Source organism: Cygnus olor, chromosome 13 (assembly GCF_009769625.2).
Source record: "Cygnus olor isolate bCygOlo1 chromosome 13, bCygOlo1.pri.v2, whole genome shotgun sequence".
NCBI lineage: Eukaryota > Metazoa > Chordata > Aves > Anseriformes > Anatidae > Cygnus > Cygnus olor.
In genome coordinates, this window is record NC_049181.1 from 18,567,395 (window position 1) to 19,120,469 (window position 553,075).

At 42.3% G+C, this 553,075-nt stretch overlaps 12 protein-coding genes and 3 long non-coding RNA genes across 53 annotated transcripts; 7 read left to right on the forward strand and 8 right to left on the reverse strand.

Annotated features, from left to right (window-relative positions):
- Nucleotides 1-5,072: 5,072 nt before the first annotated feature.
- Nucleotides 5,073-5,381, forward strand: KCNE5 (potassium voltage-gated channel subfamily E regulatory subunit 5). The gene has a single exon (XM_040572788.1). It carries the CDS (start codon nt 5,073-5,075, stop codon nt 5,379-5,381), a length of 309 nt encoding a protein of 102 aa, XP_040428722.1.
- Nucleotides 5,382-11,037: 5,656 nt separating this feature from the next.
- NXT2 (nuclear transport factor 2 like export factor 2) lies at nt 11,038-19,282 on the reverse strand. Of its 4 annotated transcripts, none has more exons than XM_040572589.1 (4): nt 19,057-19,282; nt 15,230-15,316; nt 13,992-14,136; nt 11,038-13,085 (listed from the first exon to the last, which is right to left on the reverse strand). In XM_040572589.1, exons 1-4 carry the CDS (start codon nt 19,087-19,089, stop codon nt 12,907-12,909), a joined length of 444 nt encoding a protein of 147 aa, XP_040428523.1. In that variant the 5' UTR covers nt 19,090-19,282; the 3' UTR covers nt 11,038-12,906. The 4 variants fall into 4 exon arrangements, with proteins under 4 accessions (XP_040428523.1, XP_040428524.1, XP_040428525.1 ...); XM_040572590.1 differs by lacking the exon at nt 19,057-19,282 and adding an exon at nt 17,189-17,305; XM_040572591.1 differs by lacking the exon at nt 19,057-19,282 and adding an exon at nt 16,862-17,052 and having other exon boundaries at nt 11,038-11,783.
- A 24,807-nt stretch (nt 19,283-44,089) lies between these two features.
- Nucleotides 44,090-45,034, forward strand: LOC121077364. Its single transcript, XR_005823997.1, has 2 exons — nt 44,090-44,170; nt 44,423-45,034. It is a non-coding gene; the product is annotated as an uncharacterized LOC121077364 (long non-coding RNA).
- Nucleotides 45,035-58,628: 13,594 nt separating this feature from the next.
- LOC121077361 lies at nt 58,629-93,122 on the reverse strand. Its single transcript, XR_005823994.1, has 5 exons — nt 92,360-93,122; nt 90,394-90,479; nt 65,758-65,913; nt 60,232-60,300; nt 58,629-59,314 (listed from the first exon to the last, which is right to left on the reverse strand). It is a non-coding gene; the product is annotated as an uncharacterized LOC121077361 (long non-coding RNA).
- A 565-nt stretch (nt 93,123-93,687) lies between these two features.
- Nucleotides 93,688-116,213, forward strand: IRS4 (insulin receptor substrate 4). Its single transcript, XM_040572624.1, has 2 exons — nt 93,688-97,245; nt 113,855-116,213. The coding sequence occupies exons 1-2, from the start codon at nt 93,891-93,893 to the stop codon at nt 113,857-113,859; spliced, it is 3,360 nt and encodes a 1,119-aa protein (XP_040428558.1). The 5' UTR covers nt 93,688-93,890; the 3' UTR covers nt 113,860-116,213.
- Nucleotides 116,214-119,700: 3,487 nt separating this feature from the next.
- Nucleotides 119,701-202,345, reverse strand: COL4A5 (collagen type IV alpha 5 chain). Of its 5 annotated transcripts, XM_040572617.1 has the most exons (54): nt 202,103-202,345; nt 179,944-180,003; nt 170,548-170,637; nt 169,243-169,287; nt 168,463-168,507; nt 168,295-168,357; nt 167,467-167,520; nt 165,802-165,828; nt 164,467-164,547; nt 163,392-163,454; nt 162,860-162,895; nt 162,676-162,717; nt 162,475-162,567; nt 160,203-160,256; nt 160,040-160,096; nt 157,910-157,954; nt 157,756-157,809; nt 157,540-157,581; nt 156,928-157,060; nt 155,926-156,099; nt 154,701-154,784; nt 153,374-153,466; nt 152,725-152,795; nt 152,327-152,518; nt 151,714-151,882; nt 150,971-151,063; nt 150,775-150,879; nt 150,075-150,172; nt 149,657-149,807; nt 148,892-149,005; nt 145,978-145,986; nt 145,124-145,291; nt 144,184-144,273; nt 143,221-143,370; nt 141,894-141,992; nt 140,839-140,928; nt 139,958-140,097; nt 138,041-138,167; nt 136,677-136,757; nt 136,032-136,130; nt 135,406-135,456; nt 134,407-134,592; nt 132,592-132,600; nt 130,299-130,307; nt 128,834-128,967; nt 128,362-128,434; nt 128,143-128,214; nt 127,616-127,744; nt 127,254-127,352; nt 125,765-125,977; nt 125,252-125,429; nt 124,597-124,711; nt 124,061-124,233; nt 119,701-122,547 (listed from the first exon to the last, which is right to left on the reverse strand). In XM_040572617.1, exons 1-54 carry the CDS (start codon nt 202,193-202,195, stop codon nt 122,466-122,468), a joined length of 5,097 nt encoding a protein of 1,698 aa, XP_040428551.1. In that variant the 5' UTR covers nt 202,196-202,345; the 3' UTR covers nt 119,701-122,465. The 5 variants fall into 5 exon arrangements, with proteins under 5 accessions (XP_040428551.1, XP_040428552.1, XP_040428553.1 ...); XM_040572618.1 differs by lacking the exon at nt 145,978-145,986; XM_040572619.1 differs by lacking the exon at nt 132,592-132,600.
- Nucleotides 202,346-202,499: 154 nt separating this feature from the next.
- COL4A6 (collagen type IV alpha 6 chain) lies at nt 202,500-329,473 on the forward strand. The gene is made up of 46 exons (XM_040572623.1): nt 202,500-202,608; nt 202,719-202,871; nt 202,970-203,024; nt 247,427-247,510; nt 284,151-284,285; nt 286,498-286,542; nt 291,964-292,080; nt 293,764-293,832; nt 295,256-295,291; nt 295,686-295,748; nt 296,321-296,356; nt 296,494-296,535; nt 297,405-297,497; nt 298,536-298,589; nt 299,980-300,039; nt 300,786-300,830; nt 301,874-301,927; nt 303,151-303,220; nt 303,970-304,080; nt 304,912-305,061; nt 307,139-307,243; nt 308,146-308,306; nt 309,191-309,370; nt 309,966-310,149; nt 312,738-312,809; nt 313,207-313,314; nt 314,424-314,645; nt 314,913-315,074; nt 317,060-317,230; nt 317,897-318,040; nt 318,284-318,409; nt 318,723-318,904; nt 319,165-319,228; nt 319,744-319,818; nt 320,235-320,342; nt 320,932-321,039; nt 321,473-321,544; nt 321,984-322,109; nt 322,469-322,585; nt 323,322-323,483; nt 324,921-325,019; nt 325,299-325,445; nt 326,404-326,520; nt 327,255-327,446; nt 327,674-327,960; nt 328,535-329,473. Exons 2-46 carry the CDS (start codon nt 202,858-202,860, stop codon nt 328,793-328,795), a joined length of 5,085 nt encoding a protein of 1,694 aa, XP_040428557.1. The 5' UTR covers nt 202,500-202,608; nt 202,719-202,857; the 3' UTR covers nt 328,796-329,473.
- A 2,131-nt stretch (nt 329,474-331,604) lies between these two features.
- ATG4A (autophagy related 4A cysteine peptidase) lies at nt 331,605-343,137 on the reverse strand. 2 transcript variants are annotated; one of them, XM_040572625.1, is made up of 13 exons: nt 343,013-343,137; nt 341,760-341,870; nt 340,566-340,637; nt 340,005-340,103; nt 339,110-339,211; nt 338,488-338,560; nt 337,050-337,129; nt 336,328-336,515; nt 336,140-336,218; nt 335,118-335,263; nt 334,048-334,104; nt 332,774-332,885; nt 331,605-332,498 (listed from the first exon to the last, which is right to left on the reverse strand). In XM_040572625.1, exons 1-13 carry the CDS (start codon nt 343,020-343,022, stop codon nt 332,434-332,436), a joined length of 1,194 nt encoding a protein of 397 aa, XP_040428559.1. In that variant the 5' UTR covers nt 343,023-343,137; the 3' UTR covers nt 331,605-332,433. The 2 variants fall into 2 exon arrangements, with proteins under 2 accessions (XP_040428559.1, XP_040428560.1); XM_040572626.1 differs by having other exon boundaries at nt 341,760-341,831; nt 343,013-343,079.
- A 34-nt stretch (nt 343,138-343,171) lies between these two features.
- PSMD10 (proteasome 26S subunit, non-ATPase 10) lies at nt 343,172-348,122 on the forward strand. Its single transcript, XM_040572627.1, has 5 exons — nt 343,172-343,369; nt 343,476-343,574; nt 344,580-344,726; nt 344,836-345,002; nt 346,012-348,122. Exons 1-5 carry the CDS (start codon nt 343,235-343,237, stop codon nt 346,163-346,165), a joined length of 702 nt encoding a protein of 233 aa, XP_040428561.1. The 5' UTR covers nt 343,172-343,234; the 3' UTR covers nt 346,166-348,122.
- Nucleotides 348,123-351,308: 3,186 nt separating this feature from the next.
- On the reverse strand, nt 351,309-372,135 carry VSIG1 (V-set and immunoglobulin domain containing 1). The gene is made up of 8 exons (XM_040572789.1): nt 372,099-372,135; nt 369,050-369,240; nt 363,079-363,186; nt 356,706-356,904; nt 355,110-355,265; nt 354,258-354,377; nt 353,468-353,594; nt 351,309-352,116 (listed from the first exon to the last, which is right to left on the reverse strand). Exons 1-8 carry the CDS (start codon nt 372,133-372,135, stop codon nt 351,933-351,935), a joined length of 1,122 nt encoding a protein of 373 aa, XP_040428723.1. The 3' UTR covers nt 351,309-351,932.
- Nucleotides 372,136-375,480: 3,345 nt separating this feature from the next.
- LOC121077398 (synaptotagmin-like protein 2) lies at nt 375,481-420,157 on the forward strand. Of its 7 annotated transcripts, XM_040572629.1 has the most exons (18): nt 381,279-381,521; nt 383,123-383,400; nt 394,231-394,791; nt 396,745-396,896; nt 401,482-401,575; nt 402,839-402,932; nt 403,417-403,510; nt 404,125-405,231; nt 406,560-406,658; nt 408,376-408,467; nt 408,863-408,964; nt 410,886-411,055; nt 411,901-412,003; nt 412,177-412,338; nt 412,611-412,689; nt 413,273-413,372; nt 414,521-414,726; nt 416,479-420,157. In XM_040572629.1, exons 3-18 carry the CDS (start codon nt 394,691-394,693, stop codon nt 416,622-416,624), a joined length of 2,901 nt encoding a protein of 966 aa, XP_040428563.1. In that variant the 5' UTR covers nt 381,279-381,521; nt 383,123-383,400; nt 394,231-394,690; the 3' UTR covers nt 416,625-420,157. The 7 variants fall into 7 exon arrangements, with proteins under 7 accessions (XP_040428562.1, XP_040428564.1, XP_040428570.1 ...); XM_040572628.1 differs by lacking the exons at nt 381,279-381,521; nt 383,123-383,400 and adding an exon at nt 375,481-375,844; XM_040572630.1 differs by lacking the exons at nt 381,279-381,521; nt 383,123-383,400 and adding an exon at nt 375,481-375,651.
- Nucleotides 375,840-383,855, reverse strand: LOC121077399. Its single transcript, XR_005824016.1, has 3 exons — nt 383,453-383,855; nt 380,486-380,982; nt 375,840-378,418 (listed from the first exon to the last, which is right to left on the reverse strand). It is a non-coding gene; the product is annotated as an uncharacterized LOC121077399 (long non-coding RNA).
- A 5,281-nt stretch (nt 420,158-425,438) lies between the features above and the next one.
- On the forward strand, nt 425,439-434,764 carry RAB39B (RAB39B, member RAS oncogene family). Of its 6 annotated transcripts, none has more exons than XM_040572524.1 (4): nt 425,520-425,844; nt 429,812-430,032; nt 432,282-432,445; nt 434,473-434,764. In XM_040572524.1, exons 1-4 carry the CDS (start codon nt 425,630-425,632, stop codon nt 434,476-434,478), a joined length of 606 nt encoding a protein of 201 aa, XP_040428458.1. In that variant the 5' UTR covers nt 425,520-425,629; the 3' UTR covers nt 434,479-434,764. The 6 variants fall into 6 exon arrangements, 5 of the variants coding, with proteins under 5 accessions (XP_040428457.1, XP_040428458.1, XP_040428456.1 ...); XR_005823984.1 differs by lacking the exon at nt 434,473-434,764 and adding an exon at nt 431,348-431,513 and having other exon boundaries at nt 425,526-425,844; nt 432,282-432,299; XM_040572522.1 differs by lacking the exon at nt 434,473-434,764 and having other exon boundaries at nt 425,523-425,844; nt 432,282-433,403.
- LOC121077331 (prefoldin subunit 3) lies at nt 434,709-474,254 on the reverse strand. 18 transcript variants are annotated; one of them, XM_040572521.1, is made up of 25 exons: nt 473,906-474,219; nt 467,013-467,155; nt 465,854-465,929; nt 464,944-465,046; nt 464,671-464,764; nt 464,459-464,570; nt 463,225-463,331; nt 462,632-462,679; nt 458,166-458,251; nt 457,199-457,322; nt 455,270-455,406; nt 454,905-455,008; nt 453,912-454,058; nt 453,395-453,454; nt 453,189-453,299; nt 452,222-452,353; nt 452,062-452,092; nt 451,436-451,556; nt 449,155-449,211; nt 448,713-448,820; nt 439,953-440,077; nt 438,844-438,910; nt 438,287-438,385; nt 436,429-436,567; nt 434,709-435,926 (listed from the first exon to the last, which is right to left on the reverse strand). In XM_040572521.1, the coding sequence occupies exons 1-25, from the start codon at nt 474,033-474,035 to the stop codon at nt 435,856-435,858; spliced, it is 2,532 nt and encodes an 843-aa protein (XP_040428455.1). In that variant the 5' UTR covers nt 474,036-474,219; the 3' UTR covers nt 434,709-435,855. The 18 variants fall into 18 exon arrangements, with proteins under 18 accessions (XP_040428455.1, XP_040428453.1, XP_040428454.1 ...); XM_040572503.1 differs by lacking the exons at nt 434,709-435,926; nt 436,429-436,567; nt 438,287-438,385; nt 438,844-438,910; nt 439,953-440,077 and adding exons at nt 443,830-447,949; nt 448,114-448,168 and having other exon boundaries at nt 473,906-474,223; XM_040572506.1 differs by lacking the exons at nt 434,709-435,926; nt 436,429-436,567; nt 438,287-438,385; nt 438,844-438,910; nt 439,953-440,077 and adding exons at nt 443,830-447,949; nt 448,114-448,168 and having other exon boundaries at nt 452,222-452,338; nt 473,906-474,222.
- A 12,903-nt stretch (nt 474,255-487,157) lies between these two features.
- On the reverse strand, nt 487,158-544,836 carry GAB3 (GRB2 associated binding protein 3). Of its 3 annotated transcripts, none has more exons than XM_040572529.1 (10): nt 544,603-544,836; nt 507,152-507,455; nt 501,732-501,948; nt 500,385-500,857; nt 497,878-497,930; nt 496,649-496,904; nt 495,543-495,624; nt 493,938-494,040; nt 492,627-492,740; nt 487,158-491,678 (listed from the first exon to the last, which is right to left on the reverse strand). In XM_040572529.1, the coding sequence occupies exons 1-10, from the start codon at nt 544,672-544,674 to the stop codon at nt 491,562-491,564; spliced, it is 1,791 nt and encodes a 596-aa protein (XP_040428463.1). In that variant the 5' UTR covers nt 544,675-544,836; the 3' UTR covers nt 487,158-491,561. The 3 variants fall into 3 exon arrangements, with proteins under 3 accessions (XP_040428463.1, XP_040428461.1, XP_040428464.1); XM_040572527.1 differs by having other exon boundaries at nt 497,878-497,933; XM_040572530.1 differs by lacking the exon at nt 544,603-544,836 and adding an exon at nt 515,191-516,071 and having other exon boundaries at nt 497,878-497,933.
- Between the last annotated feature and the right edge of the window lie 8,239 nt (nt 544,837-553,075).

A 553,075-nucleotide genomic window follows, 5' to 3' on the forward strand; every position in this document is an offset into this window, starting at 1 on the left:
TTAAACCTGAAGATTCCAGAAAGATGAAAACAACTGTGCGCTCTCCAAAAAGCAGACTCAGAGTTTAAAGTCATCTTCACAAGATTGAGAAACAAATTCAAAAAGAAAGAAAGGGACCAGTTCAGGCACGGATGGTATTTAGTCTCTCTACTTCAAAAAACATAGGGTATCTAAGGACAGAGTATAGCAACAGTCACGGGGGGGCTTGAAAGCTTCATCTACAAAGAAAGGCTGAAGAAGCTGAGTTTAGCTGGCCTGAACAGGAGTGGCCCATAACAAGTTCCGATTAACCTTCAGCTACATACAGCTTTGTTGCCCTAACAAAGGCACAAAAGAGCTGTCTCCAGTGGAGAAGGTTTTTAAAATAAAAAGTCTACACTAAGGGACATTTTGAGAAAAACACCACAACTTCTAAACAAATCCTTTACTCAAGGAGGAACTGGTTGCTCAAGGTCACCGTCACTGAAAGTCCCTAGGGCATCAGAATGAACGAAGGTTACATGAGCACCTTTCAAGGACAGCTTTGACACTGATCCCTGGGTAGGGGCTGGAGGAAGTGATTCACTTCCTCTAGATAATGCAACACTAACATCGCACGTAACAGGAGGCTGTCCTAAATGGCTTGCAAGTGAAAGAAGTATAAACAGAGAAAGGAACAAGTTAGTCCCGTAAGAGTAGGTTACGTGGGGTTTCACAAACCCAGTGTAATTTGGTGCCCATTACAACACCAGAGAGCTTTGAGCGTAACAAGAAGCAGAGAACCCCCCAGGTAAGCCAGCACGAGGAACTGCAGCTCCTGTCCAGTGCTTCAGGGCTGCATACAGAGTAGGACAAGTTGAGAACGGGGGTCATTAGTCAGTCCCCAGTCAGAACAAAACCAGAACAGCCACCCTCCCACCTCCCACACTTGGAGTAACTTAGCTTTGAGTAACTACAGTGCAAAAAGTAAATTCTGGTTATTCCAAAATTCCCTGAGCCTGCCTACTGGCTAAGCACCATTTACATATGAGTAAATCAGTTTCCCTTTTGGAGGGTAATATTTAAGCATTAGAAGGTCAAAAAAAAAAAATCTGGTGCTTCTTTTGTATGAAGTACCACAAAGATGATTTACAAAATGCAATCAACAAAACTTGCAGTTGCTGCTTACAGGAATGCTGAAGAGCGGACTCACCAGGTGTTTGACAGTAGTGTGAAGTTACCTGGAATAAACACATCTCATTTCCAGTTAATTCACTGCTGCTGCAAAGTGGGACATTGATAGGTTTGTTTTTAACGGGAGGGGATTACATGAGCCATAGAGGAGCAGCACTGACCATACTAAAACCACACTTGTTGTTGGGCTGTCATTGTCACCTCATTTGACTTGGGTGAGTTCTGACAGAGGCGGGGTGCTGTATTTCTCTGCACTATTGCTTTGCTACTGGGAGCTGTACACCTAGAATCATGCTACTCCTTTACTGGGGAAGAGAGATCTGAAAGAAAATCAGACCAGTTTTGTTGGATATTGACCAAAAAGTGTTTTAACAAAGCACGCAGCTGATTACCACAGGTAATTTGTCCAAAACTGTGTTTAGTTTGAAGTGTGCAGTCTTGACATTAGGCCAGTGCTAACTAAATTAAACAAAGACAGCTCCGGGGCACACTGGTCCTCAGCCCTCACCTATGCATTTAAAGAAGGGAATAAACAACAACAAACCACCCCAACAACAAAACAACACAAAACAAAAACTGCAGATTTTTTTCCACCTGTTCTCCCATTTTGAAACACCACCACCGCCAGGTTTCTGTTGAGATTATTTAAGAATAAAACAAGCCCAGCTACGTTTTGGGTGAGTCCACATACTGTTCCAGCACTTCGCAGCAGAGTCCCAGCCCCAGGAGGTGTTGCTGAGGTTTTTGTTTGTTTTAAACAACGTGGTATTTAACCTAAACCTTTCCTGTTGGATATGGATCAGTTTATTACTTACGGTGCTCCCCCAGGGAGTGAACACAAAGAATAGGATCACTGTTCTCTACAGCTGCCTGCCCTACTTTACTTTTTGTCTTTCAAGTCTAAGCAAACCCAACCTCTCCTGATGAGCCTGCCTTTACAAACTTTAACCAGGGTCATTAAAGCAGGGCCACTCTGTCCCTGTTTGAAATACAATATCCACCCCATCTGCCCTAGGCAGCTTAGGGGAATTACCTCCCAAAGCCCCTCTGTAACGTTGCTGCATTCCAAAACACATTTCGCTCACATGCAGCAGCTGAGATCTGCCTTGTGCTCAGTTTGTGACTCCCCGTAACATACTGCTTTTTTGCAATAATACTGCATAGCTGCCACTAACGTGGCTGCACATCAGCTTTTCTGAAGCATCACCCAGAGGAAGGAGATAAAGTCCCAGAAATGAAAACCATTTTGCATTCTGATTTCTTTCTTCACAAGTTTGTGGCCCTTTTTCTCACATTGGTGTCATCTAAAGACCAGTACAAGCATTCTTCCTGTGCCAGGCTCTTTTCCTGGGATAGGGAACTTTATCTGGTACCATCAGGGAGGTTACACGTGGCAAACTACAGTTTGCCCCTTCCTATAGTATGTTTTCGTCAGCATGAAAGATTTTCTTGCCTTTTTTCCCCCCACTTCCTTCCAGTGGGACATTGGCATCTTGGCCACTGACAACAGTCTTACCACATTACTCATCTCACTAGTTTGGATTAAAGGACAACCCTATCCTAACACGGATTTAGCAACTTAAGTATTAGGGGAATTCCATACGACCTGTGTGAGGGCAGGCTTAGTCCTAAGTACTTCTGGACCAGATTTCCGTCCTGCTGCTACTGTGAAGAATTACACCACCGCAGAGGGCAGCAAAGGATGGAAGGTGCACCTACTGCAAGGCTCGCAGCTGGGCCAGGAGAGCTGGTCAGCGGACTTGGCAAGTGTGACAGAAGCAATACACTGGCAGCTGGCAGCAAGCAGAGGGAAAACAGCACCCCAGTGCTGGGGGAGCAGCAGCAGTGCCATCTCCAGCCACCTACCTCACCATCTGCTTCACATCCACACCCCCTCCTGAAACCAGCACTGGCAGTCACAGCTCCACATCCAGATCCATGTGGGAAGCTGAGCTGGCTTTTAGAGAGTCCTTTTTTTTGCTGTATTTTAAAAACCTGCATCTCTGCTTTGAACGCTTACAGTAACACAATAACAATATCGTTCTGAAGGGCAGAAACGTGCAGGTGGTGACAGGGACTTCTTAAGGAGCTCTGCAAACAAACGCTACGCAGCCCAAGCTTCACTTCTAACAAGTCAGTCTGACTCAGTTTTAACCTACATACAGCCCACTAACAGTTACTGACAAGTAGGGTCCTTACTTTGAAAGGTGCCAAGAAAATTGTTCAAGGCAACAAAAAACATTCTTTACTTTTGTTGTTCAGTCAACAATACGCTTCTAGAAGGCCTTCCTTAGACAATGAAATAGCAAGATGCCTACAACGCATCTGAACCAAAAACCTTGTTCAGAAGAGACATGACACACCACAATTACCCTTAAACCAGAGGATTTCTCAGTTATATTTTGCTAATGCAGAAACAAGAAACAATCAACCCTTAGAAAAAAAAAGGATAGAGAATATATCATGGTAGAAACATCCCCATTTTACTAGTACTTATTCCTGGTGCAAGTTAAAAAGAGAGGCTTTCAGGAAAACATGCTGCTATTCTTTCAAAACCCACCCAGCAGACTGTAGTCTTGTCTGATGCTGTTTACACAGAAAAGCACAAGTCAGTAGCAACCTGACTTGCATTTTTCCCATGAAAGCAGCAAGAGAAAACCAGTACAGGGCAATCGATCAGCCCTAGCTACCTCCTGGAGAGGAGCAAAGGAACTGCTCAACACAATGACCACAAATCCTGGAGAGACTGTGAATCTGTAAGAGATGCAACTGCCACAGCCACCCACGAGCACAATGACAACTGAATTCAGAAAGTTACAGGATAAACAAGTGGGGAGCAGGGAAAATTTGAGGGCCTGAGAGCACAGGCTTTCAAAATACCCATAACTACAGGCACAGAGCTTTTGGGAGAAAAGAAAATGAAGAAAACTTGCCTGTCTGCTGCAGCCTCAGCCCTCCACCACAAACATACTGGACACAGCCCAGAAACCACCAATACTCAGTCCTCCCCAAGCCTTTTTGCTCAAGCAACAGACTCTCTACAGTAAGTTACTAACTACTTTAATTACTCCAATTAATTCTGCTTAATTAGTTAGAGTGTGTGACCGCTGCAGCTGCTGCTCAGGCTCCTATGCCCTCATCATCTTTCCTTGCAACTCTGTTCCTTGCCTTTGTCCTCAACATCGGACTTGCTCTGTGAGCCTGCCCAGGGCCTCCCGCCTTGCTGTGCGTCGGTTTTGCCCGCACCGTGTCTGCGCTGTGCTCAGTGGCAGCTCTGCCAGGCTGCAGGCACACAGCTGCCCAAGGGCATTGCTAACAAGAGCCCCACAAACTGGACTGATGAGTGGCCGAAGATCAAATTGCTAAAACCAGCTCCTCTCTGGCTTTATGTCGGTGGGTCTGCATTTTCCCAAGTAGTTATGAAAAATCATGAAAGATCTTGCCACTGTACTTCAGGGAACTGCAAGCTAGGATCCCCCTGTTCTTCACTGCTCTAAGCAGAACAGATTTTTTAGTTCCATCACCATTCCCTACTAAGGGGAGCCCAGCTGCTGCTCAGCAGGGCTCAGTGCTCTCACCTGCACAGGACCTGCTCCCAGAGGCACAAGCATGAAGATTGCTCAGCTGCTTTCTACACGGCTGCTTTTTTTTTTTTTTTTTTTTTTTTTTTTTTTCCCCCAGGCTGCACCTTTCGAACAGAATTAGATGATTTTATCCTTTCTGGCATACAAACGCGCGTCTGAACGAAGTTAGGCACCGTAAGGAAACAGACCTAAAGGCTCTCCGCTCCCGATTGGAGCAAAGATTGGAGCGTTCCCAAAGGGCTGGCACGGCCCCGATCCTCCTGGCACAAAGGCTGCAGCCAGCAGCTGCCGAGCGGAGGGGCTCAGCCGCGGGGCCCCCCCGTTCCCCACCCGGCCATGAACTGCAGCGAGGCGCGGCGGCTGCAGGCGCTGCTGGGGTCATTGCTGCGGGAGCTGCGCCGCGGCACCAACGGGAGCGCGGTGGCCGGCCAGGGGCCGGGGGCAGATGCCTCGCTGTACATCCTGCTCATCATGGTCTTCTACGGCTGCCTGGCCGGGGCGCTCATCCTGGCCTACACCCGCTCGCGAAAGCTGGAGTCCAAGCACGACCCCTACCACCTGTATATCGAGCGCGACTGGGGCCGCGGTGGCCCCGGGCAGCCGGCCGAGGAGGGCGGCCCCGCCGAGGAGCAGCGGCTGATGTGAGCACCCGGAGCTCGGGGGAGGAAGAGGAGGAAGAAGAGCCCAGCCTCGGGACCGCTTCTGCCACGGTGCCGACCCGGGGCCCCTTCCCTCGCGCGGGGCTCCCTCAGCTCTTCGGGGGGACCACCGCGCTCCTACACTGACCGCCTGCGGTACTGCGTGCCCGGAGCCCTCCCGTTTATCGTCTGCAGAGCTTCAAGGTTTAAAGGTCTTCCTCCTCTTCCACCGCTTGTGCTCCCCCCGAAGGCAGTGCTTCGGAAACGAAAGGCAGCTCCGTGATCAGAGCGTCATCCCCTCCATCACGCCCCAGCCCGGGTCGTTACGGCAGGTACAAGGCTTTGCAAGGGTCAAGTCGCGTTCTGCTAAAGCAAGATGGGTTTGGGCTCGATGTGGAGGCATTTATTAAAACAAAACCAGCTCAGAGGTGAAGTTGTGCCTATGAGGAAAGCATCAGTACCTCTGCAGGTGCTGTGACTTTGCCGACACACAGTAAGTGCTAAAGCCACCAGTAACTTCTCTCCACCAACCCAGAAATGTAATTCCAAGTATATCTTCGTACAAGTTAAAACTTAGGATTAGAACAAACAGCATTTGCACTTTACAAAGAAGTGAGGCAGATAATGGTTATTTTCAATATTATTTGAATGTTCTAGCTATGCTAATAGCCTATCATTTCTTGTAGTTGTTGTTTCCCCCCCTCCAAATAAAGCTTAATGAACAATCCCAAGGAACAAGTACCTCCAACCAGCCCAGTTACTTCAGCGTTATGATTTTATCCAGGGCAATATGTCATTAGATATCAAAGTGTATCTTGTGAATCCTAAACGCTTTAATAATTAAAAAGCATGAGGCAGGGGGAAAATTCAAGCTCCGTGAACAACTTCAGCGCGAGTACAGGCAATAGTACTACATGCCAGCACTGTAACAGTGGATGGCACATGAAACCTTCAGCTCGGCAAAGAAAATATAGTAGTTAGCGTTGTGTGAAAAAAGAATTTAAGAAAAAACAACAAATTGCCAATATTCTTAAAAGCCCCAACTAAACTGTTAGACAACAGTAACAGGTCTAGTCAGCCACCTCCATCTACAAGCATTAAGAGCGTACCTCTGGCAAATGAAACTGCCAGTTTTGATGTGGGCTTTGCGAAGAGCCCTAAGCAAAAAGTGTACATATTTTAAGTTATAGAAGCTGTCTAAAGAACTTCCACACGGGGCTAACTGCAACATGGTGCCCGTCATGTTACAAGACTTTCTGTGAGGAATTCCTTCAATACAATGAAAACTAAGCTGACTACAGCCACGGTTTCCCCCTGTGAGGAGGATGGGCTAATTACACATATCCTTTTATATAACTCTGTCCCAGTGATTAGTTCTCTTTTTCTGCCCGAACACTGTCCATCAGCAGGACTCTGGCCTCTAAGAGGCATTACAAACTATTTGGAAACTACAGCACTAATTGCTGCTGCTGAATTCAGCAAGGTAAAGCAAGAACAGGGCAAGGACTGTTACAGTCCTCCGAGTACGAGAGGTCCGTACGCATTAAAGCTTCAGTGCACTGGACACTAAAATGTGTGCTTGACACGTTTCATGTAGTATCAGCCAGTTACTGCTTTCCACTGCTCCATCCTACAGACAGCTCAGAAAGAGCTGTCCTCCCAACCCCTCCCAGTCAGCATCCAACAAATACCACTAACTACGTTCTCCATAACCCACATGCTTCTCCTCTCCTCCCCAAATACAAAGTGCGTGCAATATGCTGTATTTAGATCCTGCCTAAAATAAAGGGCTGCCCTGGAAAAAGGTTTCATTACACATTTCACAAATAGGAAAGGCTCAAAACCTCCTGCCAAGTAACTAACAAAACATCTACTTCTAATTATCTGCTGTTCTATCTGTACCTTTCAATACCTGCAAGAACCATAAGGTCTGGGTGAACTGTAGCAATTTGTAATTTACATCAGCCCATCTATTCTGCCGTATAGTTACAGTTTAACCAGACGTTTAAATAAGATAACACCATCATGCATCAACTGCAGCTTATGCTGGAACAAGATATATACCACATACAGATATGCTTAAATACATCTACAAATACTTAAATATACAAATGCGTTTGCTTGTATACATGTGTTTATTCAGTTCACACAGTTTGATATTCATGGTGACTCTGGCAGATATTTCTTCAGAAGCCTACTGGCTTCGAGACAGTGTGGAGGACAAATGTAAGCGATGGTGTTCCCAGATGTAGGGCAGAAAGATTTCATCTATTCTGCCTTCTTGCCTGTATTAGGCCAGAAACCTCAGAATGATCTACATTATGTTCTAAAGATAGTGCCAATTTTTTTTTTACTTCCTTTTATATCTCATTGTACTTTGTGGGTATGATAAGTCTGCAACAAAATGAAAATTGTTTTTATTTCCTATACCTGTCTCACATCTGACCAATCCCCTTGGAATAATAATCAGATATGTCACCAGTGGACCACTATACAAACTGTAATTCCATTTGTGTTACCATCAAGATGATGTGGAACCTGTGACTCAAAAGACAAAATATTTTCAGTGTTTTTCAAAAATATTTTCAGTGTATTTCAAAATATCTTCTTTTAGAGTTTATCTTTTGCCCACAAATGTATAGAACCATTTTGTGTTACAGGCCGCATACTGTCCTAAATCCTATTATATTACAAGTGAAAGAGGAAAGCACACAGTGGGATTGTTATAGAGGAGCATTAGGAGTCTTATTGGACTCTTATGGGAAAACAGAACCACAGACTTGAATGAAAACCTCAGTTTCTTGACGTCTCCCCAATGAAAGCAGCCTTCATGGAGTTCAGCTGGGAACAGACACCCTATCAAACCAGGTTAGACTGCCTTGGCAAGCAGCACTGCCCCAGGACTGGGAGAAACAGAACAAAAACTAGCCTTTCAGAGTAGTGAGACTTCAGTCCATTAGAAATTCTGGCTTCCTAAATCAATTCAGTGACACTGAAGAACTCACAATGCACTTATAGATCATTCCATCCAGATGAGTCTAAAGATGTATAAAGGGTGCGCTGAGTTCCTCAGTAAAGCATGCTTTAAACACTCAGAACCCAGGAACACACTCTAATTTGACACAAGGGTAAATAGCAGAGCAGGTAACACAAGTTCACATCAAGAGTTCACTCCTACTCTGTTGGTACAAACGGATACACCAAAATATTTGAACACCCAAGAGAAATTCACATTGTGGCATACAGAGACCTTGATGAGTATTAATCCCACCACCAACATTCACATATTTTTGGTTTAATAAAATTAATACATTGTACACTTGTTAGAAACCTTAAAAAACAGGGAAGCTCCAAACCCACTGGGAACAAACTGAATTAGCTTTTAAGAATATAAAAAATAGCTACCGAAATGTAACACACTTTTTGAATCGGTACCGTATTTCTAAGGTACCTGTATTACTGATGTAAGGTGAAATGCCAATTTAGTCTCCACAACCCATTCAATCAACTGGACACAAAAGATAAGGAAATGGATTAATTCATCTTATTAAACCCAGTCTTCTAAAGGAATAGCTCAGCTATCAATACCTTTTTCAGTTAGTGTCAGAAAATAAAATCTTGTTTAGGAAGACTTAACTATTCTTTTCTTCAGCCCTGGGGAGATATTGCAAGAGCAATTTCTAGATTCACTTTTATCATACAAGCAAAAATATCTTGTGTTTTAGCTCTGTGATTTGTGTTTCCCAGCACTCCTAAGCCTTTATACTTTATCAGCTGTCAGAGCCTTTTTCAGGGTAATTACGAAAAAGTGACTGCTTGTGAAGCCTCACTAAAATCTACACCTTCAAACACAGCAAGAACATTACAATATAGTTAGCATTACTTGCTTCTAGACCACAGTTCTAGGTCAATGCCCGTTTCCACATAGACACGGCCCTCACATTACCATTCTCTTTTCATTACTAGCAATTGTTGGATGGCAGTCTAAATGTCAGTACAGTTTATAGGACGGAAACATCAAATTGAGACTGTTACTTCAGCCAGTACAACACCTTTTACTGCTTCACAGTGCTCTTGGTGAGGCATTTGCTATAGAATTACCCGTTATTCCAAATATTTCTTTTACTGCAGCACTGACAAGGAGCTGACAGCCTGTTCTGCAGTGTCCCAGCACCATGCTGCAACAATCACAACTGATATCTACAACACAAGCAGTAAAGATAAGAAGCCACAAATTATTTCCTGAAGTTTTAATATCATAAGAACAAACTATGAAAATGTCTTTAAAAAAAAGCAAGACTTTTTTTTTTTAAAAGAATCTTACAAGAGGTCTTGAAAAATTTCAAAAACTTACAAAATATAATGAAGTGCTAATAAAGCAGCATTTCTTTTATAATGTGCTTTTTCCCAGTCAGGATAACGAAGTGTAGGCATATCAAAGTGTCATTTGTATCAGGAGAATAAATCACTTTTCTCCATTCCATGCAACAGCAGAGTGTTTTAAGTCAATGTAACTGTAGTATGTTAGAAGAACAAAGCAACCTAAGAACAGCGACTTCCAAAGACAATACAGGGAAAATACACAAACCAGAAGATCTATCAAGTCTTCAGCAGCCACAATTTAGTATGTGGAAGTGCTAAGCTCCTCATCTGGCTTTGTTTCACTGTCTGGTTGTACATTAGCAACTCAGGGATCAGACAAAAAAAAAGATGGTATTTCCTGGTTGCAGCTTACAGCATTAACAAGTTCACATAATAGACGCCTAGTGTAAATTTAAGGTATTACAGCACAGTCAACAAGAGGAAACACTAAACCAGCATGGACTGATTTGGTACTGAATGGAACAAAAACCTTTTGTACGTTCTCTCCAGCTAATTTCACCACAGAAGTAGTAACAAGCAGTACAGAGCTGCACCATCCCTAACTTACCCAGCTAGTTTGAAAGAGATTTTGTGCTTGTGCTATTAGCTTCTCAGTGTTAAAGTTACTGACTTCATCTGATATCTACATTATCACTTAGTATGTTCCAAAAAACCGTCTTGTGAAGCAGCTTTCTCAGCAATAAAAAGCAACACTTAATCGTGGCAGTGCTGAAGCACTCTAAGTGATCCTCATTCAAAGATAATAAACAGCCAGGACATGAACAGTACTTTTCCCTAGACTCAAACAATTAAGCTCTAACAACTTTATCTTCAAAAATCCCCATATGCACACCAAGTCCAATTCCAGCTACACATTTTACTCAGGTAGTTGTGTTGTTTTTCGTTTTGTTTTTTAAAGTATTAATTGCAGAAGTCAAATTTTAAAACAGCATATATTTAAATAGCATGGAAATAATTGGTAAGAATAACATTCGGTTGAAATATTGTCTCAGATATTCAAAAATCTCCCACTCTGCACACAGACACAAAAAAACCTTCAGAACTGCTATACAAATAAAATTTGGATCAAAATATCCAGTAGGTATTTACTCCCAGGACAAGCTTATCAGGTACAGGTGTAAGTGTAGTTTCTGGTGACTGTTTTCAAAGCTCAAGCAAATGCTACAGGTGCACCCATCGCTACATTCCAAGAATCGAAACCTGTTTTGTGTAGGTAAGCAGATCCGTAACACCACTTATGTAAACAATAGCAAATTAAAGAAAAGCACACCACACCAGTGTCACAGTTCAACGATGCTATATAAGAAACAGGCAGATTTTGGGTTTTCCTTTCAAACTCGTAGAAGAAATACAAATATATGAACCTCACATATTCTGTTAAGAACAAACAGTAATTAAATAGAGCAATCCTTTCTTCACTACATACAGAAATAGCAATGTATTTACAGTATTTACAATTTTCAAAGATTTTGGACTTCTTACATTGTTTTGCAGGAATTAATATTCTTCAGGTTGAAAAAATAGTTACAGTAGCTTGAGGAACCAGTCAAAATATAAACAGCTTCTGAAGTAAGTCAGGTTACTAATTCCAACTTACTGATGTAAAGACTAGAGTGCCTTAAAAGGAAACAAAACCACTCATTTCACCTAAATATCCCATTATTCATGGGACAGTGTCACAAACTACAAAAGTTTTAGACAAATTGATATTGCTCATTTTCACAGTTTTCCAATTTAAGTAATGAAACCAAGTGAGCTGCAGTCTTAACTGCTTTGTGTATTCAGGCTGCTGCTGTCATTGCAGCAGTATTAATATCAGTTACAATTTCCCCTTGTATTTTCATTTACAAGCAAGCATATTCTCACATATAACTAAATTTTGACTTTTTGCTCAGATTAAAATAGAAATATACCAGTTTGAAACAAAATCTGTTTATATTCAGGTTCACTTTGCAAGTTCCCAAGTTAAGATGGGGAGTCTTCTATCCTGCACTTGAGAAAACTATTCTTAAGCAGTCAAAAGTTCCTGTAAATTTAAAGCAAGGGAAAAAAAGAAAAACATAATCAAAAGGTAACTGTAAAAAAAAATACATGAAAACTATAGTAAAAATCTGTAGGTGAGGAAGATGGTACCTGTGTTCAGATCTGTTCTTCTAAGTTGACAATAATCAATGAGCCTGTTCCGAATTAACAGTACTGTAGATAAAAATTGTAGGCTTCACAGTAATACAAACTTTTAGTGCCTTTTTTTTTTATTACAGTACTTCCTGAAAAGATAATAGTGATTCAAAACTTGCAGACTGAAGATAGCAAAACTTGTCCATCCTTCATAGCGGCAGAAATAACAGTTAGGGCAGACAGAAATTATGTTATTTGCCTACTTCTTACACTATAAGACTTCAAACAAAAGTAATGTCTGAAGTCCTTCACATGCATTTGACAAGGGTTGCTGGCATAGGAGTTCTGAGTTATTCAGCATTCCCTATATACAGATCAATGTGAATTAACTATATCCAAATTACTGAGATGCTCAAGTCAAAAGGAAACCCGAAAAGATTTCATACCACTTCCATACCACTGTTAGCTTTTCAATGGACTATTTGACAGATTACACACTCACGAGCCATATTTTATACTTTCACAGAACAGAAATCATCGTCAATTCATCCGAGCCTCTTACAACCAAGAGTAGTTATCTTTGAGAATTCTACATACATGTCACAGGCATCTTCTTCCAAAGAGGTAAGATGCTACTGTAAGAACAGATCTTTTCAAGTTGAAGCAGTTACATGTTTGGTCAGAACTATACATTACAAGTATTTTGCTTCCAAATAGTAGAGTTTCTGAATTACATACAAAAAGTCTGTAAGTGGCAGCAAAGCTGCATGTAAGGCATTTTAGGAATGATTCCAACACAGCTCATTGCCTTCAGCATTTCCTTAGGTTCAACTAACACAAGCAACCTCCTACATTTTCAGACTGTTTACTACTAAAGCCATGCCCATTGGGATCAACCCTGAGACATCTGTAGACCTTCCCTAATGACAGACGCAACACGAAGTGAGCGTTTCCACGCTTGCAGAATGGCTGTCCATACAGCTGGCTTCATTGTGTCGCATGAGAGAGGTCAATCCCGCAGCCAATCCTCACTAACTGGCCCAGTCCTGGAAGCGGAAACAGTCACTGGCGATCTTCCACACCGTGTTGGTAGGCGTGGCTTGCGCTGTCAGCAAGAAGTTCTGATTGAAGTAGCGCTGCTTGTTTCCATCAAATTTTACTGTCCCACATGTCACCACGAGAACTGTCGTCTGGCTTTGAGTAGCTTGCTCTTCACAAGGAGAAAAAGTATAAAGAGAACAACCCAAACAAAGACTAACAGGTAAAAGAAGTAGGAAACGTGAAAGTTTTATTCATTTCTGGTTGTACTAGGTATAGGCTAACAGTTAGTTACACATCCATGAAAAATACAGTTTTGTTGCATCATTTCTATGCAGACAATAGTGTATTCGCTCACCAACAGTGCTTTTTAATAGGTTTTGTATTCTCATCTCACGTTGTTCATTTCAGAGCACTAAAAACAGCCCCCGGGTTTTTGCTTAGAATAAGCTCTCAGGATTTGATATACGTATTTAGCAAGTTGTATACATTCCCCTCTCCCTCACCCCACCAGACCTCGTATCCTTTTCACGGCAGAGCAAAGCAAGCATGCTTGGCAACAGGCTTTTGTCTTATACTCCGCAAATATCCATTGGAAGTCATTTATTAACTTCTCAATTACGTAAGCATTTCTTTGGCAGTTGCTAATTAGAAATCAACGTAACTTAACATCAGTTCAAGACAGAAAGAATTCAGAGTACATACAGGTTAATGATTTGTTCCACGTTATACTGCACGTCAGTATCAGAGGCTACAGCAGAGGTCTCTTGGCTCTCAGACATTGTCAAGGACAACATACCCTAGTAAGCCAGACTCTTTACAACCCACGAAAATACATCACATCTGAATATGATCTTAACAAAAAATATCCTTGAAGTGTTTTCCCAGGCATGAGATGTAGTGTGGAGTTGCTGCACCTCTTGATTTGTGCTTTATTTATGCACAGCTTTACCTTTTAACCCTCAGTATTTTCTCTAAGCTAGACCCAAGAGAAATACTGAGCACTATTATAGCTGTAGTTCACTTTCAGTGGTTACAAAATACCTAACTAAATAAATAAATTGTAATGGAAGCTTACCATGAACAGGCTGGCAGTCCAACACATTAACCTGGAATTCGCTAGACGGCAACATTTCAAAAAATTCATTCAGTGCTTCTTGCCCAGACACTGCATTACCGTTCCAAACTAAGGTTGCTTTGTCCAAATAAAGCCTAGTCAAAACCTGAGGAGTTATGAACAGACATATTTGGAAAAAAAGCGTTAAGCACAACACTCTCCACAAAAAGGTTGAGAGAATATTGTTTTGCATTACAGATTTCTTCTGTTACTTAAATAAATAAGATGCCCTCCTCAATTAGCTCCTTTTAACAATTAGTGCTCCCAATCAAGAATTAAAATAAAAACATGTTTTGCTTTACAACTTGCATAGTGACTTATGTCCAAATTTAAGTATTGATGAGATTCCTTTAACAAAGCTAGAAATACAACTGAACTACTTGATAGCAAAAGGAAAGGGCTACTTTTGCAGAATAATTAATTGCTGATTTTGTGTGTGTACATACATGTCACACAGGTAGTCAGGAAAGTATAATTTCAGGTTAAAAAAAAAGAGGAAAAAAACATTAATGGTGGAAACCTACAAGAGGACAATTACCTGCAGCAACAGCAGCGCAGCACCTCCCCAGTATTTCATAACCTGTGGGGTGACTTCCCTACCTCCCCTGCAAGCTGTTGCTATATCTTCGACTATCCACTTATGCACAGTGTGACTCAGTAGTGATACGCAAGTGCTATTTTCACAAAATCTACAGCTTTTGAAATTACAATTACAATACAGTAACAGGTCCAAAGAGCAGTCAGTTCCCACAGGTTTTTGTGCACAAATATCCATTACATGATACAACATGAGTGTGGTCCATGAAGACTTCTGGAGTCAGACAGAGCTGCTTCCACTTTATCTTTCAGCACTCCTAAAGATTCCCAGAAACAGAAGGGAGAACTGCTAGTAACACAAGCTTAGCAAAAAAGGAAGCTAAATCCTAGCCTCAGAGGTCACGTGGTAAACCCTAAATGTAGCTGGACATGAACTGAAATATACTGAAGAACACTAAGGCACTTCCTAATCAGGCCCCCCTCACAACAATGCTGCACAGTAACAAAAAAATTCCCTACAGGGCAGTCCAAGAGGCCAAGCTGAGATCTCTGTTTTAATACAACACTAACATCAACTTCCAAGTACTTTCAATTAATGCTAGTTAGAAAAGCAAGCAAAAACACCACAGGAAGTTCAAACTATTGTCAAAATATCTACATACCCTCCTTCTTTTATCCATTGTCTCATAATAAATGTTGACAAATTCTTCTGCAGCTCTACAAGCCTGATCCACATAAGTTTTGAAATCCTGGAGAGAAAAAAAACATACAAAATTACTGAAGTTAGGCAGTTTTATGCAAACTAGTCATCCACACAACTTCTCCAGATAGTTGTCAACCAAAGTCACTATCCTTTCCAACCTCACTGAAAGATGATGTTAAATAATGATGAAATTAATTCCAAACTCCTCTTCTATGTGCTGGATGTAGCAGCTTTTAGTAAGGTGCCAGTTTTAAGAACCAATTATGAATGCTGATTTATTTATTGTATTTAAAATGGAAATGCTTACATTGGAAAATGGGCTATGGCTAGCTGAACTAGTGTGAACACACAAGTATTCAGTAAAAATAGCTTTTGTTGCGATGGCTGGTCTGAAGAAAAGTTAAGGAACAAAATTTATCCACTTATTTCTGAAAATTAGCAAGAATCCCATCACACTACCACCACAGGCTCATTTTTAATCCAATTGTATATATATGTAAAATGTAGTAACACTTATAACTGGATATATAGGAAGGAGAGAGAAGGCCTGTGACCATGCTGACCATATTCCAGTATGAATTGCTCCAGTGTTATATCCACAGGTAAGAAGCACCACACACTTCTCACATATCTCTATTTCATTCATCCAAAGGTTATCAGCCTTTGGTGTCACGTCACTGCACTGGGATCTCATCCAGCTATTCATTCAGTTTGGTTACCTGTTTGGCCCTTGATCTCTTACAGACCGTGAACAGTGATGTCTGAACTTCCTGTCCACAGATCTATAAACTTTCAGTTGGTTTTGCTATGATAATTTTGTTTAAAATATTATCATTCTTCTATTTCAGCATTGTATTCTTGGTATTTGCAACTCAATCACTAGTTCCCAATTTAACTATTTACATCTTCTTGGCAGTCTTTAATGAATATATACCAGACCTACCACAAATTCCTACATGACCCATATTACCCCATGAAACACTTCTGCTCAGAGAAATTCCCATACTGTAAAATATTTAAGCGACCTATCAAATAATTCCTGCTTACTCCACAAAAAGAAATATTCCATATTACTGTTTACTATTTTTTAATATCCCACTGTAAGAACATGAGCCTGTTCTTCATCCTTCTAGCTCGTCCAACAGTTTCTGAACCCACAGGCCAATTCCCAGCATGACAAAGTACTCCTAAAGACACTGCACTCCAGCAAGTGCCAACAGGAACTCTTTGGAACCACGAGACAAACAGTATTCGGCTGCCCACCAGAGGAACGGTAGTCAGAGCTCGGCCTGTTGGTTATGTGGCATTAGGGGTCGGCCAGCACCCCTCTGCACACACGCACTTTGCAGCCAGCAGCCATTTAGTGCATGTTGCCATTCAGACCCCACATAGATAGAAGGGATGCGAGGGGGACCGCCAGAAAATCCGTAAAGTACTGTTAGAGAACCTGCAATCTAAGGCACCTAGAAAACACGCTGACGTTCAGGATGTGTTCATTTTAAACGCAGCGCTGAGCAGCCGTTCGGAAACCCGCACGGGCCACCTGGCTGAGAACGGCCACCCGAGGGAGCCAGCCGAGGCCGGCCCTCACCTCGCTCAGGGCGCCAGCTGAACGCCCCTGCGGACGGACACTCCGCGGTGTCTCCGGGCTCCAGCCCGCCGCCCCGCAGCCCCCAGGCCCTCCCACTCCCATTCTAGTTCCCTTTTAAAGACCGCGGTGACGAGCAGCTACCCCCTCCCGCGCCCCAGGCCCCAGGCCCTTCGCCCTGAGGCCCTCAGCCCTCCCCCGCCCCAGCACCGCGGCCCGGCCGGGCACAGAGGCCGCACAGAGGCCACCAAATCTCCGGCCGAGCCCCGCAGCGCCGGCGGGGCCCAGCCGTGCCCCCGGCGGCGCCCCCACGCCGTGCCCCGCTCTCACCAGGGCGGCGGCCATGAGGCGGCGGAGCGGAGCGGAGCGGAGCGGGCCCTGCGAGGCGCGCGAGCGACGGGTGGGCGGGCGGGGCCGGACGTGCGCCGCTCCAGGGACCCGCCGCTTCCGCCCGCGCGGGAACCCGGGGGCCACGGGTTCGAGGCCCGGCCCCGCTGCGAGGCTGCGAAAGGCGCCGGGCGAGCGCCGTGGGAACTCGGTGCCTGCCCCGGCGGTGGGCTTGGGGCACTCATGTGTGTCCACGGGTTTATTCCTGGGGGTTTACCCAGGCTGTGGGCTTTGTGCAGGGCTCGGGAGCCGTGAAGGGTGTGCCACCTCGCTCTGCGGAGGTCTAAGGGCACGCTGCTCGGCTTCCTAGCAATTCCCAGCACCTCATTCGCTTTTCTGACTCCTGCTGAACACGGAACACGACCCCAGGATTTCCTCCAGAGCCCTAATGGTCACCTCCGAACCCCCGGTTTTATACGTGAGGCTGGCGCCAGGAAACGTGACTGCACTGCTTTACGCTCACCTGCAGGAACTGACCTCCGGGGAAGGATCTCCCTGCCCAGAGCGGTTTGGAGCACACCACGTATTTATAGTAGGCCAGGGGTGCCAACACTGAGCTGACCTCAATGCTGTTTGTAAAGGTTTTTGGAGAAAATACTAGTCATGTGTGAAGGTGGCTGACTGGAAATCCCCAGCGAGTCCAAGCGCCTTGGCTTCCACTGCAGTTCTCTCAAAATAAAGGTCTAACCAGGGCTGCACTTTGCACCATTACTCTTCCTCAGCTCTTTCTCAGGCCCAAGTGAAGCTATTAGTCATAATTTCATTCATGTGTGTGTTCTCCTCTATAGCTACAAGCACTATCCTCAGCATAGCATCCCTAATTAACAAGGTAATGCGAGAGAAGACACTAAGCCAAAATATTGCACAGCTGCTCCCCCAGCAGTGCCCTCAGCCATCGGTGCACACAAAGAGAGCAGCCCGCTCACTGCAGATCTGCTTTACCTCTGAATCTGCCTTCAGCACGTTCAAGCCTCAGAAACACAAAGGCATCCAGAGTGCAGCAGTGAAAAAGAAACAAGAACTTGCACCTGCAGTTCTGCTTTTCAGTACTAGCAAAACCAAACACTTTAAGCTAATAATTAATTTGTAGATTTGAGTTGTTTCATTCTCTAAGAACCCAACCCTCTCTGTATTTTTTCATCTATTTGTTGTCATGTTCTGCTCTCCGTGTTCTTCCTTAAAAACACTTTACAGTGAGGAGGAAATGCTACAGGCACAGAACATCTAGCGTATTACTGCTCGATGCCACAGTGCCGATACACTAATACCTGTGTTCTCGATATAGCCACAGGTACAAAGAACCCAGCTCCACGGGACTCCACAGTATTGCCTTTCTGTTCCGCACAGTTTGACTCTACACATGATGCAGTGTAACTGTGGGATGCTAACACAAGGCATCTCCTGCTCTGTCCTCCGACACGAGAGCACTCCCAGCCAGCTCCCTAGTGCCAGCTCTGTAGGCACCTGTTACACCTGTTTAAGGGCACAGCAGAGCACATTTGCTACAGCAGCTGTTTTAAAGAAGAGTTCAAGGGCAGAGCAATTCAGAGTTGCTTGCTTTAAAACCTGAAGGTGATAAACAGAGGTATGTATACATTAGCATCAGGGAATTTTATACTTGCTCTTTGTGATTCCTCACTTGTAAACTTAAAATTCACAACTTCTTAACTAAGTGTAAGAGACTGTGTTTCCTTCACACAGATTCCACTTAACAGCTGCTATTTTCTTCTTAGATCTGCAGGGAGTGTTTTCCCATGAACTTTTTCTGTGGCAGTGCCAACTTAAGCAGTCCCTTTGTTTTACTGGCATACCTGTTTACGGTATGGCTCAGGACACTTGGCCATTATTTCTCCTGTGTGATTTTTCGGGCAGATCCATTCACCACTCGAGTTCAGTGTGTGACTCCAAGACACAGAGGGTGGAAGAAGAACAGTAACAGCAAACGTTGAAAGAAAAGCATGGGATGGATCTACTTCAGCCAATCTAAGCCTCAGTTGCGGTCAAGATTTTCTCTAACTGTCACTGGAACAGCTGCAAACAAGTCAAGAAACACTTTGTACAAAAAATTTGTATAGGAAGTGTTTTTTGGTTTTCTTTTTTCATAAATCTATGTTTGTACTATATATGTATATTAGTTTGTTTAAGATGCTAGTTTAAAAACATCTATTCTTCATGAGTTTAGGACCAAATTACACTCTTTTTGCCCAGTTACATTCAAGTGGCATGGAGATTATATGTATATAATGCCATCTGACCACCAAAAAAGAGTTGTTTTCTACAAATGGGTTTATTAAACACGTTTTTCTCTGGATTATTATATGCCTTTGTTGTTACCTGCTCTTTGCCCTCAAGTATTTAAACCTGATTGTTCTGAGAAGTGCCTGCAATTATTTGAAAGATTCGGACAGGTTATGTAACAACATGCATATATATTGCTGTATCATGCCAAACTCCCAAAATAAGATAATTCAATGTATTGTGTTTGGCAAAACACTGAGACATAAACACCCCTATTAAAATCACAAGGAAGCAACGTCATTCAGCATGCAGTATGTTTTTGACAGAACTATACAGCATGCAATAGAACGGAAGTTTCTGCATAACTTTCCTGAAGATTCCTGTTTCAGAGACTGTACCAACAGTGAAACAGACCTAAGTCCTACAGAGATCACAAAGAGAGACTGTATCTCTGTAAAAAGAGGATGTAAAGCTGATGCAAGCATGCTTTTGCAAAGACCGGTCATGTATACAGCAGAACCCACTCCCATGTAGCAACTATGCTATGAACGTTGGACCCTGTCATTGGTAGTAATAAAAACAAACTTCCCTAACAACATTTCTAGTATGAAATGAAGTGCCAAGCAGACACTGTGTCAGTTGCATTTTGACAGCATAGTCAGCAACGTCTGACTAGTTCCTATGAGCAGTTAAAGTAGCTTATGAGAGCAGGAACTGAACAGCAGCCTCAGTATTTTAAATCAAGCCAAGGTTACAAGCAAAACCATTTTAGTTGCTTGAGTTTAATATCTTACAATGACTGGCCCTTGGGCAAGAGAAGAGAAACTAACCCAGCAGTGTTATGGTGTTGATAAAGTGCACGTGGCTAATCAGCCAATTAGTTGACTCCCTTATTTAGGACTGTCTGGTGGAGATGGTATTATTCACATTGGTCTGTTTGAAAACAGCCTACAGAGAAGCACAGGAGAATGGCATTCCTTCCTTCTGCTTCTAAAATAACAGTTGTCTGCTTATTGTGAAGACTGAAAAGCAGTTCAAGTACAGAATAGCCTGGAGCACAACAGGACTTAAATGGCACTATTGTGGCCCTCCATTATAATTAATTTGGTGATCCTTTTCATGCTTCTTGTAACATTAATGTTAGTGTTGTGAAGCAGCACTGACCTTGTCCTGGGAGAATTAGTCTGGACCTCAGATGGCCTCTCTGCAGTGCCTTGCAGCAATATGAAATAATTCCTCAATATTTTTATGCAGAAAAAGAAAGTGAGTTTGGGTTCTTCAGCATCTTCCAGAGTTGTGAAAATATTCAGGAGGTCTTACATGCTATGCTACAAGTAGTTAATGATAATGACGTGCTCTATATGTTAATTTGTGAATGCAATTTCATTTACTGGCAAATAACCAGGTGGAAATTGCAGACATTATTTACTTACTTGTTAGCAAGTTGCGCTTACTTTCACAGATAGCATGGCCAAACACGCCTTATATTGTGTCTGGAAGACTGTATGTAAAAATGGGTCAACGTATAAGCACTTTGTCCTTGATTTCCTACATATTTTAGATCTCTTCATGCTTCTGCTATGTGTATCTTTTTTTTTTTTTTCCATGTGGGAGTGACTTTTCCCCAGACTGCTGTGCCGGCCGGGAGCCGGCAGGGGGGAGAATGCACCAAGATCCAGCGCTCCCATAGCAGGGACTGAGCCAGGCAATTGCAAAAAAGAAACTTGCTGGTTTGCTGGAGCAAGTTGAGTCGTAAGGCCGGCCAGTTAAATTTGCATAATGCAGTATACAATAGGGAAAGACCTGAAGAGACTCAAGAGACCTGCAATTACTTACTAAAGATGATGTGCAGCTGACTGTGAAGAAATCGTATACTGCAGGTGATAAACACTGGGAATGGAAAGATGCATCTGTGACAGGACTGCTGGGGAGAGGACTGAGAGTTTGGGTCAGGGCATGTGAGGCTGTGCCCTTTAGTAGACTGAATCACATCCAGGAGTGTCAGCTGTATACTAATTTGTCAGTGCTGTGTAGGAGCTTTATCACTAAGAAACAACATATCCTGCTGAATTAACAACTGCTCAATGATGATTGCTTAATACAAAAGTTCAAACATCTTCCCATTTTAAATCTCAAGTCTGTGTCACTACATCACCTTGCTACCTGTTTACCTCAAATTAATAAAAATACTTCATAATACCTCTCTCACATAAAGACGACCTATCATCAATTTCCAAACAAAAAAGCAAGGCATTGAAATTATACATGACTTGTTCAAGGTCGCGAAGGGAGACAACTGCAGAACTGAAAACTGCAATTCCAATCTTTTACACTCACCATGTAAACATCTTCACTCCATTCTGAGATATTGGTGTAAAATTAAAAAGAATCAATCCCATCTGTTATCTTCATTCTGTATTTCATGTTTATTTTCTTCACATTAGACACAATTTAGACAATGTGTCTAAAAAGTACAGTGTCATGTTCCTTTTCTATGGATTGGATGTGTATGTAATGACTACTGTAAATGCTAGTGGAGCAAAGGAATTGTATTTGTGTTATTACAGAGACTGTGAACAACCTGGATAAAACAACAGAAACGTGACAAATACCTGTAAAAGCATTACCTCTTTGTTTACTCATATGCATCTGTGAAACCTGGAAGAGTAACAGGCTTGGCACAAGCCTCCCTGCTGGCAGGCTGTGCAAAGTTCTCTATTTTTCAAACACATTAAATTAGGAATATGAGAAAAAGATTTTTTAAACTCTCATTTATCAATGGCTGCTCCATCAAACGAAGTAATGTGTAAAGAATAAAATCAGAAATAGTAGAAACCAGGGTAGCTAGTGAGTTCATAAACCTTTCTGCCAGTTCAAGATTTGTGTCTACAGATTATATTTTTTTCATTCAACTACTTTACACAGTGCAATCATTATATTTTGTTCTGGCAACAGTTCATCAGAAGAATACTTCTCAAGCAGGATTCACTGCAGATTTTCTAGTGCAAGTTAGGGAGGTAGATAATTTAAAGATTCTCTATGCCTGTTGCCTGCCTGCCTTAGCACCAGTCACAACTCAGTGAAGTAATGTGTCAAATGGAAGATGTGCTAAAAGCATGGGTGCAGAATTCATTCTCAGCTACTTCTAAGGATGACACAGAATTCTGAATATCCCTTTAGAGTAATGACTTCTTGTTGGGACCATCTAAATGGGGAAAACCAGAAATTTTTTCCTTAATGTGAAGCAGTATGCAAGACCTAGTTCAAAATATTACTGTGAAAGAGGTAACTCGGTAGCTCACAACAGTGGCCAAAATATATTCAGGTCTAAGCTTCCTGCAAAAACAGAGACTAAAAAACAGAAATCCACCACCACAGTATTGAAAAAGTAAAAGCAGCAGGAAGAAATGTAAAATGTTTGCAGGTGGTATGGAAACTCCTTAAAGACATATTAGAAATCCGAGATACTCAGAATAAATTCATGCCACTTAATGAAATACTTCTAAAAAGATCATTAAGGTCGAGAACACTTAATAACAAGCTAACATAAAGAATTAGAAGTACAAAGACATCCTCCAAAAACTGAAGTTGTTTCCAAATGGAGAAAATAGGGGGGAAAAACATAAAGTTTGGCTGGTAAGATTTAAAAAGGAAGTAAGGCAAATCAAAGTAGTTCTCAGAAACATTTTACTAAGGCACTATGAATGAAATCCTTTTTCAAACATATCAAAAGGAACAAGCCCTGCCAGAAAATCTGCAAGGCCAACAAGTGAACAGTACACACCAAAAGAAGACAAGGCTGTAGTAGAAAGCTAAACAAACTCTTCCTATCTTCAGGAGTTTACAAAGTCTCTTATATTAGAGCCTTTCTTAAAAGGGAATGAAATGAAGGATCTGTCATAAAGTGAAATGTCAGTACAAAAGGTTTTAGAACAAATCCATAAAACAAATAGTAACTAATCACAAGTTGTATGCCAAGTTATGTGCTCCTAAAGGACATGCTAACCATGGCATGTAATCTCTAATTTACAACAGGTTCTGTCCTCCAGGAATGGAAAGTGCCAAATTTGAGGCCAATTTTCTAAAAAAGCTCCAAGATGTATCTGGGGAACAATGAAGCAGTAAGTCTGATGTTTGCCCTTTGCAAATTGGTAGAAACTATAATAAAGAACAGAACTGGTAGATACTTTGATAAATGTGACATATTAGGGCAGACTCAATACAGCTTTTTACGGAGAAGCTTCACAAATCTATTAGTTCTTCAAAAGAGTCGAGAATCATGTGGGGATAAAGAGCCTTGCTAATGAACAATTCCTTCTTCCACTAAGTGATTTCCTTAAACTTTGAGATTTTGCTAACTCATGGTTGTAGATTTATCGTACTTTGAAGTAGCTGAATAGCTTTTATATGAAATATTTTATTTAAATGTACAACTCCAAGTACCAATCCAAATTATGTCAGTGGAATAATAAGACTCTCTGCTTACCATCTCTCACTTCTTTATCCAACACAGACATTAGATATAGTTGTAGTATTTTTATGGCATTTTTGCTGATTATGCAAAATTAGACTTCCAGAACACTCACCTAAGCCTGACTCCCTGAAGATATATTTTCTTAACTTAGAAAGCATCATTTGCAAAGGAAACATAAGAGTCTATCTGAAACATATCAAAGATTTTCTGCAGGACTCCTCCTTTAGGCACTTTCCCTTGAGCAAGCCTTTAATTTGTTTTTTTAAGTCTTACAGTAGTATGAGCAGAAGTGATTTCCACTTTGTGTTGAATAAATCATAGCCATTCTGTATATTGTCCAAATATATTCCCTAAATATGCATTTGAATGTAGATCAAGTAACAACCAAGTCTAACTCATAGTTTCTCTTCAAAAGCCCAGCTATTCCTACCAGTTTCTCAGCCTTTACCTCCAGCACCTCAAGCCAACTTGCCCATGCTCCCCAGGCTTTTCTATTCTGGAAAGAATGTACAAGGTACAAATGCCAGAATGACGCAGCAGCAATGACACTGAACTCGCATGCAGAGTTCAAGCAGTTTACATCAAGATGACTCACCAAAATACCTTTACATCTGAAGATGGTTCCTAGAATATGCTCCACTACACCCACTTACCATATGGAAGGGAAATTTTGAGTTAGTTTAGATCTTACAGACCAAAGCAGAGGCAAAAAGTGTAACTGTTGAAATAGCTGGGATCAGCAATTACAATTGTGAGATGCACTAGATATATGGGGTGGTTTTCAGTCTGTAACCAGTAATACTAACCTTTAAAATTATTTTTTGTTGGAAAGCTTCCTAAAAAGTTGATACTAAGAGCAATGAATTGAAACTGTAATCACAAATAAATGGCAAATAGGATGACATGCATATCAATGTATATTGATAATACCTGTATGGAGATAGGAAATAGCTTTTAGGGGTGACTGCTTTATAAATTTGGTCAAATTTACTCAAAATATCATAACTAAAGATAAGTAAAAATGCATTAAGATTTCAAAAATGTATTCAGCGATCTGTGTTATACCAGTTGTTGTTTTTTTCATCAGTTGGTACTCTGTTAATTAAAATTAATAAATAGCAAAGCTCTGGATGATTTCAGAATCGCTGAAAAAATGTATAATTTGTATTGTAAATTATTTTGATAGTGGGTGAATAATGATCACAGGATGAATGCAGAATTCAGTCTTCAACAAGAAAAAGAATTCTCATTTTTCCCATAATATTCTCACATGACAAGCATGTACACTTGTATTATCATCTATACAAAAATGAAGCCAGGCTACATAATGCTAGGCTACTATTCAAACTAACCTTGTACTGTGTCAAAGAAAACTGTGAGTTTTCTGTAATGACTTCTGTAACAGGCTAAAATGAGGTCAATAGGTCCTAATTACCCTTGGTAAAATGAACAGTCCTTAGTTTTGCCAATACTCCCAGATTAATGTGTTTGCGATTTTCATGGGTTTATAATTTATTCACCCTTAAGATTACATAATTAACACTGACAAAGTTTGAAATAGCATATCGTCTATTAAAAAAGCCTACAAGCTACTATGTTTTTTAATTTCTTGACTTCAAGAATATGTCTGGCATTACTTAAATCATAAACTCGCTTGAACTCTGCAGGTTCAAAATCTCACTGCAACATTGTACATAACACTGAAGGGCAAATTCAGGAGGAAGCTGAAGGCAATGTTCTTGTAAATTACAATAGCTACTCTACTGAAATAAAAAAAAACAACCAGAGTCCGAAGAAATGATCCATGGCTATGTCAGTGATTAAAATTAAACTGGTAGGTTCACTCTCATTATTAGGTTTATCAGCCAGCACTGATTGAATGCCACACACAGCATCCTTGTTAACAATGTCCAATTACAGTTCAGAGATTTAGCAGGTACAGTGATGTTTACCAGAAGGATTCCCTCAATGTCAATGATTCATACAGCGCTTCAGCCCTCAAGTTGGTAAAGCAGTATGTTTAAAGGCTATACGCTATTCTGTATGACCTTGAATCTTTCTGTATAGTGAATGGTTCTTGTGAAACGTGGTTCTCTAAACTTCTGTGAAGCTTATCAAAATGCATAGGTAATGTTAGCCACATGTAGAGAAGTTCAAGGAACTATCTCCTAAAATAAGAGAAGCAACTGACATTAGTCAAATCCAGACAGGTTCTGATGAATGTGATGCCTATGAAGTCAGACCATGACTCAGTGTTCAAGGGTTTTGCCTGAGCAAGGGCTGAATGAGATCTCAATTCAATCCACTGATTTCAATGGGAACTGGGTGTAGGTCTCATGTGTTCAGCACATTCACTCTTTGACTTATATGCTGGATAAGATAGACTTGCTAAAATACTGCTAAAGCTGGATTTTGGATTTATTAAAACACAGTGGACTTACGAAGGTCTGGTTTGTTCAGTTCATTCTCAGCAAAAAAAGGCATATTACTCTGGATAGACCCAGGCAGAACCTGTGTTTGTTACAATCCCATGGGGACTGTGGACTATGCACTGCTCCACCTCAAATTCCTGTCATACCAGAACTGGTGGAATGCAATGACTCTTATCCTGATAAACACCCCTCTTATTTTTTAAAGAAAAACAGGTCTTGTTATATATTGGACTGTTCCACAGACCCACTGGGATATAGTGAGATCAAGGTACAAATACCTATTCTAATTTAATCCATGTCAAAGCACTCCCAAGTGCTCCAATCAATTTCCTTAGGTAATGAAATGGTATATGAGCTCTTATGAAGACACGGCAATGCGTAAGTAAAACCTGGGTAAACATACTTGTATTAAAATGGACTCCGCGATGGCTCAATGTAGCAAGCTGATAACTGAAGTGGGTATACGTACACAGAGGCATATTTATATACTAGAGGGAAGGCACCTATAGCCTTACCTTTTAGGCTTGCCAGGCAGTTCTCTTTGCACTTGTCCTTTTATCTCAAAATTCTGATCAGGGCTTCAGCAGTATATTGTGCCACTTTGCAGTCTAGCATCAGCTCAGTTGTGCCCTGTATACACAAAACAACATTGCAAGTAGCTGTTATCAAGATATCTGAATCACACAAAGTGTTGCAACATACACATCAGCTGACAAGAGGACTTTACAAGCATCACTTGCAGCACATGACCATAGTTTACTTTAACTTGTGTGCAGCTGAACCAGCACAATCCATAATTGTTTCTCATCAGGGGCTGCAAGCGATAAGTTATTTTTCTTATCTCTGTCTAGCATTCCTCAATTTTTACTAAAGCCTAGGAAGAAGAGAGGCATTCTTGCATCCAGTTCTCCCTTTAAATAAATTGCCTGTACATAGGCAGATTGTGTTTTGAAGAAAAATTCTGTATATAAAATACTGGGAATCATCTCCAGTTTTGGAGAACTGGTAAAATGAGCCCAATTCTAGACCTCACCCTAGGATATTTTTAACAGGCTCAGAGACAGAACACGAACAATTTCAAATGGCAGTAGCATTCTTGTTCCCCAAACTTATGAAAAACTGGAAGGAAAAATCTGAGCTACAAACAACTTCTAAACCTGCTCTAAATTGCACTACAAGTCCATTGGTATCTGAGAAAAAAGGTGATGTGAGATGGCTGGCCATCTCTCTCCCCTCCTTCTGTCCAGGGTGGAATGTCAGATATTTATCCCTTTCATGTGTGTTTATAAATCCTAAAAAGCATGAGTACGTATCTTCTTATCCCAAATGAATGAGTTTACTCATAAATCACAGTACCCCCAATTTGGTCATTGTTGCTGCACTGTTGGAAACTTTGGTTTTATAGTTATTATTCTTAAGAAACTCTACCGCTGGTAAACAAGGAAGTTTAAGAAATTCATCCAAAAAGATTAATCTTCTTCAAACAGAAATCAATCAATCAATCAAACAAAAACCACATGTATTAGTTTTATACTCTATATATGAATTTTTAAATCCAAACTAGACGGATTTTTTTGAGCCAATATAATTTTTGGAGGCAACAGGAAGGCTTTTGACATTAGAATGAACCGAAGGAAAGAGCTAATGCAAACATTAGATTTAGGTTATCTTAATAGATGTGCAGAGACTTTTTTATATGTGCTTTGCACAACACTGTAATGTTTTTATGGCTTTAACTACATTTATCTCTGCTTTTAATTTACTTTCCTTTTGAGGTTCACAGGAGTGCTATGGTAGATAAAGGCTATACAAATAAAAATAATTAGCATAATCAGAATTGTTTCTGATAAACACTTCCATGTTGTTTGTAGAGGGGGAAAATATTGTACGTTGCTAGAAAGAACTAAAGATCAAAGCATATAATCCAAAAGCAAATAAATACACATTACATGTTACATCTTTCATCATGTTTTACTGCTAGTATCTGATCTATCACTGGAAATGGTCTAAAATGCAAAGACTGTGCAATTTGGATCTAGAGCTTTTGTTCAAGCCAGCTCTACAAACCTTTCAAACGATCCCCTTCTTCTTGGTAATTCTGTTGCGTTTCTTCGAAAGGCTGAGAAGTAAACTACAGAAGTGTTTTGTGTTTGTTTCACTCCTTGATTTGTTCCTGGCAAAGTTAGCCTGTTTTAAGTAGTTCCTGCAGGTACAAATAGCATGCAAAACAGGAGCCGGAAAATGTTCCTTTTCCACTGGTAATTTCAATAAAATCAGCATTTTTAAAAATTAGAATCAAAAACAAGAAACCAGCAAGATTTTGTTTGTAAACAAATTTTCATCTCTTCTGGGTCAAAACCAATTTTTTGGTTTTAAAAGTTTTTTTTAAAAGTTTTATGGACAATTTTTGAATCAGCTATAGATGAAGCATTAACCACTCTACATTATAGATTTAATAAAACTACGGAGCAAAGTTCACCCAGATGAGAAAGGCCTGAAGGGCTAGAATTATGATTTATATTTTGTCTGAAATAGTTCAGGTCAGCCTGTAGCATATTTGGAGCTAAATTTACATTTGGCTCACACTTAAATGCTGGGCATCAGTAGGTAGGCCACAACAATTCACTGGTTAATGGGATAACTTAACAACAATCAAATGCTAAGTAACATTTCTCCAGGCCAAATGTACCTGTGCCCATTTAAGGAATCATTTTGAAGTAAAGAATCATTTACTTCCAGCTGGATGTAAACAGTTTTGTCAGTTACTTTTTTTTTATTTCTTAAATGGAAGAGTTGAGAGAATCCTTTATGATTATGAAAGGAGTACATGCCTTCAGATTTTTATGAAAATGTTTTACTTTTATTCCCTGAATAGTGTAAAATATTTAGGACTGTCTGAGCATCTGAGCTATGGTTCCATGGTCAGTTGACCTGGCACAACAGCTCTGCAGTGATCAAAAATGCATACCTTCCTCTCTGCATTGCCCTGCTCTCTGGGTTATCTGCTCCCTCTGTTGTTCTTACTATCAAGTTCATCTTACACAGAGCTAATTTAATTAACTAAAACTGTGAAGGACTCCACCTTTTCTTACTGTCCATATACTTGGCAAACTAAAATAGATCACAGAGCTGTCTCACAAGTGACAGAGTTGGCAAATAACAGTAAGTGGCTGGAGTATATAGCTAGGATGAGAAGGGGAGGGAGGGAAGGTGGGTGAGAAGAGCACCAATGTGCTGTTACATCATCTCATGCCACTTTGTGAAATGATACCTTGTGGCTGAATTTGACATACATGCAACCCACAGCCAAAAAAGTATGGTCCCATTTTTTCCCCTTGCTATCTCAGTTGTGAATTCCCATCACTTCCTTCGTGCCCACATTTATGCAGATATTTGCTGAGACTGATCACAGAAGTGATCTGACTGCAAATCATTCTGTTGAGTTGATTCTTGTGTCATTTCCTCATCTATATTGGCACAAGAAAGGTGATGGAAGCATACACTTAGGGCAGGATTGCCCCTTCTGGTAGTAGCAGGCACTTAGGTCAGCTTACAGCAGCTGTGGAAGCACATCCAGCACGTCAAAAGTGAAAAAATAAATAAAACTGAATGTGGATGTTTACAAACAAGCTGGGAAAACTGAACATCAAGCAGGCAGTAGAAATGGTGGCAGTATTGCAGTGGTTTTTTTTAAACATACATTTAGTTTGTGTAGTGGAAGCTCTTCTAGTAAACAGGTGAGGGTATTTTCAATATCTACACATGTATGAAATCTATTTTGACAGTATATCTCAATGCCTGGAAGCCAAATTCTGTCCAGATTTATACCTGAGAAACCATATCCTTTTAATAGGAGACCATCTACATAATGAAAGCATGCTCATTAGCATACTGTAGGCCATGATGCTTGTCGGTAGATCTTCTGCCAAGGCAAACCCCTTTGTTATTACACAGTAACCCACACTGAGAACATGTATAATCTCACAAGTCTAGGATGGTCTCTCCTAAATGCTGAACACAGTGATCTGATAACTTCAACCTGACATCAGACTAAAGAGGAATTATTTAGTTAAGCCATTGAAGTTGGAATGTGGTAGATTTCATTACTGTGAGGAAAAAATGAAGCCCACTGTTTTCACTTTAGGAATGTGGATAGCAAGGATTACTTATGTAAGGTGCCTCATCTACAAAATCGAGTTTATATAAAGATCTTTCATCCTTTAGCTTCATGTACTTCAGTGCCCTCCAACATGGGCAGAGTGTAACTTTAACATAGATTAATTAAGTTCTTACTGCAAGTATAAACAAGTGAATTGTTTTAGGAATATAAAATGGAATCTGTTTTATCCTTCTTCATTACATGGATTATAACACATCGGATTGGAAAACAGTCAAATTGCATTGGCAAAGCCAGTACATCTATTTTTATCTATTGAGTTACTTGTTAAAATACACAGGAAAAAATGTATTGGACTTTGCAACTCGCTTCTCTTATCCTAATATCTTGCTAACTTGCATTCTATAAGCTTCATCTATATATCTTTCCTTTATAGCTCAATAATCAGTGGAGCATATTAATTCTATACAAGGGCTTCACCTTTTTTTTTAATTCCTAGTAGTCTATTTCTAGTAGTCTATTTCTGTGGTCCTTTGCATAGGCAGAGTAAAGTAGAGAGAAAGCTCAAAGAGAAACGAACTGCATGAATGCCTGAAGCCACCTAATGAACTGCAACAGAGTAATCACAACCACAAGAAAGAACCCAAGTGACATACAACCCAAGATAAGCATTACCACCGTAAATCATTGACTCATATGCCTCTTGCTTCACAAATATTTCCTGTATTGGAAGAAAGGTAGTTGGAAAGCAACCTGATGTCACTGGAACATTTAGACAAGAGATATAAAAACACAGACCACAGAAAGGAGAAACAGAAATCGCTTGTCACCTCTTCTTCTGATCATATTTTCTGTGCTTAGATAATATTGATTGTTCCTGACAGCTATACAGATCAGCAGATGGTGGGAGACAGTTATTACTCTGCAGAAATGGTCCCTTATTTTACAGTTCATAATCAACATTTTACAGTGTACCTTCTAGAAGGGGGTTGCTTAAAAGAAAGCTTTTTCACATTATTCTCTCTTCCAGGATGCTTTACAAATAAAAGCAAAACTGCTAGGAATATTCAGTGGGAGTAACTGATAAAATGCTTCCTCTTTTTCCCTTGGATGTTTGAGAAGGTGAAGTGTTAGAAATATTTTCTTTCATTTTAATGAGGCAACAGATGTTATTTGATAAACAAGCTTACTGTCTACTCAGTGTTGACTGAAACCCAGACTAGGTTTTGAATTTGTACTAAAACCTGGAACCAAAAGAAACTATTTCGACCTGAGTGCCACATGCATGTGCAAAGCAAGACACCACTATAAATACAGGGTTTTTTTGCATGACAGTGCAGTATTCTATTCTAACAGTAAACTCCAAGGACAGAGCTACCGAGAGTTCCATAAAACACCTGTAGTCCAGTAGTCAGCTGCTAAAACAATGGCAAAACTCCCAGTAACTCTAATGGAAGCCAGATATGGCATAAATATCAAACGAGGGAATAAATAAAGTTTCTTCCAAATGTAACTTTAATCACTACCTCAGTTAGAGAACCTCATTGCTCAAGCCACAGTTTTAGCAGATGTTTTGGCAAAAGGTCAAGCAATTCCATCAGCTCTTTGAAGACAAATATTAGATAGAGACAGTGTCTGAAATAATTTCCCCAAGCACCATTCAATTAACCTACTTGGCTAAAAGGTGATGCAAAAATCAATATTTTGTAATAGAAGCTTGTGTTTCAGATGAAACTAGTCAATAGGCATCAGAACAATCTCAAATTAAAGACCAATATAGACAAAGTTAAAATATCAGGCTGTTTCAGTACCAAATGTGTTGTAACTTAAAATATGTCTATTATTTCATACAGGATATTCCCCCAGTTACTATTTCAATATGTCACTTCTTTTATTAAATTAACTATGACTTTTCTAAAACAAAAATAAAAATAATTACTGGCATTTTGGGAGAACTCACAAAACAGGTGCGAGATCCCCCTGTTGGTCTTGCAACAGCTGTTAACTGGAACTGTGCATTTGGTTTCCTCTGAGTATATCAGTTTGAATAGACCTGAATATTTGGAATTTTTCTGTTTGTTTTTCACGAGCAGCTTCTCTTCCCCTATTCCTTGTAGCCATGTACATACATAATCAGATGGAAACAACAGGAGACCCAGCCAAGAGCCCAAAGGATAAATTTTAGCATCAGAGGGTGTGTTATTTTGTACCTACAACTGACTCAAGGAGACATTAAGCATGTCAGTGAAACAAAAATAAATAAGCATGGCTGACTGAACAGTAAGAAGTTTCTTATTCACAAGCCTATTAACAGAAGGGGTTGTCAGTAATGACAAGGAACCATACAAAATAAGCTGATTCTAATCTGTGTTTTCCGTTACACTGTAAATATATCCTCCAATAAAATTTACTGGAGTAGGACACAGGATGTGCAGAAGCTCTTCCAGTGAATTGTTCTGGTTCCACAAAATCACTGGCACACTTTTGGCGGGTTGCCTGGTTCCCTTTAGTTGCAGTAACAGCTTGCTTTCCAGCAGTGAAGTGCACTAATAACTTATTTTCTACACTTACTGGGTAGAAGATAAACATTTTTCCAAATGGATAACCCCATGATGGTAAATAAGGGTTTCTCTGCATGTAAGCTCTCCACTTTGGTAGGGCACTGGGAAGGCAATGCACATTCTACTTCTCCTTTGAAGTCGTCAGTGTGGATGTGGGATAGTCACGGAAATACTGGACCTGTCAGATGTCAGCGTTACACCAATGTTTCTGCTCCTCTGTGCTCCCCAGTGAGAAAATGGTGAACCTGACATCTCTGTGAGTGAAGACTTGCAAGGAGGATCCCATCTACTCTTCTTTTTCCCAAATACTGTGCATGCCTCCCCACCCCTCACCAATAGTTTTATGGAATATCTGTTTAAACAGGGATGTTTGTTCCCCAAAATAAGAAGGACTTAAGGGCAAGTCCAGGCACAGCTTCCTTTTTACCTCTACTCTTTTACAGGTTCTGTTTATTTATGGAGACCCAAAGCTAGGTCAATGTATAACCTCCAATATAACGACCTAATCTATTTTTCTGTTGACAAGCTATAATATTTGGAACAGATCTCTTACCACAAAAAGCATATGAATCTTCCTGCAACATTTTTACTGTGTTTACCAAGTACCCTGTAGGATGGATTCGCATTCCCTCAAAAGTTATTGATAACTAACTCTGCATTGCTGCAGTGAAAGCACCAACTCACCAAAGACCACTAAATCTGATTATTAACTCCCATGATTGGTCTAGCCTGCTAGTGAGGAACACACTCAAAACGTAAACTAGGAAGCATGGGGGACACTAAGTTGTGAGCCATTTGTAAGAACCTTTCTGATTTTATCACCAAACAGCCAAGAAAGATAAAAAAAAATCATAAGACATTCGATACATTTTTTGCACTTGTTCAGAACGTATATCAAAGGGAGGAAAGGGATTATCATCTTTAAAAATACTGTTCCTCCAGGTCACCATTCTCTTGAGATGAGGTTCAAGGACATGAGGATTCTCTTCAGAAGAAAGGAAGACTAGACTTAGTCAGAAGCATCAAGGATTTCTTAGATGACCTCTGAATTTATATTTCAGGATTATTTTGCAGGGATACTGAGAGTTATTTGCTCCTTTCAGGCACTAAAACAGATCAGGTTGATTCAGGATATGGGTAAGAGGCTGCAGAACCCCACACTTATAAACTTCCAGTCAAATCCATCCAATTTATTGAGGGACCTAAGTGGCATTTATTATTGAACCTAATTCAGTTCTCAGAGAGTACACAATTTCATCAATAATGGTGCAGCCATTGTTCCAGCCGGCACCATTCCTCAGTCAGGAAAATGAGGATACAAGATTAGTGATCTGTAGGTAAAAAAGCTCTCTCTGCTCCTGAACAACTTAAGAAATCTAAAAGGCAAAGTACAGGAAAAGTGAACATCTCCTGTAATCATGTTTTAAAAAATCAAGGCGAATATGCTCATAGATCAAAAATAGGCTGTGTCCCTAAATTCTTCTCTATTAGTAATCACTGTAAAACCTCTCCCTCTTATTTAAATTTCAACACATTAATGCACCATTGTGTAATAAATGGTTTCTTAAGGATTGAGAGAAGAGCATCCAAGAAGCTGGTGGAAGTGCCATCAAAACAGCCAAGAATAAACCAACATGCCAATGCTCTGTTGATTTATTCCAGAGCAATGCACCTGGACCCACCAGCTGTCATACATATTCCATCTGGAGCAACAGCTGTTTGCTCAATAGTTGTCATATTGTCTGACACAAACAATTGCTTGCTAAATTTGTCATCAGTGAAAAACGGAAAATGTTACATTTTGTTCCTGTCCTTAGGTTTTGACTAGTTTTTCTGTGCAGGGCTTCTGAATTGGAGTTTGTGCAGCTGAGCATTTGTAAGTGTAGTCAAAAGTACAGATCCTGCAGCTCCTCCAAAAAGGTGGAGTTCAAGGTGGTTCACTGTGAGCTAAGGACACCTAAGTTAGGAGGGGTGGAAAGCAGTAGTGAACAGATCAAATTGCAGAGCATAGAAGATGGAAGGATTGGTCAGATTCTCAGGCGAAGAACATGAAACTGACAAAGACATTTTATACAAGCTATGGGGGTGAAGGGAGACAGAAGTTCCGGATCGTGGAAAGTATGGAAGACGTTACAACAGCCAGGGCTGGGGAGTGACCTAAGAGAGTCATAACTGTGCGGAAAGAACAAATATGTTTATTAGAAATGTTATTAGAGAATGTTTTGCATGAAGCAGTAGAATTTGAATACTAGATGAATGAAGCAGCAAGTTATTACGGGGTTGAGCAACAGGGAGGACTGTGGTGTTATTGCCTGCAAAGAAGATAGTCCACAGGAAATGAAGCACCACTGTGATAGGCGAGTGCTTAGAAATGGAGAGGAAGATCTGAAAAACTTCAGAGCATGGACAAACTTTCAAGATGAGGGCTAATGAAATCACCATATGAATGTGTGTAACAAGAAAATGTGGAAATTAAAGACAGTAATGTAATATCTCTGAAGAACAGAGAACAGAGTGGTACCTATCAAAATAGATGTTTTATGAACTGTAAGAGATAAGCACCAGGAACGAAGGTAATGAAAAATGTAGATTGAGATGCAACCTGAAAAAATTGCTTTTAAAACACATTCCAATGGGAAATAATAGAATCAGTAAAGCACATAATGGATGGAAAATCTAGTTAGCAGAGATAGTACCTGCCAGACAATTATCCACCTAATTACTTCTGTGTATGTATTGTTTGTGGCACAGGAGAATTTGGAATGAGTGAAAATACTCAGCGTGCTACCTTACACTGCTCACAACAAACAGAAAATCAACAGCCACCCAAACTCTCTCCAATAAACCTTTCCACTAACAATATGCACTACCAGAAGCACGTGTGCTTGATGAAACTCTAGGGCAGGCAGTTTGGCTACACAAGCAGAACCGCCCTGAAACTGAAAATGACCTGCTTTCCTCTGAGCTGCATGCATCCACGGTTTGCTAATGCCTCACAGCACGTCAGATTTGCTTACGTTTTTTGGAGTAGGATAATGATTAAAGAATAACATACAGACATCTTTTTAAAGGACCCTTTTGGATGAACAGTGTGGATTTATCATTATAAGTCATCCAAAATGATATTTCTCCAAAAATGGGATCTGATAAAACATCACTAAGCTCAACAATTTTTAAAGGGGAATCCATGGTGTAAAGGAACAAGGTCAAAAATAAGGGAAACAGCAGATAGTGATGTCTCCATTCTTAAAGTAGGATAAGACTTGTAATGAACTGAGGCTGACTGATGCCAGTCATTAAATTCACTAAATATAGATAGACAAGACAGACAGAAAGACAAAAAGAAAATCCAGTTACATTTTATTGACAGCACTGTTCCACTTCTCCCCGACAGGTGGCATTTAACCAACACCCCAAGCAGCCCGTTCTACACCAGGCACTGTGGAGCTGACAGCACTGTGTATTTCCACACTCCAGCAATGATTTATAAGGGCAGACATGGGCTAAACATTCTTGGGTTACCAAGCAGTATATGGTTTGTGACTGAGGTCAAACATCAGGGTAACATTTAGTCATCACATGTCAGAGTAAAGTTTAAAGGACAAGATTTGGTGCAATATATTTACTTTCCACCAATGGAGGAACTTTGGTTTCAAAGAGCAAGGAGGGAAAATGCAGAAGACGTATTTGTACATGTTCAGTACCAGAGCCATATGTCCATATTTAGTTGTGGATACAAGTGCAGCTTTCCCTTGTCTGGCCATTCCTTTTCAATGTACTGATCACACCGAAACACTACTGAAACAAGATCCTGTGTAGTAGGCGTCAGAATTTCTTGCCCCAGAACTACCAAAATTTAAAGCACCTTTATTGAACTTAGATGGGGACCTGAGAGCTTTCATATTTTGCAGAGTTTGTAAAACCTTTGAAACTGCACCAGGATACTGATAAGAGTTTAAAAAGCTTAGAGAGACAAAACTTTAAAGTTGTTCTTAAAAACTGCATTTACCACTGGCAACCACCACCTTAGCCGAGTACTCGGGCTTCTCAGCACCAACTGCATACCTCTGCAGTATCAGTAATAGTAACTAACGGCAATAATAAATTTTGTTCCAAGCACAGCACTCTGTAACTGGGTAAGCAAGAGAACCAGAGAGGAAAGAGGAATATTCATGTAAAGGTCTGGCAACATTTTAAAAGATCTTTTTCTTTTGGAATTCAGCAGATTGTATGAAATGTTAGATGTTTGCAAGAATATTATGGGGGAATGCTCTTGAATATCAAAATGTTTTCTCAAACTACCTAAAACAACTTACATACATCTTACACAGAACTACATTTTTTTGTATATTAGGTCTCTGTCCAACATCCAAGCCATGAAAACAAAATAAAATAACTCTACTGGAAATTTGGAAATCACATTGTAATAAAGGATCTTCACACGGGGACAGTACCTCTGAGTATCTGACAGAATACAATTAAAGCAATAGGACATGAAATTGTGAAATACTTTATATTCACAAATAAAAGACCTTGTGGCACTTAAGTACAGAATTGGAATGAATGCTTCCAAGTTCTTATTAAATTTCAAGCAGAAAGACAAGTAGGCAAAATGACAGTGATAGTATGCATCTTACGCTCAACTGTGGAAAAAGAACAAATGACACATACATTCACAATGATAACTAAAAGTGGGTTGTGGAGCATGCAATAGATTAATAAGGAGAGGGAAATTGGGAAGTATTTAAACTAGATCCCCCAGACACTGAAGGCTGCTGAGAACTAAAGAAGTTTTGTCAATGGTCTTTGAAGTCTTCCATACACATTAAGCACATACTTCTATCCTTCCTGTCACAGAGGGTTCTGCAAAAAGAACATCTCCTTGCACCTAAACTTAGGTGACAATGCTAGTCCTTTGCCAGAATGAATCACACAGCCATTGCACGCTGCAAGCAGCACTCACCAGTGCCCTGGTGCATTCAGCAACGTTCTATATTCAACTAGCACTACTAGCATTAGTGTCAGCTGCTTTCTGGTTGGTCTCATTTGAGAAAGGAGACAGGAATGTGCACCAGGGACATGTTCTAATTTTTATTTTTAGACAGATCTTTACAACCTTGAACAGCTATCAAGAAAAAGAACCCAATGTTGTAAACAAACTGAACTAGAAACTCTAAGGCATTACTCCGACAGTAGAGGCAGCAGATTGCAAGTCTCTGTGAAGTAAAATGCTTGGTGCTTCCCCAGTTCCATTCCTGTGCTGTCAGAGTACATCTCCTGTCGCCACCCCTCTGCCTATGGGTACCATCTGCCTCATACTGTGACAAATCTCAGTGTCACAGTGGTTGCTTTACCAGTCTCTTTGACTGTTGAGACCTCACATAGATCCGAAATATTGCAGCATCCCAAAGCAACCAATGAGAAATTCTAACTTCCCTTATATCCCAGTACAGACTTGAACTATAATGGTGACACACTAGTTTACATGCAAGATGGACTAAAGGATGAGATCCTAGAAAAAGCAATGTTTTGTCCATCCTCTCAGGTTATTTTAAACTGTTTTTTTATGGCATCACACTGGGTTACAGCACTTGGATGCCTGTATAAAATGGCAATAAGCTTAAAAAAGCCTGACATGGACTACATTAGCTCCCAGATGAATTTTGCCAGTATAGACTCAAAGTCAACTGAATTACCCTCAAGTACCAGCGTGGGTGCTTTATAAGCCAGTAGAGTAATTGAAAGTAAAATGATTAAGGATTTTAGGCTCAGAGTGGGTGCACTTGATATCTACTCATCGGAGAATGGAAGTTTATGGACAAAATGTGTATTATTAACACAAACAACACTTCTGTCTTCCTGCATAATGCTTTTGGATGTGGACGTAACAGTCCAGCTCTGAACAGGTACTGCAAGAGCACTAAATTCTACTGACCGCCCCCCTCCCTCCACCCATTTTATTACGAAGGAATAGTCCTATAAAAACAGGTGGATTACTTGTGGTCATGAGATGATGATACTTCAAATAATTTTAGTGAAATTTTCAACCCATTCCACAAGTTGCTTAGGAGTCTGGATACTTACCTTTTAAATGTGTCTGAGACTAAAGTAATGGACATGAGGGTAGGTTATTTTGGAAAAATTCTAGCTGAGAACAAAAGTTGTGAAATAACATAACCTCTTGATTAATAATAGGTTTGCCATGTTTTGAACCTAGGGCTGTATCTGCTGATTGCATCCTCAGGGTGGCATGACCCCTCTGCAATGTGTGACTTCTGTTACTGCAGGGGCTCTGGAATGTCACAGGTTTACTTACCACAATACAACACACAACTCTGCCAAATACAGAGACACATGTCTCTTGTTAGCACTAGTGGACGTCCAGTCCCTCAAAACTCACATAATAAGGCTGCTTCCTAACAGATGAGAGGGTGTGCATGCCTTGAAAGCAGCAACGTACAACATGAGAAAATTTAAATTTGCATCCTTACATAAAATATGCCTTTACATTTTTAAGTCCAAACATGGAAGCTTGCACAGACAAAACAATTTGGACTCAGGAAGAGAAAAAACATTCTGTGCTGTTATATTGCTATAAATTCTGAAATCAAAGTAATTACTCACTGAGCCAGGAATCTGGCTTCTGGAGTAGTCTATTTTTACTTATTCCCTCATGATGATTAAAGTTAGTAGCCTCTGTACAAGGTAAGTTTCATGATATACTTGGAAGATGGTAACACTGATGATAAGGACCAACCTGCTTTCTCTGCCTCCACCAGTGATTTGCAATGGAGCTTGCCTGTCTCTGATCTCACAATTGTTTCTACTTACCTCATGGTATTTCAGTTCTTGAAGCACTTTTGGAAAGGAAAAGCGATTCCTTTCCAATGAAAGTGATATAAGAAAACAGATACAACCTTTTTTTCACACTGCTCCAAGAGGGAATCCCCCAGCAGTTACCAGCATACCATGTATAAAAGCTTCTCCGCTTTGCAGGCTGCTCAGCAGCATAGTGTAACAACTGAAATGTAAGCTGCTTCTGCCTGTTGCTCCTTACTTGTCTCGATAGTGTGTCTGTCAGAACTGGGTTTTATTCTCTTTGTAGATTCTTTTCACTTCCTTTCCTAGCTTTGGTGCTCTTTATGTGTTTTCACCTTCTCAGGCTGCCTTCTCATGGAAATGTCTTTACATCTTCCTCTTTTCAGGACATCCCCATCCCCTGCCTTTCATTCACATATATTTCTAATTTCATTCACGTTTCTGCCTTCTTTTTGACATATCTTTGCTTGTGTCCCAGCCACCGTTGCCCAAAGGTACCTCCTAGGAGCCAAACGATTTGGTTACACTGAAGACAGCCAAGGGCTCCTTAGCTATACGGACTCTCAGCAGTAGGTGGGTGAGTGCCAGCTGCTGTTGGGTTTGATCAGAACACGAAGCATTGCCAGGTTAGAAATGAAATTGGTTGTTCTGAAGATTTACCGTATCAAATATGTTCACATGATGATAAAATGGTAAAATCTTAAGAAGGAAGAAAACCACAAAACGCTTGCTCTCTGCAGCTGGCAGAGATTGTGCTGGAGCTCTTCATCTGACTGGAAGTGAGGACAATGACTTGGTAAGGTGACGCTGTGGTGCTCCCCTTGCCTGACCACACTCCTGGCTTCACTGATGACTGCAATATGAGAATTAGGGAAGGTAAAAAGATCATGCACGCCTGGGTACCTGGATGGCTGGTTGCATGTTAAGAGCTACATTGTCCACTACTGGAACACATGTTGGAATACACGGAAAGCAAGAAATGAAGTAGGAACAGGGGGAGCAGCAGCAACAAGCAACATGATCTTGGTGGTGTCGGCAAAATGAAGTTCCTACCACTCCACCCACTGTCAGGGGTTGCTGGAATGGAGTCACACTGCTGAAATCACTGGTGTGAGACAAAGTTTTTGTTATCGAGGCCCAGACTGTAAAGAGAGCAATGGTTTTCTGGCTGCCTTTAAAATGAGGTAGATAGCAAACTACTGCCTACGGACGCGGTTGCTCTAAGTCAGACAGCACCTAAAACCAAATAACCTTCCACACTATCCCTCAGCAGAAATGCGAGGAAATCTGCAACAACAGCACAGTAATTCAAGTAATATGAAAACCACAGACATAGATTTTACTGAGGAAAAATCACTGGAAGGATTACATGACATTGTCATACTGCAGGGCAGAACACTAGAAGGGAGGATATCTTGTTGCAAGGAGAAATGGTGAGGTAATGGTAACATTATTTTATAAACTGCATACACATCAATGACAGCTTTAAGCTCAATGTACTGGAATGTCTTGAAATAACAGAAAAAGAATTCATCTGACCAGATAACAGGCACAGAACATTGTTAACGACAATGCCAGCAATAAAACCAAGAGGAATTTTGCAGGCTTACATTGACCTGGGTTGCAGACCAACATTCCTCGTGTGTGTGTCAAACCGTTATTTATTTTTTCCTCCCCCAAAAGGTTAGTATAGGAAAATATAACAACATCAGATGAACCTATCACGTGCTATGGTAGCAACGAAGGCTCATGAAAATCAGACCCAGACCGTGCTGCACGTTCTGTGAGAAAGTAAGTCAGGAGTTACTGAGTGTACTTATAAAAGAGTGCAATATAAATGAAAATGGTATCAGTGTCTTCAGAACTCTGTTATTGTGCTAGCAAAGCATTCAGTTGTTGTGTTTCCCAGTAGCAACACCCAGAAAATTGGTGTGACTCGGGAAAACAGAGGTGTGGCTAGAGCCATAAAATGATGTTGACCATCACATGGTTTGTTATTTTGCCCTTTAATAAACTATTTTTTTTTCTGCATGGTAAGTGAATTCACATAATACAGAGAAGCTCTGCTAAAAATGTAACTACCTGTTAGCAGTTCTGTAAACCAGTACTGTTAGGGGTCGTGAAAGGTCGTGGTAGGGGTCAGTCCTGACAAAGCCCAGAAGCATTACTAAATGACCAGCACCACGAGCAGGGTTGTTACTGAAGTTACCTAAATTCATTAACAGATGTCCTGCTACTAATAATGTTGCCACTGATTTCTGCTGGAGCCTGCTGGGTTTAGAGGCATCCTGTGATCTCCACTGTCTGTTGTCTGACCCCAGCACTGCTCCAGCTGTTACAAAACTTTACATTCATTCAGTATGTATTTTATTCTCCTTTTATGTGTTGCATTGAGCTACGCATCAGTCTTTGCTCAGCTTTTGGCTTACAGACCTTTCACAGCAATTGCTCCTTTCTCTCTTTAGTCAACCCTGCCAGAGCTCTCCCACCGGCCTCCAGCTGCCTTCAGCTGTGCTCAGGAGGCAGTACTACATCGCTTTTTATCACGTTACTGTGAGTCTCACTATAGCTTACTACAATCAAACTGGTTCTTTTTTTTTTTTTTTTTCTTTTTTTTTGGGGGGGGGACCATACATGGGTTTGATTTTGCAAAATACTAAGAACTTTCAATTCCCTTTGGCTTCTGTGGAAGATAAAGATATCAGCACTCTGTGGAACACACCCATTAAGTTTACATAGGCTTTGCACCTGCAAAACCCTCAGTGAGTTTAATTTGTTATCCTGTCAGATGTGTTCTTTAGATATACACTTTGCATACACTTTGATAGCAAATATTTCAATGGAACTATTTTAAAAGACTTTTTCTTTATTATTTTTTTTCCTTTTTGGCTTTTCTGTTTTTTCTTTCTTTTAGACTTCTGAGTTTCTGTAATTTCCCCAAATACATCTACTACACTTTATTGAAATGCTTTCTGTAATGCCATCTTTGCTCCATCTCTCCCAAATAATATCTCAAATTTCTTCTCATTCACAAACATAAATGCTTTTGCATACCAAAATGCTGTTCAAGCAGTGCTTTCATTCAAATGGAGGGAAAGCTACTCTTCTGCTATCAAGCATTTAGAACTTCAAAAACCAACAGACACATCAGGCTGATGTCTCATACGGCCCCAGCCTAAGGGTAAAATAAAATGTGAGGATGTTTGGAAAAAAATCATATTGCTGCTTTTTAGATTTAGGGGCCTGAAAACTGAATCCTGTTTTCATCATTACAGGCTATTTTTGATATTTTCCTTGACCACAACTGACTCAAAAATAGCTTCACTGATGGATTTCCTTTTCCTTTGAATCTATGCATCAATTAAGGAAGTTGTAATTCTAAATTAATAAGCACGGAGGCCAAAGAGGAACCAGTGCTGCTCATTGTTTAGGGAAATAATTTGGCATTTAATGAGTTCTTTATAGTGGCTGAATAGGAAAGTAACAAACAATTCATGTTGGGAGGGCCCCTGACACTTCCTTTTAGCAAGCCCAGTAGTTGTGTATTTTTATAATACAATCTTGCATATTTGCTAAATCATATGTGTTCATGTAATCCTGCCTTTTGTTAAACGAACAAATTAAATCCATATGTAAAACTGAACAATTAGAAAACAACTGAAATGTTATATATGAAATGCTGACATGGTACTGTCTGTCATTCAGAGTGCTCTCATGAGCAATAGTTTAAGGATAAAGGGAAACGTGAGAGGAAATCTGACAGAGAGACTACATCAAAAAATGAAACTAATAGGGATTCTGTCATTCATCGGCATGAATCCAATCAGGAATTACTGAGACTAGAGGAACAATTATATGCTTAGTGGAGAGTCTTCTGTGTTTTTTATTACTATTGATGTTTCTATTCTCTCTGGTTTGGAAAAATAGCCATTGAAGCAAAGTCCAGACCTGAAAATTTAGCCTTCTATTGATTTATAGTCTAGAAAAATAAGAGATAAAAAAGCAGAAACAGAGAAACACATAAAGGTTGAAATGTACGTGTTAAATCCAAAACATTCTAGAGATAGTAAAGTATTTTCTCAAATGTTTCAATGAATAAATTAATTCTACAATTAAGAATGATCTTAACCTTCTTAATTTGGTTAAAGTAAACTGATTCTAAAATCATTCCCATCTGCTGTGTAATCTTCTTTCTAGCAGAAGAAGAATCCCAAAGAACAGCACTCAACATTCTTCAGAATGGTTGTTAAATCAAGGCTTGAAGGATGCCCTGAGAATTACAAGGTATTAGTTGTTGTGTCTAGGTATTGTGTTTCCAAACTTTTACTTAATTACTGACGTGCAGACAAATAAACAACATTTTTCCTTCTCATGTTTTTATAGATCCAATGTACCAATAAATCCAACTAAATGTTCCACTGACTAAACTTATACAGGTATCATCTAGAGAAAAAAACAACCAAACAAACAAACAAACAAAATGCATTTGTTTTTTATAATCTCTTTTTTTCTTATTGCTAATCTATTGGCTAACAGGCAAGAAGGCATTGACTGGACACAGCAGAAACAGCACAAAGGGTGCATCACTCCCTGTCTGAGAGGTGTGAGCTCAGGAGCCGTGTATGAAAGCAGACAACACAGACTTGAACACAAGTTCTGCCTTTCTGCCAAAGGGGACTGGAAGTGATCTGAAGTGCAAAAAGAGACAGAAACCACTGACTTCAGTGGAATGTGAGGCATGCTTTCCCCTTTGTTTTCCAGCATGTTTGACTATTACAAGAAAACATTGTCTCCAGCTTTGAATCTTTCCAACCATAACATCAGCCGAAGCTAAAAGGTGCTGAGCACTTTCTGAGAAGGTGCAGAGCTCCACTAATTCCCATTAAGGCTCTGTAACAAGAAAGGGGCAGCCTTCTGACACTGAAGCACGTTCGCAGCTTTCAAACTGTAATGTTTCTGTGTCATAAAGCTGCCCTGCTGGTACTAAATCTAATCACTACCACGTGCCCCATCTCTCATGTAAGCATGTTTTGGAGAATACTTTCTACAATAGCTCATCTGTGGATTCAACCACAAATGAAATGTCTTGCTTATGTTGCACTCCCTTTCCTGCCTGCCTGTGCAGAATAAAGAGAAAAGTTTCTTCAGTTATCAGGCAGCCTGCCTCTTTCTCTTCTTCAGTATGAACATATTCAGCATGCCTCCAAGATTATTGTACTTCTAAATTCCCTGTACACACATATATATGTGTACACATGCAAATGTAAATATATCATGATAGTTTCCTGTTGCCATGCAAATTGGAAACAAATATGGAATATTTCTGACTTTAAAAACCTTTCTGGAGCATTCTAACGCTAATAACATATTGGTTCTAACATACACATACCCGAATTCAACAGAACTGCAAGAATTGCTATGTAAATCCTGTAAGAAAAATAATTCTTTCCAGCAAGACCTTAAACCTTGTAAAATATGAAAATATTTTTTTTTGAAATTAAAAATTATTTAGCCATCTTCTTACTTACACACTCCTACTATCAACCCAGTCGCCTAGCCATTCATCAACATCTCTGGGGACGTTTTCTATCCACAGTTAGAGCTTATTACCTCTCTCCCTAGGAAAAATGTATTGGAGAAAAGCATTTTTGGTCTCCATCTGTGTTAGAAGTTTGCAGGTTCTCTTTTTATTTATTCTCTCATTTTTATTTCATGGATTCCTGGGAAAAATAGACTTTTCTGACTCTTTGATATTGGCCTCTTCATATAATTTCCTGTGCTGAAATTTCTTGCCCTGTAAATTCTGTGTGTAGCAAGGTTCCCTAATTCCTGGTTGTTTGGGAGAACAAAAGACTGAATGGTTCCTCGTGAATTTGCAGTGGTGTTACCGCTAGACTGTTAGCCCAGCTCTCAGTAGCTAAAATGAGTCAGAGTTTGATACAAACTGCTGTTTCATTTTCTTAATTGAAATTTGAACAGGCTTCTGGTATGCTTGTTCTCCAGTATACTATGAAAAAAAGCTGCATACTAGTTTGTTTTTAATTCTTAGAAAGCTCACTCGTCTTTCGAGGTTACTCTGCTGTTGTTTACACTGTGTCACTCCTGAATGGTGGAGGAGGACCCTCAGACTTGACACAGGAAATCATTAAAATTCCTGGTATTCCTGAAGCAGACTTATGCACAGTCCCTTCTCTTCACTGCCCTTGCACAAAGTTGTAAAATGCTAGCTGCAACACTGAACAAACTGTTGGCATCAGATGGACTATTCTACCTGATCAATCAAATGTGCATTTTTGAAGTCAATCATATAGCATACGTGAATTAATAAGACACAAACGGAATACATTTGTCATTTGCTCAACAATAATTTGCTGTTCTTAAAAGCTTTCAATCTGAGGAACTCAAAATATTTCATTAGCATTAATGAGCTAATCTTCATAACCCCCTTGTGAGTTATTGTCCTATTTTATAGTTGAGGAAATAAATGCAAAGAGATGAAATGGCTCATTTAGAGTCACAACAGAAATAGTAATATTTGTATATCATTTGTATATACAGAGGCTACAGCTGAAACTTAGGCCCCGGGGGTTGCACAGGCATACTCAGTCAGCTTTCAACCCCACAGAACTTACATTTTAAATGAAGACTAACAAGAGGTTATAGTGGAAATGGATGCACAGAGGGGCAAAGTGACTTTCCTATAGTCAGACAGAAATCCAGATCTCTGATGCCACACTGAGATAAACACAGCATAAATGTCAAACCTGCTCACTAAATAAAGTCCAGACATGTAATTCCATGCCAGAGGAAAAAACCTACTCTTTTCTTACCCCATCAACCTTTTCTCCTTATTCTTCCTTTTTTATATGGTATTAACATCATATTTTATAACAAATATTTTCTGGTACCTAGATAGTCTCGGCTGGGAAACAAAACTTCAGCTTTCTCAGAGAAGAGAGGCACATTCTTCTGTGTAACAGACATATAGTCAGCCAAAGAACATGACCCTCCCTTTAGCTCTTGAAGCTGTAAATAGTTTATAACATATGTTCTATCACTGTTTTGGCAGAGCTATTCCAGTAATAATTGTAGGGAAGCAATAAATTGGGATACACCTATTATAAAACATTTTACGTGCAAGTCCATAAGAATATATATTAAATGTTTGCATTTTTCCCATTCCTTCTATCTTATTCAGCAAAATATAAAGCCTGCATAGGCTCTTTCAAATAAAGCCAACAATGCAAGTAGGTTTTATAAACAACAGTGATCTAAAGTCTAACAGTGATTCCTTCAGTTATCCTGAAGTCTAACAGGAAATTATCAGCATTATTAACATGCTATTTTTATTTTTTTCCCCCAGTTCAATTCACTTCAGGAATTATATCAAAGGTGATACTGCCTAATAATGAGTTTTGGGGTATGTCACTGGGCATACTTGATTACCAAGAATCAAAGTCCCAGTGAAAATCATATTTCACAATGCACGAACCACTTTGGAGTAACCTTCTGGCAACACACTGAGACCCTACCCATTCATGGGAGAGCAGGAACTATCTGCCACATCCCTTCTTCTCTTTTCCCAGCTAGACAAAGAGTGCAGAGATGCAGACAGTGAGTCAATCCCTGTTTCTGCTCCTGCCTACGACACTAGTGAGACTCTGTGAGCTCAAGTAGAATGTGAAATACATGCAATTTTTCTCAAAATTGCAATCTTTAAAAGAAACTAAAGACTGTTCTCTCTTTCATAGGTTACTTAGGATGCTCTTAAGAAGGGCTCAGAATGAAGTCTTTTGCTAGCTGATTATACCTTGTATATATTGATTATTTAATACCACAATATTTGGATGTCTCTCTGTAAGGATTAAAATTAATGTTTGCTTACTGTGATATTAAAAATAAAGTTGCCCTCCTCTTTCACCTAGAGAAAAAGAAATGCTATTTTTTCTGTAAGAAAAGCGTTTTTATAAAAGGACTAATTCTTGTTAAATTGGGCCTAAGGCAATTAGCCTATTTCTTACTGTCAGATTTAACTGTAATTTGACCTACTTGAAAACTAAATCCTGTGCTATACCTGTCCGAATTCCCTTTTTGTATTGAGACTGAAAAACATCACATCTGGAATAGACAGTGCACAGAGGAATTAAAGTCAAGTGTGGGGCTGCTATGCTTTTGGATAAGTATTTTGGAGGCTAAGCACTTCCAGGAGATAAAGAGAGATTCTGTCAATTTCAGTAAGCATAGAATGGGTCTCTTCTAACCTCTCCCCGAGTAACTGTCAAATAAATTACCCCAGATATACACCAGTATTAGCTACAAGTGAAACAACTGATCTGTTTTAAGGAATGATCCAGAACCTAAAGAAAACACAGGGAGAAAATTTATTTTAAAAGCTTCCAAACCATAGATTTCTAAGAGATTCAGGCAACTGCACTAACATATGGGTCTTGCTATCTACTATTTATTTATCACTCTATTATGACAAGGAAGCATATTTGGAGCACTACTAGATGCTCCTGTGAAACAGTGTGAACAGAAATTCTGTTATATAGTCCATCCCTTTTTTTCTGCCAAGGGTAAATCATATCATCAGAAATTCTATGTTTTGTTTTGGTTTAAAACCAAGAGTTTTGAAATATTCTTCCATTTTAAGCACATATTTCATTCAGCATTTAAGCTACTGGTGTTTAATATCCATTCCAAAAGAATAATTATGGCATATATAAATATATATACACGTGTGCATTTGTGCATATGTATATGACAAAATGTTACACCTATACATAATTCGGAGCTCTTTTCTACACTACATCTTGTATGTATTTAAGCTTGCATGGAGGCTGCCTAGCTGTCTTCCCTTTCTATTTTAGAATCCTGCCCTTTACAGACAACCAGAAGTGGGCCAAAAGTGGAAGGCAGTCTGAGTATTTGCGAAAAAGTTATAAATATATTTAACAGCTTGTTAGAGCAGAAGAAATCACTTGACTGGACCAAGGTCTGCAGCATTTGTCATTCTGCTCAAGGTTGTTTTGACTACACTGGAGACTGCATGGGATGATTGAATATTTTGGTTTCTGCCTCTTTTGCCTGAAAAATGACCAGCAACCAGGACTGTCATGTTTTCACAAATGGAAAACAATTACTCAGCTGATTCTGTAAGAACTTCAGAGTTTTCTTCTTGTTTTTCTGGATGATCAGCAATGTACTTTCACCTCTGCTGTGTACAAAGCATCTCTCCCATTGTAACAGGTAAGAGCAGAATGGAACAGAGAGATTTTAAGATTTGACTTAGCTCACATATTACTGGCCTACAGACTAACAGAACTGTACAAAGAGATCCTATGGCCCCATAAATTCTGCAAGTTGTAAAAGGCCATGGATATGTCAACTGATTCATTTCTGTGGTACTGATTTTGCTGCAGTAACACGCTGTACTTTAAAGGTCAGTGAGAACAGGGCTCTGATAAATTGGGCTCGACAACCACAGAGTGAGTCCATGATAACAAAACAAGAAGCTTTAAAACAAGTAAATAATAAAGCAGGTAGAATGGCCAGAATTCTGTATTATTCTGATTAGAACAGAAACACTCTAAGTAGGAAAGAAGGCTTTTCCTTTTGTCTGGGGCATTTATCAGGTTCCCATCACAGTATTAAGATCCATGATATTAGGATTGTTCCTTCACTTCTTGTTTATTGATTTGAACAGTAGTTGTTGCAGTAGCTGTTCCAAGAGGGAAAGAATCTCATACAGTTCTCTTTCGTATATACTTAGTACTTGATACATGTGCATAATCTGCTCATTTCTTCAGAGAAAAACATTTAAATTCCTAAGAAGAAAGTATGCTTCAAAATTCCTGCCCAGAATGGTAACTGCAGTTGTCACCTATTACAAAACTGAAAATGATGAGATCAAATACTCTGAAATAAAAATTAAAATACCAATACCAATTTTCTGGAATACCAAAGCAATGATTGGTAGATGACCAAATTTGCAAGTGAGAGAGCGTGGCAACAATAGGTGTCTGGCTTTCAGTGAAAGCCAATAAACAACAGTTCTACTCTCAGGATACACTAAATGGAGTATACTGTTGTCAATTATTGCCTTCTGTGTATTTTAAGCATGCACAGACTCACACTTAATTTATAGAATCTAGCTTTAGCTGCATACTCAATTTGCTTATTTGTCTCAGCAGTCGGTAAGGAACATACTACATCCACAAGGGCTTGCTCAAACTTTCCAGTTTCTTATCTAAGTTCAAACATAAGAGTTACATTAAAAAATGCAACCCTTATATTCAAAGTCCAGTCTTTGCAGAGCATTCAGTTTTCTTTTAGGTTAATTATAATTTTATAATATATATATATTTTAACACCACTATATATTTTTTAATACCACTATTGTAAAATAAGTCTAGATATTGGACACCTGTAATTATCATTAATTCAGCAGGAAGATACAGGTATTCAGCATTAACCAGGGTTTGCACCTAAAGAATGTCTTTCAAAGACAAACAACCCATGCTGTAACCCTTACTACACATATCATCGAAATATAATGGAGTTCTGTTTTTGACTGAATATATATTTTTTTATTTCAAGCCTTACTGAAATTAACTTACTGTACCTTGAATTATTGCAGACTATAGATCTAAACAAACAATGCCAATAGTGCTAAACCTGACAAATTAGGTTGGGATTATGTATGTTTTTGATTGTTGTCACAAATCACAAGTCACAGAAATCACTATGTGATAGATTATTTTGCTAGAAGCAAGAACAGGTAAAACATGAGGCACTGGATATGTGTGTTTTGTAAAATAAGGTACACTACAGAGATTCAAGAGCTCCTGATAACTTGAACCAGTATTTTCATGTGGCATGACACAGTGCCAGTGGAGATACTAGCTTAGGTACAGAAAAAAAAAAAAATATATATATATATATGTTTATGATTTGCTTTGAATATGAATGATTAGAGTTTCCAGTAAAAAAATAAGACCAGGATAAAAAATACTCCTTGTGTAATGCTGACTAAGAATTAGACTCTGTGGCATGAATGGAGATAAAACCATTTCTCAGGATGGCTGCTGCAGTTTTTTTCCATAAAGAACAGTTTAGATAGAAGGTACGTGACCAAGTAGACAGGCCAGAAAAGATGTTAACTTATTCCCTGTAGGGAAGCTTGTCAAAAACTGTAAATAGCTCTGCTTTGATATCACAGATAAACCACTTCATACAGACTGGAACGCTTGGTTATTTGTACGTCATTTTCATTGATGTGATATGAAAATTCCCAAGGCAACTTCTAAATTTTACCTAAGACTTCCTTTTCCTCATTTAAAGCTGAATGATTTCCTTGTATGGTTTTATCAATGGGCCAGAAAAGCTGATAAGATTGCTTCCTTCCTCTGTTAGATATGTTTGGACTTCTGCCATGCCATTTTGAAAAGTAATACATTTGCTTTCCTGTCCAGCGCAGAAGCAACAAGTGGGAGGTGACTAGCTTCATTCATAAAATGTAGCTAGGAGATTGACACGAGCAGTAGAAAATCAAACTAACAGACAGGCTTGCATCTGAGCTATTCAGCTTCTTGGCCACTGTGCCTCCAACAACCTACTGCTATAAAGATGGTTGCAAGGGTACTATGAAGCAAACTGCTCCTCCTAAGGGGACAGTCTGTGAACTAGTGTGAACTCCCCTCACAAGGAAGGTAGTGAGAGTCTTAAACTCTCCTCCTGCCTTTCCCTTATGATTCTTTTCTTCCCTCCTCATCACACACGTTCGATATGGGGCTCTATTCTTATCAGTTCTTTGCACACCAGAATGAAGTAGGTGTGAGGGAGATGAAACCATGACCTCATTTAATCCTGCACTACACCTCTCCTCTGAAGGGGAGTAACTAGGGCTGCAGCCAAAAGTGATTCTGCACTTCTGTGACATTATGGGGAAGACCCTTCCATTCCTACTTCATCACTTCAGCCCCACAGTAGGAAGAACAATTTTGGATTTAACAGGATCTTCAGTAATTACCATTCAGGCTCATGCATCCCCCCTGTTGGACTTCAGCCCAACATGTGAGTGAGTGCAGCAGATAGAGGGAGCTTGATATGACTCCTGTGTATAGATGTCGAGGCGTTATTTGATGTTATCTACTTCCTAAACACATGTACAAAAGCAGCAGCTGTTTTTACAAGATACATAATAAAAATTCCTAAAATAAAGAATCAGACCTGAACTGCTATATAGCGCTTTAACTGTTAAGAGCCCCCATTAATTGATAAAGTTCCCATCACTTTTTGTGTGTGTGTGTCAGTTTGAACCATATTTAATTTGAGTGACAGCCTTCTGGAAGGAAAACCCAAGGGACTACAGACCAGTCAGTCTCACCTCTGTGCCCAGCAAGATCATGGAGCAGCTCCTCCTGGACACTCTGCTAAGGCACGTGGAAAACAGAGAGGTGATTGGTGACAGCCAACAGGGCTTCACTAAGGGCAAGTTGTGCCTGGCCATTTTGGTGGCCTTCTGTGATGGGGTTACAGTGCTGGTGGGTAAGGGAGGAGCAACTGACATCATCCACCTGGACTTGTGCAAAGCATTCAACGCTATCCTGCATGACATCCTTGTCTCTAAACTAGAAAGATGTGGATTTGACGTATGGATCACTCAGTGGGTAAGGAATTGGCTGGATGGCTCCACTCAAAACAGTCGTGGTCAATGGCTCAATGCCCAGGTGGAGATCAGTAACGAGCTGAGCTCCTCAGGGGTCAGTATTGGGACCGGCGCTGTTTAAGATCTTTGTCAGTGACCTATTATTGCACTATAGTTCATCAGTATGGAATGTACAGGTGATACACTGGGGCTTTTATGCTACCTATCTCAGCTTCGGTTGCAGCAGGCTTAGTGAAGCCATTAGTTTGGTTCTGGCTACCCACACTGAGACAGATGCACCCAAGTTGGCAGCTGCTTCCTGCAGCCTACCATGCACTAACCTCAGGATGAAAAAAAACAACAGGTTCTTCCATCTGCAACGTTCCTGTCCAGCCCCTCCTACATTCCTGTTGGCACATTGCCCACTTTCTCCTCCAAGTTCTCTTAAATTTTTGTACTCTCACCCTCCAGCCACCTTGTTCTCACTGTTTTCCAGTCCTCTGTTCCTCTTTTCCTCTACCCAGATATTTCACTTCTCTTTATGTCCACCTCCACCCAACCTCTAAATACTTTTCTGAGCTACATTTGGATAAAAGCACAGTGTATTCAGAGCACTTCCGATGCTTTCCTTCTGAGGCTGTACCAGAATTATAACTACTATTATATCCTTTGTGGTTACTCACCATCCCTGCTCCAAGAAACACTGAGATATTGCAAAGCTGTGGGCATATCTTCGATTGCCATAGAACACCTGCAAAATGCTTACTGCCCAGAAAACTATTGTGGGAAGGGTGGAAGCCTCCCCATGCCTATGTCATATTGCACAAAAAAAAAATAAATAATCATGTAGTGGCTGTTTCTAAGGGGCAGTATCTGCATGAACTATAAAAAGTAAGCAAAGCTATTTTTCAACAAAAAACGTGACCACAATGTAGACACATATGTGTATGTGTTTATATATATGTACTTGTATACATACATACATACACATAAGTACTTATATAAAAATACTTCTAAATGGTTACATTATTTGTTCCTTCAATTTCTTGAATTCTATAAAAGCCTAAACAAATCCCATGCTCCCAAGCTTCAAGAAAGTACAGTGACATCCATTCAACTGCTGAGAGTGGCAGCTGCAAGAATATGGAACAAATTAAATGCCTAAATTATGATATGGTTAAGTTGAATATGGCTTAGAAAAACTGCACTTCTAGTGAAAACCAACCTCTTGAGGAAATTTAAGAGGTGAAGTCATAATGTGGGCTACTTACTGCCAGAAGAAAACAATGTCATCCCACGCTGAAATGCTGATTGACCTGGCAGTAGTCTGAATATTTGGGGTATTAGAAGTATTATTCTTCAGAAGATTTTAGTTTTCAGATTCATTATAAACTGAGTTTTAACTCTAAAATCTTAATTTTTTATCTTTACCACAGTAAAAAACAATGCAAACAGGGTGAGAGAAGCAACAGACCAAGAAACCTTGAAAAGTAATTGGTTTGAATTTTCCATGACACAAAAAATGTGGTCTAGTGGTCGGGGAACTGTAGCAAGAGCCAGGAATTTTGTATTTCCAATCCTGTCTGGATTTCCCAGTGGCATTAAGAAAGCTATTGACCTATACGCCATAGTATTTCAGAGGGGAGAAAGTTCAGTAAGAAGCAATGGCAATAATCTAATAAATACTTTGGTAGAAGGGAAGAGATCTGTAACTTTAAATTGGGACAGAGAGATTTTCCCAAATTGGAAAGAACACCAAGAGAACATAAAATAAAATTTTTGCATAGTTTGTGGCCAGAAACAAAACTCCCTCTTTAACAGAAGGTGGACCTTTGCAGAAAAGGCCTCTAAAATGTAGTATGGATTGAAAACCCACAGATTCTAGAGAAGCAGAAAATGGTTCTATAGGAATAGTACATGTCTAAAAAATCTATAGACATCCAGAGAATCAGAGCCTTTCTTTGGAAATTTTAGAATTTTATAGAAGTTTAGAATTTTATAGAACAAATATCAATTTCTGTCAATACTGATAATGATAATTATTACGATCTGATATTTATTGACAGCTTGCCATTTCCTATTAGAATGGGAAAGCCATCCTTTAAAGAAAGAATCAGACTTCTATGCCTGAGGCTATATGTTTCTTGTTTAGACTTTACAGTAAAATGTTACCTAGGAAGTTGTTTGCCCTTGCTTTCATACTTGGCAGCAGAAATATAAGATAACAAACAGCAAGTACACAGGCTATAGATGAATGAACCTCAGTGTATGTTTGAAACTGACTCTTGACCTGAGACAATTAGACTTTTTTTTTTTTTGGTTTTGCTGCTCTGTACTGTGAAGTTGTCATTTCATGGTATGTTATGTTTTGACAACAATTCTAAAAGTATGCACAACCCCAAAAGCCAGCACTTCTGAGAAAGATTACGTAGCATTCCCTGCTTTCTCCAACTCCATGTTGCATCTGCTTACCTACCAGCGAACATGTGTTTTTTTGAAAGACACTGATGTTAGTTAGGCATCAGAGACAGGCTTCATATGAGATGTAGATGTATGAACATAGTGAAAGAAAAAATGCAGATTGCAGCTGGGCAAATACAAATTTATATGCTCTCAAAAATACAGATTTAGAAAGTCAACTTTATACCACTCCTTAATGCATATATTCGGCCATGTCCACTAAATCAAATCCTTGAGATTGATTCTGCTTTCATAAAGTTAACCAGTATTTTAAGGTGGTACTGTATGGGAATGGGAGAAGATTCCTGATAAAAGTTATGAAACTAAAGAAACTTAGTTGCTGAAAAGCAATTTCTTCAGATTATTTGAACCGAGGGTTGTCTTTTCTCAAAATATATCCGCACCCCTCCCATTATTATTTTTATATATCTTTTGACATGCCTTATCTCAAAAAGTGCCTTGAATTGTGAATGGATTCCTAAATGTCTTTGTGTTGTTTGCCTCTCTTTGCTAAGGACTTCCTGATAATTGTATTATTTTCCAAAAACTTAACTTTGTATCCTTGGCCCATAAACTTAACTTTGTACCCTTGGCCCATTCTCCTAATTTCTGGAGGCCCTGCTTAGAGCTGAAAGCTACGGAAGACACACACAGCTCAAAATGAACTGGGTATGTTGCCTTTCAGCCACATGTTGGCTAGCAATGTATGGCATTCCCAGTCTCAGAAGCATACATGGAAAAGTTTGAAAATGGAACAAATGTACATATCAGAAATTCCTTATTTAATATTTCCTTCTGTAAGCAGCTTTAAAACGTGTGGAAACTGTGATTTTCTTTTACTTAAATAACTGAATAATTATGCAAGATAATTTGCAAATTTTCTGCACAATAACTCTTGGTCTGCTGTTCAAATAATTCTTTAAGCATTTGCCAATCCAAATATGTATTTTGAATGGTGTTCCCAGAAATGTAGGCCAGCAGACATGTTTTTGTTCCTTTGTTGACACATCACAGATAGGTAATTATAGCACGTAAGTATGGAAAATTGATTTTATAAATGTTGTTTCTTTTCAAAGTACTAATCCAATTCCAATCAGTCCTTTGCATTCACTCACCCGCATCCTCCTCAAACATTTCTGTCCTTTCAGTATATCCTTTAAAAGTGTGCAAAAAAAAGTCCTTTAAATTAACAGTCACCCTCTGCCTTTAAAAGAACCTCTCCTCTTTTCTGTAACAATGCAAACATTTTTAAACAATGGTGGATAGAGAGATGTTAGACTAAAATGTTTGTTCGGGTTTATGCCTTATTGACCTGCTCTTATTCTGTATCTACCCTGACTGTGAACAGCAGATTTTTTGAAGTTTCTTTAAATGTCTTACACTCGTTTTCATTTCCAAGTGTTAATCAGACAGTATTATTGTTTTAACATTATTTGAATTGTGATAGTGTCTAGAAACTTCAGTTATACATACTGCTGTAATAGATGACAGTCCCTCATAATTTAAGACAAAACTATTCATTTGCCCTCCTAAATGATGACAGTCCTTTTCCTTGCATTTCCAGTAGGCTCTGTACACCAGTTCCTAAATGTTCCAAGTGATTTTATTTCCAGAGCTTCCTCTGGGAGATTATTTCACAATCTAATGGGTCTCTCTCTCACGAAGTTCTTCCTGCTATTCAGTCTACATTTTCTGGGGTGGGATGGGATGGGGAGCAGGATGTGGCCCTCACTATCCACGAGGAAATGGTTGGCGACCTGCTACAGCACTTGGATGTACGCAAGTCGATGGGGCCGGATGGGATCCACCTGAGGGTACTGAGCAAACTGGCGGAGGAGCTGGCCAAGCCGCTTTCCATCATTTATCAGCAGTCCTGGCTATCAGGAGAGGTCCCAGTCGACTGGCGGCTAGCAAATGTGACGCCCATCTACAAGAAGGGCCAGAGGGTAGACCCGGGGAACTATAGGCCTGTTAGTTTGACCTCAGTGCCAGGGAAGCTCATGGAGCACATTATCTTGAATGTCGTCACACGGCACTTGAAGGGCAACCAGGTGATCAGGCCCAGTCAGCATGGGTTTATGAAAGGTAGGTCCTGCTTGACGAACCTGATCTCCTTCTATGACCAAGTGACGCGCCTGGTGGATGAGGGGAAGGCTGTGGATGTGATCTACCTTGACTTCAGTAAGGCTTTTGACACCGTTTCCCACAACATTCTCCTCAAGAAACTGGCTGCTCGTGGCTTGGACTGGCGTACGCTTTGTTGGGTTAAAAACTGGCTGGATGGCCGGGCCCAAAGAGTTGTGGTGAATGGAGTCAAATCCAGTTGGAGGCTGGTTACTAGTGGAGTCCCCCAGGGCTCAGTGCTGGGGCCAGTCCTCTTTAATATCTTTATCGATGACCTGGACGAGGGGATCGAGTGCACCCTCAGTAAGTTTGCGGATGACACCAAGTTAGGTGCGTGTGTCGATCTGCTCGAGGGTAGGAAGGCTCTGCAGGAGGATCTGGATAGGCTGGACCGATGGGCTGAGGTCAACTGTATGAAGTTCAACAAGGCCAAGTGCCGGGTCCTGCACCTGGGATGCAACAACCCCAAGCAGCGCTACAGGCTGGGAGATGAGTGGTTGGAAAGCTGCCTGGCCGAGAAGGACCTGGGAATACTGGTTGATAGTCAGCTGAATATGAGCCAGCAGTGTGCTCAGGTGGCCAAGAAGGCCAACAGCATCCTGGCTTGTATAAGAAGCAGTGTGGCCAGCAGGTCTAGGGAGGTGATCGTCCCACTGTACTCGGCTCTGGTGAGGCCGCACCTCGAGTACTGTGTTCAGTTTTGGGCCCCTCGCTACAAGAAGGACATGGAGGTGCTCGAGAGAGTCCGGAGAAGGGCAACGAGGCTGGTGAGGGGTCTGGAGAACAAGTCTTATGAGGAGCGGCTGAGGGAGCTGGGGTTGTTTAGCCTGGAGAAGAGGAGGCTCAGGGGAGACCTCATCGCTCTCTATAGGTACCTTAAAGGAGGCTGTAGAGAGGTGGGGGTTGGTCTATTCTCCCACGTGCCTGGTGACAGGACGAGGGGGAATGGGCTAAAGTTGCGCCAGGGGAGGTTTAGGTTGGATATTAGGAAGAACTTCTTTACTGAAAGGGTTGTTAGGATTGGAATGGGCTGCCCAGGGAGGTGGTTGAGTCGCCATCCCTGGAGGTCTTTAAAAGACGTTTAGATGTAGTCCTTAGTGATATGGTTTAGTGGAGGACTTGTTAGTGTTAGGACAGAGGTTGGACTAGATGATCTTGGAGGTCTCTTCCAACCTAGATGATTCTGTGATTCTGTGATTCTGTTTCCTTTTTAAAGCATAATGTTTCCCTTTGTGTTGCCCAATACACCTCTTGGAATGGAATCCCTGTTAAGAAGCAGCACGGTAGGGTTTCGATGATTGGGTTCTTTCATATTTGGGATAACTTTATAGGAAGTAATATACTTCTCCTAATTTTATCATTGTATATTTTGAATTAAAAGTTACACAATAACTAAACCAGCCCTTTGGGACACTCATCAACAGACGAACACTAGCCTGTAGCTACAGAGAGCACAACTTTTTCATCCCAGGCTTAATCTGTAATATTTCCTTTATATCCTATCATATTTGTCACTGGGCCTCTTTTGCTGTCATCGTTCTTACATCATATTTTGTTGCCTGCTCTAATATGCATATTCTATGATATTCTCACAGTTAAAAGCATTCAACATATAATATCCTTCTTCTGTTTACTTCAGTTAACATTAAGTGAATTTATTTTTCTTTTACAATTTGGAGAAGACGGTGATAACTTGCACCTAATCCTTGAAGAGTCTTTACAGATATAGTCTGACTTGAGATTTAAAGGACTAAATTTATCCCTGAAGTAAACCTGCTGACAATTAACATTCCATATGAAACAAACACTCAACCCTCCAGCCTTTAAATGAAGATGTGCTGGGTCTGAATACTTTAATATATTTAGCAAGACTATAATGCTAGTGATCTCACTTTTAAAGAACTTATTTTCTAACTGATAGTTTGAAAACACAGCTCATGGAATCATCAGCACCAGAGCTCTAGAGGTGGACTATTCTATGTCTGTGTGTGTCTATCGGTCACTGCTTTCTTCAGGCAGAAGAAATCCTGCTCGTGATTAGAGTGAAAGCAAAGCGGCTGCCAAACATCTGTGAGAAATTGAACACTATTCATTTATAATCTGAAACCTGAGTGGACAGCCAGTCGCTGGCCTCTTCTGTCTAGACTGATGTTGCTCCCTGCCCCCACCTCCATGCAAAAGGGTCAGCCAGGAACCTGCAGGCCAGAAAGAAAGCGGTCCGACTTTTCATTCAAGTCATCAGAGTTCACTTGCACGCTCTTTTCTCCCACCTCCATCAAAAGATCAGTGACAGGAAAGCATGATTTTAAAGTTGACAGCTATGAAAATAAAATGCCTGGCAGAGGTTCTAAGGAAAGGCATGCCCTGGTTTTAATTTGTATTACGTAGAGGGCCTCTAAAAGTGAAAAAGCATGTGGTATGCTCGAGGCCTCTTGCAGCTAAAGGACTGGAATGAGAATAAGTTCATTTATGCCCTTACTTTATTTCCAGGCCTTTTCACATGAAGGTGCTTTTTGAATCGCTAAAGAGCTTCATCCTTAACTCCTTCTCCAGGTTTTTACCTCTCACAAAAAGCTGTCATCTGGAGAACTCAAACCACTGGGAAGAGTTTGTTAAGTTCCCAAATTACGCTTACATTGAAAAAAGATAGGTATTATATTCTTTCATTTGACAGACTGGTAAAGTGATTTATGGAAATATATTTTTAGAAAAAAAAAGGTGAGGGAAATGTCTAAATTTGCATGCCACCATTTTGAAGTGAGGTAGTTTGAAGCTGATTTTTGAAGGGTTGATCATTCAGATATTCAACCGAGTTTAATTACTAATTTACAATGTAAACAAGTTTAGCTATGAAGTTGTATAAGGAGACACATTATAAGGAGACTGCTACCTCCATCGTATCACAGTGTGGATTAAATTAATTAAACATCCTTATATTGGCAAGCTAGAAATTTGGATTCAGTTAATGAACATCAACATGAAGCCAGCGTAGCACAATTCCTAAGTCAAGATCTCCAAAGAGGTGATCCCCAGTGAAGCTGGAGTAATACCATGACAGATCACAGTATCAATGGCAGGAAGCTGGACAAACATGATGTCAATGTTGACTCACATATTTAATCCATTTTGAAAATGTTTGTGAATAAGAGCTGTTCTGTACTTCAGTCTCCGTCTTTTTCATCTGTGAGGGGGGAGCATATTGGCTTGTTATTTAAACAAAGCTTTTAGTATTTATTCATTCATTACAGTTTTCTACACAGTAGAACAGATATGAAAATTTGTATAACAGCTGTGATTAACAAGACAAAATGCCTCTTTTTAGTTCCCATGGCATTTTCTTTACAGACAAGTGAATTTCTTTTCTTTAAAAAATGTTAATTATAGCTGTGAATACTGCTGTATTTTTATCCATTTTAATAGTTTAAATGTTCTGAATTCATGGGAAGTGTTTTTTGCTTTTAATGACACAATATCCAATACGTTTATGTTAAAGCCCTCATTGTATTCCTCCTGTTTCAGTTTTTGCTCTTGGGTATAAAAACAGAAATGGTCACACAACTGTAAGCATGGAGAAAGATCAGAGAGACAGCTAAAGATAAAGGAAGTACGCATAACTGCAATGAAGACTGCCGATAAGCACATCACAGTGGTTGTAGCAATCACGCAGTTATGACCGCTCTCTTCAAGTTTGAGTTGAAACTTGGTATTTGACAAACAGATCAAAGACACAGAACTTGCAAATACATTATAGCTTAATATTAGGAAAACCATTTTTTAATTATCATAGGGTCTAGAAGACCTGCAATTGGAATCCAAATTTTTGTAGACACTATGCAGTTAATGTACTAGATGATATATTTGATGAATATACATGCCCAAGAAAACATACAATCTAAAAAGGATAGAATGAAAGTCTGGAGGAAAGGTGGTATATTTTTTTCCATTGTACAGGTTGGAAATTAAAACACTAAGTGATTTCAAGCTTAACCCAAAACATAATGATTTCTATGGACTTTGGCTAGACTCTTGGATTATATCAACATTGTTTCCAAATGTCACCTCAGTAGCTGCCAGACTGTACACAGTACAATGCAAGAGGTTTTGGCAAGATGCTGCAGGCTGCTCTGTGGAATAAGTGATACAGGCAGCAGACACTGCTGGTCACGAAAGCCTGCAAGGACATATTGGAAGGACTCCGCACAAGTGGGTGTTTCTGGAGATTCCCCGCCGTTTGCCTACAGTCTGTCTTTACAACTTCATAAAGGCAATCCCAATTTAAAACTAAGGTCATCAGGGAATTTGGCCTTACAGATACTATCACGGGCATATTTATCCATATAGATGCATCCTAAATGATTACTCAATGTCACAAAAGCACCTGAATCTGAATCTAAGCTTCCCATAACTCAGAAATAACCTGCTCCTCTAGTCTGAGTCCTTAAGAAATGAAATGGTTTAGTTCCTGCAAACACATGCAACTTTGGATGCTTCTCTAGGTCTCTGGAGTCTGCAAAAGTAGGGCAAGAAATCTCATAAAAATGTGTGTGACTTCAAGAAAAGTTCCATGCAGGGTGTGGCTGTAGAATTAGACCTCACGAAGCGCTCCTTTTGCTCAAACTTCATTTTCCAAAAACTGCTCTGTTGGTCTGACCCTGCGCACGTGGTCCTGGGTACGTATGTTTGAGCCATACATTCTCTCAATACCCCAAAGAGGAGTGTATTACACTTTATGGAGGACTGAGAGAAAAAAACATAGATGGTCCTATTCTCACTCCAATGATTTAAGAAGACTATAATTAATGAACTAAATTCATGACATATCCGAATGAAACTAAAAAAATCAATGTTGTCTGCACATTTCATCCTTCAAAAATTTTTTGTCAGTGTCAGCTCACACTTTTTGCAAAGACAATGGGTTCATGATTGCTAGAATTAGTTCTGTACTTTATGGCTTGATTTTAAAAACCATTTTAAAAATGAAAATGAATTCTGATACGTATTATAGTTTACTTTCTTTAGTCCCTATTGCACTTCATGATGCATTCTTAGAAACTTTAAATTTAATTTTTTAAATTAATATCACATTTTCCATTTTGTTTACAAATACAAAACTACAGTGTTGTTGTTATAAGGTTTCTGATGAGGGTGGAACTCCTCAAAGCATATTTTCAAATATAATTATTCACTTATAGAAAGAATAACATATCTAAGGCATCACTTGCTTCCAGTAATGGTCTCCTGAATATACCAGGATGCCAGCAACCCCTTTCACCTTGTGAACACAAAACATTGCAGATTTCTGTAGGGTCAGAGTTTAAGCTACCAGTGTAGGAGCTGTAAGCATGTGACTTTGCTGATGTCTTCTCCATGTATGCATTGCACCACAGTGCTTGAATTATCTAAAGCTGTTTTTCTTTCATCAGGGATGTCGTAATATTGCTGTCTGACCTGTGCAGACACTAGGATCTGTCAACACAGATGGAAGGAGTACCTTTGTGGTTATGCAAAAATGAAGTGAATGGATCTGTTTACTTGTTTGCTCACTAGGGATTGGACCTAGTAGGATGGCTGACATGAACAGGACTACATGACTGAGCCCAGTATCATTTCATTCAAAAAAGTCCCAATACTTAGAAAGCAGTTGCAAAAGATGTGTTTACTGCTTTCAAACTTCAGCGTGGTACATTAGGGCAATATTTTAAAACTGTAAAATAAATTAAACCTTACAATCTCAGACGAATACAATGTCTTTGCTTGAGATTTTAACAAGTAACATTTAGCCACAGGTCCCCTGAAAAATCAAAGATCAACCTGCTCACAATGTGCCTTATTGATTTCTCTTCTGTGCTGCACGTTTTGCAGACCTTAAGCAGCCTGTTAAGATCTGCACAATAGGTCAAAAAGAAGACAGTGTTACATTTTGACTATTTCAATCTATATGCTTGTTTTCTTATTGTACTTGGTGTTCCTGAATTTAAATAACAAAATTTGTAAGCTTGCAGCTTTTGACAGCTGCATTTGCTGTGCTGATTTTTTTTTTTAAAAAAAAAACACCTATTACCATCTTCCTTCTCTACTATTTTTGAAGGTACTGACATTGCAAATTACCTGCCTTTATAAATTCATGTGCACATATAAGAAATATTTAGGACTCAGATCAGGATACAGCAATTATGATAATCTTTACAAGGATTATTGTAATATTTTCTCTTTCAGTGACAATATTCCTTATCAACAGGACATGTTCATCCCCATAAGATACCTCTAGGAGAGAATGTACCAATCCATATAATAATGTAATGGCATATTTAAGCTTTGCTTAAAGCTTGCGAGCTTCTTCCCATCATTTTTACTGCCACGGTTAAGAAAGTATTATAGAAGTGAACAATGTAAAGGTATTTCTGAATGGAAAAGTGTAGCTCATGACCTAGTATTTGCCACTATTGTGAACAAACAGTCCAATATGATGTTTAGTTTAGTCAGTGAAAAAAGTCATGTGGATTTCCTTAATCCTTAAGGCAGACATTCAACAAAAAATTGCAAATATTGTTTCAAACAGTTCTGCAGCCATCCAATTCTTCCTTAAAATGGTGTTATCAACCTGCCCCTCGTTCTGTTCAGATTAAGCCTTTCTTCTTTTCCGTCTGGGCCCTGAAGGTTATATTACGCATAAATGTGTATAGACCACATTTATTTGCATATTACACAAATACTCATTCTATTTTCTCTTAAAGTCTATTCCATATATTTAGCACTTTTATTTTACATTGACTTTTAACACAGTTTTTTCAGTTCCAGACTTTTTGCAACTGGTGCAATGCTATAGGGAGGGTTTACCCTTTTGCACGCTGCCCCAGTTTTCTGTGGTTCCCATTCAGCAGGGAAACACTGGGTCCAAGAGTCTCACTACCTACCCTCTGATAAAAGTCTGTGTGTTTCCCTTCTGCATATACAGTCCATTTTTTTCCACAAAGTATACTCAGGGATTTGAGGACTGAAGATAAAAGTAAGCCCATGAGAATAGATGTTCAGAAATCTGGACAAAGATCAGATGACTCTTTTCTACCTGACAATTTGTTTTATATTATCTGTCTGTAGTAAGCACTTTTTTTTTTTATTGGTGAGCTGAAGTATCTCCCTGTCCTGCTAGTACTCAAGTTAAGACCTCCTGATGTAAATCCCAGTCTGTTCTCAAGTTTGTTTGTGTTAATCAGGAGTTCTTGGAACAATACAAATGCATTTGTATTTTAATACACGTTCTGTCTTTTGAACTACAAAAGACTAATTTAAGCAAGGATTCACTCAAAGAAAAAAGACTAAATATTGTTAGCACTATATCTACCCTGATGACACTGAGGTCAACATAAATATCTCATCAACTTAAAGATTCAACAGAATCAACCTTTCTATTTCCAGAGAGAACTGGTAAAAAAATAAAAATAAAAATAAAAACTATTTCTCTATTGCAAAACTGTTCACTTACAGTTTTCCATCAGTAATAAAGATTCTGCAATCAATACTTTAATAAATTTCTTAAGTGTGAAAATGAACAGAATGAATATAACTTCACTTTTTTACTGAAGCTCACAAGCAGCAGCAAAACTATTTTAAACAAGCAATCTAACGGTAGCTAGACATGACTTTATGACCTACAAAAAGAATCTTGCTTAAATCATCATTTTTGCTCTCTAACCTCACTCCTGTGTAGTACTAATCATATTGTTCTGGAAGCTAACTGAAAACATTTTTTGAAAACTGTTTAAAACTCAAACTCTGAAATGGAATTTCAAAAACTGAAAATCTAACTGCTATATTTATTAACCCATTCTATAACTGATTGGTTCATATGCTAAAATTTCCAGCAGAGAAGAGCCATATCTTTTTTTCAAAACATTCCTGCATCCTACAAGGGTAATGTGATACTCAAAACTAAATCTGGTTTTAATTTTTGTAATTCCTCATTATTTTTACAATAGCTAAAACTTCCCGATCTATAACTTAAAAAAAATGTGGGGACTGAAATACAGGACTGGATTCAAATTCTGTATCTGGTGTCAATTATACATATCAGAGAAATTAGTTTGTCAGTTGTTTTGAAAATATAAGCTAGCAACAGATTTACCAAAAAATAAGACAGTGCTATTGATTCTACCAGAAATCTGGAAGCTACTTCCCTTTTCTATTGACTAAGCTATTTTATTCTTTCCAACTAGCTGATTAGGTGGATTTGTTCTCATATTCTTATTAAAGTATGAGATGATATTAAGACTTCTGCCTTCAAAAAATAGGCTAAAGAAACAGGATACCGAAATAAAATTAAAAGTTAAATTAGTACCTTTTACAATTTTAATATTTATCACAAACATAACACGATTTCTGAACAATTGAGCAGTTTAAGAAACTATTCTTCAGAAGTGAAGGCCCTTAATTCTCAGTGTACAAAATCTGTGCTGAATGTGGTACAGTACTAGAGCAGGGCCGAATTTTGAACTCTGTAGTGGCCACCTCCAAGCACAGAATGAGACAACATGTAAGTAGAAAGGAGGAGAAAAAAGGGAAGAGCCTTGCAGCAGACGTGCAACGTACCCTGGAGGGTACACTGGCCATAACAACTCAGCTAATCAACAGTCTAACCTACCTCCTGCTATGCCGACATTGTGTTTCAGTTAATAATGCAACTTCTCAGAGCCACTGTGTTTCGGAACAAGTTGTACTTGGCAGATCGCCATGGTGCTGAGTGATCCTTCTCCTGCGGGATTCCAGAGCTTCCACAAACACAACAGGTCACTTTCCACTAATGTGACATAAAAGAAAGAGATTGAAAATGTCAGTGTTGACATTGGCTGCCTGCTGAAATCAGTGTGCAGAATCCAGGGCTGTTTACAATGCAGATACATTAAAGGGAAATCATGTAACTCCTCGTCCCCCACCTGACTTCACCTCTCCCACACACAGCCAGGCTACCACATTGAACAGCTGGCTGGAGTCTGAAAAGAATGCCCACAAATTAATGAATTTGAATTATTTTTTAATGAGCGCTCATCTAGCGTTAGGATGATAATGGTTGAACACAAAGTGCTATACTGCCCTGAATCCAGGGATAACCTCACTCTACCTGTGGTACTGGAAAGAACATATAAATATCTAAGCAACAAGCATTATGAGCATTTCTCAGCTTTTAAAATCAACAGGTGAAAACAGTTTTTGTAACATTTTGTACATTTGAAGGATCTCTTCTTTCTGGTTTTTTTTTTTTTTTTTTTTTTTTTTTTGTGTGTGTGTGTGTCCCTTTAAAATATTCAAGAAATGGAAAGCAAGGTGTTCTGCCTGTAAATTAGTGCTCCATGGAGTGTCTTTAAATTCTTGTACGGTAGGAAATGCCTTAATCTTAACCATTTGATTTATTAATGCAGTTGAAGATACTTGAGCAAATGTTGGAGAAATGTCTTTTCTTCTTTGCAGATCAGATTAATTTCAATGTAGCTTTCAGACCACATAATCAAAAACAGTAAGTGAAGAAGTCTGGATGTTAAGTACGGATGAGTAGAGTGGCGTACCTGCAAAACCTATGTCCTTTTTAATGTTACAAAATGTGCTCAAAAACTATAAAATGAAAGATGAAAATTGTTAAAATGCTTTGGAAAGCAACCCATCAGTGTTACTATTGATAAGTTACATAATATGCTTCAGAAGAGGGTATGTCAAAACACACAGGGGACTTATTCATTTAGCTCTAGCAGGCTTACAGCTGTCTAGATTTCCCTCCCAAAGATCTGCTGTGTTTATATCAAGAAGAGTGGATTCTTAGAAAAAAATCAGGAGAATGCAATCAATTTACACTATTGCAGATAGAACCCACAGCATCCAGGAAAAAAATAAAGAATTAAATCCATATGGTTTGCTTCCTAAACAGGCTTTTGAAATAGCTAAAGCCTCAGTACACCATTCAGTACAGAACACCACTATATGAATGGCAATGGTATTTCAACCATGCACTATCTTATATATCCTATTATTTTTACATTAACAAGTAAATCAACTGTGAAAAGATGTTGAAAACATGGGAGAGAAAATGTAAATTGATTAGCCAGCTAGTTTTTTTTGGATTCTTTAAAATTTTCATTTATGTCATGCTTCTGTAGTCTAGTTGTATGGCATCAGTGAAAGCTGGCTTGCCAGTGACTGCTTATACTGTTTGTTTATTTGTACCCACTTGTGTTAGTACTGGAGCTGGCTGCCTACCAATTTCCCTGTCTCCATGGATTATCTCCTCTATTTTGATGCATATTCTGAAGCCCTATAGCAACTGGATATTACAATAAAACAAGAGGGTTTTACTTATTTGTTTTTGAACCCTTGCAGTAAATTTAGGAATTTAGTCAAAATTTCTTCAATCAAGGACATGGGATTCCAAATCAATTCACATTAAATGCTATCATTTTTATTTTGGAAACAGTAACAGAAACATGTATTAGCTATTTTTAATGCAATGTTAGTCTTAATCTGTTTCAGTGACCTAGCACACCAATTCAATCTGCAACTAAAAATTACATTCATGCTTAAGTATGTTCTGAAATCAGTCATGGTAAGGTTAAGATTTGGTTCTCAGTTGCTTTTCTATTGCTGTTTTTGAATCCCCTTTTATGTTGGCCTGACCTCATGAGTTTCAAAACCATGAAACATTAGAAACAAGGAAAAAAGTAGTATTAACTAGAGTTCCCACAGGCTCTCTCTTCACAAGGAGCCATGTGGAGAAGACAAGGGGTACAAGTTGCACTGGTAGAGGTTTCATCTTGATGTAAGAATGACTTTTTTAAAGTGAAAATAATGAATCACTGGAAACCCCTCCCCCCCGAGGACACTGTAGAATTCCCATCACTGGAGGTTTACAAGATGCAACTGGACAGGATGTTAGATAACCTCAGCTAAGCTCCTTTTTCCCAGGAAAAGTTGGACCTGATAATCTGTTGGAAGTCCGTTCCAATTTGGGCTGTTCTATGATTCTATATGCATTTATTATACTTTAATTACTATTACTGCAACAGCTCGATGCAGTTTTCCCCCGTGGATGTAAGGATGGAAAGTCTGAGAAACACTTCTTTGCCAACCTGCAGTCTAATTCCCCCCTGCATGGTCAAGAACCTGAAATCCCAGAAAGGCCTCATCTTTCACAAATACGTGAAACCTCCTCAAAAACCTGAATAAATAATCAGGTGGCAAGCCTGCAGTGAGCTACACGCTATTACAGCTACAAACCCTGCTGGTACACCTGATCACTGATTCGTCCTCTGTCCTTTAGCTACTTATTTATCCGAGTGAGGATCTTCCCTCTTAATCTCTGACAGTTTGACTTCCGTGGGAGCCTTAGGTAGGTACAAATTTTTATTGGCCTTTGGAAATAAAAGAAGACTGCAGCACTTGTTTTTTTTTTTGTCATTCACCTGGTCAATGTCTCCTTTAAAGATTGCAATAGTTTTGTGCCAAAGTTGGGTTGACTTACACTGAATAGGTAATATTAATTCGTGTGTGCACTTACTCCACTCTTTGAGTTTCATTTCTGAAAACTTGCCTTGTACAGGTTTCAATCTCACAGGATTATTATCCTTAGAGAGGGAAACATGATGTATACTTTGTTTTGCATATCATAAACAGAGATTTCCAAGACAGACTTTCATTTGGCTGCAACCATTGCACATCAGTTAGCAGCTGGGTTCTTGCGTAAGTCGCCACTGTGCACTTGAATATTAGGTGGCTGAATAAAATTCAGCCAAAAATCCTTATAAAAGCTTTAAATGAACATGCCTAATTTAATTATTCTATTTTCTCCCTCTTTTATTTTCCTATTTTGCTCAGTTACAAAGCATGTAGTTTAATAAAATCAGAACACGGTCAAATGGGCAGGGCATCTCTGACCTGCAGACTGAAACACAGCATGGAAATACTCAAACCTGTTTTAAAGGGTTAGTTCAGCTGCCAAAAGCAATCTAGCTGGGGTGTCAGGGAATTTGGTGTTAAGCAATTTACTCTACCAAACAGAACCCTACCCTTGTTCAAGATGACTCAAGTCACCCATTGTAACAATACCTCAGGAATGCTGGGCAGTTTACAGTGAAATTATCATGCTTTTGGATCTAACAACAACATATTAATATATAATTAAGGTTTTCTAAAACCAAAAGCTTGCCCACAGTACAACACAGGGCACTGCAGAAATACCTGCCACTACCTATGCCATATGTGAACCGGAGATTATAGGGATTGTTTACACAGCACAACGTTGGGCAAAGCTGTAGCTACCTTGCAGGGGCTGTTGACCTAGTAAGTCTGAGCAGAGTGCTCTGCTAATGTAGCTGCACTGCTTTCAGGACCTGAGCTCCCTCTGCACTGCACAGCACCAGGTGAACATCCCTGAGACCCTCTGTTTACTCATGGATCAGGCAAGGCAAGCCTAACAGCCACCTTAACTTCTCAAATTACCTACAATGCCCTAAGGCCCTTCAGAGGAAATCTATCTGTTGCTGAGAAGATGGACTGAGGCTTTAAATCCACTCAGTATTACGCTTCTCTGCTGAGATTACCAACTGTGTTGTAAAGAAGAGCCACGCTGTGCAGTGTACCAAGAGGCAGCCTAATGTTACAGCTATTTAGTTAGCTTGTGCCAAAAAGGATGATGTCCCTGCCCACCAGCTCCTGCCTCCACACTCCTAATCTCTTTCATGTCGTCGGATAGGATGTCAAATTTCTAGTCTCTCTCCAAATTCCTGCTCTAGATATTAAACCACTTGCTTGTGTCTTATATTTCCAGTGCTTACAAAGTAAGAAAGTCTTGCTCAATCTCTGCTGCTACACCAGCTGAGAATCTGGCCATCAGGCCTGTGTAAGCCAAGCCTAGCCTTGATTGACAAACACTTTTTTTTTTTTAAACCAGGTATCACAGTCACCTCCCTTGGGAAAAAATGCCATTTTCTAATGATTTCTCTTTGCCCTCTGTTCCCAATTCCTTTCCTATAACACTTCTTTCCGTGGTTAATATCATGCCATGATTATATGTAGGGAATTGCATTGGGAAAAGTCCACAGTATAAACAGGAGGAAGAAAGCGCATATTCACCAAAGCAGTATTTAAAAATAAGTCCTTATTTATCTATCTGATAGCTGATACCAGATTTAGTTAGCTTAGCTTCTTAGTTTTTGGAGTGATCTTGTGCCTTTTTTTTGTTTGTTTTGTTTTTTTGTTAGCAACAATTTATTATTTGTAGAGGAAGGATTTCCTTGCTTGGCAGAGTCATCAGTAATAATTCAAAGTAAAAATTACTCCAAGCTGGGAGAGGTAACTGAAAGGAGCACTACACCTCATCAAAAGTCTGCAAGATGAACATAAAAGAATGTAGTAGACCATGAACTGCGATTATAAACCTCAGGTCCTGGTTGTGCCCAAATGTACATACAGAACTGAGTACAAGGTATGCTGCTCCCATAAACCAAATTTCTAGATTAAATGTGAAAGGAATCACAGACCCACTATCTCATCTAGCCTTTGGAGTGCACTGCATCTTTGTCTTGTACCAACAAGTGATGAGGCATTGAGGAATTTGATTGTTGTTTTAACTGCGGTAGGACACTAACAGACAAACAAAAGGTTTTCAGTGCTTCTGTTCCACAAAGCCAAGCCTGCACTTGTAAGAGGGTCTTGTTTTTTATTCAGTCCCTCAAGCTGAACTCACAGAATTTGTTATCCTCAATTCAGTAGCATAGCTTTACTGATAAAAAACAAAAGGCATTTCTGTCAGTTAAGAATCTAAATCAGATCTGTACTTAAATTTTCATCAGCTTTTGTTTGTGTATTCTACTCAACAACAACAACAAATGCCACACAGGTTTCTCCTGAGAGAAATGGAAAAGATCTTCTGTTGGGTCTTGCAGTCTGGTTTCATTAACAAATAAAAACAGAGTGTATTCCTCTAAGGACACATTGATATGAATCATTCTATTTAAGAAAAGATGTATTAGAAGGGAATGAATCATTGTTTGTTCTATGCAGTATTCCAGCACAATGTAGGTACAAGTATTATTCATCCAGATGTGTAGTTACTTCACTAAAACACTGTTCTTAAGTATTCTGGCCATGGACATATTTTCCTTCTGGAATTTTTAACTACCTTACTCTGTGCAAAAATATTCCATTCTATATGCCCTGATAAAAATGAAATCACTGCAAGCAAAGCAGTCTATCTAGTGTTATCAGCTGCCTGTATCTTTTTCTGCTAGTAGACTATCCACACAGACTGAAAGCACTTAAACACATTTGATCTTGGAAACTAAACATTACCAACCCCAGTCGCATTTAGATGGGAGATTATAATATACAGAAGCAGAGCTGATGCAGAACAAAGAATTGTGACAGACTATTAACTAAATATTAGACTAAGATTGACTATTTAGTCCTACTGTTGCTGCTAAACTGACATGGAAGCAGAAGGAAATAAGAATGATGAATTCCATGCTTTAGAATCATAATCAATTCACAATAAATGTTATTTCCCATTTCTAGAAAAGATGTGCAAGAAAATAAGTCATCAGGATCATTTCTTTCTTCCTTTGTGATTTCAATTCATGTCAGGTAAATCTATAAACTATTTTCATTTTCAGAGCTGAAAACATAATACTAACAGTTTAGTTACAATCAAAGATATATTTTCAGCAAAGAAAAAGGGAAGAATTATTTCAAGAAACATACATAACCTTTTCTTAACCTAAAACTGCTATTTAAACTTAATGACAAAAATTAATTTATTAAAACACACTTAGAAACATCTGCAACTGAATTTAGCTTAAAGATTTTCATGGTAAACACTGTTTGCCTCTCTAACATGATAAATGATACCTGTAAAGTTAGTAAGCAATATGAAAAAGGAAATATCATTACATGCCAATAGGATGAAAGACTGATAATAGTATATTAATGTAATTACATCCTCTTTCTGCAAAAATAAAAGTCCAGTTTTCCCCTTACAGTAGATATGGATTTTGTATTTTATCAATTATAAACAACCCAATATATAAAAATTTTCATGCCAATTATTCAATACAAGAGAAACATAGCCTTCAAAATATCAGTCTTTCCTATCAATTGACAAGAAATTACTTTTTCAGTTCAGTATTAGGCAAACAGTGCTTTGATTCAGTTGACAGACCGAAAAGCAATTGGCATTAAACTGCACTTCAGGATTTTGGAGGGGATGATTTTAACAGCATGTCCAAGCTGAGCAGAGTACACCTTATGAAATTAACTTAGTTCACAACGGTAAGTGCCCTGTTCTCTATACATCCACAGCAGACGAGATGGGATCTCCCTAGCAGAAAGCATGCAGTCCCTCTCAAAATCAGGTTTGTCACTATTTGCATAGTACCTAAAAGGAAATTAGAAACTACAACTCTTTATTTGTTTAACTTAGCTATTCATATCGACTTGAGTTTAATTTATAGCTTATAGTTTATATTGATTTTATATTGAGTTTATATTGATTCTAGTTGATCTTCATTTAACTATGTATATTTATTGTCTACAGTAGATTAGAAATCCATTCAGTTGCAGACTTGTCTGAATAAAAACAGTCGAAGTAAGCTTCCAATGGCATTTGTGCATATTCTTGACATAAGCCCACAATTTAGAACTTTTTTCCTATCTTTTAAAAAGTTATTTATGCATAGAAGTCTACACATCACTACCACTAGACTGTGTACTATGGGTCACTTTGACTCGGACAGTGGAAACATTTAAAACATTATTAGATTTCATTGACTGAAATGGACTTTGAAGTAAGGGTTGTATCCTTAGGTATTTCGGTGCATACATTGGTGTAGAGAAACGTTTGCCACCATACACAATAATGTAGTCACTGACAGAGGCATACATCAGCTGCCAAAGACGTGTTTTGCAGTTGTACTTTCATTTGAATACCAATATAGAACATGTTGTACTTAATCTTGCAGGAGAAGGCTGTTTCTGCAACAGTTTTGACTCATTCTGAACTACTTATTTTGCTTAGGGATAAAGGTAGCCATTTCATTTAGCTTTATCTCAAAACATTGCTGCAGGCAAAAATTTAAACAATGTTGCTGAAAGCATGCATAAAGTAATTTAAAGGGTCTTACTTCCTAACTTGAGCATGCAGAGGATGACTAATGAAAATGTCAACTTATACAGCTAATTGCTAAGGGAAGTCAAGGGAAGTCTCCCGAGAATGGAGGACAAAGTAGTTGCGCAGCATGCCAGGAGTTTGAAGCACAACTCTGAGAATTTAAGATAAAGATTATTAGCATAATACTGCTAGGCAAATGCTAGATTTTTATCTGAGAATGATTATGGGAAAGACTTCCGGCACAGTCTAGTACTAGAATGTGTCACCTATGTAGACAGAGTATAAAATTAACCACAATTTCAACGTATAAGGTTTACTTTCACAAAGCTTTTAGTGACTGTTTCCTCTATTACTCACACTCCTTGAATTCATATAAAATTGTTACGAAATATGGGTTTTAAGAGTTTTTCCCCCAAGCCCTCATCTGGTTTACCATGTTGACAAAGGAGAAAGAGGAATACTCTTCACCCACTTTGAAGTAACAGTAGCTTATTCAACTGCCCTTGCCAGCTGAGGCCACCCCAACTCACAGCAGTGAATGCAGCAAGCAGGATGAGCCCCACCAGAGCTCTGCAAACAGCACCAGTTGCCAGCACACGGGGAGCACCTGGGCAGCAGGGCCCTGTGCTGGCACAGCAAGGCATCTGCCGCTGAGCCTGTACAAATGCTGAAACACTCCCTATTTCAATAATGTCGTATTTCCACTGTATCTGAGGACCTTTATCTTGCAAATGACTGAGCAGGATTTGCCCCTGAAAAAGTGAAGATTAACCAAAATATATAGATAAACAGAAATTTGCCTTTTGCTCTAATCCACCATGACCATGCACATTCTAGGTCTGTGCTGTAGCAACAGCCAGCCCAAGTTGCACACACTTGCAAGCAGTTCAAGTGGGGCTCCACATCAAACCCGCATCACCAGGCTGACAGCACATCTGTAGGTGTTGCCAGTACTCTTGCTAAAGGGGTGTCCAGAATGTTCTGGGAGCAAGCTGCAAACTTAGTCATCTCTGTCCAATTGTGAAGCAGCATAACCCATCACAGCTGTTGTTATCTCCCTTCTCTGGAGCATGTTTCTTATGGCTTTATCTATATGTTACACAGTTGGCAAAGGCAGGCCGAATGAGCTGCATTGGTGTAAACGTCTAGTTTTAAGGTAATACATTTCCTTACAAACTCCTTTCTTCTCCTTTCTTCCATCTTGTTTTCCTTCCTCTTTTCAAGAAATCATGCTCCTAGATTTAACTGTTCTTGTAAATTCTGAATTATTTTACATAGAAAAAGCAGTGAACTTCTGGAGCACGCTACTGTTGTTCCGTGACTACAGCTGGCTGCAGCCCGGCCCAATATATTGACTCATGAACTCAGTGCCCCTCTGTCATTCTTCTAAAACCTTGTTCTTGTGTGTGAGTCAAAAGCTAAGGATTTTCTTAAACAATAAATTTCTGAAGTCTCATTCTTGGGTGTCAGCTAATCTGTGAACTCCTTGCAAATATTTAGAAAACAAGCCAGAACAGTTGTGTTGACTCACCAGTGCACTCTACCACCTCTCGGTCAGGTAATGTACACAAGAAGAGTCTCTCTCATCGAAGGCACTGCCAAAGGGCCAAATTCTTGCCCTTTCTGGCAATCCAGAAGAATAGCTCTACTAGGTATTTTACAATTTACAGAAATGTATTAAATCTTTGGCACTTTTGCTTCTGCTTGTATAGGCTCGCTCTAGCACCCTGTATTTCCTTCAAATGAAATCCTAAACACATGGGGAATACAGAAAAATGAAGACTACGTATCAAAAATTCTCTCTTCCTTTTCTAAATTCTGACTCCTCTTAAAAATTTTCACTGATTTTATCTTCATATTTTTCATGCATTGTTTGTTACTTATGCCCAAACATTTCAATTTGTAGAGACATATTGCAACCAATTGTTTTAGCATTCTATCGATTTAACAGCAAGCCTGAAAATTTATCAACAGGTATGGAAATAAAGCACACCAATTTTTGCATGAGAATTTACACAAGCACACTCAGGCTGCATACACCTATGGGTGCAAAAAACTTTTAAAAGATGCCTGTGAAAAATCCAGTCCTTATCAGAGGTTCAGGAGGGCAGGCTTTCCCTGCTGTACTTTGAATCAGAAAGCTAAAGTCTTTGTCACCTGTTCTTCAGTTACGAGCAAATTTATTTCTGAGCTTTAGCTAAGCAACTTTAGATACCACCAGCTCTCAATTCTTTGGTATCCCAACTAGTTGCAGTTTGTCAAACAGTATTACCAGAAATATTTCTGAATAACTAATAAATCATTGCACAACTGTGATTTGAGAAAAAGCATGGGGAACTGTATGTGCACAAAACCACCAAAGTTCAGACATAAAGCAGATGATATACTGAAAGAAATATCAAATTTTAAGATGCATATATTGCAATTGAGTCTACGTATGAATTGAAAACCTTTCCTGTCTTAAGTGGTCTAACTTTCTATGAAGCTGCTCTGATTACTATGCCGCTAAGAACAGAATTACGTCTCAGAGAAAGGGGAATGAAGTACACTCGTATTCTCTGACACACTGTAAGCATTTTTTTTTCAGTAAAAGCACAACTTTGCCCCCATTTTTGCTCTTAAAATTATTACCAAGTTCTCTTTCCATAGTCTGCAGAAGGCAAATTAACAAACACACACAAATACATGGCTCCACCCCAACCCCACATTCAGGGTGCACCCACTCCCAAAACAGCAGTGCTTGGGCCACTCAGTGTTGGTTCATTCAGCAGCAGCTCCAGTACAATTATTTTTATAATGGGTTAAAGACATAGGAAGAAGAGTATTTTATTAACTTTCTGAATAGTAAAAATATGTATTTTAATTTACAACTGGATAAATAATCATGCACATTTAGCAAAGAAACATAATACTTGTTTATAAGAAGTTTGAGAACAGATAAAGTTAACCACATATTTTAGCTTTGCCCGTGCAAATGTAAGCAGCCTTTAGCAATCTCCTTCGTTATCTGTACTTATTCACCACTGCAACACATAATTATTTTAAAAAATACTATGATGACATGATGTTTTTGCAGAATATTCTGGTATTCATTTTAAAACTAATCTCTGTCAGCTGTTCCACAAAGTAGAAGAAATAAGATTTTCTACAAAAAAAGCCCACCCAGTCAAAGTAACATTTCTTCCACTATACAGTAACTTCCTTCACTCTAAAAGATTGGAAGCAGATCAAAAACTCTCAAAAAATACGACTTCTTTTTCCACATAAGTAAGCAGAGGCAAAGGCTGTTAAGGTGATTTAAGTATGAATTAAATCCAATAACCCATTCTAAACCTCGTATTACACTATCTTTCCAGAAATCACCTCAGAGAGTCAGGAAATTATGCCTGACAGCAGATATATTTGTCATACTATTCCCAAAAGATTTTATGAAATACTAGTATTGTTCTGTTTTTTAAATCTCCAGATTTATGATAAATGATAATTTAACTTCACTAACAAAATGTAAATCTTCTTGGCACATACATACTAATCTGCAGACAATTCAAGTACACACGTTACAGTTTCTTTTGGCCCTTCTATTAGTAAGAGTAACACTGGTTTATTAACCCGTAGTCAATTTACAGAGACGGCTTTGCCAGGTAACAGACATTCTGAACCTTGTGTAAATAAAAGGTGAAATTTCTCAGACGTGAGTGCTTTTTAGAGCAAGAAAGACCGGGATGGCAAAATGTCTCTTGGATGCAATAATAAGGCATTTGCTCTAGCAGAGACTGGAAATGTGCCTTCATTATCCATTAACAACTTCAAAGGAGCAAAACTGTCACAACTCCACAAATGGTTAATTATACACTGTTACATTAACAGGAAATACAGCAGATAATATAGCAAACGCTGTGTAGAGCCTGCAAATAGTATTATCTCTAAAGGTATATTAATGCTTTCTTCTTTCAGGAATCTGAGTTGATTCCTGTAAAGGGGATGATAATTCAAGACAGAACAGTGATTCAACAGTGGAAGATACCATTCTGAACCTGGAAGGAACAGGAGTTTTCTAGATGAATCTAAAGGATTTCTGACTTGACCAACAGGAGCAAAATAAACAGAAATAGATGAATTTGTTATTTAAAATAATAATGTAATTATTATTTTCTGAAGTTTCAGAAATTTCCTTTCCTTTTTATCTTCAGCAATCTCAACATTACTTGAAGACATTTATGTTTTCAACTTCATCGTTGCCTTTTTTTGTTTGAAAGATTAGGTTGATAGCTAGATCAATGACAGCTAACTATCAACAGAAATTAAATCCCCTGGCTTTCAAAGAGGCTTTGAAAGAAAAATAAAAATCAAATGAAATCTAATGAAAACAGACTGGACTACAATGTGGTTCTGGAACTTCACAGAGTTGAATCTTACATCATATTCTAATTCTCAGACTTGGAGCAAGTTTTATTTCAGAAAAACTGCAATTCCAAAAGTGAGTGACTGACTATACTCACCACGAAGAGGTCTATCTTTTTTGTATTATTTTACTATCCACATCTACTAGTAAATTTCAAACATTTTTTGGATTGACTCTGTTCAAATGTCACTAAATTTTCGTAAGCTCTGCCATTAATATATTTTGTCCTTTTATCTTTATCTTCCTTTCTCATTTTTCTATTATTCCTAATACTCAGTTAATTTAAAGTATTATTTATAGAGATATATAAAATTTTTATATATATATATTTGTTTTGTGCAGACAATATAATCATAGAATGGTTTGGGTCGGAAGGGACCTTAATACCCATCTAATTCCAACCCCCCTGCCATGGGCAGGGACACCTCCCACCAGCCCAGGCTGCCCAAAGCCCCATCCAGCCTGGCCTTGGGCACTGCCACGAAAGGGGCAGCCACAGCTGCTCTGGGCAGCCTGTTCAGTGCCTCACCACCCTCACAGTAACATAAATAAACATGTACTTTTTTAAAATTTATTTTCCTTTCATTATTTTTCTCTTAATTTTTATTTTTCATGCACAAAATATGTGAGGAACAAAGAAATAAGAAAGAAAAACTGTAATGATGATCGTGTCTTCCTACTGACTTATGCTGAAGACAAAAAAGCTCTTGAGCAATTAATAACTAAAGTATATTTATGTTATTTTAATACTATAAACATTGTCAAAGTTTGCACACTTTCCATTGTCATCATCAGGATCCTGATGACAGTATCCTGATCATCAGGATCCTTGTAAACTCAAGACAAAATGCTTCCCTAAATGTAATGCCACAAGCTGTAGATCCCAATTTAAGCCTAACCACCGAGTGAATCTGGCATCCAATTCCAACAGTAGAATGTTTCCTTAACACCGTAGCGGGCATGACTTCAGTACTGACTCAGCTATAATGATGAAACCTATTAAACCACTGACATCCTTTCTTGTAATACGACAAATTTCTCTCACACATCTCCCATTCAAGTACAGACGAGGCCCAACTCTGTTTAGTTTCTGAGATATTACATGATCCTACCTCAAGCACAAAAGCAGCTAAACTAACATGCTTCTTGGCTTTCTTAATGTTAAAGTGATTAACATGTTACCTCTTGCTGATTTTGTGACTCAAATAAAAAGACATTCAACATTGCTCATTTCTAGAGTTTTGTTAGATTTTCTCTTTTCTCTATTACTGTATTTGTAATCTACATTAAATGAGATACTGAGGTACCACTTCTATAAAAATCTTTTTTGTTATATATATTTTAATTACAGCAATGTAGTAGTAAATGTGGAATAAACAAAATTATTACCTCAAGCCTTATAATATATTCTGTACTACTGCTGATTATCTAATGACTAAATCTATCAATTTAGATACTCATAATTTATTGTTATAAATGCTATATTAAGTATCTTTTCCATTCTGGAATATTTGTTCCCTAGCAAAGATGCCCTGCACGTGGATACTGGGCATTGCTAACATATGTGTTGGCAGACGGGAACTCACACTGTGTGCAGGTTATGCCGAGGGAAACCAACTCTGGACATAAAAACTGCCCAGGCTAACTAGCCTTGTGGAATAGTTGGACTTCTCAGTCTGGGCACGCAATCATGGTAACACACCTGCACAGCTTTTGGACACCCCATCGGGTTCATTAGCTCTGTGCACATCAATGCACTTGTACAGTTTCTGAGTCACAGCAAGATTGTAGCTGGCTATCTCGGACTACAGGCATAAAAACCCAGGTCTGTCTGCACAGACATGCCCAGACCCATGCTAGTAAAGATTTCAAAATGGTTATAATATTTTTTATGATCTTGAAATAAATATACAGGGCCAAATACTTCTCATAGTTATAGAAAAGTAGTCCGGAGTAACTATTACATTTCCATATTTATTTGCAGATCATTAACTTCAGGTTTGCTTCATGAAATTTACACTAGTTACACCAAAAGCAGGGTCTGCATCTGTAACTTGGAGGTGACAGAAGCAACCAGTCGTCTGTTTCAGAAGAAATTCCAGCTCAACTTGTATTAATACTTACACTTTAGATACCAGCATAAAGACAGAGGAACTTACAGTTTTAACAGAGATATATTTGCTGAATAAAGTAGGATTAATGTTACTGAAGGTTAGCTTAGCTATCTATTTTATTTTTGAGAATGTGAAGAACTAATTAAAGGTGGCTAAAGTACATCAAAAATAGGCAAATCACTAAATATCTCCCTTACCTTTCCCTCCCACATCCTAATACCATCAATTCTAGTTTTACTTTTTCAGTTGCAATCTTGCCTCTGGACAACTGATCGCTCCTCCTCTTTATATGTTTCTAAATGGACAAGGAAAATTTTGCCTTCATTTCATTCTTTCCTTCCTCATTTTTCCCTTAACTTCTAAGATTACACTTTGATTGTCTTCTAGGAATTTTAAACTACCTTGCATATCAGCAACACTTGGATGTTAAATAGCATTACCAAGGTCATTCTGACAGGAGGAGCAGAAACAATCTGTTTGTTTTGAAACCAAGTGCTCTGTTTAAATCTGTTTATTTCTGTACTAAGTCTAGTCACTTTGAGTTGTCCTGATGACTCAGAGCAAAGTTGCAAAGCCTCAGCTCTACAAAGAGATTAGTCACTTTGTTTTTTGCACTGAGCTGCTCTGAGTCAGCTTCAAATTGGTGAGTATAGTGTACCTGGGTACAGCTTCAGATGGTGCAGGTAACCTCAGTGCAAATTTCTGAAAGAAAAACAATCTTTGTATATCTGAACAAATAACTGGCTAGGTCTCACTTCTCTGATATCCTCAAATAAGAACTGGCTTTTAGAATGACAGAATTGATAACAAACAGTATGAATGTCGATTTACATGTTTTATCTTAGACAAGGAGAAACTTTAGTGTCAGCACTCTGAGTTTAATACACTAAGTATAGTAAACAATTGTTTGAGCTGTGCTCTTAAATCGTTAACTCGTTCAAGGATTATAAATTTAGACACTAAAAGATTTAATTATTTTTGTACTTTGAATTGTTGGAAATATGTCTATTTTTTACACTGTGGTATAAGAAGGTTTTAGCAAAACGGAGATCAAGGTTCACACAAATAATTCAGCTGCTTTACTTGATTGTACACAGTGATCTAGTGTATCTTGCTTCTAAACAAGTGACTCACTTGTATAGACCTGCTTTTCATTTATTGTCTGGGCTGCGTTTTTTCTTTTCCTCAGTGTACATATATATGTATTGTATATTTAAGACTGTGAATATATATGAATGTAATCCATATTGTTGATTTTATAATGACTGGGGTTGACAAGGTACACTATTTAGTCTGTACAGTATATCATCTAGCTACAATTCATAGCATTTATGTGTTATGTCAAAACTCAGAGGTGTATTTGCAACATGGAGTGCGAAGTGTATTACTATTGTATGTGTTTACATCTACACATGTAAACACCGTTTTCTATTTTCAATAGAAAGTACAGTAGTCCAAATGGTGTGTCTAGACAACAGTACAGTCCTGATGCTTTCTAGGGGAAAAAACGTAAGAGACATCTTTGAAGAAACGATCAGATTTCTCTGAATTACACAGCTGTATTAATGCTATTATGTGGATCAACAAAGAAGCATATAACATGAAAGCTAAAAGTACTGAACTCTAGGGTAGGAAGGAGAAGGATGATGACCCAATCCACTTATAAGTTATAGAAAATGAGTGTTGCTTTTTCTAAGGCCATTTTGAGTTATTACCACCAGTGTGAGGCCTGAATTTGCTCCCCTTTCCTAACAGTATGTTAGATACCTTTTCACAAGGGCCCTCCTTATTCTTCATCAGACCATTTGACACATTCTGCTGTCTCACTAAGCATTTTGAAGGCTTTAGCATATTAAAGAACATGTAAGTGCTTATGTCTTGATTCAACTTAAAATATTAGTCTCATTAAGTTATTTTCCTGAGGAGTATTATGGCCATTTATTTTTATTTCATTTGTTTTCTAAAGAAAGCATTAAGGATAACACCCCTCAAATGCCTAGTCGCTACAAATATGACTTCTTCTGCATCCTTCCCTGTCACCTGTTCATATTCTGACTTATTTATCAATAGACACTTAAATATATAAATAAGAATAAACATCTGTTGCACTTGTTCATTCTTTAAACTTATTTGTGTCATTAACATGTGTATCCTTGATTTTGTTCTATGTCTTCCCATCTAAATCACAAATAATAATATAAATGTTTTCATATATCACAGCTATCACAGTTTAACAATGACATCTTGAGTCATGAATTCTATAAACCTATTTGGGACATATTTATTTGTAAGACTGTATGAAATAGTTTCATTATATCATACAATGCTTTTACGCTGAAGGGACTGGCATACAGCGCCAGGTTCACTCTGTAAGATTCAAAAATAATTGAAACTTGGAAAATGAACACTTCAGAATATGATTTAAGAAGCAATATAAGAATGTTGGGTAAGATTTTGAAGTCTTCTGAACACCATTCCTTTACAAACTGCCTGGAGATGAGAAATACAGCGCTGTGAAATGGAATGATACAAATGCTCTCCTCTCCTATACACTTTATCAACAGAAGTTCGTTCTAGGATAGGAATTTTGGAGTTACTTTATTTCAAAATATATCAAATGCTGTTATAAAAAAAAAGAGGTAAGCCTTTGCTAATCTAGGATGAAATATATAAGATGATTTAGAGACTCATTGGCCCTGTATTAAATGTCATTATGTTGCATATTGTATAAATATACACAGAAATAACACTAAACTGCCAATAAGATTAAGTAACAGAATATCCCATTACTGAAAGAACAGTAGGAAGGGAAGCTTTGAAAGGCATCAGGTGATTGATTTTGCACTGATACAATGTACTTACACACACTTTATCCTCTCCCCCTACTCTCTCTCATTTATTTTTAATAAAAATAAATCAAGCTGTGAGTATACAGAAAAATCACCCTATTCTTCAAAATGCATCAGCACCAGGAAGTGCTGAGTTAATGTGTACTGATGTATTAAAAACAAGCATAATACAAATCATATTGCAGATGTCACAATTACCTGAAAAAGAATTATAGAAAACACCTCTTTTTAGAATTTCATAAAACTATGAATAATACCATGAGAGTCAAGCAGGCTGGCAGTTGTTCACTGGCCACAAGGTATGCCAACCAAAGACAGTCGAGATGAGGCTTATTAGTTTTATCATACTGGTGTAACTTTCAGAGTGACTGTTAGGTTCTTAAAAACAGAGGCACATCACAATTGTGATAATTGTGATAATAAAAATTCATTATTCAATCTATTCTTCATTTTTCACAGTGATGTAAAGTAGAACTTGACAAGCATAAAAGATCAGCAATAACAACAGAATGGCCCTGACAAAATAGTTTCAGGAGCAGATATTCAGTGACAATCTCCTGTTGTTACAGTTCATTGTAACATTATTTTTTTTCTGGCTTTATCATCATCTTTTTTTTTTGTAATGATTTTCAGGTTTTGTGAAAATGACTTGTGAATCTGCAAAAGCTCTTTCTGAAGAACAAGGGCGGTTATAAGGATCATGCAGGATGGAATTCCAAGTTACATATGCAAAAAATGGATTGCACCTACTTACCCCAGCAGTCCTACAGGCGAAACTTGACAAATCGTTATTTCCTCATGGACTGCGGGGTGAGTAATTTGCCCCTTGAATATACAGTTCTGGTAAAATTTTCTTAACATTTCATTATAAATGTGAAAGTATAGGTGTCTAATATTGAAACGAGTAATTTCAAGATATGCTATCCTACTTAGATTTTCCTCCTTCACTAATGGGGTAAGAAAATAAATACTACTCAGTGGCAGGCTTCACATATAATTACTGTTGCTAGCAAATTAAAATTCTAAATGCTTGATTTTAAATAGGTTACCAGAATCATTCATTAAGAACAATGGACCTTTGCATTGCTAGGTGATCTAATACTAACAAATGATTACTTTAACTTCAATTATTTACAGGTAAATCACTGTTCATCTACAAAATCTGCTGACTTAATCTGTTAAAAGTCATTGCAGAGTTTAATTAGCTGATCAGATTTATTTGGTTATTCTATTCTATTACTAAATTCTTAAATTCAACACACAGGAAATATTTATTTTTGTTGGTTTACATGTGAGTACAACTCCTTTTTTGTAAATTAATACCAAAACCTCAGCTTTGTTTAATCGTATTTTCCTTGCTGACTATTAGTCTTGCCAGATGTGCCTGAGATCAGACTCATACAGTACTTTGATGCTACGTAGGTGTTGCTGATAGACTCCCTCAATGCCACAGATTTGCTTTCTATTTGTTTGGGATGACAAGTGAGTGCCCAAGGAACAAGAACTAGTTTCAGACCTGGCAAGAGAGTACAGTGTCCCACCAACAAACGTGCAGCAACAACTACCTAATACATCAGGCACCGGATTGCTAGCAAAGTTCTTTACGAAGTTGTAAGGCCTGTGCCATCACGCCACGTCTCCTGAAAGCCCTGCTGTGGGCACTGCCTTAACAAGCAAGCCTCGAAGAGACATTGTTTGCTTCCATAAGCAAGTACAGAAGCTGAGGGAAACTGGGTCGGAAGTAAACATACCCATCACTTTCCTCCTGTGTCAGCAAACAGAGCTGGCTGGCCATGGGAGAGGGAATATGCTTCGTCTGGCAGAGGGCCGACAGCATACTCCCCACTTGTGCAATGCTACAGCTCAGGGGAAATATGATTCAGAGGGCTGTCTCTGAGTCATAATTTCTTTTTGAGCTCCTTCTGAAGTGGTAAAGCTGTTTTGTCCCATACTTGGAACTACACGCAAGGCTTCCATCTTATCCTAAATTCTGAAATGTGTCAAGGAGATCAAAAGCACTAACTTTGCAAGGGGCACTAACACATGATTTTCTACTCACTATTACTTCACTTTGCAGTAATTTAGCAAGACTAGTATATTCTATATTAGCAAAAAAAGCACGACCGCCTACTGCTACTGAAACAGCAAAAAAGCATATTTAGTGTTTCCTAAAATGTCCTGCTGCACAGCTGAGATAATTACATAGCATATATATATATCCATCATATATATGGAAAGCTGAGACTTATTATCTAAAGTTTACAGAGATCTTATATCAAGTAGTCATCAAATAAGCACTAGTAGGAATTGTGAATACGCAACTTCACTTTGAATTACCATTTTAGCAGCTTTACTATTTTACCTTTTAAAGCTACAGGGAGGGAAATCATTTGCTAAAAATTAAAAAGTAATTTCTATAGAAACAAAACTAATTCGTATGGATTAAAATAGGACAGTAACTTATGGTATTAATAGCAATTAACTTTTAAAAATTATGTTAGAGGGAAGATCATAATCAATCTAGTTTATATTGTAAAAGGTTATACTTGTAAATATGTTTCTTTATAGAAAGTAGAGAGATTGAAAACATCCTTCTTTAACAGCACCACAATGTGTCTTTGTTCTACTAAAAGAGTCCCCTAAACAGGGAAAGCATTGCTAAGCTTTCTAAATCACTCATGCTAAGCATTACAAATAATTGCCTTTGTAATCAAGGACTACAAATAGATCTCAACTATTACTCAGTTGCAGGACATGACAGAAAAACAGCCCAAATGAAGGAATAATTCCCAACAACCTATTTGAAACAACATTGGAAGCATCCTGGAATAGCAAATTAACACAAAATTGTAAAGTGTTACTGCTAATATACAGTGTAGAAGACAGTGCTGATGATCAGAAGGCACTAAGTCTGGTGCCTGGGGGTTTTCATCCTGTTCCCACTTCAGGGGATGTTCACGTTGGCTAAACTGAAAACAAGACCGGGCCCTTCTGATCAACATCCAGTGTTTTATGAACACTTGGAATTTTTCTATCAGTTCTGTTACACTGAAAAATGCCTCCTGCAGCTGTACTGCACTGCTATGAAGTAGTTTTTCTCTTGGCACAATGTAAGCTTATTTGAAGCTCTCAAGTACTGAGACATCTCCACATTTACAAATTCAAGCAGTACTTTAACCAAGAAGTTCCACAACCAGGCAAAGCTGCCTTGCCTGTCTTCACCTATATTCTTTTTTTTTTTTTTAATTATTTCTTTATATTCTTGCAATTCAGTAGTATCCTGAAATATTAACAAAAACTTCTACATTTTTAGATGACCTCATTGAAACATTTTTGAAAAACATTTCTTGAGGTACCCAACATATATGATAGTTCAGGGATCACTAAAAATAATCTGTTCCCCAAACTGAATGTTACTCTGACAAGGGACATTGCAGAGCAAGGTTTCAGCTTTTCCATAACAAGGCTTTTTTTCAGTGGATTATAGAGAAGACACACCAAAAATTTGATTTGCCTTGTTTACTCCATGTTACCCCTGTTGAGGCTACCTGCTAGTCTGAAACTAGCTAGCTTGTTATCAAGCAGTGCAGTACAACACAAAAAGATACTGTACTGAGGTCACAAAGTTCATGCTGTGTGCACTTCCACAGTTTTACTTTATACCAACTTTAATTTGGTCCTACAGATGGACTCGCTAGCAGCTGGAGAGCATTAAGGCCATGTCTACATTAACAAGAACTCCAGACAAGTAGGGTAGATCTGGAGAGCCAAGTCAGTGCTGAAGACTTGATGTCCACTCTATGTGCATTTTGGCAGTTTACCTGACAGCAGTTCTAGGCTGGCTCAATTAACAGCTAAGCTGTTAGCATGCAATGCATTAGCCATGCTACTCTACCACAGCTTTTGGTCTAATTTCATCTGAAAGGAATTCAGTTTGTGTACTCTGAGACTGTTCCACAGTACAAATCAAAGCAAGGTGATTAGGGACAAATGAGAAATTAAAGTTCACTTCTAATACAACGATGTAGATACACCACAGTTGTACTCCTGGAACGGATCTTTTGGTTAAATTCATCAGAAAGGAATTCAACTCACATGTACCAAGACTGTCCTCTTCCAAAATCAACTCCTAGTCTTAAAATGCTGATGCACATAACACTTTTGCAACCCTGACAGACAGGAACTCTGTTCTTTACGTCACCCTATGTTTTCCTGAAGAGCTCTACACGATTAGTTTACTTCTTCAGGCATGGAGGGCATTGCATTTTAGAAAAGCAACACTTATGGAGTAGAGAGACTTACTAACACCCTGTTCAAGAGAACAGAGAGACAATAAAACATGCCTTTGCCATTGTACGTGCGCTACTTGTAGTCACGTAACAGTGTGCCAGAGAATCACATGCAAAACCACCATCATCCTCTCCTGCGAGTGTGTAAAAACGGCTTCACACAGTGAGGAGCAAAGGCACTTTCACTCAGACTTTTCCATGCTCTGCCTACTGCAGTTAGCATGCATTATTTATAGTCTGAAGCAGACTAAACATCGCTCTAAGCTAACACTTATTCTGCAATGGAAATTGGCCACACGTGTTAAAAAATACTGACAATAGTGAAGTTAAAACATTTCTTTCTGACAGCAGGTCTGGTATCTTTAGAAGCCAATTATGCTGCCTCTAGATGAGAAGAGGAGGCATTTCTGAGCTGTTGGTCAAAGATACCATGCAGGAAAAATACCAGCCCCACTTTTCCAACAGGACGTTCAGACCCAGCTGAAGAACACAAACAGGTAGGAGTACCAGCTTCTGCATGGAAAAGGATTTCATGTGCCAGGATTCCCTCTCTAAAATATTTTCCCTTAGGTTAGACGATCTTTTCTCTCCTGATAAACACTTTTCTTAAGTTCAGGTGGTCGCTTGTTGCTCCATTACAAAACACGACTGTTCTAACAAAATTCCCAGGAATTATTTTCAGGAATTATTTTGATGACCCAAAATTCTACATCTTAATGTACAGAATAGATCTAGGTTTTTTTCTCTTGTATCAAGAAGAAAGGACAATTTCTGTCAATTAGAAAATAAAAGAGAAGTGTAGAAGCCAAATGAAAGCAACTTAACACAAAAATTGCATAAGAAATGGCCATTTTATTAAGTGTGGCTGTTAAGACAAGCACACAAACACTCATTTCCTCAGATATTGCTGAAGGTTAAAAACAGGTTAAAAACGATCTGACTCACTGGCATGCAAGTATTGACTCTGCAGGAGTCAATACCTCATCAGAAAAAAGTAAATGTATCAAACACAAACATGTTCGCAAACTTCTGTTTTTTTTACCTTTACTGCTAAAGTGACTTACATCAGGAAAGAAATAAAGAAATTATTTGCAACTTCACATCTTCACATGTCAAACAATGAAACTGAGGCAAATAGATCCATATATTTTTTTCAACTTGAAGCATTTTTACAAAGGTTGTTACAAGAGTTACAAAGGTTTTTATCATCCAGCACAATACTGACATTTCTCATTTATAAACTGTCTAGAGGCCATGTTTTTAAACTTCCACTAATCATTTTTTAAAATCAAAACTAAAGACATGCTGTCTAATCAATATGTAACATCTTTTCAGTAGATCTAATGTACTAGCAAAGAAACTAAAAGGAAAGGGTCATTTGTACTCACTCTGGGGAATAAATGCTTTTCCTTTATCAAAACAGTCTTGACTGCTCATTAGCTTAAAAACTGGCACTAATTACACCACTTTCTATTTCTAGTTATATAAATGGGTGTCTTAAATTTCTGTTCCAACCTGCTGTTCTCCACAGACAGTCTGTGAGTTCAGTGAGTAAACTCTGGTTGCTTAAGTGTTTTCCACATCTTACTGACCTGGACATACAGCCAAGAATTGTATATCACATAAGAAATCTGTGTCTTTCACTACAGCAGTTGCATAACATTCCACATAATCTCAAAGCTATCATCGCTATATAACCAAAACAGCAAGTAGCAACTACCCATAAATAGCAAAACAAATAAGCAGAATAATCTTACTATTCATTCCTGATCCAGTGAGAAAACGTTTTGCAACTTTGAGCATATGCCTTTGAAAAACAGCATTCTGTGGTTCTTTTCACTGCATGGTGACACTATCCCCAATTATACAAAACAGTAAAGAAACCAAGCGTCTGAGCATTTTCTGTAGACAATTATGTGATAGGATTAGATAGATGGTGAAAGGAGTAGAATGGAACAAGTAAACAACCGGATCTTCATTACCAGAGAGGTACTGAGCACCCACAGCTCCCTCTAAATTAGATTGGGCAACTCTTTAATATGTCTGCCTTTAATCTTTGTGCCTAAAAATCTTAAATTCAAATTTATACATTTTCATAAACAAGCATCATAACAAATGCTGTGAGGTTCAGGTATCTTATTTACACGCAGCAAGGAAGAGCTGGATGAGAGAAATAGGAGGTCATGAAGCTTATGATTGGAAAATGCACATTTAGGGGACGCGACACAGTGGATTCTATGCATTTGTAAAGATAAAGGAAGCCCTCAGGTTGGCTTTACAATTATTTTCATATAGCCCTTGATACCACAACACCTGAGGTTCGCAGTCATTAACAGATTTTATCTCCAAAATCGCTCTTCTAAGAAAAAGGGAGGAATTACCATTTCCATTTAATGACTGAAGAATTAAAGACCAAGGTGGATGGAGAGATTTACCCAAGGATGTGGGGACACTTACAAGAAACCTAAGAAAGCTCTGAATTCCTTAAACAGAAAGTGTTTTTGTCCTCTAGATCTTAAGTAATGTCATAATCATTTCATTTTCTCATTCCACTGACAGACATACAATGAATGGGAAAGTTTTCCTGTTTGCAGAATAACCTAGCTATGATTGATTAATTTAAAACCATTATTCCTTTTGCTTTTCTGAGCTTATGTTGCCTGATCACAGTATGCCCATACTGAGAACAGAACTGCTAAGAAGTTAGTGGAGTAGGCTACACAGGAGATGTAATGAGAAAATAAGACTTCTACAGGAAAAGTCTGAGACAGAAATACTTACTTGCAACAAAAGCTATAATAATTTATTTTGTGAACTTAGTTAAAAAAAAATGTTGGGAATGTATACAAATCCACAATTAGTGAAATAGCGTAACACAAAACTGAAAGCTCAGCATTCACTCAACATCCTTTGTTGCAAAGAACTGATAAATACATCTGCACTATTTTTACTCTAAATTACTAGAGAGGTCAATGAGACTTCCTTTCCTTTTTATATGTCACATGCAAGACTGAGACAGGTTTGTGTTTTACTACTCAAAAAAAAATAATTCTTTTTTGTTGTTTATCAGGCTCTTACCTGAGCAGAACAAGAGCAGGTGCAACTGAAGATGGGCATAACATAGGCTGGTGATAACTAGAAGTAATGAGCAATAAATCTTGCAACATTGTGTGAAAAACCATTTACCTTTCTGCATCATAACTGAATTAATAACATTGTTCTTTGGGGAATTGTAGGTGACACCTACAGGAACCCATTATTTGTCTCTCAGTATTTCTGCAGCAGATGACATATGGCCCTCCATTTGGCTCAACAGTAAAACTACCAACCTCTTAATTACTTCACATTGCAGACGTTTTAGCAAATTGTGGAAACTACAATGAAATGGTTCCAAACTTTTGGTCTTTTACAGTGCCTGCTTCAGGCAGGCACTTGGAAGGGTAGAAACAGCAAATAAATGAAACACAAAGCAAACATACCTCCAGCTTTAGGAACTACAGGTTCTTCTAGTCTGGTGAAAGATCAAGAGACACGAAGAGGGGATCTTGATTTCCCTTTACAATTGCTGCAAGACAATGCAACCACAGTTAAGGAAGCATTTGATACTAAGGCTAGGCTGCTGTCTTTAAGTAAAACTGAAGAATATAAAACTGACTTCGTATAACAGTAGGGCACTGGCTTTACGGAGTAAACTACAACTATGTGCTAGACCAGGAGCCAGAGGTACAATGAGATGGAAGCCTACAAAAATTGTGTGGAAGTTATGACAATTTGTGGCATAAAAGGTAGAAAGTTAGATCATATCCCATTTCTAGAAAACTACTTCAGTAATGCAAGCATATCATCTACTAACGGGTATTCTCTTATTTTCTGAGCTGCAAAAATAAAAAGTAATTGCTACAGAAAATCAGTAATTTGATCCAATAACTGCATCAAGGACTCTAAACATTTATTTGAAAAGTAAGTAAACAAATCTATTATTCTTCCTAATAATGGAAGTTGGGAAAGCATATGCAAATTAAAGATTAGTTTGCGGTTTGGGGAAGTATTTCTTAATAGTCACATAGAAAAATTTGAATAACTTAAATCTTGAGGAGGGCTAAGTACTCCTTTTAACCCAGAGAAATCCCATAAGAAAAATCTGTTTCTATCAGCTCTGTTTTTCGCAGCAACCTGTCGGTCTGATCACACGTGACTCCCTCCTGGCCCCAAATTCTACATGACTGAGCTACGCATATATCACTTTCTCAAATCTCCAGCAAAAACCTTGCAAGTGCAATGCGGGAGCAAAAGACTTTTAAAAAGACCAGAAAACACTGATGTATTTCTTTTTACATCCAAAGGCAGCTTATTCATAGTTACTGTCAAGCAAGCCCAGAGGTTGATGACTAAAAAAACCAACAAAGAACCACCATAAACAAAATAGAAAACCAAAGCCCCTTCTTTTAAATCGTTTCCTTTCTTCCACCCACACATATCCTTCAGCAACCAGCTGGAATAAGCATGAAATGAACACAGTTCATCTTGCTCTATAGTTTTGAGGGTTTAATTTATTTAAAACTTTAATACCAATTTGAATTTTCATGTAGAACTACAGAAAGAAATCCAAACAATATATGGAAACACCCAAGCAATCTCAAATCCACTCAACTGAGGTACTAAGAATAAAAAAATATTCTAATTTAGTCTAGTCTAATCCTACCAGAGGCTATCAATAATATAAAGGAATATAAATGTACATTTATTATGTGATACCACCACATGACAGAATCAATGTTATTCGGATGTTGAGATGTATGTTTTCATGCTAACCTGTTTGATTTAAAAAACCAACCAAACAACAACAACAACAACAAAATGAAATTTACCTCCTTTTGTTAGTGTCTATAATACTTGCTTTGTGAATAATTACATTTTTGGAGCTACAGCTCATTCACTGTATTGCCATAACACTTAGGAGCTAGAATCACGGACAAGAACACATTGTATTAGGTGCTGTAAGAATACACAACAAAAATGATTGCTGTTTAAACATGATAAGCAGGCAGTGAACCGAAAGAGAACAGAGAAGTACAAAGAAATGATGAGACATTAGCTATCAATATAGCAAGTACAAGATTTGGCATGCCAGTTTCCAAACCGAGCTACTGGAGACTCCAGAAAATATCTTTTCCCACATCTAAGAGGCAGAATGAAAGAAAACACTGAGCTACTTATCCAAAAATTTAACAAGTGGGTGGTGGAAGTTGGTGTCAAGAATTGGTTAGAGTTGTCATCTCAATAATGAATCATAGGTGAAGTAGACAAAGAACAGTCTTGAAAGCTAATCAAGTACATCATGCTTGAGTGACAGAAAAGGGAGAGCTAGTAAAGAGACAAATGGTCAAAAGTAATGGCTAGGGAAATGATCTCTGCAGTTGGACCATGGAATATTTTTACACTTACGTGACTGATATACAATACACAGCCCCCTAACTCCAATTAAATCCAACTTTGGTGCAGGGACTTTTATTAAGAAGGTGAAGACCATGGGGGTTGCATCGATCGGCAACTCCGATGTCTGCTGAGTGACTATGAGCTGCCATACTGCACAGGAGGGCAGAACAACTCTCTGCTCATGGCTGCAGAAGTTTGCAGGTAAGGTCACAGAAGTGCTGCGCTCCCGTGCCCACTGACTGCCTCTTTGGACACTGGAGAGGCTGGCAGTGGAAAGAACAGATTCAGAGACGATGAAAGCACTGCGGAGGTAGATGAAGGGCTAGAAGCAGTTCTGCTCCCTCAGATACTAGACTTAAAAGGTGGCACAGCTTTTGAGTTACATCTGTGCCTCTGGCAACCTCCAGCCCTGCGTTTTGAGGGCACGACATTTTATCTAGAAGAAAAAACACTTAATGTAGAAGAAAATTTTACGGCACACAAGTGTCCATTCACCCCAAAATAAAAGGACTTTTGCTTTTCACTCGCCATACAACGGCAGCGCGGCCGCCTCGGCGCCGCCAGACAGAGCCCCAACGGCCGAATTTCGGGTGCAAACACCCGCATTTTGGGACCAGAGGGCGGCTGGGGGAGGCTCCCTGGGCCCGCCGAACGCCTGAAGGGAGCGGGGCCGTGCGCAAAAGACCAACGGCTGCCGCCCACCCCAACGGCCGCCCGCACCCTGACGCCTTGTTTACGTCCTCGGAGCCCCCTCCCGCCCGCTCGCCTCGCCTACTCCCCGCCCTCCGGCCAATCAGCCTCAGCCGCCGGGAGGGGGCGGGAGCGTTTTAAAAAGGAGCCGGAGGGGGGGGGGGGGGGGGGGACGGACGGGGGACGGGGGACGGCGACGTCAGCCGCTCGCTCTCGCCGCGCGGCGCTGATTGGGCGGAGGGTCTGCCAATCTTCTCCGAGCTCCCCGCCCCTTGCACCGCCTTGCGTGTTACTCGCGCCGCCGACTCCACGCAGCGCCTCGGCCCCGCCCTCCCGGCGCTGTGTGTGTGAGGCGCGGATTGGCTACCACCCCGCCACTCAGCACCCCTTCACCCAATCAGCGCCGGCTCCTCCAGCACAAGAAACACCCCCTCGGGCCTTCGGCCTCCCCCTCCCCTCCTCAAGTCCCTCCCCCTCTCTCCGATTGGCCCGCCGGCGCCAGACCTCCGCTCCCTATTGGCCGTCCGCCGCGCCACTCCGCGCGGGGGCGCTCCCCCCTCCCTCCGGCGGCGGGGGGAGGGTCACGTGATGTTTTCGCCGTGCCGCGGCCGCGGCTGCCCGGGGGAGCGCGAGTAGCCGGGCGCGGCGGGGGGACGGGGCCGGAGCCGGAGCCACGGACCTCAGCGGCCGGACCGACGGAGCCAGCGGCCGCGCCAACGGCCCCAGCGGCCGCCCGCCTCCCCTGGCGTCCTCTCCCCTCTATGCGCCACCCGCCGCCGGGGGGCTCCTCTCCCGGTGAGGCCGGCTTGCCGCCGCCTGGCCCCGTTGCGCCGCCCGGCCGGCAGCTAAAATGGCGAGCGGCGTGAACGGCGCCGCCGGTGCCGAGGGGGAGCCGGCCGAGGGCGGCCGCTGCCCGTCGCCGCAGCCCCACCACCTGCTGCTGCTGCTCCGCCGCTCGCCCAGCGCCTCGCTCTGCGGGCCCCCCGAGGCTCCCGGCGGCAGCGGGGCCGCCCGGGGCGGGCAGCCCCCCGGGAGCGCGGCCCGCGGGGTGGAGGACGTGAGGAAGTGCGGCTACCTGAGGAAGCAGAAGCACGGGCACAAGCGGTACTTCGTGCTGCGGGCCGAGAGCCGCCTGGCCCCGGCGCGGCTGGAGTACTACGACAGCGAGAAGAAGTTCAAGAGCAGCCTGCGGGCCGCCGGTGGGGCGGCGGGGCTGTGCTGCCCCCCGCCCAAAAGGGTCATCCCCCTCTACCAGTGCTTCACCGTCAGCCGGCGGGCAGACGCCAAGCACAAGCACATCATCGCCTTGTACACCAAGGACGAGTATTTCGCCATGCTGGCGGAGAACGAGGCCGAGCAGGAGGCCTGGTACCAGGCGATCAGCGAGCTGATGAGCCAGAGCAAGAGGGGGTTTCTGGAGCAGGAGGAGCAGGCGGATCAGCAGGTGGATGAGGATGACGAGCACTACGGGGCAGCCCTGAGGCCCGGCACCGTCTTCAAGGAGGTGTGGCAGGTCAACGTGAAACCCAAAGGACTGGGCCAAACGAAAAACCTGACCGGGGTGTACAGGCTGTGCCTCTCCAGCAAGGCCATCCACCTCGTCAAGCTGAACTCGGAGGTGCCCTCCGTCCACTTGCAGCTGATGAACATCCGCCGGTGCGGGCACTCGGAGAACTTCTTTTTCATTGAAGTGGGCAGATCCGCTTCCATCGGGCCTGGAGAGCTCTGGATGCAAGTGGATGATTCGGTGGTTGCCCAGAACATGCACGAGACTTTTTTGGAGACCATGAAAGCGTTAAAGGCCTTTGCGGAGTTCCGGCCCCGAAGCAAAAGCCAGTCTTCTGGTGGCGGTGGCGGCACCAACCCCATCTCCTTCATCACCACTAGGAGGCACCTGGGCAACCTGCCCCCCAGCCAGACGGGCTTGCAGAGAAGATCTAGAACTGAGAGCGTTGTTGGAGGGACGCCTCCGACCACCAAAAGCAGCAACTCCTATCGCTTCAGAACATCCAGCGAAGGAGAAGGCACCATGGCCAGGCCTTTTAGGTCAGTGACGGGGAGCCTCATCCACCTGAATACTGCAAGGATGAACTTGGGCCGGCAAGAAGGGAGCGGAAGGTACGTTAGAGCCGCGTTCAGCTCGTCATATCACACCCGGTCTGCGTCGCTGCCCGTGTCTCATTTTCCCTCCACTACCAGTCCCATCAGTGTTTCTTCCAGTAGTGGCCATGGCTCTGCTTCAGACATGTTGACCAGGCCTTCTAGCTCCTCTGTCTGCGGTTCCCCAAGCGATGGGGGTTTTATCTCTTCTGATGAGTACGGCTCCAGCCCTGGAGATTTCAGGTACTTTCGGGTCAGGAGTAATACACCAGATTCCCTGGGAAACACGCCACCTATCAGAGAGGAGAATTGTCTGAGTGAGTACATGTCCATGAGTAAGCAGCAAGCGGACGATAGCTCGAGAGATGATTATATGGAGGCTGAAAAGTGTTTCAGGAAAAGAACTTACTCTCTAACTAAACCAACTTCTGTAGCAGTGCAGCAGAAAACGACACAAACGACGGCTTCGTTAGATGAAGACTCTGTGGGAAATCATGGGCGATTGCTGTACTCTGAAACACCAAAACTGAAAGGTAACCATGAATTGGAATACAATGACAGTAATCTTGACTCTGTATGCAACCAAAGCAGGAGTAAAGCTAGAGACGATGGGTACATGCCAATGATGCCAGGAGTTGCATCTTCTCTGTCAAGTAGCAGTGATTATCTGCCAATGACTCCTAAAAGTATGTCTGTTCCGAAACAGATAAACAATTCATGGTCACCGTCTCAGGTTGACTCCAGAGGATATATGATGATGTTTCCAAAGGCGAGCTCTTCACCTGTACGAAGTCCTTTAACTGGATTTATTTCTAAAGGAAGTAATGAGAAGATTGTAAACAATGAGTATATGGATATGTCTCCTGGTAATTCCGCTCCAAAGCACCCTGGTGATTCAAATTACATTCATAACAATTCTGTTTCCAAAGGTTTCAGTTCGTATTTTTCTTTGCCCCGAAGCTTTAAGGCGTTATCAGGACAAAACAGTGACCACAGTGAATACGTTCCAATGTCTTCACCTGGAAAACTCCTGTATGGTGGACCAGAAAACGTAAAAAGCATCAACAGCGAAGCCCTGTCTAACGGCATCTTGAAGTCGCCAGTGGTGAAAGGTTCAGATGAAGGACTTGTGCAGAACAGGGCTACGAGGCCAACAAGGCTCCCGCTCGGTACGAGGGGAAGTAATACTATCCCGAGAATGTATGATCGTACTGTTCCACCTGAGCCAGCAAGTCCTGGTGAATACATAAATATCGATTTTAATGAAAAGGCAAGTAATACACCGTATTCCTTATCTGCAGAGGGATCACCGTCATCTCTGGGCTCGAGTAGTGACCACAGACAGTCCCCGCTCTCTGATTATATGAGCGTTGACTTGGATGTACAGTCACCAAAAGTAGCGAAAGAACTTTCCAACTCTTTAACGGATATTTCAATTTATGCAAGTTCCAGTATTCCTAGAAACCAACCAAATCCTGACTATGCTAGGCTCTCCTTTGGTACCGCGTGTGTTAGCGCTGCAAGTAACAGGACTGACGATTACACGGAGATGGCATTCAACATGGCAGCGACACCACCGCGGCCGTTTGCCTCTGAATCTGACGACGGAGTAAAGATTGATAGTCCTTCTTCCATAGTTAACAGACTGTGCATTGTCGATCGATACGCTGGTAGCAGTAGCTTCTCTGTTCCTAGCGCCGATCCTCCCATGGGACCGAAGGTGATCCGAGCCGATCCCCAAGGCAGGAGGAGACACAGTTCTGAAACATTCTCTTCTGCTGGGACTGTGACGACTTCCTCCTCTTTCTTTACTGATAGTAGCAAAAGACACAGCTCTGCCTCATTTGACAATGTTTGGTTAAAACCAGATGAAAACATTTCTGATGGTCAGGAAAGCAAAATGTCCAGGGATACCTCAACTGGATTTCAGAATGGCTTAAACTACATAGCTCTGAATTTACGCGATGATCCTATAAGCTGTGAGGCAAGTACTGCAATGCCAACTTGCCATCTCCAAAATGGTACTTCGAGTTTGGACAGTGGAGCTTACGTAAGCATAGATTTCACCAGGTCCGATGGTCTGAAGTGTAATGCTGCGCGAAAAGGTTTGTAACTTTAAAAGCACTTTCCTTTCATGCTTGCTTAACTATAGGAATTAGATTGTTTACTTAATACTGAAATGTGGTCTTCAAAATAGGGTAAATGTTTCTATAATCTTCTGTATTCTAGTACAACTGGTAGTAGTGCAGTCACCTAAGCATTGAATGAACACAAAAAAGGGACGTGGTCCTTGGCCTAAAGGGTGATGGAACTCTCCTGGGAGGTGTTATCAAACTGTCATCTGCCCAGACTTTTTATGAAAGAATTTTCATAGTATAAACACTAATCATATTTTGTATTGTGAATTCTTGTCCTGAGGTTATGATAGCTTTTTTTCTTTCACCACCTCCTTTTCCTCCTCTTTCCTTCTTATAACTTCCCTTCTTATAACTAGATGACTCCTCAACTGGTTTGAGATTGAAATTTTGTAATTGGTGTTGTGGATAGGGAGCTGAGAACTGCTAAACGGGGTTCAGAAATCAGAAGTTGGGGCTTAGATCTGTTTATGTCAATAAATGTGGGTGAAATTCATATTTCAGGGCTTTCTATGTGCAAATCTGCCTGCATTTATTTAATTGAATCTTAGGTAAACAACTCACATTTCTTTTTCCCTCGAAGGTTTGGTATGCTGCTTTTGAGTTCTGGTCCCCTAAGTATCCTTGTAACCTCAGGAGAAGCCATCTGCTGATGGCTGGGAGGGTGGTGAGGGGCTCTTGCAGCCTGTACCCTCGAGTTCGCCGCCTTTTTGCAGTGTCCGGGGGCTTAGCCAAGCCGTAATGCTTCTGCTGTGCAGTGATCTGCCTTATGAGGAGTGCCAGTGGTAGAGGAAGAGCAGGCTCAGAGGGGTGTATTTTATGTCTGAAGCTTTGGAGAGCAGGCTGCTAGCTTTCAGGTTGGCAGTAGAGCTTGACCAAGCTTAAGGTAAAGTAGTTAGAGGTATGCATAAAAAGTTAGGGTGTTGGGGATGGGCAGGAAGAATAGGGACGCTCCTATTCATGGCTTAAGCTTTTTGCTCTCATAATGAGAGCAAAAGATAATTAGCTGTTGGGGGTATTGTGTATGTCCCCTGCCTAACCAGCAGTGTTTATGCAAGTGCTGCGTTGCACTTTAACGTTTTCTTTGGAAGCATAATCCATATTTTGGTATTAGTGGCCCACTCAGCTCCTTACAGTAATTCACCTACCCAGACAGAAAACTCTGTGTGTTGGAAATGTTTTCCTCTCTGCAAATGTGTGTGTAGTCAATAATTGATGACTACTAAGAGGAAATATTTAATCGTTGTTGGACGTTGATATTTGTCTACTTCTCTGTCAATAGAGACAGCAGTAAAGGGGCAGGCTGTTCCTGCCTTTTATATTTTTAATTACAGTTCTAAACACTGAAATGATAGCTTTTTTTTTTTTTCCTAGTTTCACTTTAAAACTGTCTAAAGGCAGAAGGTAGTGTAGGAGCTTAAAATTGTGTAGCCTTTAATAGGGGAAGGTGTAAGCCTGACTCAGCTAGCATGCCATTCAAAGTCTGGCAGCAGTGCTTGGGGCTGCTCAGAAATGTGTGGTTTGCCTCAGTGGTTTTTTTTCCCTGCTTTGTTTTGTTGGTTGGAATCAAATTTAGAAGACGTTGAAAGTTGCCAGTCCAAGAAGTGCTTTCTTCCAAAGTTAGTCTTTCAGCACTTCAAAGATTTGTCCGCTAAGTCAAAGGCACACTGATTGCCACGGTGGATTTCTTTTTTAGAAGAAGCACCCCCAAAGACAGCAGAATTCTTACTTGACCTTATTCCCCTCATATGACTGTTAAACTTGTAAAATTTCTTAAAAGTGCGGGAACACCAAACAGGTGATTTCATTTTGGCTGTATTGTAAATACTGTGTTTAAAAATATTTTTCCAGAGACTGTTCAGGAATTGTATTTACGTTAAATGATTTGCTTACTGCAGCTACAGCAAAATATCCGCAGGCCTGTGCTTGGGGCTTTTTCCTTATCTATTACAAGGTCTGGAGGGGAAGGAGACTTGCTGCTGGTGTGTTTTGCTGTCAGTCTGTTTTCTGGAAATGACATGCATTAAAATGAGGTGAGAGAAACTGCTTATAAAAACATGGACGCTGGCAGGAAATAAAGCATGAGAATAGTAAGAGCTTAGGTTGGTGGCTTCCCTCTAGTCCTAAAAAGAAAAAACAAAACAAAACAACTTCAAAACAAGGTCTGTCAGTTTTTGACAAAGACAGCATCCAATATTCATGGTGCATAGGAGGAGGGCGGATGGGGTGTGGACACTGTTCATTTCTAGGTGCCTCACAGAGGGGCGGACAGATTTTGGAGTAGTCCAGACTAAAAGCAGCTTGCCAAACGTAAATACAGTGGTGTAAATTGGTGGTGTGTATCTGTTTCTTTAGCAATGACTTAAAGTTAGATTATAAAAATCCTAGTTTTCATTCTCACATTAAATCAGGTTTCTGAGCTATACCAAGCATAATTGTAGAAGTGTACTCCTTAAACAGCTTATCAGTTTCTAATGCAGTGAAGCTTTTATTCAATACTTAAGAGAATGTGTAATCCAGGAAAAAAAACTTTCAAATTCCATCTTGAATAGTGGAAATAAATCTCCATTCTTAAACCTCTTATGTCCTGAAGAGGTGCAGTGCGTCCCTATGTGTAATTAATATTTTTAATACTTTTGCAGACTTTTAGCAGAAGTGCTGTCTTTATTCCTAGTCTTAGCCTGGAAAATCGTCTGTGTGGTCAAATACTTTCTTAAGGAAAATATTTAGCAGATGCATTTACCCTTTAATTCCTAGGAAGGAGCTATCCTGTATTTTTTAAATTCTATTGGGTAAAGAACTTTAATCTCTTCTCCCTAAACTGCACTTACACTCAAAGGAGAACACTTCCCAACATCTGATTATTCGCTTTTCTGCTTTGTTTTTGTTTGCTTAAATGGGATATTGTGTGCAGTGACTCAACTGCATTCTCCTAACTGCTGAGAGTGAAATGGAGAGAGATTTCCAATGCATCATTGCCCCTCATTGTAATTCCCAAACTACTTCTGGTTCAGGTTCACTGATGTGAATCTAACTCTTTTTTCCCTTCTCCATTCATGAAATGGGTGGAGGAGAAGGAGAGCACTGACTTAACATGATAAGTAAATAGATCTGGCTTGCTGTTAACTTTTATTTAGGGTTTAGGCAAAATTGAGGTCAGGTTTTACGATGAAAAAGATGCTAAAAGGAAAATAAGGTTGTGATCCTTAATGCCTGAAGTTTAAGGAGGTCATTAGCAAAACAGTTTCATCATGAAATCGTTACACAATATTGAAGCAAGCGGTTTGCAGTTTTGATTACATGAATCTGAGTCATGAAATTTTGTGCTAGGAGTACAGAACACAAAAGCTACTTCAGACAGGGCTTAGCTAATGTACACCTTGTTATTGGACCTCGTAGAAACTGCGGATGATAATGAGAATGGGGTGGTAATAAACTGCATAATGGGTCATGTATAATAAAAGTTTCTGCAGACATAACTAGAAATACTAAACCTACAAAGATATCCTGGACTACAAAAAACAAAACAGACTGTTCAGAGTAAATGTAATGTTCAGCTTCATAGCCACCTGCCTGTTTTACACCCACTCTTTAATCTTATCTCTACCTGATTTTCTAGTGGCATGTTAAGATACTATTTCAGAAGTTTGCTAAAGTGCAGGATTAGAATTTAAATGTTCCTCACCTTTTTAATCTACTCCTGTGTTAGACTTGTGTGAGATGTTGTGTGTTCTCCGGGGAGCTGAGAGGCAGGAAAACAAGTACAGCTGTAGAGCAAAACTTTGAGTCTAAGTTGCCCAGATCCTTTATGGGAGCTGGTGTGTTTGAAATGCAGAATCTTGAATATGGTAAGCAATATGCACTTTGAGAAATTCAGCAACTGGAGGTTTTAGCTCTTACTAATATAGTAAATTACAGTTTACAGGATACCAGACAAATAACTGCCCCTTTTGGATTTCAGACCAGTGGTTTTTGAAAGTTTGCTTCAAACTGAGGCTCATTTGTATCGGAGGAATACTTAGGGCAGGGACCCATTTAAAAATAACTTGAAGAACCCTTCTGAAATAATCTGAACGCAGCCATGTAGCCTGAATCTTGTAAGTGTTGGAGGGATAATCATTCTTGAAAGGAAAAAAAAAAAATCTTGCTGTAACAGATGCCACTTTAACAGTCTTGAGTGACTTACTGCTATGCTTAAAAATACCCAGGGTAACTTTTTCAAGTAGGATACGAGCTACTGAAGACAGAACAGATTTTTGTCTTGTGGTGTGGGAGTGAGTTAATTATGACATATTTGACCAAGAATCAGCTAGGTTTTACTGGTGCTTGGGTGAGAAAATCTGAGTTGAGAATGTTCCCCTGCTGCTGAGAGAGAGTACTGGTAGTGAGTGTTGAAATGCTTTTGGAAAATCAGCTCTCCAGATTTTACATCCATAGTTGCAGCTAATGGTCATGTGTCTTTTTTTTTTTTGAAAGTCTAAACATTTCTGCGTGTAGCTGTCTCGTAGGTTAAAGCACTGCTGCAAGACACTGGGACTTCCAGGAGAAACCAGAACTGGTTCAAATGGCTTTTTTTTTTTCCCCTTCAGTCTTTCAGTGAAATCTTGAATGTGTCATTGCCTTTTCAGTTTTGCCTCCACAACTTCATGCTGTCCCCTCCCGTGATGTCCCAGGGCCCCTTGCTAGCAGTAGGTACAGCTCGGTGGGGTTTAGGCTCTGCGTATGCTCTTTTTTATGAAAGGATATTTAATAAGTTTTCTTTGTTTTGATTGCTGGGAAGGGAGGGTTTATGCCTTGAGGTTTTGGATGGTGCTGAGAGGTCGTAGTGCTGTGTTGTGACTTGGTGTGTGCTTGTGCGCTGTTTGTGGGCACAGGGTGCTCCCAAACACCTGCTGAATGCTATCCTGTGTGTAGTGCTAAGAAATTTGCTGTTTTTTTCTGATCCAAATCCTACAATTTTAAGTACTATTGTGATCACATGTGCCAGTCTTCAATCCAAAGGAAAGTGGAGTGATAAAACTGAAAGGCAGGAGGTGAGAGAGGAAAGCTTTCTGGAGCCTGGGGATGTATTATTATTGCTGTTTTGTCCTAAAAATGTAGTACTGTCTTATGAGTCATCCTTAAATGGTCAGTAACAACCTGGTTGGAGGTGAGTCCTATTGTCCACCCTGCAAGTTGCTCTTTGGCTTTTTTTGATGTTTAGCTTTTGCACGTTAGCAACAATCCAGTGATGATGGTACACTGTTGTCGTACTGGCTAAAGCAGAGCCTTACAGGTTGAAGCAATTAATAGGGGAAAAGGAAAAAGTATGTTCTAGCTTTAATCAAGCCCTGCATCTCTGTAAAGGTCACTGAGCTTCGAGGTGGTTACAGGTTAGCTGAGAACCTTGATCAGTGGGGATTTGTGACATTCTTGAGGGCAGGGGGAAGACAAAAGTAAATTAGCCTGACTCATCAAAGGCATCGCAGAGGTGTTGCTCGACATCATAGGAATATCTTGTCTAAAAGATCTTGAACATACAAGTGTTTGGATTTGTGGAGATTTTTCTTTGGGTGGAACATTAATTACCTCAGGAGCAGCAGTGTAATAGACTGCTGGGAAGAGTTTTCTGCCCCGGTTAAATCATGAACTGTATCTTGAGGGACAAAAGTTGATTAATTCCAAAGACTGTTTTCCTAGTAATTTCGCTATGTAGCTGGCTGCTAACAATCCAGCTTGCTTGCGCATGAGTATGCGTGTGCTGTGCGCCAGTCATTTGTGAGTTAAGTGTGAGGGCTAATCTTAATCTTCTGAGAAGAAAGGGCTTTTGAAAGAGATGGTTTATACTGAAATTAATATGGTTAAGATTTAGCTATAATTCCAAGGTGATGATACAATTTGATGTGACTCAGGAACATTCAGAACTTTTTAATTACTGCTGGAAGGTGAATGCTGCTTGTGTTCAGTGTATCGTGTGCATGTGATTATCATGAACTTATAAATATCAAACTGGTAAACTTTGCTTCTAAATTTATTGAGGCACTAATGAATGATATCCTCCTTTCACAGGGAGTAGTGCGGTTCTGTTCCCGTGGTCGTGCTGAGCCAACATGCTTTATTGTTTATAGCTCTTGCTCAACAGCTGAATTTGCAGTATAACTTTCTTGGACACCGGATAGCCTGAGCCTGAGATGCTTTTGGGAACTGATGTTCCTTTACACACAGATACCTTGGGATACCTGGAGTTTGTAGAGCTCTTAATGATGTTATGCTTCGTTAAATAAATAAGAACGTGCTGTATGCTAGAGCAAGAAGAGCTACCAATGTGAGCCGTGTGAGAACCCTATTTAAGCCATTGACACGTATTAGGATTTTTGTGGCACCTTGTTGTTGATTGAGCTAATGTGGCCCCAGTGAAGCAGTAAACAGTACAGAAAGGCTTCTGCTTAGGTCTGGGCACCTGTGGTTTCCTTGTGTGAGTACCCAGAGCGTATGGGGGCGGGTGGGCTGAAGGCATTCCTTAGCACAAGCTGGATGCTGGTAAAACACCCATCAGCACTGATGCAGGAACTGGCTTGGAGTACTGCAGTTCATCTTCAGGTTGTTTATAAGTAGTCTAAACAAATAAGGGTTAGGGGGCCAGAAAGATACTTTGCTCCATACTTATGGATTTCTTTGTGTTTTAAGTTGGTTAGAAAAAAAATGCAAGCTGTTTGGGTTTTCAACAACAGGATTCACTGTTGAGTTTGGGCTTCCAGAGTATTTTTGTGTGAGAGACTTGAGGAGGTATTTGCCATCCGTATTTTACTCTGTGGTGTTTTTCTGGGTGGTGGTGGCATTTTTTTGTTTGTTTTTAGAAACGGATGTTTTTAAGTTGCAGATTGTGGTGAACAGGGTAGCAGTCAGAAATGCGTTTAAAAACTGAATAGGTTGGCTCTTGAGGTGGTTGGGGCTCTAGTAGGACAGAGGATCTGCTGATGGAAGCTTGTAGCTCCAGACATGCCCCCTACTCGTGCTTGTTGCAGAACCTGAGCAGGGAGGCAGGGCTGAGGTCCCACTCACTGTGCCACGGGTGTACACGTGGTAGTCCCTGTCCTCAAGAGCTTACAGTTCAGAAGATGAAACTGAAGAGATGGATGAAACTTAATGTGCTGGGGTGGAGGTGAGATAAAGATCAAGGCTGCTGCCATTGGAAGTGGAGATAAGAGTGAGCCTTGCAGAGATAAAAGGTTGCCTGCGAACGGTTGCGAGAGAGGAGGCTGGTAGAGGCGCTTGGAAGGGTACGTGCATGGCAGGGAGCGATGGAAGGTAGAGAGCTATAAATACAGCGGTTGTAATGGTTTAAGTGACTTGAAGAGGATGAGGTAAATGTCAGAACACTGGCCAGGATATTAATCTCGGTGAGAGGAATGTGGGCCAACATGAATCTCCGAGTCAGGAGCATGTCCCGGTATTTACTTCTCCCTTTCAGATGTGGAATGCATGTTGTTGTTTTCTTCTCGTCAGTTCGGTTTCCTGCAGCTGTGGGACTGACAGACATGGGACTGACAGACGTGGTGCCAGCAGGGATGCTGGAAGGTGCAGTGGAGCACGGGGTCACCCTAGCTAGTGTTGCTGCACGGTTGATGCGCTGTGGACTTGCACCCTGTGTTGAGACTTCGCTCCAAAAGTGGATGGGGTCATGAAGCTGCTCTGGCATTACTGTTGCCTTTTTTCACAAGCTTTCTGGGTGGCATCTCTGGGATCCAGATGATCTTCTGGTGTTGGGAAGGAGGTGTAGTGGGGATTTGGGATTGGGAGGCAGTAGCATGGCTTGCAGGGATATATCCACCTTCAGGATTTGTATTGCAGAGCCCCTTGAAAGGAGGAGGTCTGGGTCAGCTGATCGCCACTGTGGCGCTTTCAGCTGCTTGAGGACTGCCTGTGGAAGCCAGAGCGTAACACAACAGCTGTGGCAGGAGGAAATGACTTGAGTTTTGTGTTGGTAGATCAGGTTGAACAGACACTGGTGGTTGCGAGTGGGTCTGGCAGTGGTAGCAGCGAGGCCTGATTCACATGTCACTGCTGCAGGTGTAAGTGACTGAAGTACTAATGCTGGCAAGTTACACGTGGTAAACACTAAGCAGGAGTTGCTTGCTTGGTTAAAACTCGTCTGTGTGTTGGCACCGTTTAATTCTGTCCTTGGTGAGCCCCTGAGCTGCTCCTGGAAGCTGAAGGCCCTATCCTTGGTTGTTGTGCATGTGCTGGGAGTGAGAAGTTTACTTCGTGCACAGTCTTCTTTCTCCACAGCATAAACCAGGGTTTGGGGTATTGAACACATCCTCAGTGATGTGATGATTTCAAAATGGAAGAAAGCAGTGTGTGCCACTGCTCCGTGTGGGAGCACGTAGTGGCTGATAGCAAGATTTCTGTGCAGGCACACGTGGGCTAAAGGCATGGCTGAGGATGGTGTCTTTACGTGGTGTGTGGCCACGTAGCAAGCTTCTGCCTCTGATGGTCATTTACGATAATAGAGGCGAAAGAAGAGAGAGTGCTGAGTGCTTTCAAGTGTCAGTGACTAAAGGGGTTGGGAAGAGCTAAGGATGAACTGGCAGATGTGATGCGTTCCATAGAAAAGTGTCACAAAAGGTGAGTTGGAAGGCGGGGAGCTGGTTATTTAGTCACGAGTGACAGTCCTTTATCTCTCAGGTGTGTTCATCAGAATAGTTTTGCGCACTCAAACCAAAGACCTGTGCCTGCAAGCAGACGCCACCCAGCAGAGGAAGAACAGGGCAGGCTGACAGAACACCTCCCCACAAGCATACTTCCAGCCTCTGATTCTTCAGCTTGGGGGATTTCCTGAGCCTGCTGCAGTTTGTCTGTTTTATAATCCTTTATGGATCTTTAATCCAAGTACTTTTCCAACCTCTTTGATCCTGTGTAACACCTTGTAGTGACAGCAGCCTTTGGTCAGAGGCAGCGCATGCTACACACAGATGTCTTCGTGTCTATTTTGGACCCAGCTTTGTTTGACAGCCCCTTGTTTGTGTATTGGAAGAGATAATGAACCCTATCTTTTCTCTCCATGACACTTAGGATGTCGTATCCTCCTGTGCCATACCCTTAGCCTGCATGCTGTCAGAGGCTTCCTGCAGTTCCTTCACGCAGCAGGGACGTACAGTATATCTGTATTTTTTTAATTTCCTGATACATCCCAGTACCTCTGTGCAGGCTCTTACTTGGCAGTTCCTCACAGGGAAGCTGTTGCACACCTTTCATGAGTTTTTCTGCACTACTCTTGACTCTTCCAGTTATTCCAGCTCCTTTGTGAATGAGGGAATTGGAACTGCACGTGCTGCTCAGTGCCCATATTTGACGTGGTTGTTTACTTTTCCTATTTGTTTCCCAACAGTTCTTAACATCTGCCTTGCAGAAGGAGCACGGGCAGGAAATGTATTCCTCTCTGTTGACATTTACAGACTCCTAACCTTTGTCACCAGAGCAGAGTGAACTGTAGCAGGTCGTGTTGCCATAAGCTGCACAAACAAGAGTTTTTGGGGCTAAAATTTAGCTACGTTTTGTGCAATTTAGGAGGTCAGTCAAAGTACCTTGACACACATGCTGTTAGTGTTTTTGAGAAAGCAGGACTTTTTCATTCTTCTGCAACATGAAAATCTGAAATTGAGAACTTCTGTGTCTTTAAATGGAGAGAAGTTAATTCTTAGCATCATCTTGCTACGTTGAAACAGAAGTTTAGTTTTCAGAAAAACGAAAAAACAACTTACCAAGCTGTCGAGAGCAATTTGAGTTGGTGTTCAGGCCCTGCCAAAACTGCATGTAAGTTTCCTAATTCTAGGAATAGGATTGGTAAAGGAGATGAAGCTAGACTGTGCATAATGCCTTCCTAGAAACTCCACTACTGTTTATTAAAACAGAAAAAGAAGCTGCTGTTGCAAAAGATAAGGCATTTCTGCGAAATAAATAAAAATGATCTTAAAGCATGGGAGAGGTTTTTTTAGCTCGTGAAGTTGCTGAGCAGTAAGGATACTGGAACCATGTTTTGAGTGAATTATTGTACATGGAGTATTTGTAGGAGTAACTTTGTCTTGTAAATTTTAGAAGTACATCTTAAGGAGGAAGAGGAACCTAATTTACTCGTATGTGTTGTTACCAGTGAGTTCAAATAGTTTATGTAATGACAAGTGGATCATGTAACAGTTGCTTTTTGTTTTTTAAAACAAGTTTTTGCTTTTTTTTTTGCCTGTGGAAAGGTCAGTCAAATCATAGGTACAAAATATATTCATTAGCTTAAGTCGAACATGATTGCTTTGTTGTTGAATGAAGAAAGTATGCGAAATATGTGCTTAATGGTAAGCATGTAGTTTAACATACTTCCCAAATAAGGATGTTTTTCTGTGTCAGGGCCTTGATTGGGTTACCTACATAGAGTAACTGCGTATGCAGTGGCTCCAGTAAATGTCAGGCTTTCTGCTACGTGTTTGTAGAGTTGGTGTCCGAGCGTGCAAATTAAGCAGAAATTCCTTTCACAAATAACACCTCTTCGCCTCTAGCAAGGTCTAAAGCTATACCATTAAAATCAATATCAAATAAGAAAATGGTATAGGATAGTAACTGTGTATTTGGTAAGATCTGGGGCAAAAAAAAATAATTCTTACTGATTTGTGAAGAATGTGTTTGAGCAAATTGCCTTCCCCTGCCAGGCCTGCGTGCTCCGAGGAAGGATTGAAATGCAATCCATCACAGTCCTTCTGCCCTGTCCTGGTAGCACAAACAACGTGCTGGGGTTTAGCGGGCTACTGAGCAACAGCAGTATGGTGTGGCCACGTGTGCAGGAAGATCCGGGGCTGTTCTGATGCTTTTGATCTGTGCGAGTCCAGTTAACTCTGGTTTCCCCCCAGCCTGAAGTTCAGGAAATGGAGAACTTCAGTGGTGCTCTCCAGAAGGCATTAAATTGCCTTAGTCTTTGACATGGAGATTTTAAGTATTTAATTATCTTAAATTAATATCTTCTGTAAGCAAAGCTTTTATCCTTTTAGGAATCAGTTGCAAAATTATGTCAGTAAAAGCCTTTCCTGTAAAAACACGCTATTTAGGATGGATTTCTTTGAGAGAAATAGGAGATGTCTGCTCTGTTCTTAAAACCTCTTGGTTTGTTTTAAAGTGGCCTGACGTGTACGACCTTAATAATTCAGATGCAGGAAATGAAGTGTAAATTGGATATACTCTCATCTGATACGTTTTCAAATGGAACACACGGGGTTTGCAGGCTAAATAATTAAGATTGATCTAATCCTCTGCCCCTAATTTTTATAAAACTATAGATTTTTTTCATAGAAAACTTCCAGAGCTCTTTCTCTGTGCCTTCCTTAATTTTAAGCTAAATGCTTTTCTGAGCAACAGCCTGCTGCCATCCCAATTTAAATATTTGCCCTCTTAGTTTCTTTTCTGTCCTTTGGATCCTTTTCTTCTGATTATTTACTCCCTGGGAAGATGACAGCTGTGTGTAGTTTTATAATCCGATCTCATCTTAAACTGGTGAATTTAAATAGACTTGTGTAACGAGGAGAATGTTGGTTTAGTTATCTAAACTCTGCTTATATATTTTGAGAGGTGATCTGTGAAAATTTTTGGATGCTTTCTGCATTCATTTTCCATACTAAATGCTCGTAGGAAGTTGAATTTTAATTCTTGAGATTCTGAGTCAATTTTGAATAAAGGATGAAGCTTTTGTATAGAAACTCTTCATAAAACTGAAGTTTGAATAAACAGAAGAGTCTGCTGTATGGGGCTACGAAAACTACTTCAAATACTATATTTCTAAGCAGTATTTAAAAATACAGGGTTTTGTTTTGAGTTCATTTTTTTTTTCCTTACTTGTTGCCACGATCAGTTATCAGATCTTTTTTTCCCCTCAAGGTACACTGAGCAGATTTTTCCTGGAAAAGCTTATGAAAGTCCAGGAACAGGGACGTGTTTACACTGATGATTCTGCAAGTGCAAGTTATGTTCAGAGTTGTCATGTCTGAGCTGGGCGCTGAGTTTTATTTGGTGGCATACATGTTTTGGGATGGCTGGGCTACTCAGTGAGCATTATTCCTCTTTTCCTAGCTAGTTCACATCTAGGGTTTACTTTCCTTTTAGAAGAGTTGCTTCATTTACTGTTCAGTGTTGAGTCAAATACATTCATACGGTATCTGTAACGAAATGCTAATTATCTGTTTCTTACTGTTGATCAGCAAGTCTCATGTTTGTACTATGAACATAGCAAATTGTCGGCTGATGAATCGTATATTAGGGAGACTGAAATAAGATATCTGACTCTGCAGAAGCTGTGCTGTTTTCCTCAAGCACTTCATGGCCTCTGTTAGTTTACCTTCATTGACTGGTAGAAGAAAATCAGGTGTGGGGGAGAAGAATCCCTGGGGAGTGCCTGAGCACTCCTGTAGCCTCGCTAAATAAACCCATGTCTTTTCCTAAGCATTTTCTAGTGAGGAACCACAGAGGTGGCTCTGGGTATCAGCAGCACAACAGACATCAGCCTTGTTCTCATTAACACAAAACCCATTTTACAGCTCTTTGATTAACTTCTCTTGTGTATGTGCACGTGCGGTGCTCTGTGCAGCTCGAGGTGCCTTCATATGAACAAAGCCAGCGCTTGGTGGTCCCATCAGCGATGGTAGCATGGGGGGATCGCTGCGGATGGTCCTGGGAGGATGCTGCGAGGGGAACAGCATCAGCTGGAGTTCGTACAGCTTCATGGTTTGGAAATGGATGTTGGCTTTGTGGCTGCAACTGCAGAAATAGCCCCTGGCTCTGCAGGACTGGCCCCTTGGCCTCGGGTTCCAGGGAGGGATGTGTTGGTGCCCTGGGGTGGCGGTGGGTGACTGGTGGCCCTCTCTGGTGCTGGGGAGGAATGGCTCCAGAGGTGCTGCAGGGACTTGGTGGGGGGGAACCTTGCACGACCTCAGTCGCTGCCCCACCTTGGATTTCGGGTGGGATTTTTTGGTGTGGTAAGGTCTTAGGAGTTCTCTTGCTACCTATACATATATCAATTTCTATCTATATCTACACATAAATGCTTGATGCTTTTATCCCCCCCCTCCAAAAGAGGGGATGAGTCAGGGCATCAGCCAGCTGTTCTGCTCCAACTGCAATACTGAAGTTTCAGCTTGTAAAAAGAAGTGGTACCAAGGCACAGCTCCAGGTCTGAAACACTCCAGGCTTTATAAAGCTCTTGTCAGCTTGTAGGTAATGTTTACATGAGACTCCCTTCTGTTTGTTTGCAGTTGCCACAATTTTGTTTTAGCTTAAAAATGAAGAGGAACCATGAAAAGTGTGGTTTATCTTCACAGGGAGAAGGGGAACAAATTAATGAGACCTTGTTTAACACACAGCATAGAGTTCAGAGAAGGGGAGGCTCTGAAGCCACTTTACGGTGGTGTAAGACTGCACCTGAGCCAGGTAATCCAGGGAATTCAGAAGCTGTTGCGAAGCTTATCTGAGGATACTTTGTTCTGGTTTCCTATAAATTAATCTGTGTCACTTGGGGCTGTGATGATAGTTACCTCCGAATTAGTCGTTGTGCTGCCTTCTGGTTTTTGCCAGGTTTGTTCAAAGAACCAAAGTTAGGAGTTAAGCAGGTTTTCTTGCTCTTAAGCTTCCCCCCGGCCCTGGCAAGCATCTTAAATGTAATTTGGCATGAGTTTATAAAAGTTTCCAAAAAGTTTTAGGTATAAATAGTGAGTTCTGCTGTATGGGATTGTCCTGTTCAAACAGCTGGTCCCTTGCTGTTCAGAATGTTTTGGGGATATGCGTGGAGAGATTAGAATAACTTGTCAAACAGCTTTCAGGTGTGTCTTGTGTGTTAGGCGTGGAGGAAAAATGCACTGACGAAAGCAGAGACGGTTTTTGAAGTTCCTTTCATGTAAGCTCATAGGTGCAAAGAAAGGAAGGGGTGGGGGGGATGTTGGTAGATATTAATTTTTACTGAAGGTAAGTTTAATGTAGAAGCTTCAACTGTTTTAATGGTTCCCTTGCATGCGTTGTTGAGGTGTGATTCATTGCAAGCTGTGGTGCATGTTTTCATCCTTTGGTCCTACAACAAAATATTTTTCTAAAGAGGAAAACTATTTCAAAAATAATAGCTTCACTTGGCTTTTGTAAAAGCAAAGCCATCACTAACCACATCACACTTTGTGTGTAACAAGGAATAGCTTTTTGTAGTGATCTTATGATGTCTGAAATAATAGAAATGGAGATTTTTGGGTTGAGGGTGTGTTTTTTTTGGCTGTATTTTCCTTGAATTATGAAAAGCAAGTTGCTTTATTTTGGAAATTGCTCTGCATTTGAAAAAACGAAGCTCAGCAACCCAAACCTTGGGGTGGGTGGTGCTGGGACAGAGCAGGGGGGCTCCCCCTGAAGTTGTGGTACCCCTGTGCCTCTGCAGTGCTTCCAGCCCTGGTGCCTTTAACACCGTGCGGGGTCAGTCCTGGCAGCCGGTGCCTGAGCTGGGGGTGCCACAGCTACCCTGGCAGGGGCAGCCCAGCTGAGCTTTTTGCTGTGTTTTCTTTCTTTTGAAGAGGTGGTGTTTTTAGCTGGACTGAAATCAGAACTTCTTTAACTTAGGGTGGAGTTTGTGTGTTTAACAAGTGCATACTTTATGTGATTGGATATGTAAGTAAACATACAGGTTTGCATTATAATACATAACACTTGCCTGTTCTTTAGTTGGTCACATTTTCCTCAGCATGTTCCTGGGGCAGAGGTAGTTGAGTGCTAAGCTTTCTTTAAGACAAGACTGAGCTCTGATTTCCTTGTGACGCCCCCCCAGGAAAGCACAGCCTGGATTAAGCTCAGAACCCCCTCTTTTGTTCCTACAGGCCACGCTGCCCTCTCTGCGGGTAGCAGTGAAGCCTTCCCGTAGTGCAGTTCGTCTCACTGGCAGGGAGTTCTCCCTGAGTGTGGTTTGGGGAGGAGAAATTACACTGTGCTTCTGTATTGGATGCTTCCTGAAGACTTACTCTCTTATGCTAGCTGTTGTTTTTGCTCTGATAGCAAACTTGCCATTCCCTTCTCCCCTGTAACGCCAGGAGACAGATCCCTGCAGACATGTGCACCAGACCTTGAAGGGGAGGTAGAAAGATGTGAGTGAAGTGACCCACACCACTGCCTGGTAGAGGACAGTGCCCTCAGTCTTGCCCAAGAGGACAGAAGCAGAAGGGTTTGCAAATGCTGTCTCTGCACTTCCAGGAGGGAGGAATCGTAATCTGGTACAGCAGTCAGAAGAGTAGAGATGTTGGTTGACACAGTAGCTGCAGACCATGTGCTTCGTGAGCGTAAATGCAAAGTGGAAAAGACAGTGCTGGATACATAAGTGGTCCAGAAGGAGGATGTACAGCTGAAGGAAGTGCTGTGCTTAGATAAGCAAAGAGTAAAATGAATAAAAATGATGGAAGAGGACAGTCTGTCAGGACTGGGAGTCTGTAACGCAGTGATTTGGCAGATAGTACCACTCCAGACTGAAAATTAGTGTTCCTAATTGCTCTGTTGGGAGTGGAGAGGGTCTGTAATGAGCTGAAATATGACTTTCTGTATGTTCCTCAAGTTGTGTTCACACCACTTCAGAAAGTGTTTACCTTCCCCTTCATCATTTTTTTTTCCATCTCAGGAGCCCATTGAGTCACTCTCACCTTGGCATATTCACATTTAATTGCAGAGCTGGCATTCTGCTTCGAGGTCATCCTCCCTCCTGCTTGCATTTCTGCCTTGTCACCCACCCGTATCTTCCTGTAACACAAGGTGATGATTTCCTCCCCATCTTACTGAGCACTCTTGTATTTTGTCTTTTCCAGTCAGTTTGAAGCCACTGGGTTTTGCTGACAGCAGTAAAGATGTCTCTGCACTGTTGCTATGTGCTTTTGTGTGGCAGATTGCCTTTTAGCGAGGAAAACTGTACTCTGAGGTGTTTCTTATTATAACTAAATTATGTTTTTTCCTGAAAAGTTGAGGACAGGGCATGCAGCTGTCGTGACTTGCCACTCCTTGTTTGGAGCTGGAGTTGCAGTGAATGTTTATGTTGCAGTTCTGTACCTGTTGTGAATGGGAGTGCTTGCCGCAACCTTAATTATATCTGGGTGAACAGAGCTGCTCTGCATTCATGCTGCGTTGCGTGCTTAGTAATAGCCTCTGCTATGCGCGTAGCCCAGCGTGTTGAGAGCGTCGAGCTGTCGTTAAATGAAATATTGATAGCGAAATCGGCGATGGCAAACTGCAAGCTTTGATCCTTCCCGTAGCGCGTGGGTTAGCAGCATGGCGCTGGCTGCAGTCCGAGGTCCTGTCTGGCGTCCACGTGTCAGCTCAGTGCTGTGCCGTGGTCCCCGGGCACCTGCTTCAGCCTTCAAGTTTCTTCCCCACCATGCAGGGTGTCTGAGCATGGCATCATCTGGTAGTGCCTCCTCCCCGGTGAGAAAACCCTGTTCTGTATTCAGCAGCTGTCACTTCTGCAATGGATGAGCTCCATGTATTCTCCTTGCTAGAAAACATTTTTTTCCAATATAACTCACACTTAAAATGTCACTGACTTTTTTTTTCCCCTTTCTAGACTGACTGCATTGCCATGGAAACCATTGTTGGAAGAGAAGACTTTTCTGCTGGTAACTCCAGAAACTGTGTGGTGCTTTTGGAAGCAAGGCTCAGCTCCAGCCGGCTACTTTCATTTCCACCAGCACGGACATGGACACACATCCTTTTAATTAGTTTTTCATAGACATCAGCTCTCTACAGTTGAATTAATTTGAATTGAGATTTTTCATAGCTGTGCTTTGGTGATGGAATTTGGTCTTTCCTGTCATATCTATTTGGGAGGCAGCATGAATGCTAATAGGAGATTCCTGTATGCCCCTTTCTTCCTCCTGCCTCTCCCATTAATTAGTTTTTATTTATATTCTGAGAAGTCAAAGCTGGTTTCCGATTGTCTGTTTAACATGGGTTTTGCTTCTCTGGTACATTAACAAGTGATTAGCTTAAAACATGTGTTGTTTAGAAATATTTTGGCAGTTCAGGCTATTTTTTTTTCAGGTGGCTGGGCGGAAGGAGGGAGGGAGAGGTGCACATGAGCTTGAGGGGAGAACCCGTGGGACTGAACTGGTCTGAAAAGGAGAGACCTCTTCTGCCTTTTTTTTTTTTTTAATGTTTTGCTTTCATGGTACAAGAGGTATTTCTTGATCATAGGCTAGAGTATTTTAAATCAAGTGTCTGTCAGAGCTTAAACTGAATTTTTTTTTGCTCAGAATTTTGGTATGTACAAAGTAGGATTAATGGGCTGGTTGTCTTGTAGATTGTTTTTTTCTTACCCTCAAGATACTTGTTTATAAATAAGAATTGTGTAAAACGAGGTTTTTGTTCATGCATTCAAATGGAGAAGTGCAGAGTCATATCCAGTGTTTGTGACTTCTGCATTATATTTGTCAGCTGTAGCTTTTTAAAGAGAAACCACCCTAATTGATCTTACTTTCAACCAAAGTCCCATTTTAATTTGGGACTATTTTTGTTCTTTCTTCGTGGCATAATGGGAAGAAGTAAAATACTGGCTCATCAGTTGTCCTTATCCTGGTTAAAAAAGCGCGAACAGTGATGATTTGACACTTAAAATAAATTGCAGAAAAATCAGGGCTTAAGTGCTTTACTCTTGTACTGATTTTTTTTTTTTTGTTGAAATGAGTTTAGGCTTTTTAACACTGCTACAAACTTAAAGAGCGTGACACTAGTTGTTGGTACATGCAATGTATAATAAAAGGCACTGACGATTGATAAAGGATTTAGAAGTGGTACACAAATCCTCATGCTGTACTGCACCACACAGCTGGTAATCCTCTACATTGTATATTGTACAACTGATTTGTTGGGCTGCCTCACCTCTAACATACAACCTTGAAAATACTAGTACAGTTTTGATTGTTTGGTGATGTGTACTCAAATCTATTTTGAGTAGTATTAAAATGTACATGTCACTAAAAACATGAAGACTTTTTTTTGACACACGGTACCAATCAGTTTACACAGTGTCTAGTGACAGGAAAAACTGTTGCTAGAGGATTTAAAAGCACAGACCTGTTTTTGATTCTGGAAGAGAAGTTCAAGTTGGTACAGTTCCTTGTTGCTGCTAAACATACACTAATTAAAAATATGACCACTTTTCTAGACCATGATACTGTCTCACCATATAGCTTTCATTTGGTCTCGTAAATTAATAATGCAATATGTAGACAGCTTTTTATAAAGCTTTACATCTTTTTTAGGAAATCAAAATTTGGATGAAGGTAGTTCTAAACCTTTAACGTGAAAGGAAAAGGTTGTTTTGAAGAAAATAATGATCTTACACACTTCATATTAGATCCCTGAGGCTGCCATTGTACAATATACAGCACTGATTTAATAAATGCTGAATAAATAATTAAATGGGTAACCTCAAGTAGAGTGGTACAAATACTAACAGGTACGGCATAATAAATATGCAATCTTTTTGAATCTCTTAGTTTACAGCAACTAATTTATTCAGTATTGTGCTGGAAGAACATTTTCAGAATATGTAAAACATATCACTATATATACTACCTTCCAGCTACCCGTTTATGCTGCTGTATAGTACAAAAATACCAATGATGGAACAATGTTTGTCCTGTAAATTTAATTTGATATTGGACAGTTATTGTCTGTACAAACTAAAACATATATGGTTGAAACTGTTCATTATATTTGCTATTTCTGCTTCACAGATCTGTTTTAAAGTTGAGCTGATTGATCTGGCTTTGTCTTCCATTGTAAATATTGTTATGTTGTTTTCTTTGTAAAACACATCGCGTTTGCGGTTTTGGGAGACTGGCTTGAAGCTCTGTATAGTGTTTATATTTATCTGACTTGGCTTTCCATAGAGCTACTTGCAGTAAATACGTGTTCATGTAGCTCTGTGTCTGGGTTTTATTTTTAAACAAACTTTTGTTTTATTCTGTCAAAAATGCATTTCCTGCTGCTGCTTTCTTTTTAGAGTGGTTTTGTCACCCTGCTTCCCTGAAGATTTGGAGAAGCTTTTAGCATATTTCAGGGGAGTGATTCTCAGCCTTTCCAATTTTCTCTGCCACTTAGCGTAGAAGGTTACAGGCAGCAAAACACCCAGAAGTTTTCTTTGTCATAGATCTGTAGTGCTGGTAAACAACTGAGTTGTTGACTGGGGGGTGGTGGAAATCAGTGCATGATACTTTCTGCTTTAAATGCAGAATATTACGTCAATTTTGGGTTCGTAGCTTTGTCTATGACTGGGTATAGAAGTTTTATTATCAGCATGTAGTAGTCTTGGAAGGAATTCTTTGCAGCAGAGTATCAAATAGGTGGCTGCCGTTAGAGTTTATGCTAAAAGGGAACAAGTATGGCTTGCTGTTTTAAGTTTCGTAGCAGTACTTTGGTTTGAGATGTGCTAAATATGGTCCCAGTATGTAAAAACAAAACATATATAGATCTCGTAATTTCGGGTAGCGTACCCACTTGTACAAACAACTGAGCTTAAGCTGAAAAATAACTATAAAGTGTAATGCCTTTTCAGATTCTTCCTGATGTGAACGATATGTCAATTCGATATAGAAAGAGTTTTTATCCATAGATATGAGCATATTTTATTTTCACAAATGTGGGCAATTACTTTGAAATGCCTTGGATTATATTTTTTTCTTTAAAAATACCTAATTTCCTCCTTATTCTGTTATTCAGAATACTGCATTAAAACAACTCGGTAAAAGTCAAGTTTGCTGTAAGAATAGGGTTTTCTCCAACTAAACCAGCCCCCTTACTTAGGGCCTCATTTTATAGCATGTAGCCTGTATTGGGAAGAGAAGGAAAACAGTACTTCTCATACATGGCAGAAGCAGCCCTACCAGCAGTAAACAAACAGTGAAAATTATCCAAACACTGTCAAGATTGTTGCAACAGTCTCACAATAACTGCTTTAAGAGACCTTTGACTGAAAGCCTCAGCAGACCTGCAGACCTGAAATCAGCTAACTGCTTGTGCTTTTTTTTTTGGGGGGGGGGTGGGTAGAGAGGGAAGGGGAAGGCTGAGGAGGGGAGATGAGGAGGGGAACACAGTTTTGCACTAATTTTTCACTCCTTTGGGTGAATCATTGACAGAATTCACAATTTCTGAAGCATGATGAAAGCCCTCAATTAAAACCAGAAGGCAGTACGACTTCCTATCTGAGTTTGAAGGCAGTGACTAAAATAGACATTAAAAGTCTTTGTTTTGAAATACATTGACCAATTCCAATGGACCTTGCATCTCCTTGAGCAATATGGTACTGGAAATAAGTATCTGGCAGTGAGAAATTACAGGGGAAGAAAGACCAATTAAGAGTTACCAGGTAATATGACTTATATTCTACTTTTCCCATCCCTGCATCCTCTTTTGGCTGTAGCAGTAGTGTTCCTTCAAACATAAATTATTTTCTCCTCTAATTTTTCCATGAAGGGTCATGAAGGAACATCTCAGAGGAGGAGAGCAGGAGTCCTGAGCTTGCTGCATATATCTGGGAGGTAGGAACTCTTTTTTCTTCCCTTTTATAAGAGGAACACCCCAAGCTCAGGCAGTTGCTTCGTTTCTTTGGTTTTCTTTCTGAGATACTGAGTTAATTTATCTTTAATTACATTATTTTAAAATATTTTAACTGCCTTTGAAAGAAGAGTTGCAAGCTATAGCGACTGACTCTCAGGAAATTCTAGCTCAGTGGGCACAGAAATGATTCATTGGCACTGTAGCAGCAGCTGCTGGGCTGTGCTCCACCCTTGAGCTATAGTGAGCACCTCTAGTACAGCCAGCAGTTTGTCTGCTTTAATAACCAGTTAATATTGACTTTGTTGCCAGCTGGGGCTGTTCTTAGGCAGTGGTCACCAGTCTGCAGCACTTGCATCTCCTTGAGCAATATGGTACTGGAAATAAGTTAATAATCTTTCCTTCAAAAGCAAAGAATTCCAGATACTTATCCTATGTATTAAAATGTAGAACGCTGCTACTACTCCCCTGAGCTAATTACTGCTCTTGCCTTTCATTAGCAAGTGTCCTGCTTTTTGTCACTAAACTGCCCTGAAAAGACTAAGTTATTGCTGTCTTGCACAATGCCCAGCTTGCACTTCTAGTGGAAGTAGCTACAGCAGCAGAAGTATTTTGTGTCCAGCAACATCGCTGGATTGTCTAAAGGATAACTTCTCTGGGAGGGAACTGTAAAAAAAAAAAAATCAGCTAATGGTGTCCACAGCAGCATGCTCCTAAATCTTGCAAAACAGCTTTCCCTTGGTGCCCCTGTGATGGCACTTCTCTACAGTGCAGGCACCACACTGACTCAGGCAGTTAGCAAAACAGAACCTATGAAATATATGCTACAAAATACATAATCTGGATAGAAAAGTGCATAGAAAATGCAAAAGATTAAATTTTGGAGCTTTGGCCTTTCTTACTTGCAAGATCAAAAAAATAACTCTTTCAGGTTCTAAAATTGCTTTCTAAAATTGGTACTTCCTCTGCATTAGAGACAAGAAATCCTTAGCCATTGAGGGACTGACCTCTACAGTAGAGGACAAAAAAAACCTGTATGGTTAAGAGCTTCTAAAGCACGAAGTTTGCATGCAGTAGTCTAGTTCAATGTATTTCAAATCATGCTGCAGTGCTCTGTGTGCCCACCTTAGTTTATAGATTGACTGGAGAATTCTTTCAGACGCTTAAGTTCTGCATTATATATGAATTTGAGGTTGAAAGAAGCAGTTCCCTTTTAATCATGGCCTATAATAGAAATTATTAGAATGAAGGAAGCTCCTGAATAGCCTGTCTTAAGCAGAATTTCATTCTTTACTACTCTAACAGTATAAATCCAAGTTATGCATAAGGTTAGTGGTTTTTAGGATTTGCACACTAGTGTTCCTTCAGAAAGCTGCATTTTTAACTAATCAACCCTATTGCAACTGGCAGCAGACTATCTTTAACTCCATTCTGCAAGAAGCTTTCAAAGAAGAACTGGTCAGTGAGAAAGGAGAGGTAGTGCAGGCCCCTTCCAGCAAGCTTTAGTAAATCATTGCTGATCCAGGCACTTCCAGGAACTGGGTCCTGTTTCTGCTCTAGCTTTCTTTGAAAGCTGTATGGTGCCCTCGAGTGGCTAAAGTGCATGTCTTTTCCCCCACAGAGCTTACAAATGCAATCATGTTAACTTCCAGGTTCTTGCTTAACTAAACAGACTGGTTTTACATACTTAGCAAAGAGAATAAAACCTTTAGTTAAAAACGAATCAAACTACAGGAAGAAAGCCTAACTATAGCTGAGTAAGTGGGGTTCTGATCCAGATCATGTTTAGGCTGAAGACTATAATGCTTCACATGGTCAAAACAATTACTTTTAAAATAATAAATCTGCAAACACAAGGTTTTACCTGTAGTTTAATATTTATATACTGATGGATAGCACCTAGAGGCCCCAGTCAACAGTTGAGGTCCCCTTCAATGTTGCACATAGACATGTCTCTGCCCCAAAGAGCTTACAGTCTAAGCAGTCCAGAAGTGGCAGAAAATAATAACCATGCTTTTTTTTTTATAGAAGAGAAACTCAGATCTAACACAGGTCAAGTGATTTGCCTGTTCTAAGGCACAGATTGTGATGGGAATTAAGCGGGCATTGTTTTAGTCTCTACTGCATGTCTCAATTAAAAGATGCTCCTTCTGCTCTACACTACTTTTATCTTAAAAAAAAATCACAATTAGCTCTTTGAGAAATCTCAGCCTAAAGTTGATTAAAGTTCAGGACTGTTCTCTAAGTCAAGGTGAGAGCTGCAGAAGTAGAACAAAGAACATACCTGTCAGAAGTGTAGCTGCTTCTCATTGTTTGTGGTCATCTCAGAGCTTTGGGAGCTAAAGCTGCCGCAAGACAAGCTGCTCTGCACGCTATCTATGTGAGATTGGAATTGTAACTCCTGTCTTGTTAATATTCAGTAGGTTTTGTTCTACAGGCTGCAAAAGAGGCCCAAATCTTAGAAAACAGTACCACTGATGCAGTACTAGAACAAACACGTTCTGCCCTTTGCCAGGTCCCAATATATGAACACAGCTCCTTGTTGGTGAATGCAATCAAGGAAAGACAGGTAGAGTTGGTAGAGATGCGGGAGAGCTCTTCACCCTGGGCACTGTCTGAACTTAGCCTCTATTCTGTTTTCTGGGGCTAGGGATAGGCTCCTATGTTCATTTTACACTTCTGAGGAGGAGCCAGTGGTAAGATATGGGCTTGGGTTTACAAGAGACATAACATTTTATTTTAGCTTTGGTAACAAGTTCTTGGCTTGGAGATAGCAACAGGTTCCATTTATTGTGATGTGCATCAGCAAACCAAAGTAAACGAAGTTGAAAGATGCACATTGCTGAGTAGGCCATTATCTACCAACATAGATAACTGCAGCTAATGGAAAAAGGATAAAGCTATTATGACTTTGCATTAAGCTAAATAATCTGTTTCATACCTGAAAGCTTTTGAAATCAGCACCAATCTCATTGCAAAAATCACTGCCACCTGGTAAGTCACCAGTCCTATGTCTTTTTTCAAACATGCATAAAACAAGATTTCTGATGCTCCAGGTTTACAAGGACAACTGAAACGTAAGGGTGCATAGCCATTAGCAGATAAATTACTTAACAGTAGTCAATATAAACACACATACTTCACCTGTATAAAGCTGTATGTTAATTCACAAGTTAAATTGTATTGATAGATAGTGGAGGTGACAACATACAATGAAAATGTTAAAAGTATCAACACTTGAAAAATAGTCTTGCTTTGGCTAGGGAGCTCTGTTTATATATAAATGTAAATGAAGCAGCACTGACCATAAAAGCTGACCAGTCATGGACAGTTACGCATACAAAAAGTGATCACTTTTCAGCTATTGCACAAGTAGTGACACACTAAGACATACACAGTAGGATTTTTTACAAAATGACATCAGAAACAAGGAACTGCATGCACCATTTTTCAAGGCCTTATGTGAACTGTACATACACAAGAGTTACTATATATTGTGAATACATCGTGGTTGAATATAAATTCACATAAGATCAAAGGAAAGGATTAATCTGTAAATAGGAAAAGATCAATTTCCACCAGTTTACGCTTTATTTTATTCAGAAGGTTTCTTAGCATGTACACTATTTTGGATAATATGCGTGACACCACTTCAGAGTAAAGAGAGGTTTCATGTAAGCATAATCTTAAATGCTTTGGTAACTGGATATTCCCAAGGAACACTTTTTGTTGAACCAAACTGATTACTACTGAAATGTGAATGTGACTATTATTCAGAATAAAAGGATATAGTATATGGCTAATCATTTCACATATTTTCACAAGGTTAAAAAAAACTTTTCAAGTGGATTGGGCTCTCTAAGCACAAGTAAAACCACTGATAGCATGGTGTACATTATTAACATTTAAAACCCTGATCAAAATGACTTCAGAATAATTGTGCATTTCCCCAAATACAACAGGTTGGCAACTGAGGAAGGAAATGAAATATTGAATGAATAAGTAGGTGTAAGAGGTGTAAATTTTCTCCGTACCACAAATTTTATAATAAAATACTGCTGTATATTTTAACTTTAGACATAAGCATTTTCATATCTGAGTCTGGTTTGTTTCTAAATGACTGAAAGTTTCAGCTAAAAAGGTGTTTACACAATATACACATTTCATTACTTACAGAGAAATAAGCTTAAAATTTCATATTAAAAACCTGGGATTCAGTAGGGTTAGTAGCACCATGAAAAATGTTTTTCAAAACTGCAGTCTTGTTATTTTAAACATACTCAGTGCGTTGTGTTTTTCTTTATTCTCTTGGTAGATCAAAAAGGTGCCATTTTGGTACAGGGAGAGAAATGAAAAATTTCATCTTCTGATCCTTTGTGAACCTCAAGCCTCTTTTCTGTTTCCAAGAGGTCAATTCTTTCTTCTCATCTTAGTCCTGTTGTCAGATACGTACCAAACAACCCTTAGCTTGGCACGAGTGAGGTACACTTGAATTTGCGTGGTTAAAACAGTTCGGATTTGTTTTTTCTTTTCTTTCTGCACAGTAGCACCATTGTTACAGCTGGAGGACAGTGCATCTTAGGAATTTTCAACTGTTTTATAAAACATCTTCCAAGATGTTACGTCTTCTTCATGCAAACTTGACAACGACTAATACGCGTCCTCAAGTCTCCAGCTTTCAGTGTCTCTGACTGAGGTTTACTGGGTGACAGACAAAAAGGTAAGGCTAGGTTAGCTTTTTCTTTGTTAACAGAACTGTAACTTTAAACTTCTACTTAATTTAACAGTTGAAGGTAAAACAGAAGTGCACAAGTGGGAATTAGTCCAGTATTTAAGGATTTTTCTTAGGAGGGATCTTTCTGGATATCCTCACAGCAGGTGACAGAAGCTCAGTTTTGTCCAGTATCCCCATATGGGGGAGGTATGCTATAATCAACTACTTCAGTCCAGCATGTGATGGACCAAAGCACAGATGAACACAACTGAGTAGAAAGCAAATTTTGTACATTAGAGACAGTATTTCTGGGGGCCATAGTGTACTTTGCCCCTTTCATGAAAAATGCATTTGGAATCGTTGGTTCCTCAGATGAAGGGTATTGTAACAATCCATAAGAAACACTGCTACGGTGAGATTTGTATATTTAAGTGATGAATTTAACAAGTAATTTTCTTCTATTCTGTAGAAGGTAGGAGGTAGTAATATACTTATGTAATATGAATGTTCACACAGAATAAGAGCCATTCTTGATTTTTTGTTGCAAGCTGAATTTCTGGGTGGCAGCAAATGGTAGAGACCAGAAAATTCAAAGGTCCATAGTAATTACTAGTAGGCAGTTTTCACCAGTGATTTACCACTAATAAACTGCCCTGAAAACTTGGTGATGATTACTTAATGTACATCAAATATTACAGTGTAATCGTTACACAAAACCCAATTAGAGGCCACTAGTACCCTGTCAAGACTGCACATTGCCAGTCCTGTACCACAAGGCTATATTTTCCTATTTGGTGGCAGTGGAAAGATTTGAGAGGCTTTTATTAGGTACACAAACAAAACAGCAGCATTTTATTCTATGAAAGAAGATGCTTTTTCAAAGAAGAAAATGAGTATGCTGATCAATTAGAAAGGGAAAATCTGGAGGAACTGAAATCCTGATGGCAGAGAAGCCAAGTATCCTGATCCTTTTGTAGAGTACTGGAAAAAATGCTTGCTAGGGAGGGTATGGAACCTCCTTCAAACAAGATTTTTAAAAAACAGGTTATATGACCATCTACCTTAAAAGGTTTAAGTTCAGTTGATTTTGCCCTGGGGCTGAGAATGGACTATGCAGATTTTCCCCAATTTCCCCTCAAGTTTAAATATTTCAGTCTATTTAAAGGCATGCAAAGAAGAAAACAACAACAAAATCAATCTTTTAGGCTTGATTACAGTCACTACAGTCAGACTACTCTCAGAGGAGGTCCTACTAAATATGAATTAAGAGTTGACTTACAAAGAATCTGACTGCTTCCAAAACAATGTGCCCTCACAAGTTTTTACATAATATAAAAGGCTTACCCTAGCACACACTTGAAAAACTGGTTGTGAGGGGGAAAAACAAAAATTCTTTCCCTAATCCCCTGTAAACACATCTCTTTTGATCTTAGGAATAAATTTGCTTTCTAAAGATTTAAGTCTGGAATAAAGCACTATACAAGAAACAGGTTTTCTTACCTGAACATTTCTGACACTTCAACAGTCGCCAGCCAGAAACTATATGAATTGGCATAGTAGTTACAAGTGCCACGACCATGGCACTCGATAAACGGAGCCGAGCGGAATTCTTCTAAACAGGATCCAGGTGACGCCAAGGCCTGTCCAGAGCCTTCTGCTCCAGCACTAGTGTGCTGAGGTAGTAGGGAAGAAAGAAATGCACATGCACACAAGAAACTTAGAGTAGGAGCTAAAAAATAATAGCATAGCATTCAATTGCTAGAAAATCCACTGTTTTTTCATTCTTGGTTGAGATGTTGTGACACCAGACACCTCCATAAATACCCTTACAAAGGCAGGACTTAAAAAGCATTATTAGTTACTCTGCTCTCTGTATCTTGGAAAATTGTTATTAATCTTGGCTACCAAGGTTAGTAATTGGAGGTAAAGGCTCTCTCTAATGACGACCATACTTGATTTTAACAGAAAGTCCTAAAGCAGCTAGTTGAGGACACAAAGAGGTAATAGTCACTTCTGGAGTGGGAGGCAATTCTTACCATCATAAAAGAGTAACCGATCCAAAGGGAGTCCCAGCCTGGAGGACACGAAGGAATCTGAATGGTCTGACTGTGGACAGCTATCACCATAGCAGGAGCTTCACACACAACACATCTGGACACAGAATAATCAGAGAAACGTGTGACATTAAAATGTATGCTTTATTAAGAGTTATAACACAGGGAAAGGGAGAACTAGCTGGTTAGGGGCTGTTCTATTAATCCAGATTTCAGCCTCTTAACGTATCTTGTAACTGCAGTAAGACCCTAGTTCTGAGTGCAAGATCTGCCTCTATTTCCACTAACAATGCTGGGTAAAATACAGCAGCAGTTCCTGAAACAAAAAGTGGAAGCTCCAAGTCCCCAGGTAAATGCCTTAATCCTAGAGCTGCTGGCTCCCATGTTCTCTTTCCTGTTCATGATGATCCTGCACTCACCCTTCCTTGGGCGAGAAAAGCTCTTAGAACATTTCAGCCTCTAAGGATCTGCATGTAGGCAGCCTTTTGAGACAACAGACGCTTTAAAACAGTATTTCCCAAAGCAAAACATGACATTAATCTCACAATATCCAACATGCATGTTGGAACCATGTGGTTAAGACATTTATTTATCTAGATACTTAAAAAAGAGACTGTGATAGCCTGCTTTGTCTCACCGACTAATGAATGGCTGAATGCTCTGCCCAGTCAGTGGCTCCATGCTCAGTGGCATTGGCTCTGGAGTTGATAGCCAGTAGGAATAGTCATTCCTTGATGCAAAATTACAAACATTGTTGATGTTGCAGAACATGAAGGGCATGGTGCTAAAACGTCTAAGGCAGCTCCCAGCAGTACCTAAAGAATAAGACACACAAAATGTGACAGTAAAGTTTTAATTTCATTGTTTTTAGCAGTTTTTCAAGAACAGTAATTGTGTATTCTTCCTCTTCACCTGTGTGTGCACAGCATGTGTTATCAAATTGTCACATGGGAAAAAAACTCTCAGATTTGGTTTACATTCTTTCATCCTGAATTACTATGCACAGCTTCTGGAGGCAGTAGGTCTTAGCATGCATTCCACATCCTCATTTAAGTAATCTCCAGGATGGTCATTTCTTCAGAGAACCAGAGCATCGGAAGAAACATCTACAACCTCTTTCCCATTAAAGACAGCATACAACATTTCTCACCCAAATCCTGGCCGTGAGCTCTCTCATTTCCTTGCACATATAAAAGAGAGAATCCATCATATATTCTTGACGTTCCTTGTGGACAAAATGGTGTATCTCTAGTCTGGCTGTGCCGAGTTATAAGAAATCCATGAGCAACAGAAGCTGTTCCAGGAGGCCCAGGTGGGCCTTGTAAGCCATCAGGACCAGGGGGGCCCTGTATTCCTCGTGAACCTATTCACACAAGAAAAACACGACACTATTAACACTGTTGCTTGCTCTTTCAGGAATAACATAGCTCTGAAAGGAAGGATGGTGTAGTGATTATGGTGCTTCTAAGTTCGGGGACCCTGGTATCAGCTAACTCCATCTTCATTAAACCATTTTTTTTTCTTGTGAGGTTGATCAAATCATGAACTAATTATAACAGTGCAACTTTCTGGCATCATAGGGGCATTGTGAAGTTAAATACGTTCAGAGCTGTGAGGCACTAAGATAACAACTGCAATGGACATGGCAGCCACTGAAATAAGTCCAAAGCAGCTTCCCAAATCCAAAACATACTCATCTGCCTGTGCAGCTTGGTAAGATAAAGCTGAAACATCTTGCTCAAAATCACAAAATAGATCGCAGAGCCAGAACAGAAGCAATTCTCACTGAAACATGCTCTGACAACACCTGAGCTAAAGCCCACCAAAATGAACAGAAAAGCTGGTCTCAGTTTTGGGGTAGGTGACAAAAAGTGGAAATGGGCTAGAATAATCTTGAATGAGACCAAGAAGAGTTGTATGACTGAACAAAGTATCAGAAAAGGCATTTGTTGTTGAACAAAAATATCAGAATGTATAACTACAAATATTTAGACTATTTTATCCCATGATCATTATTATTTATGTTTTTTCACTTAATATTAACAGATTTCATAGAGGTATTCAGAGAAAAAAGAAAACAAGCATTGTGGATTTTTGTACTGTTTTAATTGTTTAAATTCTAATATTTTTCCTCCCAAGCTGCAATATAGAACTACCCTGATATGCATCTTCTGCTTTAGAAAACTGTTCCAGTGCTGAATCTGATTTCTTTTCTCAAATGAGTAATCCTAAACAGTGGCTGCATGGTAGCTTGATCTCTGCATATGATGAAATCCTTTCCTTTGTTAAGCCTGATTTTCCCCATTCACAAGTTCCTTGTAAAGTGAAAGTTATTTCACTAATCTCTTATTTCTGTTTCTGACTTTCCTCATTTTTTGCTGTTCACCATCATTGCTGCAAAGGGGATGCCATTAATCTTGAAATGAAGTATTCTACAGTATTACTCAGCAATGACTAGCAATGTGCTGATTTCCAAGAATGTTCCAAACCAAAGTGTGTTCAGCAGCGTCATTTTTGCACTGAGAAAATCCCAAAATTATTATTTTATTATCTCATGAGGCAAATCTTGCTTCCCAGTATTAGCCCGCACTCAACAGGGAGCACGTCTTTTTCCAGTCGGTCCTCACAGGACACAGTACCTGGTTGGCCTGGAAGACCTCTCTCTCCTTTACGTCCTGCTGGACCGTCAAAACCAGGGAGACCATCTCTGCCTGGATCACCAGGAACACCAATTGGACCTAGAACAGGCAAACATGAAAGTGAAATAAATCTCACTACAGAAATCTTTAAACTACGTAGGGCTCATCTGTTGTTTCTTCAAGATACACTAGACAAGAACAGACCATTAAACCAGATGTATGTGCTACAATCCCACATTTTTCTATTATCTCTTGCTGAATTCAGTAACTTGTCTCTGCAGTCCATACTAAGTGACACACATTGCAACTTGCAGTCAGCTATACTGCTTAGTCGTTTTCCCTGCAGCCACCTAGAACCATACCTGGCAATCCCTGTGGTCCTGGCAATCCGGGTGGCCCTTTTGACCCAGGCTGTCCTGGAGGACCTGGGGGACCAGGGTCACCTTTGACAACAATGCTTCGTCCAATGGTACCTGGTAAACCTGGGGGACCTGAGAGAAAGCAACTTAGTATTAAGTAACCCAAGGCGGAAGAGAGCATTGAAGATAGTTGCAGTAGCACACTATTTCTGTTATTCTTTACTGCAAAGTCAGCAACCAAGAGCTCTATCACTACAAAAAGTGTAATTGTATATGAAAGGCAAAAAAGTGCTCATGGTGGCACCACAAAAGACACCTCTTGCAGGGGTTAATCCAGGTAGACTGGATACAGAGTATAAAATACAGTAGGATTAATTGTAGGGCTAAAAGTTATAGCCTGGAATCGTTGTTTAAGCTGTTGCTCTCTTAACTACTGCCATTGCTGGCTGAGATCCGCACAGTCCTACATCTGCATAACAAGATCTACCAGCAGGGAGCAAAGTGACAATAACACTATCCAAGACTCCTACCTGGTGGGCCTGGTAATCCTTGACTGCCCGTGAGGCCAGCAGGTCCTGCAGGTCCAGTGGGACCCTTCATACCTGAAGCATAAAGTTCATATGGTCACACAGTGAAGAAACATGCCATCTTACAAAATCTACTGCAGGAATGGCCAAAATAAGGCTTCTTTCCTCCCGAGGGGCTGTTACTGAACCTACAGGTTTTCACTTAAAATGGTAGTTAAATACCTGGGAATCCTGGAACACCTGGAACCCCAGGATCGCCCTTCATTCCATTCAGACCAGGACGACCAGGATCCCCCTGAACAGAACAGCTTCATGTTATTCACTCATCTCTCCAGTAGTTTCAGAAAAACATAAAAGCTGTGGCTAGGGGACGAATAAGCACATTTTGGGTCTGTGAAGTAGTGCTTTGGAGGGCTGAGGCCTTGCATTCTGCCTGCTCCCTGCCTCGTGCAGCAGGTGCTGTCAGAGAACGCTGGAACGTGAACAGCTCCAATGGGAATGTAATAGGGAAACTCCACCCAGGTACTGGGGGATAATGAAGGGTAAGACCTCCTATCTTGATACGAGGCAGGATATTAGCTACCACCACATTTTGGCTTTTATTTTACCACAGTAAAATGCATGTTCCACCCAAACACGTTCAGTTTTTATTACATTTAAAAACAAACCAACAGAAAACCATTTCTTGTCCTACCTGGCGTCCAGGTGGTCCTTGATCTCCCTTTTGACCAGTCAGGCCAGGTGGGCCAGGCTGACCTGGATTCCCTTTTTCCCCTTTAAGTCCTCCACTGCCTGGTGGCCCCCGCGGACCTTCTGGGCCTGGCGAACCTTAACATTGTGGAACAAATATGCACATGTCAGTACTTGTCAACTGTTCTCCCCAGGATTGTGCCTTCAGTGTAAAAAAAACAAATAAAATTGACTTGACTTCCCATTTATATTTCAATGCTGAATTCAAATAGAATAAACTAAAGGGAAAACAAATAGAGGGATTATTTGTACTACCCAAATCAGGAACCAGGCCTCCTGGTATAGCTGATGAAGAGGAGCAGGTCTTTCCGGAAGGCAGTGCAACTCACCTGCATTTGAGGCTTACCAGTGACCAGGCAGCTGGCTTTAGTAGAAGCCAAGAAACCCCAATTTAGATGGTACAAATATCCCCTCCGCTGGCCTGCATTGCATTCACTGTCTCTTAACAGACTCAATAATGTAAAATATTGCTGCTTTTTTGCTGTTGGAATTTGTAATACCTGCTGAGGAGTCTAGTATACACTGTCTACTGACTGCTGGGCAGCAGGAAGCCCCTCATTCTGTCTTGCCTGAATACTAATTGGAGTTGCAGGCACTACCTTCTGCTCAGTGACCCTCCCTCCAGCTGATTTGTCTGTCTTTAGTAGAATTATGCTCTGTAAATCCAAGAGGAACTGGGCCAGTCTTTAAATATTTTCCCTTTGAAACGGCCACGTTAATCCAAAAGAAAGGAGTGGTTTTAAATGAAACCTAGGTATTTGGAGCTCTGGAAAACGAGACCCCATCTTTATGCCACCGTCTAAATAGAAAGCAACTTGTGGCAAAACAAACTGTAAGCAAGTGCAGCAACAGCTAATAACACTTTACAAGTTAGATCTCATAATTGGATTAACAAAAGGATCTCTTTGCAGGACAGCACTATGACATTCTCCCCCGTAGTACAACAAATCTAATAACATTTAGCAGTGTGCTAGATTTTCAGTTCTTCTGAAGCCTCTAAGAATTTAAAATGTCCTTTGAAACCCTCATGGTCTACGTTCAGTGGATACATTTCATGAGCTGTATTTATGCATGCAAATCTGAGTGTAGAATTCATTCCAAAAATACCTTTTTAAAATAGGAGCCATTTTGTACTGTATTTCACACATATCCTATTGCAGTTTCAGCTACAGAAAACATCCCATCATGCAAAAGTTTTTTGTGTTCATTTTGTTCTTTTAAACCGGTCCAGTACTGTACACATGCAAATAATAACAGGTTACCATCTGAGGCATGCTAATCAAACACATACAATCTTGCAGGGTAACCACAGTCCTTAAAAAACTAATCACAGAATTACAGGAAAACATCCGTTTCTCTTACATCAAATGCAAGGCAGTAAAATAAATTGACTGAGTTAAGAGTCTAACCTGGAGGACCTGGAAGGATCAGAGTTCACCAAAGCCCAATGATCGATGTTAGAAGGGTCAGACATCACACAGTACAAAACAAGATTACTAGTTAGAAATAGTACAGATGACAGCATATACACTACACATCAACCCATTTCACCAGCATATTTTGTATTTACAATATAATCCACATGCATGCATAAAACCATACATGAGTACACAACAATATGTATTTTCAGATACAAGTTATTCTGGTGACTAGGCTCTACTAAGACTAATTTGACACTTCATTTAATGGCAAACTTAAAGCTTTACTAAATGTGTTATTGCTTTAATACTACGGCTGAGGCCTGCCACTGGTTAGTCCTACTCACAATGGGGTTTAGGCTATGTAACCATTTCACTGACAATATTCAGCACTCCCAGGGCCTGGAGCTTGGCAAATACACAGGGAAATTGTGAATGACAGCTTATTTTTGAAAAATAATCTGCTTTGGGCAGGGCAGAAGTGTGATTAATACAGGGACTTAACACTACTAATCAGGTAATAGTGTCAACTAACTGTGAATAAAACTCTAGGACTGAAAAGTAGGCGGATATCCTCCCCAGAACAGTAAGCAGATTTGATATGGATCAAAAGGGCTGCAAATGCTATCAGCAAAAATACGGGGGAATTAACAAATTTGTAATTTGTCGTCTACTGTTGGCATTACTTTTTCGTAATAAAAATACCCCAAGATGCTAATTTACCTGTTTAAAGTTATGGAAAATGGCATGTGATAACATCCTTAGAAAAATGGTTTAAATGTAAGCTGCTTGTCCCTACCATGCTCCTGAATTAATATGTAATATTAATATAATTAATATTAATATGGCTCCTGTCCCACTCGCATCTTTCATGTCAGTGAAATGATTTAAATGTATGAATGTATAACCATGCAATTTACAGCTAAAAACTACAATAAATACATATCAGGTTTACCTTGGTGCACTATTTCTTACATATTTGGTAAATCATTTTAAATACTAGGTGTAATACAGCTGTTAAAAATAATGACATGGACATTTCATTGTTGCTGTTAAGTACTCATAAACTTTATTTTACTGTTAGATAAGTTTTGCTATGATTTATCAGTCTCTCCTATACGTGTCAATTATTGAATGCTGGCTGGGTACAGTCACAGCATGGAACAAAATATGAAGCAATCGGTAAGTTCCTTTCCGCATACCCATAATGGGAGCCTTCCTTGAAAGTGTGGTTACTGCTTGTGTGACCATGATTTAGTTAAAAGATAAAGCCATATTTTTTTCCCCAATGATTTCATAAAGCTAAATGTGTATTTAGGTTTTGAAACATCAGGGGCTACCACATTTGATACCTCTCAGTGCTTAAGACAGCATGCTAAAATCTTCCTTTATTGAATTTCACTCGCAGTTCCTTCCTTCCTAAAAATCATCATAGCAAAACTTAAAAACTGTGTTATTAAGTAGATATGCCAAGTCATTTTTAATCTAGACATAAATGGTAGAGTCTTCCCAAGAGCTGGCTTGTACTACATGCTGATACGGTAAAATTAAGACAAGCTTGTGAAAATTACCATGTTCTTGCCAATCCTGCTCCTGCTCCTCCTCTCCTCCTCCCTAGTGGTACGGAGGAGATGGCTGTGTGCTTCATTTTCATTAAATACATGTTAGAGCAATAGCTTTCCTCATTTCCTCTAACCATGTGCTGGTGAAACAAAACAATGGAAATAAGGATTTCTCTACAACATAAAGTTAAAACGCTCTACATTGGGAATGTAAAACATTACAATTGCTCTGTGTAACTTTCCTATGGAGCCTCTTGGTATAGAAGCACCTAATTCATTTATGTCACTTCAGAGCATCCAAAATCAACAGCAGCAGGTGTTACAAAAAATGAATACTGTCATTTGTCGAAGCTGCAAAACACAATTATACAGCAAAGGCACAGGAGGACAGCACAGTACGCTTAAAAAATAGGAAAAATAGTCTTTTTTTTTCAGCTGTTCTCGAATAAATAGGCTAAAACAAATTTCACAGTCAGGGACACTATAAAAGCCTTGCAAATCTGGACCCACATGACATGACCTTCCATCATGGGGAACGCTGTCCTTCCAGTCCTACAACAACATGGAGGAAGAGTCTGAAAGCCAGCTCTAAACTCTTCTTTTCTACCACAAATTAAAAGGTACATATGAAAAATGACTCAGCATATCTACATTTAGACACTAAAAAAGTATATACTTCATATCTTCATGCAAAGTTATTATTTTGGAGTTAAGGGGCTAACCTGAGGGACCTGGGAGTGGGGGGTCAGAGTTCACCAAGGTCATCATTAGAACAAGGGAAAAACATCAAAATTGTTAGAAATGTCAACAAACTAACATATTCAACTAAACCTTTCTTTTTAGATTTAGCTCAATATTCCTTTACATACAGTATGCAAAACACCAAACTATTATTATTCATTGCAATGAAAACTAGACATATGGAATAACAGCAATGTTATGTTGCCCTGGAAATTGACTTCATTTTATCATTGATTAATCAATCCCTCCCAACACCATCTATCCAAATTTGTTTTAGGGGCAACCCAGCTGAAGTCAGAGCGCTTTACTATGTTTGACCTCATCGCTTTTATTAATCTTAGAATATACCCAGAAGTCAACAACAAACAGTATACGAATACAACTTCTGTTTTTATTTATGTCCCTGGAAGGGGAGTAATTTGACAGCCAGACAACTGCTTTTATGACTAGCTGCCTTATGTTGAAACGTTACAAAAATCAGCATTTCAACAATAGACTGTGTTATCATTTGAAACAAAAGGCTAGAGTGCTGATTGTACCAGAACTGTAATAATAGTTTGGTTTGTCCACATTAGTTCACACATAACTGAGCGAAACAAATGCTTTACTTTATTCATTGCATGCAACAAAAATGGAAATCAAAGAAAGAGAGAAAGAGAGAGAACATGGCTGAGCAGAACCTCACTGGTGGTTGTTTTTTTCCCCAATGCTCATAAAACTACACAAAATGAGTACCACCACTCCTCTGCTTCCCCATTCAATTTGAGTCAGTAACCACCCAATTTATACAGAGACGTGTAAACAGGATGAGAAGCTTCAGAAAAACAGCAATGCTACAGCAGAGCATAGAATCTCAATTAGTAGTTTTATTAAACATCAGGAGATGCTTAGCTGGTTTACTGTTTTTTTATTTTTTAAGGTATCGGAATCAAGCCTGAGGAGAAAAAAGGAATCTTAAAGTCTTCCCAAGTGTTCACTGTAAAACTAAATTATCCCTTGATATCTAAAGTGAAAAACACACGTATGGCAGCTATTTTACAAATACACTAGCTCAAAACTGACTTTCCCCAAACAAATCTTTGAACAACAGAAAAATCTAAGGTCAGAGTTTGAGGATGCAAATAAATTGAGGCAAACAAACATTTTATGACAAAAATCAAATTCTAAAACAAGCAAGGAAGTTGCTCAGCTATGTTAACTCAGCATGGTGAGTTTTTCATTCCCAGAATTAGTTGGTGCAGGAACAAAATGCAAACATGGAATGGAAAGATGAACACAGCATGATGGTGCACTGAATCCATGGGAGCCACATGACACAATGGAGCAATGACTTATGTTACATGACCCGAGGATGAAGAGGCAGCTATCCAATTTGATCATGCTGTGATGCTAACGTGAATTTGATTCTCATGACTCTTAAAATGATGGATTTGTTACTTTTGTTTTTTGTGTGCGATGACATTTGCAGGATTGTCACATGATCAACAGAGGTATCAGATGTTCAAAAGTCGGTATCGTGCTCGCTAGATGATTTCTGTGACAGCATGCGGAGAATCTCACATTTATTAAAACACGTTTTTGCTGCCAGGTATCAGAAACGAATAGAAACTGAGGATGTTTTATTTTTAGATACTGTCACTTCTGGCAACAAAATCCTCTGGTTGCCCATAAAAAGACCTATGCCATGAGGCTTGAACTTACCATCCAAATAAATTGACAAAGTCTAAACACTGATAACCTAGCAGCAAAATGCAAAAGTACTGGCAGATGTTGATGGGTATGGATCACACTCTTACCTGGTCTTCCTGGAACACCTGGTGGGCCAGGGCTACCTTTAGGACCTTCCAGAGGTGGCCCTGGTAATCCTGGTGGACCCGGTGGACCCTGTAGGCCAGGGAATCCCTGGAAACCTGGTTCTCCCTTCAGACCTGGAAGTCCAGGGGGTCCTGGTGGGCCAGGTAACCCCAGTTCACCTTTTTGCCCTGTAAAACCAAACAGTTGTATTTATGAATACTGTTACAAACTGATATGTGGAAATGTCAGTTTGCAGAGCTATTTCTCTTGATTAGGAAGGTGCAAGTCTGGCCACAACTCATCTCATTTTTGGAGTCAGAAAGTATAAAAATCGAACTAACAAATTCAGAAAAGAATTGGGGCCAATAATTCTTGCAGGAGAAAGTGCTATAGCTTTTGAAACATTAAAAGATCTTACAAAGTCTCACTTTACTACTCAGTGACGCTGTAATCTGTAATCATCCTCTGAGTTTATGAACCTACGAGCAATACTTTTCATGAGCTTTATATACCTGCAAAGAAATCTGTGAATATTAAGACTTCTTTATTTTTTGGAGACACCACTGAAAGTTAAGATGTGCAAAATTTTCAAATACGTTTAGGGAATTTAGGAACGCTACTGGAAAGTAATACAACTTAGGTTGTAAAGTCGCTTTTGAAAATACAGCAGACATTTTCAAAGCAGCTTCATTTGCCACCTGGTGTAGGAATGCTTTATTTATTGAGACAGATCAGCAAAGTTCCACAAAATGCAATAGACTCAATTGTCCTGGGTGGATTTATTTTGTCTGCATAATTCTAAGTTACAAAATTCAACTCATTAATGAGTGTCTTTATTACCTTGGTTAACTGAAAATGATCTACCGTGGGAAAAAAAAAAGGTTATTTCTTTTCTACATTCATTTGTCGCAGAAGAAACGTCTTTTTTTTTCTTTTTTTTTTTTTAATGTACAGACAATTTCCATTCACCTTTTTTAACAAAGAACAGCAAGAAACTCTACCTGATAATCCTGGGAGTCCTGGAGGTCCTGGGCGCCCAAAACCTGGTAGACCTGAAAAGAGACAGTTTCATTTAATAATGAACATTTAGCTTTCAAGTCTCCACAAGTAGGAATACAAGACTGCAAAGGATGAAAGTGCAGTTCATCTAAATCTCTGATTACTTGAGACTATCAGGATTCTTCTTTACTCCCAGAGTCCACACCAAAGCTAGAGATTTTACTTCAAAATGTATCTGTGACTTTCATAAATATTTCCATCCCTTCCCAAGATGCTCTTTCAGACTTTGTGGTTTAATATATTTGCATTTCTGGTAGGGGTTCTCATTTTAGGGCAGACGTTATGCCACTAGTTCATTCTGTAATTGAGCTGAAGCAGTACAGGTACCACTGAATACAAGAATAAGGCTTCATGCTGAATTCATGGAATAAAAATCCAAGAGCTGTTTGAATTCTCATCCTGTGCTTCACAGGCAACTTGGCAGCATCCTTTGTGAACCATTCAGCAGCTGGGAACCTCAGAAACAATTTTGAAGGTGCATGGGTAGTTACAGGAAAAATGGAATAGAGAAAGCAGGATGTTACAGCAGAGACTGAAGAGGAGAAAACAAGAACAAAGGACACCTAACCTGGCTCGCCCTTCTGACCAGCTGGTCCGGGGATGCCGTCTCGACCAGGCTGACCCTTTTCCCCTGGAGGACCAGGAGGGCCAGGACGACCAATATCACCTAAAAGGAGTATACAACACATTAGGACAGTAATGACTAACCTGCAATAAAATAAAATAAAAAAGCACACATCCCCTGAATCTGGAAGCGTGACGACGTAATTTCAAATTTACAAGGGTGTAATCTTAAAATTAAAACCTCTCTATCTCTCTCCTGACAATTTAGAAAAGACATTTAGGCCCATGATCTTTTAAGCAGTTGACTAAAAATAATATAAAGCTTTTCTTTAGCATAAATTGGAATTTTTCCCCTATAAAAAGGGGTTAGACCACTGGAATACACAAACAAAGCTGGTAAATACTGAAACAGTTAGCTACTTGCTTCAACAGCTTATGATATGATTACCACAGCAGTCAAAAGCTGTGAAAAACAAGTTAAAACTTCTTTTTCTGTTTCATTTCAGTGAAATGAGTGTGCACAATGGTGTTTGAGCATGCATGTACACATAGATACATTTTCACCACATTAATAAGAAGAAAGGAAGTGGCTTCACGTGTTATGCTTTTCACAGAAGCAGCTGACCTCTGCAGCACTGCTCATGCTCACCTACTGGCCCAGGTGGTCCAGGCAGACCAGGGTTACCTGGAGGACCCTCGATACCTTTTGGTCCTGGAATTCCTGGCGTGCCTGTAAAGAACAGACATTTCAATTAAAAAATTGGCATTTTAGCAGATTTTGAGACACTATAAGCTGAGATGCTCTGAGCAATAAATCAGCTAATTGTATCAAGATACTGCATTTATGCCCATTTTGCAGATTTAGAGCTGATCAAGGAGACGAATTATAAAGCAAAGAATGTACAGAAACAAAATGTACTGCTATGACTGTCCTTACTGCTACTTTGAAGACTTCTTAATTGCTGAGTGCCAGTGGCTGAGGACAGAATCAGTCTGGCAGTCTGTTAGAAAATAACCATTCTAGAGACAAGTATTGCTTGTTGACAAAAAGTGCAGGCATTATGAACTACAGCTGGCCAGTCCTTGCCCAATCCTCTTTTCCTTTATTGAAAAAGGATCTTAAGAAAAATGGTCTTAGTATTTATAACTGATTCTTACCCCTACAGCATGAACTGAGTGGGAGGTAGAAAAAACGATGAACCTGTTGGAATATGTCTGCTCTGAACATCATCTGAGCCTGATCAAGGTAGTGCCCGAATGCACCATTTTGACCGTTCACAGTTTTTGAGGCATTACACGAAGCACAGGTTAAATGCTTTCAGGTTCACGGCCAGGTTTTGTTTTCTGCTAAGCTTCTTGCTGCCATGACTACACTATTATAAATTCCCTGATTTCCTATGTTAAAGAAAGCTCAAGCATGCTTGCAGAACAGCCTTTATCACTGCAAATGCAGCATAAGCAAAAACCTTGCTTTTTTAAGCTATATTTAGGATATCAGTAAATTGAGAAGTGAAAGAACTGACATATATCATCCATGAACAATCTCTATTAATATTTCCAGCGAAGAATACAAAACCTAACTTCATTATGTTTCAGAAAGATTTCTCTTCAGAACATTTTTCTAGACAATAAACACGATAAAAAGCCAAGCTTTCCTGATTACACTTTTTTCTCTTTATTGATTCATGAAGGAAAAACAGAGCCAAACACAGGTATTTTGTGGGTCAGGAGAGGAGAATACAACCACTGCGGGGAGTGGAAAGCATTGGCTCACACAACTATTACCTCCCCTCAAAGCAGATGGGTGATTTCAGAAGGCAGTCTGAAGTGATGCATTCACACACTTACACTTGCAGTGACAGTTCCAACAGCACAAAGCTTAGAAACACCAGATTGCTAGAAACTTTTGAGAGAAGCTTCAGCCCTCCACCAATTACCCACTGTGTTTAGACATATATATACCAATATAAAAGAGCAAGAGGGAAAAGAAAAAAAAATCCTGTTCAGAATTACCTGGGAATCCAGGAAGGCCTGGCTCTCCTTTTGCACCTGGATTGCCTGGCAGTCCAGGCAAACCAGGATTTCCAGCTACACCTTTACTGCCTGGACTACCTGGGTATCCAGGCAAACCAAGATCACCCTGGAAAATATTAAGCAGAAATAAGAAGCCAGTCTTTGTAGGATGAGTAATTTATTTTTGTACATTCCCAGTCTTACTGTCACAAAAAGGCCACCATTATATTGTGCACATTTCTTCTTATATCCAGTTAATGTTAACAATCTCACAAAAAAATGAGTTGCAAATAGCATATGCAAAGACATTAACAGTTTCCCCCTTCAATTCATATATATACCATATCATAGCTTTTTTTCAAAAGGAACATACATTAAAAAAAACACAAAAAACCACACCACAAAACAGAATTATTCTCTTTTCTTGCAGAATAGCCAGATTTTTAAGTCTTTGACAGTGGAGTTTAATTTTGACTGTAACCAGAAAAACGTCACTGCTGCATCTCAATCATACAGCACCTCAATGTTGTATCAACATTTTCAGTTTACCAGCAGAGCTTTCTCCTAAGCAAATCTTCAACTTCTATTAAGAGAACCAAGCACTTTCTAGCTCTTTGATACTAGTGATGATGTAAGTGAGAAAGGAAAGTCAAATTATTTTGCACACACCTGTGCAATCCTGATGCATTCCTATTTAATTCTACACTGTTATACTCACATGCCTGTTCGTCTACTGGGCTTTCCTAGATGTTTTGGAAGATTGACATTCAAAAATCCTTGACAACTTTAAAAGTTTTAGCCTTAAACAAATGTTAAATCTTAAAGGTTATTTGGGTTACCAACATTTTGAACAGTGTGTGTATAATGTTTGAACAGAATGAACAGCAATTAATTAAAAGCATTTTAAAGTAGAAGAAAAATGGCCTCACTTCTGAATTTACACATAATGATGTATGTGACAATTAGAAAATGAACAAAAACCAGGAGAACTTCTATCTTCTATAAAATCTACCAAAAAGTTGGTCTATTGCTTTTGTCTTGACAGACCCACATAATATTTTCAACATGTTTAAGGCCACCAGTTATTTACCTAGCTGTAGGGATTTAAAAGCAATCTTCTACTCCCTATTGTGGTTTATTCCCTGCCCAAGCTGCACAATCCCCCTAGAGCATCAAAACTACTTTCACAACAAAACTGAGTGGATCATGGCACTAGCTGGAAAATAAGCAGCACATTTTAAGAGCCAAGATTCTTTGACTAGGCAGTACCCCGTGATAATGCAGAAATAACAAAGAAATCTGTGGAGCTTCAATCATGCATTGTTTTTGCTAAATTAATTGCTATTCAACATCAGTTATAAGGTATCAGTGAAGTCTACTAGATATTCCGTTTGTCACTTTTTTGTGGGTGACAGAAAGGAAGATATAGACAAGTGTTAGTACAAGTGTTTTACAAATTTTAATCAGCTTTAAACATGATATATCAATTCCTTAGTAATTTATTCTTAAGTGCATATTGTTTTAACTTTTTTCTAGAATTAACTGCTTCATGAGACGTAGGAACAAAGATACTCGCTGTATAAATCCCTATCAACTATCGAAATGTCAGCAGGTATCAATGCAAACCAGGCTACTACCTGAACACAAATTGGAAGGTCTGGCAAGCAGTCTTCTGCTCTAACCAGATTAAACGTTATATAAATGTTTTCACCAGTAAAATTAGAAATTTTTGCTCCCACCTGAAAATAACTGACTATAGGAAATCCTGCTTGTTATAAATACATTTATATACATATTTATCATTAACATGACATTAACATAATATTTATTGTAATATATGCTAAAATATAGTTAAAAAAAATCAACACAATCTGATTTTCTCATTTAATTTTCTATTGAAAAATTTTGTAAATGTACCTTTGGTCCAGGGATACCAGGAATACCAATGCTTGAAAGTCCAGGGTCACCTTTCTCCCCTTTCAACCCAGGAAATCCAGCAGGCCCAGGCTGCCCTGGACGTCCTGCTATTCCTTGGCTGCCTTTAATCCCTGGGGGACCTGTCCAAAATATAAGATGCAAGTTTTATAAACATAAACTTCTGCAGTGGTTTAGAGAAGTCACTCAAATTATACCCACTCATCAACTGAACTAGAAAGGACCAACAGTATCACTGGTTGATTTTGAATACTTAATGTGTGTGTTGTCTTTTTTTGTTTAAAAAACTAAAACAATTACCTAAAATCTCTCTCAGCTTTTTCATGACACCTCTAAGATTTCTTTTTTCATGACACCTCTAAGATTTCTTTTTTCATTCTTAATTTACACAAATTCGAACATCTCCTTTTACTACCTAGGTACAATTTAATACTAGAATCCTCAGAAACTGAAAGTTTTGTTTCAGCAGCCTTTCTAAAGAAATGAATTCACTTTGTCCTTCCCCTTTTATCATTCTGATATCTCTCTACCAAAAGCTGGGTTTATCAATTTTTTTCTGAACTGTTTCATAGAATGGAGTGTGAGAAATCAGAAGATGAAAATTACAAGATGTAGATAATTCTGCTTCTACTTTTGCAAGCACTTTAAAATAATACACATTTACAATATATGAGCTATTTGAATTTTCTGTTTTAATTTCTTATGTACTACTTTAACAATGCGTACATAGGACATTTATATTCCTCATGTGCATTCCCATTCAAGTTTGTTATTAGGTACTGCACACAAGTAGGTCCACCTTTGTATCATATAAATTAAAAGCACTAGCCAAGATGGTGTAAAATACAAGACTGGTAACTAACCTGGAAGGCCCATCTCTCCCATGGCACCTTTTAACCCTGGAGGTCCTGTCGGTCCTGGCTGCCCAGGAAGCCCCGTGTCTCCTTTGATACCTAGGAAAGTTGTGGGTTTAGTTAATTAATGACAATAATTAAAAATTTCTGATACTTATGTGCTGTCATACAAATATGCCTGCCATCTAATTACAAAGGCAATGGATTTTGAGTTGGGTTAGGCCTCAAACTTCTTCTACACGCTTTTTCTCCATTTGTAGTGGAATTTTAAACTACTTCAGTTCTGTGCCAGGACAGGACAACTTCTCTATTCTGAAGATTAGTCTGATGAAATGGGTCAAATCTCAGTCAATGATTTAGTAACCATCTGAAATAATTTAGTACCAGTGTGACTTGGTCTCCTGTGAATTGTTTTGCAGAATGAACACATTATCTCTTCCTCATTTGCAATAGGTATTCAGGAGCTTTTATTAGGAAATTAAATGTGACCTACAATGCTCTAACTAGTTTGAGCCCTGGATGGTAAAAAAACCAAAAAACTCCCAAAGCCCAACAAGGTATTTAGAGCAAGACCTACATCAGGCATAGTGAGTAAAGATTCAAGATTTCAGATCATGTGTGATAGTTGTAGGAAAAAGCACTGCAAGACAGAATTTGTTTTCTTGGTCTGCAATTCTTGAAAGCAAAGATGCGACATCCAGAGAACCTTCAAAATACATTCAATCGGCCATTTGCAAAGTGCAAGTATAATGATTAACTATGTAAGAAATGAAGGTAAAAAGAACATGCACGTCCTGTTGACAAATCCCGCAGTCATGTTGCTTACTCAAGCAACAAGCACTTATCCACTCATCCTACAGATAGTCCTAATGTCTTTTAGGAGGAAAGAGCTCAAAGCATGCTGTTTGGATAATGATTTTAACAGCCCAAAACTGTGCTGCAGCTCTAAGTGTAAATCCTTATGCTTTGCTTAGATATGCCTGGATTAACATCCGAATCTCATGGTATAAAAACGCATGAAATGTTTTTACATAGCAAAACTATCTGAGACCTGGTTTACTTACCTGGCAACCCTGGTGCACCTGGGGGACCACTAAGTCCTGGTGGTCCTGGGTCGCCTTGGAGACCTTGATAACCTTTCTGCCCTGATAGACCAGGAATACCTTAAAGAAAAACATATATTTCATTATTATTATTACTACTTCTACTGTATATTTGCTTTTCTGCTAGATGATCAGATATTTACATGTCTGAATAAATATCAAAATAGGGATTTTTCTTCAGTAAATATAATTCCCCCTAGTTCTGGCAAGGAGAAGTATCACAGAACAAAAACATACTCTTTCTGGAAAGTGTAAAATGACTACAAAATGGAAATAATATTCTGTAAGTAGGGGAAAAAGCAACTTTTTGACTAACGCTAATACAATTCACTCAGAAGGGACTCTTTTTGAATGAGCAGACTCCATGCTAACCTCTGTATATTCACTCGGATTGTTTATATACATGTTTAATTACATTACTACACCAAAAGCACTTTGGGATTGAGCTATTACAAAATGTAACACAAGCATTTTGGCAGATTTTCACAGATACCATGTGGTTTTAATCCCATACAATAAATTTGCACTGCCCTGAAGGCATAGTTAAGTCTGCCCTCTACAGCTCTCACTTAACAGAGAAAAAATAAAAAGGCAGGTGTCTTAGGAGCTTACCTAGGCTTTGCAGAAATTAATACAATAGATAAATTAGCATAATCATGGCTGGGCCAACATTAGAGAAAGGCATTCTGGTTCTCTCAAGGGTAGAATATTTTTACTCTTCTCAAGACAAAATTAGAGTCCAAAGGAGACATCAGAACACTTGGGGGGATAAGGGAGGGGGAGTGGAAACACAAGCTAGAGAAAAAACAGACTTGAGTGAACTCAGAAAACCTTCCAGGCTTAACCAGCATCCTGAAGTGACACACACAGAGATGACATTCTGCTCAGCTGAGGGTGAGTTTACAGAGACACCCAAAGGGAGAATTTGGAGGTGATGCATGAGCAGATGACCTCTGCAAGTCCATCCTACAAAGCAAAGCCCCAGTGGCCTAAGAGACAGCAGGAATGCAGCTAGCACAGCAGCCATGACAACGATCTCTCATTGTGCTTCAGAATAATATCTAGAAGACTCAATCCTAATCCTGGTGAGAGTACTTTAGTGCCTACACAGAGTATCTTGGTCATAGAACCCCTTAAAAGGATAGCCTAAATTAAGAGAACCTTATTCCACCTCCCTGTTCTGAGTATTCGTTCTGTAAGAAAGAATGAACTGCAATGGATTTAGGTACAGGTCACTTATCTCTACAGGACAAACCACTTCCCCAGACCCACATGCAAAATTCTGTACCTGGAACACCTGGCTCGCCTTTTTCTCCTTTTGCTCCTAGTTGTTTTGGATCAATTTTTCCAGGTGGACCTGGCAGGCCTGCTTCACCTTTGATGCCTTTCTGTCCTACTGGTCCAGGAGGCCCAGGTGGGCCAGGTAATCCATTATTACCTACAAGAGGTAAGACAACAAAAGGGAACAATACAGTCCATAAGGTAGATCAATATATTTCTAATCCTTTTTCTTACATAGGTTGGCCATGATTTATTCATGAAGTTTGAACCCACTGAACGATCGGTCAGTTTATGCAGGGTTCTCCACGGCATCTCAAGCCTTGGAACAACTGTAGGTGGAGTGTGTGGGGATGTCTGTATGCTGCAGGAAGGCTGACTGTCAGCTGTGGACAGCCCAGAGGAAACAGCTGTGTGTGACCCTCATTGAGAGAGCTCCAAGAGCTCCACCACACTGTACCAATAGAACAGAGGAGTTGCAATGGCTACAGCAACTTTGGATTCACAGCCTCCTTGTTCTGTGGAAATGACTTTTCTCTTTTTTTTTTTTTTTTTTAAACCACACTCCTCCAAAATTCATCTCCAAAAAGTGGGTTGGAAGAATGTAGCCAGAACTCACTTCTCTGTGATGCTCACTGACCTGATTGGGAATAACTCCATAACCAAAAGCTATCAATTTTCTTCTTTCTGCTACTTGAGCAGACTTTACAACATATTTCAGAAATATTGCTCTACTTGGGCACCATCAATCCAAAGACAACATTTTTTAAATAGCTAACATTGCATGACATCAATTAAAAAAAAAGTGACAATGCTATGGGTTAAAACTGCAAAGCAATTCTGAACATCAGTACTGTCGAGAAGATAGTGCCTGTGGATCCCAGTAATTAATTGTAGATATTAGCATTATGAAGCTTTTTTCCACATAGGACATTCTGCATTCTCTTCACTGTAAAAATAAAACAAACATTACCTTTTGAGCCAGGAAGGCCATTTCTTCCAGGAGTTCCTGGGGGCCCTGGAGGCCCAGGGGCTCCCATGACACCCATCTCACCTTTGGCACCTGAACACATTGAATCACCATTGTCATTCTGCATCATTATGCTATTATTAAACAGGCATATAGAACCCAAACTATGTTTTAAGGAAATTATAAACACTCAATTCTTCATTGATCTAAATCAGAAAGAATACTCAAAAATGTTACCAATTTTTCCACAGTTAAGTCCTGGGAAGAAAATCGGCAGCGCAGTGATCATTTCAGTAAAAAGCATATTTATACCTCCATAAATTTGGTCCACTGGTTTGGAAAAATAAATACTTGCTTGAAAGCAAACTTGAATTTATTGAAAGCCAAAAGGACAACTACACATACAGTACTTTTAGAACCTTTTATATGACCCCTTTATCCAAAGACAGATTCTCAAAACTCAATTTTGAGATTTCCCGTCCAGAGGGAGAAACAGACTGCTATAACTGAAAACACTAACACAAAGAATAAGGAAATGAGTATTTAAAACTATGTGCTGGATCCAATTGATAGCATTTCTCATAACTTCCTTTAAACAAATTTGAATTTTAAGTTGTAGCATTAACTGGAAAACTATCACAAAATAAACTAGGAAGTTGTTATAATGAAGATGATCATCAAAGTCATATTTGAAAGTTATGAAACAATAACATGGAGAATACATGTATCAAGTTAGAGAGAAGAGTGGAAAGGTGACAAGGATTTTAATGCAAGAAATCATAATTAAAAAAAGCAACTATGAAATTTACTAGTTAGATGTATCTAACTTTAAGTGAATAGAATAAACATTGAAGCTCTCTAAGCTGAAATGTCCAAGCATAAAGAACATCCACCTATAACTAGACTTTGTTTTTTGTCCACAGGTAAAAAAATGGGAACTCACCTGGAAATCCAGGAATGCCATCCCGGCCCGGTGGTCCAGGTGAACCCTGAGGTCCTGGGAGACCAGGGGGTCCTGGATAGCCTGGGGTTCCTTGGTCACCTGGAGGGCCAGGAACATCAAAGCCTGGAGGACCTGGATCTCCTTTCTCACCTGGAACACCTTGCAACCCTAGACAACATTGTTAAAACACAATCTTTTAGCAAAAATTAAGGCAAAACTGAAATCTCTCTCTCTCTGGACATGGTACTGTACAAACAGACAAGTTTTATCTGCAGTACATTCCTAGCACTGATGAAAATCTTGCAATTCTTCTAAAACCATTTATTTTTTAATTATGTCTCAGGCATTAAAGGCCATGTTCTCCTGAAGCTTCTCTTGAAGAGAAGCATTACTAAAATTTTACCAAACTGTAGCAAGTGCAGTTGAATAAATTCTCAAAAGGAAAAGAACAACTATCTTCATTAACCATTTAAGTCTGGTTAATAAAATAAAAAGCCAAGATTGATTAGTCTGGTTTGTATTTTGTCATTAAGTATAGAGAGATTCTTATATATTTCCATTAATGATTCCATTTTATAGCATTCTAAGACAACATCAGCTCAATATTTATGAAGGCTAGCATTCTGCATTGCATTACATTTCTCTGAGTGAAAAATATGAATTATCAAAATATGCTCAACATTGTTTAATACTAATGATACTGAGCTCGAGATGCTGCTGAAGCAAGTGGGAAGCTTGCTTCCCTCCAGTGCACTGTATCAGTGATGGTACTCATTCTTGAAAGGTAGCAGACAAAAACTGATTTTTCTTAAATCTGAAGCTAAGAAAAGGCTTTGGTAAAGAAACCGCAGTACCTGGGGGACCTGAGGTTCAAAAGTCAATGAGTTAGAGCTCATCAGGAAGTTGAGACAGGTAGCAGTAAGGAGTTGTAATAGCCGTTAAGTTAGGAAACAAAATAAAGCACATACAGATTAGAAAAAAAGGCAAACAAAAACTAAAACACTACCCTAAAGTTGCTGAAAACAAAAATACAAAAGTACAAAGAATACGACACTAATGCAGTAAGAGAAACCAGACTGTAAGGAAACTTGGGGGGTCTTATTCAAAGCGCAGCCACCATTGTACACAGAAACAAAAAACCAAGTGAGGTATTTTCAAATATTGATGAAACATTCTTTGAAAAATTGGATTATTCCCTCTCCTTTTCTAGCCCTCTTCACAACCGGGGAACAAGATTCTTCTGAACTCTTACAAGAAATTGTAGCAGACACTGGCTTGGACACCTTTTGAACAGTAGAGTACATCCTACCAGTTAGCTTCTTGTTGATCTGCATTGTATGCCTGTAAAACCCTTCAAATAGGGACTTTCAAAAAGATACTTCTACACACACACAAAACACTAAATATGTTTTTTCTTTGTTTGTTTGTTTTGTTTTCCCAGTCTTCTATTATTCAAATGTACATCTTTTTACTTGCAGAGATGGTATATTGCATGTTACATGCCCTAGATAATGTACTGGGATTATGACATTATGCCAAAACCTCATAAATAACCACAAGGAAGTATTGCTCTAACAGATGGGGTCCCCCATTCTCAATGGCATGAACAAACTTAGAAGTGATGTTTTGATGTGCTTTTTGCATGCGAAAAAGGCAGATCAAGTTTTCTTGACTGCGTAGGCTGTAGACTTGTATTTGTTAATTATAAGCATGCTCCCCTTTGGCAGCTGCTTACCACTGCATTAAACTATGGTGTCATGTGCCTGGAACTGCTTATTTTGCAGAGAAAAAACAATACCAGAGGATGGATAGGGATTGTACGTGTTGTGTTTAAATGGGTCTCTATCAGCAAATTGAAAAAAAAAGTCAAAATAACATTTACCCCAGTAGTAGAACAAACTCAGTAACTAGCACAATGAAGATACTTAGCAAATATAAATTCATTCTGATTGAATTTCTGGTTTTCAAAAGTCTGACCATATCACAATTGGAATAATATAGACAACACAATAAGTTCTAGAGGAATTTGCCACACGTTCAAAAAAAAAAAGAAGGCTGTTGAGTTACTGCAAATTATTTGAAGAGGTGGTGGTGCAGAGAAAGGAAAATTTGAACAAGGAAATCCTTTCAAGAGTTTTCCAAACTACCTGAAAAACAGACCCCCAGAAACATTATTCTACTGTTGTGTAAAGAAGCAGAATCAAAACAGAATTGTAAGACAAGAAGAAAGGGTTGGGATATAGGAATGGAAAGCACATTGTGCTGTCAAACGAAATAACGAGGACTACTCAAGTGGAGCTTCAGCCATGCACTAGATTTCAGAGCCACCATGCCATTAGTAGCCACAATGATTGGTCAGTACAAACATGAAGAGTGAAAATATAAGCAATTCAGCACACTGACTCTACTAGTAATTCTGCATTTGCCAAAACTGATATTTTGCAGAATAAATCAGTGATCACATGAAATCAAGCTCTGGCCAATACCTGAAAAGATGTTACAGGAAGATAAAAGAACATGCATAGGATGAAACATTCAAACTAATACCATACTAATACCTCTCCCCAGCAACACACACTTGAGTTGCCTTCTGTTTCCATTCAGCCTCAAAAGCAGCTTTAGGTTCAGGAGAGGTACAATAAGCACAGTAAGCCAGGTGAAGAACCTACCTGATGGCTCAGGAAACTTCTGTGCACATTTTTCAGACTCCTTCAGTCGATAGTTTTTTTTAACACTCAACACATTCAAGGCTTACTGATGCAGCAATCACACACATTCCTTTCCCAACCGGGAAACTAGTGGAAATAAATATATTAAGTATGATCCATGCTCTAGGTACTGGAGCAGAACTCAAACTCCATGGGGCCTATTTACTCCAATGCTTGCCTACCTTAAAGAGAAGCACTTTGCTGAATCTCAGCTTGCAGTGCATAAAGATCTGAGTAAGACCAGCCAATCTGTGATTCATGCTCTTAACAACTGACCATAATTTTTTCAACATGCACTGTGAACGATGCCAGCCCCCGTAGCGGCATCCAAACAAATACAAAAAGTGTATGTCACAGACATGCAATGTAAACAGTCATACAGGCACGGCAAGAACCAGATGGGTTTTGAAATGTTTCAGCAGTAGGTCGGCTTAAGTCCACAGAGAATGTTCTCACTAGTTGACAGCCATGCATTTGCAACATGAGGGGTTGGTGCACAGCAGGATCATTCACTGAGTGCAGGAAACAAGGAACTTCCCTAAATAAGCTTTGAGAATAGAACGATGTGCAAGCACTTGTACTCTTCGTGCACAGAGATGCAACAAGTTCCTATCTTCATTAGTCAGCAGTCATTTTAGATGAAATACAATCTACTTCCCTTCAGAGACAGCACAGACATCTAAGGGCAGCTTTCTTCCTTGTCTGTCCCCTCAAAACCTCTGCATAGACATTGTGCTACTGAACAATATTGTGATAAACACCTTCACAGAGATTTTACCACTACCTGTGCACAACACTTCCTAGAATCTCCGCTGAGGCTCTCTAGGTCTTCTCCAAAGCAGGCTTTTACACCCCTGAGACCTCTCTACATAATGCAAACAGCAGGACTGAATGTAATTTGGTAATAAACATGATGCACCAAGTTTTGCCCACTTAACTAGCAAGACAACCAAACCAACAGACAAACTTGCTATTTTTCTTTATCTGTTCAGTGAGACCTTAAGTGTCTGCTTGCTATATGCCAGAAATAACCCGAGGGTACAATTCATGTAAATTTTACCTGGTGGGCCAACAGGACCTGGAGGTCCCGGAGGTCCAGGTGGACCTTGTCCTCCGATGCCAGGGATGCCCGGTGGGCCTGGGAGTCCTGGTGGTCCGCTTGGTCCAGGGTCACCTAAAAGAACATGCTTTAGTTAGACAGTGAATTCAGTTCAGAAATGCTTGCTTACAGATGCAAAGTGAAGCCTGCACATGGTACTTGAAATCTTGTCTTTGCATGCAAGCAAATGTGGATCTGATACAGGAAAAGAAAACGCACTTCAGAGGTTATTTCTGCAAGCCAGAAATTTGTGCTCTCTCTCTCTGGACTGCATGCAGTTTACATTTCTAGACTACACAGAGACGGAGTTTTACATCACAATCCCCATTAACTCAACAGATGCTCTCTAGCACACCAGATATACTCTGCAGTGTAATACAGATAATGATTAACAGTAGGAATTCACGCATTGCTAACGCACAGTGCTTCTACTTGCAGAGTATCAAAACAACTAATTATCCTATTGGAAAAGTTTTACCCCCCCCCCTCACCCCATAATATTTGACGCTAGATAACAGACTTTCACATACTAACCCACAAACTGGCATCTACTCCCTTGCTTTTTTTTTTTCCTTTTGAGAGCACAAGTTTCCATTTACACAGGGGTGTGTGCTTTGGAAAAACGGACCCTGAAGTAATTGTATTACTTGTATTTAACTGCCATGTGACTCCCACTTCATCTACAGTTTTAAAAGTTCAACAGAGAACAGAAAGACTCCACCATACCTTTGGGCCCTGGAGTTCCATCAAAACCTGCCCGTCCTGGAAGACCAGGGTTTCCTGGGAAGCCAGGATCACCTTTGGGTCCTTGAACTCCTTTTATGCCTGGTGGTCCTGGGGGTCCAGGTGGTCCTGGAACTCCAAATCCACGATCCCCCTGTTGATTAGAATCAACGCATTTTAAAAAGGGAAAGGTTCTGAGTTTAGCCTCTCCCAAAAATGTTAGAGCAGCAAAGAAAAAATGCCCATAGTCTTAAGAGTTGCATTTCTTTTTCCTACCCTCATTCAAACCCCAAATAGAGAATGTGACTTCCCCACCATCAAAAGCTGACAACAAGCGGTGAAAAACTCCCTACTGACTTCACACTAATGCAAAAAAACTTCCAAGAAAATTAAATTTTATATTAAACAAGCAAGCACAGACCTTCTGGCCTGGGAAACCAGGTGGTCCAGGGGGTCCATCTAGACCAGGTCGACCTGGAGTTCCTGGAGCTCCGGGGGGGCCTGGGGTTCCTGGGAAACCTACATGTGACATGGAGGTTAGGGCAGCAGAAGAGAGGACAATAGAGAACATTAGAACAACTCTTCCAGAAATGTTCAGGGATCATGAAAAGCAATCTGAGTAGTAGTTTTTTGTTAGCTCAAGCATACGTGGGGGGTACCCATTTGGCTGAGAAAGCTTTGAGTATGCAGTGTATCCCACAGAGAACCTCTGGGACTCTACTTAGAGGAGGGCACTTCCCTTTCTGCGTGCTCTAACAAAAATTACAAACAATTCACATCAGAAACAATACAATTTTGAGAGAGCATTTGGAAATCAATTATCAATAATGAGTCAAGCTCAAATGTTCATAATTTCTCCAAGTTCTTCCCATTGGCTTTTGTATCCTGGGATTACTGAAAAATGTAAGCTATCATAAAATGGAGTACAGTCAACAGAGGAATGAGAATTCAGCATAGGTTTTTTTTCCTGATATTTCTGAAAGTCTAAATATGTATGAATTCAAGACAAACATTTTTAAAAGGATTCTTGATATGAATTAACTACAACAATGTGGAGAGGCACAACCCTCAACGTCCCCTTTCTCAGCTGGTACAATACAGCAACATGGCTGCAAACATACCTTTTGGGCCTGGTGGCCCTGGAAGTCCGATGCCAGGAATACCTGGCTCTCCTTTTGCACCTGGGATGCCTGACAACCCTCGCTGACCTGGCTGACCAGGATCCCCTGTAAAAAGAAGAAAATCAACTGAGTTAATCAAGAGCCAGCCAGAATAAAAAGCTCCTGGAACTCCATGGTTATCTAGTTGCTGCTTTACCTGGAAGACCTGGGTCACCATTTCTTCCTGGAGGACCAGGGGGGCCAGGAACTCCTGGTTCTGTAATAGTCTGACCAGGTTCACCTTTCGGACCTGAAGCAGAGAAGAGGAAATATGTATCCGTCAAAGGGAGTTTATTTTTTGTAATTCTCTGAAGAGAAAGAAAAGTTGCTAGCCACATCCCAAGCTTACAAAGAACTTAAAGACCAGAAAGAAAAGGCAGTATGCTATCTGCCCCTAAGCCCCATATAGGCTTAGAAATACAATTTATGTAAGAGCTTTCTTGAAAGATCATTTTTTAGCTTCCTCCAAGGTACCCTCACGTAAATAGTATTTTCCATAGCTGACATCAGTACAACTTGATAAGGATCTGTACAGTTGACAACAAAGTAACAAAAGCAAACTCGTTCAAAGCAAACCCTTGTTTTCAAAAAGTTGTAGATGCACCATAATTAAGCATAAACCAGGTAGTAGTTACAGTGCATTTCCACTATAGTCAATCAAGATAAGCTTCTCCAGATGTCAGAGCAGAAGGGCAAGTCAAATGGCTACAGTAACATATACAAATTCTGCTCAGTTTGCAGCTCTGTGGTTCAGTTCAGTAAGGGAGCTTCCAAACGCTAGGTCTTGCACTGCCTTTGGGAGAAGCTTAAAAGCAGCATTTTCTTCTGAAAGCTACCCAGAGCCAATGGAAAAAAACTTGATCATACATTTTTTGTTCAAGAGCAAAGAGACTAACTTACCAGGAACTCCAGGAGGCCCTGGGCGACCTGATACACCTTGGATGCCCTTTTCACCAGGTGAGCCTTGTGGACCAAAACCAGGAGGTCCAGGAAGTCCCTTGTCTCCAGGAAGACCTGGTATTCCTGGGTCACCTGGAATTCCCATTTCTCCTTTGAATGCAACACTGCCCTGAAAAAAGGAAGAGCAAGATGAGAAAGAGGAACACATTTACTAGTGGAGGAACAAAGAGCTTCATTAGTTCTGTTTTGAAACTCTTTGCAACTTTCATCCTTCTAACCCTCAAGGCCATTAGCTGTCTGCATCTTATTAACATGGTAGAGATAAGGTCTAAACCTAATTAATTCCTCACACCATATAGGCGAAATACAGAGAATGGCAGAAGGGACCATCTGACTCTATCCTAGAGAAGTCTCAGCTTATTTTTAGTCACTGACAGGTGGCAGGGACTACTCTGTACATTATCACTAGATTAGCATATACTGAAGAGAATTATTGAGTTAGTCACATTCAGAAAAAAATGTATTTACCATCCTCTTATCTGCACTATCCCAAACTCATCCAAGACTTCCCAAAACATTTGTCCCATCAAACATAGCATAAAATGGAACTCACGGGTTCCCCCTTAGGGCCAGGCAGACCTGGCAATCCATCTCGTCCAGGAGTACCATCTATACCAGGAAGACCTGGAGGTCCTGGGAAGCCAGGGTCTCCTTTGTCACCTTTCATTTTTGGAGAAGTCAGGACATCCCCTGGGTCTCCTTTAGGACCAGGTCTTCCAGGAGCACCTGGGGGCCCTGGGAATCCCTGAGAGGAAAAGAAAATACTTAGTTTTCCTTTCAGCTCCTCTCTGAGGTTGGTACAATATAGTAATTATGCATTCAAGCCAGCTAAGGGACAAAAAAGAAGTATTCATACAAGACAAGTATTTGTACCTATTGTATGCATCTCTACCAAATATATAAGACAAATGACATACTGTTTTCCCAACAAAACATAACAGCACCACTTACTGGTGGCCCTACAAGGCCAGTTAATCCTGGAAGCCCCTTTTCACCTTTTGGTCCAGGAAAACCAGGAGAACCTGAGTAGTGTAGAAAAAGATAAAACGTAAAACTATAGAACCTGTAAATACCAAACATACTGATTCTACAAGATAATATGTAAGTTGTTTTAAAACCAGGCAAGGTTTAGCAAGTGTTTCTGGAAAACTTAATTTTACTTGGGCAGAACAAAATTTGTAACTCTAAGTTAAATCAGTAGTGTCCAAAAATGTCCCACTTAGAAAGCTCCATCTCCTCTATCATTTCAGGAATAGCAAGCAACAGAAATTAATTTTCCTCTTTCAGTTAAATCTACATCAAGCCATACACCGTCAATGGACAGAATGCTTGTAAGCCCATCTTTGATCAGATAATTTATTTTTGAAAGACCAAATTTTCAAAACTAAGTGCTTGTTTTACGTATGTGCAGTCTATTTCTTTATAACATTTCCCAGCTGGGCAAGATAGGACACGGACCACCTATATATCAGAGCTGTCAACTGTGCAACTGAATTTGCACACAATACACAATAAATTATTAGTGTTATACATAGATACTCAAACATGAAGGTAGCTTTATAGAATATATTAAGCAAAATAATGAAGACCATAGCCTTACCTGGACTACCTGGAGGTCCCGGTAGTCCTCTCTCCCCAGGAGGCCCAGATATTCCGGTTCCTATACAATTGAAGCATGTGTCTCCTTGATCACCTATGAAGAGTTGCATTAAAAAAGCATACTTGAGCATCTTTGAAAACATTAAAAATTCTAGCACAACAGCAACTGCTTTCTTGCTACTGGCCTGTAGTATCAAGTTCAAAGTGAATTTATGTAATTATATGATGTCTTAAATATTAGAAGGCTTCCCCCATGAAGGCCAAACTGAGGCTTTTTGGCTGCTAGGAGTCAGAGAACCAACAGTCAGATATGATTAGAATTTACTTAGGATTGTGCAGGATGAAACAAAACAGAACAGAACATATGCTTTCAATAATCAAGAACGAAACTGTGGATTCTTAGCAAAAGAGTCATCTTCCAAAGTAGGTATTTGATACTTTAAACTACAACTCTAAAACACATATACCCAAATCCTAAACTTTAAACTCCAAGAGTGCAAAATAAATATTGGGAATATCTCATTGACTTGACAGTAGGCTAAACATATACAATTAAAAAAAACAAAACACAGAAGGAACGGTTTCAAGAAGTTTAGGAATTTCATTCACATACAGGCATGTCATTTTATGACCTTTCTATGACATTCATCACTGCAGTATCTAAGCACTTCATTAAGGATAATTAACCCTTACAATCTCCAGGAAAAAAAAATACTTCTGTTTGAATAAAGTACAAAATCAAGATGCTCAAAGTCATCTAAGATGTCCATGGTTGAGCTAGGAAAAGATTCTCACTTACCCATATCAGCATCCTCATTGCAAGGTTGTCTTTTTGGAAACAAGGATACACATTAAAGATGTCTTTCTTTGCTTACCGAACAAACAGACAAACTCATTCTAGACTGACCAACTCAAATTATGAATGTTGCATTTATAATTTCAGTGTTGATTTCCATAAAAACTGTCAAAATTATCCATGAAGTATAACACTTTCTCACATGGAGCTGGCAATTACTGTTACAAATATATTTAGTTTCTATCCACCTGGAAGGTACTTATAAACCTGAAGCTCCATTTTACTTTAATCACAACCCATACTAGGCTTGCATTCAGATTGGTTATACCCTCGGTCACTTTGAGATTCCTGTGCTTGTACACCAGAGACTATCCTAAGCTCAAACAAAAAGATTTCTTGCTCAGAAACGTAAAACATCTGCACACAACCCTACTGGAAAGAGACACTATTCAACCTCATTTAATGCAGGCTACGTTCTTCAACAAGCTTTAACAAAAAGAGAAGAAAAAAAGCCATAGCCATGACACTGCACCTTTTTGGCCTCGCTCCCCTGTAAAGCCTTGTTGTCCTGGAATTCCTGGAGGACCTGGTGGTCCCTGCTCACATAACCCTTCTCCTAAGAAGCAGAAGTTTAATCATCAGTTTGTGTTAGACTGACAGCAGCACCAAATACATGTATTCAGGAAAAAAAAGTAGAGTATTTGCGTGTGTATATTCTAATATAAACACATGATCACGGACCAAACACTGTTGTAATTCAGACACTGGGCTGCTTACTAAAACCCATCTATGTAATCCAAACTCCAAAGAAAACAAATCAGTGGATATTATACAACAATCATCAGCTTAGTTTCACAACCTCCTTCCCACAGCCTGTCCATGTCCACCTCTACACTACATTTAGCTTAGGATCATGAAAACACACATACAAAATGTCATCAAATTGAGGGGAATTAAGATGCCAATGCCATCTAGACATTGGATTCCTCTCCAAACCACATTAGCCTATCTCCACCACAGCCTTCCAGTTCTCAATTCCATCTCCCATTTCCCACTTCCCTTATCCCAGATATGATCTAGAAGCTTTCACCCCAAGTGCCCACTCTTAAGCTAATTTTGTATGGTTTACACACTAGAATATTTATGAAATGAAACTGGAATTCTGTCAAAAGTTACTCCTCTGACTCTTCTGGTACCATAGCCCCTCCAAGCATTGATTAGATGGTATCACAAAAGCTAAGTTTATTCAAGAAAGCAAATTGGTTACCTCCTGCCTTATGTGTAAATTTTAATGTAATTTTCATTAGTTGGATCAAATTGGATTTAACATCAATTGGGAAAAATACTTAATTGTGTACAACTGGACCAGATCTGCCTGGCTCTGGAGAATTGTCATTACTGTGCGAGTTAGCACAAAGGTCCCGCAAGCCTGAAAAGATTTATCCTCCTCCAGTCTAGCTGAATCTCATTGATCAGTCAAGGCAGGGCTACTTGAGGTAGAAAGAAGCATGATAAAGCCAGACTGCAACTCACATTATTGAATTCAAAAATTCTGTAATCATCTTTATGGCTAGAGCTCTCCCACAAATGTCCTGATTTGCAATGGGAGTGACTTGGAGGACATATGAATAGCTTGGAAACTTGTGGGCTTCAGCAGCCGATAAACTACATCTCTGGAGGAAGAATTAACAACAACAAGAATGGATGTCAAAGCTATTCACTCTCTTCTCTTTTCTGTCTATATGATCATCACTCACCAGGAGGAACAGATGGTGCAGGTGGTCCCGGAGGACCTGGAGGTCCTGGAGGTCCCCGTGGTCCATCAAGTCCAGGCTGTCCAGGAATGGAAACACCAGGTAAACCTGGATCTCCCTTCTGTCCTCTCTCACCAGGTAAGCCAGGTAGGCCAGGAGGCCCAACAGTAGTGACCCCTACGATGGGAAGAACTTAGTTACTTGATAGCTCAAAGGTTTAAATTACCTTTTTTGTAAGGATGACAATGATAGATGATGAATAGCATGCTACAGATAAGGCTCTGTCTTTCTGTGTAAGTACATCATGATTTTTTTTATGGAATTAAAATCTACACGTTGATGTGCAGTTTGACACATGCACATTTTCTATTTGCAGAGATTTGTTTGAAAAATTGAGCTGAAATTCAACAACTAAGCAAACATTTTATGAAGAAAAAAAGGAAAAACAAACAAACCAAAAAAAACACAAAAAGACATATGAAAGGAAGGACTGATGGAAAAAAAACATTTAAAACATTTACATGCTGTAACATTACAGTCATAATATTCTTCTCTGTGCATATATAAGATAAATCCAGGTGTCATCATGCACTCCCATTGTAGACTCAGATCACCCCTTCCTTTGTTGCTGGACAATCTGCAGCAAAGATTAGATTTGATGGCCAGGTACCAGACTTCTGGTACACAGTACTTTCTCTGTACAATGCAATGGATAATGAGCCTTGTGGGTAACTGATATGACATAAATTAACTCTAAGACTGTTAAGCTAGGATGTTCGACAGCATTGATGATTAGCATCCTTTGTTCACCACAGCAGGGGTAATGAATGTTCAGAATTCCTCATATTATCCCCATGAGCAAAGTACATTTAGAAGTAGCTCTAAATAGTTTTGCCTTTACTTTCTGCTCAGTCCTTCTGTCAAAAGGAATGTGAAAAGACCATGAAGCTAAATATCCATTCATACATTTGAATATACAACTTATTTTAATGCTTACACTCCTACCTGGAGAACCCGGCAAGCCGGGTGGGCCTGGCCTACCAGAGAATCCACGCTCCCCTTTGGCTCCTGGGAGTCCTGGCAATCCTTTGCTACCTTTTGGTCCCACTGTTGCATCAATGCCTGGTCTTGAAATGACCTGTAAATGTTTCATGTTCATGTGAAACAGTTTGTTAATTACTAAGCCAAGAAAAGTCACTGAAAAGATAGAGATGTAAGGGAGGAAAAGTTCAACATACTTTGAACCTTATACTAATGACAAGATGCTTTTCCCACTCCACTGAATTACCTAGTAAAATTACAGCAAAAAGTACTTCCAATAGAAAGTACCTTTATTGCCAGGACAATATGGTTAGAAAAGGCTTCAGTGGAGCTGCCTCAATTTCTGCTGGTTTGAGGTAATAGTCTACCCTTGGTTTTGTAGCCTTGCAAATCCTAGAGCACAGGATCTATCTCAAAAGAAGGATATAATTATTTCTATTAGTGAGCATATGAAAACTTTGCTGGTGCTGTTAGTTTTTGTTTGTACCTGGAGATGTGACTCACTGTCACCCCAGAACTACGATGAGACACGCTGTCAACCAAATGCAGAGGGAAAAGAATGGAACAGGAACTTACACTTCCAGGGGGACCAGGAGGACCAGTGTCACCTTTTTCACCCTACAAATGAAATTAAGAGCATTTTTTACATTGCACATTAGAATACAAGATAATTATAGCAAATATTCCTCAACACTCTAGCAGCACAGGCAATGCAATTACTACTCAGCCAGAACTGAACTAAATGATGGCAGGTTTACAAGCTACTATAGCAATAATGACAACTCGGCATACCTTTTCGCCATCTCTTCCTGGAGCACCATTAACTCCAGGCCCACCAGGTAAACCCTTCAAGAAAGGAGAAAGATAATCACAATCAGATCTTCTCCATATCAGAAAAAAAGCTTGTAGGTAGTCTGCTGAGTTTAGAAATGTATGAGGTACTCACATCCCTACCAGGCTGACCAGGTTCTCCATCTTTGCCAGGCTTTCCCTTCAAAGACATAAATACGCATTGAAATAAAATGCTTCAAAAGTGAAGAATTTTTGTGGAAATAAAGTTACTTCCCATTTTTTAAGAAACTACACTTTCTCTAGAATGCAGTTCTTATGACATATACCTCAAAGATACTAACCAAGTAGAATCAACTGAGCTATGTGAAGTGAGGTTTTCTTTTTGAAAAACAGGGTATAAAAACATGACAAGTCTCAAAGAAACGTTGTGTGAATACAGCATGAAATGATCTTCAATTAACTAATTCCTTGCATTTAGTAATTCCCTTTATTTTAACATTAGAGAAGTCCTTTACTTGGAAAACAGAACACAGTATGTAATTAGGAAATTAGCACACTGTGGCCAGTGAAACTAAAACCAAACACGTCTGTGTTTGAATTTTAACTATCCCTTAAACTAAATGCAATTTTCTGAAGAACAGTATCAATAAAAATATAAAGTCCTATTCTGCTCAAAGCAAATTCTAAAAACATTTTTGCTGAACGGATTGGTCATTGCTACAATGAAAGTAGTGCAAGCTGCATTTTATTCCAGACCATCCGCTGGGTGAGACAAACAGAAGCCTGCTGTTAGCATTACAGAAGCAGTAAGAACGGGGGACACCTGGTGGAACTACACTAGGGATTGAGTTTCACCATAGTGACATGATTAACTCTCAGTCAAGGAGAAGTTGATAGCAAGACCAGACAGATCTAGTATACTATAATGTGATCTGTGAAGTCTTTAATATTTGTGATTATTTCTGATTCTCAAAAATAAACAAATTGAAATGTGTCTCAGCCATAAAACATAATATGAAACTCTAAAATCCAGTTTTAGAGTCACTTAACAGCAAAGCTGCATGTTAAATATGCAGCATTCAGAGTAATAAAGAAGAAAAATGTTGGTAAACAAACTTCCGGCAAAAAGCATCTGACATATCCATTTGGGATTTTTATCCTTTCCCATCTTTGCAAATTTATGTGGTTCCCAATTACTTTTGCAGAGGGAAGCAACTTGGAAAATACAATTCAAAATATAATGAGAATTTTGGCTTTGTAAATCTGCCTAATTTCTTATGTATATATGAGAAGGCAAATCAAAGCCTACCCAGAAATCTCAGCAATTAACAAGAATTTTATCTAGAACACTGGAGATTTTTCTTCTATGTTCTTTATTTCCTGTGGAAATTGGAAAACCTAATACCAGTATGTTTCTAAACCGTGTTTATATATTGTCCAATTAACCAGAGCAAGACCTGTGTCCTGGTTTTCAAAGAAGCCCATTATGTTGACATCAATATAGGTTCAGGAGCTATGAAAGTGAGAATACAGAATGCTTTGAACTGGTAGCAGCTTTTCTTTTCTTTGCCAGTCCAAACCATGTTATTTTCATTCTATTTCTTAACACCTCTGTAGTCTTCCTCAGCTTTCCTGAGCTGTGATATTCAAGGAAATTTAAATTTCAGGGTGGATTGAGTCTAGACAGGAACAGAGTGATTCATGCTGTTCCCAGATGCAGCTATCCTGACTCGTCCCCTCCCCAGTTAGTACATAAACAGAAGTAGTCACTTGAGAAGTGGCAAATGGACTTTTGGTCTTAATGCGATGTTCAAAGACTTGTTTTTGTGACTCACCTCACAAGCAAACCCACTGAGAATGAGTTTACATAGACCAGCTTAGAAATACAGCAATCTCATGCTGCTTGGTCAACCCAGTAAATAGCAAACTGAATGAAGACCCTCTCTAAAAGGAAACAGAAAACTGCTGCTTCAGCCAAGGAGTCCAACAACTTTGAAGCAGGTCTCCACATGTAACCAGATAACATAATTCAAATTAGTTTTCCATCCCCCCAGACTAAGATCTACATATAGATAATTCTATCAGAAAGCCCTGAGAGATCCAGAGCTAGAAGCATTACACCATGAACCAGATAGGTCATATATCAGGTTGCCAGGTTATGGGAAAAAAAACAAACAAGTTTCTTACCCAGAGGCTGAAGGCCTCACCTGATTTTAACATTTGTTTAATTCTCAGAGATAACATTGATTGGAAAGATAAACGTTTGGTTAAATAGACTACTTACTCTTTTGCCTGGTTCTCCTTGCTCACCTTTTTCACCTTTTACGCCACCGGGAAGACCCTGGACACACAAACATCATCTTAAACTGAGCCCATAAGCCTGAGTAGAATGAATTTACAGCTCTGATACAGATGAAACAAAAAAGAACTAGAAGAGAACTACTCACAGGAGGGCCTTGTGGCCCAGGAAGTCCTGGTGGGCCTGGATCACCTGGAATACCCTGTCAAGCATGAGAAAAGAAAAAGAAGATTAAGCCTCCACCACTCCCTAGTATCTCAGTTGATATATATATACACACATATGCATATATATATTCACACACACTTTAAAATAGATTTTTTTCTGTCATTTAGATTTCCAAGTACTATGACCAGTAAGGGATCATATCAATTCTTTATTTGTGCAGATCGTCAAGTGCAACTGTAAAGTTTATTAGCTGCTCATCCTGTTTGTTTAGATGATTCACTCCACTAGGACATAAATGCCTCCTGCGTGCACTGCAGCAGCTGGTTTGGTGGTCTGCAGCTGCTATACAATAATAAAAAGAAGGAAGAAAGAAAGGACAGATAGAACAAATGCCAGATCCTGCTGAAATTACAGGAGCAACAGTCATTAGATTGCTGGCAGTTGCTGAAGTTGTGAGGCCATTAGGAGTATGCTTGTCAGAAAAGTGTCAAAATCACTGTGTGAAAAAGTTAGGGTTTCCGTTTTGCCTTGTTACACCTACAAACAAGATAATAAAATCTCTTCAACATCAACCTAAACAAAAAGTTACAGGCTGTTGAATCCACAAAAGCTTTTTGTGCAGTCTTTTTTCCCTTCCACAACTCCTAGACTTATACAAGCCCATTCTTACACTTGATTTTTCAGTCATCAGAGGTCATAGGTGGAGATACACATCAGAACCTTCTGTGTGCTTCACAGAAACCTAAACATATGATTTTTTTTGCTCATTTTATACTACCAAGTATAACTTTTGTTGCAATATAAATAAGTCTTTAAACCTTGAAATCATTGTTAACGTTGGTCAAAGACAGTGTGCTCAGACTAAGTCTTATTGCTTTATAAGGAAACACAGCTAGAATGCTTTGATTTTGTACTTTTATATAACTTCATTTCAGCAGAATTAATCCTTCAGAGATCCCTGATGACACAGACGCATTAGTCTGACCCTTATAAAATCAGCTGCATTTTTGTTTCAACTATAGGGTGGTCAAAACATCACCTCTTGTCCTGCTAGCACTATACAGACATGCAATGCTCTTTACCTTCTCCCCTACCATTCAGTAACAAAAAAAGAGCCAAAACCAGGGACTGAGACCTTTCTAGGATGACTGCACATTGCAAATGTGCATCAGTGGACAGCTCTAGGGAACACCTTAGTGGTGCCTAATGTTCTTCTGAAAGGCAGGGTAACAAATGGTTTTGATAAAGATGAAGGACAGCAGAACAGTCCTACACCCCACCAACATAAAATATTGCTGCCCACCAAAGCTTCTCTCAGACACATTTCTCAAGATGAAAAGGTAGAAAGCAAGAAATTGACCCAAAAACAGATGGAGGAAACTAATAGTTTAAAGTTATGTAGGAGCTCAGTTACCACAGTGACGTTTGCAAAACAACCAGAGCATAAAAATGGCCACTCACCACTCTTGCCTCAAAATATCTACCTTAGTCCTTCTACTACTCAGGGTGGTATTTGAACATACCACAGAAGCTTCAAAGAAAAAATGAAATCCAGGCACCCATAACCCTGCTGGTGGTGTTCAGATTGTCTCTAACTTGAACCCAGAACCCAGTGAAGAAAAAAGGAAGAAATGTAGTAGTAACATTAAAAATGGCATTGTCCCAATGATGTTTTGGCACTTACAGGTGGCGAAGGACCCATACAAATCAAACCAACAGTTTGAGTCTACTGCCACAATATGGCTTGATATTACTTTTGAGAGGCCAGAAACAGGGAAAGCACTTTATTGAGACCACAAGAAAGAAAGATCTGGGGACATCACTAATAATAAAAATAATAATAAAAATAAGACAAAAGAAAAAAGAAATTGAGTTAAAACTTTTGAAAGGCTTCTTCACAATAGATGACAGAGCTGGTTAATTAGTGGGAATCAGAATCCTCACAGCTTTGAAAATCTCAGTTTGGGTGTTCCAAGGAATGAGAGCAGTTTAACTGCTTTTACTGTTACTACAAACTTCCTCTGAGACAGTTTGTTCTGCAGGACAGTTACTTTATTAAGAGAAGTAACTGAGCTAATGCAACTGGCATGCCTTCTATTAAAGGAAAACTACTCAGACTTGAAACATTCTGTACTTTAGGAAAAATAACTGAAGCTCTGTACAGTGAGCAGGACATGAGTATATGTGAGCCAAACCAAAGGAGGCTGCAGCTTGATCACATTCATCGCAGATGGGTACAGTTTCCCACTCACCTGATCTCCTTTCTGAAACTCAATGTCATTTGGTCTCTTCTGTTCTCCAATTTGTCCTGGTGGCCCTGGAGGTCCCTGAAGACCTTGTTCACCCTAATGTGCAAGACGACAGCAGTTTGCTACAGGCAGTACAAGCCAAAATAGCATGCATAAGTATTTTGAAAGTAATAACAAAAAATATCATCATGATCACCTACTCACTTTTTCACCTTTGGGTCCTTGGAAATTCAAACCCATATTACCCTGCAAGAAGCCAAACTTGTCAGACCTTAGAATTCACAAATGAACAAAAAACCAAACAAATGAAAACAACAACAACAAAAAAACACCAAAACAAACGACAAAACAAAGCCAACCACCACCATCAATGAAGGAAAGAAAATACCTTAGGTCCTGGTAGCCCTGGTGGACCAGGAGGTCCCTATTAAAAAAAAGAAAACAAAAGTCACTCTATTAAGCACTTTGCGTGTCCACTTTTATACCCATGTTGACAAGGCACATGGATATGCCTGCCTTTAAGTGCTGCTCTTCGTGCTACTAAACTTAATGGATAGATAAGAAACTAAGTGAGAGGTTCAAATACAATTAAATAGGTATTAAACATGAAAGGATTAAAAATACAAGTCTAAATAAGCTAAATCTTGATTCTTGATTTCACACTGATATGGAGTCTGCACAAAGATTTGATGATTTAAAGCAGAAAGAGCTCTGGGAACAGGCTGAGTGTTTTAAATGTATCACATTTAAACGTGCGCAGTAGCAGCTCCAGGGTCAACTGAGTGCATGGTTGCTACTGTATTCATACCAAGTCACAGTTACCAAAACCTCTGCACTTTGCCTATTTGCCTCTGAGGACATGAAACAAAGAAGCAACCGCCCCATTTAACATTTTAGGGGTAACAAGCTAAGAAACTTACTGTCAAACCTGGGGGCCCTGGAGGGCCAACTGGACCTGGTATTCCTGTGGAGCCGGGTGGGCCCTGTTGAAAAAGTGGAGGAGGCTATCAGAGAGGAACCTTATTACAAAAAAAAAAATAGCGGTCCAAATGCAAGACCTTCAAGGAAAAAAAGAACAACCCACAGCTGACATCCTATACACATCAAATCAAAGTTGCTGACCACTGACCTACCAATTTGTTCTTGATGAAAAGCCTAAAGGAGTGTGCGCTGTGCCAGGAGTGTTCTGCTCTCAACATCAATACATCTCTCTGGCTTGGATAAGGGAATACTTTTTTGTTTGTTTTGAACTACTTTTGCTCTTTCTTTCTCTTCAATGCACAGAGAGAACAACAAAAAACTTTGTATTTGTAATTCCTCCCAGCCAGAAACAGACAATAGGAAAGCACAGATCAGAGGAACAGAAATGCTAACAGGCTCAGTCTGGTCAGAATAGCCTGGGGCTTGCCTCTCTGTACCAGGAAATGGGAGTTTCTGGCTTCTCTCCAGTGCAGGCTGATAGACTCATTTTCTGCTCCCCTTGTTCTTACACTAAAGCAATGAATGGCTCAGTGGGGAAGCTCAGGGCCTGGAGTCACTAGCTGTTTTCACAGAAGACTGCTGGGAGAACAGAAACACTACTCAGGAGGTGCAACATGAGGAGAACAGCTGAGACATTGCCCTTTTTCCCACCATTGAAAATAGTGGCTGCAGCTCAAAAATGTAGATGTTACTTACTTTACCTCAGGGTAAGGAAGGGAAGGAAAATCCAGAATTGATACAGAGAATGTTTGAGAAGGGGTAACAGGAAAGAAAAACAGAGAAGCAAGACAGTAACCGAGTACTGCTGTTTGCTAGACGCTGCTTTCCTGAAAAGGGGACTTTTCTGGCCTCTGTGGGCCACCCTATTAAGAGAAGCACTTTCCCTCAAGTCATAAACTAGAGGTACATTAAAAATAACCCTAGCACCAAATTTTCCAATTGTGCTGTAATTGAAATACTCTTCATTGCATCTCTTTGGCAGAACACAATTCAGTAGTACTTTACACAACTTACAGGTATCCCTGGAAGACCTGGAAAACCTGGGTCGCCCTTCTGTCCTGGCAGCAAAGATGTAATTATTTCACCTGCTTCACCCTAGAAGAAAAACAGCTGGCTTTAATTACTAGCACTTTCAACAAATCTTTATCACCATTCTGACTCCAAAGAATGCAAACAGTGGCTCTTAAAACTGATAGACTCAGAGTTATCCTATACCCTAGCAGTACTTACAATTTAAGCATTAGATTCTTCAAAGAAATAACTCTTTTAAAGAGGGAGATCCTTGCATATTTGAAGGATTCTCTAAATAGCTAAACTACCAACTGTTAAGAACTCATTTTGTGCGTACAAATATATCAGCATGGATCTAAATTCCAAAAGACTATGGGGGACTGAAATACAAATGCTTCAGAAAGAGATATTCTAGCTCCATGTGAAAGCAACAGATAGGACATGACAGAAGAAAGGCTTTCAGCTTCTTCCAGTGTCCCACCTCATGAGATTAATATTGAGTATGTTATAATAGTCATGCTTCATGAGCTAAAATTAAAGTATAATTTGTTACCAATTTCAAGGAATATCTTTTCTTTTCGAAGTGTTGTGAACAGCTTGCATTTTAGTATCTTCACAAAGAAAGCGGCTGAGAAGAACAATTCAGCTTAAGATTCATCATTTCCTGGCACCAACACGTTATGCTATCCTTTCAGGAGTTTATTGGAATAACTCTGTAGGTCAAGCTTCTTTTTAAATAGCTTTGAACTGAAACTAATGTTTTGACCCATGCTCAAACCAGGTCAAGGCTACAAAAACAAAACACAACACCAGACTTAAAAAGAGTCCTTAAGGTCCAAAATCAGAGTATGAGACTATTTACACTAGGAAACAAAAAGTCATCTACATAAGTAATCTATACAGTAGGAGCACATTTTCAGAAGGAATGTAAAATGTTGCACTACTCCCTTCATTGAATATTTTTAGTCACTACTGCTCAATCTCTAATAGCATTACTGAGCATGCACAGGTAGACTACTAGAGCATTTCGGTGTTGGTAGCATTTTTCTAACTTGATGCCTCACAACACAGATGCTGTCCCTCACACTTCCAAGGGAACAACCTTCAGAAAACTGTCTGCTATATCTACTCACCAAAACTGAGACAAACTACTGCAGAATTTCTAGGTAGTTGCACTGGAGAGGTCTAGAAACAATTTTTTTTTTTTTTCAGAACTTCACTCCAGATTCCAATGGACATATGTGGTCTTGCAATAAATGCAAGCAGCTTACTTATGCCAGATCACACTGCATAGCCATGCCTGATTAATACTTAGATGTGAGAGTTTAGAACACTTACCTTCATACCTGGCAGGCCAGGAGGTCCCTTTGTTTAAAAGAAATTAAAAAGAGAAAAAAGATTAATCATTGGTACGTTATTTGCAAACCACTGATCAGATCTACAGCATGCAGCAAGCACTGAAGGGAGAAGGCTAAAAAAAGAGATGAAATGAAAAATTTTTATGATCTTCAGAATCAGCTGGAAAAATTTTTTAGAAGTACTTTCACAGTAAATATTGAGCATTAAAAGGATTACATTTCCATTTGCTAACAATTTGCTTTTTCATTGCCTCCTACTATCCTGTCTCCCACATTACTTTCTGCTTAGTTCTGGGGTCCCCAGCATAAGAAAGACATGCCTGCTAGAGTGGTCCAGAGGAGGGCCACAAGGATGCTCAGAGTGCTGGAGCACCTCTGCTGTGAAGACAGGCTGAGAGAGCTGGAGATCTTCAGCCTGGAGAAGAGAAGGCTCCAGGGAGACCTTATAGTATCGTTCAGTACCGAAAGGGGCCTGCAGGAAAGGTGGTGGTGTGGTTTGACCCACAGCAGGCAGCTAAGCACCACACAGAGTTCATTCACTTCCCTGCTCCCCAGGTGGTATGGGGATAAAGACAGTTTAATAGGACAGAAGAGGAAGGGAAAATAATAATAATTGTAGCTATAATATACAAAGCAAGTGAGGCACAATGCAATTGCTCAATACCCGCTGCCTCCTGCCCTGGCCAACTCCCCCAGTTTTATTGTTCAGCACGACGCCCTGTGGTATGGGACATCCCTTTGGCCAGCCTTTGCCAGCTGTCCTGGCTGTGCCCCCTCCCGGCTTCTTGCGCACCCCAAACCTACTTCCTGGTGGGGCAGCATAAGAAGCTGAAAAGTCCTTGACTTAGTGTAAGCACTGCTCTACAACAACTAAAACATTGGTGTGGGATCAGCGTTATTCTCATCCTATATCCAAACCATCGCCAGACCAGCTACTAGAAAGAAAATTAACTCTATCCAGCCAAAACCAGGGCAGGGACCCTTTAGCAGGGACCATAGTGATAGCACAAGAGACAATGGTTTTAAACTAATAGAGGATAGGTTTAGATTGGATATTAGGAAGAAATTCTCTCCTATGAGTACTGGGAAGCACTTGCACAGGCTGCCCAGAGAAGCTGTTGAAGTGCTCAAGGCCAGGCAGGATGGGGCTTTGGACAGCCTGGGCTGGTGGGAGGTGTCCCTGCCCAGGGCAGGGGTTGGAACTGGGTGATCTTTAAGGTCCTTTCCAACCCAAACCATTCTATGACTTGGTTCTGACAGTTGCTTATACCCTATACTATTGTCCCTTTTTTCTTCCCCATTTATCACCAGCAACACTATGTATATACACATACACACACGATGACAGTAACAAGATTTCCCTTCTCTGACACATATGCATGTATTTCTATTTTCTGCAGGTGACAAAAGCATCTCAGCACATGAGAATTCAAATGGCTTTTTATTAGCTTTGCCACAGCACGCAGCAGAAGAGCTCACTTTTCTGCTGGACATCTGAAATATTCTGATTAACCATAAAAAATAGATTCCTGTTTATTAAAAGAGCAACTGCAAAAAGAGGCTGATATTTATCTGATCTTTCACAGATCTAGGTAGAAATCTTTCAGTGGATTACAGGAAGCAGATCTGGAAATTTTTTACTTACAGGAGGCCCTTGTAAGCCAGGAAAACCTGGACTGCCTGGGAATCCACGCTCTCCCTTAGGGATGAAGAAGACCATTAGCCAAAAAGCAAAACAAAACATAACAAAAAAAGATTAACAAGTATTTATTGAAAAGTCCAGTTTAATTGCTAACTTATGACTCCAGAATAGCAAATTGTATTGGAATCAGCTATAGGATAAATGGTTTGCAAAGTCATACAAATGATTGAAACAGAACTTTCCAAATTCAGATATTCCTACATACATCCAGGCAAACTGCTGTACTACAGAGAGGGAAAACACACGCACTGCTATAGAGGATCAGCTTCTTGTAAAGAAAGATCAAAAAGTGAAGCTAAGTAACATATTTGAATGAAAGCGATTCCTTCCAACAAGGATACTGAATCAGTATTTTCAATACAATATTATTAAAAATTAATAATTAAGAAGTCCCACTGTTTGCTAGTATGTTTTCCTTGGTAGCAAGACCCTACTACAAAGATCAGATGCAGCATATGATTCTAATCATGACACATTCCTCTCAATTGTTAGCTGTAAAATTAAGGATTGGAATAAAGTGACAAATAAGTTTGCTGAGTACAAATGATGTGACTTGATGCTGGCAATTTATCACCAGCAACTGGTGCTTTAGTTACCAGATCATGACCTCTTCTCTCAGATGCATGTGGAAGTGCCTGGAATTACCTGTGCAAATCAGCAACAGCAAGCGCTACTTCACACAATAAAGGAAACCCATTGGCTACAGTCAGAAGAACAAGAGCTCTTTATCATATTATTGTTGTCCTCATAAGAATTTTAAAGGGATTCCACCTTAGTTCCATTGCAGCCTGGGATACCCTGAGGTCCTGGTGGCCCGTCTTGTCCTGGTAATCCCTTTGAAGTTGAAAACAGGAAAGAACAGTTAGCTTGCGGGATGGTCTTCTGTGTCAGAAAGACAAAATAGACCAGATCATAACTATATAGCCCACTCCTACTTACAGGAAGTCCTGGTGTTCCTGGAAATCCTGGAAGCCCTGGCGGTCCCTAGAAAAAAAAAATGTATGTTTTAAACAGTATGATGTGATTAGATGTACAAAAGGAATGACCTAGATTTGACTAAATGTAGCCTACATGTATATACACAAGAAAAACTGAAGCATCAGAATCACAAAAAAAATAAGAATGCGATACTGGACAGCCATCAAGGTTCTCACCTCTCTGTCAGGAAAATATCCATGAAAACACAGAGAAGATGAAGGTAACAGAACATCTATGGTGAAACCATGTAGATATACAAAGAAAAGAAAAGAAAAGAAATACTCATGGCACAGAAGATGGATGCATGCCACTGAAGTTGGTGACACAACATAGTCACCCACTGAGGGGTTTGACAAAAAGAAAAAACAGAGGCACGAAACATAAAGGGTTTCCAGACTCAGTGTCTCACATATTGACCCTATATACACATATAAATGCATACACAGTATTGGGATTACTCTCCCTAATGAGTTTATGGAAAGTAATACAAGCAATACATAAGATTGTGTAATACAATCAATTACTGCGTTAATCGTATTACTTATACAATCTTATATTCCTTACAAAAAGTAATACACTCTCTTCTAGCTGATAGACATGTTTTGTCAGGAATAAGTTAATTTCCACCCCCCCCCCCCCCCCCCCCCCAATAAATCACCATTTTTATGAGGACCCACTCTATACCTGGCAGTCTTTATCCACAATTCCAGTACATCAACCTAAAATTGCACCAATACTTACTCTAATTCCTTTGGGTCCAATAGGTCCTGGAAGTCCATCATCACCCTAAAAAACAAACAAATAACAACAACAACCAAACAAACAAAAAACAACATTCAAGCTTGCAGTCAGTTTTTCTATCAAAGTAAACTGTAAGCATGATAGAAGTTATTTTACATGTTTATAATAAGATGGCTAAAGATTACATAAGTTGTCATTTCCTGAATAAAAGAGTTCAAAATAATTTTATTTTGCACACTGGACCTTGAATTGAAAAGCACTTGTTACAGCTGATAAACCATGACTTAGAGGAAATGTTTTTTTCATTAAAAACACCTAAACTTGCATGTAAGCAGAAACAGTCTGCTTGCTACTTTCATCAATTGTACTACAGTGTCCTCGTGTGGTCAAAACAAGATATACAAGATTAAGCTTCATAGTAAAATCTTCATAGTAAAATAACTGAGAAGAAAAGATATTTATGGAGTCCAAATACAATAGACTAGTTTCTTATAGAAGATTTCTTTCTCATTTCACTCGTTACACACAATTTTCTCTCTTAGCATAGCCTTTCATTTTTTCTTATCACCTAACTATTATTTTCTTTTCTTCTTTTTTTTTTGTGCTTCTGCTAGTTTAGATTTTGGGTATTTGCAACAGAAATAGGCAGATCCTGGATAAGCTTGTGCATATTAAATATACATGCACTCAAAGGAAGGCTTTTCAGCATTTTAATGCTATGCCATACCATCTGAGCATGGTGATGTAATTCGGTAGGAAATAAAAAGAAACTGAAACCATCCAGGGAAAGCAAGGAGCATTCCTCAGTTGCCTCAGCATGGTTCAATGAGGCCTTCATTTGCATCACCCCACACAAAACTAGCCCACGAATACCACTAGGTGCAAACACGAGTTTGCAACACTGCCCACATGGTGGGACCCCGCCAGCAGCTAACACCACTCTCATCAGTAAACTAAGTAATGGAGTGCGTTATTGTAAGGAGTAATAAAGCTACTTTACAGCACCTTGCCAAACCCGTTCTCTGACCTTAATTTGCTAGGGAAAGAATAGAGGTATACACACAGTGTTTAGAAGCACACGTGTAGGTGAGGAATTGGAAACTTCATGCAATCTTCTTCCTATGGTTGACTCTTACAAACAAAAAAAGAACAACTAACGTATCCTAATCTAACATCCTAACTTCTGAAGATTTTGCCTATTAAACTAATGGATAATCAAGAATTCTTGGATGATTTGGGATCAGCGTTAAAAACAAGCTAACGCTACCTAGCATTTTCACGCTATTCTAGTAAATTGGGACTTACCTTTGGACCTCTTGGACCAGGAGGTCCTTCTGGTCCTGGAAATCCAGGCAAACCTGGCTGTCCTTCCAAGCCCGGGAATCCCCTTTCACCCTACAAAAAGAATGGGTGTGGGAAGATAATACAGCAAAAGTACAAGTAACATTAGAGATATTCAGAAAACACACTTTGTCTGCTTTCAGTAGGAAGTTACCATACAAACTCATTAACATTATGATTAAACATCTCACCTGCTTAGCTACAGAAATTCCTGAATGTACACACATATTGCATTTAATTGCGCCACTTAAACAGGTTTCATAGAATGATTAGCCACTATTTAAGCTACCTATTTACAGAAATAATTCAACAGTAGTTCTTCTGTGCTGCCCAAATACATAGAACCCTCCCATCTTCCTATAAAAACATGGCTTCGTTAGTCACCAAGTCTCTCCTAAAAACTCCATTGTACTGCACTATGCATAAAAACTCCCAAAGGGTATAGATCACTGCTATACTGTGACTGCTGTTTATCATCATTTCACAGACACAGATTGCTATTTGTAATACAAAAGTAACTGAGATCCTGGTCGTGTACTGTAGGCTAAACACTGTGTAAAGACAGAAAGTAAAGATAGTTCCAGCCCAAAGTGCTTATGATCTAAATCAAGAGACAAGACAACAAAGAAACATTTATGCCTTTTATCTGTCACCTCATGCTAAAACTATAAGCTCTTAATCAGCAACCATATTTTGTTGAATATTTATGCAATGATAAATCACAACAGCTTATAAATATTACAACAAATATACCTCTACCACATACCATTTCACACCACCCTGTAACCTGTCAGTGTTGCGATATACTACTTTACTGCAGTTTCAGAGTGTTCATAGCTGCAAATTCAAAAAATATTTGTGTTCTTTCTATACAATAGATTCATAAAGACCAGCAAATACTAAGGTTTCAATAAGTACAGAATGGTTCAGAAATACCAGAATTAGGACACTTTTTTGTGCATATAGATTATTGTACACTTTTCAAATGTATAAACCTATTTCCTACAGCTCTGTTATATCAACCAGTACATAAAACAATGCTTACGAAACAGGCAATTGCTCAGCATTAGTCCCTATTGCTCTACAGATTGTTTGGGTCCCACCTGCAAAGCAACTTCTATAGATTTGCCCCAATGATTTTTTTCACAACTACATGAACCACCAAAGAAAGAGGCCTGTGCCTGGATTTGTTCTATCCTGACAAGCACCTTAATCATACAGTTAGGGCTGTGCATTCTTTTCTGTATTCTCTGTTCATCTTGAATTTTTATCTTCTTGCGCGGCTTCGGCAAGAATGGGAGTAGTAGCTCCCATATCTATTACCTGGCAGTCTACCAGCTATGACATTCTCTAGGGAACCGGGAGGCCCTGCCTAGATCCTCAGTCAAGGGAAGGAACTGAAGCAGGAATCTCTTATCTTCAAGAAGACAACATCAGCAGAGAACTGAAAACTGGGGTTTGCAAGCAGACAGAAGCATCTAAATGCAGCCTTGAACACAATAAGCAAAAGCCAACATTATGGCTTTGCTTATCTCCCCTCTATTTTCCATGGTAGCTCCACACTGAACATGATTTCAGATACTCAGCAAGATAATAGCACTAGGTTTCATTCTTAAATCCCAATTTTCTCAGTGTGCTACTTGGGTAGGTGCTCTGTATTCCACTGCTGGGGACAGGAAACTACCAGTTGTGTTCAACACATTTACAAGATGTCAGGAACCCCGCCAAAATCAGAGAAAACTAACACGGCCTCTCTTCCTCACAGCTTTTCCAGTAATTGCTACACTGCTTTGGATGACAACCTAAAGGCTGTGAGCAAGCCTGAGCTGCAGCCTTAGCTCTAGACAGTGAGATTCAGAAAGACTCCTTGGATAGGGATGGACAGCTCATTAACTGGTCTGCTAAAGCTGGCTTCCTAGTAATTAAAAGGTAAACATGCTCCTCAGTTACTCTAGGTCATATACTGCTCTCCTATACAGGGCAGACATCTTTTCTCCCGAGGAAATGTTGATTACAAAATAAATTGAGGCTAGCTTGAGTCTGACAACTGGAGTCCAGACTGTCTTTTTGCACATGAGATGCCAGGCTCTGCTTCTGTACGCAGCTCTACAGCCAGTATGCTGCCTCACCTGAAAAGCAAGACTGGAGGAGTGTTATTATCCTGGACCAGGATATGAAAGGGTTAGTGTGCCCCCAAAGGAGACAGAATGAGGAATTTGGGAGTGCCCAATAAAGAAAACATCAGACAGAGTCAGACTTCGGAGCAAGCTCTAGCAAGAACTGTGCTTGCACACTAAGGAAACACTTGCATACAAGAGGTGTGTCAGATGGATCAGGTACTAGCTATGCTACACTATGCCTATTAATCTCAACTTGCTCACACTTCCCCTTTATTTTAGAGAAAGTAACATCTGCAAATGGATACTAGAACTGACTTTCAGCAGAGGGGTGGCCTTGTGTCATCTGCTGCTGAAGAACTGTTCTCTAAAATGCAACTACCCTGAAGACTCCACTGCAAGCTGTGGCAGAGCTGGGAAACCAAGACCTTTAAAAGTGAAAGAGGGAAACATACAAGGCCAAACAATTACACAAAAGAAGATTTGAAGGACTAGACCCAGGAACAAATGAGGGATTGCACCAAACGCTTCCTGAAGAAGCTCTATCCAGCTAGTTATAAAGGAAATATTTGCACTATAACCACTATCTTTGATCAAAAAAATTGGTTGGATAAATAAAGGTGGGGAAGTTAGGGGGAGAAACCAACCTGATTCAACTCTCTGGAACACAGATTTATTTATTTTTTTTGAACTGTCTTCTATTCAATGTTGCATAGAAGAATCCCATAACTGAGAACAGTTTTTAGACACAGCTCTTTCTTCCAGACTTTCCTATTGCACACCTTGCATATACTGTACTGTTTTCATCAAGATTCAGATGTTACAATGCTGAATTTGCCAGGGAAAAATGCTTGCTGCCTTGCAAACACACATTGAAACAGAAAAGACATCTCAAATTTTTCACTGAAATAACAAAGCCAATGAAAGGATCCTATATTGTTATGGGTGAGCTTCACGTCCCTGGGTAGCATGCAATATATTTTCTAACAGATACAAGAACTGAAAGACTTGCCAGCCAGTTCTACTTGCATAGGAAACTGAGAAACTCTGGATATTTTCTGGTTTGGACTTGAAGCTACTGAAGAAAAACATATACAGGAAAGGTTTAGGTCAACTCAGATCTCATCTTCTAGTCCTGAAGGTACAGGATTCTTCTAATAGCAGAATAAAGATTTCTCAGCTATAAACCATCATTACCTTAGGGAATGAGCAAGGAGTCAGATTCTGATCTCAGACGAATCCAAAGTCGTTCCATTGCAATTGCCCTCAATCAGCTACACAAATGTGGCAAAACTATCAGCTTATACGCTTGAACACTACTATTGCTTGGGGGTTAGGAATTAAAAAATAGTTAAGAAACACTCTAAACTTGTGCTTTAAGTCACAGCAAAATATAGCCTATTAAGCAGGGATATGGGAAAAAATGGGCATAGTTCCAGTGACTCTAATGATAGCTCAGAAGTATTTATAAAATCAGGGATAGGTACAATTCTAAGGTATGCAGTCATGTACATGTCTCAAATTTCTTCTAGAAACCTAAATGTTTGTTATAGGATTTATGAGGAGAGAAACTAGGTTATTTACATAGATGTGGTATACTCACGAAACAAGACTTTAAAAGTATGAGAAAAACAAAAAACAAACAGGAAAGCAATAGTTAGCCTATTCTGGTGGCTAAGTAGTTGTAAGAGACCAGCTGTAACAGTTAGAACTAGGATGTTCCGCTATGCAAAGCGCAATGTCAGAATCACATGAGTTTGGAACTACAAGTACCAGAGACCGCAATGGAAGACAGCATAAAATTAATTTTAAAGGACAAAACACACAAACCAAGAACTACTCAGAACACTTAATACAACACCTGCTTGACCTGCCAATTCTGTAAGCACTGCGTTTCTAGTTTTAAATCCACCTTCTTCTAAGATGGGAGCAGATGCCTGAGATTCTCAGCATGCGGCCTCGACACTTTTTGCCTATGCTATGCTCTGAAATTTTATTAATGCAAACATTTAACTTCAGGTATTATTATATTTTTTTATTTGCAAGATGTTAACATAACTCCCAATCTGAGCAATTAAAGATGAGAGCATAAAGTACTCCAATTTTCAACTTTGCAAAATCCACCTCTCATAATAGATTTGGCAACAAAGGCACATACATGGTTCCTGCTGTTGCTACAAAAACAGCAAGCATCAGAAAGTCTAAAGACAGTTGACTACACGTGGCTGCTTAAAACTAGATTAATATTCTAGTGTCTGTAGTAATAAGAGATGGACAGCAGGGAAGAAGTGATGCAAGAGGCAGCTGTATTATTCTTCCCCTTCCTAGACAACAGGGTGAAAGCTACAGCAACCCATCTCATGTACCACTATAACATTAGTCAATGTAATTTCTTCCTCAACTTAAAGAGCATTAACTTAAATGAAACTATAGGATCTAACAAAGGCTTTATTCAAAGGACACAGCAGCCAGCCACAAACAGGGGTATTTAAAGATAGTTTAATACTGAGGTAGAACACAATGAAAGAAGTCTCTGCCATGATTTTGTATTCTTCAAAATACACTAGTTTCTTCAGAAGAGCATTTGCTTTGTCTTGCAAAAGCAGTCGCAGTCCAAGTTCAATGGTCAGTCATTTGCTAGGCCTGTAAACTTCTCAGAATACAGGACCACATTAATGCATTTCAGGCCAATGCTTATGAAACAGACTAATCACAATTATTCATGATAAAGTTTGAGAATTTAACTATTTCTTAGCAGTTTTTAATGTAACAGTGGAAAAAAATGAGCTGCAGTCACGTCTGTACTAACCTGTGACAACAAAAAAGAAATAGGAACCTTGAGGATTTTACTGATATTTTCTCCTGAGCCTCAGTTCCAACTGTATGCATCCAAGTAGTCCAAGAATGTTTTTCTTTTGCAGAGGGCTAAGGATTTCTTACATCTGAACTTACATCTGAAATGCCTCCAGAGCTCTGGCATTACAAGGCTGCTCTTGCCACAATCTTGTGCACTGAACTGTTACCTGAGTACATTAGCAGCTTGCAGCCCAGTAGGGTCTTTAGCACCCCAACATAGTTATCAACAAACCCAGTAAACTTGGCATCTTCTGAAGATTTCCTTTAAATGACTGTGGACTAATCACATGTAGTAACTAAAGGGCAGCTTCTTAACTGATTTGATTAGCTTAATTTGAATGGCTAGAACCAAATAGGCCTGATCACCTAGAATAGCATCATGTATGCCCAGTTGTTATGAAGTGGAACTGCACCTTAGATGCCGTAAAAAAAAACACACCAACGCAGCCCCTCCTGATTTGAGCCACATGTTTCTACTGAAGCTACACAAATAGTTGCATTGCAACTCAGCATGCTTCAAAGACCTGATCTAGCTGAAAACTAATACAATTTACAAAGAGACCTGTTTTCAGTGAGATGAGTTCACTGACAGCTCTGAACTAAGAAGCAATTGTACACATCCAGTTGAAAAGTGCAAGCAATTCCTATAAGGATCTGTATAGGGCAGATTAATCTTTACTTTAGTTTTGAATAGAACCTTACCAGATCCAGTTCACTGAGAAGCAGCTTACTGAAAGCAGAGAACAGCACTGTGGATCTTGGCTGTGATCAATTTTCTCCAACTCAGTAATTTCTTGTTCTGTTTGTATATTTCCTATACTACCAATTTTAATGATTTAGTTTAATAAGGTGGGCCTGAGCTGAAGACCTTTACTGCATTGATTTTTGTCAGCTATCATATTATGGGTCCCTGAGGCAAGACCAGTAAAGTATTCTTATTTGTTACAATTTAATTTGTATTACTTTGCCCAGTGTGTTAGAATTTGGATATCCTGAAGGAAATGCTAGGATACTGAGAAAGAAGGCTCCTCCTGAGTCTCAAAGGGGACACACGAGGCTGTGCTGAGCTGAACAAAGCAGCACTTCTTAGTTGACTTGATGCAAATAGACAGCAACTTGTATGCAGAAGCTGTTTGCAGGCCCATAATGAAACAGTGAAACAGAAGGGCAGGGCTCAGCCAAGTGCATTTAACAAGGCTTCTCCTGTCCTCCCAGCACTGTACCAGGTTCCGTACGCCTGACTTCCAGCAGTTCTACAAGTACATTGTCACACTTCCAAGGGGAGAACCAAAGGGGTGAATATTTATACAGCTCCTTGCTTAACGCTGTTCATTGCCAATTAGACGAGGAACTATAGGGTCTGACTCCAGCTTCAGAGGTCACTGGAGAGGGAAGCAGAAACAGCATATGCTGAGTGTCAAATACAAAGCGAAGTCTGAAGCTTGTTGTTGCAGCAGCAGTTTGCACTCAACTGGAACAGAGATAATATTGGCAAGAAAGATAGGTTCGAGATGGTATCAGGCTTGGAAACCTGCATCACATGTAAAAAACTTGGACACTGATTGATCAACTTCATTATCTGAAGACAGCCCTAGATGTCTTGCAGCTGTACAAGATTTCAGAAAAAGTTTAATGTTAAAAATAACAGAAAATGTTATGGACATAAGTGACAGACACCTCTTGTGGTTCCCCAGATATGGATTGTGGAATCTGTCAATGCATCAGACCACTAGGATGGTCTGTAAGCTTCTGAAGGGTTGTTTAATAAAAAATGTCTGGCATGCCTCAGTATTATGCTGTGTTTAACTTGACTTAGGTGTAAAAGGAATCACAGTTCCCAGATTTCATAGCAAACATAGCAAGTCTTCCATTCTAAGGCTGAAAGTCTGTGTCAGATACGTCCACCAGTTTAAGGAGGTGTTTACACCTCCCTCCACATTCTCCAAAAGGGCTCACAGACATACAAAAAAAAGAAATGCTTACCATAGCTGAAGTTTTGTTTTCCTTTGTCCTTTTTTTTTTAAATGAAAATATTTCACTTTGATTAGGTTGCAACCATATTAGCTTTTTCCAAGATGCAGAACCACTATATAAGTATCTGGTCTGTTGCTATGCTTGCTTTACTGAAGGCTTTTTTCCCTTTCACCCTTTTTACAAAGGGTTATCAGGCCTCTCACTCTGCTACTTAAGACTAACTACAATCTGCTCTACAAAAGATACAAAAAGGTCAACTTTTGTAGGGAAGTGTGAGAGTTTCTCCTGCGCAGCTCTCCTAGATGATTGGCTTGGACAGTCTGGAGGAGCAGAAACAAAGCCCACAACACATAATGACACTTCAGAGCTTGACTGTGAACAAATATCATATACTCCACTTGCTGACTATATTTGGACAAAAAGCTCCCTGTGACTCCAAACAGTTCCAAGATTTTTTTCTCCATAAAGTGACTATCACCATGTCATTAAATGACACCAAAGGACTGGAACGTGTCAAGTGGGCCATGATCCCAGTGCATGTGTAAGTGGCATACAGAACACTGAATCACTGAGAGAAAACAATTAATTGGTTTTATTTAGAATGTCAGATGTACTTTTGGATGTTTCTTATCCATGCCAGCCAGTAGTTGTGTTCACTGGATTCACAAAATAGCTGTGACTGGTGCAGAAAAAGGCTAACTGTGCATTACAGATGGGTTCTCCAAAGTTGCACCTGTTGTGGTTGTACTAGGAATGTAACCCTAATGCTTGAACGCCTTCAAACTAAACCTGAAACAGTTCTGTGACTAGTGTTAGGATACATCTGGTTTAGCCACCTACATTTGAAGATCCTGTGGGAATGCAAGGACCAGGTTCAGGTTTTGGCTAAGCAAATCTAAGTCAGAAAACTTTCCATTGAGGGGATATCGTCTTTCACTAGGTACGTAAATTGGGAATATACTTGATGAAACAAAAGCAAGTAAATGCTAAGGAATGACCTCACCTGTTTGGAACCACCTGGATGGTACATTTGGCACCATGAATCACTCTGAATTTTGGACATCTGCCTTGTTTAACCTCAGCCAACAGTAAAATTGTATCAACACCACGTTGTGCTAATGCAGTGACTGAATATTTTGCATCTTTTTGGTTCATTTGATGTTAAGCTTATTCATATAACTTCAAAATCACCTTTGACATGTTTCAGAAATTAATCTAGAGCATTGAGGCCCTCTTAGAACCTTGCTGAGAGGGGCCAAGTACTTTGATAAGACAGGCTTATCAAACTCTTAGAAGTTCACATCTAAGAAGCCTCCATTGCATCTGAGGCAAACTTTACATGGCTATGAAAGCGTTTGAGGCACTCTCTCTCCCTCATTGTGATCATATTACAGCCGTACCCTGCGACAACAGCAGTTACATGCTGACTATTTAACCAGAATTTACTTAGAAGCAGGCTCCCAAAGTTGCCCAATTTGAGCAAGTCCTGAGCTGCACAGCTACATTGCGCACTGTACCTGAAAGAAACGCTGAGTACCCACTGTTTCCTCAGAGGACAGATTTCTAAAACCATAAGTATTAGCAACAGAAGCATGAAGAACTTAATTAAAAATATAGGGCTCAGACAGCAGGAGTGGACATCCCAGCTGCAAGGAAGCAGGAAAGCTTTAGGATTTCAACATGCATCTCGTGGCCTTAGGCTGCTGGCCATGCAACCCAGACAGCCCATTGCACTGGATCAGCCACACAGGTTTTGTTACTCTACTTGATCTGAGAATACAGTTTTGGCCACTAATCAACTGGTCACTTGGCAGCTATGGATGTTCAGAAAGCTGCATTTGAATGGTCACCTCCAACTTCCAGCTGAGCACCTAGACAGCAACAGCAATCACCTTAGCATACAGCTGTATAAGCTGTGGGTTAGAAATAGTGCAAGTCCAGAGCACAATAGCGATTGTCAACTACTTAGATCAGGCAATGCAAAGGAAGTGGAAAAAACCCACGCTAGTTTAAAATTCCCACTGAAACATTACTAGTGGGCATTACTGTACAATCCACAGCTTAGCTTGCCCATAGGAACTGGTTACAGTAGCCAGGCCTTAGGAGTTATTTCTACATTACTAAATTCATCTCTTTTCTGCTTTATACTCCCACATTCCTGCAGAATTGTGCCTCATTCCCCATTTTTTGATAGAACAGTGATATGAAGCTCTGTACACCATCAGATGGACCACTTGGTTTGACTCAGTACCTGAAGCTGTTATAACAGCTACATTCTTTGGTGCATGCCTACAACACTGTCAAAGAACAGACAGGAGCAACAAGTATAATTTATTCATAAACTTCAGTTATCTGGAGATGGCATATGGCTCAGTGGTCTGTGCATTAGTCCAACACAAAGAGATATACTTACCTTTTCACCTTTAACTCCACTGCAATCACATTTGGATAAAGATGTACATCCGTGGCAAGCCTTTAAAGACATAAAAGATTAAACGTCGTTAATCACTGTAAGACAAAAAAGTCTACAGTACTACTGCAAAAGATATTCTAAAACATAAGCCTACAAGGTTTGTCATCTAGACTTCATACATGTGTTCAAAAGTAATCTACTGGAATTTTGACCACCTCTGTTAATAGACGTGCTTCAATTCATTACAGTTTTATTGACAATTTTACAGATTTTTAGATATATGCTTAAGCACATTTTATTCTAGTGCTAGGTACAACCCAGCACCTATGGCCTGCACATTGAGTGTCCGTTTATGGCTCCCACCAGTAGATGTCAGGTTTTGAACAAGAGTTTAACCAAACTTAGAGCTTATGAGCTTATTTATAGTAGTTATTGGCAAGATACTTACTACCCAATTAGTTCTTTCTCCCACAGCTCAGTTATTGAGAAGAGTTTAAAAAACTAGATTTTATCTAGTTGCATTCACTCTCCACCAAGAATGACGAGCCAGCTAAAATGTTCCCTCACATATGGGCACAGGCTGATACTAAAGGGGTCAGAGGAAGGAGATATGCAAATCAGGTAACTATTTGCTCAGTTTAAACTCTCCCCCACTCAACATATGATACTCATTACAATTCCTTGCTGATTTCAGAAGTGAGCTGTTTAAAGAATTGAGATTTCTGGAATAAATGAAACTTTGTAGAATACCTGTACATAATACACAGACAATTGTCAAGCCTCTTTCAGTGAAAAAGATAAGCAATGTTAGATGATACATTACCCAACATACTCGAGGATTTAACTTGTTCTGAGGACATGTGCAGCATTATACTAAACAAGATGACAGCACAAACACTGGAAGTTTGGAAAGCTGAGGCTGTGAGGTCCCCCCACCCCAAGTAACCCCTGCAAAAAACAGTACGTACAGAGAAAGTTTCAGGCAGGCAGGAGAGCAGCTGGTTTGTCAGTTCTCAAGTACACCCACACTGACTCGAGCCTTCATTATCCCAGAGACATGACCCATCACCTACCTGGCATTAACAATGCCCTGGCTCTTAGCCTAAACACATTACCAAGCATCAGAAGGAAGGCACCCAAGTAGCTTAATTCACCAGGAGCTACACAAACCCTCGATAAACTATCTTGGGGCAAAAGGCAGAGCTTTGAGTTTTAAGTGGGCAGTAGTGCTACCCAACACAACCAGGACATATCTCCACACCTTTCATTTAGCTTTTGTAATCAGTTTCTTGATTTGATGTACATGAAAACTCAGAATTCTGTTATCAGGGAGTTATTGAGCTATTTCCTAAAGTGAAGTTGAACCTTCCTAGACAGTTTAGGTTTTCAATGATCAGACCGAAGTCCTGAGTAACCTGGCCTGCCCTCATAGCTGACCCTGCTTGGAGCAGGGTGTTTGGCCAGATGCCCTTCTGAAGTCCCCCTGCAGCCAAAGTTACCCCATGAATTCCCTATCCGATCCTTTTCACTTTCGGAAACATATTTAAAAAAGGCAAGATGCTTTTGAATCAGTTTTAGGATTAATCTCGTTAATAAAGCTTCATTTAAAAGGGATTAGCCTTAGTTACATGTAATATTCCCTTGCCTCACAGTACAAGACTAACCCAAAGTCTCACCGTGCCCAAAGTCTCTACCTGTCTCGCCGTGCCATGCAGCAGTGAGTTTCCCACCACGAGGACAACACACCAAGATCTACTTGAAAGTCTTAGCTGCCTCCAAGAGGCGGGGGGGAAACATCAGCACTTATTAAAAACAACTAAAAGCTGTGCAGTGGTAAAAGAATCTAAATCAATACAACCCAGATCCCATATAGCCCAAGGAAGACCTTCATGGTGAAGCGTGCCCTCCAAATCCCACTGAGTTCCCTAGGGTACAATCCGTACCCATCCCCTCTTATCCTATACAGGGTGAGAGAAGCCTGGCTGCATCTTTATTATAACCTAAGAAATGAAAAAGCTAGAAGATTCCCCTCCTCCCCTGAAGCTTTATTCTGATCTGGAAGGGGGAAGTCTCCCCAGTACCTCCTCATACACCCCAGGTTCCACCCTCTCAAATCTGGGCATCCCAAAATGAATCAAAGCCCCGATCTTTAAGTCAGCTTGTTTATGATCAGGGACTTGTGCTGATTTTCATTCTTTACAGAGCCAAAGCAGCATCTTTTTTGTATATGCTGGTAATAAATAATGGTGGATATGATGCCAAAAGATTAAGTGCACCCTTCCCAAAATTGTGCCATTAAAAACAGCTTCTTACTAGGACGGGTCTTCCTATATAAGATACTTTAAAAAGAGTGCTTTTCTCCCTTATCTCATTTTTAGTTTAAAGAAAAAGTGCTCTGTTAATCACTATAGCTCCTACCATAAGACTTTTTTTCCTTTTCTTAAAGGAAACATCCCTGTGACTGTCTTCCAAAGTCATTTATATATTCAGGCTGGATTTGGACACTGGACAGCCACTTAACTTAGACAATTAGCCCACCCCAAAGAGTCAAGTGTACTCACTGAGCACTTTGACAGATTGTTTTGCGTACTCAGTTCAGATGTTTTCCCCGCAAGAAGGGAACACGGTCTTTCCCAGACAGAAGTAAGGAGAGCTGAAAACAGCCTGTAATCAGAAAGTTCTCTTCAAATACTCACTGCAGTCAAACAATGGGGGTTTTTGGCTTAAATCCTGGGACAATCTATTCGCCCACGAGCTTATCAAGCAGCATTCCCTCAGCAGAGTCACTTATCTTCCTGTACAAAAGCAGTAGTTGGACAGATTGTGTTTTTTATTCTGCATTAACTTCTATCCCCACCACATTAACGTTTTTGAACTAAGCAGTTTGAAGAGAAAGCCCTAGAAATTTGTACGCTATCAAGATCAGTTCACGCCACTTATGGGTCACATAGCAATCTAACAAAAACCAAGTCCAACATCTTGGCACAGTCAAAACCCAAGAAGCTTAATGACCTATTCTAAATAAAAGCTTGCTTCTTGTTTAGACTTTTCAATAATCTCAAGGTCTTTATTTTTTTTATTTGGGAAAGCAGGCACAAGAATTGTGCTACAGGAGAACACAAACCGTGTAACAAGCCAGCACAAGTCTGAAAGCCACTTTGCAGCCACAGGCAAGAGACTTGATATCACAGATTTAACTCTATCTCATGTTAACGCAAAAATGAATCAAATCCAGGCTCCATGCTATGCACAGTAGCAACTACATTTCAAACACAGAAAGCCTACATTAAAATCAAGATTTAGATGGCTGCTGCTAGTAGTTTGCCCTCAGTAACAGCTTCATTATCAGAACGAGTGCCCGTTAGCTAACTTGCTGTGTCTTCAAACAAAAAAATTGACTTCAAGCCTCAGTGGAGCTCCTGGAACTCCAAGCTGCACTTGGTACTACAGGTTAGGGAAACTGAACAAGGCACCTGTGGCTTCAGTAGTAGCTCAAATCCTAGCTCTGGTCAGTAGGATGCAGTGTAGACCTGCGACAGAAAAGAAGATATTGGATGGAATAATGAATTGGGGCTTGATCATAAAAATTTGATCATGTAAGCTCTATGACCATTAAATTCTTTTAGTTTTCAACTACAGGAGGATGGACAACGAATGGATACAGCTTGCAAGACCGACCGCAGCTTCTTAGATCTGCTTCTTACCTACTGTGTGCCCGCTGACAACCCCCTCACGTATCTGTAAGGATGAACTCACTGACCATCACTGCCATTTCCTTTGCTGTGACTTTTGCATAGCAGGACACAATCAAGGGCTCTAATTAATCTATTCAAGTTGAGCTAATCCTTTCATTGGATTTTCCTGACAGCTTCTCCCCCATTGAACTAGTGTGTGGAGAGCAAGCTCTTTTCATTAGGGTATAAAAGGAGGGATGGTATTGGTTTTCTAGTCAAAGGATAATTCTTTCAGAACAAGCTCAGTCTTTTGTGTCTTACGTGGACTGAAAAAAATTGCTTTATGCCACCAACAGAACTGATTTTTTTATTTTTTGGTTTGTTTTCCAGTTTGAAGAGGTACACATTTGAAATCAAAGTCACTTCTTACTCTTGGCCACATGTTTGTAACAGTTGGCTCACTGGAATGAATAAACCTAAGTTATCAAGATTTGTTTTGGCTGGAAAACTGCCTTGAGCATTAGGCACATTCCCCTCTTCTCATCAAGCCCAGAGATGTCAGTTACAAGGCAAGTTCAGCATATCCCACTCCCTCCCAACCTCTCAGCTGCCATTCACAACCATATAAACAAATAAAACACCCACAAGACAGATGATGCTATTCCTGGAGATATCTGCAGCTTGGGACTTCCTAGAACTGTGAAGGGAAAGGCGAATCGTTTTTGACTACTAAGAATAAGTTAATAAAAGTTATAGTGGGCTGCTCGATGGCTTCAGATAGATTACCCTGACTTTATACGAGAGGCAGAATCAAAGTAACAACACAGTTAATCATGTTACTAATGTATTAACTACAGAGGCAGATAGATGGGAGGCTTAACTGTGCTTTGGGAGTGATTTACCATTATAGCCACCCAGCTGCAGGGAAGTAAGGTACTTGGCAGAAGGGGGAAAAAAAATCTAAAAAACCCACAAGCTGAAGAACACATTAGTATCTAAATTACACACTAGCACTTGACCATTGTTATTTAACAAGAATTTAATGCTCTTTCTACTGTAGAAGTTAGATATAGGGAGGGATGCTAGTCGTTTGACAGAACTTGAAATTTACACATTAGAAGTTAATAATCAAGAGAAGGTGCAACTTCTTACAGAAGCACAGTTAGTGAATCGAGGTGGTGTCTTTGAAAACAATTAAAGGTGTTCTGAAATAATCAGAACTGCTTACAAATGATTTCTCAATCCATATCTCAAGCAGCTAGAGAAGAGAAAGAAAGCCCAGCCTCAGCATTTATAAGCTGACTAATTCCCTAGCTCCTTTCCATCCCCCCTTACATATCCTTTTATCAAGAACGAGTTTCCTGTGCAATAAGCCCTTCCATTTCCCAAAGAGTACAGCCACATTATTTTACCTACCTAGCACCACAGTTTGTACTGACAGGCTGTGTGGTTTCTGGACAGCTCAGTTCTGGTGGTGGCAAGAGGTCAAGGAGGAATCAAACTGATAGTGGGTATCCACTGGTGTGAAACGCTGTTGTGGCCTGCAATGCATTAAGATTTCCTTCCTGACTTCAAGGAGCACTGAGCTTCAGCATGAGGCATCTGTGGGGATTAACGTGCACAAACCAGCTTCACAAACAGATGTTGTCCTGAAGGGAACCGTGCAGTTACTTGACACCACTATGTCGTAAGCCACCTTGACAGGTGAGAAGAGTGCCCTCCAGCAGGGAGGAGATGCACACAAGTCACTGAAATCAAGTTCTGCCTAGGAGAAACTGGCCAAATTCTCCATTTCAAGAAGTCTGACACGTACTTAGATCACAGGAGCTTAACTGAACTGTGGAACGATACTCCAGTTTGTGAAGGAGCAGATAGCAAGCAGTAAAAGCTAAACAGTTGATATACACTCAAGCCATACTAAGCAACAATTGCAGTTTATCTCCTGTAATTGCATGTTTGCACAGTTGTTTTTTTCTAATGACTTCTCTAGAATTTACTTGAACACGTGATTAAGTTTGTAGTTTGGTTTTACCAAGACTCCCATTTACTGGAATGGCCTAAGGAAAAACCAGTCACAAAACCATTCAAAAGCAATTCAGCTTCAAGGGCTCCCACCCATACAGGGCACACACCTGTGGACTGTCCCCCGTAACTGCTCTCGAACATGAAAATCACAGTTCTTTCCACACCTGCAACAAAGTACAGGAATAACAGAAGCACTTGGGCAAGGCTGGTGTGGTTGAGTCATTCTGCTACCTGCAGCAGGCTGAACTGCACAGCTGCTCAGGGAAAGAATTAGTGTTCTTGAAAGGTGTAGGTCTCAGCCTCAGGATGGACACATTGCTGACCAAATACTTCAGGCTTGATGCTTCCCCTTCCTTCCAAGCGCTGTAAAAAAGCGCTTATTCATACAGAGTCCCGCTTTTATTATTAACAACCTCAGATTTAGGTCTCTCCATTCAAGATTTGCCAGCACCACATGACTAGCCATTAGTTTGCAATGAGACTACAAACTGATCAGGCAATAAGAATTAAAAACAGTACTACTTGCTTTAGAGAGCAAAGCAAAGAAAGAGAGCTGACTGAAACGCTGCCTTGCATTCCGATAGTCGTATCAAGCCACAAAGCCCAGAACCAGAAGAACGAAAGGTACAAACCCCTTGAGCGCTCCCTCAGCATGCATTATGCCCACAACATTTTTGTAGCCAAAGAGGAACGGGTGCTGGGAGAAACAGTGGAAGTGTTAATTTGGCTAAAATCCATGGTTTTGAGATCTTCTAGTCACAATTGACTATGTCTGTCTCTAGATCACACATACGGGGAAAATAAACCTATTTCCTGGCACTGTTACAACACCAGGCTAGCTTGGGTGCACACAGCTGGCACGGTTTAACAGCATCCTGCAGCTCATGGAACTACTGCAGTAACTGCTTATCCCCAAGCTCAGTCCCAGCCACTCATCACCTGCCCTTGGCCACAATTTAAAGTTGATAGAAGCTATTTACACTTGTTGGACAACTGTGGAAGCCCAGTTCCTAGAAGGAAGTTTCTATGCAGTGGGACAAATTCTGCATCTCCTGCAGTTCTTCCAGCTGCTCCAGTGCCTAAACACCATTATTACCCTCTGCACTGAGGCATGGCAGCTTCCCCAGACAGGGGCATAAGAGTGTTTTAACATTGGGAAAAAAAGGGAGCGTAAATATTTGTACTTTAACAATATCAAGACTACCTGATTAAAAACAATGAAGTCACCAAACATAGAAAAGCACATTACAAATGTCTTTGCCCTACGAGGAAGGCTCCCACACTTATCCTGCTGGAGCCATGCAAAAGTTTCAAATTCATTTATACCTCTATTTACAGTGGCAAAGAAACTCAGCCTTGACATTCCACACAAAGATTAAGCTTGATTTTGGTGGTGGTCCTGAAGAACATATACTCACATCTATTAGCTGGCCAAGATCTGTGTAACAAAACACCTGCACAGTTATCTAGCTAAGGATTTACTACTCCGACAGGTCAAAGATTTCACCATTTATCTTCAAGTTGAGCTTTCCTTTCACTTGCCTGGACATGAATATAACCGAGAAACAAAAGGGTTCGTGGGGATTTGACAAGTAGAATTAAAGCTGCTTTTGTGAGTTCTAATTATGATTTCCACATACATGCTCTTTAGGTTTAAGAAGAGTACAAGTCTGCAGATCTCACACATCTGAGTACTTAACTGTCAAGTCAGCCATGGCAGCACAAGACCTCACAGTTCCAGAATTCAGCTGGCCACTTTTTTCACTGAAGTATCATCTTTATAAGCAACAACATTTCTAAAGCAAAACTGATTTCAAAGTGTATCTTTACATACCGTTAAGTAATCGTTTTCCTCATTTTACCTTCCTAATGATAGTAAGAGAATAAGCATCCTGATCTAAAATGCAAGTCAAAACACATGTTTACAGAAGTTCTTGACCAGCTTTTTACTTAAATTGAGGGAACTTCTGAAGCATAACTTAACCCATTACACCTTGAGGCACCATCTTTCTTTGAAGTCTGCACAATACAGTATCTGTTCTAACTTGCAGACAAAGTTCTTAGCTGTAGTAGCCATAGCTCTGGCCACTGAGAATGAAAACATGACAGAGGCAGGTTAAACAGATTGAGGTGTCGAACTGATATACAACCCTCTTTTCTCCTCTTAAGAGGTAATTAGGTTTGGTATTTAGACACCTGAACACTTATATTGTCTTTGCTGCTTTTAAAGCAGTAGCAATATGTAAGGATTGCCACCACAAAAAGCCACCACCAACTTACAGACTCAGTCTTTTTACTGAATTCAAGCCCAAAGCTTGTGTAACTTTCATCCATCCCCAAACTGTAATTATTTGCCCATGAAGACTTTTTCCATGTAAAGGAGACTTCCCTGCAAGCACCCCAGGGAATGCTCTGTCCTCCCTTTCCTGGAAGCTCCTAAGGACAGCTCAGAGAAGAGATCTAGAGAAGCACTCACCTGCAGATTTGGGCTGGTCAAGTGACCTGCCACACAGCAGCAGCTGCTGCTGCATGGGAGACTCAATCAGCAAATACGCTGAGTAGGAGCAGGCTGTCCCAATGCCTGAACTGCTGAGCAGAGCTATAATCAGACAAACAGGGGAAGAATTCCTCTCTAGCAAGCTGCAGAAGGATACAAGTCAGCAGGAGGAAGCTTACACAGAAACAATCCTTACCCTCCCAGAACTTAGGGCTTTCCACCTCCCTTTTTTAAACAAAAAAATGTGAAAGCAATGGGCAAATGTACACAGAGGTTATCCCCCAGGAGCAGGGGGCATCGCAGTCTGTAAACCCGTGTTTGGTTCCTGAACCAAGACAAGGACAGAAAGTGAGCTGGGCACGCTGTCAGCTCCCAGACCTTGCTCCCTTTCTCTGTACTTAGCTGTAAGAGGAGGAAAGCCGAGAACTCCCCAGGACATGCAGAAAACCTTCAAGCTGAGTTTGAACAGCCAGCCCTCACAACTCACAGTAGCTCATTCTCATTTTCTAAAAGAACCTAAAAGAAAGTGATAGTTGCCACCCTGCTTTAATGAGTGCTGCCAGACTTGCACTCAACTGTAGGCAAAGAGAAGGATCCGGACAGTTCCCACTGCTTCTCAGAACTCATATTTCTGTGGCCTGTAAGACTTACAGAACAAGCGGGCTTCAGTGTAGTATGTTCACCGGGTGGCATACACAGAAAGTAAAATAATCATAGCAAGCTTCACTGCCCATTTCACAAACATTTCAAAGGTGAGATTGAAGACACCTGAAAAGCCAAGTACTTCTATCGTAAAGAACTCATCTCTCCAAACCCCTCAACACTCTGCTGTAAGAATTTGTGAAAGTGTCCTTAAGTGGCAGCTCAGGTTAAGTACCACCTTTATGCTGCCACTGTTTAGATTTGACAAGTACACAGCTGGTAAAAAGAGTGTAAGCAAGAGAAATTAAGACAGAACACAAACCACCAGAGGGTCTTTTCTGCCCACTTTGCCTTCAAGTACATGAGCCACAGATGCCGTACCCATTTCCTTGCTCAGCAGACACTGCAGTACCTGCACAAACCTCTGAACAGATAGGTTCGGTAGAGAAACACCTTAAACAAAGCAACTCTTCAGCTTTCAGTTTTGCAATAGGAGATTTTGGGTAGGGGCAGATGACATACCACCTCTGTAGGCAGCCCACACTTGACTACTTTTGATTTCAGTTCTAAATGCTCAACTCTGATTCTATTCTTTCCTGGAAGCAATTTAAAAGACATTGGAACCAACCCAAAAGATCCTAACAGCTGCTTTAAATGCATTTCCTTTGTTTTTACTCTATACCATACATATGAGGAAATGTTTTTTCCATGAATACACTGGAAATAACTCCTTGATGACAGCTCCACAGCTAAGACTTCAAGAAATAAAAACTTGCACTGAGGTTGCACCTTTATATACAGGGAAAGTCTGAGTGTGAACATGCACTATGAGGGGAAATACCCACAGTACGCAAGAGATGAAGTCAGTACCGCATTTCTGTTGGCTTAGTTATTGTACCACATATTGATGTGAACATTAAAAACTCACATCAAACCACCCTCTGGCTTATATACAGACCATAACCAAACTCCTTAAACACGTACATTGCAGTGTAGGGGAACAGTTTCATTTAAGCATGCCTTCATCTTTGCCTGTCCAGTTACATGTTTCTGCAACTAGCTCTAGCACCAAGACACCTGACGTTCAGACAGCAGCAGCGTACAGTAAGTCACTTTGCTTTCCAGGAACTCTCAGTTTTATTTGAATTTTACATACATGTCTCTAATCACTAGCCTCTAGAGGCTTCCTGATTTTTTCCAGATGCAAATAAAGAGTGCCATATGGCACCCATTACAGGTTAAGATTTACTAGTGATTTAGGACCTTTCCCAAGTGACAGGTGTCAGATGTTTCCACTTTCTATAACCATGTCCAAATGTAACACAAACCTCAGGCTAACTGTCAGCCAGGCTGTAAGCCTCACCTGCCTGCGAGCCAAGTATTACAGTCATAATGCCTCTCGCTCCGGCAGCATGTCTCTAATCCTTTCCTGGGTAAGGAAATGGAATAAAGACACAGGCTCTAGACTAACTCCCCAGAACATGTCCTACTCCTCACCTTTGCATGTTGTATGGACAACAGAGGAAGCTTCAGTCCCTTAGTGGAAGCCACTCATTTGACACTTACAACTGCACCTTCATGTGGTGTGCACATGAAGCAGACCACCTGTGAACAGAACTCCACTTCTTCCTCCGAGAAAGAAAAAATAGAACAGCAGTTCAGATGAATCTAACAACCTCTCTGTGGTCTATTTTGAAACTACAGAAAGCACTAAATTAATACCAAAGATTAAGCAAGTATACGTGTTGAAAAGAATAGAGGCTGTGCACAGCAATATTGTGTTGAGATGTTATCTGAAGTAGTACACACCCTCTTCACTGTCAGAACAAGACCTAACTCACTTGAAGCTTGGTAGATGTCTGGGGAATTTTTTTTTGCCATTCTTTCAGTTCTTGGACCAAGTATCATAGCTCCAAGGTTCTTCTAGTTAGAGCTGTTTCATCATTTGTTTATGCCTGTAGCATCAGCATACCCAGTGTGTGCATTTTAATACCTAAACGTAAGTGTGGTCAGTGCTTTTTTTGTATTGCTAAATACAGATAGAAACTACTCTCCAGTCTCAAGTAATCAAATTGGAAAACGTATGTGACTGTAGAGAAGGCCAATTTAGACAAGGAAGCAATGAATACAAAGCAATTGTCCTAACCCTCTCCAAGTCACTTCCAAACAGAAAAGAGCATCAGGAGCTGGTGAGTTGGGAGGCCCTTTTCTTCTATCCACAAGGCTTCAGACATCCCTACAGCTGATAAAAATTGGAGATATTTGGTGGGCATCAGATGCCTGTTCAGGAACTTGCATGCTTACCTTCAGCAGATGAATAGTAGGATACTCTAGCCCCCAGCGTTTAGCTACCTGCTAATGAGAGCTTGGGGTCTCCTTAGAGCATCTGTCACTTGAAGCCCAGGGAAGATGATCAAACTGTACCTTGCTGTGAAAGAGCGAGCTTACAGGGATACAGAGGGCCACAATAACAGTGTTCTCCCAGAGCATTTAGTGGGGACAAAGGAAAAGTGGGGCTGACTGTATTTTATTGCCTTTAAAGTGCTAGAAGAGACAGCTGCAGGCTAGTGCTAATAGACAGTCTATCTAGGACACACGATCTTGGAATCAGATACTCAGACTTGATTAGAAGTGGATTTCGTTCCCTTACACGTGGGAAGCTACATCTAGAGGCTACACATTACATTATCACAAGAGTTGCTACATTTGGTTTGCGCTGATCATCCCTGAACAGAAAGCACGCCCTAGGAATTCAATTGCACTTGTCAAAGGCTTGCTACTTTAAGAAAAATTGAACCCATGCCAAAAAGCGAGCTAAAAGGACCACAGATAAGATCTTTACAAAAGGCCTTGAAAACCAACAAGTTTTTCGAAGTATTAACATGGTATCTGTAGTAAAAAAGGCAAAAGAAATCTGATCAGTGCTGGAAGGGGGGTGGGAGGGAAGGCAGAAGGAGGGAAATGCACCTTAGATTTTTATTTCAAACACTTGCTGATGTTTAAGCCTTCATAATATTTTCTTCTGTACTGTCTCTACTCTTCCCCTACCTCCCACTGCCACCAGTGAAAAAGATCATTTTGTAACAATGACATTCATCCAAAGAGATTCAATCAAAAAGATTTTAGTAGAAGTATGATGAGTGTATACAGAATGAACCAGACAGTTTTAATAAAGACAAATTAAAATGTATTACTCAAAAATTCCTTTTTTGAAATACTTCGAGGGATACCACCCATGAAAACTTAGGAGTAAAGTGTTACTTTCAGCAGATACTGTATAAATAGTTTAGTACTACTTATTTGGGGAAAAGAAGTCTTCAGTAGTAAAGTTAAGCTCCTCCTTGCTTCGGCAATTACATTATTATTGCTTTCTCATCAGTTGGTTTTATTCCCAGTTGCTCTGGAGGTTGCTGGGAGGCAGGTTAACAATACCCAACTCAGAGTACCCGGTAAAGACAATCCTCCGACCCAGCCTGAGGATGTCAGGCTGTCTTCTGTGCAATACTGCATTAAAGCACTGTCGGTTTTTCAAAAGTGAGGGTAGACAAGGAGAGAACCCACATTGTCCCAACAGTAACTGAACTGAGGATGTCCATTCACAAGTAGCAGCCCTCAACTCAAGCCTTACTAAACCTCAAGATGCAGCTCAGCCTGAATTCGGGGAGGAATGAGCAGCCGCCCCTGGCATCTGCACACATTCCAACCCAGCCAGTCACTTTCTCGAAGGGAAAGTGTTCCCCGAGGCACCCTGTTTTAGGGAGTGCACCAACTCCCACAAGTGCTATTTGGAGCTGGATGCACTCCAAGAAAATAACCTGCTGCAAGTTTGTGATCTATGTTCTGCATCCTGCAGTGACTGGTAGGTTAATTGCAAGCACTAAGTACTGAGTGTTGCCAGAAAGTTTTAACTGTATTCCTCCAGTAAGCAAGGTTTGGAATGGAAGATACTTTTACAATATCCTTTTAGTTCGCAGCTACAAGAAGAATAAGTGGAGAACTTTGAAGACAGCCCCCTGCTTTGAGCAAGAGGTCATCTCTCCTAGCCTCCAGAGCAGCAGGATTATACTTCCAGTCTGAGTTTTTCTTTGATTCTAGAATAAAAGACAAGCTTGGCATTTTAGCTTTTTAATTTTATTTTCTTCTCTACATTAAAGTATTCCAAGAGTTAAATCCCACAGCATTTCGTGTGCTTATACTCTCCTGTCAAGACCAGAGATAGTAAAGGTAGTGGAGGTCCCTAGCTCTGCAGAGCCAAGCGAAGCACAGAATTGGGACTAAAAGCTTCCAAGCTACAACTGCAACTCACATTCACATACATCAGCTACCTCAGATACCTCAGACATTCGATCGCTACCAGTCACCACAGTATGAAACAAACTAAAGGCTCCATCTGAAGAGAGCCAAAAAGCTAGGGAAGTTTGTCCAAAGATGACAGCCTTTTGACTTCACATACGGGTCTGGATGGGAGTTTTCTCCTCCCAGGAGGAAGCACCAGCGTTTTGAGACAAGTAATTAAAGCTTCTTATGCAGCATGTTTAGTGATCAATGAAAAGTGATGTTCATGTTGCTGTTACATAGCTGCGACTCAAGTATAACAAAATACTGTGACTGGGGATTTTCCCCCCCAGACTTCATTATCTGTTTGTAACGATTAGCTTTCAGAAATTAGTCTTTGTACTTGAAGCCTCCCCCTTCTGTATTTGTCTTGTCATCTGAGCCTCTTAACTGGCAATAATATAGCATTTGGTTCATTTCATCTGAAAACTTCAGAAGTGGCCTCTGGTACACTTCTGAATCAAAGAGCTTAAGGGCCTCCTTGCAGTTTCAAATACCAAGTCTGTTAACACATGCCTTTTTGCCATCAAGATGCAAAAGTCACTGAAAATCTTAAGTGAAGCTTTGGACAATACATCCACAGCCATTAGGTGTCTTATTGATGTTAAGCACATTTGCTTAGCCTGTCAATTAATAATTTGTCAACTGAACAGAAACAGTACCTGTCTGATTACTCTCACTCGTAGGTACAGTACACTGGTGTTCCAAAAATAGACATGTTCTGAGCATGACTAGACCTGTCAACAAGCCTCTCCTCATTCAAACCTGAAGTTAAGGAATTTATTTTCTATGTTCACTTAGAATACAAAAACACAAGAATTGAAACTTTTCTCATCCATTTCATCATCTCTCCATTTTTTCCTCCATACTGTGTTTCAGTATAACTCAAAGAATAAAAAAAGTTAAGGAATGGCTTTGCAGAAACCTTAAGGTTCTGTTGTGTGTGAATACAGTGACTGGATGAAGAGATGAGTAGTCAAACACAAGTCACCTTCTTCAGACTGGTGAAAAAGCCTCCTTTTCCTTCCGAGTACCTTTGTCTTTTAAGGTTCAATAGATGAGAGTTTTTCTTAGACTAATTCAGAAAATTTTCTGAGTCACTTCATATCCGAATGACAGCTGCGAGTCATTTAGTCTTTCAGAAAGGACAGCTTCTGCTGTCATTCTGTGTAACATGTTGGTTCAGAATAAACTGAACCACAAAAATCACTGCTCCATTAAAATGAACCCTTTTTAAAGGTTTTTAAACTGAGAACATAAGCTCCTTCACCCAAGTATCATTTTGCAGGGGCAATTTATAGGAAATTGTGCGTTCCGGGGGATGAAGGCCCATCTAGCCTTGCCTGCAGGTCACGTTAGCTTCACCTAAAGAAATGAAAACTATTTGTGGTTTCCAGTAACTGCTACTTGAATTCATGGTGTATAAAGGGCAAAGTTCTTTGCCCAGGGTGCTCATTTTATTCTCCTCTATAGGACACCTGCAGGATTTCAGTGCATAAATAGAGAGGCTTGCTTCTGAAGAATCGATACTGTGTTTAGTAAACACATACTGATACTATACAGTCTTATTCACAAACTGTCATATTCATTCCTTAATGACAGAATGTTAGCCTTCTTTGCTAGACAGGTGAAGCTAAAAAAATCAAATGCAAGTTCAACTTGCTTAAGTTTGACAGATTTATGTAATAACAAATGCTTGTTATTTTTTCCATCCAAAGTGTGGGAGTTTGGGAGAGATTAAGGGCCAGAAGGGAAGAGCAATAAAGCTATTCTGAAAAAAGTGTCAAAAAGTTTACAGTACATCCAGAGTACTGGAGAAATAATGAAGCCCAGTATGAATTATCAAAAATCATCACTCTTGAGTTGCCTAGTTTGATTAGAAAACATAGGGAAATGTATGTGTCTGCCAGGAAAACAGTATTTAGAATAGAGGTGAAGCGACTGTACATTACTTGGGTATGAACTCAGAGCTTTCCCACACATGGAGACGAGAAATAGTGCCAGAAAGTGTTTAATATAAAGTTAATTTGTTTTAGCAACAGGTAGCTATTAAAACAGTACGACCCAGAAGTCCATGGCTGGATGAAGAAATCCATCTGGCACTGGTCTCCTTTTAAGGATTCCTGTATTCCAAGAGAACACATTCGCATCACATTTTATACTAGCATGCAAATTAAGAAGCAAAAGTGACATTCTTCAAGGTTAAGGCACAGAAGAAGAATAATCTCCTGGAGTAAGAACAGCATAGAGAAGATGGCATCAGGAGGTGGGGGAAAGAATTGCTAGCCTCAGGCACAATAGGCTAACAAAACCACTTACCCTTCCCACATGTGAGTTTGAGACTTTTAACCAAGCAGAGTAACAGCACAGAAAAGGATGACCTTCCAACTTCAGAAGTACAATAGTGAAAGAAGCATAGACAAATGGTTATTCCAGACACTGTATCAAGGAGCTGAAACATTAATTTCACTCAAAAACGATCACTTATCAAGTGCTAAGTGATTTTTTTCCCTCAAGTTCTGAGTTGTAAGGGAAACTTATCTTATTTCCTTCTGTTTGAGGAACACTGCAAATTGCACTTCAGTATATTAAAATACAACACACCAATGCATATTACCAGTGCACGTGCTTACATATAAGTCTAATTTCTGAGACAGTGCTACAAGATGAAGAGAAGGCTTTGACTTCCCAGTCATAACTACCAGTTACAGACAGTACATGGTGAATGCAGGTTATGAAGTGTACAACACAACACCTCTGATATCATCTACAAAATTCCTTCCTTCCACTCAATGCTGCCAATGCTCTAAGGTGCTTCAAGTACCTGAAAGAGTAGGTAGAAACAGGAGTCAGTCAGAAACACTGGGGTTTTTCTTCAAGCCTCATTGCCTTTTTCTCAGTACAAATGTTGGCATGTTGCTTCACTATCACTCCAGTTGCTACATAAAGCCCAATTTAATGCTTGCAAATGAAGGTTCTTGTATACTTGTCTAGTGCAGTAACCGTGCAAGAAGCCAGTTTGACCAACTGAAAATTAAGCTAGAAAGGAAGGTCTGTGTAGTTCTGTTCAATTTTCTGTGTAGGAGTACTAAAAATATGGTATAGATTTGGAGGGACTCAGCAGCCCTGAGAGCACTCTGGGCTGAGATACCTGTCCGGTTTCACCTTTCCCACGAGCTGCCCTACAGCCCCGAGCACCTACACGAAGCCTTTCCACCACAGCCCCGCTACTTGCCCAGTGCGCAACCAGAACCATCGTCCCTTAACCCAAGGCAAGAGCCCCCCAAGGACCTGTCAGCCTGCCAGTTGACACCAGAGCCGGTAAGGTGATTGTACCTACTGTAACTACGTCTCCAAATACAACACGAAAGAGGTAGAAAGAGCAAGAGTTAGTAAAAGACGTAAAGAGATGAAAGCTTCATTTGGTATCAGTGAAGCATTTGGAAAAAACCTAAGGATTTTCTTGCTTATTGTTTCTTGTAGATTCATTTGGTATACTACCATGTACATACACCTCAGCTTTAAGAAAGGATTGTCCAAGTCTAGTTTCACAAAGCATCTTAATTCCCCAGAAAGCAATACAGCGTAAGTAATCTTCCTGTAAATTAATGGGGCATTTTAAAAGCAAGATTCACAGTGATAACAGCTAAGGTCAGTACTGGAATAAACAGGTTTTTTCCAACATGTTCAAGACATTTCAGCACAGAGCCCTAACAGATGTTTAGGGCATTTCAGCACAAAGCCTTAACAAAGGCAGACAATGGCAAAAAAAGGACTTACTAGGCTGTTTTTGGCTGAGCTTTACTTATCTCAAGGAAAGCTAAGACAACGGAAAGTAGGGTTTCCAACAGAGCTGCAGTAGCAAAGCTTATCTAGCATACAGGGGGCCACGTTTGACCACAGGAGAGGAGTTCTGCAGGTCTAACCATATGCCTCAAAGAAAAAATCATTTTGTAGTCAAAGAGCTGTCTAAGTGCTAGTCTAAGTGTTGTACGTAGATGTCTTTTACAGTGCCAGGGGAGGGAACATTGAAATTCAGCTCTGTCATTTTAATTCTCCTTAGAGAGATTAGGTAAAAGAAACAAAATACTGATGAGACTAAACTATTTTTCTTTCTCCCCTAAATGGAAGAAGGGGACAAGAAGAGAAATCCAACCACAGAAGCTGGAGCTGCAATAACTGAGCCTTGAAGGGTATCGTTAAAGTCAGCTCAAATCCATAGCTTTAGAGTCCCTTTCTTCCTGACTCCTAAAACAGGCTTCAGGTTAAAAAAAAAATATCAATATTACCTCTACATTTTTTCCCTCCTGTTACATTATAGCAAAGTGACATATATACACATACACTGTGCAAGACACCCTCCACATAAGGAAACTCGTACTTCGAAGTTTGAAAACAGAATACAAATTACAGTTTTCAATGCTGCCATGCTGACAGCCTGAGATGGCTTTTTAAGGAGTTGCAACCAAAACACAGCAGCAGCTATCTTCACTGGAAGTAAACATGAGACCTCCTACTTACAATTGCATACAATTACAGTTAATTCTTGACTACAGGATGCACAAGTAGTCTTAAAGCACACTTCAGAGCACAGCTTTACTCTCAGATAGTTACATTTAGACTCCTGGGATGATTCAGGTTGGAAGGGGCCTCAGGTTGGTATTTACCCCAGATTCCCCTTGGAGCATGGGAACAGAGACACGGTTTCATAAACAAAAGAAAAAATACAAGTGTCTTTTTCAAGAATACTAAAGATGTCCATAGTACAGTTTAAGAATCAGACTTTTAGAGGAACTAAATTATCACCAAGTCAATGCTAAAATGGTTAATTCGCAATATAATTTTGAAATTGTGTGACTGTGGAATAGCTCTTCACCCTAAAATTAAGAACATATCCCCCACATGCAGTATCCTAAATTTAGGACTATCTCCTTCACAAATTCTCCAAGAAAGATATAAACTCTGTGAGAAAGGCTTAAAACAAAAGTTATTTTACAATTAGTTTACAAGTATTGGAGTTTGTTTGTTTTTTTAAAGAGGACCTTACTTCAGCTCAGCTGCATTCATGCTGTTGATAAGTCCTTGATACACTGAAGCTTTTCCTCTGCACACCACCCATCTGCAATTACATAACCAGGGCTTTCAGCAGGTTTCCTTTTCAGAAAACTGCACTGCATCAGCGACACTTCATACTGTTTAATTGCATTGTTAACCTCCCACAGGAAGGTAAAGGATGCTTAAAACCATACTAGAAGTACACCTCTTGAACAAATTTTTACATGTTCTGTGCTGTAAGACACCTGCTCTTAGCAGAGAAGCCTGAAATTGACATCAGATAGCCAAAAACTGGGTAGAGCACCAGCTTAAAAGCACCCCCATGAGTTCAAGTCCAGATGGCCTGATGCAACAGTCAGGCAAAAAGCGCTTTCATTCCCAGCAATTTGTCTGGTATTATTATTGGCGGAGGCTGCCTGGGCACGCTTGCGTAACGCTATTCCTCGAACGTGCAAGCATTATCTAGATATCTTGTTAAATGGTGATACGCAGGGGAGAGTTTACACAGTTGATGCCATTAGGGGAGAGTTTTCGTTTAAGCGAAGGGAGGGTCAAAGTGCACCATACATCCTCACGGCCTGCAGAACGGCTTCCTCGCCGCACTTTGTCCCAGAGAGACAATACGCCTGGTAATTTTGCCAGGGTGTTCTTTCCAATTTCAGTTGTTTTGTAAGACTGATAAGTCCCTGTGTGTTCCAGTAAAACTAAGAGCAGCTAACTGCATTATGGTAAGCACTACTGCTTATTCAGTGTAGAAAGATCACTGTAAATTTACGTAACTGTTAAATAAACCAAGTAACACTTCATCCTAGGAAAGTTTCCCCTTCTTTAAAAAAAAGGGTACATAGCTTAGATAATTGCTTACAGTGAGTAGATGAATCCATCATAATGAGGAAAACACCAGAAAGTGCCTAAGCAGAGGCACCAGGCGCATGCTAGGAGTTTCTGCTGAATTATCAGTCTATTTCCATCATGTAGGAAAACTGAATAAGATCCATAACTATTTTTTATGCATGGCTACAAAAGACTAGATGTTACAGTCCAAAGGAGTATTGTTACGTTTCATGCAGAATGCCTTGGATTTGTTTGCATTTCAGTATACACCAGAGCACATCCTGAGATACAACTGTTACTGTGCATCTTCACAAGCCATGAAAGGTCAACAGCAAAACACACGACAAGTGACAAGTTGCAAGTGCGAGGGCTTGAGCCTTGATGTTATGCAACAGTCTTGTGCACATCCTCAGAATTTCAGGATGAAGTATTGTTTGAATTCCGCAGGCGAGCATCCATTCCATACTGCTTTTCAAGACCTAGCTTTCATAACTAGCGAGCCAGGCAGTTACGAAATGCAAGATAATGGTAGCCAATCCCATGAAAAAATATTTGGGTCTAAAGCAGATGACCATCATTTACACATCAAGAATATTAATTAAGTACAGTGTAATTAACTACATGAGATATATGCATATACTCATGTCAAACTGGAATAAAAAACGCAGGCAAAGAAAACAAGACATCACAAAAATTTTGGACAACTTCAGGGCAGACAAAGCCCATTTACACACACTAAACATCTAGGCCTTAACCATAAAGGTTCCACCCCCCCACACACATAAAAGCTAATAAGCAGTCACTAACTTCAACGGAGTTTCATAGATTAACACAAATCAATAATCTAGTTCATCTCAATAATCTAGCTCATCTCCATTCTTTAACTAAAGAACTTCCACAATTGTAACTTAAGATCACTTCTCTATAGAGAAGGGTAAGCCTGCCAGGAGAGGGAAAAGCACTTTGCTTATAATAGAAGCTAGTTGACTTATATACATGTATGTGGAATTATATAAGAAACACCAAGTCATTTAGGCAACAATATTGCCCCTTTGCATATATAAGCACTCACATACTCTGATGACAGCATAAGTACCTTTCCTGTACTCCACGCACCGCTGGCACCATATCCTACCCCTTTCCTCCTCCCACTCTGAAGTAACACTGGTCTGACTCCCAGCTACTTTTACACTGCTAGCCAGCGCTTACATGCTTCACCCTACATCACTGCTCAGTCTGTACAAGTGCACTGCATGACCCATATCCTACTCACCAAGCTGAGTTTATGGCTTAAGGGCAATGGAAATCCAGTAATAAAACTGGAACAATTAAATTCATCCATACTGAGTATGAGCTTCTGGGGGTTTTATTAAGTCATTGTCTCCATGGACAGATAATAGCAATGCTCTGTCACCTTGTACTTATCACTTAGCATAGATAGTCCTACAATCCAGAGCAAAGACAACATGATTTTTACATTTAGAATGTGTATGATGAGGTTGAATAAGCTCAGATATTTTAGTCAGGACACCAGAATGACTTCAAATCATCCCACCAGGATTATCCTGTTGGGGTAGGGAAACCCAACATAAGGCCCCAAAACAATATTCACAAAGAGACTGTGTATTATGCATACTGCTATAGCGTTAGTTCTACCTCTTCTGACCATCAAAAGAGTAAAACACTGATCCAAATTGATACGGGTCAGCATAATTTAGCATTGTTACCATCATGGGAGATTCAAGGACATCAGAACACCAAAGTACTAAGAAACCAAAGAGTCAGCAGGATTTGTGTAGGTTGGGAACAGAGCTGCCTGTCTCTTTCTCCCATCCCCACTAGCCCTCAGGTCTTGAGTTAATCTCATCTCACCGTAGGGCAGTAAAACCCCAGGAGACTCATCCTAAAAGAAAGCCTGTAGCACAAGGTGGCATTGAGATCCATGAACTCCACCATTTTGCTTTCTCCTTTCTTTTCTCTCGAGGCACAGGGCTGCCTACAGGGTCAGCCCAGCAGCATCCCCTTCCAGGACCCCACAGACTCCCACCACTCACACACACACATCTCTGCTTCAGGGCTTTCCTAAAGGAGGGGGAAGAGGCCATATTTATGCACACAAACCCACCCCTCTTCAATCCCCACCTCCTAAACAGTGAAATCCTGCAGGTGGAACTGACCCAGCCCCTCCTTTAAGGGGTAAAGAGTGGGGGAACTTTATGGGAAATAGTCTGGGGCCTGGTGGCACTTCACACAGCATCAGAAGTAGCACCGCAGGCAACACGAAGACAAGCAGCTCTCAAAAGCCATAAGCACTGATAACACACTAGTATCACCTACGTTTGGGTACACTCCTGCGAAGAAGGAGGGGTGGAAGAGTAGAAGAGAGCATTACAGCCAACCTTTACTTTTTGGAAGGGCAAACGAAAGGTCTACAAAGTCTCACTGTAAAGGAATGCACTTCAAAGGAGCTCCAGACAAGTAGGATTTTGTCAGCTCTATCTACAAAACCGCGCATGTAGTAGGGCCACAGCAGAGAGGTGCTTTACACCTCTTGTTAGGACCGCTTTTCAACTGAGGAACAATCTGAAACATCAGAAACCTGAACTCATTTTCTCTTCCACATAAGCTTCAGAAGAGTTATTGCCCCGAGCAGTGGATTATAAAAAGCAGATAGGAGCTGACACACACTGAAGCAGGAGCCCGTTCCTTGCCCCAACCCTCGGTAGCAGCAGGTCCCTGTGAAGCACTTGACCAAGCAGCCGGTGCCTCCTGCCCCCAGGTCTGAGGGGAGGCAGGGTGGGCACCCCAGAGGCAGCACAGCCCCCTCCTCCTCCTACTCCTCTTCCTCCTCTCCCCTACCAAGGGCGCCCAGCACCACCTGAGAAGCACCCCCGGGCCTTCGGGGCGCCCCCAGCCCTGCCGGAGGGGGGCGTCCGGCCTCCTTTGTCCCCCTGCCTCCCGCACACGGCTCCCCCAGTACCTCAGCCCCTCTCCGAGCCGGGTTCCAATCAGCTTCCCGCAGCAGGGAACCTTCAGGGGGACCCCAAAGCTCCCCCCCCAGCGCCTGAGGAGAACCCAGGGGAAACCCCACACTCACCGCCGCCGCCGCCTCGTCCAGCCGCCAGCACCCCAAGAGCAGCACCACCAAGCACCCAGCGGCTGGGCTGCAGCTTCGCCACCGCAGCTCCATCCTCACAGCCGCCTCAGGAGGTCCTGGAGCAGGCGTGAGGCGCGGGCATAGCCCAGCGGGGGTTGCACGTCTCGCTCCGAGCAGCACCCCCCGAGCACCCCACCACCACCCGCCCCTCTGCCGCGTTCGCCCGCTCCTCCCGGCTCAAGTCCTCCCGGGACTACTTGTCCGCCCCGCGAGATTCATCCGCACCACAGGCGGCCCCCAGCGCGTCTGTGGGGAAGGGGCCGCTCCGCGCTGAGTAGAGGGGGCCGTGGCTCCCCGCCCGCTGCTCCCCGCCCGCCCTTCACGCTTCGGGCGTCGGGGTTTTGGCGGAACGGAGGGTGGGAGCCTTTTGCCTCTCCCCGCTGCTTCGTCTGGCGGCCGTCGAACCCCGAACTATTTTCCGTGGCGGAGGCAGCGGGGTGTGAGAGGTTCGACGGCGGAGGGGGGCCGCTGGCGGTGCCGGGTCCGCACCTCAGGAGTGGGCGGGCGGCGGGGCTGTGTGGGGGTGATTGTGCGGGCTCCGCTCCCCTCACCTCAGGTGCGACGTTCTAGCCGTGGCCGCGCAAACTGCGCTGTTCGCGCACTGCGGGGATGAGGAGGTGACCGAGAGGCGGCTGGGAGGGGGAGACCCACCGTTCCCTGAGCCGCGCCGGGCGTCCTCCCCTTCCTCCGGCGGCATGGGCTGCGCTGGGTGAGTGCTGGGGCGCGGTGGCCCCTTCGCTCCCCTTCCCCTTTCCCTTCCTTCCCCAGCCCCGCCGTGACCCTGTCTGTCCTCTCGCCTCTCCTCAGGCTGCTGTGGGTGCTGCTGCTGCTTGTCTGCCTGGGCATGGAGCCGGCGAGCGGGGTAAGTGAGTGGCGCCAGAGCTGGTAGCTGTGCTCTCTGCCCCCGTCCCCCTCGGGCTTCTCCTCATGTAGCTTTTTTGGGGTGGTGGACAACAAGTACAGGCGCTTTCTGCCCCCTTTCCTAGCCCCTATACCGCCCCCGTCTCCTCAGGGCCGACTGCTGCAAGCCTCCGGGTCCCTGCCCCCAGGGACTGCTCCCCGACCCCTCCGAGCTGAGGGGGGAAATGAAGGGTTAATTAACGTTTAAACAGCTTAACGAGGGATCGTGGCTTCTTACACATTCACCGCTTTCATTTTTTTGGTCTCATAATTTTCTGTAACTGGGGTGTTTAAGTTGTTAGCCCACTCGGCTGCAGCGACTGAAAGAGTCCTATGGAGAACCTGTAGCATGAATCAAGTGTGCAAGTGGTGTACAGCCAGCTCAAAACAATCTCCGTGTTGTATTGTTATGGAAATGAAGGCTGCACAATGTCCTTTAGTCTTTGTAGTCCCGATTTCATCATGCATAACCTACAATGAATTAATGTAAGTGGTCGGTATAATATGTTTTGCGAATGTTTATTTAAATTCTTCTTCTAACAGGCTTCTAACAAAAACAGTTTAAAACATGAGCTCTTGATTTCTTAGCCAATGTTTTCCTAGTGCTTTTGCTACTCTTTTGATTAAACTTTTAAGGACTTAGAGTCTTCCTGTACAACTGGCAAGAAGTCTCTTGAAAAGGCTTTAATAGCAGAGGAGTTTATATTTTTTATAAATATGAAAGACTCGCTTCTGCCTTTCACTTTTTATAATCGATTGGACTGGTAGAATTTCACTGTCCTGATCAGGTGGTAGTTACAGGCTTTAATCTTCCCAAAGATTAAAAGATTAGACAACGTGCAAAGCTGTAGGAGTTACTTTTCATGTGTTTTTTTTTCCTTCAACAAAACCAACAACTGTTCTTCTGAGTGTTCTTAATGCCGTGGAATCTATGTGGAAACACAGCACATATTTTCAAAGCTTTTTGAAACAAAAATGGCAAGCCATATTTTGCGGTTCTTTTTATAAATTCATGCAGTATGTCAGTGAAATTATTCTTGATAGATGTAACCAACATCAGATTTTTAATTATCTGTTCCAGGTTTGCTTTATACCTGTTGGAAAGCGCAACCTTCAAGCAGTCAGACTTTTGTTTCTTGATATGTTTTGTTGCATGCAAAGGGACTTTGTCAATGGAAGTTCTATTGAAATGAGTAAGATGAATATCTACATGCCGTTTCTAAGTCTTCCTGGCAGTTCTCTTCATAGTTAGAAAACAAACAAGATCTTTGTTTTTGTGTGAGCAGTCTACAGGTATCAAAAAGTTTCAGAAAGAGGTCTCTAAAACATCTAGTTTTAGCACTTTGTATGTCTAAGTGGTTAATGTCCTTAATTACCATTATTAAAAAGCTGGCAAACATGCTCAACAGGAAAGATAGACAACTATGTTTTTGTCATCTTTTCAGATAGAGCAGTGGGTAATTGACTTTCTTGTATCACTGAATTAAAAAAATTGAAAAATCACCACCACCAACAAAAAACCAGCCACACCCTAACACCTTCCAGCATGAAGACCTTAAGAGAAAATGCTAAATTGAAATTGGTTTTGCAGTAGGCAGAGCTTTTTTGTGAAAAGAAGAATCTCTGTAAGGTTACTGAATAGTCCTCAGCTGTGTGATTTGAAGTGACTGGGTGTTGTGAAGTACAATGTTAATAGAATGAAGTTAAAGCTTTGGGTTAATAAAGAATAATAGCTTCCCAAAGGCTACTCAAAGAGATGGTCAACAGTTGAAGCACTTCTTGTTGAAGGTGATGTGATGTGTAACTTTGTTCACCTTCTCTTCATTTAATCTGATTTTAATAACTTTCAATAATCTGTTGCAAACCTCACAACTATTGCACCGATTTTTTGAGCGCTCTTCCAGAATATTTCTGTGAACGTGGCTAGGCAGGGGCTGATACGTCAGGCCAACATCCTGCATAAAGTTGCATCAAAGATAGCTTTGGCTCAGAAGTCTCGATTACAAGTTATTCATCCCTTTCTAAGAATGGGATTTAAAAGTGTATCATATTTATTTTCTCGGCTTGTACTTATTTTTCCTGGGTATAAATGATGATGTGTTGAATGGCAGTACAAAATTAGGCCTATAATGCAATCTAAGTTTTCGTGAACCAAATGATGAAAGTATAAATGACTGTTATCCGTGTGGTTACTTTGCAAGAGAGGGTTACCTTTCTTGTAGGCTAATTTCTGGGAGTGACCTAAGAATTTCCCTTAACAGCTGTCAGTTGAAGTCACCTCAGAAGCTATGCCTCATTCATGTTTTCAATCTTTTATTATTAGTATTTTACATTGATCATGTATCAGGAGTGTCAGTGCAAGAAATTGCGTAAGTATAAACCAGAAAGGCAGTACTTTCATTGCACTCTGAGGCAAATGGCAAGAATTGGTCCAGAGCTGGAGGGAGTATGATGAAACATTGGAACAATCCTTGTGGCAGGTGTTCACCTCAGCTAATCACTGACTGCTAATGGGGCTTTTTCAGGGCAAAATGCAGTTTTTAGAAGAGGGACTTCAAAGAGGATAATCAGTGTTTTGGTGATGCTTTGGGGATGTCCTCCTATAAACATGGTGGAGGATGGGATAAAGATGGTTACAATGACCACAGATAGCCTCTTGCAGTGAAATTTGACATTCTCATCTCTTTACAAGGCTCTCAGAGGTGCTTCATGGTATCAGTAGTTCTAGGAATTGTTCTGTGCCCACCTGAGAGCATACCTGGTATACAGGTGAGATGATAACTCCTTGTTTATGTCCTTTATCTTACTGTTCAGCTAGCTGAGCACATTTGGAATATGGGCCAGTATTGATGTGACGTCCTAAGTAACTACTTATTGTTGGAGAGCTTCTTCTGGAGCAGTTGAGCTTTCAGACAGAGCTCAGTTGGCTTTTATTTCGTGAGTCTGGACTTCGTGTACTATTGCTACTCCTCCAAATCTTTTTCTTTTTTTTTTTTTTTTTCTTCTTGATAATAAATGTGCAGATTAACTAGAGATATTCTCTTTTCAAGTGCTTAATGTCTTTTTTCAGCAATACATTTAGCACATTTGGAGGTATACAAGTAAGGAAAGAAAAACTAACCCTACGTGATAAAACCAGTTCTGGGCAGTCTGCTCTATTTTGAGTAACTGAAGCTCACTGGTTTATGGCAAGCTAGTCCAGGTGATCTTGTTTCTTTCTTCTCTTAACATACCCCAGGTTTTCTGTGCATTTATTTATGGTATAAGTGTTTCTTGATATCTTTTAATTTAATATGTACTGGATGGGTTTAACTGAACCAAACTCGTTTTCAGTGGCCTCATGCCAAAGATAAATTTTGTCTTGGAGGTCTATTTGGGGGGGGGGGGGGGGGAATAGCTGTTTAATTATGGATATTTAAAAACAGAGTTACCACTCTCATCATTCCACTTTCCACAGTTCAGTTTCTGGAAATGTGATCTTATCCATTAAGATCTGTTTTAAAAGTTCTTTTTTCCCCATTTCTTTGTTGTTTTGATCACTATTTATAGGTATGTGACCCTTCTGAAGACTCACTTTTTACAGCTATAATGTCTTTACATAGCTTTGACCTTTGTAAAGAAAGAAGTAATGTCTGATAAAATTGCTCATGTAAGGAAGGATTCTAGAAATTCAAGAAATAATGTAAAATGCAATTTTAATCTTGTAAACCTCTCAATTTGCTTACTAGGCAAGGCAGCTTCTTATTTGTAAGGACGTGTGGGTGCAGAGGCACTTGTTTGGCAAAGATGTGTACTGCATTGAGAGTGGTCATGTTGGAAAGGTCGAATTTTAATAGCAGTAGGTCTGCTAATCCTTGGTTCTGTAGAAAAATAATGAGAATTTTTATCTGAAGCATAAAAATATACAAGGGAGACAAAATTGCTAATTGTGTAGCCTTTGCCAACACATGTCAAATTTTATGGAAAATTTCACTTAATGCTGAATATCCCCTTCTCTCCCATCTAAACAAAGAATGGTTTATTTGCTGAATGTCTTCTGGGTGCTAAAGATAACTGAGTGTAAAACATGGCATTTTATTTCTTACTCGAACATTGCATCAGGTCACAGCAGTTAAGAAACGAGGTAAGGTATGTGGTTGTGTTCTGAAGAGATCTTTTTCGTGTTGTTATCCGTTTAAGGTGGTGGCTGCCTTTTGTGTAGGTGTGAGAGGCAGCGTGTGACTTTCCCCTGGGGCAGGCCAGCTTTAGTGCCAGCCATAGTGTTCCCCTGCCTGAAGGACCGGTGCTGTGTTGGTGTCCCTCAGGTAGGGACAATTCATGGTGGGGTCTCTGTCCTGTCTCCAGCCTCACAGCAGGGATGCTCTCAAGGTAAGTACAGGTCTGGTACCTTACTCCATCCTAATTCTTCCTGAGGGAATTGCAGTAATGTGCTTCCAGATGTTCCGAGAACGTACAGATTACAAAAAGTTGTGGCACTAAGAGGGCTGTGGCTTGCAAATCCATAAGTGCCCAAGATCTCACCTCCACCTCACCTTAGTGTTTCATAGTCATGCTCCACTTGCAGACACACAGATGCTCCTAGAGGAGAGCTGGTGAATCCCTGACTCGTAGAGGGAGAAAACTTTCCCCCAGAACCCCAGAGATGCAGCATCTATTCAGGCAGGGCTGCCGAGCTATCACCAGCTGCTGGTATTTAATCAGACAAGTTTTCAACCCATAGGAAGCTGCTGTGCTTTTTGAAAAGGGTGTGATCGATCCAAAGGCTGCTCACTATTCATACAGGTGCTCTGCATTATTTGTTCAAGTACTTTTGCTGCTGCTGAGTGCTGACTGCTATGTTATATCCACTCAGTCTCTTGTCAGGTGGAGTTCTGGCTATGTGCAGGGAAATACGACCTGTGTTCTAGTTTTTGAGCTTCTTTGAAGATGAACTTGGAAGAGAGAGAACTCAAAATGCTACAAAGCTAGTGATTCTGTGTTGGTGCTGAGGAAACAAGTATATTTCAGAGATGCTAGATAATTTTAAGCTTTCTTCAATGCCTTTTATGAAATTATAAATTCCTTTAGGGCATGTACCTGAAAGTAATAAAATGAAGGTACTTTTTCTGTTAAAAAATAACAAAAATTGGTGTTCTTATTTTGTAGAGTGAGATGTCATGGTATTTCGAGGTGACTGAACCAGCCCCATCCTGTTCCCTTAGTCTCTGCTCACTTGGTTACCTTGATATTGAGAGGATCAGCGCGGTGAAATTGGACTTGCTTCAGTCCACTGAGATGTCAGTAGCAGCTGTGCTCTGAGTTTGCCTTATGATTCACTTACCGGTCTGTTTTCTCCTGTTTAGCTGGAACCTACTGTACTTTGTGTTTCCAGCCCTTGCCTCAACGTGCTCTTAAGCTCCTCTGCCTTTCTAGCTCTCCTTTGTGTCTTAGCCGAGGGAGCTGCCAGTATGACTCCTGGCACTAATCTTACTGTGCTTTTTCTGATGCCTCGCTCTTTGCAGCGGTGAGGACATGTCAGTGCCTGTTACCTAGGAATCTCTGCACAGATTCGCTTCAGAAGCTTGCACCTAGTTTTTGCTGCTTTGCCCATTAGTAATAGGAACAAACGATCCCATCCCTGACAGAAACATTGGCAAGACTTCAGTGTGACATATACCGCAGGTAAAGTCATCTACGTATTGCATCTGGACTAATCATGAACTAGCCAGAAAAGGTAATACATCAGTTGAGGTTTCTGTAAGAGCTAAATGTGGTTTTTCCCTTTTCTTCAACTCTGCGTGTCATCTTCCCGTTTCCATAGAAGGGGAAAGAGCTTGGAGGCAAGGTAGCAACAGCAACCTTAAAAGTTTCTTTGGCTGGCAGAGAGATCAAGACCTGTCACTTTCTAGAAAGTAATCAGATTGGATGAAATGTTTGTACAGAGTGAGCTGAAAGACATCTGCATAAACACATTTATAAGTGTTAGAAGGGGCTGGTTTTGATCTAGAAAGCAGAGGAGAGGAAAATGAGAGTGCAGTTAAAAAAAGGATGGACTTAGAAATGTTCCTATGCTTCTTAAAAGTACTCCATAAATGCTGTGTGTCAATGAAACAGAAAATAACTGTCCTACTTCTTTTCCTCCTGGCATCATTTTTAAAGCTCTAAATAGTGATAAGTTTATGCTTTGCCTTTTCCAAACTTTTTTTAATTACTGCATGCACTTTGCCTGTTCACATTGCACCAAATGGTTGTTTGAATCATTAAAGGTATTATTTCCTATTAAGAAAGGTTTTGCTCTCACACGTAGAAAGACCGTCTCTCTGTAGACGTGAAATGATGTGTAGCTCTAAAAAGGAGGTTTAAACCAAGAAGTGTTTCTTTAGAAAATGATATGATTACAAAAGGGATGATGAATCTGTTGCTCTTAATACTTTACTTTTAAGTTAATGCTTAGAATTTATAGCCTGGCAAGTCAATTTTCCAGAAATGCGTGTAGATACGTATCTCATTACGGTAACGAAGTTAAATAGATTCATTGACACAATGAGTAATTACTTGACAGTCCCAAAGAGGTACAGGACCTTGAAGTTGTAATAGCTCTCCTCATATCGGTCGAAATTTTGCTGTGGAATACGTAGAAATCACTTACTCTGTAAAACACACACATTTTAAAAGCAGTTTGGAATTATTGTGATTGCTATAGTGGGAACACATCAAAACAATAGGAAGGTGAATCATTATACTGTACTTTGATGATTAAACCTATTCACAGAGCAGGGTGTAACTGCACTAGAAGAACATAGCCTGCAGGAGCAAAAACATTTGGCAAAAAGCAAGCTTGTAAAATTAAGAATTTATAGGAGTCTTCAGACTTTTCCATAAAAGGAGCCCGTAGGCTTCCAGCCTCAGCCCTCCATGTGAGATTCGCGACTATCACAAAATGTGTGCGAAGGGCTTGAAAAGTTGGAGCATTATCTGTAAAATTAATGTATTTGTAAATATTTTCTAAGTAGAAGCGTGGATTTGGCTGGAAAGCCCGGTTGGCAAGTCCTGCATTGCATTGCGTGGTGTACAGAACATACTGACTCCTTGCTACTGCAGGAAAGGATCGAAGTGTGCTGAGTCCCGAGCTTGTGGTCATGGCTGGTGGTCTGTAGTAAGCCACGAGTGCCCAAAGTAAGGTACTTTATTTCCAGCTTCCTTCTGAAATACACAAGCTTTTACTTTGATTCACTAGGGGAATAGGTGTAACAAAAATGAGTTGTTTTCCATTTAGCATTTTTTTTAAATCTATTTTAATCTGAAATGCAGTTTTATTACCTCTCTCTTTTTGTAAGCTTTATGTGATCATTTTTGATAAGGAGTAGCAGTGCTTTTTCAACCTAATACAGTAGTTTGGGCTTAAAGTGGAAATTGCCCGTGAGATCTCCTCTTGCAGATGGTATGAAGCTTTTTGCTGTCACTGGGGAAGGTGTAAGGTGTAAACTTAACAAAAAGAGAGAAAAGATGCTAATAGGATGGTGAAGAGAAGAAGCTCTCAAGCCACTCCTGTTGGAGAGGTAGAGCATTGTAGCTGCTGGAGCAAATACCAGCTCCTGAGCCTGCTTTTACTCTAAGTAGATACAGGAAATATTCTTTAAACTCCACAGAGTTTTGAAGTTAAAAGAGTTGGTGACCATAAACAGAATACTTTGGATGGTCTCTTCAAGGTAGTGATTATATGGTTTGCTCTGTGGTACTCTTAACAACCTTAATCTCTGTGAATCTATAATCTTGTTAGGATTAAACTGAAATCCGACTAGATAATTAGGGTGAGCTCTGAACTGTGGTTTGACCTAATACCTCTCTGTGGAGCAATTTCCATGTTAATGTATTGGCCCTGAAGCATGGGGAGTGCTGAGAACCCTCAGCAGGGTCTCTGGGAACGGAGGGCCTCCTGTTCCTCAGGTAAGCTGCAGAAAACCACCTGAGGCTTTGCAGAGGCTGCTCATCACAGGCTGTACAAACTGGGCTCTGGGTCGGAGAGTTTTTAATGTCACTGTGCTCATATTCCATTGAACGTAAAAATGCGTTTGCAGACCCTCCAGAGTGACGAGACTCGCAGAATAGGCTGAATCCTGAAATGAACGTGCCTGTTAAACTATGTAGTCAGTTTTATACCTTTTCTAGGGTTCTTTCATCATGGACATTCATTTGACCCTATTTGACTCTTTCTCTTACATAAATACAAAGTAGTATGTTGCAGTTTTAACTTTTAAATACATAACCACTGTTTATGTTACTGTATTGTCTTTCACCCCTGGTTTTGAGTGCTTTGCAGATGTCCTTCCACAGTGCCTGGCCATGTTGTTTTGTGGCAGCTTAAATAGTGGTATTGCTCCTTTCCTAGTGCGAAGAAAGCTTTGCCCCAGATCAAATGGCCGGTCAGTAGTGGAGCTGGATTGTGGCTCCTTGTTCTCTGCTCCAGCATGAGATGTGAACATGTGATGTGAACAGATGTTAGAGCCAGGAAATGCAAAACAGCACTTTGCATAATGAACCCAGGTCTATTATGGAGCTTTGCTGCTTTGAACTGTCCCAGGATAATTGGTAGCCCCTTGTATGCCCTAAGGGTCTCCTGTAAATGGGAAGTCTTGGACTGTCTGCCTTTGGAGCTGTGGAAGGGTCGAACCCCTAACAAGTAAGGCACAGAAATGTAATCAGTTGTTTGTGGCTATTTAAAGATCCTCTGTCCAGCTGAATCTTATTCTATGTGCTAGCATGATACTGTGAGGTTTCCAAAGAGCCTGGCTGGTTTTTATCTTTCAGCCTCACACTGCCCAGCCAAGTTCTGCACGTCTCAGAGGAGTGGCAAGGACTGACAACCAGCTAGTTGGTCTCAGCTCTGGTCTGGCAGGGATACAGTAGGGTTGGTTAATGCTTAGATCAGATCTTACTATGACTCTTTAACTCTATTCAAGGATGCTTTATGAAACAGCAAACTGAAATGTTTGCCAAGCATTTTAGATAGAAATAAACTAGGACTACATTAAAAAAAAAAAAAAAAGTGATGTATTTTTGAATGTTTTTTTCCCCCAAACATAAATCTGATTCATAAAACAATAGCTGTTGAGCATATTTCAGGCAACTTTTTAATTTCAAAGCTCGGTAATAAGAATTTAATAATTCTCATGCTGAGCTCTTAATAGAATAATTCTGTAGCTGGCTGTAGCTCTCCAGATCCTTCTCCCCTTTTTGTTACCTTCTGGCTTGTGAAACAAAGGAGAAGAAAAATGCCTTTTTTATTTTTAAGTTGCTGTCCAGATCTAGAATGACTTGATATTTTTTCCTGCACAGAAGACTGTCAGCCCAGTGATTTTTGTGTGGTGACACTGGTCACAGATTTTGCTGGGTTAATATATCCCTGAATTTACCAGACACTAGTTTTGCTGAGGTAGTTGGATACATGTTCTCTGCATGGTAAGTGTTCCGTGGGTAAGAATAACCAGACAAAATACAACCCAGCATCCCATCCATCAAGATGCGCGCTAATAATTTCCATTAAAGAAATTCCTGTGAGAAAGTAATTTTCCTCCTCTTCATTCCGGTATCATGAGCTCACGCACAGGAGGGCAGAGGGGTACCGGGTTTCGGGCCTGAATTCCTTTGCCAGAGGAATGTGCAGCAAGACGCAGGTACAGGCTAGCTCCACGACTTACTTGTTTAGAGGGGCCCTTCCGCAGCCCTGCAGCACACAGATTTACAGTGCTTTTTTATCTGCAGGTTTATGTAAAGAGAAGGTGACGGCGGGGTTAATCTTTGCGAAGACTGTTGTGAGTTTACTTTTCAGATAATGGGAATTGTTTCCTTTTCTTTTCCTTTGTTATAGGTAGGCGGTAAAAGCGTATTGTAGGAGGATATGAATCCAATAAAAGCTGTGGATGTGGCGAGAAAGGCAGAGACAACAAGAAAGACTACGTTAGAGAGTATGTAAATGTATATGCTGTTGTGTTTAGCTGAGGTCAGTGAGGATCCAGCACACACCTTACGCAGTATCTCGTCGAGAGCCTCATTGAACTGATTATACTCAGGTTTGTTTTGGAATTTATTTAGGGTCTGGCACGAGTGTTCCTTATTTTCTAATATAGAGAGTGTCGGCTGCATCCTATGCTTGGTTATTTAGTTATTACCTTGTGCTGTATCACAGTAACACTAGTATCAAATTATATCTAGAAAACATTGCAGAAGAGAATTAAAATCCTGCCCTCAAACAAGTTCATTGTAACACTGGCAAGGGAAAGTAATTCTAATTCTGTTGGAAGCCAGATTCTTTCTGTAAGGTGAAACTGCTACAGTACATCCAAATACTTTGTGGAGTTGTGAAATTCACTATACTGCTTGGTTTGTATACGCCACAGCCTCTGTTCTCCATAAGCCTGAAATTACTGATTCCTGCCTGATGGTATAAAGAAGCTGTAGCAGGGGACTGATCTCTGCCAGCTATTTTATGCTGGGACAGGAAGGCATTCCGCAGATAATGCGGGAGGCATCAGTTGCGCCATAAGGAATCAGGAAAACTGGGCTCTGTTTTCAACATTGCTTGATGAATGATTTCAGACAACTTTCTTACCCACTCCCTATCATGGAGCATGTTTAGGGCTATGTGTAAAATGATTGTACATACTCCTGGTGCTTTGTATGTCTGTTTATCAAGGTTTGTGCTGAAAGGGGTTAGAAAAAGGGAAAATATACTTAATCTTTCCTTCATGTCATTGTAGTAGAAAGAACTGGCCTAAGGGAAGGTCTGCTTTAACCTTAGGACAGGTAACTGTTGGTAATATTGGAAGAAATTTAGTGCTTTGGGTTTTGGTTGTATGCTTGCTTATTTTTTTCCTCAAGTTTCCTGAGATGACACAAGTACTTTGCTTTCTTGATTTGTCATGAATAATCAACCAGCTTCTAATACGTATGAATGGAGAATCACGACAATCACGAACAAAACAGCTATTTCATTTTAAAAAATAGAGAAAAAAAAAGTTTTAATTCCACAAAACCAAAAGTTTTACCCAAATCTTGTACTTTTCTGTACATATATACCACTGAGGTCCATGGGGATGGTTAGAAATAAGGATTAGATAAAAACCTAGCCTGTACCAAACAAGTGGCATCAGTGTAAAGCAACAGAACGAAGTTGGTGTTACTTCAATTTATAAAGGCAAACTGTAAATAAAAACATATATTATCTAGGGACTTGTGGGATGCCAGTCCTTTTAAAGGATTACAAGAGGGCTGGAATTAGTGCTGTTAAGGTTTTATTGAATCTTAATTGTACTAGCCTTAGAATGCTATGCTTTTAACAATAGTACATGCCATTTTTTTTCCTGAAGGGTTGAAAAAAAATCATGCCTATCTCAAGAAATCCTGCAGAGTTTCCAGCTTTCATTTTTATTGCAAGATTTAAGAAAACTAATTGTTACAGATATTGGAATCATGTAAAGATGAGAACAACCATTCTTATTTAAAATAAAATCTCACCTTCTGGCCCTAAATATTGGATAAAAATTGAGGGAAACAAAATGGTCCTAAAAGTATCATATTTTCTTTCCTAGCCTTTAAGCCAGGTGCTTGACTGTGGGGGATTGTTGTGCAACATCTGGATGTTTGACCTGAGCAGCATCGAGGCAATCAGAAGGTTTCCCCTTGACTGGAGTATCTCAGACCTGCCAGCTGTGGGATTTCTCGGGTCTGTGTGCGGGACGGTTGGCACTGGTGTGCTGCTGGAGCTGGGATCTCTGACAGGCTGGAGGGAGCTCTGTTTACATAGGGCTGGACTGAAGAGCAAAAAACAAATAATCATACTTTTCTGGCCTGCAGGACCGGCTGCGTCACTTATATCATATTTGATGCATGCTGGACACACTTAAGTGTTGAGAACAAAGTTCAGCCTTTAAAGATACACTGACTGATTGTGTTCTTTTTATTTTTATTTTATTTTTTTGAAGTGTCTGTGGAGGCACTCAAGTTTGTGGGAGGAGAAAGGCTGTCAAATGGAGCGAGAGAGGCCTGCCATGCAGGTGCCAGAAATCCTGTTCACTGCTGCTGGTATCAGGCAGGAGGCTGTGCCCTGTCATGGGTGCATGTGTCTGAGAGAAAGGAGGGCAATATTTATTGGCAACTCCTCATTAAACCCGTTATGTTCCTTTTTGTGGTTTTATGTAGACTTTGCTGCAAACTTATACACCTCCAACACAGCAAACGCAGGGTGTTTCCTTCAATGTGAGACAAGGAATATTGCTGTAGCTGGTTTAAATCTAAATAAGTTAGACAACTTATACCTTAGTATAAGGTAATTTATCTAACTAAATTAAATAACTTCCTAGCCCATCTCTTATTTCCCTTTTATGCCATTGTGCAAGCCTGTGTGCTTGAAAAGTAATCCACTTAAAACGTGAGTGCTTTCAGTTACGCTTTCTGTACTATTTGTTAGCAAAGGTCTTAAAGCCTGAATTCATTTGGAAAAAAAAAATTCTTTAAGACCCTTCTCAGGCCAGCACCTTTGGCTGAAATTTGATATCAATTAATTTAGCCTTGTTTGCTACACCTGTGGTGTGTAAGCTGCCATTGTTAGGGCACCTTTGCAAAATGTGAAATGAAATATTTTCTTTTGCCTTCACAGCTCATAGATAAGTGAATGCTTGTGTAACCTTTTGTTTGGTTTTCTATGGAATTTAATTTACAAACTTTGCTGGAAAATAACCTTTTGCCCTTTTTAATGTATTCTGTACCACAGGAATCTGCAGGGTGTCAGGATGTACAATGTACAACCCCTGTTCTTCAGTTCCTAGTTGTTATTTGCCCCTGGGAGGGATTTTAGGAAGTTAATGCTTGGATCAGTTCATAGGTTGTACTTTTAGGTCTAGTTATATTTCTCCCACTGCAATTTATATCAATCGTGGTCTGTGGGATTAATGTGGGAATATAGATAGCTGTGACTTTTGTTTTCTCATGGTTAAGAGAAGGAAATGTTGTGCTTATCAGAAGTCCCAAGCATGTAATTTTATTGAGATTTTACGTTTTGAAGAGACCCTTCAGATAGCACTTATGTCCACTTTGTTAAAAATGCGTGATGTTTGAAAATCACTGCAAGGAATAATTTGTTCTGAAATGTCAGCTTGTAGAGTTGTGAGCCTCCTCACGTTTTTATTACTACCTCTGTAATGCTGGCACTTGTCAATTTAGGTCAGCAGATATGACCCTTTTGTACCCTTGAACACGAGAAGTCAGAATTGAAATACAATCCCTACTCCAAAAATTTGCAACCCACCAGATGCATGCAAAACCTAACCAAAAAAAAAAAAGGGAAAAAAGAAAAGGAAATATTGCTCAGCAAGGGGCAGTCTCATCCCACCAAGTGCAGAATTGCACTGCTGCTGTTTAAGATGCTGTATATGCAGAGCTTTCCCTGATATTTCTTCTGATCACTAAGGGCAGCTCCTCTGCCTCTTAAAACATAGAGACAACCTGAGCTAAACGTTTTACCTGGGTATAGATGTGGAGGTTCAAGCCTGATTTCAATTTAAAATCACGTATTGCAGGAGGAAGGTGCTGGTAATTAGCTAGCTGTGGAAAGTCCTGAAAACAATTGTCACTTCTTGAGAAACTGTTCTTTCTCCTCAGCCTGACAACAAAGTAGCAGCAGGACCTGTGAGCTCAGAGCACAGCTGTGCTTTATGTTGCTGGCATGTAAATAGAGACCGTAAATAAAGGACCTTTCTGCAACAGTATTTTATTGTTAAGCTGATTGTTGGTGTGACAGCTCAGATCATAAATCTTTTGAGTCAGTGATCCAAAGGGATCGTTCTGATTTCCTTTCTTGCAACAGTACAAGTATTGGTCTTCCAGAAAACATCAAATTATTTCATATAAACAGGAGAAATGTTCCTGTGTGCGGCCAAAATATACAGGAAACCTGCTCAAGCCAGAAAATACATCTCGGTGTTCACCCTGGGGACAATACACATGCCTCTTACAAATAAAGAAATTAATTAGGGTCATAATCCTTGGGTAAGATTAATATTAAAGTATCCCAAACTATTGTACTTGAATCAAGTAAAAATGCATGTGGGTGTATGTTTATATACAGCTATTGCTTAGTTTTGACCTCTTGGAAATCTCAAATGGCAGTAAGAGCAGGTCAAAATAGTTTTCAGGGTACATTTGACATCATATCCAGATTAATTATCCAATATCCCTTCCTAACTTTTTAAGTCTCTGGAAGAAGGTTGAATGGGATATTTACCCAATCTGGTTTTGAGCTAATTTATCCATTTAACTGACATGGGACTCCAGGAATGACCATTTACAACCAGTGTCCTTTCCATAGCCGAAGAAGAATGGAAAGGGTCAAGGTGGAGCAGCAAGGCCAGATAACTGACAGAGGAACATAAATGCATTCCTCTGACATGAAGATCCTAGATGCTCTAACAAACCCTCTTGTAAGCTGGCATGTGGATGCAGCAGTATCTGAGAGATCAGCAGAAAAGGGTGCAGATTGGTACGTGGTACTGCTGTTCTGTTCTTTTTTCTTGCTGTGATACACAAGTAGCTCTAAAGGATTTCATCCATGTGAGCTATTTCCATGGTCCCGTTACAGAGCGTGCAGCCTCTCCCCATTCCATCGCTCTGTGGAATGAGGATTCCTGATAGTTTTTCAGGTAGCACAACCTAATACTGACATTTTCAGGTAGTAAATAGATGAAGGCAGTGTCATGTAGGACAGTATATTAGATTCATGCAGTGTTAGTGTTTTGTAGCACACCAGTAAACATTGCACAGCATCTCTGGATGGGCAGAAGGATATATGACTTATCTTGAAACAGCAAGGAATTTTAAGAAGGCCAAATATAATTGTTTGTGTTGGAATATGACCAGGACGCAGTGTCTAATAACCCCCATAAATCTAGTTTCCTAATGGTCACCAGGTGCCAGGGCCTCTGTTTTTTTATCTCCTCCGAAACAAAGGGTAAGTCATCAGAACCCCTGATAGCTCAGGACAGACTGAGATAAATGCTTCCTGCGAATTCCCAGCCCTGCCTGTTCTATCACTTTTTGTTGCTGTGGAAGCTTCTTATGACAACACTGTTGTGCTGAGATTGGGATTTCTGAAGGGTTAGGTGCAAAAGGTTGCAGCTTTCCTGTGAGATATATACATTCCGTCATGTCAAGGCAAGGCTTGTGGTGATTATTTTCATAACAAAGACAAAATAAATCTAAACACATTTCTCTAAAATACTTTTAAAAATATTTGATTTCTCCCCCAGGAATAACTTAATGGTCAGTCTTTAAGCTATGAGGATTTGTGCTCAGTGACGAATTTAGGAGTTTTTGAGCCAGAATTGGTGAGAAATCATCTTGCTGCTAGTAATTTCACACGGAGATTTCATGGGTGACTTTTCACTACATCTTTTCTTATTTTCATGAGCCTTCTTTTGCCTTTTGTTTTACCTTTAAGAAAATCAAATAGTTGGCCATGTGCAAGAAAATTCAAGTGTTTGATGAAGCCTTCTTCAGAAGGCCTAATTCTGGAATGTTTTGTAGTCTGTGTATTTGTTGGCCTACATAAATACATAAACAATAACGTTCCTTCTCCAGGCTGTTATCCCACTGTGTTGATGTGTGACACCTGCACTCAGGAGCTTGGCAAACAGGCTCTAGAATAATTTTCCAGACTTTAAGTCAGTAAGGGTATTTAATATTAGTAAATATATTGATTTCTCTCCCCTCTTAGGTTTGATAATGATTCTATTACGTTCTAACAAGAGGATAAAAGCTATCTTGTTCAAGTTTTTCAACTGAAAACCAAGAAACATTTCCCTTTTAATAGTCATTTCTTGGAAAGAGAATCGCTGTGTATTGTTTTTGTTTTCTGTATTTCTATAGCTATCTAGATACATGTAAAATACAAAACCAGCTGTGTTTAAGACAGAACTTTATGGTGTTACATTTATGAAGAAATGTTGTGCTGCCTAGGACCAAGCTACCCTTGACTATAAAGAAAAATTGTGAACTCTCCTTCCTGAATGTTGTGTGACCAGAAACAAATGTTAGTCTTCTGTCCGCTAAAATCTTAGACACTAGCTGGCATTTAAAAGAAGGATGAACAGTGACTGTAGGTCCCTTAGTGAGCAGCTGGTTTGTCTCTTCAGCCATTACAATGACCTGTAAATATAGGAGCTGGCCATGTACGTATCTTCCAGTTAAATAAGTAGAAATTTTCTCTGTGTCCACTATTTTGAACTACCCCTTAAATTCCTTGTTATGTCACATGTCTGTGTTAACAAGGCTTGGAGAGTCACCCCAAAAACAAAGTCTGCTATCTCTCTCCTCTTCAGTGGTGAGTGGGACTAAATATGCAGAAAAAGCTAAAGGTATTATTGTGGGACAGTACTGAGCCTGTGGAGAGTCATCCTACTGCCTGCTGAGCTGTAGGATACCGCATTCCAGCTCCTGTGCAATATAAATGTAGTGAATGGTCTGCATGTGCCCAGTGAGACGAACCAGAAGTAGGAGGAACCTTTCAGATAAACCTCAGGAAATGTTTTCTGATTCTGTGTTTATGAGTACTCTACATCTGCCGTTACTCCTTACCTTAAGCATCTACTTACCCTCTAGGAAGAATGGGTCCTTCCTGAACAGGGGCAAAACCTGATGAGAAAATCAACTGCACATTCAGGCTTGTCCTGCATACGTGCAAATCTTGGATGTTATCAAAACATTAGCATCAAAATACCGTTTCAGGTATTGAGCTGTTTTTAAGTTCCACGCAATTGTTTTTCTAAAATGCAGCTGCAGGTAGCTGGGTACATCCACTGCCATGTTTGGAACCTGAGCAATAAAAGCAGAAGGTGGTTTGAACACTTTCATTTTCAGCCGTTCTGTCAAGAAGACAGTACTGCTGCTGTCAAGATATCCATGCAGCTCTTATATCTCTTATATCTGACATGGAAATGTCTGTGTAGGCTACATTTATACTCCAAAGGAAGCTGCCAAGATCAAGACCTACTGTTCCCTCTTCCAAACTGCATGTACTTTCATTTTTCTTTTCAAAATGAATGATCTCTTTTTGCTTTTCATCCTGACCATTAAAGGTGGTCTGGAGACTAGGAGTTGCTGCTCTTGAAAAATACTTCTGAAGTTGAAATGATTGAAGCTGATGGTTATATATTCAGTTTGGTCTTATGAATCCAGCTCAGTGTATGAGCCATAGGTTGATGGTCAAGATGGTAAAGAATGACTAAGGAAATGTAATTCCTCAATCCAAAGTTCTGGTTTAAACTGCATGAGAAATGGGTGGTTGTTTAACCATTTTAAATTATTCATGGAAAATCTTGAGCTTTACAGATCCCGTGTGTCCAACACATTGAATGTGGTTCTTTTTTATTTTTTTATTTTTAATATGGGAGTTTGAACTCCAAAGATTTGTGAGGCTTCGGGGTGTAAAGAATCTAAGATTGATTTTTCCTGGTCATCAATTTATACCCAGCAGAGGTCTTCAGTCAGTGTAACTGAAAATCAGTCAGTGTAACTGAAATCTTCAAAATCTGAAATCTGTTTGCCTTGTGGAAATGTTTATAGCAGTGAGATGATGGCACTGAAATTGCACACTGTGTGTAAAGCAGCTTGAGCCCAAAACTGGGTGTTTCAAAGTGAAAAATACTCTGATCCCCTGCAAAGGTGTGAGCTTCTGATGTAGGAGGCACTTCCAAAAGATGGATTTTGTTACTACCGAATGCTCAGAATGCTCCAGGGTTAAGTTTACGTGGGAGGAGTATTCAAACCGAACTTTACCTTTGTCCCGCGTTAATGCATATATCTACTGCGCAGAGTAGGTAACAGGTTTTCTCATATATATGTCAGCACAAAAGTTGAAAGTTCTTTGTATCCTGGCTCGTACTCTTTGTGTGTGTACCCTTCTAATAGTTTTTTATAAAGCACAAAATCAGGGATGGACAGTTTACAATATCTGAGCTGTGAGGTGGCTACCTCTTTGTCTGTTTGGGGTTTTTGCTGACCTACACTAATGCCAGCTCATACATTTGCAATGTTACTTAGATCAGCTAAGAGAGAAATTTGTCTCTATGTGTAGTTACTACATTTAAAGGGGCTAGGTATGGCTCTGGGAAGTTGCTCAGGTGAAAAAAAAAGAGGTCAGTCTTTAAGGTAATGAGAGATTGTTTGACTTCAAATAGGTCTAAATGACCCACTGTGTTGTGGTACACAGCTTGCAGAAGAAGTTTGCATGTTTCTTTAAAAACAAACACGGACACCATTATTTTCCACTATATGCTGGACAACGTCAGTACTATAATTTACAGAGCCACGATATGAAAGGATTCACCGATTTGATGTATTCCATTCTAAGCATGTCAGTGTCAAAACGAGTCAAAAGAAACATGAGGCAGCAGTAGCAAAAATGAGCAGAATGTGTTCTTGGTTGTGGTGTCTTTAATGTCTGTGCTTGCACCAGTTGTGAATTGGGATCCCAGCCTTCATCTAAATACGTACCTTTCTCAGAGATAGAATAAGGGCGCCAGGTGGAGTGGCCTCTCCTTCTTTCTCCTTCCTCTCTCCTTCTCCTTCCCTGTATCTCTTGCGTTTTCAAGAATGTACGAAGAATGCCCTGAATACTGGGGAGAAAATGACTTACCAGTAAGACTCTACAGCTGTCCTAGTGAAACCAGAGTTAAGTGCATATGTGGTGAGTAGCTCTAAATGCAACGATAGTTATGGATAGGATTGTTATTTGCAGATTGTACTCCTTGTATTTTGCTTTGTGTGCTGAGCAAAGAAAACAAAGCGTGCGAGGGAGTAGCATAGACTCTTCAAGAGTAGCAGGAACAGGCAGCCTGTGTATGTTACCTAGGCTAGCAGAAATTTTTGTTAAGAATTTGATTATGCTTAGAAGAGATGCTATTTTCAGTTCAAAGGAACTGTTTAAAAGTTGTAAAGTCATCACATTTCCTCTGCTGGTATGCAGTCATTCAATCTATGGTCAAGGATACCTTAAGGGTCAGGAAGCCCAGACGTCTGACCATTTTCTTATGCTTCTAGCTTCCACTGCTTGATTTCTTCTGCTGTGTTCAAACTGAGCAGAAGTGGCAGAACATCCAGTCGTTCTTGTATTCCAGCCATTGAACTGGATGGGGAGATTTGGGGATTTAAGAGGGTCTGGAGTGTCTTCACTGTTTAAAATGTCAGAGATTGTAAAGCTATCCTTGAGCTGTCTCCTTCAAACAGCTCAAGCCTGCTGTTGAAATTCCTCACCAGAGAAACAAAAAGCAATTTGAACAGATCTCTGTGGCCGACAGAGTTCTGTTTGCTTAGCTTTAACAGAGACGCCACGTCTTTGCTTAAAGACAGAAAGGATATGTACAAATGAAGGCAGAATTGGCCTAATCAAGATGCGGGTGCTTGGAAAATGAATAACCTTTTTCTGTGAATGAACGTAAATTACTGTAGTGTGGTGTCTTTAGATGATATCCTCCCAGATGTTTTCTCATCGTTGTTTGCATCTGATCGGTTCCTGTTTTCTGAAAACTCATTTGCTTCTCATTGTTGACATAAAAGGAGTCTTTGAAGATGGTCTACTGCAAGATAAACAGCTCTGAGTCACAGTAAAAGTGCCAAGCTGGAGTCCAAAAAGTCAAGAGTTCTGATTGTGGAAGTGCTGTGTGACCGTGAGTCATTTTCTAGCTCCCCTCTGCATCTCACTCTGCAGCTGTCCATGGGAATTGTGAGATAGGTGACGAAAAGTTGCTGGCTAACTTGGATGAATTATATAGCTTTTCCAAAATACTTCAAGCTCTAAATATCAGCAGATGCTCTGTATGGAGAGACGTTTTGCCAGAAAACAAGTCTAGAATGTCCCTGTGCTGACACTGACTTATCAGTTGTCCTCAAGTCTTAGGTTCTGCCTGCAGGTTGGTTTTTAGAGTGGCGTTCTCTGAATTCAGAGGAACTATTTCTGCTATCCCCAATCAACCAATAGAAAAGGCTTTTGCAGGGAAAGGAAGGAATTTTGCTAGGTAAATTACTTATCTAAAATATTTTTGTATAGGAAGTAGAGAAAAATTTTTAACGCAGCCCAAAAACTTGGGTAGTGCTAAAGCTTATCTTCTACAACATAAAGCAATGTAGTAAAATTGTTATGGTTTGTCTTAAACTAGTGGATTCTCTCAGGAAGTCTAGAATGGGTTCTCTACTGAACTACTTCTACCTCTGGCATTAGTGGTAGCATGGCGTGGTTGTCGTGATGTGAAGTCAGAATTAGGACCCGTGTTTCATTCACCCTGCTATCTTCTTTAAAGTTAGTCACCTGTGATGGCCTTTGCTACTCCATTGTTCCTCCGTTTAGTGAAACTAATTATTTACTAGCCTTCAAATGACAAGGAACTGGAATCTTTAGCTGATAAGGACATCTGAGACGTGGCTGTCACTTGTACTGGGTGCCTTCATCCCAGCTGCAGCTGGATTGCATCAGGTCCTCTTGAAATCGTAAGCATGGAAACAAAGGTCCCAATCCTCTATGGTGTTCAGCTTCGTTGATCATGAGGACTTCACTTGTGTTGTTATGTACATAAAGCTAGTGCAAAGTTTTACTATTTAAAGTTCCATTTGAGCCTGGCAGTTGAGCCAGTTTTCCGTGCATCTCACTGTGCTTCATCAGTTTGTCTCTGAGGGTGTTAATGCAGGCAGTGTTGAGTGCCTCACTGAACTCATGATAAACACCAGCCATTCCCCTCATCGCCCAAGCCTGTAATCTCATCCTAGAAGGCTATCAGGAAGGTTAAACACAATTTCCCCTTCATAAATCTGTGCAGACTTGAAAATTAAAATCGTTTCCTTGATTATGTTTCTTGTCCTTTATATGTGGGGGAATGGTTTCCCGAAAGGTTTGCTCCACTAGCCTCCCAGAGACTGAGGTCAGGCTGACCAGTGTGTAGTTCCCTTCTTCTTGCTGGCCTTGAAGACAGGAGCAACATCTGCTTTCCTCTAGACCTTGAGAACCTCTCCTGATCGCCATTCAGAGATGATCAAGAGTGGCCTTGCAGTAACATCAGTGCTCCCGGGTGCGTTTGTCACATCCCATGGACTTCTGCATCTTCTACATCCCATCTGTAGCTTGTTTAAATGTTTCCTGTCCTGATCCTCCTCCACCAAGGGCAGGTCTCACAGACTGCAACGAGCAGGGTAAGATTTAAAGTCTAGCTGTGAAATGAACAAACATCGCTGTTCTTTTGAGTTAGTTTATAAAAGGACCTAAAGTGACCTTTAAAACATCTGCTTGTAAAGACAGGGTGTCAGGCAGAACTATAGGCCAGAGCATTTTGTTCTTAAAATGACATTTTTGGAACTGTCATTACAAGGACTGGCTATCTTTGCTTTGAGAGAGTCCTCTACAAAACTGCACTGATGTGTTAAATTCCTCTCCCATACTGCTTCTTCCCAGGGCTGCCTTACTCCTGCCATATGCTCAGACAGAAGGATTATTTGCTTATGGGTCTGACAATAACAGGAAAGCTATTCAAATGGTGAAAGTTTACTAGTGCTGTACAACAATGTTTAGTCTTGACTTAACATCCAACAGCTGAGGCAAGGAAGTTTATCAATCTCAATGTAATTATTTACTGTTTTATGATGGTGATTTTGATGATCTGGTGGCTAGTAGTTGCTGGGAAAAATACTCCTACACCATATGTAGTCTTTATATTAAAAATTTTTTGTAGGAAAGAACACGGTGTATGTAGTCTAGTGGTTCCAGTCTTGGAGAAGCATCAGTAGTTCCCCCACACCACAGTTTATACTGTGAGACCACTAGATTGGGGTAGGTATATGCGGTGGCTGCTGCCCTGCAGGACATGCTGCTGAGCTCATCCTAGTATGCTGCGAGGTCAGCAGCAGCCTTGGAGTGTTTGTCCAGTTGTCTTGTGTGTCAGATCCACCTACTCCACCCTTCTCTATATAGCTGTTGGTATGGTTTGAAATGAAATGTGTCATTTTTCACAGTAGGGGAAGAAAGTAGCTGCGATTAGAGTTAAATATACCTCATCTTGAGAGCTGAGTAGCTGTGAACCTTTCCAGTGCTTGGGCAGGAGGTGACTGGGAAATCCCAAGTGCCAGGGAGCAACAGCATAAGTACAAGAACAAGCAAGCGAGAGAGAAGATGATAGAAGCCTGTTCTTTCTTATAGTGGAGTACGTTTATAGAGATCTAGTTTTAAAACCCATACGTCCTCTCTTGTTGCTGATAAATGTGAAGATACCTGCCAAAATGCATTTAAATACTGGTCATGGCTGTTCCCTATACATAGCTTTAAAATGTGAGCTGCGTGGAAACTTTTTGTGTTGTGTTTTTTTTAATATATCTATGTATATACACCTGTGTGTGTGTATATATATAAATAAAATTTCTGGTGCCTGCACCAGGTGCTTTGTCTAAACATGGACTTCTGGTTGGGCACACAGTATAATCTGCACACGCAGGATGCAGCCTGTACTTACTCACTGAATAAAATGGCATTTGGACGTGCCTGAGGAGGACATTTTGATAACAAGCCCAATCTTGCCTTTTTTGGAGTCAACCAGAAGTTTCCATTGGCTTCAGTGAGTGCAGGATTCTCAAGTATTTGCAAGTCTTTAGTGAGGTCAGATGCTTTGCCCCTTGTGCCAGTGCACCCAGCAAAGAAAAGGACTAACCCTACAAAGAGCTGAGCCCATCAATGTGGGGGAACTAAATATAATTGAATACTTAATTTCAAACCTCATATTCTCTGTCTTCTCTGAAGTGCAGTCTTGTGTTGCAGTTAATCCAGTCTAAACATGGGCTGCCCTCCTTCCCGATGATGGTTCCCTGCCTACCTCATGTTGGATCAGGCGAAGACAAGGTGAGGTGGTCTTGTTGCTCTGACAGGAGTCAGACCCTGCTGATAATCTGACCTGCTGTTACCACTACACTCTCATGACTGCTACCTCTGAAGAGGTGGGAATGCAGAGAGGAGAAGAGGAGTTGGATCTAGGAATGAAAATGAGACTTTGGGCATCAGCCTTCAGTCCTGTGGAATTAACCTGAAACTAACAAGACTCTTATGAGTAAAGTTGTCAAAATGAACCCTCAATCTGGTCTATTCAGGTGCCAAAACCCTTCAAAAACTTACTCAAACCTGTACTGACTGAGCAGAGTGAAAGGACCAAGTCTGCCAGAATTGTGGCAGTGAAGCTGCTCCTAATGTTGCAGCAGCTGTCTTTTGTCCCTTACATTGAAGGGCTAACATAGCACCAATTTCTAGTTGCATCAGGCTGAGATAAGCCCAGGTGTACATGCTGTTTTCTCCAAGGAAGGTTTTGTAATTGGTCAAGCATTGTTCCAAGCAATATACCAAAAAACAATCTGTTTTTCAAAATCTTTTCATTGACCTTGTTACTTAAATTTCAGGTAGAGGAAGGAAGAGTTATAGCAATGCACATTGGTGTACTTTGGGTGGTAAAGGTGGAAAGAATAAATGATTATATGTTTGTCCTTTTTTTTTTCTTCTCTTCATGATACCAACTTTCCAGTCGCTTCATGTCAGGACAAATACCCAGTGATTTCAATGGAGGCTGTATTAGTGGTTTTCCTAAAGCAAATGAGTAAGATGCCAAAACTTTAACCTCGAGTACTGTACAAATAAAGAGGGCCTCTCAAACAAGCATGCTTTCTCTGTCTGGTGCCACTGAAACCAGATAGAGCTGTGTGCCTTATCTCATAGGTGATACTGTGGCAGAGATACCCAATAGGTTGCTTCCAGCAGGATGCTTTGAGGGGATGAAGAACTGCACGGCTTTCCCACCACTGCTTGATATGCTGCCTCTGGAGCACAGTGCAGTGCCTGTATTGTGTTGTAGGTGACCTCGGAGACTCCAGGACTCGGTCTGGCTGCTGAGACAGGTATTGGCTAGAAGTAGAGGAGCACCAGTTGCCTCAAGTGTGGCTGCTGTGAAGGTTCTTCCTCCTGTCATTTGTAAATGGCAGCGAAAGATGTGACTGCTCACTGACGTGAGGATGCTTGACTGTGTCCTGGAAAAAAGCATACGTTTCCAAGCGATGTTTTTTTGCTATTTAAAAGTACTTGTTTCAGCTGGAGGAGGAGGTTTTGTTTTTTGTTTTGTTTTCCCCCCATAGTAACTGCTTGAAGATTTTCTTCACAATTACTGTGTTATGCCCCGGAGTTAGGTCTATTCTGTTTGTGGTGGATGCCTCTGAACTTAAAATTTTTGGAGGATCCTTCAAAAAGGGGAAGATCTCCATAAATAGTTGTACTCAGCCCACCTTCATGCCACCGGCTGTCGGGAATTATCTGAAGGGGTGCTGGTCTAGGCTGATGTGCTCTTCTGCCACTGAGAGACAGGTAAACATGTAGGGAATCAAATATATTTGTGTGCAGGTAATTAAAGATATATGATAGTGTATATAATCTGTTGTGAAGAATTTGAATTCTTTTGAATTCTTTCTTGGGAGGTTATCAATGAAAGAACTCAAAAGCAAATTGTGGCGATATATTTTAATACGTTTTTTATTCTGTTGGTTGTTCTCCTGAAAGTTTTTCTCTGCTTCAGTGCGTTTTGAGCTCAGATGAGCAGTCCTTTCAAAGAAAATCATCGGCTTTTCCTTTCACTGACATTCTCTCGAATAGAGCCGAATATACCTGATTTTACCAAGACTTGTCCTGTAGTAGGCTGTCCTGCTGAAATCGTCTGGCTGGTGTGCTGACTGCCTCTGATCTGTACGGTCAGTTTCAGCATGTGTTAGTAATGCTGTACGAAGTGCAGGAATGATGCATGAGGTAGGAAGCATTGCCATCCTTATGTAGTGGCTTTCTAGCTGAAATAAAAAAGGAGCTAGGCAAGAAAGGAGGCCGGGGAGTTGAACTAAAACACACTCAATGGCAGAACACACCTGGTCTCTTCAAATTGTGGGTGAGGCAGTTGTGGTCTGTAATTATAAGCTGCAAGGTAATGGCCAGGTCCATCTGTAAGTACATGCTGGCTCTAATCTTGCAGCTCTGGGACGCACACCTGTTGAGAGCTGATGAGTAAAATCATCTTCTAAAAAGCCAATGTATTTAATCTGAAGTTACCTAAATAACTGTGTCAAGGAGTATTTTTCTCACTGGACAGTACAAGGTATAAATTCTGTCAACTCCTGTTTTTTCTGAAGTTCTAAGAAAAAAGAAACTTTTATTTAAATGTCAGCATATTTCTTGTCAGGGTCTAGACTGTGTTTTGCTCCTCATTTAACCCTTTCAAAAGGCAATGGGAGCAAGATTGCCTGTCACCTGGATTGGAAACCTAGCACAGCCTGGAGGCTGCCGGTGGCTAGTGCTGGGCAGACCACTAACAACAAAACCAAGCCTTATCTTTGGTAGGGACAGTGCAGCACAAAATTACCCATCTTTTTGCAACATAGATTGTTGCACAGCTGTCCCCAGGGCACCTGAGAAGCCGAAGAACAACCAGAGGGGAAGGAGGTGCTGGAGCAGGCTACAAGGAGGCAAACCACAAGGAGGTGAAGGAAGGAGCAAGGCTACCATGCTGTGAAAAAAGCAGCACTGTGGACCTTAGTGCCATGGATGTTTCTTGTGGTGCACAGCCGGTGACCCTCCTGAATACAACACCGAGTCTGCCTGTGTCAAGCAGTGGGACAGATTCTGTCCTATTGGACTGGCTGAGTGCAGCATCCCCCTTCACTGAGCCTCTGCTGCATGACGAAGCTGGAGAAACAGGAGTTGAAAAGCAGCCAAGATGATTCAGTGTGCAGTGCGGTGTTGTGCTTATCTACTGTTTTGAACCAGATATTAGGTGACTGCCTTTGAGCTGGTTAAACGACGTGGTCGTACAAATGCTCGGGTCATCCTTAGGCTGGGTCTCCCAAGAATACTAAAGAGAATATAGAAAAGCTTTTTGGAACGGAAAGCAGTAGTATAAACCTAAAATCAAAAATGAAAAGCAGGCTGCCATGACCAGCCACTGTTGTGCAATATTCTCCTGGATTGAAATACCTAACGGCTAGGCAGAACTAGCTTTGGGAAGTGCAGTGGATCTCTGTCAATTTTCTATCAACTCAGGAGGATAGAGTTTCTTTTTTCATGCAAAATTTGCTGATTTTTTTTCCCCACAAGATTTCTACAGATTTTCTTCTTCAGGATAGCATATCATTCTAGGGGCCATCCCTTTTCCTCAGTCATTTTAGGATCAGGATTTCATTTCTGTGTGTTTGATGTCATAAATGTGTGTACCCTGAATCAAGTGGCGGTGCCTTTCATTGTGCTATGTGCTGCTGCTTTTTTGGAGAGGACCGAGGTGGGTGGATGGAGAAGGAGGAAATTCAACAGTGAATCGATCTGATTTTTTGGAAACTATTACCAACTCGTGCAAGGCAAATTTGCGGTGTGCCTTTTCTTTTTCTTTTAAGAAAAAAAGGAAGGGAAAAATCCTCAAATAATCTGAAAGAATCCAACATCTCAATAAGACACAGTCCCTCCCCTCTGCTCCGTGTTCTGAAAGGGACCATTGTTTCCAGGTTTCAAGGTGGGCTCATTGACTTGCACGTTTCCATGGAACCAGCGTGTTTTCCTTCCTGAATGATACTCGCTTGTAATCTCAGAAGTTTTTTCAGCAAATTAGCACAGGTGATCTGTGAGTGGCTTTGGTTGGACTAAAGGCTGGTGAAGGACCTACTTGATTAACCAGATGAAGAAATATAAGGAGTGAAAATAAAATCCTGGGATAAGCCTTGGCTGAAAGAGGTCAGGCAGAAAAACAGAAATGCTACTAACTCGCACTTTGTAATCTGTGTGACACAGGAAAGTTGATGTTGGATTAACATGCTGATGCACTTAACAAGTAAAGCAAGCAGAGCACTTTTAAAACTTTTATTTTAAAATCCACAGCAGTACTACGGAGCTAACAAGATGAAAAAGGAAGAGGTACTTTTGGTGGTAATTTGTAACCCGCACGATTAAAAAGATGATGCTAAATTGTTTAATAAAACCTACACGTGCATTTAAGGAGTTTTACTCAGTACCTACCAACACACTGTCTGTTAGAACCAACACATCGTCTAATAAAACTGTTTAAGAGTTTAGATGGAATGGTTTTTCTGCTGAAATATGTTGATTCAATGAACTCAAGGAATTTGAGATGATGGATCAATTTTTGTTGACCTGTTGTACGGGAAATTATAAACATTTTGATAAAAATCAAAACATTTTGCATCTAGTTCTGTCGTTAGAACTTTGATGTTTAGATATGCAAATCAAGGTTGGATGATTTCCTAAAAGATACATTCTAGTTTGAACAGGAATTAAACTGGGACATGGTACAAGACGATTCTGGAAGTCCTGGGTTTGTAGCACTGCAAGATGCAGGTCTGACTCAGGGAAAGGTTCACTGGGAAAATCCATCGCTCTCCTAACGGGAGAATCCCAACAGCTGCGCAGCGTTCCCCAGCATGAAGCGAGGTCTTCCAGAAATGAACTGTGCGCTCTCTATCTTCCCAAGCGTGTGGCACAGAGAAAGCAAGCAAGCATTTTCCCAGTCCCAACTATGTCTGTAGTTTTGCAGAAGGATGCAAGCTCTGTAAATGGTTTCTAAAGGAGGCATCCTCTGCACCTCCTGGAAGCCTCAGCAACTTTCTTGTACTGGATTCTTGTGTCACTTGTCAGGGCATCGTCTATGTTTCAGTGGGAAGAATGTGTCAGTCAAAAAGTGATGCATTTGCTTGGTGCTGCCAGATATGCAGCCTCTAGCACACCCGCTCCACAAGGAAATACTTTTATTGCGCTGTCCCCTCGGGCATCGTAGCCAGAGGCAGAGCACACACAGGCTATTTGTGCTCAGCAGTCTCTGTGGGACCACAGGGGCTGCTTGCTTTGACTCTCTGCTTTTTATTCCCTTGTGTAGCAGTGCAAGCCTAGGCACAGTTTGGCAGTTAGAAAAACGTGGTGATTTTTCAGCAGTACTGGTAGGCACGATTTCTGTCGGCTCTGAGATAGTCCCTGAACTGCTGAGCGCGCTCCCCTCTCATTGAATCTGCCCAGATGGCTCAGCACTTTGTGGGACGAGACCTGGGTGAGCCCTATGTTATTTGGCATTTCTCTGTGTGTGATATCAGCTGAAATATCAGGCTGTTATTCTAAATACATCTGTTGTTTCTTGGTACAAACAATGATATTTTTCAGCTGAAGCCAGTAGAAGTTTCCAATTAAGGAAAAAATGTAGTCTTTTTCTCAAAACAGTGAAACTTGAAATAGTCATTGTTCGAACGAAAGCTTGATCCTTTTCTGCCTGCAGTCACCTGTTTATGATATCACTTTCCAGTTTAAATTCTGTAATCTATTACATCTTTATGTATAAAAGATTCACACTAAAAAGAACAGAGGAGAATGAGGCAAATTGTACAGAAACGCATAGTAAAAATTAGTAACCAAAATAGAGAAAAACGTTTGTACTTCTCTTAGTCTTTCTAGTTATATTTGTCCTAGGTGTTATTTTTTATTTATGATGCTTGTAGCTAAAATAATTACTCTTTAAGGAGCCTTTATTTAGTTGGCAATGTCCTTGAAAAAAGTTGTTTGGAATAGCATGGGTGTTACTGTCTCAGAACAGACATCTGTGCTTAGCTAGCATTTCGCACAACCAGGCAAGAAGTTTTTTGCTCATAGCACTAATCTTTATTCCTTCTTCAGTTTTTTTCATGAATTGCTGGGTTTGTTCTGAGTGATAATGTGTAAGGTTGGATATTAAATTACCAAGAATATCCTAGTAGTGTGCTTCCTGCGTTGCATGTACAGTGCCTCCCAGTTGCATTGCTAGGTGCACCAGTGCTCTGTGTCTAATACAGCTCATTATTGTGCTATGCCTGATAGCTAAGAAGAAATAAATGTGTTCAAATTGAGAACAGTTTTGGATGTTTTGAAAGCTTAAGATTTTTTTTTTTGATGTTACTCATTCCGTAAGTTAATGCTCAGAATTGAAAGTGTTGTAGTGTACTAAACTTCTCTCTCTTTTTTGGCAGAAGCTGTTTTGAATATGGCGGCAACTGCTTCTTAAAAGCCTTCCCCTCCAAGTCCTCTGTGTTGGAGCATTTCTGGCTCTTACCACGATAACACAGTGAGTCCCGAGGGACTGCTTAAGGAGAGGATTTATAGAAGCAGGCTGTAAGATGTTGATTTCAGTGAAATGTTGTGATTTTTATCACCACCATCTTCATTTTTGCTGCTTAGATGACATCTGTCCATTATCAGCTCTAGTGGGTTTCATGAAAAACCCTTTTCGTGAGGGTGGTTGCACACTGGAACAGGCTCCCCAGTGAAGTAGTCACTGCACCAAGCCTGTCTGAATTTAAGAAGCGTTTGGACTGTGCACTTAGTCACATGGTCTAAACTTTTGGGTAGACCTGTGCAGTGCCAGGAGTTGGACTTGATGATCCTTATGGGTCCCTTCCAACTCAGGATATTCTATGATTCTATGGAAGATGGGACATGGTAAAGCCTTAAACAGATTAAATATGTTCTTACAGGTAACTTTGTTGTTTTACAAACAACTTTTACAACTTCTCTAAGTATAGTTACTTGCTTGGACTACCAGGATCAAATCAGTATTTAGCCATGCCTGGTTCTTTAGATTAATTGGTTAAGGCTTCATTTTAGTTGCTTTTACTTCCTGAGCTGCTTTGGTTTTCGTCTACCCATATGAGTTGCTGGATTAGTCCAGGCAGTATGTCTTTAGTTAGGCAGTACTGTATCTAGTAGGTATATGGGGATTAGAGGGTTAAGCATTTTAACAAGTCACTGTTTCAAACAGTTGCTTGCAAGGGCACACACCTATTGATAAAGATCTGTGCCTTTGGCAAAAAAAGTTCTGGAGATTATATTAAGTAGATATTTCAGTTCTAAATTGCATCAGACTCCCCAGTCTAATTTTGTAGTTTTAGTCCTTCTGATGACAGATTTTCCTTTGCATGGTTTAGGAAAGACTGGAAAAATTTTATGTTCTGTGGCAAACTAGACAACTGAAAGCTGGTGTTGTGTATGCTTACTACATGCCCTTTTTTTGGTCTATAAAGTAATACAAAGCCTTGTTTCTCCACCCCTCCCCTCCCGTTTGAACTAATACAGGAAATGAAAATTCCAAAAGAAAAAAGTTACAAGTCTAGAAAAAAATAAAAGATAAAACAAATCCTTTGTATTCTCAAATTGTGGAGCTTTGATAATGATGCCTCAAAGAGCTATCCTTTTGTATTTTTTAGCTGTTGCTAAAAATAATTTCCAACTATGACAGTTTTTTTTGTTGTTTTGTAATATATCATTCTAAAGTTAATAGTTTGCTTAGTAGCCTAGATACACGCTAAAAATAGGATATTTGCAAATAAAATCATGCATTTATTCTGCCAGTTCCATGTTTTGTCCTTTTTTGGTTTTCTTAGTAGAAATGTTTGTGGCACACATTGTCTCAGATTTAATCAGTGCCTATTCCTCAGCAAACACATTCTCATCCTGTCAAAATACTGCATCGAGCCTTACCTTCTCTGTTCTGTTTAATCTAGATAAATGTTAGAAAGGCATTCTGTCTTTTCCCGTTCCAGACAGGTAAGATTATCCATAAAGGAGATTGTACATTTTGTCTTGGCAGAAGCTTGCAACATCCCCAGATGATGAATAGACATCTGCTTTGCTTAGAGGTGTTACTTGAAATTAAATAGTCCCAACAGTAAATTAAATACATGGGTACACAATGGAACCACTTCAATTTCTTTTGACGTTTTGTAGTTGTTTACTTCAGTTTATATTTTCTCCCTTCGCCTTTACCCGTGTCAGGAGGCAGAGGCACTAGCACGATAGTCATGGCCTTTTCCAAGGTGTGGGATACATCCTTTTTTGGTTTCTCACATTGTTGTCTAGTTCGCATCTGGCTTAGCCATGTAGTAGTGTACTCTCTGGGTAGACAGGAGAGGAGGAATCCTTAAAGAAATCTGTCCTGAAGGGCTTGGCTGGCTGAATTACTGTGAAAGGGTTGTTTTACCATGAAAGGACAGTTGTCTTGTCTTCTCTTGCAAGGCCAAAGCCTCAGTGAAATGAGAAGGGCAGCTCAGAAAATCACTGTACTAACAGCTGTGATACCAAAAGTAACATCCTGTTGTGCATGCGGTGCGCTATATGTAAGTATGATGAAAGAGGAGTTGTTCTGTAGTAAGAGACTTGGTGATTTCATGTCTTGGATTCCTTAGACACACCACAGTCCTCAAAGTCTTGAGTGCCAGTCCCAAATTCAGGACCATGGTACTGTGTTTATTCTGTACTCGGATCCAACTAGGTTCCAAGATAGGGTCCAGGAACGTGGGCTGGGCAGCCATGCCATTGCTGCTCTCCTGAGCAGAAAAAAGTACAGAGAAACACACTTTCATTTACAAGTTCCTCTGCAAATTTGGCTTGCCCCCTTTCTTGAATTTCAGAGGCACAGGATTGGGCCCCACAGAGCTGATGGATGACTTCAAAGCTAGAACAGGGGACCTCAGAAGAAGGCAGGAGCTGGCTGTCTGCAGACAACTCAGTAGTACCCTGCTGGGGCATAGGAAGTGGACATTGTAGGAAGTGGGTCATTGCTCTGCTCCCTCCCGGTGGGTGGAACTGGAAAAGGATTTTGCTTCTGTCATTTAAAAGTCTTGAATTCCAAGTCTTGTGTTCTCCAATCTCTTGTTCTTCTCTGCATGATTTGGAGGTGTTCTGTCTCTTCCCTGCACTCCTTCATCCTTGCCTTTGTATCTGTATTTTGGGATGCTGTTTGCTTTTCCTTGGTTCCAAGTAATGGGCAGTTGTTTTATTTGCCCAGATGGCTTTGAAAAACCTACCTAGAATGGTCTGTCTTTGGGAAATGCCACTCAGGTAGCACTTGAAAGGCCACAAGGAATCTCTTGAAGCAGGTGGAAGCTGGCAAGTTCTGTCTCTAGAAAACCTACCTAGTCTCTAGTTTTCTCTCTTCCCAGCTGCTAAGCAGCCTAGGCCTCTGGGCTCCTAATTTCACAAGTTGCTGAAACCAGAGCTCCTGGGGCTTGCTGCAGAGTTAAAAAGGTGAGCCCTAGATTCTTTTTCCAGTGTTAGAAACACCAATTTTATTCTATCCTGAAAAGACTTCCGTTTTACAGGAATTTTTATTTTTTTAACCTTTCTTCCACATGGAATGAAAAAAATGACTAAAATGCAGTATTTCCAGTAGATAGTAAGTTTTGTCCTCCCTGTCTCCTCCCAGCTGTAACAGAGATGGCTTGTTTGAGAAATGCTTTGCAGGACAACCACTGTGTTTGTAGAGGACTTTGAGATAAATGTGCTTACAGATAAGCCATGTTTAAAACCACATGGTTATTGTCATCGCTATGATGGGAAGACTCACTGAAGTCACTTTACTGGCAGCAGCTGTGGCAAGAAAAGGGAACTACCTTAATAAACCCACGTTTAATTATGTAAGCGTGCTTGCATGGTGGTGTAGGCAATCTCAGATGCATACTATTGTTTTTTAAATATAATTTGCTTTTCCTGATTTTGCACCCGTTGTGTACTCTTTGTATTTCTGATACCTTCACAGTTCTGGAAAGTTCTTAATTACCAACTGTTTTATCCTCTTGCAGAGTCTAAATGGGAAACCTGGATTTCAAAGGGCATTTTGACTGCATTTGCTGCTTGGTTGGGCCTTTTATGTAATTTTTCTTTTGTAGAGTTGTAGGGCTACAGAAGAACAGCATGTCTGATTTTTGTGTTTTCTAGTTTGCTTGCTCAGTCAGTTTAATGTGCATACAGGAGAGTATGCAATTTTAAAGTTATACTATATTTACAATGCATTATTTTTTCGTTTTAACATAAAGGAACTGATTTTACACTGACATTTATGCTAGTGCAAAAACTTTTGTAGGTGACACAGGTGACTGGGTGGCATCTTACCTTTCTGGAAAACAACTGATCAAGATTGCAAGGTAGTTAACAGCCAAGAGTCAACAGTTGTGCATTCCTAGGAGAAGCACACACATTGACTTGACAAGTCCACTCCTTGAAAATCCTCGAAGTGGTATTTGCTATGGATTTAGACTATTCTTGCTTCAATTAATGACAAAACCTCCAGGGATATTAGTGAGGAGGTATCCAAACATCAGCCAGCTCATATTTGCAGCATCACAGAGTACAAGGTGAGTTGAGATTAAATGACTAAATGGGGAAAGAAAGCAAACAGATGAAGCTATACAGATAGAGGTTAAACAGTTAATAATATTGGTACTATAACAGATAGTCTCCCAACTGTTCCCAAAGATGACTGCATATGTTTTTATTTAGATAAACTATACTTGCATAGACTTCCAGCTGTTTGGTCATTTTGATCCATTTGTAACTTGGGATGTAGATCTCCTATTTCAAAAATAAGATGAAAGGTTAAGTGAGAGGAAATGAATGGGCTGAGTTGTTTGTGTGTCCCATCCCTAAAAGGAGTGACCTTAATTTAGAAATCATAAGTGAACTGGGAAAGGTAGGTAAACCTTTTGCCTTTGGGCCATAAAACTTTGCTAACTAAACAGTTCCTGCCCATGGGAGTGGCTCTTAGTTGGTTCCACCCTGTCTGCAGCTGATGTGTGTCATCCTATTTCAGAAACTTAATCCGGGGTGGGTATATTAGTAACCTGAACAGACAAATGCCACGTCCATAACCATTAATTTGGGTTACAGGCAGAGCTAACTGGTTTTGTACCAAATGGGCATGCCCCACCAATCTCATATAACTTCTGTTATTTATGATAAAAATGGAAAGTGCCCAACCAACCAGTAACTTCCATTATTTTTGACAGACTCTTAGCGCTGATTTCTTGCTGCAGGAACCTTTTTTTGGAGTAAATTCAGTTCTTAATTGCTCACTTTCATTTTCAAAACTGTAGTTCTCTCATAATTAAGACGGGATACCAGAGTTTCTTAATCGGTGTCTATTGATAATGTGACAGGGAATTTGAGTGCAAGGCATTGTGTGAGACTAGGGTAGATTGGGAGTATCTACTGTAGTTTATTAACGAGACTTCCGTATTTTGGGGAAGGGAATGCATTTATTTAAAATGAGAATTATGTATCAAAGTAGCGTGGTGATTGAAGTAGTCCTCAGTAGTTTTTTAATCACGTACATGGATACAGGAGGCTTTTTGTGTACCTATTCTGGAAATAATCGTGGCCATGGCTATTTCAGGATTATTTTGTCACTTCATTGTGGAGAAAATTAGCTGTCTAGGTATTTTCAGTATCTTTAGAAGTGTGCATACTTGAGTATACTGTGCTGAGGGCAACCTTTTCCTAATCCTGACAAGGAAGGAATCTGAAATATTCTAAACAACTTATTTTGTCCTTTGGGCTAATCACACAAAACGTATGCCACATTCCAGCTAAAACCTACATGGCATATTTATTTCAAGTAAGTGTCAGATAAGAGTGAGTTTTGCACGCTTCCCTCACTGTTTTTTTGGAATAACACTGCTTCTGCTATGCTGTTAAAGGTATTTTCATCTGTTTAAACTTTAAGAACTTGATTATTCCTCAAGAGAGAACAGAACAAATTGCGTTTTCCCCAGGCCTTTAGTGAGCAAAAAAAAGCACATGCCTGAGTTGGTTTCTGTTTAGTAAGGCATGCCACTGTGGTGATGGGTCTCATGGAGGTCGTCAGAATTAAGCATGGATCTCGATGCATTGAGGAGTTGGGTCTTTTAATGTTTCTTCACTAAAAATGTTTAACAGTGTATAGTAATGTGGAAGGTAGTGTGTTCATTGGGGAAATAAATTAAGGTAGTAGGTAAGAAGGAGATTCAGAGAACTGCTGATATGTGCATCGTATGTGCACAAAGTTGAAACAAAGCAGAACTAGGTAAAGTTTGGCTATTTCATTCACTACTAGTTGATTTACTTTGTTTACAAGAGAAAAATGAGAATCTACTTGAAGATACTGCAAGAAAGTTACTGAAACCAATAGTGTCCTTTTGCACAAGGTGTCTTCAGGAAGTGATGATTACACAAATTGTTTTTTTTTTTTTTTTTTTTACACAATCTTGAAGGACGCAAACAGAATAGCAAAGGAAACGGAGCCTGACTAGAATTGGTGAGAGGTTTTGGTGTTTTTTTGCAAGTGCAGCAATGGTTAAATGGCTGTAGCTCCCATTTTACAATTTCCATTTGTTTCAGACAGTGTTCTGATGCTGGCTGAGTTAGCTGAGCCTGCACACCAACTTGTCTGAGTGCAGAAGAGGCTCAAAGGTCACTTCTGCTAAGAGGCTGGACTCATGTTCACAGCTTTGTATTTCCTTGTGCTCTTTCCACTCTTCACTGGGTCCCCAGGAGATGAATCAAGCATCCTTGTACCAGCTGGCTCCCACACATAAGGCTGTGTTGACCCCTAGTGTAACTGCATCGCTGTAAGCAGTTACACCAGAGAGATTTTTCTCTGACTCAAATCCAAAAGATGGAGAGAGAGAGAGAGATTAGTAGTTAGCTTTGGAGTGGAAAGTCAGGTGCAGTTTCCTCCCTCTTCTGTTAATTCATCAACATTTTGCCAAGAGCATCACCGAAAGTGCAGCCAGTTTCTACCAATGTTGTCCTTGGATTTTACTTTTAAAATGTGATCATTATTTGGTTGTCAGCTCTCGAACTTTGATTTAAAAATAAAAACAAGCAAACAAACAAAAAGAAACATTTTTGTAGCTGATAGCTTTGGGGAATGATGCATTTTGAAATAAAATGCAAATAATAAATTACTGCAATATTTTCGCAGTTGGTGGGCTGTGTTGACTATAAAAGTGGAAGATGAATCACAGTGGACAAGTTCCAGCTTACCTTCTGGTACATGTTTTGCTGCTAAGCATTATGTGCCCTTCCTTGACATTTTGGTGCAAATTTTCCTTCTGTAGTATTTTAATTGTTAGATATTTACAAGATGAAGGAGCTGAGTCAGATGCAGGATGTGCTCATCCACTGACCAACTGTATCTGGAATGAAGGCAAAGGTAAGGCAATGTATAATTCTGCGTAAGGAGTTCACCTCAGTTATGTAAACCTATGGACAAACATTTTAGATGAAATGGTTGGAGTTGCTCATTATTTTCCTTATTTCTGTTGTGGTCAAATGAAAAGTTTTTTGTGTTCAAAACCTCACTGAATATCATTTGGAAAAAAAAATGTCTTCAGTGACTGACTTCTCATGCAACAGAACTACGTAGGTGTTGAGTACAGAAAAGCAGGCTTGAAAATCTCAGTTGTTGGTGCATAGGTCAAGCAATGCCCTTACAAAATATACTGGGTGCAAGACTTTTCCTCCCCTTCAAAGAAAGGGGATTGACAGGGGAATGGTTAGGTTCGTAGAGACTTTGCAGAAAACTCTATGGGCTTATAACTGTCTGGGATTTCTTTTTCAAAGTGAAACGTTATATTGCTTGCAAGTGCTCTACAGTTGTTGAAATTTGTGCTACCATTTTGGAAAGTGGTAAGAAGAAATCGTTTTAAAGAAGGCTCTACAAGATACGAGGTAATTTGAGAGGGTGCTGTCTACACTGGGACTTTTTCAGCTACAACTCTGGAAGCTTCAGCTACTTAGAGATAAAACTGAGTGGTTCGGGGAGGGGGGGGATCACATTTTTTCCACCACACTGCTTTCTGTAAGTTATAATGAAATCACAAGTAGAAGGGTTGGTTGAATCATCCGGTACCTTCAGTCCATGGATGGAGGAATGCAGCTGCTTGTGAAGGTTTGTTTCTAAGCCACATGCAGACCTCTAAAGTTGTGTGCAATCCTTTCCGTATCACAGGAACATTTAAGGATAAAGTGAGTTGTCTAAAAGCAGGTTGTTTGATGGGAGAGTGCACATTCCTCTGCTGGGAGGTTGTGTGTGTGTTTTTTCTAAGAACTGCTTTTAGCCAACTTGTTAGTGTTGCTTATAAAGGCTTATTTAGTTCCTGGTGGTGTCTGTCATACATGTACACTGCACAACATGTATTAATCATAAGGCCCACCTCCTTCAGCTACATTGATATTTCTTTTAATATCCAACTATATGCTAGCAAGGGTTTCAGTATCCTAAACATTGACCTGTTTAGCAACTTTAGTACAATAAGCATCTTCACTGATGGCAATGTGTGTTGGGTTTAGCTGGGGGTTGTGGCAGAGGGTTGTGTGAGGCTAATGAAGCTGTTGGGCAGGTACAAACTTGGTAAACAGCTGTGCTAAATACTATCAATAACAGAGTTCTCTCTGATTTTGGAATCTTTAGGCTCCATAGCTTACAGCTCTGTGTAGTTCCAGAACCAGAGCAATGGGTTTTCTTTCTTCATTTGGCTTGTGCCCAGCTTTGATAGGAAGTAATATAAAGAAAGCAAATTCTTTGCCAGTAGAATTTCTTAGGCTTTGTGCTGCAGCAATATATGAATGTACTTCTAAAATCCACTTTCATGCAAGTTCCTCATCGACTCCATGCAAATGGTTGAATTTGGGGATGCATAAACAATATCAACGGATAGTTTCTATTTAAATGGAAACAACAAGCTGGCTGTGCCTTTCTTTTTCAAGGATCTCTGACAGATCAGGAAATGTTCTCAGTGTGGATGAAGTTGTTAAAGAAATTAGGGTAGTGTACAATGTGTTATGGTACTTGTCATAATATTGAGGATTTGGAAATCAGCGCTTTCATCATGAGTGATGCTCACTGCTCTTGAATACAAAGTGGCTGGGCCAGTGTTCTGAGCACTCAGGTGGCTGCTGGAATATCTGGGGGATGCTCAGAGCCAAACAGCTGCCAGTGCCACTAAATGACTTTAGTGAATAAAAAAATCTGCGAGTTCTATCCTCAGACTACAGCCAACTGATGAAAAATTCACGTTTCCTCAAAAAAAAAGTGGGTCAGTCGACCCTCACGTTGTTCAAAAGGCATCAGGTCATTTTTGCTGTCTGTATAAAACTGAGGAATTGATCTTGAACACTCATTTTATTACATTTTCAATCTCATTTTCAGTGTGGCAGCACTCCTGTCTCACTGGCAGGGCTAGAAGCAGGGAGTGGATATGGGATGGAATTCAATTGAGTCTGAATTTATTGCTGGTTTCTCTAGGCCAGGATTTCCTCCAAGTTTTGTAACCTCATGTGCCACTTGAATTGGAGGAGGGTTGGTTTCTATTAGAAACTATCGGTTAGTCTCAGCTGCCAGTTTAGATGTTTGCCAGCTCTATGAAATGAATCAAAATGTTTGAGGAAATTGGTTTACTGAAGAAATCGGTGAACCCTGAAGTGAATTAGTATCTTAGCTACAAATTCACATTTAATAGCTGCGTTTGAAAGGCCTTTTGTGCAGTAAGAGATAAGCTTGTGGCTTTGTGCTTGTGTCCTTGCTCATGTAGGCTGTAAATGAACTGTCTGGTTTTAACTACATGCTCATTGACTGGTAGGGTAGTCAGAAAAAAAGTACGTACTGCTTTGCGTAATCCTATCAACAAAGCTGGAAAACCTGAGGACAGAGCAGTACAGAACCAGGTCTGAATCAGTTTACATAAAAAAAAAAACACGAAGTGACATTCCTACTGCTGTGATATTTGGGGGCCATTCACTTATGTGGGACTGCAAGAAGAGTGGTACCCGGGTGAGAGAAGGGCTTGCTGTCTGGCTTTACGTGTGGTTTGTGTGTTAGTATTGAAACTGTACGAATTCTTACTTTTCAATGTGGTTTTTCATATATTTTTAATCTTGTTAGTGGATGAAAAATGTTTTACACGATTTTACAACCTCCATTGGAAGGGATTACCAGCTCATAGATCTGTCTCTTGCCTTTGTAGCTGGAAGGCTGCTGCTCCCTGCTTACATATTTTTCTCCTACATATATTCCTGGAAGCATATACATACTTGCTCTTGTGCCTCTCCTGTCCCTTCCTCTAACTGGTGGGTATAACCTAACCCAGCGTTCAGCCCCTGACAGTCACCATGGTGCCATTTTACATACTCCTAGCACAAGGAGCTTTCTGCTGACATACCTTTTTAGTTACTGGCAGGCAGAGGTGTAAAATGCTCCAAAGCAGCAGGGTGGTATCCAGAACATTGTTAGGTAAGGTTCGCTCACTTCTGACGCTCACCTTTCCGATGAATGTATAGATGGCACTTGCATTACCTCCACGTCTTTGTTTTGCTGGTCCAAACGAACCATACTCTGTAGCAGGAAGGAACAGATCTTAGACCACACGTTTATCATCTGAAGGATTTTCAAGCTTTGTGCCTGTACTGAGTTCATCCTTCTTGAAAGTAAGTGACACAACTGTGCGTTGTATTCCAGCTAAAATTCTACTCGTATGCCTACAGCATCATTAATACCTCTGTAGTCACTTTTTCTCTGTGTGTGTACAGCTCTGGGGCAGTGCTGTGATGCGTGGCCTGAAAAAGATGAGTTCCAGGGATGTGTCAGATGAGGTTTTTTGCTCAGAGGCTTGTATCCTTCTGTCCTTTGGTAGTTACTCAGGATTTTATCTTTGTCTGCTGCTTCCCATTGATTACATACCCCTCAATCTGACCAAAACTCCTGTCAGCAGTTCCTAGGCTTGACCTGGCTCTTTGTACTATTAAAAATAAATAAATCACAAAACAACGTGAGCAGACAGGCAAGTCAAGGTTTGGGGCATCTCGCTAAGAAAAAAGTTGAAATGAGTTCAAACACTTGATATTCTTAATGGGAAAAATGTGTCTGTATTTATCTGATGTTTTGCTGACATGATTAATAGTATTTTCACCTGTTCAGTGCTTCAGTACCAAACAAATCCCAGCAACTGTTCTCCTACAATCTAACTGGCAAGCCTGTTGGTTTATTTCTGCTCTATGACACCTCGTGTGTTAGGAAGAATTACTGAATCTGTTTGCTGCATGACGTTACACTCTTTGCTGGGTCACACTGCCATTTCTGACTGCAGATGTTGCTGCAGTTCCTAGTTTATCATTTTATTTTGCCAACGGTTTTTAGTTTTGAATAATTTGTTTCAAATCGCTAAGGCAACTTCTCTTTAACACACACAGAGCAAAGTGGAACCTGACTGATTTCCAAGAAAGGAGTTAACCATGTGGATAAGTGTTTTCAGAGCTGGGCTCTAAATTCTGTAATATAACAAGAATAATAATAGAAAAAAAATGTTATAAAGGATTTAGTTCTTTAAAGCCATGGAAGCTAAAAAGGGTAAGGTTAACAGAGCGGTGTTACTTAGTGCATGAAGTAAACAGAGATATTATGTTTCGGTAGTTTTTTCACTCTGACATTTTACCAGGGTGTCTGAATGTCTGGTCCTGTAAATATAATTTCCTTATTAGTCATCAACAGATAAGAGGGTCCTGAACTTTGTGAAAAAATATTTATTTGCAGGTTCCAGAAGCTTTCGTTGTGCTTCATTTCCAGATTGTGATTGTGAAGTTTGTCAGGATTTTGATCTTGACCAGAGTAGTCCTTAACTGGCGCTTGGAAGTCACTGGAAATAAGCAAGAAAGAAGGGGAAAGAAGTTTTAAGGCCGAATAGCACCCAGCTCCCGCATCTGAGCTGTGCCTCGTGGAAGCCTCTCACTGAGGTCCTGTGTTAGTGGTTTCCTCCCACCTGTGCTGCAGGTACAGCTTGCTTTGGAGCTGCAAACAAGGCCTTCGGTACCATTTGCAGTTATTCTGTGGTCTCGTGGGTTGCTAGAGAAGAGCTGGAATGAACGGGAGCCTGGGGCACCTCCGAGGGCATCACAGCTGTTAGATTTCTTTACTGGCTTTGGCTCGGCTCCAGGACGTGCTGAAGCCCATGGAAAGATTCAGACGGCACTCCATCTGAATGAACCAACAGCACAGAAATGCCTGGCGGAGGGACACCAGAGGTGGGAGAGGAAGGTGGTTTGCATACTGACTCCTGTTTCTGATGGCCTTTTAAAAATATCTTTTTGCTCCTATCAATGTTTCTTAGTGTTTTTTCCTACATTGAAGCACTAGTGGTACTTACATGAGCCTGAAAGAACTCAATGAAAATCAGTATGTGTGTTACTCCATTTATATTGCAGCTATTTACATCTCAGAAACTGCTTTTTGTTATCATGTTTTATGTTTTTTTGTAGGTTTTCTGTTTAAAAATCCTTGATCTACTTCTAGCCAATGAAATTAACGATTTAATTAATTTGTTATAACTGGTGGTGCTTACCACTGTTAACAAACATCTTCGTTTCTTTACTTCTGAAATACATTTCCGAATACATGCTGTCAATACGAGTTCCCCCTGAACAAGTATGAAGGGCGCGTGCTTACACATTCAGATTCCTATCTGTAAATGTTTGCATAACCTATGCATTTGTACATTTGAATGGAAAAATGTATTGAAGCTTTTCAGAAGACATCACTGTACTCCAGGATGTTATAAGCAGCCTTTAGCCTTGTATACATAACTATTATGCACATGGCTGTTTGCTATTTAAGTACTCCTGGAGTGTCTGATGTCAGCTCCTTCCCTTAAATAAAATCCTTGGGACATGTAACACCTGGGTTAGAGCCAACTGGCTTTGGTTTGCTTCCTTCCCAAATGCTTTCATTCATAAATGAGCAAAATGACTCCTCGTGTGATGAAAAGGAATCTAGGAACTCATTGTGAACACAATTTTATAAAAAGTATGGCCATATTTTCATTTTTCTTTAATAAACCTCAGTGAGACTTTGATCCAGCTCCCAATAAAATCAATGGAACGATTTCTTCTGACTTCAGCGGGCATTTGTCTTGGACCGTGTGGGCTAACCACAGCAATGGGGAGTGGAGCGAGCAGCGGGCATGGAAAGAGTCTGTGAATTTTGTCCAGTCCTCTGCCAGTGGGAAGGACCTGATTGCCACCAGAGATGAGAGATTTCTGACTTCTGCCAACATGAGCTTCAGTGCTCGAAGAGGACAACTGTCACGTGGCAGTGACCGTGGAGGAATCCAGACCTGCACTGAAGTAGTGTTTCTCTTCCATACTTCCATGCTCCTGGGAGGAAAGTACAATTAACAGAACCCTAGGGCCTGAAGGCTTGTGGAAATGGCTGTTGGAACAAAGAACAATCTGGGGAGAAAAAATAATTGGAAGCCAAAATCTTTGAAGAAATTAAGGCTGAGTTGAATAAGCATCTGGAAAGGCATAATCTAATTCCCCGGAGGCACGAAGCTATCTGTGGACTGAGTGAATGTAAGGTTAAGTGTCAGGAGAAGAGGTATACATTGGTGTGCAATGAGTCCAGATTTCCACGGCAAAGTATGCACATAATCATGCCCAAAGTTGTCCTGGTGCACTTCCCTCTTGGGTCTTAGAATCAAATCCTAAACTCTTGGTAATGCTTGTTGTTGTAAGTGACCTCTCAGAGGTGTGTCTGTTACAACAGGGACCAGTTTTTATGGACATTGCAGACTCAAATTCATGCTGTTCATTCCTTGTCTGTGCAGGCAGCTTGGAGATGCTCTCACTGCCTATCCTCTAGATGCAATATTTTTTTATTTTTTGGTAACCATTACTACATTAAGCTTACTTTTATTTCCTGCCGCCAAGGGTCAGAACTGTCTGCAGTGCACTGTGTTATGGTGACTCTCGCAATTTATCACTCTCAGCTCAAGTATTGCTTTAGGTGCTACCATATGGTATTGATGAATAGTCCAAAAGCCCTATATCTAGTGGGGCTTCATCTGAACAAGTCTGTGAAAATACTGTTTGCTTGGGTTTTTGTTTTTTGCCCACCTGATGCCGTTTTAGAATAGCTTGAAGGTGGTTATGACTGCTTTGCAGCAAGAGGTAAAGCTCCCTTCAGGCTAGGGAAATATGGGAGGTTGGATTTAAGGTTTTGTTTGATCTCTGTTCATTCTACACTGCCTTAAGAACAGAGGGTTTTAGTTTAACAAAATGATGTGAACATCGGTGTGTAAACTAATAACATTTACTTCTAGCAGGAAAATTATCAGACTAGTCACTTTCTTTGAGAAAGCTGACATAAAGAAGTTCAAAGGTGCACAAGAAAGTTGTATGACTTGCCTTTCATTTTTCACGTTTCTCACTCGACAGATGTCAGGAAACCTTAAAAGCTTTAAAAATATTTTCTGTGAATGCTTTCAGGAAGGAAATGTTCAATTCCAGTCAAAACTTGTTTCAGCACTTAGCTTGGTCACCTTGGGAAGTTAAATCCCAATTTCATTCAGACTTTCCAAACCCAGTGACTGTACCTGATTTCATTTGATGCTGAAAGACACTTCCCTTAGAGAAGGATGTTCTTCCTGCTTGCATTTGTGTCCCAGGACTGTGACGGAGTTGTACGGGCATACTCCTGCATTGCAGGGCTTCTGGTAGCCCCGTATTTCAAGCCTGTTGAGCATGGCAGGGAGTAGGTCAAACTCTAAGCTGATGTAGTTGGCTTTCATCTCTGGCCTAATGTTAGCTACTGATATAGGAACCTCAACTCTATATAAATATTGTAATTATTTTTGAAATAACTAGCGCCAGTGTGGCTAGCTCAGAATATAATTTAAGATAAAATCCAGATCCGTGGTGGTTTGAAAGTGCAGTAGGCATGGTGTCCCTCCGGTGTAAGCTCATCACTGGAGAGATGACACTTGTTATTATCCTTTCTTGTTCTTTGGTTAGTCTTTCCACAACCTTCATGTAAATCCACCTCCACAGCAGAATATGCATTTAGGATCAAGGTCACAAAGCGCGTCTCTGTGTTAACAAGGGAGGAAATAAGAGCAGACCTAGCTCTTCTTCTAGACCCGTTATTACAAACACCATCTTCTCTCACCCGCTGGTTTCTCTATACCTGTGGTTCAGGCTGCAGCTGCTTACTGACAGAAACGTGTAAGGGTCACAGTGTTGTTTGTCTTGGTATTTCTCATGATGTAGAGGTATTTAGGAATGCAGGATGGCTGAGGCGCAAGTTCTAATTAATGAGTATGATCATAATCTAATTAGCGTGCTGAATATTGCCAACACATGTAGTTTTTTGGATTTTGGTAGCCCTAGAAAACACACATCACCCTGCAAAATAGCACCAGCTCCTGTCAATTTACTTGTCCTCTAAGTATTACCAAAAAATTTTTTTTGGTGTATTTGGTGATTCTGAAAATGATCCAATCACAGAGATTTGCTAATTCTGAAAATGAACCAATTACAGCGAAGTTAAAATGTTTGCCATTTATTTCCCAATAAATTCACATGACAAACGCAACATGGGTAGAAAGGCTTGAAACTTGAGCAAATTAATTAAAGGTCTTCAACAGACAAATAGTTATAACATCAAATTGCCTTTTTTTGTTTAACAGGGTGGAAAGAAGTCTTACAATGGGCCATGTGGGGGCCGTGACTGCAGCGCTGGATGCAAATGTTTTCCAGAGAAGGGCACAAGGGTAAGTTTGTTTTCGTTAATACAGCAATTCCTTGTGTCCCTCACCAATTTCGGGGGGGGAGGGAGAAGGGGAGCGTGAACGAGAACCAAGTTAATACATCTAATTCTCAATCTAATGACCTCATAAAACAAGAGAAGTGAAGAAGACCAGCTGCATTTCTAATGTTCCTGGCCAAGATTTCAAAATCTCTTCTGAAGGCTTTACAAATTGTTAGCTTTGCAACAGCTCTTTAATGGGATCTCATTTCTTTATGTGATCTGAGCCTTAGTTTAAAAAAAAGTCAGACCTTTTAAAGCAGATTACAACAATTGAAAAGGAAAACGTAAGTACTGTGAGTTTCCAGTACAGATTTTACTTTTTTTTTTTTTTTTTAACTGTAATAGCTTCTGTTAGTTTGTTGAAGTGTTTTTGACTTCAGTAGTTGCTTATGAAGAAACAGTAACTCTGAATGTAAGGGCTTCCCTTCTCTTGAAGGGAAGACCCTCTCTTTGAGGTCTGCATTTGAAGTGATCAAATGTTTAAGCAAGATTTCTCTAAGACTGCTTAATTTCTTTTGTTCCTGTGAAAGGGTCATAACCTTTATGTTAATGCAGCTGGCTACTTCCAGGCTTAGGGTAATGCAGAGCTGCTGACTTCACTTTACCTTAAATTACAATGTTAATTTTTATCCATACACTATCTACTTAATTTCTCGTAAGCTCTCTGAAATGTTTTAGCGTATATCAAAATGAATCTGATAGATTTTGCTTACAGAGATGAGAAGAGGAAAGATCTGCATTGCAGGTACCTGAAGAATTAATTTGGAAGGGTTTAAGTTGGGGGGAAATACCATTTGTCTTGGTCAATGGTAATAAAATTATTTTTGTTATTCTTACTGAAAACATATGATGTGTTCAGTCTGTCATGTAAGAAAAAAATCCTTGTGTTTATTGTTTATTTATAGAACAGGAATAAGGTAAAAATAGGAGGAACAATATTATCAGTTCACTGAAGTGATCAACTTTCCAGTATTTCAATTCATTGTTCAATATGTCATTAATATTTCAGTAATAATTCCTAGCTATTTATTTCAGATGAATGTATGTCAGATTCATACCATAATACAATGGGTTTTCTGTTCATTTTAAAGGTATTTCTTCAACTCTCATTTCCTCCATTTCATTTCTGAAGCAAAGCTTATAATGTGAAAATGATGTATTTTGCAGCTGACTGTTATCCCACTTGAGAACTTAATAAAATCATTAGCTCTCCTAAAATAATATGATGCTAGCAGGTTGGAAATAATTTATTTCTTTATTGAAAAGTTGTCCTCTGAGACCAAAAAAAAAAAAAAAAAGAAAAGAAATTAAGTCTTAAACATTAGCAATCCTCTTTTTTTTTTTTTCATGTGTATTTCAGTGACACAGTATGGGTAAACTCCAGACATCACTTTCTAGGACTGAGCTTAGGAAAATGTAGTTATATAGAAATGAACCTAAGCAGGTGCTTAAATGCTTCACTAATTGCAGACAGACTTGAGTGTGAATTCTTAATTGATAACTGATGATATGTTTGCTCTGGAAGGATAAAAATTCTTTCAAATCATCATGTGGTGCAAACATGCCTAAACAAATAAGTGAAAGAACTTTGCAAGGAAATTCTCAACCTAAAATATGGGCTAAAGCCAATTACTCAACACCTTACGTGATTAGGTGCAGTAAGGCACAAGCCTGGTTTGGTTCTGGAACAGAATATCCTCTAAATGCTTTGACCTCTGGATAGCAATGGGCATCATCCTTCTGTCTCTTTATATTGCTGGGGTTCAACGTGATTGTTTGAACTGGCCACAATGCTGTTGACCTTGCTGTTTGAGCTCTTGGTATCTCTTTTGTTAAGATGTCACAAAGATTTCAGTCTGTTTTCATTGCTGACCTGAGAACTCATTTGGCTTTTAGCTTGTTTCTTACATGACCTGTATCGATAGGCATTTTCAGTCCTTTAAACATATGTTTCATCCTACTGAGGCCTGTCTGTGGAGTAAATTGTCTGCTAGAAGTGGTAATCGGTCCCTTTTACAACACTGCTTCCATCAAGCCATACCAAGCCCTGCTGACACCTTCTTGGACATCTGCAGACAGCTGCTGGAGTCCTGCCATGCCAGAGGACAGGGAGGTGACTGGCTGAACTGGGAAAGGGGTTGATGTGATTATCTATCCTACAGCACTGCTTGTTTCTTGGAGGAGACCATACAGCCGGAGGCTAATTCCTTGGCTTCCTGCCTAGCTTCTCCTCCACTGCTGCAAGACCTCTGAGTTCAGGACAGGCAAGTAGGAGACGGGACTCTGCCAATGCCCTGAATCCTTTTTTAGTTTAAAAAAAAAAAAAAAAGTTTCAGCTGTCAAGCTGTCAATTTACACAACTATCTAGACCAGAGTAAAGCTAAGCTTTATTTTTAAAAGGAAAGAATAACTAAAATGCACAATAAAAATGACAATAAGCTGACACCTCAATGGAAACAATATTGGCAATGTCCTTAAATGTCCTCTTCCTTGGAAGTACTGCTGATCAGATCAGGCTGTGATGAACTTGTTTCTGAACAGATACTTTAAAAAAAAAAATTAGGCAAGAAAAATGACAGAAGTGCCCAAGTCCTGCTGTCAGATGAGTTAGGTACTTCTCATGAGATGGGACATAGGCATGTAGAAACCTCTCATCTCCGTGTTCTTGTTTTTGCTGTAGACTGTTAATGCAAGTACAAGATACTTGTTTTCATTTTTCTAACCCCCTCATCTTTAAGATAGAGCTTGGAAGACAACTAATCTCTATAAAGGGAGTCGTCTCTCTGTGAAATGGGATGGGATTCCTTTTAGAAGGGACGGTGGCTCAGTGTTTGCCTAGCACCCTATTGGGGAGTTCTGCTATCGGAGAGATAAGGTACACCTGCAAGAGCAAAATTTCATTTGTGTTAGTTGTCCCTGTGGCTTGCATTAATCTTGGAAAAGCCATAATGGTAGCTGATACGCATTTTAGGCTGTTTAATAATGTTTCATGTAGTATTTCAAAGCCCACATGAGAATAAATCAGTTATTGAACCATCCTTCATCTTAGCCAGTGATTCAGAATTGGTCCTTGTATCCAACGACAAGCTGATGAAAAGCCTGGCTCTGTGTAATTTAATGGGAAAACTCCTGGGCCACGTTGTGGCCTTTTTTTATCAGTTCCTGTTAGGTAAAGATTCATGGGTAACAGTACAGTGATTGTACAGGAATCTACTTCTTGGTGAAGAGATGTCAACTTCTCTGAAAGGTCCCATCTAGGACCTCCTCTGGAAGTTCTCTTGGAGGTCAAATGAAAAGATTAAACTGAGTTTGTGGCTCTCACCATTTAAGTTCACAAGAAGATATCCAGTTGATTCCCCTTAGCATGTTCATTTGAGGCAGTGAGAGAAGCTAGCTTGCATGTGACATAACAGTTTTAAGAGTAAATGTAAGAGCAGGAGAAGCCCACCAAACTGATTTTGGCTGGTTATAAATCTAAGAACTTAAGATGTGGTTGTTTCAGTTCCTTTAAACTGCATTATTAGAACTTAGGCTGACTTTTAATATGAAATCTAACATAATGTTGTAAAAAGTACCAAGTAGCATCGCAGAGATTGAGAAGCCCGCGCTACAGCTGGAGTCTCTAGATGAAAGTGTGGGGTTTCTAAATCTGTGTCCCTATTCTCATTTTTCTGGCCAGCTGAGATGCCAGCTATCAACTAGTACAACCTGGCAATTTTAAAAGGAAGGCCACTTTGACAGTGGAGGTACCCAAATGTGTGTGCATGCAGTCTTTTGGAAAGGGAGGCAGTCTGAACACAAACTTACATTTATTAAACCCATTTCTGCATACATTTTTACATGCAATCCTTCTGTTTCAGAGCAATAGTTGATGGGTACAAAAGGAAAGGTGGAAAAAGCAACTGTATTAAATTATAATGGAAGTGAGGGAGTGTAAATCCTGATGCTCAGAGGGCTGGAACCCTCCAAGACAGGCTGAGAGTGCCAAGGCCAGGCAGGATGGGGCTTTGGGCAGCCTGGGCTGGTGGGAGGTGTCCCTGCGTGTCCCTGCCCATGGCAGGGAGCTGGAACTGGGTGATCTTTAAGGTCCCTTCCAACACAAGCCATTCTATGCTTGCTTATAATGAAAGGCTGGATTTCTAAAATATATAGTCCTATTGCAGGTGAGTAACCTACAGCTAGAACACTTGTGGGACTGTCAGGAGAAATTAATGTTAAAAAACAAAAAAAAAAATTTCATTCCCCTTTCTCACTGTTTGATCCATAGTTTACAGGTAGGGACGATGCCCTTTGAAAACTTCGTTCTGTATTGATAACTATCTTGGTAAGCAGTGCTCTACAGATAAGTCAGCAGTAACAGGAGGATGTTTTTCCCAGTTTGCAATTTCAGGAATGGTAGACAGCCTGCACCATTTCATCTCTGCAGCTCATTTTGCATTAGTTTATGATAGTGCTGGCTTTTTTGTTTTTATATGCTGTCATCTACTTTCAAACACTTGCAAAGATAAAGTAGCAGCCACAGTCCTCATTGCAAGTAGACCTTCTCTTGTTGCCCATTCACTTATCATGGAATTTAAAACAGTATTAGGATTTGTTTTAAACTGTATTCAACATGTGCTGGAGCTCTTCAGCTGATACTAATCTTTCATTTTTTCATTCAAAGTCCTGTCCTCACCTCTCCCTCCAGAAGAAGAATTTCAAGAAAAAAAATATTTGGAAATTATTTCAAAAGCTTCCCAAATTAATCAGCAGAGATGGCATCCCAGGCAGCTTTTATAGCTTGGAATCACTGTACAACGGGAGAGCTTGGTGTTTCCAATTATATTATTTTTTATATTTATATTATTTTATATATTTTGTATAAATTATTTTTGGTGTCATATGTTGTCATGTCAAATAATTCATTTCTTACACATCGTGTGTTCTTTAAAGCCCATAAAATGTAATACGATCAATTACAAAAATATTCATGGTATCTGCAACCTCTTTCATGTCCACACAGGAAAAAATCCACACAGAACCTATTTCTAGCTATTGATGTGGTGGAAAAGGAGTGTGTCTTTAGGATGAGATGGTACTGAGAACATGACTGACACTTTACACTAAATCTTGTCTGGTCATATGAAGTAAAGGACCGCTGCTGTGCATCATGCCTTGGAGCTCATCTCCTGGCCTAGCCTCACTCAAAAGAAATCCTGTTCATGGATTCCTGCACAGTAAGTAGGAAAAACTGAATAAGATGGAGAGATTTTTCTCAGAAAATGCAGTCATAATGTGAATTAAAGGCTAGTATACCCAGAGATATATGCGAGTCCACAGGTTTTCTCTGAAGTTAAAAAATTGATAGTAAGTGTAGTGCAAATTGTGTGGACAGTCAAAGAGTTTCCGATAGAATTATTGCATATCAAATAGTCTGAAAATGATAGCTCCCCACTGTTCAGGTACTGAACAGCATAACCTGAGGTCATATCTCTGGATGATTTAATCTAATTGTTGTCTAGTATAAGCTAATGTCGCATTGGCAAGAGATCTTAGACTAATGTTTATCTGGAACTAATCCCCTCAACTTAATACAGGGTGCACAAAGTGTCTCTCGTGATAATTAGTTGAAGATTAGTTGACGTTTCATTGCTATGAAATTGTGATAATTACAACTTGTATTTTTTGAATAATATTTGCTGAATTCGTCTTTGGCTGATTAAACACTCTAATTGGAACAGTTTAGGGATTTTCTGATGAAACACAATTTCTTCGGAAATGTCAGCTCAACAAGAGTTTTTTTTTCACAAGTGTTTTATGTAAACACGTTTGCTGGAGATAAAATTCTGTTAAGCCATTGGTTCCAACTCCTTTGTTTTTGTCTGATTTCCTTCTACCAGGCTTGCCAAACATTTTAGGACATAGTGATGTCATTTCAGTATCTGTGGGCTGCCGGTTGGCTCACCATACCAATTAGAATTGAACCAGGCTTTGAGATGTTGACATTTCCTTCAAACCAGCAGTGACATCGTATGTCCAGCTCTACATTTATCTTAGTGTACTAACTGGAGTTAATCAGCATGGTAGAGCTTAGTGCTGGGATCACTATATAGTTATTTTGGAAGATCTTTTCACGCTCAAGATGAGGGATTATTGCGCTATAGTAGAAGTTCTTGAGAAATGTTGGCCATTTGACAGTGATCATACTTGCTAGTTATTGCAGTATGCTTAAGCTTGGTCAAGCAAGACAATATACAGTGGCAAATGCTACTGAATTCATATACAAGATGATGGAGTCAGTCCTCTAGTTAGTGTGAGCTCAGAAAAGGAGGTTAGATCAATCCAGTGGAAAGGAAATGCTTCTTTATTCTAGACTGAGTTCTTCGTCATCTAGATTAAACTGATATGTGAAGCCTGAATTTCTCTGCTTGTTACCTACATGCAAGTATTTCTCTCCAGGATCATTCCTCTTTAGGATAAGTACAGCCAGTTATTATTTCCTGCTGCAAAAGAATCCAAAAGTTTGGACCAGGCTACGTGTACATTTTGTAAAAATCAAAGACAATGGTCTCCAGGCTTCCGCAACTGTTATTGTCTGTTCTTTCTTTCCAGTTGCATTGTAGATAACCTTGCACTCCAACTTTGTTAAAATCCTGTGTCCAGACCTCAGGAGTTTGGATCTGGTAGACTGTGCTAGGTCTCAATACTCAAACTATAATCCCCTTTCTGACGGATGCCTGGAAGTACTGCCTATAATGTAGTTCTGGCCTGCTTCTCTCTGTTTCATCTGTTTGTGTCATTTTATTGTCCTTTACTTGCATCTGAAGAGGAAAGATCTTGGACTTTTGCATATGTCTGCTTCATATAAGAGTCTCCACCATGCCTTTCCAATTTCTCTCCATTCCACATCCTTTCTATACCAGTTGACTGTGTAAAGCCTTAGATTGAACTCTAAGGTGGACAGAATGTGCACAGCAGCTTAGGGTGCAAGGCTGCTGTCTACCAAGGCTTCTGAGCACCAGCAGTCATCCAGAAGGCAGACCCTTTACCTCCAGATGTGAATACAGAGCTGGACTTTGTTTTAAATTGTCTCGATGTGCTTGACAATATTGCAGTACTTTCACCCCTAGTAAATATGGGTCATGGAATGTATGCAAATGATGTCAAATTGCTGTTCAAATCCCCTTCTGGGTAAGCAACTAAAGCACCGTCATTAGATTTGGGAAAAGGATTATCTATAAAGTTAAAAAATGTTGGCCATCTGTTCTCTGTTGTTAAATTTTGGCAATATTTTGAGAGAAAATGAGGTAACAGTTAAGTCAAACAACTTATGTACCAGCTGCTTTTTTAACAACTGCCAAGAACTTTTTTTTGAAGTAATAAAACTAACTTTGCCAAGTGCGGCATTAAGCAATTATTGTACATATCCTCCTGACCCAACCTAAACACACTGAGCCTAGTCCTCTGATGAGAACCACATCATATACTAAACCAACATGGATAAAGCAGGTCTCATTGCATCTGAAAGTATCCCTTGTGCAATGGGTATCAAGACTAAAACTGCTTGTACGTACAGGTAGCCACTTCGATGATTTGTTTTGCAGTTGGGCTGAAAGGATTTGTGTGCTAAATGAGGCAAAATATATTCTAGGAAACATATCCCATTAAGAAGCTTTCCACAGCTTTGGAAGCTAACCAGAAACCATGGCATTGCAGTGTCACCAGGGTGGCTGAGGTGACTCTGTGACCTGAAACTGTTTCTAAATCTGTCTGCAAGGGTAGCGTATTTTGTAATTGTGCTGGGCGCCTGTGTTTACTTATGAAGTCAACCAGAACATGGGTCCTCAAACTGTGCTCCATAGAGTACTTCCAGATGGCTTGGAAAACCCCAGCAAAGAGGGATCTGTCACTGTTCAAGCAATAGTTGTAACCCAGGATTCTTTTTTTTTTTTCTTCCACTTTCCTTTGGTTTTGGAGCATTTAAAAACTTTGCTGCTGCATCCTACAGTGCTGTGAGATGTCCTAGCTTGAGAAGATATGGAGTCTCATTCCACTGGGTGAATGAGTTTTCTATTTCTCCTTTCTAGTCTAAAAAAAATCTCTGCTTTTCTCAGAGCTTCTCAAAAGTGAGGTGTTACTGCTATGGATTTAAGCTTGAGCTGTTCTTGACTACTGAAAGGTACGTAGTCAGCTGCTGGCTGGGTCAGACTGCTCTGCCATGTACTGTGGTGTGTCCTCCTCCTCGGAAGAAATAGGAAACCGATTATCTCTGTTCTGATGCAGGTGCTGTGAGCTGAGGGTGCAGGCATGTTACCCTGGGAATAAATGCTTTGTAATTTCTTTTTTGTTATACCATCTGCCATGGCTACCATTGGTGATCTGGATGGGTAGAGTCTTGTTCCCCTTGAGGTCAGTGCCGTCTCTCCCTCTGATTTCATTTCATGTATACAGTCAGATCAGAAGACAGAACCAGATGAGCCTTCTCCCTCTCTCCGTGGAGCCTTGCCTTGGCTGGACTTCTGTTCCAGTGTTGTATCTTCCTCTAAGACCCCTTTCTCTAAGCCCAATAATGATAACAGTTATTTGTACTACAGATTTGCCCCAGATGGACAAACCAGAGAGTTCAACAACAGTTGCCCTAGTAAGCACCTCTGCTTCTTAGGTATTGGAGCAAAAAAACATCCACACACCCAATTGTTTTCCTTTGTAAAAATTATCAAGTCTTCCATGGCTATGAAACGAAGTGTTTGATGAATCTGTGATGTTTTAGTTTGCATATAACTTCTTAGAACAGGGTGAACATTGATGCTTCAGTTTCTCTCGTTCACTGGTATTTTCACATGAAGAGCTGTAAATGTTCCTAAAGTTTTCTATCAGCCACTTCACCTAGCAGTCAGAAAACAAATAATAATTCCTGTAGAAAGAGAAACTCTCCAATATCCTGCCAAAGACAGGAAAAGCAAATGTTAACGTGAGCCTCAAAAACTTAGGAACTCTAGTTGGGCCTTTGCTTAAGTAAGGCTGTAGAATTTTGTCTGATGTTTCCTGCAACAATGTCTTGGTTGAAAAGAGACGATTAGTGCTCTCTTAGATCTGTGAAGTCACACAGGACTTTGCCTTTCCTCTCTAAGCAGTTAACAGGCAAGAAGAGCCATTATCCTGCCTCAAAATTACCCAGTTGGCATTGTCTTCCATCCCATTCTATGTCATTCGTGTATAGGATTTGCCACCGAGACTGTGTCCCAGCAGTCTTCCTCCAGGTTAACTTCTCTTTATGACCCCATTTTCTTCCTACTTCTCTCACCCCATCCCAAAATTGCCCATCTTCTAACTCTGATTGTTTCTGTATATTTGGTCCTATACATGGTACTAATTATTTTTAAGCTCCTTAAAACAAGAAGAGGTACCCTCTGCAGAACCAAGAGCCTTTGTTAAAGAGTTTCCGTTGGCAGGAAATGAAAGGTAGGACAGATTTTCATCGTGTTCACTTGAGTAAGTTAGCCTATCAGGAACGGAGTTATCACAGAACCAATCTGTGAGCAAGGCCTAGTTCTAGGAGATTTGGCCGACAGTCAGGGTAGGAGTCGATTCATGAGCCAGGAAAACAGCCGACAGCAGGGATTACTACAAAGCAAACTTAATTAAGCAATAGATAGGCAGGAAGTACGCCAGTCGTGGAGCCTGCAGCCAGATAGAGCAAACAATGAAGATGGTTAACCAGGCAAAACTGTGTTTGTAGTGGTAAAAGAGGCTATAGTGCCAATTAGTTGGAAGTAAAGCCAAATCCATGGGTCCCCCAGGCTAGCTGTCCCCTTTTCTGGGGGGAAAAATGTGCAGTGTTTTTGGTGTGAATCACAGCCTTTCCTGAATGGGAAACCACACATCTCATAAAATTGGTAGAACATCCTGATGCATCTCAGCTTTCCATGGTGACTGAGGCTGGAAAACTGTTCAGAGGTAGTTTCTTTGCTTCTGAAGAGAAAAGGACGTGTATCTATGGTTTAAAAATAAATAAATAAATGGATAGTACCTGTGAAATAACTGTAGGTTAACGCTTCTTTTTAACTCTGGTATATAATACCTCGTGTGTCTTTAATGGAGATCGACAGACATTCTCCGAGCTTGGAAAAGGTAATAAAAGAAGAAGAAAAAGCAACAACAAAAGGAACGGAAGTCTGAATCACAACCCTGTTTATGCTTTATTGGTGGAAAAGAGTTTATTTCAAACATGAGTTTTTATTGCTTAGAATTGTCTGGGTTCTGATTATTACCTGATCCTGCTGATGACACAATCTGTCTGGTAGGTTTCAAACAAAAGATGACTTCCTCAAAAAGGAATTTCATCTGGGAGTAGGAAGGAATTATTCTAAGATCATGGAAAAATGCAAGGGAACCATTTGCGAGTCATCTGAGAAGTGAAAAGTCAGTGATTTGGGGAAATGAATAGGAAGAACTTAAAATTTTGTCTATGATTGATCTTCATCGACATTACAAAGTATTCTTAGAACAAATGCAAGATTGGTATAGATCTTGCATTTGGTAGGCAAGGAGAAAGGGGAGAAGGTATTTCCTTGTGTACCAAGAATGTGAATGCTTGGGGATGTCCAGGAAGAAGTCAGGGACTGACTTTCTAAATATTTGATGGTGAAGAAAATGAAACAAAGGAGAAAAGCAGGGATTGTTATTGCAGCAGACATTTCACATAGGAGATCTAACCAAAAAGAAAAGGGATTAGTGGCTTTATTTTGGGCTAAAAAGGGGGCATTCAAATAACCGAACACAGTGGGAGTAGGAGATAATAAAGAGTGTACAGGATACAGAATGATCTGGCTGTGAATCTGGATATAAGTTGTATAAAAACATCTAGAAAATGATGGAGCACGTAACCCTTAGGAAAGATGAGAGAGCAGTGGGCAGGATGGTGTGTTCTGAGCTTGGATGTAGGAATGAGATGTAGCACGATGGAGGGGAAAAATGGCGGTTTCTAAAAGATGCTGTATGAAAGACTTCAGAGTTTAAGTATGATAAAACTGAGAAACCAGTATAACAAGATAAAGAAAGAGGAGCATCAATTTTCCCTCCACCTTATTCTCTAAAAGTAAGAGGAAAAATTCAAGTGTTTGCTACTCTCCTCCTTTTAGGCTGTTCTTTAGGGGCGTTTAAGCTGTTGCTGTCTAATATGTCGTAAATCCATAAGGTAGTTGTGAAAATGTGCTTGTTCTATCTGATGTTAAGCTCCCTTTATGGGTGACATTTCACACTGACCTCCTGTGGGATTGCCAACACAGAAAACTTGGAGGTAAGGCCAGGACTATAACAAGAAGGGGATGTCAGGGTCGTACCATTTTAGTGGTCTGAAGAGCAGCCTAGATGTACTTGTCCTTTTTAATAGTGGGTGATTTTGAAAATATATATATTTTTTTAATCAGTAGAGCATTGCCAAAAGTAATAAACAAAAAGTCCAAGTAATTTTAAAAATATCTGGTTTTAATCCATGTTAAATACAGTACAAACAATGCACAACTTTGAAGGACTATTAAAAAGAAATCTATAGTTGTCTTTTAAAGCTTCTTGTAATTTTTTGAATGATCAAAGAAAGATCCCAAATAAAATCACTCAACATGTGCTGAATCCTCAGTGAACAGTAAATGAATTTCTTAGCATCCAGTTACAGAGCCGTGGGTGATGCAACTGTGCTTAGTTTTGTCTTCCAATGTTCTGTAATGCTGTTATCTTTTGAGATCTCGCAAATTTGTGTACACGTCCATGTATATGCAATACTGTGCTGGAACAGTCTAACTGAACTTGTTCTGCTTTTTAGCTGAGCTGTGTCCTTTCCGCCTGCTCCTGAAGCTGGAGTACGTGTTAGCACAGCAGCAATTCTGCTTCAACACCACATGAATTCTGCTCACATCTCTATTACCAGACCAGCAGCATATGTCTGCCTGTGCAGCTCAGCATTTCATTCTCCTGGCAGATTCCAAAAATACAAGCAGAAGTTCTAAATGTGGAAAAAAGAAATAACAGAGGCATCAGCCAGGGTATTCTTACCGTAGGTATGTTTAATGTAAACTGCTACAGTTAAGGAAATAGATTTTGGTGAAAAAAGAACTGTAAGCAGTTTCTATATATGCAGAGCCTGAGTTCTGCAAGGCAGTCACTTTTTATCGCATATTTTCAGGTTGTACCTGTGTGTTAGACATGTTAGATGTAGGTTACAGAGCCAAGGAGGTGTCTTGGATCCAAGAGTCCTGTCCCCTGTGTTTGCAAGCTTCATCAACAGTCCTGTTCAGTAACGTCGTTTTCTTTGTTTATCATAAATATGTTTTTGTTTTGTTTTTTTTTAACTTGAACTTGTAACTGAAGCGATGGCTTGTTTGGACTGATGAACAATGAAAGAAATCACTGTCAGAAATGCAGAAGTTACACTTCTGGTAGATGCACAGTGTAACAGGTCCCGGTTGTTGGGAGCAGCGCAGTAATGCTCAGTCTCAGCCCTTCCTGTGTATCACGGCGCAGGCTTATCAATAAGTTTTTTTCATTGGAAACACAGTTTACTGTACTTCCACAAGTACATCGAGGACAGCTTGCCTCGTCATTGTGAATCATGCTTTGTGAATAGCTGGGATATAAAACAGGGTATTTGTACGTGAGAAGTATAGGTAATAGGTATTTGCTAGCAAATCTTTAAACAGATTTTTTTTTTTTTCTGTGTGAAGCTTGATTTCCTTTGATACTTACTGATTGCGCTGGCCATTTTGAATACTGACACGATGTTGTTGTGCCCTTTCTTTTATTCTGTTGCCTAATGACTGAGGATCCCAGCTGAGACGGGGAAGTCCTGCAGGGCAGGGCAATTGCAGACATACAGTAGGAGACGGTTGGTGCTCCAGAGGCCTTTCATTCTGAGACTTACGTAGTTGTGTTTTCTCGAGTTTCAGTCAAGAATCTTTACTTACCCAACTGTATTTTCAGGAAAGCAGGTGTCTTTATAGAAAACCTTTTGACATCAACTACCAGAAGCTTGCCACTCTGTTTTCACAGGTCTCATCTTAAGAAATAGTTTATGTATTCCTCTGAAATATATTTACTCTCCCAATTTGGAGCCATGTGAAAGACAAAATAGCAAAAGTCATTGTTCTTGCCTCATTTTAATTAGGGCATGTCTTCCTAACAGTACAAAATGTTTTTGGAGGCTATCAGCCTCTGGAATATCCCTAGCAGTTGAAGTATAATCCAGCCTGGCTCACAGCAAATTCAAAAGAAATAAATAAAGTCTGCATGCAAAATTGAAGCAGCAGGTGGTCATTCCCTGTATAACTCCAGCTGCACTTGAGCTGTAAATCCAAAAGCATTACAAAACCAGCAACAGGATACCCGTTGGTTCCTTGTAGGCTTCGATCAGTGTTCCTGGGACATTAAAGGAAATTTTCCTAAGATTTAACGTTTTCTCTTGAAACAATAAATGACACAAGTGTTATCTCCAGACTTTTTCCAGAGCGGTGAACTAACTAAACTTCCTTGTTTTTCTAACATAAGAGACTAAAACCTGAACTAATCTATTCTAACCATCCCCTTCTCTTTATCAGCCGGAATGTGTGTTAACTCCTGAGAACATTTGGCTAAATCACAGTTCTGCTTACAGTGGCTTTATTTGTGCACTGCCTGACAGAAAGCAGGCAGGGTTTTCTTCACAGTGTTAATGTAGCTGATGTATTCTGCATTTTTTCCCTCCTCGCTCATGTCAGGTGTATCACATTTAGGTGTCTTTAGACTTACTTCATCTGATAACATCGTATCTGCCTTATGCAGTGCCTTGGCTTTCTGCATGTTTTTATTGTTACCGATGTCAGGAACCCTTCGCTATACTGAAGGAGGCCAGGATCTTCATTTTCAAGCCTTTAAAGCAAATTGCTTTCAGGCTTCTAAGAAAGTCTGCTCACGCAGCTATTTATGTGGGCCATTTTATGTGAATTTCAGATAAGAGAAACATGGCCTGGTATATTTTTTTCACACGTGCTTAACAGAAGCTGTGCACATGCTACATGTGATGTTGGCAGGATGTTACAGCTGAAGGAAGTGCACTTCTGTAAACCCAGTCTCCTTTGCAAAATAAAGACTTTGTTTTGGAAGTGATGATTGTGGCCATGCTGGGTAGATGTGGCACTTGAGAGCAGTGTCCATCAGCTTTCACAGAGCTCCAGTCCAGGGCACCGCCCTTGGAGGAGGTCTCAGGAACCGTTCTGTGAGCTGCCTGCTAGAAACACACACAGGTTCCCAGGGTTGAACTTCTCATCAGCACATGCATGCATACACATGGGACACTTTTCTCCCTATGAAGAGACTGTGTAGACATACTCTACCCTCCTTTCTGCCCCTGTGTTATTTAATATTTTTCGTGAATCCGTTCAGTGCATGAATAATAATTCACAAAGTAGAAATAAATGAAATACAGGTGCATGTCTGTGGGTACATATGGGACGCTTAAAGCAGTGTGTTACGTGGTGTTGTATATGGACAATCTACTTATTTTCAGCCAGGCTAGCAGAAAGTGTGCTGGCCCTCTAATGAGGTTATGGTTTCTTTGCTGTTAAAGCAAATGTGTAAAAATCTTCTGTGATAATGATTTTCCACTAAGCTGGTGGAAGAGAGACCACTTGCAACTAGAATGCCCTTTTGAGGTTATCCCTGGCATCTTCCCATTCCTGGGGTTCATCCCCATGTCTTTGAGGGGTCATGACATGAGTGTGCTGAGAAGTGTAAACAACTTACTCTGCTTATTCCATCGCTAGGGCATGACATCTTTCTGTAACATTGACACGGCCTCTCAGTAGTCACTTGTTTTCATCACTCAAATTGTGTGGAAGAATAAAACTCTCAATCTCTTTCAAAATATCAATATGGCATGATGCTTGACATGGCCACAGGAAAACAGGAAAGTATCATCTGCTTATTAGCCTACCCTCTCAGCCTCCATCTCTGACAGCAAAACCTTACACTTCTTGATTTCACTCCTGACTTCACAAAGGATTTTGAGTACTTACAAGAGGTGAAGATTTTCTCTTCAGGAGATGGACATACAGGAATGGGCCGGGAAAAGGTAGGAACGTGGTTGTGGTTTTTTCGTGTCCTACAGCATCACCGTGTAGTTTGCCCTGGAGAAGGAAACAAGCTATGTGTCCCTGAAGGATGGTCAAGCTTACATGGTTTTTCCATCTTGTGTAATAAGCTTCTTAGAAACCTCCAGATCCGTGATCCTTTCCAGGCCTCCTCTCTGAGCAGCACAGTTTTGCTGTGTTCCCAAGCTGGGACTTGCTGTGCCACATCAGAAGAGTGGTTTCCTTACCCTTGCAAAATGAATTTGGGGTTTTTATTGTTCATTTGTAGCATGGCTTAATGAGTTCTGAGCAGTCGTGGTGCTTGTTGTGTCTTTCAATGATACACCAAATCACTTATAAAGACCTGCAAAGGTCTTTTAGAAAAGGCAGCCTTTGACTTTTCTTCTATCTTACACTTTTTCAGTAAATGCCTGTCTTGGTACAAGGGAAATTGAAGTGGGAGTGTGTTTCATTTAAAACAAAAATAACATCCTCATTAAATAATCCTACACTTAATTAAATTTCCTCTGTTTTAACTGGACATAATAACAAATAACTGTGACAAACAAAAATAAAGATTCTTGAGGAATACTGATTTAGCTCTGATAAGATCCGTCTGGCATATACATAATTAATTTTGTTTTCACTTACTAACAAGTTCAGCATTTGTTTCACATTTCCTCTTTGTACTTTGGGGTTACGTACAAGTAAAGCCTAATAGATTAAAAATATTTGACTTGAAGCCTAAAGCTCCATCTGTAGTATTTTTTATAACTGTTTTGGTTATGTATTTGAAAGCAGATGGTACAACTGGCTTCTGTCTTGTAAGTACGTGAGGACAAACAAGTATCATAAGTTCCCTATTTGATAATTGGGAAGGTACTGGAAAAAATGGCAAAAAACAATGGCAAGTCTCCACACTGTTAACGGTACAGCTGCAGTTATTATCTTAGTAGCCAACTATGTTAATCTGAATTGCTTTGAGTGCTTCAGACTACAGCCATAAAATTCTTAGAGAACCTGGCAGAAATTACCTCGGAAAAGTCATTTCATGTTTGCGACTGTTTGCATTTCCATTCTTTGCTGGGCTCAGCTGTTTATCCTAGGGCTGTGTCTGTACTGTCTTCATGAGCTCAGGTCAGGTGTTACCTAAGGCAGCAGCAAGTGACTTGGCACGCCTATCATACGTTGTCATGAGCTCCAGCAGCTCACCCGTCTCATCAGTGCACGTCTTGTCTTTTAGAGGGGGTCTGTGGCCAATTCAACTGACCAACGCAGGCTGTACGGTATGTAACTGCAAGGAAAGTCGAGTTACATGGCTCAGACCTGGACCTGTCCCTTCCAAAGTCTTGCCTTGTTTGAGGATGGAAGGCTTGTTAATGAAAAGGTAGCTGCAGTTCCTCGTAAGTCTGTAATTTGCTTCTGGCTTTGGAAACTACAGCCAATCGTGGGCACATAGAGTGAAAAAAAGTCTCTGTGAGTTGCAAATGTCCATCCCCTGGAGGCTGACTAGCCCTGGTCAAGATAAGTGTCAGTATAAATAGTTTACTTTCTGCCTGTCCATCTGGTTATTTCTTAAAGTAATCCTCTCTGAGATATTAAATGTACATCAATTCACTTCAAGAAAGAGTTCATTTCTCATGTGCCTGTTCTGTGTGGAGATGTTGGTCTGGGAATAGATGTAAACTAAACTGTGAACATGAGGGTTAGAAGAGACTTGCATGCTTCTACAAGATTCATAGCTGCTTTTCCATCCCCTCAAGAGTTCAGCAATAGAAATATCCCCTGTAAAGGCGCTGTTTTTCATCAAAGTTAGATTGGTTAAAGAGCCCTGAAGACAGTGTGGTTTTGCTATGGTAAAACTAAGAACTAAGGTTCTGGCATATGAAACTTGCATGAGAAAAAGCACTCACGGAATTATTCTCTTGTCATCCTGTCTCAAGGCCTCATGAAAATGGTCTGATTTTATAGAGTACAAATAGAATTAATACAAGGGATGGAGGAGAAAATATATTGCCACCCACCTTTCAGTGGTTTCTTGCTGAAGGAAGAGTAAAGCAGAAATGAGAATTTCCTTCTGGAGGAAAACAGTACATTTGTTGTATCTGGTGTGGTTTTTTTTTGGTTGTTCTTGTTCCTAGCTGAATTTTCTTTAACAGATACTTGTGAGTTGAGGCTTGAGTTTTTCAAGTACCCTCTAAGAGGAGTTCTGAAATTGAACTGAATTCCTTGTTCCTGCTATTTAATGGTATTTGGACCTCCTAATATCATTGTTTTTCTAATGAGCTGCTGAAGGAGGTGTGGTTATTCAGTTTCTTCTGACACAACAGTGACTACAGAGTGCCTGTTGTACCAGTCATCTTCTGGGAATGCCTCATCGCTTCTGATGGGATCTACCTGCCAACTCAGCACGTGCTTATGATGTCACTTTCCCTGCTATTGCCTTTTCTTTTTATTTCCTTCCCTCCAGCATTAAGGACAACATACTCTATTGTTATCCCTTGTGCAAAGTGAGGAACTGGCGCAGCTAGATAGCACCGCGAGTCCGTGCTGATAGTAGAACACAACCAGCTTGCACAGAGAAGGCTTTCCAAAAATGCTGGTACTAAGGTATCCTGCACTCTGATATTGAAATGAGACTCTGTAGGTATGGGAAACTTGTAGCATTGTAAACGATAGCCAGAGCTCTAGGGAGACATTCACGCTTGCAACATAAATACCAAAAGAAAAGAAGGGAGGCTGTGGGAGAAGGAAACTAAAATGGGACTGGTTTTCTTGCCATTGCTTCTGTTGTCTTCAGCATTAGTTAGTTGTCATTGCCAGGCCCAAACTCAGTAATACAACTGACATCCTCAATGAAGACATAAACAAAAGCTGAGGACAATCAGGACATTGCAGGACTATGTCTTCAGAACCAATTTTCCTTAAGGAAGTCCGTGAACATATTTACAGTTGTTTAGTTTTAAGAAATCTGACTTGCAGGTCCTCATTTGGGGTAAATGGTGAGCCAGTCCTTCGGCAAGCAGACTATCACGAGCACGGTAGTATCTCTTTTGAATGGAGGTTCATGAGCACCTTCTCATGGTGTCTGCCATTGGCTTTTAACTGGGTTCATTTTCCTCTTTGCCAGTAGAAAGGAGTGTGTTGCACAGGATACTTGTCCCTTTAAAGGTTCTCAGGAACAGGCGCTGTCAGGTGGGGTGAGGCTGCAAAACTGGAGCATAGCCACATCCCCTCTTCAGAATAAATCCTTCCTCTGCTCCTATACATTACGTTATTGGTGAAATACATCAGCAAATGTTTATAGTCAAGGGAAGTTTGTACTAACACTGTCATGCAACTAATCTGTTTACATTATAAGTAGGGAACACTAATTTAGCTCCATTTTGCTCCAGATGCAAGCATCTTATTAAATATTTATAGTTGGGCTAGACTGTTTACTTTGCACCTCATAGGAGAGTTGCACTGGGAAGATCCAGAACACCTGGGCTTTAGTGAGGTCTTAAGTTTGCTTCCATGTTCCAAATTAAAGATTGAGCTCACTGAGTGACTGAGTATGTGATGGAAGAGTTTGAAGTGAAACATCAATTCCAGAAGTACATTTCTAAAATTCAGGCATGCGATTAACAAAATATTGGTGAATACTAGGTCTTGATTTCAATCTGGTTCTGCTGCATTCCTACTCTTCTCCTACAGAGAAGTATTAGAAATATGAGAGAAATTCTGGAGTTTCCCCTAGTCTAGCTTGCTGGAGGTCTGGTTTTACGCTAGTGAAAAACAGTTGCTAGCATTGCAAAGTCACTTGGCTGACTTTAGTGATGCTACTCATGATTTATGTAAAAAGTGAATGAATGGGATCCTGAACCAGTGTTACGGGTGCTCTGGCTATATAAAGTGTTCTTTCCTTGAGAGGCTGTACAGTTATCCTTCCTTTCTATCCTTTGGGTGTAACTGTACATACACTCTGATATCCAGAATTAAAACCAGTACAAAAACAGTTTCACTGCCTGGGCAGAAAGCTAAACTTAATTTGCAGTGGATAATCCAATTTATTGGTCTTGAAACACTGATTGCTTGTGTGTTCAACAGTTTTACCACCTGAAGAAACATGTCAAAGCCTTAACAATATTTAAAATACAAAAGTGTGAGTGAAAAGCTTTACTGATTTGGAGAGCAAAAGCTGTAGCCATTCAAAGTGAAAGCTAGTTATTTAACTCTAGTCTTGCTAGGTTACTTGCTAAGTATCTGCTCTCTTCACCATGAGCCATGAACAGATGTGAACTACTACTCTGAAGATCAACTACTTCTCTCAAGTGTAGTGGCCTCGGGGTCTTGGGCAGCTTTTAATATAAATGCCCTCTGAACAAATCTATTCTCATTTCTAAGATCTAGTGCCCTTTGCTTGCTCCTAAATGCCACTGGGTATCATAAAGTCCCTACCCTAATTCTTTCTAAGCACAACTAGCTATTCAAGTTACAAACTTTGGAAGGTTTCCAAAACCATAGCAAACACCACTTGCTTGTCAGAACTAGTAGTGTTCACTCTTTTTTCGGTAAATAGATAGCATTTGATCTGATTTTAGCTTTGCAGAGTTAACTGTTTTAACCACTGTATTCCATGAGTAAAGGAGGCTTATTCTTGCAAGACGAAGAACTGGTGACGTGGAGTTATGACTAATGTGCTTTGCTTTTTTTCTGGTGAGTCTTTCTGAGCTAATACTTCCCATGTTTAAATTAATTTCCAAATATTTTGCACAAGTTCTGAAAGCAAACAAAACCTACAGTTCTAGGTGCATACTCTTCAAGTCTGCTTTGTCTCTGAATTTGTATGGATAGGATTTAAGAGTTGTATGTGTTGTATAAAATTTGCATTCCAGTCTAAACAAAAAGCATATTTACAAATTGACTGGTTAGTTTAATTTACATGGTTCTTGCCACACAGCACAGTATGAGATACTATTCTGTTAGTATGTCAGTGCAAAAATACTAGTATTTCCTGATACCTATGTGTTTAAACCTAATTAAAAAAATAATCATGAATGAGTTTTTCTCTAAATTAATTACTTTTTACTTATTCATTAATTAATTACTTTTTCCTTGCATCGAACTTGTATACCACTACAAGTACTAGAGAGATTTCTTGTACAATCTTTGTAGAAAAATCAAATGATTCCAGTGAGTTAGAAATATCTATATTAATTTAGGAGGTAAAACACTATTTCCAGCAGGATTGGAAGACACCATCCAAATGGTCCATATTTTACAAGGAACATTTGTGCAAAGATTCTGGTTTCTTTGGTCTGATGAGTGTTTCCGATACATTACAGCAGGCCCTGGGACCTCAGTTACGCATCAGGATCAACTGTGCTTTGTATAAACAACAGAAAAAGCCTTGCACCAAAAAACTTTTCTTCGAAGCATTAAATTTACTTTTTTTTTTTTTTTTTTTTGTGGAGAAAAACACAGCTGGGACAAAACCATGGAATTATCCCAAACTGTAGCTGGACACAACGACCAAGCTGGATTTTCATCCATCTGCTTTAAACTGTGGAGCATTTGGACTTGATGTTCACTGCAGGCACAATAGGGATTTAGTGGATCCACAGCGTATTTAAAATGATCCCCAGTGTGCATGCGAGCAGTGTTGAGGGATGAGACAATCGAGGAAAGTGAACCAGAGGAAGAGTCTGAGAGTATGTTGGTATGGAGAAATTGAGGCAAGCACATGCTGGTGTGTTTGCAGCCTACCCTGGAGTTGATGTGGGCTCAGAGGGGGGACAGGGAACGTACAGATGTCTGTACTCGAGCACCTGAGTGTGTTCTCAGAGTACGCACACTCTCAACAGAGTTAAGGAGCAATGAAAACACTACAAGAAGCTGTGGAATGTCCTATGCTTAGTCATTAGAGCATGGATTAAGCTTCAGCCTTCTTTTGTTTAATTAAAAAAATCACTAATTTGACTATTGTTTGATGGCTGAAGGCATGTAGATTGCATAACTTGGACTTTTATTCAGTGGCATAAGATATCTTCAAGATAGTATTGTCTCTCCAAGTGCTAAACACGGGAGGATCTGATCTATTTTGCCTTCGTGGAAGGCTGTTGGACATGGAGGTACTGAAAAAAGGTATGATAAAGCCTTTGAAGCTGCTGATATTTTGAAAAGGATATGCACTTCACATTGCTTCAATGGAAAGGAAAATAAAATATTCAGTCTTAATTGTGAGATCTTTCTTTATCACATACAATATGAGCTGTGTAGTAGTGCAGTGATAGAAAGAAACTGCTATCAAACTTAGCAGTGATTTGATACTAATGGTAAATCAATATCTGAAGAATTGAAGAAGTCCCAGATTCTCTTGCATCCAGTAACATGAGGAAATGGAAAACATTTTTCTTTTCCTTCGTTTGTTCAGCAAAGACACAGCCCGTGGACAGTTTAATTTTTCTTCCCCACGAGAAAATAGCTGGGATTTTAGTTGACAGGTAGAAGCTTTGATGCTACAACATTACTTGTATCAGCAGAAAAAAATTGTTTCTGAAATGAAAAGAGAAGATGATGCAACTTCTGAGATTCAAGTAAATTCCTAGTGTTTGGGATTTAAGTCCTGTGCTCGGGCATGTCCTCCATGAGAAGTGGGGCAATGAAACCCAGACTCTGCAGCCTGCTTATCCCAGAGAGTGGTGGTGAGACTGGCACTCAGTGTTTGTGACTGTTTCTTAGCTTTAGTGTTTGGAAAAATAACAAAAACAGGGAAGTAGCCACCAGATTTGTGTCAGAACCTCTAGCAAGTGTCTCCCGTGCTCATTCTCAGTGCTCAGTTGCATGGTGGGAGCAGAAGACAGTTCGTTCCCTTGCTGCAAGGTGAGACACTTCAGAGGGCTGTTTGTTGACTCCTGGGGGCTTAACTCAAGTGTACCGTTCACTTTCAGTCTGTTGCAAACTGAAGGTGGACAGTAGAGCTGTGCCTCTTCTCTATTTCTTTCATCTCATATCTCCTTTCTCTTCCTTTTCCTTTATTCTGCTTCTAAGGCTTGAACCTTTATCCTTCCTCAGGGGCATGATTGATTCCTCTTAGGCTTTGGTCTGCAGACGCTAGCAGTGCTGGCATTTCCAGGCAGTGACAGATAGAAGACAACATTTCTGCTGATTCTGCCAGACAAAGCTCAGCTGGACTGGTAGCAGCAGTGGCAGTGAAGGAGTGATGCATACTGGGCTGGATTCTTCTGCCTCTGACTTCAGTGTTGTGCTTCACTTGTCTGCATTGATGTCAACGACAAGATGCTGGAGTCTTCAGGTGATGTGAAACTCCATAGAAGTGAATGTTTATTCAGAGATCTGAAATGAGAGAGTGCATTAACTCATAGCCACTGTTTTGCTCTTCTTGCTGGCTAAAAGGCCATCATGAATGCCTACAAGGTTTATGAACAACTTAATCCGGTGTCCAGAGGGGCATGGTGTGTGTGTGCGTGTGGCTGAGGGCATAGTTTATTGCACACTATGCAAATACACCATGTCATGAGGCTTAAAAGAATGTCCTACAGAAAAACATTGCTGTAGTTAACAGTGATTTAACTGAAATTGGAATCATTTCATGAATGAGGGAAGTCCAAAGTCATTTTGCTGCAGTGATCAATAGCGGATTCTTTTTTCTCTACTCATTTAAAGTATGCTTTGCTTATTTTTCTCAAACAGCAGTCAAATGCTTGCTCCCTAGCTAATGGCTCTAGGGAAAGAGCTCAGGGTAGTTTGCGTAGCTCAACAGTGGCTGTTCTGGCTGCAAAAGTAACACTGGCAGCAACTTCCAAAGAGTCCTGCTGAGTCTGTGCAGAGCAGCATCCACTTCCAGTGCCTGTCCTCCCAGGGCTTCTGGGGTTTTGCATTTCTTTATGAGCTGCTAGGAGGCTCTTTGCAGATCTGAGGCTGTTGTGGTTCCTCTAAAATGATGTGTCGTCATGTTGGCATGTAATAACGCTGCTCTTTGATGTAATAGGATGGTGCTGAACCAAAGCATCACAGTATTGCAGTGTACTAGTCTACTAACTAAATATATTGAATGTAGAGTTTGTCTTCTAAAACAAACCTATAAGCCCGATTATGCTGTAAACTTTGTATCTCTGAGGCATCGGATAATTTCTATTATCCGCTGAGCTCCAAGTGAGTGCAAATTACAGTGAGAAACGCAATATCCTCCTTCAGACTAGTATGGATGACATCAACATAACTAAAACAACGTTTGCTGTTTGAAATGAAGAATATGCAAGGAAAGAGAAGGAACACAAGACAAGTGACACCTACTCCCAAAAGAAAATAAAGTCTTGTTTTTGTTAAATGAGCTCTGCTACTCTATAGATTTCTCCTGATTTCCATTATTACACCTTCTTGGCTGCCATAACTAACTCTCACTACTGAACTTCCAGGCAGCTGTAGCCAAAGGTGGGAGTTGCCAGCCATCTGTAAGTTGCAACTGGATAAAGACCACTCTCCTCTGTCATTTCTGGACATCAGAATTAAGACCAACTAAAAGCTTATGATTTTTCAAGTGAGAAGCTAAAAGCTTATGATTTTTCAAGTGAGAAGCAGTGTGACTTTAGCATGTGCAAATAGGTAAAAGATATTTGAGATACCTGATGAACATTTCAAAGATAAGCTGTTAATTCAAGCCTTTTTTTTTTTTTCAGATATGTAACTCATAACCATTCTGAAAGCAATCAGAAGCAACTCCAGCCTTGATTAGCAGCTAATTTAAAACAACTGATGAGCTAGCATACCCCTCCCTTTGGCTTGTTGGTATGTTTGCTTAACTGCAGGATAAATTCCTAACCCTTAGATGTTTCGGTTCTACTCGGTAGGCTGAAGGCCATTATCTGGCTCACAGTCTGTCAGAACAGGGAATATTTTCTCCTTTTATTTTAAGAGGGAAGTAGCTGCTGAGGCTGCTCTGGAAGTAGTGGGCTGGTTATTGTCTGTGCAAAGCTCCTAGACCTGTGTGCAGGGCAGCACCAGGCAGGCTACCCTGTCATCATATCCAGCTCACTGATTAGCACACACCAGCGTTTGTGATCTTCTGCAGCACTGCTTCCTTCTGTCTCTCATCAAGGCCTAATGAGCACAGACCGTGACAGGTAAAATCTTCTTCCAGACCTCAGATGCTCCCATACAAAGAGCCCTGCTTAATCCCCGGCCTAGTGTGTAATTTAGTAATCTGCGTGGTCATGAATTCCAGGGATAGAGGGGCAGGAAGCGTGGGGCACTGTGGGTAGCAGGCCAGGCCTACCCAGTCATTTAAGTCTTTGTTGTATTGTGTGGTGAGGGATTTCAGGGACAATGAGACCTGTCCGTCAAAGATTAAGCAGACTGGAAGTGTAGTTTATACCAACAAATGAATGAAGCTTTTTGGAGTGTTAATACAGCCATGTAGTAAATGTCCAAGGACTTAAACATACAATTTAAGTGATGACGAGCAACTTTGGTATTAATCAGTTATTCTATATACCTTAGCCAGTGGGAATTCAAGTAGGTGAAGAGTTCATTTCTGCCCTTATCTTGATCAATATGGAATACTTATTAGGACAAATGAAAAATCTTCTCTTTTTCCTCTCCCCGATGTTGGTTTGAAGTTATTTGTACTGATTGCAGTGATTCTCTGTCGCTGCCTGGCGCTTCTCGTTATCAGGTACCACAGGGAAATTTTTGCCTGGACCTGCTTTGCTTAAGCCTCTAGAGATAACTGGAACCTCGCCAGGCAGTGTGTTTGTAGGTTTTCAGGCCCCTGTTACCTTCCACTCCTGCTTTGGGCTGGGCATTTCCAAGCAACGTGTAGACGAAAATTCACAGACTCCGTTTTTTCCCCTTTAAAGTGAATTGTTTATGTGTTTGCAAAACTCCCCTTGGCTCTGCTGCCTAACAGGTCTCTGGGAAGAGTTTTTCTTCTTAATTCTCTGTCATGAATAAGCAAATGGTTCCCATCTGAGCTTTAAATCTTAACTAATATTATCTGTTCAAACAGATAATTTTGTTTGCAGCAGAGAGGTCTATGCAAGGAAAGCCGTGCGTACCTTTCTGAAGTGCCAGGAACATGCTGGGAAGGCTCTGAGAGGCAAAATGTAGGGGAAACTGCTTGCAGAGAATCTATTGTTCTGCCCCTGACCCGTCACTGGACAGATCTGTGAATGGCCTACTTTCACCGCCTGCCTTCTAACTGGAAGCATCCTTTGGGGCTGAATGACCTTAGAGGATAATGAGAATTTTTGCTGTGTTTCTCTCTTGTAAACAGCATGTTATGCATGTGCGACATGGTCTGGTGACTAAAACTGATTTTTTTTTTTTTTCCCAAGAAAAGGCTACTTTATTCACCAGATGAATAATGTTAATACAAGATACTCGAGTGATAATACAAGATACTCCACGCAGCATAGATCACATACCAGTTTCAGACTTGGTTTTGGAGTTACGTTGTACTTAATATTAATATTTGGTTGTATTAGCGTAAAGATTGGATATCGGACAGGGAAAGGTGCATAAGTAATGCATCAGAAAGAGCAAAGGAAAAAAGGACAAGATTTTTTTTCTGGCACGTTGTTTTACTTGTCCCAATGTATAGGCACACATCTTTTGGGCAGCAGTGGTGTTTAGTAGGATAATTAGATGTTCCAGGATGATAAGAGGGAGCCAAAAAAGCAGTGTTCAGATGCTGGTTCAGAGTAGGTTAAGCTATGACTTGGAGAGCAAGCTAAGTTAGAGGAAAGGTTCAGATTTTAAATTCAGCTATCTCAGCATCTTACAAGGTTGATCTCTCAGGAACTTGAGATAGAGAGAAGCTCCTGAAGGCAAGATTGGGTACAGGCATTTAAATCTGCTTTTAGAAAACCAGTGTTACGTTTGTGTTCCAAGTCTCTATTATTCCTATTCTAATGATTCACTTTACATTCTGAGAAATAGAGAACATGTAATAACAAAGTCATCTTTCATTTAATTACTCTATTAGTTGCCACCTGAAAAAAAGAAACCACAGCTATATTTAATTCCATATAAATTTGTGCTATTTTAGTACTAAGTCATTTTTGCATCCGGCTCACCTCAATATGTTAATTGTTACAAGATACGCCAAGAAAAACTAATATCAATTTAATACAGCCACATTACTATCCAGAATACCTGCTAATAGACAAAGAAAGGACTGAACAACTTTTATAAAGATTCAAAGTCAAGGAGTTAAATATGAAGATTAGTTTATTGATAATTTTGCAGCATTTAAACCAAGATATGTTGTTCTGCTTCAGCTGAATTGGTGAGAAGGTTTACAGCATCACATGAAACTTCCATGAAAAGCACAGAAAGTAGGAGAGGAATAGCCTTACTAGAGCTACAGCTACTAGTTAACAAATAATTGGGATATTATGGCATCTCCATTACCATAGTCCTCAGTATCCTTGGAGAGACATTGTTGCCCTAGAGTAGTAACTACCATGGAAAATAAATGATCTGGCTCCCTCAAAATGTGTCATACACTACATTATCGTCCTTTGCTTGGATTATAGCTAACCATTTTTTTTTACCTTTATCTCTTCAGATAAACTGCAGTCCAGTGACATTTCCACATATCAGCCCGCTGATATGATTCATTGATAGCCACTTTCAAAGTAGAAGTGTCAAATCAAGCGGGAACTACTAAGTCTTTGGAGTCAAGGACAAGACTCTTTTTGCAGCTGTGATGAAGTGAGTGTTTCTGAGCTATTCAGATACCACTTACAGATTGAAAGTTTTTGCCTGGCAGAAAACATTTTGCAGGTTTTTGAATCTATGCAAAGTAAAGCAATACTTTGAAGTTTCTTAGAATGATCAAAACCTCAAATGTAATTGTAAAATGGGTTTGATCTGGCATTGCCACAGTCTGGAAATGGATGGGTCTGACCCAGGGTGCACACACCAGAGCGAGGTCTAAAATTGCCCAAAGAGGGGGACGTTGCTTTGCTAGCCCAGAACAAACTAGGGTAGCCTCTTGCCTATCCAGCGTTTAGCAGATGATGAGCATGAAATAAGCGTCCTAAAGGTTGGTACCCTTAACTACTTCCTAGCTCCTGTTGATTAGGGGCTGATTCCTCTTTGGGAGTGCGTGAGGCATTAAATCTTTGCTAGAAATCTTTAACTGCCATTTTTTCAGTTGTTCTTGTATATCTGCATCTTCTCTGTGTGGTTGCTCCTGTAAAAACAGTCCTAAATAGCTGGTCTTGGATGCATCTTGTGGAAATTAGTTACCCAGGATAATTGCCAGGATTTAAATAGACTGGGAATTCAGTTCAGCTGCTGATAAAAACTAAATCTGGGAATAGCTTATCTGCAGCTGAGGTTGCACGGAAGAGCACCAGTGAGTGAAGTTCCCCTAAAAGGTTCATGAACTATTTTCTTGCCTCTAGCATGAGGCCCTTTAGATGCAAAAAGGCATCATGTAAGGTAAGTACTCACTAGAGCTCTGTCACTGTTTCCATGCATGAGAACCTTAAAGTTTCTTGGTTTTCATTACCAGTTTCTTCATACTTGTCCCTTTCTCTACTCATGGGAAGTCATGTTTGGGGATGTTCCAATGCAAGAGGACACGCTCTGTTCCCACAGCATGAGGGAAATAGAGAGCTCTTTGTATCATCCACAGAGCAGAAGGGGCTTCCGTAATCCCTTTTCCATCATCCCACTGTATAGTCTCACGCTGCTGGGTCTGTTCCTCATCCCTGTTATCTCCTTATCTCTGTGTCACTGGGGGAGCAGGACATGTCCTGCCTGTGCTGGGCTTTCAGTTCCCAGGCAGAAAGAGAAAAGCAGGAAGCTACAAGATGTTATTAGAAACTGTGGGCCACTGGAGACGTGCTTTTTATTGCCTATTTACCACCAATTCCCTTTTTCCTTCCTTGCTGTCTCAGTCTTTCCTTTTTTTAAAAGAGTCCCACAGCTCCTGAAGAGCACTGTAAGGCTGATGGGCGTTCTCTGGGCTGTGCAGCTCTTCCTCCTCATTTGCTGACTCTTCATTTGCAATAGAGAAGACTTGAACCCTCCTCTCTGCTGAGGACCCACGGGACTTGGAAAATGCTGGCGCTGGCAGTCTTGCTGCTAGATCTACTCCCTGCCCAAGTCTGTGTCCTGTCTATGAGGAAACACCAACTTTTTAAAGCTTGTGCTTACAAGGGCAATTAGAAATTTAAAAATTGGTTTTGTTGCAAAAGCAAGAGCTGGAGAGGAGCCCAAAGCAAATTAACAGATCTGGACCCAGGAGACCCTCAGGAGGTTTGGAGTCTGTTCGGCTTCAGCATGTGGCTGAACCCGTCCTGCCTTTCTAGATACAATGTCCCTTTAATAGTCTTCACAGGCCTGACACTGGCAAGATTTCACTTGTTCAGTACACTGCTCAGTACAGCTAATTTTCTACTGACAACATTTTTTGCAACAATGCATCTTCTGTCACTTGAGTCAATGAAGAAGGCAGCTTGGAAATGCCAGCCAGACAGGGAGGTAGCAAAAAGTTCATTGTAGTTGGTCGGGTGAACAGCTCTTTAGAAACACGCTGGACTTTGGGGTTTGGTCTGTAGGGTGCTAGGGACAAGTGGAAGGGAAGAAAACACAAAACTTCATGTTGTTCTTGATCCCTGAAGAAACCGTGTAAGGGTGTAGGTAAACCCGGAGGGTCAGAAGCTGTGGTTTCGTGGGCAGCAGTCCTGATAGGACTTGCTAACCAGAGAAATGTAATTATTGTTGATTGTTCTGTAGCAGCCCACCAAGGCACTGTGACTACAAACCAGCTTTCCCCAAGGGACTTGTCTAATAGTTATAATTAGTGTGGTATCTTTCTCAATAATGAGTTAGGCAGAACCTCTTTAAGTGGTTTGTGAAAAATAGCATGCCTGATCTTAGCAAATTTATTGGAGAGATTATATAAATATGTATTTATGTGACAGATACTGCAAAGCCTGCGGCCAGGTGTTGCAAATTGTGTGGGCCCAGTTCCTAAACCCTGCTGTGCTTCTGAAGTTTGTCTGTATTGTTTGTCACGTAAAGAGCAATTGGTAGAACCAGTTAAAACCAAGAGACCCCATTTAACTGGCTGATCGAAACAGATAAGTTGTTGAGCAAGAGACAACTTTAAACAGAAAACTTAAAAGCAGACAGCAAAGTGTTTGAGGACGAGGACAGCACTGCCAGAAGCAAGGACAGTAAGGAATGAAGGAGGATGCAGACTGAAGCTGGCAGTAACCATGGACTACCTCCTCTCTGCAGGTCACCGTTGTGTGCAGCATATCGCTCTGGATTGCTCATGAATGGAGCAATTTTAACTATGCTTTAAATTCACGTAGTTTTTGATAAACATATAAACTAATTACAGATAGTTAGCTGATCCTCTGCTAGATCCTTCTGATCCTTTGTAGGTACCTGATGCTTTACTGGCCTGTGCTGCCATCAGGAAGATGGAAAGAAGTCCTACAGCAACCCCCTGTTTTCTTCCAAAGTAACACTTATATTAAAATCCAGCTCATGGCTTATGTTGCTGTCAAGAGGTGTACGCAGTATTCACAAGTGCCCTTCCCCTAGTTAAGGGCAGGAAAATGTTATGACAGCTGCTGTCTGAAGCAAACAGGTCAGGGAACTGTAAAAGCTTTCTAAAACATATTTTAGAGATTAGGCACCGAAGACTTGAGGGAGAGAAGATGAACTGAGGTTGCCAAAGACCATAAAATCTCATAAACCATTCAAACCTTTGGCTTCACAGTGCTCTTTTGTTAAAGAAAAAATGCTTAGTTCTTAAATAAATTGAAGTCAGGCCCCACTTGCTGCAACTTTTTGCTAAGATTTCATAATTGTGTAATATGTCCTCTCACTCTAAGCCCTGCTTTTTGGAACATTAATGAGCATAGCATCATGCCAGAGCTGCAAGAGGTGTGGAGAGCAGTTGTTGCCCAGTGTTGCTCACCTTCTGTTTCATGCCTCATTTCCTCAGTTGCCTCTATCAGGCTTCTGCATGCATGATTTCAGAGTAGTGCCAGTTGTCACTTCTCATCTGCTGCCTACATGAGTTGCTCTCCATTTGTGTATGAACCCAGCCTTGCCCTTGGAGCTTAAAACAGAAAAGGCACTAAAGGGATCAGTCAAGCTAGCCAAAAAACTCTTTTGCCATGGCAAGTAGTGAAAAGATGGGTATATCACCTGAGCAAGGCTGTCTGGGGCCTCGTGGCCAATTAGTTTAAACAAGCAGTAGGTAAGTCAGAGGGTTCAGTGGTGATCACCTCTGATGTGATACTCTGGGATGTAATGCACCAGCACCTAGTGCACAATAACTGTTACACATTGTTTCTTCTGAAATACAGTCATCGCTCAGATTTATATCTTTGCCAGAGGGGCCAGTAAATGCCTGTCAACTTATATAGTACAGCCCCTTAAAATAAGCTTCAACTTATAATTTTCATACAACCATTATTTGCTTAGTTGAAATACAATATGACACCAGTACACTTCATAAATCCCACTACTTGCTCTTTATTTTAAAGAAGAGTGACCTGCACTTGCTTTCCAGTTGTTTGTGTTCTCTGTGGCCCAGAGCCTTTCCACATGCTCGTCCTTTCTTTTCCACCTTGGAGATTTTGGTACATCAATGCAGAAAAGCAATCTGAGTTAAAACAGCAAGTTGTTTGACTTTTTTTTTTTTAAGTAATTTTTGACTTATTAAAGTAATTTCTTTAAAGGTTGCAAAGTATAAAATGGAACAATTGCTTAAATGTAACACTGAGTCACTCGTGGCATTGTCAGTGGTGGGGAAGAAGAGGACAGTATGTGGTCTCTGTGTGTGTTACAAACAGAAATAGCAAATATGTGGAATTGATTGGATCAGGATGTTCCATAAAAGTTTTCAACTGGAAGTTGAGTATTCTACAGAAAAAAACTTTTCAGAGATTTAAATATCTAGTTTAAAAATACAGATTTTAAAATGTCTAGGATTAGTAAGCAATTCTATATTTCTGTGGTAAACCTTCAACTGCAGCCTTATTTGTTACTGAAGTACAGGATTCATGAAGGAAATCATTTACGGGAATCTTTTTTTTTTTTTTTAGCATATTAAAAATAGTGTGTAAAACCATATGTATACATACTTTTTACCACATGGATTTTCTACTTGCAGGCTGGCTAGTCAGGCTGAGTGGAAATAACAGATGTATTTTTGAAAATGGAGCTTATCCCATGAACTAGAATTGGAAATTCTCATGAGAAGCAGCCTTCAGTTGCTCATTACTTCGTTAGGAGATTGCTCCTGGGATGACCAGAGCAGTCTTGACAGGCTGCAGTGTGAGCGTGCCAACTGCGGCTGCACATCAGCTGAACGCTTCTGAAATGAATGGTGAAATTAAAGAGTGCCACACGGTACAGGAATAAGGTCTCTCAAAAATGAAATCAAGAAATGATCACCCTGACACCCTACCTTGAAAATAAGCAGTAAGCATGAAAGAAAAAATAAGACTTAAAAGGAGCTGTGCAGAGGAACAACAGGTTGTCTGATAGAAATAAAGAGGCCATTTTGAACAAGAGGTTCCCTAAGTCTTTAGGAGAAGAATGGAAGAATATTTTCCTTTAAAAGTACAAAGCATTTTTCAGCACGGAAAATAATTACTTGTGCTGGAATGTGAGCAGAGCATGGGATACCTGACCTGTAATTTAGGAAAATAGCAAAGGGTTTTTCATCAGTAATTATTATTATCAAGGTAGAACTGTGAGGCCAGGGCTCTCTTGTGCTAGGCACTGTATATCAGGCGGGAGATAATCATCGCTGCAGGAAACCTGTAGAAGAGGAGAGGAAATGGAGGCGCAGAAAGCAGAAGTGGTTAACCAAAGGGTCGTGCAACTAATGGGCTCCTACACGCTGATGAGCACTGCTGCCTGCCAGTGCTAAGGTCTGTAGGCACTTCTTCTGAGTTCGGTGTGTCCGTCATGTGTTGGCTTTTGTAACGTGGCACCCCTGATCGGAGAGAGTGGCTGTGAGTTAAGTGAGTAAGGAGGAAATGCTTTGTCCTGCCATTGACCTCTGCAAAAGGATCAGTCCCTTGACAGGTCACCCTGCACAACGTGGGAATCAGGGTGTGTAGATCTTCCTTGAAAGTTTCAGGCTAGATTCTGCTTAGCGTATACAGGATATGAGAACATACATTTCTAGGGCAACAATGATTTAATGGATGACTCTTTGGTTTGCCTTAGTGTAATCAACTGAGTATAAGATGCTTCAGACTACAAACCATGTACTGTGAAGTAAATCATTGTCTCTAATGTCTTTTTTTTGTGTTGATAAAGCGGTGTTTATGGGGGAAATGATGGATGAAGAAAAATAGAGTGAATTAAACACTTCTAAAAAATGTGGCTACTGAATTCTTCTTGAAGAGAAGGAGCCTGGGATTCTGCACAACTTAATATTGTACAGAACAGAGATCAAAAGCCATGCTAGAGAAAACAGCCCTTAATCTGTTTGAGAGATTTATGCTTTAGTTTGAGAAAACATGAACATCTTTAAATCCAATGGCTCTTTACATGCACTGGATCTTTAGTTTGTTTAAAGTAATAATAGTAATGCTTTGCTCTTTGAAATAGGGAGATCTAAAAACTTAGCAAAGGAGAAATTGGTTCTGCCCTACTTGACCAGCAGCATTCTGCTTGGTTAGCAATATTCTTAAACTTTTCTCGTTTCATGAGTTTCAGCATCCATTTTTGCTGATGAACCACTGAGTTAATATCTGGTAGTGAGCGAGAAGAGTCGAACTGCCCCCCGGGTACGAAGGCACTTGTATTAGCTTTTGTCCCTGAAATTAGGGGCATGTCCAGTGGTTCCATACCACTACCATGTATTCCATTGCACAGTGAAAAAATCAAATCGATTTGCACTTTATCCTCCAAGCTAGCAGAGGCAATGGGGAAAAAAAAAAAAAAAAGGAAACAGGAATGTTTGGAATTCGCAGTGCTACGTGTAGCAGCTCTGCTGCAGTGGGCAAAAATTTATGTGGGATATTAGAGTTGGCAAAAGGGGTAGGGACAATAGAGAAACCGATGTATTTGATTGCGTAGCAGCGAATTGCTTAGAGAGGCCCCATCATTACTGGCTTTTCCTCATGACACCCAGAGCTGCAGATGGATTACAGGGGTGAAGGGAAGAAGGCGCGTGTTACAGAACTTTTTCCATCTTGAAAGACCTTCTGATCAAAGCATGTTCTGGGGCCATTTGATTTTACTACCTTCTGTAGTGGGTATAGATTCAGAAGCTACGTGTGGTTCCTACTTCTGTCGTTTTTTCCTGTTGGTTACATCAAGAATGGAAACCTGGGTTTCCTGGGAAGCATCTCTGTATTTTTAATGGTTGCAATGGCTAAGCACATTACAGGGATGCATATAACACACAACTTGTGGCATGAAATTCTGAAATTAATCTATGGAAAGGTGACAGGTATACAGTGCCATTTTTCTTGTTATTTACCAACGAGATATTCATTACAGAGAGTCAGGCATCCTAACTTTGTGCTGCTTGGGTAGTAAAAGCTTGATACACAAATGTGTTTGAGGATAAAGGTCATGGGTTTCAAATATATGGAATTCTAGTGGGCATCCGTGAAAACATCTGCAAGTTGCAATAATTTCATAGACTTTGTCCTTGCTTGATGTTACTGAAATTCTATACTTTTTTTTTTAAGTTGTCATGCAGCCAAGAAACCAAAATGATACCATTTTCTTCAGTTCCTAACGGTTCTTCTACAGTCTACCAGGCTATATGTGTGTATATATATATATATATATAACAAACAGATTAAAAATAGAGGGCTCTGTTAATTCACTGAAGTCTCCATTTGATATAATTCACATTTTATGTTTAATCTTGTCCTCGCTGTTAAGAGATGTTTGTTCTCTTTATCCTTGGGATAAGTAAGAAGTATAAGAGCTGAACCTGATGCCAAAGTACAGTACAGACTAGGTACTTAGGCTTTACCGCAAGGTAAACTCAGTGGGGTCAAACAGTAGTTCTACCTGGCATTGAACCCTAGAGTTTACCTTGTGGTAAAACCTGAGTCTTTGCCGTACTTTAATCCTGGATTTGTGCCTGAGCACCACAGCGCCTGCTCTTGAAAATGCTTTTATCTCGGGACAGTTCATGGGAGTGCTACTGAGTGATGAAAAATGCAGCTTTTTTAGCAGTGAAGGAAAGTCCTTTGTTTCAGCATAGAAAATATGATTTCCATCCACAAAGACTTCAAAAGAACCAGTAGAAATTCTTGAGAGCCTGATTATCATGGCATAATCCCATTATCAGAGAGATTAGAAGCACTTCACTGTGTCTTTATAGTTTGTGACTAAGGCACTGGACAAAATCCTCAGATTCTGTTAAAATATTTATTCAATAAGACAAAAGGAAGGTTTTCACCTGTGGACACTGACATTGTAGAAAACATATTTAATTTTTCTGTCCCCTCCAGGACTGAACACAGGCAGGACCTCTAGTCACTGGTCCTTACTCTCTCATCTACATATATTTGGCAAAGTAATCTGCAGCCATGCAAAAGAAAAGCCTCCTAAAATGTTAATTGCTATTAGTTTCAGTCCTTGTGAAGCAGTATCATTCAGTGGACAAACTAATTGAATATAGAAGTGTTAACAGTTCAAACAAGTGGGGAATTGAGTGTGTTTTCCTTAGAAATCTTGGTGGATGCTTGGGTGCTGGAGCTTTTGAGGGTGGTGTCTGTCTAGAACATTAATGTGCCCATTTTAGTGTCTCTCTCTCTCCCTTACTGTCTAGCCTGGAGGTGAACAGTCCTCACCCCATGTCTTGGAAGCGAAACACTGCCTGCAAGAGTCTAAATAGCTTGTGACCATGGGAACTTACAAAGTTAAGGCTGAGACTGTAAGCGAGAGCAAAGCATGTGATTTTCACAACATGTTCCTTGTTTGGTGTGGTTGCCAAGGGCCACTGAAGATTTGGGGATTAATGTTATGATTGTGTGCTTCCCAATATAAAGAATTTCAGTGATGATTATCCAAGAGTGAAAAAAAGTTAAAAATAATCGACAGAAAAGCCTTTTGAGATGGGAGCCTCCTCCCCTGGAAGTGCACAGTGTGCATAGTGTCTAGGTAGGAAAGGTATGAAATGTAAAACAGGTGCACTTGACCTCTGTCAACAGCAGGGCTGAATGGGGGAACTGCTGAAGTTTAAAAGAAACCTGCTCCAGTAGTGAAGGAATATGGAATAAGTGATGAAATGTTTCAACCTAAATAGGTACAAAAAATGATCCTGGAAGAAGGATTTTAAAATTAATTTCTGACTGTTTCAGTTCGCTTGATTATTAACGTGTAAAAATGCATTTTTAAGTTAACTGCAAAGTCTTCTACCTGCCAAGGCAGAGTCAGGACTTTGTATGTCTCCAGCTGAGATGACTAAACCCCTTGCAGCAGGGAGCTGCATTCCTTCTGCTGTTTTAAGGAGTTAGGGAAACAGAAGAGAAATACACTACCATGGATGTGAGCACTAGAAAAGGAGTGAAGGAAGGAGGATTTATTTTCATTTAAAACTTCTTCCTCCATTCTATATCTTTTAATTAAGGCTTCATTCTTTGCATGGATAACATCATGTAATCCACTGAGTGTCTTGCCACTAGAAAACATGAACCTAAACTGCTAATTTCTGCCCATACTTTGGGATCTTAGACACTATTGATCTATTTCAGATACTCTTGAAATGAGAAGTGTAAAAATGTTGACACAAAACTGTGGCAAGTATTCAGCTGCCAAGTGGCTAAGAAGATGCTGGAGCACCTACAGTGAAATTTCTTTAGCGTTGGCTTGTTAAATAAACAAGTACCAGGCTACTCTGTACATCTACGTAGTAATAGAACAATAAAAGTTCATCAGTCACGTATGAGTCTGCAGTTTTAGAAAAGGTTGCCATCTTCAGGCAATGCTTAGTCAATGCACTCTTCTTTTTGAGCCTAAGAAATCAAAATCCACACCGACTCTGATAAGGTAATCAGAGCGGAATATAAAGTAATTCACAGTAGAATTAATCCCAGTATTGGGCCAACTATGGTACTAGTCTCAAGTTATCTAAAGTGTGCTTTCTAATTGCATGTGATGCAGTTCTTGCATCTTGTTTTGACTTTCTGTTATACTCTGTTGAACTAAAGCATAAGCAAAAAATCTTTTTGTCTTGCAGCTTGGAAATAGAGGTTGCAAACTTAGTAAGTAGTAGTCAGCTTCATCTCAAAACACTGTTGTTTTCCCATGTTCCTACAACAATATGGGTATTAATAAATCTTCCAGGGGGAAAAAAGGAAAAAAAGGAAATTTCTCATGACTTACCTGAAATACCTCTATAAACAACCTTTGTCTGAAAATGTGCAGCGAAAACTTCAGAAGGCCCTAACTACCCTGAGAGGTATCAAATTAAGTTATAGATCGAGCTGGATGAAGGAATAAAAAAAAAAGTGTTAGTGAACATGATGCATTGACTTACTTTTTGTTTTTTGTTAGGGTCGACCAGGACCGATTGGGATTCAAGGACCGATAGGCGCTCCTGGATTTACTGGCCCAGAAGGTTTGCCAGGAGCAAAAGGTGAGAGAGGAGCAGTGGGCCCCCCTGGACCACCTGGACACAAAGGCATCAAGGTAGTTTCAACAGTGAATTTTCATTTTTTTTCACCTTCAATAGATTTATGGCCATGAATACATTTTTGAATGTATGAAGATAGTCTTGGACTATTTGTGCAGAGGATAAGAATACAAGAGTATTTCATTATTATATTTAGAGAATGTCCTGCTTATATTTTAAAGTGAGAACACAGCTTCCAAAGCTGCTGAATGTTGTAGCCATCCTGGGAGACGAACCATAGCTAAATAAATATTCTGTTGGGAGTTCTGTTGTTCTGTTCACTTCACCTGCCCAGGATAAATGTAATCACACTACATTCAGAGAGACCTGGAGCTGATTCCCACGTAGATGATCCTGAGCTGGTGTCTAGAAAAGCAAAGGAGATGGCTACTGAATGGAACCTGTAACTCAGTTTTGCAGATGAAAAGCTATTTGTAACAGAAATAATATGATAAACTATGTCATATTAAATACAATAACCCAGCATAAGGTGTAGGTGTCAATGAATGCAGTGCCCAAGAATGGGCACAATAGCAAATGTAGAATGTTTTAAAGCCCTGAGGGTTTGTTCTGCTGTTTCTTCTTAGGAAGTATCAAAGGAGGAGCTCAGAGCTAGGCAGAAGAGTCAATGGAAATACGAACAAATACTTTCAGTAATAAAAAGTGGATACATGTAGGTAGTTTACCTTAAGGGAAGTTTACATTATGCTCTAGACGTGTTTGCATCATAAGTTTGGGGTTGCATGCTAAGGATTCATTTTATCTCACCACAAAGGCCAGTGCAAAGCATGTGCTCCCACCACATAGCCCATAGCCTAACAGAGGGTATGCAGTGGATTGTATGATGGGGATGTCTGATATTGTCTGATGTGAGGGCTGGGATGAGATTTCTATTCTCATGCCTATGTGATTGGACAAAAGACATGTTTCAAGGACAATAGTTTGAAAACTTAAGACAGAAGTTCTGTATGCTGTTCCTTTTTTCTAAAATCTGAAGGAAGTCTGGGACATCAGGACAAGGGCTTGTGTTCTTGGACTGTCCAGAACATCTTACCAGTCTACTGATGCAAGGTGCTCAAGTTATGTGTGCAAATAAGAAGTTAGATAGTTTAGGAACCAGGACCAGCAGAGCAGAGCTTGTTTTGCCAGCTACTGGTAGGTGAGATAGCTAGATGAAAACTAGATCGCTTGTGCTTCAACGTGCTGCAGTTACACTCTCCTTTTCCTTAATATTAGTCAGCATGTTGTAGTTCTAGTCACCCTTTCTCATCAGACAAAGAACCAAGTAAACTGAAAATGACGACAATGAAAGTCATTGCCTCAGTGTTGCATTGATCTGAAAGGCAAAGGAGGATTCAAAACAAGGGGTGCTGATATGAGTGAGCATTTTCACAATTCTAGCGGGTAACACTGAAATCAATAAACCCACTTTTTGGAAAAGACAGAAACCCAGAACTGGAACTAGCCTCTAACAGTTGGAACCAATTACCTTGCACTGAAGTAATCCCTTAACTACTCCAGAACTTCTGTTTCTATCCATTGAAATGGATGCATGTGCAGTACCAACATGTAGTAGGATTCTACCTCCCTCTTCTTCATGGAAGCAATGTACTTTACCTTTCCAAACCAAGAATAGTTTAGGCTGGATATTGTGCTCACATAGCTTGTTCTGCTAGGATTTGGAGCAGAGCAGTAGAACCAACGAAGTGGAATTCACTTACAACTTAGATGGGGTGGTCTAAAAGTAATACAATGATCTGCATATCTCTAGGTGGTGGTACCAAAATATAGACCAAAAAAAAAAAAAAAAAAAAAAAAAAAAAAAAACGAAAAAAAACGGTAAGACCTGTTAAAACTCTTGGAAGATCAAGCGTTACACTGGGAGTTAAATTTATACTGGGTTGTTTATTTTTCTGGCATCTTATTTTCCCCAGATGTGCAGTAGGAGATTATATTTTTCCTTTAAATTGCCTGATTAAGACATTCCTGAAACACTCATTTGGCATCCAGTCAAGCTCAGATGCTCAGTTAGTGTCTTCAGTGACCCATGCGGTCAGAGAGAATCTATATGAGATGGTTTGTTCCTCTTGGTGTTGATAGCTGAAGTCCATGATTGAAAATGTTGGAGTGAAAAGTATCTTGTCAGTAAATGAGATATACTGAAATATATAGTCCAGTAACCAGAAATTGAAAAAGAGAAAAATAACATGTATTCTTTTTTTTCTTCAGGGCTCAATGGGAGTTCCAGGATTTCAAGGAATCAACGGGATCCCAGTGAGTTTTCGTATGTAAATATAAGTCACCAGAATGTTAGTCACAACCAAAAGCACAATGGTAGTGTCTTAGCACATGCACAATGTATCTTGCAAAGGTCTTGCCTCTCTCTGGAAGGAAATACCAATTCTTCAAACATTGTAATGTTGGAGGCTCTAGCTTCTCTGTTGGGAAAAAAAAAAAAAAAAAAAGTAATCCTACAGCCTAACTTCAATATTTCTTACCATAGTTTAAACCTGATAGTTCTTATCTTACTCATCATGGTCACAGGGGGCAGATTGTTCCATTTTTCTCTCTAATAGTCTTCTTGTATGTGGTAAGTGTTATCATGTCTCCCTTGATCTTCCTTTCCTATCATGTGGACCAAAACAATGATTAGAGCTGAGGCCCTCCAGAGAATCCTTGCTTCCTGACTAGGTGCTAGTTCTCTCTCAGAAACCTAAGACAGAAAAGAGGTAATTTACTGTATTTGGCATGTGATAGGAGTAGGTAACTCTTTTCCCTGACCATCAGGAATGTTTTGTTTGTTTGTTTTGAACTTGAACATTATAATGACAATTGCTTCCTACTTCATACCAAAATTAGGTGCCTAGGGTATCTTGACCAGCTGTCTTTTGCTTTGTTTTTCCCTGGTGATTCTTGCAAAGATGTGTTTTAGAGACACTTTGCCTCAGGGAAGTTTTAGCTGGGCCAGCTTTAGAAGTTGCCCCAAACTTCATTGCTTTCTCAGTACTATTTAGTTCATTTTTCTCCTTCTGGTATTGAATTATTTTTCCTTTTTTGATGACATTTTTCCATGTTCCATATACTTGTGCCTTCTGACTACACTCATGTTTTTCGTTCCCATCTTCCTTACTTCCTCAGCTGGCCAAGAGCTTCAACAGAGTGGAGCTGTGTTTCCTGACTTCCTATCAAAAACTGAATTGTTTTGATAGATTGGCTGAAAATGCACACTTGGCCCTGTAAATGAGCTTGCTCGATTCCAGTTCCTTCCTGGCCTCTGTCCTTCTCTCCCCCTCTGCTCATCCTTGCCTGTTTTCTCTCCTGCTCCACTCCCTTGCTGCTATTTTTTCTTTTCCCACCAGCCAACTAACTTTCTAGCTCTGAAGAGAACAAGCTGTTCCCATAATACTTAATTTAATTGAACACAATGTGGGAACATGCTGTTCTCTGGGTATTTTTTCAGATGAGGCTCTGGAGAAAGGGGATTCCCAACAATGAGGGGAGGAGAGAAATAGGGCAACAGCCATTGCCAGGTAGTTGGCAGCAGCAGGCATTCCAAGAAGAGAGAAAGGGAGGTAGATGAGAGGATTCAAAGCCTCCAGCATATCCCAATCTCCATTGTCTGATATACAATCTTCTGCAGGTGGGTGAATGGGAAAGAGGTACGTTTTGCTGCAAATGCTCTCCCTACGGCTCTTCTGTGTCACAACTGCAGGACAGAAAAAGGGTGAAGGGAAACTAATGCATATTGTTTACCTTCTAGCCATTGAGACAGATATTTCCATTCAGGGCAAAAGTAGCAAATACCACTGCTTGACAAAATATTTACATATATAGTTGCACTTCAGGATAGGGAGTAGCTTAGGTTTGTTGTGAAATGAATATGAACATATGCACCTTATATAGTTGTGTGAAATGCAAAGGGACAGAGAGCATAGGTGTGCTGATATATTTAAGAGAGAATTGAAAATAAGTCACTATCTTTGCACAAGAATTAACCTCCCAACATGAAGAGAATGTCTTTGGAGTATGCAGATATGTTAGTGTGGGCAGGTATGTTTTAGTCAAGGCCAAAAGGCTGCAAGGCTGTGATTCAGAGGGGAATCCCGCTGCTGACCTTAGGGGAAGTGGTGTTCCACAGAGTTCCCTTGGGCCGTGCTGGTGGCAAGTAAATCCTGTTGTTGCAGCTGGACTGACTAATCCCTTTAACTTAGTAAATACAGCAGCAGCATGTGTTTATCGCTAGCCCTTCTGTGTCACACTGCAGAGGAAACCCTCAAATCTTTGGCCCTGCTTGGGAAGTTTATTTTTTCCCATAGGATAGGATTCAAGGACAACCTCTAGCAAGGGCTGAAACTGGAGCTGGGAGGTGCACATAGCTTTTCATGAGCTACCCAGAGGTTTCTAGAAGGAAATATTTCTATGAGGAAAGAGCTCTTGTCTGCACAATGAAAGTTAGAGCTACGTGAAAAGGCAAAGCTCTTTATTTTGTGTCCCTCCTAGAGGAAGTGCAAGCACTTGGCAATGGCAGTAAGAGGCCACTTTGCCGTAGCAATCTATGAACCCGCTTATTCAATTAGTTTTGTGTTCACCCTTGATTGCATTTGTTTCCCTGTTTTTAAATATTTGTTGAGCTCTCCTGTTGGGATGTCCTTTGTGCTAAGCCTGTTTGATTTAGAAAAGAGGCTGCTTGGGATCACAGCGGTAGTGTATGTGAAGGAGTCAGATAAAGCAAGAGCCTAGATGAACAATTCAAGTTTCCTTATCTGGCTCCCAGGGAATGTCTCCTTTTGTGAGAACAGAGAGCACAAGTGATCTCTCCATCCTGTTTTTTAGCTCAGGTTTGTAAGCTAGTCACCCTGCCATGTCATAAGTACAACTGTGAAAGTCTTCTGCTGTAGTCAGTTGAAGTGCTTGAGCTGAATTAACGCGTCTGACACAGGAATAAGAGGAACTGAGAACAAGTGAATAGAGTGAAACTGTTAGAACTAATAGAGTGAAACTATTAACCACTGGTTTTCAGACCAAAACAGCTCTTTTAATCAGAGTTTTAAATTCCCGTCGAAAAGCTTCATTTAAGCCAGATTCCTATGATTCTCAAGGAAGCTGGTCGTGAGTGCTCAGGTAAGACTTAAAACAAACCATCGTGAATTCTGATTGCACTTTAGCCAGAAGGTAGGAAATTGTATATTATTTTTCTAAAGCAGGAGAGACTCTGGGGGGGGGGGGGGGGAGATGCTTTGGCTCAGGACCAGAGACACAGATGCTATGGGATTAAGTGGCAGAGCCACAGATGTATTTAATACACATAAGCAATCACTGTCAGTACAGTTTATATCCCCTTTGTGAGCCCTCCTCACATACTAAGGGGATACCAAAACCCTTTGGGCCCTAAGAGACTGTGTTGTGCCAAGATTTAAGAGATCGTTCCCAAGACGTGAAGCCAGCTGCCTGCCACAGGTGGCTCCTGGCCCACCCTGGAGCCTCTGCAGCTTGGTTCTTCATCTGTCTGAGGGACAGATGTTGGGGGTTCAGCTTTGCTAAACCCAGCAGCTGGCCACCTTATGTTGTAAGCAGATACATGTGCTCTTCTCACACAGCTTTTGTGTTGTTGATGCTGTAAACAATGAGAAAGACCTCATCAAAATTGACCACTGGCCTTCCTCTGCAGTCACAGCCTGTCCCATCAGAGGCTTGCTGCTCTTGGCTATGACGGGCTGTATGGATGGAGGGGAGGGTGGTTTGCCATTGATTTATCCAGTTTTGGGAACCAAAATTGGTGCTTCAGCCTTCTCCTGTAGCTAGACTGGAGCCTGGCAAGTCCTCTGCTTGCACACCACAAGTGGGTGCTTTCAAGAACAGACTTTAATCATCAGGGCTCTTGGTACTATATACCCAGTGATGCCTGATGCTCATGTTTTGGGACGACTTCATTCCATGTCCTGAGGCTGTGTTTAATCTCACATTTGTACTTGTCTCGGTGAACTGCCTTGATCCTGCAGTGGAGATACACATTGCAGTGGTTCAGCTCGCACCTTGTGGGCTGACAGAGTGCAGATCTGGACTCTCTCCTCTTCTCTCCGTTTTGTTGGCACAAATCACCATGCAGTTGCCAGATGCACTGGACCAAGGAACTCATCTGGCTGAAAATTAACACTTAAGAAACAGAACAGTTATTTTTCTTCTGTGTTGTTTTCTTGCTCTGACTTACCTTCTGTGCCTGTGCTTATGCTGGCACAAGGAAAGGGTAGGTGTGAGCAGCCAGGAGTGGGCAATGGCCCTTCTAGCAGCAGCTGAGACTGGTGAGCAGTTTGAGCATTTACATAAATACAGTCCAAGTGGCTCTGCATCCTTGGGAATGGCACTTGGCTACTGTGTGCTCCCAGCTTCTCATCCGTAAAATGAAGATTACAGCATTCATTTTTGCAAGGCATTTTAAAATCCTTAGACAAAAGGCTTTACATTACTCCAAAGTTCTCATTGAGTTTGGTGAGAGGATATGCTATTGGCTTGAACTGGAAGACCTTTAGTAACACAAATCTGATTTGTTTTAAGTGTCTGGCATGAAAGATTATTAATGTTCTGTTTTATCCCCATTTTATCCATGTTTATTTTTTACTTTCCTAGTATGAGTCATAACTTGTTTAACGCCGTGTCTTAGGGATGAACCTTTGGGATCAAACACAAGTACTTTGGGGGTGATTTAAGATCAGGGTGTACAAAGGGGAGGGAGAGAACTGTTGGTTACTGGTACTCTCTCCCTAAGTTTCATTTTCCTCTTGCCACAAAACATTGTCTTTGAGTGCCACAGAGCTCATTTCTGTGAAAAGATGGATAGAATAAAGAGATAGTCGATACCTGAGCAGTAAGACTGACAGTTTTGCCTTTCTTTATTATGCCTATGCAAACCCACAGAATACTGAAGAAAAGGTAGTTAAAGGCTCTAATTTTTATCTCCTTTGCAGCAGTATAGTGTTGAGTCAAATTAATAGAGCCATAGCACGGCAAAATTGTGTGAAATCAGAATTAGGTACAATTCTTTCTTATTAATTGACCATCACATATACTTTCTTTTAAAGACTGCTAGTTTTATTAGGTTTTTGTCCCGGTTGCTTTGCCTAAGGTTTTAAGTGTAATATAACGAGAAAAGCTGTTGTGCTTGAATGGTGTGATGCTAGAGCTGGAACATCTGTTGAACTATTAAAAGAAAGAATCCACAGTGCAGAGGAAGAGAAGCCACTGAAACTTTAAGCGGATTAGAACTATAAATGCTCAGTATTGTTGAACCTGCCTTTTCCCCTTGTTTTTACATGAGCAACTCCCACTCCTGGTGTCAGGTGCGCCCTTGTGTGCTGTGCTGAGCTGTGTCACATCATGTATTTCAGACTGCTAGGGGACCAGTATTGCACTTTCAGGACCTACTCATGCACACGTTATGTACTTCAGAAAATTATACCTTGGAGGAAAAGATAATTAAATGAAACCAGCCAGTGTTCTAGGATTTAAGCTTTGGGGAGGATAAACAATGCTGGCTGAATAAGCTATTTCAACTGCAGTCTACCGTACACTGAACTTGAGTGGGAGTTGTCTGTTTCCTTTGTTTTATGTTGCCATGTGGAAGATATCAGTTTTCTGGGGGACAGTATTACTAATAAAATGCCTCCCGTCAGTCATTTTCTCTTTTTCCCTTTTACACAGGGTCATCCTGGCCAGTCTGGACCCAGAGGTCTGCCTGGCCTTGATGGCTGCAATGGTACCATTGGGAGTCCTGGTGTTTCTGGAACAGATGGATTTCCTGGCATTCCTGGGCTGCCGGTACGTCCCAAGGCAACTATAGCATTTGTAGTCACTAAGCTAGGGTTTGCTTTTCTTGCCATTGGTGGAAAAGTGACTCCCAATTTCTTAGGAAGAACCCTCATTTCATTAGCATTGCTGGAGCTCAGTGTCATTTTCTTATCGGAATTCCACTCTGATTGACTGTCTAAATGTTAACTTCTGAAGATAAAATAAAGATCCTGTGACAATGTGTTCACACAAGTTATACCGTTGCAACTGGCAACGTTCAAGCTGACTCATAAGAGACCATGATAAAGCTTCTAAGAACCATAAAGTGGCAAATATCTTGCACTTGGCAAGTTTCAAGTTAGTGGATGCTGATTCAGAAAAGGAAGATATCACGTGTTCAGGTCTATGCATCAAATATTGGATACCTTCCTTCAGGTGTTAAGACAGCTAAAAGCTTTGGTGTCACTGAGTGTCTGTAGGATTTACTTTCCTAAGGTATGTGTTTTACTTTTGAAAACACTTCCCTACCAATTTTGAGTTTGATCTAGTCTGCACTGGACAAGCTATTTATCTGGACTCCCATCTTACACATAGTGACGCTTGTAAGGGCAACATCTTCCCATTTGCCTCACCGGATGAATTGTCTTTGGAGAAATACCTATGTGGAAGTGGAGGTAGCTGGTTCACATTCTACACCCTGTTTAAGTGTGTAGGATTAGTTCTAAGAACTCCACTCTTACATATTTAGGGGGAATTATACTGTTTATATATACATACAAACATATGGGGTTAGTTTCGAAATGTAACCAGAAACTATTTGGTGTGATATTCAAGTATTTGACGAATATTTGAATATTTGTTCACATTCAAAGCCTAATCTTAGAAGCCCAAGTTATGTGACTAATCTTACCAGCAGTGGAGCTCCTTTGCATTTACACAGGAAGAAGAGGAAGAAAATACATCTGCCAGAAATAAGTATTGCCATTTATTTCAGTTTTTCTGAGCTATGCTAAAAAAATCTTTACATGTCATCCAGACGTAGAGTGCATATAATGTTGAAAATACACAAAGCAACAAGAACAAGTTAAAGTATGGTTTTCTAAAGTAACTGATTTACTCATACCTACTGCTCAAAATTCTCTTTTGTAATGCTTGTAGGATTATATTTTTGGCAAAGAAAGCTGCTTGGATCAGCTCACCCTCTCAAATTAAAGTGGCAATTAAATGAAATCATCTCAGATAAGTTGAATGTGATGATCAAGATTAAAATAAATTGGGTAAATCTAGAATTAAAACAGTCACTTCTGCAGAGATTCATGAGATCTACCATTTTTTTCTTATTGTTTCTAAATAAATATGGTGATTTACAGTGCTACACAAGAGACATGTATATGAACAGGAGGGTTACAGTATGTCAAACAAATTCAAGTAGAATATTAAAAGTTGTCAAAGGCCTAAAATAAAAGGAAAATCTAATATAAACAGGAAAATAGCAGAGAAAATGTTTGCAGAACATTGTTTTTCTAAAGCCCCAGGAAGTCTTAAGTTCTCCTAATACCACAGCTTCTTTGACACAACTGCAGTGCTACTTTTGCAGTTCACTGGAGCCAGGAGTTTGCCCTGCTCAGAATACTGAATATAATTTCTTTCAAAACCAAAACTGTATCTTTTTTTTTTCCCAGAAATTTACTTTTGACATTCATTTTTTAACAGGGTCGTCCTGGCCCAAAAGGTCTTAAAGGAGAACCTGTTTTTGCTCAAGGCAGCCTTAAAGGAATGAAGGTAAGATTTGTCATGGCAGAAGATGCAATATGAGAAACACTTTGATGTCCTAGAGTTTGCAGGGCTGATGGTGCAGCTTATATTGCTCATGATGTTAGACGTGGGTATCCTAGGTATGTCTGGAGGCAGAGCTGTGAAAAAGGCCTCTAATTACTTAATGACAGCACTGAATGCTCTCAGAACTTGGAATTGCTTGGTCTTTGCAACACAAACATATCTTGTTCATCCCATGTGGGGGTGCTGGGACATTGCACATACTGTTAGTGTTCAGAGCAGTTGCTGGTCCTTCAGCTGTCTCTGGACAGCTATCACTATTCCTTGCTGGCCTCAAACCGAAGATATGAGGAATTTCTTGTAAGCTTATCCTGACTTATGTGAGAGAGCATATTTTTTTTAGATGCCAAACTTTCCTGTAACTAGTATCCTCACATGTGCCAGGTCTGTTGAAAAAACAACCCAGGAGATTCATGGGTGCATGTTAAGATTTCTACCATAAAATCCCCGTTGACTCCCAGTGTTTTTTACTGGGAGATAGTAGTAAGTAACCAGTTATACTCTGAGTTTAAATACATGGATATCATATCCCACTTGTAGTCCATCATTTACCACTATGAAGTCAGGATTTTATTCTTTCCGTTTAATAAAGACCTCTCCCTAAAATGTCTGTATCATGTCTGTAATTTTATTTCCTATGCAGAGAATACAAACTATGGATAGATGATATCGGTTTATTATTCAAAACAGTAATAGGTTCTTTGACTATACTCACATAAAAAATTTAGTTCTTTGTTGCCTTGAAACATATACTCACTGACTTACAGTGGTTTTGATTTTTGCTGGAAGGACTAGGCTTGGAAAACACTATAAAGGATTCTGTGCCTCTTGTGGTACATTCAGCAGCCTCATGATTCATTAAATGTTGAAAATATTAAGATTTTTTTTTTCTGTCATGTAAGGCCTAGCCCCTCACACTGATTTTTTTGGTCGAAATTATCAACTTTTCTAAAATTCTATCCACGCATATACACTGTCTATTTGTAAAAGTTAAATACATCCTTATTTATTAACCTTTGTTTGTGGAAAATACAGATAATTCGAAATAATAATACATTTTATACTGTTTTTGTAAGGAAAGATTTTGTATGTGTGTTTTCCAGTGTTTTTATGATGAATACAAGTTTTTAATGCCACTTTAGCTTCTCTCACTACCCGTAAATAAAATGGTTGTCATTTCTCCAGAGATTTGGAACCTCTCCATTGCCCAATTTAAATATGGAAGCACAGGTGTCAAAATGTTTTCCCATGTGCACTTGATCTAATATTAACGAAAAGCAAATACTTCTATTTATACAAAACTTAATGCCCTGACTAGTTTGTTGCAATAATATAGTGGCATTTTTATTAATGCATTTGTTATTTTTAGGGAGAAAATGGTCTTCCTGGATTGGATGGAATTTCTGTAAGTTATTTAATTTGGAGAATAATTATTTTAAAAAATATTATAGTAAGCAAGTATTTCTTCTTGAATTGATTCTCAAGGACACTTTTCAAATTAATGGGGCATGTATTTGCATGATACCAATAGCATGAATAACTACAGTTTTCTAATGGTATGCATCGGTCCACATTACGTTAGAGGAAGTCAGATTTTTGCTATTATTTGTTCTATTTTTCCCTTTAACTCTTAACTTTGACTTCCAAAAAATATACTAATATGAAATAGGTTATTATAGAAATTAAATGAACCTACATAATTAGGGGATATTACTTCATGTTTTCAGAGACAGTGTTTGGTTGGGGTTTGATGGGATAATTACTACACATTCTGTATTTCTCCTGTGTTCTTCTTATAGGGCCCGAAAGGTTTTCCAGGTCCAACAGGTTCTGCAGGCCCTATAGGATTACCAGGTTTGCAAGTAAGAGATCCTGACTGTTGCACTTCTTGACAGAACAGTTCAAGATGTTGGCAGTTTTTCATCCTTACCTATATTTGTCTCATGACAATGAGCGAAAGCATTTGTGCATCTAGAAGTACGAAGCACATTTTTCAGGTGTGGAATACTTAAACTGTTTAAACCAGTCACAAGTTCTCCTCTGGAGCAGTGTTCAGAGCAACAGTCATGAATGAGAGCTCCAACAAAGCCCTAGAGCACCATCTACAAACAGTACTCGATACTATTCTGAGCGCTTTCTCGTCTCAGGACTTGAGGGAATATGCTGACCTCTGCATGTTTGGAGCCTTTATCATCGTGAAATGTGCTGAAAAGTCACTTTTTCAAGATACTAGAAGAGAGTTTTATTTGGGCAGAGGTAAAAGCAAACTAAAAGTTTGTTGCTTTTAAATTAAGATTTGTTTTTAATTAACCGTAGTGCCAAGGGGCTATGCTGTCTATCATAGACGTGAAGACTAGAAGATTACAACACTGGTCTCATTGTGTGCATCCTACTTAAGTCAAAAAAATAAAATCTTAATCTTTTTCACATTTAGGGTCCGGTGGGTCCCCCCGGGCCACCAGGTCCAAAAGTAAGTACCTGCTCTTTCTGTTGTCTTTTCACACCTGATTGTTAGCTTATTTGTCACTCCTGTGGGCCTAGATGGTAGTAATGCTCTTTTGCTGCTGTTTTGCTTTTCACTCATTATTGTTTTTTTTTCTGCCATAGGGTAATATGGGATTAGGCTTTCAAGGAGAGAAAGGAGAAAAGGTAAGAGAAATTTTTTCAGTTATGGAAAGAGTGTGAAGCAATACTCCAGTGTTCCATCATAGCTTTAATCTCTAGAAGGTGGCTAGATTACAGCAATTTCTTCTTTTCCTTTTTCTTCTTTTGGACTGAGTGACAGTCCAAATACTGAAGAACCTTGCTGGTTGCTGATCTGTTTTTACATGGAAAGAAAGGATGAGAGCTTTGCCTTGGTGAAGGGGGGAAAGAAAATCTCATTTCAGTGCAGAGTTTTCATGGCTGTCAAGATATGAGGTCTTCCTTAGACAACTTCCAAATCTGTCCTTCAGTTTATATGGACCCTTACCTCTTGTATTGAATTTTTCTACAGACTTTATTCTCTTTGGATTGCATAACATTCATTAGGTCAACCGATGTATAATTTGTAGTCTTACTATCCTAAATGGGCATCCTGCAGTCTGTGTGAGAATTTATGCTGGCATAATGCAGCTTCTCGGAGTTCTCGGTCTGGGGCTTGATTCTGCTACTGTTAAAATGAGTTCTCAGCATGGTACATTTCTAGTTGTTTCTTGCCTTCCTCTCATATTGCTCTTCAAAGTGTTTCTGGGGCCTTTTTATTTTTCTGTTGATTTTAAAGCTGAGCCTTTTTTTTTTCTTTTTTAATCTTTCAGTGTTTTATCTCCACAGCTCCTGTGAAACAAGTTTAATGTTTTGTTCATCTTAATTTTCAGTCTGACTTTTGGCTTCCATGACCAAACTCCTGTACCAGCATTCAGGCACACGGTTGTTATGTATGAGGGATAAAATTGGAGTGGCCTTTTTTTTCAGAAACAACTTTCACTGGAAATTAAACAAGCTCTGCTTATGTTAATAGCTTCCTCTTTTGCTTACAGGGCGACGTAGGACTGCCTGGCCCTCCAGGTCCCCCACCATCCACTGGAATACTAGAATTCATGGGATTCCCCAAAGGGAAGCAAGGAGAAAAGGTCTGTAAATACAATTTGCTATTCCTGCCCATGCTATGAAAGCTGAAAAAAAATACCAGACAGTGAGGGCTGTTATATTGCCAAATCATACTCATTTTATGCACTAGTTTAATCTGTCAGATGGCTATTGAATAAAAATGTTGTTAGCTCAGAGCAGTGTGGAGCACTGGAGAATCCATACCTCTCAGAAAGAAAAATCTTAAAGCTATTTAAAGATTTCCATCATTAATCCTAAATGAATGAACTGTACTTTCTTTGTGTTGGACCTGTGAAATGTGAAACTGTCAACACAAGTGGAAAAAAAAATTCTTTTGGGAAAAGAAATAAAAAGCTCCAGGTCTCTTGCTTTCCCTGTGATGCACAATACTTTGAAATAATCACATATATTTTGTTATCCAGGCATTTACTAAGATGCATATTTAGATCATCAGTGTATCTATAAAAACTCTATGGATCTTGAGTTAAAGATTCTGTTCACACGTGGAATTTACATATGCTGAATTAGTGTAGGACATACACAGGCTGGTTTGGGAGCCAAGCCTGAGTTTGCCGAGTCTCTGCATAAGTCATGGTGCACACTGTCTTACTTGGTGGCATTGCATTAGCATGAGGTGTTGCTCAGACAAGTGCAGTTTATTTGGCTTGCTCTTGAATTTGTAAGCAGGATTGTGAAGACATTATTCTGTCTCATTATGTGCTATTTTACTGCTTTCTATGAAGTACTATGAATGTTTGAAGTCCCTAGACGACGATCTGAGATGCTTCTGGTTTGCCTTCTAGCAGTGGAGGGAAGGAGAACAATAGTTCCAAAGCAGTGGTCTGTGAAGCCATGGGAAGTGGTCACAGACAATCTGCTGCATGCATCAGCACACTGCTGAGAGACTATATTTGGCAAATGATGACACAAATCAAGCCTCCTTGCTGCCAAATAAGTTACAAAGCCTCGCTTTAGGAGTCAGGAGTATGATGGGTGGGTTGGGGTAAGTCTTGCTTTCATGGGTTCAGTGGTTTATTATGTTTACCTCTTCCCTGTTTCAGGGTGAGCCAGGCCTTCAAGGATTGCCTGGAGAAAAAGGATTGCCTGGCCTGCCGGTAAGAGCAGAAGAGAGTTTTTAATTTTTGCCTAATATGGGTTAGATGGTTCAGAAGCCTCTGCATAGCTCATAAAATCTCTACAGGAGTTTTAAGGCACCAGAGAACTTTGAAAATCTGATACAAATGTCCACAGGATTTTTGAAGAGTGTAACTGTAATCTGATCAGTCTTTGTCCTGGAAATATGAAGAAGACAGTGTTGTCCTGCTAGAGATTGAATAAATTTTCATTTCATTTGCAAGAGGAAATTTGCAAGTAGACATAATCTTTACATGGCCGCTTGATGGCAATGTTCCTTGATGTCCCACAGAGCTAGATATATTTTTAAAATCCTATTTATTTTTGTTTAATTACGTTTAAACATACTTTTTGTTACTTTAAAGTTGTAAAGCACATATGCATATCTTTATGTCAAACAGTCGTTTGTCTCTCTCTCTCTCTCTCTCTCTCTCTCTATATGTATGTATATCCAGTTTTTAAATGGCCTGTTAAGCATTAGTGCTCATAAACTCAGGAATGTGTAGCATCTTCCCTGTATGAATTAACAACAACAATTTATCTCTGGATTCCAGAGAGCTATTTCCCAGCTTATAACCTACTGTAAACACAGGTTCTTTAGATAAGTTTGGGGAATAAATATTTTATGGAAGTTCTGACCAAAAAGATAAATTGTTTGCCAGTTTTTCCAACCCACAGCTGTTCTCGGTATAATGGTGTGCAAAAAAAAAAAAAAAAAAAAAAGTTCATGAAGCACAGTTTGTTACTAGCCTTTCTGGACATGTTCCATTATGTGCATGTTTAGCTTAATGCATCACAAGAGGCCCATTGAAGCTGATGGGGTTGAACATATGTGTGAACTTAACCACAAGCATTAGATATTTCATGATTGAAGCCTGAAAATTGCCTAACTACTGTAACTTGCTGAAATTAAATCCTGGTGTTCCATCTCTGGATTTGATACTTCTTGCTGAGTGGGGAAAGCCACCGAACAGTTCCAAATGTTGAGCGTGAAAATGCTATTTTATGTCATTCGGAGGCTTTAGAAGTGAAAAAGTATGCTCTGAGCACTGCCTTGAGCTACTGCTGTTAAGAAATAAGATTTCAAAGCACTTTAAAATGTAGAATATGATATGGAGTTAGCAGGACTTGCAGAGTGTTTATAGCCGGGTGTTACTTGCATTGAATGAAGAAGATAATGCACTGCACATATTGCACTGCTTGATACAGGATTTTTTTCTGGGGCAGAAGAAGCTCAGAAGAAAAAGTCAGTTTCCTATGTGTCTCTGTTGTACAGTTTACAGTAATAGTTGCATTTGTGCTTGTTCTGTCTTAGGCTGTGCTGTTAAGTTGCAGACAGATCATGGATTTAATGTTGATGTTTTTCCTCAGGGCTTTGGAGGTGTTGGAGAAAAAGGAGAAAAAGGTGTGCCTGGCTTGCCAGGTGGCAGGGTAGGTAACCTTACAAAGTCCCTAAATTTCTGTTCTCAAGCTAGTCTCATGAAGTGGACTTTTCACCAAGCATTCTCAAAGCATGTAGAAGTCCCAGTCATAGGACTGGGACCCATAGTAGTCAGCATCATACAACAACAGATCCAACAGATAGTTCTTCTCTCATTAAAGTCTCAGACTAAAGGTGAGATTAAAGATGAATACAAGCATGGCAGTCCAAGAAAATCATACAGAAATATTTAATGGAGGTCTTGACACTGCCAGGCCTGTGCTTTTCCAATTTTTTGAAAGCTTTTTTTTTGAAAGCCAGCCATAAATTCTTCAAATCACTGTGATTTTGCAGACACGTGGTGCTCATACACAACAGAAAGACCAAGACATTCTGTTCTGCGTGTGAAGAACAAATCATCAAGATAGAAAGCATTTGTCTGTATTGTTTCATGGCTTTGTAATTACAAACTACCTACCTAACTTTCTACTAATTTGAGACACTGTGACTTACTCAACTTGAACTACTGATTAGCAAGACAATGACTAAAGAAGATAAGAGGTCCTTTATCAATCATTCTGCTGAATTCTTTCAGTGATGATTGTTAATATGTGGAAGACATGGAATATTAGTGGTACCTTCTCCTTTTGAAAGTTTACCTTTTCATTCTTTGGTACTGAGATCTTGGAGCCTGATATAATAAGACCAGACTGACATGGAGCCTTTGGAAGTTACGTAATGTGTTTTGCTGTTTTAGGGTCTTCCGGGACTGGATGGATCTGACGGGATTCCAGGGAGAAAGGTGAAATGTTCTTTTATTTTTTACTGTACTTACAATTGCAGAAGCCATCTACCTGCTTACGATCTTCTGATCTCTTTATTGGCTCCAAGCTCACCTCCAATGCATGAATGCATCTGCCCTATAAAACTAGTGAGCACTAACTGGAAAGTCCATCTCTAGATCTCTTCAACTGTTTCTGTAGTTATCCCTACGTGTTCAGTGGACCACCTCCAGAGACTGGAAATTCCATTTCCTTATGGAACAGCCAAACTCTCTCACTTTTTTCTTTTTTGCAGCTACCTTTTTGTAGTGTACCAAGTGGAAATGGCCAGGTGATCAAGGGGCTGAAAGCATGCTAAAGCACTTCTAATTTCAGATGCACCAGTGGAAATTGCTCAAGAAAGCAACATGAGCTGCTGTCAAAGACAGCTGTCCACAACTTCAGGAGTTTAAAATTAAGGTTCCCTGCTCCAGAGCTCTTGGAATATTCCATTTTTTCTGCAGTTGCAGTAGGATTTGGGATCCATACTGGGCTCGGTTTGATACACTACATAATAGAGAAAAATAGATCACTTCAGTGTAGATTTCCATGTCATGCATCCAGAAGGGGAGCTTTGGTGTCTGAGAGAATGCTACTAGCAAATGGATAGCAGAAAGCCGGATCTCCCAGTGGCACTGAAAAAGTTTTAGGACCAATGGGTTGACGGAGTTGGAACAAAGTGAAGAGAAAGTGTGGGGTGCAAGGAAAATAGCATTTGAGACTCTTCAAGCATTTCTGGAGTTCTGTGAGAGCTCCAAAGTGTCTCCTCATTGAGACACCACCATGCCTGTTCACAAGTTCTCAGAATTTTTCCAGCACAAGGAGGCCTAAAGGCTCAGGTATTTTGTGAGTGCTGAGAAATTGATGCCGTCGGTTTTCTCTTTATTACTTCTGCAGATGCTTGACAGTGTTTGTAATACTATGAATTGGGTTTGTGGTTCAAGTCCAAGCACTGCAGGTGTCTCAGCTAGCCACTGGCTTATTGTCTCACTGTGTAAAAATGTTCTCCTGTGTGACTGTACAGGGTCATCCAGGTATTCCAGGCTATCCAGGACTGGATGGAGTTGAAGGCACAAAGGTAAATTCTCACACGAAAACACGGAAGCACTGCTTTTGTAAAGATACTTGCATGAATAAATGTCTTTGCCCCAGTCAGACCCCCCCTCTTTACCTTTGTATGACTGTGATTTTCAGTATTTTTCACTTCCTCATTTACTTTATCGACGAGAATAAAATTGAACAGTTGCTGAACTGTGAACACTCAGATATTTTAATACCTTTGCAACATTTATTCACGTAATTTCATGACTTACAGTTGTATATATAGTGTCTCCTGTCTCCTTCATTCTTACACCAATGCCACATGTACTGGGCAATTGAGGCAAGATTAGATGGAAGTAAGTGGATGTTTAAGATAGCTGTCAAGGCTTTCAGACATCTGAAAACTGAGTGGAAAATGGTGGGATAGTAGTTTGCTGTGAAAACAACTTTTTTTTGCCACCAAAATTGGTATATGGTTGGCAGGCATGAGAAATGCAAGTGCTGAAGGTTTTTTTTGTGAAGAGCACGCGGAAGAATAGTAGAAGTTTATGTACAGAGCAGTAATACTGGAAGAAGCATCAAAGTGTTGCACTGCCTTGGCACGCTGAATTGTGTTTATTATGTATTACATATGATGGTGATTTGGACAACAGTCAGATTTTGTACTTCCTGTTTTAAATAGGATTTAATACTGTGTTAGAGTGAGAAGAAGGAGTGATACCACTGTTTGTCACAACTTGCTTGTTCTCTTTATGTGATTTTATGGAGGAATCAATTTTCCTGTTATTTAAATTCAGGGTTCCAAGGCAACAGATATCTGCAGTGATAAATACTTTTAAAAATGTTTATATTTGTAGCAGCTATGAATTCATATTCATACCACAAGTTGAAAAAAGTGGTCTATGTGGTATTGGTCAATATGCAAACATGGTTACTGGTCTTCAGTACACATGGTGTATACATGTCTGTACTTTCTGTTGAGGTAACAGAATGCCTTCAGAGGATAGCTGGATACTAGCAAGCACTTTGTCTTAAGCAGCCATTAGTTCCATCAGACAGGAAGAGCAGATAAATGAGGACTGCAGATAATTGTGAATAGCAGAATATCAAAGTGAACAAGTGAATTCTTCATCAAGGAAAAGAGTGATGTTTAGTCAGTGAATGACCAGACCCTGCTACAATACAGTCTGTTTCATGACAAGCAGTCTTCCCCTCTACCACCCATCTCTAATAATGGTGTGAATCTGTTTTCTTCTACAGGGTGAATTAGGTGACATCGGTCCCCCAGGCCCTCCTATCGTTGTTGACAGGGAAGGTGTAGTCATTTCAGGTACACATTTCCATTTTGCTTTGGAACTAGTTTAAAGCACTCTCTCTGATCCCAACTTTCATTATTACTGTATTTTACCACTTTTCCACATTGTGAATTGGAAATATCTCTTTGTTATTCCCCCTTTCAGTTCTGTTTTGTTGGCATACAGATACATTTGGTCCCAGGTATATAATAGCAGAGATTACAATAAACCTTTCATTCCCAGGTTGCAGAATGATATGTTTAAAGGCAGAATGAAATGTTCAGCTCCTAGGAGGCTGACTGTGTGTGAGCATGGGGAAATGTAGGCTACCTGTGTGTCTTATTTCTGTTTACCATGGAAAAATGGTTTCTTATGTTGCATGGAAATGGGTACTCTGAATGTCATTCTGTATTATTTGACATTCAGTGTGCTAAGAATACTGTTGGGAAAAGGAGCTTGGTTAATGCCACAGCTGTATGAGTCCTGGGCAGGAACAGTCTCTGAAGCTATAAAAATGAGAAGACAAGCTGTGTGATGTCTCTTATTCTGCTTTCACATGCAGTCAAGTTTTAAACAACCTCTTCCAGAGCTCAGGAGGAAGTTTTAACCATTAACTTGGACTAACCAGTTTTAACCATTAACTTGGACTAACAGCCTTACTGCTAATGGCTTTGCAGCCTTTACTGGCAATATCAGTGGCCACTGAGTTAGAAGACTGAATAGAGTCTTTCAGCAGAAATTCTCACAAGTTTTTCTTCTTTGTCTTTCTGTGTTTGTCTAATAGGTGCCCCAGGTGACCCTGGAAACCCAGGAATACCTGGTCCTCCGGGAGATGAAGGGGGCAGTGGTTTACCAGGCCTTCCGGGAGCTCCAGGGTTCCCAGGCCTGGAGAGAGGTAAAGCGTCTGCTAATTGCCCTTAGCAGGCTGTTTTCTGTGTGTTTGTTGCTGAGAAGAGACTCTGAGTAGCAGCCTGAAGATGTTGAAGGTCTAGCCTCTCCCTGCTCCTTCAGCTGGCTGATTTGCAAGCTGCCCTGTGAGAAGTATGAGTCAGGGATGGCACAGGAAAACCTCATATGTTGTCTTGGATGGAGCAGAATTACAGTGATTACAGCCCATTTCAAGGCTTCAGGTGTAAATATTTGGTGCATGGAAGGTTGTCTGAATTCTATTTCAAAAGAGTTGATTGGCAAAACCTTTCCTATAAATGGAGCATTTTAAATAATTGCAAATGTTGTTGAAAATGAGGGTTTCTTTAATGACTTCTCGTATTTGCAATAGAGAGCTATCAGATTGGCTAAATAAAACCACTGTAGCTGGTACCCATTTGTCCCATCAAAAATCTCATGTGAAAGTTTTTGTTTCACCTGAATACATCTGTGAAGTCCTGACCAGCAATGATCCAGAGCTAGGAACTACTAAGGCAAATATAAATATCTCACTCAAACGCAATATGAAAATAAACAAATTGCAGTCTTCCACAGTTCATGATCTAACCTATTAGTGGGACTTGAATACAGCCCTCTAAAGTTTTTTGGATGTCCAAAGGAGTGCATAAATGGGAGCCAGTTGGTAGCTACAATTAATAAGTTTTCCTTTGTATGCCATTATAAATTGTCCTTTGCTAACATGGTTACAGTTCAGGACACAGTAGTAATTTTCATAACATTAAAAATACCAGAATATGTTTGCTGCTGGATAGCTGCTCATTGTGTCAATGTTGTCTAGATGGAATGGGCACTGGAGGGTCTCCAGGGATTCCAGGTTTGAAGGGTGAAATGGGAGAACCAGGAAGAGCAACGATTGGATTACCAGGCAGTCCTGGTAGAGATGGTTTACCAGGTCTGCCAGGAGCACCAGGATTGCCTGGCTCATCACGTATGTACATTTTTAACATCTGTTTTTATATTGCATTCATAGTGAAACAAGACAAATAATCATTTATGTGTTTGTTTATTTGCCAGTGAACATTATTCATCTGTAAATTTTAAAGGCTTGGTCAACATCCCATTGTAATTGTAACTCACAACCTTAAACGTATTTATCAGCAGGATAAAAAAAATGTAACTCTGAAAAAAAAAAGTTACAATTTTAAAAGTGGGAACCTGATAGACTGAAGCACAAGGTTTTATCGACACAATTTATGAAACAGAGGACTTTGAAGTTCTAGGCTAATCTCCTAAGCATGGCAGATCAAGCCTGATATTTCATAGGTTTGCATTGACTGGTGCTGCATCTCCCAAACTAAGTACCAGTTCTGTCTACTCAGTTTGGATTATTTTGTCTATTAACAGGCAGTCATCTGAGAAGGTAGTCCATAGTAAGGATGTAGCATGAAAATGTAGCTACTTGATTTCTCCCAGTGAATGTAGTGTTGTCATATAGCAAATGTAATAACTAACCCCAAGGCTAACATCCTCAGATGTCTTCTGTTAAAATGTACAGTTTTTTCTTCAACTTTCTATATTTGCACTGTTTTAGTAGGATGAAACTTAGCCAGCTCAGTTGACTCGTAGGAAACGTTTTTCAGCTGGGGAAAAGAAAAGGAGGTTAGAGATATAGCATGCAGGATGATGGGAGAAAAGCCAAATAATGTTTGCCTTGGTACAGGCTTAGATAAAGAAGAGACCTTGACCTTATGAGTACCTGAAGTAAATGCCTGATCTTGTGAGGAGGTATTTCGGGCACCAGGAATCAGACAGGATGCCTGAAGAGACAGTTTATGAACCTAAAGAAATGTGATTTCATATTTACATGCTCATTTGTATATGTGCCCTGATTGGGTTAATTATGTACTGTTTTGCTTTCCTCAGAAGATAAATAGTGAATGAAAAAGGGATGATTGTATGCAAACCTTATGTTTTAATATTCTGCCATAAACTGAGTTCAAGCAGCCTGTTTTATTCTTGAGAGCGAAACTTTCAAAACCAGGACACACTCCAGCGATGGAGCCAATGAACATACTCCGATGAAATTATTTTCCATAGAGAAGAAATAACTGTCGTCTTACCAATAACTATTTGTCAGTCAAATCCTGCTAAGTTTTCTGCAGAGTCAGTAAAACTCTTGTAGCTGTTTTTAGCTGATGGCTGCAGTTTGTTTCCACAGAACATCAGACGTGCTCATTGGCACTCCATTTTACTGTTGTCACTGAGGGGAAGGGCTTTCAGACACCATCGTTTCAGATGATGTTAGATCACTATTGGATCACCCTCTGCTGTTTCTGTCAGCTCATGTTTCATTGTATTCCTCAGCATATAAAGAGATAGAGAGAATAGTCCTGCAGCTGTAAAGTGAGGGACAGGGGAATTCGCATAACCATTTTGCCACTTAGTCTCTTTCCTGAACTGCAGGGACTTGATGAGAAGCTCTGCAGAAGGCAGGTAGCCCTGGGAATGACTCTACCATGCCAGCAGTAGCAAAGACGTTGCTCATACGCAATAACTTCTGCACCAACAAAAAGGCAGTAGCCAGTCACCACAATCACCACCACATTGGTTAGTTCCTCCTTCAACTTCTGTCCACATGAGTCCCTGCATGCGAGTGTCAGCTTCTCCCAGAGCTGTGAAGGCACATCTGATCCTCTGCATAATGCTGCAGTGGGGACAGGCCATGAACGAATTCATTTGTGCTTCTCTATTCAACCTGTTTGCAGTTGGGTTGGTTCTTTGGCCAGCTATTAAGTCTTTGAAAAATTGCAATAGTAGAGCAACAGAGGAATAAAACTCTGCTGCATCCACTTTGTAAGATCTGCTCTTCTGTATGGGAAGCTAAAGGCAAACATGTAGCAGAGGATTGTAGGCCATAATATCAGGTTCATCTTTTTGTGTAACTTAGGCAGCTGCAGCTTGATCCAGTGCCATTTCTGTCACTTGCATCCCTGCCATTATAAGTAATTAATCAGCTGGAAATACAGCCTTCTCAGGGCTTTTGCTCGCTTTCTTTCCACATGTAGGCCCTTCATTCCTCCCAGGCGCAATCCTGGATGGAAGGACTGGGGCCCCCGGGGAGCCTGGACAGAGAGGGCTTCCAGGAGCTTTGGGTCCAAAGGGTTACAAAGGTAATTGTCTCTTTTTTGGAAGAACCTTTCAACAATCGAATGATCTCACTTCCATGTGACTAATAACCTAAGGGATGAGGTGGAAATGTCTTTATGACAAATCAGAGAAGCTTGGAGGTGGATAAAAAGAGCAGCAGCCTTTACATTTTAGAGAGAGTAGTGCCCAGCACTGCCACTAAAATCCTATTTTCTACCTCCTGCTCTTCCCAGGCAAATGAGCAGATAAACACCTCATACCCAATTAGCTAAACAAGTTGTGCTTTAAAGCCATAAGATGTAACAAGACTTAGAAATAAAGCCCTGTGTTCTGCTTTTGTAATTAATATAGGCTGGAAATGACAGAGAAACGTAATCTTATTCTCCTCTGTGCTAAAAATTATGAGAATTTGGGGTTTAGTGCATAATGGAACACTAAAGTGGGATGATGCAAACATCACTGTGCGTTGTGGTGGTTTGGATCTGCGCCCAGTTACAATTCCAGAAAAGATAAAGATATCCAGCTGAGGGTCACTGTAACCTCCTGTGAGTGGGAGTACAGATTTGCTTTCTCTGACAGGCAACCGTCCCTTAAGATCCACAAGACTTCTGTCCTAAAATTCTCCTTAAAATCATCTGCTTTGGAGAACCGAAACCTTTGGGAAGAGGTCAAGGAAATAATCATGATGTACCAGATAATGCTGAGCTTCATGCTGCACGTGGTAATTTGGTGGTGGGTGTTGTACAGAAATTAACATGGACAAAGCTTCCCGCTGCTTGACACTCTCATGGCCTGAGCAGAGTAGGCACAACATCATATCATGTCTGAATGGTTTTGTCCCAATATTGCTTTTGGAGCTCTTGAAACCATAAAAGGGTCTTTATCCGAATGAAACTGACTTTGAGGTGTTGACTGTATTTTCCAGGAGAGGCAGGTGATTGTGCTTGTGATGGAGGAGTTACGAGACCTGGTGTAAAAGGCATCTCAGGTCCACAAGGTCCAACAGGAATCCCTGGTGTGCCTGGGATCAAGGGCGTTAGTGGAGACCCAGGCACTGTGGGCGCACCAGGACTGCGAGGCCCTCTGGTAAGACAAGGAAGAGTTTGTATCGGTTGTCATGAATTACAGGAGAAAAAGTGGCCCTGTGCAATTCCTGGTGTGGATCGCATTGAAACCAGAACATATTTTTTGCATAATTTCTTCTACTTGTTTGGACAAAAAATAAACAAACCCTGTGAAAAGAATCTGTGAAAAGAATTGGAAAGTAGAGAAATTATCATGTAAAAATGGGGGAAGAAATGGTTCTTAAGGTCTGAGAACTGCAATTTAGCAGTCACGGGTAAAAGCAGTAACAATTATTCATCCGAGGGCCTCTTGGGATGCATAGATTCGACCCAGGGTTCTCTCTAAGTGAGAGCCACCTGTGGAAGCAGATATGCTTCTGTATGGAGAGAAGACCTGAAATCGAATGATGAGCTCTGTCCACATCATTGCTCATAGCTATAAAAGCCGTCTGCCTCAGATGCAGTCTAAGCACACTAAATGACTTCAGAGTATCTTCATCAATGTCAGTGAATGCAGCACACCAAGTAATAGGGTGTAATAATAAATACTCAGTCCGCCAATACTTGGGCCCTGTTAAATCATGACTGATACAGTGTTCCCAGATGCCATCCAAGACTGGTGGATCACTATAGTGCTATATACCCAGGTTTGGCTTGCCACTGTAAACTTGTAGTGACTTAACTGAAACATTTGGAAATACTCAAACTTTTTTTTTTCTTTTTCATAACGTATACAATAGGAAACCCTTTGGAGCTTCTTTCTAGCTCCAGTCATTGTGTCCTGACCTCATATGACATTTTTAAAAAGCAAAGGCTTTTCTCTGCATGTTCGTATGCCTGATTGTTTGTTTGTTTGTTTGTTTGATGGTGGTGGCAGTTGTGTTTTTTTAATCTTTTGCTCTGTAGGCTTCAGCTGGCCAGCAAGGTCTTCCAGGCCTTAAGGGAGAAAAAGGAGATTCATCCTATGCAACAGTCAGAGGTGCTCGTGGGGACCGTGGTGCGACGGCACCCAGAGGACCTTCAGGCATCCCAGGAACTCCTGGTAGGGATGGACTTCCAGGTTTACCAGGCCCGCCAGGCCCTCCGGTAAGTTCAGATTAATTTAGCAGCAGTGCTTTAGGATTGCAATAAGGAGCAGAGAGATCAGAAAGGCCTGGTTTACTAGCCCTGATTATCTGTGTGGTAAGTCTCCAAATACATTAAAAAAAGCTCATTCCTGAACATAGATTTGTCTTGATCAAGATTAATAATTGGCACTGGCCAATGCCTCTGGCTGCCCAGTCAAACGATAAAGTTCCTGTAGTGGGGGAGGCCCTAATGCCGTTTTACGTTGTGTCCTGATAGATAAGACCCTGTCGGCACAAGTCAAATCTTTGAGTAGAAAAACCACACCAGAATCTTTTTAATTAATTAAAATAACACACAAACTAATCTTTCAGAATATGTAATACTTAATGTTTTGGCAAACACAACATAAAAAATATTTTCTAATAGTATCTGAGTTTTCCTGCATCTTGAAATAATGGTGGATGATTTACAGTGGTTTTGATGCACCTCCCCAGGCACATTTGAAACTTGCACAGAGCTGACCAAACTTTTATGCATTTGCTAAAGTAACAGTGATGTACATTCTTTCTACATCTCTTGGATTTTCAGCTGTAATTGTCTTTGCTGTGCACAGGGGGATGGTGCGCTGGGATTCCCAGGTGAAAAAGGACTGCCAGGATTACCTGGCACCAAGGGCCATCACGGAGAGACTGGTTCTCCTGGCGTTGGATATCCAGGTCCTAGTGGAGTTCGTGGGCCGCCAGGTGACCCAGGGCTGGATGGCCTTCCAGGACAAGCAGGTTTTCCAGGACCCCCAGGTAGGTTTTGCTGGATCTGCTCTCACTTTGAAAAGGTACAAAGCTGCTACAAGTTAAGTGGCACTAAACCTACTGTTGTTCTTGTACCAGGCAAGAAGATGGCATTAGGTTAAAGATTGCTCTTTAAATTAATTAAAACTGCTCTGTGGGCTCACTAGACCTCTCATAGCAGTCACTGCTTTCTCAAGTTGCCATGCTCAGGAGGACACAGATAATAAGCAGCAAGTATCTGAGCTGAATACTCAAACACTAATTGTTTTGGATGGAGCCTACTCACTGACTGTTGCTGGAGAGCCATTTTACACCAAAGGTAATTAGGAAGACAGTTAAAATGAAGTTTTTAAAAAGCACAGCCCACTTCATTGTCCAGGTAATAATGGTAACTCACTGGTATCTGGGACTTCTGAATTAGTTCTCAGAACTGTTACTGAAATAAAAAGAGCTCTAGATTTTTACAGAGTAGGTATTACATGAGTATTTTACATACTTAGGCTTCTACTTTTGTAATTCTGTAAGCATCAATAATACAGTATTAACAATATATTTGCAGATGATGTGGTTGCATATGTTTCTGAACTGATAAACTGTTGTTCTGAGTTCAAAAATCTTGGTGATAAGACCACTACACCTTGAGGAGCTTGGCAGAGGAATATTAAACCTGGAGAGAGGTGAGAGGTAGGCCAGAATAGCAATGGGAAGGCTGCACAGACACGCTGGATGGCATGTTACCTGACGTGTGTCATGCTGTGCTGTTGTTGTAGGGTGAGGAGAGAGCTGGCATTAGTGTCCTCCTGCAACAGTCTACATAAGCTTTTTTTCTTAGCCAAGTAACATGTTAAATGCTGAAAGCTTTATTAATTCATAACTATGAATGCTTACATCTTTGGTAAATTGTCTCTTACAAAATCCACTGAATTAAAATTGCATTGTAAGATAAGTAAAAGTAAACTGTTCTGTGCATGATGTGAACTCTAGATATTCTGTGTAGCACATCAGAAGTCAGCTTATTATGAATGCTGCGTCAAAGCTTTGCTAAAAGTGAATGGTCTTTTGTGGAAATTATCTCTAGTCAAAATATAGGAAAGTGTGAAAAAGCCTTTAGCCAGTTCAGTTTGCGCCCCCGTGGAAATGTGTAAGAAAGCTTGTGAATACATCATGCCCTCAATACTAGGAAAGCATTAAAAGACCCTTTGATATAGTAAGTTTCATCTAATATTAAAGAAATGTGTGGGGGTGGAAGAAATAATCCTATCTCATACTACCCAGACTGAAAGGCCCTATCGTGAAAATGAGGAAAGACATTTAAAAAGAGACTGTGAGCTATTGAAGTTACCACGTCAAAGACCACTGAAGAATTTTGCAGTAAATCAGGGTGAAACAGTCTTGCCTTTGGAAAAGTCTAGCTCAGTATTTATAAAATTAGACTGATTTTATCCAGCATAAGATGATTACTCAAAAATGTTGGAGTTGTCCGTATTTGCTTTTATGCCTGACGTGATGGTTTTGTAATTAATTTCCTTGATATTGGGATATTATTCTGTAAACTGTGATTCTGTAGGATATTAATTAGCTGGGAACAGTTTTGCTTATATAACTTTTACACTAAGCCTTCCTTACATGATTTTGCAAAACACATGAGGAAACAGCCCTATTTGCTTTTCAGTTATCCTTACATGAAGTAATCATTGTCCAACCATTCTGCTTGTGGCTAATAACATAAAACACAGAATATGCTATTGTACAGGGCTGGTTTTGGAAAACTCACATAAGACACTCCTTAAAGCCATGTGATGTGAATACAACAGAATTAATTCAACTTCCCTTTCCATGCCAGTTGCTGCCCTGCTGCTTGAAAATGTCGTTTTTACTATACTGTGTCTGAGAAGGAAATGTCTCAGAGATGGACCTCAACTTTTTATTTTATAAAGCATTCCACATTAGGCTCACACAGGACTGCAGAAGAGCAAAGCTGGATTTTTTATTTTGCGTTAGTACCATTTTAACTTTTACTTTGTCAAACAAATATTTTCTCAAAACTTACCCAAGTGCAGGCAGCAAAGTGTGTATTACATCTTGCAATTGTGGCATTAGGTGCCTGGATCCATTCTAAGCATAAATTAGATCACGGATATTCCAGTTTTGAATCTCTGTCCTTAAAGCTAGTGCTGACTATGAAGAAGAACTGCTCTCAGATGAAAATAGAGCAGTTTGGCTTTGTGTAAGAGTGGAAGCGTTATTACAGCTCTGTGTAGATATGTTATGATGAGTGTAATCATTTTTAAATGAGCTTTGCTGTCACTGGATGCCTTAAATCAAGGTAACAGCAATGAATTGAGAACTGACCTTTGATCCTCTCATGTCAAAGTAGAAAATGCCGTGAAGTTTCCTTCAACATTCGCATAACATCCCAATATGTGAGCAGATCAGACACCATGAGGTTGTCTTCCCTCTCGCTCCCTGCCACATCCCACACTGCAGAGGAGCCTTGCTCATTTCTTTGTGCTGGAGCTGATGTCTACGAGCAGCCCCTGAGTAGTTAGAATTCTCCAAGGAGGTCTGTGTGCAAAGTCAGTGTTTCTTTCTTTTAGGTATCACCTTGCCCTGCATTGTCCCTGGAGCGTATGGGCCCCCTGGGATTCCCGGCTTCCCAGGATTGCCAGGTATGGAGACAAGCTGGTCCTCACACACAGCCTGACTACCAAGAAGCACCTAGTCCTCACCGAAGATAATACCTGCTAATTAACATCCTATGACTGATAGTTATTCCAGAGAGTTAACTGACAGCATAGTATTCTTTATTCTTCAAAGGGGCTGGGCTTAAATCCCATGGAGGATCATAATGACTGCACCATTTTTTCCCCTTTCAAGTAGCCTCTGAACCTCATCTTCTGTGTTTACATAGCTGATGTAACAGCCATGGTTTTGTGAAGCTATTTAGCTTAAATTGTGCATCCAGTGAGTGTTTCAAGCACTAGCTTTGCAGAAAAAATCTGATCCTGTTTTCTGGTGCTATACTTTTGTCTTCTGCTATTCATTCATTAATATTTTAATCTTCAGGTCCCAAAGGCAGCAAAGGCTTTCCTGGCATTCCAGGGCAACCTGGATTACATGGGTCAAAAGGACAGCCAGGGTCTCCAGGAATAATGGGCTTGCAAGGGGAACCTGGTAAGAGTTTTTGTTATCTGATTAATGTATACAATATTTTATCAAAAGAGTTGTCTTACCATCTAGGCCGTGTTTCCACCTGTTACATTCATAACGCTCCATTGTGAGCTCCACTGTGCTCCTTCCAAATGCAATCTCTGTAACCAAATGGTTGCAGCTTGGAAGAAAGAAAAAAAAAAAAGGAAGAAGAAATATTCGTTATACTTGTTACCTGCCTTTAGTATTATACTGCTGCTGGAATTAAATAGGATGACCAACACAATTCGTTTATTCAGAGACTATCATCACATGCTTTGTAACTGTTTAGAAACTGTTTTAAGCCATGTGTTATTCTGGTAAAAGTCTGTACACCATGCTTGAGTTTGTTTTAGCTGTGGGAATTTCTAATGGTTGTAGTAAATAAAGAGCAACAGGGGGTGTGGTGAGGGAAGACTCTTTAAGCTAGGTTGATATCAATCTCATTTCTCTGTGGATATGGCTGTAGAAATCTCTTATCATTTCAGTGCATTAAGTGGGGATGTCAATTTTACAGAGTCACAGATTTTGTGATACAACTGCTGAGCAGCACAAAACATTCACACAGCAGTGCTACTTAGCGTCTGCTTGACAAAGGGAGAGTACTTTCCAGTCCTCCTTGTGCCAGGGCTGTCAGTGTCTTCTGTCCCACAGTGCCAGAAGTTGTCTGATGTAGAGGACAAAGTAAGCTGCGAAAATATCTTTGCAGCTTTTGTGGATGGTGGTGGTAGTGAGATAGTGCCTGTCTGTTGTCTGAAGTAGTCATCTTCCTCCTTTTTTGTCCTTTTTGCCTAATCTGCTGTCTAGTGAAACCAAGCCTGTAAATGTAAGACTTGTAGCTGCAGCTCCAAGATACTCCTAAAGTATTCTTTTAAGAAAAAGAAAAATTGAAAGGATATTTCAATTGTTTTTATCATTTTCATCACATTTTCTCACCAATCATAGTTTCTAATTCAGTACCAAAACATTCTGCAGCTTTCCAAACAGCCTTTTCTTGCTTGATTTTTTTTTAAACGTTGATTTGGTTAGATATGGTATTGGGAGTGGATAGCCTGTACTTCTGCTGTCTGACATTTACTGTATTTCTCTTCAAGGCTTCTCTGGACCTCGAGGAGAGCAAGGGTCCCAAGGACTTCCAGGACTGGATGGGACGGATGGTTTCCCTGGGAAGATGGGTCCTTCAGGCTTAGCTGGAACTAAAGGAGCTCCTGGAGATGTGTTTGGTGCTGAGAGTGGAGCCCAGGGAGAGCGTGGCCAACCTGGACTCCAAGGTGATAAAGGGCTTGCAGGTGATATTGGATTTCCAGGACCAAAAGGTGAGTGAGCACTGTTGCTGCTTGTATCTGGGAATATCAAACTGTTTCTTTCAAAAATCTTTCCTCTTTACCATCTCTTCAAGATACTCTGTCAGCAATCTTCTAAGCTGCCTGCAGGTGGGGATTTGGTGGTTTTCTCTTAGAATCTAATGCAATTTACAGACTTTTATTACAACTCACTTTTTCATTGAATTATGATTGAATATTACAACTCATTTTTTCATTTTATTTTATTTGTTCTGTAACCTCCCATCTCTCTGTTCCCAGGGCTGGATGGGAGACCAGGCCTCCTAGGTATTAAAGGCGAACTGGGTAATCCAGGCTATTCCGGTGTCCCTGGGTTGCGAGGACCTCCTGGCCCTGGAGGTCCTTTTGGCATTAAGGGAAAACCAGGACCGTTGGGATTGGTTGGCCTGGCAGGAGCTCCAGGTACGTAATGTCTTCAAATGACGACAAGTAGCTGTGCGTTGCAATGTTGAGGAAGTGTGGGAGAGGCATGGCATTTGCTGGGAGTGAGCTCCTACCTCTGTTCAGGGGTAACTGAGTGCAGAATTTGAGTCTTTTGCCTCTGACTAATGGAATCTTTCTGCCTAGAAATGGTGCCCCAAAGCTGTAAGAAATACAGCAGAAAGATAGGAGAAAGTATCTTGATATTTTTAACAGCTCTGCATTTACAGTCTGGCTGTATCTTTATTTCCTATTTTCATGATGATTAATTTCTAATGTTTGGGGTTGTTTGAGACATGATTTTGATAGATTGGAAAATTGTTGGCTTTGTTAGAAGAAGCACTTTTATCTTCTACACTGAGGGCAGAAAAGAAATTTATTTCCATTCGCTTTACAGGGAAAAAATACTCGAGTACAACAGTATCTCTCAAGCTGCACTGTCTAGAGAGTTTCATGATAACAGTAAATGCAAGACTTAAGAATCAAGCAAAGAGGCACCTGGGAATTAGCAGATAATTGTTTGTTTTGTAATTCTGTTCTGACATGCACAATGACAGTGCTGGAACATGGTGGCAACAAATGAATGAAAGCACTAACCTCATTCTAGATGAAAATTATAATGTTGAAGTTTTTTATTTGAATGCTAACATGACTTTCACTTCCCTATTATTTTACTTTTATGGACTGTATGCCATACGTGACTGTTTCCTTCAACTGTTTTTAAAAACCTTCCATCGTTAGGATGATAAACTCCAAATTACTAAGATATTTCAGCTGTATTCTCTGAATCATTAATTTCTTTTTATCCTTGTTCTTTCTGTTTACATATTTTATCTGTTTTTTCCTTCACCATGTTTCTTTTCCATTTATCATCAACTCCCCATTTCTGATGTCACACTGTTTGGTTATGGGTTCTTCACATAGGCTGTCAAGGTGAGAAAATGCAGTGTAGCATAAAAGCTCATGGACTAACAACCTAGCTTTTAATGCTACAAGAATTGCATTGACTATAGGTGATACCCCTTATTATTGCTAATCAAGCCAGAAGGCAAAGAACCATTGTAGTGAGAATGCTCAGATGGTAACAAAGCCTGAAACTTATAAGGAAATCCTTAATATGCACAACGTATAAGTGTGCATTTTCTTTGTCTTTTTAAATGAAGCAGCCATTTTTTCTTCTGCTAAAAATAAAAATAAAAAATACTGGGTTGTAACTTAAAATGTTTGTCCTGGGTACAATGAAGCTCATATACTGGGTGCGACTGCTGCAAATGCCGTTTTTTGGAATCACTTGATTTTTTCTTCTCTTCCTTATTTTGGATCTAAGCATTCTGTTTTCAGTGGTTTCAGCCTTTATTTAAAGTTGTAAACCATTGCAAAGCTTCAGCTAGAAACATTCTGAAACATTTAGAGGCAAAACTGAGTATATACGATGTTGGTTTTATGACAACACAATCAAAAACTTGTTCCCTTAGCAAGCAATTTGCTTTTGAGAAGTAACACTTTAACTACCAAGGTGGAAAAGAAACTTGTAAAAAAAAAAAAACAAAAACAAAAAAACCTCTCCAATTGATCTCTGGTTCACCCAAAGGATGGGGTAGGTAGCAGAATCTGGCATTAATGATGCTCCCCATCCTGGTTTGCCTGCATTGACGGTGAAGGTAAGACTGATGCTCTACACTTTAGTATCTGGTAAAGGAGACAAAAATGGATACATCATAAGGGGTTTCACTCTCGCCAGTGGTGTAGTGATGTAGGCAGTAACCCTCTTCATAGGTATTTTATTATTAGATGACTAATGCTTTTGCAATTCTAAACTTTATGCCTTCTAGTAGGCTGCATGTGCCTTAAGGTCCATTTGTCATATTAGAACAATGCTATGTTTAAAGAGTTTGGAAAGCTGTCAACTAAGCTGCCCCAGTGTTTGTGTGACATAATCTATTGAGTTCTTTCTTGTATTGATTCAGGACTTCCTGGAGTCAAAGGATTGACTGGGGATGTAGGTCCTCAAGGCCCTGCTGGAATGAAAGGCTTCCCAGGTCTTGATGGTGCTCCAGGATCTCCTGGGGAAAGAGGATTCTTGGGGCCACCTGGGCCGGTTGGTCACGACGGACGTCCAGGTTTCTCTGGGCCAAAAGGTATGTGTTCCATCGGGGGACAGTCTGAGATTGCTGTGCCCAACAAAAAGTAACCTTGTTAGCATTGATTTTAAGCCATCCTCATCAGAAGAAAATGATTTCTCAACTACTGTTGGAATGCATTTGTTTTTCTGCTGAGTTGTGAATTATGTATGATGGATTTAATTATCAAATTATAGTCATGAGGAGGTCCAGCTTAAGGATGTGGGCCCCTAAGGACAAAGAATCATGTAAGAAAGACAAGAAAATTGAAGAAATGAGGAACAGTGAATGAAATCATGAAGTAAGGGAAATATCATAGGAGGGAATACATGAAGCACAATCCCAATGGGAAGTAAAGCTTTACCATCTGTATGGCCACTAAGCACAAATACAGTAATTGGTTATTAACGAAGCGTTATTTTAGGTGGAGGGAAACACAGGTGTGTAACTGCAGGTTGCTCTCTTGGAAATTGATTGGGCTTTGCCCTCCAGTGGAAGCAAGGTAAAGCTCTCAAAGCCAAACTGAAGTATCATGAGTGGAGACCCATGAGAGAAGTGGCCCTGCTGTGCTTACACCATCACATTTTACTGGCCAGACCCATCCTGCTTCCACCTGCCAGCTAGGTGGGTATGCAGCATACCAGAAGAGACTAATTTTCTCTATTTGTCAACTTTTCTATACAGGCGAGAAGGGATCTTCTGGCCTGCTTGGTTTCCCTGGCATGCCAGGCCTGCCTGGTGTCCCTGGGGTGAATGGGTTTAAAGGAGCTCCTGGTGCAACTGGAGGAAAAGGAAGCCCTGGAGTTCTGGGACTGCAAGGTCAAAAAGGTGAGAAACAGTTAAAAGGCTCTGCTGGCTGTGCAGCAGAGGGACTTTGGGGAGGCCTCTTGGAGATGTCTGCATATATTTAATGTTTTCTTCTGGATGCTGTGTTCTGTTCTTGTGAAATTCTTTGGTCTGGTTGCCGAAGTTGGAATTGAAGTTCTGTTACTGTCTGCCACTTTCTAATGTTATACCCTTTCTATGTTAGGCAATTTTATTGCAGAATAATCTGATTTTTTGTTTTTTCAGGTGACAGAGGCGATGTAGGTCCACCTGGTCTTCCTGTTCTTGGGCCTCCAGAACAGGCACTGCAATTCAAAGGAGACAAAGGAGATCCTGGATTAGCTGGACTTGGAGGATTCCCAGGACCTAGAGGTATGTCACAACATTGTTGCTAGTTGCCGGTACCAGTTCTTCAGAAACTGCTTACTCCTGGGGAATCATAGCCTTCCCTTTTGACAGAGCCTGCAGTATTACTATCTTCTGTTCTGCCATTCACATTTCAGCAAGATTTGCATATGGCAGCTTTGAATTTTGAGAAAACAGTTTTCCTTTGAGGCTCTGTTCTGCAGATCTTATCTCATCCCTTTCTCCTCTCTAAGGAGAGCTTTGGGTAACAGCTCAGTTGGCTAAATAAACCGAATGTATGTATTTTGAAATGGATTTATACTCTTTTATATAAACTCAGGTGATAAAGGAATCCCAGGAAGCAGTGGACAGCCGGGTCTCCCTGGACCTGCTGGGTCAGCAAACAGAGAGAGAGGTTTTCATGGTGAGCCAGGTTTCCCTGGTCCATCTGGACAGCCTGGGCTGCCAGGACAGAAGGGTGCACGTGGCATCATAGGATTTCCAGGAATGCCAGGAGAGAGGGTAAATATCTTCTTAAGTATCTTCATTTTCTAAAAGAGCTCTTGGGAAAATCCTTTGTTCTAATTGGTACTTCTGTAGCAAAACAGCTGTCCAGAAGCTGGCAAGATTTTTCTTCACAAAACTCGGGGTTTGGCTCGTACTGATGAATGACACTTTGGATAACATCTCTTCCTACATCTTTGCAGTCTGTTATCCCCCATGACCCAAAGTTGAAAGAGCAAGAATAAAAAGCAGAGGCTAGCTTTGGGCTTTTATTTCAGGGTTCAGATGGTATCACAGGACCTATTGGATTCCCAGGACCTATTGGCCTCCCTGGTCCAAAGGGTAAGAAATCTTTCACAGTTTACATGGTCTTTCAGTACATGCAGTCCTAAGATTCGTGGCTAAAATGAATGGGCAGTGTTCTAGAAGTGTCCGTTGCTCTCCAGTGACTGGCTCAGAAGTCCCCCTGTACTGTCATTCATTCAGATGAGATCAGTTCCAAGCCAAATGCCTGAAAACTTTATGATCCTTTGAAATCTTGGCCACAGCACTGTACAAAGCATGTTGGACAATACAAGAGGCACCCTCTCTGATCAGCTTGTGACATAAAGGGTAGGGTGTTGTGAAATTGCCCATAAATGTTTGTCTGAACATGCCCAGAGTGTATTTGCTTCCATTGCTGTTTATAAACATTTTCAAACACCTCAGGTACATCATTTACTGTTGTCTTTGTTTACCTCCTGAATTTGCAGTATAAGCAAGGTTTATTTTCATAAACATGGCTATTGAGCAGCCCTGAGAGCTGCTCCCCACACTCATTTACAGAATGGCTTCCTCACCTCGTCTTCCTTTTCCAGGTGACCAGGGAGAGTCTCTTGGCGTTCCTGGCAGTGCTGGAGTGAAAGGAGGGCGAGGGGGCCCGGGCTTCCCAGGTGAAGTAGCCTTTGATGGTTCACTTCAAGAGTACAAAATTCTGGAAATTAAATTGGATAACATTGCCCAGTCTGGGGCTGTATGTGATCTGTAAATCCAAACACTTCAGTCTTGTCCTCTAAATGAGATTTGAGGAGTCTAATACAAGTGGGCCACAAATGGATGATGATAATAAAAAATAAAAAAAAAGAAAACAAAACAAAAAAAACCAGCCCAATTCTAATGCTGGGTCCCACTTCACTTCCTGAGTAGGAACTTGGGAACTTGGGCTGGTGTTTGCCATCCAGGGAGTCTGGTCCAGAGCCCAGACAATGGTTGAGCAGACACAAGTGCTGCAGCGGCAGTCTAACATGTTTCTCTTTCTCTTCAGGCCTACCTCCAGTTTAACTTGTGCTGTATGCTTTTATCATTTCAGGGGAGAGAGGGAGAGAAGGGCTCAAGGGTGAACCAGGCTACCCAGGAAGCACTGGAGTGAATGGACTCAAAGGTGGCCCAGGGGATGTTGGCCAAGAAGGACCAGCAGGTACTGCACAAGGCACCCAAGTTCAGCAGTTCGTTGCGTGATTGGAACAACCTCACCTTGTTGTTTCCTTAGCCCTGGTTGGCCCGTCTCAGCTGAGGCTTAAACAAGAAGGTCTTGTTTAAAGTCTTCCATTGCAACGCTTGAGTCCATTCCCTCTCTAGACCCAAACCTACCCAGAAGGATGGCTAAAAGTGTCTTTGGTTAGTGGTGTAACTAGCAGGTATGCTCTCACATTGTTATCAAGATATCAATTTGAAAGAACAGTGGAAGTTGTTGGAATATTTTACTTGAAAACTCATGTAATCAATTTAGTTATTCAGTGTGCATACTATTCCAGTCTGTCACTTGGTGGGTGATAAAGAATGCAACTTCTGATTTTTTTTAAAAAAAGCAACTATCAAATAAATAGTTGGATAAATGCTACGCTAGTAGTGGTGGTGAAAAGAGATTTGGACCTGTTTTTTCTTTACATAAATAGTTTATTCACCCATCTTATGAGTTAAGTGCAGGATCAGAAGCTGTAATATGGAGTTGTGAGCTGATTTGGCCTGAATGTGTGATGCAAGAACGTTTTGCTGCTTGTTTTTAGGAATTCCTGGAAATGCTGGGCTGAGAGGAATCCCTGGGCCACCAGGGCCTCCAGGGCAGCCGGGATCTGTCGGATTCCCTGGAGCTCGTGGAACAGCAGGACCCAAAGGTATATCTGGAGCCTGCACTCAGGGGGCAGAAATTGGGTCAGAAAACGAGGGTTTCATCCAAGTGTATCACAGCAGGCAGGCAGCACACTATGTGTGGGCCAGCTGTGTGTGGGAAATCAGCTCATTTCTTGGCAATGCTAGTGCAGGCACCAGCTGCTAGAAATGAGCAGAGGAGTGTTCGGAAAGGGAGAGGCTCTCACTGGATTTGGATCACTGGTGGGGTTCACTGAGGGTAAAAACAGAGAGCAGTGGGAAGAGTTTCCATGAAGGGGGCCCGTGCGAAGGGAGGCTTTACATTCTGTGTTCCCCTGTGTCATGTTTCTCACACCTGTTGTGAACATGTGATGCTCCATGAAGCATCTGTGCATTTCTACCTAACTAAATTATTTGCTTATTTGCTCACTTACGTAAGTGTTCTCAATGTCTCTTCAGGGTTTCATGGATTTCCGGGTTTAAATGGTCTGAATGGCTTGCCAGGCACAAAAGGGTCTCCTGGAACGCCAGGTAAAGGAAACGTAGTAGAAGCATCATAGCTGGAGAAATGCCTACATTCGTCTATCATGAGAGCAACGTTCCTCACAAAATTGCTCCATTTTACCCAGTTCCGGATTTAATCATAGTATGAAGAAAAAATATCAAAATATTGTGTGTACATGAGCAAATTCTCCTTTTAAGAAGCATGAGCAAATTCTTCTTCACATCCTTATGCAAAAGCCTGTGGGAAGTCCAGAACAGTACTATGCTTCTCTCTCAGCACCTTGCAGATTAAATTCACTCTGCACAGAGTAGCACAGCAGGCACCAGACCTCTTTCTGCTGCTCTACTGAAAACAGCAAAGAGGGTGGTAAATGGTTAATTTTGTATTGCAAGTCTGCTTGTGTAATGATTTAACTGCTAGTAAATTGTTTGAATAAGCTCTCTTACTTTCTTTATCTTTAATTAGGTCTGAGTGAAGTTGGACTGAAAGGCCCTGCAGGTCTCCCAGGTGCGAAGGGTGAAGAAGGTTCTCCAGGCTTGGGTAGAGGTGCCCTAGGATTTCCGGGACCAAAAGGCTCATCAGGAGACATGGGTAAACACTGATGTTCTGGAAACCTGTTGGAATGTGTTGCAGCTCAGGTTAGCGGGTTTGCACAGTTAGAGGAATTACCAAAGAGAACTCCTAAGGTCACAGAAATAGGCAGTAGTTTGACAGGTAAATATTCAATCTGTGATGTGGCCATATAGTTGAGAAACAGTTGGTTACATGGTTATTACAGTGTCTGTACCTCCCCTGAACAGGAGTATATTGTATTTCGTTCCCTACAGGTAGTGAGATGTCTGTTTGTTCTCCTCAGTATGAATACTGCTCAGCCACTACTTCTGACCATGTCAGTGAAGGTGATGGAAGAGCTGGGGATGCGCTCTCACACTTTGTATTTCTTGTTCTAGGTCCCCCGGGTCCTGTGGGACTGCCAGGCTTGCCAGGAACTCCTGGAGTTTCTCTTCCTTCTGATATACGTGGGAGGCCTGGGGATGCTGGCCATCCAGGACTTGATGGGAGTTCAGGTATGGAGAGTGAACTAGCTAAGAGGATTTCTGTTTCTTTATGCTTCCTTTGAAGAACTCTGGGTTTGGGGGGATATAAATGACTTTGAGTAGCGTCACCTTAATCATCTGTTTTTTAGATCAGGGTTTGAGAATAAAGAGCTCTGTTTTCAATTCCTACTGTTGAATCTGGATTTGATGTAGCCCATTATTAAAGCTCCCTGCTCCATATTCATTTCACCTATTGTTATACTGAAGACAGACTCAGGCAGTAAGATAGATGCTTTGCTCCAACGCATTATGTCTACATTTGGAGACCAGCTCCATATTAGACTGTGGTTTCTACAGCTGTAACGTATAAGCTCCTAGAAAGCTGTAACCTAATAAGCTCCTAGACAAGTTTAGAAGTACTCTGTGTGAGATGGGAGGCAGCAAAGCTTCACTGCTACTCAGAAGTACATAGGGAGCACGTCCTAATGTCAGCAGCAACTACAGTTCCAAAGATTTGTCATGATGGCATTGGTGCACGTTCATCACCTAACAGCCTTGTCTAAAAATATTTAAAAGATTTAAAGGTTGCTGGTACCTCTGTTTACATAAGCAAGTAGGGCCTGGTTCTTTTCCTTTGGGAGGAAGACAACCCTGGAAATACAGACACACAAACAGTGACTGTCCCTTAGAATGACTTCTTAGGGTTAGCAACAGCATTTACTTTGCCCCAAGAGGAGACTGTGCTAATTACCTGTGTTGTCTCTAGGTCTTCCAGGTCCTCCAGGACCGCGAGGGCCCCCTGGCCCAGCTTCTGACCAAGGTGACACAGGCAACCCAGGTTTCCCTGGTGTGCTTGGCTTGCGAGGCATTAAGGGCGACGTGGGACCCACTGGTCCAATCGGGCTCCCTGGAGTGTCTGGATTCAAAGGTAATCTTGCCTTGAAAAGGGTCTGGGTGTGGTTTGGCAGCCATCACCTTGACAGAGTGAATGGCTATATTGTGGTGTGACTGCTTTGAAACAAATCCTCGTTTAGGTGTGAGCTCAGCTGAGTTTGCCTCTTTCCTTTTGGCCCATGCAGGTTTTACCTACTGACTGTAAAAGTAGTAAAGTGAGGCCAGCTCCAGGTGCTATTCAGTGTCTCCCTCATGATTTATTTATTTTTATCTTCTTACTGTTTTGTGTTTTTTTTTTCTGGGTAGATGATGCCCACATGCAATTGTGCTGTGTTTGTTGGATACAGCTACCCATTCACATGTGTGTGGTTCTCTCTTATAGAATCACAGAATCATCTAGGTTGGAAGAGACCTCCAAGATCACTGAGTCCAACCTCTGACCTAACACTAACAAGTCCTCCACTAAACCATATCACTAAGCTCAACATCTAAACGTCTCTTAAAGACCTCCAGGGATGGTGACTGAACCACTTCCCTGGGCAGCCCATTCCAATGCCTCACAACCCTTTCAGTAAAGAAGTTCTTCCTAATATCCAACCTAAACCTCCCCTGGCACAACTTTAGCCCATTCCCCCTCGTCCTGTCACCAGGCACGTGGGAGAATAGACCAACCCCCACCTCTCTACAGCCTCCTTTAAGGTACCTGTAGAGAGCGATAAGGTCGCCCCTGAGCCTCCTCTTCTCCAGGCTGAACAATCCCAGCTCCCTCAGCCGCTCCTCATAAGACTTGTTCTCCAGACCCCTCACCAGCTTCGTTGCCCTTATCTAGGCAAAGACTGGAGATGCTGTTTCTAGAGGACCATCGCACCAATGTGTGTGCTTAGGGGCACAGTGTGGTGGATTTAGGTCTCCCAAAGAGGCCGAGAGGATTGCAGGAGTTAAGGGATCTTGCTCTGAGCTAAGGCAGGAAGCATGTTGCTCTCCCTTTGGTCTCTACCAAAGGAAACCAGAGAACAGCTGCAAACAAGGTCTCTAATAGCAAGGTTTCAAAGGGACTGCACAGCTCAGAAGACAGGAAAGGATGGAGAACCATTGCCAGGAGAAGCTGGTATGCTGTCTGTCTGCATAGGCTGGCAACTCCCCATTGCTCTGTGCTGTGCATGGAGGTGAATTCCAAATAGAGTGGATGTATGCTCCGCAAACACTTTCCCTGGGTTACCCCATGGAAGGGGAAGAGTTCTTTCCATAAAGTGTAATTATGTAGCTGTGGAAATTCTTGTCTTGAGGCTCTGCAGCCATTCTGGACATCAAAGTGGGCACAGAGCTCCTGAAGGGTTATGGTCCCCTCTGTCTCAGAGCTGAAATGGTGTTCTCATTGCTGCCGTTAGTGTGTTCCTCCGTGCTTCAGCTGTGGGTCAGAATCAGGACCCCATGCTTAGCCTCTGAGGTCTTCAGCTGTGTATCTTTGCAGGTGTAAGAGGTGAGCCTGGACTAATGGGGATGCCAGGTAAAGATGGGCCTCCAGGGGATCCTGGTTACCCTGGCCTGAAAGGTGAAATGGGCCATCGAGGTGAGTGCCAGAGAATTTGGGACGCTGTACTTTGTTGCAAAAGCTTTGGGTTGGGGAAAATTTCAGAGCTCCCGAAATAGGCTTGTTTGGGGGCTTCTTGGCTTCTTAGAGATTGAAATAAATCACAAAGAACTTGACGTATCACTTTTCAGAAGGATACCCAGTGCTGGTGTACTAAGGCAGCCTTAATTTAAAATATGTCTCCTTTGTGTCAGTATTACCATCAAAGCTGTGAACCTTTTCCTGAAGTACTTACATTGTCATTTACACTGTGTGCAGGTCTCCCTGGCCGACCAGGGGCTCCAGGTATAACCCCACAGCCAGAAGAAATCACAGCCCCTGCAGGCTTACCTGGTCTGCCAGGGATTGATGGTGTGCCTGGCTTTGATGGAGATCCTGGGTTCCAAGGCCCGGTTGGAAAACCAGGTAAAAACACAGTCAGATCACTGAAATGCTGCCTTCTGGAAGAACAACACTCCTTTCTCAATGCATTAGGAAGGTTTACAAGTTTTTCTAGTAATGGAAATAATTCCAGCAAAATACATACAAATGTCATGTTTTATTAGTATTAGGATGTGCTTGATAAATGATTTTCCTGCACTTTGATAGTTTTTGAACTAAGCTTCCAGAATTAGGAGCAGCAGCATGTGGTATAGCTGGTGTGATGCCAGCTTTGGTACTAGCAGGTGGAGTCGTCCTGAAAGTGAAGCACCACTGAGAATTATTTGTATTGTCAATAAAATACTGTAACTGGAGAGGTGCTGGGAACTTCAGCCAGCACCACTGCAGTTTGTATCATTTGGCAAAATGGCTTTACTGGGTCCTGCACCAGGAATCTCCTAGGGCTCAGTAAGTGCCAGTGATGCTTTTCTTAACACTGCCATTTATCCAATTTGAAAAGGTTCGTATTCTCCTTTATTCATGAAAACTCTTAGACAGGGAACCTCAGTGAGCATCAATCCTTCCCCTAAATGCTGTCCTGATCCCTGCCACAGTGAATGGATCTGTGTTGGATCCTGACTATTGTCATCAGTTTCTCAAGTGAATTAAACGTGCAGGGAGTCAAATCTGAGAAAGCCTTTATTAATGCTGTTGGTAAGGTGATCGGGTACTGTGGAGCAGTGCAAAGGGAGAAACTCGTTGGGAAATCTAGTTATACTCTTAATGCTCAGTCATTACAGAAATTGTTCAAATGTACAGCCATCTGTTTCCCAGAAGAATCCCTGTATGGAGGTAAGGGTTTGTAACTACAGCTGTTTGAGTGAGCTCTCAGCATGGCCGCTGACAACATATTCATAACATATTTCTCTTTGTGATTGTAGTTGTAGGACTGAAGGTGTTAGTATGAAGAAATAATGATAGTAGTAATTGTGTTTAATTTCAGGTACAAAAGGTCTGCCAGGCAGATCTGGTTTGAAAGGACGTGATGGCTTACCTGGATCGCTTGGCACCGTTGGGGATCCAGGACCTGTGGGTACCCCAGGACCACAGGGATTTGAAGGTAATTATATGATTTGGGGAAAAAAAGCAAACAGTAGAATTCTGTTTGCCCCCAGGTTCTGAAGAAATCCTCCCCAACACCAAATGAATTACCTTAGGAAGACTGAGGGGTGTACATGATCTTCTGTCTTGTATCTGCAATGAAATAAATTTAATTCTCAGTGAGGAGGGTTATGTCACATGTCATTGTCGTCTACCACTGCTGAAGTTTAGCTAGGTACAATTGTGAACATCTTTTGGGTTTAATGTTTTGTGCATGTAGGAGCCATCTTGAAGGTTTGAAAGAGCAAAATGGTATTCATAGCTATCAGGGCTGGGTGGTAGAGGCACTGTGAGAGAGAGAAGCTTTGGATTCTGCCACAGATTTGTATGGCTTTTGTCCTTTCTGTGTCAAAAGAATATTACCATGAAGAGTACTAGAATGAAAATGAATTTGTTAGGTTTTGGTTGGTGCTTTGAGATCCTCAGAATTACTGTACCGTGAGATATGTGCTAACTCTTTGGTACTAGAGTTTTTTGGGGAAAGACAGAAAATGAAATGAGGTAGGAAATGGGTGGGTACTATTGTGAAACGGCTGCTTTTAGAACTGGTGCATCTAGTCGGTCATACAACCATCAAAATTTGGCCTCTTCTTCGTACAATGCTGACAAACACTAGGACAGCAATGCCAAAATCAGGTACAGAGCCAGCTGATGTCCACATTGCCTGTTAGTGATTCCTCTTCTGTCTTGCAGGTGTCGCTGGAAAGCCAGGCTTGCTTGGTTTGCCGGGAATGCCGGGTCGGAGCGTGGGCGTTGGGTACACCTTAGTGAAGCACAGCCAGTCAGACCAAATCCCACCTTGCCCCATAGGAATGAACAAGCTCTGGGATGGCTACAGCTTACTGTATGTGGAGGGGCAGGAAAAATCACACCACCAGGATCTTGGTGAGTTGACAATCTTCTCTCAGGCATAAACAACGTAGGCCAAAATCCCATTTCTAATGAGCAATTTTCATGGGTACTGCTGAAAGTTGTGGTGGAGGAAGTCTTCTTGGCCAAAATCTGTGCTGGAAGCAATGTTATTTGTGCCGTGCTCTGCCACTCCTCACTGGTGTGTATGAGTTTGAACTCTTGGCAGCTGCTTGGTGTGACTGCTTCTCCAATTCTTCCAGGTTTTGCTGGCTCCTGTTTGCCTCGCTTCAGCACCATGCCTTTTATTTACTGCAACATCAACGAAGTGTGCTACTACGCCAGCCGAAATGACAAGTCCTACTGGCTCTCCACCACTGCTCCCATCCCCATGATGCCAGTGGACAGCATGCAGATCCCCCAGTACATCAGCCGCTGCTCAGTCTGCGAAGCGCCCTCCCAGGCTGTGGCCGTGCACAGCCAGGATATCACCATCCCCCAGTGTCCCCTCGGTTGGCGCAGCCTCTGGATAGGATACTCCTTCCTCATGGTAAGGATACCACTGCTAATGCAAAGGCAGCTTTAAACGTGTTTGGATCTCCTCTTTGAGATTAGGTCACTGAGGCTGAATTCTCTGAGTTGCATGTAGGAAACTGTATACAGGGCTGTCCTGTAGCTTCAAGTCCAGTAGTAAAACTGAATCAGTAGTTCTGCATTGCCACAGATACTCGTTGTGCTTCAAACCTTTAAATGCAGAAACACCAATTAAGCTACAGCGTTGTCTTAATCCCCTCTCTACTGGGACAGTATTTTATTGTGCTCTCCTAGAAGACCATCAGTGTGAGGTTGTTGGAAAACTAAGTCAGCATTATTGTCTCTCAGTTTTCCCAGTTTGCAAGTGACAAGCTGATTTCCTTTATAGCAGGGCTGTATGCTCAGCCTAAGTACCTTCCTTTGCTTCTTTACCTCTAGCCCTGATTCCAAACCCGGTTACAGATAGCCAAGGTTATAACCATAAAGCTGGTTGCTTGTTTTACTCCTTTCAGCAACAGAACTTGAGTTACTGCCCTGTTCACCTCGTTTTCTGTTCCTTTGAACTCATTTAAATAAACATCTTTATTTAGCACACAGCTGCTGGTGCAGAAGGTGGAGGTCAGTCCCTCGTCTCACCTGGTTCTTGCCTGGAAGATTTCCGTGCTACTCCATTCATTGAATGCAACGGTGCCAGGGGGACATGCCATTACTTTGCAAACAAATACAGCTTCTGGCTCACGACCGTCGAACCGTCACAGCAGTTTGTCAGTGCCCCTCCCTCAGAAACCCTGAAAGCAGGACAGCTTCGAACAAGGGTCAGCCGCTGCCAGGTGTGCATGAAGAATTTGTAACAAAAATGCACAAAAATAACTCGTTACCTAAGAGTAGGTATCACTGATGTGGAGAAAGATAAATTCAAACTGGTTTTGCGCGTGCTTGATGGATGAATCAAGATGGCCAGAATTCCACAAAAATCAAGTGTCAAGTCCAGGAGTTTGCACACAGAGAAGGGAAGACCAGTGCTCTGAAACCTGTTTTACGGAACATGGTGCTATGCTTTTACTTTAATGTTGTTTGGGTTATTTTTCCTCATTTATGGCTACCTCAGAAAGCCTCTGTGAGTTCCTTATTCAGACTGAAGAGTAACTGCTGTCTCACGTTACACCACTCCTCTGTCCAAGGCACACACCAACCATCAAGAGAGACTTCTCAAAAGTTATGCTTTACTAGTGTCTTTGCAAACAGTATTTGGTCTAGTGTAAGGGAATGAAGACTTATTCTCCTATGAAATACAGAACTAGCTAAAATTTATAATGCATTGTAGATGACAGCATCAATGACTTAAGCATTAATTGTTGATAACTGACTTCATTTGGAGGAGTCAAAGATGAATTTGTTTTGCTTTGCTTGTTCAACAGATGGGACATTCTTTGGCTTTTTGATAGGTAATCAATTGTAATCCAGACTCATATCCATGGTTGACTTATAAGAGCTATCCCAGTGAAAAATACACTTATTGATGTGGAATCCAAAACACCCCTAGCATTCTTCATAGCTTTCTGTTGAGATATATTCCAGGTAAAATGTCTACTTCAGGGTTTGTGCTTATCTTCGTGCAGGCAGAAACACTTCATTATTATGAACATAAATCTTCTTTCTGAGGTAGCCTTGGCACAGTCATCTTGTAATTATTCAAGCTGTGTGTATTTAAAAAGTAGAGGCTTACTAAATAGCATGCAGGCTTATGCAAACACAGAAGAAAGCAGTTATGATGTACATTTTTATTTCTGCAGTCACGATCTGTTGTATTCTTCTTCCTCTAGGCTTTATTTCTGTCAGTTTAAAAAGCTGTATTTCTATTGTATGCACTATTAAGTAGTCCCACTTACCTTCAGGGCATAATTAAAGACAAATGTTACTAATTCTATCATCCTTACATATTTTGAGGGAAAGCCATGAAAAAAGCAAGCGAACGTAATGTATATCATGAATTCATTCAGTTGGGCTAAAGCTGTTATCCATCTCTCTTTCTAGAGGGAAGCATATGAAATCCTTATATATTGACGTTCCATTACATTTAAAAGAAGTGCCTTGCAAATACACTATCACCTTGGCATAAAGATTGTAAAGATATTTTTTTCAGAAAATTACTACTAATACAAGACCGAGACATTATTTTAAAGTGTTATTTCTTTACTAGGTTTTAGAACTCTAGCTCTATCCCACAAACTATTTAAGAAAGTGCTTAGTTTTAAGCAGGTAATATTTTTACCTTTGAGGGATTCGAACTAGATGATCGTTAAGGTCACAACCCTTCCAACCCAAACAATGGTTTTTGGATTTGGATTTTGCATAACTAGGATTTTGTAGATTTATATGCATAATGTGATGTTACATTCCCAGATCAGGGTCAGAGAGCTCTGCCTATTTTAGAGTTGAATCACAATTTAGTCTTTCATTTAACATATTCCTACTTGTGAAAGACCTGCAACTGCTTTGGATGTATTTTGTAAATATTTTTAAGGCATTTTAACACTCCTGAGTGACAATCCTTTTGTGCACAATACCTAATCTACTTCTTAGCTGTCCTAGCACAGAGAGATCATATGGTATTTGCATCTTGGTTTAAGCAAATGCAACTTTAAAAAACTGTCTGCACACAGTAAAGCTCACTTTTTGAAAATTTCTGCAATTAACTCTGGGAAACTCCAACACGGACTTGGTTTTATTTTTGAACATGGACGCATGCAAATGTGTTTTGTTTTTTTTTTCCAGGATCAGAGCTTTATGCATTTTAAGTGCCAGTATCTTTAGGGAACTACCTCTCTTGCAGTAAGCTGGCTCTGTTGATACCACTACCCAACCTTCCGTCGAGTTCAACAAACCCAGCCTGTTCCTCCTCTGTTTACACATAAGCCATTCTCAGTCAGGTACCGAGGGTGTGAATTCCTATCACCAGGCATTCTTCCAGCAGCCCTATTTTCAGAAGTCTGGTTACCCCCACCAAGAACACTTCTTCAAGAAGTCTGCAGGGCCTCACGAGCTTTTGCTGCATGAGGGGGGCTAGGCCCTGAAGACTTCTTGAATCTCCTCAAAAACCATGCAGCTAATCCCTGGAGAGAGAAGGAAGAAAATTATATTTTTTTCTACATTTGTGGTTTCCAAACTGTAGTTAATAAACATTAAACAAGATGAAATAGGATCTTGTTAACTCTTTTGTTTGAAGAAACACTGGCCCTGATCGGGAGGTGCAAGTGAGAGGAGACAGTATTCAGTATTTCTCTATGTTGTCATTTATTGGTAAAGGTGAAAGTCTGCAATTCATGTTCATTACACTAGCATGACAAAATGACCACAAGGGGGACTGTCTGGTAGTGAAAAGGAACTTTAGCATGGATTAAAAATCTTTGCCTTTCTTTATTCTGAACTGTTTTTCTTATGGCTGCTAGAGAGATGCTCTGCCTTAGAAATAAAACTGCCCAGGCTGTTCTGATAAATCTGTAGAGTTAAGGCACTTCTACCAAAACAGATTTCAAAAGGCGAAAAGTCCAAAAGCAACGATTAAGTAATCTGTGTACGCTTATATATTAAGTTTTAAGATAACCTGGTTTATATTTAGTTCACACAAATTAACAAAACATAGCAGCATACAACCTAAGAAAAGCTTAAGAAATTTATTAGATGCACAGATAAAGTGCTGTAACAGAGAAACTTGTGTAAATCTATTTTAAAATAAATAAGGTACAGTTAAACCACCTTTGACTCATTTTAACTCTGAAAGAAATAACCTAAGTTTTAATCATTTGAATTTTAAGGTCAAGGTGAAATATACCATAACTATAACAGTGGTTGTGATCTGTATCAACTATTTGAGTCTCCTGTTCCTTTTGAGGTCTCCCAGAAACAGGAAGGCTATTGCAAAATGTATACATTAGACATAGTTCCTTTTACAGAAACATTTTTGTAATAAAGTCTGGTTGCTCAAATACATGTTAAAATATTTAACAAGGAAACAATTTTCTCCTGATCCAGTCGATCTTTTAAACAAGACAATGTATTTTTCCTATGATGTAGCCCACAGGAGGAAACAGAAGTAAACATCCTCCTTAACTGAAGACTGTTTTGCTTTAAGAACTAAACTATTGCATTATTATAAGAGAGCAAGAAATATCCATTTGGGTTATCCCTTTCTCCAAACATAGTGCCCAGTGATACATGTATTTTTGCCTTAATCTCAAAGGCCCATTTGTCTTCAGGTAAGATACATTAAAAAGAGATTCCCTTTAAGCATCTTATCACAAGATCTCTTACTGCCTTTCCATCCAGGGAAGCTTGTGTGTTAAACTGCTGTTGGAGTTTTGGATGCTACTAGGTTTCTGTGCTCTGTTATCCATAATTTCAGGCACTTTGGGGCTAACATGGCTGTTTAAGTCAATGCAATTAATATTACCAATATATTCAATACTCAGAAGAGTCACCACAGTGCCCTTCACACACTCAGGATTTCAAATTCTTCTTCCAATTCAAATAGCTTGTCGGTAGATTCAATGAGTTCTGTAAAAAAATAAAAAGATAAAGAAAAAAATGCTTCTAAAGACATGCCTGATTTTGTTTACTTAAAAAAAAAAACTTTGAAAGACGCATTCCAGAAAAGTGTTTTGTAAGAGCAAAAAAAAATATGTGCTAGCAATTGTATGGCTTGTTTGGATACATGCCTGATATATATTGCTTGACACTTACAAAGGATAGTTATTCTACCTGTGATTATTCTTTTATTTGCTAACGAGGAATATTACATTGCACAATTGTGCTTTTAATCAGTGCCTTACCTGCTCCTGTGGTTGTCACTTCTGGTTTTGTTGGAGGTATGAAAGGAGGCCAGTGTGGTGGGTGCTTCTGGACCAGCTCAAACATCCGTAGACTCTGCTGCTTTAGAATCTCCTGAGGACAGAATACTTCCATTTTAAAAGCTGGCTCAGGAGAAGCTTCAAACACAAAACGTGTCTGCTTAATTGAAAACATTTTTTAATTACATATGTCCATCAGGAAAAAAAAAAAAAGGCTTTATGCAGACATACTGTGAAATCCAAGCACCATGGTCTCTGCAATACTTCCCTAGTTAAAAACACATCTGGAAGACAGATCTCTTGAACTGTACTACAAATTATCAACCTTATAATTAGCTTTGGTATCTACACACCTGTAATTTTGTTTACATTTAGCAAGCACACCAGGAAGGTACAATATTTTCTGCTTTTTAAGAGAAAGTTACTTGCATAGAACTCTCTCTTCTCAAGCTTTCTGTTGATCAATAGCACAAAAGACAGATCTATCAGCTCCTCCAAAAACAGATTTTGAAGGACAGGTTTTGGTCAGGAGAAAAGTTGTTCCTGAAGCCAAACGCTATTCCTCTTCAAAGGGATGTTACCTCCTGTCCTGTATTTCACTTATTTACAAACTGTTTTCCTTAGCTGATTTTTTTTTTAAAATAAATGCCTTTAAAGGTTGATGGTACTTGACATTCAGACGTCTGTTGCTTAGTTTAACACCTGCATGCAGAAATATCCTCAAGTCTGTTTCCTGTGGCAGCCAGCACCTTCTGTTCTCCCTAGATCAGCAGGAGCTAGAGGCCTTCAGCACTTACAGAATCAGATCTTTAAGATATCAGGGACTAACAGTCATAATTAGAACACGCAATATATTACGTTAAACAATAAAAAAGGATCAGGAAGCAAATCATTTATAAGTCACTACAATACGGCAGTTAAAACTTAGTCATTTAGTGAGAATTAGAAGTTAAAAGCAAGTGTCACCCAGTAACACAGTAGTGCTAAGAAAACCTTCAAGGGTTTTCTTATTTTGTTTGTATGTTTACACCCATTTTCCAACTGGCAGGGTTTGTGGCTGGTAAAGTGCTGAACAATTTCTGATCAGCAATTCAGTAGTATTGTCTTACCCTGATGCTTTAATGCATTCTTTTCTATGGCTCATACAATTTGTATACAAAGGAAAATGCAAGGGGAATTTCCATTTTACAAAAAAACAGACAATAAAAACAAGACTTTATAAAGAGCAAATCAAGATGCTAAGTTCCCATTCTTACCTTTTGTACAAGACTACACCAGTTATCAAAATCACATTCTTCTTTGCAAAAGAAGCCCTGAGGGGAAAAAACAAACAAACAGAGTTTTACCTTTGCAAATGGTAAGTACGTGGTACCACCAGGTAAGGCGGTTTGACCTCTGATACACTAATACCCCGTACGATCACTAAATATAAGACTCAAAATATGTGGCAGCTCTAGGGAGAGACCCCAAGGGGAGAACAAGGCCCTGCAAACCCTAACGAAATAGTCAACCAAAAAACAGCAGCAGCTCCTGTGTGCTCCTCCATGGAGTGCCACCCAGTTCCTACAGTCCAGGTATCAGCAGAAGCTGAAACCTCTTAGATGATGGACCCCCTAAGGAACATCTCCACTCCGGTATCTATCCTGAAAATATTTGCTCTTTGTTATGATTTTGTCTGCCTCACTGCGTCATTCCACATTTTGCACAGTTACATAGTTAAGTATTTAAAAAAAAAAAAGAATAAAAAACTTTCTAAAAAGCAGCAGTATTAAAAAACTGGTATGTGAATGAATGAAAGATACCGGTATCTTTACAGATTGTTTAAAGCTTTAGAAACACATCCCACTGCTGACAACTGTCAGTAACCCAATCACAGGATACTAGCATGGGATCAGATCCAACTTTTTCAAATACCACGGTGACATTTTGGGTGAATTCTACAAATATCTCCACTTAAACATTTTTAAATCATGATGTAAAGTAAGTTTAAGTAACTTTTCTAGAGGTGACCAAACATAAAGTAGTGATAGAATAAAGCAAGTAAACCTGTTTCAGTTCCTTGCTCTGACCATTATAACGCCTCTTGAAAGAAGTAAAAGCTGCTCAGTAAAGAAAATGAAGCGAGCTCCCTACAGTACAGACAGTTCCCCACTTGCCCTAAGATTCGTGTACTCTATGTAGTTATGTACAAACTACTATGTGTTGATCACAGAAGACAGCTTTGTGATCTTGGTTCTGTTCAAGGAGATGCATTCCTGCCCTTACCAATATAGAGAGGCATTACTTTGAGATAAAGTATATGCATTCAAGATTTCCTGACACCTACTAAAGCTACTGAAGGGTCCAAATTCATGATCTTCATTCTGTGCGGGGCTTCCTGGCAGTGGAAACTCTCATCATCAACTGTGCCATTTTCTTCTGAATCTACAAAGCTTTGAGTGGTGTGAGGGTCCAAATAGATCAGCTCATTGCCTGGATGGGCAAAATCCGTATGTTAAAAATAAGCAAGTGACGTTAATAAGCACTTGGTCCAGAACTGTAAAATAGAAATTAGATTGCCATCGCAGTCAATATTATCGAGACCTTCCAGCTAGGGATTCTTTAAGAAAATCAGAAGGTTCAGACACAATGTTTCCCATGGGGTACTTAGTATAACTTCCTATTATGACCTATTACTGTAATTTTTTGGTTGGTTATGTTCTATCTTTGTCACATACTTTTCGTTTTCCATGTGAGATCCAGTACATTTTTTTTTTAAATCTCAAGTGTTGTAATCCCTAACGTTGCACAGATTAAAAGGTACAGGATGTTCACAGATGCAATCTGTAATCCCATTAGGCATTCATTCAGAAATTGGAACAAAAAAGACTAACTAAAACAGATTAGGTTTTACAAAAGAACAAAATAGGGTTGCAAAATTTTGGCCCAAACTGGGGTGAAATCTGAAGGAATGCATTTTAAATTAATTAGAGCAATACTTGATAAAAGAAGATATGCAAGAAGGTGAAAAAGATACTGCTATCAGAAAAAGTTTTGAAATACAAGAAAATAAAAGTGACATTTGACCAATACACTTGTCAAATGCTATCAGCTATTCTTAGTATGTTGCTCTTGTTTATGTCATCACTTATTTTTACATCTAGCTTTGCTGTTAACTTTCTGCTCCTGTTAAGGATCATACCATACTGTTTCTAAGGTATTTTAGATATGTTTCTTCATTTATTTTATTCTATTCTCATTTTTCTTTACTTCTAGAGGTTCATGCTTAAACTCCTTACTATTTCCCCGTCAAAAAAATGTTCTCTTTTGATCATCTGCACATTTGGAATAAGTTTCTTTTTTCCTTACCTAAAAATCCTATGAAATAATAGGCATTATTTGGTTTCCCTCCTAATGCTCCCAAAGACTGTGGCATCTTAAAGCATTCCTAGGAGTTCAAAAGGAATAAAGGAAATTGTAATTCATTTGTTTACTGACATCACAGATACCCGAACTTATTTGACAGTAACAAGCAAAGAATTGAAAGAAAACCTTACTTTAAATGCATCAATATATACTGGATTTATGTGATTTATCCCTAGTCGTAGAGGTATAATAAGCAAGAGGGGTTTCCAGCCTGTGCAGAGTCCTGCTGTGTTCTTGTTTCGGCCAAGAGCACTTCTGTGCAAATGTGCACTGCTGTGGGACGCGCTGCTGCTCTGAGGAGGGGACCAGCACATTTTTTCTGCAGGAATAAAACCAGAAATCAGTCAATGCACAGAGGAACACAAAGTAGATCTTCCTCTCAGTAGTGAATTAAGCTAGTTTGCCAGAGATCTTCATAGGGCACCCAAGACAAAACGAGCAGGGCATGGCAATTACAGCTATTTTGTTGAAGTAATTCTAGCAGACAGTATGTGCTGGCATGTTCAAGTGAGACGTTAGATAAATGATTGGGGGATGACAATTTAAGACTGCAGTGACATGTACTATTAATGTTATTAATACTGTCAAGCTTTGCCCATAAAACGCCATAGAAATGAAATGGCAGAAATGATGACAGTAGAAATTCTTCAAGGAGCTCTTCACATCCAGTGATGTGAGCACAAAGTTGGCATCAGGCACCAAAAAACCACAACTGAGTTTGTATGTCCTTCTTCCCTTTTCTTACCCTGGCAATACAAACAGATGGCCCCCAAGTATTTGTTCATGTTTAGATATGTTCTGGCAAATGGAGTCAAATCAGAAACTGTTACCAGAAAACTGATGTTTCACTTACTGATGTCTTCAATGACCACTGTATTGTCCATAGATACATAAACTGCTAGTGAATTCCATTCATCAAATAAAGCAAGCTTCCTAGAAAACATTAAGGTACTAATTAATATAAACTAGTTGGATCAAAAGGGTAGCTTTACACTCAGAACCATTAGATGGTTCTTGATTTTAAAAAAGTTTGGTTTTTTTTCTTAAGAAAAAACATACTTTCTGCATTTTTAAAGTCTCCATGTAAGAAAAAGAAAACTTTAAATATTAAATATTTAATATCTTTAGAAAAATAGGTACTGAGTGGTACCAGGAAAAACATATGCACTGTACCATGTGCAAACTGTTTTGTCTCATTGCCAACTGCAGTGATAGTAACAGCTCAACTACATCATTAAGTTTATTACTTTTTATTGCACTTAACAGTCTCTGCAATGGGTTCTTGCCCAATTGTGTCTTTTCTCGTCTGGAAAAGAAAAAAATTCCTATGCCAGTTTTGCACATTACTTTTTGCTTAAGAAGTTCCACTGAATTCAGTGGAATTACTTCTGCCTGAGCCTGCATGCACAGCAGAAATGGGGCATTAAAAGCTAAATCAGCTAAGGGTTTGGGGCACCAAAACTTAGGTGGGAGACAGCAGCACACAGGTTTATGTCCACTTCTGTGAAATCCAAACCTTTGGGGAAGGGAGCTACCCTCTTAAGCTGCACAGGCAGAATTAGCTGTTTAAAATAAGCCAGAAAAAACTGGGTGTAAGCGCTACACCATGAAAAACTTGGCCATGAAAGATCTGGAGTCCAGGGCATGCTTCAGCTCCCCTCCCTCTTCAGATCATGTGCCTGTTCCAGGATGTCAAAGACTTGCTGCTGAGCTCACAGGACCTGTAGCCTAGCCTCTGCCTGAGGTAAGACACCTCCACGTACCCCTGGAGAACTGAGCAGCTTCAGTTCCTTTAAGTGTGGCTCCCAGACTATGAGGAGCTGCCCATCTTTATCCAGCAGCCTTGCTGGCAGAACTGCTGCTCAGAAAGGGAGGAATTGCAGCTCAGTTCCCTCCTCGGCCGAGATGGCTTCTCTCTGATGTTTCACACCACCACTCTGACCTACACAATGGCACTCTCAACCTGACAGAGCTGTGCCACTGTGCAGAAAGGAATATACGTCTGTGGTGTGACTGGTGAGGGCATGCAGACGGCATAGCAGGAGACACCTTCCTGCAGTTTCTTTTCCCCAGGCTCTTCCTTTATTAAAATTTAGAGCTCACCCATTCCCAACTCAGTACCTGCTCACCGAGCTTCAGCATCATATTCCATGCTGCACTTGTAAATAGATGGCAAGTATGTTCCTGACTGTGGGACAGTGGGAGATGCAGCCTTCAAAACTCTGCCTGGGCCTTATCTTGGCTGCCCCAGGGGAGTATGTTCTGAATGAGACTGGTATGATCTCACTTACTTCAGTACTTGAGCAACTGTATTTGGTCCAAACCATTCTCCAATTGACTTCCCCTCTCCAACACCCATCTGTGCTGTTTTTATGGTGAAAAAAAGACAAACACGTACATAAAATCAAAGAAAAACGAGACCATAAAGAATGTGGTAACAATATACAGTAAATACCATGACTGTCAAACATTCTAGAGTAACTGCAATCTGTATTTAGCAATAACAATTATTTTCTCAATCTATGCTCTTTTCATAACTTAATGAGTGCTAGTTTCTTTAATAAACAAAAGGTTTCTAAACTATAATGAGAATTATGAATGTTAGTGCCCTTTATTACAAATTACAGCAATAAGCTACAAGACTGTCTATTCTAACATTACTGACTCTGGTAGCCAAGGCTTACATAGTTTATCATGAGCTAGATTCTAGTACTTGGCTTTATTTAGGTCTCAGTGAATGTTTCTGTACTACTAGACTTTGCACCCATCTGCATACATTTTTATTTTTATATAAGCATATACGTTGTCTTCATATCCACTTTTTAAAATTATGAATTAACATATTGCAAATTAGTGATTCAACACGGTAGAAATTTCAGTGGAAAAGACCTGAAAGTTTATGTTTGTTCTTACCCATCTGGTGGATTGAATAACAGCAATCCTTCCTGTCGAGAAAGCATCGTAGGATTCTGTGATATTCTTCTGGTTGTTTTTTGTGTTTTTCCCATTGCCAATCTGAAAGGAAAAATTGATAGAGAATAAAAAACGATGATGTTTTCATTATACTGATCAAATGTCTAGACAGTAGAAAGCCTTATAATGAGATGTTAAAAGACATCTCAATTCATCTCTAATATTTACATTTTGTTTAGAGCTCCTAGAATTCAAAGCTTGTTATTTATTATCAAGCTGCCATTTATCATCATAGGCTAGATTGTAAAAACAGGAAAAATAAAACAAAAATGTCGACTGCAAACATATTCTGACCGATCATGCTGAGCATTGATAGCTATTCCAGCATCTATGAGCTTCCAAGATTATTTAAAACTACAGGCTGTGTTTAGACCTTGTTGGATTTGTAAGCACCCATTAAATAACAATATAAGATCCATACAGAACGTCCAAACGCTGCACTGGCAGCATCCTGGGATGTGACATGCTGATAGAGGCTTAAGACCTTGCACCTGGGCGGTTTGGACCTCGTGCTGGTGACAGGTGAGCAGCGAAGAGAAGGGTAAGAGCTCTGTCCCACAGTGGTAGGTTTTCCCTTGGCCTCAACTTGGGTGTTACACTAAAAGGTTTATAAAGTAACGGCAACAGGATTCCCCATTTGTTCTCCTTCTACGCCTATTTCTCTGCTTAAGGCTGGGATGATTTCACCCAGCTGGACAAGAATTAAATCATTAGGAACTGTTACCAGGGCATCAAAGAAAGTCTCACTAATAAATTCAGGGTTTGTGCTTTTAATGGAGTACTACGAAGAAGCATCTGCAGACAATACAGAAGTTCCCTCAGGACCAGCACTCACCTCTCCCTAAGTGTCTGCAGATCAGTGCTTGGGCCAGCATCATCTGCCCGCATCGCAGCATACATCCCCAGCCGGCGTCCGACGAAGGACCCGTGCCTCCTGTTAGGAAAGTTCACCACAATCAGTACAGGCTTTCGACTGGGTGCAGCACAGAGGACATTTCAGAGTGCTAGAAAACAGCTAGGGCTGTTGAAGCCTCCATGAACTGTCCTACAGATAAAAGGCACAAAGCAAGACTTTTTGGTTCCGTGGTGTTGGTCTAATTCTAATCTCTACGTTGCACAAATAAACAAAATTAATTTATTCCTTGTAGAGCTAATTTACTCTTTTCATTCTTCAAGCAACATTCACAAACAATTTACTGCATGCTATACAACACGATGACCTGATTATGTACAGATATAAATAAACACTGATTTTAATAATCTTCATGTCTGCATAAACAGTTAAAATGATGCTCAAAATGTTCTAATACTCTAGAAATATTTTCCCAGCCTACGATGCCATCACTTATCATGCTATTTAATTTAGAACAAGGCAGTAGATCTGCAGTATACTCACCAATAGGCGAAAACTTTCTTCTATACGTAAACCACAGACGAGCACTTATATCCAACAATAACTTAGATTTATCTGGAATATTTTTAAAAGGAAAGAAATCATTAAAACAAACTTTTAAAGCTGGAAAATTCTGGCTTTCCCTACATAGTCAGTATACAGAGTGCATGGAAGCCTCCTGTTAGCTTGTACATAGAAGATATTTAATACTTAAAATATCTTTTAGCCGTTAAAACCTGAGAGCTTTTGTGGACTTATAATTAAAGTTGAATTATTACGAATGAAATAATTATTAGGCAATGAAGTTTTAAAAGGTGTTTGGGATGACTATGTCCAGCTTGACTGAAACAACGATGGAGAACTATGTCTTCAGGAAAGAACTGGTAAAGCGAGTTAAGGTGAAGAATTTCTACACAGAATTGGGCATTACCTCCAAACCCAACACAATGTCATTTCTAGAAAAGATTAATAATATTAAGTTTAATTTATTTATTTTAATAAATGTGCTTAAAGAATTCTCCCAAAGGCTCTCAAAGGTTTCTTAAGGATCTGACCTGCTGCTCACACCCACTGCCCTTTCAAGGCATCGTTCAGCCAGCCAAAGCTGGACATGGCACCCTCGGATGTCCTGATACCAAGGCTGTATCGATGGCCACTGCCTCTGACACGTAACATGGGACTGTGCCCTTGTCCCCTCCCCAAGAAACAAAACCCATTTCTGAAATCTGATTTGTGTATGATGTATAAATACATCACTCTGCAGTGACTGTTAGGCAATATGTTTCTTTTCAGCAAAATACAGTACATGCCCCAGTTTTACTATTATTATTACTATTTTGAAATCTCACTTTAATTGCAGATAGCAGACTGCAGACAGCACCCCTCAAGGGAAAATAACGTTAGCAATACCAGACATTTCCTCAAAGTTTTGTTGTTTATTTAATTTATAAAACATTTGAAGATGAGAAGTGACCAGATAGTTTCTGCCCTAAGTATGATCTCTTTGCATGAACTATGACAGACAGTAAAGTTCTGATGTCATATTAGGAGGAATACCATTATTCATAGTTGGTTTCTTGTTTATAGGGGAAAAAAAAAAGCTTCTCTCATGAGACATTTAAGGAATGGATGGAAATCAGTAGCTGCTGCTGCATCTGCAAATGCTGTACAAATTTTACAGGTGAATTTGACAGATACCTGCATTTAGGTGGTGTTGCCTTCCTAGAATCCACACCGGCTCATCAGTTTCTGGAAATTCTTCTAAGTAGTCTGACAAAACAGTGATCTGGTTTTCATACCTAGATAAAACTGAACAGGAATACGGGAACATTCAAACCCCATTCCGTCCCCTCCTCCTTTCATGCACACCTTTGAGTTCTTAGACTGAGCTATTGCAGCTTCGCAGCCTTTGGATCTTCTGAACCCTGCTGCCAGCTGTGTTTACACTTTCCCTTAACAGCTGAGCTATCCAATGACTTGGCTGGTTTATATGTTGCTCCTCAGCAACTTCTGAGAGAATAACATGGCTGACACCGTGATCACAAGCAGCCTGACTGAAGCCGACAGCAGAAGTTCAGGTTTATTGCAGCGAGGGGAAGATATAACCCAGGGAAATGAGGAAAGGGAGGACTGCAGGCATCAAGGCTCGTGTGTCCGTGATCAGATGCACACACGGTGCTGCTCAGAGCGATTACGTCCCCATGCTTAACGGGAAGCACGTGAAAAGTGTTAGCGGGGCTGGGTTTTGCTTTCCTAGCCAGAGACTGGAAACACTTCAGGAAAAAAAAGGTATTCAACCTTAGATCTGTTGCTGGCTGTAGAATAACAGGGGATAACTGACAGTACTGAAGGAGGGCTGTTTTTTTTTAGATAATTAAAGCAGCATTTAGTGGAAGAGCGAAAAAGGCCTTTGATGGTTATCTTTTAGATAACAAACTTAAAATGCTGCTAAAAAATTGTAAGTGGAAAGCGAAACCAATGGCGATCATCATTTGCTCTGCAAGTCCAGGAACGTATATGTGGTATAGGCAGCGAACCGCCAGGTGAGCACGGGGGGACCCCGCTTGCGTACAAACCAGCACCAGCGACCCCCAGTCCCTCCCAGTTCTCCCCAGTTCCTCCCAGTTCCCCCAGTCCCTCCCACTCTCACCAGTCCTTCCCAGTTTTCCCCCCGTCCCCCCCAGTTCCCCTAATCCCCCCAGTCTCTCCCAGTCCCCCCCAGTCTCTCCCAGTCTCCCCAGTTACCCCCATCCCCTCCCCCAGTTCCTCCAGTCCCCCCCAGCTCCCTTACCCCCCCCCCAGTCCCTCCCAGTCTTCCCAGTTCTCCCCAGTTCCCACAGCCCCCTCAGGCCCCCTCAGTTCCCCCAAGTTCTCCCCAACTCCCCCAATTCCCCCCAGTCCCCCGCATTCACCTCAGCGGCGCCCCGGGCACCCCCCCCGCCGCCCCTCACCTGACTCCATCCTCCCGCTGTCACCATCTTCTTCTTCCTCCTCCTCCTCCTCCTCCTCCTCCTCGCCCCGACACGGAGGCACACCGCAGCAGCCGCGCGGTGCACGCTGGGAGCTGTAGTCCCCCCGCCTGAGGAGCGCAGCGCCGCTCCCCGCCTCCCTCCCCCCTCCCCGCCTACAACCCCCAGCACTCCCCGCGGGCGAGCCGAGCGGGTGGGAGGGCGATGTCGGCGGGCGCCATGGCGGGCGCGGTGTCGGTGTCGGAGGTGGCGGTGTGCAACATGGCGTACGGCGGGCGCCTGGACGAGCTGCGCGCCCAGCTGCAGCGCGACAGGGGCCTGGCCACGGCGGCCGACCAGGTCAGCGCGGGCTGCGGGCTCTCCCCCCGCCCCGTGAGGCGGCGGCTCCCGGCAGCCGGCCCCGCTCGGCGTCCCGGGCTGACCGCCGCCCGCTCCCTCCCCACAGGCCGGCCGCACCGCGCTGCACTGGGCCTGCTCGGCCGGGCACGCCGCTGTCGCTGACCTGCTGCTGGGGCTCGGGGTGCCTGTCAGCGAGAAGGACGACGTGAGTGGGGCTGGGGGGGGGGGGGGGAGAGAAATGGGGGTCTGAGGGGGAAAGGGGGGGGAGAGAAATGGGGGTCTGAGGGGGAAAGGGGGGAGTCTGAGGGGGAAAGGGGGGGGTCTGGGGGGGAAAGGGGGGAGTCTGAGGGGGAAAGGGGGGGGTCTGAGGGGGAAAGGGGGGGGTCTGAGGGGGAAAGGGGGGGGTCTGAGGGGGAAAGGGGGGGGTCTGAGGGGGAAAGGGGGGGTCTGAGGGGGAAAGGGGGGGGTCTGAGGGGGAAAGGGGAGAGTCTGAGGTGAAAGGGGGGGGTCTGAGGGGGAAAGGGGGGAGTCTGAGGTGAAAGGGAGAGCTGAGGGGAAGGGGAAGGCTGAGGGGGAAAAATGGGGGCCCTGAGGGGAATGGAGGATCTGAGAGGAATGGGCGGGGTGCTGAGGAGGGTGTTATGTTGTGCCTTGTTGTGAGGGACTTACTTTGAATGCTTCTCACTGCTGGGGGTGGTGTTATAGAGTAGATCCCAAGCTCAGTGATTGCTCGGTTCCAAAAGATGTGGTCTGTTACTGTTCCGGAGAAAATATTTATGTTGTGAAGCATCCTAAAGGTCACCCTTGAAGAAGGAAGCGTTGTCCTGCTAGTTTAATGGGAGGGTGGGATATAGAAGACATTGCAGAAACTTTCAGATGCCCTTTTCTGCCACTTTCGTTTGTTCTCAAAATATTTCCTTTGGAAAGCAACACTGTTGGGTCTGGAGGGGTGAGGTGCCCCCCAAGGTGCTGTACCTAACGGGAAGAGAAGTGATTTCTGCCATTTACCTGCTCACTGCTGTCAGGTAGTGCTGACATACAAGCAGACCTGAGGTGATACCAATCACAGTTAGCTCTGCAGTTATAACACCATGCACAATTTGATTAGCAAGTAATCTGCTTTGCATTGGGGTTATGTTTTCATTGTGTTTTTTTTTTTCCCCTGAAATTCTTGGTTTTAATGTTTTTTTTTTTCTTCTTATCTCTGCAGGCTGGTTGGACTCCCTTGCATATTGCCGCTTCGGCAGGCCGTGATGAAATTGTGAAAGCCCTCCTTGACAAGGGTGCTCACGTAAATGCCGTCAATCAGAACGGCTGTACGCCCCTGCATTATGCAGCCTCCAAAAATAAGCAGGAGGTATGGTTCCCTGTGCTACTGGGGGTGGTGTCGCTCTTGGAGGAGGTATTTAATTAGAGGAACTTTTCTTCTTTCCAACCCCCTCCCCTGTTTCTTCCCGCATGTTCAGATTGCAATCATGCTTTTAGAGAATGGAGCTGATCCAGATGCAACAGACCACTTTGAATCCACCCCATTACACAGAGCAGCAGCCAAAGGAAACCTAAAAATGATACAGATCCTTCTGCGGCACAAGGCGTCTGTTAATATACAGGACTCGGAAGGGAATACGCCTCTGTAAGTGATCATTTTTTTCATGTTTGTTTTGATGACAGCATAGTCTCTATGAAATGAAACTCCAGTTCAAATTTTTAAAAACTTCTAGCTGCCTCAGAATTGTCCTTTGCTTCACATCTCTATGTAATTAAAAAGGAGTTGAGAAAATCATAATTAGTGTTTTGCATAAGTGTGTCTGTACCTACATACTTTAATTTGTGTTACTGCATCTACTTATAAAGTGTGGAACACCTTTTTTAATTGCCTGGAATGCGTTCAGTTGCCACTAGGGGGTACAAAGCATGCTAATAACTTCAAAGTCAGAGGGAACTGGTCTTACAGGCTGGCTTACTCCGTCCTGCCAAGCAGGAGCTGGTTTTGGAAGCTTTTCTTCACCTCTCTAAGGAAAATAAGATGTAATTTATGTACAGCCAGTCCAGTGTTTGGTATTACTTTAGAGAGCAATTGGAATCTGTATGGGTGAAACCTTAACTGCTTTGAAGTTGGTGGCAAAACTCTGCCTTGTCTGCAGTGCAAGAAAGGTTTTGCCCTAAGTAAGATCAAGCAGTATGTTTTTCCCATACATAAAGCCCAGTCTTATAGTAGAATACATGCATTTATTCTCAAGATATGCTAAACAGAAAAAAAAGCTTTTGCTGCATTTGTAATAACTCTTTACAAATTCAGTTGATCACTTTAAATTCAACTAGAGATTACCATTTTCCAGTTTCGCTATGGATTATGTGCTCCTTAGCTTTGTTGGCTGCAGAGCCAAACCCAGACCTAAAGAAGTGCCTTAAATTTGTGAAGCCAGTAGCAGGAGGAGCGCTCTTGAGTTGCTTAATGACAAGAGAGTGACCTGATGGCAGACTTTGAAGTCTGCTTAGGTAGTTGGTTGCATGTGGTTTTGTTGTTCTAGGGTTTCTCTCCCTTCTGACATTCATGCTGTCATTTTGACAAAGGATAATTATTGCTCTTTATAAGCTTGGACTACTTAAAAGTGGCTGTGGGTTTCTTGTTTTTATTGCAGTCATTTAGCCTGCGATGAAGAGAGAGTGGATGAGGCAAAGCTGCTGGTGTCTCACGGTGCAAGTATTCACATTGAGAACAAAGAAGAGCTGACCCCCCTGAAAGTGGCAAAGGGTGGCCTGGGAGCCATACTTAAAAGAATGGTGGAAGGCTAGTGAGGGCTTTGAGCTTGACTCTTCCCTGTTGCACTTGTATTTAAGACTGCAAACTTCATGTTTTCGTAGTTCAACTAGGCTGTCGTGTATGAGCATCAGCATGTGGTAATAAAATGTGTTTCTCTAGGTTTGCTTCAAGTGTACTGCCAAAACAGTCATTTGTACTTCTGTTGATTGTACAGATCACTGCTTTTAAAATATTTTTGATAACGTGCAGTTTGCTTTCAGTTCACAGTATGATCTGTATACGTTAGGTCATTCCTTCTATTTCAGCATCTAGTTTAGGGTTATTTCTTTCAAACAACAAGACCAAAAGTGCTTTACCTGTTTAAAGTCAATTTTGTCTTGGAAGCCTGTTCAGTGTCTTTGTTTTTCTCTTAGCATTTGTGCTTGGGCTTTTTGTCTGTCTTTTTTTGGGTACTGATTTGCTTCCTTCAGATAATTCTAAATTACTCTTTTTCCTTGTGTCAAAGGCAGTTTGCTGAGTTACTTCAATAATTGTACCAGTTTTTACCCTTGTTAGTCTTTTTGAGTGGACTTGTAGTATTTTAAGCTTCTCTCTTCCATATTTTTAGTTTAGTTTTAAATCTAATTCATTTGATGAAGTGCACTGGGCTGCCTGCAGAATGGATGTGCAGTTTGAGTTACCTCTGCAAAGATACTATAATTATATGCTCTGGATGCTTTGCTGGGATGTGCTTTGAATCTTTTTTTTCCTGTTGTTCCTTCCGTGGATCTCTCTGTTCTGTTTGACTTGCATTGTGTAGCACTGACATTATTTTATAACAGAAGCCTGAGTTAATCCCTGTTTACTCATAGCAAATCCTGGTATTAAGTTATTAGAAGGTAGACCCAGTGAACCTGAGTTGAAAAGTGTTTGTGACTGCAGCACAAATTGAGACACTTTATAATCCACCGTGCTTTGTGTGTTGTATTTTTTTTTCCGTAGTCTTCCCCTGGGTTGATCTGGCAGACTGTTAGTTAAAAATTCATTTCAGTGTTAAAAGTAACGTGATTTTGTGGAGTGAGAACTGTTGCAGCAGTTCCCCAGCAACTGCACCCTCGTGGTGACTGTGACACTTGCTCTTTAACCAGCTGCCTGTGATTTTTCCTGCTGCTATGAATGCTTGTGAAAACTGCAGTTAATGGAAACTCCTCCTAAGTACTCCTCTAAGGACTGAATCGCTGGAAACCTCCCCACTAGAAGTGTTCTTTTTACTGGGAGGACAGGAACTGTGCTGCCAAGCTGTCGTGCTGAATTTTCTTGAAATAGTTGAGAAACTAAGCATGTTTAGGGGGTGTTGTGCTTTGTTTGCATATTTTTTTTCAGCAAAGAATAAGGTTATTGCTTTAGGAGTCTCAAAGATTTTCCTGTTCTCTCTGCTTCAGATAAAGATTTAAGGGATAAAGCATGCTTGTAAGGTGACTTCCTGCAGAATCCTTCCAGAGCGTATGGGAATAAGGAGAGCGAGCTTCCTTATATGTAGGTTATTAGAAAAACTTCATTCGAACAGCTTCTGTGATGACTGTATTCATGTAAGGTTTTCTTTGGGCAGGGGAGAAGTGGAGCTATCCTCTAAATTGCTTTTTCGTGCAAATCGTTGAAGGCTTCCATGCACTTGTCACTACTGCGTTTGTTTCTTACTTTTGTGCTGGTAATCTCTGGTTGAATTGACATGGGGGAGGTTGGGATTTTGTGTTTTGTTTTGTTTGCTTTTTAGTATGATGGGAATTCAATGTTTTAGCATTCAGCGATAGAACTGAGAGTTCTTATTGCATAATATAAGATAATAACTAACATTTGTGGCAGAAATATTTGAGAGGGAAGTACGAAGGTCAACACATGACCTCCTGTTCTGATGTTGGTAAGATATCTTGTGGTGCCGGTGGAATAGAGTTCTCTGTTCTCAACAAATGTTGATGATGAAATTCTGTGAAATAAAGACAATTTCCTAAACAGCAGTCTTTGGTGTTATAAAACTTTATTAAACTTACGTGTAACAAAACCAGTATTTCCTAACTAGCTTTTGTGCTTTGGATGAAGAGAGCAAGTCAGCTGAAAGCCTGCCATCCATTACACAGTATGGAAACAGAACATGTTTGTTCTTCAGCTGCAAGGAAATGTTGAAACAAGATGACAGTTTTTACAGTTTAACATGTAGGGATTAAGGTAATGCAATTTATTTTGATAAGCAAGACAGAAACTTAAAACCAAACATTATCTTCACCAAGTACTTTTAAGTCTATCCTAGAAAGCAAAATGCAGGTTACATTGCACAGAGAGCAGTGGGGAAAACTTGCCTTTACAGTAACCCCTGGCTGTGCAGACCTTACTTGAAGCAGGAACTTGACTGAATAAATGATGTTTTTTATACCTTATGGAGGTGCTGCTGAAAACTTGAATTGAGAAAAGCTGAAGTTAAATTCTGTGTTGGTTCTTGATCTTTGTATAGAGAAAAAGAAGGAAGAAAGAAAATACAAAAACCCTGCCACAGCTCTGTAGCTTTTTAAAATCCCCTTCCCTGGAAGATGGTGGCTTGGATGTTGGCTTAATATCTGCTTTCCATACTAATGATTCTTACTCCCTCAGGAGGACATAAATGGGCCATGCAGCAAAGACTGTTAAAACATTTGAAGCAAATTGTGAAAAACACTGCATCCTGCGTAGCTCTGCAGGGTTTTTGAGCTACATGCCATGGTTCAGTATCTGATTTGGCTTGTACGTTGCCAAGAGCAGCAGTGGAAAACTATGAACTGTGTCCCATTCTTTACAATAAACTGTTTTACATGAGAGAATCTTCATACTGAGGACAAACATCTGTCAGAAGGCTTACAAAAATATCTCAGAATGTTAGGAAATTCTGAATAAATGTTTTTGGTATTTTCCTTACCTTCCTCTTCGCCTCCAGCAGCCTGTTCTGCTTTTTCTTGGGGTGGGTTGGTGTTTTTTTTTTTGTTTTTTTTTTTTATAATAACAAACTGGTGGTTAGAAGTAAGAGAGAATTTATAAAATGAACGGAACAATTGAATGTATAAAAGCATTAACATTGAGCAATCTCTGTTGTTTTTTAGCACGTGTAAGACCTGGGGTAGTCTAGGAACATTGTCTGTGTTAGCTGTATGATGCAATTACAACTTCACCAGACTAAGCCCCTATCTTAGAAGTTATATAAGAAATAGATGCAGAGAAGCTTCTGAAGTTGAGATTAAGGAAAGATTAAAACCCAGTGACAGTGACCACTTAACGTAGTCCTTCCATATAATAATGAGAGTGCTGTTGCAGACACCTGAAATCTGGAAGAGCGTTGCAGTAAATAAAATGCAATTGGCATATATACCGGAGATTTCTTTTAAAATACGCTATCTCATTTATAACTAATGCAAATAAAGCAGTGTCATGAGGAGCTGTGTATATTCTTCTATGAAGGGCAAGAGTAAAAGAATGCCTAGGAGTGTTGGAGAAGAAATCATTTCAAGTTAATGCCACTCTCAGCCAAGTTATAGGCTCCCTTGGACCATCAATGCATTTGAATTTTCTCATTAGGAAACACCTGTGGTGAGAAATGGCACGCAAACAGGAGAAGGCTGTACGTGCTCTTCTCTTGCTGTTACTGACCATGCTTATAAAACTATCAGTGAGAATATAAGAAATTTTCCTTAAGCTTCTACACCTAGACTGCATGGTCAGAGATTGCAGATTTCGCTCGGTAAAATTGCCACCTGATTCAACAAAAGACGCCTGCCTAAGAAGAAGCTTGTATACAGGTCATGACTTAATGTTTGCCTTGGATATTTTGGAGAGAGAACGGTGATCCACTGACAGGATGCAGCAGTGTTGGCGCTAGTAAGAGTTTGATCCTTGTGGTCCAGCATGAGCAGTTTTTAGCTAAAACAATGTTGTAAGAACATTGTAAGTGCTCTTTTACTCTGGAATGAAACACTAGGGTGCACATATCAAAGTCGAATGTTTGAAAGCCACAACACGATGTAGAAAGGACAATGAATGCAGTTAGCTTAATGATCCAAACTGAATCACAGAATTGTAGGGGTTGGAAGGGACCTTGAAAGATCATCGGGTCCAACCCCCCTGCCAAAGCACGTTCCTTAGAGCAGGCTGCCCAGGTAAAATGGGCATGTTGATGGGGACCTCATGCTTTATGTGTCAGTAAAGATACTTAGAGCTGTAGGAGCTGGACCTGAAAATTTTAGCTCAGACGTATCCTTCAATCTGTTTTAAAGATAGCTGGTGTATACCAGTAACTTTTACAGGCTAGAAACAGTCACCAAAGGAGAAATAGTAGATCTTATAGAAGACTTAAGTGCCAAAACGTTCCAGATCCCCAGGTCAGACAGTTTTCTCTGCAGTGCACAAGATTGGAAGTGGTGTCTCCTTAGGTCAGTGAGTATCTGCCTCATGTAGGTGTTAGGGAGGTGCTGAGGCTGTGTGTCTGGTCCCTGAACAGACCTGAGCCTGAACCCCGTTGTCCTTCAGCTCTTTTGAAAGCAGGTATCTTTGCCCTTTTGAAGAAATACCTTCAACTATTTTTGCCTTTTTGAAGAAGGATTGCTTCTTTAGAAACTGGGCCTGGAGAGAAGAGTCTGTCTGCTTCAATAGACAGGTGTTTAGTGATCAGAGTGTATATGGACCAATTGCCTTTTCTCCTTCCTCTCTTGGATCTTGTTACTCAGCTGTTGGCTGTTGTGGATCACTGTTTACCTTTCCTCCTGAAGCTTTCACCTATAGAAAATGGTCAAAGTTACACTGGGCTAGAGAGACCAGCAGAAAAGTAGTATGAGGTTGTCACTTTGAGGGTAGGGCAGCTGCCTGGAAACAGATTTAAGTCATCCCAGGAAAAGGAAGCAGTTTAGGCTGATGTGTTACATAGTTGGCAGTGATCGCTTCTAAGTTTTGAAAGCAGAAACATCTGCTTTTCGTGAGGAATCTGATATTCTGAGTGCCTATTATTATAAGCCTCGTAAGGGATTTAGATTTCCAGCTCCTGTTATCTAGAAACCAGTCAGTCAAGGTTCAAACTGGGCACCCAACTGCTAATTCCATTCAACTGAGAACCCAAACTGCTGAAATACCCAGCTCTGGAATGCTGATGTCTTGGGAACTCTAAAGTCAGAAGGTTGTGGTTAACAAAGTGTGTCCCATGTTAGGCAGCAACAGGGTAAACGTTTCCAGGACTGTTTTGGTTTTGTAACTTTAAGTGGAATTCAGACACAAGATTTCATTGGTCCAGGTCTTTAAATCTGTTTCTGCGCTCTGATGAAATCGGTGAAACGTGCTTTTAGTTCTGAAGTGCAAAATCAGATCCTTTAAACATTCCAGTGTACTGGCCATGATGGTAGTTCTTGGTCCACAGGAGACATGAGGTTGGCCAACACTTCACGGAGCAGGCTTCTGTGGTTCAGAACTGGATGGACACATACAGCATTACTGATAGCTAACAGGAACGTCGTATTTTCTTCAATGCTTGACACCATTTTCTAATTAATTTTGTAAAATAGATTGTATAACTGCGGATGGTAGTTTTTTATATTTATTATCTAGTTATAAACACACGTGAAATTTGGTTAACTCAAAGGCCCAATCTGCTACTCACAAAGTGCAGGTGTAGCATCCTTTTCAATCTCCAGCCCAATGTTTAAGATTTAAGTTTAAGTCCCAATGCTATGTTAATTCAATGACAAATTTGCTTTTTTGTTATTTTTTTTTTATAATGGGCTCCAAAACTGACAAGGAAAACTGTTGAAATAAACTCTAGGCTGTTTCTTCTTTTTCCACGTCTTGCTTCTCATCATTTTCAGGTGTTCCAGAGGCTGCTGTTTCATCAACACTGGGGTATTCGTTTGTCTCATTGCTTGATGGAACTGTGGTTGCAGGTATGTTTTCTTCATTCGGTACCTGAACGTACTCTGCATTGGATTGTTTCTGAGCCATTACTCTGCAGGGAGACAGGATGAGGATTGTAATTTCATGTATTGAAATCCCATCTACACTAGAGTCTTTCAAAAGAACGTATCTTCGTAGTTTTGTCATCTGAACAGTAACCCCCATATTATTAGGACTGTTACGAGAGCACCTGAGAAGGTACAAAATTGCTGTTAAGACAGAGATTGACAGTGCTGGATAATAAGACTGATCTGCACCACTGGTTTAAGTGATTTCATTAGAAAAAAAGTGGGTTTTAGTGTGTTTAAATGCCAGCTCATTAAAGCAGAATGGGAAACTGAGTGGTGTTGGACAGTGTCTGAAAAGGGAGAGCAAAATAAACTGGTTGGTGTGAGCTTTCAGGGAAACGGCATGCAGATTTGGTGTCCCATTCAAATACATAAAAATAAGGTACAGTCAGAAAAGAGCTGTGAAAAGGCTGACATCTAGAAAAATATTTTTAGTAATAGATATGAATTCCATTTCCCTTATCGAAACAATAATAAATCAACTCCCAATATTTAAGTACTTTCACATGTAAAAAATATCAGATCCTAGTGGGTTAATTCAATGTAGTAAGGTTTATTAGGGTCCAAGCACTTAATCAGAAGTTAAAGCTACATCAGTTCAAAGCAGAAATCATGTGCATGAGTGGCCACTGGCCTGGATTAGCAGTAATCCCCATCAGGAAGTTTTAGACCCCTGCTACAGGGCAGTGTCCAGATGACATGACAATCTTTTCTGGCTCAGCTGCATGTATTAATTTAACATTTAACATCATGGGGCTGACTGTGTAGCATATGAGATGATACTTACCATGGAGATTTGGCAATTTAGGAGAGAAATGAGCAACCAAAGTGCAGAGAAAAAGACATTTCCAAAGCAGGATCAAAATGGACATTCTGGGCTCCATTCTTTGCCTAAACCTTAGTGGCTCCAGCCATTTGAGATGCTTTAGAGTATCTCAAGCATGTGTCCCATAGCCCTTTGTCAAGTCTAGTAGTCAATTCTCTGAGAGAAACCCTTAGCTGCTATACCTTTTTTGACTTTATCCACCTGCTATTAACAACCACCATAAACTTTTAAATACAAAACACTGTTTTTCCAACCTATATTTTAGGTAGTGTTTGGTAGTAGCTGCATGTAAACATAAGGAAGAGGGTAATGACCACCCATATTACAAGTGCAACAGCCTAAAAGTCACACAAAAGCAAATACTCTCACTTTGGAAGTTTTCTTAAGCCTTGTATTATTTACTCTTCTATAAATGTTTACAGTATTTATGTTTTACTTTAGCTCTAGTTTATCAGCAGTGCTTTACAGAAACAGTTGTCTTAAAATCAAGCAAACAAACAAATTCTTACTGCATTTCATTACTTGATGACTTCTTTTTCTTTGCTTTCTTGGTTAAGACCCAGACGATAACACAAATGATAACAGCTGCCACTATTGCTCCAATTAATGCTCCAGCAACAATAGCACTGTCTGAATCTAGAAAGGAAAAAAAAAAAGAGTTTTTAAAAGTATTAATCTAGCGAAATCCCATAGAAATTTAGTAGAGGATCCTTTACCAGAAAGAAGGCATTCAATTCAAAGACCTAAAAAACTAAGTATGTTTTTCCGGGAGAGAGGCCAAAGATACTCTAGGAAAAAGAGAACCGGGCTTTTATGACCTTTGCTGCCTCCTTTCTTAACAGTTAGCACCCTACTCACAACAAGCCCCATGTTTATGACTGGTTAAGGGAAATACTGGGTTGTTAACATTGGCAGTAGTTGAAAGCCTTTGCTCTTCAATCCTTGCAAACAAATTCTGAAATTGAGGTTGCCTTTATCTCTGTTGCTCAGCCGCAGGATCTGATTGTTTGTGAACCCTAAAAACCTATTTCTACTTCAGCACAGCTGCTAGCTCTGACCTGCCATTTTCATTTTATAGACCACTGAGTAATTGAGTACTCATTTCAGGGACATATCTCGTGATTGCTTATACAATATACACTTGGCTCTTGTTAAATGTTACTGTTTACATGAAAAATCTGCAGACAGGTATGGTTGACTACTGCCTGCATTTCCAAAAAAAAATCTGTTTTAAAGATATTACAGTATTTTTCTTCAAAGAGTATGTCATAGATCATATAAGGGATTATTTTCACTTACGCATTGAAGTTAGGTCAAGCTCACAGGTACTGTTCCCCATGACATTGCTGGCTATACAGCGGTAATATCCTGTTTCAAAGGTAGTGAGGTTGCCAATGTAAAGAATGCCAGTGTTTGGATCTGGGGCAAACAGAGAACAGGTACAGATTAACATTCATATACTTTAGAGGGAAATGGTTTTCTTTAGTTGGTATTACTGAGAGCTTTTAAGAGAAGAAAAACAGTACAAGCTAAAGGGTTTTCCCATTATTCTTTCATTCTTTATATATATATATATTCTTTAAATCCAAAACATTTACCTTCTTTGACAATTACTACAGTGGATTCTGTAGGAACATATTAGAAGATGAGTAGTGTGCCCATACTCTGTAAGTAAGTCTGTTTAATGTTTCACCAGCACTGATACTATTGTCATTGTAATTTCATAAATGAAAAGCTAACAGGTACTGAAGATGTTCAGGATGGATTTTTTAGCAACTGAATGACAAATTGCCTTAATTTGAATGTAAGTTCACTCAAAATTCCAAAGGAAGGGAGATGTAAAGGTATGAACATTTCTCCCATTTTAACATTGTTTAAATTTAAAGTAATGGTTGGTATAGACAAGACTTTAACGTGCCACACAGTTTTTATTAAAACAAACAAACAAAGAAAGTTTTAAAAAAAATAAGAAAAAAATAGCTCTTTGTAACAGTCAATTTGAGTGTGTAAAAATATGAATCTGTGATACTGAACATCAGAAGAGGAGGGTAAGATTTAACTGCCCTATGTGATGCAAAGTGTTTGAAATCCTAGCTGGTACTACGGCACTCCAGCTCTTGAGCACGGTATGGCAGTCCTGTAGTTACGTACTGAATTGCTCAGTTACAGGCGTGAGGGTATTGTCGTCTACTTTGTACCAGTGGTAGGTAGGGTGAGGCAATCCCTCTTCGCATTTGCATAAGAGGTAGATTAGATGGCCTTTCTCTGGCGTTCCTTCTATTTTGCAGAAAGGCTTTGATGGTTTGACTGTAAAAGAACAAGAACAGACACATGAGTTCACACCCAGGGCTGCAAGCTTCCACATCGAGGTCTGTTTCTGTGCTGCTGTAGTAAAGAATAAAACCACAGTTACAGATTTCTGTCCAAGAGCATAGTCTTGTTTATGCATCTGACCAAAGGCTCTCCTGTAAAGACTTCAGTAATACTAAATATATACACGTGGCCTAGGATACATTTTTATTATCTTTTCTTCCTTTGCATGATAAATAAATACTATTACTGGGATGGTGAGATGTTAGGCACTGATGACAACTATCAATTACTTATACTAGACCAGTCACTATTCATTCTCTACCATTTTCTGCCACATAGCAGCGTCTTTCCTTCAGGGCATTGGAGCTTTTCCACATAAAAAGAGAGGGTCAAGGCCTGATTCTTCAGTATCTTGCAGTTGTGGAATAAATAAATCAACTATAGTTATGTGGAGAAAAGAAAAAAAAAACAGTTTTGATAGTTTCCTCACTTTGTACACTGAAGATTTTGCTTCTGGTTACAGCTATTATCTTTCATTTCCTACGTCTAGGCATGCTGTTGTGGTTCTTTGGGGTACCATCACTGGAACTGTACTGGCAATGAACACAGCCAAATTTTATGTGCATAAGTGAGTTTTCATGGGAAAAGTACAGTCTCTTCCCTTAACTGCTCCAAGATTTACTCTTTGGGGGATTTTAGATGAGAATTAGTATTGTACCGTGAAAATGTGACTTTCAGGAAATGAATTTACATGTGTCTTTGTCCTATACATGGCAGACAGGCAACTGGTACTGCAATCTCTTTCAGGAAGGTTTGATTCGTACCTCTGACCAGGTATGAGTTCTCAGTACAAAAGCAATGGTTAGATGGGGTTAGTACAAACTTTTGACTTACTAGGAAGTAAATGTCATTCCGCTCTTTTTTCCTTCTTTCTGAAATTTTGGTCTTTGCTGGGCCTGGGTTATGCTTAAAAGTAACGGCTTCACAGAGAAGTTGTCGTTTACAATTAGAAGGGCTTTTTATTTTAATCAAACAGTATCATTCTTTTTCCAACACGAACAATCTAGTGAACTCGGATAATTCCAGCTACCTGCTTAAATCAGGTAGCTTTTCGAGACCACAAAGTGAATCTGAAGGCCTCTCCTGGGACCATGAGATTTTACTGTAGGTCAAGCAAGTGTAGCTGCTGAGTGGTATCAGGGCAGGTCTGCTTCGTCTGGAAGCTAGATGGCACCACAAGCTCTGCCTGCCTTCAAAGCCCTTGGAGAAAAGCTCCGCGTCAGTACAGAAGTGAGCCCTTCTTTCTGCATCACAGGCCTTGTTCATCACAGCCCCGTCATTCCCTCTGCTGCTGCATATTTTGAGGCGTGAATTCATTTTTTTGTAATAGGGCAGGAAAACTACAATACAGCAGTACAGAGGAAAGGCACTTACCCAGCACGTTGACAATCACTGATTTTTGGCTCTGGCCAGCATCATTCAGTGGGCTGAAAACTTCACAGGTGTAGGAACCAGTGTCAGAGGGCTGCATGTTGGAGATTGTTATCGATGCATTCCCTGGACCTGTTGCAGCTGTGATCCTGTTCTTAAACTCTCCATAGGAGTAAGACTGTCCTCCTGAATAATAATAGATCTGTGGTAGAAAATCCATTGTTAGTTTCAAAACAAGAGATCTTACTGCCACTTTGTTTGCTACTCGTAACTGGATTATGGTTGATTTATGATTAAGTGAAGCAAGGTCACCCCCTTTCTTGCACCTTTCCCCAAGAAAACAGAGATAAACATGTGGTACATTTGCATATATATTTCTAATGGTTCTTAGATGACAAGCTTTTCAGGACAGGGATTTTTTTAGTTGTGTAAATGGACAGTAGCTATTTTTTGTAGGTCCTTCAGTCACAGACTTAAGATCATTGACCATCGTATGACAAATCTGTGTACAAATGCTAAGTTATGTGCAATTAATAGTGGCACTAATTGAAGCACTGATCATTTGTGATATTATTAATACGCAGCTTAGTAGAAGATTATGACAGGAATGGACTTGTCATTGCAAAAAGGGGGTGGCTGCAGAGCTTTCCAAATATAGAAGCTAGCAAATAGAGAACTGAAGTGAATCCACATGACATAGGTCTAAGCAAACAAGGTGCCTGATCTGTTTGCAGTGAATTTGGAAGCAATAATAGTGCAGTACAAGAACACCAGCAGAATCATCACACGTGCAGTTAGAGCAACTATGCTGTTCTTGTTTGTGTAATCAAGATCAGAGTCAGTGTCATGAACTATCTTGTTCTTTTTTCTTTTTTTTTTTGAGTTTATAGCGTAGATGGAAGTCAAGAACAGCTGTTGGCTTCAGTGCTTGAAGTCGTACCTATTTGGGATCAAGAAGTTCCCCTTTTACTATACAGTAGTAAACTTCTGCAGAATTAAAGGCATGGTAAGCAAAAATGTCTCTAAGGAATGCAGCATTTAAATTAAAATTAGCTATTTAACATTGACGGATTTCACTGATTTCAGTAGCATGAATTGTACTTAAGAGCACTCTGGGAACAGAGTTGGCCTCATAAGCTTATAAGCCAAAACTTGTCGACTGAACAGAGGGATAAATTGTGTTCATTATGGAGACTGGTTGGTAGTTTGAGACTTGGGCCTTGAGCTGTGATACTTCATCTGCTTTGGGGTGAATATAATAGTTCTCAAGGAGTACGTGCAGTTTGTCCTGTCTAACTCTGCTGGGAAATCTAGATCTGAAAGAACAAAGCTAATGTGAAAGACTATGGAACGTTAATTACTTCTCTCAGATATTACTAATAGTATTATATATAAGTGGTAGTGCTTGGGATAAGCAGTATGCTCCCCAGTGCACAAACGCCATTTTCTAGGCAAATGGAGTGGCTGCAGCACAATCCATAAACCATTTTCTCACACTGATGAGTGGTAACCGTACAGAATTACAGGTTGGCGCCCAAATGGATCTAACATTTGTCCCACTGACAGTATTCTGGAATCAGCACTGTAAATGTATTTATTGAAGTTGGACCCGACAACATATTTTTAATGGAAATAGTTGGAAAATGCTTGTGGGAAAAAGTTTCACAGACTGGTGTAAAATGCCATTCATGCTTGACTAATATCAAAAGTTCTTTTTTGTCAAAGCTTCCTGCCTGTAGGGACACTGCAAATCTCCAGGCAAGGAGTATAATTTGCTTTACTTTGCAGATCAACTGATTGCCTTTTGAATTAAGAATATTTATTCTTAATTCTATTTATCCACCCTGATACAGTGTTGACTGAAATCTTAAAGCAATGTTATCTCAAAGCCTTTATTAGCTTAAGGCAAGCTACACCCCAAAACTGACTGAACATAGCTGGTGTATGCAGTGATAAAGCTTTGAAATGAAGGTCAAAACGCAAGGCTGCACAGCACCAGCAGCCCTGGTACTGCAGCTTGGCCCCCTCTCAAGTGCAGTTTTGTCTGCTTTCCAGCCAGACTTGATCTGTCCCGGCCCCAGGATTGCAAACACCAGGTACAATTGATGCAGGGCTCTGAGTACCAAAGCTACTGCGTGCGTTGCCAGTACGTGGGAAACTGGTGTTGCAGCGGGGAAGGATAACAGCTTTAATGTTAGCACAGCGTGGGCTTTGTTAGGAGTCTGCAAGATTGCTGGAGAGACTCTCCAGCTTCCATTTTTTGCATGCAAGCCCATCAGGTTTAAAAGCGGCTTTATGCTTTGCTAATATAAAACTGATATACCTGTAATTAAAAAAAGCTATTGGCCACAATTCTTTCATTCTCTACTTATCGTAGTACAAGCAACAACAGAATGCCATACACTGCTCAATTCAAGAGTTCGAAGTTACAAAACCTGTGAATTCTGACCTCAGGCTTCTCTTAAACAGATATTCCTCTATAGATCCCAGCAGTGATGGATTTGTGCCTCCTCTCAGTTGGTAGTGTGATGGTCATTTGAGTAGGGTAACGGCAGGAGCTTCCATCAGCTTCATACTAATGTGAAATTCAGTTGCACAATGTCTTGTATGAAGTAGTGCCTGATTTGCAGCAGCATGAGAGGAGAGACAGGTCCACTGTATCCTTTCATAGGGCTTCACTATTGAAAAAAGGTCTAAATTCTCTTCAGCCTACCTCAGAGTCATTTGGGATTTATGCCCGCTGTGTACCAGCTCAGCTACAGCACATGTTTGTGGGAAACAAGTCTGGCACTGCAAGTTGTAAATGCAGTCAGAGCATGCCAGTAAACAACACAGAGGAGCAAGTGCTCCCTGTGAGTGTGGTTTAATTCATCTGATGTCAGGGTGAATTACGTATCTAAGCCCTCATACTCACTGCATACCTCACTGCAAAATTAGTCCCCAGTGCTCTTTCTTCCTTTCTGAATGGACACAGAGGAAATATTTTGTGTACACTGTTAAATCTGAGGCAGGTGTCAGCACAGCAGAGAATATTTCTTCTCTTCGTGGATTTAAACTGAATGTTTTAGTATTTTTGTTGTTGTTTGAACTATGAATATATAAACACAGTTGAACAGCTTAAGGAAATGCACTCGGTTCCTCTGCAGGCTCCTGTCCTTTCTCTCTTTTGCTCCTGTATGATGCTTATCTCGCTAGCTGTGGAGTTCATTGCCTGAAGGAAGGTGGTAAACACCAAAAAGGCTGACTAATGTTGTGATTAATTACGGAGTGTATATCTTGCCCCAGAGGTATGATTGGATTGTGTACACAGGAAATTTCATTTAAGAGGAACATGTTTCAGTTAATTGGCTGCGAATTTGTAGCCTGTTTGAAACAATACACTCGAAATTAATATTTTAAACCCTTGTATAAAAAGTTTGTATATTGTCCTTGAAAAGATCATGTTTATGCCTTTCAAAAAACTTATAAGAAAATATTTGCAAAAATGTATCTATTCCATTTCAGAAGTCAAAAACTTGTTTTCTGTTGAAGATAGATAAAGCTTTTTTTTTTTTTTGGCAACTGACAGCTGATATCCCTTCCCACAAGTATGCATCTCATTGACATTTCTTTCCATTTTACCTAAAATGTCCTTAAAATGTCTACATGGGAAAAGTATAAATGTAGTCAATGGCAGTCCTTTGCCAGAGGCCTTTTTAAATCAGCGTGATAAATATGTTTAAAGTCCAGTATCTTGAATGTAAAAAGTACCCAAGAAATCTGCTGTGTTCTCTGTAAAAATAAGCACTTAATGTCCTCAAGCAAACCATGAGCAGCTCTAGTGAAGTCGACGATTTACCAGTGGAAAAACAATACTGTGGATGTAGTAATGGTTGCTACTTCTAATTACCAGCTAGTTTGCTCATGCGAGTTTTTATATAATGATGCCTTTTCACATTTCAAGGGAGCAGCTGCCTTGGATGACTAATCAAATAACTGACAAAAAAAAAAAAAGTGAGATTATCACTCCTAAAAATGCTGTCCCTAATAACTCCACAATCTGAAACAGCAGTTTCTGCAAAACAGCTAAAAGCTGTCCAGAAAGTCTCTCCTTTGTCTTGGAAAGGGTTGCAGTTTGTTCTTTAACTTGTGGGCCAGGGTTTGCTTAACGCCCAGCAGTGTCAGCAGTCATCCCTCCTGGCTTTCTAAGGCAATGGCATGGTTAGTCTGTGTTTCCAGAGTCACAGTGTCTGCTACAACCAAGAGGATTTGGTCTCATAGAGCTCCAAGGCAGTTGAACTATTTGTGTACCTGTTCAGGAAATATGGGTTACAAACAGAACAGGGAAGGAAGTGGGAACGGTCATGCTAGTTTGGAAGAAAATCTTGGTAACCTCGATGCTGGAGGCAAGGTCATTTGTGTCGTGAATTCAGAAGGATCTGGTACATGAAATCACACATCCTTTTCTACCTTCACCTGACTTGTGGGCAGGCTGTTCCCCTTCTTGTGTGATGGTGAGGAAAGTGCTCACCTGAAGAGGAAGCAGTTGGCAAAGCTGTGTTGAGGGTTTTCGACGGCTGCCAGATGTCTGGCAGAAAAGGAGAAACCCACCTACAGGTTTGTTTATACAGCGTCTCCCATAGAGCAATCTTGTTCCTTGGGGGGTAGAGGACACGTGTGAAAAAGCAGGCAGAAAGTTAGAAGAAACGTGCCTCCATCTGCTTCCTTTCCCTTCCTGGGGCTGGACAAATAGATGCTAGAATTAGTGTAAATGTGTGTCTTTCAAATGGCTTTGGATGGACTCAGTCCAGGTCAGTGTTCCTCCCATCTCCTGGTGCCGTCACACCACATTGCTGTATTGCCTAGTGCATCTGGGTGTCAAACTTGTAAAAACAGACATACTTGAAGATGCGTTATAAAACGTCCTGCTTAATCTGCACAGTAGCCTTGATTTCCTGACTGTGAGGCAGAACGAGGACATGGCTTCCTGTCTAATACCTGTCTTGCCTCCCCAAGCCCATCTTGCTTTCTCCCACCAGCAGATGCAAAGGTGGAGCATCCTGTCCGATGACGTTTCTCTAGGCTGATGTATGCGTGTTGTTCTATCATTTTCTTTGTCATTTTCTCAGGCTACCATAAAAAGAACTGTTGAATTCTCTTTCTCACCGATAAGTGCAAAGGGAGATATTAACAACTTTAGCAGATAGATATCATCGTCTTTCCGAATTCTGAGTACAGACAGAATTTATAAAATAACAAGGGAAAAAATGTATTCATCTTTCCCTTAAGCATTTTACCATCTAATTAGAGAGCAAATGCTGCACTCTCCAAGTGTTAATTAAAGCCCAAGGCGCAGATTCTGAACTTGCTAGATAAGCAGGCAAATGCTCACATGTGCATTGGTTTCGTTGACGTGTGCCATGTGACTGAGCCTGGCCCCAAATGCATTTGCTCATCCACAGCTGCTTTTTACACATTTTTAGTGAAACTTTGATCTGCTAGACTGCAGCAGGGATATTCTGCCCTACATTACTGGGATTTTTGTCATGGGTAACCGAGGATGACTGGAAGCCTCTTGTCACAATTGCACGTTGGAAGAAGAAAGGGATGGAGTCAGAAGCCTTTAGAGAATTAATCATTCAGCAGCTTTAACTGGCGCAAAATGCTTTGGAGGATCATCTCTTTCATGTTCTCACAGTGTCATTCTTGTGGCTGAACTATTAGTGAGTAATTTCTACGGCGTATCAAGCACAAACATGCTTTCTCAGGGCCTTTGGCAGTTTTCAGACCTCAATTTGCTTTGGGTTGCACCCTGTACTTCACGGTGAGACAGGAATCCCACTCAAAGAGGGTTTGGAAGGGATTCTGGCTGGGACACCGGCCAGCTGATGGCTGAGAAGAAGCTGGTTCAGCAGGCAGCTTTGTGTTCCTCTGTACGTCACAGCCCAAAATGTCATGTTCTAGAGGGGGGATTGAGGAGGAATATTTTTTCTCTCTGTAAATATCTAGCCCCAAATCTGGGCTATTCAGACTTGCTCACATTCAGCCCAGATGCTCCTGGTGTGTGGACGTGCTATTCAGATACTCTTTGGGTAGAATATTCTCAAAGGATCAGGTACTAGTTCAGCCACTTGAATAGCTGTGGGAAAAAAGCAACAGCTACTTCCAGAATAATTCTGATAGAGGAAAATACAGTAAAAATTAGCGTGAGGTAAAAATTCTGAGTGATGCATCTGATTGAGCTCATCTCAGTCATGTGCTGGTGTTAGGATTTTAACCCAGAACATAATTACAATTTTTATAGCAGTATAAATCTAGCAGAAGCTATTTAGCTCTTTTTATGTTGTTGTTAAGATTGTGGGTTTTTTTTTGTTTTGTTTGTTTGTTTTTTTCTTACCTTGTATCTCCAGCTACATCTTCCCCGTGCATCTGTCACATACACCATCTTTTGACAATGACTGACTGACTTTTCATCCATACTCAGAATACCGTGACACGGGGAGTGCTGTATTTGAGTAAAAATGGGCTGGTCTGAGAGTTAAATGAGACTGGAAATGTGCCCCCAAAGTCCAAGAGCCTGTTCTCTACACAACTCCCCTGATGGCAGCGGTGCTGTTCACAAGGGCAGGGTGCCTCATGCTCAGCACATTTTGCAGATGTCTTAAGCCCTGAGTAACAGAGTGGGATGCAATACCATCTTATTGCTGAGTTCTACCTAAAATTAGGCAAACTATGTCGCCTATTGGCTCCAAACATGTAAGTTACAACCTGATCTTTTTCTACTTGTCTCCACTTTCCTTTTTGCTCTGTTGTCTGCATAAGCATGCCAGTTTATTTGACCTTCTCTGTGCAGACTGTCACCCCAGCACCAGAGATAACCACAGGCAGCCAACAGCAACCCCAGTGACATCCAGGAATTGTTCTGACTGCATTGACACTGACAGCAGGGTCTGTCTTCCCTTCACTGGAGGTATTGCCTTTGCTTTCTGCCATTAAATGAAGCTATGTTTTTTGGTGCCTGCAGGGTCATTGAAGTGTTAGATAAGACTTGGTTTTAAAAATATCACCCTTAGGCAAAACAAAATGCTCATGTATCAGAGAGGCCACTTCCAGTAAGTTTTCTGTAGTGCTCCAGGCAGTGCTTTGCAGAGGCTTGTATTCACTCGGGGGCTGGAATGGGCTGCTCTGCTCTGAGCCAGCATCCCCTGCAGCACTGACAGCCCCTGCAGCACACAGCCTCAGGCACCTGTGGCTGGAAGCATGTGTGGTGGGCTCTCAGGACCTAGTCTTGCCCCTTGCTGCTAAATGACACGTCCTTGGTAGTACAGATAGGAGAAAAATGCAGAGCTCCCTCGGGATGAAAGCCAATATACAGAATAAATGGAAGATACCATTGCTCCTTCCCTCACTATCGTCCATCAGCAGTTTTGCCAAAGCAGAGTTAATGTCATCATTTGCAAGTATTTCAAGTTAGCTTTTTTTTAAGAGAACGATTCCATGAGAGACGTATCAATAATTCACCCAGCATCTCTTACAAACAACAGTCATTCCTTTCCCTTACTCCTCTAGTTAACTCAAAATTTCCATCAATAATACTGCAGCGAGCATATCTTGGGTAGCCACACAGTGTCTCTGACAATTTCACTTGCTTTAACTGTGGGTGGCCTGGGCTGGAGGCTTGAGGTGTGGTGCTGGTTGGATTCAGGACTTGGATTTAGGCTTGCCAGGCTGCAGCCTCGCCTGTGCAGAGTCAACAGAAAGCTTCAGTCTTTCAAACATTTATTTAGGTGCTTTATACTGAGGTCAGCCAAGTGACTCAGAGCATAAAATGAAGCACAGATGTAGATCTTAGCAGGAGCTGTGACTCTACCTTAGGAAGCAGGCCAGGCTGTGATATATTCTGTTACCCTGGGTGAGCTGAATAAGTAGTTTTTGCCTCAGTTTGTCTATAGGTAAAGTACAGAGAGTTGGGTAGTTGGAAATTTCTCAAGATTCTTGGCTGGGAGCAGCTATTTAAAAATAAAATTCATCATTAAAAAGACATATTGCTAGGGGGAAAAAGGCAAAAAAAAAGTAAAAATACCCATAACTTCCCATTTTCCATTAGTTGACATTTACAGTATTTAGTTCAAATGAAGCGAATTATTTCCACTGGTGGAACTTCTCAGGATAAGAGCAGAATTAGACTCCAATTAGAGAAAAGTTTTATATTCCTACATTACATATATCTGCACTGTCTTCAAACCAGCCCAGCGAACACCTGCCATTCCCCTGTTTGCTGCCTTCCTTCTCATCGCAGTGTCTGCAAGCAGCCGGCTGTTTGCGGTATCTCCTCCCCGCCCGTGTAACTGCCATGGCTTTTAGCTGCTGAGCACCTGCGCCAGCATTGTGGCAAAGGGGAACAGGATATGAAAACACCACAACAAACAGCGAAGCACACCAGCCAGCTTCACAAAGCAAGCGCTGGGAAGCATTGGGTCTGTGCATTGATGAACAGCATTGCCTAAGCTTGAAGCCAGGTAAAATCTGTGGCTGAATACTCCGGGGTGTTAAATTAACACTGGCACCAGTCCTCACACTGATCTTATTGGTTTCCCATGAAACAGAACTGCGGCTGAGCTTGCGTATCTCAGAACACTGCAAAATCTGTAACATGACGGTATAAAACATTAACGTTCTTTTTAAAAGGACACCTATGGCCTCCATACTTAATATATATAATGTCCTAAAATCTAATAATGTAAAGCTCACCCTCATTAATTTTAAAAGCCAAAAGAATCTTAATGACCTAAATTTGCCTTAATTAATTCTAACATTCTACAGTGTTAGCTTTATTATTTGCTGCCACTGCAGAGAGAAATGGGCATATTACCAGTTATGTAAATACACATTATTTATTAGGATGCAGATTTCATTATGTTTGTTATGGAGAATATACCCCTATTAATTCTTTTTATACTAGCCACATGAATAACAGGGTCCTCAAGGCAGCTAGCACTTAGTGAGGTGGTGGGAATATTTAGGATTGTAGCAGGTGAGATAAGAAGTATTCTCTGTAGCTTTTTGAAAAATTGTAAGTCTCCTATCTTTAAAATGTTTGGCAGACATTTTCTACTCTAAAAAAATGGAAGCTGAAAATTTATCCATTTAATTGTTGAAAAAATGGCAATTTTTTAATAACAGTATAATTTTAATAAAATTTTCTGGAGGAAATAGATGCTACTTATAAGGAAGTATTCATTATTTATTTGAGATGTGTTAGAAGAATCTAAGTATATCATAAAATTTAATAATTTCATCCAACTTAAAATGCAAGCTGCTGTTCTGGTATTCAGTAAACTATAGTGCCAACATGTTCAATTCCGTTGTTTTTGTCAGCTCACCAGTATATTGAATGTATTTTTGACTTGCATTTTAGTATTCTTTAAACAACGTAAGCCAAAGCTGGCAGTCTCTTCCATTGCCATGCATATAGTTTCTACTTGGAAGAAAATATAAAATTTAACTTCAGCTGCATGCCAAGCAACCAGGGCAAAGCCAGGTTTGTAGAGACAAAGATTATATTTTGTTTAAACCTGTAGGTGAAAAGTATACATGCTCCCAGGCATTCTGTCCTTTCTGAAACCCAGAAAAGTCACCAGTGCGAAATGGAAAGAGCAGCCTCAAATTGCTGTGGATTTAGAGACAGGTTGAAAATCCGATTTCATGTTCAGCCATGTCGTGTGATTTCTTTAAATGGGTATTTTTCACAGGCAGTCACAGTCCTTTCTTACCACTGTTTGTATTAACACAATTAATTTTGCTGTGAATAGGTTCAAAATGCCAAGGAATCACTGTGTTGCGGTAAAAAGCTGCGGGACCAAATAATACAGGGCTGAACAGGTTGCTAAAAGCATTTTAATTACAGCACCCCAGTCCTGCAGCTCTGCAAACGCATGCACCCTCTGAATACATCAGCAGAGTGAAGGGTTTTCTCCACGCCTTGCTGAGTGTAGAGCCGAGGATAACAGGCACTGCAGCGAAGGGAAGTTTTGCCTCTGCCCTCAAGGAGGATGGGATTAGCACTACCCTGTCGCCGTGCCAGATTGTATCGACTTTATTTAATGACAGTGCAGATCATCCATTACCAATGGATGTGTGCTGTGGTGTGAAAGTGAATTTACCATGAAATTAGTTTCAAATGGGGAGAAAACCAGATGCGTTTTTTCCAGTCCTTATAGGCACAGCTTCCCCACCGAATTCAGTGGGAGCTGCAAAATCCGGGACTGAGTGCTAAAGAGATTGATCCTTAAGGTTTCCCTGGCATTTCGGAGCCTCGCATCAGTTAGTTTTTCTTGGAGCATATTCCAAACCCCCCACAGTATGTTCTGATTACATTCCTTAGGGGATATTTTCTCATCATCCATCACAGCTTACAAATGGTTTTTGCCCTCTTGGATCTCTTGATGCTGTCCCATGCTCCCTCTGAAATACTTTCAGCTACAATCTTCTTATTTTTCCTGGTTGTGATCAGAAAATGTATTTCATTTTTTGTCTTGCAATGAGGAAAATTTAACGCAAGTAAAATGGAGAGACTGTAACTGAATCTGGAGAATATGGGCTCGATCCTGTCTTGGTGCTGTACTTCCCACCTGAAGGAGTGATTGAAGTCTGTGCTACAACATACTGGATCAAAATTATAATGCATTGCTCTATGCACAACTTAGGAAACCTGACGCTGCCACGCTTTCGTGAGTAGTTCTTTAAGAAAACAATTTTGACTTGAAAAAAGCAAATGATATGAGTAACAACTACTCATACAGTTAGTCAGGAAGGTGTGCATATATCAGTCTGTCATTTAGCTGGAGTCAGAACTTGGGACGGGCCCACTGTTTGTGCTTGTTACTGCTAGAGGCTTTATCTATGGCTACGATATACAGCAGGAGGGTAAGCAGTTCCCCTGACCTTTGTTAAATTGCTATTTCTTGCATACTGGCTATTGCTCAGTGCCAGATGTAGTAAGTACTGTACGTTCTGCAAATTGCACACAGTCTAATTCTGCTCTAATTGATAAACTGAATAGAAGGTATAACCCTATCAGCCGTGGCAAACCTCCGAACGTAATGTTATTAGGAAGTCGTCAAACACGACAGGAATATCATCAGAGTGGGCCGTGCCAGTGATCTAAGTCAAACCTGTTTACATCAACTCTCAGGTATAACACCGAGCAGGAAAACTGAACTTGTAGGAAAAAAGTGTTAGCAGTAAGGTTAAAACTAGGGGGGAGAACAGGGGCTGATTGTCTTAAAGGCCAAGCCTGACACTAGGGTGTGGAAAGAAGTCACAGTCTTCAAGGATGCAGTGACACTTCTAAGCAGCATTTCTTCTTACAAAGAAAAGCATTGCTGACTGCTCAGCACCTTGCTGGGTGAGCTGAGGGGAACTCAGAACCTGCACGTTATGCTGGATTGATTTCACACCCAAACATTAGATTAATCGGTAGCTCTTGTAGTCTGGCTGCTAGTGTGGGTATGTACAGAAGTTGCACATCCCATCCCTGACTCCCTGTAGGCAGGCCAGGCTGCTCTGCAAGGCCTTCAGAGCCACGTGAGGGGCTGGGGCAGTGGTTACAGCAGGCAGCTGCCTAGTACTTGGTGTCCCTCGCAGTCCTGCTGCCCTCTCCACGCTGATACTCCATCCTACCATGCTGTAGTGCTGTAGGGGGAGATGATGGTCTCAGGAAGGGCAGGGAGCACTTGCCTTTGATCTGTAATTGTTCTGCTACCGCAATGACACCCACGGGATGCTGCAAAATGCTAACACAAGTTAACTGGGGCAGATTTCCCACTACTGCTGCTGACTTGGGCTGGTGGTCTGTTGTTACGCACTGCTCTCGTCCCGAGCCGCCCAATAGCAGTGATAATGGAGCTCGCATTTGACCCTGAGGTGGGGAACTCATTGTCATAGGCAAGGGCGTCTCACCAGGAAAACCACGTTCACAATAGAAGGAAGTGTCTGCCAGACAAGAGAAAAGGGAGCTGGTCCAGGGGCCGGAGCACTTGTGTGATTTTTGGACACCTAAGCTTTACTCCACGTCACGCTCCCTGTGTGACTTGGAGCAAGTTGTTGAAGCATCTGAATGCCTCTCCTACCTTCTCATAAGTTTCCGTGGGAGCTCAGGCATGCAGTAGGAATTGGGAGCCTCAGTAGCTTTGTACATCTGCCCTAAAATTCACTGCACCTCAGTCCTTTGTCTTTAGTGTGGGAACACCATTGTTACCTGCCCCCAGGTCTTAGCGAGGATAACACTATAAAACATAACAAGCTTCTTTAAGGACGTCAGGACATCTTAAACATATCTTCATATTAATAACAAATAAATATCTTACGGTGTGCAGCTGGCTCTCTTTGGCACTGTAAAAGCTCCACTGGATAAAGAAATTTCCCAGCGGCTGAGAACTCGCGTACGTACAGAGGAGGGTTGCGTTGCCGCCTGTCGTGACATTCACTATCTTCTCAGGAACAGTCACCACAACGCTGCTGGCGTGACCTGTGGGCAGTAAGCACGGTAAGCAGAGACCTGCTGGGGCCAGCCCTGGGAGCTGGGCAGGAGAGCCTTGCTCCTGCTTTATCCAAACAACCTGAAGGAGATGTCTGTCCTTCTCCTTTCAGCAGTTTCACTTGGGCTTGGTGGAGAAGTTTTCATGATAACGAGCTAGGAGTGGGTAAAGCTAACAAACACATAAACCCCCAGAATAGCTGTCCCCTTAAAACCAATAATATTCTGACAAAGCAGAGCTCCTGAAAGCAGGCCTGTTCTCACCTGCAGAGGCTTGTCTTCTCACTGAGAGCCTGCGGCTCAACGGAACCTTTCTTCTGCACTCAGCGCTCTCCTGAACCTCACGCTCTCGTTCACAGCTGTCCTGAGGCCTCTTTTACACCTTTCTTGCCTTCTTTTCTGCAGTTACTCCTTTAGATGTCTGATCTTTATCCGTGGCTCACCATCTGCTACAGCGTTGTCTCTTCTTGTATTCTTACGTTCTGTTTCTGACTCAGTGGCACTGTTTGTCGGGTTCCCCCAGTTTGGAGCCTAGCAGCCTTTCTCCATTTTCCTTTTGCTAACTACTTTGCATACGCTTAGGTTCCTTATGGCTTCCATGCAGAAGCTGTGTTTTTTTCCAATGTATGAGTGATAGACGCAAACATACAAAATATTCTTCTCTTAATAGAATATCTGTGCATCTTAGGCTAGGGTGCTGCTTTTTAGAATTTAAGCAGAACCTTCAGCAACATCAAAAGAATATTTTGCTCAAATTATAACTATCACCCACATGAGAGAAAACATAGTTTAAGAAAGAATTTATTTTGGCATTTTTAGCCATGCAAATGTTGCAGATTCATCAGCTCCTACAGTAGGCAAGCCTATCTCAACCTAAACTCTTTGGGGTTTGAATTCCTTGTTTGATAGCTTGAGTATTAGAAGTTCAGTGGAAGGAAGAAGGCAATAATCCACTTTCCATGTCAGTGTTGGCTAGCATGAGAACTAGTGAGCTTTAACTGCAGCGAGATTTGCATTACACGTGAGGGCAGTCTCACAGGAATGGTTGCAGACTGACCTAAATTAGTGTGGATCCTGCCTTGGGGAAAGAGGGGATCTCAGTGCTATCTGTAAGTCCTGTTTGTCCTGTGAGTTCCCAATAGCTTAATCCTTACTGTAATCTAATATGAAAGCCATGTAATGTTATTTTAGCTGTCTCAGTTCATTGTTCTCAGCTTTAACAATTAGAGTTGGCCAGAAGATTATAGTTTCTTGCCACAATAATAGTTGCAAGTATGTGCATTAATTTTCTCTTCTTCATTGGAATTAAGCTAAGGTCCTTCAACACAATGGCAAATTACTGAAAACATCCATTTTCCAGTCATCTGCTCTGTGTGTTTCCTTCATCACTCTCTGTGTCTGGAGTCAGGAGTGCCACAGCTTGGATATTACAAGCTTTTCCATGAGAATTTAGCAGAAATGACTCCATCTTCCATAAAGTTGTATGTGTGGAATAAATACATTCAGCTGAAATACGCTTGCATAGTTCTAGTAAACATACAAGGCCAAAACCTATAACACTTTCATTGTCCAGCAAGGTTGTTAAAAGCCACTGCTAATTCTAAGGTGGTGCTTTTGACTGGAAATGGAGTAAGCTGGAACCGCACAGCCTATTCCCACATCACGGAAGTTAGTGAGAGCTTTGCGTTGTGTTTAATTCACTGTTTATGGTTTCGAACTCATAATCCCATCTCATCCATACAGCCCTTTTGATTTCAGTGAAAAAAGCACGAGTAAGAAGTGACCCATAAAAAAGGCTGGTGTGAGCAGGACTATAACTTCTTATTAAACCATTGCTCTGTCTTTTACTCAGCAATATAACTGTGTGAGCATTTCCTTGCTACAGAGAAAGTGACTGCAGTTAACTGGGAATCATCCACTTTCATTGCAGTCCCATGAAGTTTTTAATGCTAACAAATAAATACCAGTTTGCTGATATTTTGCTGGCCTCCACAGAAACCTGCAGTCAGTGGTTCCCCTTGCTACGGCCATGCTGCTAGCCTTAAGTCCACAACTGTGGAATTGGAGGACATTGTTTTGCAAAGTATTTGTACCAGCACTGAATTCCTTCTAATTTCTAAGGCAAAAATCTGTGGAGTTTGTGTGAGTGAGAGAGGTGACATTGAAATTCTAGGAGCAACTATTTAAATTATTTCTTTGGCATCCAAAATAGGTAATTCCATCTTGAAAAGAAAATGCGGAATCTAACTTTCATTTTCTTTAGTGGACACAGTTCATCTCCTCCTGGAGAATTAGACTTAAAATATCTACTCCTGTATATATTAAAAGTAAAGCTTAGCACAATAAATTGTCTTTGAAACATGAATAATATATTATCTTTAATATACTGTATATTTCCTAGATTCCAACGAGTATTACATCCTCACTTAACTTCATGGAAACACGAATGATTATTTGCATGCTTAAAGTTAAGCATACCCCCCAAAAATTGGTGGGGATGGGCCCAAGGCATCATTTCCCAGGAATATCTAGAAGAGGAGACACAAGCCAAATGTAATGAAACCAGCCTTGAAGGTTAGGTTTTCTCACATTCAGCTTTTGGCTGCTCTTGAAACAGTCTAGCACTCTACATGTGAACTTGTTGCCTCCTCCTGTCCGCAAAGCAAAGCTAAAATTCTGTTCTTGAGCAAAAAAATATTACCAGTCAGAGGGCAGCTTGCTGATTTCCACAAAATAGCGTGGAATTGTAGCCACAATATTCATTCCATCTAGAAATAAATCCCAAGTGTTTTCCTAGTTTGCCAGTCAGGTTGACCTGCTCTCTTATTTCAACAAGTTCCTCTACTTCAGTGTTATTTCAATCAGTTTGTTATTCTTACCTGCAAGGGTGGCTAGGATTGGAAGTATCTTCAGCATCGTTGCAAACATCTTGATGTTTGGAGAGAAAAGAGACCAGATGCAGGTTCTGACTTCGACTAAAACTCAACCGTGGCTTTTTTTTTTCAAGTGGGTTTTTGTTTTCCTTATCAGCTATGTATCAACACGTCAATAAGCTTTTTATTCTCCTTTATCACATGTATGCTTTTCTCCGACTAGTGGCGTGATTGTTCAGTTGAAACCATTTTGTGGGGTGTGAGCAACTGAGTGTTTTGTTAATATTAAACTTTTGAGTCAGAGAAGCCCCAGTTCTCCCACCTTTACCAAGGCCCAGCAGTATTTGCCCTCATAAGTACTCCCACTGAGCACAACCAAAGTATTTGTGGATCTATTAACAGTCAATCTGATTACCAGTGTTGGAGTCGGGCCTAGTATGAATAAGGAATAATCTTTATTTCCTGTTAATTTGATCAATTTTTTAAAAAATGTGTATCTGGAGATAATACTTGGCTAGTACAGTTCTGTTTTCAAATTTATTTCTCATACCGTTTTATACAGAATGGTTATGTTGGACTCATGATTGCCTTGAAATTTCTGTACTGAACTCATCAGGAAGATAACACACCAAAATAAAGATAAAATAAAACACAGTTTATCCTCTAAACTGATAATACAATTAGTTTCATCCAGTTTGAACGCATGAGGTTGGATGCTGCTAATACAAAATGTCAAGGTGAATATATTGATTTTTATTTAAATCTTAATACCTGATGTATTTAGCAAAAAAGCAGTGGATGAAGGTTAGGACTAATTGCAGTAACTTACAGTAGATTAGTTTGTCCTTGGTGAATTTAAAACACCTTCTCTAGTTCTCTGAGGCTTGTGAGGAACACGAGGTGCTCAGCTTTGCTGTCTTTATTCCATGTCATTTGATTGACGCTAGTGCAAAGCCCCAAGCTGAGATGGGAGTAGCTGGCTGTGCACATGCGGCCATGCGGCAGTAGCTGAAGACATAACAGAGGGCAGCATTGCCTTTTAGATGTGTGCCTGCACCTCTGCCCAAGACAATGAAAACAGGCAGTGACTTTTTTTCCATGCTTGGTGAAAACAGGGGCCTAGTTCATGCCTGATGATCCAGCCTCTTTAGTGATGGGCCACCCTTTCCACAGCCAGGGCCTTGCTGCAGCTGGGGAAGCCCTTTTGGGAAGTGGGGCTCAGCCTCTGGCCATGTGTAGTGGGACAGCTGGAGATTTCCAGGCTCACCCTCATCTCTGATGGCTTGTGATGTGGCAGTAGATTCTTCACAGTAGAAGCAGTGAGTTTCTTGTTGGGTCAATTATAATCAGGATCAGGTTTATGTAATTAAGTGAATTTTATCGTGCCTGCTATTGCTATGGAAATTCCTGAATAATCTCTGGGTGGATGTCAGTGTTTGATTGTATTTTTATATGAACCATCTCAAAAACAATTTATAAAAGAGGTCTTTTCCTTAGTTCTGACTTTCAGTGCTTCATGCAGTGTTCCCACGGGATAGGCAGTGTTTGCCTTTTCGTGACAAAGAGGACAAGACTTGGAACAGTTGTATGTCTCACCGTGGATGCACAGGAGACCGTGAGTCCAAAGAGAAATATCACAGAATCATAGAATGGCTCGGGTCGGATGGGACCTTAAAGATGCCTGGTTCCACCCCCCTGCCATGGGCAGGGAAGCCACAGGGACGTACACACAAACTCTGAGTAGGCAAAGCATTGATCCGCTTGTGGAGCGGGTATGCCAGAGGTGGAGCAAAGACTTTATCTCCTGATAAAATGGAAGGGGCCAGTACCAGGAACTGTATGTTAACAGACTTTGTGACTCAGGTCTGTGTACACTGAAACATACTCAGAAATGTTGCCTTCCAAGGAACTCCCCTGTGCTCACTCTATAAATAGAAGTGTCAGTCATTACAAAAATGAAGCCCGGAGACACACCCGGAGCAAAGCAGCAGGCCTTTCTGCGCTGCCTTGCCTAGACAAGCACTTCGATGACACTTGGGTTGCTTCTATTGGCCCAAAATCCAATTTTAATCTTGCTGTAGAATTCCACATTTAGCTTGACTAAGCTCAGCAGCGCTTCAAGTGCTTTGTGTTTCTGAAATATTCTAAGTAGGTTATTGTTCAAAGGCACCAAACCCAGCATAACGTGATTCACAAAGCTCTCTAGTTCCGCATCACACCTGATTGCTGGGGATGCAGAGAGGAACGTAATTAAAAATTCAAACAGATACAGTAAAGGAGCTGCCTTAACCCTCTAAATCCATCATCAGATTGACTTTCAATTACACTTTACAGTTTACTTACTTATTGTGCAACCTTGTTTGTTGTCTTATAATATTTCTAAGCTTTCATGGGAGTATTTGGAGCCTAAAAGTAAATTTCTGTACTCACTGTTAGTTTCAGGCTCTCAGATAGTGGAAGTCTGTAAAGGTACCAACAATATAAACTCTTCTGAGGAGAGCACTGTGGTTTATTCCCTCAAAATAACTTGGTCATAAATATACATAACCCTCTGTATCAATTTCCAAGAACTTTTTCTTATTTGATTAGTACTTAACAACCCATGTCAGGGGCCGTGCTCACAGAAAGGGGGTGCCAAATCTGGTGCAGAGGGTCGCTCTGGATCAGCTGTCTGCGTGTAGCCCCCCTGGGGCTGGCAGTGGCCTGGGATGTTATTCCAACATTCCCACAACCCTGGACTATTGCAGTTGGTGTAGCGTGGACATTTTGAATTTTTTCCAAAATGTGGCAGGCAGTTAATTCAGTGGGATTTTGTTAAAAGCATGCAAAATGCTAGACCTTTGCCACCTGATCTGGCCTGTTTGACAGCCACAGAAGAGGTAGGAAGTTTTCTTAGCCTGTATCAGCTGTGGGAAGTTGATGCCTGCTGCTGCTGAAGGGATTTATTTGTGTGCAATGCATTCACAGAATCATAGAACAGCTTAGGTTGGAAGGGACCTTAAAGATCATCTGGTTCCAACCCCCTGCTACAGACAGGGACACCACCCACCAGATCAGGTTGCCCAGGGCCTCATCCAACCTGGCCTTGAGCACCTCCAGGGATGGGGCATCGACAGCTTCTCTGGGCAGCCTGTTCCAGTGCCTCCCCACCCTCTGAGTGAAGAATTTCCTCCTAACATCTCATCTAAATCTCCCCTTTTAGTTTAAAACCATTCCCCCTTGTCCTGTCATTATCTGTCTGAGCAAAAAGTTGTTTCCCACCTTTTTTATAAGACCCCTTTAAGTATTGAAAAGCCGCAATAAGGTCACCCTGAATTGTTCTATTGCAACAGGGCCACAACACCTGTCTCCACACAAGTGTTTATTTACTCCTAGGAGTCTCATGTGAAATTGGTGAGGAGTTAAGCACCTGGATACAGTTGTAGATCTGGCTTAGGCCTTTGGGGTTGATGGTAACTCTCTTTCTGTCTTTCCTGCCTCCTGCTCTGAGAAAAGCCTACAAAAAGCAAAACAGCTGCAGCTGCTGGTGCTTGTGCTGGACTGGGCGTGCTGGAGAGAGGTTTGTTGCAGAAGGGTTCACAGCAGTCGTGGTGGTAGCATAAATGTTCAGTTTGCCCCCCTCATTTGGCAGGTGAGCTGTGCGCCACGAGTGCTCTGGCTGACTCAGGCAGAAGAATGACTTTCTAACAAAAAGTACCACCATCGGAGAAACCCTTTCTGTGTCAGAACCAAAGCAAGCTCTCTGCTGCTTGGTGAATCACACTACAGTGGTTCTGTCTCTGTGGAATTGCTGTTCCCTTGAATTTGCATTGGCTGCATAACCGTTTCAATGCCTATGATTAACTTTGGTTGTATGCCTTTTTTTTTTTCCTCCTCTTCTTTTTCATGTTGTTTTGAAACTGAAGCTAATAAAGCAGAACAAAACGGAAGATTCACAGTGAGGATCTGGGGCTTAAACTGTCTCCCTTATCAGAGGGAAAGGTCTTTTTTCTAATCATCACTTGCATTTTCATAAGCGAACAATTTTTGAAACTGTTAAGTGGGATCGTTCCTTGAGTGGCAGTATTTGTCGTATACCTGTCTGAAGTGAACAGTGCTTTCAGATCAACTGTGTGAATAACTGTGCAATTTGTATGGTGCCTGCATGTCTTAACAGGTATGGTAATGTAATTTTAAGGCCAAGCTAAAACCTGAGATAAAATTCATGCAGTTGTCTTGAACTTGATGATTTCCACCTGCTTCTGTCATCTCTGAAATGGAGGTTTTGGGTAGATATATGTTAAAATGATGTTAGAGTTTGGTGCTTTTTAAACAGACCAGTTCATGTTGTCAAATAGAAGGCAATCTCACTTGTTATTTAAAAAATAGTTTTTAATTCTCACTGTTTCAAGAAAATACTTGGACACAGATATGTCGGTGCACTTCTTTACATGGCTGCATCACTCTGCAGCATGTTTAATGTGTATCTGTGCGTTCCCCGAAAACCTAGCATAGGAGCACAGTACTGGGAGAAGGTTGCTGGTTTAATTAGCTTTAATTCTGGCTGAGAATGATATGATGCTTCCTACCCTGCTTTGGTAGTAATCCCATTATAGCTGCCTTAATTATTTGAGTTACACTGAGTATGGCAGAGTCTAACGGTGTTATGTGACAAAGTTGTCTAGCAGAGGATCAGCCATCCTGAATAAAAAGACAGTGCAGAAGACCGGTGGAGAGAAACCTAAGCACATTTTTGTCATGTTTTTGATTTGCCTGGGGCAGACGACCAAAGTTATTCATCAGCTGATCGGGACTCAGATCCTGCAGCCCAGCAGCTTTATTGCACACCACACACTAGCAGTTTGAATTCTTCGGGAGCACTTGTTATCCTGAGGTGGTCAGGTGGGCAGTGAGTTTGCAAACTGGAGGGAAGTGATGGAAAATGAAACTGCCAGCAGCCTGTGTGCTATGGGAGCAGCTGGGAAAGCTGCAGGGTGTAACCTTTCGGTAACAACTGTTTTGTCCAGTGGCACACAGCGATGTGATTGGGATGAACTAATAAAAGCAGCGGGGCAGCCTGGCCTGGCACGCTTCCACGCCCATCCCGCCTTCCCTCGCGGCAGCAGGATCCTGCAGCCAGGCAAATGTGCTGCTGGTGGAGAAAGCACCGACCCTTGGCCTGTAGCTGGGGCACGCTGTGCACCACCGCTGGCTTCGTGGTCCAACCCCTACGGCTGCACCCCGTGCTGTCTCCCGGCTCCCGTGTGGCAGCTGCCTTCCTCTGAGCTGACGGGCACCAGCCCCATGGGCAGCCTCTGTGCCCTGCAACTTCCCAGCCTCCATTTGTAAGCTGCCCCGTCGTTCCCCGGCTCTCACAAGGCAAAATCCAAAAGCCTCAGGTTTGCACCAGCCTCCCCAAAGAATCACATTGCTTTTCAGGTTGATCAGAAGTGCAGTGGGACTCTTTTTGCTCTTTTCCGCCCCAACCACTGAATATTGCTTCTGTGCCAAGGATGATGTAAAACTCCTATTGGGTGGCCTTTTCTGTAATGTTTGGTGAGTAAAGTGAAATGTTCTTGGAGCCTGTATGAAATGCTGAAAAGCTTCCAATTCGCTAAGCAGACAGCTCGCAGAAAGAAATAATGGCTTAAAATCTGGTTCATGGACTTATATCCTCTGCACCACTGATGTGACTAGCATTGAAGGAGCATTAGCTCTTCGTTGTGCCTTGAAATGCAGGTTAATGCCCTATATCCAGCAGGGAGTGTTTCCTTAGCACCCATAATGATCACTGTCTTTGCATCTCTACAAAAAGCTTGTTTGCAGTTTGCTGTGCCTCTGGGAGTCAGGTCACGCCCCAGTGGACAACTGACCTGTAGCTAATGGATTAGAGTGGTTGTATGTTGCTAACAGTAATTACATGTCATTAAAGTGGCTTCCTGGGACAGCAAGACCTTGACCTTGCAAGCAATCACTTGCAGCCTTGATTTTAGTCCTGTGGCGTCAGCGAGGCTGCTGTGGCATTGAAGTGAGCCGTCGGGATGGGGGCTGGAGAAGAGGAGGACACTGCTGAGCACACGGGTTGTGGAGAGCTGCTATCTAATCAATGCGTTCCATCATGGTAATGCGTTGCATGGGGATGGCAGTGACCTAAGATGCAGCAGGACTGTCAAATTTCTCATGAGCCATGTAATAATTAATGCTTTTCCCTAAATCCCTAGCTCCAGGCATGCTGGTAGTGAATAATGTTGTGAAAGTTCAGTTTGTATTCTCTTTTTCCTTCAAGTAAGGATGTTTCTGTCATTTTGGTTGCGTGAAAAAAATCTTGAAAAAATTCCAAATACATCCTAAAAGAGCATGAAACAGAAAACAAATCAACTAGGTACATTTATTTTTAATATTTTTGTTATTTTTATAGTCCTGTTCATGCTTTTTAACTATTTGGAGTGGCCCTGTGTAAGCACAGAGCTACCATGAATGTGCCATCATATGGATTTAAGAAGGATTAAAAAAGATTAGCAACTTCTTGCAATTTGGACTTTGAAGGCAAACGGGACAATGCCTATTCCCAATTTTTCTACTTCAACACTGCATTTACAACAATAATAGTAGAATAGTTGATAACTACTTGATAATTTGTAGAAAGAAATTTATGTGAATAACATAATCTCTCTTGTAGTTCCCATACTGTTCATAGGCTACTTTCATTTTTGCAAGTGTTTCCTTTTTTAAAACATGAACTGAGCAAAGGGATAAGGGTGGCAGTCTGTGAGTTCATCGCGAGGACGGACTCTTGACACCTACACCAGACTTGCTTAATTTTAATTGAACGCAACTCCACATGCCTTAAATGCGTTATCCTATCCCTCTCTGTAGCAGCTTGATTTGCACTTGCAGAGAACGAGCAGCAAATATTTCCTGTTTCCTTAGAAAATGCTATTTTTGTGTTCTCATTCCTGTAAGTAAACTCATTTTGTGCACTAGTCCCTGAAGGCAAATACAGCAAAAGCATTGTTTTCTCTATGCAAATACATGCATAATACATTTAGGCATTTTTAATATCTTAATTGTATAAACTTCGGGCACAATTCTGTTTTATTCCATCAATGTTAAGCATACAGCCTATTTTGATGCCTTTTCTTTATGATGCAGAAGCTTTGTGTAACTGGTAGGTTAAAAAACCTCACTGCACCCATCTGAGACTGGAGAACACGCAGGTGAACGGTCAGCCTGGCTTGGTTTGGTGGAGGGAGCACAGGAGGAAGGGAGGGATGCTGCCCTGTAACAAGGGGGCAGGAAGAGAAGTGCTCCTGATTTCTAGCAATGAGAAATTCTAATGAATGTTATTCCTTTTTTTCTTTTTTTAAGAACTATTCTGTAGAATTTTCTGCTTTGACTGCTTATAAAGACACTAAACAAAATGCAGTTTGTCCTTGAAAATTCTGGCTATAAGCAGTTGTAAAATCCATTTGTTTTTGAAAAAAAATCATAGAACAGGGGTTCTCACGCTGATGTTTGGCAGTTCAGTGGGACTCCTCACAAAATAGACATTTACTGATAGCACTGAAGATCTGCTGGGCAAATGTGGACTTCTAGTTCAAATTGAGCATGTTACTAAGGGTCTGGTGTAAGGCCCAGTGCAATCCATAAAAATGGCCTAAGTGAGAGACTGGGTGATGCGCAGATGTAGCTGTGATTTTGAAGTGCACGCAGTATATTTATTCTGAAACAGGTTATGCTATGTATGCCTGTTAGAGGGTGCAAAAAGAGGAAATGGCAGAGCTGACCAGTCGTGCCAAGGAGTTTGGTGCAACTTAAATGTGTGTGCCGAGCCTTGTGCTGGAGCAGAGCACAATTTCATATTGCTTAGCAACTCTGCTGCTTATATTGCCCATTTCCTTCCATCTTGAAAGCCAGTGAGCAGCAAACGTGCATTTCTGGTGGCTTCCTGCTGAAGTGAAGGGAGCGGGCAGTGCATCCACGGGCAGGGATGGGATGGCACGTGGAAGGGGTGTCAGGCGGCATCACTTCACCACCCGCAGCACTCTTCTGGCTGCAAATGGAAAGCCTTTACTAATTGTCTCTCTTTGAGAAGCTGCCTTCTGCTGCTTGTTGCCTTCTGCTATAAGGGAGGTTACTGCATGTGTTGGAAGGCAGGGAACAGATTTCTCAAGATGCTTTTGGCACAGGCACCCTATGCCTAGCCTGAAAATACAGCTCTTCAGTTCAGCACTGGAGCAACGGTGGTGTTAAGCAGAGCTGCACGGTGTTTCCTTCTCTGTGGTGAGTTCATTCTGCTGTACACTGCCCTCAACCTAAACATGTATGGCCACAAATATGTGCATTGCTTCCAGAGCAGTGTGTATCTGTATAGAATCAATGCTATTTTATCGTGTGCACATCTAAACTCTCACCTGTTTCCTCTGCTACCACTGATCAATACTGGTCTTGACATGTGGTTGGAGGTCTCAGGCTTCAACATCTGTTTTCCAGAAGGATTTTCCTTGCGCCTGCCAGGCTTTGCATGGTTACTTTGCATGGCTTTTTAGCTGTTGGAATGAAATAAGCCTTAAAACCCACCTGAGGTCTCAAAGGAGTCACTGATCTGGGGTTAGAGTCTGCTCACCTCATTTAGGAGCAGAACTCCTTGGCCGTGTTATCTGAGCTCCTTACGCAGTTGGTGAAGGAATATGAGGCACCTCAGGAAGGAGGTGCGTGCCTCTCCTCGCCTTCTGGAGGATGGGGCGGTTCATCGCTGCAGGTGCCTGTGTTCCTCTGTGTCCTACAGAGAAACCTCACCTCCAGGAACCAGCTCCCCCCTCCTGGTGCGAGTCAGGGCCTTGCCCAGTGACTGGGTGCAGACTCGAGCCCCTCCTGTGGCTCCCGCTCCGTCACCAGTATGACTGTGGCCCTATGACAATTAGTGGCTTTGTGATTAGTAGGCGATTAGTAACATCTTTCCTATGACTTGGGCCACGTGATTTGTAAACCTCTCAGAAAGTTCCCTGAAGCATGAGCCAATTTCTCTTTTAAAACTGTTATTAAGTGAAAAAAAAACAACCAACAAGCCTTACAATACTAACAGTGCTCAGCCAGATAACATCAAAAATCATTCACAGTCCTCACTGCCAACCAATACAGATTTGCACATTACTGTGCAAAGGACACAGAGGCTCAGCTTTTGTTTAAAACAACTTGTTTTTTCATCAGTAAAAATTGAGGTCCCCAGTGCCAAGTAAAATAAAGCCAGGTTCTTAGCTGGTTTAAACTAGATGGGCTCCTTGTAGCTTCAGTGGACCTGCACTGTATTATTCTTGCTGGGTTTTAGCTGCTACCTGACTTTCCTTCTCTAACCAAGACATACAACAGGCTTGCAAGGGATCGGTCTGAGGAGACACATAGCTGTTCTGTACCTGTTCAGCCCTAGATGCACAGTTCCTGCAAATACAGGTAGGATCCTGCGTATACACTGTTACTGTCTTTTTTTCTTTTTTTTGCTTTGGAATCCAAAGTTACATCTATGGCTTGCTGGTGAAGTGTCTGCGGTAATGGATGAGAAATTTTTGTCTCTTTCTTTATTCCAACATGCTGTAAGCTAACATTTTAGCACCCAGTAAACCAAACTGAGCACCAGTTTGTTCTCTATCCAGTATTTTTGTGACAAGACAGTGGGAAGAAAACAGCATCTATGAGCACCACGTTCTTCCCTTGGTGATCCCAGCAATTTTAGCACCCCAGCTAAATAGATGGGGAGGAAAATTACAGAGACCATTGGGATAGCAAAAATCTGAATGAAAAACCCCAATGAAATAGTTGCTAGTGATTTCTGCTGTGCTTCCACATTGAAGTTCCTCCAACACAGAGCCAAACATGAAGAAATGCTGAGAGCATTAATCGCACTGCTCTATACTTTTCAGCTATCTTTTGGCAGCCTTTGAAAGTCACAGCTAAAAATACTGAAAACACTCTAGGTTCAGTGGGATTCGAGTTAAGAAAAAGGATAGCGTAGAAAGAAGATGACTGAGAAGGAAGAGTCGTGTCATGACTGTACTTGCTGAGGCCTCAGTGTAGGTGGGAAAGCAAAAGGACTGTTCATCCATGTTAAAGGCACACCTGATCCAAAAAGCAGTCAGCCACTGTACTCCAAAACATTGTCGAGGTTTTGGGGGACTTTTTTCCCTTAACGTAACATGGATGGACAAACCTTTGTCGCTTCAACCATGGCACAAGAGGAGGAAGCACCCCAGAGACAGATCTCTGGCAGAGGAGTAATGCCTAAGGGTTATTGCAGAAATACTGGTGTCTTGGAGCAAGCCCAAAGCTTTTTTTGTTGTTTTTTAAACTTAGCGAGGGCTTATGCAACTCCAAGTTCCCACTTCTCCCTGCTTTCCCATCTGGACTGGGTGCTCCTGGGAGTCCTTGGCAGAGGCAGAGGCACTGATCCAGCCCCAGGATACCCGGTCTCCTTTCCTGGGCATGGAGGTTGATGCACTTGGGCAGTATCATCCTTCATACCAATCACCAGGGATGTACGTTGGCCATCAGGGAACCTGCCAGACTATTGCAAGAAACTGTTCAGTGTTTTACGTGGCTGCTGCCAGCTGTTCACACAAAGACTTTAAGAGAGTGAAAGTTGCGAAAAGCATAAGAGTAGCTGGCTACAGTAATAAAATGGATTTTTTCCCTGATTTTACAAGCCATTGTAGACTTGTTCCCACTGTGTTTACTCACTTGGAAGTGACATTTTTCACTGTCACTGATCAGGGTTGGCCAGAAAATGAACCTTTACTAAACTATTGCTCCTTCTTTTGCTTAATGCATGAGCATTGACTCTCCAGCACCCAGAAATTCACCTCTCAGTGATGCCTGGAGGCTCTGTAAGCCTGCCACTTGCAGAGTTTATGGCATGCTCTAGGGCTGTTATTCTATACCTGTGTTAGACATAGGCTGTAGCAGCCTGGGTATAAGGTACCCAGCTAAAAACATGAAAGTACAGGCTGCAAATCCAAGCTATGTTGTACGGAACCATCATGTCACAATTCTTCCTGCAGCTGCAGGATTTATTTTGCACTGCTTAATCTGATGCCGAACCCTCCCAAACGGGCTCCGAGCATCCCAGCCAAGTCCCGGTACGAGCACAGCGCTCTCAGCGACCTCGTCTGCCTCAGCGCTGCTGCCGCTCGCTGCAGCCGGGACGCGAGAAGCCAGGCAAGTTCTGCAGCGCTCCGGGAAGAGAGCAGCGGGGCTGGGGCCACCGCAGAAAGGAGCTCACGGGGGAAAAGCCCTGGCACCCCCGGGTGGGAAGAGCAGTGAGAAGTTGCCAGCTGAGGTACTGCTCCCCTCGCTGCCCTCCCCACTCCCTCCCTCTGTCCCCAACCCACCTCTTTGCCTTCGGCTCTGCCGGCTGCCGGGCGTCGTGGTGGTGGTTCCCAGGGCCCTTCCCACAGCCCTCTGGGCCCCGTGGCCACCTGGGGCTCCTGGCTCGGCCCCCATGCGCGGAGGGGGATTGTGGCCTGCGTTAGGAATGAATCCCAGAGGCAGCTGCTGGCCCTCAGGGAAGAGAATGCGGGCTAAAGATGCAGCTGCCTGCCGGAGGAGACCTGAGACAGTCTTTGGAAAAAGAGGGCAGCCCTACAAAATAAAGGATGTCTCTGGTGCCTGGGCAGCCCTACAAAATAAGGGGTGTCCCTGGTTCCTGCTGCACAAACGGTGGCTCCCACGGGACGCTGCCTAGTGCACTCTGCTGCTGCCTTCCTGCTTTGTATTGCGAGTTACTTCTGAAAGCCCGGGGCATGAGGTATCGCTGCCCCGTCACTTCTCCTGCTCTTTTGTCTGTATTTCCATAGCTCCCCCCTCCACCCCGCTTCTGTTTACTTCCTTCTTCGGGCTGCATTGTTGTACATAGTTGGCACAGCTACAGGAGCGGCGTTCATTAACTGCTGCTCCATTTGCAGCCGGTCCCTTGTTCCCCGGTGTGATCGATGCTGTTATACAAGCTCTGGTACCCTGTGGCTGCCTCCCCTCTGTTTGTTACGTCTTGCGTAGCTTTCTTTGTGTATGCTTCTTAAACAAAACAGCTGGCAGCAGAGCTTGTCCTGCCCAGGAACGTTACGGACCGCTCTGTACCTGTGTGCCTCTGTCCTGGGGCAGACCACACGGTGTGGGCAGGACAGTGGAGACCTGGTGTCATGCTGCTGTGGGGCTTCTTTGGGGACGTCAGAACCTGAGGATCAGCTGGTTACGAGGGCTGACCTCATGCCTTTCCCCTCCTTCCTGCTGTCTTCCTCCCTGTCCCTCCTTTGGTAGAATATCTGAGCAGCTCTGTGTAGAGAACTAAGTCTCTGCTCTCCTGAAGGGTTCTGTAATTGAAGTGCAAACTTGTTGTTCCTCCTGAACCCATAGATCATGTCACTTCTACCAGCTTACGTCACCGGGAAGGAGGCAGCCCTTGCCACGGGATGGCACGACAAGGGCAAAGCGTCCGCTGTGCGGCAGGCTCACTTTGCATCCAAATCAATCTTGTTATCTGTGCTTCAGAGACGGGAGAACAATGACGCTCCCCGCTCGAAGGGAGCACGAGGCTGTGCTGGGGCTGCCAGCAGGCAGCAGCCCGCACTGGGAAGCGAGCGCCTGACAGTGCCCCTTGGATCAGGATGAAGTTACCTTTCTGTGAGGCAGCCCCAGCTTCGCCTCGGAGGGGAGAGAGCAGCCAGGTCAGGGAGTTTTCCCTTTCAGGGGACATTTTCTGTTCGTGCCGTGGCTGCTGGACCAGGGGCAGCTATCCTCAGAGGGATAGCTGTCACTGCTCAGATAGAAGCTCCTAACACTTACTCAGCTTGAGCACCCAGAAATCAAACAGTGTCGTTCAATGCTACAGGTGATCTCGTTATTCTTATCCAGAAAGTCTGGCTTCCCCACCTCCTTGCAAGATTTGTGAGTATTCGTGGAGCTGCACAGATGGCAGAAACACCTTGTCTGTTGAAGAAAGTGGTGCCAGATCATCATCTGAAACTGATTTTATTTTTGGTTGATTTAATTAAATTGGTACAATCTGTGTTTGGATTTCTCACTTGAGTTTACCTAAACTTTCTCTTGAGCTAAACTAAATGGTGGTTCCTGTCCACATGCAGGTTTGTGCTACTTTAAACACACCTGTCTAGAATCACGCCTGCAGTTAGTTAGCTCGCTGAAACTTTTTCCTGTCCTCCTCATGTCTGTGGATGTTGCACATCACCCTTCACTGGGGACATTTAAATACGAGATCTTTCACGTAACTGAGTGCGGTAGGGAACAGCCAGTGGGATCGGGTGCTTTTTTTCTTGTTGTAGATAACAAGTGCTGCCCAAAATATCTCCTGTCCCATGCAAGTCATCTGGCTCATGGAGCACATAAATGGCTCCGCTAAATGAGTTCACGCCTGGGAAGCTGCATTATCCCTGGGAGAAAAGTGGCCAGTTTATTAAAAATTATTCCCATGTATGAAATTGTTTTCTCATGGAAAAAGATCTGTGACAGAAGGTAAAGCCACTGCTTTGGTAACGGGATTACTGTTTTACAGCCACCTTCATTCCATTTTTGAGTTATTTCAGAATCACCCACTCGTGGCTGGAGCTTTAAAAGTCATCCTTGACACAGAAGGGAGGATGCTGCAGTATCCAAAGTTTCCCCAGCAGACAGCACCGGTTTCCCGTGGGTTTTAGCACCGTGCTCTCAAGCTCAGCAGGCAAAGGAGTACAAAGGAATTGGACCCCCCATGTTTTTGACTTCTGAGCTCATACCATGTTAAAAAAAAAGTTGTTTTTTTTTTTTTCTTGTTTGTTTTACAGCAGAAATAGCTTCAGGTTCTGAGGTTCTGCTCTCAGTGCCAAGGCCCACTAGCTGGAGGAGCAGGGAGGGATAAATCACCAAGCCACCCCGGCGGAAATGCGTGCGGTGACGGGGGCTCTGCTTGTGCGTGGCTGAACTGACCCGTGGGCCCTAACCCGCTCCAGAGCACCAGGCAGGAGGTGCACACTCAGTGGTACTGGGGCAGAACAGGCAGGGTCAGGAAAGCAATTTATGGTAGGTCACCACTGGAAGCAAACACGGGGAAATCGTGCTTGGAAGAAAGCAAAGTTGAGGTCAGCAAATATTTTTCAGGGTCAAAAAATAACAGCCAGCAGTTGTCATGAGTGGCTGCTTTTTTTCTTCATCTTCAGGCCGGGAAGTTTCTTTGGCCAAATTCAAACAAAACTTATTTTCTGTCTTTTCTACCAAGTGAAAATAGGTTCTGAAGAGGAGTGAGTAGAAGGGCGACAGGGGATGGTTGGTCTGGATAAGAAACCTTCGCCTGCAATGGTCCAGCTTTAAGCTGCTGCTAATTTCCCACTTGCGGCTACCAGGTATTTATTTGTTGCGCTTTCAAGTATGTGTCACAAATTAACAGCTAAGAAGATGCTCTTAGGAGTAACTTTAGGGGTGTGTGGCGTCTATAAAGAATGTTAGCAGGAGAGCTGAGTTCTTTCAACGTGACTTTTCTCCCTTGGCTGAGGGGGAAGCCAGGACAGCAGGGTATTTCTCTGATGGAAAAGTCAGTGCAGCAGCGACGCGGGACAAAAGATGTGTGAGGAGCTCAACACTAGTTCACAGCAAAGTTGTGGGGATGACGGGTTGTTGCGAACCAAAAACTCTTTTAAAACTCTGTTATTTTGCCTTTCTTGCCTTACTCTTTCTGCCTGGAAGTGCAGGCTTAGCACAAGCCTCTGCTCCCCACCCTGCAGCCAAGCCTATTTAGGGGCAACATGGGAGCGCTTCCTTCTCCCCTGCACACAAAGCCCCGTGTGGGGCTGGATGGAGGCAGAGCGGGTCTGCCCACCGCAAGGCCTCTGAAATGCTGCCGTCCTCGGTTGCAGCCGAGACCTGGCCATCCTTGTTCAATGGGGTATTGGAGGTTTGCTCGGAGTCCCGTGGCTGTGCTTGTTTATTTGTGTTCTGGCAGCACGCGGAATTACAGTGAACTACATCCTGCAAGATCTGCAAATAGTTCCCACCTATGAAATAAACACAAGCCTCAAATATTTAAACTAAAGCATTGGACTGCCTGTTTATTACCACTGAAGGGCTTTGTTGACCTTACCGAGGCTGAGTCACACCTTTCCTGTGATGGGGCTTTTTTTTTTTTTTGGTGATCCCAGCTCTGTGAAATAATGGCAAAAGACTGAAAAGCGCAGACTTTGTTTACCCTAGGTAGGATGCTTCATTTAATTAAGAATGGATAAAAGGAAGTAAATTGCTTGTAATGCAAATTTCACTATGTAATTCCTTGCTGGAGGGAGATGGGTAGAGCCCAGTGTAGGTAATTATTCAGGTGACAGTTACATCAGGCTGGGTAGAAATGCGTAAAGGACAAAAATCCTCGTGCATCATTCTTTACAAAAGGACACTGAAGCCTTAACAAATCTTTCTCTGATGTTGTCGGTCTGTCCTTTCTTCAGAAGCAGAGGTGTTTCCAAGGGTAAATGCAGATAAGCGGATTTCACCCACTTCTGATGTGGTCAGTGGTGTATTTCCTCAATTATACATTCCCCAGGTGTGCTGAAGAGGGGAGTGTACTCATCTTTTTGCCTGGCATGGTGGTGGTGGTCTAAAATGTCCATGACCAATGAGCTGGGCTAGAGACCCTATTGCTCTGTTAGATTCCTGCCGTTCCTAAGGCCCGGAGCATCTCAGTGCCATTCCTGATCAGTGGGAAGAGGAGGAATGTGGTGTTAATAAAGCAGCTGGATTTCTCCATCATTAGAGAAGTGTCATGTGAGACAATGGCTGAAATTGAGAGAAACCCACCCAAGGTTGTGCTCTCGATGAACTGAGTGGTATTTTTCCTTTGTCGGAGTGAAAAGCCATCACCAGGGGCAGAGCCACCATCTTCCAGCCTGCCCCTCGCATCCGGCCAAAACTACCCTCCGTGGTGCTCTCTTCTGCCCTTTCAGTGGGACAAGTCAGACAAAATATCTGCAGCCACAGCATTTTTAGTGGGATAACTCGTAGAAAAAAATTATATTACATACATTGTACTATCTCACAACCACTCTTGTCTGTGAAGAACCAGGCAGTGCAAAGAGAAAAGGGTGCACTGCGGAGGAGCCCTCGTGGTGCCGCAGAGCTGCGCCTTGCAGTGGCTAACCAGAAGACAGTATTTCATTTCATGATCGAGAGAAGGGTGAGGTGAGCACAGAAAGGAAGAAGGAGGGTTGGTGGTGTGACCGTGGCCACAGGCCAAATGCATCTGCTGCTCAGCCATGTGCCGTTTCAGCAGGACAGCCCTTGGCTGCCATCAGAGCACCTGAACCTAGCGGTGTGCAGGCTGCACTGCCTGTTCACTGGCACCCCTCAGGGCAAGGAGGCACAGACCAGCCCCCACAGACAGGTTTTGTGCTGCTTTTCAGCCCATCCCTCCCAAAGAGAAAGACCATCCTGTAGTTTGCTTTTTATTTCTTCTCCGCTGCTAAAGGAGGCCAACCGAATATCATCGTATTACGCCCGTGAGCATAATGGCCATCAGTGTTTTATCTGTATGATAGTGATGGCAACGCTGCTGCATATTTCATGGTGCTGTCACCAGAAGAAATAAGGTGAGAGAAGGAGTGGGGCTGGACCCTCCAGCATGGAACAGGGAGAGGCACAAGGCCCAGCAGGAGGTGTCCCTACTCATGGCAGGGGGTTGGAATGAGATGATCTTTAAGGTCCCTTCCACCCCAAACCATTCCATGATCCTATGATCACGGACCCTGCACAGCTATGGCAGTTTTGGTGCTGAATACTTCTGGTCCCGTTCATTACAGCAGATATTGGGAACTCCAGTGTGACTCTGGTGCCAGGACCACATCCATCGTCAGTGATACAATGCTGCTTTTGGTTTTGACCTGCCCTACAAGAGCTGTCGTGACTAATAAGGGTACTGGGAAATGTCCATGCATTGTAAAGCGTAAGGAGGTTATTTCCTTACATTGTGACAGGATATGTGATAAAGAGGTATGGACAGAGGCAAGCAGCCTTTCCCACTTGCTGCTATTTTCATCTGGCTATGAATAGCCTGGTGAGATTGGTATTATCTGTTCCGGGTTTTGTTATGTTTTGGGGAGGGATGTTTTCATATATTTATTACATGGACCTATGTGCAGCCCCTGCTCTTCGAGGCTGAGGCGAGTCTGGATGATCCTGCACTGACCTAGGTGATGAAATGGGGGTGTTAAATACCCTGTTGTCACTAGTGGGTCCTGCCTAGCTAATTGACAGGTTAAAGTTCCTAAAGCCATCCTCTTCCTCTGCATGCAAAGCAGTGTCTAGTCCTTGCGATCTGCTCGTGGGGTCTGTTGTTCATCTGGGCACATCCCAATGTGCAGCATTGGGAAGGAGGGAAAGTACACGGTGAGAAACCACAGCTGAGCGTGGAGTGCCCTGCAGATGGTCTGTAGACAATTTGTGTCTGTAGGCAGATGCCAGCAAGGGCACTGAGCTGGTAACGTGCATCCGAGCAGTTTGTGCTCGGGCTAGTTATGTAGAACATTAACACAGTTCTGTTTTGAGCTGGAGCTGAGTTAAATCTCCTAGAAATAAAATGAAAATGCAGCATAAAGAAGGAGGCAGCCCCTTCAGCATCCGTCTATTCAAAAGGAGCTATGTTTCATGCCTGCCATGCATTTAATTTTCACCTGATAAAACTATTTGGAGATGAGTTTCCTAGAAAAACAAAACCCTCTAGAACGACACCCTTCTTCGATAAAAAGAAAAGTAACTCGAAGACAGAGGATGCATTACTCCCGGCGAGAGGTCTGTAACATTCCTTCGTTCATGAACAGCTCTTACAGCTGCAGAAACCCTACCCGGCGCTGGACAAACTATTTATTTTGGAAGGCTCTCCAGAGCTGCACCTTGCAGAGCGGTTCCTGTGGGCGCAGCTGCATGCCCGTGACCCCACGCGGCCGGCAGGCTCCCCTGGGGGTGATTCACCTGCGTTCGGTCACGTGTGGGCACACGCCGAACGCCGAGGAACAAGGAAATGAGCATTGTCCGGGCCGTGGGCTGTCCCAGCGAGCTTGCACTTGGTGTGCCCCAACGCTGCTACGAGAGGGTGTCGCGCTCTGCTGAAGAAAGGTTGGTGTTTGCTTGCCCCTCCAAGGTGGGGTTTGGATGTTGGTTTGGGGCCGGGGAATGCACGTCATACTGCTGCTTGGTGCTTTGCTGGAGGGAGAAAGGGCAGTGCTGGACAGGTTAGAGATTGTCACGTCTGAAGGAAGGTTTGTTCCTTTTGTTACTGTCTCTCTTAGCTTTTCCGCAGGTGGTCGGTGCTCTCCTCCATCCGAGGAATCGGCAGAGCTGTAGGCTCTGGCATTGCCCAGCTGCAGCAGGGCACGGTGTACGCTGCCTCTCGTGGCACTGCAAAACCAGCCCTGCAGGTGAAGACAGCAGGAGTTGCAGCTGCGGGGAAAAGGCTTTTTGCACCTAAATGCTGGTAGGCAGCTCTCTGGTTCGCTAGATGGGGGCAGAGAGGGGTGTGAGGAATGATGGAAGCTTCCTGAGTAACACCTGGAACGAGCAAGCATCGAAGTCCCTTCCTCTGGAAGAGAAACCATAGCATGACATGGGTCTGCGAAGCGAGCAGCGTGGGGTGGGTGGAAGCAGAGCAGTTGTTACTGGATTTTCTGATAAAACGCTCGGGGATATCAGATGAAGCAAGCAAGCAGCAGGTCAAAACAAAACACGGGCAGATACTTTTTCACTGAATGCGTGGTGGGACAGAGGGGCTTTGAGGATATTGCAAATGCTTAAAATTGATGTGAGTTCAGCAAGTACCGAGGAGGATCTGTGAAGCGCACAGAGGTTGCTCCTGCTGCAGGGAGGCCCTGCCCTGCCCCTGCAGGATGCTGAGCACAGGCTGGCTCGCTGTCCTCTCACCAGCTGCATCCCCTTAGCCCTTGTTGAGGATGAGCTCGTGTGTCACAGGGCAATCTAGCTGTCTGTGGCCATCCCTCTGTTGTTAAATTGGACGCTGGAGAACCGGCTGGGGGACAAGGTGCACAGCTACCACCGGGCTTGGTTAACAGAGCAGCCCTCGCTGCTTCGCCAGTGCCTGGGCTCCGGGCTTGCCGAGCTGCACAGCAGCCGAACGTGCTGTCACAGGTCTCTGCTGCTGCATGGAGCGTTTGCTGCTCTCTGCTGTGGCAGCCAAAAGAAATCAAAAGCTAGCACAGGATGAGATGCAGCCAGTTGTGCCACACGGTAGGTCGTGCTTCTGCTTGTCTCCGCACTGCCCTCAGCACCCACGTTTGTCAACACTGCTGGGCGTGCAGGTTGATCTCTGTGATAATCTCTTCCCCGAAAAAAGCAGTTGGAAGGAAGTACATTGGACATCCAGTGTCCTCAGATTTCTGGTTGTTACTGGAGCCATGTTAAGCTGCTTTGCCCACCCTTGTGTCATGACAAGTGGCAGGACCTGTGGGGCAGCTCCCATCACGGCACTGCAGTGCCTGAGAGCAGCCCGAGTGTGCTCTGTGTGGATTTAAGTGGATGCCACTGATCCAGACCCAGGCAATTCCCTCTTCCAATACTCACCAGTTTGGCTCCTGCTGCCAGAGAGCTGGGAGGGGTCTCCCACCATCAGGGGTAGAGGAGGGAGCAACTTCTTTGTGCACTGTTTGTCCAAAGACAATTTGTTTCGGTGGGCTAACAAAGACATTTGCGCTGGGAAAGTCCCAGTCTAGGACAAAATCTGCCCCAGCACTGCCTGATGACTCCCACCATTGCCTTACAAATCTACAAGGATTTCGTGTTTCCCATGCTTTGCGTGAGGTCCCAGCTTTCTTGCGGCTCTGCAGAGGTGGGTGTCCACGCTGCCCATCCCCGCGCTCTCTGAGCTGTTCATTAACAGGGCTTTGAGAGGGGAGAGGGTTCTGGGTAATGTCGCAAAGCAAATCAAAGCTGTGTGGTGCTGCTGAAGGAGTGAAAGTGTCAGCTCTGGGATTAGGCAACCTGGGGGAGTTTTAGCCTTAATCCACTGCAGTCACAGAGCCAAGCAAACAAACAATGCACTCTCCCTGTGTCCTTGGGGGGTTAACTGGGGGGTTCTTCCATTTCAAGCCTCGCCCTGCAGAAGCTAAGATGCGACATCACGGTGTGCCCATCGGAGACTGCGTGGCTCGAGGCACAGCAGTGATGGTGCCATGTGCGGAGATCCTTTGTGAGCTGTGTTTGCTCCTGCGGGCCTGGGTCAGCAGCTTTGTGGCTCCCGAGCTGCCAGCAAAACCTCCAGCTGGAGCAGTCTGCTGGGCCAGCCCTTTTTCCCACAGAAAGCACGTGAAGTGGTTTGATTTTTAACTATTTTGAAACAAAAGAAGGAGTTGGCTGTTTGGTTTCTGTTAACCTTTTCCTTCTAGCATAACTGTTCCAAGAAGATAAAGCATTCCCAGTAAAGGGCCGTTTACAAAGAAACATTTTTTGTAGTTTTTCTAATTGACTGCCCTCCTGATGAATAAATATGAGCTTCTGCTCAAAATGTTTTCTGCAGTAATTCCAGCCCACATGTCATGGGGTTGTTAAAAATAAATAAAAATTCTAGAGAAGCAAATACTGTGAGAAATGTGTCCCTAGATACCTTTTTAAAAAAAATAAAAAAATAAAATCTGTCCCAAAAATTTCTGTTAGCCTGTCTTTTTTAGCAGTAAGATTGTGCCTGAGAGCCAGAGAGAATAGGAGATAGGGACCAGAACTGGAAGTGCCTTGCCAAGATGGATGAAATGCAGGTTTAAACGGTAGAAATTCATCGGTTTCTTTTTTTTTTATTACTGTTTTTGTTCCAAATGAAGTGGTGTATCAATAGTCTCTCTGATGATAAAGGTTGTAAACGTAGTGTGACATGCACAGCCGTGGTTGCTTTAAAGAAATATGTGAAATGGTAAATTTTCTTCTTTCCCTAAAATGTTTTACAATAATGACGGTGTTTTTATGACAAGGTCCATTCATTTCAGTGTTCAGACTTTTTTATGTCCTGTGGTATTTGTTGTAAGCATTACAGACAGATGCCAGTTCTTCTACATGTTGTTACACCCTTTTGAAACAAACATGTGGGAATGTATCATCTGGAAAACACCGTTCATCTGTAAAATGATGTCAAAGGAGGAAATATCTGCGCTCGACTTCGCATAGGCCAGCTCAAGAAGAGGTGCGTCGTGTGGAGGCAGTCGAAAGCAGGGTGACAAAAACGCTCAGAAGCAGAGCTCTGAGGAGCACCCGAAGGAGATGGAGTGGTGCTGGGTGGCTCGGGGAGGCTGGCTGCCACCATGGGCAGGAGGACAAGCTGGGGACAGGCAGCAGAGGAGGCTTCCTGCTGCAGTTAGCTTTTCCCCCATCAGGGGAGAATTTAGTGACCTGGCTCCCAAGGCTGTGGCTTTGGGAGAAAAAGCCACATGATGAAAGCCACAGTCACCTGACGGGCTTGGACACGGTGGAAAAAATCCCACCTGGTGAGCTAGAAACTGCTTCCATGGACGGGAGCAGAACTTCTCCTCCCTTGGAGGTGCACCTTCCTGCCCTCAGGTTGGCCGGGGAGAGGAAAAGGGATAAAGCAGCAGAGCAGCACATGATTGACTCTTCCTCCACACCCTGCAGCCTCTGGCTGTTTTTGGTGCCTGCTGAAATACCAAGTGCTCTGTTTGAACAGCAAATACCAGTGCAGCAGAAGGCACAGTGCGCTGATGTTAGAAGATGAGCAGCCTCTGGCATTGTATGGCCTGACATGCAGCAGTAACACTTGCAGATTGCTGTTCGGTTGTTTTCCAGTTGCTTTGCAAAGGCTGGCTCCTTACCCTTCGTCTCATTTAGGGCAGGAAGAAGCGAGGAATAGAAGAATGGAGATAAAAAGCAAGCAAGCAGTTTGGTAATTCATATGCGTATCTTGCTTATAGCCCGCTGAGTCAACTGTTTACCTGTTAGCAGGAAAGCAGCTAAAATAAAATCCCGCCTGGGTTAGGGTAGCACCGTGTGAGGAGCTGTAGGACGGGGAGGAAAGGAGGGCAGCTCGTTTTGGAACTTGTGCTGAAGAACAAACAAAAACCCCCAATGTACACATTCGGTTACCATATGGCGCACTTATCATAAACGGCATCTCGGCGTTATTTCTTTGCAGGGATGTTTGAACTCCACGGAGGCAGACTTCGCTGCTGAGGAAAGCGCATGCTGGAGGTGCCAGGGTTGCCGTTGGTGAGACGACGCAGCTAAGGCGGGCGGCGAGCTCGCTCCTTGCCGTGCGTGCCTGCTTGATTGACATTGGCTTCCAAATCGCTGCGACTGTGCCTGAAGAAAAGCGAAGGAGCATCGTTTTGCTGGGAGAAATTTCCTGGCAGGGGAAGGCATGCGGTGCAGAGAAACGTGCCAGGGAAGAGCTGCCTAGTGCCTGCAAGTGCGGGTCCAGGTGCTAGCACAACTTCCAGCCAAGCTGGCCATGCTGCTGTGAAGCCCTTTTTTCCCCAGCACCGGCGCGGGCTGCAGCAGGGGCTGCCCATGGGACTGCGGCACGCTGGGCTGGATTAGTTGTCAGTGTGTCACTGCTTCGGCTGGCTGAAGAGCTGAAGAACAGCACAGGGAAGATGTTGGACCTGAGCTTCCTGACCGAGGAGGAGTATGAGAAGCTGATGAAGGTTCTGCAGAGAGATGCGGAGCTGAAGAAGAAGGACGGGGATCGCATCAGGTGAGAGAGCACGCAAAACCAGCCAGACGTGAGCTCACTGGGGGGATTTCTTTACTTCTTTTAGAGGAGGATGTGTGAGTGTGTGAGTGTGTGCGCGCACAGGGAGAGATGCAGACTGCAGTAGTGCTGTCCCTTCATGCCTGGATCCCGAAGGATCTTTTCATTGCACCTCCTGCTTTTCCAGCCAGCCTGCTGTGCTGCCACCCCTGCTCTGTGGGACTGAGGGGCTGGGCTCTCCTTTTGCTTAATCAGTAGCCCTCAGAGATGCGAAGGGGAATGCCCCTTTCCTGCTTCGGGGGGAAGATGCCAATTTCTCAGTGTCAGGGGTCAGAGCAGGGCAGTAGCTACCGCCTTGTTTTCCTCACCCAGCAGCAGGAATCCCTTGCAGAGTTTCTAAGTGAGAGTTTACATCCTGATCCCCAAGGTGGGTGTGTACACAGCAGGCAGAGAGGGGCAGTGAGAGGCTACGTGATCTGCCAAAGGTCTGCGGGGAGCCAAGAATCACTGTGAGTCCAGCACGCTCGCCTCCAGGCATCCTGGGGCTCGGCTGGGGCTGATCGGGATTGCTTGTTGCTGCTGTCGCTTTTTAAATGCCAGCCTTTCGACCATCTGCCCTGACAGTATGCACCAGGCTCAGGAAGATGGCACCAAATTCCCTACGGCTAGGAATGAGTAGCTCAGTGGGTGGGGATGGCACTGTGCCACATTACCCAACCCCCCTCGTTAAGGATGTGATTCTTTGACTTCCCACTGAGTCAAAAAAAAAAGGGTAAGCCCCTCGTAAGAGGGATGCTCGGGGCTCAAAGGGGTGAGTGGGTTTGCAGCAGGCTTTGGGGAGCCTCTGTGCCCTGCCCTCTGCTCGGGGCTGAGAGCTGGTGGTGGCACACAAGCAGCTTGAGCTTGAGGTGTGTGTGGCTGCATGCTCTTGCTTCTCCCCTGAACTGAAACATTAAAAAGAAATCCTTTTATTTTCTTTCTTAAGATTTTTTCCCTTTTTTTTTCCTTTTTTTTTTTCCTTTCTTTCTGTAATGCACTAAAATTTCTGCTCTTTTGTGGGGGTTTGGGGAAAGATATTTGGATGATTTTGGTTTGGAAGGTATTGCACAAAAGGCTTTCATTTGGGAGCAAAGTGAGTTAAACCCTAAGTGGAGTGGTGCCAAGTGCCCCTTGCTATCAGCATTGCTGAGTGAAGTACGACCTGTGGTAGGGGTTTCTTCTGGCCTCTGAGGTCTCTCAGGGCCCCTGAACTGTGGTAAGCTGCAGGAGGCAGTGCCAGCTGAAAGGCAGCTAATCCACTGAGCAGTAGTATAAAAACAAAATAACTGGAGGAGAGTTAAAAGCCCAGGGTAAGCAAACAGAGCACTGAAGGATTTAGGTGCCAAAACCCAGCCCTGGGTGTGCCCAAGCTAGTTACAGTAAGAGAAGCTGTGCTCAGGAAGGAGAGCTAACTGTTTGTGTGCCAAAATCAGCATGGCAGGAGGAGCAGGGAGAGGAGCAGGCTCTGGGGAGAATGCAGAGGGCCAGGTTAGCGCCCCGGATGACAAAATTTATTCTCCCAGTGTGCATCAGATTTGATCCATAAAGAGCAGCTCATAACGACATGAATAGACAAATAAACTAAAGAAGTGCAGGACTTGTAAACAACCCCACACCTTTCCAAACCCTCAGGGCTGCAAAGGAAATGGACAAATCTCCTTGCCAGGTGACTCGGTTATGAACATGCAGTTTGTAAGAGGTGAAGGCCTGTGCTTACAAGGTGCTGTTCCTTCTTCAAAAAAAAAATGTCAGCTTTCACTTTTATGCTTGTTTGGCCCTTGTGATTGTAGCGAATAACCTCTGGATCCTTTGTAGTAGCATATAGGGGAATTGTACATAAAGCTGTTATGCAAGAGCTCAGGGAAAGTTGAAGCATCGGAGATCTTTTTAGTGTGTAATGTTCTTGTTGATTTGCAGGAGGATACAAGGCTCCATCAAGGATGAAAAGAAGAAGAAGTTTGTGACAGGTGAATGGTTTTCGGAAGTGAAGGCAAAACGGTTTCAAGAAGACTTGGAGGGGTCGGATCTGCTTCGGGCATCAATCAGAAGGAAAAAGGGCAAACTAGAAAGTAAGCGCGTTACTGTGCGTCTTAAGTAAACAAATTGATGGACCAGGAAACAGTGGCCAGGTGTGTGGGTCTCCCTGTACTGGGAGCCTCTTGGGGACCAGTCTTTATGTTTTAAGAAAGTGGTTCTCAGCCAAATTGTCAGTACTAGAAAAAAAAAAATGCTTATCAAAATCAGGGCCCAAAGTAAAAATTACAGTGTGGCGGAGGACCAAGATAAAAGCTGTTTACCAGCTCCATGCAGTAAATGCCTTTTCCCCATTTCAACTACTTTATTCCAAAATATGTATTTGTCAGAGGTCACTCGTATCATTTCTTGTCATGGAAGCAGGAAGTGAAAGGGATGATGTGGGGCAGTTTCTGGCATCAAACTGATACGTGTGGGTCAAAGCCCCCTCCAATTCCTAGAGTGATCTGATGGAAAACAGCCAGCTGCTCTGGCAGGCCTCCAGGATGGAGGGGTCAGTCACATCTCTGCAAAGGGGGGGCTTGCCTCTTGTCTCCTGGCAGAAATTTGCCCTCTCCGAGAGGAGAGTGATGGCCCATACCTAGCTTTTTACCCGGGAGTAATTCCAAGGCACGATGTGGCTTTCAAAGTAAAAAGGGCTTTGGGGCCAAGTCTGAGTGGTACCCAGGCTGCTGTGCTGCAGCGTGGCTCGTCTGGCACCACGTGCTGATTGGAAGCAGATGTACTGCATGATGCTCAACATGCAGCTGGACTCTCGTGGTGGCATACACAATAGATCAGATCAGATTTGCTGGCTCAGGGCACTGAAGAGAAGAGAGCAGCCCCATGTGAAATGAGCAGGGCTGTACTTTGAGCCCAAGGTGTAACCAGCCAGCCTGGAGCTGGCACTCGGTGCTGAACATTTGTGCAAGGCAGAACTGACTCACACCCAGTCCTCAACATGAAGACAGGCCAGCCGACTCCACAGCAGGACTGTGGAACTGCAGCCCAGCCTCCCACAACCTCCTTGCTTATTTATCAGGGTGGGTAGTCACAGATACTCAGACCTGGTGGTGCGTTAGTGGCTGCTGCTGCTCAGAAGAGAGCTCCTCACAAAGTCCTAAAACAAAGACCTTATAACGGGGCTCTGGAAGGTCAGGGTTGTCTTCCATCTGTCCAAAACTCAAATATCTCCTCCACCAGTTTGGTTCAGCCATCTTCCCTGGGTCCATATTTCCTTCTTGGGGTTGCAGTAACATAAATCACTCCTTTGTTTGCTGGGCCTCATTGGCCAGGATTTCTCTGTAACATTAATTTCCTCCCCTTTCCGAACCCATTTAGGTTACCCTTCTTAGCTCCACATTACTCAGACACACTCAAAGCTAAGCAGTGGCCAGGGACTTCACTAACCGAGAGCTTCATTTTCTTTTAGCATTTTGCTTATCCCTCACAGCTCTTGTAACTCAGCATAGATTCATTGGAGCCTCTGATGCAGAACTGGCCCATCATATTTCACATAGAGTTGCTTTTATCCTTGGTATTAAGGATTCATTATGTCGTTAAATTTACTATTTTGTCATCCCTCCAGAATGCTAAAACATGTAAAACCTTTTACAGCTTGGCAGAGTTGCCTGGCCATTTCTGCAGGGCATACTCTGCTTGCTGAGGATGTGCATTTGTGATTTAACTCTTACTGCCAACGTGTACGTGTGAGATATGGCCTGTGTACGTATGAGATACGGCCTCAGGTTATCGTCTAAAATAATCTCTTTATTAATCCAGCATTCGTATACAAGTTACGTTTTTGCATGTGCATTTTCAGTACTTGGCTAATGCTGTTTTAAGAAGGATGAAGCAAATATTACTGAACTACTGTAGCAATTATGTTTAGACTTAGTCCTCTATTTCTTTTACCTTTTTATCTCCTCTCTCTTTCTCTTTTTCTACTCCTAACCTTATTATGGTAAAGCACAGGTATAATATGACTGTATTGCCTCCTCTTACTTTGCCCACAGCTACTTTACAGCAGGGGTTGAGGACCAAGACTCTGCAGCTCATATTTTCACCTTGCTGTTACCTTTTGCATGCTCAGCTCCCACAGTCATTATTGTATAGGGATTGCCTCCCCTTGCCCACGAGGGCAAGCACTTCTCTCGTTGACTTGCCAGCAACAGGATTGCTCTGAGAGCAGCACTTGCCCCACTGGGGAAGGACAAGGTTTGCGAGTGGTTTGGCCGCGCAGCTCCTGTTCGATCTGCAGTAGATGAGATAAGGGCCTTTGCTTGCCACCTTGACACCTTTTCAAGGTGATGAAGGGGTTTGTGTTCATTTACTCAAATAAAAGTAACATATTTGTGGCTCCAGGGATGTTAGTGCTGATTTAAGTCTTTGACGATTGTGTTAGGGAGTGAAATGAGAGAACTCCTGCCCAGAAGAGCCCCACCGAGGTAATTGCTGGCATTCTCTTTGCATGGCAAACGCACCGAGGAGGGTGGGCATCCATGCCTGCACAGAAAAAGGCCCAGTGACCTTTTCTCAAGGTGGGTTTTAACCTTCAGAGGGGAGAGGGCTGTGTGGTTCCCTAAGGGATTTCACAGTTGCTATTGATTGTAACAGATGGCAGTAATAATCGGCATCAATATAAATCTATAAAACAGATACCCTGTATTCAATCCACAGTCTGCAGAGCGGCACAGATGGATGAATTTGGTGCTAACTGCTCCTTGAGCTTGTGTGCAACGGATGAGAGCTAAAAATTGTCTAGCAGAGAGGCTGTTTTATCCCCCTGCCCAAGCAAGTCACTCCTGACAGCACATTTAGTGCTCGAGTGTTGTGTGTCTGTGCTTTAGAGTGGTAGGAAATGGGTGAAGCAGCTAAAATATTGGAGCAGGGGTGGCTCTGTAAATACACATACACCTACAGACGAGTTGAACTGGTCAAACCACCGCGAGTTTCCGCTGGAATTTGCCTCTTAGTCTGTCTCCTGCTGAAGTTACCAGGGGTGTTTTGCTCATCTCGATGGATTATAACGCACTGTTAACCTTTTTGTTTGTGGCTGTCGAAGCCAGGTGTAGCTGTGTCGGTGGCTGAGCTGTTTTGACGGACAGGGAAGCGAACACCTCCTGCTGCTGCTGCCAGCCGGAGGTGGGAGCTGTCTGAGGAAGTCTCTGAGGGGGATGTGTCAGTGAGAAGCAGATTTCGTGCAGTGCCTGTGGAAGTGAGGTGAGAAATGAATGCAGACTTTGGTTGTTGAGGTCTTCTCAGTCACAGCAGGCAGAGGGAAAATGTGGGAGCCCTGCGTTTGGTTTTCTGGTTCCCCAGCAGTTATGTGCTGGCATCTCCCTGCCTTGGACTGGAGCAGAAGAGGAGGATGTGGTTCACTGTATAAACGAATGCTCCTCCGTGCGTTCTCCTGTGCCTGCAGGTGACATGGCCTGCACGTGCCACCAGCCATGTCACAGCTTTTCTGTCCCACAATGATGTTCCGTGATGTTTTTTGCACAGTGACGTTTCCATGGACAAAACACAGAGTTCCCAGTACTGCAGAAACCAGGGGAACACCCAGCTGCAATCTCGTGTGTGTGGTCCTTGCACAGCCAGCCCCAAGCAGCACCTGTGGGGACACGGGGACGGCAGGGCTGGGTGCAAGGCAGGTAGGAGGGGCTGGGACACAGCAGCATTTTGGTCAGTGAGGACACACAGACAGCAGGGAGTGATGCTCCATCTCCTGACATGCCCCTTAACCCTGGGCTGAGTGTGCTGGCGGCACACAAGATGCACTGGAGCAGCACTGCTGTCACAGCCTGTCTGCAGGACTGATCTGCCCGTTGGTTTTCTGTACAAATAGCAAGCAAGGCTGGATTATTTCAGGTCACATCTGAATCCTTTGGGCCTCTGCTTCTATTATAGAATGAAATATAACCAAAAGAGATTTGGCAGTTTTTGTAAAAGGTAAATTTATTCTTTAAAACAGACCTAGATGCAAGTGAAAAAATATGTGCAAACTTTTTTTTTTTTTTTTTTTTTGACCAGACTAAGCTTAGTTTGTTGTCGTTTTGAGAGTTTAATCCTTCTGGTTTTGCAGTAAAAAGCCTGTTTGCCAGCTGAACGCCTAATGCAACTTTATACCTTGGCAGGCTGCTCTAAAGGTTACCTTCTTCTATTGTTTTTTTCTTTAGGGTCTTTGAGAGCTCAGAAGAAATAGCTGAGCCTTGTGCCAGTAAAAATAACAGGGCTCTCCTCATTAACTGTATTGGCCTCCTCCTTTGTTTGCCAAGATCGGATGACTTGGAGTCAAAACAGGAAGCGGCTGAATTTAAATCCTGGAACGGATTAACTTTATTGACAGCCAGGGCAGGGTCCTGCTAAAGTTTCCAGCAATGTGGCAGCTCCTGGCATGAGCCAGGTGTTGGGCAGCAATCTTTGGGCTCTCGGGCATGTGGGGCCCGGAGGAGCCACGTGGGGAACATGGGTGACACTGTCATGGGGCGTCCCCTTCTGCGGAGGCAGCGGGCAGTGCTGAATCCCTGGGGTTGGTGCTGGTGGGACTCATTTCCCAAGCCTTTGCTTTCCCCAGATAGCACACATTGGCCATTGCAAGGTCAATTAAATGTAATTTTTCAATTCTCTGTTACATTACAGATGAGGTTAACGAGCACATCCGGAGAGGGCTGGACAGCAAAGACGCCCCAGGTCCTCCCTTCCACGAGCACGCTGCTGGCACAGGAGAGGAGAGGTAACTGCCACTGCTCGTGCAGTGCTCTGGCTGCTGCTCGCATTTCTAATGAAAATTGAATGCTACCCATTAAATCCTGCTCTTTAACTGAATTTCCAAGCCCATATTAGTAATAGGTTATATAGGATATTTTTTAAATACTTTTTCCAGGAATTGTCAGAGTATCAATCCTCCACTACTAACTAAGTGCTAATGTGCTTATGCCAGAAAGGTCTTTTCCTGCATGATTTGATAAGGGGTCAGTAAAATGGAAGCTGTCTCTAATGCCAGGATATTCTGGGTAGTTTTTCAAAGTAATTATGATTTTTATTTTATTTATTTATTTTTTTGGCCATGGAGCAATGCTAACTAAATGAACTGTTTTAGAAACTGCTCATTTCCTGCTGGTGCCAACCACTGTGTCCAGTGCTCAGCACTCACCGACGTGGCTTGGTAGATTTCGAGTTGTGCTGACTGTGCAGAAACACCCACTAAAAGAACCTCAGCGAGCAAATCAGTGACCTCACCCAATGTCTGTGGACTATGGAGAAGCCGTTTAAATACCCACATTTTCATTTATTGTTGCTCCCATCTCATTTGCATTCTTTTGTCAGCAGAATGAGGAATTATTCTTTACAGGCAGCAGTTGCTACAATTAATTGTTAAATATGGGCCTTGACAACAGTTCCAGACCTCCTGCAGCTAACAATGGGTGTTGTGTGCTGGAGGACCAGAGTCACATGCCCAAGATATTTGTGCTCGTTTTGGTCCTAATGTTTTTGTAGGATTTACTAAATCCTGAAAAGCTTGCTTCATCTTCCTCATTCAGCCCTAAACACAAAGCATTTCCACCTGAACTCTCACCAGTGGTCCAACCTGACAGTTCTCCATCTGGAGAGCAGCCACCACTAGACACTACCAAAGACAGGAGAAGCAGTGAGGCAAACTGCCTGTGATACGTGTTTCTTTCATTTAGTTACCAGGCGGTTAGCAATTAACTTATATTCCAAGTGTGAAGATCTGTATCCTGTACTGTAGTTTTGCCCTGACTATTGATGGCATAATCATTCCTGGAGTTTCTGTATGCTCGATTAATCCAGTTATACCTCTGGCACCAGCTCCGGGTAGCCTTGTGTTGGGCTGGCTTCTTAGCTAAAAGTGGCAAAGCAGCTGAGCAGAACAGACCCAATGCTGAAGACTGTCACATTGCATGCTCAGAAGACGCCCGATCAAGTACATCCCTACCACTGATCTCCTTGCTCAGATGCTTCTCTTCTCCCACAGATCCAGCACACCCGTTCTTGATGCTGCAGAAGAGCGTAAAATCTTGCCAAAACCGAAGCCGAGACTTTCTGTCCCGCTGTCTGCATCACACAAGGTAGTGTAGCCACAGCCTCTGTGTTTGGATTGGTTATTCCTTGGATTTTCACAGTCTGTATCTACTGACAAGGACTCCACAGACTGCCCTGGTATCTGTGCTCAAATAAACATTTTTCCAGACTTGCCAGTCTATATAGAGGCTTATAAAAGATGGAGAGCAACTTTTTGCTTGGGCAAATAATGATAGGACAAGGGGGAATGGTTTTAAACTAAAAGGGGAGATTTAGATGAGATGTTAGGAGGAAATTCTTCACTCAGAGGGTGGGGAGGCACTGAACAGGCTGCCCAGAGAAGCTGTGGATGCCCCATCCCTGGAGGTGACCAGGCTGGATGGGGCCCAGAGCAACCTGATCTAGTGGGTGGCATCTCTGCCCATGGCAGGGGGTTGGAACCAGATGATCTTCGAGGTCCCTTCCAACCCGAGCCATTCTAGGATTCCGTAATTCTATGATAAACATTGACAGGGTTTGTCTTCCATTCAGAGATCCAGTATACATGATGTCTCTTCCTCAGAGAGTGACACTGGAGCAAGTCCATTTGTGGCTACAACAGGCAGCTTACATTTGTCTAGAAAAGGTAAGGTTTTTGTTCAGTGAACCACTGGCTATTTCATTATTCAGAGTCAACACCAAGAAGCACCTTGCTTTTCTTTGTGTACAGATGAATAACAAAGAGCATTTCTTATCTTTGTGTATAAGAATGGGCTGCCAACATTTGTGTGAAATATGCCCAAGGCAGCAGGAACCAAGAAAAAAATTTCCGATGACTAAAACTTCTCCTGGCTGTCAGTATATTTTACACTTGGCTAACAACTCCTTAGTGCACAGATCCAAGTTACCTTCTCTTTCTTCTTCTGCCTTGGATGTGTGGTGTATTTTTGGTACATAGCAAATAGCCAGCAGGAAAGCTGTCAAGCTAAAAGCAAAGCTGTGAAAAAATTCCAACTCACAGCAACAATTTAGAGCTCAGTGGATTTTTTCCCTGTCCTGTTGCAGAAAGAAAAGCTGGCTTTTTCAGGGTTTTCTTCCGAGGGAAGGGGGTTTGCTGGACTCTCAAAATAGGGAAGAATTAGAAACATATTGGTGGTTTCTGGAAACCCCTCCTGGCTTCCCTTTGAGAAGCTGCAGCCCAGACCTTCCAGGTGAATAAGATGTGATGCGGTAGGTTGTGAGCCTCTGTTGTTGTTGTAGGTAACGGACGATCTCCACTGCCTGCCATGCTTTCAGAGGATGCTGTGCCTCAGCCCAGCTGTGCAGCTGGAGGAGTAGCTGTTGATGGGGCCACTGGCACCACAGCAGGACCAAAAACTCCACCTGAAGAAGCGTATGCTCCCAGCAAGATACCAGTTAAGAGGAAATCAAGCAGAGCTCTCCCCAGGTCAGAGCAGTTCGTGAATCACCTGGGGCCAGCAGAGAACAGCGTGGCAAAGAGAGAGCTGCTGGAAAGCCCCAAATCACTGACTGCAGAGGGGGAAAGCAGCCAGTCTGTGAAGCACGGTGTGAACTATACAATCTCATCAATGAGTAATAAAGAGGAGGATATCGGCCTCGATCGGGAACACTTCAAGAACTTGAAGAACTTCTGGGAGAAAGGAGCAGACTCTGTGATGGTGGGAAGTACGCCGGAGGACTCGAGCTCGGGGGAGGCAGACGGAAGGCAGTTCAAGCTGTGCCGCTCGCTCTCCATGCAGTCAGCTCAAGGCCAGAACAGTGAAGAAAAACACGGTGTCTTCAACAAAACAAGAGCCCCTCACAAAAGGACAATAACTTTGTCTTCCAGTGAGGAAGAACCAAGCTACGTAGCCCCTTCAAGGAAGGGCTCGGTTGCCTTCATTCCCAGATCCACGTACGCCAAGAGCAAAGGAGGCCTGGTTACAAGAAACAGCTCACTGGGCGAAAGCAACGGGAAGCCGCCGGTGCCAGAGGAAGAGAAGGTGGCACAGCACAGCTCCAAGAAATCCAGATTACCTGTGCGAGCGCCTTCCATCAAAATCGAGTCACCTACTAAAGAAGCGTCTGGCAGCACGTCTGAGCCAGAGATGCCTGCAGACAAGTTCGTCGTGGCAGAAAAACGCAAGTATGCAAACTGCCTGGCGAGCAGGGTGCAGATACTCATTGACCCTGCGCTTACAGATGATGAGAAAGAGCAAGGAGCAGACGTGGGTACTCATGACAGAATGGAAATAAATGGAGAGCCAGCTGAGGAAAAAGCATGTGAGTCTTCAGACAAGCCAACAGGCAGAGCACCAGGCGGAGAGACAGAAGTTGTTCAGGGAACGGACTCAGCTGTTTACTCAGGTACCGAGGGCTGTAACTGCACCCTGGGAAATCCCAGTAGGGAGTCATCCCTACACCTGTTTTCTTCCCCAACTCTTCTGTGTTTTGCACATTTTATTCTCTTCTACATTTATCCTATATTAAAATCTGTGCAGAGTTAGCATGTGAGGAATGTGGTTAGCAAACAGCTCTGAAAACAACCATTCTGTGTACTGCAGTGAAGTGTAAAAGTGGGCAGTGTGATATTCCCTTTCCTTCTCCCTACTGCCAGCCCTCATACCTTACCTGCAAGCACCTCAGCTCAGGACACCTCTTCATTTCTTTAGCCCTACCTACAGCAGGTCACAGGAACTTATTTTACTAATTGGGAAGACTGTAAACATGTTTACTTGCCACGTGAATCCACTACAAGTTTCTTCAAGTGTGAGTCTGGAGGAATTCCCTGTGGTGGTAAAGATAAGTCTGACACAAACAGCAGAAATAAAACATGAAACAAAGTTTAATAAATACATTGGCCATTATCCTACTTTGATATAGCTGCTGGCCATCAGTGTTTAAAGGACAGTTTGGGCCTTTTGGGAATCCACGGGTGAGTTTGCATCTTAAACTGCGGAGTGGACTGAACAAGGAGCCTGATCTTTCGGGGTTCTGATACCATATTCTCCATCACAGTGATGTCAATAATACCAGCACTTTATCAGCCTCTTCCTCTGGGTTTGACAGGCTCTTGTAGTGACTGCTATTATGGGCAAAAGTTCATGTTAACTGCAGTTCATTTTAAACCTGAGCTCTGCTTGCCCACATCTCTGCTCCCTGCCAAGCAAAAACTTACCTATGAAGAGAGATCTCCCTGTCTCCTTTTTCCAAATTTTCAGTCCTCGTGTACCTGGGTAACACCTATTTGAGAGGATTTTCCATGGACTCATCTAATTTTGATCTGTAACTGTGGCATTTCTGGACTTATTTCCCTCCTTTTTATAACATGTCCATGAAAATCCTCAGTTGCACTTCAGCTAAACACAAACATTTCATTTCTATACCAGGTCATTGTTGTATTTCTCATTTTTTTCATTATTATTACATTAATTTCAGGTTGGTATTAGCAGATGGCTGTATTCCACTGGAAGCTCTTCACAAGTGCTGGTCTCTTTTGGGGACTGGGTGAAGAGTTTTTTTCAAGGAGAGATGTTAAAGCTGATGATGTGAAGGTAGCCCTGTGTAATGTAACTGCAGCATGCTATAAGCAGAGCTAACAAGCCAGGGGAGAAACACACATGCATGCTTGTTGACACACTGCCCGTTTGTGTTTGTTTATTTACTGTGTTGATTTGGCTTTTCATATATTCCAGAGGAAGATGGAGATCATTCTCCTGCTGCTCAGGCATTGGCCCGAGCAAATAACATCAATCTTGCAAAGAGCATGGTGAACATTTACACAACCACGGAGAGTGAGTAACATCTTTCTGCTTTTTGGTTTATGTTCCCTGAAGGCAATATATTATGCCTGAGTTCTGCATCCCTGGTGCTTCTGTGCTTGTACTAGGCAAGAAGGATGACATATGGTTTCATCATCAAATTAGAGAGCTTATAGTGCCTAAAATTAAATTCAGAGCCAGGAAATTGCAGCTAGATTGATGGTATGTTACTCAGTGTGTTCAGCAAAAAATTGTGAGGGCTTGAACGGGTTGGCAAGAGGATTGTACCCATCTCTCCTCTTCTCCCACTAAGTACTGTGGGACCTGGGTGGCAGCCTGCTCAGCAGATTGATCAGCCTCTCCCCTCACCCAGAGCAGACCCAGTTTGCTGGCCTGATCTCCTCAGCTGCTGGCTGGGACACACTTCAAGGTGCCAGTTCCTCCTGGAGAAACCAAGAAAAGCTAAGGAGAAGGCAACCAAGAAAGCAGCAGCAAAGCTGAATTAGCCCATGGCCAAATAACCTGGCTGTGCCAACAAGTGGCTCAAGAAAGCAGCAGCCGAGGGAGAGGGCCCGAAGGAAGGCGGCAGCAGCAGCAGCCTCGGTGACCAAGAAAAGCAGTAGAAATCCACGGAAGATGAAAGGTGACAGGCCCAAGAGGGCAGCTAACGGCTTGCTTAAAAGCAAAGTGGTAAGACCAAGGCTGCCAGGACTGAGGTGGAAAGGTTGGGAAAGCAATGCTCAAGGAAGGGGAAAGCAGCTTAGAGGAAACAATAGGGCTTGTTTAAGGGAACGTGACCCCTGGCTATGGGATGGAGAGTCCCCTTCAGGCTGCCAAAAGCAGCCCGTGGATGGGGCGTGCTGCACTGCCCTGTCTGCGCGTGGCTGAACCACACCATCCTGGAGCCCGGTGCCGAATGTGTGCCCCGTCAGATGGTGCGGCAACGTCTGTCACACAGCACGGTGGCTCAGAGCTTCCAGTCCTGCTGTGCTGCTGTTCGGTGATGTGGTCTTCATGCAGGCAACCAAGATTTTAGACTTCTCCCATCACAGCTTATTTAGAGCCACAAACCTCACCCTAGGAAACCCTCTCCTATGGAGTTGCTCGTACTTGTTTCCAGTAGAACCCTGCAGCGAGGGCTAAATGTAACACTTTACTCTTGGTTGGAGATAACAGCAAATGCCTTTGCTATCAGAGCAGCTTTTGGGCATTTTGAGCATTGAGTGGTGTCTCATCCAGGCTTAATACAGCAAGTGTGTTTGTGCATGTGTCACCTAAAAACAAGCCAGTTGTTTTGGGATGAAATTAGTCATCAAGGAAGTTATTGAGAAAAGGTAAAGATAGAACAAATAGATTTATATTCTTTACAAGATGCTATGAGATGGAAATATGTGTCTTTTTTTTTTTTTTTTTTTGACAGGGATGCTTTTATTCTAACCGAAATCTAGGCAGCTAGAGAATCTTGTAGTTACACATCTTTAAGCTAATGAATGAATTGAATTATCCACTAGGGGGAGTTTGCACACTCCCACACATCAAATGAAAACATGCTGAAAATAGCTTTAGAGCATTAGCTAGCAGTCTGGGTCTTGAGGAGGGCTCAGCTTCAGTGGCCAGCAACAGAGATGGGGCAAGTGCCTCCCACAAGCTTTTCCTCCCTTCTTGTGTCCTTTAACAAAAACGTGACTTTCTTGTATTTTCCTGACTCTGACAATTTATCCTGATGCCATTTTTCTGTTTGTACTTACAGCATACAATAAACCTCATCTGATACCTCATCAGTTTCTTGAACCTGAAAGAGTCAAAGAGCTGAGCAGATCTTCTCCTCTCCTGTTGTCTGAGGTAGGATAGATACCAGAAATGGCTGGAATAATGTTCACAGCATCCCTCAAATAGCAGTCAGGTTCATGAGAATCTTTTTCCAGGAGGCTGACAGTATTTGCTTTTGACCCTTCAATCCTGTAGGAGTTTTAATGTTTCCCTCTGCCTCAAACCACACTATTACCTGCCCTTCGCAAGAGCCCGGGTGGTTGCATGCAGCTCTGCTTGGAGGCAGTTAATGATGACGTTTGCTGCCGGTCGGAGGCAATGCCTCTGGGGAGATTCCCTGCACTCTCCTCCGCTCTCCTAACCTGCTTGCTGCTTAATGGGACTCTGCTGAGCTATTGGTTTTTCTCTGTAGTGTTGCAAAGTGCTCATACGGCACAGCTTAAAGATGCTTATTATTTTCTGAGCAGACAGAATCAGACACGGCTTCGGAAATCAGCTTCCAGTTTAGCAAGCACAAAAAGACGCCTAGCATTGGCAGCCACTCCTCCGACATGGCATCTGTCTCCTCGGTAGGTATTTAACGCGTACATCTCTCTGGAAAGGGTTTCTCCGTTGGATACAGTGACGCTGCATTTAGGCTGTTACCGATGATGTGGCCTCTGGAGTATCCTGCTGTTTTCTGCATGGTACTTTATTAAAAGAACGGTGATGTTTAATTACTTACTTGCATTAAAGCAGTGTCTTCAGGTACCATCTCAAATTAGGGAGCCACTGGGTCATTCTTAGACAAATTCAGAGTAAGCAATAGCCCCTGCTCCGAAGTGTGGATGCTCTGAAGCCTGGCAGCATGTGGGAGAGAGGGGTGGTCTGTCTCTAGGTGGGGAAACAAGGCACACAGCTCGTAAGTGACTTGTTTGTGGTCCACCTCCCAGAAAGCTGAGACTGCAGACTGGTGACCTCTGCAAGCTCCTCCTTCACTTTGTTAGCAAATTAAAGGGAACTCAGAACTGAACAGCAGCAGTATGATTTAGAGATTTGCCTTCTAAGGAGAGTTGACAAGAGCTGAGCGTGTTTAGTTAGGCATTTTAAAAGGATTCCTTAGAGATTCCTTAGACACAGTGTTTTTTGGGAGCTGCTTAAAAGTGCTTTAATTTGCTGTACTACTGTTATAGGTATCTCCTAATTGTATATGTGAGATTTAAAGAATATATGTGAAGCAAAGCATGCAGGGAGAGGTCGTGACTGTAGATAAATATGTTAAAAAACAAAACAAAACTGAACTTTGGGGTGCATGAGTCTTTCTCGTAGTCTGTGGAGTCTGGGAGCTATAAATGAGCCTTTTGTGTCCAAGCCATGTAGGTGTTCTTGAAGATCTCATTTAGGATTCTCTGTTGGATTTAATATCCTGATGGGATGATAAATGTAGCTCCAAGGACTGAGGGGAGATATTTAGCAGATTCTTGTAGGTTACCATAGAAAGAAATTGAGAAACAAAAAAAAGTAGGGGTGACAGAGAATAATTGGGTTAATTACTAGGAAAGTTTCTTGATAAATGCTCAGGATTGTACCACAGAAGAGTGCCAAGAGGGTTAATTATTTGCTGGGTAAAATGCATTAGCTTTTATGTTATCCCATCAGTAATCATGAGTGATTGGCCCGATAGAAAATTCTCATCTTTCTGGGGCTGTGTTTTATTTCTGTTTCATCACTTTCTACCAGCGAAGGACTTAAAGCCTTGGAAAACAGAAAGTCAAGGCCTGTTGGCAAATGCAGTTTGTTTTGGGAAAGCAAGAGACTCTTTCGTGCCTCGTTCCTGTTACACCTGCAGAAACCTCATTTTCTTGTGCATTTGTGGCAAGTAGATTCCCACAAACTGCCTCTGGTGGGACAGTGGCTCTTCAGGACAGGGGTTATTTCTGTTTCTGTTTTGCACAGCTCTCTGCACTTCGTGAGCAAGCAACAAGATAGTGTTATTTTCTCCTGTATTTCTAGTCTGATATGGTTCTTAGTAGCCTATTTTTAAAATTGAATGACAATTAGGTGACTGTATCTGCCAGAAATAATAAATTTATATAAAGATAGTTCTAGTTCTCTCAGTATATTTATTTCTTAGTGATGAGACTGGGTCAGGAAAGCAGCTGTTTGTAGGGTTAGTGTAGGGAAAGGGAAATTACGTGTGTGCTCCCACAAGAAATATTTGGCTCTGTTTCCCAAGGCTTTGGGATTTAGAGGTGAGAATCTTCTCTGTTCAGTGGGCATTTGGGAGAACAGTGCTTCTTAGCGCTGGTCAAGGATAGCACATCCTTGTGAGACCTTTATTCAGATCCCCAAACCCTTGTGCAAGCACAGCTGCAGACATGTCAAGGACTCAGTCCTACTCAAGGGCAGCGATAGCAGATTATTTATTCTCTGGCAGTGCACATCTTTGTGCAGAAACAAGTAGGAAGAGTGCCTATTTCAGTGGCACTGACCTTGTTCTCCACCTGGCAGGTGAGTGGCAGTGTGCTCAGTGTGTACAGTGGCGATTTTGGGAGTGTGGATGCCCAAGGTACTGTGGAGTTTGCACTAGATTATGACGAGAAGAACCGGGAGTTCCAGGTTCATGTGTCCCAGTGCAAGGACCTGGCTGTCGTGGATGAGAAGAAAGGCAGATCTGACCCGTGAGTGATGCTTCCCTCTGGTGCTTCATGGCTTTTCTAATGCTGAATTTTGTGTTCTAGAGAATTTTCTTTTTTTCTTATGAATTTTCTTTTTAAATGCCATAATTTCTTCCTTCCTCTAGAATTCTGTTGTGTGTTTACTGCTGGGTCTTTCCTAGCTGATGGTTCTGGAGCCATTGGCATCAGTAAATATGTTGCCATAGACTTGGTTTTGAATAGGATTGAGAAGGCTTTGGTCACTACAAGGACAATTCCTGTTATCACTGAAATATGTTCTACATGTATCCATGTGAACCTTGGTCTCTCCATGGTGAATACACATTGGTAATAACCAGTGATGTAGACACATGTTTATATGGGAAGAAAGTCTGAAAAGAAGTGTTGTTAGAGGACACACTGGTAATTGAACAAAGGCTAGTGGTCTCTGTTCAGTGGATGATGAAAAGAACCTTGGATTTGGACCTTGAAATAGAGAGATTTATAATCAGGCTTCTTGAGACATTCTACTTCTTCTCTCTAATTTCACCCTGATGTTGAACACAAAGAAATGCTGTAGTTGTGGGCATTTCAGAAAAAGGATATACAGCCTTGCTGGTTTCCTATGCTGCCTAGAGAGCTGCTTGTTCTGAATGTTGGTGGCATCCGCCCATCCCCAGTGCGATTTATAACTTCAAGTGCAAGCCAAGTTAATATCCTAGCAGGTCTCTTAATTAGTTTTGCCTCCAAAGAGTCAACTCCAGGTCTTTTGTTCCCATAAATCCCATGTCACCATCCAGAAGTCTTTGCTTATTAGAGCATGGCAATACTGAACGGTATCCAGCTGAAGTGTTTTTTTTCTTTTCCAGGTATGTTAAAACTTATCTGCTCCCAGACAAAGCTAGAATGGGTAAGAGGAAAACCTCAGTGAAGAAAAGGACAGTGAATCCCATTTACAATGAGGTGTTACGGGTAAGAACACATACCTGCCCTGAAAACCTGTGTGGTACCAGGGCAGGTCTGGAAGGAGCCTGCCTTCTTGGCTGGGCTCCTTCACCTGCCTCTTGCTGCACTGCTCTCCCCTTGGGTTGTGAGAGAAACTGGAGAAAAAAGTTGAGCAACCTGACTTCTTTTTCTTCCTCTAGTACAAAATAGAGAAAATGGTATTGCTTATCCAAAAATTAAACCTCTCTGTTTGGCACAATGACCCACTGGGACGTAACAGTTTCTTGGGAGAGATTGAAATAGACTTGGCCAGCTGGGACTGGAGCAACAGGAAACTCAACTGGTACCCGCTGAAGCCCCGGGTAAGTGCAGCTCAGCTCCAATCCTGCTTCCCAGCCCAACCCTGAAGCCTTTAGGAGTGGCAGAAGTCCTTCCTGGCAACCTTGCTCTGAATCCTCAGGCTTTTGGTTCTGAGGGACTGAGTGTGAGAGCAAAGACACAAAGTAAGGAGCTGTCCCAGCCATACAAAAGCAGAGTTTGTCCATTTGTGCCCCTGCATTAAACTCAAAAGCTGTTTGCCCTGCTATGTTAACAAAAGCCCTTGCTTACTCAGTCATAACTCTTTCTGTTTCAGAGCCTTTCTGCTGTTAATGGTGTGGATCATCGAGGAGTGATGAATTTGTCTATTAAGTACGTCCCTCCAGGAAGTCTAGGTAAAATTCATTTCATACATAAGAAGCATTGCCTGCATGTTGGCGTGCAGCTCACAATGCCTCGTCTGTATATGGGCTTGTTAAAGAGTAATGTCATTGGAGCAAGATCTTAGAGATCGGGGGCAACCACCAGTGCTTGATAGTGCCACCTGCAGACTACATCTGCTTTTCACATCTGGATTTAGGGGGAAACTGGGCAAACGGAGGGAGGGTTCAACAAGCTTAAATTCACCAGCTGTTATGGACACTGCAAGCACTGTCGGGTGCTCTGATGCTGTAGCAGCAGCACACAACCCCCCTTACTGTGGGGCAGGTAGGAGGTCGGGTTTGCCCAGCGGAGCCTTCTCCTTTCCTGCTTCTAAGCAGCACTGGCAGGTTATGTCAAGGACTGGCAGTCCTCTGCAGCTGCACAGGGCTGCAAGTAATGCTGCGGCACCCAGGCAGAGGAATGCAGAGCTCCTAGGGACTGAGTCTGCAGAGAGGTCACGTCGCTGCTCCCTCAGGTCCCTGGAGAGGACGCCTGTTTTCTTGCTAGCTATTGCAGGAACTGACATCAGAATTTTTCTCTTGTCCTAAATGGCAGGTCCCAAGAATCCTCCCTCTGGTGAAGTCCACATTTGGGTCAAAGATGTCAAGGACCTGCTGCAGTTGCGTCCTTCTGGAGTTGACTCCTTTGTGAAATGGTAAGTGCCTGAGCACGGTCTTGTCTTAAATGATGGGTCTGTGCCTCCACAGAGCAGTATGTTTTCTTCTCTTTTCTCAGGCTTACTTACCTGTGTTTCCATACTGTAAAGCTATGTAGGAGAGAATTGCCCTTGTTACTATCCTGTGGCCATATTAGAAAAAACATTGCTGTGGTAAAGCTCTGTCTGTGACTCACTCAGCATCAATAACGCCTGAGTGAAAGGAATGTGGGGGGCCCTGTACCTTGCTTTGGTGTTTTCATATGAAGTTGTGAATTTCGAAGTGATAAGGACTTGCATGCAAAGTCTGGGAATGTGTTAGGGACTTGCCAGAACTGACATACATGCAGTTGGATCCTGCTTTGATCTTGTCCAGAATTCAGTGTGTGCATGTGTTCTGCAGCCTGCGACATCAGTACTGCCTGTTATATGGCAGGAGGTGCTACAAATACTTCAAAAAATTAAAAATAACTCAGATTTTTACGATTTTCTGGCTCTTTGAAGTCCTCAGTATATTTTTGTATGTTTTAAGAGAGTATTCCTGCAAAAATGTTTGTTGCTCAGGAAGCTTAACAGTCTGTTTTGAAATGATCTTTTGGGCATTTGTTTGATGAATATTTATGAAAACAGAAATATGTGAAAATAGTGTCCATTTTTAAAATGTAAAGTGTTACTTTGAAAAAAAATGCCTAAAGCAGGAAATTTTAAAGTAAGTACCCTTCCTTCCTAAAAACGTTTGCTTTAAAATTGATTTTCTTGGGGGAAAAAAATAGCCCAGGGATTATCAGAGAATCATAGAATGGTTTGGGTTGGAAGGGACCTTAAAGCTCATCTGATTCCAACCCCCCTGCAATGGGAAGGGACACTTTCCACTAGACCAGTTTGCTCAAAGCCCCACGCAACCTGGCCTTAAACACCTCCAGGGATGGGACATCCACAACTTCTCTGGGCAACCTGTTCCAGTGCCTCAGCACCCTCAAAGCAAATTATAAACATTTCTCATTAAATCTATAGAGATTTCTTACTTTGAGATCCAATTCCTCCTTTCTCCAGGCCTGAGCCTTGTTTAGACCTAGGAAGTTTGTAGGGACAACTCAAACCTCATGTGTTGTTCTATACTACACGCTGTCCTTTTTCTTCTCTCAAAGCTATGTGCTTCCAGACACGAGTAAGAAGAGTTACCAAAAGACCCGAGTCATCAAAAGAGACACAAACCCTATTTTCAATCACACTATTGTGTATGATGGCTTTCATACAGAGGATCTAAAGGATGCGTGCGTTGAGCTGACTGTGTGGGATCATGAAAAACTAACCAACCATTTCCTTGGAGGAATCAGGCTGGGCCTAGGGACGGGTAAGTGATTTCCATTACATTAAATGAATACCTTTACTCTATTGCTGAGCCACGAGGTATAATGGGAAGTTGCAGGAAAATTCCTGTTGGTGAGAAACCAGGTATGGGGAATCTCAGTAATTGGTGAGGGTCTTGGTACTTGCACTGTGTCAGGGTTGTAGGGGGCCCTGGTACTGTGATAGCAACCCTCTATGCCCACATTTCCTACCAACATCAGCTCCGAGGTTCAGCAAAACTCAAGAATCAACTTGAGTCCAGCAGAATCCAGGCTGCGTTACAAATCAACATTATATTGCTGCTCCTCCCAGTGAAGAGTGCTCAGAGCTGAAGACAAAGAAATTGAATGTCGTGTGAGACAGCACCACCTGGTGACTCCATCGTCACCTCCTCCCTTGAAATGCTTTAGTAAGAGCAGTAACTAATATTTGAAAAACAGGGCTAGATGCACTAGTTGTTCTGGTCTCAGTCATTACTGAGAGAACACCAGCACTGATTAAAGCATAAACTGAAAGAAATTGAGTTGTCCGGGTGTAGACTGAGGTGTTTTTTTTGTTTGTTTGTTTTTGTGTTTTTTTTTTTTAATTTTATTAATTTAGATGATGAAGTGCTAAAAGACAACAGCAGAGGTGCCATTTGCTACACTGGGAGACAGTTGCTGTCTCTGGGAGTTTATGGCATGAGTTTCCAGTTGAAAGAAGGACTTAAACCTGTGGTTAGCTGGAAGTGTTTTACTTCATTGGGGTTACTCACCCTTGAAGATAGGAAAACTCTAATATTTTTAAGCCTAAGTTGGAAAAAAACAGATGGGACTATCTCCCATAATCAAGTCCATCATGGAGGTTTTGTCCCTCTCTAATCATCCTATCCCAGCTTTCAGTGTACCCCCATACCTAGGCTTTGACGGATAGCATGTTCATCTTTGTATTTTGGCGAGTGGGAGATCTAAGGGTTTTTAAACAACGTATACTTACTATGAAGCAAGAGGAGTCTCTGAGAGATGAAAGACAAACAGAAGTTGTCAGAGCTTTGTAATAAAGAGTCACTGTCCCTTAAGGGTATCAGGAAGATGCTTATTGTAGCTGGAAGGTCTGCCTTGCAGGTGCATTTGTTTATTGGATTTGCTTCTGTGTTCTCTGTTTTCAGTCTCTAGCATGTCACCAGAAGGGTTGTGAATTATCTGGTGGGAAGTGGCAACAAAAATAAGTTCATAAACAAGATGTAAAAACACCAACCCTAAGATTAGCTGTGATCCAAATTTAGACCTTTATCTAGTTGGCAAGCAGTTGGCATGTGAAATTTGGTTGAATAAATCAACTTGGAATTAATGTACACACTTTTACACTATCGTATGTTTTATTCCTATAAAAACAAAATGTAGAGCAAGAGAATTTTGACAAATATCTCCCCCCCCCTTCCATAGCAAGATCGAGGGGAAGACCAAGCCTTGTAGAACTTCTTTACCATTCTGAAAGATGCAATATAGGGCTTGAGCCCAATATTATTTTCCTTGGCAGGTTATATTTAGGATTCTTGTGTTTTGGGGCTTTTACAGTGACTTTATTCTGAACTCTGGTGTAAAATGGAGATCATTAGCAGAACAGAAGGTGCTTACAGTGGAACTTGGTGAGAGGAAGTCAGCATCTTTTAGGTTAAGACCCTACCTGCAGCAGTTACATCCCATTGAGTATTTTTACATGGAGTCGAACTTCCTCAGGCAGCTCCCAACACTGTTGTCTCCTCATTTTTCTTCAGGTTTGAGCTATGGCATCTCCGTGGACTGGATGGACTCCACACAAGAGGAGGTGGCCTTTTGGCAGGAGATGATGTCTGCTACCAATGAATGGATTGAGGGGTTGCTGCCACTGCGTTCGCTGGCAGGGAGGAAAAAGCTGAAATAACCTACTGTATGTTCTAGAGAAAGGCTGAACACATTTGTAAGAATTAGGAGACTTCCTGCCCCGAGGTGATCGAGACCATGGGGCTGGCAGGTGTCACTTTAATGAGGCAATTGATGGACAGCACTTTGGAAACGTTAAACGTAAAGTACTAATTCCCTGACTGAGGAGCTGGAAGGTGCCTAACTGACGCTATACTTGATTTTGACCAAGAAGAAACTTTGTTTGCCTTTTTGTTTAATCATTTATATTCCATGTATTTGAATTCCATTAAGCTCTGGGAACATTGTCAGGGAAGAGGAGGTATAGATATTTTATTTTTTTACTGTTTCTTGTGCTGTTGTTTTTTTTCCTGTGCAGAGATGTAGTTTTACTAAAGCAGCAGCACGGAATTACTCATATTTCCCTGCAAGTGGTACACTTTGTATTTGATGTAGAATCGCTCCAAGTCACCAGCCAGCAGTCTGAGAATGAGCGCTTTGCGTTTGTCGCTGGTGATAACACGTCTGTAATGTGAGGGAAATTGAGATCCAAGGTGAATCCAAAGAAAGAGAGGACTATTTGAAGCAGAAAATGAAGCAGCCTGAGGAGGATGACAATGAGGAATTCAATGCATTAAATCTTTTCTGCTTTAAAATGAAAGAGAGAAGAGATGATCCTGCAGCTAGTGGGATTTTGCAACCGGGAGCTGCTTTCCTAGCTGTCCCACAGGCTTGCTCAGTGACCTCAGGCAAGTTGCTCTATTAAAAGACAATTCCAGTGCAATATAAACTGAAGTGCTCGCCCAAATGTAAAATATTGTTACATTGCTAATGGACTTAATAGCATCTTCGAAATGCCTTGTGTGCAAAACATTTCAATACGAAATAATGATGTAGGAAACAGTCTCATGTTAGTCTGGCGCAGAGGGTCAGGAAGGAAAGGTCAGAACCGCCATGGAATTCAGGAGGTCTTGGCAACTGCTGGGAGAGGCAAGCAGGGAGTGAACGAAGACAAAGGGTAGCTGCAGAGCTGAGGCCTGGGGTGATTTCCTGCCTCTGCATATCCTGCTGCCCTTCTCATCTACCTTTCACCTGATGCCTCTCAGCCTCTTGTTCGGAGCTGGAGTCACCTCCCTGCCAAGAGCTTGCAAGAACTTTGCGTCTGGCGCATTAGCCGCAGTCGAGGGGCATTACGAATGCATTTTGAAATGCAGCTGTGTAATTTTTACTTTGGATGTACATATTGTGATTAAATTGAATGGTTTTCTTTAGTCATCAGCAGGTCTCCTTGTACCTATCTTTAGCGTGGTCTGAGTAATGAAATAGCAAGCAAAAGAGGTGTTATATTTTGTCATGTCAAAAAGAACCCAAGGGCAAGTGAAATGTTGTGGAGAAATATTTTTTGTAGCTATCCCGTCTTAGATTCTGGTTCTGTGAATATTTTGATATTTGTCTTTAATGTATTGATTTTATTTTTAAACTCAAACAGGATTCATTTTCAGCTTAACAAAGATGGTTCTAAATAAATGAAAGAAAACATGTATGGTTGAAGTGACAAGACTTTTTCATGAAATGAAGACATTTGGGAGATAACCAGCAGCTTTTGTGGAAAAAAAAATATGGTTTTGCAATTGGAGAAATATAAAACTTGAAAATGTACCGGTTATAGTAATGAAAGCACTAACAGAAAGTCCGTACAGCAACAGAATTAATTAATGACTAGCCTAATGAAGGACCTCATATATATATATATATAGCATGTCAACCCAAAGATACTTTGTATGGGCTCCAGCCTTGCATAATTTGTTCACCAAGCTTTGGTCATTTTTTACCTTTGTGGGATAAAATAGCAATTTTTGGGCCAAAGGTAAGAGTTTTTAAATGATTAGCTTTACCTATTTAGGTGCTGAACATGTGAATATTGATGCATACATATGACTTAATTTCGACGAGGAGGCCTGCTTGTTGGAGCGGATGGCTTGGTGCAATGGAGTTACCTGCAGGACTGCTGCTCTCACCCCAAACTCTTCCTCATCCCACAGCCTGCCTCCCAGGGAGATTTCTGCTGTGGCTGCAAATGTGGTCGGTAATACCAGGGGCTATGGCTCAGGCAGGTCCAGATCTCTCTCCGGAGGCTCCTCCGACTGCTCTTCATTGCAAAAATGGAGTCATCTTGCCTGCTCCTCCTCCTCCTCACGTGCAGTGTTAGCACACGTGGTTGTGACGATGTTGCCAACGCTGCTGTTTACAGAAATGGAGCTGGAAGTGTTTGTTTTGTGTTTCAGAACATTAGCATCTCTTTCACTAGTGGTGCCAATAAAGGGAGAAAAAGGGTGTCAGTGGGCCACTTTCATCCCAGAGTAGTTGCTTTTATGAACTTGGCTCAGGACTTTGTGAACAAACTACTTCTGTATTCAGATTTCATTGAGGGTTTTTGTTAATCTTTTGCTAGCTTGTTTATTTAAATTAAGCCCTGATTAACTTAAGGAGCTTTCTTTGGCATTTAATGCTTTATCAGAGTAAAAGATTACACCGCCAAACCACATACACATTTGTAACACAGCTGAATCTGAGGGAGTAAAATTTGCCATGTCGTATCTGTTTCACTGACTATGCAGAAAGCACTTTATCAGGAAAAAAAAAATAAAATCAGGCACTTATTGTCAGTGACGTGCAGGAGTGGAGGAGCTTGTGAATATAAGGGTAACAGCCTGTTTGTACATGGCTTTCTGGCTGTATTTACTAGTTCATTACAGAATAGGTTCAGCAAAGTGTCATAAGAAGGCAAGACTCAATGCTTATAGTAAATGTGTTTTAAGACTCATTTCCCTGAACGTGAGCGCGCAGGTACCAGCAGAAATCTGTGCTGATGCCAACATCTAAGTCATGGTGCCACGTCCTGCAGTCACCGATCTCTTGCTGGATACAGAAGTAACCCCAAGGAGTGAGTAGGCTGAAAGGTTGCAGGCTGGTCCCCTTAGGCACTATCTGCTGAAAATAAAATAAAAATCTGTGACTACAGTAGAGGTGGGCAACTGCTTTCCATAAATGTTCTGCATCTGAGAGTAAATGTGCTGCTTTTGAGCTTATGCCTTATCTATACAACTTTTTCTTGGAGATCTTTACAAGCAAGAAAATGAGAGAAGGCAAGATTCTGGGAGTATTTCTGCCTACTCAGGCAAATATAATATGTGGCCTACGTCCATTCAAAACTGTTCATGTTGCAGGTATCAGAAACTATCCCAAAATAGTTCAGAAATTAAAGAAGAAAAAGAAAGAATTGCTGAATCTTGAACAATATCCTGTGAATGAGTGTCTCAGAGGAGATGGAAAATAAGTGGTTGAATTAATTATCCATTACTAAATATTCACTCAGCTTTATCCTTCACCAAGGCAGGAAAAAATAAGTTGAAATGTTGTGGTGATTGGAGGAGAAAATGATGCTGGCTAAATGAACCCATGTGATAATATCTATTGAAATATGAAATGCTGTATTTCTGAAAGCTTGTTAACTCAGAAATGTATCAAATAGACCAGTGTATGAAAAACTGAATAAATAAACACACTTTGGTTCCTGATAAGAGCGTGCATATTCAGCACCAGGTTGGTTGGTTGGTTTTGTTTGGCTGTTTTGTACTTGCTGTAGCTTTCATAGCTGGATCCTTTTTTTTTTTTTTTTTTTTTTTTCACCTGCCTATTTTCCACCCCTCAGGTGTCCTAGTTGTCTGCTGTTATGGTTAAAACAGATGCCCAGGAGGAGATGTCCCTCGGTGTTGCCGTGAAGATTTTCTGAAGACATTGGGAAACTCACTGTAAAGCACCCTGCAAAAGCGCGTTTGCAAAGATGCCATAAGGTATGTGTTGCTGGAACCGTGCTGCTGTCTCAGCAGTGCTGCTGCTGCACAAGATCTTACTGACGTGTGGGAAGTTCCCAAGATAGAAATCCCTTCCCATGGGATCTGCCAGGAGGATCAGCCACTTCTTTCCAGGGGGTGCACTTTTATGGGAGGCTCCTCATACCGGCAGCTCTGCCACAAGGAGCAGCTGTCCCAGTGAGGGTCTGGGTGAAGTCTGTGGGGCCACAGGGGGGCTCTTGAGTGTGTTTGGTATTGCAGTGCCAGCTCCCGCTCTGTTATGAGCAGAAGAGGGCTGATTTGTGATGAGGTTTTGAGCAAGAGCAGGTGACATGGGGGTGCCCATTCCTACCTTTGGAGCTTTTGCCAGCTTCTCCCACCCTTCTGAATGTGTTGGTCTGAAGGGTGCTGGGCCAGCTCAGAATGGTGCAAAACCGAGCATCAGCCTCCAGGAGGGCCATGGAGAAATCACTGTTAATGGCTTTCTTCTGGGGAGGGATAGGCATGGAGAGCTGGAAATGTCTCCACCAGGAGGCCTACAGGAGTTCAGCAGCCCTAGACCAACCTCCCTTTTACTTTGCATTAATTTCCCTGTCAATCCACAGAAATTCCTCATGTCAGATAGTAAAATCTGAAGGAAGTTAGGTGAAGATGTTAGCAGGCGCAGCATCATCCTAGCAGGAGTGGAAAAATGCTAGTGGGAGCAGGGGCTGAGCTTGCAAGGTTTGCTGGTCACACCGGGTTTGTGCCAGAGGGCTCCAGCTGGCAGTCCTGCCAGAGATGGGCTGGCAGTTGTGGCATGCTTAAGCAGGCAGATACTTGCTTTTTAAAATGCTGTAAAATCATATTATGGCTGGACTTGTCTCTGGGCTGTGGCAATCCAGCCTCCATTGTGGCCCAAAGTTAGCTAAACCAGCCCTGCTTTGATAGATCGCCCTAGGAGGAAAAGAAGGAGGCCTGAGGATGGAGGCAGTTCCCCGCTGCTCAGTTTTCAGATTTTTTGCCAGGGCTGCAGTCAGGATTTAGTGAATTACTTGGTGGCCTTTATTATACACAACGCAAAATGTATAACACCACAAAGCCACAGTCCTACCCCCTGCAGTACCTGAAAGACCCCTACAATTAGTCTTCAGCAAGCTTTGCAGTTTCTGATTAGAAAAAAAGAAAAAGGCTTGGGTTTAGAGGCATGGAGGAGCGCAAATACAAGTATGCTTTGCCTTTTCTTACTGTACAGAGCTGCCTGTGCTGTCATTAAACTTGAGGTGCTACCGGTAGGAACCGAAATCAGATTTCATGCATCTAACAACCCATAACGCCATCCCACTAGTTGCAAACAATCCTAGTAGCTCTTGAGCTGTAAGCAAGCAGCCTGAGCACTGGGCTCAGAGGGGAAGCTAGGGATCTGTGTTCTGGTAATGTCAGTAGCTCAGACACCCACTCTGTAGGAAGAAAAATCACAATAACCTCTTCTCCTCTCCTCTTCTCTCTCCCACTCACCATTACTAATTTATCGTGATTGTAATGGCTTCTATTTGCTCTAAGCAGATCCTGTTCCCTTCCTAGGAAGACCTGAACAGCTACAGGGACATAATATTCCCAGTGGAGGATCTGTTTTTGGATTCAGCCAGACTTAATGATCTTTAGATGGGAGCCCCCCTTTTTCGACTAGCCCACCCATGCCCATTTTAATGTGATTGTAATCTGAAATAGGACACTGGGAACTGCATCTGGAGTAACCCATCCCATGGTAATGAGCCGACTTTTAATTTATTCTACCAGGGAAACCTTCTGAAAATGTTTTACGTCTCTTCAGAAACCCAGCCAACGCTTGTTCCTTGCACAAGCTGCTGGTGCCGGAGGCTGAGTCCTGTGTGCACATCTCTGGTTATTTCACAGCACTCAGCCTGCGTCTGCTCGACTGTTTCTGGTGTGATCCCACCTGCTGCTCTGCCACAGACGTCCACCAGTGCAACAGGCCCCTCAGCCCAGCCAAAAGCCAAGGGACAGAAGCATCATCCTGTGTCTCCTGGTGATCAGCCCTGCCTGTGCTTTCCCCAGGCTACTGCTGTTGGATTTAGGGCTGTCACCTCGTCACAAAGTCCTAAATTATGCTCCCAGTGCCTGCTGTCAGCATGGCTGTCAGTTCCTAAGCACCGTGTAGTGCCCTTGGCTTTACACTTGTCTGCACCACCCGGACTAACTGTGAGCATCCTATAAATAAGAAACATTAATTTGCTTAGTACCTTCCCTCTGCCCCGGGTTTTACAGGGGCACACAGCAGCTAGCAGGTCAGGGGTGCCATCACGTCCCTGTCAGTGGTGTAATCTGTCTCGATGTCACATCTCCTGGGCATGCCTAATTTACCAGGGCTGTTTGTTTGGAACTAGCTAATAAATTGCTTGCTACATGGTGTGAGCCAGCCCCGTTGTGACCTGTAACTCTCATCAGTGAGTGCCTGGTCTGGCCTGTTTGGGGTTGTGTGCTCCCGGGGCTCCCCTTGGGTGCAGTTTGTCTCATTGGTGCTGAGCGGGGCTGGGAGATAAAACCCCCGAGGGCCAGGGGACGTCCGCCTGTGCTTTTGGGCGCCTCGCGCACGCACTGCCCCTTGCAGGGTGGGTGCAGGCTGGGGCTGTCCTGCACGGCTCCTGTGCAGGCAGCCCCGCAGCGAGGGACAGCTGATTGATTGTGTGTTTTGTAGCCTTGGAAACTGAAAGGGCATTAAAATTGCATAGTGTGTGCAGTGCTGATGCACTCTCCTCCTCACAGTGCTGCCACTGGCTTCTCCAGCTGACAACCAAGAGGTACAAAGGACACTGGCAGGTTTTAGAGAAAGACTAAACTACAACCAAATGGCAAAATATTCAGAGGGAAGGACCCGTGGGTGGCAGCGCTGAGTCCTGGGGCAGGGTCTGACTTTCAGCCATCCCACCAGCGTGGGGCCAGACATGCCCTCCCTGTGCTGTGGTTGTTTCGGGCAGCTTTCCCCCAGCACTAGTGGCACTCACCATCCTGTCCCTGCCAATAAACCCGCTTTTGCATCAAATCTAGGTTACTCTCCCTTCCAGACACCAGATTTTCCATTTTCTAAAACGGTACCAGAACAAGGGCTCTCCCAGGATCCCATTTGCTCCTACCTACCCTGTTGCTGCTAATAAATCTCGTGGCTGTCTGGTCACGCAGCGCGTGTTCATCTATATGCGTGTGGTAGAGGAGATGAAAATACCGTCTGTGTCATGGGATCCTGTGGGTTTATTTGCTGGGAAAACGGGTCCCTGATGCTCCGGGAGTGTCTAGAGTTTTCCTCTAGATCCTACTGGGATCTAGATCTGCTGGGCACCGTCCCACTCATCTGTGCCCTCCCTGGTTCCTCACAGCCTGGGAAAACTCAGGGTGCTTCAGCTGCTCCCCATCAGGGCTCACGCTGCAGCAGCTGCCCACAGGTGAGCCAAGTCCCCCATGACACCCTGTCTGGATGGGTGTCCCCTCCTGGGTTCCCCTTCTGCCGCACAGCCACCAGAAACTGCCAAAAAACAGCCGCCAGATCTCAAGAGAAACCGCACTGAAACCTGTCAGAGAAATGGACCGGGGAGATGGTGAGCGTGTGGGGAGGAGGAGCGAAAGGAAAAGGGTTCGGAGAAACCACAATTTGTTGTGGGCTTGAAGTAATGGGCATCAAACGCTCAGAAATCATACAGCTAAATGCAACAGATCCCCACAAAGCCGTGCTGGCAATGTCACTGGTTAATGTACTGGTAACTTGGATTTATAGGTTTAATATTTTTTTCTGTTGCTGTGCAGGTTGCTTCATCAGTTTTCTTTCCTGTCCTGAGGTACTGTAAAATAGGATCTTTTGGGTTGGTTGTTTTTTAATAAATGTACCATATTTCAAGGAAAATGTTCCTTGCCATTTTTCCCCAAGCTCTGAAGTGGTCTCTCTGATGTCCTCGTCCAATTTGCAAGCTGGATAACTAGCTCATACCTATATAAATGCCCTTTTTTGAGGATTAAAGAAGTATAACAGTCACTGCGAATGCATTTATTTCAATAGTGGTCATGCAGGCAGGGCTCTTTAATGAAATCAATGTATTAAAAACATGTTTCCTAAATAATAAAAAAAGTTTGATGCTTGTTTAACTTAATACACACAATATAGTCAAGATTTTTAATAATTATGTGTGATCATTTTCCCTTCCAGAGACCACAGCTCTGCTTTGGAAGTGCCGAAGAAGCTCGAGCCGAGCCGTACCCCACGAGCATGGCACCACTCCTGCTCGGGACGTGCCGTGTGCTGCCTCTGGCTGAGATCTTCAAGTCTGAGGTACATTGGGGGCGTTGAAGCTGAGGGGTGTGTGGGGATGTGTGGAAATGCTGTGATGGCAGACAGCGCTAAGGGTGCTGCTGTCAGGTTCCTGAGCAGTGTGCCTCGCCTCTACGCAGGCCTGAGCACGTATGAACAGAGTGAGGGAAAATGGATTTAAGATTTGTGGTGTTGGGGCATTTAATTTCCAGATGTTTTCATTTTTGAGACTCTACGTGCATCACATATAAACACATACGCATGCAGATATATGCGTGCATGCTGCGTTTCGTCAGTTCGTTAGTCACACAACTAGCTTCCTCACAAGCGGTGAGGACCCTACATTTCTGAAACTGAGAGGAAGGTTTGAAACGCGTAGAGCCGTCGCGCACCCCGCTCCGCTCCCCTCACGCTTTGGGAAGAGCTCGGAAGAAGCAGCCTCGGCCCTGCGCTTCCCCTTAATTCGGGGTCCGCCTGGACCCCTGCTCCCCTCAGCCACCGGGGCTCCCCTCAGCGCAGGGTTCCCTCCGCGCGGGCTCCCCTCAGCCCCGGGTCCCCTCAGCGCTGCCCCCCCGGCCTCCCGTCACGGTCCCGCCCCGCTCCGCCCCCGCCCGGCGCCCGCGGCGGCGGCGGCGGCGGTCCGCGGCTGGCGGCTCCTCCCGGCAGTGCGGTGCAGCGCTGCCGCCATTACAGCGCGCCTCGGCCGCGCCTCCACCGCAGCCCGGCGGCGGCAGCGGGCCGGGCCGCGCCACGGGGCCCGCCTGAGCGGCGCGGCGGCGGCGGCCGCCCCTGGGCCGGGTATGGGCGGCACGAAGGAGGCGGCGCGGCGGCGGCGGTGGCGGTGGCGGTGCGGGCGCTGAGGCGGGCGGCGGCAGCATGGAGGCCATCTGGCTCTACCAGTTCCGCCTGATCGTCATCGGCGACTCCACCGTGGGCAAGTCCTGCCTCATCCGTCGCTTCACCGAGGGGCGCTTCGCCCAGATCTCCGACCCCACGGTGGGCGTGGATTTCTTCTCCAGGCTGGTGGAGATCGAGCCGGGCAAGAGGATCAAGCTGCAGATCTGGGACACGGCCGGCCAGGAGCGGTTCCGGTGAGAAGCGGGGCGGGCAGGGCCGCTGCTGCCGGCGGGTGAGACAAAGGAGAGGCGAACCTCACCCCTCGCTTTTTATTTCATTTCATGGCTCTATATCGCTTGCGTTTATTGGCTTATTTATCTGTTTGCAGCCGTCGGTGTGAGGAGCAGGACTGTTGTCACCACGGACCGCGGTTGCGTGTAGGCTCACTAGGGCAGAGGAGCACACGGTCGGGTTTTTGTAAGCCCTGCGGTAGGTATCGGCCGCAGAAAGGCCAGGACCAGCCCTCGGCTGTGGCCGTGCAGGAGGGTGCCACGCTGTGAGGGCACGGGCAATGCCAGAGGGTCAGTGATACCCCTGAAGGCTCGACTGGGAGAAATAAGGGCTGCATGTCGGGCTGTGCCAACAGCTCCTGCAGATTTCTGTGGCAAAATCCCACTCCTGTGGTCGGAGCAGGCTCGGCCCCATCTAAACAAGGGCTGACGTTGCCACAGGACAAGTCCTGCTCCGACTGTGCTAATTCGAAAGGGGTGTGAGTGTACCCTTAGCTCCCCACGTAATTTGCGTGTATTTTTCATGCATCTTTGACCCTCAGCTGCTCTTTCGTGATGCTCCCTCCGGAAGCACTTGCCTTGCTCCGAGTCTCTGCGCAGCTTCACATAGCTTCTGCCTCTGTGCTGTGATGACTCGCCTGAGGAGTGTTTTGGTTTCATTGAATAAATGAAATCTCCCCTGCTCCCGCCCCCCAGCCTTCACTTGCATCTGTGGTGCTGGCGCCTGGCCCGGGATGTGCCGTACTTGGTCCCTATCCAGGGACAGGTTTTTTGTCTGGTACCTCGGGCTAGGAGCTGGTGCCTTATTCCGCTGAGAGAGGTGGTACTGTAACGTTCAGTTGCGTCAGATTCCAGCTTTGGGTCTTCAGAAAACACGGCCGTGTGCCGTCTCGTGGTTGTGCCTGCGCTGTGAGGAGCAAAAGCTGTCAGATGGCTTCAGTTTGCTTTCTTTAAAATGCCAGGAGGTTTGGGGCCCTGGAGGCTGCTTACCCTTCGTGCTGGTGCTTGACCCAGCCTGGCTTCGGGTTGTAAGCATGATGAGCAGGCAACCTTCAGCACAAGGGCAGGCTGCGCCGCTGCGATGGGCAGCAGCATTCAGCAGAAAGAGTGTAAGGGACAGAAGCAGTGACTGACACAAAAATAGGCATTGTGCCACTTTGGAAGGCCCTTGCCAAAGTGCAGACTTAAATTCCCAATGTGAAAAGACAGAGCGAAGTGAGCAAACCCAGCTGCCTGTGTGGTATACTGTGAACTATGACAAAATTGGGCAAAAAAAATCTGTTTTGTGTTTATCTCTTTCAAGTCATTATTAACCCTGTGAGAAATCATGCCCCATAAAGCTCCTGGGCTTCTCCTGCAGGCTGTTTTTCTTGTCAAAAGGCAAAATACAGTTTTTTGGGGGATAAGCAGAAGCCTCTCAGACTTGTGAGCGTAGGCAAGAAGCATGGTAGTGCACGTGCTCTCCAGAACCCTTAAACTTTTTTGTCATAGTGCAGGAAATCTCTTGAGAAGGAAATTCTTCAGAATAATCTCCCCTTTTTCACAGAGCTCTCGATTTTTAGCATTTCTAGCCTGCTCTGCACTAGCTTGAAGGCTGTCCCACACAAAAGAAACCACTGTAGTTATCGTGAAGATACCTTGTTGGCATTTGCTGGTCTGCATCTGTGCTACGTTTTTGCTCTTCCTGACCCCTGTTGTGAGTTGTCTCACTGTCAATAAATGGGAAGCAATTTCTGTGCAGTCAAGGCTTAAATTACGGTTAAGTATGTGCCTCGCCATTTTGTCGGATCAGCCCCAAAACCTTGCTCTTTGGGGCAGCGCTGAGGCTGTTCTTGAGCTGTCGAAGAGCAGGGCCCATTTCTTCCTGGATCCAGCAGGTTTTGCCCACCTCGGTTTGCTCAAATACTCCGATTTCTTGCCTGAAACGTGATGTTGTGTAATGCTAACAAAAGCAGAAGCATGTGCAGCCTTCACCCGCTGGGAATGTGTACCACCACCTACAGAAGAGCTGCTTCCCTCCAGCTGGCAGCTCTCCCTTGGCTGAGAGGGAAAGACTCAAACAGACAGCGGAGGACCCCAGGTAGAGGAGCCCCACCACGAGTACACAACAGAGCAGGGGAGGCTTCCCACACAGAGGCAATACTTCTATGTTAATATTTGGTTAAAATGGGTGCGAATAGCCCCACTGCTCTGCTGCGGTGCGAGCGTGGTGGGATGAGGGATGGTAGGAGCTGGGTAGGGGTCTGGAAGGGAGCTGGGCAGTGACGTGCAGTATGAAGGCAGTGTAGCTTGCCTCCTGCGGCTCAGTAAGGGCTCAGTAAGTCTGTGGAAAAGGCTTTAAGAAAAGGCACTGAGACCTTCACCTAGTTTTACCTCAAAGCAGCGTTCAGCTTAGATCCTGTCATGTCTTTCAGGAGTACCTGAGGCATCATTGATGTTGGCAGGAGCAGCCAGGGCTGATGCGCTGAACGCAAGGGAGAAGCAGAAATGCCTGTGACAGTGGTGGTGGGGGCTTCAGAGCACCAGTATCTGCTTGCAGTTGGCTGGAGAGCAAAAGGCAGATCTAATTCCCTCGGTGCCAAATGTGCAGAGCTGCTGTTGTCCCTGGGCCAGATAACGGAGAGGAAGAAGTTGTCCAAGCGCAGCCAACTCTTATTTTTTTTCCCCATTTCTGGCTTTCTTCAATTTTGGCTGTGGATTTTCACTCATTGTTGCATGTCTGTTGATAAAGCAAACCTTGAAAAAGCCAACTAGTCCTTTTTGGGGCAGTTTCACTAGCTATGCACGTTATAGGACAGAACAACCTCTAACAAGAGTCTTGAATGACTGAAGAAGACTTGTCCCAAGGTAAACCTGCAGTAGTGCTTACACTTTCCCAGCAAGAAAAGTTCATGTCCCAGTGTAAATTCCTCCAGGGACTGAAATCGATCAGTGCTTCTGGATTTAGAACTAATCCGTGACTTTGCAGAAACACCAGTTTTACAGTGTCTTGCTTTTCCCATGTGTAGTAGTCGTTGAACTGCATTCTCTGTAGCCCTCTGTTAGCTGATGTCGTGCTGCTTATGGCTGCATTGAAGAATTGTGGAAGATGGTCTCCAGCTCTCAGCCTGTGGTTTGGGTGGCTTCTGGGTTACTGTTTAACTTCTTCAGGATTTGGGAGGAACAAGACCACCACTAATGCAGATTCCCCTTGGAAGCTGCTGTATCAGGTTGCTGTTACGCGGGGGATCAACCTGGATGCTCCTGTTAGTGTGTTAGCTGGAGTCGTGCGTCCCGTCAGCTTGACAAGTGGCAGGAAAAGGCACAGGGTGGATGTCTGTGTGCGTGTGCCGAGGCCTTGGGTGGATGCGGGGTGTGCAGCTCCGTGAGCTGCCTTCAGACTCAGTGGCTTCCCTCCTTGCCTTTTATATTTCTATCAGTGGGTGTTTGGGTCCAAATAAACCCTTTGAGTTGTTACAGTGCTGCCGAACCAATGGGTCAGCCAAACCGATCCAGGTACTGAGATACAGCTGGGGGGGGACTCATTCGACTACTAGCAAAGAGCGTATGGAAAGCCTCGATAGACAGGAGAGGCCAAAAATGGTGTATAGGGAGGTTCTGAACAGAGCAGTAATGAATCAGTGGAGCAGTTGCCCGAGGATGAAGTTTTTAAGCCAAAATTGGTTATCTTTTTGAATGACAAGATCTCCAGAGCACAAGCCAAAGCAGTAAGACATGACCTGAATGGCATTCTCTGTCGTCTAGTCTGCAGGGCAGACAAGGTGGCAGTAATGCTGCTTTCTAAAGCACAGACAAACGTTCAGAAGTGCCACGTTTGGGTTAAGAAAAAAAATAACCAAGAAAAATGAGCAAAAAACCAGGCGAAACTTGCTGTGCCATTCCTCCCAGCTAGCTGTGACTTACGTGTTTCTTGTGGCTCGTTCTTTTCCAGGTCCATCACCAGAGCCTACTACAGGAACTCGGTTGGTGGACTCCTCCTCTTTGACATTACAAACCGCAGGTCCTTCCAGAACGTCCATGAGTGGCTAGAAGAGACCAAGGTGCACGTCCAGCCCTACCAGATCGTCTTTGTTTTGGTAGGTCACAAGTGTGACCTTGACACGCAGCGGCAGGTCACCAGGCACGAGGCTGAGAAACTGGCTGCTGCTTATGGTATGAAGTACATTGAGACCTCTGCTCGGGATGCCATTAACGTGGAGAAGGCCTTCACTGATCTGACTCGAGATATATACGAGCTTGTTAAAAGGGGGGAAATTTCAATCCAGGAGGGATGGGAAGGGGTAAAGAGCGGGTTTGTCCCAAACGTAGTGCACTCTTCAGAAGAAGTGGTGAAATCAGATAGGCGGTGCTTGTGCTGAGCTCTTCTAGCGAGAAAAGTGGTGATGAACTCTACTAACCAAATGTACTTTACTAAGTGAACTCAGTGTGACAGAAGGGAGAGCGACACTCCTGTTGTGAACAGCCTCCCACCTTGTTTTGGACGCGAGGACAGCCCCAGGAAAGCGATGTTCTGTTCCATCTGACCTTTCAGAACTGGGGGGGTTACAAACCTAACGGCGAGTGAGCGAGGGTGCATGCAGACGTTGTAAGGAGACAGGCAGCGGAAATGAGGGGCGGCAGCAGGGTACAGAGAGTACATAAGCAGCTCTGAATGGGCTGGCACATGCCAGGGTACTGTACATGTCCTGTTTTAAGTAACTCTATAGCTCTGTGCCGGGTATCGAAGCCACAGTACAGCTAGTGTAGTAGTCTGACAAACTGGCAGACAGAGAGAAAGAAAGAGGACAGCTTAGTTTGTGTCAGCTGCTTATTACCAGAAAGGTGTAAAGGCAGCACGGGTACCATTTCCTCATAAGGCCAATGCCACAGGAAAAGTTTACTGACATAGTATGCACACTTTTTTTTTTTCTTTTTTTTTTTCCTTACGTTCTTGAACACAGGTCAGTAGCAAAGCCTATTCTGTGGAATTTCAAGAGGAAAATAGTTATTTTATTGGTAATGAAAAGTCAAAGGACCTCTCCAGTAGTGCTTTTCTTGCTGTGCTGAACTGGGATTGCAAGTGGCAATGCCTGCTCCAGTAGTAATTATTCAGTGCATTCTAAAAATATTTATTGCCTAGGTGTGTACCCTGAACGTACCCCGAGTTCAGGGCTTTCCAATAGCGTTACGTGGTCAGGAGCATAAAGAGAGACCCATGTGCTCATATGCTGGGTTTTAAGGCTGGAATGTTGTGTCCAGGTGGGGCACGCCAACATTTCTGTCTTGCCAACAGCACTGTGCTGACATTTTGGGTGTCTTGCCAGCCAAGGCCAATAGGAGGAATGGAAAGGGCGGGGGGGGAGGGAACAAACAAACTTGAAAAGCTTAACTCAGGTGTATCAGACATCCTCAAAGGTGAGATTTGCTTTTATAGAAGTTAAATAGTGTGGAAAGCAACAGCTTCCATCGCTACTTTCTGCTGTTAAAGGGTCATTTTCTTTCTTGGCATCTGTGGACGAAGAGAACTAGCCCGGGGAAGGAGGAGCACAGAACAGAAGTGTGCGAGCAGGTGAAAAGGAAAGCCACAAGACAAGCGCAAGAGTAAAATCTGTTTTCCTCCATGTTTTAATTTGACAAAAGAGGATCCATCTCAGGTTGGTCATGGTAGATGATAGCTGTTGTTACAAAAGCTCTGTGTAGGTGGCTGTTTTCTGGGAATGCTGTTCCGCACTTGAGCTTTGCTTCTTCTAAGTTTTAACCAGTTTTTGAAATGCAGCAGGGTAACCAGGCCCCTGTAGCAAAGTTCAATCTATTAAAAACAAACAAAATGATAGTGACTTTTTTACTTAAGTGTGAAAGCTTTACACACCAAACTACTAATGGGTGGGAGGGATTAGGTGAAACCACAGGAAGCATCTAGTGTTTGATTTTAGGCCTCTAAGTAGAAAATAAAATAATAGTCACAGATTTTTAAGCTACCCCCATCAATGAAAGTGGGGGTGTTGATTGCTGTTGAGTTCAGATTATGTCTCCCTTGAACCTGTTCCAGTTTGCAGCACTTGAGCAGGTCTGTATGAGTAATAATTTAAAAAAAAAGGTTTCCATATTTAAGCTGAAAAACAAACAAACCAACCACCCTGAAAATTAATTTTTTTTTTTGAATGTTCTCATAGAATTTCAGTTCCTGGAACCTGCTGGGAGGGCACCGGTCGCAAATGAGACTGAGGGAGGGGTGGCGATGGTCTAGCACCTTTCAGTAAGCTTGTCACTGCTGAGGCCCCCTGCTTAGTCTTGAAAAGGCTACAAATACATTGAAAACCTCATACTAAGGCCCACTGAATTCCAGGCAGGTTCAGTGCTGGTCAAGTTGAGTGCCCTGAAGATAGAAAAAAAAAATCTCTCTTTACAAAATCTCTTTCTAGGTAAGCAAAGCTGGAGAAGATTGATGCAGAGCACCACAGGAGCGTGGTTACCATGGGCTCTCTACCTTCAGCTTCTGCTGACACCAGTGGAGAGCGCAAGGTTTGCTCAGACCGGGACGGTTAGTCCTGTTTTCACAAAGGCAAGGACAAACACATACGAAAGGGTCAGTTCTTTCATTCTCTTCTTTCAAGGTCTGGCTATTCACAAGGTGTGTCCTGGGTTGCCTAGCTGAGGGCAGCAGCTGTCCTAAAGGGCAGAGCTTGACTGCTACATTAAAGGCAGTTAAAACTTGGATCAAGCAGAGTTTTAGCAATAGTAAAATCCTGTAAGCCTCTGTCCAGGAACCTGGCCAGCAGGGACAAGATCACTTTTCACAAGGCGACCAATATTTTATTTAATGGGTTTGGACATTCCCCTTCTCCCTCTCAGGGCCTTTCTGCTCCCAGAGAGAAATTCCAGAAAACCTAAATAAGTAAGTACCTTCAGATCTTCAGAGTAAATACTCAATTTAAAAATACAAGTATCATAATTCTGACAAGGAACAGTACGGAAGGAAATGTATGCAGTCTTAACTACTTAGAGGTAATAAGTGGTTATATTAAATGATAGAGAAATCATTATATACATCTTTTTCTAATTCCTTGTATTTTCTAGACAGCTTATTAAAATATAGGAGATGTAGATTCATCTGTACAAAATTTGGAATGTTTTTTCTAAGATGAACTTACAGGCTATGCTAAGAATTCTTTTCTAACAACTGGTTTTAATGCTTTGACTTCTAGTACAAGAGGGATTTAGAGAAACCAGAAGGTCATACCTTTCACAGGATAAATGTCAGGAGCTCTTTTACTCTAGGACAAAAATTTCAAAAAAAGAAAAAAAAAAAAAAAGAAAAAGCTAACTTTGTGGTCTCTACCACACGTTAAAAACAATCTGCATGTTAGATTGAAATTGCTCTGAACCTCCAGAATAAAAGCATACTATACACTTTCCTCGCTTTCTGTTATGCACTGTAACGAAATGTGAAAATAATGCTGTATTTAGCTGTCTGTATGTGACTGGAAATATGCTTGTATTTAGCAAAATGGTTACTGTGATAATGTGAATTCAAAACTTGTGAAGAAACTCTGGTGGTTTTTTTTTTCCCCTTCCCATTCTTACCAGTAAGCTATTTAATACCTGTCCCACTTCTCTACAACAACCCTAACAGAAAAATCTGGTATTTGACTAGCTCAACAATAAACAGGATCTTTGCAACGCTAGCAGCTATACATTATTGATCAGATCTTCAAAACCAGCCAGCTACGGTGCTGAGAGAACCAGTGCAACTCTAGAAACACTGGCCATTCTGAAACCAACACCACCCTGTTCCCTACAGCAGTAGCCAAAAGAAGCTGTAGACCCTACAGGAGGCGTTTCTCAGCAGGCGGGACTTGTCACACAGCAAAGTAGCAGCGTAAGACCCTTGTTTGTACTCTTAACAAACATGTAACAACAAAGGACAAGGCAGCACTGGCCAGATCAGCTGTATGGAAGCCAGAGTTGTTTGTGAAATTTTTAACTTGGTATCAAGCAAACAAAAAAACCTACACCAAAACCAGAGTTTTGAGCCATCTCACCCCTTCCTCCCGCAGCCAGATACATTTTGACCCTGCTGAGCAATTCCAGCTCTGATGCTGCGCACCTCCCCCACACCAGTACCAGCATTAGGTCATTGGGAGCCGCACACAGTCGGGTTTTTTTAGCTAGTGCATAAATGCTTAACTCATCATTTCATTGTGCACGACAAAGAAAAGCAATTGCTGCCATAGGACCAGCGAGAGAAGCAGCAGTGGGGGGAGGAGGGGAAGTGCTTCAGCCTGTTGGGATCTCATTAGTCCAAATAGAAGAGAAAATTGCAAAAGAAATCAGGACATGTTTGCAGCTGCCTCTCCTGTCATTGCTGATGCTCTTAAAAAGAAAGGGAGCGAAGCAGCCTGCAGTGTGAGCAGCCCCAGCTTCAGCCTAGCATAGCAAAGGGCAGAGATCCCTGCTAGTCAGATAACACTTGAGATTTCAACTCCTCTCCTAGTCAAAGACACCAGAAAAAAGAGCATCTCCCTGAAAAAAAACAGGTGTGGATGAGCCAAGCCCAGGTACGTACTTGTGACCAGCACTGAGGACTTACATCTTTTATTCCCATCCCTGCAGCTCTGACTCTTCCACAGCCACGGTGCTGTCAAATCAATTGCTTCTGTTCACAACTCAGATGTGCTGACTCACAGCCCCCATTTGACTCACTCCAGTATTCAACAGCTACACTTCCTGCTGCTGCTTCAACCAAATTTTTCACTCCCCTGCCCGCAATTAAGAGAGGAAACATTATGAAAGATTGTGCATCATATTCGTGACTTTCTCCCACAAAGAAAGATGCGCAAAAACTGGTGTTTGCCGCAATTGTTTAGTTTCACTATTTTAATATCATGAAATAAAAGTACAAAAACTTTACAGGTATATTGTTTCTTACATGAAGTTTGAACAGTTAACATTTGCATTTATTTCGCAGCGAAACCTGTATTCCTAGTCACAGAATGTGAATATTAGCCACTGACATCACCAACGAGCATTTCATTTTAGAGAGATACTGCAGAGGTAAAAGGCAACAATCTTGCAAGGCTTCATAAGAACCAAAAAAAACATTCCAACTCTTAACACCAGAAGTCAGACTGCAGTCAACCATCCTTCTCTAATACAGGTTTCACCACTGAGGAGGCTGAGAGTGTTAAGACATTTCAACTGGACATCTTGTCTAAGGGATCGCAAATGGGGATTCTCGTGTTTACAGGCTGCCAGCATTTTTGTGTCCTGGTTCAAGACATTTGCAAAAGTAAGCAGCGTGTGCATGTGTATGAAAAAGAACAGGGTGAGAGCACCTGCAGTCTTGACATAGCTTGTGCTGTTTACTCCATTTACCATTTTTCTCTGAAGACAAGTCGCAAACTGTTGTTTGTAAAGTGCTGAGAGTTCAGTAACAGGCAGTTAACTAACAAATAATTATTAAAACCAAGTTTATCCAAGGTGTATATTCAGGAATGCTTGTAGGTTGATGCTGCCAAAGAAGTACCTGACAGAAACAAAATCCAAGACGTGACGGTATTTTTCCTGCTTCCTAGAACAATATAGCTGCATGTCTTCCCAGCCCGTGCTGACTTTATCAGCTGCACACAGAGATGAAAAAGTAAACCCTTGCGTTACCTTAACCTGCTAAAATGTCAGACTCGGTTTCATACATGCACCTCACCTTCTCAGACAAACTTCCAGGTAGAAATTTACTTAGGATAGACTGGTCTGATCAAAATACTACGTCCTTTGCTGGACCGCGTGGTGTCTTTTCGAATAATCAGTAATTTCATGAAGCATGCATGAAACCAAATTCTGAGTTTACAAATAAATAAAATGGTGCTCACCATTAGTTTTTATATATTTTACCATTTACTGAAATGCTTAAAGTAACTCAGTCCCTTAAGAATGAACTTTGGGGGTGTTTAAATAAAAAATATTTGCAAATTGAAACCACATTTAAAATTGGCAAAACTATGCTTTGTTTTTGGAAGGGTCTTCCTTGTTTCTTCTCTTTACGTCCCAATTATAAACTCTAGCCATATCTGAGGGTGTGGAATTAAGGAAACTGCACATGCATTCAGATGAAAGAAAAGAGAAAAAGGAAAAAGCAGGTTATACAGTTGGCCAGACTACTTTGCTTACTCATAGCAGTCTACAGAAACCTCTCAATGAAAGAGCTGAGTTGGTGCACAGCCTTAACACATGGGAATACCAGTAATTGCAGGAAGGAAGGAAGGAAGGAAGGGTCGTTTTGCTTTGCAGTGGCTGCCTGGCCATCAGTCCACAGCACTGACCCACCACTGCAGCTCACTCCCAGCCCAGGCTTGCAACCATCGCAGCAGGTTTCACAGCGACCCAACTACAAAGTCGAGCTTTGTACACCCAGCCACCAGCCCTCACCCAGTGCTGAAAACACAGTAACCTTGTTCCCTGCTAAAACAAAGTTCTTGGAGTGCTACAGGATTTTAATGGCAGCCAGTCTCAGATAAAAGCACGTCTGTTACCTTTCACGTACACCTCCTCCCCTGCAAATTAAAAGGATACTGACTTCTGTAGTGGTGAACTGATCCCTAAGAAAATCCAGGTCTTCCTCTAGAGAATCAAGGTTTCTCGTGGCTGTTGACAAATTCTTCTCTAACAGAGCCTGAGCTTCATCAATATCGTATTCAAGCATCACATTGGCCTAAAAAAAAAAAAAAAAAGATTTGTATAAGCTTTTACTCTTGAGTGGTAAGGACTAAGCCATAGCACGGGTATTTCATACCATTGTTTGTAACTAATCACATTAACAGAGCCTGTCCTGACAGACCACGACAACAAGATTGAGGACCAGCAATGCCAGAAGCCACTTGAGGCTTCCATCGCTTCAGCAAAGCAGTGACAAACCCCCCTGGGGACTTGAAGTTTTCTTCCTATTGCTAAGCAACAGGGAATTCCTCTCTCTGTGGACTGCAGTCAACTTTTAGGTATCAGTATCTCATCTCCACCATGTTTGAAAAGCAAGAGCCTCCTCAGGTTTCTTAGCAGTGTCTTTCAAGGGTCACACAACTCTACAATTTTCGCTGCATTCAAGATTAACCTTAGGATCTATGTGTAATATGGAAAAACATATGGCTATTAACAAAAATTATTACAGGTAAAGATATAAAATGTGTGAAAGTCCAATATGATAACATGGTGATTTTTAATATACAAATCTTCATTTCAGTAAGGAGCTACCATGTAGAGGGGAAAAAAAGTGGTACCAAGTAAAGATGTGCCCGTGAAGCTTTGTCCCATTTAAGAACTGTACATTAAACAGAGCCATGTACTATTAACTAGACACGAGTCCAGGAAATACTATGGATGCAAGAATGATAGAATCCATTCTTTTTTAAATAACTGGAAGACATAATTTCTGCAGTAATAGTAAAATGCGTAGCCCAACACACAGACTGTAAGCAACGTGGAGGATAAAAGGCAGAAAGCCCAAGAACACCTAAAGATGATGAATAAATCATTTGTGGTATTTCATGAGAGCTTTTCTGTATGAACCAGCATGAACTTTCTTTGATATTCTCTATCAAAATAAACCTGGAGCACTGTGAAAGTCTCTGTTTGTGAATTCTGAAGGCAGCCTCTTGAAAGCAATGGGTATCAGACAGAAATCTTCTTTTTATGATGGAAAAGAAGGTTGGGAGTAACTGCCAAATCAGCCAGGACGCTGTACGTGTCAACAACGCTTCTGTCCTAACCAGGCTGTTTGGTTTGGCAGCCAACACATGGGAACACCAGGGATTTAGAAGTCTCAAAATAAACATTAGCAGGTTATCGCTACAGATAAGGAAGCCTCTGCTACGGAACATCCCAGCCTGGTATTATTTCAGTGCTTAGAAATCCGTGTTTCGAGCTCTGATCCCACCAGTCTTTAGCACAGACCCCACTCTCAATGCTGGCAGGTACCCGTGAGGAACAAAAATCCCATCTTTCCCCCAAAACTTGCATGAAGAGGGAAAGCAACGTGCTAAATACAAATAACATAAAGAAGACAAGAAGCTAGTTAACAAACTTAGTTGTTTTGTTTGGCACATTCCAATCCTAGGCAATTACCACCGTAATTTGAACCACAACGTGATAAGGAAAATAGTCACAAATATGATTTTGGGGAAAAAACAGTTCAGCAAGATTACGAATCTCTGCGGTCTTACTGTGTTCAGCCGTCAAACAAAACAGAAACACAAGCTCCACTAACGTGCTGAAATTGTCTTCCTAGGCTTGCTTCACCGACAAGACGCAGCGCTACTATGTACACATGAGCACAGTTATGCCCCCATCTCCTAGGAGAACAGATGAGACAGTAACAAACGCTGTCTTTTGTAAGACTACGTTATTGAAACAGTTTCAGGAGTTCCATTTTACTTACCCCCAACCACAAACAAACTTTATCTGTAGGAGGAACTGAAGCTTTGCAGTAGAGATTATCTGCCAATAAAAATCTGGTTTCCATTGGATTTGTGGATTCCTTGGGACAAATGATAAAACTTAAAATTACTATTTTCACTAGAAACTTATGTCAGAGACAAAATGTACAGTAAGGAGCACGCTTTTCTGCTTTTTTGCCATTGGTACAGTATTAACTTTGGTAGAACTAAACATAACTTTACTTCAACATTCAAGTCAAGAGTTCCAAGACTAAAGCATTTTAAAAAATATTTAAAAGCAATGTAGAAATCTCTATAAAGACTGGAGAGAAAGTCAAAGCTTAGCTGCAATCTATGCACTATTAGAAGTGAAGTTTGCATTCCAAACATTACTTGTGTTGAACTAGCTTTCAAAAAGTACTACATACCTTTAAAACAATTCTGTTATTTATAAAGGCATATTAAGTGTGCTCTCCAAAACATTTCTTGCAATGTGTTCTGTTAGGGTGGAAAGGTAGTTAGCTTTTCTCATACTCATTAGATATTCAAAATAGTTTACCTTTTTCTTCTGCATGTGTTTTAAAATTTCTAATGTCTGTTTAATTTCAGGAATCTGACTTTTTAGCCTGTGAATTAACAACAGTCATAATTTATTATTTTACAGAGACACAAAGTTTCCTAAACAAGTGATCAGCTTTACTATACAATCCAACCTCCATTTTAACACTTGAAACTCTGAACAGCTTTCCAGGCCTATAAATGCAGATTTTAAAGATTATAGCAGGTATAGACATCTCATCTACTGCTTCACCTGCCTCTTAGCATACTGAGGCTCACCAGCATTCTGAAGTGAGCAACACACAGGGATTTCAAAGTGTAACAAACACATACAGTATCACAGACCTATTTGCTGAACTGCTATGTTTCTGCATATTTCTGACCTCCACAGAGGAGAGGGAAACCTCAGCAGAAACACAGACAAAACCCACTGCAGGTAAAACAAAACAAGCGTGTTTCTACTGAGGTCTACAAGCCACAAGGTTTAGAGCCACAGGACTTGGCACTGTTAAACTGAAAGCTCCCTCCAGAGCTGAGGGGTCTGCCTCCTCAGGGATCTCCCCGGCCCTCCTGTCCTCCCAAACCTGCCAGGCTCCAACCGCAGCGAGCACCAAATGAGGCTGCCAGGTGTGAATTAACAGGGGCATGTCTCCAGGGAAGAAGTTTAACTCAAATGAAGTTTTACTCAATGCTTTGATTCTGGGTTTAAGAATTTGCTTCTTACCTAGCTTCAGATCAAGACTGAAGCTACTGCAGAGGTAAGAGATTACTGACCCAAAAGTTAGAGGCTTGATGCAGTAGATGCTGATAAAATGTATTCTTATCTGAACTAGACTGAAGAAATTACAACAGTAAAACAAGCCTTTTTAGCCTTAGAGGCTAAGGACCAATTCAACAATACTGTTTTTTGTTTGTTTGGTTGGTTGGTTGTTTTTTTGCATATAATTCTCAGGAATGAGAAAAAGAAAGCTGTTATTTTTCCCAAAAGTACTGCCAATATTAGCTCTAACAACTATTTTTTACTTATTGGGATATTTAAATAAACTAGGCTATATCAAAAAAATACAACTGTGCTAAACATTTCCCAGTTCTGCAAAAAATATGACTTACCTCCTTTTCTTTTGAGCAAGATTAAGTTCCAAAAATTTATACTTCTGATACTGCTCATCCAACTTTTTAAGAACTACGTCTGCTGTCTCATTTCCAGGCTGTTTCATAAACGAATCTACATCTTCCTTTAAGGGGAGAGAAAAACCCTCAGCGTTAGAAGAGCTTTACAGAAATCCCAGATATAACTGTGCTATCATTTTACTCGCAGCTAAGTCTAGATTTTTTTCTAAGTAAACAAACTTCTTTTTTTTCTGGAGTAAAGTACAAAATCATTTTGATTTCTTTCATACCTCTACACAACACCCGCCCTTCTTCTTCTGTAGAGAACTACGCAGCAGATGCAGGGAGCATTTCCTGCCTGTATTTGTTAGTGGTGATATCAGTCCTGCTGGCGTTAAATGAGGAGAAACCCTCAGCTCGTGGCTAAATTTTGACTCCCTGCCCACAAAGCAGGGATAACGCTTCTCTTTGGCTGGTCAGATTGGGAGCTATTTAGGATAAGACTGATGAAGCAAAAGAATCACGGCCTGACCAACCGTACATGGTGGCAGAGAAGAGAGAGGCAAAGGGGAGAAAACCAGTAACAGCTCAAGCAAGCTTTCTGCTGGTAACAAGTCTTTGGAAGGTCCTTCTGCAGTCGGCAGAAAGCTACAGAGAGCCCACAGAACGAGCAATTCGTGTCAGGCCTAGCAGCAACCAGAAAAGAAGCCAGAGCAGGTGAGGATGCTGTCCTCTGTCAGACCCCTGGAAAGCAGCTCAGCTTTCAGGGGGGTCCTTTTTTCAGGTCCATGCTCTCAGCCTAGGGAAAGATGCCTCGCTCACAGGCTTCTGACCCCGACACCAGCTGCCTCTGTGTAATTCACGAATACCGTGCTTGGCCGTGGCAGCAGCTCTGTCACTGTCCGTACAGCTCGCAGGCCTCTCTGGGTGATCCTCTTACAACTACACGCGTACCTTCCAGAGGTTTCACCTCAGAAAAGGACTATAACACATTTGTAACCTCAGACAGACAGCTGGTTCCCTCCTGACTGATGCCTGGTAAGCTCTCTCAGCTAAAGAAACTTGTTACAAAATTGCTCAACCTGTCAGGACGTCAGAGCTGCAGCAGAAATATGAACTCCACAACAGACTTCAGCAGGCACGGTGAGCTCGGCAGCACAACAGCAAGTCAGGACTCACGAGACCGCGTTTCAGACTAATTGCCTGAGGAACGCCTCGAGCTGTTGCACCAGCAAGAGAGCAGGAAACATCCCTGCCTCCCGACGGCCTGTTACGAAGCTCTGGCTGAAAAGCCAGGGATTAGATGGACGTTGTAAAAGCGAGGCCCGAGGATGCTGAAATGAAACTCCCTCTTGTGGAAGCCATCCCGCTCGCGCACATCGCCCGAGACAGGAAGAAAAAGCAGCGCTTGGTCCCTGCCCGCTCCTGGCACCAACGCCCGGGGCCCGGCTCCTCCCGGCGGGGCCTCGGCCCAGCACAGCGCCGGGCACCGGCCCTCCCGCCTGGGTCGCGGCACCGCGCTGCAGAACTACGGACGGGGTCGGCAGAGACCTGCCGGGGCCCCGCGGTGTCCTCCAGGGAAGGAGACGCCCAGGCCGGCCGCGAGCTTTGCTCCCCGCGGGGCGGCAGGACCCTCCCGCGGCCGTGCTCTCAGCTCCCGAGCGGCGGCCCCGGCACCCGCCCTGCTGCTGCGGGAGCCCGCGGGGAAGGCGGCGGGGAGCCGCCCGCCCCGCCCCGCCCCGCCCCGGCGGCGCCGTTCTGCTCGGTGTCGCCGCACGCAGCCGGTACGCGCGGCAACAACGCCGCCGGCCCCGCGGGGCTCCCCCCGAAGCGTCATCCCCCGGCCTACCGCCCCCTCGGCCGGCGACTCGGCCCCCTGTCGCGACAGCCCCGCGCCGCGGCTCACCACGAAGACGGCCTCGGGGATGCCGAGGGGCCCGCGCCGCGCGCCCCCCGCCGCCACCGCCTCGCCGCCGGCCGCCGCCATCTTGGAACCGCCGCTGCGCGCGCGCCGCCGCGAGAGGGGAGGGGGAGCGACGTCATCACGGCGGCGCCGGGGTGAGGAGGGGAGGGGGCGGCGGGGGGGCGGGGCGGGCGCGGGGTTGCGCGGCGCTCATTGGCGGGGCTGCGGCAGGGGGCGGGGCCACTCTCGCCATTCATAAAACGGGGCCCGTGGGGCCGCTCGGGCAGGGGAGGGGAGGAGGAGTAACGGGGTGGGCGCCGCCGGGGGAGCTGGCGGGGGGCTGCCCCTGGGGGCTGGCGCCTGGCTCTGGAGCCCTTAGGGAGCAGGGTGTAGCAAAAGCACCGCTCCCAGCTTGGAAACAAAAGCCGGAGAGAGGAAACGAGTAGGGCCTGGTGACTTGTCTTCAGTTCATTTGTTAAAGGGGGACGAAAGTAATAACAACAACAACAACGCAAAACACCGAAGGGAGGCAGTGCCGCTGTGATGGGCACACAAAAGGTTGCTGCCCTTGCTGTGCACCAGCAGCTGTCCCAGCCCAAACCTCCGCCTGGGGCAGGCGAAGGCCAGGAGCTGCAGGCCGCTGCCGAGGCGTGAGTGAGGCCCACGGCGAGCTCCAGCTCCCACCACCACCACAACTCCCCCACGTAGCTCCCCAGGGCCCGCCCCAGCCTCCACAACGGTGGCCCCGCTGTTCCTACAAGGACGTGGGTTACCTGAGCTGCGTCTCCCAGCTGCTCCTGGAGAGGAGCTGAATCTTCGTGTACTAGACAGAACCACGAGGAACAAGAATAGCAGTAAGCCTTACTTCCGCTCCTTTGGAAATGGTTGCTGTGCGCTTATACACTTAAATTTCTACCGCCCCCTTTCATCATGTACTCATTACTATGAAAGTTAGAATTGGTTACAGTTTAGTGCAGTCATTGCTGGGAAGGAGCACTGCAGCTTCCACAAACCCAGCTCACGCCCACGTGCCCAGGAACACAACCTGCTGTGCAGCAAATGCCTGCTGGCCCCGTCCCTTAACAGCTGAGTGCTAGGGCCAAGTTCTTCAGCAGCAAGGGGAAGCCTTGGGCTGGCAGTGACGCAGCAAGAACGAGCTGCTGCGTAGCGCAAGCTCAGAACAAAGCACATCTCTACAACTACATAAATAAAAAGTGCAGCTATTAGAAGTCCTGGGCTTCAAGGCCTCTAATTTAGAAGCAGAAACCTCTGCAGAAGACAGGGCTCGTTCGCACGCCTCTTCCAGGCCCTCAGTGCTCACTGAAATGCTGACTGGCTAGGCAGTAAGTCTAACTTTGGGCAAGCTAAAACAAAACCAAAACACCTCTTAAAAAAAAAAAAACAGAACATCCACCCACAATGCTCCGTACAGAAGGGCTTTAAATCAACAGAAGGCTCACAGGCAGTTGCACACAGTAAACACTGCACAATTAAAAGTTGTCATGCCTTTTTTTTTTTTTTTTTTATCTTGAGACTGTTCACACAGCTCATGCGTGATTTGAGGGTAACAAGCAAATCTAAGAAAACAACACTTACTCTCTGCAGGACAGTGACCAAGGGTACAGAATTATGAGACTACCAAATACTTTGCACTGACCAAAGCTGATTTGACACCTGGATGTGAAGAACAGGTTCTCTCTTGGGTTCACCATTTGATACAAGCAGCCCCGTGTCTTCCCCTGCACTCCCCCCCCTCCAAATCAAGTCCCACTACTCTGCACGAAGTCAGTCACAGCTTCTCAAAGGAAAACTGGCATGAATTTGCAAACTGCTGTAGTTAAGATTTGAGTGAGACATATCACATTAAATCTAAGCGCAGAAAAGTAACAGGATAATCGTCTGCCATTGGTACTACAGAAAGCCTTAAATCTGAGGCCACAAACACTTTAAAGAACAGTCTCATACCTACATGCCTTGCATGTGCCAAAGTTTATTTTTCAAAACATTTCAAATGATTGGATATGAGCAACAATCTTAAAAAAACAATGGTTTGTGTATTAACAAAGTGTGAAGTTCCACGATTAAAATATCAACACAGCCAGACAGCTGGTCTTGTGCTTAGGCTTCTTTTTACAAAAACAATATTAATCAATAGAACATAAACCCTCAATTTTTTTCCCTTCCAGTTTGTGGATAGTATTTTTCCCACACATTGTGTACTCTGGTAAAATGAAGGAACTGATGTACAGGAACAGCCAATACAAGAACACATCTGAAAAAAAAAGCCTGAAAAGCCTAAATTGAAGTAGCTTTTTAAAATAAATATCCAATAAAGGCACAAACCTGTTATGGGGAAAAACATAACATAGAAAACAACACCTATTAAATAAATAATGTAAGGGGTGGGGAATCTATTCCAGCACCTACTTTGTCATTGCTCCAGGATGAAATTCCAGCCAAACATTTGGTACAGGATTAAATTCAATCACAAAGATACAAGTTGGAGATATACTGAAAGATTTGATGTTACAATTCTTGTAACTGCACAAATTACTACAATCTCTTTAAACAAACCATATGCATAAAGTAGTGATGCAGTAAATACCAATGACAAATCAAATACGTCTTCAGAGTAATAGCAAGTTTTTCTATATTCCTAGCTACCAGTAAATGTATAAATGATAACATGTACAGCTTCCATTGCTCAAAAATATAATCTTTAAAATGGAAATAAATGACTGATACAGTGCCTTTAGATGTTGTCCTTACAATACAAACTACCCAAAACAGAAGTTTTCCTTTTTATATACAAATTCAGCACCGATCCACAGTGCTTACTATTCTAATTGTATCCCCACCCTCCCTGCCACAGAAAAAAAACAGATGTAGATACACCCTGTATTCAATCTTGTAGTCTGAAGTTTCTTTTTTTTATTATTTATTTTTTAATTAAAAAAGTTCATTTGTAATTTTTACCTACAAGTATTCCACCACTATGTGCACAGAACTGAGATTTCTCTAGTATATAATTTGTCCAAAATTTAAAAAGTTGAATTCAGTAACTTCTTGGAGGCAAAGTCAAACTATATCTAAAGAACATTATAAAACCCCAGTTATTTAAAAAGAGGTACACTTTTCAAGCCCAATAGGCCTAACACAATCACCCTTTCCAAACACCCCCCAAAGTTATCTTACTGTATACCCCAAGAAAGACAGCCTTCCTGCAGCAGCGCTAAGTCCCAACAGGCAGGCTCGCATGACCCACTAAAGCACAATAATGCAAAGCACACAGCATACTTCAAAAGTCTTCCTCCTTGTTCAGACAAACATGGAGTGACAGCTGAGTTAACTGCTTTCTGAAGCATTCAGAACAGGATTCTGATCAAAGGAGTTGGAAGAAAACAAAAAGTAAAGTCACATTTATATACACCTCTCTTCAGAGTTCTTACATCACAACCACTAGTCGCACTCTTGCAGGCCATTACAGTTACCCTCAAGAGCAACCTTTGTCTCCAGAGTGTTTTTGGAGAACAAGTTCAGAGCCAAAAAAGCCTTGACAGCACCCTAAGTCTTTGTTTTTTTTTACTTCTAATGTACAAACTATGTTGTTACAACACAGTGCAAAGAAGAGGTTGATAAAAAAGCAGCGCACTGCACCTTTGTGCAGAGAAGTGTGTAAAGCAACCTATTCTTCCTAAGAATAAATCCAAAGTAACTGTTTTATTGTACCAATAATTTTGAACAAGACTGAAAAGGTAGCTTAGCAGAGTTTTTAGGATGTACTTTATGGCTGTTTCCCCTTTTCCAATACTAAACAAACTGCTAGCAGACAGCTTTGCTACAAGAAAGCACACTGAGAACCATTAAAAAATCCAGAGCAAACCAGAAGATAGTGCAAACTATAGCTAGTACTAAATCAATTTCTGAGTGAAGTCCTTTCCAGAGATTCAGAGTGCTCTGCAATAAAATTTCTAACAAATATATACACTGTTTGCCAGGTATTTATTTGTATTTTATTAAAGTAACTGAACATTACTTACACAACTCAATATGAGAAAAATCTAGCAGGCTGCAGTGCTAGAAACTGCCTGGCTGTAGCACTCTGTCATTAATGCCCAGATATTTATTACTAGAACTACTGGTTTAATTGGAATTCACGACTTTCCAATGCTGAATACATCAATGGAATTAACAATTTCTTAAACGGCTTCCTCAACACAATGACCCATTCTAAATGGCATCTGTTCCCTCATCATGTAGAGGGTAACTACAGGCACTGAAGAACATGGGCTTAAAATTATACAATTGTTCAACCCAAGGAAGGTGGATTAAAGCTTGAAGCCCTTTTGTAATTCCAACTTAAACACTGAATCATGCTATACCAGTCCAAATTCTTTTAAATCAATATGCATCCAGAGTCTGTTGTGAATTCCTGCAATGTCACATATCCCAGGAAGTTGGTGGCTACAAATTCCAAGTTTATTTTTATCATTTTTAATTTTTACACTGTTTCACTTGACAAAAACACTTCTGTAGCATTAAGAAATATTACTTTTCCACTCTAAATGCTTAATCTGTCCAAAGAGAAGGCTTGTTCCCACTATATGGAAAACGTTGCATTTCATACGTTCTCTAAAAGACAGTTTGACAAGATGTTCAGGACTACCTGCATTTACAGTCAGACTGAGATTTCTGCAGTTACATAGCCTACTATCTACAGATAAAAATGTGCTACTCTGGAGGTCCATTTATGGTAAAAATAGAAAACTTCATTTTTTTGAAAACCCAGCTATATCATTCACAGAATTCACCTTACAGAAGAGGTTTTCACTGTATTCTGCCACAGAACTCCGGAAGAAAGGTTGCTCCCCATTCTGTTTAATCCTTATTATTAGCCACTTTTTTCTTTTATACTATCACTTTTCACTGGACATAGAAAACTACAAGATTTGGTATTCTCATAGCCCACCTAAGCTTTGGGGAAAGACTATTAATACTCAGAATGTGCCAGAAGTGTGTACATCTGACCCATCAACAACAGCGTACTTCAGAAATTAGTTCATTTACAAGATTTTCCTCTCAGAAGCCCACGTTTCTTAATATAGCATTTTTATCTTGAAAATACTATAGAAGAAAAAGATTACTGCAGCATTAAAGAAAAAGGTATTTAAAAGTTTGCACATATTTACACGTTTAAAAATACTTACTTTTATATGATTTGCAACGCGGTTTTTGTTTCAGAAAAGCAGCACAAGCAATTCTCTAGAGTGGGACAATTTCAATGTAGTTGACAGTTCTGAAGTGTCAGCATTATGGCAAGGTTTGCCTTTTTTTTGGGAGCTAACAGACTTCTTTTTAAAGTTGTTGTTTTTTGTTTGTTTGTTTTTTTAAAATTGGATCTCTTACCTCATTAGCAGTCGGCAAACAGATCTTTGAATTGCTCCCGTTTGCTGCTATTGGGAGCACCTACGTTCATTGTAACAAAACCTGGTCTTCCTTGAGCTACAGGAAATGCCATCTGCAGAGAAGATGCTCTATGGAAGTGCACCTACTGTCACCTGTTGGAGGCTACACGTGCTATTCTGTAACACACTCGGTTCCCCTACCCCACAACAGCCCACACCAGAGCCTGGCCCTCTCAACTAGTAATGTAACGCTGACAACCCAATGGAGCAATTTATTAATTTACTCTCTCTCTATATATATTTAACATGTATATATCTTGTTGATTCACAGCATTTAAAACTCACATTATAAAGTTTTCAAATTACGATAAACTATTATAATCGGAAAGAGCTGTCTGATTTTGCACAACATTGGCCTTATAACGCAAGCATTACTCTATCAGAGTATTTATTAGAGCACATGAAAGTTTTATTGCTCAACCTCATTTGAGTTGTGTCTTGGTTACAACAGCCACAGAATTCATGGAGAAAATAAATAGATTGGACATTCTCAGTTAGCTTCCTAATGCAATCCACTGATGAACATGGTTGCAGAGCAATCATGTAAGCCTCTTCTCAGCTCTGAAGATAAGAATCCAGCTTGTGCCTTCCAAGTCAACCTCAAAGAATACAGTTTTCTGCTGAGCAATCTAGAAATCAGTGAACACACAATTTCACACAGCAGTGACTGTTATAAACAAGAATCTCTAAAGCACTGCAATTCAAAATAATATTACATTATACAGGGGAGAAACGGTTGTCCTGTTCAGGAATACATCATGAAAAGAATGAAATTCAGTCTTTCTTTTTTTACCAGTATTTGGTTGTTCTCACATCTTGCGGCTTTGGCAGCTCTACATGAACTGTATCTGTGAAACAGGGATTACATGTTAATGCCACTTCCTTAGCACATGGTTTCACTATGAATCTATTTGTATGCCTTGTTACTTGCAAGCTGGGTTTTGGCACCTCAAAAAGTCCCAAAGACCATTAAAACCAACATATTTGGATGACAATTTCTTCAGCTTCAATGATCCCTTCTCCATTCCTTTTTTTTCCACCACCGCCCAATCCTTCAGAAAGCTTTCATCGTATTCCAATCATCATGACTAAAGGAAGTATCTAGCTAATACCATAGGAAGTCTACGTACCTTCATCATTCTCATTTTCTTAATTCCGACACAGTGAAAAACTAGCCACTAAATTTCAGATTTTTAGTTTCTTCCTTGCTTCCTGCACTTGCATGCCCTTACTGTCTGAATTTGCTTCCTCACCAGCAAAAGCTGTTGCCCCTGACTGAGAACCTCCCCCTTTCAGATGCAGAAATATATTAGTAGCCCTTCATGAGGTATTTAGTTGCTTTTGCTAAGATTGAAGTTTCAATGTGATCTTTCATTAAAAAGAACAGTTCACCTGAGTTCCAGAGACAGGTGCAAAAGGATTCGTTGGCCTTAGACCAGGCTGCGTATATATCATTGACTGAGGTGCCATCAAAGGAGCAGCTCCAATCTGAGAAGGTACCTGAGAGAAAAACAAAAAAACATACAACAACCAACCCACAAAATAGTTCTACAAAACTCGAATTCTAGAAGCTCTCTTATTGCATTGAAAGTATAACAGAAAATAAGCAGGTAGATGCAAACATACATAGCACAGTTTTTTTTAAAAAGCTTTCTGTATGAAGTTTAAACTAATTTCTTCCAACACACAGTGAAAAATCCATCTGATTTCACACGCTGTTGATGTTGCAAAACAACACACAAGTTGCAGGACAATTCAAACAATAATGCCTGCCATGAGCAGGCAAGAGTAGACAACTAGGTTTTCAAGAAGGTCAGACTGTCACAATTCTTACCATTCCATATACAGGCACTTGAGGTGTGGTCACTGGGTAGGTGATAGGAGCAGGTACCTTTGATCAAGAAAATCATTATGTATTTCAGATAAGCTCGTACATACTAGTAACATACACAAAACATTTTTCAAATAGTTAATATAACCAACATTTACAAGAAATAGACTTACATATCCAGGATAATGTACTCCATTCTGGCACAGCAAAAGGAGTAAGGACAGAAAATTACTTAAGGAGGTATTCAAACTGGAAATTCTAACCAAGGGATGGATTCAAGTCTCATAACATGACTGACTAACTATGCTCATCTCACTAATTAAAATCATTAGGGGGAGGAGGGAGGGAAGTGCAAGGACAGTAACGTGAGTGATAGTGACTGTTAAACTGGATAGGCTCTCAGCTTAGGAGGCTATCACTAACAAGACTTACAGCAAAAATAGAACTTTTACTAAATTTAGCCAGATCTGAGTATATTGCAGCCAGACACTACTCACATACTAGTTTCTGATGTCTGCAACATATCACAATATGGAAAAAAAAAAGTAGTGAACATCTTAAGCTGATAATATATATTTTTTAAATCAGGTATGTTCATAGACAGTGTTACATGCATTTCATAGTGCCGTATGTTATTAATTATTATTTATAAATTATAATTAATTATTATTAATTATTAATTATTATATAAATTAATTTTATATATTGTTAATATTATATATAATATAATTTTTATATTAATATATTAATAATTAATATTATATTATATATAATTAATTATATATACAATTAATTATTAATAATTATTAATTCTAAACATTAGAAATGAGGTGCTACTTAAAGGACTTCACTATGAAAGATTATACAGACTATACGTGAACTTGAGGGTTACTACTCTGAATGCCACAGACCAAACTAGCATACTCGGACCTTTCCAATGTTTGGGCACTGATTTTCAAAGGTGTTCATAGCTGAGCTAGTTCTGTGTGTCCTACATTGCTGGAATTCCAAGCAAGTGTGTGAACAAGTACCTGGCACAGAGCATTCAAATGCCTAAGACCAAACAGCATTAGGCATGAAAACATGAACTAAAAAAATCACACAACCCAAACCCAGTGTTCCATATTTAGTATGGTGTCATTCATCTTTTAGAAATAAAAATGTATCAGCACTAACTTAACGTGTTGGAGCATCAATAGAGAACAAAAAGTCTTTATGGTCTCAGAAGCCTCACATGTAAGCACTATACAACCGACATTCTTTCACCTGAACTGTCAGGTTTCGTTTGAGTTCAATAATGGATTTCATAGTCTATTCAACAGTGTGAATTTTGAGTGAGCAGACTCTCATAAGCTGAGGAAAAAAGGCACTACAGACAAATCTATTCTTATGGAAAACAAACAAGTCAGCAGTCTAAAACTCAGAGTAAATATGTCAGTTACATATAACAGTTACACATAACATATGGCAGTTGTACATATAGTTACATATAACATATAGTTATATGTAAAACTGTTGTATGTTATATGTAACTGAGATGAACAATCTACTTCCCTCCAAGGCAGCTATAATATTTCAGAAGTACTCATACAAATACAAACTACATTTGTATGAAAAACACCAGGAAAGCGTCTTAAAAGCATAGGAAAATTCGTCTGCCTAAAAACAGCCCTCCAAGAAGTGAAAGTCCTTCACTGAAATAACTCTATAAAGCTTCCACTCAGTGTTTTGTATTGCGTTAGAAATTAGATGAAGTTGCTGTTAAGCATATTTAGAAATCCAAAGTGCTGCTTGAACTAATAACGGAGGTGCCTTGCTAGGGTGCAATACTGTTTCATATAACAAAACTGAAACAGTATTGCAAAAAACAGAATGAACATTGTTTTTTTTTTTTTCCCCTTATAATATGTTCTTAGCATTCTTGCATGCACATGGGTGGGGTGGAAATGTCTCAGACACACACACCACTTATTTTGTTTGTCTTGGGGTCATTCTGGTACAGCAAAAACTAAGCAGTTCTAAAGGTCTCAAGTAAAAAGCTTCCCTCACGTTTTTTTTTTTTTTTTTTTTTTTTTTTTTTTTTTTAAACAGACAATATTGACACTGCAAGGAAATAAAATACACTAAAACCTCTGCCTTGCTCAGTTTGAGAAGTGATCCCGCAAACGTTCCTCCCCCCACCCCATCTTGTCCTAAGCAGCCTTTGCTGTTCTTTTTAAATTAAATCATGCAGGGAAAAGACATTTGATAGAATAAAGTGCAATTTCAGCGGTACAGAAATTACCATATGTGGCATAGTGGATAGGGGAGTAGGGTTCCACGTGGTTGATGTGCTTGTTTTTGCTTGCCAGTTTGTTCCACCAGTAAGCTTTTTCTCAGTAGGCTGGGTCCACTGCATATCTGATCTAAAAGGAAACTGTGGTATTAATTTTCATGCAGAGCCAACAGATACAGTAACAAAAACATAACGAACACATGCCTTAAAGCATGTGGGCATCTGAAAGCTATGGGTAGTAGAACCACTCAGGATTTCAGTAACTACTTGTAACGTTAAACAGAATCCCCAGACTTTATACTATACTCATTGCAACAGAGATATGCAAGTAATCTTACTATCATTACTGGACTGTACAGTGCAATGCTCACTAGAGTTTTATATAATTGCAAGATCTTTTATGGTGCCTCGAAGACTTAAATATAGAGCAATTGCAAGACTAATTAAATTATTTCAAACCTTAAAGGCTGACTGTTATGGTAGTCACCATAGACCACAGACTCACTGTTTCAATGCTGTTCTTGGTAGCAGATTACTTTGTAGAGTAGAGACTGTTGCCATGTCAGTGCTGGTAAACCGTGATACTGACTAGCAGCAGTCATGTCAGAATGTTATAAATATACATATGCACTTACTTTTTGGATGGAGTTCCTCCAAAGCCAAGATCTGTGAGGGTGGGAAAGAAACAGATATATAAACCCCAATGTTTTTTGTTTGTTTTATAGTAGAGGGGAGCTTTTGGTTGGTTGGTTTCAGTAACAAGTGGGAAAATAAATCTAAAAGCTTCACACTTACTTCCCACTAGATTAGCAAGAGAAGAATCGAGGTCATTTGCCAAAATTTTTCCACTTTGCTGGTTGGTTGAAGGGGCTCTTTGACTTTGTAGTGGTACTGTGGGTTGCAATACATCATCTAGAATGTTAAAAGCTAAACAAAGAACATAAAACCAACTCTTAAGAGAAGTTGCATCAAATTTAGTAAAAAGACATCCACAAACTAGAGAGACAAACACTAAGCAGCTTGAGTATTCATACATGGAGGTTCAACATGCTGGAATTGTCTAAGACTTAGGCAGAAGTAGAGCTTAACCACTTATTTTTTATAGAATACTGATCTGCCACTCTAGTAGTCTTCAGTTTTACTTCAGCAGTAACTGCTGTTATTTTTAAATTAAGTAGAAACTCCCCTAAAATTCCAGAACAAAACTTGTTAAAGATAATTTCAAAGTGTTCTAGTAGCTACTAGCAGTAATTTCACGATACTGCAGGCATCTTGAATGTACATAAGTGTTCCTTTGCTATACGTTTATAAGGACTTTGGGACAAAATAGAGCCAACCAAGAGAAAGATCATAACTCACGTTACTCTTAAAGCAAAGCATGCACACAAGTAGTTTTGCATTTCTGTAAGTACAATGCCTCTCAGTGAAGTTAGAAGGAACTCATTATCATGTATTAATACAAAACACTGAAGTCATAAGCACTGAAAACAGATTACCATAAGCTTACCCGTTAAGAGATATCCAGTGGGCCGCAAAGATTATCCCCCCAAAAGAGAGAGGAAACAGTTAGTACACAGCAGGAGATAAGTCAGAGCTAATCTTAAATAACTACAATTCAACTGATTGCCTGTTATCTCATCAGCCCTACAGTCAGCTTACAAATGGATTAAGCTATTAAGTTCTGCATTGCAAGAGCAATTATACAAAACTGTTAAACAACTGTTGCCTGTAGGGTATGAGTTAGTCAAAAACTAGTTTTTACCACTTGTAGTCCTATACTCTGGTGCTGTAGATTTTCCTCCAAAAACAGCATCAAAGTCCACATTAATTGTTGAAGGGGTTGTACTTGGAGGAGCTGAATGAAGAGGAAAACCTGAAAAAGAAATTTAGGGTAAATCAAATACACCCAAGAAATAATAGCACTCACTACAGTAAAAACAGAAAGTTTTTTTAAAAAAAGCAAGTTACCATCAACAGGCAGAGGATGATACACAGAAGCATATGTAGATTTATGACCACTGAAGTCATCTTTGTGAAAGAGAGAAGAAAAAGTCAGCTTCAGAGAGAAAAAGGAAGAAAGGACCCCCAAATTAGGTCTGCAGTTAAAATTTTAAGAATATTTAGGAATAAAAAGGGTTTTTATCCAGCAAATTTGATGTTAAAATCTCTCTTATGTTCCCCACTACAAAAGAAAAAGGAGGTTGCACTTTGAAAGAAATCAGCAGAAATTCCAGCAAATATGCAAGTCTTTGAATGTTTAGGTTGGACAAGTTGAACAAGATAATGAGTTTTTTCAACTCTAGAAATAAAACTTTAAGAAACCACATGTTGTTCACTACAGCTGGAATTAATGCACCATTTTCACTTGTTAACAAAAATTAAAGATTGGTCCAAACCACAAGAAGGCTGCACAACCCAGTTTATTAGTATTATTATCTTCAGTTGCAAAGAAATAATATGGTTGGGTTTTTGTTCGTTTTTTTACCACTAAACAGTTCCACTGTGTGTTTGGAGGAAAAGGTAGAATTGATGAAAGGGGCGGTAGATTTTACAGCTTCTTCAACTGGCTTCATGTCAAAGATGTCCAGATGAGGTGGAGAACCAACACAACCATTTGAAGACGAGAAAGGACCTTTCAGATGCAGAAGTAAAGGAAAGAATACAGAGTACAAACAGAGAAGACAGACTGAAATGACTGCATGTGAGAATCTCTAGATAAAAAACAAACCGTAAATTTCCCACACACTAATCAGACCACTTAAGATAAGAACTCTCAGTTTCAGATAAAAGCATTAACAGCTTTCTTAACTTAGAGAAAATAATTTCAGTAGTGCCATTGGGTGGAAGGGGGAGAAGGACAGTACAGTTATCTACCAAAAAAATCAGTTGCTCCACCTTTGGCTTCAGGAACATAACACTTTTAAGGTATCAGTTCCACCTATTGAAATACCAAGACTTCCATTGTCTTATTTCAGTGTTCAAGACATTTGACAAGTCTCCTGATAATTGTTTGGAAGAAGTGAGGGTATAAAGAAAGCTGTGCCCAAGAAACTGGGAATGACAGCTTTGTTAGAAGGACCCTGAAGTCACCAACATCTTTTTAATGAAGAATGTATTAAGTAACAGCTTGATGGAAAGAAGATAGTTCAGCACCTTTTCAAGTAAACCTACTTAATTTACATTTCAAAGTTTTTGAACTTTGATTTAGTTACATTTCTTCCACCCATCCCCTTTACTGAATAGCTCCTTCATTCCATATACTACACATTGTTGCTATTGCTAAGTATTAGAAAGTAACTTCTCTCTTGACAGCTCTGTCAGACTGTCAAATGTCTTTATATTCTATAAAGATTAGAAATGTTTGGGTGCAAAATAATCAAGGTTTAAGAGGTAGATTCAATTAACTATGAACTTGTATTTCATTTCTGCATTGGAAGAATTCACCCATCATTTAGCCAACTCATCCTTCTCAGCTTACCTCCCCACGCACTGCTTGCTGAAGTTGATATAGCTGGAGTACTCTGTACAGTTGGAACGAAGGCAGGCTGAAGATCAAAAAGATCACTAGAGAGGTTGGGCATGCTGAAAATGAACACAGAGAGAAAAATTAAGATATATAATATGCATCATATCCTTGTGTCATACACAAATTCACACCAATCGCATCTTTCCCCCCCCCCATTACTTCTGTTTTGTAGCGTTTCTTATCAAACGATAACAAGAATCCAGTGAATCCACCAGGAAAGCAAGAAGTTATTCTTCAGAATTACTTTAGAAATATCTAGAGTCAACACTCGCAGCTGATTGCAAACTGCCATGATAATACAAGAAGTTACCTCTCACCTATTTGTTGTGGGTGCTGGTACTGCAAAGAGGTCAACAGCTACACTGGTATTCACACTTTTTCCTGATAAGGTGCTTGGGGATGCTGATGTGGAAGTGGAATTTGATACTACAGAAATCTCTCTTAATCGCTGCTCCTGAAAGATAAGATGTACAGTTTGAAGTTTAGTGTTATTTATCAACCCTTCAGACCTTTTCCAAAAGGCTATTTTAAGCACAGTCTTTAAAAAAAAAACCACTATTCTTCTTTAAAGTACTGAAAATTGAAAGCCAATCCAAGTTAAAGATAGGAGTACTTGTTTTAACACAGCCTTAATAGGCTACAGAAAGAGTTTGGAAAGCCTCAAGTCCCACCTTGGTACCTATAACTGTCTAGAAGCAGAACACACTCAAGTTACACATTTTAGGCTACCTTCATAGAGAGACAGGTCAATGGACCTCTGTTCTAAAAGATCCCTTATAATCTGATCCAGATTCTCAAAAGTTAAAGTGACAGTATGCATCCTAATATCACCTATGTGGTGTTGCTTTTAAACTAGATTTTTCTTTTACTAGTTTATGCTATTAGTTTCAGGTCACATCCCTTGTTGCTTTTAGACATGCTCACTGCATTTACATAGCATGTGTCAAAGCAGAGGTGTCTTTTTTATACCACTTACATTAGGCAAGTGGAAGAAGCTGAGTTAGCTTGCAAGTTCGCCCCCAACCCAACTGAAATTCCCCAGTTTTATTTGTCACTTACAGCAGCTACAACTCCTGTTACAGGAGAAGCAGGAAAGATAGGATACACCTGATAGAACCCCCAAGGAGAAAAAAAGAAACACAGCAGCACCACAACACTTGCAGAGGTTTTCAAGTTAAGCAGTTCAGCAGCTGGCAGCAATCTTATAGCGAAGAACTTCTATCACATGGATTTGAAAAGTATGCCTTACATACAGTGAGAAAAGTGGAGACACTTCACTAGACTTCTGTAACTCCAGGGGTAAAGCTCAACTCTGAACTACTACCAAAGTTTACTTTCACACTCCAAATAGTTTGAAGGGTCTCACAGCACGGCCTTCTGATAGTAAGAGCAGAGATGCTTCATTGCTCACGTGTCTCTAACGATACTAAAGCAACACAAGGAAAATTGTCAACTGCCCCATTTGTGCGCAGCTTGGAACACAACAGAACTACAGACTCAGCTTTCAAGAGAGAATCATCATGTCTCGTTGGAGATTGTGTTATGCATCTTCTCAGTAAACAGTGATAAACAGCTTAAAAGTACCTGAAGGACCGGGATTCAGATCTTAAGGAAAGAATTTTACTAAGTGGGCAATTCAACAGGTATGAACAAGCAAAATGAAGTGCATTAAGGAACCAAAAGAGAACACACCAGTTCTCTTTCATGCATTATTGTTCAAAGTCCATTAATTATACCTAAATACTCATAAATACTTTCAAATGGTGCAAGTTAAATGATAGAATTATAAGAAAAAGCAGCTAAATTCGGACAGCACTATAGCAAATATTCTCGTTATGAGTAACAGTACTGAAGAATCACACTACAGCAATGTTCCATACATCATAGGGAAAAATAATTCTCTCCTACCAATAATCAGTCTTACAACAGCAATGTTGGATGTTCAGCTGTTGAGACAGAACCTAGAGCTGTTCTACACTCGTGTCATGAATCCTTGAGATATACTCTTCCTTACAAGAGATTGTTCTTTAATTGATCTACTTTAGCTATCTGCTATTCAGATCACATTCCTCAGAGGGGTCACCATATTACTGGCAGCCATCGCACCTGCATCCTACAGAAGCTTGGCCACTGAGATGAGAGTCCTCCCACCACAGAACACTTTAAGCCAATCCCATTTTTCACTCTTATCCAGTGAAAAACATCTTGGAATATAAACTTTAAAAATATATATACACACACAGTACCTTAAGTGCCTGCAGTCTAGCTTGTTCCTCCTCCAATGCCTGCTGCTTTTCTTTCTCATCCATCCTGCTAAATGACATTCCTGTGTTGGAAAGTGTGGAAACAGCACTGGATAAGGCACTAGCTCTAAAAAAAAAAAAGTAATAACATTTTATTAAGAAAACCAGTCAGGTATACATCACATAGTTTAAGTACCAAATGGTACGTTATTTCCTCCCGCCCTGGTCTTTTCTTACCTTACTCTTGGGTACAGAAAAGCAGACACCCTAATACTGAGGGGGTTTGGTGAAGAATCAGAATCATTTAAGTTGGAAAAGACCTTCAAGACTGTCAAGTTCAAGCGTCAACCTGACCTCCTGAGTCCCATCACTGAGCTATGCCCTTTGGTGCCACAGATGTGCCATGGATACACAGGATTTCACCCTCTTCAATTAGAAGTACTGTTCACATACATCGATACCTTTCCTGACAGAAAGGTTAACAACTCCTGTCAGCACAGAGCATCTAAGCTAATTCAGTAACGAGAAGGGACTGAAGAACTTTCATAAGCAGGTTAAGACAGATTCACAGTCTCAGAGGTAAACAGCTGACAATAAAGACAAATACCAGCCTATCCTGGGTAAAAAAAAAAAAAAAAAAAAGAAAACTTAACCCCCCAATACTGTACAAGTCTTTTAAGCCACAGGACTTCAAACAAGAGGAACAAAGAATACTATACAAGGTCTCAGCTCAATGGACTATTACAGAACAGTAAATACCTGTCAGACACAGAGAAATATATATCTAAATATCAAATGTGACAAAGCAATCAGAATATTACTAGATGCATCATTTACACTTCTAAGAAAACACATTTGGAAGTGAATTAAATTCAAGAGGACAATCCCAAGTGATTGAATCCCAAAACTTCTCAATAAGATTATGACAAATCCTAAGTAGAGGCATTGTTGCCATTCATTTGGTGCTCACCTGCTGGCAGCGGAGACTTCTTTTGTTTTCTTTCCCTCCAGAGAAGCCAAATGCTGCTCCAGTGCTTCAAGCAAGCTGCTGGGTGCCTAAAATTAGAGTATTTATAAACCACTGCTTCTAGACAGGACCTCAATGCTCAGTACACAGGTCATTTTCCCCATCAAATAAAAAACAAGCAAAAACCCCACATCACTAACTGTGCCTTTGGGTACTGCTGTCAACCTGCATGCCTGAATTCTATCCAGCCAGTTGCGGTTCTTTAAAAGGAGTGGTGCCAGAGACACAAAGCAAGGATCCTCTCAGAGCAGGTCTGCTTCTGTGTGCACACGCTGGACTCTTGGTTTTAGCGACAGTATTTGCTACGTTAAGGTTAATCCAATATGTTAAGATTTATCAAATAGTCATAGCTCATTCAGCAGTAACTCTATAAACTTGCAGAAATGAAGCCCTGTGCATCACTGATCCCCTCCCTCGTCACAACAAGAAGCCAATCACTTCTATTGAATCAAATATTCACAAAGGCTTGCATTAGAAACACTTGACAACAGGATGTTAAGCTGGATTAAAGAAAACAATCAAGCTCAACCTTATCCCACCAATATCATCACAGACAATATCTATCCAACACACCATTATACAACAAACCAACCCCATTTCTCCAAAGCCTTTGGCAGCCTAATTAGAAACTAACAACATTACATCAGAGTTACAGATTCCATGCCCCCAAATGCGTTACCTATGAGAAGTTTTTAAGCAAAGTGTTTAAAGAAATGAAGATTCCTAAAACCAGACTTCCCTCCACTTGAACCCAGCAGCAAGCCAGGTATTAGAATGCCACACTAAACACAAGGTGAAACTTCAGACATCTAAATGAGTTAAGTGAACACTGCTCATGAGCTTATGAAGACTTGAGAACAGTGATGACATCTTTCAATAGCCAGGACAAATATGTAACTGACAGGCAACAAAAAAAGAGCAAGCATAAAATATAAAGATTGAACTACAGCGGAAGTGCTTTCATTCCTACAGAAAGCAAGGAAAAAAAAGTGCCAATCACAACGTTTCCTGTCCACTATATACTTGAATTTACTACAGAAACGTTTCTTACATGCTAAAGGAAACCTCTTCACAGCTCACACAGAATTTGAACCGATCTTAATTACAGTCTTAGCAGGAAATAAGGTATCTCAGAAATCATGCTATGAAAAATCTTCCAGAAAGCAAAACACTTAGGCTGGCACTGCTGGAAGAGTTCAGTGCCTTGCTGTTCCAGCCACGTTGCTCTCATGGCTTTTTAACTACATAGCCCATGCTTCACAGACCGAGTGCCTTAAATCCTACAGCAGGTTCAGACAAAGGGAACAGAGCTCCAAAGTTTTAAGCTACTTGCCAACTCAGCTGGCAGGGTTTTCAGAGGCTTTAAGCCTCTCTTGCCACTTACCAACTTGCAGTGGGCAAAATAAATACGATGGAATTATCTGGAAAAAAGAAAAACATACCAGCAAACAAGCTTGCTCGCACTAGCCCTTCCATACCAAAAGCTGGACCGATATACTTCCTGGAGAGTGAAAAACAATCAGACAAGCCTTTGGCCAGTTCCCCTCTGGAATACTGAACACAATCTGACTTCCCACATTCCATAAAAACTGAGTCAAGCCACAAGAGATGCAAAGAAGAACAATTAGAATAATCCTATAAAAAAAAATCCTGCTTTAAAGTTAAGGCCCAAGTTGATATGTAGATCTGTTACAGAAAGAGCAAGTTAAGGCAGTGTAGGTACCTCACTAACTGGTCATGAATAAATTCAGCATCCCAGCTAAGACAACTAACCCCAAGAGGTAACAATTTTGTTGAAATACCTTTCTAGAAAGATATTAGGGACCAAAAAAGAACCACACCCTTTTCCTACCAAGAACACCAGTTTTGTAAAAGGTATTACACGACACATTTAGGTATACAGAATACAGTCCCCTGCTACTAACACTAACTCCAAGAAGTTTTTCCTGGTCTGCATTTTTCTTCAAGGTAATGCTAAAACCTACCAGTGTGGAAAAAGCATATTCCACACTTTTCTGCTTTGTTTTAGACCCTCTAACCGACCCCCTCCTCCACCATAAAACCCAACAAAACAAAACAGTAGCTTTCTCTGAACTTTCTCTTTGCTGCAGACATCCAGCAGAGCATTACAGATTTTTATTTATTTATTTTTAAAGTGAACAGAACTTAATCGTTTTGTGCCAGAAGAAATGTCTGGGCTAATACAGATATTATCACTTGAAAAAGTCTGCACTTTATGACTCAGACTACTTCCCTCCACCCAAAGACATCTGCCAGATTAACATCCATGCAGATGAAAGTGACTGGGTTGCATTTATGAAATACAGCAACAGCTATAAACAGAAAATAAGCAACAACATTATGAAACAGGGCAACTACAAGGGAAGATATTTTCTCTATAGAAACTGGCAAAAGCAGCAGTAGTGTGAACATGAGAAATTTATTAATACTGCTGCTACACATTTTTTTCTTCCTCAATTCTGCCTAAAGAGAAATCAATTGTTCCCAGGAACAGCTTAAAGAAACTCTGAAACATGCACATCCCAGAACAGAATATACACCAGAAATCTAAACATCTAAGTACTTTGAAAAAAAATTAAATATGCAAGACCTGAAAAGAAACAGAAGACTACTGTTACAATTTACTGTCCATGATCCTGTCAGAACTCAGTGCCACAAGCACACTGAAAACTGGTATTTTTGTGAAAGCGCACCATTAAGAGATTTCAGCAAGTTGTTTTAACGTGGCACTAAACTGATGTACAGTTATAACTCTATTAAATGTCCTGAAATTTACTACAGAATGGAATTGAAATGTTTAACTGACAATGGCGCTGAAATTGACAATATACAAGATGCTGACATCCACCACCACATTTCACTTAAATATGTGAGGCAACTGTCTGAACTTATAACAAGGTAGCTCAGCTATTAGAAAAAAATATGTTTCAGCAGTAACTATAACGGGTTTTGCTCACTAGAAATTTTAGTAACAAGGAGCAGCAAAACGCGATTAAGTACCCTATTCTTGGTAAATCATTTCCCCCCCAATGCTTTGAAGAACCTTATATTCAATTAACTGGGCAAATGAGAGTACACAAACCCAGTGTACAAGCCAACGTCCTGAAGTACCACCTGAAACTCAGGTGTGATTTCATAACATACTACAGACCAGCTGAACATGCAGTACTGATCAGAAGAGTAAGATGCTAAAATCAAACAGCAATGAAAAACATCGTGCTTGTCTGCATTCATTACTTGCCCTTATCTTGCTGGTTACAATCATATTTCTTTCCTACTGCAAACGCCTAAAAGTTCTTAAAAAGGTTAATATTACTGCTCGGAGCAAGTATTAGAGATTTGTACGTGTACAACTTGAGGGGGACGTCTGACCTTCATCAGTAGTGAAAAAAATCAACAATGCAAGTTTGTGGTTTAGATTTGATTTTCATATTAAAAAGACACTGAATGAAGTTCAAGAAAATCTTCACAAGAGATCGATTAACCCACTAAATTAAATTTCATGAAGTTAGTGTAGGATTAGGTAGGACAATTCACCAAAATTTACATGTTAGCTTTTTAACTGTTTCACACTGACTCCAGTCCAACACCTTGAGTACTGTAGGCCTCAGTGGCACTCCAGAGCATTGTCTGAGTCTCCCGACTGTCAGGTTATGCTACACCACAGAAAGAACACCAAAAACCCTAGTCCTACTGGGCTGCTCCCAGGTTAGAAGTACAGTATTCCTATGAACTGAAGGAACTTGTAAAGAATAACTGTGTACTTCTGCAGATGCTCAGCAGTTCCCATTCGCCACACCAAACCACCTTTCTCACCTCTTCTCTGCCCCTCAATTTATCCTCAGTAAAATGTGTTGGCCTGTATTCCACTTTTTAGACTAAGTTTTCCAGCATGCTCGCAAGTTCCTCATATTACTGGGTAATACTGAAGACAACATTAAGAGCTAGTATAGAAACTTTGAATCTATTTAGACTTCACAGCAGTAAAAAACAAAACAATAAAACAAACAAACAAACAACTCATGACTGCATGAGCTAGCTGTAATCTTTAAGTGTTGGAATACCTGAAGTTACAGTGAAATGGAAGGTTTTCCTCAAGACACGCCAAGGTGTCTGTAGCTTATAAGCCAATTAGTCCTTTGTCGTAACACAAAAAACAAAAGTTCCTAAAAGAGCTTTTCCCTGAGTTTTGTTTTAATCAAAAAAAAGTCTTAACAGCTGCAAAGTAAAAACGCTGAGTGCATTTGATCCATGGGAAAACACACATATATACTTCCTTCAGATAAACAGAGACTAATAGAATACATTGAAGATAATTATTATGATACACACCGATCTCAAAAAACGCAGAGGACAAAATAATTGGATTATATCAGTATGATACGTACACTGACCTGAGTAAGATCTGGAATGTCACCCTGATCAATTCCAACTTGCTGGGTTTACACAAAAAAGGAGAAAAAGAAGCACGTTACTACATGCTGTGACAACAAACATAAAATCTGTGAGGTCTGAGTGTTACACAGAGGCTAACACATTGAAATGGCTCTTAATTACTTCCTGAACTGGCATGAGCTTAGCTAAAATCACACCTTAGAAATCTCAAGCACATTACTCTGCATCTCACAGCAGAAAAGCTTATTGGAAGCATTAGAAACATTGACACTGCTTACTGGAACTACTCCATTTTAAGCAGTTACTGTAAAGGAGCGTACTGTAAATACACTAACACTTAGTTCATTCTAGACCATTAATCAAATTTATAATAATCTTTTTGAAGTGTTAATATGTTGTCTGGCTATTAATAGAGATGCCTGAGAATCTCATTTCATGTTAATGAGAGTGAACAGAATTTAAAATACCTAATCTGCAGAATAATTCCCTGAGTAGTGAGAGTTATGTTACATGATTATGAATACAGACTACTGTACCAGTACATATAGCTAAAAGTTAGCCATCCCACACATGTTGAATTATTTACCTCTGCTACTTTGAGGAATTCTGACAATTTGGTCATTCTGGCTAGAAATTTCTTGTAAATATCCAAGCCTTCTTTACACTGGTTCTTCTTCATATCAAAGTATTTTTCTGAAGATGCAAATAAAAACGCTCTTGTAAGATAATACCCGTCCTGGCAAAAAGCTGACACAGCATTCTAAGTGTAAGTTTAAGACAAGCTTTGGGGAGAGAAGATACTAGTAACTCAAAGCTATCCAAGTTTTAAAGGTGACATGAATACCTGTTACCTTTTGTAATAAGTCCTCAGCTAATAGAAAAATGCTATTATTGAAATTCAGTACCTTAGAATACAATGCAAAGCTTTACAAGCACAGAAGTAAATCACTGCAATTGTTTAATTAGGCATCTGCGCTAGTATTCTAAGGTATTCATCTTATTAGCTGGAAATTATGTAGATACCATATTCCTGGTATATGGTTACATTTCTGGACCCTGTATTAATATGTTTTACTATTTGTAAGTGAACCCGATAGCCAAAAACCATCAGAATGGCTACTGAAGTGGTATATGTATCAAACTGAACTGCCAATAGCAACCACATCCTTCACTTTTTGTGGTTTTGCCCTAAATGCCTGCAGATATCTCACTGAGTAAAAATTACTGAATTAACAGAATAAACCAATCAGATGATGTTTTCATTCAGAAATTTGCTTGAATAGTCGTTATAAGAATTTCCTCATAGCTTGTCACTCTTGAGCAAAGCACTGTAGATGCCATGTACCAGGCTCATGTAGATTCAAGTACCAGCTACAAGTAACCAGGCAAAATACAAAGTATGGGAAAACAGAAGTCATTTGTGTTGTGAGTGCACTAAACATTCAAAGAGTGTTCAACACTCAAGGCTTGCTAACTGTCATGGACCAAACATCTGAGTTCAAGGAAACCAAACCAGGTATCTCACTAACCTGTAGCAATTGGACTGTAAAAGTACTACACACTGCATATTTATGGTATCTTTTTTTTAGTCTCAGTCACACTCTCACTTCCATTTATGTTTCAGGCTGTGTTCAAGGTAAAAGCATATGTTTAAGCCTAAACCAGTTGCCAGTGACACTAAGACATGCTTAATTTCATCAGAACAGAGACAGACAGTTTATTAATTACAGTCAGAAATATCTACGTTATTTCTCCCAACAACTTGCACACGATTCCAAAAGCTAAAACAAAAACCCCACAACAATAATAATTCCACATACCTAAAAGATTAATTATCCCCTCATTGTATGCTGCAAAAAGTCTAATGGAATCTTTAAATAGGAGCATAAAGGCAGCATTTATAACACCATTTGTTAGTTCATTTGGATTTGCCTGTGTAGAAAGCAATGAGAAAATAAATTAGTCTTTAATGAAATAAACTTGCACTTCAAATTGAGTGACTGTTACCTAACAACGAGCTTAAAGTACTTACATCAAAATCAAGGAGTGCATCAAGCTGGCTCTGTATGATTGGAAGGGTTTTCAGAAGCTTTTCAGCGTTCATGGTTCTCATCACTCCATCTATCCTGCAGGGTAGAAGACGTTTACAGGTTACCAAGAAACCTCCGCACATTATGTTGTTTCAACACTACTATACTGCCTCAAGGGGTCAAAAGGAGCACCAACCCATGATAAGCTCAATAACAGCTGGTACTTCCCCCTGCCCATATGAAAGACCAGGCAAAAGAAGCGGTAAGTGTCTTACCCTCTTTTCATTTTGGTGAAGTCAACTGCTACAAGTCTATATGAAAGTGCTTTTTCATTCAAGTATCTGCTATATCGCCTAATGAAGGTAGACATATCGTAGCCTAAAAGTTAAGAATATATAGGTTAGATATTTTGAAGAGGAACAGTTTCCTTCAAGTCCTTTTCAAGAACTATTCTACTAATCCATTTTGCATCAACTTGCGTAAGAGCAGCACTTCACAGGCACAATCCAGGGTCTTAAGATTCACTATTTTCTCTTTGCAGTGTAGTGTTACAGCTTCTTCCCAACTTGCTAAAATTAGAAAAGCCTTCATTGCAATTATCAGAATAAATACCTACAACAAAAAATATAAGGCAAGAACCAAGCAGCTCTTATTGTGATGTTCTAGAAAGCAGACTGAAAATGTATTCCTAGTAAAATGCCGAAGTCTTTGGTAGCTCATCTGCAATGCCTCACACCACACAAAGACTTAATGCTTTCTAACACTGGCAAATAACCAAAATGTCTCTCAGAGACTTGAAGGAGTCCTTGCTACCTATACAGTGCATTCCATGCACCTTAGCAGTTCATATTTACTCCTGAGACACTAAAATATAATTCAGAAATAGATCAGCATGCTAATAATCATCAGGTTTCTCTAGGCAGCGCAAGTGTTTACTATTTCAAATTGACAGCTCTGTAAGTACAACACATACATTGCAGGTAAATTTCTACTCAGCTAGGTAACCCAATCTCACCTTCTCGTGTCTAAATTCTTGGTCGGACATTCTTTGGTGCCTGATGCAATACAAATCATAATACTCTTTCATTTAAATGTCACTTGTCTCCCAGCGCGCACTGACACAGGCACTAATAATCACAGAGCAAAAAAGCAGTAGAGTTTTTTCCTTCAGTGAAAAATCCTTACCCTGCATGGCACTTTTGTCCAGGTAGTTATTTAGATGGAACAATGTGTTTCGCGATGCAAGATACTGGATAAAGCGCTGTTGGTGAAGAAAAAGTTGAGAATCTAACTTTTGTTGTGAGAGCCAACACACTTAAGCATATTACAAGAAAACTACACTTAGCTTGTAACTGTTTCTAATCACCTCTGCCAACAATAGAAATTACTTTAAAGAATTCACAAAAAAACCCTTGAAACTACTGATGAACAAAGCACCAAAATACAAAGTTGCGTATCTGGCAAAAGTGAGGCTTTAAATAAAAAGTCACTGCTGCCCATGAGTAAGACTAGCAATCCTAGAGGGAGCTGTTTAGGTTAACTTTGTAGTTTAGAACAGAGAAGCTGGAAAATGCAAGCTCCACTTAAATTATCTGAGCTTCCACGCATCCACTGCTGCTGTAAAGTCAGGGACCAGCTTAGTTACAAAGTTTAATTAGCAACAACAGTACTTCTAGAACCCTGGTGAACAGCAGCACTGGGGAATGGTATAATTCAGACTTACAGTTGTGCTGATCTGAGTAAATAACATTTAAGTTTTGACGAATAATAGCTGGCTCAACAAATAATACTAGAGTAAGAAACAACACATTCAGATAGTGAGGTAGTTTTAAAAGTTTCTCTTTCCACTTTTCCCATATATATGTTCTATGATTGTAAGTTCTGCATTTTTTAACTTCTTTAAATATGCTTGAATCCATAAACGAGGATTACAATCAGTATGGCCTATGAGACTTGTTACACCTTTGATCTGAATCCCTGGATGCATCCATTCAAAGCTAAGGAGCAGTTTTGGTACAAACAAATTCATGTCTTTCCCAACACAAACTGCTGCATGGGCAAACACATGCTGACTGGTAACCTGGGACTCTATGCTCAGAATTTTTTCTATGGTCCCACGTCAGCTTTTCTTTCTTTCAAGTTTCAGTATGAACAGTACTGAAAGTAGAGACTAAAATATACATACTGATTTACAGCATTCAGTTTAGCTTTATATTTGGATTACCTAGTGAATTCCAAGCAGTGAATTTTAATTCAGATTATCCCCTAATTTCAGCCTGTCATCTGTTGTAACAAGTTAAAAAACACTGTTAAGTAGGCCTTTACAGAACTAATCACGTCTTACCTCGTTTCCATACATCATGAGGTGGTGTGTTGTAATTAGAGCTTTGAACACTACGACCCAGCTACTGTTTGCAGTTCTCTCAAAGAGTGTGTCTGCCAGCTGTGGAATATTCACATTCATTTCATTTGTGCACTGTATTAGATCTAAATTAAAGAAGAAACAAAAATTAAAGCATTAGTTGCATGCTCAAAGATGATTATCCATGTGAAAAAACAAAAAGCAACAGGATAATTCATATTGGAAGATTTAACTTCAGTTCTTTAAGAAATAATTGAGCTGTTTTACATTCCCTGTTCAAACTCATTAAATTATACTGAAAAACACTGAGTATAAAGTCAAAGGCATTTCAGCAGTTTTATGGAGTTCCAACAGCTCATAACCTGCCCCAATAACCTGCCCCAGCAGAAGCTCTAGGCCCAAAGTACCATCCAAAAGCCAGTGCAGACACACTGAATACCCAACGCCTGGAGTTGTTCAATCTAACCAAAATGAAAGAGAGACAAGAGCAGAAAAGCTGAGACAGCTGCAGCCCACAAGATCAGCAAGCAGCAAGTACCTAGAGCTCAGGTCCAAGCCTGAGTACTGACACCTGAGAGCAAATGAGATGCTGCAAACCTGCGCTAAGCCTCTTCCCTGGCAGATTTATGGGCACGAGCCTGCACCTACACACCTCTCCATTCAGCTCAAGTGACCTAATCACCAACCTGCTGAGTGTACTGTGCTGGATCATGGCAGATTTCAAGCTTTTGTATCAAAAAAGCTCTTTGTGTCAGAGACTGATCATAAACTCAGCAGTAAAACATTAACTCGGAAGGTCAGAGAGCTTCAAGCCACTGTCTGAGTGCAAAACCAGAGCAGGCTCCAGCAGACACCCAGGGAAGAAGCGAAGGCACTCGCTGCACAGAGAACTGCGAGCAGGACTATTCTAAACCCCTTGAGACACGCACACTTCATTTATTCTCTTTGAGCTAACTTTGGCTCAGGTGTGATCAAAGCACGCCTCAAGGACTGGGCAATGCCAGCACAACAAACATCTACTTTGAAAAGCTTCCTTTGTGGCTTCTTCTTCAAGCCAAGTCTGGGAGCAGCCCTCTGGCTGGAGCTCAGCATTGCTGCCTCTGTGGTTTTTCTCTGCAAGTACCTGAAGAGGGGCAGGTGCTTGAGAAGCCAGGCAGCAACCCAGCATCCAGGTGCCAGCACCACCAGCTTCGCTGTCACGCTGTTAGCACCATGCAGGGGACCAATGACATTATCAACAGCAACTTGAACAAACTTGGAGGTCACGTATTGAGATAGTTTAGGACAGATTATGCGATAGAAATATTGCATTTCATCTTTTTATCTGCTCTAGTGCAGTGAATATACTACAGATGTAACTCAATTAGGAACCTGTTTAATAAGAGCATATTTTAAAGTCCTATAATTAAGGATCACTAATGGATACTTTGAGTAATTTTACTTTCAGTTTCTCTGTCTATTAAGAGTTTTAGGTAGCTTTCTGCTTCAATAAGATATTTGAAGACACTAATAACCTTACTGATGTCACTCCAACATCAGAAGTTTCCAAATACATACAAAACACTCAAGTTGGGATGAAAACTTTCATCCCTAATAATAACAGGCAAAACCACCGAAATAACTGTACAGATAGAAGAGCCCTGAAAAGGAGCCTGAGGCAAGCTATACATCAAAATCGGATTGTTTAGTAAAATATGTCACTGTACAAATATGAAGAACCTCAAAGAGTCATTTTACAGATGCCTCTCACCACTTATGGCTGTACCATCCTCAGATGCTGTGTCAAAGTAAATCATATTTTAAGATCTCTTGAAGCCCAAACTGTCCATAGACAATTATTGTTCCATATAATGAAGCAAGATCCAATTTGAAAATTTATACATAGACAAAAACCTGAATTTTAATTCAATAGTCTCATCTACTGAATGAGAACTTTGTTATAACATTTCTAAGTAATTCTGTCAGAGCACATTAGGACAAATAAGTCTTCCTGAATCCATTCATTTTATAAGCATTATCAAGACGTTGCTGTTAGCTTTAGCTCAGTATTTTCATACAACTGGATTGTAACCAACAAAAAATGTTGCAGAACTCTTACAAGTTGTAATTCCTCTTCTCAGTTTACAAAAAATAAAAAATAAAAAAAATAAAAATCCACCACCACCAAAAAAACACCAGGAAGGACGCTGAGCAGTATCTGTAACTACTAATAGGTAACGGTTAAAAGCATTCCATTAAACTGCTGAGGTCAAAGACCACACAGATAGCCTGCTGAAAGCAGCATTTCCACATAAAGTTCTTCTCCTTCCCATAACCACGAAGCAAGTCAATTTCTTCTCTGATGATATAGTGAACATTAAGAGTGCTTATTATTTAATAAGTAGAACCGTAAAGGAAGATCCAAGCTAAAAACAACTTTCTGTTCTCAGAGAGAAACAGCAGCCAGGTTCATCTCCTGGGTATTTTACTAGAGAGATTTTTGTTTCATGCAATCTTGTCACCTGCCCTCAGCTAAGGCTAAGATGATGCTGAACACCTGGGAGATTTCTTGTCTGTATTTGTCTTTTTTTAAAAAAAAAAAAAACAAAAAAAAACCACACAATTAGTAACAATATTATTAAGGGCTAGTCCCACATTTGAATTCCAGCATTCGAAATCTTTAACAAAAAAAGCAAAAATTTATCTAAAGTCTTTTTTTGTTTTGTTTTTTAAAGGCTGCAGTAGGATCCCTACATAAAAAACAAAATGCATAGATTTGTTAAACCTGGCAGCAAAGGAGGAAAAGACTATTAACACCCTACATCTGGAAACACAAAGGAACACATGCACCTGAGAGACTGACAGCTGGGCAACGGTAATAGGGATGTTGGCTGCAAAACCTGCCTTGAATGGGATGAAAGGTGTTGTAGGGCAAGCGACACTTGCTCTCTTATCACACCACTTATATAAACACTTTCTAACTCAAAACATTTTGCCAGTCACACAGGGGAATCGCTTCCACTGCAAATGAAACCCTGGTGCAATTTCTAGGATACAATTTAGAAACTTGTTAACATCACACAGGAAAAATAAAATAAACTCAATCAGCTTTAAACCAGAAGAGCACTGCAGGGGATTTCAAGCAGCCTAGATCATCTGTGGAAACCTTACTGCCTAGAAGAGCACTAAGGATTTTTCTTCGACAGCTCATCTGAAATACTGGCACATCATCTGTGAAACCACACAGCTCTTCAGAGAGCAGCATGTGGAAATCCAGATATAAAAATCAGTTTGCTGGAAATTCCTCAGCCAGGCACTGACAAAAACCAACATACTTTTCAACATTAAAGCAACAAGAAAGTAATCATTTTCTTCATTCGGAAATGATTCTTGCAAGACACCTGTAATACAGGAGTTAAGGCAACCGCAATTGCTGAATATTCCCATATTTCTTCCCTTCCATCACGGGAGAGAAACGGCTCTAAGACAGGCAGATATAAGAATTAAGACCAATTGTCTTAACCCAGCAGTCTTTAAAAAAATGACTTTTTTGGAAGTTACACTGTGAAGTAAAACCAGAAGGAACACCTGAGCAGACTTTCTCAATGCAGTCTAGGGAATATCACAATTCCAGCTGGAGGATTAAGGGATATCACCTGATTAATAGAAGTGGTTATGTCCATGTATTCTTATAGTGAAGATCTGATAGCAACCTAAATTTCTTTTACATGGTAGCTAAATCTGAACTGTCTTAGAATTACAGTTGCTAGAAGCAACATTAATTCAGGGATTCTGTCCCATTCCCCCACCAAACAAGGTTACAAGATAAAAAGTTTTCAAAAAGCCTTTATAAAAAGTTTTAAGCAATTGCTACATTTAAAAAAATAAAATAAAGCATTTACAGATTCTAACATTAACTCAGGTATTTCTATTGGTGTTTTCATTTTGTTGTTTGAGTCAAATTGAACAGCTTCGCAGAGGACTAGAGAGTTTCAAATTAAAGACTGGCACCTTACTGCCTGGGCGTATGTCTCCGTGCGGTATCACAAGTGACATATCTCTAAGAGCCAAACTGCATCAGCATTGGCCAGCCAGTCATCAGCTCCAGCTGCCAAAAGAATGGGCAGATACAAAACATCCCCGACCTGTGACAGTCACAATGTGACATTACTGGCAACATTTGAATCCCTCATGGCTTGGTGGAACCCTCAACTTTCACCTGAAGTGAAAGGCTTAATAGCCCAATTTTGTTACATAATACAATTTTGAAGTACCTAAATTATCACTTCTTACAAGACTTCTAAAGCCTGTACATGTACAGCAGTCTTAAGTCTTGATGAGCAACACTAACCACTTTCCCCTCCCATCTGCTTCTTAAGAGGGCTGTGTACAAGGTATAAAGAGAGAAAAAAACTGCAGTTTTACTGTGTTCATTTACAAGTTTAATATACAATTCACTTGAGGGTTTGTGCTTTCTAAATTTTGGTCCAGCTTGGCTACAGCTTTAAGTTATGTATTTTTAAAATGTTTTTTCCACAGTTAGCCGGGAAGAGAGATGTCACCAAAAGAAGCACCAAGCCCCACTCCACTACAACCCAAATTCAGGAGGCTGAGGCAAAGCGAGACAGTCAAAAACGTGGGGAAGAAAACACAAGGCTTCAAGAGCTTCACAGAGGAAAAAGAACAACCACTGTGTAACATTTTATTTTATCCTGAAATATTACAAAATACTACAGAAATAGCTCTGCTGACTTATTTAGAACACTGCGACCTACTTTAAAAGAAAAAAAATACATCAAGTATCCCCATTGACATTGCTTAGGTTTTTTTTTTTTTTTTGCTCTTTAAGAAAAATAACTATACCACCCAGCAGCTAGCAAGGCCCGAGGCTCCAAATACTAGCTTACATATTGCATGCATAACATCTTCCTGCTTATACCCATACCGTAATATTAAAGTCTCCCTTGCTAAGGAAGTTTAGCAATAAAGGGACTTTAGGAAATTATCTGAATCGAGTCCAGAGACTGATACTCCTCTGTGATCCTCAATACAACTGTCAACTCTCAAAACATGTTCTTGGTGAACTTTTTTTTTGAGCAGCAATTACAAGTAATACCAAATGGCGTACATTTTTAATGACATGCACATGCAGGGACCAAGGTGCAACTAGCAGTGTTTTGCATTAAGTCCAAGCTATGTTTTATTTCATATTGTACTTTGAAAACTACTTGCACTGTGTCTTTGAAACTACGCTGTGTGATTGTTCCAGAGATAACAGTATTTAAACTTGTATCTCATCTGCTTACGTTCAATACAACTAAGTTTTGCTTACAGATGTACAAGTAAAAAAAATTTAAGAAGTGTAATACATAGGTTTGCAGATGTTTGAAAAGCAGCACATGCATATGCTGAATGAAGACTGAAGAATATTTACTGGGATTTATTTTTTTTTAAAAGCTCTTTGCAAAGGTATTCATGGTACCACATTTCACATCTTCTTCTTCCACCCCACCACAGTCCTCCTGTACTCCAGAGCTACAGTCAGCACAACAAGCTTTTTATTTTTTTTTTAGACAAAAGAATGATAGAAAACAACTGACACCAAAACACAGAACTCATTTGGGACGTAAGAACCTTCAAGGAGACTGACAACTCTGAACAGATTTCTATCAAGAGATATTCAAAGGAATACGACAGTCACAATGCCACTTTATCCTATTCTCAAGATACAGTTTTTCCAGATGTCCATTTTCTTACTTTGCGAAGTGAATGACATCAGTTTCGAACAACACACTACCTCTTCGCAGCTTCAGAAACTTTCAAGCTATTGAGCAAACTGTCACCGATTTCTGGCTTCCTGTCATGTTGCCATTTCTGGACATAAGGGTTACCTCAAAGTTGTTCTACCTCAGGCAGAAAATGAAACAAGGTAACATAACGGTATAATGAAAAGAATCGTCAATTACCCAGCTTGAAGACTTTCAACTTCAACCCAGTAGCTGCAATATTTACTACTGCACCTGGCTTCCACGCATCCAGATCAATAAGAAATATACTTGGTTTATCTATTTGATCCATGTCAAAGGCTTTCATGCAAGATGTCTATTTCAACAGATGAGTGCCGCAGCACCAAAGAGCCAAACTGTCCTCAACAATTAACAGAATATGCTTCTTCTGAGAGCCTGAACAGCAGACTCTCCATGGTACCATCAGCTGGAAGGAGTCCCACAAAGCCACCAGCCTGGTCCCTGGACTCTGAAGGAAGCAGTAACCAGCTTCGCCTCGCCTTTGCTCTCCCTAGTGTAAAGGCACACACTTAGTTTGCTTTTCATAGAAGGTGCATGGAGGTACTACACAACACGCAACGTTTGCAGCATTCGTTGCACAATTGAGCAAAGAACAACTTCAAGTGCTATGCAGTTATTAAAAACTGAAACAAAGCAACACCACTGATAATTCTGCAGATAGCGGGGGCAGCTTCCGGCATCTTTTGGTATATAAAAAAAGGAGTTTCAACATACTCAGTTGACATATACCAGCAATAAGGCGCTGTCCTTTAGGGAAGATGCAATCGACCTTCTCCCATCCTCACCTCCAGCCTTCCAGCACAGCCCCAAGACAACTGTATTTCAGGACAGGCTAGAGGCAGCTGCATCCCACCAGAGGCACACAAAAGCGCCCGACAGCACCACGGGATGCCTGACTTCTGTCTCAGACAGATCCCCTACCACATGAACCGTCTTTCCCCGGGTGCAGGGCTCGGGAGTTGGGAAGCTCTCAGGGGGCAGAGGGGCTGCTGCCGCCCAAATATCGCCCCGCGGCTCGGACGGGGCTCGCAGCTCCCACGTGGAGGCAAGCTGGGGGAAGCCGTGGCTACCGACACGGCCCCTACTCACAGTCCAGGTGCTTCTTCTTGGGGCCCATCACCTCGTGGGTCGTCGCCTTGCAGACGGCTTTCGCGACGGCCGAGCCGGTGACGCTGTGCTGCGCCGCCGCGATGCGGTCGGTGAGCGACTGCCCCGACATGGCGGGGCTCCCGCTGCCTCCCCCGGGGAAGGACGACGGCGAGGAAGGTGGCCGGGGACGATGAGGAGGAGGAGGAGGAGGATAAGAACGAGGAAGAGAAGGAAAGCAGCCGGCCCGGGCTGCGCCGCGCCTTCCCCTTTCACATTTCCACTCCCCGACAAAATGGCGGCGGCGGCGCCGTCAGGTGACCGAGCGGCCGCCCCGCTCCGCCCCGGGAGGCGGCCGGAGCCCTGGAACAGCCTCGCGGCTCTCCCCGCCGGCCCCCCGGGGTTGTGCGGGGCTGAGGAGCCGGCTCGGTTTCCCCGCACCACGTATGCACGCTCCGCAGCCCTAGCCCGAGGTATCCCCTGCGGCAGTGACTGCCCAGGGGCTGCGCGCGGAGCGAGGCGACCCTCCTGTGCCCGCCTGAGGAGAAGCACCGTCGAAACGGTGGAAGAACTGATTTAATGGCACTTTTTAACCACAGGTTTTTGTGGGCCGGGTTGTCTCAGTTTGCCTTGGGTAGTGACATTGGCTGCTGCGGGATCGTGGGGGTGTAAAAGTACCGTACAGTATCACCTCATGCTGTCGGAATAAGTGCTCCTCAAAAAACTTGTCCCTTGCTGGATTTATCTGCACAAGCAGATCCATAACAGGATGAAACACGGCCCATCTCGTAGAGCCGATGGCAAGTCTGGTGTCTGACACCGAGTCCCCATCCTTCGGCCATGCACCCACTCCAGGGCCGCTGAGGAGCCTGACAGGAGGTGACCCTGGGGCCTGCTCATGTGTGGTGGGCATTGACCCAATATTGAGGACATTGTTTACTTAAAGTACAGCAAAGAACTGGGCAGGACAAGAACTGGGTGAGGGGTGCAGCCAAAACTGGGGTGAGGAGTGGTAGTTCACTGCGTGGGAGCTCATTTGTTTGCTGTTTTCCTGAAAGCAAGCAAGAGCGTGCTTAGCTTTTGCCAAGCATGGCAGTGGTTTCTGTCATGCGACCACCAGCCTGTTACAGCTGGACTGTTACCAGCAAAATACTTCGAACAATCATCAATCAAACATTAATGACACCTCGCCAGCAGACTTAAACAAACAGCCTAACACTGGTAGGCTCAGTTGCTCACAAGTGATTACCTTGATCCTGCTGTCCTGGCTGTCTTCGTACCAACTCATTAGTTGGCTACAAATACGACAGAGATTTACACAGCGTGAGAGAAATGAGCAAGGTCTTCTCCTGAGGAGAGCTGCTCTGCACCAGGAAATCAATAGTCCTGTTCGGGATCTGGCTCACTCAAATGGGTCAGCTCAGCTTGATTTTCAAAATATTCTTTAAGAAGCCATCATCTCTTCTCATCCACATAAATGGCATCTCTTCCTGGAGTAAGAAGAGAGAGCAAAAAGCATTTCTGCAGAAAACATCTGACTTGGGATTTGCTCCTTTGCCTGTTTGGTGACCACACACACTTTGCCTTCTGTGAAAGTATGTTTGAGTTTCCAGACCAAGATGAGGAATTTCCCTTTTGAACATTTAGCAGAGTGAGGAGAGGTGTTTTCTGCAATAGAGTCCAAGAGTATCAATAAAGTGATAGCACATTACTTCAAACTGGACATCACAGGGAAACTGAGGTAAAAATAATTCTGATTTATGATTCCAGCCAGAAAAGGACATCCATCCCCACCACGAAAAGCAAATGCTTACTTCTTATATTCTGTGCTGCTCCACACAGCCCTCCAAATGGCTGTTGTGACGTGATTGTTATCCTAGCATTATGGTTTCCAAAGACAGTATTTCCCTGAATGACAATGAGGAAGTTTCGCTGCTGCTGCGAATCATTAATTATTTTTCCATCATGCCTTGAGGCCCCGGTGAGGACTCATTCAGTACTCAACTGCACAGGAAAACTTCGGAAGAGACCGCTGCCTCAGGTGCTGCATTCTCGGTGAGTGTCTTCAGACCTGATTTTATCTGAAAAACGTGTAGCCATTTGTCCTTCAAAACATGCATACAATAAAGATCCTGTTGAAAGGCATGATGCCCCCGTAGAAATACTAGCGGTCCTATGATCCAGGGTGGATAAAGTTGTGAATGAAGCATTTCTATAACCCTAAGGGCATAAATGCATTAAAACGTGGTCATTGCTAATGAAGATCATGAACATTTCCTGTGGAGAAAAAGCTTATAAACTTTTTATTCCTACTGGCAGCAGTCAGTTTCTAGCTGCCTTATTTTTGCCTTAAGACTCGTAGTTTCTGGAAAAATAATTTTGAAGCTTCAAAGCCTGAGGAAACATCAAAACAGTAAGAAAAGAGATGGAAAGATTAAATACTCATTATAAATGTCTCAGTCTCTTAGGGCTTGTCTAAACAGGGAAGCTATTTCGAAATAAGTGAGGGTGTGAGCTGAAGCACAACAACTATTCAGCACTACCTTCATCCCCAACAGGGAATTTCCTATATTGTTCTATTTCAAAAAGCCAAAATTTCACAAAAGTGCCAGAGTTCAGTGTGTCCCATTGGCTAGGCAGCTATATCTCTGTCTGCACTGGGTTTACTGGTCAGGCCCAAATATGAGTTCAAATTTCTGTCTTTACTCAGGCCGTTAAGCTCGCTCCAAATTCAGTCCACCCTGCGCACAACTTGGGTGACTGAAGATCATGACCTTCAGCATGAACTTCTGCCCAGGCTATCACAACAAACAATCTGTGAAACCTAGAAGCCAACCGATAGGAAACACTAGTCAGTTGTTTTTTTTGGTGTTGAGGCCACCTCAGTGGATTGCTTTATAAACATGCCTTCTGCCAGTTTAATTCATTAATTAAAGTGAGTGCCTGCATGATTCCTATTCCAGATGACATTACGTGGGGATAGGTTACTCAAAAGAATTATTCCAAATCATAAAACATATTACAGGTCCAACTGCCATGGTCATAGGATCATAGGAAAATCTGGTTTGGGAAGGACCGCTGGGGATCATGTAGTTCAGCTTGACCTAAAAGCAGGTCTGGCCTCAATGGTGGATCAGGTTGCTCAGGTCCCATTCAGAACAGCACTGGAGATCTCCAAGGAAGGAGACTCCCCAGCCACTGGGGGCAACCTCTGTTATTCATATCCATTGTCAATATGGTGTTACTCACATTTTCCAGAAGGAGCAAATCTTAGGTAGGCAAGATGGCTATTGAGACACCTGATATCTTATGGATCTGTTGGTGAATTTCAGCAACCTTCAACAAAAGGATAAAAGTCATATATGTTGTCGTTCTCGTAAGGTTCTTGGAAATAGTGTGGTCAAGAAGGCCAAGGTGTCTGTCCAGAAGGAAAATCAGAGGTATTAGCACACATTGTATATATGTCAGTGTACTTGGGAAAGAATCGTTATAAATATCTGTAAATCAGGTAAAACATTTCTCAGAAGCTGCTTCTTCTTCGATACTGAAATTATTCTGCTATGCAATACAATTTATATGTATAAGGAAATGAGGTGCTTGCTGCTTATACATTTATAAGGAAACCAGAACCATTTGCTTTTTTTCCAAGTGCATCTATTCCTAGATATATGTTAAAATACTTAATATTATACAGAAGTGCTTGATAAAGAAGAAATAATAGAAATAATTTGTAGGGACTTGGTTCAAGTTCACCCCTGCATTTCTCTGGGTTGTTGCACCCTGCCATCAAACACCTCTTATGTCCTGCGGTTCGAAGGGCCTACAGGCAAAAAGGGGATTTATGTTGGTATGAAGGGGAAGAAATCAGTGACAAGCTAATCCAGGCTGTCAGCCATGCACCTTGAGATACACATCTATGTTTTTGATGCAACGCAGAACTTTATTTTGTTAGTAACAGGTGCGTCTGGGTGAAATTCTACACCCTTCACATCAGATAAGGAAGAAGAAGTCTCAGCTACCACCCCCTAGGGTGGATGACAAGGCGCATTCATCATCCTAAATTGCAGGCATATTTACAGAGGGCTGTGCCATGGCACTATGAATGGTGCACAATTAGCTATGCAAATTGTTGCATAGAAATTTAACCGGGAGGTACGTAAATAAGGAGCAATACCTTACCCACCTCTCCTCAGCTCGCTGGTGCCGAATGCATCATTAGTCCCAAGGAGACAAGGAAGTATCAATGTTTTTAGGGCAGATATTATTCCTCTTAGCAGCTCTGCAGAGTGTGTTTCTGCAGGAGCCCTTCGAGCTGGCCTGCTTGTCTCTGCACCTGTGCTTCTGGCAGGCTGCAGCCAGAAGGACAGCACGCTTTACGTGAAGTAGCTGGCAGCTCTTGTGTTTACACCAAATTGGTACCTCTATAATGCTCCTTTCCTCTCTCTCTCGCCTTACCCCCTTTAATGTGAAAGCAGTCTATGATATAATTCAGTTCAGGTTGCTCTGTTAGCCAATCTTCTTTCTTAGCCACGCTCCTTGCACCTTTAGATTCTCAGATTCGTATTTGTGAGGATGAAAAACTGGAAATGATATAGTTCATTCATCTTGGAATGGTACAGGAAATGTACATTTTGGAAATGTACAGGAAACATAGTCCAGATCTGACAGCAAATAAACAGTTTGGGGGAGGTGGTGGTGGTGGAGAGAATGGGACATTTCTGGACTTCTGCCGTGACCGAATGACACAGATGGCTTTCTGGGAAAATGAATATTTCAGTAATGAGTAGTGAACGTGCTTCAGGCTGGCTGCACCTACAGCCTGGAGAACGCAAACAGTTTAGCAGTAGTTTTGTCAATAAATACCAGCTGCTCAGCAGCATGGAATCCAAGCTATGACAGAACCCACCTTACCGGTGCCTGCTGTTTTGCTACATACAGGTGAGATAAAAATGCCTACCACATATTTTTTGTAAATAGTGTGATTCTGATCTCAAAGGTGTGACACGCTACATTTAATGAGAGTTGTTCAATCCCAATTTCAGTCTGAGAGAACTGAAGACTTGCAGTTAGCTTCTTTCCTGGAGGACAGCAAGGCATCCTAGCAGAAACGTAAGCTGTAAGTAAAGTTGCTTCTCACACAGATTCAGACACTTAAGTCTGACACTTAAGTGTCTGAAAAATGAGTTGCTGTCACTCCTGCCCACAAGGGAAGGAAATGCAACTCTGTGAGCCTCAGAAGTAGCAGGGCCTGGTTTCCTCGTTGCTGCCATGGGGGCTCCATGCTGGTTTCCTGCCTGAGCACTCCGATAGCCGATAAGGGGAGAATTCCTGCCACAGCCAGTCTCTCTGTAGAGGCACTAGTAGGCCTTGCTGCTTGGCTGCCTGTTTTCCACAAACTTTGCAAAAGCAGAGTGTCTGTGGGACCTCTACTGCTGCTAGATTTAGTTACGATTGGCTGCTGGATTCAAAGGTCTTCAGGAGAGAAATGAGACATGAGCATTGTGTGAAAAAGTCTAAAGCCAGAATGAGAACCTTAACCTGCTAGTAGATTAATTCTTCCCTTAGCAGAGACATGAAAGAAAAAAAATATCACGCTTTTGTCCAACTTGGATTTGTGGGTGCGATATTCTGCCAGTCTTTTTTTAAAGGTCCTCATTTCCCTCCATCTGTATTGTAAAATGTGGATAAGACATTTAGCTACATAACTGGGACTCTTTATGGCTAAATTCATCCAAATCTTTCATGACTGCAAAATACCAAGAGATCAGATCAAGAGTCTGTCATTGGAAGTTTTCATTGCCTGGCTGAAACTCAGACTCATTTTTATGTCTGAGTTGTTTTTTTTAGTGAAGGGTCAGAGAGAATTCCAGGGAGAGACAGGCCTGAATAAGCAGCTCTTACAGAGAATAATTTAAAAGAAAAATGTAGTGTAAGAGTAATGAAACAAGGAGAAAGGTGAAGATGCAAAGGAAGATCAGTGCCAAGGAGTGCAATTCCCAGCTCACTTTCTGTGTGGAAGACAAAGAGGAATCATAAAAGAGATGGATGAAAGAGAAGAGAAAAGTTTGCTGGGCAAGTAAATCATAAAAGCTCCTTTTTAAATGGAGCTTGCTTACTTTTATGTAAACCTGGAACAGATCCACTTACCTCTGTTTCACTGACATCAGTGAAGTTACTGAAACATACAGACTGGCAAACAAATGTGGCCTGAAAATGGCAAGAGAGAGATTGGTTGGAGGAAATTTGCTCTTAGAAAAAATAGGATGGGGCTGGGAGCGCCATGAGGAAAGCTCGATGAAGTGTGCTTCTTGGAAATGCAACAGAAAGCAGTTTCATCACCTCGGGTACGTGTGTTTCTCTAAAGTCCGAAAGAAAGCTGCTTCCAAAATCAGGTGCACGCTCGGAAAGCTAAAGCTTGTCTTCATTGAAAAGCTTGCCATCAAGAGACACCACCTGCGTGGCTGTGAGCAATCCCAGGGGGAGTTTGGAGCTCTTCTAAGGGGATACCTCTGCTACCCCAGCCAGCTGCAGCACCCAGAGCGGCCCCGACACCTGCGGGGAAATCCAAGCTGCTGTTGAAGTTTCAGCTTTTAAATCGCTGACTTTGTCTACAGAAAGGAGAAAAGCAAGAAGGGAAAGGAAAGAACAATCTGGAGTTATGCCCCTTTCTTTGACCTCTTGACATTGCAATTCAGTGTTTTTTAAAAGATAAAATGAATGCCACAACACAAAGTAAACACTGTAATAGAATTACTTTAACTGTTCCAGTTCGGTCTGTTACATTATGAATTTAATAATGGCTCGTCGGTTCAGAAAAGCAGGAGGAATCTCACGGAAATTCAGGATCTGAAGTTTAGGCTGAAAGATGAGTCCTGGTGTAACAGCAGGGGTCCAGGGCACAGGTTCGACTTTGGGACTCCCCCAGGATGAGCTGTTGGCTGGCCAGAAGCCCGTATGTGCGTGCGTACACATGAGCAGTTCTGATCATGACAGGTGCTGCCCACATTACCTGACACCTAATAAAATGTAATTAATTGGTATCTGAGTAAGTGGCTTGCTAGCCCTCCTCCAGGCACTGCAGAAGTCTCGGGCTGACAGCTGACCAAGGAACGGCTTCACCCATTCTCTTCCCATCACCTTGGCACTCGTTTCAGGGTGCTTCTCTGCAAGAAGCTTTTTGGGGAGCTTAGCCAACAGCGTCACGTAAGCGTAGGTGCTGCAGCCGTATGTCTGGGGCTGATTTGGCCATAATTAGTGAACTTTTGGGAACCTTTCCAAGCAGGAGAGCGGGAGCCTTGCAATCCCCTCAGCCTGCAGCCAGCCCGACACTGTGGTTTGGAAAGGTCAGAGCAGAATGACTGAGGTTGTGTCTCAGAGCACGAGACAAAGGGGCAGAAGTGCCATTTAAAGCCATCTGTAGGTTTTTGGTGGGTTCTTGATTTGGCCGCGTATTTTGGGGGTGTGTTTGCTTTCTGGCCTTGCTTGGAGGAGCCTTGGTCAGGACAAGCACAGCCATTCTTCTGCTCTAACACCAATCATTTTAACTTAATAACTGTGGAGAACAAGGACAGCTAAACTCATCAGCTAATAAAATTACACAAATTGTTGTACTGGACCAAAGAGGATCGGAGATGTTCCCATCCCCACCGAGGAAGAGGAGAGGACCTGCTTTACAAAAGAAGGATTTCGGGCTGGGGCACTGATTGGATTGTGGGGCTGCCACCATGACAACAGAGGAAGGAACCAGCAGCGTAGCTTTCAGACACGTACAAAACCTGACAATAACAAACAATCTTGCATTAAAATCAGCTTAAAGCAGCCCTGGAAATTACAGTCCAGCGGGCATTATTTGTGTACCAAATAAATGAATGGGAGTGAAAAATAATGGCTAAATACGAGGCGTTTGGCTAAGCTTGAATTCAGAGGGACAAAGATGCAGAAGTGTATAAAGGAAAATCTTCCATCTCGTAATGTATAAAATTCCTTCAGTGTGCAGGAACACAGAAGATAAGGGCAGACCAGCACAGATCTTTTATCTTGACTGTCAAAAAAATAAAAAGGTCACGGATAAACAAGCTCAGGCACTTGTGCATGCCCTCGAGGCAGCTCCCTGTGTTACTAGGTGCTCACAAACCTTTGAAAAGCTGATCCTGAAAGGAAGAAATGGAAGTAGAAGTAAATAGGAGTGAGTTACAAGTGTTTGAAACCGAGATGCTTATTTTAATTCCCTGTCCCTGCAAGTGAAACAAGAACTAATTCAATGCCATTGAAAGGCAGTGGATTCAAAACTGTCCAGGAGATGGATTTTTTTTATATAACATAAAATTAACCCTGCTGGGAGCACCTGGGGAAGACAGGGGGTGCTCGTGTTGGGGAGGGGGCCTGAGCCGGCTCTTCCTTCCATCTGTTTTATGGGAAAATGCTGGATCTAGCAAGCAGCTCTGTGGCCGCAGGACAATTAAATGAACTAGTAAATAACTTGCTAGGGGTTTGTCTCAGGACTGACAGACCGAACTTGTGAACATCCTAACCCCAGGAACAGCCTACTGGGAGCTCACACCATATGAAGCACCAGGGAATGCACGTGGGAGAGAAACATGGACTGAGGAGTGGTGTATTCATGTCTTGTAAGGCATGGCCTCCCACTAAGGCTTTTCACAGGGTTTCATTCATTCCGTGGCCTGCCTCTCAGTTGCAGATTGATGCTTCTCCCATCGCACCTTCTTTTTTCTGCCATTTGGGCACAGGCGTGCTGGGGGTGCTGAGCGAGCACCGTGGCACTGCAGGCCACTGACCTGGCCGCTAAAAGCCCCGTGACTGCTTTTCATGCACGTTTCCAAACTCTGAAACCCATACATGTTAACAGCCCCGGCCCATACACGTCTCACTCTCAGCAAGTATGTTTTCATGTTGCCTGTCATTGCGATAAGTTAAAATTAAGGCTTTCATTAGCTGTTTATGGTGTTATTACTTTACCTCTTAGATATGGCCAGTTAGGGATGGGATTTCACATTGCAGTTGCTTTGACTCCTGTTTCCTCCTGCAGTACTAGACTTGTCCGGGTTGATGGCACGTGCAGACAACAGCAGAGACGTTTGTGTGCTGAAAGCTGCTCTCTGTTTTCTCCAGCTCCATTGTGCCTGTCAAACACCACCTCTCACCCTACGCCTTGCTGTCCCTTCACCCTTGAACTTCACACCGCACTCACAACCCTGTTTTTCCACCATGGAGCAGTTCCTCTTCTGCCTATAACATTAATCAGTGGAAATGAGAACTGAATCCTGGCAACCCCCAGTAACACTCCCCTTCCGACAACATCTCGGGCAGCTTGGGCTGCTCCGCTCCAGCCCGCACGTGAACCCTGTGGCCTGCCTGCTCTTCACCGGTTTGGCGGCTTATTTCCGTCTGGGATTTTACAGGTGTCCTCACCCCTGAAAACATGGAACATCACAGCTCACGAAGGAAAAACTCTTGCTTTCTCCTCCGGGGTGGCAGCTGGGAGGGAAGCAGGGCTGTGGCGGGGCAGAAGCACCCGTTGCAGCGCCACGGGTCGGGCTGCCCCACACGGCCGCGCCACCCACCGCTGTGCCAGGGCAGGTCAAGGGACCAGCTGCAGCCCCGGATTAGCTGTGCCAGGCGCTGTGTCCTGCTCCGGGTGTTTTGCAAACAGCCCAAAGACCGCAAAAGCCCATATGCCACAGGGTGAAAACAATATCACTAACGTGGTCGTTTGTCTGCCTGTCTAGAAGTGAGAGTGGAAGAGTGGTAAAGATAACAAGAACAGGGACTACGAAGCCTCCTGCATCCCAAACTGGTGGTGTTCCCTGGATGTGGATGGGAGCCTGCACAGCTGCTGCAGCTCCAGCGGGAGTAGAGGAAAAGTCCTGGGAATTAATCCCCTACAGAAACGCACAGCAGGGAGGACAGCTCGGCAGGCAGAATGGGGACACCAGTGGCTTGGAGCAGGTGGCCACGGCACATCACAGAGCACGTCGATGCTGTATGGACCACACATGCAAGCGCAGCACCACGGCACAGCGAGATGCTGCTGTCTCCTGGGACAGGGGAGCCCGGGCACTGCAGGAGAGGAGTTTGGACCGAGGCTGACCCGTGCTCCCAGCTCACCGGGTGCACACACCTTTGTCCTGCTGGAGGTGTGAGGGAACGGCAGCAGCTGAACTGCTTGTTGTAGAGCTGCAGGGTCTGTGCCACTGCTCCCATCCTGGCACAGCAGCTGCTACGTTGGCACCCGCTGCTGGCAAACCCAAATGGACAACTGCAGTAACTCCTATAGGCAACACTGAGGAAAAATGCTGTTTTGCAAAAAGAAATCCAAAGGAATTGCTTTTACTTGAGGTCTAAGGATTTGCCCGTTGCATTTTGGGCCGGGCTGCAGGCACTGCTGCTGGTCACACGTCCCTCTGCCACTTGTGAAGCGCGAGCAGACCAAGGAATCCTGCCGAATGTCATCCTCCTCCAGCACCCTCCCTGACTATATACCATCTCAGGCAACAGCACCGTGTTCACTTAGCTTAAAACCAGCATCCAGTTCTTAGCAGAGCCGTAAGATCTGTTTGGAGACTTCCATGAAAGTTACTCCAAATGATAATTAAAAATCTAAGACTTCCCCCAAAGATTTTGGGGGCTGAAAAGGAGGCTCAGCCGCAGGCAGGCCCTGCTGCCAGCTCCCCGTGCGTCCCTTGGCACTTCCTGAGGCTGTGTGTTCACAATCCCACCAGGGCTCGCTTTTGCCCGGCACGGCCTCGCCCCAGGACCGGGAGCTTCTCTGGCTGCCTTCCTCCCCGCCTGCCCCGACCTTGGCCCTTTGTACCGGGACAGCTTGCACGAGGGGAAGCGGGCAGCGCCCCGGGAAGCGGCTGGGCCGGTGTTTGACAAACAGGTTGCTCAATGCCGGGCTGACGTTCTGACCACATCGCGCTGCCGCCCCGCTCGCTGAGGTCTCTGTGCCAGCGCCTTCCGCCCAGAGACTCCACTCGGCAGAGGTGTGAGCGGCAGAGTTACCGGGGAAATCACGTTTTTAATCCTTTTCTGGCTGTTCATGGGGCATATTGCTTTTCTGACAGCAAATCTGTATCGCAGTGGCTTGGGGGCCTGCAGGCATGGGTTAGGGTCTGCTGTCCTGCATGCCAAAGAGCCCCTGAAGGTGAGCTCTGAAGGCTGGGTCTGCGCAAGCCAGGGAGCTCAAGGTAACGCAAAACGGAGCTTAAAACAGACAAACAACAAAATCCCACCACATTTTAATCACCGCTATAGAATAATGCAATTCAGGTCCTTTTCTCCATAAGGAAATTAGGAAAGATCTAGACTTTGTCCTAGCCTGTAAAACTGAATTTGGGGTTGTTCACCTACATAGCCTTTTCTGTGCAGCATCTCATTTACAGGAATCAAACTCCATGTCCACAGCTGCTCTTCTCTTTGCTCCAAACCCTCGCCCGTCTCTGCTGCTCATCTCCCCGTCCATCTTTCCTTTGTTTCCCTGTCCTTTTTGCTTTGTGTGCCAGTCAGTGGCTTGCTCTCGAGCCGTCCCTGCGGGGTCACGCAGCTCTTCGCCTGGGAACACAGAAACCTCCCTCGCCTTCCCCTCCGCATGCACGCGCTCCTTCTGCTGAGCACGCAGATGGGGAAGGATTTCCTTAGGTGGCATTTCCTGATGATTTCTGACTAACTGCAGAGGAAGTCAAGCCAAAGAAATGATGAATCTTCCATTTTTTTATTTTTAAAATAACTTAAAAACCCTGACGTCTCTTATTTTTGTGCTGGAAACAGCCTGCCCGCTATCCTGCTCATGGCCTCATCCTCACAGATAAAACATGCACCAAAGCCAAGTACACCTTCTGCTGGAAAGCCCCTGTGCTTTTCTGGGAGCTTTATTTGCCAGCTTCAGTGGAATTGCCCAGCAGTTATTTAAAAGTAGCTCGCAGGCTGAAAGAGTGCTCCCTATGGTGCAAATGCTTCTTTAAGAAATTAAATTAGAGGCTCAGGAGCCTGGAATAAGTGGTTTTATGCAGGGTAGCAGCTCAGACCTCCTCTCTAAGGGGCTTCCTTTCTTGGTCTGGCTTGCGCTGTCGAGAAGGTCACACATCAAGCTCTGAAACCCTCAGCAGGAGCCCAACAGCAGAGCCAGGCCTCCCGAGGGAAGCCCGGCATTACAAGAGGGTGGAAGGGTGCTCCTTGCCAGGCGCTGGAGGTGCTGCTGCTGACACCCAAGGCTGTCAGCGTGTAACCAGTACAGCCAAGTCCCTGGCTGCCCAAAACAACCAGGAGAGGAGCTCTGGATGGTGCCTGGGGGAAACGCAGATCTTAAGACCCGTCAAAACACAGCAGGCAGCCCACATTAACTGGGGGCAGAAGGACAGGGCTATGGCCCAACACACCCAGAGGATTTTTGCTGCTGGCACTGGGCCTGGGCAAGTCCCTGCCCCTCCAAGCACACCTGAAAAATCCCTAAAGTACTTTGTACTTTAGGGACGAGAAGCCCGAGAGCTTCCTGAGCCTTTCATAACCTCATTCCAGTCCCATTACCTGCTGACCCCGAGTGTGATTTCGGGCTCAGCAGGCACCTTCCCAAGGCTGGGCTGCCCCTGTCCAAGCTGCTTGGGGTGCCCCTGAGCTAGGAGGTGCCCAAGGAGGAGCGGGTGTCCCACCAGGACCATGAAGCCCCCCCATCCCAGAAGGTAAATGTGCCCAAAGCCATAAATAAACGGCATCCCAAACTACCTCGCTTGTTAGCAGCTCTGCTCCCACGGACTTTTTTTTTTCATTTGTGAAATCCCAAGACGCGTGTGTTGGGAGGATCCCACCTCACCTGCTCAGTGGGGAAATTGCACTGACAGCATCCAAGCTCCTCAGCACAGGACAATTAAAGGATCAGATGAAATAGCGACCAGTCTTTGTATCCAAACCCAGAGCATTTCCTGAGCAAACTAGTGTTTGGAGGCTCCTTCTTTGGGCAGCAAAAGCACAGCCCCTTCCTCCCAGGCTACAGCAGGAGCCACTCACCCACATCCCAGGAAGATGCAGCCACAGCTTCATCGTTGCTCGTTCCTCAAGGCACCTGCAGATGATCTCCTGACACACGGGTGTGTGACATCGGTTTGCAGATTTGTTTGAATTTACATTCAAATAGTTCATATGAACAAGTCACAGCCTAATAATGGCTGGAAAATGGAGAAAGCGTGAAATGAAAGATGTGGGAGGTTTCCCTTTGCTTATCAAAATAAATAAAGATCACAGCTATGTTTTATATTAATTTATTAGAAAAAAAAGATACACAGTTTAATGTGCAAATATATACAACCAACATTACAATGAAACGTCGGGAAGGGAGAGCCCCTCTGCTCTATCAATGACTTACTCCTTCGTAACAGAGATGACTGTTTAATGCTTCCCCACAGATTTACAAATACAAAAAAAAAAGTATAATGCTTCATTTGCACAACACAAAAAGTTTATTCTTATTTGAACAAAAAATATTCTGGCTTCGAAATGGGAAAGTCTGCTATTTTGGTGGCTTTTTTTTTTTTTCAAACCTGAGCAATTCTCGCGGAACAGGGGAACAAAGGAAAGGCATTGCCCTGTGCTTCATTCTCATCACAGCATCTGATGGTCTTTGAATTCCTCAACCACTGAATCACTGAAAGTCAACGCAACTCCAAAATGTACATCTATGATGTAATCAGCGGCACGGAAGAGAGCAGGCACTACCCTTGGCAAAAGCGAGCAGGTGGAAACCACCTGGCTCGAGTTAAATGGCTGTTGGCATTTCTCAGGTAAAGTGTTCCTATCTGACGGTAAGGTAATTTAATGCTGTCTCCTGTAATAAAGGAGTTATAAATGGAAAATACGGTTTAGTCCAAAAAGCAAGAGTCCTGGATCCTGCTATGCTCTGCGTGACCACTGAAGGACTGCAGAATGCGGCTGTGTTAAACTCAAACTGAGCGAAGGCCTCGGGACCGAGCGCAACTCCCAGCAAGCACTTAAATCCCGCTCTCCTCGGGAAAGAAGTTCCGAGCAGTTTAATCTCTTTCTATTCGGTAGGATTTATCTCCAGCAGGTGTTCTTGCACCTGCTGGCCACAAACGATTTGGCAGCAGAGCTCTGTACCGGCCCCAACCTCCTCCCGCCTGTGCCATGCCGGGCCAGCACCCCACGGTGCCGGCGATGCAGGAACCAGCTGGACCCCACAACCTCCTTGCGGGGCTCGCACAGCAACCACAGCACCAGCACCGTCCACCTGTCCTCCGCCTCATCACGCAGTCCAGCTGCACCTGCAAACCCCGCACGGCGACGCTGCTAATTAAACAAAACCCACTCCGCTTGTTTAATGCTTCTCCGCTTTGAGCAAGAACCCCCAGCGGTGCTGGAGAAGGCACTACAGGTCCCGAGCAGGGCAAAGCCAGCTCCCCAGGAGACAGGAGCTTCAGAAGGGGCTGCTGGCCATGCCACGCTCATAAAGGCGCAGAGCCTCCCTCTGCATCAACTCCCCTGATATTTTTTACAAAATACGTACAGATAACGAAACAATAGCCCTGCAGCAAACAGGAGGCTACCAGAGGCGTGCCTGGCATCCTGCCTGAACTACGTTTTCAGACACGGCGCTGTCAAAAGCTCATTCAGTTTTCAGGTGCTTTCACAGTTTTTCTTTCCTCTTTGGCCAGCGAGCAGAATTTACTGAGCACTGCAACATCTCTCCTCCTGCCAGCAGGCCGCAGGGATGCTGACAGCAGCATGTGGGTGCGTCACTGGTGGACCATGGCGAGGTGGTGGCTCCATTTCAGACTGAAATCCCTAATGATGGGGGTGACCTCTGCAGTCAGCCTTTGCCATCCTCACACCACCCTCCTTTTCTATACCCTCTTCGGAGTATTGCACAATTTGACTACGTGGAGGGGACAAAAAGCATTTGGGGAGGACTGCTCTGCTTTTAAACTTCTGCATTTTAATTGCTCCTGTTTTGTGCATTGTACTTGCACAGGAATACATGTCACAGACCCTGGAGCAGGACCTTAAATGAGAAATCTGAACAAAACCCCATATTTAGCTTTTAGTTTAGAAGCGAAAGTTAGAAACCAGTAAGCTGTGTTTGATGGAGATAAGATAGCTCCAGGGGCAGGAAGGAGACATGCGGAAGTTTAAGGGGGAGACTGAGCTAAGGACAGCCACCTCCAAGCTGAATATTTATATATTTTTAGGAAAATAAAACCAAAAGAGCTTGCTCTTTCCTAAACTTCTGAATGACCCAGTAGCCACGTTTGTCCAAGTTTAAATAGTTTTATAACAAACTAGAATAACAAGTGTGACAGTTGTTCTCGATAGCTTGGTATTTTTCCACTTCAGAAGGTTTTCTAACAGCATGAAAAGAAACACTCTGGTAAAACACGAGCTGATTTGCACGCTGCTGCAGCCTGAATTGGAGGCTGGCATGCCCTCCCTCTGCAGTTGGGGCTCTGCAGCAGCTTAGCATCATTGTGCTTGCCCTTTGCGGATGCTTTCTGTGCTTTGCAAGGCTCCTGAGCGTGATGGTCCCCTGATGCAATACACATCTCGTCCAGACATGTAACTCCATACTGCAGCATACGCTGAAAGCTTTCAGTGACATTTGTTATTTGTACGCCTTGCAGCGGCAGTTCTTCTGAGCAGAGGCAGACGTGTTTCTAACTGCAGCCCTCTCTGGCACAGCCCTGCAGAGGTGCGGATCCCCACAGCCCCACCCTGAGCCCACTTCCCCTCTCCCACGGCTACGCCCGCAGCACTCGCCTACATCAGTTTTAGGACCAAAAAAAAAGGGGTTCAATAACTAAACTTCACACCAGATTTACACTGAAAAGCTTGGATTATTTTCAAAGCTTTTCCGAGCATCAGCTTTCATTGCAGCGCAAACCCCCTGTTTCAACCAGCTTGTTTTCTAACCCAGGACAATTTCTGGGAGGGGGCCAAGTGCCCAGTTTGCCCCAGAGTCAGCCAAGCTGCTGGCAAACCTCGTTCTTACAGGGTGCTCACCATGGAGCTCCCAGCTCTGCATCTGCTCTAAAGAAATGGTGAGGCCCACGAGCACTTCAGCTCTCTTGAGGTAGGAGGGAAACGGCGTTTCTGCTCTCGTGGCTGCCCCTGCCAGCAGGACATGCGACTTGGCCCCGTCTCCCACCCTGCGAGAGCTCAGGGGCTGGAGGCAGAAGGGAGAAGAGCAAGGAGGGACCTTCAGTGCCAGCGACGTCTGCAGTGACACGTTCCTACAGCCTCTGCTCGGTCTGTAAGCGTTTCGGGGAGGTCAGATGATCGTGGTACAACAGGCACACGAGGGAGGCCAGTGATTTGGCCCTGTCAAAAAGGAAATCTTCCATAAGGGCCCTGGCTGGCTGTTCTCGCCGGCTGGATCACACCTCGACGGCCAGTGGGACTTACCTGCAGGAGCAGAGCCTGCCAGGTCCGATCCAGTGTGGGCCACGCTGCCAGTGCTCGAGTGGCTGTGCGCCACCTTAAAAGACAGATCGCAGCCAAGCTTTTCAAAGTTAAATATGTCATAAACTATACACATATGTGATCCTGAGATAGCGCCCCTAACAAGTCCCAAGGTAGATAAGCTTCCTGAACGCAGAGGTCCTCACGCCGCGTGAGCGCATTGTTGTTTGCTTTTGGCAGGCTTGCTAGCCTCTCACAGACCACGCTGCGCTTCCTAATTCTCCTTTTTTTTTGGGGTGGGTCTGATGAAACAATCAGTTTGATGACTGCTACCAGCAATTCCAATTGCATTTCTTCTGCAGCTCGGATGAAAGCATTCTTGATCCTTTGCCAGGTCTCCCAAGACTTGCAGAAACAGGCTCACAGCTTCCCTTTCTATTTTTTGGCCAGCCAAGAGCTGTGTGTCAGCAGCCTCCTGCTAGAGGAGCAGCTGTGCTGTGCTGAAGACACTCCTCGAGATAGGAAGAAAACATCAGTAGTAATCAGACAGAGAGGCGACAAGCACGAGCCACAACGGAGAGCAGAAGCTTCACATGATGACCGTCAGTCGGAGGGTCAGCGACCGCGCGTCCCGGTCCCGTCAGTCCATACTCCTGTTTTGAGCTTCTGACAGCAGCAGCTCGGAGTCAGGCTTTTTAATCCCAGGGTAAAAAAGCTATTTCCCCAAGCTCTCTTTGCTTGAGCGCTATATAAAAAGTTCTTTTTATTGTTTCAGTATTTTAGCCCTTAGTTGATTAGTCACCGCTACCTGCCAGGTGCCTGCTGCCAGAAGCAGCCCGAGCACCCGCAGTGTCCATAGGAACATCAAAAAATAGCTTTAGCAACTAGGAATTACGCAACAGAGGGGGAAGGCAGGACTACCTAGATTAATGTGACGTGTAGTGGATTTGTTAAGGTTAGGTGTATGACTCGTCCCAGAATCATGACAGAAAATGGTACCATGTAGCTTACCAGTAAGGGCAGTAAAAAGGGTAATGCATTCCTTCAATCACCAGCGAACCACTCACTCATTCAACATACTATTTCCAGCCAAAATCAAAGGTTTCTGGTAAAAATGCCACTCCTCGGGAGATCGTAAGCATCTTACAGCTCCGCCTTTGAGCTCTGTGATAGCTGCTTCATTAACGTCGTGGTTCCAGTGCAAAAAAACAAATCTCCTCCAGATCCCAATCTTCTTCCTTTAAACTTTTGATTGCCTCTCATCTGTCCATTCCTGCTTAGTGTTCTGTAAAGCTTGCGTCTTCTGTTCATCCACTTGCACGTAGTCCACTCTCTGCTCCTCAGAAAGAAACGGTTTCTGTGAGAGACAGAAAACAACGTATTTATTTAGGCTGTGAAAAGGGATGTGAGTGAAACCTGGCTTGATTTTCTGTTACCCCTTATTCCCTGCTTGCCTCACTTCACCTCGAAGCTCACAGTGACATCAGCTGACAGAAGCGCCGCTTTACAGCCTGCCAGAGCTGCAGTCACCCACCTGGCACCCCAGCGCTCAGCCCAGCTTGCTTTGCCGAGCGGGGAAACCGCTGCCCTGGCTCTTCCCCTGCAGATCATCACTGCCTTGTCATGCAGGCCATCCTGCTGGGGATAACCTGCCTGCGTTTAACCAGAGGAACGGTTTGCTTTTAAGGAAGCTTTGGTGTCCCAAGTCTTTTGCCTTCAGGAGTATTAACTGATGGATAAAAAGCTATACAGGACACCAAACTTCCCCAACAGACAACAGTCTTGGCTTTGCTGCGGTACCTGCTCACCACCTGGGCAGGCTGGAAGCTCTTTGGAACAGGGTTTGCAGTTTCTCAGCATTGCTAAAGAAATTAAAATGCTTTTGGAGACGCAAGAACAAAAGTGCACATTTTGCCATGTTACGAGAGATGGTACGGTTTTACCTGATGAATTTATCGTGGGCTGTAAACTTGTTACTGCAGAGAGACTGTGGGGAAAACCAGTAGGAAAGGGAGACTATGAAAATGGAAGAGCATACCGAGATCCTGCAAGCACCAACAAGCTCGCCTACATGCCCCTCTGCCGCATGTCCCAGTGGAGCCTCCTGCCCTCTGCTGAGCTCAAATTAACGGCAGTCCTACAAGGCAAGCTAAGGACACCTTGCCATCACCCTAATTCTGCTTTTATGGGGTTAATCTTGCCACTGGAAACAGGACTGGTACCTAACAGAGCATGGTTCTGGGTCTTTTCCTCCCAGCAGACGCAAAGAGAGGAGGTTTGTTTTTTTTTCACAGGGGACTCATACCTTCTGTACAGGGGATGGGGAAGCAGAATTAAAATCCAATGCTAAGTAATCAAGGTTAGATTTCCTTGTCCATGGAAAAGCACCACTGTATGGAGATGTTGCCTGTCTGTGTTCCTGTCAGGAAAGAAGAGAAACTTTTAATGCTCTTAGAACACGATCCCAGGAGGAAGCAGAATGGCACTGGGAGCAGGAGGCTCTCCCGGCAGCGCGCGAGTGAGGCTGGCCAGCACCCACGGGACAGCCTTTGGTGACGACCCGCGGGGTAACGCTGACTAGCTGGAGGTACCACAAGGAAATGGAGAGTGCCTTTTTCTCCCGGTCATTATGGCAAAACCAGCAAATCGTGCTGAATCTCATTCTGATTTAGCCAATATCCTCAGGCAGGAGCCCAGCTTCTCACCCCGAACCCTGAAAGGCTCAGGTTCACAGGGGTGCCAGCTGAGCCATCGTGGTGGTATCTGTCCACATCTAGTGCCAGGGAAATCAAAGTGACCACAAGCATGTGGAAGGTTTTCATCGACCGGAAAATCAAACGGGGAGTAGTTACAACTGGAACTGCCCTACCAAGCAGATTTTGGTCTGGGAACGGTGTGGGTTGAAATTTGGGACGATTGTTTAAGGAGGCTGTGGGCAGTTTCGCAATGCATTTGTATGGCCACTGCTGCGGGGCTTCGGCTCTGGAGCCAGATCGGCAGACGTGGATCTCAAATCTCTTGATCTGAGCCAATTTCCACCTAAAACTCAAAGGAAACCGAGGTTCTGGTCTTTTGCAAGATATGGCTAGAGAGTGAATGAAGAAAAGGAAGCCACAAAGCCAGATGTTCTTCTCTCGTGGGATGGGAAGTGGGGTTAGTGCCACCAGCCAAAGCAGAAGCAATAGGAGACTGCAATGGGCATTCTGTTTCTGCACAATATTTGGTGTGTTTCTTTAGGAAGTGCGCTAACGGCTTTCTGTCATTTCCTAGGAGATTTCTGCAGGGCACACTTCTGAAAGGTGAAAAGATTTCAGTTGCCTTCGCCTTAATGAGTTCTCATGTAAATATGGCTGATCCCTGTGCTCTCTTGGAACTGCTCAGCAACATTCGTGGGCGAACAGCTGAGTTCTGCGGAGCAGAAGAAGGGCTCCCCTTATCTCCCTGTAAATTGGTCCCACTGTCTTGGGTTTAAAACCATTTCATCATTTTTTGTTCAAACAGAAGGCAAAGGACAAATCTCCTCAACATTTTTTCTTAGAAAACAAACTTCTCCATTCTCCATCAATGTGACAGAGCAGAATAAAGCAAAGGATGGCTGTGTGAAAATGAAGATTACCATATGAATGTAACTTTCTTCCTCTTCTCCGGAAACTGAATTGGCAAATATTCTTGCTGAATTAATACCGTCTCTTTCTGGTGAGATAAAGCTCATTCGATTGCTATGAAGAAAAACACAGGAGAGGTTAAGGAAGCATCTTACAGATGCTCTGAAATGAAGCCAAAGCCTGACACAGTCCATATGGGGAATAAACTCACACTAACGCTGCAGCCTTTATGGAGAGGATGTCCAAAAACATTCCTCAGTTCCAGAAAGTGTTACGTTCCTCCAAGTGTCTTTTTATTTTGGGGGAGGATTTATGAAAGTTTGCCATCTCTGGTGTGACAGAAAGCATAAAACGTTGGAGCCGTTCTCCAGCAAGGGGCACAGACAGCACTCATTAGGGTAACGAGTGCCGCTGGGGCAGCTAGCTGCGTGGGCACTCCCTTTTTGGAGACGGACACAAATTAAACAGCTACTGGAGGGGCACACGGAGGAGCTGGCTGGCTCCAAACCCTGTGTAAACACACGCTGTCTGTGCCGTGAAGATGGCTGCAGCTCGGCCCTTGTTCGAGGAAATCTTTTCCACTCTCAGAGCTGTCAGAGGTGTATCACGAGTGAACGATTGCAGGCTGGCACAGGGGGGTTAGTTATTAGGAAACTGGGTGGCTACTTGGTCCAGCATGAACGGCGTAAGTCCTTCTGCTTTATTAGTTCCGGGCAGCCTGCTTTTTTAGTTTTGTTAATGTGAAACATGCAAACTCCCCCCGAGCTCGTTATCCTTCAGGACTCTGCACTGTGTCAGCACTAATTAACCGCGGCGCTCTGGCAGGGCTGCTGGGGAGGCGGGCTGCTGGGCTGCCCTCACAGGCAGCCCGTGGGGTTAACTGGTTCGTGAAGGATGGGCTGGGAGAGGGCTCTGCAGCCACTGAGCTTTCCCCCAAGCATCTCGCTGTGTCCTCCCCTCCTCTCGAGCTCCCTCAAGTTGCATCTCTGTGCAGCTGGAGCCCGACAGCACCACCTGTTCGTACTGCCTGTGTGAACAAAAGTGTTTGTTTTTCCCCACAGCTCGCTTCCAGGGACACAAGGTCACACCAGCAGATCAAACCTCAGTTTCCACGTGGCAGCGCAGAAGCCTGCACCCAGGCTACAAGTCAGGCAGATCTTGATCTTAACTAGTTCTCTTCTATCTCAGTTTTCAGAAACAAAAATGATGCTATCACTCCAGAAAAAAAACAGATAATTGAGGCATGTGAAGCTTTCAGCCACCACAGCAGCCACACCAGAGCAGACTAGCTCTGGCCTTTCCCAAAGGAACCTTCACAAGAGACTGAGTTTCCTCAAAACCTAATTGCTCAAACCTAATTTGCAAGATACCCAAAACACATCCCTCCTGACAGCACTGGGTGATGCTCAACTCACTGGAGCTGCCAGTCTCAAAAGGGAGCCTTGCTTTTTAGAGACAGCAAAAGCCTGGGGGATGCTGGAAGGAGCCCTGGGGAATTTTGGTATGTGGACTTCGCCAGGAAGCTGCATCTCATGGCATGTGATAAGTTACTTTTAACTCCATCCCACAGTGTTAATGCTTGAAAGATTGCAACGGTGGGTTTCGTGGCGACTTACTAAGGCACGGTCCACATCCTGGTCACGGCAGCGTGCTCACGGATTGTGGAGAGATTCCTCAAGTCCAGAGGAGGTGGCCGTGCTGCAGGGAGACACAAAAGGAACGACATTTGCAAAAGCAGGGCTCAAAAAAGCATGAATTGATTAGAAAAATGCAAGAAATAGAGTATTTCACAGACTGTAACTGATATAACCGAGATAGAAGTCAGTAACAGATGACCACTTCAGTCAGTGCCAGAAAGCAAAGTCCCTCATTTACTCGAAACCAACAGGATAAATACATCGGGCACTAGGAGAGCAAACACCCTGCAAGATCCACGTCTGACCCTTGCCTCAGAGCAGCCCAGCACATGCTGCCTGCAACGGACAGTTCAGCCTTCAGGTCACGGCAGGCTTTGGGCTCTCTCCTAAACCCAAAGGTCCTACACGTGGAGATCTCTCCTCGCACCTCCGTACATTTTCCTTTCAGTTCTCAAAACCCTCTAAGCAAGGACCTGAGCTTGCTTTGCTTGCTGGCAGTGCTCTGCATTTCTCCCCCTGCTTCACGTAGCATTTTCTCAACCCATTTCTGAGTACCCCTGTGGCTCCGTAGCCCAAACAGCTTTACCATAGGCTAGGCTTTGGCAATTTTTTTTCCGCATAGCCAGATTTTGTCACCAGTATATCATCAACCCAAATTTTGGAAGTGCTATGAGAAGCTGGAATGGAAAGTAACAGTTATCTGCAGGAAATTCCTGATGAAACCAAGACAGCTGCACCCATCGAGCAGAGATTTAACCAACAGCCCACACATCAAGGGGAGGATTCGAGCGTTTGGATGCCCCGTTCCTGGGAGGCCAGGGAGCTGGCGAGGCAGCAGCACGCAGGCGTTAGCCTCCTGCCTTGCTACAGAGTGGGCCCACATTCCTGCCCCACGCTGACGTGGCTGCTGCAGAAGTGGGCACAGACGCTTTTCCTCTGCTTGCAAGCAGCCCCATGGATGCACCCTGCTACGCCACAGTACTCAAGGCTCCTACACAGGGATTCAGCCCCTTCTATAGATGGAAAAAGCCTCGAAACGTGCCAAGGCCACCCGCATCCCAGTTGCTCTTTAGGTCTGGCCTTACATTTCCTGCGAGGCTTGAGGTCTCGGTTCACCGGAGGCGGCTCCAGGTCGGAGGGCAGCTCGGGTAAGGGGCTGGTGAGTTTTTCAGTGCTGACGACGGGGAAGGTGAAGGTGGCCGAGCTGGGGCTCATGGGGATGTAGCCGTCGGGCGAGCAGTCGGAGCCGGGTGCCGAGGGAGAGGTGCTGGGGCGCATGGGCACGTAGCTGTCCTCCGCGCCATCCGCAGCCGTTGAGTAGAGCGGGGAGAACCGGCAGGGCTTCGGTGGCGAGGGAGGAAAGGAGAAAGAAACGGTGGTGAACAAACAGCTCGCCCCGAGCAGCTCAGGAGGTCCTGCTGAGACCTTGACATGACACGCAAGGACAGGAGACACACTCGGTTCGGGTGCTCATGCCAGCTTGGAAGGAGCTCAGCAACTTGCTGCTGGACACTAGGACCAAACTTAGGGGTGACTTAAGTAGGTTTGCTTCTCCCAGCAGCAATTCTGACCTACAGAATGAAGGAAGTCCTTTCATATAAAAAACTTCTGAAAGGAGAACAGCTGGATTTTTGCACATGTAGAAGCCGAGAGAGCAGAGATACAGACATACAAGTTACTTCTGATAGCTGAAAATAAACACTGAAGGTTGATCGCCAACCCTGCAAGCTTCCAGAGGAGAGGAACACAAGCTGCACACCACCAGGGCTTGCATACAAGCAGCAAAGGAGCTCCCACACAGAAAGCAGCGCTCGATGCCAGACAGCAGGCTGGCTGTGTGATGCCTGGTGGTGCCACACGTAACCCACATCTGTCCAAGCTGGGCCAGGAGCTTTGGGCTGACAGAGTGCTGAATCCCAGGGGCTTTGATCACAGCCTTTCCTACATCCTGAAGAGGAGATATCCCTCGGGATCAGGAAGCAATAGGCTTCTTTAAACCTCTTTTTTCCCCAAGAGGGAAGCGGCTTTCTCAGGTGCTTGTGGTCAACAGCTTCATTCTTGAGGTTACTGGAGTCCTTCACAGCAGACCTGGCTTTGTCTGCTTTAAAATCAGGGGCTCCATGTTGTGGCCTCCCTCTTCCCATGGCCACAAAGAAGCAACACAGAAGTTGTCTGAAGCCAAGGGCTGCTTCTTCCTACTTTTTAATTTTTTTTTGCTGAGTCCAGCAGATGACTGACTACCAGAATGTGAAATGACTCACTTTCTGAAGCCTGCATGCATCAGTCTTTAAGTTTATGCAAGCAGAGTACTTACCAAATTCAAGCTAAGCCTCTTGTCCCGACTTCTTAAAGAACTGCCTTCCATGTCTGCTGCACAGAAAAAAGCAATTAAAAATGTGCAAGGTAGTCCAAGCTGATGGCAATAATGCCGCAGTAAAACACATGGCTCTCAACTAACTAGAGAGTTACAGAGATTCCCAAACTCCTGGTATTTACCCTAAATGAGGAAATCCAATGACACACAAGACCAGAACCAACTTGGTAGCGTTTCAAGAGCAATTTTGGCTATTTTAAGTATGATGAAGCCAAGGAACATACTCGTGTAATCCTGCTGTAACTGAGGCTTCCCATAGTCACAAGCAGGTGGGGGGAGAGACTGGTGTGGTGCAGAGAGCAAGCAACCAAGCAGACTAACATCTGAACCCAGTATCTGCTCTAGTCCCTCTGTTTCCCATCTCTCAGATAAGGAATTATACCAAAGGGATGTGGGGAAGGTTATTTTGCTGTTTGGAAAGCATTTGGGTGCCTAGGATGCAGGGTGCCTGGGAAACGCGTGTTGTTCTAGCAAGGGTGCACGAGCAAGCCCAATGGAGGGGAGAAATTCTCTTTGCCACCCAGAAATGCTGACATGATGCACGTGGCTCGACCTGGTGGGGGACAACCCGCCAGAGGGAAGGTCCCCTTGTGCAGGTTGGCCTCCTCTTGGTGTAGGTCAACTTGTTTTTTGAAGGAAAAGGCAACAAAAATTGAAAAATGGCATTCAATATCTAGATCAGCAGTGGTAGCTGCTGGAAGGTTTTTTGTCTGATTTTACTGTAAATAATGGAAGGCTGTTACAGTTTGTTTTCAAGTAGGGCAGAAAAAAGGAACTGGGGAAATTGGAGGAAACAGAACTGCTGTCACTCCTACCACATGGGCATGTATACAAGCACACACAGATGTGTCCGGTTACATACATTTCTAGCCGTGCTTACAACTACCATCCTTTTCTGGAAAATGACTTTCTGATCAGGAAAGTGCTTTTCTGTGCTCTCAGCCCCCAGGTAGGAGCACGGCGAGCCCTGCACCCTGCTGTGGCTGGGGAGATGTCCGTGCTGCACTGCAGCTCAGGGCTCGGCGCAGAAGTGCCAAGGAGAAGGAAGCAGCGCTGCTGGTGAGGGTGCACGTGCATTGGGGTGGGCAGGCGCTGTCCTGGGATGGATATAGTTCCTTGTTTTGGCACAAAAGCAGTCAGGCACACCAGTAGGTGCCAGGGTACAGGTGCTTTACCAGCCCATACTACCTTTGCAGCAGGTTGATTCACAGCTGTTCAGCTTTTACACATTACTAAGGGCAAAAAAAATGAACTAAACTCAAGTGGGCTCACTCCAGGAGCACACGAGCAGCAGCTGCTTTCTCCCTGTTTCTTTTTCAGACCGTCCTTTGTGAAGCACATTTTAATTCAGAGTTTAACCTTTATATAGTTTCAGCTGCACTTGGGGGAAGAAAAAAAAAAAACAGCAGCACTTATTAATTCATTGCTGCCCCCTGTCAGGCAGAGATAACCTTGCAGCACAGCAGCAGAACATGACATTTGGACACTTAATCCTCTTAAGAACCTTTTGGTGTAAATTGGGATGGAGAAACACTAACCATCTCACATGTGCCAGCAGTGCTGGAGCAGCATATACGTGGAAGCAAAAGCGGTGTTTTTCAGGGAGCAAACAGGCGTAACTGATAATGAAGAAGAGCATTTCCACCGATGGGTGTTTCTGCAGAAACCTTCCAAGAATTGTTTGTACACTGATAAACAGCCTGGGCAGAGCTCTCCTTGCTCTGGTGCCTGAGCTCTAAGGGCGAGATCTAACGGCCCCAGACACTGAGAGCTCATTCAGACTACAGGGGCCTGAAGGATGCTCATCCATAAAACCCTGCCTTGTCTTCTCATCAAAAATGACACGTCACTGCAAAATAGTTGATGCTTTCCAGCCAGCTGCTTCCCTCTGGTCTGTGGCTCCACAAAATAAAACTCGCATCTACTGTGTACACTGGATTTTGCCACCCGGATGTTCCTGGTTTTCAACCATTATTTGGTTTGAGATGGTTTTCAAGAACAAAAAAGGCACCCCAGCTAGGAGCAGGGCTTGCTTTGCAGCCATCTCCCTCTGCAGCAGGTTTCCAGGCTAGCCAGGAGGAAATGCAAGGACAGAGGGGGATTTGCTGAAGGACACCGAGTCCCCAGTTCACCCAGGGTTACATCCCATCCCCAGCATCTCCCTGGCATCCTGTCCTTTAAGCATGAGAAGAGAAACGCTGCTGTTACGGAGAGGACTCAGTGTGCGGAGCCACAAAGGCACTTCTCCTGGGCAAGCCCACGCTTTGACCTTCAGAAACAGAGGGGTAGGAGCTGAATGCAAGTGATGGACAGGTCTAAACCCTACTCGGACAGGTCTAAACCCTACTCACACCATTTTGGGGCTGACATGAAGCATCACAGCAGGAGAGCAGGCAGTGGGCACCCTCCAATCCAACCCAGTGCCACCACCTCCGAGACACGCTCACCTTTCCAGTTCCTCACGTTGTCCAGGCTGGACAGGGAGATCCTCCTGGGCACCAGCGCCACCGGAGCCCGGCAGGTCCCCGCGTGGCCGTTCTGCAGCGCCCCGCCGCCCGCCTCGTCCCCTCGCCTGTCCGAGAAGTGGGTGGGCTTGGGGGGCCGCGGGGGGGGCGTGTTGGAGAGCACATCCAGCTGGCTCACGCCGTAGGGCAGCGCACTTTGGCTCTGGTCAATCTGAAAGGTTGGCGTCAGCGGCGTCCCCAGCAGCGGAGAGGAGGAGGAAAAGTCACTGGGCGTCCCGCTCACGTCGGTGCTCCTGGGCACGGCACCGGGGTTTGCCAGCAGGGCCGCGTCCTGGTGCACGGCGCTGCAGGGCTGCACGAGGTACAGCGAGGGCTGGGACTGCAGCGAGTCGACAAACACGTCGTCCGATGAGGTCTGCTCCAGGGATCTGTCCGAGTTGGACCAGCTGTCACACCTGCATGGGGCAGAGAGCAGGGCCGGTGCTTGCCTTTTCTCCTGGTTGCAACCAGGTGAGCGTGCGGGGCTTGAGAGGTATAACCTGCTGGGAGCAGCTCCTTGGGCTGCTTTTCACTCCCAGCTTGGAAAATGCCCACTGACCACTTCATGGTTTCCTTTCTGCTGGTACTTGGTCCTGCACACCCTCAGGGCACTGTACGGGCCCTGTCCTCACCCCCAAGGGAGCGTGGCCAGCAGTGATGCTCCTCCACCAGCCCAGGGCTTCCAGCCCTGTAAGGCTGAGCCCTCAGCGTGAGGAGCCCTCGCACCATCATGCCTCAAATTTCAACCTCCATACTGCAGCATTTGCTACAACCCCTATTTCCCCCTGTCTGGTTACCAGGCAAGTGGAGAAGTGGCTCCCAAAGCTGCGTGCTCGCCAAGCGAAGCATCTGTCGTGCTGCAGGAACCCAAGTTAAAAACCAGGGGGACTTTCAGAGAAGGAAGGGGAGGAGCACGAGCACTGTCCTGCTGAGGCTTCACCCATTCTTTCCTCCCGAGTGACACCATGTGACAAAAAGCACAGTCTGAGCCCAGATCTGTCCCTTCCCTGTGGCCATGGAGGGTCCCCCTGAGCTGAGCATGGGGCACTTTGTGGAGCACCTGGGGCAGCAGCAGGCAGAAAGAGCACCTGGAGGGAGACTGCGTGGGCCAGGACCGACAGCTGATGCTTGACTGCTCACCTCCGCTACAGAAAGCCCCCTTGAGAACTGCATTTCTGATGGTCCCATTGGGCTCAGGAGCTGCAGGACTCAAGGACCAGTTTGCCCCTGTTTCCCAGGGGCACGCAGAGGTGGCTGCAGCCCGATGTGTGCGGTGGACCCCGGAGTTACCTGGTGTGGCTGAGCTTGCCCGACTCGCAGTTGGAGAGGAAGAGGTAGTCGGGGAGGAAGACCGACTCCGACTCGCTGGGGGTCTCCTCTGCGGCAGAAGCGTCGGCAGCGGCGTGGTCGACCGAGAAGGAGGGATCGGCGATGCGGGAGGTGTGGATGGAGGCGGCTGGCGAGGGCTGCGGGGACGAGGTGGTGTGGGACAGGCTCTCCACCGAACCTGCAAGGAGAAGCGACGGCCCCAGCTGAGCCGCAGCGGGGCGAGGCGACAACACATCGCGGGGAGCACGGTTTTGTGGGCCAGATCCTGTGCCACAAGGTGAGATGCGAGGTCCCCAGCAGGTCAACCCAGTCCTCAGTGCCTGCACCGCACTCGGCTGTTGTGGTCACTCCTCAGCCCCGGAGTGTATGGGGAAGGCAACATCACCAGCAAGGAACCCAACCCTCCAGTGACACTACGCCTCCACATCAGCCCCAGCAGGCTTCACCCCAGCTCCTTCCCCCTCTAAGCCAAAAGAAACGGGAAAAAAGCCGAATTCTTCCTCGCCCTACCCCGTGGCTCGTCCCTTTCAAGCAGGGGGAGCCATCTCCTTCCTTCTCTACCAGCTGTTTCCTCCTGCTAGCTTGGATTTGCAGTATTGCAGCAAACCCCAGGTTGCAAAGCACTCACACACATGCTTCAACTCGAGCTTATTCAGCAAAGCGTTTGCTTAATTTTCAGCAGGTGCTTGGAGCAGCAGGACTTCAGCAGCCCTCTTCGCCCCAGCGATCATCTGAAGGGAACAGCTTTTCCAGGCTTTCACACTCGTGAAGTGGGGCTGACAGCTGAAGCCTTCCCAGCTGAAAAATAATTTCTCTTTTCCATCCTGCTGGCTCAGGCACTAGCTCAGCCTGCAGAGCTTGGACTCGGAGCTGGTTTGCAAGCTGAGGGCGATCAAATATGCACCAGGCTAACTCCGCAGAGCCCTCAGCAAGCATGTGAACATCACCATCTGACCATGTATTTAAAGAAATAAAAAAACCAACAGCATGCACAAGAAAAATAAATGACATTGTGGATTACTAACACAGAGACTGAACGGGCCTGAGCTCCATCTGCTACTCGCAGGGTTTAGCCTCAGATTATCCCATCAGGAAGGGCTGCGGGCTGCACGACACATGGCAGGTCTGCACCGTCCCCGTCCCTCCCGCTCGCCGTGGCTGCCCTCTTCTAGCCTTTGGGGACGTGGCTACCCAGAGCCAGCTCCTGGCAGGCCACCTCCGTCCCTGCCAGCTCTGCTGGTAACCGAATCAGCGTGCATTAAAGTCGTACTGCGGCGGCAGCTGGGGAGAATGAATTATGCATGCCCATTTTCAAGGGAGAGCAGGCAGAGAACAGGTTCGGTGCCTCTCTCCCTCTGTCCTCCCGTTTGCCAGCAAGGCTGAGCAGAGCTTCAGCTGGCAAAATAGCTGTTTTGGTGGGTACTAGCCCCAAAATCTCTGCCCTGCATTGACGGGAAGACTCACCATGGAGGATGCCCCACCAACTTTCCCTGTCATTGTAGGTCTTGGAAAAGCAGAGGGCTTCTCCCTCCTGCTACAGACCCCAGCCCCGAAACTGTCCTTGTGCAACGGCACAATGGACACGGTGAAAGCGGGGGTCCCTGCTTGCAGCTCCCCCCCACCCCACCGGGCTGCAGGGAGGTGGAAACGCTGCCAGAGGCTGACATGAAAGAGCAGCCTTGAGGAGCGCAGAGAGGGATTTCCTCCCGAGGAGGGCTGGGAGGAGCCCTCACACTTCCCCTGACTCCCACACAAGGGCCGGGCGCTGCCACCAGCAAGTCTGCTGCTTTGTGTGGGAGCACAGCGGGGACATGAAGGGGAGACCCCGAGGGGAAGCATCTCTGCGGGGAGAGCGGGGTCCCTGCAGGGAACGGGGCTCCTGGCTCCCCGCGTCCCAGCGCGCTGCCCTGGCTGCCAGAGCTGTCCTCAGGGTGGCTGCAGCGAGCTCCTGGGGGTGTCAAACCACTTCTCAGCAAGGTTTAAACAGAAAAAAAGGCATTAAAAGCAGCAAAGAAACCATCAGAAAGGAGCAGGAAGGGAGAAAGTCCCAGGATGGGTGCAAGCAGGAGTGACCAGAGCCGTGGGGAGGTGAGGGGAGAGGTGGATGGAGTGCAGGAGCAGAAGGCTCCTGTCCAACCTCCCGTAGCCAGGAGGGACCACGGGTGACTGGTTGCTTCAGGTGACAGCAGTGACATCCTGGGTGTCAGGCTCCATCGTGCTGTGGGAGAAGGTGGAGCTACAGGGGGGCGATGGAGATTGGTGGGGATCAGTAGGGGCTGCACAGGGAGGGAGCAAGGCGTTTGCACGGGATGCGGAGCGACACCTGGAGCCCGGGGAGGAGACCAAGAGGGAACCCAAGACCAAAGGTCCCTCTTCGGCTTAGGAGCTGCCTGCCAAGGCACGGCCTGGGGGAGCATTTTGTGTACAGCTACAGGCTTTGTAAGTAAGGCTTCCTAATGAATCAGGCTCAGGTGTTCTCCCATCACAGGCTGCTGTCCCGTGTTGTGCCCATCACGCTTTCAGTCTGCATACGAGATGAACTGTGGCCAGAGTCCCCTGGCCACCTCGCCTCGCCCCAAAACATGCAGGGGGGCTCTTCCACGCCCAGCAACTCCCTGGGGGTGCCAGCCCCACGCTGCTGCCTTCAGCACAGCCACGGGCACAGTTCCTTGTGGCAGCCGAGTGCCATGGGGCGAGGGTGGCTGGTGGCTGGTGGCCAGCCTGTCCCGCCTGCCGCCCACCCAGGTGCTTCCTGACATCTGCTGGAGCTCGCGCCGCTTCCCCTCCGCCGGCCAGCCGGCCCCTCCTGTTGACTAAAACGTTGTCCTGACGGGGCCAGCTCTGAGCTGGCCTTGGCTGCTTAAATGTCAAACCCGAGGCCTCCGGTGAGGAGGACCCGGCTGTGAGTCTGGCTTCGTTGTAGCTGTCAGGGGCTGAGTCACGGCACAGAGCCACGACCACGCTGTCTGTGCCCACAGAGCATCAGTCTGGGGTTCATTAGTTCAGGGTTTGGCCTCAAAGCTGCAGTGAATTTTCAGAGAGATGCCAGGATTGTGAGCGATTGATTTCCCACTGTAGTATCGGCTGTGAGAGTCATCTCAACCCGGAGCAGCTTGGTAAGATTTCCTGCTCTGCATGTGTCTTCCTTGTGGTGATTCATTGCAGGGACTGTGACTTGTAACGGTGGCGTTCACGTTAAAAAAAGCGTATTGCATTTAATAGAGCTTTTCTTATGCTAATTTTTAGGAGTAATTTGTTTAAACCTCCAACCTCTTGGGGGATTTCTGTGCTTCCAGAAAGCTGAAGCAATTTATCAGTATTTGAAACGTGCCGTGCAACCTGTGCAACTGTGCAGACTGAAATCAGAGGGTAGGAATAGGAGCTGAACATGCCCTGCAGCCTGACCCGAATCCACACCAGACCCGACCACACTGGCAGGAGCTGCAGGATAAATAGGAGGTGTTATTTGCCAGGAGAGATGTAGCAAGTGCATGCCTGGAAGCTTAGCTTACACTGCCCGCGATGCAGACTGCAGGCTCAGATGCCAGACTTTACGCTGAACCAAGAGAAATGCTCTGCACTGTGGGGGATATTTGCCTCAAGGAACAGAGCAGAAAGCTGGGATGTCAGCTCTTCAGCCTGCCACAGCAAGAGCTGTCACTTCTCATCCATCAGCATCTACACTGGTGGTCTTGGCTGTGAAACACCCGTGGGATACTGCCAGTGCTGCCCACATACAAGCAACGCTACGCTCGACCAGTATAACAGAGGTTTCTAGTAATAATGCATCTTTCCTGGGGACAGCCTTGGCTCCTCTGCCTGCGCACACCTCCCTGCGCACATCCTCAATGCAGTGCCAGAAGTCTACACGTACATTGGAAAGACAAAGAAATACATTTGGTTTCTTTGTTTTGCGAGGGAAGACTTACCTTCGTTTCAGGCTAATTGGTAAAGCTATATCCGACGCAGCACCGCAGCAAGAGCAGCAACACAAGAGCGACATCTCCGTTTCAGCAAGGGCAGACCAGCAGGAAGTGGGTTACTGAACGGTCCCTAATTACCCCAGACTCTGATGGACTACTGACTGCCATCCCCCAAAGCTACCAGCTCGACTTTTCAAGCTATACCCATGGGCAGCGTGTACTGGCACAAGAACACGCCAGCAAGTTTTCCTGGTGCTCTCTAGAGCAAACGTGAAAACAGCAGACATCAGATTTATAACAGGAACACTGCAGAGCTCTTCCACTCCCATTTCCCCTCAGAATAAACTACTGAAAAGATGATTAAAGAAGGCGGGGAACTGGGATAGGTTAAAACCAAACATCTCACGGCCTTTTGCTTCCTCTCTACCAGGTAACGGTATGCCCACGTAGCAGTGGGAGTGCAGCAGCACACAGACCATGGCAGGATAGACCACCCAGCCATGCTGTGACACCCCTAAACATCTTGCTGCCCTTCGAGTCCTCTGGCGGGGCCGAGTCCCTCCATCACCACCCTTTTCTGCTCTCAGGCTGGCTTTTATCACAGCGAAGGGCTTAGCTCTGACTCACTTCCTACAAAGCTCTGAAACTGCTGCTGTATCTGCCCATTGGAAATGTCAAGGGAAAGACAGATTGCTGTTATCTGAGCCTGATTTTCTCATTTGAAAGGTAAGTTGATGATGACATGGGTCCTGACTTTAATTACTGGCTAGATCCCTCTTGGAGTGGTTAACTCCTGGAAGCTCTCCAGGAAACTCACCCCACTGACTGCCCGCAGGTGTAGGGCTGGCAGAACAGGCCGGCTTCATGCTGCACTGGAGGACCATCGCTTTAGCCTAGACACACACCCCTAGCGCTCTCCTGTCCTCTGCCTTTGCTTTATTTTTCTTCTCATTAATAGGCTAAGATAGTTCAGCATTTTTGTCGTTGATTTATGTGTGCACATACACCCAGATCTGTGCACGTTCCACGTTCAACAAAGCTTGAGAAAATGCGAGTTTTGCAGAACACTTTCCTGGAACAGGTGTCTTACGTTAAGCCAAACTAAATAAACACGGGCTGTGTAATGAAATAAACAACCCCAGAAGATAACACTCAATCAGCTTTTCACATAAACAGTACCTTTTCTTATTAAGGACCTGCTGTTTATTCTAGCAGCGATTGCTTCATCGACGTGAGACCAAGCGGCCAGCTATTATTTCCGCCCCGCAGAAGCCAGACCCCCAGTAACCTTCAGAGCAGGGTCTGCACCACCTCAGGACTACGTGGAGCTGTAGGAAATGTTAAGTCCCACATCCCTTGCCACCCCAACAAGCCCCACGCTTCCTTTTGCCCCGAGAAATGCTATGGAAAACCCCAACCCCAAGCCAACCCCAAGCCCCAAGATGAGCACGATCCTACCTGTGCCATCTTCCAGATGCCCGAAGTTGCAGATCTGGCTGATGTTGTGCACCCAGATCTGCATCTCCTCCTCGGTTTTGGCCACCAGGTAGAAGGTGCGGTAGGTGGTTCTCACGATGAAGACGAAGTTGTTCTGAAACTCCTTCCTGATGAAGTTGGGCCCCGAGTGCTTCAGCACTTCGCACTCGTTGAGGTCGATGATGCGGATGGGCTTTTTGGAGTGGTTGTTCCTGTAGTACTCCAGCACGTCGGGGTTCCCGCTCATGCGGCCTCGGCGCAGCACGAACCAGCGCTTCCTCCATGCCTGTGGATGGCACAGACAGGGCCCGTCAGCCTCGCGACACAGCCAGCAGCACTTTTTGGCATTAGGGCTTTTTAATAAGCCTGTGGGACTGGGACCTGAAGCGTTTGCTCTCATCTTGCATTTGGGGCAGGATGAGGAGGAGAAGGGCTGTCACCTGGGGGAGCACAGGGAACACGGCTTCTCTCTCCTCTCGCCCTCAGCCTGCCAGCATGGTGCGACGGCTCTGATGCTTCACCTGCCTTTAGCTGCTGTGGGTGAGCCAAGAAGAGATTATAACACGTTTTCCTTTCAGCTGGGACCACACCATGCGCTGCAGCACGTGAGCTAACACCTGGCAGCACACACCTCCTGCCCAAAGCGAGGCCTCCGGATGACCCGCACAGCTTCCCTCTCGGCTTCCAGGGCCAGGAAAAAGCTGTTAATGAGCTGCCAGCTACTTCTGGAAGCCCAGAGCAAACCCTAAGGGAGCTGTAGTGCTAAGAAGTTAAACGGGAACCTCCCCAGCGTTGCAGAACAACATCTGTTTACCCAGACACTGCTTCCAGGGACGCTGCAACCTGCACCAAACCCTGTCAGCACCGGCATCTCCTGGGCCCACATGGCTGAAGGTATGGAACCCACACAGGCTAAAATGAAGACTGAGATGCCGCATCACTTCATTAAGCTACACGCAAGTTTCTAGGAACAAACTAACATTTTCCGCTCTTCCAGCAGCTGCTCTGGTTCAGCAGCAGCACGAGAGCCCCTGTGTTGATTACAGCTGTCACCAGCACGCTTACTTCGAGGGCCAGAAGGAATCCACCCTGAGCTCTGCTCCGCAGAGGAAAGTTGAAACAAGGTGTTGGGAGCTTCCCTTCAGCAAACTGCTCACAAATAGCGATTGGATAAAACCAGCTCTGACGGCAGCCTCGTGGGGGCAAAGGGGCTCGCACAATGCCCAGGTACCACAGTCACCATAGAGCCCTAGATGCTCTAATTGCCTTCATTAGTTAAAAGTTTAGTAAGGAAACATCTAACAACCACCCCCTGCCTGAGCATTATGCAGGTGCTCGCCACAAAGCGACTCATCGCAACATGAACCTGGGCACTAGCTTGCATTTGGGTTCAACACAGTGCTCCTTTTGCAGAGCGGCTGTTGTTGCACTGACATCCAGCCATCTGGCCTTGGTGCAAAGTAACTGATTCAGGATGTTGTCACTACATTGTACAAATCCTTACCGGGACACTTGGGGCTCAGTACAGGCACTACAGATTTCACCAACAGTTCCTGTGAGTACAGCGACAGTGAAAGCAACCAACAAAAAAATAACAATCCTTTGTTAGGAGGTGTTTGATTTATTTTTTCCCCGCACTTAACAGAGGTTTCCTCACAGTGCAAAGCTTTTGCCTTTCTATATGCATCTGATATTTTATCTAGAGATGAATCTACTCAGGCTGGCAGTACCTTAATCTATTTTGAAAGCAATAGACTAGTCATAAATAACACAGAGGGATCAGAGACTGGAGTACTTTAGAGGGAGCTCTTGCAAGGCTGAATAACACACAGCAGCTGATGTACAGGAGTGGCTCTCAAAGCCGGGCTGCATCAGGAACGGATGCAAAGCAGAGGTGAGGTGCCAAGTATTGCACAAAGAAAATTCAGGCTCACCTATACGACCTGTCAAGGTTTGAAAGTGATTTGGTCTCTGTTAGAAGTAGCTGGAGGCAACATCAGATCACCGAGATCTCGCAGAGAAGTTGGATTGTGTAGGAACCAAGGAAGAAAGTGACACACACACCCTCCCCAAATGAAATTAAAGCAAAAATGAAGCATTTAAAGGAGAAAATAGCACCCCAAGTAGCAAATCTCAGTAGCAGAGCACAGCCCAGCAGGCACCTTGCATTGCATAGCCTCGGACAGGGCCACGCCACCACCTGCAGTCCAAGCACCATGCGTGCCTGATGCACATCCTGCTGGTGCACCAGGACTGACAGCTCAGCTCCCCTAACACACACACACCCCAGGCAACAAGAAGAGAAATGCCTCGGGAGGAATAAGCCAAAAAACATCTCCTTTGCCCTCCAGGGAAGCTGGCTTGCTAAAGCAGCCAGCAGGAACCACCTGAGCTCCCCTAGGGCACTGCCACTGCCCTCAGGCTGCTGGGCCTGCAGCTTAAATTTGGCTCCTGATGGAGAGAGGGTGGAAATCACCTGCATGGGAGCACGGTGAGGGAGGAGGAGATGGGTGTCCCTGGGTCAGGCTGGACAGTACAGCATCTGTCCCCATTTCTTCAGCATTTTGACTTTAATGAGCCTAATAGGATCTGTGGGCTTCAGGAGAACCTGGGCAGCTGGTGAGAGGAGAGCAGAAACCCTCAGCTGTGCTCTGCAAACTGGCACAAGCACAGGGGCTGCCCCATGACCCTCCCTGCAGGCAGGCAGCTCCACCAGGCTTCTTGCAAGGAGATCGGGAGGTGCCTGGTGCTCGTGGTCCATGACAGGAGAGGAGAGCGGCGCCGAGGCTGTGTGAGAATCCCTGGTTATCACGCCCGGGCAGCCAGAGCACAGGGCTGCGTGGAAGTGACGAAATCAGTGCGGGTGCAAAGGGAGGGCGATGGGGACTTTGCCAGGGCTGCTCCTCACCCGCCGCCAAGGCAGCAAAACCAGCAGAAACCAAAAAGTCTTGCCGTGGGGAGCAGGCACCATCTCTTCCACCTCTTCTCCCATTCTGCACCCTCAGTGCCACCACTCTCTCCCCCCAGGTGGCCGACTTCCATCCCGAAGCTTTCCCCAATATGCGCCTGTACCTCTGGCTGCACCACAACAGCACAACCCCAATCAGACAAGCGCTAACGTGAGTCCAGAACAATTTTCACCTGCCCTTCGTAAGTGGGGGCGCTCGTGGCCAAAGGCCGGCAGAGCGTGCGGCGGTGCTGGTCGGGTGCTCCGTGCTCCTCAATTTCTCACTTCGGGACTGGCAGGGCTGCTGCTGGGGGGGAGAGGAGCGGCTCTGTTTCCATTTTGGGAGGGATTTTAAGAAAGCGATCAGTAAGGGAGTGGTAAGGGAGGCTGAACCAGGGTTGCTATTGCACATGGGCGACTGCTGCGCCGGGGGTGTTAGTGGCAACACCACATAAAAAAGGCCACAAACAAACCAGTGATGTGCTGAAAATGTAGCTGACTAGTAAACAAGGGAGAGTGGGAGCTGGGAGCCTGCATGGGAAGGTTTTAGACAAGGACTGTAACCGCTTACCTTCTGCCTGGGAGCATGTGTTCAGTTTTGTCTGCGACAAACAAACCCAGCACGTGGGATCTAAATAATTAACCACAGCACGCACAAGCTCCACGAGGTGAATTGGCCTGAAATAGGATTTATCCTGTGGGGTTTGATTTTTTCTGGTTTTAATAGCAAACCAGGGGATGGCCAAAAACTTGACGTTCTTTACCAGCTGAATTAATGCTCGTGACTCCCCCACGAGGATAATCTTCACTGGGCACAGCGAAGCCAAGGGGAAGCAGGACAAGGTGCGCCGACTCCTCGCTCGCCTGGAGGCCCGGCAGTGTGCTGGCCTCTGTGGGGAGGCCCAGCAGGGAAAGGAGGAGCCGAGAGCTCAGTGCTGGGAGGAACGGGAGCAGCGGGTACCATAGGAGAGGGTCTGACCCGGGGTTGGGTGTCCCGGTGTGCGCCGTGCACCTCCTTCGGCTGCCCGAGCCGTGGGGTGTTTTTGGGTACCAGCAGAGCCGCAGGGCGATCGTCCTGCAGCCGTGCCAGCTTTTGAGACCGAAGTTTTCAAAGAACCACTTTAAAACGTCTTATTTTAGGGAAAAAAAAAAAAAAAAGAAAACGAGGCAGAACTTTATAGTGTTTCCTATAAATGATTTCAAAGGGGAAGTTCAAATTCATACATGGACAGCCCTGTGAGCAGCTGATGTCTCGGCCTATCGACACCGTGGAGGTTCAGAGCTCCCACCCGCAGGGCGATGAACCAGGAGGGGGTCAGCTCCCACCAGCATCCTCGTGCTCACAGAGCCCAAGGGTGTTGTAGGGAGCAATTCATGCTTCGCAGGAGCAAAGGGCCAGTCCCTCGCAGGAGGGCTCCTGCCTCCTGCTCTCTGCCCGCCTTGCTGGGCAGTCAGGCTCGATTAATGCGCTTGTGGAAATCAGAGAAGAAAAAGACCTCTTAAGCCTTCCCCCAGCTGGAGTGATGGCTTTGCTGTTTCAGTCCTGGCTGTGGGGCTGTGGCTCCCATCAGCTCTGCGTAATAAATCTCCTTAACGAGGCTGCCTGCCTGTCCCTTTGCTGGGGGACAGCGGAGCTCGCTGCCCATCACCCCCGGCTTCAGCACTTTGCCTGGGTTTTGTCTCCCTTGCGCCAGCTTCTCCTATTTTCTGCTCAGATCTCACAAACTTCAGTGGCGAGAGGCTGAAATAGAGCTTATGACTGGGAAAGAAAAGTCAATGAATCTTCCCCTGCCCTCGCAGCTCCGTTTTCTCACGGGGAAAGGCTCTGAAGTACACCGGCGTGCCCACAGCAAGCAGCGTTCAGCACAGCCTTGTACAACTGCTCCGTGCGTCCTGCACACAGGACCATAATACAATGATTTTGGGACGGGCTACTGTCTAACACCCTATTTCCATCTGCTAAGTCGTGAGTCATTGATTGAGTCACTTGTCTATCTGCTTGTGGTGGTTTCAGTATGAGTCTAAATGAATCTTATTTCAGGAAAGTCAGCATGAGCCTTCCTCGGAGGAGATGCAGGGGAAGGGGAAATACCTTCTTCTTTGCAAGGTGATGTAGATACATGGATTGACTAAAAATGCTACCCTAAAAATTTCCTGCACTGTACATGCAGCGAAAGCTTCGTAATAAAGCATCTAAGGTGATGTCCTTTAGAACCAGGGAGGTTTCCTTTGTTTCTGCTTCTCACAAAAAGAAGCCTGTGGTTTGTGTAGAAAAAAATGACACTCACTATGAAAAAAAGAAAAGAAAAAGACCCGGACTCAAATGTTGTCTGCTAACCTACACACATTCCCACTGCCTGCTCCACATCCCAATCCATAATATTTATGGTGCTTTACATACACAAACATCTGCAACCGAATGAGTCACTGCTATTTAATAAACATGCAGATTCTTTGTAAAGCTAATGGGTCCATTTGGGCACAGAGGGTCAAAGTCATAGCGACCTAGAAACTTGGGAGGTTTAAGTTCTTAGAAACCTTGCAGGAGATAGGAGCAAACAAGTTCTGAAAGCAGAATTAAAAATGACACCACTAATAAATGCATAAAATAATTCCCCCAGTGTGTCTGGCCACGCATCACTGGGACGAACGAGGCAGTGAAGATGGACTCAGGTGCTTTCAGGACGTGACAGAAACTTCTATGCCTCCAGGTGGGATTGAACCTGAGTTGCCACCACTTCCAGCAGCCTGCCAGCCCTCCTGGTGGACCACTCATCACAAGGGGCTTGCAAAAGCCCCGTGTGGAGGGATGCTGGCACTGGCCAGCCTGCTTTGCCCCTGCTGGTTGCCCACCCGTGGCAGGCTGTTGGACCCTGTCGCACCAGCATCTCAAGGGGACGTGGCCTCATGCCTTCAGCATCCTTGTACTCTCCTTTCTGTTTCATTTTGTCTGTTTTAAGACAGTTCAGAGGAGACATCCCAGCAACAGAAGACAGCCCCGAAACCATCAGGCAAAGGACTTGGTTTGGAGCCACCAAAGGATCTCCTTCCAGCAAACCCCTCCTCGCTGCTTGGGCACACTTTTTCCTTCCCAAGGGCAAGCACTGCGAAGCATGAATCCCTTCCTGCTGCCCCCCAGCTGACACCTTCTGGCTGCTGCTACGTTTCTGCAGGCAGCTAAACTCCCTGACAGTGAAGACTTACAGGCAGGGCTCTTCACATGAGGATGTTTACAGCCTCACCAGCTAGCCAAGAGTTTTAGTTCCATATTCCCTCGCAGCATGCTTATGTGCAGTATCTCAAATGACATTATTATTATCGTCCTGAGCGCAGCTTGGATTTCTCGAGTGCTTTCTTTCCCCCCGAAGTCCTGAAGCACTTGGCAGCTGGTACACGCTTGTTACACGCCACATATGCGGTGACTGGTCCACCTGCCCCAGGGTACACCTGCTGCCGACACCGTGCCACGCTCCCAATGGCCAGGATGCTCATGCCTTTGGCTTTGGCTGGTCTCTTCCATCCTAAATCCTCATTTCCCTGTGTGATGTGGCAGAGGATGACGGGTAGAAACCCCCTGGTCTGGCTTGGTGCCACCCCTTTGTCAGCTACAAAATGAAATCCCCATTTCTCAGGACTGTGGTTTTTGCAGAAGTGAGTTAAAACCAGGGAGAAAGGAGAAACTAACACGCTGCTCCAGGCCCTCCGGGATTTGACAACGTAATTTAATTTTCTATCAGTGGGAAAGGGGCCACTGAAACCTCACGCAGCACGGCAGGGATCCCTACAGTTGCATGAAAACTACTTGTGTAAGACAGCCTGGAAACCTTTAGGGCTTTTCTGACTTGTTCACAATAAATTCTTTAACACCAACACAGTAATAAGATAAAATCTTGACTAGAGGTAAATTTCAAGTTCTTGGATAGGCTTTCATCCAAAACTCTTGCATAATCCTAAAGGATTTTTAAAAGGCTCCGTGCAGATCCTGGAGATCCCCCTAAAGCGAGGCTGCCCACAGGTTAAGGAGCAGCAGCTCTGAACCACAAAAGCTGGGTATAAGCATCTGCTGGAGGGCCGAAGCTATTCAAGTCAAAGGAGTTTGCAGTTATTTTTGGAAGCAAACACAGGAAAATGTATACACTAAAGGGACCGAAGTTTGGACAAATTTTGAGCAAATTTGCTAAACTAATAGCTTTTATGGAAGGACTCCAAACCTCCCCTGCTAAGGGAAGAAATTGAGTTGGGGCTAATCCCCCTCCTTGCAGCTCGCCAGCACGATGTAAATACAGATGTGCGAAGCAGTTAAAGACCAGAAGGAACTGCAGGTTTCTCAAGCCTGGAGATTGCGCCCTGCCTCGGGCTATCTGGAGTCCCTCTCCTCTGTGTTACTGGGAACTGGCAGTTTTCTCAGTATTTTTACACCAACAGAACAAATTTTGCTGTTTCACCTTGTTAACTGAACATGTGGTGTGAGGTCAGCAACAGTCATGCAGCCTATCTATAGCTGTCTGAGCTCACATGATGCTACGGCTCCGAAGAGAAGGAACATAAACAGGAAATTGGGCAAAGTGACTCTTTTAGTAGGGGACCACAACACCGTTTTTTTTTTCTTTTTCTTTTTCTTTTTTCGGTAGCTAAACTCTTTAACAACACACTGCTGGATCTGATGAAGAAAAGCAGCGTAGCCAGCATGATCAGAAAAAAAAAAGCCACAGATGTTTACGCTGTGACACTACTGCCTGATGATAGCAATGTGCTCGATGCAGCGAAATGACCCCGCTTTCCGGGTTGTGCTCGGAAGCTGGGCCCATCTCCTGGCGCACAGGGAACAAGCTGGTATCGGATGCAGCCCCCACATCCACCGTGGGCCAAATCTCGGCCGTCCTTTTGTCCACCCGCATCCAATTCCCTGCCATAGGCTGCAAAGGCTTCGACCTTTGCACTTCATTTTCTCTCCTAAAATTGCCTGGAGAAAGGAAGTGTGCAGGAGGCAGGCAGCAGAGCGGGGAGGAGGCGCACATGCGTGGGAGGGCTTGTCTTGCAGAGCAGGCCAAGTGTGTTGAAAACAAGAACCAACCTTTCTGGACACATGTACGGAGATAGGAAGGAAAAAAGAGAGAGGTCCAACATCACAACAGCAACTGCCGCGTGTCCAGAAGAGCTCGGGATCCAGGCGTGTGGAGGGGGCACTGGTTTCGGAGGGCTCGGCGTGCTCCCAGCTGTGCAGACGCTGAAGATCTCCGCTGGGATCTACGTGCTGGCTTGCAAGCCGTCCCGCGGGAGCCACCCGGCCTTCGCGGTGACATTTAGACTCTATTGAAGTAAATGGCAAAGCTCCCACTTGCTTGGAGAGGGCCAGGTCCTCCTCTCGACAGGAAGCTCTGAGAAATGCAGAGATTCCCAAAAATGGAAACACAAGCCGAAGGAATCATCTGAATCAAGAAAACCTGCCTTGGACAGATGAGCAGCCTTTCTATCTACCACATAAGACGATGAACTCACCCTTCACGGGTCTAGCCTGGGGTTTGTGGGTTACTCACAGGCTGCCCTCAGCCCTGACTTTTCTCCAGCTGGACAGCGAGCATCTTCTGGTGATCTCAGGCACGAGACCCCACAATGGGGGGACACAGGCCCTCCCCACCGCTGGGTGCTACCTGCCTGGCTGTTTCAGTAAATACCATAATTGCAATTAAGAGTACACTAGGAGTGTGGGTAAGACAAACCGAAATATATGGTGAAATAACTTGGGTGAGCTCCCTTGCATGGGTCGGTATGGCTGCGGGTGCACGGGTGGGGCTGAGCGTGGCCACACCGAGCCCCACAGCACCCAAGGAGGCTGGAAGTGCTAAGTGGCTGGGTTCACACCCGCCTGCTCATTTCGAAGTACAATATTAGAAAAGCAGCTGTGCTAAGGAGTTTACACATCTATTTTGATTGCAGTTCTGCTGTTTTGGACTGCCTTTTCACCAATACATTGGGTTGCTTTGCCCGTAAGTATTCTGCTAGGCAGTGGTACATTTTAAGAACCGGTTCTCCTTCTTCTTTAAAAGCTCTCCTAAATCAGTCTTCTCTGCTTTACACTGCACAGGAGACTGAGCTGGTTTTTAGACATTTTTAGAATTATACTTTCATTCTCCTTAGTTTGTGGAAAAGTGGTCATCACTCATACAGCTCCTAATATACAGCATCTCCTGCCCGTCATTTTTTATTTTAAAGTACATAAATGTTAGGAAAAATATAAACAACGCTCCCCGTGCCAGGTTTTCTTTTGTTTGTTTAAGAATCCTCTCTGAGTTGCCAGAGTTTTTCTGGAGTTTTTTTTGGAGTTTTTGCTGCTGCGTCCTGTATCTCATCCAAGGAAGCAGGGCTCTCAGGGCGAGGCTTGAAGGGCTAACACCCTGCGAGCTCCGCTTCCCTCCACACTCAAGGCGCGTTTCACAAACTCAGCTGGCTAAAGTCAGCTCAAGTATCCAAACACCCATCACGTAAACTTCCCATGCTTCGGGGGCAGCCGCACATTTCTTTGCCCTGCCTGTGAAATTCTGCAGATCCGCGTGGTTTATCTCACTGTACTACTTCATGCCCTGCTGACTTCACACCAGCATGAGGGGCAAGAGGCTCCGGCAGAGATGGAGTGAGGACCAGAGCTGGCACCGCTCCCCGACTGCATCACTCACCCTCACACCTTTCTCTTCTGCCCTCCTGAGATGGGACCTTCAAGCTGTGACCCACAGATTCATTAAGTTTTTCCAGTTCCCTGTTAATGCTGCAGCTTCTGCCTTGTCACGAAGACATCTCTGTGCCCTCGGCTGGCATGCCCTGTGCAGCACTGCTATTTGTTTCCACCTCCTGAGCCTCACAGCCAGAAAACAGCATGGCAAAGCTAGCACCAACAGCGTGCTTAATGTTTATCTTAATTTGCATGACTTCTCAAACTTCCCTTGCTGGACCCACCGATGAAATCACAACATGTTCAGAAATATTAAATCATTTCCTCAACATCTGAATATAACAGGCTGCGAAAGGAAAACAATCGCATTTGGCACGTTGCGCGCTTTTGCCTCAACGCTCCGAATTCTGGAGCCCCTTCGTGTTGTGGATTTGCACTCTGATCACAGCAGCACTGAAAACAACTGCATGCCATAATTCATTTCCTAGGAAATCCCCAGACTTGCCAAGTACTAGCCTTGCCTGGAAGCCTGCGTTTTGGGTGCCCGCAGCAGTGCCCAGCCCAGGCGATGAGTTCAGGATGCCCCAAACCAGCCTCCTACCCCTGGCCCGAGGGCAGCGGGTCAGTGCCCTTCAGTTGTGTGCCTGCCCTAGCAGTGGCTGCTGTCCCGCCCTCTTTGTAGTTTGGAAAGGCAAAATTCAACGTGGCACTAAACCGACGGGGTTCAAACCTCCCTGCTCCAGCCTCCAGAGGATGGGCCAGCTTTCCTGAGCAGGTGCCTTCCCTTTGGGGTTACGTTCGGCCAGTTGTCAGTATTTTGTAACGCAGACTCTCTGCGAGTGCAGCAGGAGTAAAAGTTTCTGCCAAACTCCGCAAAGAGTGGAACGGTTTGGGAGTAAAAACAGATTTCAGAAACAAAAGTTCAGCTTGATCTATTGGGAACAACGTGCAATTAATGTACTCAGCAATATCTCAAACATGAGCAATGTGGGAGAAGGGTAATAGCTCCCTTTCCATCATTTTTCAGCCTGTCAGAGCACTGATCTATTAAAACACCAAAAGCCAGAGCCTTACCAAATGGAAACGGGTAAACTCGGTGGCAGGCAGGGGTGGTGTGCAGCTTACCCGGATCTTCATCTCCTTTAAACCATAAAACTATCACCGAGAATGTGCTTGTGGGCTGGTGAAATAGGATTAATGTTACTGTTACAAAAGTGAGGACAATGAGCCAGCTGGGTTTTTCCACAATCATTTTCAAAACTGCAGCATTTATTTCTGCTTTTCTGCAACTTCTCTCTCTCTTCTCCTCCCTTCCCTATCCCTTTTTCGTGGGTTTTGCATGCCGAGCTACACCCAGAAGATGAGGTCACCGGGCAGCACTCGGGATGCGGATGCTTTCTGCTTGGGTGCTGCCAGAGCTGTCCCGCTGGGTGCCCTGGAGGCACAAGCGGCAAGGAGGCATTGAGCCTGGACGATGCCCCTGCCACTGTAGCAGGGAGAGGGGCCTTGGGACCCCGTGTGAACCAGTCACAAATGGTCTCAGATGGTCACAGAGGGTCAGGGTGCCACCAGCACTGTCACGAACGTGCCTTCTTTCCCCCTGCCCCCAAAATGGGGCACCTGAGGCACACCTGAGTGCGGCCTCACCATCGTCGCTTTCCTCTGATAGGAAAGCTTTGTCACAGGTCTTATTACTGATCTTACAGCCATTCCCTTCTATTGAACCCAGCCCAAAATTCATAAATCCTCAAAACCAAAGGAGCAGAGTCCACTGTACAGTCTGCAGCGCTTGCATGTGCTTCAGAAGGAAGTGAATTTAAGCGTGGCTGCTGCTGCTGCTAACATGACACTGTCAACCTAAACTGCAAAACAGGAGCTGAAGTGAAATTCAGCCTAGCGTGGAGTTCCTCTGCTGATTTTTTAAATCGCAGAACCTCATTTTCGGTTTTTAAGTGCTTTTTGTTGCTTCTAACCCCATGGGAGAGATCCATGAAGAAAGGGAAACCAACAGCAGCAATGCTGAGGCAGCCCCATACGTTGAGATCTGCTCAAAGGATGCAGCAGATGCACAAAACCTCCCAGTGCAGTGCTCTGAGGACATCACCAGTTCCTGCTCAGCTGAGCCTGAGAGCAGAGCCCATCTGCCCTGCGCAGCCTGACCTCTCCCACTCCTCCAAACAGCAGTGCTCCTGCTGCAAACTGGTTAAATTACTGACGGTTCGTGCCCAACCCTTTGCTATGAGCTTGCTTCCAAGAGCGCAGACCCTTGACAGTCTATGCCATGGCAGTGGCAAAGAAACCACCGCTCGGAGCATTTGTCTGAGGGAGGGTGTGGAGGCAGACTCACCGCAAAGGCACCATATGAAAAGGCCTTCACTTGGGGCTGATCCCACTGTGTGCAGGCTATTCGAGAAAAACAAACAAGACTTTCCCTGCTGCTGCCCTCACTTGAAATCGGGTGACCGGAGCTGTGTCGAGTCTTTCAGCCCTTTTTGTAAGGGCTCAACACCCCGGGGAGAGGACATGACCCCATGTGGGCAGGAGTGGAGCTGTGGGAGCTTTCAGCCAGTGACCAAAATGTGCCTCGGCCCGTAGCTCTGCACGTGGACGCTGCAAGTCTCAAACCACCTCTGTTTTGGCAGGCCGTGTTTGTATCAGATAATTGAACAGTGACAGCAGGTAGGAATGTGAGGAGGGATGAGAGCTGTGTTTAAACGGGTGGCTCGGGGGTTCATGTCCTAGCAGCAGGGCAGGAGTAGGTGATAGCGAGAGGTTTCACAAGGGGAGCTAAAGCAAGAGCTTGGGGGATGGCAGGGGAGCCCCAACTGGCAAGAAACTTGGATGGGCAGGAATGGGAGGAGCAGGAAAGCTGAAGGACAAACAAAATGAATGGACTCGTCGGCAGGGATGGAAAACCTGGGCGAGGAACTGCTGGGTCCCCAGCCAGGAGCCGCAGGGCAGGCAGCAGCGCCCTGCCCGGCTGGTGTTGGGGGCTCCTCCTCACGAGGGCCAAGCAGAAAGGAAAGCAACGCGACAGGAGGGAAAGGGACATTCCTGAAGTCCCGGGAGGACAGCAGGGAATGACGAGAGACGTCCTCACGTCCCTGCTGTGACTGTGGCCAAAGCATGGCCTGCCCGGGCCTGGGCACCTCAGGACACCACAGCCGCTGCTGAAGAATGGCCCCGAGCCCCAGACACCTCCTGTTTTGCTAGCACGCTGCAAGCAGAGGGCAGGAGCTAATCAGGACTTGTGCTAATTACGCTGCCGATCGCCGGCAGAGGATGGGGAGGTGGCTGGGAGCCAGCAGCGGGGCGGGTGGGCCCGGAGCTGCGTGGGCTCCCCGGGACGCCATCTCCCTGTCCCCGGCCAGGCCTCCCCTCCTGTGGGCCCAGGCTGGCCATGACCGAGCCCCCCGGCGCCCCTCACGCCTCAGCCCTGCCCCACGGGGACGCGGCTTGCTCCGGCTGCTGGCACCGCTACAGCCTGGTGTTTTTTGACCTTTTACTCTTCCAGAGATAGAAATGGGATTTGTCTGAGGCTTGGAATAACTTCCTGCGATTGTGCTGGGGAGGGCTAGTCTGACTTGCTAGATAGCTGTGTCTGTCAGGCTGGCGTAGGAATGGAGAAAGCCTCGGCCCTGCGGCTGGGCTGAAGACAGATTTAAAAGATCCCAAAGACACTGCATGTGCCCCAGAGAAATATAAGCTGGCAGCATTGTGTGTTGTCTGTGGTGGGGCAGCGAGGCCTGGGCAGCCACTGGCAACCCCTTGAGCAAATGTTGTCCTACAGAGATGGTTGTTCCTCGGGTGGTAACTCACAAATCCTCCCTGGATCACTAAGGCACGTGTGTTTGCACATGTGGGAATGTAGATAATGGTCTGAGAATCGATCCTTTGGGATAATGAGAGCAGATTGTTGCTGTGCAAGCCTCCCCTCCTCCAGCTTTCCCCCAGCTGTCCGTGTGGCTGGGTCGGGGCCGAGGCTGAGGCTGAGGGCTGCTCTGCTCTGTTCTCAATGCACCTTTAGCAGCTGCATGCATCTTTTCCTTACATCCCTGCCTGACTTTAAAAGTGGCATTGCCAGGTCTGATGTTTTCAGCAGAGCAGTTTGGCTGAGGAGGAGAAGTCTCATCACCTGTGCTGGGCTGGTGGCTCTGGCACTTGTGGGGGGTACCCGGAGGGAGGCTGGACCATGAAGGAAGCTAATGCCTTCAGTCTGGTAAACCCGTGCATCCTCAGGAATCTAAAAAAAGGCTAAATGCAAGCCTTGTACTGTACACCTTAATGGTCTTCATCCATCACTCTGTTGTACTAGATAAAAATATTAAACCCAAAACAGTTGGTTTCTGACCCAAGGAGTTTAAAATCACAGCACTGCAGCTTGTAATGGCACTTACAAGAGCTCTGCTGCTCCCAGGTAAACAAGAGCCAGCCAGCTCCAGCTTGAGCCCTAGGAAAAGCCTGTAGGTAAGAGTTCAGTGCCTGAGCTGCCATCACTGTCCTATTCCCACGCTGTGCCATTGCTGGGAAAGGCAGGGCAGGGCCAAACCTTGATGGCCTCTTGTTGTTTGGCTGAGCTGCCAGGAGCTCTCAGGGAATTAAGGAAATGTGTACTTTAAACGAAGGCTTTTCAAAGCCAGCTTTTAGTTGTTTCTTGTATTTTGCTCATCAGTAGGCAAAATCACTGTGAACAAGTCATGTGTGGTAGTATTTTCCTGCGTGACTCACCCGGCAGGCTGGCTGCTTCTGCCTCCCTGAAATTTGGAGCAGGATTGATCTTTGCCTTTTACTGATATTCCTTTGAACAAGTGAGCATACTGTCACCAGGTGGGCTGAATCCTGAGCTGAAAAAGGCAGGTTAGCACTCCTCTGGCCATCAGTCTCCAAGCAGAGCTAGCTGGGGATGCCCCATGCAGGCTACCCAAGCTGCCAGACCTGTCTGCTCGCCCGTGGGCTCTGCAGGTGTTTGCTGCCAGGGTCTCCCTGCCTGGGTCAAGGGCTCTCCCTATAGCTGCAGCTGGAGGTTGTGTTTGTGCCTTCCCCCCTGCAAGCATGTCTTGCAGAGGATTAGTTGGCTTACCGAGCAAAAGCAAAGCTATTCCAAAGCCACGTCATGTTTGTTTTGAAAGTAAGCACTAAAACACACGTCCAGCATACTTAGCACTTCCATGCATGGACACCCTTCACAGGTTTTCAGCTTCAAGGGAATTCAGGTGTGTTACTGATATGTGTCAGCGTAGATTTACAGTATGATTTTGTAATGTGGCTCTGAGCTGCAGCGCACAGCAGTTCTCTTAAACAGCCGAAGGAAGCGGTTCTTGACTCTGCCGTTTCTCAGCTTGCACTCCAGTTCTGACTCCAATGTCTCTTCCACTTACTGCTTTCTAAACAGGCAGTGTCAAAGAAACTGAAATTTTGTATGCAAATTGGTTTGAAGACAAAGAAAAGAAGTGCAACCAAAGAGGAGGGGGTCGATTTAATGCATAAAAACAACCTAGCTCATCTGCTTATTAACTTCACATAAATAAGTAATTTTAAATTTAAGAAGTTTTTTAAAATGCTTTTGTGCATTTTTACTGAATTCCAATTTCATTCAAATGCAGCTTGTTTCATATCATATAAAATAATCCCTGCTGAGGGAGTAAAGCTTTGCACAATGCTACCTCTTTAATATCGAAATGATAACAAAAAATGTGAGTAATTGTATACTAAGCTACACAAATGCTGAGATAGTCGTGGAAAGGTACAGAGTATCGTGTTAGTGAAAATAAGTGCCACATTCATTCTAAAAACTACATTTAGTGGTAAATCATTAGAGAGCAACTAATGAAAGCATATCTCAATGAAAAAAATTAAAAGTACCTATGGAGAAAATGGCATTAACAAATGTTAATTTAATTCACAGAATTCTACCCTCTCATTTAAATCGGGATTGAAATCTGCGATACAACTGGTCAACATCAACTAAGGCTCTATATAGGGAAACTTCATCAAGGGGATTAGACTAGTTTAGGGAAGTATTGTGAGGCGAGCAGTTGAAAATAAAAATAAAACTACTAGTGCTAACAGTCTGAAAACCAGAGGCTAAAGCCCGTGATACATGGTGTTGTGTACTGTCCTCTTTTTCTACCCTCGGTCACTAATGCCAAAAACACAGCGAGGGATTGTCACAGCATGGAGCGTCTATTCACCTGCAGCTTAAAAGGTATCTGAGGGTTGAGTAATTAGTCCTCATCACACCTTAATTCCAAAAATTTGACCACTGCTTTTGCTTCTCTGGGGTCAGAAACCACCATATATCTATACATACATACCTCTATGTACCATATATCCATACATCCATGAGAACAATGCACTTTGACAGATTCTTCTGACTTTCTCATATGCATGGGTTTTTTCCTCCCGCCCTGTGAGCAGACACTGAGCTGGTGACTGCAGACACACCTCACATTTTATTTAAGGGCCAATATGCAATTAAACCTGATACTGCTTTTATCATAAAGAGACCAGCCCATAGCATGTATGTAATAGTTCACACTTCGGTAAGCACGTGTGAAGTAGTCCAGCGGTGCGGCGTCTGTCTAGGTATAACGTAACTCTGTGTTGTAGGTGTGAGAGCTCTCACCAGACCCACACCAACAACAGATCCCCCAAATAGACAACACTAATAAAGATGCAAAATGCTGCAGCTCACTCTCTGTAGACTCAGGCTGTTTCTCTACTAAACTGGCAAAACAAAGCCCCAGAACAGAGAGCCTGTTCCTCACACTTCCTTCAGACTTCAGCTCCCTTTCTGTACAGTTTTGCTCCTCATCGCAAAGCATCCTAGGATTTGTTATTTTTTCCATCCAAAGCTCTCGGTCCTCTGACACAAACCCAGACAGGCATCCCACGCCATGGCACTTGTGTGATCCTTCAGCATCAAGAGAACTTTCAGTGTAACAGGCAAATGTGGTGCCAGCAAAAATGTTAGGTTGTCCTGAATTTCAGCATGTGTTCCAATTAAGTTCCTCGAAGTCTCTGCAAAAACTGGCCTGCAGTTTGGCAACAGAGCTGAGAGCTCCCTTTCCCATTCCTGAAGACACACATCTCACACTTAGCAATTTGCTTTTGCCACTTGACCTAGTTCCAGGCTTGGCCGCAGAGCAGGAAGCTGTGCCCCTGCTACTGTATCTTCACAACAACAACAAAACTCAACACGATCTGCTCCATCTGCAAAGCACACAAAGCAGTGATCGTGTCAGGAGTTCTAATCAGAAGTGTGAAGCTCATAGTCGCTGTTTTTGCTAACTGGATCCCACAAAGCGTGATGTGAGATAAGGGCACTTTGAATACAGAGCAAACAAACAAACGCCCTAGAGCATTTTGGTCCTGCAGCTTCAGGATGGTTAGTGCCAGTAGAAAGGTAGTACCTCTCTCCCAAGTCCAAAAGGATAAATGCACTATTTAACCTCCCAAATTCAACCTGACAGAAGCTCTTTCCTTTCAGTCTGGTTCCCGAAGGTACCAAAAAAGCCAAACCATTTATAACCAAATCTGCTTTCACAGTTTAGATCCAGAAGCTACTTGGGCATGCACTTCGCAGCAAGCTCAGAACGGTCTTTTGACCTCAGTTAAACTAAAATACTTTGAGGAATTGAGCCCGCACTCATTTGGGCTGTAGTTCAAGTTCTCCCTGCCATTTTCTACCGGGAGCCTGAACAGTGCCTGGCAAGATGAAGTGAGAACCCTGACGCCAACCAACCACCGAGCTCCCATTTAACCACCTCCTCACTTTGAAGACAGTAAAGGTTTTCTTCCCGAAAAATGCAATCTTACAGTATTCATTTGAAACATAGATGTTGTGCATGGTGTCGTGAAGCTGAGAGGACACTTCCTCTTCTCGTGCAAAAGCCAGCAGAATGCACCATGGAGATGCAAGTAAGCACCATACGTGAAAGTGTGTGAGCTACGTGGGAATCCTCCTGGGTGTTGAACGTTGGATGCTCCATAATTTTGAGTTGCGAGTGGGCCGTGCAAAACCTCTCCCTTACCGGAAGCTGCCCGGGAAGACATCTCCCCAGGGCTCTGCAGTGAGCACCAGGTGGGGTTTGCCTCTGCAGGCCTTGCAATGGTCTCCTCGTTTGCTTTGGCTGAACGGGATCCTGGGGTACGGGAGCTTGGACTGCATAAATAGAAGAGCTGTTTGTGCTCTGAGTAAGGAAGTTTAAATTTGACCTGCAATAAGGCTGCACAGAGGAAGGGCTTTCTCCACTGCTGTGCTCAGAGCAATCTCTTTTGTCTCAAAGGCCACTGTGACTATGACTCACACAGCCATCAGGCTATTAACACTTTTATTCCAACTAGTTATTTCTGGCTTTCGGCAGTCAAAATACCTAGAGCCCAGAGTGCTTCCAGTGTAACTATAGAAATTACAGCAACAAACAACAACAGTTGGGCCCATGGGTCAGCTGAAGCCAAACTCTGAATCACACTCTTGTTTTTTACCTATAGTTATGAAAAGGAATTTAAGTCCCGATAACAAGGCAGTATACACCTTCTAGCCACCATCTTCTAGGAGCCATCTTCTAGCTCGACACCTTCAGCAGGTTGAGCTGAGCGCAGATGCTGTCAGATGCTCACTCCATCCCTGGGAGATGCTGCCCACAGAGGTCCTGCACAGCTGCCTTGAAACAACAGGCAACCCCTACCAGAATATCATTAGACATGCTTTGTAAATCCATTTGAGGTTAATGAAGGTTGTAAATTCATCCTTCTTCATCTGTATATCCACAATCCATATGTTTCAGAAAGCTCTTTAAAGGGCTTTGCGCTGCTGTTATGGGAAAGATCCTGTTCAAGCTCTAGACCCCCCTTACCCTCTCTGCCTTCCCGTGCCCACAGCAGCAGTCAGTTCGCTGTCAGCTGGGTCAACAGTTCGAAGGGGCAGGCTCTTCTAGAAGAAGCAGAAAGCTGTCAGTTTACTTTGGGCCTCAAAACCACTACCTTTTGTTTTTAACCAAAATGCATTTCCTTATGCAAGCCCTTGCCTTGCACTGCTGCTTTAGCACAATGGATTTCTTCAACTCCTCCCTCTCTAACAGTCAAAATTTACCATATATTTTGTTTTTTTAAAGGTTTTACAAAGAAAGAGAGCTCAGTAACCAAATACTTCCCGAGAATGCAAAGCAAAGGCTGAAGTGCAATGTGAGAAAGTAGATCAATCACAAATGAAGAACAAAGTGGTTTGCAGCATGTTTAACTCCTACTTCTATAAAGGGCTGATCTAATCTGTGGAGACCTCTCAAAGTGCCAAGAATGCCTAACGACTCTGAATATAAAGAATAATATATACTGTAAGCAAAGAGAATGGCCATCAGGCCTTTATTTGTGTTTCTGGTTTATTTGTTTTCTATAAAAACCCTCCATCAAACCTTCCGGCACAGCAACGAGATCGAGAAAGTATAGGAGCAAAGCTAACGCACTGAGAGTTCCCAATTCACTAGAGGCACGTGCCTCATCCTAACTGACAACAACCTAAACTAAACTCAATCCAAAAGCTCAAAATTGACAAAAATAAACTAATATATTAAAGAGGAAAAGGAAAAAGTTTTTTTCTTCTGGATTTCATTAAAACGTGCCAATGCAAAATGCTGTCTACGATCTGGGAGCCAAGTTGCAAGGAGAGGAGAAATTCTGTCCTGCAAAGGCTGATATAATTCCTGCACATGGTCTCCCAGAAGGGTGGCCCTGCTGAGAATACAGGTTTTTTTTTTATGCCATTGCCCCCATTGTCTGGGTGTTGCACACAGCAACAGTGCCGAGAGCAGCGTGTCGGAAGGACGGTTGTAAAACAACGGACGTTGGCAGGGGAATTCAGGGATGGGCACCGTGTCTGAGATCTTTGCAGCTTTTTGCTGGGGATTAGCTGACATTTTGAATAACAAATTTTCTTGTTCTGCAGGGGAAGGCAAGGTTCATCCTCAGTCTTTGCTGATTGCTGTCCTTGCCAGAGCAGGGATACCACAGGAGTTCTCTTTCAAGGAGAAAACCAGAGCAGTGAAATCCCTTCCTTGGATCCCTCCTCCCCCAGCAACTCAGAAAACTGTGTGTTTTTGAGTAAAAATGGAGCCATAGTCACAAGCACTAGCAGCTACAAAAGAGACATATGAAAGCAGTGGTTGTACACAGAAAGCAGTAACTGCTTTCCATTTTTAGACTTCATGGCTTATTTGTTTAAACCACAAGGAGACATTTGCATGCTACCCATTTCTGGTCAGATATGAACAAATAAAATAGAAGTAAATGCAGTTCAAAGAACAGAGTGTGCAAACTTTCGAGGTTAATTTTAACTCATGAAACACTTCAGCGAAGGTCCGTCACTTGTATTTACTTTTTTCTAAGAGGTACGGAGTATTATCAAAATTGACTTTTGGAAGAGGTGGAAAGAAATAACAGAACCCCAACTATTATCTTTTCTTATTTTAAACTGCATCCTACACTTGACTCAAATTTAGATCTGAACGCGGGATTACTCCTACTCTTCTCCTCGCTTCTGACTCTTTCGTATCGTGTTTTTCAGAGAAGCAGTTTGTAAATGTGACTTGTTAGGATGCAGCGTACAAGTAATGTGAGTTACCAGGTTGAATGATGAACCAGGTTGAGTGTTGTAAATGAAGTTCCTAAAATCTCCAGACTAACCTACTTGATTCAAATAAAACCAGCTGGGAGGTAGAGAACCCGCTGGTGAGAACAAAGACCTGTGTTACCAAAGTGTGCAATACTAAATCAGCCAAAAGTAAGCGGATTCTGAAATAGAAAGTCATGCAAGTTTTTCAGCCAAGCAGTAAATGTGGCTGCAACGTGGATGCTGGCCATTTGGAGGATGATGATGTGGTGCTGAGGGATTTAGGAGGCTTTTAAAGGACAGGCGAAGAGATACAGTAAGAGTTGAGGATATATGTGAACTTGTGAGAAAATTTAATGATTGATCTGATCCTGCTGTGGATAGAAAAGCCTTTCCTAAGCAGAAAATATTTTTAAATTCTTTACAAGGCCCAGGAAGAATCATATGGTGATGCTGTCTTCTCTGGTGCATCAGAAGCCATCGCAAAATCCTAGGGAGCTGCTTCCCAGGAGTTCCCCAAGGGAATTGTCTCTTCTGCTCTCAGCAAGATCTGGTTCAGAGGGAAACCCAGGGAGGGAGAAAACAGCATCGCACTGGAAAGCTGTGAATGGCACCCTGGCCTTGGGGAAAATGGGAGAATTCCTTATCTGATCTCAACAAGTTACAAGAGCAATTAGACACATTAAAAAAAAAAAAAAACAAAAAACAATGTACTGTGCAAGATAAAGGTAAACAATACATCATAGTATCTCAAGCTATGGAATTATTCTGATAACTACTCTTTCCAGAGAGCTGATGGATTCACCTTGAGTCACAGAGGAAAACTGAAAAAGCTTCCAAAGAAGCCAAGGAAGATTTTAACAACACAAATCCTTGCACAGCAAACTGTATTCAACTGGGGGAATTTCAAGGACTGCAACAGGCAGAAAAGCCCCGGCCACTTTCTGGTTTTGCGCTCACCACTGGCTGCCAGTTGTGGTTCCTGATGGTCTTGGTCTACGCCAGGTACAACACAAAGAATTTTGCTCTGCCTTTGATCCTTCCTGAGCTGCAATGTTTGCTCAGCTGGCTTCCAAGAGGTCTTAAAGAAAAAACAACCTTACTAATTTTTATGGCGTTCCTATCTGCACCTTGGTGTAGATGAAACGGTCCTCGTGCCCCCGGTTAATGTTCATATCAACAAATGGCTGGGTGCTGCCAATTTTTGTTCACCCTATCTTTGATGTACTGTTTTACTTTTTGTTGTGGGAACAAACCACCATCAAAGAGCTGACATGGGAAACAAAATGGACTGAGAAACTTAAACAATTCATACAATCTTATAGCTCTTACAATGTAGCCTGGAAGCACAAGGATATTTTTACCTGTATTACTAAAAAGGCACCTCTAAGCAAGTAGTGCAGCAAAGTAATGATGCCGTGTTCTTCTGCAATTTCTGGTCTGCTTTGCAAAAATTAAGATCTGAATTTATTTTCTCACTTCTGAAAGCTGGAAATGTGCCCTCCAATAACGTATTCATGCAGTGTAATCAAGCACAGAATCTGACCCAGCTTAGCTGAGGTCTGATTTCCAGCTCTGTGGTTTCTACCTCTCAGACTATTTGCTATGTGCTTACCAGTAATCACCACAACCATCTCCTGCATTGAAATCCACTACAGAAAAAAGTTTCTAGTTGGTTTTTTAAACTTGAAGAAGAATTCATTTTAGGGCTGACATGAATGGTGAATTTCCATGAATAAGGTGATAAAACCATTTGCAAATTTCTTCTTTCTTGTTTGCTAGGTTAGCCATTGTTGGCTTCTGTCTGAAATGCCCTGGCCAACAATTCTTTTCTCTCCATAAAGATTTTTTTTTCTTTTTTTTTCTTTCTATTTTTTGCTTAACACACCCTATGCCCAAAGGGATGAATGCTTGGAAGTGTTTACATTTTTTACTTGTTTCTTGGAAATTATGACCCACAGATAAAAGAGAATACTTCTGCAACAATAATGAGGCACTTACAGAGCTTCTGGTATTGCTGATTGTTTGAATTCATTTTTTAAACCCATCACATTATGTTCATATTCTATTCTATGACAGTGTTAATACTTAAAGAAAGTGGAGCCTTACGGCACATGTAGTGTGCTGTTGCTATATTATTGCACTACTGCTGTCAGGAAGTTACAATATACATACATAATGATTTACAGGGAAAATAAAATAAAGGAGGATGGAGTTTTAAGGAATTTGGGGGTACCTGAGTACTCACTGCATTTGCAGCCAGGGGAGCACACAGCAGCGAGGCGCATCCCCATTGGCAGCCAAGCACCAGATCCACCAACAGTTGCTGTCAGTGATTTGGGATAGCTGAGGGTCTTCACCAAGCTTCTGGCTTGGTCCTTGGCTAATTAATGGCTTGACACCGTGAAACTAAGAGTTTTCCCAAAGACATTGTATTCAGTAAAACGCAATTACGAACTGAACCACTAAATGCAATATGCGTACACCGATGGAGCCTTTCTTATTCCAAATTAGTAATTAATGACACTTTCACTAAAAAGCTGAGCGAATCCAGGATAAACAGGATATATGACATAGCCAGACAGCTTGCAAAAGCAGAGGGGGTGAAGCTGCCTGGGCCTCCTGTTGGCAGATGACACCTGGCTAGCGGTGCCCGCAGCCCCTTCCCAGAAGAGGCACCGGCAGCGTGCGGGTACTGGGAAGAGGGGAGGCACCACCCTGCGCTAGCGGGGCGATAACTGCCCGCCCCGGCCAGCGCTCCTCCAGGGAGCCGTCCCACTGCAATTAGAAGCACTACAAGCAGAAGGGGTATCTGCGATGGCAGAGCCCTTGTCAGCAGTCATCAGCCTCTCCTCTCACCCTCCAGACCCCCTCCGAAGGCAGAAGGGAGGAAGACAGGCTGATAATGTCCACACCGGGGTGAAGAGGAGAAAATAGCCCTGTGGATCTTCTCGCAGTCACAGGATGGCTCACATTGGGACTAAGGGCACCAAGCCCGGCTTGGGGGATTCAAACCGATGGGGTTTCTTCAGGCTGCTCTCTTCCTGAAGAAGGTTGCTGTTTTTCCAGCACTTGGGTGTTTCCATTTGCTGCCCTGAAGGCTTCTCCAGTGCCTTTACAGCAGCCCCCAGCCCCATGAGGGCAGCCCCACGACAAGCCAGGCGGCTGGGTCTGAGCACAGCGAGAGCTCCCGGTGCCAGCCGGTACCATCTCCAACTAGGAATGGTAGCAAATTATTTTTTTTTTACCTCGTTATGTACCTTCCCAGCACAAGTCACCTTACCCAAGCAAATAAAACAAGTTTAAGTTTCTTTGGAAGGGGCTTTCTCGCTCAGCCAATTCACTAAACACACGTAGCACGTACTTCACGTACTTTTCCAGACAGTCACCAATGTTCAAGCATGGAAAAGCCATGGTCAGATTATTGCACTGACTCTTCTGTTGCCCAAGTATGTTATGAAAGACAGAGTTATGTAAAATTCATGGTGGATTTCACTATTTCCTATTTAACTGTTTTGCAGCAAGCACGTACAGTGTCCCAAAAATTCACTTTATGTAGAACAAATGTGAGCCAGAATAACGTATTTTTTCACATCCTTCTGCTTCTTTACAGTAAGACAGGGAATGATGTTTAATTTTTCCTTTACTTACACAAAACCTTCCACTTTGACTCACAGTCCTTATGCTGACAGATACTCTGGAGAGTATTATTTTACCAACAGCAAATACAGACCTGGATTTTTTTGTTGTTGTTTAGCTGCTGTACGTATGGAACATAATTATGGAAGATCATTATTTTGGCATGATTTTCTGGAAAAAAAAAAAAAAACATTTTCCTGAGAATCCCCAGAACATAGCAGGCTCCCTGCTAAGCACCCTTTAAAGGTCCAGTAGTGAAATATCGAAATATCCTCGGCTGATGATGCTGGTGCACCACCACGTCCAAGCACCCTGGCTGGGGGCTCCCAGGAGGGATTCGAGGATTTTTTTATTCACAGTCCAATACAGCAAAGGCAAAAGAGCCACCAAAACTGAACTGTGGTCTTAAGACACAAGATAATAAAAGGAATTTTGTCGAGATGGTTTGTGGGGAAGCAGGGATTATGACTGCTTGTGTCATTGCTGTTTGAATCCAAGGGCTTGTCTGTAGTTTTACCAGCACAGCACAGCTGCCATGTATCTGTTGGCATAACTATGCCACTGATAGTGGAAAAAAAAGAGCATTTTTCCTCGTTTAGTTTATACTGCCTTGAAAGTGGCTTAAGATAAAGGAAAAACATGTCACTCGGACCAAGAACATATGAGCAAGACATTTATGAGAATAATTATATTGATTTAAATCCATGCATCAGCATGCATGTATATAATCTTCCTGTAGATTATATGCCTACATAGGAAATGGAGCTTCTTGAAACAACATAATGGTGGTTGTTTCATCAGCAGTAGACATAAACTGGTTAGCGAGACAGAATTTTGCTCTATCCCCAAGCTTGGCACCAAGCTTGGATTATTGGAATTTCCCAAAGGAATATATTGCTCTGGATTAACAGAGGTTTGTTAGACAGGCACCGGAAAAAATAAGCAGCTCCTAACAGCCTTGACGGTGCATGGCAGTGCAACGTGACTGCGAGGTGGCAATGGCTGCTCTGGGCTATTAGTGCTGAAGATGCTGTTTCCAGAATCTAGCTCTAATGGCATAGCTGCAAATGGAGCCCAATAACCACAGACACAACAAGCAGATATGCTGGAGGAAGAGAGATGCAGTCTGGTCAGTTTTTAAACAAAGAATGGATTTTTAGAGATTTTCTGAAGTGGACGAGTATTTCCCCGGAGTTCCCAAAGGGCTGCAGTCATCAGGGAGGGTGCAAGTCGCACAGGGGGCACATGAAATCTCTCAGGCCACTGGACTTCACTGCTGGAGGAGCTGGAACTGTAGGAAATAAACCCAAAACATGGAGAGAGCTGCTCTATAGCCCAAAGCGGAGGCATTCCTATAGCCCAGCAGCTGCGGTCGAGGGCAGAGCGAGGCTGAAGATGTTGTCCCAAAGCTACGGACTGGTGCTGCCCCACCAAACAGCATCACTATTTCACAGAACCAGCGGGAATCCCCCAGCCAGCAGCCAGCACCTGCTTCTGTATTATGCATTGCTTCTGGGTCCTTGGCGTGCTTCTGGCTGTGAGTCATGCAAATCTTACGCCTCGCAAAGCAAAAATGGCTGTGCCGTGCATAGATTTTATCTCTCAAATAGAAAGTGAGATTTTTTCAGTGACAGTTTACTCTTTTGAAGAAGTTACCCATTTCTGTGTAACTCTGCTTTTATTTTTCGCCATAATGCTGTCTGGCTCTAGTCTCTTTGAGTGGAAATGTTTTGTGTGAAGGATGTAACACAAAATCAACCGAAACTCTGCATTTTAACTTATCCATTCATTATCTTCCATTTCCAATTGCCAGCTAATAAATGCCACAGTTCCCATATCTCATACCATTTCTTCCAGCTACACTGGAGCTACCAGGAGCTCTGATAATGGCAGAGGTGAGGGTCCCTACCTGGAGGCAGAGCCCTCCTTTCCCCATTCCCTTGCTGCTGAGGGCCACGGCTCTGTCCTTGATCTCTACCCAGCCAATTGGTACAAGAGCTGATAACCCACTGCAGAGAGAAGCCTGGCTCTCAACTCATATTCAGCTTCAGTGTTTAATGAAGACAAGATATCAGCAGTCATAAGGTACTGCTCTTAGTTGTGAGGAATATGTGGGGGAAACAGCTCAGCTTATTTAAATGTTGCCCAGAAATGCAGTCATAATGGGTTAGAATTTGAGACCGTTTCATTTTTTGGCTTCTGGTTTCTTCTGAAGCACTGGCATTTCTATAGAATATGAGGTGCCATTTCTATTTCAGGACTTTTTTTCTGATGAGCCCAGTACTCTTTATTTGAAATCCTTCCAGAGAGGACAAAAAGGTATTTCAGACAGCTTTGTGCAAGCCGATAAATGCAAATGAAAGCTTCAGATCTAATGCTCCAGCATGACCACAGACCTGCCCAATTCCAGCAGTTTATTAAAGACAATGCTTACTTGGCCTTTCTGTCCATTATAGGTGCACTTTTTTTCAAAAAGCAAAGGTTTCTTGCTTGACAGTCTAGACTGAGTTGTGCTACATCACTGTACCTATTTGCTGCTGTTGCTCTGCAGCATCATTTGCCTTTTCTTGCCAGTCCCAGCAACGACTCATGAAGATCCTGCCCTACACTGAGACTGTGAACCAGACCTGGAGTGACTCTGCATGACCATCTATCCAACCCAAGCAAGTGTCTTGACCACAGCAATGCTAGATTCACGCCAGAAGTGACCAGCTGTCCTGCAACACAGTGGTCCTGGGTGCCATGGCTATTAATTGGACGGGGTCTTATATCTGAGTTTGCTTTCCTCTGCTCCTTATCTTTTATTCCTAAGCATGGATGGTGTGTAAAACACTTCCTTTCTTCAAAACAAACAAACAAACAACAAAAAAAACCACCACAGCAATCTCTGAATGAAAATCTACATTGTTATGCTCATACAGAGATCCCAGTTCCATTTCCAAATCCAGTAAGCTCTTGAGGAACAAGTCAAACAGAAACTTGCCTGTGGGTGCACAGTAAGTTCTGAACATTGAGAATTAGGGCCGACACTGCTGAAATCTTCACCTAGCTCAGGCTGCTAAACTGCATGCAAATCATTTGCCTGGAAATGTTCTTGAGACATAGCACCCAAGCGCATCTCTGTGACTCTCCCTCTCCATCCCTGTTCTGGAAAGGACAGTACAGCGACAGCTTCGAGAAAGCTTTGTCTGGCTCTTCACTCCCCAGCTTGCATCCCCTGCTCTCGGATGGCGGGTTTCACCAAAGCCTCTCTGCAGCCACCATGAGGTAAGCGCCACGGTAAGGGGAGCCCTTAGGGACTTAAAGCAGCGGTGTAAACAAACTTACACTTCACCTGGCTATCTATAGCATATCCGAAACCTGGCCATGTCAGACATCTTCTGGTTGACATAAGTTTTCATTCAAGCTGCTAGCCCCAGCAAAGAGAACTGGCAAACATCATTGCAGTCCACGAGGAATGTTCTAATGGGCAGACAGCTTTAACTCACCAGCTGATACACCAAATTTAGAGTTTAGAAGATCATGTCAAACACAGAGGACCTGGAAATACAATGAGAGACAAATAGGTCCTTTAGGAGGATAACATAACAGAGCTGCAGAGGGTGTAATTCATCCTCCTTTCCATTTAGCAATGCTGCTGGTGGTGGTGAAGGCTGGGCAATTTGCTGAGCGTGGGCAACAGAGCTCTGGAAAGGATGGGCTGTAGGTTGCAATTCTCCCGGCTGAAGATTTCTGTGTAGGAAATGCCTGGTAAAATCTTTTTCACTCCAAAGACAGATAAATCATAATAATTGCTCCTTAGAGTCTGAGATAAATGCAACCTCTGGCAAGGGTAACGGATTTGAGAGAGCCCAAACCAGAGCTTGAACTCCACAGGGGACAAGAAAGCCTCTGACACCCCGCTCCTTCAGCCCGAGGTTGAATACTGTCTGTGCTAGAAAAAGCAAATGTCTCCAATCACAGCAGCAGCAAATTCTTCATGTAAATAAATAAAAAAACCTGATGGTCCTGAACAACTCATTCATGTGCTGACACAGAACCTCATCAAGGTTCTGTGGCTCCAGGTCTAAAGGCACCCAGGAGTTGGATTGTAGCTGAAAATCAGGAAAAGTTTCTTATTAAATCAGCTATTCAAATCCATCATGTAAGGAAATATTCCTAGCCATTGAAATTCCAGCCCTCCATTCAACATATGCTAACAAATAAAAAGAGAATTACAAAAGCCCTGCAATTTTGGAGCAAGAAAACCTGTGCTTAGCATCATTGGTTCTTGTTGTACCCTCTAATTTAGTTCTCCTCTTTAAGTTTTATGGTCAATGTGGCATTTTCTGGAATGCCTCAGATTCCCACTTTGGATCCAAAGCTCTCTTGGATCGGAGGTACGTTTACGTTTTTGGTTGGTAGGAAAGCAGCAGATCTGTGGAACTACAAAAACACCACAAAGAAACCTCTAAGGGGTTGCCTGCACCAAACTGCTTTAGGTTATGGCTGTGGGCTTCTCCCCTAATTCCCAAAGAAACCGGACGCCTCTTGTTGCCCCACATCAATAATTTGTTTACAACTGAAGATATGTATTTGTAAGTTATGTATATATGTATATATAATCTTCCAGATTAATCACAAAGCCGCTCCACTGACCGACGGAGGAGCAGAGTGCTCTGCCCCACGCCCCCTGGCAGGGCAAGGCCTGGCAGCTCACTGCCGCTCCGGTGCCAGAGCAGGCCCGGGGAAGGGTCCTGCCCCCGGAGACCCCCTCGGTGGCTGGGTTGTGACCACAGGCTGGGGGTGCCACCAGAGGTGACTCTGGGTGAGTGAAACCCAGAGCTCGTGTGTGATTTGGAGCCTACAGCGGAGCTGAGACGGCCAAGGGTTCCGGCAGGTACCCAGGGGCACTTGCGCAAGGGCCTACGCGTGTTTTTGTGTGCCTGGGCCTTGGTCACCCGCCAGGCTGTCCCAAAAAGGACAATGGATTCAGATTTCCTGTTTCTGGCTTCACGGCAGCGTGTTTTCTCAAAGCTTGCTCTCTTTGCTGCATTTTCCCTCTCGAGCACACCTTTTCAGAGGGACTTCTTGGCAGTGTCCCATCCCTCGGGTACCCCAGAGCAGCCATGCAGTACAGAAGCACGTGAGGTGCCATGGTTCCACCAGAGTTTCCCTTACAAATTTGATCACGCAAGAAGCAAAACCAAAAGCCTCAGTGAAACTCCAGAGGTGTCATTTTTTAGTACTCTCACATGCCCCAAAATTCTGTTGTAATTTCCTTCTAAGTAAGCCCGGGGTTAATGAGACTGAAGAGAATGATAGGAAGGAAAGAAATAATTATATATTCTTTTTTTCTCAACATGTCCCAAATGTCACCTCTGACCTGGCTTTCTATTTCTGGCATGGACTAAACTGCCTCTATTTATTTAGCAGCCTACACACCATTGCAGTAACATAGCAACAGTACTTTCAGTTGTGAATTTGAAAAAAAGAGAAAAAAAAAAAAGAACATGTTTTTCATAACCAAACTGCTAAAGCCTTGCAGTCTAGTAACACTTCAGTAAATGCTTTTTCCCTTTTACAAGCCAGTATTATGAGGTTTCCACTCTGCAAACCCAGCGCAGAGATGCCCAAGGGAAGCAGGCAGTGTCACCACCGTGACGGCTCCTCGTTATGCAAGTCTGACTCGCCTCTGACCTTCTTGTTTGCTTGTCCTAATGATGTTTCAGCCTGAACATTTCTCAGGCTCAGCAGAGACAAAAGCGGGAGTTTGGGGAGGATACTGAAATAATGCTGGAATGTATTTGGTGTTTTCCCCTCACTTTTCAAAAACAGTTTCCCATTATGATATGATCCACAGATCAGGGCGATACGATGCTCAGGGTTATCTGTCCAGAAGGGACATTACAGAAAGCATCCAAGTGAAATAGGAGTAAGATTCCCATTTACAGCCAACATTTAGCAGTCCAAATCCCACTACAGGGACAGTAAGCGAGTGGAGAGCTTTAAAACACCCCTCACATCAGAGGGGTACCGCATGAGAACAGTTTGCAAATCCTATCTCAGTGGGAGCAAGACGCCTAAGTATCTCAGAAAAGGAGTTCCCTCAGCTGCTTAAGTGCTTCTTATTTTTAATCTAAGTCCTCAGTGCGAACTCAATCATTTATTAGGACGGGTTCAAAATGTTGAACTTATTAAAAATAAAACTTCTTAAGATTGCAAAGCTTCCACTGTAAATATTAGTAAACAACACAGATGTAGTAGCTGGAGCAGCAGCAAGCACTTCATGCAGCAGCGTGGGACCTCTTGTGCAACCACAGCTTCGCTGCCTCTCTAAGCCCCGCTGGCACCTCGTCAGATGCTTCTTCTCGTCTCCAGAGGTCTGGCCAGCACATGGCCACCCCGGCCTGCTGGCGGCTCCACGCTAGGGTCAGCGGCAGAGCCCGGAGCTGCTGGCTGGCAGATGCGTGTCTGCACATCCACAGGCGTGTGCGCCCAGCCTCCTCAGCCTTTACAGAAAGTGATTTCACAAGGCATCAGCTCAATGCTTCTGTGAGTTTAGCGGCTTTACCACCCAGAGCGTGAGGTCTGCAAGTAACAAATGGCCGATGATTGCTCTGTACTACTGGCCTCTTCTCCTTGGCACCACCAGCTCCTGTCAGCCTGAACAAATGGATTCACAACTGCAAGATCCTTGACCTTCCACAAACAGTTTGGAAGTCTGGTATGTGAAAACAGACTGTTCACAAACTATGCTCTCTGCTGAGATTACAATAGTTGCACATTCAGAAAGGGCCCCGTTATGACCATTATTCTGCCCAACAGAAATACAAACACATAACCCACGATCCCCGAGACTCGGGATTCAAAGGCAAATAATATTTGCCACTAATGGGGCTCACAGAAACTATTGTCTTTTAAAATGCATTGTCAAAAATGAGTCAAAAGCTTTCAGGTGTCAATCCAAGTTCCATTTAAATTAACACCTTCATTTAAGTAATTTTAAATTCATACTAATAATGACATTTTACTGTCTTTTCGTAGAACGCTCTATGGGAACAGATACCGAGCAGCTGAAATGCACCTCCCCAGGCTCTGGCAGAAAGCTGCAAGGTAGTTCTGACTGCAGGGCTCAGGTGGGGTTTTTGGCATCAGCTGCTTCAGAGGAAGGGAATAACAACATCTCTAAGAACAGTTGTTTCATTCTAGCAATTAGAAAGGTATTAATGAGTTAACCTCAGAAAGGAAAGAGAGTGCTTTGCTGCCTGGAGGCTAGACATCAGTTTTGTTTTACGTTTAAGAAATATCAAGTACTAAATTATGCAGCAGTTTTTAAAAATGAACTTTGCATGGCTATATGTTTAGGGCTTTTTTCTCTGATGCAACGTAAACTAAAACAAGTCAGGAATATTGTAAAGTTCAAAATAATAAAAGGTTGAAATCTTGAATTTTATTCAACAAGAAATGAGAAAGAGTAAAATCTATTTTATCTGGCTGCACATAATGTTTTGACATGCAAATTTTATTTCAAACAAGGCATCTTTTTCTTGTCTTATCTCATTCCTAATTCATTTCCAACTCAAATGAAAAGGACGAGCAAGCAAATGGAGCGACTGTTTCTCTACTGAGTAACATTATAAGGGTAAACTTCTCCCCTTCCCTATAAAAAAACAAATTGGCATAATGCACATTCACAGCATTTTGGTGCATTGCTGGTAAAAGTAATGTGTTTACTCATATTATAGTTTTCATGCTGCAACAAATGTTTCACCCAAGTGCTACTTTTAATGCTTTTTTCCTCTAATATATGTTTGATTGCATCACAAGTTTAATTACCACTCAAGCTAACATTTCCTTCTCTATTTGAAACAAGCATGTTTTTTTAAAGTCTCTATTTTGAATGCAAAGACCTGATAAGTTGTGGGTTTCTGTTTTGAATAGAAACCAATAGCTGGACATTCCTGTGCACTGAAAACATGTAGGCAAAGATTAAACTGGGGCTTCAGAGCTATTACGGCCCCACCCAAATAAATAGTCCAAGGGAAATTATTCTGCTTAACATTCTGATACTCAGGTTGCCAAGAACAGCAGTGTTTTTTAGAAATTATTTTTTTCTTAGAAGTCAGCGTATCTCATTAAACATTGCATTTAAGCTACCAAAACATGTTTGAAATGGAAGAAAATAGTCTAGAATAAACATCCCACTTAACCTACCAAAACATGGTTAAATGCTGGAGCACAGTCTGATTTGCACTGAGCTAATTAAAAATGTTTAATGATGGAAACTCCTCCCTAAAATAAATTTTCTGCTGGTATTTTACCAGTGAGATCAATTTGTTCAGGGTTTCACAAAGAAAGGGATGTAGAGTCTGCAACACAGGAGTTTCTATACTAAAGAAGTCTTCATCTGATATATAGTTTTCTCAAAATTGAGTTTTTCCTCTATATACAAACCAGAGATAATTTATGTTGGCCTTTAAAATGAAGTAAGAACAGGAAAAACATAGGTACAAAGCTTAAAACTACAGGCAGATAAATGGCTCTGTGATCTTTCTCCATCACAGGGTACTCTTATTCCCATCCGCCCTATAAACTAGGGTTACAAACTTGCATAAATTGGCTAAATAACCTCAGTAATTTCAGTGAGAGCTGGAGATGTTGATTCCACCAGGGTAGGAAAGGTGGCTGTAACTCTGCTCAGAGGGGCAGAGCACGAGAGGTGAGACTTTGTAGCACACATTTGGATAAAAAGGCTGATGGATAGAAGTTAAATTCAGATTTCTCTTTTATAGCTATTTTCTGGAGAATTCCCCCAAATCCCAAAGCAGCAGCAGAAGTATTTGACTTCATACAGCACCCGGGGATTTCTCTGAGACGAGGGTGGCAGTGTCCTCTGCTGACACCAGCCCTTGCTAGACCAGAGAGCCGCTCCGCGTCCCACCCACCCCTTGCCGTGCCGGCGGAGTCTTGTTCCTATTACTTCAGCAAACTCTTCCACAGTTCTACTTTACTTTTTCTTCTTAGTGGCCAGTAACTTCCCGTTTGTTCTCCTGATAAATACCAGAACTTCAGCTAAAAATGGAGAAGTCGTCTAGATTCTCTTACCTCGTACAACCCTGGCAATGGGTGCATGGTCGTGGCCTGGCTGATTCCCCCGGGCAGGAGCAACCGTCTCCTGCTACCTGCTGTGCCCTTCCGATGGCCCTTCCAGCAGAGACAGCAGCAGGGACACCGTTTTCCTACCTTTTTGCAGCCAAAAACATTAATTTACGCCGTTGCTGATTTGGGTTCTGTGAACCTACCCGACTTGCCGTGGAAGCAGTAACTGTGAGGTATGGGGTCTCTAACTTCTTAAACTTGGCCTGAGTTGCCAAACCTTCCCTGCAGACACCCTGTATGGCCTTGCACAGATGCCATACTCAAAAATTAGTCTCAGCCTGGTCAGTTAGCTCATCTAGGGCTAGCTAAGCCCTCTGTTTGCCCTTCCAGCCCAGGCACCTCAACGAGTAGAGAGTTAAGAAGTGCAATATTGAGTTTTCTGCCCCCAAGTCCATTTTGGACTCTTGTTCTAGAGATGCTGAGAAGGAATTTTGATTTTCAATAAGGTCTGAAGAATGCAGTCCCTGAAGTAAAGTGAGAAACTTGCCTTTTTCGAGCAAGTGGTCTTCCCTCATCAATTCGTATAGTACTGAAGATTAAAAATAGCTCTTCAGCTGGGGTACAGCTGTGCAGTGCTGCCTTCAGCGGAGCTGCACTGACTCACATTGAGCAAGCATCTGTCCATCACCCTTTGCTCCTGCAAACCACCGAACTCAAGGGTGTTCGGGCAGGCTGCTGACTACCCCTGCTGCTGCTCCCAGGCGTGAGGAACGACAGGACAGCGATTTGAGGACAGGTTCGAGTTGGACACCTGCTAAAAATTCAGTCTCCTTATCAGCACACAAACGATGTGTCTTCTGCATGTCATCGAGATCCTGCTTCATTAAGCATCATCCTCTGCGCCCTCTCTGTGCCTTTATTTCCCTGGTAGTGACATTTTGCACTGGCTGCAGCAATTCCCTTGTTTTCTAGGCCATGAAACTATTCTCCCTGACTCCACTAAGCAGAAAACAGATATCAGTCAGCGATCAGCTGTATCTCAACATGAAAAGCACCAAAAAAACTGCTGTTCAAGGCTAACATTACAGAATTGGGACATGTGAACAACACCATCCTGAGCCTTCTGATTTTTCTTCTTAACAAACAAACACCTTTTCCCCTCGAGGTTCTTTGTGCTTAACCTAACCCCCTGGCTGGATGTATTTAGCTCTAATACAGGGCACTCAGAAACCCATCGAACCTGGAGCAGGTTCTCCCACGACATCCAATTTCCTAATTTCCAGTAACAGGAATCTCCAGCGGGGCCAGGTTTTCCTCCCGCAGGGCTGAGTGCGCCTGAAACTTCGCATTTTCAGTCAGAGCAGGACAGACTTCACCTCCACCGCCGCCACTTCCCAGTTTTGGAGAGCAGCTTCTTCCCCTCCTGCCCGCCCCACACCCAGCTCCCCCGAGCCTGGGGAGCCCCCAGCACCCCCAGCCCCAAGGGACGAGGAACCCGGGAGCCAAGAGGAGAGCAGCACAGCTTTCAGGTCACATGTGGGGGACAAAGAACTGCAGCAAACACCAAAAGCTCTCCCGGGAGAGTCCTCTGCGTCTCCAAGGTAGGCTGGAGTGGCAGATTTCATGTCTCCAGTGTCAGAATTTCGCATGCTATGAAAACACTTGGTGTATTTGCCTGCTGGAGTGAGGCTCCCTGTGCTTTCTAATGAATTCTCGGCATTTAGCATCAGGCGCTGTGTTTTTACAGAAAGTTACACGCGGGTAATTAATCTCATGTTCGTTTCCTGCACATGTAAGAGAGCAGCCTTTGTTAGGGAATGATAAGACACTTCTAAGAATAGCGCTACTGAGAGCATCAGCTTTGTAAGACGTTACAGGAAAAATACAGGCTCCTAACACCTGCTTTTCGTTTCTCAAAGTTTGGAAAACAACGTCCTGCTCACCTAGAGCCAAATCCCGACTTTGTTTATGTGTAGAAAACCTAATTGGTTTCATCAGAGAACAAACATAAAGCAGGGCATGCTCCGGTCTTTGGGGTCCCATTTTGCAAAGGCACTTTGGTTTGATTTTATAAGCACTGTAAATATTCCCACTGGCTTCAGGGGGCTGTCTGCAGCTCCTGGTCTCCCAACCTGAATTCAGCATTTGATCCCAGTCTCCTCACCACAGGTCCCAGTGAATTTAACTGGGCTTTATGGCAAGAGCCTGAGGACTGCGAACGGATCCGTTCATCAGGCAGAGAGCCCCGGGCCTGATGCTGAGCTCAGGGAAAAGTAAAATGACCCAGTGTGAGCAACTGGGGGAGCACGGTGGGAGCAGGGCACCCATGGGCAGGGGCAGGCCCCCCTCTGAAGCTCCCTGCGAGCTCCATCCCAGACCCTGGGCTATGCCAGCTGAGCCCCAGGGCTGGAGTAAAGCTGGGGATTTACGCCTGCTGGCTGCTCAGGAGCAGAGCCAATGCCAGGCTGCTGTGAACAGCTGATGCTCGACACCTACCGAAGTCGGTTTACACAGGCTTTGTTTCCAAGCTCGTGTTGGTTTCAAGCAGTCAGGGTGGCTCAGCACGGGCTGCCCACCACCCTGTGCATGATGCCCGAGCTGCCACGCTGGTGAAACTACAAAAAAAGTGAAAAACAGAGCTCCCAGCAGGTCCGAGGTGATTTCCACTTGGTTTGTAGCATCGCCTGTGTCACCAGGCAGATGAGAAAGGGCACTAACCTCTACTGCACTTCCAGCAGATTTCTTTCTGCTTTATTACGGAGCAGTTTATCCCCTTAACCAGAAAACAAAGCGTAATCCACAGAGATTGGGCTAATCCAGTGATTCTTGTTTGCAGAGTAACACAGACCCAAACGCCCCAGGTTTTGTAGTGTGAAATCGGAGCGGAGCAGGCTGCAGAGTCCTGCAGGCTGAGCAGAGCCCCTGTTGTGGCCATCCTCTCGCAACCGTATAATGGGGGCTTTCAAATCCCAGCCTTTTTTTTTTTTATCACATTCTGTTTTCTCTGCTTCGCCCTTTTATGAATATAGAGTCATCAGAAATAGCTTCACTGACAGAGTTACTAATGACACCAGCTGGGTGAATCAGTGGCTCTTGCATTGTCTGGTGTCTGCTCTGAAGGGCCATTAGCACACTCGTTATAAAATACAACAAAAATTAGATATCCATATTTTATCTGCAGCTCCCTCGAGACACATCAGCATGGTTATTTTCGAACTGGAAAATGTTAGTGGAACAAAGCAATATTCAGCCGTTTCAATGCCACACTATGATCTAAGAGAAGAAACTCTGCCTTCCACCAAGTTAAAAGTCAATGCTGACAGCAGAAGCCGAGCCCCTCTCCTCGCTGTTAAGCAGAAAGGAAAAACACCCGACCCAGCGCTGTCTATACCGCATTCTTTGCCGGGTGGCTATTCCTCATGCCACGACAAAAAGCCAACATCAGCAGCCTGGGGAAAAACGCTGATAAACCAGAAGTGAGCGCGACAAACGCTGCGGGCGACGTGGGCAGCGGTGGGGACACGCGTGGCCACAGCCCCACAGGGCACGCAGCCCAGCCGGGGCAGGTGGCAGGCCGCTTCCATGGCCGTGCCCGGGGACACCGCGACCCACGAGGGACCACCGGGGTCCCCAAGCCCCCCCCGCAGCGCTTTTCACCAGTGACCGCCCCCCGTGCACCGAGCTGGTGCATGACAGCGGCACGGACGTGGCACGGAAAGCGCCGAGCATCCGAACAAAGCCGGGACTTAAGATGTCAAGTATTAGGGTGTGTTTTTTTTTCTTTCTTCTTTTTCCTCTTTTTTTTTTTTTAATTTTTCCCCTTTTTTCTTCCTTTTTTTTCTTTTTCTCCCTTTTTTTCTTTTTTAATTCCCCTTTTTTTCCTTTTTTCCTCCCCCCCTTTTTCCCTTTTTTCTTTTTCCTTTCTTTCTTTTTTACTTTCTTTTCCCCCTTTTCCCCTTTTTCCCTATTTTCCCTATTTTTTCCTTTTTTCCCCTTTTCCCTTTTCTTTATTCTTTTTTCTTTTTTTCTTTTTCCCCCTTTTCCCTTTTTTTTTCCTTTTCCCCCTATTTTTCCCTTTTTTCTCTTTTTTCCCCTTTTTTCCATTTTTTCCCCTTTTTTCCTTTTATTCCTTTTTTCTTTTCTTTTTCCTTTTTTCCTTTTTTTTTTTCCTTTTTTCCCCCTTTCCCCCCCTCCTTTTTTTTTTTTCCTTTTCTCCCCCCTACCCCCAAAGGGGGGGGGTCCTTGCCCTTCCCCGCAACAGCCGCGCCCGCAATTCCGTTACCGAGCCGCCCGCGATGGCAGCGCCAACCGAAACCGAGCCGCGGTTTCCAGCCTCGGCGCCGTCGCGCAACGAGAGCGGAGCGGGCGAGCGGCGCTCGGGGGGCACCGGGGCGCCCGCGGGGGGCTGTCCCCGAGCCGTCCCCCCCCGAGCCGTCCCCGCGTGGGGCCGCCGGGGCATCGCGACGGCGCGGCGGGGAGCGTCTCCCACTTACATATCTCTTCAGCTTCCTCTCGGGGGGCGACTTAATGAGCCAGCCGGTGCACACCACGTCCCCGGCGCTCATCTTCCCCCCGCCGCGGGGGCGCGCCTCCCGGCCTCCCCGGCGCTGTGCGAGCGGCTTCCCCCGGCCGGGGCGCGCTGGAGGAAGTCATGACATTGATCCCCGGCTCGGCCGGCCCTCCCTCCGCCGCCGCCGCCCCGCGGCTCGCCGAGCACGTGATGGGGGCCGGGGGGAGCCGCTGCGACACCCCCGGGTCCGGGCGGCTCCCCGGGGTGGCCCCGCCCGGCCGCCGCCCCCGGTGCGGAGCCCGGCGCCGAGGCGGCCCCGCGGGGCTGGGGCTGGGGCTGGGGCTGGGGGGGTCAGCGCCGGGGCCACGTCCAGACTGGTCCCGAGCGCCTCCGCGGATGGGGCAGCCCGGGCAGCGCCTCACCGCCCTCCGAACGAGGAATTTCCTCCTAACAGCTCATCTGAATCCCCCCTCTTTTAGTTTAAAGCCATCCCCCCTCGTCCTATCATTATCAGCCCGAGTCCCTCTCCATCCTTTTTACAAGCCCCCTTCAAGTACCGAAAGGCTGCAGCGAGGTCCCCCCAGACCTTCTCCAGGCTCAACGTCCCCAGCTCTCTCAGCCTTCCTCCACCGCAGAGGTGCTCCAGCCCCTTCATCATGCCCGTGGCCTCTTCTGGACCCGCTCATCCTTCCTGTGCTGGGGCCCCAGCCCTGGATGCAGCACTCCAGGTGGGGCCTCACCAGGGCAGAGCAGAGGGGGGCATGCCTCATGTGCTCTCCCCGCAGTGCCATAACAACACCCGTTTTTTCCCCAGATCCTTTTCAGACCGATCGGGTCCCCGCCAGCTCCCCCATGCTGCTTGTCGTGCGGTGGTACAAGAGACAGGGAGGGATGGGACGGGTTGGTGACGAACAGAATCAGGAAAGTGACTTTTGGGAACACAGCAAGTCCAAAATCAAAATAAAGAAGGCTATTTTTTTCAGCAGGATTGACACTAGTTTCACTCGTACGTGACCAACAGAGGGGGTGATGCAGGGCAGTCAAAAGACATCAACACTTGCTTAAATTGTCACTTCTGTCCCCAAAACACATGCTGGGCAGTAGCTATGGTGCCAAGGAGGAGCACAGCGGCTGTGCTCCCTGCTGGCCGTGTGGCTGCTCCCTCGATGGCTCCTGCCCACACTTCCCCAGTGTGTTCAGGATAAATGAAAGCCACGGCAGGTTGCTCACCGTGCCTGTAACCTGGGGGGAAATGCAGGAAGCCAGAAAGCAAAATTAAACAGAGAATGGGGGGGGTAACGTGTTTGTTATGAAAGCTGCTGTGCCTTCTTGGTATTTGTGCTCCAAACAAAGTTATTTTCTTAGCCTAGCAGGTTTCGCTGTGCTGATAACGTGTCACCCGGGTACGTGTCGGACAAGAGCAGGCTTCAAAATGAGCGGTATCTAGCCCAGATGGAAGAAGAGGGATTTCACTCTTGCCCTGCTTTGTGCACAAATTTCTCAACCACTTGAAAGTTACAACATCCTTTACTTAAGCATACGCTTCACCAAGATGGTGAATGCCAGGGTCTTTGTTTTAAAAGTCTTACCAAATGAAAGCATTTGTAGAGAGCGAGCTGAGGCTGGAAACCAAGTGGAAAGCAAAGGGAAAGAATACCAGAGGAAAGTCAATTTTGGCTGAACAATCCTGCACAACCCTTGGGGTGCTCTGTGTTAGCTCCAGCTTTTGCACTTGTCCATTAGCATTCAGTTTGGGATTTCAAGGATGTCTCAAGTATACAAGCAGAAATCATTAGCAAACCCCAATTAAAAAAAATTAAAAAATATTTTCTTAATTTTATTGCAATGCTGAAAGGCGTGAAATTGTAGGATTTTTGGCTGTTTGCTTAGGTTCGTTTGTCTCATTTCTGAAGCTTTTATTTTACACATAAGCTGGTGCTTCCTGGGAAGAGAGCAGCTTCTGCTGGCTGACGGTGCCTCCAGGCAGTGGTGCCTGTCTCTCCAAATCAGCTGGAGGCAGAGCTACAGGAATATTCTCAAAAAAATTACTGGCCACTGGAAAAAAGAAAAATAACTTGCAATAAGGATGAAATTTCCTTTTTTCCTGTACAAGAGCAGAACCTGCCTCACCAAATCTTCAAAGTCTGCTGAGAGATTTTATTTCTTGCAGTGAAACTTCCTGGAATAAAATCATAAGCTGAGAAGCCTTCGTAGATACCGACAGTAGCCATTGTTACAGAGAAAACAAAGCACTGAAGTCCTCACCAAACTAATCTGACACGTGCCCCTAGCAAAGACCGGCATGGGCTCAATCAGTTTGACCCCGCATGTGGGTACAGTTCGCCTCAGCCTGGTACCCAAGAGCTCTCTGCTCGTTGTGAAAGTGATGTTCTGCTCCTCTCCTGATGTTTCAGAGAGAAATAGCACTTGGCTACTAGTAAAAAAGAAAATAGCAAATTGGCTAATTGCGTTTTGATGGGAAATTCCTTCATGACCCTACAGACAACTGATTGAAGCAAGCGTTCCATTTAAACTTGCCCATTTCCATATTATTGCAGGGCATACAGGGTTATGATGAATGCTGAGAGCAGTGAAAATCCTTCCTCCCCTGTGGAAAGAAGAGTAATCGGGAGGGAGGGAGGGGAAAGGAAGGACCAGGAGGACTTATTTGGTTCACAAATTTGTGGGTATCAAAGCAGGAAGAGACACCAGAGTAACCTAGGCTGACATTCCCACAAGCAAATATGTTTTCCCACAGCCTGGACTAAAGGATATCTTTTAAAAAGCTACCTCATCTGACCTTCAAGACACCAAACAATGATGAGAGAAAACCCTTTCCTCATAGCTTGTTCCAGTGGTCGATTGAGTAAATTACATTTTATTTTATCTAAATCTAACCTTCCAGTTATTTTCTCTTCTCTGTGACTTTTAGTATATTAAACAGGTCCACCATAATAAATATCAAGCACATACAGGGATCACATCACCTCTTACCTTCTCCTCTGTAATCTGTGGGTTAGGCTCCCTTGCAGCTGTTTATAAGGATTGTTTACTGGTGTCTGAATAATATTGTGTTTTCCCCTTCAAATTCTCTCCAGCTATTTCTATCTCGCTCTTGGAATACTGAGCCCAGAGCTGGTATCCACTACTCTGTTGGTCACAGTTTCACTAATACCGACTTGCACTTTCCTACTCTACCCTTCTATGTAACCAACGATATTGTTGTTTTCTGCTTCTCACTGTGTTGCTCTAAGAACTCATCTTCAGGCAACTGAAATGGCAACACTAAGACATTCCTGGGACATTGATTAGGAAGATGTGCTCCCATCACATAATCTGTGTTCTTTTCTGTTTGGTACTTGCCTGTGTTAAATTACAAAAGAAGAAACCCATCATTGTGAGCATTTTTGCCCCTGTACCTTTTTTTCTGGCCTCTTGTTTGTCCTTCCTTATCTTTTTCAGCTAGCATGCCCTCAGCACCGAGCATCTCTTTATTATTTCGGCCACTGAAGCTGCAGAGCTGGCTGTGACAGAATAGCTGGGTGCTGAAGGTGACTGTATTGCCATTGAGCTCCTATTCTCTTGCCTATGTACATAATATAGTGTCTTCTTCTTAAAACAACAACAAAAATAATAATAAAAAACCTCACAGGGGCATCCAGGAATTGTATACAGAGTTAGGAATGGTATTTACCACACCGTACTCTCTCTGATAGCCATCAAATGTACAATTTCAACTGGCTCATAACTCCAAAGTGTCCAATTAACAGCCCAGCCTCACACTGATTTACAAAACCCCGCAGAGGCCACGAAGGTCGGATGCCTGCGAGAGACAGCCCCAGCCCGGGGCGAACAGCCCTGTTCTCTCCCCCAGTGCCCGAGCCCTGTTTACAGACGGAGCTCGCACCGCACTTACTCAGCAAAACGCTCGCATGCCTCTGCGGCATTCCCACAGCAGGCAGAAAGCCCCGTGCCCCCAAAAAGCCGTGACACGGTCTGCATGTTCCAGCTGCTCCTGACAGCTCCCAGCCCGCTCCCCGCTGCAGACGGCGCATTTCGCCCTCTGTCCCTTCACGAGGACAAATTCAGCCACGTCGCAGGGGACGGTTCAGCCCCTTCTCTTCTCTTGTAGCCTGTCCTCACCACACAAATATATTATTCTATCAGTGGCCCCATTAGTCCTCACGGCTGAGGGAGGACATACAGGAGGAAAGACGATGATTTCTTTTCAGGAATCTAAACCTTTTATTTTTTTTCCTAATTGCATTATGTGCAGAGGCTAAGAAAAGCCGACTTGCTTTCTGATATATAATAATAAATAATGCTCAGCCTGTGTGTGAGAGGCTCTCCTGGCATGTCCCTCCTGAGCCCAGAGAACCCCAGAGCAAGGGGAAAACCGAGATAGGAGAATTGAAGTGGGACGCAGCCTGCCCCTGTCGTTGGCATTGTTCAATAAAAGCCTTACTGATGGTTACAGGAACCCTACCTAACTTACACTGTGGTTTGTGAGAGACTTTCACGAAGATGGCAAAACACTGGGGAAAAATGAAATGCTCCTGTGTGTAGTTATGAGAGGGTACTGCGGCAAGGAGACCAAATTTCAGGCAGCTCAGACTTCTGAACCCTGTGCGTAAGAGGATGCCCTGTGTAATGAGTGTAAGTGCCAGGAAGGAAGAACGATTTGGTGGCAGCTGTGTGCTTGAGACTGCTGCAGAAAAGGAAGGCTGATGGCAGGATGAGGAAGAAAGACGGCCAGGCAGGCAGGGAAGCACCACAGCAAAGCATGGGGGGCAGAAGCAGATCCTCTGTGGGCTACAATCAATGAAGCACAGCTACTCCAGCTCCTTTAGCAGAACTGGTCTTCCACAGTGAGTGGATGCTGGCAAATAAAAGTAGGTGAAAAGGTTGGCAGCAAAAGGACTTCCACAGAAGAAAAAGGCAATGAAGCGGTAGCTTTTGGCTTACGCAATGCAGCTGCCATGCTTGCAAGGCTGATGGAGGCAGTACTTGTGCAGCATCCTTCCACACGTTTCCTGTACTTAAAGGAAATCCTGGTGCATACTAAAACCTCTGAGCAAGAACTGTTACATTTACAAATACCCTGCCATCAGCTTAGGGATGACAGAGTGAAAGCAAACCCCAGAAAGAACCTTTCGCTTAAGATAATTTATTTGGGGCATAGAATCTGTGAAGAAACAATTTCAAGCAGTTTTAAAGAGAGTTCAAGCCTATACTGCACTGAACTGCTTTCTGGATACTCACAAATATCCAAAATGTTGTGAGATACTGTCTGTCTCTGCTCTAGGCAGGTTATTTATAGGTTTTCAATATTGCAAAACCACTGCATAGGTTAGGAGAGAAAGGGATGCAATTGCACTGAACAGCAAAGTACTACTCAGATTTATTTCAGCTGTAAAAATCCTTTTTTTTTTTTTTTTTTTTTTTTTGACAGCTTTTGCTTTGACCTAAAAACCACTTTTAAAGCGTCTTTCACAGGGCAGAAAACACAGTGGTACCGTTGCTTACTAGAGCCTGGTTTATGGCAGCTTAAGTGGACACATTCTACCTCGTGACAGTGGGCAGCTGGAGAGATTTGCTAAGGTGAGCTGAGTATTTCTCCCTGTTGGGCTGGATTTTCAGACCTTGTATAGACTCACTGCTCGGCTGCAGGAACACCAGCAGTGGTGCCAGGGCTGGGGAACGCAGAGGGGGGAAAGGGGGGCACAGCACAGGGGAAGGAGCCACCACACTGAATTTCAGAGTGCAAAGGGCTAAAGGTATGCTTATAGTCGATTAAGGTATCTGCAAGAAGTTGCTGATGGGGCTTGGTAAATTTTTTATACATTCTAATGTGACCGCACAAACGTTGCTTGTCATGGCCAGGAGGAGATGACAGTCTTCTCCCTTTACAAATGGATAAAAATCCCCCCAAAAGTGGATATCAAGTGATAAAAGGGTTTAGCAAAAAAACTGTGTGGTTGGGAAGTTCAGGCATGTTTGAAGCCTTTGCAATATCACAGTAAAGCTTTAGTTGCTAAAACCTGGAACTAAAAATTCCATATTGCATACAAGGTGGGAAAAAGCAATGGGTATTTGTACAGCTACCATCAGTCCTTTGAACCAGATACAGAGGATGTGTTAGCTATTTTATCCTATTTTTCAATGCTGAATGATGTATTTGCAAATCAGCTGTTGTGGACAGGCCTCACACAGCATTTGTGGTCTGAACTCATAGCTCGTACATTCGAGTTAGAAATGACTAGCGTTGTTGATCGGGATTTTAGGCTTCAGTGCTCCATGGAGTGTCTCTTTGTGGTGCACATGGGAGCCAACAGACCCCAAATCCGAGGAGAGGGCCCCCAGCCCTTTCTAACAACAACCTGCAGTGCTGGGTTCACCCAGTACTGCTGCATTGGCGCAACGCAGCGCTGGGAATGACTAAACAGCAGCAGGTGCAGGATGCATTACAAATCGGACTTGCATAATCCTGTTCCTTTTCTTGATCAGACCAGCTTTAAGACTGGGCAGCTTCCCACGAAATGCTGCACAGGCCGCCCTGTCACCTGGCGCCAGTGCTCTGCAGCCACCACTCGAGCCCACGCAGCGTGTCATTGCCACCTAGTGACATTGGGCAGGGTGCTGCCGCTTGCTCTAAGTACAATTGTCCCTTACAGAGCTTCACATCAGAGAAGACAGAAATCACAACCAATATTTCCAGCAGTTTTTATTTAAGCTGCTATTATTGAGAGAACCAAGATTTCACTACTGATAGCAGATAACTACTCATGCTGTGCATACACATATTTCCTCGCATGGTTCAATTTTTAAAAGTTACCCCAAACCAATGTATCTGTGTTAGAAAAACGAAGACCATCACGGTTGGTCTCTTATTCACCACAGTAAGACAAATAGTCTCTGTTTGGGAGAGGCTGAGTTGCCACAGTACAAGAGCTCAGAAGTCTTGCAGTCTTATCTGGATAGGACTTAAAATGGCTCCGGATCTGCATGTCATCAACTCTTTCTATATTTCAGCAGTGTCCAAAATGTAAAAATGGACAACAGTGAGCCTAAGGATACGCAATCGCTCTTCCTGTTTCTGACAAGAAAACATAGTTCTTGTCATACCATATGTTGAGTGCCATCTTTCTGGGTTGGACAGAGGAGGCCTTCTTCACTGCTAAGAAACCTCTGTGTGGAGGGGACTGTGCATTCAGCCTTTCTATTTGTGTTTGCAGACTGTAAAATAAGGGGGGATAAAGCTGGAAAAGCAAAGAACTAATAGCCACATCTACAGCTTTACATGACTACTAACTCCCAGCCTCCCAACCACAGAAAGAAAAAAAAAAGAAAAGGAGAAATTCTATGAAATTTTGCAAATATATTAGAAAAGATATCATGTAAGTATAAGAAGAAAGAATAGATAAATACAAAAAGCACTTGTGTACATTTTAAATAATTAATCAGATTATCACTTGAAAACACTGTTGTACGACTAAGTGATTTTTCAAACAATGGCCTGTGGACCCTCAGGAGTACACAACATAACCTATGAGAAGTAACCAGGCACATCTACGCAAAGTGCCAAATGCAAATGTCAAGCACACAAGCAAAAAAATATCCAAAGGGGATCTTTCATGAAAGCAGCACCGTGACTGTTTTGTACAGCACATAATATTCCTGTGAATTGCAAGTAAAAAGCAAGCTGTGAGAAACACTTGAGAGTGTTTTGTATAAACAGAAGCTACAAGGATTTGAAACTGCAGTAGGAAAGCCAGATACTAAAAAACAGTTAGTAGGCTATTTTCTGTAAAGTCTAAGAACAAATGCATCAGAGACTGGAATTTTCCCACCTTAAAGACCTGTTGCATAGCTGATGTTAAGCTTCGTTTTCTAGAGAGCCCTGCTTGGAAAAGCTATTTGGATTACTCTCTAAAAACCAGTCATGTCACTCATCTCAATTGTGCTAAGAAAAATGTACTTCCCAAAGCCTTTATAAACGAATCAGATGGAAGGGCTACTGCAGGTGCTGTGGGCCTTGTCCTGTTGCAAACTATGCAACAGGGGCAGATGGCAATAGGGTGCTAAGTAATTTGGAAGAGCACTGTTTTGCAGATGTCTCACAACAGGGAAAATGAGAGTTTGGGGCTTAAATTTTGTATGCGGAACCATCACTTAGATGAGATGCTCCATTTCAGAATAATCAGGCGGTCATGGGATCAGTTCAGAACTGCAGAGCAATGCTTCACAAATTGCACCTTTGATTGGAATCAAGGTATATATAGAAGAGACGTCTCTGAGGTCTGTCTAAACGCAGTGCATGAGCCACACAGCCCGTTTGTTCAGCTCAGTTGTTGATTTATGCAGGAAGATCTTGATGAGCTGCTGGGCTTGTTATTAGAAGGAGAAAACAATTATGCCTCACTCTGCCTACAGGGCTGGGGTTTGATCTTTCTGAG

Excerpts from the sequence above, each read along its gene's own strand:
- COL4A5 (XM_040572617.1), bottom strand. The coding sequence starts at position 202,195 with ATGGAGCTGCGGTGGCGAAGCTGCAGCCCAGCCGCTGGGTGCTTGGTG. Across the intron at positions 169,288-170,547 it reads CTGGTCCAAGAGGTCCAAAG|GGTGATGATGGACTTCCAGG; the intron begins GTAAGTCCCAAT and ends TTTGTTTTTTAG. Across the intron at positions 151,883-152,326 it reads CTGGCCCTAAGGGGGAACCC|GGCAGTGTTGCATTCAAAGG; the intron begins GTGAGTTCCATT and ends TCCTTTTTTCAG.
- NXT2 (XM_040572589.1), bottom strand. The coding sequence starts at position 19,089 with ATGGCCAAGTGTCCTGAGCCATACCGTAAACAG. Across the intron at positions 14,137-15,229 it reads CAATGGATAAAAGAAGGAGG|GTTTTGACTAGGCTTTATTT; the intron begins GTATGTAGATAT and ends ATAACTCCTCAG. Across the intron at positions 13,086-13,991 it reads GGACTGCCAGCCTGTTCATG|AGCAAGCTACTCAAAGCCAG; the intron begins GTAAGCTTCCAT and ends CTCCTTGTGAAG.
- GAB3 (XM_040572527.1), bottom strand. The coding sequence starts at position 544,674 with ATGAGCGCCGGGGACGTGGTGTGCACCGGCTGGCTCATTAAGTCGCCC. Across the intron at positions 494,041-495,542 it reads AGGATGTGGACCGTGCCTTA|CAATCGAATGAGCTTTATCT; the intron begins GTAAGTCGCCAC and ends TTTTCTTCATAG. Across the intron at positions 491,679-492,626 it reads CCCCATCCCCTGTACAGAAG|AAACCGTTTCTTTCTGAGGA; the intron begins GTATGAGTCCCC and ends TGTCTCTCACAG.
- KCNE5 (XM_040572788.1), top strand. The coding sequence starts at position 5,073 with ATGAACTGCAGCGAGGCGCGGCGGCTGCAGGCGCTGCTGGGGTCATTG.
- ATG4A (XM_040572625.1), bottom strand. Across the intron at positions 338,561-339,109 it reads TTATTCAATCCACCAGATGG|CACAGATGGGTGTTGGAGAG; the intron begins GTAAGAACAAAC and ends CCATAAAAACAG. Across the intron at positions 335,264-336,139 it reads TTATTTCATAGGATTTTTAG|GCAATGAGCTGATCTATTTG; the intron begins GTAAGGAAAAAA and ends TTGCCCATCCAG.
- VSIG1 (XM_040572789.1), bottom strand. The coding sequence starts at position 372,135 with ATGCTGAAGATACTTCCAATCCTAGCCACCCTTGCAG. Across the intron at positions 363,187-369,049 it reads AAGAGAGCCAGCTGCACACC|CACTCCCCGTGTCACGGTAT; the intron begins GTAAGATATTTA and ends ACTCAAATACAG. Across the intron at positions 354,378-355,109 it reads GCCTGTAACTGAGCAATTCA|ATCCAAACACTGGCATTCTT; the intron begins GTACGTAACTAC and ends TGTTTGCCCCAG.
- LOC121077331 (XM_040572521.1), bottom strand. The coding sequence starts at position 474,035 with ATGTCGGGGCAGTCGCTCACCGACCGCATCGCGGCGGCGCAGCACAGC. Across the intron at positions 465,930-467,012 it reads TCATGATGTATGGAAACGAG|CGCTTTATCCAGTATCTTGC; the intron begins GTAAGACGTGAT and ends CTTCACCAACAG. Across the intron at positions 455,009-455,269 it reads CCAGCACCCACAACAAATAG|CATGCCCAACCTCTCTAGTG; the intron begins GTGAGAGGTAAC and ends GTTCATTTTCAG.
- COL4A6 (XM_040572623.1), top strand. Across the intron at positions 315,075-317,059 it reads TGGCCTGGCAGGAGCTCCAG|GACTTCCTGGAGTCAAAGGA; the intron begins GTACGTAATGTC and ends GTATTGATTCAG. Across the intron at positions 325,446-326,403 it reads AGGCCCGGTTGGAAAACCAG|GTACAAAAGGTCTGCCAGGC; the intron begins GTAAAAACACAG and ends GTTTAATTTCAG.
- LOC121077398 (XM_040572628.1), top strand. The coding sequence starts at position 394,691 with ATGTTGGACCTGAGCTTCCTGACCGAGGAGGAGTATGAGAAGCTGATG. Across the intron at positions 396,897-401,481 it reads GAAAAAGGGCAAACTAGAAA|ATGAGGTTAACGAGCACATC; the intron begins GTAAGCGCGTTA and ends GTTACATTACAG. Across the intron at positions 412,339-412,610 it reads GGTACCCGCTGAAGCCCCGG|AGCCTTTCTGCTGTTAATGG; the intron begins GTAAGTGCAGCT and ends TTTCTGTTTCAG.
- PSMD10 (XM_040572627.1), top strand. The coding sequence starts at position 343,235 with ATGTCGGCGGGCGCCATGGCGGGCGCGGTGTCGGTGTCGGAGGTGGCG. Across the intron at positions 343,370-343,475 it reads TGGCCACGGCGGCCGACCAG|GCCGGCCGCACCGCGCTGCA; the intron begins GTCAGCGCGGGC and ends CCCTCCCCACAG. Across the intron at positions 343,575-344,579 it reads CTGTCAGCGAGAAGGACGAC|GCTGGTTGGACTCCCTTGCA; the intron begins GTGAGTGGGGCT and ends TTATCTCTGCAG.
- RAB39B (XM_040572522.1), top strand. The coding sequence starts at position 425,630 with ATGGAGGCCATCTGGCTCTACCAGTTCCGCCTGATCGTCATCGGCGAC. Across the intron at positions 425,845-429,811 it reads GCCGGCCAGGAGCGGTTCCG|GTCCATCACCAGAGCCTACT; the intron begins GTGAGAAGCGGG and ends GTTCTTTTCCAG. Across the intron at positions 430,033-432,281 it reads GAAACTGGCTGCTGCTTATG|GTAAGCAAAGCTGGAGAAGA; the intron begins GTATGAAGTACA and ends ATCTCTTTCTAG.
- IRS4 (XM_040572624.1), top strand. The coding sequence starts at position 93,891 with ATGGCGAGCGGCGTGAACGGCGCCGCCGGTGCCGAGGGGGAGCCGGCC.